Source organism: Maniola hyperantus, chromosome 13 (genome assembly GCF_902806685.2).
Source record: "Maniola hyperantus chromosome 13, iAphHyp1.2, whole genome shotgun sequence".
Classification (NCBI taxonomy): Eukaryota; Metazoa; Arthropoda; class Insecta; order Lepidoptera; family Nymphalidae; genus Maniola; species Maniola hyperantus.
In genome coordinates this window covers 6,827,560-7,391,357 of record NC_048548.1, presented here as the reverse complement: position 1 = coordinate 7,391,357, position 563,798 = coordinate 6,827,560, and the positions used below count along the sequence as shown (strand labels likewise).

Sequence of the window (563,798 nt, the reverse complement as noted above, 5' to 3'; positions counted from 1 at the left end):
TTTATATGAAATTTGGCACAGACTGCTTGCGTCCTGGATATTGACATACTTAGGCAACTTTATATCCCTGAAAAGCAAAGACTTCCCACGAGATTTTTAGAAACCTAAATCAACGCGGACGAAGTTGCGGGCATCGTCTAGTAGTAAATAAATTAGGTACCTATAGTTTATACTTTAGATTATAAATTTTCATTATTAATCATGGTCCTAAGTAAATTGTGAACGTGCTTGGAACAATGCCGAATGAACCAAGACGGCTGCATGCTGGCAAGCAGCAGGTTTGTATTTCTAAATCTTGATTCATCTCTGCCAAAATCCTAGGCTAAATCTAACTTAAGACCCTCATAAAGAATAGCGTTATAAACTACAGATTAATTAATAAACAAAAACAAATTAAATCCGGAAATATTTTTTTTAGCATCAGGTAATATAAACATTTAAAAATATCCCAACACCGACTGAGAAAAGAGCTGATAATTTTTAAACAGCTGAACAGATTTTCATCAAACAGCTCTAAGAACCAACTCGATTGAACGCACTTTTGAACAAAAAACTCTACAGCAGCTTTCCATTTATTCGAACGCTCCAATGCCACAAAAAGACACTCACACGGAAAGATTATCAAAAGGGTTGAACTTATAACAACACCCTCCTTTTGCGTCGAGGGCTGACAACATGAGTACCTAATTGAGCTTAATAATGCAGCTATGATATAATGATGTATAAACTTTTCAAGTAAACGAATCGTACAAAGTGCTCAAGTTTGCCTTTAAGAAAACTTCGCATCGCAAGGATTGTTTATGCGACTTATAGTTTCGTTAGTCGGGCGGGTCTCATGGAACTTAGCCTTGTTAATTAAAAACTCCTTCCTGTGTGATGCATACTAATAATATTCATATTGTATGACATTTTATTAAAGCTTTTTAATAAAACGATATACCTATCTAAGTATTGTTTTAAGTAATCAAATATCACTTGCTTTAACGGTGAAGGAAAACATACACAACAGGAAACCTGTATGCCTGAAAGTTCTCCATAATGTTCTTAAAGGTGTGTGAAGTCTACCAATCCGCACATGGCCAGCGTGGTAGACTATGGCCAAACCCTTCTCACTGTGATAGGAGACCCGTGCTCTGTAGTGAGCTGGCGATGGGTTGATTATGATGATGATGAAGTATTGTAGCGTTGTATCCGCAATCCTGATAATATATTTCTTTTTTCTGAATATAAAGTAGTTTTGAAGAAAAAAATCAATAATCCTGCTAAGGTTTTGAATCATTTGTGCTAACAATTGATTGATGATACTTTCATAGGTATTCATCACGCTGCCAAAATACTACTTTGGTACCTTGTATTTTTCGCGAGTAGCTGGATAAAATCTGACATGACTCTGACGAAGTATCTAAGAGTAATAATTCAACTTTTAATTTAAATTCATGACTGTACAAGAAAATCTCACGTAGCAACCTTTGTTAAGCTCCACCATTATAGAATGAAAAATTCACTCATTCACTTTAGAAATCCGAGACGCTACTAAAGAAAATCTTCTCGGAACCAACCTTCAGCTTGACTCAATTGTGAGAGGTTATTATCACAATAATGGTTGTAAGGGTGAGAGAAAAATAAAATTTCTCACTAGTCGAGATGCCCCATTTTATTCGGAGCGTCGCGTCGCGTCGTCGGCCAAGACGTTTTCTCTTTATTGCGAGACGTTCCATCAAGATTATTTTCTTTTCAAGATGTGCTCGACAACGTTCCCTCAATGGACGCTATCGATTCCAAGGACAAGACAAGACAAGGCAAGAAAATGTAGGTAATCCTTACATTAAAAATCGTTAATTCATATTCGGGTAGGTCCATTTTAAACTCAGCAGGCTCGGCAGGGAACACCCCGCACACCCACACAGGCCCCGCGCTAACCCGGTGAAGGCGAGCGCGGGTAACGTGCGGGTGTGCGGAGTGTCTCCCCTCGCCTCATACCCCGATTGCGATCTCAACCTGTCGCAGACTATATGTATAGCTGCTTACACCTTACCCATGTTCATCGCCCAGTCAGTAGATTTGGTAACAATTCACCATTCTGTTTTACCAGGAAATAAACACAACAATAACACATTAACAAGGCAACCGTCCTAATTAAATAAAGGGACACAGATAACATTAACAATCTGTGGATGAGCTATAAACAATGGAAACTTTACAAGTTTGAATGTATTGCGGTGCGATTTTGTCAACAGGAAAATGGCGGACCCGACGTCGCTTTTGGATATTTATGACCAGGAGTCGACAAATTTTCGCATCCTTTTATTTTCAGCACCGGACTAACTGAGCGTAAAGGTACATAAATTCGAAGAATAAATAAACGGCGCCACTAAATTAACGCTGGGAACTTCACCTGAAAATTGAAACTCTATAAACAGTTCCGTTAAAAATACATGAAAAATACAGTGTTCAATTCTGTTAGTATTTTAATTAAAATATTGTTTCGTGGAAGAAACAAAAAAGCAATCTAATTCGTTTTTATGATTTTTACGAGAACCTGCAGAGCGAGGGAAGAGATAGACGAGTAAATTGAAAACCTTATCGAAGTTGTTCCTATCGATCACTGGACAAATTACTTAGAAATTTTAACAATCGATTTCTAAATTCTTAGGCAAGTGATATTACAAGCTTTGTGTAGTCTAGGAAATTTGGAAAAGACTAGAGATTTAGGTAGGTATAGGTACTTAGATAGATTTAAAAATTTAAGATATTGTAGCTGCTTCTAGTTTTGAATGTAAAATCTGAATAATTTAAAAATGGAATTGCATAAAATTTGTAACAAGTTGTACCTTAAGGCACTGTTCCCACAGAGGACGAGGAAACTATTAGCTATCGACTATTTTCTCGCTCAAGAAACTTAATTGATGTATGATTTCGTGTCAGTTAAAGAGATAAATATATTGTTATGAAGATCGCTGACTGTGCACACTGCTGGCAAGAAATCTCTCTCCACTAGTTTGTATCAAAGAAAAACTCGCTCAGCGACGCTCTCCTGGCGGACAAAACCCTCGTGCAATTTGCGCAAGGATTATTTCTTGTTAAACTCTTTCGTATCCGTAAGAGAACCAAAGTGACTGACATAGCTCAACGAATTAGTCAGCTGAAGTGGCAGTGGGCAGGTCATGTCTGTCGCAGAACCGATGACTGCTGGGGCAGACGTGTTCTGGACTGGGACTGCGTACCAACAAGGGCAGTGTGGGACGACCTCCAGCCCGCTGGACTAAAGACCTTAAGAAGGTAGTGGGAAGTGGGTGGATGAGAAAGGCGGAGGACCGTGTGTGTTAGCGCGCTCTTGGGAATGTCCAGCTGTGGACGCAAACAGGGATTAAGGAACTCGTTTCTTGCTAATCGTCGACAGTCAGACAACTTTACTACCTTAAATCTGACTTCCTAATATCCTTACTAACGGGCTATCTTGATTTTCATCTCAATTTGTTTAATAATATTAAGTGATGCGTGCAATACCAAATTCACAATTTTTATAATATGTAGTACCTGGGGATGTAAGGCAAAATGCGAGTAATATTTGTGCAAACTCCGCAATCCTGTCCTCGTGTTCAATGACGCAGAGGCGTGTCACGGGTCTCCGGGCGCACCATTAGCGGCGGGCTCCCGCTCCTTGCAACTTTGAGGCCGCATTATGCCTCCTCACCTGTCATCAAAAAATATTAAGCATATTATTTTTATGCGTACATATTTTTGCAAAAAAGAAATTTTACATATTTATTTCTTACATTAAAAGAAGTAAATTTTAAAATAAAGAATAGGTATGGTCTTACAAAATAAATTATATTATTATGGTGTCCAAGTACTATTTTCATCATCGAAATAAAAACCATTTCTCTGTCTGTCTGTCACATTCCTCATCGATGATGGTCGTGACCGCTTTCCATTAATCACTTACCTAATGGTAGGAGTTTTCTTGGGATAATAATACGACGAGTTTCCAGTTTCTTCCTGCCGGGTACTGTACTATACCTACCTAACTTCAAAATAATACATACACTAAATATGTGAGTTCAGAATATTTCAGGCACCTAGCTAACCTGACAATGGAATTGATATATTTGGAGGAAATTAAAACAACCACACTATTTCCCTCACTTCTCCACGCCGGAACATAATGATATTTACTGGTAAACGAACGGACATTACGTTAAAACAATGCCTGACACTTATCTACTTACCACACTTTGTAGATATTTACATACTTACCTACTTAATAAAGAAAACTCGGTTCAATCTGAAATATGAAAACTTCGAGTCAATAATGAGCTCTATTAACAATATAAAATGAAACTGCTAAAAATTACTGTATTAGTCTCCAATTATCTATACCAAATTTCATGAAATTCGATTGAACGGTTAGGCCGTGAAAAGCTAGCAGACAGACAGACAGACAGACAGACACACTTTCGCATTTATAATATTAGTATGGATTACCACTTATCGAGTTAATTTCAGCCTAATTATAGTACGTATGAGTTATGACCTACGGGTCTTTCCGATCGGTAAACGATGTACTAGTTACTTTTGCATGACGGCGCCAATACGAAAACAATTCTCCACTCCAGTAGCCATTGATAATCTCTCGGTACGGCCCAATTCCCAAATTGCCAAACATGTATTTTCTAGCTTTATGTCTGGTAAACGGTAAATGGTACAGAAAATAATACAGATTATATGACGCATTCATGTGAATTTTTGTATCTATAAATTGAGCAGCCTTATGGCAGCCTCACATCGAGTAGCGACGGCAAACTAAAGTCACTCAAAAACAAATGGCAGTCACTGCCAACAGAAGTGAAAGTGATTTTCTAATATTTTCAAAATAATTGTAGTATCAAAAATTATAATTTTATAATTTTTAAATTAATACCACTAAGCATTTGTTTTGTTTTTACATTAATCGATACGCACTATTAACATATTAAAACCGCTGATAGGAAAAGAATTGATGCTTTCGAGATGTGGTGTTGGCGACGCATGCTCAACATATCGTGGACTGAACATAGAACCAACGTCTCAATACTCAACAAGCTAAAAATAAAAATGAGGCTATCTAACATCTGTCTGCGGAGGACCCTCGAGTACTTCGGTCACATCGCAAGAAAGGACGCCAGCAATATTGAAAAAATCATGGTCACTGGGAAGATCGAAGGAAAGAGACCCCGCGGACGTAGCCCGAGACGTTGGGTAGACCAAATAAATGAGGCGGTCGACACACCTATCTGCAATGCAATCCACGCGGCGCGAAACAGAGGAAAATGGAAAAACATCGTAGCAAAGATCATATCAAAAGGCAGCCACGATCCTCAAAATTGAGGGAGCGACGCAGGAAGGAAGATCCTACTATTCCGCTATTTTGGAAGTTTCGCTACATTAAATTTATGTAGATTTGGCTAATTATAATTTTTTCAAGTTTCAAATTATATCTGTGTTAAATTTCAGTATTAGTATTAAGTAAAGCTGCTCCAGTAGTTTTACTGTGAAAGCATAAACTCACTTTCACATTAATAAAAAGTACATAACGTCCTTCCAGGCTTCCTACCTTAAGTTGAATTTGTCGTGATAAATGTTCACCCATTAGCTATCTGTTCGGTACAAGATTGTATGGTGTAGAAACAAGGTAGTGCAAGCGCATTTTGCTAGCTTTGCTTTGTAGAAGGATCTGCAATTACGGTTTATCAGAAGTTGAGGCAGCAGATTTACTCCGGTTACGATACCGGAAACTAATGCCTTGTGACTGACGCCGGAAATTTTGTACGCAACACTGCGACTAATCAAATGTTTTTCTACGGAGTATTGCACTAATCTTTCAATAATTTAATTTAATTTGGCGTGAATGTTGTAAAAGTCTCTATAAATAGTTCATCAGGATAATATAACAGCGTAGAACTGATAATTAAATATTTTTATCTCACAAGTCACAATTACGTATATGAAAAAATGCAAACACTGCAGCAAAACTGCATTGTCAAAGTCACCCGCACCCATCGATGTCTAACCCGGTGCGGGCGAGCGCGGGTGACGTGCGAGTGTGCGGAGCGTCCCCCCCGCCCATTGCCTCCGCCTCATACCCCGATTGCCATTTCGAGCTGTCGTGGACTATACCAATAACCAATAACAGATCTGCCAATTTTGATTTTTTATACACATACGGAGAAAATTACCACGCAGCCATAGATGCAAATGAAAAACATGACACATTGCCTTAAACTTATAACACCCCTCCTGTTATCGAGGGGTAAAACTCAAAGGATGTGCAAGACTTTATCGATACCGCGGTGAACCGTGAATTTTATTGTTTCCGTTGGTGTGATTTCACGCGAACTTTCGTGTTCGCACGTCCGCAGCGGAGCACTTGATAGCGACGCATTAATCTTCAGGTTTAACTTAGCTTTTGGTCCGTACCTACGTATCTACTACTTGTCGAACTTTGAGTATGAATGTTCCAAAACTTCGGCCGTGCTACTCGTGTATTGTAGTACATACTTACTACTACTCTCGTAGTTTTCTTCCCAAATTATTGTTTACTTACAACATAACTATATGTGTGTCGTTTATAACTCATGTTAGAGTCCTAAACTTTATAGAGGGGTGCCATAATCACTATCACTACATAATATTAAAAGCTGTGATTAAGAGCCTAGTGGTTAAGTAGTCCGCCTCCTAATCGGAGGTCGGGGGTTCGATCCCGGGCAAGCACTCTAAATTTTTGGAGTTATGTGCCTTTTAAGTACTTAGTTAAAATATCGTGAGGAAACCTGCATGCCTGAGAGTTCTCCATAATGTTCTTTAAGGTGTGTGAAGTCTGCCAATCCACACTTAGCCAGCGTGGTAGACAATGGCCATAACCCTTCTCATTCTGTGAATACCGGCCTCACTACAGACGAGTGCTCTGTAGTGAGCCGGTCGTGGGTTGATCATAATGATGATGATGATTACATACTATTATAAATTAAAATCACCCGCCGCACTGGGGTTTTTTTATATTTTTGAATAGCGCTTCGATGCAGACTGGCAAGGGATGATGCAGCCTAAGATGGAGCGCGCTTGCCTGGAAGATGTCTATTCGCCGTTGACAAGTTTGTTATTCGGACTAATCTAAGAAACTACTTAACAGATATTCGTATGGTTTACTTTTCACCAAAAGAAAGATGAACTACCTAAAAAGTTTATATAAGCTATAATTTATGAACATTTTGCGTAAATAAGTTACCGATATGATGAAAATTATTGTGAAAGCCCCGCCCCACCTGAGAGCTTTTGTAGCGTGCGCTGCGTAAATAGTTAAGTGACATGAAAAAATATACCTACCTATAGTGGAATAGTTCCTCTCAAGCTACCCGTGTGAAGCCAGGGCGGGTCACTATAGTACTTCCTAAATAAATTATAAGACACGTTTAGAAGTAAAGCTTGCAAGTGTACGTCACTTAAGAATTAAATTGTATTTGAACTTTGAAGTTTTATAGATCACTAGCTGATGCCCGCGACTTCGTTCGCGTGGAATTAGGTTTTTAAAAATCCCGTGGGAACTCTTTCATTTTCCGGGATAAAAAAGAGCCTATGTCACTCTCCAGGTCTTTATCTATACCCATGCAAAAAATCACGTCAATCCGTTGCACCGTTGTGACGCGATTGAAGGACAAACCAACAAACCAATAAACCAACAAACCAACAAACCAACAAACAAACACACTTTCGCATTTATAATAAGGGTACTGATTCAATTCTTCAAAGCCAAAGCTCATTCTCTCGTCCCATTTACAATACGAGCATGTTTCTATTTATATAGCGCGGTGTACAATTTCCCTTGTTGTTTGAATTCCCATTTTATGTTCCCAAAAACCAAATTTCCCGCCACACTCCATTTGTCTGATGCAATACGATGGTTTAATATTTGATTGCATTCGCCCTACATAGATTTATAACGGTCACTTTTAGCGGAAAATAGGTTTACGAGCATTAAAAGAATAAAACAGTTTTATCCCACATTTCCCCTACAACCATAGTGGTCTTATCTGACTGCAGTCTGCACCAGAAGGAGGGTAATGTTTTTTTAGTAGGATAAGTACCTCATCCACCCGTTTTACCTGCTGGAATCAATGATACACATAATTGTTTCTGTAATTGTAAGCTGGAATCAAAGTAGGTATGTTCAGCTACCTATAAATAAATAAGTAAATTATGCAACTGTCCAGTGAAATTTTTCGGCCAGTTACTTATTTCATGCACCAAAACCTCTTGGACATCTTTTTGGCACCTTTTGCAAACCCAACATTGATTTAGTGATTTATTCAACTGCTATAGCCAGTTCCACTTAAGCTTTAAAAAAAGACAAAAATTATTGCGATAAAGTTAAACCCGAGAAGAAAGCTGAACAAACGCGCCTTACAGAAAAATAGGTCGCTGTCAAATTGACAATGCATGATTAATGGTTCTGTGGTTCTATAGGCCTTTTGTGAAGTACCTACACGCCATAAAAAATTAAAATTAGATATAGCTCCGAAATTCTAAAATGAGTACTTACATTAAAGATTTTATGTTTCTTGGTGGTTACTTCAGTCCACATTACACCAGAAGCCATATCTTCATAAGAAGTCATATCTTCCTTGTAGAGACTTCTATAGTTCACACGGTACAATTCTTACGCCTGCCTGAATTCATCCTTCCCAACTGCCAACTGCGCCAAGAGATCACTCTGTACCAAGCCCAAGTCAGGTCGTGCATGGAGTACTGCAGTCACCTCTACGATGGCTCCGCTAAGTACCAACTAGCGGCTCTGGATGCTGTTGACCGTCGAGCTAGGAGACTCATAGGCGAAGACTCCCCTTTACTGGTGAAACTACAAAGTCTCGATCACCGCCGCAACGTCGCCGGCTTATCGGTGTTTTATAGGATATATTTCGTGCTCAGGAACTTTTCGATCTTGTCCCCCCCTTCACCACCACCTTTTACCACCGAACCGCAAGACGTCGGGCGAGTTTCCATCCTTATGTCGTCGACATTCCATCTAAACGCACGAAACGTTTTGCGTTATCATTCCTCATACGTATACGCTAAGGTTTGGGATACTCTTCCACGATATGTGTTTCCTACGAATTACAACCAGAGTATCTTTAAAACAAGAGTAAATAGCCATCTTCTAGGTAAACGCGTCCCATCTTAGGCCACATCATCACTTACCATCAGGTGTGATTGTGGTCAAGCGTATACCTATAATGAATTAAAAAAAAATCCTTCCAACAATATCTGGTACTTAAAACCAGTAGACATCAAAATCCAATAGTCAAACAAGATGAGGAAACTTGCAGATTTCCATCTTCGAGCCGCTTTCGTGACATTATGAAATTACGAATTTTCAAAATAGAGTAACAACAACATAATACAATGAAAAGGTCATTCCAACCGCTTAAATATTTTATTATGCAAACGATTTTCTTTTATCACATATACCACGTCATAACACTTGTTTAGCTACCAGTATTTAATACTCTTTGTTGAAAATGTTAAACAATATCAGGTAATCCTTTGTATACGTTGGAAACATAATCCTAAACCAACTTTCACTTTTCATAATGAGTGAAAGTGTTTGTAAAATAAGTAACAAAGGAATATGTATGTTGCTTTATATTCAAAGACCAAGTCAGGTCGTGTTAGTTTGAATAATTCTTGAGTATAATACCTTACATCTTTGTAGAAATCTGAAAAAATAAGTATTTTTATATCCTATAGATTCTAAACAATACACATAGAACTAGGATACATCATTCTAAATTGCAGAGATGACATGCCATTCAATAGCGATTGACAAAAAATTGAATGGTGTGGAGGAGTATAGTGAGTATAACAATAAAACTATTGACGAACAAACTATAGAAATTTGTACGCACCCACCTATGGCACCCACATAATCAAACACTGCCGGAATCGATACCTATAGACATTTTTCTAACTAGGATAACAAAAGTGCATTCATGAGTCAAAAAAAGCACTTCTTAAAAAACTCAATGCAAACTCTAAATAGTAGCGCTGATATTTTGAAAATATCAGCGCTAAGTTTATTATTTGTTTGTACCACAATAAAATTTGTGGAAGTCTCTTTTGCTTAGTAATCTAACACAGGTACTCTCTATCTCTCTCTCTCTCTCAAAAGATGTCAAAGGAAGTGATTTTTCACTCTTTGAATTGAAGCATTTCACAAGGCATATATCAACGAGGCACAATAGACACGATGTAAATGGAGTATATAAATCGGTCCTCGCGTTATTGAATTGATCAGAGCTACAAAGGACCAATTACGAGGGATGGCACGGACTACAAGGTCAATTGACAGTCCGCCCGAATGACTCATCCAGGATTTGGCATATAAAATAAAATTAGGGAAGGGTCGGGATAATAAAATCGCGGAATAAAAAGACTTTCACCCGCTATAATCTCAGAGATTACAAACGGAGATTCGCGTGCAAATTTTGTTGAATTCGGGAGATTGAAAAGGTAATATTCCTATTATATTGTTCTGTGTTAGTGTAAGTGAATTACTAATTTAAAAAATTATCGTACCTACTCGAACGTACTTATCGTACTTATCTATTGTTTGCTAAGTATGTCAAAAAAATCTCAAATGAAGACGTTAAAGTGCGAGTCGGTCATTTTTTTGTGATGTAGCCACAAACTCACGGTTTTCGGATTTTTCCTTTACTTGTGCTATAAGACCAGACCTAGAATAAACAATGAATGAAATAAATAATGCTGCATCTATGCAGAAAAAATAACGATATCATTATTTTTAATGCAAGCAACCGTTGCAATATAATATTATAACGCTCATTATTTCAGGACACATAAACCACTGAGAGGTTATTATTAATAACCGAAACGTTGTTCAGACACAATGGGTTCGTTTGAGCATCATCGGTTGTACGGCACGCTCCATTGTCCATTGTCCCGCAAAGAATTCATTCAATTCCGCAAAGTTCGCAGACATGGATATGTTACGGGTAAAATTATTAAGCGGCCACTACATGTTATGCCCGGGCTAAAAACCGCCCAAAATTTGCGAGTAATATATTCATTAATAGACTGAGAGACTGACTTATCAACGTACAGACTAAACCGTTGGGTCCACTCCAGAGATTTGAGAATTGAGATTTTGAATAATAAGAGAGGATTGACTAAAAAGATGCTGGTTAGGTGAGTAGCATTAACCAAATTTACAAATACTAGTCTCTAGCAATATTCAAAATGCCCTGACATTGATAAACAACTGGTGAACTTTTATTTTTATACATAACTAGATGATACCCGCGACTTCGTCCTCGTGGATTTAGGTATTTTTAAGATCCCATGGGAACTCATCGATTTTCCGGGATAAAAAGTAGTCTATATCCTTCCCCGGGATGTAATCTAACTCTGTACAAAATCGGTTAAACTGTTGGGCAGCGAAAAGCTAACAGACAGACACACTTTCGCATTTATAATATTTAGTATGGTTTAAGTTTTCGGTTTCAACTTATCATTATTGCCTAGAAATTATTCATAATGCCCTCATGAATCACACCATAACAGATACATCAACGCTGCACGGTCATGAACTTTGTTACGTCACTAGAGAAAGATTATAGAAAGCGAACAATCGATTATTATTTATTCTCGCGCGGTTTAGATCATGTAGTCTAAGTACAAAGATAATAATTAATTGACGATTAAAGAGGTTCTACTGAAATGTAACGAAACGGAAGCCAGCTATAATTATCATCACAGTCTCATCTCAGCTCTGTCCATTGTCATTTCAATTTTCTTTTTTTGTTTTGTAGGCGTATACCTACTCATTTGACAAAAATTGTATATTCGTTCTGTAGCTGACGCGCGACTATTGGACCAGCTTAGTTCGTTAGTAGTTACATATTAGGTCATATTAGTTATACTTAGGTCACAATTTTATAATCATGACTCATGAGACTCCCTACTCTGCCGCAGTGACTGCATCTACCTTAAGCGTTACTAAATTTATTAGTGTTTTGCTTATGCTTGAAAGAAATTATCACCTTTAGCTTTATTATCTGGTAATGGAAGAATCAAATTATGTACCTAAGTAGAAGTATTGGTGTGCCGTGTCTATGATTGGATAAGCAATAGGTTAGTCTTCATGGAGTAGCTATAATATAGGTACGTGGCATTTTTTCATACGCGGTGCTGATATATAATTAATATGTCTTCTTTATCATTATACTTGTATATCATTACCCATCACTAAGCATATTATATCACTATATCCATATTATAAGTGCGAAATTGTGTTTGTTTGTTGGTTTTTCCTTCAATCACGTTGCAATGGAGCAACGGATCGACGTGATTTTCTGCATGGTATAGTTAAAGAGCTGGAGAGTTACAGGCTACTTTTTATCCCGGAAAGTCAAAGAGTGTCCACAGAATTTTTAAAAACCTAAATCCACGGGAACGAAGTCGGGGGCATCAGCTAGTATGATGTAGAACAAACATCCTACTAAGTATACGTACTCTTGCCTATAAAATCCGCAGCCCCGTCCAATATGCTCCAACAAATATTGTCACACAATATACTTTTATTACACATACACCCACGAATACCCATTTTATAGCCTTTAATATTAATGTTGATGCAAGATTTGTTTATTCTAAAGCTATTGCGTTTCCAATTATAGGATTAATCACGTAGAATGATGCATTATTAAAAGGGGCCGTAGTGGCGATTGGTCACGTGCACAAAGTTGTTAGGTAGATACTAGGTAATGTTAGTCGTATTGTGTTGTTTTAACTGATTTAAAAAACCGGCCAAGAGCGAGTCCGAGAGAGAGTTCCGTACTACAGTCGTATATTTCCGACATTTTGCACAATAAATCAAAAAATATCATGCATAAAAATAAATAAAAAACTATTTTAGAATGTACAGTAAAGCCCTCCCATATAATACCCCACTTGGTTTTCATTTATTTATTTTTATTTTCATGTACCGAAATTGTAGTTACATAGTAGGTAGTCATAAATTAAGTTACATTGGAAATGCTTACCTCTAAATAGAGATTTTATTATTTGTTCTTGAACACATTTTAATTTTTTTTTGTGATGTAACCACAAATTCACAGTTCCCAAATTTTTCCTCTTACGTGTGCTATAAGACCTACCTACGTGCCAAATTTCATTATTCTATTGTTCTAGGTCCACGGGAACTACCCTATACTATAGGTTTCTTGACAGACAGACAGCGAAGTGATCCTATATCCTTTTTCCTTTTGAGGTACGGAACCCTAAAAACAGGCTTGAATTTTTTTTTCATTAAATTTTGATTTGAAAAATCAAGCCATATTTGCATGCATTCTTTTCAAATAATAACACGGTATGGTCAAAGTGATTAAATTCATTAACCTTATAGGCAGAGAGCCGGTATTAAGAGTTATGTATCCTCATCTGTTATTTAATTGTGATAGAGAATATATTTAGCTTATCGCTAAATAGTAGAATCGTACTCCCCGTTTGTCTGTATATTCGGTTATAACTTCTACACTTCTCAGTAGATTACAATGTGGTTTTCCAAAACTTTCACAAGAAAAGTTTATTAGTATAAAATAATATTATTTCACAAGTTTAAAGTATAGCCCATAGAGGCATTGAGTATAAAATAATTCGCTGTAATGAATTAACTCATAGCAGATTCAAAGTACCTAGTGACCATTGCAGTTACGAAACATTCCATCAACTAGAGAGTTTTAATTTGAATACCAAAAGAAAAGTAACAGTAATAAAATACAATCACGTTTCTTCTGAAATTCCATCGCTAGCAGTAGTGAACAGTGAACTTACTTTAGAAATAAACGACCGTCAAAGCAAATTGTAACTCGTAAACGATCTAGAAACTCTCACGGTCTATACCTACAAAAATCCGCTAGAGTGCGTGAATATAATATCACTGACCTCTACTAGGTACTACCTACCTAATACAAGTATAATACGCGACAGGTCGAAATGGCAATCGGGGTGGGGACGCCCCGCACAGCCGCACAGCACATCTGTGCGCACAGGCCCACGTCATACCTACCATCGATTGTTATCTCGACCTGTCGCGAAGTATTCGCTGGACTTGCGATTGGACCTTAGCGTCGTGTAATCGTACTCGAAACGTTCTGAATGTAAGCTTAGACTATTCAAACAAGAATGTAAGTGATGAACAGCTGATGGCTGATGAGATATTGGTCAACATAGTGTCAACACGACAACCATTTAACATAATATACCTACTTAGTGACAATTTTAATTCCTGGTAGGTACGCTCGGCGGCAGGCGCTTCGAATCGGCTCAAAAATAACATTCTGTATGGCACACCTCATCCAGTGTACTCGCATAATAATAATATGTCCATTTCAGTGAATATAATACAAAAAAGTTTTCAGTGTTGAAATATTTTTCATTTCGAAATGTTTCGAAAGCTATCGTTAAAAATAACCTACGGCGAACTGAACCGAAGAGACTGGATAAAAAATCATTTGTCTGAATTCAAAAATCCCTAGTGCCAAAAGCTCACAAAAGTTATAAAGGTTAGAATGCGCTGCTTTTTAAAAAAAATGGCAATTACGTTTTAGCTTCAAGTATCCTCAGGGTCGAATCTATGTTATAGAATGTAGATAGTACTTAATAAAGTAATAACATATAGAAAAACAATATTGAAACCTTATTGCTAAAAGGTTTAGTGAGTAGACTGAATTAAGTAAAGATCGTAAGTCCAAATTCCAAAAAAATCCACATCAGTCAAGCTATAACTTAATTTAGTATCACGTCAATCCGTTGTACCGTTGCGACGTGATTGAAGGACAAACCAACAAACAAACACACTTTCGCATTTATAATAAGGGTACTTATGTATACATAATATGTTTAATGCATAATATACTGTAATTATCTAGTTAGTTTTATTCTAAGTACCTAGGTACTTAGATAATATATTAGAAAGATGTTATTTGAAGTACTTAGATAATAATTAGAAAGATATTATAAGTAGGTACAAAAAGTCGGTCTTAGCGCTAAATAGCGATCGATATCATCGTGGCCATTACTAATTTGATCACCATTTATTTAAAAAATAATATCAGTCTTCTAAGCACCGACTGTCATCGTCATCATCTACACACGACGTGACCTTATGTCAATTAGTCATAATCATCGTGGTGCTCGTTCTCCCAACCGACTAATAGCCAATTATACCAGTTAACTCTTGACCACAATTAAACGATTCCGTATTTTAATTAACCGTTTCAAGACTCCTCTACGTTTAAAACCACCTGTGCATTTTAACGTTGTTTTTATTTATTTTTATTCGATGACAAGTTAGTCCTTGACTGCGATCTCACCTTGTGGTAAGTGAAGATGGAAGCGGGCTAACTTGAAAGTGATGTGAACTACCCGTAGGTACCTACCCCTAATGGATTTCTAGGATGTACCTATCACACCGGAACTCGAAATCGGTTTTGCCGATAGGATATATTAAATTGGTACCTAGACTAGCTACGGCTGAAGCATCCATCAGACAAAAGTGCCCCAGAAAGTTCTGTCAAAATTGGTTCAGGCAGGTAGCCAAATACTTTAAAATATATTTGGATTTTGACTAAATATAAATAACTGTAACTGCCGTTCTATATTGCCGAAAAGCGTTTAATTTCAAAAAGTAGTTTTTGGAGTAATTGCCAAAAAAGTGGGAAGTTTCAAAAAACTGATGTTTCTAAAAAATAATGCTTTGTAGAATAGAACTAAAAAAAGCCTTGGTTCTACGTAGTTTTTTTTCAAGCAGCGTAGGTATAATATAGAGCTTTTGTAATCAAGTTTTTTCAAAATCACAGACCGATGCTACAATTTTTCTATTCGATTATCGAGAATGCAGAATTAAGGTGGAAAGTCTGTGTGGAAATTATTAAAAGCAGGTAGGTATAAGTTTTCTTCTCCATACTCCATTGTTTAAGAGTTTTCGTAATTTTCACATTCATGGGAAAAAACTGCAGTTTCTTGTACCTAAGTAATTACAACATTGTGCCTATACGCTGTTTAATTCTTAACAGCTAAGTATATTCTGTAGAGACACGACATAAAAAATAACTTGTTAAGAGGTTCAATGGGGCCGATTCTCTTGTACACAATCTCTAAACTAAACTAAATTAACAGGTCTAATTCTAGTGCTATCCTTTTCCGCGAGCAAAATTATGAAAGGGATAGCAATAGATTTAAACGTGCCATTTTAGTTTAGTTTAGAGATTGTGTACAACGGAATCAGCCACATTAGCTGTTATTTAAAATCAAATGTGTGACCCACATTCCCCCACATGTCATGAGTCATGACATTACCATTAACAATGCCTCACATAGGTACTGTGCTCGAAACCTTTATCATTGCGAACCTTTTGCAACATTCACAAGCTCCGGGAACGTTTTTCCAAATACGGTCACATCGTTGGAAACAAGACCACGTCAATAGAAAAGTAGCTGCATAATCATCGGTCACTACTTACAAGAGTTGACTGTTGAGGCTTGAGGAACTACAAACCAAACCAGTCTCAGTAGGTACATTACCGATAACCTGAGGCCACAGCCTACAAATACAAACGCTTGTTTTACTTCCAGTCACGCGCCAGACTTCGATGAAACGGCCGTGGTACCGTCGCAGTGCGCCCGCGCAACCGCCTTTCGAAATAACATTTTCTAACATTGAAGTGTCATTCATGACTTTGTGAAATACCGATATTTCCCTTTGTAAATACCAATTTGTGTCGACGTTTAGTGAGATGTGATCATCAAGTGTGCTTAAAGGTTTTGTGGATTGCGATTATATTTTCACGGTAAGCATTTCACTATGTTTAAGTATACTTACCTCGTTGTTCAGTTACATAAAGTTTAGAATTTATAATAAAGTGGATAATAATTTTTTGCATTTAACTTAAATTTAAAATAAATAAAAGAACATCGTATAAAAGTGTTGGCAGTAAAAAAAATCTCCTGATTAATTAAATATTTTTTCTTATTAGACCTTTTCTTATAATAATTTAGGTATATACCTACTTACTTACCTAAAACTTCCCGGTGAATCAGTCTATCTAGGTATATTGGTGAAAAACTGAATGAAAATTCCTAGATTAGTTTCTGAGATAGGTGCGTACAGAGCTACAAAAAGAAAAACATTACTTATGCGCAATAGTGATAGTCGGTATTTATTGATAACCGAAACTTTTGTAACCACGAAATGTTATGAAACAAATAAATAAGTAGATAGGTACTTAAATATTATAAGATATAATATTAAAAGTGATTGCCTATTGGTTAGGACGTCCGCCTTCTAATCGAAGGTCGGGACGGGGGTTCGATCCCGGGCACGCAGCTCTAACTTTTCGGAGTTATATGCGTTTTAAGTAATTAAATATCACTTGTTTTAACGGTGAAGGAAAACATCGTGAGGAAACCTACATGCCTGAGAGTTCTCTATAACTTTCTCAAAGGTGTGTGAAGTCTACCAATCCACACATGGCCAGCGCAGCGTGTTTGATGGTCAAAGCCCAAGACCCTTCTCACTCTGAGAGGAAACCCGTGCTTTATAGTGAGACGATGGGTTGATCATGATGATGATATGAAAAGTAATATTATTATGATGTAATGATGTAATATTGCTCACGTAGGTGGGTACCTAGTAGGCACCTTTATCTACCTAGATGATTAAATAAGCATTTAATTATATAATTTAGTTGCTACAGCTTATTTAAAAAAATTATGCAATTTAATAGATTACGTTTTCGTTCTACATTCCATGATGTAACATAGTAGCATTGCATCGAATCCACACATCCAACAAGGACACATGTGTTATTAAACAATAGTTACACCTGATGTGTCGTCATTTCATGGCCTTAGCGATTTCCTTTATAAGTCAAAATAAAAGTTATGAATCAAGATTACTACATAACGCATAAAATGAAGAATTTCAAGATAAGAAGTTACACAAAGTCCACGTACGCATACACAAAGTTACGTAAAACTTTTGGGAGGCAGCCGTTATTTCAAATGGTGCCTGCGCACATCATAGATACCATAAACCCTGAACAAGAACTGCAGAAGGAATATATACTTCGAAATCCTGTACACCGTGAAGTACAAGCATCCCTACCACAATCCGAACATGATACAAACACAAAACAAATAGTTATGCATACACAAGGAATAAACCATGCTGAAGGTGGTTGGCCTCCAGATGTTCATCTTTATAATGAAGATCACCTCAATCGTCACCGTCGTCGAGTACAGCATGAAGATAATTACATACATACTATTCTAAACATGAAACCTAATGTGGAACACTTAATAGATCAAAACAACGCAATTGATATGTATCAAACATATTTTGCTGACATGCAACCCCAAACACCAGTTGAGAAATATAATGTACAAATTGCTAACATATTTCGAGACCCATTTTGTCGACCTGTATCATGCATTACCTGGACAAATGAAAAAAGACCAAAATTAGTCGCGTCATACTGCTACAAGAGATATCCGGAATCGGAAACAAAATCAAAAAAGGTTTGCTACGTTTGGGACGTGAACAAGCAAACTTCTCCAATATATGAATTTTCTCCCACTCATGGATGTTGGCAAGTAGCATGTTCACCAATAGAATCTAATTTATTAATAACTGGACTTGGAAATGGCACCGTTAGCGTGTTTGACATTCGTGTAAGTTCTAACTCTGTGGGTAGCAGTTCTATCTACAACTCTCATTTGGCACCAGTTACAGCTCTACTTTACACTCATTCTCGAACTAACACTGAATTTTTTACCGGATCTCCAGATGGCCAATGTCTCTGGTGGGATAAAAGAAATCTTTCTAAACCTATTGATCGTTTACAAATGTCTGTCAAATTAGCAGAAAATGAAGAACCATCTTTTATAAATTCTCAAGGTGTAAGCGCTCTTGAATTTGATCGTGGTCTACCAACAAAATTTTTGTGTGGTACAGAGTCAGGCTTAATTATAAACACTAATCGCATGGGCAGAAGCCATTCTGAGATTTTGACCTCATTTTGGCAGGCACACTCAGGACCAGTGAGGGCGGTACAACGAAGCCCGTGTACTTTGAGAATGTTTATCTCTTGCGGAGACTGGAGGGTCCGCATTTGGACTGAAGAAGTTCGCACTGCTCCTATAATAGTAACACGTCCATATCGTTATCAAATTACTGATGTATGCTGGGCTCCTTTGCGATTTTCTAGTTACATGGCCGTATCAGAAGATGGTATATTTCATTATTGGGATCTTCTTCGCAAATACAATCAGCCAGTTGCTAATCTACAAATATCAAGACACGGACTTAATAAAGTATCACCTCATACAGAAGGTCAATCTATTGCTGTGGGTGACAATGAGGGATCGTTATTTTTACTACATTTATCGGATAATATGATTGTTCCCGGCCCAAATGATAAACAGTTGATGCATCAGACTTACAATCGTGAAACCAAACGGGAACATAATGTAGATACGCGTCTTAAAGAACAACGATTGAAAATGCGGGCAGAAGAAGAACCACCAACTGTGTTTAATGCAGAAGAAAATAGCGACACTGATGATCTTGAAAAAATTACTGAAGAATATTTGAACACTGTTAAAAACGAGATAAGTGAAATGGGAGGAGCATTCGCATCTGGCGATTCATCATACAGCAATTTTTTAACCTAAATGTCAAACTTCATTTTTTTTACTTATAGGTACTCTTATGAGTTGTTGTTTTTACGTACAATGTGAATGTAATAATGTAAAAATTTAAACTCCTGTTTAGTAAAGTCCTCGTAATTAGGTATATAATATGCTGCTATAGCTCATCGATATTTAATAAAGCAGTTCAAAAATCTGTTAACCCGCATGTGTTTGAAATATTTCTCAGAATACATCCGGCGTATTGACAGAGGGTCACGCTCACGATCGACTTCAAAATATTATGATGTAGCGTCGCTAAGGGGGAGAATGTTACTAATAATATTAAAAACCTACCTAAGAGTAAGTATGTACTGCTAATGACACTTATTATGCTCGGCTATGCTGAGTTTGCGACCTTTTGTTTATTGTTAGATTTTAGTTTAGATAGTATATTAGATATAACATTGTACATACTAGTTACTAGCAATAAAGAAAACAATAAAGCATATTCATTATTATTATTATTAATAAATAATTATCACAGCATAAACTTTACTAGAAGTTGTGGTAGCCTAGTTGTTAGGACGTCCGCCTTCCAATCGGAGGTCGGGGGTTCGATCCCGGGCACGCACCTCTAACTTTTCGGAGTTATGTGCGTTTTTCTACACTATTAATTAATAATATTATAAAGAGGAAAACTTTGTTTGTTTGTTTGTTTGTTTGTTCGTTTGTTTGTTTGTACTGAATAGGCTCAAAAACTACTGGACCGATTTTAAAAATTCTTTCACCATTCGAAAGCTACATTATCCACGAGTAACATAGGCTATATTTTATTTTGGAAAAAAATAGGGTTCCGTAAGATATTTGGGTTTTTCGGACACAAGGTGTAAAAAATCAACCAGAAAAGTTACTTATTTTGCGTACGCTGCCTAAACTATAAAAGATAGAACCATAAAATGTTCTAATTAATTGTAGATCTTATAAATATCTACAAAAAAGTCCGCGACACACTATACCCATCTAGGTCGAGCGAGTGAGGCACAGCAACCATTTTTTTATTTAAAAATCTTGAAATTTTTTTGGACTACATTTAAACGCGTTTATTTTACTCATGCTATTAATCCTTATCAAAATAAATGATTTCATCACTAAGAACAGTTTATGGAGATAATATTTGGTCTTTGAATGATTAAAATTGGACGTTTGGTTTTGAAGTTATGGCGAAATTAAAATATTACGATTTCTGCTGCACGGCCCGTTGTCTACACTAATATTATAAAGAGGAAAACTTTGTTTGTTTGTTTGTTTGTTTGTTTGTTTGTTTGTTTGTTTGTACTGAATAGGCTCAAAAACTACTGGACCGATTTTAAAAATTCTTTCACCATTCGAAAGCTACATTATCCACGAGTAACATAGGCTATATTTTATTTTGGAAAAAAATAGGGTTCCGTAAGATATTTGGGTTTTTCGGACACAAGGTGTAAAAATCAACCAGAAAAGTTACTTATTTTGCGTACGCTGCCTAAACTATAAAAGATAGAACCATAAAATGTTCTAATTAATTGTAGATCTTATAAATATCTACAAAAAAGTCCGCGACACACTATACCCATCTATGTCGAGTGAGGCACAGCAACCATTTTTTTATTTAAAAATCTTGAATTTTTTTTGGACTACATTTAAACGCGTTTATTTTACTCATGCTATTAATCCTTATCAAAATAAATGATTTCATCACTAAGAACAGTTTATGGAGATAATATTTGGTCTTTGAATGATTAAAATTGGACGTTTGGTTTTGAAGTTATGGCGAAATTAAAATATTACGATTTCTGCTGCACGGCCCGTTGTCTACACTAATATTATAAAGAGGAAAACTTTGTTTGTTTGTTTGTTTGTTTGTTTGTTTGTTTGTTTGTTTGTTTGTTTGTTTGTACTGAATAGGCTCAAAAACTACTGGACCGATTTTAAAAATTCTTTCACCATTCGAAAGCTACATTATCCACGAGTAACATAGGCTATATTTTATTTTGGAAAAAAATAGGGTTCCGTAAGATATTTGGGTTTTTCGGACACAAGGTGTAAAAAATCAACCAGAAAAGTTACTTATTTTGCGTACGCTGCCTAAACTATAAAAGATAGAACCATAAAATGTTCTAATTAATTGTAGATCTTATAAATATCTACAAAAAAGTCCGCGACACACTATACCCATCTAGGTCGAGCGAGTGAGGCACAGCAACCATTTTTTTATTTAAAAATCTTGAAATTTTTTTGGACTACATTTAAACGCGTTTATTTTACTCATGCTATTAATCCTTATCAAAATAAATGATTTCATCACTAAGAACAGTTTATGGAGATAATATTTGGTCTTTGAATGATTAAAATTGGACGTTTGGTTTTGAAGTTATGGCGAAATTAAAATATTACGATTTCTGCTGCACGGCCCGTTGTCTACACTAATATTATAAAGAGGAAAACTTTGTTTGTTTGTTTGTTTGTTTGTTTGTTTGTTTGTTTGTTTGTACTGAATAGGCTCAAAAACTACTGGACCGATTTTAAAAATTCTTTCACCATTCGAAAGCTACATTATCCACGAGTAACATAGGCTATATTTTATTTTGGAAAAAAATAGGGTTCCGTAAGATATTTGGGTTTTTCGGACACAAGGTGTAAAAAATCAACCAGAAAAGTTACTTATTTTGCGTACGCTGCCTAAACTATAAAAGATAGAACCATAAAATGTTCTAATTAATTGTAGATCTTATAAATATCTACAAAAAAGTCCGCGACACACTATACCCATCTATGTCGAGTGAGGCACAGCAACCATTTTTTATTTAAAAATCTTGAATTTTTTTTGGACTACATTTAAACGCGTTTATTTTACTCATGCTATTAATCCTTATCAAAATAAATGATTTCATCACTAAGAACAGTTTATGGAGATAATATTTGGTCTTTGAATGATTAAAATTGGACGTTTGGTTTTGAAGTTATGGCGAAATTAAAATATTACGATTTCTGCTGCACGGCCCGTTGTCTACACTAATATTATAAAGAGGAAAACTTTGTTTGTTTGTTTGTTTGTTTGTTTGTTTGTTTGTTTGTTTGTTTGTTTGTTTGTACTGAATAGGCTCAAAACTACTGGACCGATTTTAAAAATTCTTTCACCATTCGAAAGCTACATTATCCACGAGTAACATAGGCTATATTTTATTTTGGAAAAAAATAGGGTTCCGTAAGATATTTGGGTTTTTCGGACACAAGGTGTAAAAAATCAACCAGAAAAGTTACTTATTTTGCGTACGCTGCCTAAACTATAAAAGATAGAACCATAAAATGTTCTAATTAATTGTAGATCTTATAAATATCTACAAAAAAGTCCGCGACACACTATACCCATCTATGTCGAGTGAGGCACAGCAACCATTTTTTTATTTAAAAATCTTGAAATTTTTTTGGACTACATTTAAACGCGTTTATTTTACTCATGCTATTAATCCTTATCAAAATAAATGATTTCATCACTAAGAACAGTTTATGGAGATAATATTTGGTCTTTGAATGATTAAAATTGGACGTTTGGTTTTGAAGTTATGGCGAAATTAAAATATTACGATTTCTGCTGCACGGCCCGTTGTCTACACTAATATTATAAAGAGGAAAACTTTGTTTGTTTGTTTGTTTGTTTGTTTGTTTGTTTGTTTGTTTGTTTGTACTGAATAGGCTCAAAAACTACTGGACCGATTTTAAAAATTCTTTCACCATTCGAAAGCTACATTATCCACGAGTAACATAGGCTATATTTTATTTTGGAAAAAAATAGGGTTCCGTAAGATATTTGGGTTTTTCGGACACAAGGTGTAAAAAATCAACCAGAAAAGTTACTTATTTTGCGTACGCTGCCCAAACTATAAAAGATAGAACCATAAAATGTTCTAATTAATTGTAGATCTTATAAATATCTACAAAAAAGTCCGCGACACACTATACCCATCTATGTCGAGTGAGGCACAGCAACCATTTTTTTATTTAAAAATCTTGAATTTTTTTTGGACTACATTTAAACGCGTTTATTTTACTCATGCTATTAATCCTTATCAAAATAAATGATTTCATCACTAAGAACAGTTTATGGAGATAATATTTGGTCTTTGAATGATTAAAATTGGACGTTTGGTTTTGAAGTTATGGCGAAATTAAAATATTACGATTTCTGCTGCACGGCCCGTTGTATATCTACACTAATCTACACTAATATTATAAAGAGGAAAACTTTGTTTGTTTGTTTGTTTGTTTGTTTGTTTGTTTGTTTGTTTGTTTGTTTGTACTGAATAGGCTCAAAAACTACTGGACCGATTTTAAAAATTCTTTCACCATTCGAAAGCTACATTATCCACGAGTAACATAGGCTATATTTTATTTTGGAAAAAAATAGGGTTCCGTAAGATATTTGGGTTTTTCGGACACAAGGTGTAAAAAATCAACCAGAAAAGTTACTTATTTTGCGTACGCTGCCTAAACTATAAAAGATAGAACCATAAAATGTTCTAATTAATTGTAGATCTTATAAATATCTACAAAAAAGTCCGCGACACACTATACCCATCTATGTCGAGTGAGGCACAGCAACCATTTTTTTATTTAAAAATCTTGAAATTTTTTTGGACTACATTTAAACGCGTTTATTTTACTCATGCTATTAATCCTTATCAAAATAAATGATTTCATCACTAAGAACAGTTTATGGAGATAATATTTGGTCTTTGAATGATTAAAATTGGACGTTTGGTTTTGAAGTTATGGCGAAATTAAAATATTACGATTTCTGCTGCACGGCCCGTTGTCTACACTAATATTATAAAGAGGAAAACTTTGTTTGTTTGTTTGTTTGTTTGTTTGTTTGTTTGTTTGTTTGTTTGTACTGAATAGGCTCAAAAACTACTGGACCGATTTTAAAAATTCTTTCACCATTCGAAAGCTACATTATCCACGAGTAACATAGGCTATATTTTATTTTGGAAAAAAATAGGGTTCCGTAAGATATTTGGGTTTTTCGGACACAAGGTGTAAAAAATCAACCAGAAAAGTTACTTATTTTGCGTACGCTGCCCAAACTATAAAAGATAGAACCATAAAATGTTCTAATTAATTGTAGATCTTATAAATATCTACAAAAAAGTCCGCGACACACTATACCCATCTATGTCGAGTGAGGCACAGCAACCATTTTTTTATTTAAAAATCTTGAATTTTTTTTGGACTACATTTAAACGCGTTTATTTTACTCATGCTATTAATCCTTATCAAAATAAATGATTTCATCACTAAGAACAGTTTATGGAGATAATATTTGGTCTTTGAATGATTAAAATTGGACGTTTGGTTTTGAAGTTATGGCGAAATTAAAATATTACGATTTCTGCTGCACGGCCCGTTGTCTACACTAATATTATAAAGAGGAAAACTTTGTTTGTTTGTTTGTTTGTTTGTTTGTTTGTTTGTTTGTTTGTTTGTTTGTTTGTACTGAATAGGCTCAAAAACTACTGGACCGATTTTAAAAATTCTTTCACCATTCGAAAGCTACATTATCCACGAGTAACATAGGCTATATTTTATTTTGGAAAAAAATAGGGTTCCGTAAGATATTTGGGTTTTTCGGACACAAGGTGTAAAAAATCAACCAGAAAAGTTACTTATTTTGCGTACGCTGCCTAAACTATAAAAGATAGAACCATAAAATGTTCTAATTAATTGTAGATCTTATAAATATCTACAAAAAAGTCCGCGACACACTATACCCATCTATGTCGAGTGAGGCACAGCAACCATTTTTTTATTTAAAAATCTTGAAATTTTTTTGGACTACATTTAAACGCGTTTATTTTACTCATGCTATTAATCCTTATCAAAATAAATGATTTCATCACTAAGAACAGTTTATGGAGATAATATTTGGTCTTTGAATGATTAAAATTGGACGTTTGGTTTTGAAGTTATGGCGAAATTAAAATATTACGATTTCTGCTGCACGGCCCGTTGTCTACACTAATATTATAAAGAGGAAAACTTTGTTTGTTTGTTTGTTTGTTTGTTTGTTTGTTTGTTTGTTTGTACTGAATAGGCTCAAAAACTACTGGACCGATTTTAAAAATTCTTTCACCATTCGAAAGCTACATTATCCACGAGTAACATAGGCTATATTTTATTTTGGAAAAAAATAGGGTTCCGTAAGATATTTGGGTTTTTCGGACACAAGGTGTAAAAAATCAACCAGAAAAGTTACTTATTTTGCGTACGCTGCCCAAACTATAAAAGATAGAACCATAAAATGTTCTAATTAATTGTAGATCTTATAAATATCTACAAAAAAGTCCGCGACACACTATACCCATCTATGTCGAGTGAGGCACAGCAACCATTTTTTTATTTAAAAATCTTGAATTTTTTTTGGACTACATTTAAACGCGTTTATTTTACTCATGCTATTAATCCTTATCAAAATAAATGATTTCATCACTAAGAACAGTTTATGGAGATAATATTTGGTCTTTGAATGATTAAAATTGGACGTTTGGTTTTGAAGTTATGGCGAAATTAAAATATTACGATTTCTGCTGCACGGCCCGTTGTATATTATTATATAAAGAGGTAATGTCGTTAAGTTTGTTTGTAGGGGGTAATCTTTAGAACTACTGAACCGATTTTAAAAATTCTTTCACCAGTAGAAAGCTACATTATTCCTGAGTGACATAGGCTATACGGGATCTTTAAAAACCTAAATCTACGCGGGCGAAGCCGCGGGGATCAGCTAGTATTATATAAAGAGGTAATGTCGTTAAGTTTGTTTGTAGGGGGTAATCTTTAGAACTACTGAACCGATTTTAAAAATTCTTTCACCAGTAGAAAGCTACATTATTCCTGAGTGACATAGGCTATACGGGATCTTTAATATTATATAAAGAGGTAATGTCGTTAAGTTTGTTTGTAGGGGGTAATCTTTAGAACTACTGAACCGATTTTAAAAATTCTTTCACCAGTAGAAAGCTACATTATTCCAGGAGTGACATAGGCTATACGGGATCTTTAAAAACCTAAATCTACGCGGGCGAAGCCGCGGGGATCAGCTAGTAAGTAAATAAAATATCATGTTCTCAAAGGTGTGTGAAGTCTGCCAATCCGCACTTGGCCAGCGTGGTAGACTATGGCCAAAACCCTTCTCACTCTGAGAGGAGACCTGTGCTCTATAATGAGCCGGTGATGGGTTGATCATGATGATGATGAAACTTTACTAAACACGTCAATGTCACAAAAAGTTTCCCTATATCCAGAAGAAGTCGCGCGGAAAAGCTAGTAGATATAAGATAATCCCATTAGAGACTATGCATAATTCTAAATATATGAGCTGATTAGCTCTAAGGAAGTAGGTTACTAAATAGTTTCTAACTATTTAAGCACTGCTTCAAGTAAACTGTGCAGCGGTGTTTATTTTGCCTTCTTCAGTGAAAGCCCAAATATTCCTTTATCTACTACTACTTACATCGTGTTTCGTATGAAATTACATCACAGCAATATTTTGTTTATGTTAGTCGACGTTTCTAGTTCGAGTACATTAAAGGATTGGGTATGCACAACGCGCAACGGCTAACACTCGCAACGGATTTCCGAGGAGATTTCTTCAGTTATAAATTCATTTAACTATTAAAAGGTGGACTTGTAAAAGTATTTTTACTCTAATACAAGGAACTTTATGAAGACTTATACAGTGCGGCGTAGAGGACCGGACGTAAGCACCAAGTTATTACCATTTGGCGTTTTTCTTAAATTTCATATGCTTCCTTACCATGGGGCGTACAGACTACAAACGAGCAGCGAAGGCAAGCGAAGGTAGATTGTTGGCGTGGCCATCAAACACTCGTTCGCTTTCACTGTTCCTCACAGTTCCCCTTTGCTTGCTTTCGCTGCTCCGTCTGAATATGGTCTAAAGAGACTAGAGCTCACATCTCGTATTATCGTATGATAAATGATGTTCGATGTCCAGCCGTGAAACTACATCCTGGGAAGTTACCGTTTCACTCTATCACTCCTTGTGTGGTCTAGACCTTACAAGCTTTCACTTCCATAAATTACGACTGATATGGCTCATATACGACCACCTCGTTATATTTTATAAGTGGAAGAATTAACTGTATGACGCATACGTCTTACTGTAAACGCGACAGCATCTGTGAACATCTTCAAGCAGTTCCTTCTTACAGCTTCTAGAAGCCGTTCTACGCGTTGTATTTATCCAAACCTTTGAGGTGCGTCACGGGCCACGGCTACTTTCACCGGAGCCGCTGAACTTGCTACGTGCACGTCGTAAGGCGAACTCATTTTCTTCCGCTTTGAACCATTTAGCGCAGCATAAAACGTTACTTTTCACGTCTAATGTACCTAACAGTAAAAGATATACTTAACTTTAATTTTTTAAGTCCATAATATTATAATACTGCAATTGTTCAGGCCTGGTTCAGGCAATATTTACATACCTACACCGAATTTTAGAGTTTCGCATTAGGTTCCTCAAAAAGAAAAAGGATGGGATCACTTCTTTATCCGTTAAGTGTCTGCCAAGTGACTTTTTATCATGAATGCGTGGAGGTATCAAGTTGAAATTAACATCAAATACCTAGTACCTAAGTAATTAAGAGAATACTAATTGTAAGATTAAAAACGAAAAACATGAGGCCCATAACAACTTAGTGTCTTCGACATCGACTTTAGTTGCCTCGACATCGACCATCGTTCAGTCGAACACGGATGAAGTCGCTGGCGTTAGCTAGTAATAAAAATCCACGCAGACGAAGTCGCGGGCATTAGCTAGTAATATATAATTATTATATCGTAGTCACGACGATTTTCAAAGAACTGGCTAGAATCATAAGTCATTATTAATATAAATATGTAAGTATGTGAGATTGCACGTAGGTACCTAGATACATAATTAATTGTACACAATTAATTTGGAATGTTGCGTTCACTACTGGTTCGCGATGTAAGTAGGTTAATGTCTGACACGAACATACAAGGAGCTTTGGTTTTTCTAGGTATAGTGTCCTTATTTATATAAACAAAATAATTATCCATATCTCACACCCGGCTTTACTCACGTGTTTAGTCGAAGTTAGTGCGAAACTAGTCGGGCTAACGTCGACTAAACACGTGAGTAAAGCCGGGTGTGATGAGTGTGTCAACGCTAAAATAATTTTATTCTTATATAGAGCAAGCATGCAGTAGGTACCTACCTACCTTCTACCTACCATGTCTAAGTATCATCACTAGTCCTGCACCCCCACTGCACTGATTTTGTACAGTTTGTTCGGGTTAATCTCAAAAACTACTGTATGGATTTTCCTACGGTTTTAATCAATAGAAATAGAAAAAATCCGACCAAATGCGAGACAGATTCGCGCACCAAGACCTATGTGGTATAATAAGACCCTACCTGCGAAAAACGGGAAGTACCCTGTAAGTTTTCTTGACAGGTACACGACAGACGGACAGACAGACAGACAGACAACGAAGAGATCCTATAAGGGTTCCTTTTTCCTTTTGAGGTACAGAACCCTAAAAAGGTTATAGCGGTTATAGGTTATGGGCTATGGCTTGCGCTGCGTAAGTAGGTAGGTAGTTAGGTACACGAAAATTTCGTCAAAATCGGTTAAATGGATGGGCTTTCAAAAGCTAGCAGACAGACAGACGCACATTCGCATTACACTTTCATAATATTACAGTACACTATGGATATTATTTATCTTATGAACGTACTTAATTAAAAGCAAATGAACAATTGGGTATTTGACTACATCAAAAATAAATTATTTCTCAGTGATTATTAAATAGAGGGTCTTCCAAAATACGTAAAATCCACGTTCTTTGTTGGTTTTAAGTGTAATAACCATTTTAAATTATCGATTAAACTAAAAAAGCACGTCAAATGATTGTGACACAACGGTATTTCATTTCGCATACTAAGCGCGCGTTCTGACATTTGATAAAAAGTTACTGATTTGACTAGTTGTCAAATACCGTATTAAGTTAGTACAACCGTCACGAAAAGCGTACAATATTTTAATAACATGTAGGTGTGTAAAGTGTTAGATACGAGTAGAGTGTGACTACATTCTCAAGCGTACTCTTTTTAAACTTTTTATAAAGGCTTAAGTGTGGGAACATAGTTAGAATAATGTTTTATTTACCTAATATACAATTAAATAAAACTGAAGCGTTTGTCTGTGACTTAGAAATAACTGCCTTTTGGCACAGTTTTACGACTTTTAGATAAGTGGGCATAGGCATTTATTATATTTATCTAAGCTCATGTTAACTTACAATACAAGTAATCATAACCAAAATACATACCTAGGTACTTATTTTGTCTATCGTCTCTGTTTTTCCGCGCTAATCTTCGAAACTAGAATACCTACCTGTTAGGTATGCAAGGAGTGATATTTTAAATCCCGGAAAAACAAAGGTTTTTACGGTAGGTATTGTTAAAATTCCTCCCGGTCGACATTACAGCTACGTTTTTCTGGGAGAGCTTTTAACAATGTTAAACATGCAAGGTCTTTTTTTCAATTCCAAAGTGCTCACGGCCAAAGTTTGGTCACCCATCCAGCTCCGGACCTGATTCTTGCTGATATTTGATATTTCCTATCGTTGAAGGACACACCTACTACCATCCGCGATATTACAACTAGTTTGCTATGGGTTAGTAATTTCAGTCAACGGAAAAAATTACCTTGCTTAAACAATAGCACGTAATACGAGAAATACGAAATAGTCCTATAAAGTCTTTACCTACTTAACAAATAGCAACACTTTAATATAATAATTAATATTATCTACTTACTTATAACTTTTTAGGGTTCCATACCTCAAAAGGAAAAACGGAACCCTTATAGGATCACTTTGTTGTCTGTCTGTCTGTCTGTCTGTCAAGAAACCTACAGGGTACTTCCCGTTGACCTAGAATCATGAAATTTGGCAGGTAGGTAGGTAGGTCTAATAGCAGGCATTAGGGGAAAAATCTGAAAACCGTGAATTTGTGGTTACATCACACAAAAAAAATTAAATTGTGGCCATGAACTAAAATTATTATTTGCAATTTTCGAAGTAAGATAACTATATCAAGTGGGGTATCATATTATGAAAGGGCTTCACCTGTGCATTCTAAAACAAATTTTTATTTATATTTATGCATCACAGTTTTTGAATTATCGTCTAAAATGTCGAAAAAATACGACTGTAGTACGGAACCCTCGTTGCGCGAGGCTGACTCGCACTTGGCCGGTTTTTTTATAGTCGTGTTTCGTTATCTGAGAGAAAAGGTAAACGAATCACAAGATTTTCTCGCAAGAACGCACAATATGCGATCCGCTATGCATGGCGTTTATGTCATTCTTACCAACATCAAAAGAATAAAACCGTGACACTTGAAAAGTCAAGAAAAAACCGGTTAAGTACGAGTTGGAGTCGCACGCATAAGGTTCTGTACCATCGTACAAGAAATAACACTTTTTGATTCATTTTTGTGATGTAATCACAAATTCACGGTTTTCGGATTTTTCCCTGTAGGTACCTACTTATGCTGTCAGACATTACTACCTGCCAAATTTCATGATTCTAGGTCAACGAGAAGTAAGAAGTTTTGATTCTTTTGACGGGTCTTGACAAACAGACAGACAGATAGACAACGAAATGATTCTATAAAGGTTCCTTTTTTCTTTGGAGACACGGAACCCTAAAAACAACTTTTTAATTAATTAATTTAAATAGAAACTGGATTGCCACATATCACACATTAGAGAGCAAGTGGGTTATCAATATATTACCTAAATCATAACGAAGTCTTTAATTACTAGTTTCTTACATACCGAGTAACAATATTTCATACTCAAAAATTGCTTTTGCCTGCGGCTGTTTACCTTTCCAATTCGTTCCAGTATCTATTGTACCTACTATCAAGTTTATTTTATTCTTGTAAGAAATTAACACTAAAACGTTATCTCATAATTATAATTCATACTGAGCTATGATTTTTATTTTAGACGGCTAGGAACCTATATTTTGTCCAAATTTTAAATGTAGAGAGAGACAATAAGGGATGGAAATTCTTTTGCTTCAGATAAATCCACTACTTATTTGTATGTGTATTGTACTAGATGATGCCCTCGACTTCGTCAGCGTAGATTTAGGTTTTTTTAAATCCCGTGGGGACTCTTTGATTTTCCGGGATCAAAAGTCTATCTCTGTACTAAAATTTCATCTAAATGGACAAATAGACAGACACACTTTCGGATTTATAATTTTAAAGTATGGAAATATTAGTACAGATGTAGAGTCCCAGTTATAGATGCATAATATTGTTGTATTGTCCTAATATTGTTTACCTCGTAGGTACCTACTCATTATATTCTTATGTACAAGTTTAAATACTTAAAATTACTTTCGTTACACGCTTCACGCTGCCTTTGTTTTTATCGTTAAAACCTAGTTTGTAACGCTGTTAGTTGCTAGCAAGGAAGTTGTCACGGCACTAACTTGGTGCCAACCTACATAATATCGGACCGAGCGCGGACTTTGCAGTAAGTGGGTATTGTTTGAAAATGTAGGTAATAAGTACTTACTTACACGTTATGTTGCTTAATGCTTACCTACTTAGTTATCATAAAGCGAGAGTTAGTTTCTATCTACCTGTTTAGTGTTGGCACTTACCAACTGGACCTTAAGCTTGTGGTCATTATAAAACATTATTGTTATATTTAATGAAAAGTCGAAATGCCGACACATCACGACTGGCCCAGGCAATCCTCTACATATATTCTAGGCATATCTACAAGATTGGTCTGAAAACTTATGTGACAGAACCTTCCAGAGCAGGTATAGTCGGCGACAGGTCGAGATGGCATCTCAAACTGTCGCCGACAATACCTACTCGTACGTAAGTCACTGGCGTCATACCACATAATGTTATGCGCGTAACGCAAAACAATACTAACGAACGAACGATTCCACACCGCGTGAAAAGAATTCGTAATACTCTAGTTCTACAAGTCTAAAGTAAATGGCAGCGATTAACCTAATATAATATACTTATGCTAATTAATAAAGAGTTAAAAATTACTAGAACAGCAAAGGCCCGTAAAATGGACTCAACTTGAACAGTGTCAAAGTTCACAAATAATAGTTGTTTCATTTAGTATATTATTGAGGTTTTTTTACTTTGCATTTTAAAAATATCGCTATTTCATTTCATAAAAAACTTTCTGTAATATAACAAAGGTAATAGATCTATGTTAACTAGTTATAATAAAAAATTAGGACTAATATTCTGCCAAAAAACGAACTAAAGACCTTTCACATTAGAAAATTTAATTGATATTGATTGTTTTCAAAAAAATTATAGCCAGGCACTCGAGATGTACGCGCCAGGTAGAGATGGTAATCATGTCGGAGATGGCATGAGGTGGGGGGACGGCCCGCACACCCGCACAGCCCCCGCGCCAACCCGGTGCGGGATAAAGCCAGCATGATACATACAAACGTTTCTCCCAGTGTTGGGAATACTCAGAGAAACTTTCAGCATTTATACAATAAGGAAGGTCTAGCACGCGCTGGGTCTCTCTCTAATATATCTACTTGTGTTAAAAAACCGTGATGTGACGTTGGACACCCAATAGATGTGCTGGGTGCCCAACGCTGCTCAGCTGCATTTCATCGCCGCTTTCGTTCGTTTCTTCGTTCATTGGTTTCACTTTTTGCGAGATACATCTTCAATCTTCACCCCAAACTTCAAACGTCTATTAAGACTATCGTCAAGTAATCCCCCCCCCCCCCCAACGTTTGCAAAAATTAGACAATTTTGGTCTCATTAGGTTTTCTTTAGTATTTTAGTTTTGTTAAATTAAAAGAAGAAAATACTCAAGAAAATTCTTAGATCAAAAATATGGATATTTAGACGCTTGTAACTTTTAACATAAGCAAATATTTCTTTTCACTTAAAACGTACGAGCATATATTTTATCATTATATCTATAACATTTCTAAAAAATTATGAAAATTAGACTACATTTACTGGGATGAAAACATTATTCTCTCTCTCTCTATGTACAACTAGACAATCCTCTTAAGCTTTGCTACTCTATGATTGATAGCTCAATGCTCGTTATGGTGTAGGTAAGTACTGACTACTGACGCATTTTCATTATTCGCCTTGATAATAACAATGGCGATAAATGCTTTGTAATTTGTAAAATGTGTGGGTACGAGACTTCTAGTCGTGGTGTGCTACGAATGCCAATGTCAACTAATATGCAAACCGGTCCTTACTGTTATGTTTAACCAAAACTGTTTGACCCACGTCACGTATTATCGCTAATTTATACTATATACAAAAATATTTTATAGAGAGACGTTGGTGGTTCACTGCCAGCTGTTACTTAGCACTGTTGAAGTTGGTTACCTACTACGTTAAAAGTAACCGCAAACACTGCATTTAGCAATTAGCTATACTTTTATGAATTAAATATGTTAGTCTAACCTCTTCAGGAATTTATAAAATAAAATAAAAATATGTTATTTTGTAAGTATAAATAACATATTTTTATTTTAATACTTGTTACAAAAACTAATAATGAAATTAAGTGGCCAAAGAAAAAACAGGCCGAATTGAGAACCACCTCCTTTTTGGAAGTCGGTTAAAAAGTGAAACTCATCTCTCTAATAGAAGTTTCTTCCATCTTCCCTCGAAAAGTACCAGCTACTTACTTTTAAAAATATTCTAAACTAAATAAATATCTAATAGATACCCATTAAAAAAAACAGGATAAAAAAGTAGCCTTAGATGTTTGGATGTCTTACTCCTTGTATGTCGCTACAATGACTGAACCAATGTAGCTGTAATTTGAAGTAAATATAACTAGGTGTTACACTTTTTGTCCCGGAATCAAAAAGTTCCCTTGAGATTTTTCAAAATCTAAATCCACGCGGACGAAATCGCAGGCATCATCTAGTACATATGAGTACATATCTACCTACCTTAAAATATTATGTTATGATGTATTGAGTTAGGTACTTCCTACTAAAGTAGGTTCACTATAATACATTTAGTTCAACGGATGAGGTCCGATCTGTTTTCTGAGCCATTACCGAATAACCGTTGAGCTTAAAGTAGCTTTTTTTTATACCTCTTGCAAGATGTATTTTTCAATTGGCTATGAAGTAACATGGTAATTTCAGCGCGAACCAAAAACCAAAAAACCGGCCAAGTGCGAGTCAGGCTCGCGCAACGAGGGTTCCGTAATTCAGTCATTCAGACATTTTGCATAATAACTCAAAAACTATGATGCATAAAAATAAATAAAATCAGTTTTAGAATGCACAGGTGAATACCTTTCATATGATACCCCACTTGATATAGTTATCTTACTTCGAAAATTAAAAATACTAATTATTAGTTTATGACCACAAATTAATTTTTTTTGTGTGTGTAACCACAAATTCACGGTTTTCAGATTTTTCCCCTAATGCCAGCTATAAGACCCACCTTTCTGCCAAATTTCATGATTCTAGGTCAACGGGAAGTACCCTGTAGGTTTCTTGACAGACAGACGGACAGACAGACAGACAGACAACAAAGTGATCCTATAAGGGTTCCGTTATTCCTTTTGAGGTACGGAACCCTAAAAATTATAGATAGGTATAAAAAAGGCTATAAAAATTAAAATATGATTTCAATAAATGAGACTTGACCTTTATCCACACTTCAGTCTGACCTCAATATCATTCCCGAGAGGCATTCACAGATGCCTCAAAGCAACAACCCTCCAAGCGATTTCAAATTTATAAATAGAGATCGTGCATTTTATCGCCTTTACATGTGCTTGTGTGCTTTCAAAAGGGGAGGAAGTCGAGAGTAAAGTGTCTTTAAAACACTTCCTATACAAGTGGGTACGGATAGCTTTAAGTAGGTAGGTAGGTATATTCAATTTTTATGAGTTTTTTAAGGTGCTATAGGTACGTCCGAATGAAAAAACGGAACTCTGATAGGATCACACCTGTGTCTGACTGTCTGTCTGTCTGTCTAGCCAATGTTGGCCAATGTGAGCCATTACTGAGCCTAAGCCTCTCTACACAAGTTCAACTCTCACTTGTCTGGTTTTAATTTTCATAACTTCATTGTCCCTACGAACTTACCCTTTCATCCATGTTGGTAGGATTTGATTTTACCTATTTTTGACTTATTTTTTACATGCCTAATCAAATTACAAACTATTCAACTAAGTCAAAAACCATACGATGTTCTTCGACAACGGTAAAATTACCTACTGTACCATATTTTATCTGCTGAAAAGAATTCCATTCATTAACTGAATAGAGTTGACAGAACCATCCTCCTTTAATGTTCTCTTCACTTCTCTTTATAGTTGCACAATGCGGCATGCAATGCGATGAACCAAATGCTGGTGGCGCTGGCGCTGCTGACGGCGAGCGCTCACGCTCAGCTCCGGCCGGCCGACGCGCCTCCTCACATCAACGACACACGTGAGTGAGTCCTTACATCTTATAGCAACACAGTGCAACACACGATGCGAGGAGACAAGTACTGGTGGCGCTGGCATGACTGACGGCGCTCACGCTCAGCTACCTACTAATTTGAGAGATACCTATATCTATAGCGCGTTTTGATGAAATCTGTACACATCCATTAGGACCGTAGACGATACAATGTAAAATCACTTAGATATAAGTACTTAGTGATAAATTACTACGACTCTTCCCTTATCATGCTTTATTTGTACTGAAAATATGTAAAAGCAGAAAACATGCAGAAAACACATAACATCTGAAATAATGACATTTTGTACTTGGGTACAATTAATGACATCTAGATTTAGATAATCGTTCCAAAATGAAGCTTCATTTGCTATTCTGATACAAAAAAGCTAAGGCAGATTACTATTCACTAGAGAGTTCTCTACGAAGCAAATTAATGGCCCTCTGATTTCTTTAATACTAAATTAATATGCATAAAAAGAAATTAAAAATCTGTGTTACAAACAAAAACTAAAAATGTGTTAATATAAAACATTGCTTACGTTGATCAATGTAAGCAATGTGTGAATACGTTGGAAAAGGCATTTTCTATCGACGATCTCATCGAAGCCAGTTCCAACATTGACACAAAGATGCATAGTGTAATGTGAATAAAATACAGAGGCTGGCAATCGGTCAGTCCCGTTAATTGAACGGCACACTAATCGTACCTACTCACACACTTTACTCGCTTTCCTTTTGGAAAACGTTGAATTGAATATTAGGTAATTATGTTAATGTAACGAATTACCATCCGACCATCACATAATATTATTATGATAAATAAAATAGAGACACCATTACAATTATAGTCCGTAAAAAATGACTCCTAACGCGCCATTTTTACTCTATAGGTCAACTGCAACTACATATCAAAAGTACGGTTCACCTTTAAAATAAGGACTAAAATCGTACTTTTGACATGAAAGACACAAAAAGTTAAAATGGCGCGTGAGGAGATACCTCGTTACCTAATTTTTGAATAAAAAAATTAATATCATAATAACGACACCTGGGTATTAGGTATCATCAGAAAATACAATTGATTAGATAGACTTACAGGGTTCCCTACAATTTTCGTTGAAACTTGAAAGCTTTAAGAACTACCACGTTCAGAAGGCCGCCAAGAGACTTCTTGGTCTTGGCGGCTTTCCGAACGCGGTAGCGGTAGGTAAGGCCAGACGTTGGCCTACATGAAATGAATATTTTGAATTTGAACTACCTACTCGTGATAATATTACAAATAGGATTTGTAACAACATCAAGGTGGTTTAATAAAGGAGAAAAGGCTTGGACAGTCACAACGCGTAATGACGTCGAGTCCAATGTGGCTGCTAGAAGTTTGAACAAAGGATAAAGGCGTAAGACGTAGCGTGCGTTTAACTGTATAAAGGTAGAGATATGAAAGCATTAGTATTCAACCTGTGCGTTTGCAAACACGTGGCGCTTGCCCTATACGCACCAAGGAACAAAACAGCTTGAACTTAGGAGTATTAGTTTACTTACCTTACATGCAGATTCCTTTTCTTTTGTATATAAAATGAGCCATCAATTTTAAGGAGAGTGCTGTCGCCTAAAACACAGGTGTATACCTAGCTTAGGGACAGTCGATTTTTCTGTATACCTACCTACTTAACAAATTGGTTTTGTTATTATGTATTTTATGTATTAGTTCTCGTAAGTAAGTATGTTTAAGTGTACCTATGTTTGATCAATAAATAAATATATATATATAGTTAAATGCTTTGATTGAACACGCGCTGCGCAATTTTAGGCCCCGTTCATGACGACGCGGTACATTGTGTGTAGCAAGGCGCGGTGAAATGAAACTTAAGCTGATATATGAGAACGTTCATGCAGAAACGTTGTAAGGCGCGTTTGACTTATTGGCTTATATACTGATTTCCTTGCATAAAGCACGCAGCGGAGTCCGCCGCAGTTTTTCCAGCCGCGTTACCCACGGTTCGGCGTCGTAAGAGCGCTTGCGAGGTAGGATGATTGTTGTGTGGGGTTGTTCGTATGTTGTTGCAGGCACTGATGGGTGAAAAACTTCACTTCTCCATGAATAATCCCAAAATGCGCCGCGCCACGCATCACCCCGCATCTCCCTGAACGAGGCTTTAAAAATCGCACTCGCGTTCAGTGTCCCGTGTCGCCGTGCCGCTACTGTTGCGTATTCCAATCTGCCCAAGCCCTAATATAGTGGCAATTATTTCAGGATGCGGTCCAGAGTGCGTCCGGTGCGCAGCGGACGGGTGCGTCAAGTGCGCTCGTCTGCTCATCTGGCCAGGCGGAGTTTGCGCGCACGACTGCCCCGCAGGCACTCGCGAGGCCTGGGCAAATGATGACCACCTCATGGGTCGGGTGTGCTACCCTGCTCACACCTATAATGAAGTCAGTACACACAGTTTATTTATTTATCCATAGTAAAAAGTATTATAAATGCGAAAGTGTGTCGGTCTGTTTGTTACCTACCTACCTTTTCACGGCCCATCCGATTAACCGATTTTGAGGAAAGGTATACACAAATATCTTGCGTTCCTGAAACGGACAGGCTTTTTACCACGGAAAACCAAATTAAATCCGCGCAGACGAAGTCTCGGGCTTTATTAAGCTACTTTAATAGAGTATCCTTGCGCTTTCAGAATTCAGATATTACCTATAGATGCAGCCTGAAATAGAGCGCCTTTTATGGAGTCTTTAATTCATAATTGCTCTCAATTTTATTACACACAGAAGTTTTTATTGGTGAGCCTAAGTATCTACCTAATTATCAATTAAGCCAAGTACTATATTCTGTGCTTAAAAGCTTCTTTCATTTATTGTTACGAGTAAATAGACATTAATGTAATTCTTATAGGCAACTACCTACTTCTTTTGTTGAATTAATCTGTACGCGACAAGTCGAGATGGCAATCGGGGTATGAGGCGGGGTGACACACTGCAGACCCGCACGTCACCCGCGCTGGCCCGCACCGGGTTAGCCCGAAGGCTGTGTGAGTGTGCGGGGCGTCCCCACCCCGATTGCCATCTTGACCTGTTGCGTACAGATTAATTAAGATTCCTTAGCACAGTGTTAAATCCTATTCATTAGCTTTGACCATAAAAAACACTTCAAAGTAACTAAATACCTACCTACTTTGAAAAAGTTCACAAAAAGCTTCACCTTTGGAAAAAGTTAATAAGACACGGTAAATAGTATGTCATTAGACTCAGCATTCCGTATAAAGTATTAGAGAAGCTCTACCATAATCTCAGAGAAGTAGGATTACGACATCGCTGGTTCATTCAGTACAAGCAGCGAGATAATTTGAAATGCAGATACCGCCAGGGAGTAAAAACTACATACGTAGTAATAAGTATAAAACAGCATATGTAAGAAGAAAAATAGGTCACAAAATAGCAATAAAAATGGGTCTTGATTTTCATGCTTTCATGGAATCAAAATGACGAAATATGCCATTACAAAAGGTCCTCTTACACGTGCCACAACTATAACAAAACGCGCGGAAATAATTTCGCTGGACACAAGTTCGACGCTCCAACCGAACGAAGATCTATTCGGGACAATTTAATTTCACATAAGATTAAAAAAACGTAAAATAAGTATACAAATATAAATTAGTAGTTATAACAATGCCTATAATTTAGCCAGTTGTAATTAGCAATGGAAGTAGATAAAATTTTTACAGTTTTTTTCATCATGATCAACACATTGCCGGTCCATTACTGAGCACGGGTCCCTTCTCAGATTGAGAAGGGCTTAGTTTAGGCCATAGTCTGCCACGCTGGTCCAATGCTGATTGGCAATCTTCACACACATTTAATAACATGGAGAACTCTCAGCCATGCAGGTTTCCTCTCGATATTTTTTATCTGCTGTATTTTTTTTCCGACTTACGTCTTTATTCGGCTGGGACGTCGAATGATAAAAAAAGTTTTAAAACGCGTGGTTCCATTCGCAAAATATCACATTATTATTCAGGCGCGTTCAACAGCTGTCGCCAACATTTTATGCTCAATACAGACCAAATCGCGGCCACTCGTATGCGTCTACTGCTCAGTAATTTGTAGCAATGACACTGACAGTCCAACTTACGGCGAGAGTACTGCTTGGTGACATTTGTTTTACTACTGTGATATGGTTGTGATGTGATCAGTCTGAATAGACACTTAAGAAATCGTGATGGATTTCGAGATGGTTTTTATATACTTTAATCTGATAGCAGAAGGACAAATCATGAAAAAGGCACAGTTTTACGATCTCGTAAAACTGTGAAAAAGGTGTTTGTAGTAGGGTTTTGTCAGCAGTGAATTACAATAATAATATCGCAATACAGCCCACATTTTGGGTCATTTGTAGGAAAGGCAGTTACTACAGTACCTTACTAACCCCAAAACTTCCAGTAGTTAGGTAGGTAGGCGACAGGTTGAGTTGGCAATCGGGGTGGGGACGCCCCGCCCACCCCTTGCGCTAACCGGGTGCGGAATAGCGCAAATATCAGTGGATAAAAAAAATTGTATTGCAGGTGTTAGTTGGTGGTGCATGCGGTGCGATCGTATGCATAGCATTGGTGGCCGGAATAGCCGCATACACTCGATGTCGCAGGAGCGCGCGAGCTCAGGCGCGTCCTCTGCCGCAGCCCCACCAAGACGACGACGTGCAGCTGCGAGAGTTCCACAAACAGCTGGACTGTTTAAGAGTAAGTACAACTACTATCGTAGACTGGTATAGCTCTTGATAGTGGTTCGGACGTCCGCCTTCTAATCGGATGTCGGGGGTTAGATCCCGGGCAAGCACCTCTAACTGTTCGGAGTTATGTGAGTTATGTTCGGAGGTATGTGTATTACTTTTTATTTAATTTTTTTTGTTTTAGTAATAGCAGGAAATATTGTACATCGACCTTTAGAAAAAGAGCCGTTTCGTACAGCGTTGTCTCTGTCGTTGAGACCGACAAAACGTCACATAGGTATGAGTGACAGAAGCTCTACAAAGCCGAAATTACATAACATTCTAAAGGTCGATGTATAATATTTCTTGCCGGCTATTGTAAGTGTGTCTGTCTGTCTGTTACCTTTTGACGGCTGAATGATTGCCATCTTGACCTGTCGCGGACTATACCAACTACCTATAGGTACTACTCGTATATCCTTCTCGAAAGCGTTACAATTTATGAAATCTCTACATTGACGAGTAATGCTTATGATTTTCACGTACGTTTTGAACGCTACGCTGCTTGCCGTGCCGCCCCGTTGAAGCGTGAACGAGCCCTAACGTAGCGTGAAAACATGTCTAGATATTTACGAACAACACTGAGTAGGTAACAACTAAGATACAGAGATTAAATAATTATACTAATAATAGACCGTATCTTAGTTATTATTTAGTACATATTTTCCAACTTAGAAGAATGAACTCCTTTTATTAGAGTTCCGTAGCTCAAAAGGAAAAAGAACCCCTTATAGGATCACTTTCTTGTCTGTCTGCATGTCTGTTTGTCTGACCGTCTACTGTCTGTCGTGTTTGTCAAAAAAACCTATAGATTGACCTAGGTACGTAGGTTTTAGCACAAGTAAAGGAATAAATCCAAAAATCGTGAATTTATGGTAACATCACAAAAAAATTAAAATGTGTTTATGAAAAAAACAATTTACTAAATCACATTTAGATGGCGCTTTTGTCATTAACTTGCAATGTTCCACCTGACAATGTTAAAATATCTTGTACGATGGATGGTACGGAACCTTGTACGGAACCCTTCTTGAGCAAGTCCGACTCGCCCTTCACCGGTTTTTTTGTCATTTTTCCCACGATCTTCCCATGGCATTGAAGTGAGTGATATTTAATTAATTTAAAGAAAACACACATCCACTTGAATAGGAGACGGTTGTCTTAACCACTAGCTAGGCTATTATCATCGTCTCGGTACGGTACGGTACGTACTCCATTTTATTGGTACGAATCGAATCCAGGAACTGATGTGAACAATATTAAATTTAACTGCGCGCCACTCGGTAAAAGTCTATTTACTAACTACCGACATGTCGTACAACAAAAAGTAGTGCGACAGTTACATTTTTGTTCCGTTTGCCGTGGAGACCCTGGGGCCATGGAGACCCTGGGGCCATGGAGTCTTAGTGCTAAAAAAAAATTACGAGACATTTCATCGCAATTAATAGTCTCATTTGGTGACAGAAGGGCTGTTGCAGTTGCAGTTTAATGCAGCCAGTTTTTTGGCACCATTTCACGCGGGCATGATTTGTATAGTAATTAGATAAGGCTAGCTTTAAGTTTTATTGTAATATTTTTACATTAAAAAAAGTGCGTCATGAGTGAAATGTACATTGCTCGGTACCGAGCTCGCCGCTCTGACTATGTTATGTGCGTTTAGGGTTCATCATCATGATCAACCCATCGCCGGCTCACTACAGAGAACGGGTCTCCTCTCAGAGTGAGAAGGGTTTGGCCATAGTCTACCATACTGGCCATGTGCGGATTGGTAGACAGTGAACACCTTTGAGAACATTATGGAGAACTCTCAGGCATGCAAGTTTCCTCACGATGTTTTCCTTCACGGTTAAAGTGTTAAGTGATAACCACGGCCCATGAACATTTGCAGCATCAGAGGAGCCACCAATGCGTTGCCGGCCTTTCAGAAATTTGTTGGTCCGCCCCTTGAACAACCCCATGTCTGTAAGTTAAAGGTGCGTAACCGAGATCAAGACGTAGAAACCAAAAGGGCACGGGTTTATTAAAACTGCCATACCCCTTCCAAGTGAGTCCGCTTCCATCTTAGACTGCATCATCGCTTACCACCAGGTGAGATTGCAGTCAAGGGCTAACTTGCATATCAATTTTTTTTAAAATTTGTCTGAATTAGGGAACATCTCGAACGAAAGAAACTTGACCGAATAGCCGAATTGCCTTGCATGCCTTTGCAATTTTATCAATTCACTAAGCAAGCTGCAATAGTCTCAAGTGTGGTTTTATGCTAAAGCAAAATCTATCGATAGACGTTCACTTATTATCTTGAATCATCGACTTTATTTTTTTAGTGAGTAATTTGATTCAAAGTTTGTCGTCTCTACACCTTTCTGTAATCAAAGGCCATGCGATACATCAGCTGTCTCACTTTCGAAAGTTTTATAAGGAGATCTTGCCTCACACCACTCTCACTGTCGTACAAACCAGTTCTATTTGCAAATCACGTCAATGTCCACTCGCACATATATCTAATGTATAATATATCCTGAATACTATCATACATCGAGTTCGATGGAACATGATTGATATTGAACCGCTATCAATTTAGTTCAGACGATTAATTCTTACAATCAATCAGTTCGAGATTCCGAACTTTCTCCGAGAGGATATGGAATAGGTAGGTACTAGCTGTATAACTAATATTATTGCGTAATTTATCATAGTTAGGTATGTAAATGAGTCTGATATCCTGAAGTAACACTAGAGTACTAAAAGTGAGTCGAAAAATTGGTTCCTAGCTATTTAAAAAAATTCTTTATAAAACCAAGAATTTCTCCACGTCTTAAAACAACGAGAACCAGGTTAGTTCCCAAAAATATTTCTACAGCAAAATCCTCTGGCTCTATATGCTGGTTGGCTGGCTGGTATTAGTATACGTCACTATATAAATATTATAAATGCGAAAGTGTGTTTGTTTGTCGTTCAATCTCGCTACAGAGGAGCATAATGGCTTGACTTGACTTTTACATGGATACCTATAGTTTTTTTTTTTTTTAAGAATATTAGCCTTGTGCTAGGAGTAGGTACGACAATAGTGCAACGGGCGGGGTTTGAACCGTCGACCTTTCGGTTTTCAGTCCACTCCTATACCGGTTGAGCTATTGAGGCTGGCATAGATAGTTGAAGACTGGCGGGAGAGTGACATAGGCTACTTTTTATCTCAAAAAATTTAAAAGTTCCCACGAGATTTATGAAACCTAAATCCACGCATACTGAGACGCGGGCATCAGCTACTACATATACATGCTAATCTTTCATCATCAATGTCGAGTTGATGCACTGTTTTACCGTGTTCCCCTGACCAAGATACTGTTAAAACTTTGGGGTTGATTTGCTGCAATGGCGACCCTGCACCGGAACGTGCAGTGTGGGAGTCCCTTCATTAGGTGGACAGAAAATCTCGATTTTCTAGGACTCGCTAGACATAAGCGGTACAAAATCTTGTTTCGTGGAAAGCCTTGCATGCCGTCCATGCCGATTTGCAACGGTGGTCGACGTCGACCATCTAGTAGGTACCTACAGTACTCCGACAGGTCGAGATGGCAATTGGGGTACGAGAGGGACGCCCCCGCACATGCACACGTCACCCGCGCTCGCCCGCACCGGGTTAACGCGGGGGTTGTGCGGGCGTTCCTTCCCCGATTGCTGTCGCGTACTAAGTGTACGTAGTTAGTTGATGTTGTTACTTGTACTTACACACTTACTTATTTCTTTTTTTTTCTATTCCAGCCTCATGCATACACTTTGCTAGCAATATTAAACCACACAAGACATCAAGTGCGAGAGCTCTACCAACTTGGAAACAATGATGCTGCTATGGCCTACAGGTTATTTTTTTGTATTTTTCGATTTAACTTAGAACTATCCTTACCAATTTCTTGGTTTTCTACACCTGGCGAAACCCTTGAACCTTAAGCCAATCCTGGTTTCATTAGATAAATCCAAAACCAGATAGAAAAATCCATACTTACCTTCTTAAATGCGAAAGTATATCTCTCTGTCTGTCTGCTAGCTGTTCACGGCACGGCCTATCTGTTTAAACTTTTAACCGATTTTGAATTCAGGGAAGAACATCATCATCATCTTCGAAACGAAATTTGGCGATCATCATTGGAAAAGCTTCTCTATCTGAAGCCGCCTCTTTAAAGTTCGGCTAACTAAGCCACCCCCTTATATCATCCATCCGTTTCCGTAAGAAATAACATATGAACCATTTGGGTAGAACATAGGCAACTTTTTATCCCGGAAAATCAAAAAATTCCCACGGGATATTTAAAATTCTAAATTAACGTGGATGAAGTCCCGGGCATCACCTACTTGGTACAGACATAGCTAGCATCTTGGAGACCGATATAGACTACATTTTAGCCCGGAAAATCATGACCCCACTAGATTTTTAAAAATTTAAATTCAGGTGAAGTCGTGGGCATTCATCATTCACATAGTGTTTATAAATCTAATATTAGCTTTTCTATCCAGTTGTGTGCTGAGTGACCTGGCGAAGCTTCTCATTCTTTTAAACAAAGCGCAAGTGCCTGTTGTTCCGGAGGAGTGGCCAAGGTTGTCTAGTTGGGCTGAAAGGTAATGTCCACTTACCTACTTACAACTCTTATGTAAGCTAGATTTCTAGGTAATATAGTAAACCGAATGAAAATATAGGTACCTATAGTCCGCGACAGGTTGAGGTGGCAATAGGGTTTTGAGGCGAGGGGATCACATACACCCGCACATCACCCGCGCTTGCTCGCACCGGGTTAGGGCAGGGGCTGTGCGCGTGTACGGGGCGTTCCCTCCCCGATTGCCATCTCGACCCGTCGCGTACTATAATTGTTTTTCAATCATGACCCAACCATTATTAAAACCCATGACTGCAGTGCCCTCTGCATAATATTTTTAAAATGCTGGTAGGGAACTCAATAATGTCTAAGAACCTGCGCTAGTCCTTTGTACTGTGTTGTGATAGCCTATTAGTCTGTGGGTGTGATCAACTGCATCACACTCTCTTATTATTATTATAAGAATTAGAATCTCTTAGAATTATTTATTTTCCTATTTCAGGATTCTGAAACGCTACAGCCGGATGAGTGTAGGCCAACAGCAGCAGGGACAGTTGGTGAACTTCCTACCTTCCCCACCGAGTCAGAGATCGGATTCCGATACGACGCAACAATCCTTCACCACTTTCAAACCACCGTCCTATTCCCCAACTTCCTACGAAAGTCATAATATCTTAGACAAGGATTTAGAGAATCAGTGCGAATGGAGCGACGCAGGAAGACCACCGAGCTATTCCCAAATAGAAAGAGAAAGTGAAACTATCGTCCTCTCAGATCCATGGGAGAGGCGACCGATAGTTAGGAGAGAAAGTGTGTGGTTGGAAGACGAACTCTTCGAAATGACGAGGCGGCCGCAAGACGAACTTACCACAGAATTGTAGAAATAGAATTACCTGCTTAAATCCAATACGATTCAAAAGGTACTATTTGAGTAATAAGTAATTATATTTCGATGGCTTAGTTCTTAGTTCACAATTGCACTAACTGTATAAAGTGATTCCATCATAAAAAAATTGATGATCCCGACTATACTCCCGTGGTTCAGTCGACGTTACCGGGCTGCGTCGCGAGCTGAGTCAAACGCCGACTAACCTCGTGAGTATAGCCGGGATCATTCATATTGATAAAGGTCAGATTATTTAGTAAAACAATAGTAAGTAGATAACTTACAGTTTAGCATCTGATCACAACTCCTGACCTCTCGACTTGTTAAACTTTATTGAAATTATCTACTCACTATTTTTGTGCTAGTCATGTCTGAACTTAAAACAGCTCTACTGTTAAATCAACAAATGTGTGTGAACTAAGCCATCGATTTATAGAAACAATTTCCGCCAAAAAATATTATTATTTAATTTCTAGGAAAAAAAAATTACTCATCCAAACATAAGATAAAGTTCAAAGTGATACCTACTTATTATTTAAAAACAATATTCGAGTCGTATTGTATTTTTTATAGGTATCTATATATTACTATGTATAAATACAATAATTATTGTAAGTAAATGTTTAATTTCGGAATTTGAAGCAAGCACCCTGGGCGCGCGAATGAATCACCTGTGGCCTGTGAAGATAATAAAATGCCTGGCACTCTATAAGACGAAATACAATCAGCGTAGTGATACTATTAGTTCACATTAATTTTTAATCCTTTGAAGGTTTCCTATAAAATATTATTTTTATATCGCTCAGTGAAGCAGAAAAGCGAATCATTACTATATTGACGAGCTTCCTGGTGCAGCGGCGAGTGCTGTGGTCAGTGGCGGATTTGTAGTCTTGGCCGCCCTAGGCCCCCGGGCATGTAATACTTAAGTAGGTGCCAGCCGCCCCTTTCTCAGCCCTCATCATAATTATTATATTATTGACTACATAGTGAATTTACTGTAGAGTCAAGTTTTATCACAACTTTTATCAAAGCATCAGTGAATTTTTTGCCACGATTGACCGCCCCTAATATCTGGCCGCTCTAGGCTCGGGCCTATTGGGCCTTAGGGCAAATCCGCCACTGGCTGTGGTCTTATAAGTAAGAGGTCCCAGTTTGATTCCCGGCAGGGGCAATTTGAGAAATATAGAGAGAAATAAATCAATTGACTCTGGTCTGGGTGTAGTTTTAGGTTTCGGTCGTGGCTAGTTACCACCCTTCCACCGGCAAAGCCGTGTCGCCAAGGGATTTCGGTGCGATGCCACTTAGAAACCGATCAGAGGTATGAGTTAATCAAACTATACCTACTTACCCCTTCCAAGTTAGCTCACTTCCATCTAGACTGCATTATCACTTACCACCAGATGAGATTGCAGTCAAGTGCTAACTTGTATCGGTATAAAAAGCTGCACTCTGCTGTGACCACCTATGTGGCCTCTAACAACAAGCGCCAGCCACGCGCCTTTGTCGTTCCATAGACCACCATACATTTTTAACCGACTTCAAAAAAAGGAGGAGGTTCTCAATTCGTCGGAATCTTTTTTTTTATTTTTTATTTTTTTTTTTATGTATGTTCCCCGATTACTCGAAGACGCCTGGACCGATTTTGAAAATTCTTTTTTTATTTGAAAGGGTATACTTCAAAGTTGGTCCCATTTAAATTTGGTGAAGATCTGATGAACATCTTCGAAGATAGATACTGGAACTCCTCAACGGATAAGAGTAAATTGCTCGCGATCAGTGTAATAGCTTAGTAAACAGTAGATTTTTAACCAGTCAGCATAATTCCATGGGACCACTAAAAATTGTGAAATAAATTTTTTTTACAAAAAAAATAAAAACCGACTTCGATACACAAACACTAAAAATTGAAAAATAATTTAATTAATTACCGAATATATTATGTATATAAGAGTTAATATAGTTCCATAATAATATTTTTTGGGGTCGGTGCCAATGAGGTGCCATTGTGGAGTCTCATAAAAATATGAAGTCTAGACGATTCGCGCAGCTAAAGCTAATTGGCACCGGCACCAAAAAGTATTATTATGGAACTATATTAACTCTTATATACATAATATATTCGGTAATTAATTAAATTATTTTTCAATTTTTAGTGTTTGTGTATCGAAGTCGGTTTTTATTTTTTTTCTAATGTCTTCACAGTTTCACGTCCGCGCGCCCGGGGCGCCTGCTATATCAAGTCCTTTACAAATCTGGCAAGTACAAATCTCACTAGATTACTAGACTAGACTACTTCTTAAATTAAGAACGTTAGGTGTTTTGTAGTCGTAACAAAAACTATTAAAGTAGGTATTTCAGAATGGTGCGAAATGTTAAATGCACTGTGGAGAGACTACCTATATAATAGCTAGTACATATATAGGTATAATGGGGCCGATTCTCTTGTACACAATCTCTAAACTAAACTAAATTAACAGGTCTAAATCAAGTGCTATCCTTTTCCGCAAGCAACATTATGAACGGGATAGCAATAGATTTAGACGTGCCATTTTAGTTTAGTTTAGAGATTGTGAACAACGGAATTAGCCACATTGTTATAGTTAAAATAAATAATCTATACTTAGTAGGTAGGTATATAAATGCGAAAGTGTGCACCTATAGTCCGCGACAGGTCGAAATGGCAATCGGGCAAATGAGGCGGTGGCCACCTCGCCCACCCGAACGTCATCCGCGCTCGCCCGCACCGGGTCAGCGTGGGGGCTGTGCGGGCGTGCGGGGCGACCCCTCCCCGATTGTCATCTCGACCTGTCGCGTACTGTAAGTAAGTCAGCTAGCTTTTTAAATCAGACCCATCAGTTTAACTGAATTTGATGGGAGATACTGCGATAGCTGCATCCCGGGGAATGAGAAATGGTAGGCTACTTTTTGTCCCGAAAAATTCCCACGGGATTTTTAAGAACCTTTAGTACCTATCCCATCTAAGAATAGAATAGAACATAAATTCAAATAAACTTTAACAAGTGCTTTTAAATCGTCAATATAATTTACCACTGGTTCGGAATGCCGACCCTCGAGAAGAACCAGTAAGAAACTCGGCGGTTGTTCTTTTCAATTTACAATTTCGGCGGTCGCCAACGCCGACGTTCGCCGACGCCTAACGCCGCCACTGCCGCGGGTCAATAGGCCTTTACTTACTAGATATTATGGAGTAGGTACATTGTAGGTACTATTCTATATATTAATTAAAAATATTAATAATATGAGTTAGGGCCTAGTTAAAATCAACATTTGTGTGTATAAATTTATATAAAAGTCCAAAAATACAACGATTTAGGCTTAGAAAATAAATATTTTATTATGCAATATTATACTTCAGTGTTGATGTTTGTGATTTTTCATGATTGTTAATTAAAAAAATAAGTGCACATTCTTGACAGTTTTATTGTAAACCCCTATATTTTGGGTTCCGCACCTCAAAAGGAAAAAAGGAACCCTAGGATCACTTCGTTGTCTGTCTGTCTCTCTGTCGTGTCTGTCAAGACTTTGAGAATCAAAACCTAACGGGTGCTTCCTGGTGATCGAGAATCATGAAATCAATCAAAAATCAAGTAGGTATGTAGTTAGCAATGGCGAATAGCACAAGTAAATAAAGGAACAAATCCGAAAACCGTATAGTTATTTGTGGTTATATCACAAAATAGTACATTGTGATACCTACAAGGGTGGAAAATATTTGTGTTATTGCGAACGAGCTGGCCCTACCAAGCCCGAGCCGAAGACGAGGGTTTTTAATGTCACGAGTTTGCAACAACGTACACACCCGTGTAAAAGGTTGTATGTAGGGTAGATGTTAGATCATCAGGGGGATTCCAACATCAATGAGATCATCAGTTTTTAATTCAAAAGATTTCTTTTCTTTATCTATTATCTGTAGGTAACATCAGATTGTGTTAGTGGTTTGTCAGTTTATAAGGTTGGCATGGAATGGGATTTAATTTCGACTATGAAATAAAATCGATTTAGAGTTTAGAAAAAGTATAGACTTCCCTAGAACGTAAATAACTAATTATGAATGCGTTCAGAAATAAAATATTTTTTGATATGTTCTGTTATGCAAATGTTATATTTTTGAAGACAATTATCATAATTTACCCACATTTAAAAAAAAATCGGATAAAATCCAACAATTACATTAACAATGCACTACATTTTGGTAATACATAATCTCATTTCGTTTACAATTTCTAATTTTTCACAGTCTGAAGTGACCATGGTTCTTTTAACTTTTTAGACACAGTTTTAGGAAATGAAATGAGAGTATGGAATTTCTGATTCAAGGCCCCGGCAATACTGGACGTTTAACGTCACTCGCCGGTGGTCACTCGTCATTCGTCTCAACATCTGTCAACTGTCAAAGTCAAACTTTTGTGATTCTTGCTGGCTGCAAATCTTACTTGGCCCCTGTAATTAATCAAAAATAAAATTATTATTGTTGCTATGGTTGCTATTGATTAATTTTCTTGCATTAAACACAGTTTATGCTCATATAGTTGAGTGCTTGATATTTTTATGTTAAACAATGTGAAAGTATTTAGCTAACAAATGCTGTTTATGCAGTCCTAAATTGGTAAGTAGCGCATCAGTTATTATTCTTCAGATTGGCTAAACAACAGTTATGATTTTATCAATCCCATTTTTAACTATAGCGCTAGTATTACTTAATTATTTTCAGTGTGTACATATATATGGATTAAATAAATATTTCAGTGTCCGAAAATATCACGCTATGGTACCGATTGTTGACATTTAAATAAATCAAACGGGCATTGTTCGTTGCATACATTGGCTTATCAATCTTGTTACTTATCCAATTCAATGAACAAAATGTTTAAACACGCTAGTTTGTATAAAATCACTTGAGGCTGGAAATTATGTTTCATTCAACTCTTTGTTGTCCTTTAAGTAGGTACCTATATCTACTGGGCTCCTAGTGGAAATGAAGTGAATAAAATACAAAATAAAAGCCTCTTACACCCTTACTACATTCAGTATGAAGCACCTGGCAGCTTGGTAAGTGATTTTCAGCAGCATAATTTTTTTTACTCCATTAAAATTAATCTATTAAAAACTCTGGACAGACTGTGCTGTGCTGAATTGATTAAGTGTACTAAAGTAATATGATGGCTAGTATTATTATTTTTTAATACCAAGGTTACATCATATTTAACCACTACAATACATTAAACAAAGTCCTTCCACTGAGTTTTCTGTAAATTCATATTCATCTCAGAAACTACTGTTGTTAGTGCACTAGTTAGTTAAGTACTATGGCTAAGACTACTTAGATTTAAGACAGGCATATCTGCATAAACCTGTCTTGTTTTGTCTTAAGTCAGAGCAAAGTCAAAGTATGATCTATCATCTATTGATCTCCGTTTTGGTATAATTTACTGTAAATACTAAATTAACTATGCAACAGATATAGCTATAAAAATATCCACTTCAGAGTTTATTATAACATAATTTGTGTTAATAAAAAAAATAAGTAATTAAATAGAGTGTATTCTAATAATTTTAATGAGAATTTCATAATTCTTCTTCTTTGTCACATCATTTTAATAATACATTTTAAAGTAAAAATTATCATGAATCCTACTAATATTATAAATGTGAAAGTGTGGATGTTGGATGTTTGGATATTTTGATGCTTGTTACTCAATCACGCAAAAAAGGCTGAACGGATTTGGATGAAATTTGGAATGAAGATAGATTATACCCTGGATTAACACAGGCTATTTTTTATTCCGGAAAATCAGAGTTCCCGCGGGATTTTGAAAAACGTAAAACCACGCGGACGAAGTCGTGGGCATCAGCTAGTTAAGTAATATTGTAGATCTCTGCAAGGTGCTAACATCAATTGATTTATTCCGCTGATGTTTTTATCAATTTCACTATGGACAAATGTGCTTCTTTTATTTTGCATCTGCCTGCCTTATTGAATTACCCGGCTGAGTGTGACCTAGACCTGTACTTATGACATTCGTTGCAGGTACCAGAAGAAAATAAGCTCATACGATAAGGAAGAATGGGAGACTATGGTGGAGCAGTTGTTGATGCGAGGCACATACCGCCGTCGAATTGTGGATTTCTCCTCACATGCAAGATCTTATCTTATAGATGTTGATTTAGTCAGGGGTATGAGTCCTATCCTACATTTTATTAGTGTGACTAAAAACTTAGATCTTTGAAAAACACAATTGCAGTCTCCTGGTGCTGGTAGTCAATCACTGTTAAACCTGTCTAAGAACTTTTTTATTTTTTATTCTAAATTACAAGTTAGGCCTTGACTGCGATCTTGTGATGATGCAGTCTAAGATGAAAGCGGTCTAACTTGGAAGGGGTATGGGCAATGGCAGTTTCATTAAACCCATACCCCTGATCGGTTTTCCACAACTTAGTCTGAGGCAAGTCCAGTCAAAATGCAGTCCAGTAGTTTTGCAAAATATTACCCAGCCATTTTTAACAAACACTTATTAGAATTTCAACTACGTATGGATGCATTTTACCCTCTATGGCTACGATAGGAATGATGAGTACTAGTCAAATAAGCGACTTTTTATCAAACGTCAAAACGCTCGCCTAGTAAGGGAGCTTGTATGAAATACACAGATGTGACGTCACAAACATTTGACGTCATTTGCAGTACTTTTTTAGTTAAATCTGTAATTTAAAATAGTAAGCAAACTTAAAACTAGCAGCGAATGTGTATTCTACGGATTTTGGAAGACACTCTATTTAATAATTACTATGAAATAATTTATTTTTGCCATAGTCATCATCTCTATTCCGTCTGCCCATCTTTTGATCTGTCATGACTTTCCTTTCCTTCCCTGGGATACCACACATTGATAAATATAACCAAGGATTAATAAATTTGTTTCACAGGTTCCTCCTTCCCTAAAGCAAAACCAACCCTGGGTATGCGTCGCGTGGTATGGTTCGCACTAGTTCGCCTGTTGTTTCTACCCGCGTTGTACCAGTGGTGGGCTCAGCAAACCTCTCCCACCTGCGCCAAGTTCCTACTGGCCTTATGGCTCTTACAAGTCGTCAATATATCCATCAATTTTATGGCGCCCGCTTCTATAGATATCGATGTGAGTTACTTAATATATTTACGCTAAAAATAATAAACAAAACCAGATTTAAAATTGGGAATATGCTTAACATCCTAAATAATAAAATGAGTAGGCTATATCTATTCCCCGGGTTACAAGCTATCTCTGTACCCATGAAAATCGGTAAAACGGATGGGCCATGAAAATGTAGCAGACCGACAGACATTTTCACACTGTTTTAGTATGATTTTATGTCTTATTTCTGACCTAATTCATGTGATTATTTTTCAGTCACATTGCTGGATAGTGCCACTGGGCTTAATGATTGTTCTAGTTATAGTTCACTCGCAAATTGTCAGCACTACGGAGATGGAAGTAGCGAGAGTGCGACCGAGATCACAATACCGACGAAAATTACCACGACATTTCAGGTATGATCAAGAAATTATGTCCCTAAACATCCTAGTTATCTGGGATCTCACTGTCCTTGATCGAATAGCCAGCGACAAGACCACATGCCACATATAATATTTTACCATTACCAATAGTTCACCATGCTGGCTAAGTGCAGATTGGCAGATTGCACACACAGGTTTCACAGGTTTCTTCGGGATCGTTTCCTTCATTGCTAAGCAAGTGATATTTAATTGCTTAAAACAACTAATAGCGGACGGCCGTGCGTAATAAATTGTTCAATTCACCATCAACCGATAGTCGTCCACTGCTGGACATGTGTCTTGTAAAGACTTCCACGTGGATGTCATCCATCCACCTAGTTGAGGGGTCTACCAATGCTACGCTTTCCGGTGCGAGGTCGCCATTCCAGCACCTTGGGATCCCAATGTTTATCGGTTTTTCGAACTATGTGCCCTGCCCATTGCCACTTCAGCTTCGCAACCCGCTGACACCAGCCATACACGATCAAGTTTGCAGCAGAGTTGAAGTGGCGTCCTGAAAATTAGACTGTTTATGGCTATCAGTATGCATGTTGACGGTGTATGGCTATCAGTTGACTGGACGCCGCTTTAAGTCCGCTACAAAATTGATAGTGTATGGCCACTGTGAGCTATGTCGGTTACTCTGGTTGTCCTACGGATCTCTTCATTCGTAATTTGATCACGTAGAGATCATCGTTCAATTGTTGTGACAGAAAAGCACGTTCCGATTATGACGGTGGAAGTGGCGGCGGCTCGGCGGAGAGCGGCGCCACGTCGAGCCAAAGCAAGACTCCTTTCGCTAAACCTTGCAAGTTCAGGCGACGGCTCTCGCGCTCCGACTCGACCGATAATGGCCTCAGGTACCTAATTATAACAAATTGATATCATCGTTTAGAATTTGTGTTACGAGATTATGGAAAAAATATATGTAGCACTATCATGTGACTTAATTTTATTTATTTTTATGCATCTTGCTTTTTATTTGTTTTGATATATCGTGCAAAATGTTGAAAAAAAAAACCCGAGTACAGAATCGTTCGCGAGTCTGACTCGCACTCGGTCGGTTTTTTCTTACCACAAAGTACATTATTTAATGGTAGATAACTTTATCCTACTATCATCTAATCAGTAGGCAAATATTATGAGATACTTTTCTGTTTTTGTATTATTAAAAAATTTACAATAACAATAAAGCTTGCGATAGGGTCATGTTCATCGAAGTGTTTGCGCCACGTTTGACTTCCCAATGTAGTGGTTGGATCTAACTATAATATAGCTACTTTTTATTTTACAGAAACAAATATTAACGTGCTAAGTGAAGAAACAAAAGCACTTATATGAATACCAATCTTGCACGAATACTTGAACCTTTTCTTTATTGAATCACAATTTCACAAAAGCGAAAAACTTTTATTAATTTTAGTAGATAATACGATGTGTATTAGGTATTCTGTTTCCGTTGAATGTTTATAGTTTTATTTTGGATCAAAAAATAAAAGGCTGAGTATGTAAGCAATCATTATTATGACATACCCAAATTTATCAAACATCTTTTTACGTTTTGTGAATTTTCAGAAAACGAAAAAAAGATTTGGTAAACAACGCAGGACCTGAGTCGGAACCAATCGTTAAAAATAAACCTTTGCATAAAACCAGAGCGAAGGATTCTGATGATGAAGATTATATGTCTTGGAAGAAACCTGACCCCACTGCGCCCATCGTGACATTTACTCCTCCACCAGACGTCACACCGGCGCCTTCATTTCGCTACAAACCTAACATTTTAACTAAAAAGTACTTGGAATTTCTAAATGGTCGACAAAACGTAAACAGACCTATGTTTGCCGACGGAGATGATGGTTTTGAGAGCCTCAACGGGTATAACTCTAATGGTAGCGATGGAGATTGTCGCCAAAAAGAATCAGATCTTCAAAATAAACTAAAACATGCAAAACAGGAAAATCCACTCGAAGGACAATCCAGTGCAAAACTCCCTTCAATGATGAAAGATGACAAGATAATTGTTGACGATGAGAACGTGCAATGCGCAAACGCAAGTGTACCTATTAAAGAACATAAAGACAAAGAAGATTTAAAGTCAGTAGATCCAGACTCTGATTGTGCCATAACGACTAATCCTAACGTAAGAAAACGAATTGGAGTTAGATTTAGGAAATCTTGGACCAAAGAACCGCTTCCACACGAATCGAGCGATGACGATTTCGGGGGCGTAAAAGGAAAACAAAAGGTAAAATATAACACTTATAAATTGACTGAATATACACTCATGAAATCCTTAAAATGTCTATTTATTTACCAATGATGCCCTCTTGAAATTGAATTTAAAAACAAAAAAGTTTAATTTAATAACTTCTAATTTCTATAACACTAGGTGATAGATGCAAGGAATTTACAACACAGTAAAACAGGTAGTTATTGGCGTTAGAGAATGTTCAGGCTGCATGTTTTGTGGACGTGTGTGGAACATCAGCTTATTTTTTATTAACTAGAGGAATTTGTTTAGAAATTAGCAAATTACCAGACATCGTCATCCGACGGAGAATGCTCGGCTTCTGCGCCATCCATCGCATTGCCATCGCACCATACCATGTCAGACTGGGTTGGGCAAATCACTAACAGTAAGATTATTATTATTTTACATTTGTAATGTGTGACCTGCCCCCCAATTGTGTAAGAATAACCATTTCATGGCTATCGCAATCGTCAAGAATTCTGCCCTTTGATTGGCTGTGAAAAAATGTAAACAGCGAATCAGCCAATCAAAGGGCAGAATGTCTTGATGATTGCGATAGCCATGAAATGGTTATTCTTACACAATTTGGGGGCAGGAAGGTCGATTGCGGTAGAATGACAGCTACAATGTCACGTACGCAATCACCTCTGATTGGATGACGTTAGCTACAATGCATTGTTGCATCAAGAATACCATAAATTCAGCCAATCACAACAATTGCGATTGTAATAATGATTGACGCAAGTTCTCCGCAATCGACCAGCGGGTTATAGTTTATACAATCGAACCTGGGTAAGAGAGTTCAAGAGACTCAGACTAGAAAGTTAACATACTCAATTTTTTAGCACTCATGATTTCACAAAAATACGCACTTAGGTATAAAAGTGTAGAATGAGGATTTATTTCTTATAGAAGTCCATACATTAAAATCACAATACTAGAGGTTTCTGCTTTCAAACTTAAGGTTTTGGAGTGTAAAAATGGCGAAACGAAAACGAAACTATTCAGTTCTCTTTCTCTTAATCAGGTTCGTCGGCACATACATTTGATTTTAACGATTCTTATTTTCATAATCATAGTTACTATTATTTTGATCTTTACTTTTATATGTGTAGGTGAAGAAAGCAGCTATGGCTCGCATTCTGAAGCCGGTCATTCGGACGTAGGTTTTCACTACACGGGGGACAGTTCGTGGGATCCCTTCGCAATTCTCGATCCGTCAAGCGATACAGGTAACATTTTCAGTAAATCGGGATTATTTCTTATTATTTTCACCTAGAAAATACCTATACATCAATTTAGGGATGATTTATGCCAGGCGCGGACGAGGCAAAATATCACGGACATTTTATATGATGCATCCGTGTGGCGTCCGTGCACGGACACGGCACGGTGAAGCATAAACTGCTGCCCGCCACGTGTGTTGGTATAAATCATCCTTTATTCATCAATTAAACTTGTTTTATTTTTTTGTGGTAAGGCTGATTGTATTTGCGGTGAAATGCGTGTTTTTTGGATAAAGATGGATTGTGTGTAAACTGTACAATGTAGAAGTGTCTCCGTGTAGTGTGAGAATCATCAGTTTTTACTTGTTTTATGTTTTTGTAGGAAGACGAATCGGATTGTATTTGTCATTGGAATGTACAGTGTGAAAGCGCAGCCCGACTTTTTGGAAAGTCATCTATTTAACCCTTATTTTTTTAATAAAGACTTCTTAAACTTCTTATACTTAGTGTTTTCCAGTAATATACACAATGTTGAAGCGCGCGTCTCCGACCGTTATCAGTCAAACTTGTTTTCTGTTTTGATGGTATTTGTGGTAAGACGTATTGTGTTCCCAGTGAAGTGTACAATGTGGGAGCGCGGGTCGACGCTGCGAGCGGAGTTGTCGGCGGTGGATATAAGCTGGTACGTGGTGGCGCGCGCGGAGCGAGCCATGGCGGCCGAGGGCTGCATGTGGGCCGGCCTCGTCATGGCTACCATTGTGGCTCTTGTCACACCCGTCATCAGACTTGTTCAGGTAACCACGTTACTTCCCTTAAAGTTTTTTTAATTTTTTATTATCCTTGATTTGAAGTCAAAAATTGCAGCGGGGTCTTCTCCGATTCTACGAGGTCTTGAGGCAAAAATTCAGTACCACCGATTTTAATATCACAATGTTTCCGCTTGGAGCGCTGGTTGCAGATCTATAGACAAACTTAAGCTTTAAAACAAGGCTATTAAGATCTATTTTACTTTAACGCTGAAGTTTTCGGTTCTCAAGTAATGTTGGTGAAATGTGAATGTTGGTAAATTCTTATACTTAAGTACTAAAAATAAATAAAATTGTTGCGGCTCGACTCCGTGAGGAATTTTGATCAGTGGATAATATTTCTCCAGTTAGGTATTTCTGTCATTTAAATCCTTCCAAATTCGTAAGATTTAGCACGGAATTAAATTATTTTGAATGGCTTGTTCACAGGTAGCTATAGAGCAAGACAATCGCAGCGAAGAGGAACTGCAGACAGTGTCACTAATCGGCTACATACCGTCTCTCGTCATGAACTATACGCAACACTCGGGGTTTTGTGTTTTCAGGGGCGCATTCGGTGACAACATCTGGTAACTAAACTTTATTAAAATCCAAAAAATTACATTACCTCTTATCACATTCCTACCATTGTCTTAAGATTTTTATAATATACCTACCTACCTAGGTTTTAATAGAGAGAGGGAGAAAAATATCGTCAACTAAATTAATTTAATTTTGTGTCTAAATATCCGCAATTTTACTGTCAAGGGTTTATGTTAGCCATATTTGCCAAAAATATAATGACTTTACTGATACTTTTGCAAGAGCAAGAAAATGTAATAAGGTATCAGTATGCAATAAGAATGGTTTATTTATTTATTCCATTATGGTAAGTGATACAGTCTAAGATGGAAGCGGGCTAACTTAGAAGGGGTATGGCAGTTTTTTCATGAAACCCATACCCCTTATGTGCAAGAGATGGATGATCAATTTAATACAGACCCTTAAGTTCTATAATTGTTGTTAAGGGAGGTGGCATCAAACATCCTATCATGCACCCTTCGTTTCGCGCTGAGCGGTCTAGTGTTCTTTCTACTGGCGGTGGCGGAACGAGCGTACAAACAAAGATTCCTGTACGCCAAGCTGTTTTCACACTTGACTTCAGCGAGACGGGCGCGCAAATCTGAGTTGCCCCATTTTAGACTGAACACTGTGAGAAACATCAAGACTTGGCTGTCAACACGGTCATATTTACGGGTAAGATTTTTTCTTGTCTAGTAAATAATATTTAACAATTTTAAGAGATATTTCACCGCGATTAGTTGCCTCACCTGGTGACAGAAGGGCGGACTCATTTTTTGCGTAAAGCATCAGCCTGGCTGTCCAGTGCGGAAATGCATGCAGCTAATATTCTTGGCACCATTCCAATTAAGGCCTTATTAATTCTAGCTTTCAGTTTTAATTAACGAAGGCATTTTAAAGGTATCACTATCCTGGATATTATAAATGTGAAAGGGTGTTTGTTTGTTGGTTTGACCTTCAATAACGTCGGAACGGAGCAATGGATTGACATGATTTTTTGCGTGGATATAGTTAAAGACCTGGAGAGTGACATAGGTAACTTTTAACCTGGAAAATCAGGGTTCCCGCGTTTTTTTTAAAACTTAAATTAAGCTGACGAATTCGAATGCATATCAAAGCCGGAAACATTTTTTAATTGCAGGTTATGCTTGCGCTTGACGACAATTATGTTTTAAAGAAACCAATGACAAGGTCTATGTTGAACTATATATCCATAAAGGCTGTGTTAAGTAGTCCTAAAAACCCTAAAATCATCGTATTTATTCCAATAGATGCTGTAGAATTTTTACATTACAGATGAAACACATTATGCTGAGCTGTGCACCTATGGGGTGGTGTCACAGATGAAAATGTCACATTTGTATGCTTTGTTTTTATCTGTGACACCACCAACAAATAAATAAATTTTCTTTCTTTTTAACAAACGTGTTTAATACAGTTTTACTGATTTATATTCGTTTTTAGCGTCGCGGTCCGCAAAGATCGGTGGACGTAATCGTCTCTGCCGCATTTATGCTCACACTGACCCTGCTGGCTTGCGTCAGCGCACAGTTGCTCAGGGTAAGTCCGCTTTATCGATGCTGTAAACATGCAATTTACAGTCAGCCTTTTATAATCACCCATTAATTAAGATGCGTGCACAGCCGTGATTGCACCACTGTTCCTTAAAAAACAGTAATATGAGTGTTTCTTATATGCTGCACAGTGTACTCACAAGACCACCACCTAATTAATTTTACTAATTTTCAGGACTCTGTAACTTTGGAAAGCGGCTGGCTCCTCGAGGCAATGGTGTGGAGTTGCTGCCTCGGCATATACCTACTGCGCCTCATCACAGTGGGCAGTAGTGTGAACAGGAAATACCGCGGCTGCCTCTCCGCCATATTGACTGAGCAAATAAACCTGCACCTCGCGATCGAGCAGCGGCCTGAGAGCAAAGAGCAGTTGACTGTCGCCAATAACGTGCTCAAACTCGCTGCCGACTTACTCAAGGTGGGTTTAATTTACATATACCAAACCTGCTCCATTTGAAAACAATGGGAAGTAATGTTAACAAAAAATACCGCGGCTGCCTCTCCGCCATATTGACTGAGCAAAAAACCAGCACCTCGCGATCGATTTAGTTACTACTTAACTAAACAGAGCAAGCTCCGTACGTACGTTTAAGGCAAAAACAAATTATAAGACGCGGCTGACGGACGCGTCCGTAGGTACCTAGACAATACTAATACACTCACTCTGGACGTAAGTCGCGGACGTAAGCTTTAGCGCTCGGAGGGCCGAAACATATCTCGCGAGACCACTGTGCACACCTATTAGTCCTATCGGTCAGCAGATGCGTCCCATAGTTTGTTTCACGCTTTGGACTTTAGATAAATTTATACCAGTTTGCTAGTAAGTGGGTCTACACTCAAATATTATTTTCTTTATGGGCGTTGTTGTTCATGATTTAATTTTTGTGTATTTATTTGTTGACTTAGTAATAGAATAATGAAAGAAGCGCGAGTGCCTCTCTGCCATATTGACCGATAAACTCGACCTAAATCACGAGTAAGTCTTTATTTTCCAGGAGTTGGATTCGCCTTTCAAGATATCAGGAATTTGCGCAAATCACTACCTCTACACGATTACAAAAGTGGTAATATTATCAGCACTTTCAGGAGTTCTGTCCGAAATGCTAGGTTTTAAATTGAAACTTCATAAAATTAAGATAAAATAGAAGGTTGATTATCAAGGTGCAATTGTGCAGTAAATATTGGGTTGTAATGCGTTGCAACTTGTAACACAGTGTGGCATGACGATCAACCAATCAGTGTGCTTAGTATGAGATATTACATCTCACCAACATCGAAACAAAATACCATCAGAATGAAATGGGCCTAAAAGTTCTTATTTTAAAGTAATAATTCAATACCACCGATTCTAATTACGTAAGTTTTTCGCTTGGGGTACTAACTGTAAATGAACTTGAGATTTAAATCAAAGTTGTTAAGGTCCATTTAACTTTAACGCCGAGGTGTTTCAACGCTCGAATTCTATCGTTACTAACGGATCTAATATCGGGCCTCGACAAATGCCGACTCAACACCGAACTACATTCGGGTTAGAGCAAATTAGTAAAACAATACGATTGACGGCGGCCACACAATTCGCGATATCACGAATCATTTTAGATTAGGATTTTCATTCATCATGCAAATGATGAATGAAAATCCCGATAGTGGGGCTGAACCATAGAAAAAACTGAAAGCGCCCCATGCTCTACGACAGGCTGGTGAAACAGGTATTTACAGTGCGAAAAGGCTATCTTGGGGCGTGGTGAAAATCGAAACTAACGTTGCCGGCAAGTGTCCCCTTTGTTCTTGTTTGAATATTTCTTCCTTTGTTGCCTCAGATTAAGAATCAAGGTAGATTTGGCATTAAAATAATAATACCTTGTTAGAGCAAGCTAGGTGTATAGTTTTGTGCCCAACAAACCGTAACTAGTTTATTGCGAATATTATATTTTTATTTAGTTTTCTGTTTTAAATTTAGTATTGAAGGTCTGTAGAAGCCATTCATGTTGCATTGCTGTGTAAAAGTGGTAGCGAACGCAAATTATGAAACATAACCTTTCATACGTAAGTATTATTTCTTTTGTTGTTTTGTCCCTTTCGGGTATACGCGTTTGACAACCCTCCTTATTCTTAGTCTGAGTTTGTTGCCTTTGTTCTCCAACAGTGCCCCCCCGTAAATGTCATTCAATGACAAGATAGCCTTGTCGCACTGTATCTGTCATCTCTGTTCATCGTAACTTGACGCATGCGGCGTGAGTAATATTGGCACCATTGCAAATTACACAATAATAAACCCTAAGTCTTAAGAAATAAAGAAACAAAGCAATGGTGTCAACATATTACTCCACGCGTCAAGTTACGATGAACGGACAATATATAAAAGTGTATTTTCAAATCCAAGGCGTAGTGGGATTCTTCCTTTAAATTATCTTTTCTCCACATTGGCGCTAATAGAGTTGCACAAAATCTCAAAACTAAATTATATTGATATTTCTAAAATAGTGCTATCTTTTTCATAATGATCGCTACAGATAAGGATAGCATGAATTTAGTTTAGAGGTTTTGTACAACTGATTTGTATTTAGGTCTCTTGCTCTTTAGTTATTTACTTAACTCCATCTGCTTAAGGGGCGTGCATTCATTATTTTAGTAAAAGACAATAGGTTATTGTAAGTTAATCACTTACGTGGGGTTTATATTTAAATGTCTACTACACCTATATAATCGGTTCTAGTTTATACTGATTTCTACCATGAAACTAGGGCTTGTGCGGAACCTAGGGCCATATTTATATACATTACTATGACGTGGTACAAGTCACAGGCATCCGACGGCACAGAGTATCGGTATGTAAATCGTAAACAATCGAGTCACAGAATATTTACAAAAGGCTCGCTACAGACTCGTTTAAATATTTGTAAATAGGGACTCTTGTCACGACGCAATAATTCAGCTAACACATAACTGAGGCTTATTTAACAAAGGCCCCCTCTCTGTCTGTAACTTCTCTTTTTCTCTTTGTATCTCTCTCTCTCCCTCTCTCTCTCTTTTCCCCTCTCCCTCGTCACGTGATCAAGTAAACCCGGCCTTTCAAGTTATTGGCGAAACTGCGTTCTTAAAAATCTTGTTAATGTTTGTAAATACGGACCTTTAGACTCTTGAATGGACTGATTTCGGTTTAAACATTATGAAAAAATTACCGACAAAGGAATTCGAAGAACCGTTGATACATTTAAAATCAACTCGAATAACTTAAGTAGAATGGTAAAAAGGGAAATCAATATCATAATATAAATAGGTATTAGATAGGTATTTGTAGACATTATTTAAATAGTCAAAATTAAGTAAGGTTGTGCCTTACCAAGAACTGTGAAAGCGTGTAAGATTATAAAGTTATGGTTCTCTTCTAAAAAGGCTTTTTGGATTGTAGACTATAGGATCTCAGTAGATTTTACTGTTTAGTCATAATAATTATCTTGATTTAACATGGATAAACTTTTGAACCGCAAGCGTAGTTTCACAATCATGTAGACTTTATTTGTATTAATAGGTATCTATAGTTATTTTGTAGTTTTGCTCACTTATTTCTCTACATCTTGCCATATTATATTTTATTTATTCTATTCAGTCATAATGTTGCCATTTTCTGTAAATATTTTACACTATTGCTTCTAAGTTACACTGAGAATAATTATTGAATAACAATAATTGTTCCATAATGGTGTTAGTTTGGTTATACACGAATCTAAATGTCCTCTTTCCACAAGAAATATTGTGGAAGGGCCATCACATTTTACCTGAAAGACTTTGTGCATGACCATTGATGCAACTATCTCCTAATGCTTCGGCAGGATTAACGCTTACAAACAACAACATGCGTTTCTATTCCTGAAATTTGAACACCACATTTTAATGTAATCTGTGGTAGCTGTACTGACGCCTAGCGGATCTTTGCCACAAAAGCCGTAAATTAATGTGGCCGAAGCATTAAGGGATTTTTTCTGAATTCAGTACACTATTAAAATCTCTATGCACACAACTTCACTTTCAGAGTTATTCATAGCTGTTGCAGTCATTTTGATTTATCGATTTCGGGTCAACTCACATTGTCGCAGAATCGAAGTGACGCGTTGCGACATGACAGTAGGCTTTTCCCTTGTTACATGCCTTTGTATTCGGGAATAATGTAGATCTATCAGTGAAAAAATATCAGAATTGGATCATTAGGTCTGAAATTTATTACATACAGTATAACTTTTACCTCTTTATGATATTAGTAGGTACAGATTGAATTCTCATCTTCAAATTTATTACAACAACAACAATTATTTATTTAACAAACATATGTTAAACTAGCTGACGCCCGCGACTTCGTCCGCATGGATTTACGTTTTTAAAAATCCCGTGGGAACTCTTTCGTTTTCGGTATAAAAAGTAGTCCCTCTCCAGGTCTTTGACTCCAACCCATGCAAAAAGTCACGTCAATCCTCCGTTGCGACGTGATTTTAGGACAAACCTACAAACAAACACACTTTCGCATTTATAATGTGGGTAATGATAAATAATATAAAGACGCCTGGCGATGCGCGCGCGGGGTTTAGCCAATCCGACATGAATTTGACGCGACGCGTCGTCGCTTCGATTCTGTGTCCATGTGAATTGACCCTTGGATTGCTCTAAGATTTAAATCTGTGTTAGGTACTTTTTAGCATACTGTAAACAATTTGTAATTGTTATGGTCAGTTGTAATGTAACTCACATTTTGATCTCACTATTTGATTTTATTTCCTAAAGCGTAGAGAAGCTTTTTTATACAATTAACAAAAATAATGTGATAATATACTTTTTTACAAATCAAGAAAATATAGCTACATTAGGTGTACGTATACGGTATACCTAATAATAAAATTATTGAGTTATTTTTTTCACCTTCCTAAGTCAACAGCAGTAATATACCTACCTTATAACTGTTTGAATGAACTGATTCTTTAAATAAAGTATTATGTAGTTGTTTTTAAAGTTCAGTGCATGCTTCTTTCACATTTTTATTTTAAATAAAGATATGAAATAAACAGATATGATTTTATGGTTCAGGGGCCCGTGACACGTGAACGCCATACGTACCAACGTAATATAAATATGTCAGGGCATACTTAGTAGGCTAATTTTTTTTACGCAATAGGCTACTTGACAATTTTTTTAAGTTGGTCTTAAATGGTTAATATTTGTCCTATTATATCAAAAAAATTAACACTATATTTTTTTGCGCCCTAAAAACCGTAAAACTTTAATTTAAAAAAATATTTTTCTTAGACAGGTGAAAACACTGTCGGCCATGTTTGGCCGATAGATTATCTGTGCTCTGACGTCATGCATTTGTAAACAACAGTATAACCACAGGGTTATACTGTTGTTTACAAATGCATGACGTCAGAACCACAGGGTTATACTGTTGTTTACAAATGCATGACGTCAGAGCACAGATAATCTATCGGCCAAACATGGCCGACAGTGTTTTCACCTGTCTAAGAAAAATATTTTTTTAAATTAAAGTTTTACGGTTTTTAGGGCGCAAAAAAATATAGTGTTAATTTTTTTGATATAATAGGACAAATATTAACCATTTAAGACCAACTTAAAAAAATTGTCAAGTAGCCTATTGCACTACTATATAGAGGTAACCACATAATTATTTTGGCTATACCTACTATGAAGTATGATCCCCGAGTTACGGTGGCTTGCCTAACTACGCCAAAAATACGGTATTTATTACTATAACATTGGTATCTAAGGTGTTCACGGCCTCTTAATCTATTACTAATTTGACAAAACTTTAAGCAATTTTAATTAATAAGTTTAAAAATAAAAGACTTTTTAATAATCTATAAATTATAATAATATGTAGGTATTGGTGCTTAGGTTTATTTCTTTATTAAGTAATTAAAAGAATTTTTACTACTTAGCATAGAATATTATTGTTACCTAACAAATTTTTATTGTATCGTAGGTAGCATATAATGCAATTTAGAAAATAAACTATTTTAAAATTAGGACTTGTTTCTATTCTTTTACTTTAATCTAGTGTTAATAGCTAAAAATATAAATAAAACAGAAACTCTGAGAAACACGTAACGTAAGCAACGCGCGTGCGTGTTTGCAGTGCGACAATCTTGATCTTTTGGTGCGTGGCCAAAATCGGAACTAACGCCGCCATCTTGTAAAGTGTCATGCTGTCGCCCTTGTGGTGTTGCTAAGTAAAAAATCTGAAATTGACTGCTTATTTTTTAATATTAAAGCCATTCAATCAGTCAATAACATCACAATTATGTTAATAATATAGGTAGCCTAAAATAGATAGCTAGTATGACGTAGACATCCGCTTAGAAAGGATTTTTGAAAAAACAGGAGTTTGAAATTTGTGTAGTCCGCGCGGACGAAGTCGCGGGAATAAGCTAGTCTACTATAATATAGGTATAGTACAATTATTATTCAAACGCAAATGCGCCCATGAAGTTTGCGCACGACGTTGCGTAGAACACACTTTTTGAGTGTCCGGGGAAGCGGGGCGGGTAACAGCGCACGTCTCGCAACTTCACGCAGACGCATTTAAGTTTGAATCGTACTATACTTGAAATTATGATTGTTTCACATCTATTTCATAAAATATTCTAGCTGGATCTGGAATTATCTACCTTCACTTTATGAAGTAACAAATTAGTACTGGTCCAGGGTAGTTTTGCCGGGAAAGTTTTCCGGGAGTTTTGAAAATTGGTGATTTTATAGAATTCGATGTGCTCTTTCCGAATTTTCTTTTTTCCATCTCGTATCTATGCCGCTCGCGTAGTTAGCCATCTTGGAAAAATGGCGCCTAAAACAGTTTTTTGGCGATAACTCTTTTCGACTCATTTTATGATGAAAATGGTTATGTAATAAATTAAACTAGAGACAATTATTTACGTAGGTAATCACCTTTTTTGTAGAATCAATAGTTTTAGCGTACGAGCGCCGCAAAGTCCACTCCAACACTCGTTATGGCCAAATTACTCTTTTCCACACGTAGATAGAGTAATAAAGGTAGATGCAGGAACGTTTGCTTTCTCATTCGCAGTAAAAAGAGAGCACAGATATAGTTACTAATGTGATAAACAGAGACGCAGCTAACCTATTTTTTGTCCCTTATCGTGTAACTGGTTTTTTTTTTCAAGAATACATACAAGAAGTTGCAAAACAAACTGAGAATTCGTGGCGTAATTGTATTTCTCATGAGTTATTTACTTGTTTTCACATAAAAAAACGTTTAATACAAATATTCTTGATCGGTTAATACAAATATTTGACTACTAAACAATGGTAATAATTGTCGTGTTATTATCGTTACGTCGTGCTATCGCTATCCCATACGCGGTTGGACAGTACTTAAATCTACCTATTATTCTATCTACGTTTCCACACCACCATGACGCTGAGTGCCACGGTTTTTATTGTGGTATCCCCAGTAGACGATAATCACCTCGTTTTAGGGTTCCGTACTCGAAGGATGCAGACGGGACTTTTATTACAAAGCCTCCGCGGTCAGCAGGCTGTATTTCGTAGGTAGAGTTAAATTTGACAGAATGTGTTCTATTGCAGTTATGAAAAATAAAAATTTCAAAATGGCCGTCATGAAAAAAGAAGTTATTTCTTGTATGATGGTACGGAACCCTTCGTGTGCGAGTCGGACTCGCTGCATGCCTGAGTTCTGCATAATGTTCTCAAAGGCGCACGCCAGCGTGGTAGACTACGGCTATTACCTTATCACTCAGATAGGAGACCTGTGCTCAGTAGGGTGCAGACTGCCGGTGATGGGTTAAGAAATAAAAGAAAATATCCTCAATAATATTTTTATTTAACAAAAGAATAGCTTACAGAAACCCTCTTTAAAAGATCCAAAATCACTTATGTGATATTTATTAATTAATAATATAGACAACTAAAATACTAATTTATGTGATAATAACAATACAAATAATGGAGTTACAGGAAGAATAAATAAGTAATAATATAATAATATTATCTCTATGTATTAAAGTAGACTACATCATACATGTATGATAAAACGCCTTTATTCACGTATTTCGTCGACGTTTCGAACCCATCCGTGGTCCTTTTTCACAGGGATTCAGTCTGGACAGAGTCGATGTTTATCCATAGAGAATTCGCTCGTTTGGTCTAAATCCACCTTAACGCCACCCCACGCCATGTGACGCATGTGGTGTCAAGTATGTATGTTTTACAAATTTTACACAATGTAAAAAATCAGTCAATATTTTAATTATTTATATATTTCATGCCCGTTCTAAATACTTATAATAAATAAATTTGTATTCATTATTATATATATATATATATATATATAAAGTAATAGTATTTTTTCTCTGAATCTTTCTATTTCTCTCATCACTTCTGGCTATCAAAGAGTTATTAAATCAGAAGATAAGTATAATTAGATGGACCACTTCACAGGTATTAAAATATGAAAAACACATACAACTAAGCTTCACATGAGAATTTCTCGCTTATTGAATGAATGAATGATTTATTTATTCAATTGTGTAAAGTTTTGACATTTAACAACTCCAATCACTATGAATAGCTATCAGGCTTACACAGACCCCTACCTATAGACGCCTAATAAACACCCCCGATCGCCAAGCTTAGGCAGTTGTTTAGCATAAAAGTCGGCCCACACCCGTTCGGTACCCTCATTCCGCGCATTGTCTTGATTACGTGACTTTTGAGTACACCAATCACAACAATGCATTTTCCCGTCCCCCGCTAACATTTACGATTTTGTTTTCATGCAAAACCTTGTATCCTCTTTTTCTTCTTCTTCGCTCTAGGCTGGTTTCCGCACTTAAACGTTTCCGTCTGTTGTGCGTAAAACCTTGTATATGCGTACACTTGAGGTTGAATTTTCTGTGCAGGCTTAGCACGAAAAGTTTTGATATTAAAAATATCCCACCCACAAATAATTCTTTAAAACAAAAAAAAACGTAAGTTAATAATGTTATTAACTTTTAAAATTTGAACCTTATAGCAAACTGATAAGGTGCAATTTATTATACAACTTAATGGCCATGGGGCAGTTATCCTTATAAGTAGGAGTTTGTCGTTAAACCACATAAAACGCAATTTTATATAATAATTAATTATACATTTATCGCAATGCGCTAACCACAGCATCCGTGGTAGGTCGCGACTCTTGCGCGAGAATTGCTAAATGTCAACAAAAAGTTAGAATATGGCCCCGATGTAGGCTATTCGCGTCTCCGTTCCCGCGAGGTAGATCGGTTGGAGCGACTGCGGCGCGCCTCGCGCTCGCGGTCACGGTCGCGGCCGCGCGACTTCTCTCGCGACTCATCGCGCTTACTCCTGCTGCGAGATCGGCTGCGTCTGCAAAACACGTTGGTTGTTAGTAAGAACAACAAATTCCTACATGATTCCTCTTCCATCTATCTCCATCAATCAAGTAAAAATCAAACTAAAGGAAAGCGTGTTTAGTTTTTTTTAGCAGCAATATAAAAATGCAAACAAACTACAGTACCAGGCAATGCACGTGTACAAACGGTGCAATGACTCTGTCCGCCTAATATCGCATCACAACACTAATATCAGTACCCATATTATAAATGCGAAAGTGTTTATTGGTGTCCTTCAATCACGTCGCAATGGAGCAACGGATCGACGTTATTTTTGCATGGGTATAGGTAAAGACATAGAGAGTGACATAGGCTACTTTTTACCCCAGGAAATCAAAGAATTCACACGGGATTTTTCAAGACCTAAATCCACGCGTACGAAGTCGCGGACATCAGCTAGTTATACCTAATAGCAGACCGGACTTTTGCAGGTTATGAAACCCGAGAAATATACCTTCGGGCGGTACGTCGCTTCGATGGCTCTCGCGTAATTCTATCTCATATGAGAGTCGACTCTTTCTAAAGGTACAATATTTCTTGCCGGGCAGGGTACTGTATATATCTCGGGTCACATGACCAAATGCGCCCAGCTTGATGATAGATGAGGGTCCGGTTACCTGCGCTCGGTGCGTTCCCTGTCTCGCTCGGTGCGTTCGGTCCGCTCCTTGTCCCGCTCACTGCGCTCCCTGTCCCGCTGCTCGGTGCGCTCCTTATCCCGGTCGGCGCGCTCCTTGTCCCGCTCGGTGCGCTCCTTGTCCCGCTGCTCGGTGCGCTCCTTGTCCCGCTCGCCGCGCTCCTTGTTGCGGTCGTTGCGGTCACGGTCGCGCTCGCGCGCGGTCTCGCGGTGGCGGCGCGCACGACGGTCGAGCTCGCGGCCACCCACATAGTGGCGCCGCCCGCCGCCCCGCTCGCGCTCGTGTACTCCACGCTCCTCGCGACGCTTGTCCACTGTTTTCTTTAATAAAAATACCACAAAATTGCTTTGTGATACCAAGACTAGGATACGATAACATAAATGATTAAGATGATTGGTGAGGCGCCCACTGCCCGGATATGAATATTACATAATATTATGGTACTGGAAAAGCTCGGATAACGGTAAATCCTGGAATTTGGTAGTAAAACCTAGATTTAATGGTAAAAAGGCCGCACTGGTCTGTGATGATCGTTAATTTTGGACTTTTACCAACACTCACTCAGTAAATCCCAGGTTTTACTTCAGACACAATAATAATGTAAGTTTGAATTCGGCGTTTAGTGAATTCTTATTCACCGTTTTTTGAATGGGCTACACCAGAAGACTCGATCTATCGTCCCTTCATTTAGCCTCACCTACTCGACTTCGTTTCGCCACCAAAAAAATGTAACTGGCTGGCATGTCCCCTCTTATCACCGCTTGGCACCATAGGCTCGCTTCATTCAAGACCTTCGTGAGTTTTTGGCCTCACGTTTTACAAAAACACTGTCTACCGCTCGGCATCATAGGCTCGCTTCATTCAAGACCTTCGCGAGTTTTTGGCCTTACGTATTACAAAAACACTGTCTAAGTACAAGTTCTCATTAAAAAACAATATGTTTTACCTTAAGGTCCGCTAATTTCTCGCGGATGGTGATAAAGCCAAGATGTAGTTTTCCTCCAAAGTGGTCAGCCAGTCGGCGGTCGTTGTCGTGGATGCCCAGGTAGGCCGAGCACACCTCGCACACGCGTAGCTTCTGTTGCTGGTACGACGACGCCGGCATCGAGTTGCGGTACTCTTGCTCTGCCACGGCTTTCTTTTTACGTAACTCGTCTATCTATTGAATTGAACAAGTACAAGGTTTAAATACTTTGATAAGGGCCATCAATTCATACTAATACTAGCTGATGCCCGCGACTTTGTACGCATGAATTTAGGTTTTTAAATATCCCGTGGAAACTCTTTGATTTCCCGGGATAAAATGTAGCCATGTCACTCTCCAAGTCTTTAACTATACCCAATACCCATGCAAAAAAGCACGTCGATCCGTTCCTCCGTTGCGACGTGATTGAAGGACAAATCAACAAACCAACAAACAAACACACTTTCACATACATTTATAATATGGGTATTATAAATGCGAAAGTGTGTCTGTCTGTCTGTCTGTCTGCTAGCTTTTCACTGCCCAACAGCTTAACCGATTTTGATCAAATTTGGTACAGACATACCTTACAGTCCGGGGAAGAATATACTACTTTTCAGTACTTTTTATCTCGGGAAATCAAAGAGTTCCCACGGGATTCTTAAAGGCCCATCCGTTTAACCGATTTATATGAAATTTGGTACAGAGGTAGCTTGCATCCCGGAAATTGACATAGGCAACTTTTTATCATGGAAAATCAAAGAGTTCCAGGGACGGGATTTTTAAAAACCTATCCACGCGCACGAAGTCGCGGACATCCCCTTATTTAAAATATTTCAGTGTTTGCGCCTGCACCTCCACAAAGTATCAATTCAGCCTACATACATACAATTTCACATGCTTCTCTTTCTATATCTAAACTAAAACTAAACTCTTATCTTTCTCTTTCTTTTTTATATCCGTTAAAGGGGCGCGCTGCCGTAGGTATATTTCTCGGCTTCCGTGGGCCGTGACCAAGTGAACCTGGCCAGATATTAATATCTTATATTCTTTATATCAAACAGCTAATATTAGACATGTGTTGAAATGCTATTTTGTATGAACTTTAACGCCATATTATGCCCGATATGTAGGCTCCGGAAACAGCTTTACAAATTATTTGTTAGTGCCATGCGCTTACTGCATGAACGTAGTCTTCACCTAGGGAAACTCATAGTGCATCCAGAGATGAGAAACAATGAGGTAAATAATAAGCGGCTGTTTTACCTAATGACAATCAGTAGTGGAGATGGTGGCGACCATAATAGATCGACAACGGTCAACGCTATACAGGTTCTGCGAGTACCCTGCATCAAGCCCGAGAAGATGCCCAATATGATGTTTTGAAAACTTTCATACCTCTCCCATGAGTTTGACACTGTCTTCAACCATTCCTTCCTCGCCCAGTGCTTCAGCTCGCGCCAGCTTCTGACCGATCTGCTCGGCGAGCTCGTGCACTGCGTTGGCCTTCTCCGTCACCTCTGCCGACAGCTCCTCCTGCGTCTCCGCCAGGCGCTGCTTGGCCGCAGTGGTGCGCCGATCGCAGTCCGCAATGAATGTCTCTAAATGTTCTGTGGCCTTTACATAACATAGATAAATGTATTAGATACTGACAAACATTTTTTTTTAATTCTTTACACAGAAAGATGTTTAAGAAATAGAAAGACTTTTACAGGACCTTTCGTCGAGTGGATCTAGCACTGGTTCAGAATGCCTTCTAATACAGGCAATATGTCAAAACAACATTTTTACTTGGACTTAGAATGTTGCAAGTGTGCCCAACATATACAGTTGTGGTCATATAATTAAGAACGCTTATTTAAAGATTATTATTTTTGAAATAAACTTAATGCATGTATTAAATTTTATATCTTGTGGTATCACAAAATGTTTCCATATTATTGGTGCATTGATTTATGGACATTATTAATTAATCAATAAAAAGATAAACTTATTACATTAGATCTGAATCTAACACTACTAATGACTGGCTGGTCACATAATTAAGAATGCTTATCAGTTTATTTTTTATTTAAATTTTATTAGAAAATACTCTGTGGCTAATTCTTTTTCGTTTAATTTCTGGCGCCATTTAGTGCTGTGCAAGTCTTAAATTTGATTACATTACAAAAATAATAGGTAAAAATAAAACTTTGTGACAAATCTACAAGGGAAGTCATAATAAAACTTGGTGAGAAGAATTAGTCGTATAAAAAGATAGCTGATCATTTGCGATGCTGGAAAACAAGGTTTTCAATGCTGTTAGCCATTTTAACACGTATCAAACGATTTCAAATATTCCACACGTACCTACACCGAGAAAGACATCTCGTCGCGATGATAGGAATATGGTTCGTTTGGCAAAACAAAATCTTTCAAGGGGTCTAACGAGTATAAAAAAGAATAATTTGGTGAAAACAACCCTTCAGCGATCTCGGCATGCACTATTCGAAGACGTTTGGTAGAAAAGAAGTTATACATAAAAATAGGCAGGAAGTTATCCATGTTGGAACTGTGTCACAAGCAAGTCCATCTCGCATTTGCAAAGAGGCATAGTCAGACAGTGGAAAAATGTACTTTTTTCAGATGAAACAAAAACAAACGCAGTGTGTTCGGATGGAAAACGATACGTAGCACCTCCGAATAAAGCATTTAACTCTAAGTACACCAAAGTGACATTAAATCATGGCGGAGGAAACGTGAAAATTTGAGGGTGTTTTTCTGGTCATTGAGTTGGACCCGTTAGCCTGATAAAAGGAAACGTGGATCAATTCTAATACAAAATCATAGTGGAAGAACCAATGCTATCGTATGGTGAAGACGTGCTTTCAGTTATTTGGCCATTCCAGGCAGCACCACAATGATCTGAAGCAAACTTACTGCACGCAAAGTTAAGGAATTCCTAATAACATAGTCAGTTTCATCTTAGACTGACCAGCTATAACAATCCAGATCTAAATACAATTTAAAATCTTTGGTGTGAAGGCAAGAAAAGTGTATAAAAATGACAGTGTGTAAATTTTAGAGCTTTACGATGTTTCTTTAGAAGATGAAACACAGTTTCTCTAGTAAAATATAAAAAATTGATTAGAGTTAAAGCCTTGCCGCTGTAAGGCAGTAATTAAAAACCGTAGAAATGCCACTTACCACTAATTTTACTTTAAAATTGTCGTTTTTTCACATTCATGTAATTTATTTAATCTAAGTTTTATCTCTAATAATCCTCGACCCATTTTAATATTCGTTCTTAATTATTTGTCCAGCTACATTGGTATTCGAATTCGTTACTATTAGATAGGAATGAAATTTATAAAAAAAAAATTTTGCTATTTCATATCTCTATTTCTTATTCAGTTTACTGAGCTATGTAGCTATGTGAAAACATAATTAATTACTTCTAAGAAGAAACATACAGCTACACATAACATGATATTGATTAAAAAAACTGGAACTACAAATCGTTCTTAATTATATGACCACAACTGTATGTTTAAGAAAATAATAATAAATTCTTTATTAGAGTATTATCTTACAAGCTTTGTGATTTTCCCAGGTTCTCCTTCATTAGTTCACTGTGGTTGATATGACTTGAATATCCAAAATAACCTTTTATTCTACATACAACCATAAATATCAATTTAAAACTGTTAAAAATAATTAAATTATAAATTAAGTACACATTTATCTCCAAGTGAAGTGTGCAGTTTAAAAAGTTCTTGAAATCCACAATTATTTCAAAATATGTACTATCAAAAGTATTTTGAAATAATTATGGATGTATGCTCCTCAAGCATAAATTCGTCCAATGGTTCCTTTTCCTACGATACTTTATTATTATTTAAGTATGATTAAATAAAAATACTTATACTCACATCAATGTCATAGAAATAGTCTTTGGTTTTCGAAGCTAATTCAAAGTCCGCACGAAGCGCCAGATCATGTATTTTAGGACACTCACCTAAATCCATTCGCTGCAATCAAAATTACATTTGCATGAAAAGCATGTGTCTAAACAAACACTGTATGAGAATGAACCAGTAAGTTTTTACTATTGCCAGACTTTTGATTTATTTTAATTTTGAGTCATTGGCACCAAGATATTATTTTCTTTAAAACTTTCAAAAATTATTTTCAATTAGTTTCAATGCAAATTGCTTGGTTTTAATTCACATCAATTTCTAAATCTATCAGACCTTAATCCATGAAATTAAATAATTGTATCAGCTAGTTTATGGATACATATTGAAAATTATATTTAAGATTCTTCTACAACAAATAACTTAAATTGTTCTATTCTGAACAGTTCAAAATTTCCACACAGAGTTTTACTATGTGAAAATAAAGGAAAAAATAAAGTCTTTTACATCTAAAAATTATAACTTTTTGTATGAAGTATTGATTATTATAAAAAAAATATTAATACAAACATTTCATTGCTACTACTCACATTAGGGTTATTCAAATTTATTTGTCTATATTATATAACATTATTTAGGAATGATGACTGATATTTGACTAAGATCAAAATGTATAAAAATTATAATAAAAAATCGACTAATGTGAACAGTCGCTTTACAAAATGCATGTACAAAAGTACAAAAATATTTAAGTGTCAAAATCCCCAACATAACTATAAAAAAATTGTTCCAATAAAATACATACAAAATCACCAACACTGCCTCATCCTGTATCACCAGCCAATTTACACATACTGCCATGTTTTAATAATACTTACAAATTACTGGCAACACCCTCTCGTTAAACCTAACCAGTCCTTAAAACAATTTCACTTAGGTACCACAAAATATCTATTGTCTTAAAACACTTGAGAAAAACATTAGATGTGTGCTTATTTTAACAAGTAATCCTATCACAATGTAAAAGTATAACCCGAATGACAGGAAAACTTGGAAACAAGTTACTCTATAGTATTAAGTAACTGTGACAGGGTGATAGTTCAAAAAGAATTCATAAATTATTAGCACTATTTTATTGTGAGCTTCTTCTCAGACCAAAGCTACATAGTTTGGAGCCCTCTTAGCTTTTTTATATGTGAAGAAAATCATTATCACCATTTACTAGAATATAAAAATATGTAAAATGTATAATTTTTTATATTTGCTCTATGTGAGCAAATAATTATGGCGAGTTATTTATCAATGCACTATACTTATTCATAATTTTATTGAGTATTTGAAAGTGTATAAAAGTAATATCTCAATAGTTTGATTTGTAACATCACAACATGTTCAAACACTTCTAACATTTCAGCATTCAAGTGTTTTAAACAATTATTTATTTTTGTCAATGCAAATACAGTTTTACATAATTATTATGAAATTCACAAAACTGTGTTTGACCTTATTTATACTTTAGTTTAAAAGAATATCCAAAATAAATTATCCAAATGCTTACTATTATAAAATGTCTATTATGAACTGCAATGTCTGTTTCAAATAAGTATATGAATTATTATTATTGACAGTAAATAATTTGTTGCTGTAGTTTTGATAATACAGAAAAAAGTGTTAATATAATGTGAAAAGCTAAAGCTAACTTGTGAGTAAAGATTTAAGTTATAGTTAAAAATATTCCATAAAAAGGTTTTCTTTAATGTGAGTATATTATGCATCTCTTTATATAAATGGTTCAAACATTTGTTTTATAAATCTTCATTATGTTTATTTCATAAATCATGAATTATTAATTATTTACAACTGAAACTGCGCAAGAACGTAATTTTTGTTCAGAAAAGATATCTTTATTGATTACTTACTAATCTGAGGCCCTCATACACATGAAATATTAGTCCTTAAGACCATTTGGAATATATAAACTTTGCAGAAATGATCCAACCATCCAATACAGAAATTGTGTTTAAAAATTTATTTTTTAATGTCAAATAATATGTTGTTCATCCTGTATTTTTAATAACCATTTATAAAATAATAAGATCAAACATAAGTAATATAAAAAAGAATCCACTTTCACCTATTTTGATGTGTGTTACACAACTGATTCACATGCAGTTTCATTTCGTCTGTATTCTAGCCACGTAAACAGCATAGTACGTACCAAACGAAGTTACAATCGGCAATTTGTTCTCCCCACCTTAAGGTTTTTTGTATAGTTTTTACATGTACTCACCACAGCAGCATTAGAAACCGACGGACAAATTAATATTTTTTAAGCCTGAGACTTTGTTAAATTAATTCCTGCATAGCAGTAAGAGTACAATCAGCTAACTATAAATGTTTTATACGTACATCTTGGTACTTACAGAACAGCCTAACTCATACAATCTATCCCTCATCTGTTATATTGTGATGAACAATAAAGACTAGGGTTGGGCATTTTCTGAAAAGTATATTTCACCACAGTTAATGCCACTTCAAAGTAATGTTGTCTTAGGACTATAGATCATAAGAAATATAATAATGATAGAATGAAAATTTATCGCATATATCAGGATTTAGTTCGAAACAAAAATTACATAATATGAAGATAAACAGATTACTCCAGGTACATCCTGATACATACGATATACATATTAACCCAAAGAAGAATCTCTGAGATATAAAAAAATTATAATGCTGAAGAAAGACTAAAAATTCCAATATGCAAAATGGAATCAATTTGAAATAAGAATAAAAGTAATCTCAGAAATTCAGAAAACCCATTTAAAAACCATAAATACAGCCAAATACTTACGGTGGATGATAAAATTTCATGCGGACAGCATTGCAGCAAAAATGATTTGCAAACTGTGTCATCATAGAACTTAACACCGTGTTTATCGGTTTCCCCTGAAATTAATTATAAGCGTTATCAAAACTTATCAAAACCAATAGGTAAATTAAGAAGAAAAATACAAATAACTACCATTACGGGCAGTGCCCATCAATTGATCCAACATCGCCCTCATTTGCTCGTGTGCAGACATGGTGATATAATTTATTTCACAAGATCTGTTTCAGTTTTTAGAACACACTATTTAATGTGATAACTGGGAAGCATAATATAAGTAATTGCTTCAAGTTGAAACGTCGACAAATCATTAGAAATTCAAGATTCAAGGGGGTAAGTAGCAGGACACGGCAATCAAATGATCAAACTTTTCAAGAAAATGGCGACCAAACCATAGGTTATAGACGTGAGCAGCGACCAGAAAAAAAAGGACGGAGCGCTGACATACCCTAGACTAGACTAGATCAAAGAGTATATAATCACTGACTAGATCTGTGGACATAGTGCTGAGCTTGTGCTGAGAACTCTGTGGCGAGCGGCCGGCATATATTCGTGCCTATATGTTCTTGGTCTGTAAATATTACTCTCATACGCTACATACCATGACATACTCTTTGCGTAGATAGAGTAATAAAGGTAGATGCAGGAACGTTTGCTTTCTCATTAACACTAAAATGAGAGCACAGATAAAGTTACTAATGTGATAAACAGAGATTTTTTTCAAGAACACATACAATTACTTACATACAAGAAATTGCAAAACAAACTTTGAGAATTCGTGGCGTAATTGTATTTCTCATGCGTTATTTACTTGTTTGCACATAAAAAACGTTTAATACAAATATTGACTACTAAACAATGGTAATAATTGTCGTGTTATTCATCGTTACGTCGAGCTATCGCTATCTCATACGAGGTTACACCGTACTTACATCTACCTATTATTCTATCTACGCTCTCATATGACTCCTACCCATGGACCTAGAATTTCTAGGTCCATGCTCCTACCATAGCACCACCAGCACCACACAGAGAACAGAGTACCCAAGAGTATATATAATCCTCTTGGATGAATGATAAAGATAATCCTACACTCTGTTCCACAGAGTAAATTTTAGGGTGGAAAAAAAATGGAATGGAATGGAAAAATTAAAAATTTAAATTGTGGAATTTAAAAATTTTTTGCGCAGCGGATCAGCCTGGCTGTCCAGCGCGGAAATGCAGCCAGTATTCTTGGCACCATTCCACGCGTTCATGATTTATATAGTAATTAGATAAGGCTAGCTTTAAGTTTTATTGTATTAAAAAAAAAAAATGATAAAAAATTGTGGATTAGCTGATGAAGTCCAGGCCGATTGCCGTAAACTGACATGTGACATCGCAATAGAAATATCCTTAAGAATCGTGATTGTTACAGTTGATAAATTTGCTATCGCGGACGACTAATGCACTATATCGCATTTGGTCATTATCGACATTTTGATGACGTATTGGTAGCACGGACCTATTTATAACCCGACTAAATCTAATATCTATGGTAATCACTTGGTAATCTAGCAATTTACATGGACATAACAGTCTCCTAAATTTGGCTACGTTACTTATTACAAATAAGTAGTTAGTCTGTGGTAACTATTTAGAACCCCAGACCACAAAGTACAATTTTTTGTTGTTTTTCCTTAGTTTACGCGTTTGTTTTTTGTGATTAATTCTGCAACTTTGCTTGCTCCTCGGACTCCGGAGACTTAGTTTTTCTCACTGAACTTATACGCAAATGCCTGGGCACTGATTTGCCTAAGTATTGGGACCCTTATTGACGGACTGTGGCTGCTTGGAAGTTAGAACTCGTAAGTTAACAAACGTTATAATTCAATACAAGTAAAGGCTCTCATGCGGGTTTCCTCACGATCTTCCTTTTCCTTCACAGCTAAGCAAGTGATATTTAGTTGTTACAATGGTATTAAACTCCGAAAAGTTAGAGGAGTTTTAACAGCGTTTCATAAAGTACCTATTATACAAATTGAGTCCATTGCTACTGGTGGTTATGACTTCATAGTAAGTACCTCCACACTACAAGTGCTTTCTTGAGTATGTTTCCTTATGTATCTAGAGCTGCCTAAAACGTTGCTCTTCATATGAAAGTTTGGATGTTTCTTACTCCTTCGCACCACAAATATTTAAAGAAACAATTTGGATTAGCTAAATTAGTAACAAAGATACCATATACACTGATTCTAAAGTCTTCGCAGACAACGTCATACCTAAACAGAAGCTGGTAGTGCCTAGTGGTATAGATTAAGCAACACAGTCAGTGGTCACTTACTCAGTTATCATATTTTTTTTTCAGGCAAAGGTGATACAGTGCTGCATTCATTTCTTCATCCTGACAAAGATATGGATTGGGATATGTTGTGAACTCGAGCTCTTGGACCCCGTGCAGAGACAAATAAAATAATGAACAGTGGCAGATTAGATTTATAAGAAGCAGATGGTGATATAATTAAAATGTCAGAATCTAATCTACTTTAATAAAAGAATACATAAAAAAATCATCAAACTGTTGTTTTATTTGCCTAAATAATTTAAATTCCAAAGTAATTTCCAAAGCTAAATCAATTAAATCAGAAAATGATTTGACTTTTGGACATTACTTTGGGGAATAATTTTAGAAGTTCCCCGAAGAGCCTAGTGGTTAGGATGTCCACCTCTGAATAATTGAAGGTTGGGGGTTCAATTCTAGGTACGCATCTCTAAGAGTTATGTGCGTTTTAAACAATTAATTATACTTAACTTGATTTAGCGGTGAAGGAAACATCATGAGGAAATCTGCATGCCTGAGAGTTCTCCATATTGTTCTCAAAGGAGTCAAAGGTATACTATTATGTTCAGCTTGTCGCTGGCTCACTATAGAGTACGGTTCTCTTGAGTGTGAGAAGAGTTTTGGCCATAGTCTACCATGCTGGCCAAATGCGGATTGGTAGACTTCACTTCACACACCTTTGATAACATTTTGGAGAACTCTCAGGCATGCAGGTTTCCACACGATGTTTTCCATCACCGTTAAAGCAATGATATTTAATTATTTAATTAAAATGCACATAACTGTTCTCCAAGAAGTTATAGGTGCGTGTAAAAAGTACTCTGTGATTCTCATTTCTCAGTGTTAGTATACCTCTATATTTAATGTACTCTGTGCATCAAACCTACTAATGAAAGAGTCATCACATATTCTTTTAAAAGCACTTATGAGACTTACATTAATCTAAAAATACTTTTATACTATTATACTAGCTTCTAAAATTAATAATTGATTTCTTATCTAGCAGAAGAATTACTATAGCCTTTTTTAATCCCTTTCATAACTTTATTTTAATTAATATGAGTAGTAAAACGATTTGCGGATAGCTTATGTCACTGATAAAAACACCTCTCGAGATGTTTCAATGAAAACCTCATTTGACGTAACATTTGTCGAGGTTCTTATATGACATCAAACTTCAAAACGCGTCCGCAATAGCATTTTTCATACAATAAATTTTATCGATAGTGTAAATGAACTGTCAAAACATTTTTTTGTCCACATCTATCCTTTGTGGACAGTCTCACCAAACCGTGATAGGAAAACCATATTTTGACATTGATGCTGTCAGTAAATGATAGATGCAGTCGATTCGCAATTTATTATATATTTAATTTCTATTCTAAGACAGAAGTACTTAATAATTAAAATAGAAAGGTCAAAATTTTACTAATCTAGATGTCTCAAGTTATAAAAATATTACTGCCTGAAATTCCTAATGAAGTGGGTGAAGTATTTTTCAAAGGACACATAAAAATGACTGATCAAGATTGTTTAACAATATTCATTACAACTTATTCAACAAGCAGTAAAATATTAGCAGGTAAAACTGTTTACAAAGAAAAAATTATTTATGGCTACCACAGTAATAATAATCTACCAAAGAATATTTTAAAGAAGTTCTTAAATAGTTTTATAGTAAACAAAATTCAGTACCCAAAACTGATTAGCCTAGTACTAAATGGTGTTAAAAAAAAAATTGAAGATTGCATTGTTATGCTGTATGATTATAATAAAATGAAAAATTCTGAAACTCTTAGTACAAACGACTGTTGTTTCTCAACACTGCAAGGATTGATTCAAGGAGAGTGTGGTCAGTCATATTATAGAACATCTGAAAACAAACCAAGATTACAAAGTCTGTCCTGGTTTGAATCATCAATGTTTGGGCAGCATGTATATAATTATGTTATATTGATAAAATGGCTTTTAAATACGGTCAAATCCAAGAGAAAGGTGAGTTATATATTTCGTAATAATAGTTTAGTATACCAGTTAACTGTTAGTAAACATTTTTAGACCTCTTGAGCTCATGTCTGTTTTTATTATACTATTCTATCCAGTTGTATTTAACTTTCATAAGAGAATTTATATAAATGATATTATAGGCTCATATTGTGGACTTCAAGCCTTACAGGTATATATCCTCACTGTACAGTAGCCGGCAAGGAATATTGTACATCCTTTAGAATGAGATTTCGGCTTCGTACTGTGTTGTCGCTGTCACTCATACCTATGTGATGTTTTGTCTGTCTCAATGACAGAAACAGCTCTGGGAGTAGAGAGTAGGAACTCTTTAATTGTCCGGGATAAAAAGGAGCTTATGTCACTCTCCAGGTCTTTAACTATACTCGTGCAAAGAAACACTTCAATCTGTGGCGACGTGGTTGAAGGACAAACCAACAAACAAACACACTTTCACTTCTGAGGAATACATCCATACTAATATTATAAATGCGAAAGTGTGTCTGTCTGTCTGTCTGCTAGCTTTTCACCGTTCAACGCTACTTTTTATCCTGGAATTTTTTCAAAAACCTAAATCAACGCATACGAAGTCGCGGGCATCAGCTAGTTGTAAATATTTGCTGCTCTGTCATTTTTACTCATATGTAAATAAAATAAACTTTATTTTTCTGTATTTCCAGGTAACAATAGAACATGGAAACTTGATAATGGTTATTATTTTGGATATTCTACTTGGATATCTAGTATTGGAACTACTTGTTTTTGACAGAAAAGCACTTGGTACACTACTATTTGGAATTTTAGAGGTATTATAATACATTATACTATAAAATACATACATCATATTTTAAAATAATTAATGTTAAAAGTTGCAAAATACAAGCTTTTGCATACAATGACCATAGTTTCCAAAAAAAAAAACATCCCTTACATGTCCATAAAATATAAATAAATACATACCAGGTCTGATTGTAGCCAAGCGCTAGTCTATAAATTAAAAAAAAAGCACTGTTGAATTAATCCAGGTCTAATAAGTTTCCTTCAAAAATAATGTGCAATACCGAACAATGTGCATACAGAACACTTAATAGTATTTTACAGTACCCAACAGGAAATATTGTACATCAAGGTTTCTTAGAGCGTTGTCTCTGTCGTTGAGACCGACAAAAAGCCACATAGGTATAAGTGACTGAGACAACGCTCTACGAAGCCTCTTTCTAAAAGTCAAGTACAATATTTCCTGCTGGCTACTGTGCAGTACCTACAAGTACAGGTACAGGAGGCTCACTTTGCTAAGATGTTTAAATAAAATATAGTGACTCTAATGATAATGCAATAAGGTTCAATTCACAGCACTACAAAACAGCACTCAAAAATTTAAAGACACTAGAATCTAAAGATCAAATAACTGAATTTACTTACTTCTTTTTTTTCAGAAATTAGTAAATCTTATGTATTCCTTGTTAAAATGGCTTATGGGGGCACCAGCTGGTCTGAAGTTAAATAATGCATTCAACAAAATGTTAGGGAAGTATTTTTTATATCACGTTGAACTGTGGTGGTTATTCTTGGGTGAGTACAATAGAAATCTTGGAAACTTATATTATTTTACTAAAACCTCATTTGAGTCTAAAATATGTGGGAGGTATTGACTCATCATCATGATCAACCCATACAGAGCATGAGTCTCCTCTCAGAGTGAGAAGGCCATAGTGCAGATTGGCAGACTTCACACACTTTTGAGTACATTATGGAGAACTCTCAGACATGCAGGTTACCTCTCGATGTTTTCCTTCACTGTTAAAGTAAGTTATATTTAATTACTTTAAACGCACATAGATAGAACAACAAAAGATAGAAGTGTGTGCCCGGGATCGAACCTACGATTAGGAGGCAAGTTTATAAAACTTATGTTATCCTTCCAGCAAAGAATTTAATATAATATTATAGTGAGAAATCATTATATTTAGACTTGTTAATTTGGAGATAGTGGCGTCGGTTCTGTTGTCTTTCTCTAAACTAAATTTAGAGTATCTGCATCCTTTTCTTTTTAATATTGCTAAAAAAGGATGGAACACAAATTTTACATTGAAAGACTAAATTTTAGTGGATGCTAAAAATTTAAGCACTGGCTCGCGACTGGTAACTAAAGTCACGAGGTTTGACAGCTCTAAATTAAATTTAAACTGTCGAAACTGTGCCTGTCCTTTTCATATTACATAAGTAAGAAGAGGATGTGAATACTTACTCTAAAATGTAGTTATAAATTATATAGTTTAATATATAAATCGGAATACTAGAAATATGTATTCCATAACAAAGAGCTATAAAAATAACCTGGTAGTATTAATAATATTATATACCTAATATTAATTTAACATTTTTCAGATGTGTCAGGTGAAAAGTTGGATGTGTTTCTACATATTTATCAGTATTTGGGCTATTTAGGATTCACATTCCAAGCTGCCATAATATCAGATATGATGTGTTTAGCCACCTTTCATTCTTACTGCATTTATGTATATGCTGCAAGGTAATCCATTTATGTATAACTAGCTGCCCCGGCGAACTACATACCGCCTAACAGTCGATTCTTTTTCAGGATATTTTTTTAAATTTTTCTCTCCGTAAGAACCATCCCCGTACTTCAAGGAATATTATAAAAAAGAATTAGCGAAATCGGTTCAGCTGTTCTCGAGATTTGCGATCAGCAACACATTTTGCGATTCATTTTTATATATAGAGATAACTCAAATAAACTCATAATTACAAAACACTATTTTTAAGGTGTAACATCTTGTCCCCTACCTGTCGTCTCGAAATGTTAATGCGGCAAAGTACTCGTAACGGGTTCTACTCATATATCCTTATGACCTTATCACAGCATAGCACCTTGCAGGTACAGAACGCTCACGGCGCAGACGTGAATAAATAGTGACTCTTGTTATGACGAAATAAAGTGTATTTCAGCTTGTACAGTGCTGTGGACCAAAATTTTATAAACGCCTATTTTGCATAAACTCTTATCTTTCTCTCTCTAATAAACCATAAGAGATAGAGTTACGCGAGAGTTATCGAAGGGGCGCGTCGCTCATACGGGAGGTATATTTCTTGGGTCAACTCACGTGACCAAGACCAAATGAGCCCGGCCTTTCTAGGGTTCTGCTACCGAAGGGTAACAATGGGACCCTATTATTAAGCCTCCGCTGTCCATCCGAGCGACCGTTTTTTTGTATTCTGTAAGCGTGCTGCGTCTCATGAACCGTAATAGGTAGAGTAGAGCACTCTCTCTACATTCTGTAAAAAATTTCACAGAATGTGGAAGAGCCGTCGAATGGGCGTGCTGCCGTTCATTCATCACCAGATTGTAAGATTAACATATTATAATATTAAAATAATGTAGATCAATTTGGTAAATGATGACGCCAGAGGGGTAATCGAATCCTCACATTACGCTATACTAAAGCAGTAGTTGAAAAATATATATTGCAATTCTTATCATCATCGTTATTATCAACTGATAGGCACGCACTGCTGGACATAGGTGTCTTATAGGGACTTCCACATACTAAGGTCTTGCGCCACCTGAATCCAGCTCTCGGCAGGCGACTCGTTTGATGTTGTCTGTCCACCTGGTGGGGGTCTTCCAACGCTGCGCTTTCCGTGCAATTCTCAACTCGCACTTATTTTTTTCAGATTGTTTAACCTACAAATATCAGGGTTAACGGCTCTATTACGATTATTTGTTGGAAGGAAGTATAATCCTCTGAGGGGTGGTATAGATTCCTGCGAATATACTAACCAGGAGATGTTTGTTGGCACAGTGGCATTCACTATACTTCTTCTGTTATTGCCAACTACTCTTATGTACTATATTGTATTCACTATGGTCAGTATTTTGTCAGATTTCAGAGGAGTTAATTTGCAGCACGCTCGTAACAAAAGTAGCGCTCATTTAAATATTAACAAATCAAACTTAATGAAATTTTTTAGACATGTTCTAGAAACAAACATCTGTCTTGGTTTGCCAGATTTCTGTTAAAATGTGTAGTTTAGTTACACGGGCTGAAAGATTTGACAGTGTAGAACATGTCTACAAAATTCCATTGAGTTTGATATGTTAGTATTTAAATGAGAACTAAACTACGTTTGTATGGAGCGCGCTAGGGGAACTTCTCTTAATTATAAAGACTGCATATTTTATTTAAAGTTTACTATTTACTTTTCCAGTTCCGAGTGTTATCTCTGTCTGTACAGTATATTCTGGCAAAAGTTATTTATTTGATACAAAGTCTTCCAATTCATGTTTTTATTTTATGGATAACACGATCGCCTAAAATTGCAGGTAGATATGATTTCAATTTAGATTATTTGAGCATCAGACTTTCTATACTGTAATGGAAAATTTGTTTTCTAGGTAACATACTGATAGAAGAAGTGGAAAGTGATTCATCAATTATTCTCAAAGTTAGACTGTGTAATAAATCTCTTGGAGACCTTACTGAGAACTTTACACCACCAGTAAAAGTTCCCAAACACTTTGACTGGAGTAACATCGTGTCTAACGTTTTTACAGGGAAACAAATAATTTAAATGAAATCCGTGAAATCATAAAGAAATGAAACAAAAAATCTGCCTAGACTTATTTTATTAATTGCGCACAAAAATAAAAATTGTCTGGTCACCACACAAGTGAGCGTATAAATGCTTAGTAACTTAAACTATTCGCAGCAGACTGGGCAATTTATACATATATTAATTATATTAATTAATAACAAATGGTCTAAGATCCGTTATTAGAAATATCTACCGTCATCTGTTATTCGTGATATGATAAGGAATATAATATGCTAGATCATCAATAGATTGATACATCGCGAATAGGTTGCCTAGCCAAATTACGTGCCGATGATGTTAAACAGTAAAAAAAATGTTTTCGATGATATTTCTAATACCGTGTCTCCTACCAAAAGTACATTCCATTGTATGAAGGCCAAAACAACACACCCAAACAATTTTCGACATATATAAACGCCTTTACATGGACAATTCTGTTCACTTACGTCACAAATATTGTTACGATGGACACTAGTTATAATACAAAAATGTGGGCTCTATGTGGAATTACAGAGCTTAATAGTCATTCTTTTAAATATACAAATCCTGATTAATTTAAACAATTTAATGAGGCTAATTATGTATGTTGTACACAATTTATAAACGTAAATGACAGGTCTAAATCTATTTCTAACCCTTTCATAATACTCTCTGCAGAAAAGGATAGCAGTAGGTATAGAAGTGTTTTAGTTTAGAGAGTGTGTACAACAGAACTAGCCACAGTAACTTTAATTTATTACCCATTTAAGGCTACCAGAAAGTTATTTTACAGTGAATACTATTTATTACATCTGATCAATTTAGATGTTTTCTTACAGAGACTCATTGCAGTTTTACATTAAGTATAACCTACAAATTTACAAGTAAAGCTCTAGTTAAAAATACTAAACGTTTTGTAAAACATTAAAAATTTATGAAATATTCGTTAGGGCAAGATTTAGGTAAGTCTTGTTTGAGTTATCAAATCTGCAAGAACAACCTCTCGAAATACTGTTTTTAATGAGTAGGTATATTAATAGCTTTATCACGAGAATTCGTAATCGTTTGTAACCTCTTTGCCCAAGGCAGAGTTTAGGTGCCTAAACAATTAATTATTACATGTTTAATGGCCACAGGAATGTTGATATAAATATACTTCCGTATTCTATACTATTTCTACTCGAGTACTCAAAATAAACGAAGTGAGCACAGCAATAGGCATCCATTCACTCTGCTCATAGGCACATACATATTTTGGATTAAAATATATCCATATTATGACAAAATAAAATTGTTATAATAAAAGTTCATTCATTAAATTATTGAGCTTTGATGTTGTTTTTCTTTATTTCTTTAGAAACATTTTGAAACAGGTTTCACACATTTCTGTCCTCACTTCGCACTGTACACTAACTAATCTTACTTTCAGAACACGAAAAAGGTTAAACATTACTATCACGCCGATGGTTATTCACAAAGAAAATAAATGTTATCTTTGTTTCGAGGTTAGTTACAATTTAGTTGCGAATAAAGAAGACTAAAGCACACATAATAAGTATTTCATTATGTTTAAGAGACTTGAGAGTACGTGCTTTTTGTCATCTTGGCATTAGTTAAAAATTATACAAATAAAATGCATTATGAACCAACAATATATTATAAATACTACTATTAGTACGACAGATAATTAATTTCATTCTTATTAAAATCCATAAAATTTCGTATATGTTTTAACGTATTCATACGTAACTACATACATTTTTTATTTACAAAAATTGATTATTCAAAAATATATTTCAACATATATACCTACGGATTAAATATTTTATGGTCATTATATCGAAAATTGTTTGCTCATTCTGCTATTCATGTTATCTTTCTCTCACAATTTGTGCATTGCAATTCAAACGTGAGACATGTATGACGTAACAAGTCTTGTTCTATCAGTGATCATTCCATTTCCCACATACCAAATAGTTCGTTATTCACTAATCAACAGCGTAAAATCCAGTGTGTGAAGCAATGCTTAAAGTTAGGCGCCGTGTCTCACTTGTACGTCTCCGGTGGGTATAGGCCAATTTTTTTTCTACCTTTACATATTTTCTAAACTATTTTCTTTATCATCACAGATATTAGTAATAAAATTAGGAAAGTGTGAATCCGATCACAATACATTAGATGATTTAATAAACGTGGGGGAGTAATATGAACATGAAGCAATGTAAACTGTTTATAGTATAGTACCTACTATACAAGCTAACGCAATCGCGGGATGATAGGCGGGAATTCTTAGTTCTTGAGTACACACCTGTAGTCCTTATTCACGTCCGAGCTTGGATTTGGTGAGAGCTCTTTAGGTCTAACTGTACCACGACACGATGCTAATTTTGATTCCAAAGCCTACAATGAAGAAAATCGAACATGAATGATGTTAATATTAGTAGGTGACGGAGTTATATAGGTACATAGGTACATGTGCGATTAGTGCCTCCACCTCATGTGCAACAAAATATTACATTAAATAAGAAAAAGAACTTTGCAACTAATCTAGTATGTGGACCTTGTTTAATTTTTAGTGTCATATTATATTACTACGACCTTACATAATAAAGTGGTCGTTTCTGTATAGTACGCGACAGGTTGAGATGACAACCGGGGTGGGGACGCCTCGCACACCCGCACCAGCCCCTGCGCTAACCCGGCGCGGGATAGCGCGGGTAGCGTGCTGGTGGCGAGGTGTACCCCACCTCATACCCCCGATTGCCATCTCGACCTGTCGCGCACTATACATTGTCATAAAACAGTTAGCATATAAAAAAATATTTGAAAATATGGACCGAGTTCAATAATAGCTAGAACCTTAAATAATTAATAAGTGAAAGTTCCAGATCTTTCATGCGTATTTAAATAAAAGGTTATCATATCACGACTCCTAAGTAGATTCCATTCCATCCGATCCGATACAGCAACATTAGTAGATTTTAGAGATAAGTGCCTGTAGCCCCATGATAAATATATATTAATATAAAATAGGTAAAGCGACAATGGGGCCAATAGGCTACTTGACAATTTTTTCAAGTTGGTCTTAAATGGTTAATATTTGTCCAATTATATCAAAAAAATTAACACTATATTTTTTTGCGCCCTAAAAACCGTAAAACTTTAATTTAAAAAAATATTTTCTTAGACAGGTGAAAACACTGTCGGCCATGTTTGGCCGATAGATTATCTGTGCTCTGACGTCATGCATTTGTAAACAACAGCATAACCACAGAGTACATTATATATACTGAGCATAACCTACCAAAGTTGAATAAACATGACTTCTATACTAGTTTACATGAAAAATATTATAGTAATTATCGTTATTGTATCATCCGAGAATGTAAAAAACGCATCGATAAAGACCACAGGAAAGTTGTGGATTAGAGTGCCCAGTGAAATAAATATACGTAACACGCAAAGACTTTCTTAAAGGGATCCTATATGACTAACGACTTCAACCCAAATTTATTTTTGCAAAGATCACTTTGTTGTAAGTCTTACTTAATAACTTATTCAATTTATAAAGAGAAAACGATATTTTTTTACGTTTACTATGAGTTTTTAGAAATATATAAAAACTAGCTTATGCTCGTGACTTCGCCCGCGTGGACTTCATAAATTTCAAACCTCCATTTAACCCACTCAGAGGTGGAATTTCAAAAAATCCTTTCCTAGTGGATACCTTCTCTTTACCTACAAAGAACACACTCACCAAATTTCATGTATCTAGGACCAGCTGTTTAGATGTTTAGGCTGTGCGTTGATATATAAGTTAGTCAGGACTCTAAATTTTATATATATGGATACTACGTTAGTCCCCGCGTGACATAGGAATGACATTTCTTTGTTTACATATTTAATGACGTCACATCATGGCTGACAGCGTTTTCTGCGTTTCAAATAAAAATAAAAATTGTATTTTTTTAAATTGGATTTATATATCCATCCTGCGTTTTTAATAATTGTTATTGATATATTTCGTTGTTTTAAGCAAAATACTATATAAATAATCATTTATTGGACGAAATTAGATATGAGTCAAGTAGCCTATTCTTTTGTACACAATCTCTAAACTAAATTAACGGGTCTAAATCTAGTGCCATCCTTTTCCGCATGCAACATTATGAAAGGGATATCAATAGATTAGACGTGTCATTTTAGTTTAATTTAGAGTTTGTGTACAACAGAATTAGCCACAATGTGACACAAGATTTTGCATAGATATACTAAACTAATATGCATGCGGGAACCACTAAAACTCCAGAATAATATGCACGGATGCCAGTTATACCAAGGGCCACATGCTATTATTATTAGTTGTAAAGTAGAATAATAGAGGTGTAATTCTTAAATTTAATTTTAACTAAAATCTTTTCCTTTGAGTTATGTATAAGTATGGCGCAATGTTACATGTAGTCGAGTCTAATAATAATTACTACTTTATTATATACATAAAAAAGCACCAGAGTACACTTTGTACTACTCATATAAAACAGTAAAAATATTATTATCTACTTACTAACAATAAAATACAACAATAAAACAAAATTGTTTTAATACAATCTAATGTTAAGTATACCTAGATACCTAGATGTATCTAAAGGGTTCTACACCATATTTCAAATATTTAAAGACATTCATAGTGAATCAAAGGGATAGTTAAAAGTCAACTTGGGTGACGAGAAATATTAGAAAATAAAATATCTGCCTATCTCTACTTTGCTATGTACTTACAGGCGATGCAAGGGCCGTCTGTATCCAATTCCAAAGCAACCAAAAAAATAAGAAAATTTATTCAAATATGTATAAAGCAAAAGTCCAATATTTTAAAATATAGTGTAGCAACCCTTTTATGACGCGTATTAGACTATTTCTGTCAAAACTGTTGTCTCAACATCTGTTTCCCTTTTCCTTGATCCGGTCCTTTCCTTGTGGAAGTGAAGTTAAGGAAAGTCTCGAGCCCTTCGCGAGATCTCACGATAAAAGACCTTCTCAGTTTGCCGTTCTCGCTCTGGTAAGACCTTTCAAAAGGTTGTTCGGAAGGTCTCGGAGTCGAAAGAGGCAACGGTCTTTGTAAGTGTATTGGATGTTCAGATCTTGAATACTGGCGCGTATATTCCGATGGTTTTCTATACTCTACTGACTCATCTAAGTCATTCGGTTCAAGTTCCTTATCGGAGACTGCATCGGCTACATCCGACTGAGGATATTGCTCTGTCGGCGTCTGTATGCCACACGAGCATTTGACCTTACCACATTCACGGCAAAGAAATCTTTCAAGCTGCAAGCAATAAACATCATGCATGCTACAAAATACAAACCGTGCAAAATAAAACTACACTGCAAAATCTACAGCATTACACATCTAATATTAAATTAATTTGTCCCAATAAGTTTTCATTTAAGAAAAGTGTATATTGTGTAAGTAATTGTCGCTCAAGGTTACGAGGTAACTTTCGACCTATGGGTACCTTCCTACCTAAGTTACAATGACCTTGAGTGAAATAATTAAGACGCATATTTTCCAAGTTTAACTACAATGCGGCTAATCAATATATACTTTCTACTAGTTAACCCGCCCTAGCTTTGCGTGAGTGGTATTACCTATCCTATTATATAGACAGATATGAAATTACAGCACATATTATAACATTCCTCATGAAATATTCTGAATAATAATGAAGCATTGAGAAGTTTAACTTCTATAGAGCCAAGTCCTATTTTTTTTTAACCAAAATCGAACCTTTACTGATAAGGAAGAAATGAAAATATATAAATCTTGTATGTATGGTTAAAAGTCGTATGGTCAAAAGTCTACTTTTTACAAAGTTAGTACACTGATTATCTTCACTAAAACATGGGACTAACTTGACAGTACAACCTGTGATTTGTAAAGAAAAAAGGAAAGTCAAAATTGGTTTAGATTTGACGGATTTACAGAATAATAGCGATAATTTTCTACTCCGAAAGAATCCTATTGTTTTTATGAAAAAGATCTTAAATTTATTAATTGCCTTGTAAGCACAACTAAAGGAAAAAATCCGAAAACTGAATTTTTGGATACATCACAAAAAAAAATTAAAACGTGTACAGGAACATAATTAGTTTACTAAATCACACATCACGGCGCTGTACGTCATCAACTTGTAATGTTGTACATAAGTGTTATATTATCTTGTATGATGGTACGGAACCCGTCGTGTGCGAATCCGACTCACACTTGACCGGTTTTTATTATATTCATCTGGGTTGCACTCATTAAAAAATTTACTTATTACGAAATAATTTAGGGATTAATGTCATATTGTGCATAAGAATGGTAAGTCATAAAAATAATTTATTAAAATAAAAGTATAAATAATAATTTTAGTACTTTTATTATGTCACATGTAATGAAATCTAATTAATAGATACCTACTTAAATAAATTATATATTAAATATGTTCAACAAATAAATATAATTTATATAATAAATTACAATTAATATTACTTACATAAATAGCCATTATACATTTATTAATACATAAATATATAACATAATATAGTTACTACGGTGCACTAGGATTTCCCCAATTAATTTCCGCCACAACTAATAAACAAATAAAAACTACTACCAATACTACAGAAAAATAATACATATAACTCACCCCTACTTTCCGAAGGAGGTCACCCACTAGGTTTATAGCTGATACTCGCGAAGACGGTGTCATAGCGTTCCCATTTACTTCACCTGTAAAAATAAATTAAAAAATCATGTCACATCCAATCCACGAATGTATAATATAAAAAAGGTGGATCGCTTGAACCAACTTTGTCATAATATTATGTTAAAGTATTCGCGCATACGGAAAGTGTTTAAATTGTTTCGAATCACGCAGCGCCAGTGACGTATTACACTTAGGTCACAGAATATATAATATAGGTGCATAAGGCGCTAGTCTAGTAGTAAGACTCAAATCAGACTGAAATATTTTTTAAAGGAAGTAAATAGTTGAAGGCCCCTAAAAATTAAAGAGTGGAACAGCTTAAGAGTACCTAAGCATTGTTTCTATAAATTAAAAAGAAGGGAATTATAAACTGGTAAAACACAGATGCAGGCAGTTTGTTCCGTATCTTAAGAGGTTTCTATCAGAAAAGTTGAACAAAAACGTTTCGTATGAATAAATTTGATGTCAACTATATGTACATGAGAATGCCAACTCTCAGTTTCTCGCAGATCTCCACAGAATATGGTCTTATGTAACTTGTCTTTCTTATTATCCAGCTGCTTTCAGGATCTGCTCGAGACAGTCCCACCCATTTGTCCATGTAGTAAATCTACACTAATATTATAAAGAGGAAAACTTTGTTTGTTTGTTTGTTTGTTTGTTTGTACTGAATAGGCTCAAAAACTACTGGACCGATTTTAAAAATTCTTTCACCATTCGAAAGCTACATTATCCACGAGTAACATAGGCTATATTTATTTTGGAAAAAAATAGGGTTCCGTAAGATATTTGGGTTTTTCGGACACAAGGTGTAAAAAATCAACCAGAAAAGTTACTTATTTTGCGTACGCTGCCTAAACTATAAAAGATAGAACCATAAAATGTTCTAATTAATTGTAGATCTTATAAATATCTACAAAAAAGTCCGCGACACACTATACCCATCTATGTCGAGTGAGGCACAGCAACCATTTTTTTATTTAAAAATCTTGAATTTTTTTTGGACTACATTTAAACGCGTTTATTTTACTCATGCTATTAATCCTTATCAAAATAAATGATTTCATCACTAAGAACAGTTTATGGAGATAATGGGGCCGATTCTCTTGTACACAATCTCTAAACTAAACTAAATTAACAGGTCTAAATTTAGTTCTATCCTTTTCCGCAAGCAACATTATGAAAGGGATAGCAATAGATTTAGACGAGCTATTTTAGTTTAGTTTAGAGATTGTGTACAAGAGAATCGGCCCCATTATTTGGTCTTTGAATGATTAAAATTGGACGTTTGGTTTTGAAGTTATGGCGAAATTAAAATATTACGATTTCTGCTGCACGGCCCGTTGTCTACACTAATATTATAAAGAGGAAAACTTTGTTTGTTTGTTTGTTTGTTTGTTTGTTTGTTTGTTTGTACTGAATAGGCTCAAAAACTACTGGACCGATTTTAAAAATTCTTTCACCATTCGAAAGCTACATTATCCACGAGTAACATAGGCTATATTTTATTTTGGAAAAAAAATAGGGTTCCGTAAGATATTTGGGTTTTTCGGACACAAGGTGTAAAAAATCAACCAGAAAAGTTACTTATTTTGCGTACGCTGCCTAAACTATAAAAGATAGAACCATAAAATGTTCTAATTAATTGTAGATCTTATAAATATCTACAAAAAAGTCCGCGACACACTATACCCATCTATGTCGAGTGAGGCACAGCAACCATTTTTTTATTTAAAAATCTTGAATTTTTTTGGACTACATTTAAACGCGTTTATTTTACTCATGCTATTAATCCTTATCAAAATAAATGATTTCATCACTAAGAACAGTTTATGGAGATAATATTTGGTCTTTGAATGATTAAAATTGGACGTTTGGTTTTGAAGTTATGGCGAAATTAAAATATTACGATTTCTGCTGCACGGCCCGTTGTCTACACTAATATTATAAAGAGGAAAACTTTGTTTGTTTGTTTGTTTGTTTGTTTGTTTGTTTGTTTGTTTGTTTGTACTGAATAGGCTCAAAAACTACTGGACCGATTTTAAAAATTCTTTCACCATTCGAAAGCTACATTATCCACGAGTAACATAGGCTATATTTTATTTTGGAAAAAAATAGGGTTCCGTAAGATATTTGGGTTTTTCGGACACAAGGTGTAAAAAATCAACCAGAAAAGTTACTTATTTTGCGTACGCTGCCTAAACTATAAAAGATAGAACCATAAAATGTTCTAATTAATTGTAGATCTTATAAATATCTACAAAAAAGTCCGCGACACACTATACCCATCTATGTCGAGTGAGGCACAGCAACCATTTTTTTATTTAAAAATCTTGAATTTTTTTGGACTACATTTAAACGCGTTTATTTTACTCATGCTATTAATCCTTATCAAAATAAATGATTTCATCACTAAGAACAGTTTATGGAGATAATATTTGGTCTTTGAATGATTAAAATTGGACGTTTGGTTTTGAAGTTATGGCGAAATTAAAATATTACGATTTCTGCTGCACGGCCCGTTGTCTACACTAATATTATAAAGAGGAAAATTTTGTTTGTTTGTTTGTTTGTTTGTTTGTTTGTTTGTTGGTTTGTACTGAATAGGCTCAAAAACTACTGGACCGATTTTAAAAATTCTTTCACCATTCGAAAGCTACATTATCCACGAGTAACATAGGCTATATTTTATTTTGGAAAAAAATAGGGTTCCGTAAGATATTTGGGTTTTTCGGACACAAGGTGTAAAAAATCAACCAGAAAAGTTACTTATTTTGCGTACGCTGCCTAAACTATAAAAGATAGAACCATAAAATGTTCTAATTAATTGTAGATCTTATAAATATCTACAAAAAAGTCCGCGACACACTATACCCATCTATGTCGAGTGCGGCACAGCAACCATTTTTTTATTTAAAAATCTTGAATTTTTTTTGGACTACATTTAAACGCGTTTATTTTACTCATGCTATTAATCCTTATCAAAATAAATGATTTCATCACTAAGAACAGTTTATGAAGATAATATTTGGTCTTTGAATGATTAAAATTGGACGTTTGGTTTTGAAGTTATGGCGAAATTAAAATATTACGATTTCTGCTGCACGGCCCGATGTCGTTAAGTTTGTTTGTAGGGGGTAATCTTTAGAACTACTGAACCGATTGTAAAATTCTTTCACCAGTAGAAAGCTACATTATTCCTGAGTGACATAGGCTATACGGGATCTTTAAAAACCTAAATCTACGCGGGCGAAGCCGCGGGGATCAGTATTATATAAAGAGGTAATGTCGTTAAGTTTGTTTGTAGGGGGTAATCTTTAGAACTACTGAACCGATTTTAAAAATTCTTTCACCAGTAGAAAGCTACATTATTCCTGAGTGACATAGGCTATACGGGATCTTTAAAAACCTAAATCTACGCGGGCGAAGCCGCGGGGATCAGCTAGTCAATGATAAACTTACGTTTTGCTGGTGATATCATAGAAGTTTGTGTTTCTATTTCCACTTGGGTTCGAGCTGAATGTCCATTGCATAATGGTTCATTTGTACTGCTTTCTTCTTTCTTCATTATTGGAATTTTCTCTATAACTTTTAATTCTTGTTTTAGATCTACAAATATAACTACATGTTACACTTACATAATATACATAATCATCATCATAATGGCCCCGATTCTCTAGTCTCTGTCTAAACTAAATTTAGACTATCTGCATCCCTTTCTTTTTACTAATGCTAAAAAAGGAACGGAACATGACTTTCACATTTAAAGACTCTAAATTTTAGTGCACAATACAAATTTAAACAGTAGGTTCTTGAGTGCATGCTAAAATCACGGTTTTTACCATCTAAAAATTAAATTTAGAAATGTCAAACTGCTTCTGTCCTTTTCATATTACAATAGTAAGAAGAGGGTGCGAATACTCTAAAATTAGGTTGTGCTTAGAATCGGTGCCAATGTGGCTAATTCCTTTGTACACAATCTCTAAACTAAACTAAAATATCACGTCTAAATCTATTGCTATCCCTTTCATAATGTTGCTTGCGGAAAAGGAAAGCACTAGATTTAGACCTGTTAATTTAGTTTAGTTTAGAGATTGTGTACTAGAGAATCGGCCCCATTATCTGCTTTAATTTGCGTTGCAGCGGTGCCCGCGTTGCAGAGAGGCGTCTGACAACAGAATTGCTTTTTTATTTTAACTAGTTGGCGCTGTAGGCGCACGTTCGGAAATTGTGACATAATTATACATTCGTTTGATTGTTGTAAAGATTTTAATTGGGAAAAAATAGCAATTAGAATTATTTGTAACTTTAGGAACACTTTTAGGAAGTAGAAAGATAAACGTTTGTTCTATGGAACACATAATAATTGAATAATTTTCTAAGAAAACTTATGAAGTAATACTTCTTCTGGCGCTACATAAGAGTAAAATGACCGCCAAAAGAATAGCTGATTTGAGACTTCCATTGAGGTGTTCTAAACTACCCAATAGCCCTTTTTTATTTTTTAACTACGTGATGCCCGCGGCTTCGCCCGCATAGATTTAGGTTATTAATATCCTGTGGGAACTCTTCAATTAACTAAAATATTAGTTATTTAACATGGCTAATATTCTTTAAAAAAATAATCTGGATAAAAGTAGCCTATGTCCATCCCTAGGATGCAAGCTATCTTTGTACCAAATTTCGTCAAAATCGGCCGTGAAAAGCTAGCAGACAGACAGACACACTTTCACATTTATAATATTAGTTTTTTAATATGTATACTATGAATCGTTTTCAAAACTACTAAATCCAACATAACTTATTCATTTCTTAATCATAATATCTGCCACAAGGTCAAAGAATTTTCGTTTCCCACCAATGTTGTTCTTGGCTAAATTATTGAAATTATATTCTACGTATATGTGTATAATTTATAATAATCCAATTACTGATTGACTATCAACATACAGCTCCAACATCTGGGTCAACACATGGAAAATATAAAAATATTCTAAAAAGCGTCATCTGTCATAATACTATGGTGTTGTAAACAAATACATATGCATAATAGCAGTTAATTACTCTTAATTGATCATTGTTCTTATAACTAACTGATTAAAGGCATTATGGTAATCTATAATGTTAAAATGAATCACTAAATGTGTTGGTCATCGCAAATTTCGAGAACAGCTGAACCGATTTCGCTAATTCTTTTTTTATAGTATTCCATGAAGTACGAGGATGGTTCTTACAGAGAGAAAAATTTTAAAAATTTGAATCGACTGTTAGGCGGAATGAAGTTCGCCAGGGCAGCTAGTCAAAGATAAATATAAAATTTACCTAAAGATATATATTATTTATCATCTCAACTGGCTCACTATTGAACATGGATCTCCTCTCAGAACAAGAGGGTTTATAGGCCATAGTCCACCATGCTCGGCAAGTGTGGACTGGCAGATTTCACAATTCACACACCTTTGGGAATATTATGGAGAACTTTCAGGCATCAAATCCATTAAAACACTTTCTGACCAACAGAGTTGTTCACATATAGAATAAATTGCCTAAGTTCTGTTAACCAGTTCAAGAATAGATTAGACAAACATTTGGAAAACTCGAAGCACTCTTGATATAGCATATAGATCAGCGAAAGCTGCTTAGTCTATTAAAAATAATAATAAAACAAGTTTCCTCACAATGTTTCTTCACCATTAAAACAAGTATATTTAATTGCTAGAAACACATGTAACTCTGAAAAGGTTCCCTCCAATCCAAATAGGTCAATATATTAACCACTAACTAGGCTGTCACTGATTTTGAATTATTTAAATTTTATAGAATTTGAATGAAAAGAAAGATGTGCATTAACTATTTGATATTATTATAAAAAAATTACCTCTGGCTTCATCTGTTGCCCGCTGCAAGTTTACCCTCAAGTTCTCAATTTCATCTACTTCACTTTCTAACACTGCATTGCGTTCATATGCCTGATTTAACAGTGTCTCTATACATGAAACTGATTCAGATATGATTCTGTGGGCAAGAAACTTATTGAATGAATAAACTCATGCTTTGTGAGTGAATGAACTACAGACTAAAATCAACTTGCTGAATAAAGTACTTTAATGAAGTATATTTTCTGTGTCTAAGCTGCAAACTATTTCTGATACCAAATTGTGTCAAAGTCTGTTAAAAGGATGGGTCTTTCTACGCTGATTTAACAGATTTAAAAACAGACACACTTTCACAATTAGTATGGAAGTATTATATATTTTACATTCACTTTTTGGCATACAAAATTAATCAATAAATTCAAAGGTTCTGCCAAGAACATCAAATCATTTACTTACCTTTGACCTCTTTCCAGATCATCATTTTTTTGCTCTAATTCTCTAATGTATATTGCTTGTTTTTCTTTATCTATTTTTAGTGCTTTTAATTCATTTTCTAGTGCATTAGTTTCATGTTGACTCCTTTCTAGTTTACTCTGTGTGAAAGATACCAAATTAACATTGGCAGGCTAAAGACTGATTTAGTTTATAATATTTTCTGATACAATTTTTCTACTTAACTTAACTTAAAGATTAAGGTCTATCTAAATATATTAAAGGAAAAGGACTGACTGACTAATCTATCAACGCACACTGGAACTACTGAACGGATTGGGCTGAAGTTTAGCACGCAGATAGCTATTATGACTTAGACATCCGTTAAGAAAGGATTTTTGACAATTCAATCCCTAAGGGGGTAAAATAGGGGTTTGTAATTTGTGTAGTCGACGCAGATCAAGTCGTGAACATAAGTCAGTACATACATAAAATCAAAAGTACTTCATAAATCTTAAGGTACAAAAATGAGTGAATATAAAATTTACCGGAAAGAATAGTCATATTAACAAACAAATCAATCAAACAATTGCCTTATTGCTAACTATTAAATTAATCATATAATTTAGTTCATACTTATTTTAAACGAGCAAAACTGATCGATTTTAAGTTGCCATCAATCTGTTAGTAATAAGTAATAAACTTGAATGATCTCATTGTTATGAATTTAAGCTACTGCATGACACATCCCATGAGGTTTCAATAATATTGAACATACCCTGAGCATTTCAATCTCATTTCTCAGACGTTGGTTTTGATGTTCGAGATCTCTATTCTGTTTTTCAACCTGTGCCAGTGAAGCCTCTAATTCTTTTTCCAGTTGAGCCGAGTTTTCTGTGTACTCGTCTAATTCTTGCTGAATGTCTGATGACCTACAGACAAAATCAATAATAAAAACCAGTTTTAACTATACACCATATAAATCCTATGAATAATATTGAGATAGAGAAAGGTTGTTATACTTTTGTTCATAATATTTTGCTTGTTCCTTCCAATACTCCACTGAATTTAAATCTAAATGTTTTGGAGATTCCATATTTTAAAACTAGATCTTGAAAGTTTTTCTCTCCTCTCCTCTCCTCACACTTTTAAATAATAAAATCAATTAAAATTGGTTTTATACATAGACCAATATTAATTTACGAAAAGAAGAAGCGGTTAGATATCAAAATAGTATCTAGATCTTTTGTTACAATATTTTCACAAGTTCAGCCATTGTTAATTACAAACACAGACCAATAACATATAGGAATATAGGATACTTACAAATATTTTTCAACTGGCTTAACCATAGAGATAGTATACATAGAGGTAACCATAACATGTTGCCGCTCTTGTACATCTATGTGTCAAAGAGGTATTGTTATCTCCGTCTTTTTCAGGGAACCTCCATTCGTGTAAAAGCGATAGCTCATATAAGTCTGGCAACGTCGCTCTATCGGTGAAAATAGTGACCAGTATTATAGTTAACAGGTGCCCACAGCAGGTACCCCCATAGATTAATATGTATACCAGGTACCCCCTTAAGCAGACAAAACATTGGGGTTTGATGCAACATTTTTACCAAATATTTAAAAATCAGATAAATCAGGATCAAAATTACACTAAAAAGTGGAAACAAAATGTGTGAAGCTGTATTTTGTGCATCCAGATCAACGAAAGGAGGCGTAAAAGTTCCAGAATTGTATTTTCATGGGTTAGTCTTTAATAATTATTTCATCGCTACCAACCGCGATTTTTACTCCAAAAATCGCTGAAAATTAAAGATTTGCTTATTATAAGTGTAATCATCTCATGACAAAGTAATAAAATCACGTTTCATAGCGTAATTTAATATTTATTTAATGCATTCTTTTAGGCCTCATTTGTAGTGATGTGTGTACATACTTTATCGATAAAATCAAATTTATCGTTTTAATAAGCATTTGCATACTTTTGTAGATTTCCAAAATGTCCTGAAATTAGAAATGCCACACATTTCTAAATAATCATGACCATAAAACGAAAAAACTAGGAGCCAAAGAAATATTCTCGCCTATTTTCAAAACATTTCGAAAATCCTGTTAAGTATATTTTTGGTTTAAAATAAAGAAATAAGGATTAGATGCAGTACCAGTACATTTGAAGGATATCCTAAATAGTTAGGTACTATCAACCAGTATGTACTAAGCACTTTCAAATTGTATGTAGGTAGCCGGTAGGTGTTTACTACTAGATAAGTAGCACAACAATTTTCTTGATTTGACCATAGTTAAACAAAAAGAGACCAACTATTAATTTGCAGTTTTGAGGAAGTAAATTATTTCTTATGCTTTACAGTTTTTTTTTTAAATTTTTGTTAAAAATGCAAAAATCCCTATGACGATCATAAGGATTTTTGCATGTTTAAAAGCATGACAAATAAAATTTTATTTCAGGATATAAAGAAACTAAAACCACGTAAAGAGTTGGCTAATAGTGAAACAAAAATGAGTCGAACTTTTTCGAGTTCGAACTTAGAAGCCTTGGGTCTGCTGATTGTGAATAGATACTAGGCTACCCAGGCTGGCTGCCAGGTAGGTATAAACTTTGTAACAACTAATCACTAATCCAACTCCTCAATGTCATGTTGCAAGAGTAGGTAAGTAGTTAGGTAAAGACTGTTGTTGAGGATAATTTTTTTATTCAATTATAAACTTTTAGAAGTTCTTACTTTTGAATCGTCAAATGCATCTATTTTTGGTCAGTAATAAGGAAAATAGAACTTACCAGGGCCACTGTAGTTCATCGTGAGTCTTATAGCTTTTTAATTTTATTACTTGTTTTTTTTAACAGATTGTAAAGAGAGTCGCAGGGAGTCGGATGGTGTTGGCGCAAGACCGTCGCGTGTGGAAATCCTATCCTAGAGAGTATCGAGCAGCTATAATATGCCAGCTGATCTCAACTTAGATCTGATTTATTTCACGTATAAAGACGATCCTAAAACAAGTCACATTTCTTATCTACCTACATTTGAAGCGGTGGGAAGTAGAACCAACAAACTGTTTGCCTATCTTCTTTTTACTCAATAAATTGATTTGAATTAATTAAAATGTGTTTCCTTTTATACTAAGTACTAGTTGATGCCCGCGACTGCGTCCGCGAGGATTAGTACCTTTCCTTTGTTACTCTCCGTCCTTTCAAATATATCTATGCCAAAAATCAAGTCGATTGGTTGTTTAGTTAGGGCGTGAAGGAAGGACAAACACACTTTCGCATTTATAAATAAAAAATATTCGAAGAGATGTGTTCCGTCATCTGAACATAGAGAATTAATTTAGCTGTAATATCGATATCCTTAAAAAATTCGTCGTCCAACCGTAGATGGGTGCACACAGTGACAAGATGACGCACGCGCACATAAAATGATTGACACGCGTTTGAGCTTAGTATCCATCCAGGTAATCATTCATCCAAGGGCTTAACGGGCTTAACGATATCTCTATGGGCTTAACGGCTCTGGGTTCTAGCCAGCATGTGGTATAGTCACAGACGTAGATAGAGTAATAAAGGTAGATACAGGAACGTTTGCTTTCTCATTCACACTAAAAAGAGAGCACAGATAAAGTTACTTATGTGATAAACAGAGACGCAGCTAACCTATTTTTTGTCCCTTATCGTGTAACTGGTTTTTTTCAATAATACATACAACTTATATACAAAGCATGCAACTTAAGTTGCGAAACAAACTTTGAGAATTCGTGGCGTAATTGTATTTCTCATGAGTTATTTACTTGTTTTAACATAAAAAACGTTTAATACAAATATTGTTGATCGGTTAATACAAATATTGACTACTAAACAATGGTAATAATTGTCGTTTTATTCATCGTTACGTCGTGCTATCGCTATCTCATACACAGTCCTTAAATCTACCTATTATTCTATCTACGGTCACAGATCACTATATACTAGTTACATACAATTTCTTTGACTAGTCTAGACTCTAGCTCTAGAGAGTTCTAGTTCTGCTGGCGCCGCAAAATGCGTGCTATTATTATACTCTTTGAATGCTTGCGACAAACAACGCCATTAACAGCAAGCATCGGCAAAAACCACAGACACAGATCTATATTAACCGAAAAGAGTTGAAATTAAATGCGAGCGCTACCTACTTTCGTTCTTGTGGTATATAAGCATGAGATAAGCGAGTTGCCCTAATGTCCTATAGAAAATAGTTGATTGGAAATACGCCGTTCCCTGGATGACAGCGAGAACGCCACCGGCTCAGTAGACAAGATTTAGAGGCAAGACTTGGATTTGCAGAATATGTATGGATCAGTTACGTATACAACAAGTAAGTTCATATTTTATTTTACAATATCAAAGCACATACCACTTTGCACTTTTATTTGTGAAATACCTACGTATATTATAAGTAGGTATTTCATACGTATAAACACAAATAAAAGTGCAAAGAGATATGTGCTTTGATATTGTAAAATAAAATATGAACTTACTTGTTGTATACGTAACTGATCCATACATATTCTGCAAATCCAGGTCTTGCCTCTAAATCTTGTCTACTGAGCCGGTGGCGTTCTCGCTGTCATCCAGGGAACGGCCACATCTAACACAATGTGGATGATAACAATGATGCACAAGTTCTGCCATCTTAACAACGTATCCAATCCTCCTGCAATCAGTACCATTATTATAAATGCGAAAGTGTTTGTTTGTTGGTTTGTCCTTCAATCGCGTCGCAACGGTGCAACGGATTGACGTGATTTTTTGCATGGGTATAGATAAAAACCTGTAGAATGACATAGGCTACTTTTTATCCCGGAAAATGAAAGAGTTCCCACGGGATTTTAAAAAAACCTAATTTCACGCGGACGAAGTCGCGGGAATCAGCTAATTGGTGCATAAAAACTAGCCACAAGCAAACTATAAGTAGAAACTCAAGTCCTTTAAACGCGCAGAGGTCAAAAATACAAAAAAAAAGTATAGATCCGAAAGAGCAAAATGTGTGTGCGTATGCGCGCCGCGTTAGTAACCGACTACAGGGACACGTCACAACAAGTAACAACACGCCGCGACGCCGTCCCCCACCAGCAGCCCGCCCCGGCACCGAACGAATAGGTACGCACCGCACGGTATGCCAGCACCCAAATATAAGCCAAACTAAAAGTCAAATATTCTTTGTTTAAAAAACATAATAAATGTAAAAACGTATAACACTGTTTTAGCGGAACTGCAATAACTTTTTTATATAGATAAATATGGCATAATATTGTATATCAAATCTTTAAAAGAGCAACCGCCTAGTTTCTTGCTGATTCTTCTCGGTGGGAAAGGCATTCCGAGCCAGTGGTAGATGCATATGACGATTTAAAAGTACTTGTAAGAGTTTAATTGAATAAAATATATTTTTATTTCATTCAGACTTTCACTGGATTAATGAAATTAAATGCTTCCTAATTCTTTCCCTGCACGCAACTCATTGTTGGTGTCATACAATAAAATGAAGCTATTATCATGACCTTTAAAATGACATATATCACAACTTGATACACCACTGGGGACGAAACCGCCCATTCTCCTTTACACAGCAATGCACTATAAATGGCTTCTACACACCTTCAATACTAAATTTAAAACAGAAAACTAAATAAAAACTCGTAATATTCGCAATAAATAACTATCATAGAGGTTTGTTGGGCACGTTATCGTTTGTGCAAAAAAGCTAAACTATGACAAAGACAATAAACTGTGTTTTTGTCTTTATCACTCTTCAGAGCTTTTCTATACACCTTAACTTGCTCTAACAAGATATTTTTATTTTAATGCCTAGTCTCCTTGATTCTTAGTCTGAGAGCTGATGGTATAATTTTATTTCGGTGTTAGATGTGTGTGTGTCAACGTCAAAATTCAAATGTCAACTTGTCATAGAAAGTGTTCAAATTTTTCAGAAGGTACGGTGGCTGAAAAGTAATTTTTAAAATATTGTGTTAAAAGCGGTTTTACATAATTACTTCTGTATCTACTACAATTTGTGATTTTAGGTGATAGACAGTTAAATAATTGCTTCAGGATTCGGTATCATGCCAAATTATTTGTATCTTTATTGTTTACGAATGACGTGTAATGTTTTCAACGGCGGACTCTGAAGATAATATCACACAGGGCACGTCATTTAAAAGAAAACCAAGTTTACCTTCTACTAGCAATGAGCGAGACTCACCTGAAAGTTCGCAAGTGGTTAAACAGAACATTAACAGGGACTTAACCCTCAATATGCTTGTCAAAGAGTTTGTGTTTTGTATCGCTTTAGCGTTGACGACGTACGGAGCCTTGCACAATGCGTAAGTTGCAATTAATAGTTTAACAGTAGTACAGTTTAGTAATTATAAGAAGTTTCTACTTTAACCCAGAGACCACACTGAGTTACAAGAAAATATATGAAAAACAGTTTGCTTTGCCCAGCTTCGCCTAAACACCAACTAAACAAACAAGTTATATATTTATTCATAATAAGTCATTCGCAGGGAGCTGCTGGATTCAGGCGGTGTAAGACCGCAGCGTGTGGAAGTCCCTACAAGAGACCTATGTTCAGCAGTGGACGTCTATCGGTTGATGATGAAAAATGAAAAATGAAAAAACATTTATTTAACAAAACAGTTTTGACAAATTTAAACATTTTCTAATGGTACCCACACTAGGTAGTCCTGTGTCGTGGGTACCTGATTCGCATTAACAATTAACAATGTAACTGGAAATTGACGCTCTATTTACTAGACTAAGTTCACTATACTAAGGTATTTAAAATATGTTTAGGTACAAATTACTTTGGTGTTTTGTTGTGTTGCATGTATTATTAATATTAGAAGTATAGCAATAACAGAGTGCCCTTACATTAGATGCAGGAAAAGTTTTTCCATTGCGTCGTAACTTAAGGAAGCGAGCCATGGTGCTATTTTTGGTAAAAAAGATTGCATCATCCTTATGATGATGATGATGATGATGAAGTCATACCACACAATATTGCTAAACATTATATAGGTAATATTGCATATGCTATATTATATATTATGATTAATGTACCTAACAGTTTTGAAATTGAAATTGTATTTGTCTCAGTTTAGTTTTCAGTTAGATATAGATATGATTTTATTATTAATGCTTGTAACATTACTTACAGACCTACAAAAGTGTCAAAAGTTCCTCAAGCAGTGAGATTTTTCTACTCTGACTCAGTAGTGACTGACTGGTACAGAGGCCAACTAAGCAATGCTCTAGCCTCCATTCACTCTGAAGATGTATCCTTTGTCATGTACTATGCGCCGTGGGATGCTGAGTCACAGTATGTTAGGGGAGAGTTTGATAAAGCAGCCAATATTTTAAGTGATAGGGTTAGTTGAATATCTCCACTCTGTATTATAAAATTTGTAACTCTTTCTCTTTGTCTTGTTGGTGCATGATCATCACAAAACCACAATACCTTTAGCGATTTTAAATTCTTAGGGATTTTTGCAATTAAAAGCATAAAGCATATGCACTGCACTAAGTTTCATCAAAATTTTAGTAAAACCTAAATGGCAGCCTTTTTTTAGCCATTTTCCTTTATTTATTTTATGTTAACCTTCTTTTTATAAGTTATTTTTATTGATATTGATTATTCTAAGCTTATTTCTTAAAATATATGTTTCATTCATACAGATGCATTACAGACAAAAAGGAAGAGTTAACAATGACCTTTAGTTATAAAAGCTATCAAATACTAAAATTATTTAAACAAATTTTCAGCTTGATTGAACATAATGTATTTTTAAGCGTGAATACAGGAAAAGTTCATATTTATTTTAGGACACTTGATTTAATCTGCATAAATGCACAATATTTTATTTTAATCAGTACAGAGTACAGTGTTGCTAACTTTGGAAATTCATTTCCGCATTTTTCATGAGATTCTAGTCTACCTATAGCTGTCATTCTACCGCAATCAAGCCGCAGGTGAGATTGCTGTCAAGAGCTAACTTGTATCCGAATAAAAAAATATACACATTGAGATCTGTCATTTTAGTTAGAGATTACACACACACACACACACACTCACACACACACACACAAGCATACACACACACTGTTGTAATTTTGTTATTGTATACACATTTATTCTAATTCTATTATAGTAGATATTTTCGAATCCCAGATTTAATTTAATATGCTTCTATCATTATTGTAAAAAGATTTGATATTGATTACTCACTGCTCTTTTAAAATATGATGTCTGTTTTTATGAAATTAATCTTATTTATTTCAAAAGTAATATTATTTTATAGGTCCATTTTGCTGCCATTAATTGTTGGAATCCAGGCAGTGAATGCAGATTGCAACACAGTAAAATACCATCATGGCCTATATTAGTAGCATATACTGTCACTTCAAGAGGTGTTTTGTACAAAGGTATAATTGCAATCTTGTATGTAGTTTTAGTTTCAGGAAGGAAGTTTTAGTTTTAAAATAGTTGTTCTAATGGTATTTTAAAACTTTTCTTAAAGTAATTAAGTATTTTGTTTTTTAAACAGGACCAAGAAATGCAGAAAGCATGGTCAACTTTTTGGAGTTAATTATGAGACCACTACAGAAAATATCAAATACAGAAGACCTTGTTAATTTATTATCTATATGTGATGTAAGTGTTCATTTGGTGGACCCACCCACACAGTTTGTGACAAATTAGCATTGTATTAATTATAAAGATCTAATCCAAACAATAAAGTTTCTAGTTAAACTGAAAATTTTGCCTCTGATAGATTATAATAAAAGTATTTATCTAGTTATGATTTTCATAAATGACTAGCTGATGCCCGCGACTTCGTCCGCGTGGATTTACATTTTTCAAAATCCCGCGGGAACTCTTTGATTTTCCGGGCTAAAAGTAGCCTATTTGTTAATCCAGGGTATAATCTATCTCCATTCCAAATTTCATCCAAATCCTTTCAGCCGTTTTTGCGTGATTGAGTAACAAACATCCAAACATCCAAACTTTCAAATATATAATATTAGTAGGATTAACTAATTAAAAATTTAAAATAATGGATACCAACATAAAGCAATAATAATGAAAATGATAAATTAATGTAATACATTTTACCTATTGAACTTTTTGGCAGGCAGTAGCAGTAGGTTTCACTCCCTTGACGGACACGTCTCGATACTACAACATTTGGTACAATGTGGCGCTTAAGTCTTATGAATTCGACACCATCGGGGAGATATGTTTCGCTGCCGTGACGTCGGCGGAACTGGCATCTGATCTCGGAGTCGAAAGCATACCAAATGCAAGACTTATGTTGTGGAATGACACTAAGGTAATTTAAAGTTATTAATTTTGTAATCTACTAGCAGATACCCGGCGTGTACTACGCTAAAAAAATGTGCCTAATGAATTGCTAAACCATCTTCGAATTATTATTTTTCTAATGAAACCGTTTTGGGGAACATCGGTTGGATGGTTTCAAAGTCTATAACGGACGTTTTATTTATTAAGAAGATTTTGTCCGCATATAATTTCTATTTCCTATGAGAGATATAATAGAAATAGAGATTTTAAAAGACCTTCCTTTCCTGTTGTAAAAGACTTATCGCCAAAAGGTCAAACGCTAGTAACAGTCGCGACTTCGTACCTGTGGACTTCACAATTGTCATAATAATTATACATAATTTCTTTATTTTCCAAACGACTTTTTAGACTTAATGAGTTTACAGTTCTATTGTTTTTATTTAATTTCCCTATTATTTATAACTATACCAAGTTGATAGCATTCGTATGGTTACTGAAACGAAAAACTATGACAGATGGACTGACACAGTAAGTCTCACTATGTGAGTCCCTTTTTTATCAAATGGTATGGAACTGTAAGAAATGGCTGCACATTATATAGCTTTCATACAATCTTCCGACACCCATTTTATATGCCTACACCATATAAATAACCTACTAGCAGTGGCGTGCACAGGGTTTGAAGCCAGGGTAGGCACTAGTTAAGTAGGAGCCTGTTCACTGGCCATAATGAAGAATATGCTGTAACGTGTACCTAGACGGTCTCGTTACACCTTTATTATAATTGTTTTCCTTTTTATTTTGCAATAGAATTTTGACACTGACAGGCATTTGTTTACATCGGTAACATAACCTCTACCCATTATTATCTTCAAGGAGACCATAGATCAGTGTTTTGACAGTTGTTTTTTTTTTAAACGAAATTTATAGTAATTGATGGAAGACATTTGACATGACTAATGACTTGTCACTTTTCTTCCAAAATTCGTACGTGATATTCGGCTCTCTCCGGATTTTTATGAAATATGAGACGTTTTGTGGCGAAATGCCTAGAAAGCAGTAATTTCGGCCTTGAAGGCTTCACCTTAATATGGATATTATGAAATAACAGCGCTAATGCGCTGTTCCCCTGTGTTCCCCATGTGTTCCCCTTGTGTTTCCCTATTTATCGCACTATGAGGTGATTTGCTTCAAAAATATGTGTTTGTGGAACCTGATTAGAACATGGTGTTGAAATGTCCTTTCACACAAATCGGCCTGCATCCGAAGATCTAGTGCGTCGGTTTATAAATCTTAATCAGGGAACTCTTTAAAATATCCTCCGGTGCGTGGCGAACGATATATTTTATTAATTTTAGTACAAATTTTTCATAACCCTAGGTCTAATATTTAATAATGTAAAGGGTACCTATATTTCGTAGAATTAAGATAAGGCAAGGAACGTAGGGACGCTATTAATAGTAATTTATTTTAAATATAAAATAAATAGAAAATAATTCAAATCCTTTTTTTGATTTGATCCACTAAAATATTTTTATATGACATTTGTCGCCCTGGAACAGAGACCTGATTCTTTTTTGGGATCCTAGTCGTGTTGATTCTCATGGTTTGGTGGATCAATATTTTAATTGCCCTCGTTCTTGTCTTACTTAGTGTTTTGTAATATTTTAAGGTGTATTGTAACCGTGTAACCTATTTATTGTATGCCTAGATACTAAGATGTTTGTCCTAGCATAGCTAATTTAAGTGTTCTTTCATGTTAATCAAGCGTAGCTTATTTTGAGGTATATTGTGTATTACTTATTATCTATTGCGAGTGAAATTTAATGATAAAGCTTTGTATATCTATAGATTTTGTAAACATTACCATGTTCGGTCAAGATTCTATTAGTATGTCTGGAACGGAGTATAGTTCATCACAAATTGTAAGTAATTATTATGTAAACAAGCATTTCAATCTTCAAAATTTAACTTAACATATTTTCTTGGTAAGTCTTTGTCTTTTAGAGTTCTTAATCATATTGCCCTTAATGCCAACTACCTAAATAGGTATATTTCCTCTTAGGAAATTTAACCTTAATACTATATAGGAGTCGTCGTGGCCAATTTTCTTGGAAAATGTAAGGTGCACAGCGACAAATAACAACTTTAATATTTTATTGACATCATCCTTGGTTTTGACTTTTATATTATTTTGACATTTTATCCAAATTTAAAAACGGAGAATTTCATTGTTCATTTACAAGAAAATGATTTCTTCCTTTCTAAATTTTATACTTACCTACTTATTTTACTTTTTTTTGAATTTCATTGACTAGACCATGTTTGTAGTCCTAGGTCGTGGTTGTTTGGATTCGTTAGGATGTCATTTGATGTGATAAATGCACCGTCGAATTACAAGACTTTCTGATCGGTTATTTGGACAGATTTTGATAACAAACTGTTTTGTCACATAGATTTTATTATTACAGATGATTTATTTCGAACTTTTTACCCTTAACTAAATTAATTAACGTTCTGATGCAAGATGATGACTCATGTCAATAACATCCTATTGCCTACTTTTCTAAATTATTATCTAAAGCCATACCTTGTATAAATATGTCAAGCCTAAATCTATTTTAAATCAAAATTTAGCTTGGAAAATAGTAATACCTAGAGAAAATATTTTAGAAACTATTAGAAATAATCATGATGATTTAAATTCGGTTCATTTTGGTATTCACTTTGGTATCTTTTAAACACTTTGCTAAAGAATATAACATTCCAAAATTATTTTATAACACTTTGTATACCCCTCAGAATAACCCAGTTGAACGCTTTAATAAGACTATTGAAACTTGTATAGCATGCTATGTTGAGAACGATCATAGAACCTGGTCTAAATATTTGCCCCATATACAGGCAGCTATTAATGGCACTATTAATCTAGTTACCGGATACACACCTAATTTTCTTATGTTTGGTAGGGAAGTTTTCCTCGATGGGTCCCTACATAAATTTAATTCTATCTCTGATCCTTCAGAGTTAGTTATTGGTAGTCGTTCTGATTATTCGGACGCACTTCTTACTTTGAGTAATATTTTTGATAAAACTGTTAGTAATTTGGCTAAATCATATAGACGTAATGCCAAATACTACAATGTGGGAAGAAAAGTCATTTCTTATTGTGTTGGAGACATAGTTTGGAGGCGCAACTTTGTGCAATCCAATGCTGCTTCGTTCTTTTCAGCTAAATTAGCTCCTAGATTTGTTAAATGTAAAATAATAAAGAGAATTTCAGATACTGTTTATATATTGAAAGATTTGGCAAAGAATAGTACAGGTAGATACCATATAAAAGATATTCTTAAAATTTGACAAAATTAAAACTTAAAATTAATTTTATTTTGAAAAGGACTAAACAGAAGCTAACACAATAAGGACTAATCATTTTGAGTAGGATTCTTTGACACTCCTTGTCAGTCCTACTGATTTTATAGGATTTTTGGCTATTTTGTCAATCCTATCCTTTTGTAGCTTGCGGCTATGCAGTTGCCCCGCACTACCTTATGTGTATATATTGTACATTTTTATCTTTGTAGTTCTTTTATAAGGGCTCATTTTGTATAGGATTTTTGGCTCCTTTGTCAATCCTATACTTATTTTTGGTTGCGGTTGTCTTTGTTTGCACCGTATTACCTTATTTTGTTGTAAATATGTACAGTTGTTTTTATGTGGGATTACGGTTTAGCACATGCCCCGTATTATCCTCCTGCTTGTTTCTGTTTTAATCAGTCAAGTAGTTTTGTACATATGTACAGCTCTTTTGTGGGATCATGGTTGGCACATGCTCCATGCTATCCTCCTGCTTGTGTCTGTTTAACGGGCAAGTGGATGTAAATATTTTCTTTTGGATGGGTCTTTAGTACTCATATTCAGCCTTGTCTCACACATGTGGACATGTATGCTATGTCCTTGCTTAGGCAGGACGGTGTTTTGGATGTCGCTCTTTTGTAGTGCATCATTTTGGGTGGTTCGACACTGCGCGGCGAGGGTGCCCAGTGCTTTGTCCAGTTGCAGACCATTCCGAAAACCCTTTAGCTAGGTTAGTTCGTCAATGCGCGGCGAGGGTGCCTCAGCGGGTTGAACGGGTGCAGACTAACTCTAGACTCTTTTTGTTTAGGCTAAGTGTTGTGTTAGATTGGTTTATCATTTCACGGCGTTAGTGCTTAGTGATCTGGTCAGTAGAATGCCAATTCTAATCACACACTCTTTAGAAAGTTTTCTTCTCTTCTTCGCTAGTTTGGCTTACCATTTCACAGCGTTGGTGCTACGTGTCTGGTCAGTTGAATGCCAATACTATGCAATTTTAGTTTAAGATAATTTTTTTTGCTTTGAAGGATTGCTTCTCAATCCGTATTTATTAAAGATTATTTGGTCGTTTTGGCTTGAATGAATTTAGATATTTAATTCTTCTTTTGTTTGGTAGTTCCCTTCGTTTTTGCCTTACAGGATTGTTAAGAATAAAGAAAAAAAATAATTTTTTTTTTCTTTTTCTCTAGAAAGGGGAAATTGTAACGTGTACCTAGACGGTCTCGTTACACCTTTATTATAATTGTTTTCCTTTTTATTTTGCAATAGAATTTTGACACTGACAGGCATTTGTTTACATCGGTAACATAACCTCTACCCATTATTATCTTCAAGGAGACCATAGATCAGTGTTTTGACAGTTGTTTTTTTTTAAACGAAATTTATAGTAATTGATGGAAGACATTTGACATGACTAATGACTTGTCACTTTTCTTCCAAAATTCGTACGTGATATTCGGCTCTCTCCGGATTTTTATGAAATATGAGACGTTTTGTGGCGAAATGCCTAGAAAGCAGTAATTTCGGCCTTGAAGGCTTCACCTTAATATGGATATTATGAAATAACAGCGCTAATGCGCTGTTCCCCTGTGTTCCCCATGTGTTCCCCTTGTGTTTCCCTATTTATCGCACTATGAGGTGATTTGCTTCAAAAATATGTGTTTGTGGAACCTGATTAGAACATGGTGTTGAAATGTCCTTTCACACAAATCGGCCTGCATCCGAAGATCTAGTGCGTCGGTTTATAAATCTTAATCAGGGAACTCTTTAAAATATCCTCCGGTGCGTGGCGAACGATATATTTTATTAATTTTAGTACAAATTTTTCATAACCCTAGGTCTAATATTTAATAATGTAAAGGGTACCTATATTTCGTAGAATTAAGATAAGGCAAGGAACGTAGGGACGCTATTAATAGTAATTTATTTTAAATAGAAAATTATATTATAATTCAAAAATTTTTACAATTTTTCATTGTTTTGATCCTCCAACATATTTATCTGACATTTGTCGTCTCGTGAGAGAGTCCACGACGGAGTAGGCCCGAAATCCCTGCCTTGAGATTAAAGGTTCAGGCCTCTGCTCGGCTATCCGTGCGTCGTTCCTCCGGCTGGCTGGCGCCCGAATCTTATCTTATACTGTAGGGGAGGGCCATCCTTCTCCTACCCCTTATTTGCCCGCTGGAAGGAAAAAGGTAAGTATTCTCCACCTTACCTCACCATATAAATAAATTTCTTTATTTTTGTAATTTTTTTTAATTTTTCACCTGCGCATTGGGGGTGAAAAATATTTTTATATGACAATGCATATTGAGCTATTACAACTGGGGTAAGCAGTGCATTTATGCCTCTATGACCTGCACGCCACTGCCTACTAGCCAAATTTCAATGAAAATAATGAAAATTTCCCATACAAACTTTTATCCCCTATTTAACCACCCTAGAGGTTATTTCCTAAAATAAGTTGTACTGGGTTCAATTATATTAAACTTACATGCTGATTTTTCATGTCAACGCATAATGCTAGGGATTTTAAATGGGGGGGTTTTCTACAACAAATCATACCAAATGCAAATATTTTTTTAGGAATACAAACCAGAAGACAACAAGCAATCGTGGAATGAAACATTCCTTGTAAATTGGGTATTAGAGAACTTCGCCCAACCTGTCGCCAGAATTATTCCTATGTGGAAGAAATCTTTCAACTTCGAAAGATATGCAGACGGCAACCCCATGCTCATTCTGTTCACTCCTCTTAACCCAATTTATGAACAATTGCCATCATATACCTTGGTAAGTGTCTAAGTTATTTTGTCAATGTGGCTAATTCTGTTGTACATAATTTTCTAAATTTAACTAAATTGTCTAAATCTATTGCTATCCTATTAGGCCCGGTATCCACCAAAGCGGAGATGGGCAGAGATTCATTTAGCAGATCAATCACATTACTGATGATGATGCGAAAAATTATCACGTCATTTGACAATAATCTGATTGGTCAGCTAAACACTTACCCGCCCATCTCCGCTCTGGTGGATACTCTGCCTTATGCAGGGAGCATTATGAAAGGGATAGCAGTACATAATATAGACTTGTCATTTTAGTTTAGTTTCGTGTACCAAAGAACCTTGTAGTCTTTAAAAAAAGTAAATTTTTATAGAAAAACTAATGGGATTTAAAAGTCATCAGTACCAAGCCTTGACAAGTCACAAAAAGTAAAAAAAAAATGAAAAATATCAGGATGTAATATATTATATGATAAGTACACGATAACCTTTTCTATTTAGCTCCCAATTTTCTTTTACTTAACAGAGCGTAAAAAGATCTACATCTATATATATATTTTAAATAGCGTATATACGTCATTATATTTTTTTTGATATTTTATAGTTACGTGAAGTAGCAATGGAGTACTATAACTGCAAAAATAACGGCAGTAACCAATGGACGTCGGAACTTATTAAACTGCAGCAAGTGCAAAGACAATTGTATCAGAAAAAAAACTTTCTCAAATTCTGCCAAGAGTACAAATTTAAGAAACCGGTGAAGAAGCAGAGTCTGCACTATAGAAAGGTTGTATCCCACAACAACAAATATCCGTGGAACAATGTTACACAGAAGAATCAGAAGGCTAGTATGGTGAACTTTCTTCTGAAACAAGGGATGACTCTATCGAAACTGATCGAGAACTCCAACGATGATTCGGCGTTATGGTCTGATTTAGGGTTTCTAGAACATTGTGGTGAAAGTGCCAGTCATTCTTTGCCGGCTGAAAAGAGTTTTTATGAAAACTACGAAAAGTGTCAGTCATTTGAGGAGCAGTTGAACGGTGACCTTGAAATGGAACAGGAAGAGTAAGTTAAGCACATTTTTTTTAAATTTATAGACTAGCGCTTATCTGCATCACACTTCACATTATAAAGGCGAAAGTTTGTGTGTGAAATTAAATGTTTGTTACTCTTTCACGGAAAAACTACAGGACCGATTTGTCTGAAATTTAGGAAGGATATAGATTATAACCTGGATTTACACATATCCCGGAAATTCAAAAAGTTCTCACGGGATTTAAAAAAAAATATCCACGCGAACGAAGTCGCAGGAAGAACGAAGTCTAGTAATATATAAAAATTAAAATTCTAAAGCATTCATTCATTTCAGCGTGGAAACAACAATGCTTCCATATGAAGACGACCCCTTATCAGCCGAAAACCTAATGCAAGAGAATGTAAAACATTTCTGTAGGCTGATGCAGTTCGCCAACAAAATAAGTCCTCCCGTGTCCCCGGCGAAAGTGTCGAATGGGAATGTGACTCACCTACACGGCCTGGCGTGCGACACTAACTACACGCTACACATGATCGCTGTGGACAGCATCAGGAATTACCATTTTGCTGAAGCTCTCGGGGTTGACATTAAAAACAGAAAGGATATGACCGCTGCTGTTATTTTGGATAGTAGGGTATGAATTTATTATTTACTAGACGATGGCCGCGACTTCGCGGATTTAGGTTTTTAAAATCCCGTGGGAACTCTTTAATTTTCAGGGATAAAAAGTAGCCTATGTCCTTCCCTTGGATGCAAGCTTTCTCTGTACCAAATTTTGTCAAAATCGGTTAAACGGATAGGCCGTGAAAAGCTAGCAGACAGACTGACAGATAGACACAATTTCGCATTTATAATATTAGTATGGATAGATAATAATTTGTCAGCCAAATAAATTATTGTATTGTTTGATCAAAAACAAATGGTATTGTTACAGTATGAAAGTCAGTATGTACTGTCCGGAGAATATAGTGCGAAATCGGTCCGAGATTTCATTTCCAACTTCACACAGCAGAGGTTGAAGCGAACGCTACGCTCGCGCATAGATGACGCCAAACACACGCACTACTTTGGCTCCGGCGCCGGAACCGAGCCGGACGGCAAGGACGAGAATGCGGTTCATATTACGGATCTCACTACTCATACGTTTAGAAAATTTGTGACGACGCCAGGGACGGTAAGTAATTATGCGAACGCTGCGCTCGCGCATACTTGACGCCGAACAGACATACATATATGACGAACCGGCCATGGGGGTAGTATCTGTGAAACTTGGTATACTGAGCTTTCAAAAGCCATAATTTAAAAAAATGTAAATTCCCCTTGTATGAAACCTCCCAAGAAACTATGAAGACGACATTGAAGATGGCTTGCATTGGTCGGACCTCTTGTGGCGCCCTCTGAGATCAGTTTTGCCTGTGGGTCCCCATTTTACAATGTGCGTGTAACCCAGGTATCGCTGGTGGCGGTGTGCGGCGGCGGCTGCGGCGCGCTGGTGGCACGCGCGCTGGCGCATGCGGCGCGGCTGCTGCGCGCAAGCGGCGTTCGCGCCCGCGCCGCGCGACTCGACGCGCTGCGCCACGACCTGCCGTGGCAGTACACGGCGCACGCCTACCCCACCCTGCTCGTGTTCCCCGCACACAGGTCAATATGTGTGCTATAATAGTTTCCAAATAATCAAAATAATATTTAGATTTGTCACTCATGTACTATTTACTTTATAAGTTATGGTAGTAGTAACCATGAATCTATAAATATATGGATTACCTACTCGTAATACCTACTTGAGGCAAAAGAGTAGGCTCTTCGGTATACCACTTCGACTGCCGAGTGGGAACACTCTTCATTAGTTAGTCGGAGTGGGATAGCGATAAGTAGGTATTTTCTTCAAGTAAGTATTGCAAGTGAGCTCTCCATTACTTACTTAGCAACAAGTGGTAAATTGTGTCGTGATTAGGGGCGGCGAGGCGGAGAGCCGCGCGTTCCCGAGCGGCGAGCGTGTGTCGGGCAGCGGCGTGGTGGCGCTGGCGCTGCGCTCGCTGGGCGCGCCCACGCACCTGCGCGTCAGCCTCGCGCTCTGTGCGCCCCCGACGGTCAGTACATAAATGTATTCATCTTTGGGCGCAAACACACCACAAACAATTTTTTTTATAGTTCACAAAAAGGCCGCGCGTGAGCTTTTATATATGAAGGTGCACTGACTAGTGCGACAGGACGAAACGTATTTCCTATATAACGCCGACGTTTTGTACTGTCCTGTCCGTAGTGCAGGTTATTCTATTTCGACGCTCAAATTCTATCATCATTTGTGAGATGTAAAACCTCATACTAAGCACACTGGTTATTCTTATGTTTTATTTTGTTTTAACAGCTTTCCTCCGAGAGAAAAGCATGCCTGAAAGACGTGAGGGAGCACGTCACTACGCTCATCAGCCGCAACCTGAAGTACTGGCGACGCACTCAAGTGAGAGAACTCCGAGATTGCCTCTTCAGAAGACTGCAACATTTACACGACGTTGCTTTGCACATTAGCCTACTTCACATCACTGATCTCAGTCAAAACAATGCAAAACAAAAGACATTACTGAAGTCCCTAGATAATTTGTCGAAAAACTGGAACATCGACGAGTCGATTTTAAGAAAAAATATCATTCCTTCACCGATTACGAGATGATATTAGCTATACTTTGTAAATAGTGTATTTATTATACTGCTCATTTTGTATATATCTATAAAATACGTTGTTTATTTTTAGAAAATAATAAAAGTGTTATTAAAAATGTTGGTGAAAAATTCATCTGTTTTTAATTTTATGTGCACACTGCTTGCCATAAATTAGACCTTATAGTACCTTGTTTGAAGGTTCAAGTTCATCCATAAATCTAGCCAGCGTTCCTAAACACTATAAAAACCTTAACGTAAAGAAGTTAATATAGAGTAGCTATTAAAATTCAATTAAAATGAAAGTTTTCGATATGTTTCTAGGGATACCTTTCAGTTAAAGGTCCAAGCGCACAAACCAAAAGTACAAACTATACTTGACGTGACGCGTCGCGTCGCGCAGCGCAGCGTGCGTTTGGATGGATTGCTGTTTAGTAGCCAACCGAGCGCGCGGCTTTAGAAAACAAAGATGTGTATGGATGGACGCGTGATATTCTGACATCTTCAAAAAATACAAATAAGTAATCATTAGAATTGTTAAATTATATTCATTCAATTCAAATTATTAGATAGAAAATCGGTGCATAGCTAAAACTCTACATCTCTACCGAAAAACGATAGTGTGTTCTGCTTTGTACTGCTTCGCCAGCCGCGGACCAAGCCTAAAACTGCAGATATCGACTTCTTTACATACGCCTCTGAAACAAGAATAAATCCTGTCATGAATCAAACAACGGCAATGTATTTACCACGTGATACAAAGTTTCCTCACGATATTGCCGTTCTTCACGCTTCCAGTCATCCAGTAGGTAAATCTTTATCTTATTCGATACTTATTTATACTAGCTTATGCTCGCGACCTAGTCCGCGTTGACTACACAAATTTCAAACCCCTATTTCACCCCCTTAGGGGTTGAATTTTCAAAAATCCTTTCTGAGCGGATGCCTACGTCATAATAGCTATCTGCATGCCAAATTTCAGTCCGATCCGTCCAGTAATTTGAGCTATGCGTTGGTTGATCAGTCAGTCAGTCAGTCACCTTTTCCTTTTATATATTTAGAAGATTATGTTTTGTTTTATTTTAGTAGGCAGCGAATTTTAGCAACTAATAAAGCAAATAATACCAAAATTTAATATCGTCGGAGGTAAAATTTTATGCAAAGCGAAAAAATATTGGTTGGGCATCAAAACACATTAACTGTCTTATTAATAAACATGGACTAGAGCGGTATTAACTTTATTCCAAGTTGTAAGTCAGTAGCTACATTCCGTATTAATGAATGTTTATCTACATTAAAGCACCAAAATTGCTACGGCGTAGTAGAAGCTTACTGCCGAGTGCTGGGGCGGGTTCGGTACAAACTGCTACGGTTTAAGCTACGTCCTACGCCGGGAATATTAAATAAATAAAAATAAAATAAAATAAAATTTCTTTATTTCAGACCGTGGTCCATATGGTGTTAGTAAATAGTAGTAATATTTAAAGACTTAAAACTATGTTAGTAGGTACGTATAACTTATGTAATTTAAAAAATAAAAACCTTAATTTAAATATTTCCCGGTACGCACTGAGGCACTGGGTACATACACATGTGTATTTACCCAGTGCCGCAATATGCGGCAGTCAGGCTTTTCACCAACAACCCTCAGTATGGCGTTGGTGCTCCCTCTCACTCTGCGCATCAGCGATGCAACTCGTTTGCGCATGACTGAATAAAAGTCATCCGTGTACGCGTACGCAAACATAGCCGATGCACTACAGTGTCGGGGGAGCCCCAACATCACCCTGAAGGCGTTATTGTATTGCACTCGGAGCGCATTGTAGGTCTTCTGTGTATAGTTGACCCACAGGCCGCACGTGTATAATGTCTGGCAGAATGCTTTAAAAAAGTGTTATTTTAACATCTAAAGTACAACGAGCGAACCTGCGAGCCAACATATTACATCGGACCGCAATAGCTCCCTTTCTCTCTCCATGTCATAGTCGTCCTTCAAATCCTCAGTTACAATATGACCAAGGTATTTGAAGTGCGACACCCTCCGAAGTTCTACCCCCTCCAGCGTCACTGGCGGTACATGAGCTGGTTTCTGTGACCCTACTCTAAATACCAGGAGCTCGCTCTTCTTTACGTTATACTGAAGGCCGTGCTCCTGGGCATATCTCTCACAGATTGCCAGCAGCTTCCGAAGAGCACTCACTGATGGGCTCAACAGCACCATGTCGTCTGCGTAACTGATGCTGTTCACACAGTGGCCATCAATCGAACAGCCGACACCGGTACTGCTGAGCTCTATAATAAGCTGGTTTATGTATAGATTGAAGAGCGCTGGCGATGTTAATCCCCCCTGTCGCACACCGCTCTTCAATCCATACTCATCAGAGAGCACATTTCCCCATTTGACCTGGTTAATCTGATGATCATACCAATATTTGAAGATATTTATCACTTCCTGTGGCACTTCGGCGTCGGTTAATTTGGCCCACAGGATGTCATATCTAACCAGGTCAAATGCCTTCGAGAGGTCGAGAAAGGCAGCATACACAGGTGTACTCCTATCTGTATAGTATCTGACGGTATGTTTGAGCGACAAAATTGCACAATCCGTCGATACACCCGGCCTAAAACCAAACTGTGCATCGTGAATTAGGATATATTCCTTGAGTTGTCGCTCTAACAAACCGTCAAAAACCTTTGCTGCAACCGTTGCCAATGAGATCGGTCGGTAATTACTTTTATCTGTTATGTCACCCGTTTTGTTTTTAATTATCGGTACGACCACCGTTCTCATTAGCTCGGCTGGTAGATAGGAGTGCCTGATACATATAGTGAAGAGCAGTGCCAGGAGCCTCGGGAGATGCGGCCCAGCATGCACAAGGTGCTCCACACTTAGACCATCATGTCCGGGTGACTTACCTCTCTTCATCCCCTTTAATATTTCACAGACATTATTCGTTGTGATACGAGAAGGCACACTAGACACGATGCCCCCGCTGTCTGTAGCACCCTGTACAGGCCACGACGATAACTGAACCTGAAAATGGTCCTTAAAAAGGTTCGCTATCTCCTTCGGCTCCTTAGCACCTTCGACGCTCACTGGCAACCCCGTCTTCGGACTTAACTTCTTAGTTTCTTTCCAGAAACCTCTAAAGTCTTTATTCTGATGTTTCGAGGCTATAATATTCAATTTAATTAGTACTTGGTTATCCTGACAATATTTTAATTTTTGCTTAAAATATTGTCTGGATTTCCACATTTCCTCGTAAATTGTACCTTGTCTCGGTTTACCGAACCACACCCAATTAAGGAATTTTTGTCTGGCGTCCCAGTGAGCGCCGCGTACATGTTTATTCCACCCTAATATGCATCGCCTACCTTTACTCTTCCGCGCCAACTGGCAATCACTGTGCTTATGACTATATGAAGCCGCCTCCATTAAACTACTAACAATACTTTTATATAAGTTATCTATGACAGACCTATGCTCTAAACTACAATTATCACACATAATATCGCAGCATTGACTAAGTTCTTGTGGAAACTCTATTTGTTTGAGCGATTCATTACACCGTCTATTATAGGTTTCAATTTGGCTCGGCGTCCGTTCTCCCCATATAACTTTATTCATCGGAGCGCACGGCATATCTATCTTAGGCTTGACTGTCGAGAAATTGCACTGGATCTCAAGCGGGAAATGGTCGGACCAAATACATCATAAAGGACGTTTATTGATGTTATTGAGCGCCTCGCTGCCTCAGTTACTAAACAGTGATCAAGCCAACGACGGCAGCCGTGCGCCTCGCTGACAAAAGTGTAGGTGCCTGAACTTTCCCCTAACTTCTGCATATCCGCACATATCCAATTTTGATCATAGCAGAAATTAATCATTTCTTTGCCAAAAAGTTCCCCTGGGTGCGAGTTAAAATCACCCAAAACAAATACAGACTCGACATTACTATTTTCAACTATTGCTGCTATTTCACTCAAACAGTTAACGTACTCTAATAAGTTGTCAGACAGGTCTATAGGCATATATACGCAACATACCAACATTTGCCGACCCGACGCACACATTTTTATCGCTGAAATGCGATCACTACGACACGACTATATTGTGCCCTGCCTACGCAACTTTCAAGTTTCAACCCACTCGTAGAAGACGCGTAGCATAATATTTTCAAAATATATATATATATATATATTTTAAATATTTTAGACTATGGTGACTTGCTACGGCGTAGCACGTACTTGAAAAATTAATACTGTCGTACTACGGTAGCTACGCGGCGTACCGGCCGCCTACGATTCTAACTACTCACTCGTACAAAACTTGTAACTTATTTTATTTTAGCCAGACAACATTTTTTGATGGCTGTGGTTGGTTCTTTGATGGTGGTACGCGATATAACTTACTATAAGGAGTAAATTTGCTATTTCAAATATATTTAGGTTAATGAACTGAGTTTGTTGTGGCTCGTAGCTTTAGTTTTAAGTTTACGTAATCACCATCATTGTATTGAAAATTCAGCAAGTGAAAAACAAAAAAGTGTACACAATAATACCCAATCTGAATAAATGATTTGAGTTTGAGTTTGAACTTTACCTAAAACAGATGTATCAGTGTAGTTGGGAAACACTTCATGGTACGGCTTGACGAGATAGACCAGTTCCGTACCGACGACTCCAGCAATATAGTCACTCAAGGAACCTGCAACGCAGCCGTTGCTACTGCCTTGTTGAACCTAACAAGTAAAATAATGCCAATTGCTATAATCCACACACCTTTGAGGACATTATGAAGAACTGTCAGGTATGCAAGTTTCTTCACGATTTTTCCTTCACCGTTTAAGCATGTGATATTTACAAATAGTAAGTAAATAAATAAAACATTTACTTTCAATCATCTTGTTGCTTTTATTGCTAAAATTTAATTGATTAATATCCACCTTTTTGAAATATCTGCCTTTTAATAAGCAAACACCTTTTAGCACAAGTATATAATAGATATTGACTCGTATCTATGGCATAAAATTATTGAGGGAAACCAACTTTGAGACCAAATCCAGAAGATACTGAGGTGATACAGCTGCAGTGTTACGTTTTTTCGTTTCAGTATGAAACCCTCAAAATATACCATATTTTCCGGTACAGGTACTGTTATTTATTTTATTCTACTCGATAAAACAAGTGCATTCACCTCGTAAAGTCTTCCATCAGGCAGTCGTGCTTGTCGGGCGGCATACTCTCCTATATCTTGTAAAGTACGATAATTGCTCGGATGACGTGAGGTGTACCGCCACGGGTATAAGATTAATTCCTGTTTCCATAATAATTTTTAAAGGTAAGATAGGTTACATTTCATTCTGAGATCGTTAGATCGTATCATTAATGCTGATTGCACATTAAGGACGAATTGAAACGAATATTTCACTAATTCTACCAGTATAGGTACCAAATTTTCTGAGTGGCCGTTTTTTGATGAATGACAGCTGAATCCTAGACACGGTCGCTAACTATGGACCTCATAAGAAAGCTCAGAGTCACTCAGCGGTTGATGGAGAGAGCTTATTATACGGGATCAGAAATGAGGAGATCAAAGTAATAATTGACATAGCTAAATTGGGAAGCTGAAGTGGCAATGAGCAGGGCATATAGTTCGGAAAACTGATAAACGTTGGAGTCCCAAGGTGCTAGAATGGCAACCTCGCACGGAAAAGCACAGTGTTGGAAGACCTCCCACTATGTGGACAGACGACATCAAACGAGTCGCAAGGAGTCGCTAGATTCAGGCGGCGCAAGGCCGAGGTGTGCGGGAATCCCTACAAGAGCCCTATGTAAAGAAGTGGACGTCTACTTACCTTCCGTACCTAAATATATTTACCTTTTTTGGTATAAAGCTAGCATGTAAGTGTATAGCCAAATGAACTATGTCTGCAAGCTTGTGAACATATTCACGTATCGCCCGCGCCTCGGATGTAGAGAAAGGTTTAGGTCCAGGGTAGTACTGCGAACACAAATCTGGCGTTTTGCGAACATCGTCTGAAAGTAAATGAAACTTTTAAGAGTGCATCAAAATAAAACTAAATAATAACAATTTTTATGGAACTAGGGATATATTATACGCTTACCTTGCCAATGGTAGGCGAAGTTTCGATTGATGTTTACCCCGAAACATGCTTTATCAGGTTCAGTATCAAAATTCTTGTGCCACATTGCGGGTTTTGTGTGGCTCCTGGCTGTGATGTTACGCGACCATTCCGTTGCTTCTATTGTTCTGAGATGACGAAGGCTCGTGGTGAAATTCAAGGCATCTGGATTCGCTATCGGTATAAGATACCTGTGGAGGTTTCAATTGCTTTTCCATTATTTATTATTTCCGGTTTTATTACCCACCTTATGCCCACCAAGATAATATTTGCGCGGCTAGTAGGTTTGTCTTACCTCAATAAATTGAACTCTAATTATTATTTACTAGCTGTCCTGGCGAACTTCATTCCGCCTAACAGTCCATTCAAATTTTTAAATTTTTCTCTCCGTAAAAACCATCATCGTACTTCAAGGAATATTATAAAAAAGAATTAGCGAAATCGGTTCAGCTGTTCTCGAGATTTGCGATGAGCAACACATTTAGTGATTCATTTTTATATTAGGTACTTATAGATTGAACCTTTCAAATTAAAAAATCTGTTCGTTGGTACCTGCTTACAAAACTTATCTTTAAATAAGTATAAGAACTTATTTTATTTAATTACCTATCTATTTATTGAAATAGAATTAAACCTACAATATCTATAGGTACATCCGAATCTTACCAATCATAGTCATTGAAAAATGGTGTTTGATAGTTTGTATCATACAGGAGCTTTTCAGCTAATTCAATAATTGCATTCGGCCCGCCCCATGTCATTCCGTTTAGAGCTAAAAAATTCAAAGTTTTGGTTATTAAAATCCATACTTCCATACTAGTAGTAGGTACCAATAGTACTAGTAGTATTATAAATGCGAAAGTGTGTACATTCTCTGTTTGTCGGTCTGCTAGCTTTTCACGGTCTATCCATTTAACCGATTTTGATGAACTTTGGTACAAAGATAGATTGCATTCTGGGGTAGGACATAGGCTGCTTTTAGTCCCGGAATCGGTTTTTTGAACTAAGTATCTGCCCCACCTATTGCCACTTCAGCTTCGCAACCCATTATGATAGGTATGCTAATTGAGAATTGATATTCGCAGCTCGACTAAGTAAAATAATATTTCTTTCCTTTAAAACCCTAGAATGAAAAAGGTGTTAACACATTACTGCCAATTACAAGTATCCCTGGTTTCTTGCTACGGATGTCACTGTGGAGCTCAAGGGCTATAATGCTGTTATTTCTTGCAGTCCTCGGGGTCAAATGTATTACGTTGACCATTTCAGAGTCATCGGCACCCATATGCTCTACCATCCCTAACATAGTATCATAATCAAAGTATTCTGTATATTTTATGTTCTTGCCCGTACTTCTTACTCTTCGCATTTTGGTGCCAGATCTGAAGATAAAAAATATAATCAATATATAGTAAAGGTGACTATTAAATAATAACCATATTATGCACCACGATTACTATTCTAAGCTAGGCAAGTGGTAGGCAACGATACTATTATTCTTTTTTACATAAATAATCTACACCTATATATAATCCATATATCTGACTGACTGATCTATCAATGCACAGCTCAAACTACTGGACGGATCAGTCTGAAATGAGGCATGCAGATAGCTATTATGACGTAAGCATCTAAGAAATGATTTTTGCAAATTCAACCCCTGAGAGGGTAAAATAGGGGTCTGAAATTTGTGTAGTCCACGCGGACGAAGTCGCAAGCTTACGCTAGTTTATTATAAGTACGTAGAAAATCTTTTACTGTTCATAGTTTCTTGGTGGGAACAAAATCATAAATAAAACCCCAAGAAAGTACAAGATTGCGATGGCATATACTTTTAATTGTAAAAGCATTGTTAAAAACCAAATATAAGATCAAAAAGCTTAAAAGATCAAAGAATTATTGTAAAAAAAAATGTTTAATGTCTGTTGTGTTGAAAAATGACATTTGGTCATAAAATGTCTTGAGAGATTAGAGTACAGAAAAAGGAGAAAAATGTCACTGAACCATAAACTATAGGACAAATTCTTATAATCCACGTTATCCACCTTGTGTCCACCCAGTGTCCACCTCTATCCATCATGAGCATCTCTATGGCATCATATCCATAGAAATTAGAATTATTCATGATTCAAAAGAAGTTCAAAAGTCATGAGTTAAACGGGCTAATCCTGAGGCTAATCTATATGGGCCTGAAAGAGTCCTTATGACCTTGTTATTTAAAAAAATCTACCAAAATTAAAGCAATATACCGATCCACATCACCACAATATATGCACAATGTGCTGCTAGCGGAGCGAGACCAATAATTAATCTATGGTGCTGCTCTTGGTTGCTACAACACTAGTATAATATTTATGTACTACTAGCTGACCCGGCGAACTTCGTACCGCCTAATAGTCGATTCTTTAATTTTTTATTATTAATTTTGCTATTCGGGACACCGGGTCAGCCTTCCCGGAGCCCCTCCACTAACACTTAAACTTTATGGTATGGTATTAAAGTTCAAATTGACTTTTAAGTATCATTACGAATCTTTTGTATGGGATTATCACGGGGAATATAGAAAAGTGTTGTTTTTAGACTTTTTCAGGCAATTTTTTTAAATTTTTCTCCGTAAGAACCCATCCTCGTACTTCAAGGAATATTACGTAGATAGAGTAATAAAGCTAGATAAAGGAACGTTTGCTTTCTCATTCACACTAAAACGAGAGTACAGTCGATAAAGTTAGTAATGTGATAAACAGAGACGCAGCTAACCTATTTTTTGTTCCTTAACGTGTAACCGATTTTTTTCAAGAATACATACAAGGAATACAATACAATACAATTTTTTTAAGAGCTCACTTTTAATAGATTTTTTAAACTTGTGTAAAGGCAAGTCTAAAGTTTTTTGTGGAATTTTATCCCACGAATGACTTTTCCACTTTCGCGAGGCGGAGCGTAAGAGTTGCAAGCTTACTACGGTTCCTAGTTTGTCTGTCGTGGAAATCACCGATTTTTTGTACCTGAGAATGTTAGTTATGTGGAACAAATATTATATTATTGTAAATATATTGAAAAGCTACTGTAAGAATACCTATTTCCTTAAATTTCTCACGTAGGGAATCGCGCGGTTTTAAATTATAAATTGCACGTATTGCCTTTTTTTGTAATACGATTTTTTTTCCAATATCTGCCGCTATAGATTATTGTAAGGCTGGTTCTATTCTATAGCACGATCGCTACAGTCAATATTTAAATCCGGGACGCTTCAGCCAGCCATATTTAGCTTCAGCCATACATCTAATCTGAGGCTTCAGCTTATTCAGCCCACTTCAGCACTAAGATATAAGTATAGTACGTGACAGGTCGAAATTGCAATCGGGGTGGGGACTCCCCGCACACCCGCACAGCCCCCACACGTTAACCCGGTGTGGGATAGCGTCCCCCCTTAAACTGCGGTTTTCATCCCGACCTGTCGCGTACTATAGGTAGATTTCTAAGTAGGTAGTAGGTATTTCAAGGCATTTGCTATTGTCGATGATGATAATATTGTAACTTTTTGTAGGTATAATAATTCTTTTTTTATTAGATTTATTGTCATTTCAACAGCATGTACTGTCAAAATATTATGGATTTCTGCATTTTATTATCATGAACTTTAGTATATTTTTGATATTATCAGGTATTATACGATTAGTATTCAGCACAAGGGGCAATAACACTGAACATGACTTATGCAACGTTTGCACGTTATCATGTAAGAATATCATTTAAATGCAAATTTTCTTTAGCTACATGTATGTCCCACTTTTTAAACATCTTTAGAAAAATGTGTGTTTGTTACATATTTTATTGATGACTTTGCAGTATTTCGAAGAAAACGGGCAAACACAGAGTACACACGCTGGCGTGCCAATCCAGAAACGAAGCAAGAATTTATTGTTAAAGTTTTAGAAGATGATATTATACCCACATCGGAAACGAATCAGATAGCAGCTGTTAATATTCAACCTCTTACAAAGGCACAAGAGAAGATCATAATTAGAGGTGCTTTAATTCCAACTAAAGACTCTCCTTTCGACATGTTTAAAGAATATACACGTTTTGTGCCCCCGACAACAGCTGCAGGTGTGACACGGATTGATGGCAATATAGCTCTTGCACCAGTAAAACCAATTATTCATACATCTGTACCTCCATATGGTAGGTATATCGAAACCAATGATAAAATTTATCGATTATGAGATCTCTAGAGTCACACAGTGCAGTGTGTTGAAACGTAAACGGATAAAATACTTAAACTGTCTTAAAATTAATTTTGTAGCATTTGTGAAACACTAATTTTTAGCTAAATAATAAGTAATACTGTATTAGTCTTGGACGCCCCTCAACCCCGCGCTTCACTCAGGATTCTAGATGCAACACCCTCGCTACGCTCGGGAGTTACTCTGCGATCCCTCGTTACGCTCAGGATTTATCCCGGCGCCCGTGACGTAAGACGTTACATTATGTACGTATGTTGAATAATCTACTATTAAATTATCTTTTAAAGGGGCTGAAATAAAATATGGCCACGACCGAAATGCGCAGCGTGCTGTTAATCCTCCGCTAAGTCCTCAATCTCAGACGTTGGTCACCAGACAGTATGCTCCGATAGCACCTGTATTGTTTACACGGCGTAATACAATGAGCGCACTTACACCACGTGCCATTGATAAATTTGTAAGTATAAAGTACTTTGCATATGATGCGTAGGTACAAGTAGGGAATTACTTTGATGGTAAAAATTACGCTGCTACTGCTCATTTTACAATTTCAGTCAACTAAGTACGTATGTTTTAATATATGTAATAAACAAGCATTTTGGTAATATTTTAAACTCAACCAAGAAACGAGCAGGTATTAATAGCAACCGTTTTTAATTCCAGATGTTGCAAAAGACAACTGCGCGGCCCACACGAACTTCTCCTTATTTAGGTTTAGTTCCGATAAGAACATCTGAGCTTGTAATTTTTTTGCCTTTCAATAAAGTGTCTGTTTCGCGTACTACTTTCATGTCAACAGACTTAACACGAACTTCGTTAAAGGATGATGTGAAATTTGATGAAAAACAATTTAGAAAGTCAAATTTTAATAATACAGTGCAATCCATTAAAAACATTGATAATGAGACAGATACATCTTACAATGATTTGTTTTATAATGATGAAAATAACGAGAGAACTACAAAAAAATGGCAACAAAGTTCTAAAGATAACTATAACTATAATAATCAAAATCAGGATGATTACAATCATTTAGATAAGGGTTTTAATTCAACAGAAAAAGCTAATGAGTTAGATGAATCTAAAAAAGCCTCAAATATCGAACAATCTACAATTAATTATGAAGATAATGATTATAACGATACTGTAAATATTTCAGTTAGCCTTACAGGTCAAAAAAGCAGCGCAACCGTTCCCAAAACTAAAATTTCTAAAACATTAGAAAATGATCAAAATAATAGAAATTTAAATTGTACCGTCTTGAAATTAAGACAACTGTCCTTTAGTTCTCCGTTAACTTTACACGAGGTATTATTTGTATCATTATGCAAGTCTACATTTAATTTAATAGTAAATACCTAAAATATTTGTACACATGTTTTTATTTTTACTAATAGATAGAAGCACAGTTAAAACAATGGGCTGGAGTTAGCCCGGTAGCAAAATGGTTGGACATAACTAAAGGAAATTTCACAGTAATGGAAAATCCAATATATATGGTGATTGTCGATGACCTAAGTAGCGGTCAAATAATTTCTGCTAAGAAAACTGTAATGATTGTTGCAGGTAAAGCACTAGGCGAAAGTAAAAATCAGTTGAATTGCGATGTAAAAAAAAGGTGTGAAATGTTTGCACATTTATTACAGGGATCCAGGGTAGAGATCATCATGCAGTTACAGCCGCGATGTATGTTTTGTACCAATTAATTGAACGTACTGACGCACACTCCGATTTACTAAGTAAATTTCGCTTCTGGATTATTCCTGTGTTTAATCCTGATGGATATGATTACTCTATGACTTTTCCAAATGTAAGTACGAATATTGTTATTCCATAAATTAAAACCCTAAAAATGATTAATATCAGCATAATTATCGAATAGATAGGTATAAAGAATGTACTTAATCTTTTAGCGGTGTAATCTTTATGTAGTTTTTTATTGAATCATCGTCATCATACAAAAACGATTTTACATATACCTACAATTTAAACGTATCAAAAAATAGGTTGATCAGTTAGATTCAAACCATGAACGAAACAATAAGAAATCTAAAATTAGCGTGGTGCTTACTAGAGACAATACTGAGAATGAAAACATATTACCTATATTACCATCCATACTAATATTATAAATGCGAAAGTGTGTCTGTCTGTCTGCTAGCTTTTCCGGCCCAACAGTTTAACTGATTGAAATGAAACTGATGAATTTCGGTAGAGAGTTAGCCTACATCCTGGGGAAGGATATAGGCTATTTTCATCCCGGAAAATCAAAGAGTTCCCAGGGGATTCTTACGAGAATTGTAAAAAGCTACCCGTGCGAAGCCAGGGCGTGTCGCTAGTGCAATATATTTTGTTAATATTTAAAAAGTTGTAGAAAGTTTTAAATAGGTTTGACGTAAGCAGGATATCTATTTATTAGGTAGGTAGGTATAATTTATAAGCTTATTATCATTTTATGCTAATTCTATTAATGTGTAACATAAGAACTTAATATCCAATTTTTCTGTCAATTGTGGTAATGTATTGCGATTAGTTTAAAAATATCAATCATTCTGACATACTAATTAGGTAGTTACCTACTATCGCTATCCCTTTTGGAAGACCGCAAGCTGATATTATTAAAATATATAAATGTTGTACTATTAATTTGCTAAGCTTTAGATTAAAAGCAAACATTATGATATTGTTATCAATAGCAGTTCTTATAAAACAGTTACTAACAACGTCCCTGGATCCTGGTCCTTATGGAACCTGGAACATTCCAGGTTCCATAAGGACCAGGTTAGATTCCGGATTTTAAGACTATCCTTTCTCTTTTATCTAGCCTAAGTACTGTCACATTATGTCTTCCTCAGATTTCTCTGTAACTTTCTGTTCGTTTTCGGGCCACTTAGTTGAAAGTTTGACTAATTTATCGCCCCGATAAACCTTATAAGTATTATCTTTTGTTCAGCTGAAATCTGGAAACTTGTGCTATGGCTATTTATTATCCTAATGGTAAAGTCGTAGATAGCTGACCCGCCCCGACTTCCCCGCGAAGGGTGGAAGTACTGAAAATCTTTTCTTATTGGAGGGTTGGGTACGTTATAAAGAAAACCTATAGGTAGTACGCGACAGGTTGATATGGCAATCGGCGTATGAGGCGGGGGGACACCCGTGCTCGCCCGCAGCGGGTTAGCGCGAAGGCTGTGCGGGTTTTTGGGTTTTTTTTTTTTTTTTTAAAGAATATTAGCCATGTTAAATGACTAATATTCCCCTTTCCTCTCCAACTAAGCGTCAGGCTTGTGCTAGGAGTAGGTACTACTACTAATTTTTATGTACCTACCTACATAAAAATTTGTCTGTACAATTATTATAGTCATACTTAGGCATTTCCATAAACTTCATCAGCATGAGACTAATTTATTGCACGTGAGGAATGAATGGTTTAAAAAAAGAATTAAAAAGTCACGATAAGATTATAAATATTTAGGTATCTTTAACGTTTTAGTGATGTAATTTATATTTATCGCTAAAAATATGCTAATTTATGGCTATTAGCTACATAGTATACTTAGACAATACTTATACGTTAAAATGTCTGTACAATGCCAATTCCTGGGTAGTAGGTAGATAGTAGATACCATCGTAGGTACCATTCTGGAAAATCCTTGAGATATTCATATTTGGCACGACTAGTTTTGTTAGTAGTGAAAGGGCCGGGCCTGCCATCAGTTTGAGGTTCGAACTTCGAAGTATAAAAATGATATCTAGGAAAAATTATTATAAGAAAAACTGTTATAATTTTTTTAACAAGTAGATAAATTTTAAAATGAGTGAGATGATGAACATCAAAGTTCTGCTCGAAGTCTTTGTCAGAATGGGTTGCGACTTGTGACGTTACACCAGTCGCGACCGAGCAGGCGGCGTCGTATTTCTTGCTCTTATACTGCCTCAAAACGAATTTAAATATTTACTTACTTAATTATTAATTTATTGAATTAAATATGGGTATTATAATAACTAACAATTCTGTAAAATAAACTTAATTCTAAATTAAAACTAAAATAAATTAAATTAAATCCAAAACCTTTAACCTCATCGAGACCTCCGTAGCGAGGCATTGTACTCATTAGATGCTGGCAGCATTACCCCTTCGGGTGGCGAAACTAATTGTTTGTCCAAGGTAGCTGCCAGCTCTCGGGTCCTCGGTTGACTCGATAACCCTTTTTGAAATTCCTTCTTTTAAAAAAGGCTCGAGCCCCCGGGCCCCCTAGCTTCAAAGTCTTCACGTCAAAAGGCACAAATATGAAGCTCCCACCAAGGTTTTCATATTTGTTCCTCTTGGCCCCTTCGGCGCTGGTGGCTGTTGCACCAGCCATAGATGACGTCACCTGTGTTATTAATTAAGTAGGTATGATACAATATTAAGTACTTATACATTTTAAAAGCTAACCATTACAAATTACGGGCGCACTTTAATTCACACGTAGCTCGGTGCTAAACACGTCACGACCACATCGCGTAAATTAAAACAAAAATGTAAAAAGCTTCTATCAGACCACTTCTGTAATGAGTATTTGACTATTGAATTAAATTAAAGTGCTGTAAAGATGTAAGTACGTACCTATGTGAATAGTTTAACACACCGCGGTGCTCTCCATTGTGAGTACTTAGGTACGTCCTCTTTTTTAAAACACTTATCAGTTAGACTAAGTACCTATTTAATTTAGGTATTGCAGTTCCGCGAAGCTTTATCTGATATTTCACATGATAAAATCATATATGTAGTTTCAACTAGAATATTAAATCGTGATAACATCCATTTACCTATACATTTTTTGCGGCTATATTTATTAATTCAGTTATAGTATAGTATACTAATTCAGTACCTATAAATACACTTTACCAGTTCATTTTATTTCATTTTACTCATGTTCACGTGTTCTGGTGCATTTTAAGCAATTAAACTTGCTTTAACGGTGAAGGAAAATATGATGAGGAAACCTGCATGCCTGAAAGTTCATAATGTACTTAAGGGAAGTTCTTGTGTGAAATCTGCCAATCCGCACTTGGCCAGCGTGATAGACCACGTCTTAAATAAATCCCTTTCATTTCTAAAAGGGGACCCGTTCTCAGTGGTGAGCCGCCACCGCCACCGGCGATGGTTTGATCATGATGATGATGATAAAATGGCTACTCAGAGTAAAAGTCGTATTCTACGAGGCAGTCAAAATTAATCTGTCACTGGACATTAAATTATAAGTGAAAACAACTTCGTTACAGCACACAAAAATTTTCGTTAGAAATGTCCTGTCTACTTAGTGCATAAGTAATTGACTGAACTAGGTACACGATTGGATTTTGCAAGGAGTAGGTAATCTTGACTAAGTACTTTTTATTCTGAAATCTAAAGTCGCCGGCAACCAATAGTTTGATATATATAAGTACAGAGTACTTACTTACGTTATTTTAACTTTTACGTTGCTGATATTCTAAAAGCGACGCCAATGGTCGAAAAATCTACGTCAGACATGGGATTCTTGTAAGGGGCGCGACTCGTGCCAAGCGTGCGAGGAGTTCGGCATCAGGTGCACCATCCAGCCGTGTTACGGCGTCAACCTCGATCGCAACTTCGAATATCAATGGATACCTGGCAAGTACAATAAATAACTTTTGTTATTTAACATAGAGCAACGGTTGAGTTTCTTTATTCTTGCCAGCTCTTCTCGGTAAAAACCTGTTTTCCGACATCTTCGTTTTGACATAGTAATAATAATAATAACGAGGTTTCCGACATGTGGCATGTGGAGTCCACTGAAATCATCCCAATCGTCATATCTGCGAATGGGTTGATCCCAGTCAGCCTTGCTCACCATCTGAGGTGACTGGGTTTCGTGGCAGTTCGCTCGCAACCAGGATGCAAAAAGCAGTCTTGCTGGACTCCGCTAGGATAGTCCGTCGATTTCTTCACTTGTCGCCATGACCCCCGGCCGTTTGCTCTCCCCTGCCGGGGTGTAATCCTCCGCCCGGTACAAATATGTAGATGTATGTAATGTTTATGTAGGTTTATTTATTTTTATGTATGTAAGTATATTATAACTCTTTTGGCTTTTATATGTTTCTATTTTGTACACGGGCGTGAGAGCAAATAATATATGATAATAATAATATAATAACTGCCTCGTGGATTTAACAATCCTACCTATGTGTAGTTAAGCAACGTTGATCCGAGTCGGTAACTGGATGGGTGACCTACTTTGGAAGTCCGAATTTGGCATTTTCGTTCAGTGTCTCGGAGAACATGTTCGGTCTCAGTTATTTACATTCACATCTAATAATAATCATCTTAGTCGAAGTAATGCGAAAGGATTTGTGAACCCACCATATTATTATGCCAAAAAAACTACCATTATAATTAATGCCATGGAAATGGAGTACGATTCTTAGCAATGAGGGTTATACGATATAGGTAGAGAGACGCCGCTAATATATTTTATGTTTTGCATACAGCTGAAGAGCTACGTCTAGAACATCCATGCGGCAATCTGTACGCGGGCCCTCGCCAGCTAAGCGAGGCGGAGACCCTGGCTCTGACACAGTTCCTCCACGAACAGCGAACCCCGTTGTATACCTTTATAGCTTTCAAGGAGGGCGATGTGCTTGTAAGCAATCTTAAAATTCTCAATGGTGCTAATTCTGCAGTACAAAATCTCTAAACTAGCTATCTGCAAGCCAAATTTCAGCCCGATCCATCCAGTAGTTTGAGCTGTGGCGTTGATAGATCAGTCAGTCACCTTTTCCTTTTATATATTTAGACTAGCTTATGCTCGCGACTTCGTCCGTGTGGACTATACAAATACAAATACACAAATTTCAAACCCCTATTTCCCCCCCTTAGGGGTTAAATTTTCAAAAATCCTCTCTTAGCGGACTAGTACAATTAATTAGTCCTAAAATTAATCCCATTGATTTTACAACGTTCTTTGACGAAAAGGATGCCACTACATTTATACCTGTCAATTTAGTTTAGAGATTTTTTTCCCTATTAACAAACGAATTGAAATGGTTCAAATCTATTGTGAAATCTCTGTACCTACTTAGGGCAAACTTATGATGTTTGCGGTTAAAGTAGTGTACAAAGCGAGCACCAAAGTTTGTTAGGTACCTACCTACTTTAACACCTAGTACACTACGGAGACTCCGTTTTTCGAACCCGTTTATGTAAAACGTGGAATTGTACAGAACCAGGTACGAGGGCGCAAGCTCGGTTCGCACTTGACTGTCTTTTTTAATAAAAAGTTAAACATACAAAACAAAAAGTATAGATATTACTATAGACAGAATCTAAGGCAAAATTTTATATTATCTGTTACTAACTTACCTACCTATATGCTACATACTAATTTTTTATTATTTTGTTGTGTAGGGTGTCATGTATCCCTATTCGCACACACGGAAAAAGCGTGCTTTTGATCACGTGTATGTAAGTGAAGTGTAAACTCTTTTTTTCTAGTATTAGACGATTTATTTTGATTTTAAGGCTCCGCGCAAATGGCCCACCGAACACAGCCACCGGTGGCTGGCGACAAGCTGTTTACACTTTACATGATTTTTAACACGTTTTGTATGGAATCGCCGCACACGTATAGCGAGTGGCGTCCTCTCGGACTCAGTGTCCGCGACACGCCACTGGTGACTATGGCCGGTGGCCCGTTCGTGCAGAGCCTAAAAATCCACACCAAACGCATTTACTCTGCGTTGCGCGATGGGACACCGCCTTGCTCTATACAAACTCATAATATATTAAACTATTTTTGACCTTGGGACATCGGGAGACCCGCATGCTCGTTTGCTGATGGATAATCATCACTTTAATGCGATGTTTAATGTTTGCATGACATTATTTCTCTGCAGTATCACCCGTTGTCCACTCATGATTGACGGAATTGACTAAGACGAAATTAACTTATCATCTACTTAATTCTAAAGTAGGCACTGAGCACGTATGTTAGGGTACTTAAGCAAATAAAAATCGCATAATAAGCCTTACCAACCGGGTCGACGGCACCACCATAGCTATATTTATGAATTGATGCATCGGACAGTGCTGTAATGTGATCGGTTATTCTTATTACTATTTCCACGTATTGCGACACCGACGCGCCAACAGGCGTTGCGGCACCGGTAAAGCTCATAAATACTTACGATGTTCATTTGTTTACATTGACTTACGGTCCGGTGCTGCCGGTGCGGCTCTACGCCATTTTGCAGAGACAGCGCGCGTCACAAGCTGCTTCAGCCGCCTACAGCATCAGCGGGCGACCTTACGTCGCTGGACAAACGTCGGAGTTTTTACGTGAGTCTAAATTTACTAGCTAGCTGTTTCCAGCAACTTTGTTTGTGAAGAATTTTTGTTTGTTAGTGAGGATATAAACATTCCGGCCAAAATTCGATTCAAAGACTAGCCCAAACAAAGTAACACACAGAGTAGGTAGGTACGTATAAAATTAAAAACAATTTAAAAAAAACTATATTGAAATCACGAATACCTAGACAATAATTAAGTATTTTATTTTAATGTATATAACGGGTACATTACATTAATCGTGGTATGTACCCGTTATATACATATGTCGTTAAACCACGAAATAAGTATTTTATTGGTTCACAAAACCTTTCAGTTATTTAATGACCTTAATTAATGACACGAATGTCTCAGTGTTCTTTATTGATACGAATGAACGAAAAATGTTCTTTTAATAGTGAACTAGCTTATGCTCGCGACTTCGCCCGCGTGGACTATATAAATACAAATACACAAATTTCAAACCCCTATTTCCCTCCCTTAGGGCTTGAATTTTCAAAAATCCTCTCTTAGCGGATGCCTACGTCATAATAGCTATCTGCATGCCAAATTTCAGTCCGATCCATCCAGTTGTTTGAGCTGTGCGTTCATAGATCAGTCAGTCAGTCAGTCACCTTTTCCTTTTATATATTTAGATGTATTAATTTTGGTTTTTACTAAATTTTAATTCCATTTCTAGCCCTTTATGCTGGCGGTATAGAAGATTGGGTAGATGGACATCTGGGAATAGACAATACCTATACAGTTATGTTGTTTCGGCCCTCGGATGCCCACGATTCAAAACTAGTAACGGAGGTTGATTCTACATTTTACTACTCTACTTGTTAACACAAAACACAAGAAAAGTTCTTTAAAATTAACCTACCTTCCTATCCTACTAAAATCGAAATGCGAAAGTATGATTGTTTGTAGGTTTGCCCCTCTATCACGCCGCAACGGAGCAATGGATTATGTTATTATTGCATGGATATGGTTAAAGAACTGGAAAATGACTTAGGCTACTGTTTATCTCGGGAAATCAAAGATTCCCACGGGCCGTTTAAAGACCTAAATCCAAGCGGATGAAGTCGCGGGCACCATCTCAGTTTCTACGAAGACGAGCCGACAAGAAACTTGTTGTCAGACTTTGTCAGACTCACCATTGCAGTTTTGATCCTGAGTTGAATAAATATTGAGAACCGAAGAAGTTTGACCCACATGTCACTCGGGAAATGGGAAATACATTACAATTTGCAATACCAACTCAAACAATAAACAAGTGCGTGGCGGGCCACGGCGCGCAGTGTAGGGTTCCGTAGTCACAACTCTCGAAAAACAGATATAACTCCTTCACCTGTGAACCTTACTTAGCCATGATAGTTTTCCTTTAAAATTGATTATATATACTACTGCTGTGAATTTTTTCACGTTCCTATATACTACCTTTTGGCTGATAGGGGGGGGGGGGGGGGACACTTGACTCTAATAAAAATTAGCACTTTAAAACATCATATTTTACAAACGGATCTAGAAGTCGAAAGTCGAAAAAATATTCATCCCCGCTTTACATGTAGGGGAGCTACCCAAAAATATTTATCACAATGTTATTTCACCACTTTGTCGGCGTGATTAATATTTACACCCATGCCAAATTACAGATTTCTAGCATTAATAGTCTCTGAGATTAACCGAGGACGGACGGACGGACTTACGGACAGACGAACAGACGGATAAACGGACAGACGGACGGACATGGCGAAACTATAAGGGTTCCTTGTTTACTACGGAACCTAAAAAAGAGTCAGACAGTGAGTTAGTCACACTCACTGACTGACTCATCAACGCTCAGCCCAACGTTTTGGACCTAGAAAGCTGAAATTTTGCAGAGGTAGACAAAGAGTAAGGTCGGATTTTTCTAAATTTCCACGAAACCGCGGGCGATCATTGATATCCATATTTCCAAATCTGTCAGTCTGTCTGTCTATTTGTCTGCTAGCTTTTCATATCTATTTAACCAAATTTGACGTTGCATCCCGGGCATTAGCAAAGGCCCAGAAAATAATAGAATTTGCACGGGATTTTTGAAAAACCTAATTCCACATGGAAGAAGTTGTGGGCATCATCTATTTGGTACAGATAACTTTCCGTACGAAAATCCGTATTGGATCTATATCCAATATAGATTAGATATTTATAGGTAGGCATATATATATGTCGTCAGAGAGCTCTAGGATCGTCGTATTTCCTTCTATTGGGCGTTTATCTACAGGGTTATTATGTTGGCTTAATAGGAACGCGGGATTCGATTCTACACAAGTACACAAGTCGTTTCTCTTACCATCTTCAAACCATATTGTTTTTCTTACGTGTCCATGGTAACCCAGATTGTGTCATAATGCGTAGACTCGATCAACGCCACTAGACAACGCTTGCGTCCCGATTACTGCCGAGTATCTCCGACACTCCTGTTCTTAGCAGCACACGCCCTCGTGTGAAGTACATCAGCTGCAGTTACTCTGAGAAGAAATAAAACAACCAAAGAGTAGCTATTTAAACACTTACACACGAGTACTTGATTCCTCGGCCAATTCTGACCTCAACTTCAATAAAGAAAATCTAAGAATCATTAAAATCATTATCGCCAGTTATCTCAAATATCTAGCAACCATTTAACTGAGCTACAGTTTATTTCGCATTATTGTTCATAAACAAAACAAATAGGTTCTCAAACGCCTAAGAATCTTTTTTTTTTTTTTTTTTACCAGAGCCATGTATCAGTCGTTTACTTTAAAAATCAAAAATAATTCAACCAAAAAATGTATTCTGAAAACACTCGAGTCAACACTCCTATCGGCCCGGCTCCCACAGCCAACGAGCAATTGTAATTGCCCACGCACATCCATCCCCCGTGGATTGCGGTTTCACACTCACATCCATCACAGTGGATCAACGAGCAATTGTAATTGCCCACGCACATCCATCCCCCGTGGATTGCGGTTTCACTCTCACATCCATCGCAGTGGATCATCCGTGTGCATCTCCCATACACACGCGCACCTGTCTGCGCTACGGTCTCTCAGGACCCCGACCTCCACCAGAGCTAAACGCGCATCGCGCGCCCACGGACTCTCAAGTTGCCCCAAGAGACACCGATTTCTACCGGGCTGCGACTACGTAATAACTACTGGCACGGTCAAACTTCATATGGCTGATAGAGTCTCTACTCGAGCTGTTACTGATCATGATCATTCTACTGATTGTTTACATCACTCTCTTCGAGTGGTACATGACCTACTGGCATTTTTTTAAATTTATCATGTGCATATTTTGTAACTTCTATTTAAATTTAGAGCTTTTAACGTATAACGGTCACGTACACAACATAAAATCCATTCCGTAGGTACTGAACACTCGTGTTTGACCAATAGCAGCCACAGAAACCACATTATTAACACATTCAGCGTTAAACTTGAATGTAAAACTTTATTTAAATAACGAGCACTCAGCACAGGAATCTTAAGAAAATGCATTAACATCACCTTTATGTTCCAATATGCCTAAAATTGGTTGTACGACGCAGACATCTACGTGTCGCTCACCAGCTGCCCTCGTCGCGCTCGTCCCGCAAAGGAATATTAGTTGTAAACGCCATAGCTCGGATCCTCGTAGTTTGAATAAATTATTTTGATTTTGATTTCATACGTCATAATCGTTCGTCGTGCATGATCTTGAATCCGTGCCTGGTTATCAGGTAATCAAACTCGGGTAAATCTCCACGGTAATTTGGTTTAGGCTATTGTAAGGTGACAATCCGTTCACGCATGTTTTCGTTCTGTTGTTCAAACAGTGTACGCCAATTATCATTACCGTTCCCGTTGTTCCCGGTCTGTGCCAACACTGATCCCACTTCTGATGTCGTCAGAGAGCTCTAGGATCGTCGTATTTCCTTCTATTGGGCGTTTATCTACAGGGTTATTATGTTGGCTTAATAGGAACGCGGGATTCGATTCTACACAAGTACACAAGTCGTTTCTCTTACCATCTTCAAACCATATTGTTTTTCTTACGTGTCCATGGTAACCCAGATTGTGTCATAATGCGTAGACTCGATCAACGCCACTAGACAACGTTTGCGTCCCGATTACTGCCGAGTATCTCCGACATATATATAGCCTATGCTACTTTTTACCCCGGAAAATCGATGAGTTCCCTTGGTTATCATAAAAAAATTAAATACATACGGACGAAGTCGCGGCCATCATCTAGTTACCCTCTGTATATTAATAACTTTATATTTTTGCAGCGTGTGGTCCATGAAGCGTATGCGGCAGTGGACACTTTACTTCTTCAAAGCTTTCAGGGGACGTTAGGACCGCCAGTGATCACGTTAACAAGAGCAAGCGGAATGCCGTTGATTCCATCCTCAACAACACTTATTTCAGTGATTTTAATAATACTTGAATACGGCTAGACAAATTGAACTCAATAAAATTAATGTCGATTTAGAACTAAGAGTTCGTTAAAATTCAGACTTTTCTGAATTCAAAAGTTGCTAATAATAACAAATTTACATGTACCTATTCCATTTGTTTTATATGTGATTCTTTAAAATTGTAGGTATATTATTACATACATGATACACAGCAGCTGGTGTAAGTATGTGATATTAACACAGATCTGTTTTTTAATCAGACTCGTTTAAATAATTATTTAACCTACGTGTATTGTAATATAATAGTTTAAAACATAAATAATACATTTTTTACTAATGTCCTTTGTATTACTTTAGTAGGCAAGTAACTCAAACTCGTACATATTGAGCTTTCATTCAACCTCTTACATTTCATTGTGGCACTTGAATTCACAGTGCATTAGATTGGCATTCATTCCTAAATCGCTGCATATTTATTTTCTCAGCAGTCTAGTAATCTTATGTGTAGGTAGGTACCTAATCTTGTTCAAATCATGACAGTTTTCACCAAAATATTAGGAGAAGCCCCATTGGTTCCATAGAACTTGACGTCATCGGACAAAATGTGACAATTTTACTAACCGACTTCCAAAAAGGAGGTGGTTCTCAATTCGGCCCGTTTTTTTTTCGCCTTTTTTTAAATGTATGTACCTACATCGATTTTTCCAGGTTTCTGGACCGATTTACAAAATATTTTTTCGACTTCATACATACATACCTACATGTGCAGAAACAAAAGTTATTTTTTACTTTGTAGTGGTTTTGGAAGTCGGTTTTTTTAGTACGTATTTTTTTTTCAGATTTTTAGTGTAAGTAGTCAATGCTTGGTACCTGAAATATCAATTCAGCAGCAAATCTTTGCATAGGTACCAAGAATGCTGAGCTGCATACATACATACCTACACGTACAGAAACAAAAGTTATTTTTTACTTTGTAGTGGTTATGGAAGTCGGTTTTTTGATATTTTTTAGGGTTCCGTACCTCAAAAGGAAAAACGGAACTCTTATAGGATCACTTTGTTGTCTGTCTGTCTGTCTGTCAAGAAACCTACAGGTTACTTCCCGTTGACCTAGAATCATGAAATTTGGCAGGTAGGTAGATCTTATAGCTGACATTTGGGGAAAAATCTGAAAACCGTGAATTTAGGGTTACATCACACAAAAAAAAAAAATTGTGGTCATGAACTAATAATTAGTATTTTCAATTTTCTAAGTAAGATTACTTTACTATATCAAGTGGGGTATCATATGAAAGATCTTCACCTGTGCATTCTAAAACAGATTTATTTTTATTTTTATGTATTATAGTTTTTGAATTATCCTGCGAAATGACTGTAGTACGGAATCCTCATTGCGCGAGCCTGACTCGCACATGGCCGGTTTTTTATTTCAAGCTTGCTTGATAACTAAAATATCAATTCACCAGCAAAAATTTCCAAATCCACACAGCTTAGGAGTTCAGTATCTTGCAGCATCAGGATTGAAGAGTTGGGACTTGGATATCAATAACAAAGTCTAAGTATGCTCGGCATTTACAATATTATTTCACCAGGAACAGTTCCTGAATCTCTATAGTTTAGGAGTGCTGTACCATGCATCATCAGGTTTGAGAAGTTTAATTTATTTTAATTTAATTTAAAACAACTTTATTGTTAATAGATTTACAGAGAGTAAGAATACAGGATACACTTAAAAAACAAAGGGCGACCTGACCTTATCACTTAAGTGATCTCTTCCAGGCAACCCATACTTAAGAACTTATAGAACTGAGCTGAAGTTTGTGCTTAAAGTGTAATCATGAAGCCGTTGCTTGATACCTAAAATGTTAATTCACCATCAGAAATTGCCGAATCCCACGGCTTAAGAGTTCAGTACCTTGTAGCATCAGGATTGAAGAGCTGGGATCCAAAGTTCAATGGCGTAGTCTATGCTTGGCACCAAAAGTAATATTTCATCATCCGCAGTTCCTGAATCACTGTAGTTTAGGAGTGCCGTACCCTACATCATCAGGGTTGAAGAGTTTTGACTTGGAGTCCTAGCATAAAGTCGTTGCTTGGTACCTACAACATTAATTCACTATGAACACTTCCTGAATCTTGATAACTTAGGCGGGCAGTAGCCCTGCAGCATCAGGATTGAGGAGTTGGATCTAGAAATTTTTATGGGACCACCACGAAAACATCTTCTGTTGATTAAAAAATATATTTGCAAATCAGTCCCGAAATCTCGAAAAAATCGATGTAGGTACATACATAAAAAAACGGGCCGAATTGAGAACCATCTCCTTTTTGGAAGTCGGTTAAAAAAAGCAAGCTGAAGTGGCAGTGGACAGGTCATGTCTGTCGAAGAGGCGACGGCCGTTGGAGCCGGAAAGTCCTTGAGTGGAGACCGCGTATAAGCAAGCGTAGTGTGGGACGCACGCCAGCACGATGAACCGACGATATAAAGAGCCAAAGAGGCTGGCGGTAAGTTTTATTGTATTAAAAAAAAAAAAAAAAAAAAAGTGGCTGGATGAGGAAGGCCACACCACACCCGGTCCTCACCGGGTGTGGTGGCGCTCTTTAGGGAAGGCCTATGTCCAACAGTGGCTGTCCACAGGCTGATGATGATGATGCAAAAAAATCACGTCAATCCGTTGCACCCGTCACACCTCCCTATCCGCCTTCTCCACTCTTGTCTCGCTGGCGAATAAGTTTAAAAACTTGACAAATCGTCGCTTTATAAATCGAAAGGTTTTAAACCACTCTCTGTAAATATACCGATTTATCATGTGGCAAGGCGTGGGTAAATAAAGGTAGTACAATGAAAAATTGAAGGTTGCAATTTAGAATCTATTCGGTGCGCATATTTATTAAGTAGGACTAATTATTATTTTTCTGCCGGGCGGCGACTATGATAAAATTAATCAACCTACGTATAATATCTATTCTAATAGTATTAATTAGGTAGTTCTAAGTATTATGGTCTAAGTATTATAAATTATAAAACACTAGTTGACTCCCGCGACTTCGCCCGCGTGGATTTAGGTCTTTGACAAATCCCGTAGGAACTCATTTTTCTGAGATGAAAGTAGCCCATCCATGGGATGCAACAGCTATCTCGGTAGGAAAGGCATTCCGAACCAGTGGTAGATGTATTTATTGGAGGGTCGATATTGAAAGAGTTCTTACTGTCTGTAGACTCCGTGAAAAGAAACGTATGAAGGAAGCTTTACTCTACGGAAGGTAGCCATCTTTATTTTAGTTGTCAGAGTTGGATTTTGACACGCACTCATTTTGTTGTTGTTCAAAAATTCTCCCTCGCGTTAAATTAATTAAGTATCAGATTATAGCTTAGCTAATTATTATTATTTGAGATAGGTAGGTAGTTTCTTATTCGTGATATTTAATTCGGTGATTGTGATATAGTTAGAACAGTAATTGTTCGATGCTAATGTACATTGTGTTAAATCGTAACATCTAGTGCCATCCGGTGACTTTGTCTGCAAAGCACTATTAATAATGTTCGCGTAGTTGTTTGACGAATATGGAATATTAATTATTGGTGAATATTAGAGTAATTCGTGAGTTAACGTTTGGCTCAGTGGATAGATTATTATAAGGACATCCGTTAAGGTTATTTCTGCAAACGCTAGTAATTTAGAGTGTAATTGGAGATATACCGGCAGTTGAGATAATGACTAGTTTGAAGTGATAGTTAGGGTGATAGTAACTTGAAGTTAACTTTGATAGTACCCGCTTTAGAATCGTGTAACCCGGTTGGTAAAGAATCATTGATGACTCTCGTGTAATGTTGAAATGGATTAGACAATGAGTTGCCCATGAGATCGAATAGCTTACATTCTACCTGGTTTCTGTTGTGATCGCTTATTTGGGTGGATAGTAGTCGTGGCGCGTGTGGCGCACGATGCTATGGTGTTCTGTATGCAGATGTTCACAGAGTGGAGAAGGTAGAGCTATTGCGATATTCTGAATTAGTAATGAGAAGTCAATTATAAGATCTGGTTTAGATCGTAAGAGAGTCAATGCAATGATCCTTTTAAGAGCGTTCATGAAGTTGTGATTGATTACCTTGAGATGATTAGATAACGGAATAGGTCGTGATTTGATTGAGAGGTTGCAATGGCAATTGCGCCCTAATCACACGATGTAGTGTTTAGCTCAGGCTAGCTAGTTTAGAGTGAGGTGAGGGGTCGCTGTGAGGGGTGGTTGGAGGCGACCATAGGTAGGGTTAGGTTAGGGTGATCTGGTTGTGTTACGTTGATGGTTTCCATGTGTGAAAGAACATGGATTAAAGTACCTACTTATTAATTACTACCTTCTGATGTCGGCTAAAGATCAATAATAATTATCGGCCATCCTCCTGTTCTCCGACATACTTATTTAACTATTCAAAAGTACTTGTAAAAGTTTAATTGAATAAAAAATATTTTTATACATTTATTTATTTAAAAAATACTTAGGTGATGCCCGTGACTTCATCCAGGTGGATTTAGGTTTTTTAAAAATCCCGTGCGAATTCTTTGATTTTCCGGGACCAAAAGTACTGGCTACTGTCCGTCTCTGGCATGCAAGCTATTTCTGTAGCATATTTCGTCAAAATCAGTTAAACGAATGAGCCATGAAAATGTAGTATGAATATGGATATTAGATAATATGACTATGAGTAAGAAAAAACCGGCCAAGTACGAGTCAGATTCGCGCACCGAGGATCCGTACTACAGTCATATTTTTTCAACATTTTGCACGATAAATAAACTATTATGAATAGAAATAAATAAAAATCTTTTTTAGAATGTACCAATAAAGCCTTTTCATATTATGACACTCCACTTAGTATAGTAATCTTTATAAGTCGAAAATACTAATTATTTATTCATGAACACATTTTAACGTTTTTGTGACATGAATTTACGATTTTCAGATTTTTCTCCTTAATTCTACTATAAGTCCTACCTACCTGCCAAATTTCATGATTCTAGGTCAACGGGACGGTACTCTGTAGGTTTCTTGACAGACACGACAGACAGACAGACAGACACAACAGGCAGACAGACAACGAAGTGATCCTATAAGGGTTCCTTTTTCCTTTTGATGTACCGCATCGTTTTTTAGGGTTCCGTAGCCGAATGGCAAAAACGGAACCCTTATAGATTCGTCATGTCTGTCTGTCTGTCTGTCTGTCTGTCTGTCTGTCCGTATGTCACAGCCACTTTTCTTCGCAACTATAAGAGCTATACTGTTGAAACTTGGTAAATAGATGTATTCTGTGAACCGCATTAAGATTTTTACACAAAAATAGAAAAAAACAATAAACTTTGGGGTTCCCCATACTTAGAACTGAAACTCAAGAATTTTTTTTCATCAAACTCATACATGTGGAGTATCTATAATAAGAGAATGATAAAACAGAAAATAATATATGATATACATTACCATGCAAACTTCCACCGAAAATTGGTTTGAACGAGATCTAGTAAGTAGTTTTTGATTTATCGTGCAAAATGTCGATAAAATACGATTGTACTACGGAACCCTCAGTGCGCGAGTCTGATTCGCACTTGGCCAGTTTTTTTCATATAGAGGCATCTTCATGTGCTGTGTAAAATACTGTTGAGTACCTAGGTGGTATGTGGAACCAGTAAATTGGTTATAGAGAGAGAGCCAACGCCTGCCAGATTTTCGCTATTTAATAAAAGATGAAAGTTTCTCTGCGTATTATTGTCCCCAACACCAAAGATGAGACAAACATCCAAACAAACGTTCACACACAATCTTACGTTAAACTTCAAAGTATAAAGCCCTAATTTTTTTTATATTTTCTTCAAAATGGTATTAGAAATCACGTCATGCATTGTTAGACCCTTAGTTTAGTAGCAACCTCCTGCTGGACACTCTTAAACTTTTAAACTTTAAGGGTGTCTGGCAGGGGCTTGCCACCATACTAAAGTGTCTGGAAATGCATAATGTGATTTGTAACACTATTTCGAAGAATATATAATAAAATTAGAGTTGTGTACTTTGACGTAAGATTTTTTACACCCTTATTACCTGTTACCTCTCAAAGCTACCATGATCCAAACAAGCATCCAAACAAACGTTCCTTCCAGTGTTGGGGACAATACGCAGAGAAACTTTAATTTACATTTATAAAATAACGAAGGTCTGGCACGCACTGGCTCTTAGTCCATTATATATTAGTACATTGTGTACCTATCTATTCTTAGCTAGATACGCTATATGTAAAAGCACCTTTTCGCGCAAAATCATTGTCGTTAATGTCTGCCGTTAATGTTCGTCGTGCATCAGTGTCATGTCCTACATGATGTGCCTGTCAATGGCATTCACTGAATAGATCAAAGTGCCAAAGATAATTTCCAAAATGGAAATAAATGGTAATGGATAATGTCACGGTTGGACAAGTTGAAAGTTTTTTGGTCAGTTCAAAATTTATAATAATGTACCTATCTATGTTTTTAAGTAAAAATGTATGTATCTTTATTTGTTTGTTTGTCCCTTATGCCATCCATTCGATTGCAATGAAACATTGTACGGTTGTTGTTTGGACTTGCGGGAAGGTTTCTGATTATATAGTACCCTCAATGTACCCTACCATAATAGGTGCCACGCAAGATTAGCTAGTTCCCCATTAAAAAATCTGTAGGTGTAGAAACCAAAGGGGTATGGGTTTAATAAAAACTGCCATACCCCTTCCAGGTTAGCCCGCTATCATCTTAGACTGCATCATCACTTACCACCAGGTGAGATTGCAGTCAAGGGCTAACTTGTATCTGAATAAAAAATAAAAAAATAAAATAAAACGGTATAGTTTATAAACCTCGAACTGTAGGTTCGTATTTACATATCCTCTATACAAAGCTATAGTCATGACTATCTAATGTGGTTTTGGAATCGGAAATACAAAAGCGTGTATAATATTAGTGATTTAATGTAATACTTTTCAGTTTTCATACGCTAATCGTAGACGCTATAATTTAAAAGACCAGTGTAGGTACTTCATTATCTTGTACAAAAAGTGTTATAAGATTTTGGTATAGATTACGATGGGAACTAAAGAAACACTGATAGTAGGAAATAAATATAAAATTCATTGAAAGGAACTGTATTAGTTCATTCTAGTAGACAGTGGCTTGCTAGCGTCGCGGTCACTAAATGATTAATAGTAAAGTTATTAGTTAACAATTAAATTCAGCATATAGCGAACCCAACATGGTAAGACTATAATATAGTCTTTAGCCATTTGTTTTTAATTTTAGTAGCCTTTTGGAATATATCAATCAAAACAAATTATATTCATCAATATATAACAAAAAAAATTAAGGTTGCTGAAATTACAAATAAAAGGGCAACAATATTATCTGCGTACAGTACGTGGGTACACCGTTTTCTTAGTGGTACACATCATGAAGTGCAAATTCAAATGCTTTTGTACGTGTTTTTATTGCCTAAGTTTCATGTCAATCCGTGCAGTGTTCTTTGTGTGATATGTGCACATAATAAACAAACTATTACATAGGCAGGTAGGTACCTCTTAAATTAAAAGTACCTGAGTAGGTATCTCATAAAAATATTATTTTGAAATGTGTAATTCGTTACTTAGTCGTTGTTTTGGTGAATTGTAAATTATTATACCTACTTAATATTATAATTCATAGGTGTGTCTCCTATAAACGTGGCAGCTTCGTTATGCCTTTTTTGAAACGTTTGCTTCAACCGATGTGCTTTTGCTTTCGGTTAGAAGTAAGAACCCGTGAATGGCGACCTTCATAGTAATATAATTGGCTGAATTTTTTTACTCTAAAGGTGGTAAAGGTAAGGTGCACACAATTTCTGCACCAGAACATCTCAGTTTAAAGCATGATTTTATTGATAAGTAGCTAGGTATTGATGTTCTTTATTCTATGGGATACTATAAAATAAATCACATCATCCATTGCCAGATATTATGTTTGGTGGAAAGTCTGAAGGAACTTTAAAGGGTTCCGTACCCGAAGGGTGCCAAGCGTACCCTATTACGCCTCCGCTATCCGTCCTCCGTCCGTCAGCAGGCTGTATTTCTGAACCGTGATAGGTATAGAGTTGAAATTTTCACAGAATGTGTATTTATTGCCGCTTAAATATTAAAAATTTCAAAATGGCTGCCATATAAATTTAAAAATTAGAAACCGTATTTCTTGTATGAATGGTAGCTACGGAATCCTTCGTGTGCGAGTCCGTTTCACACTTGACTGATTTTTAAAGTTTAATAAATTATGCCTATATTTACCTACATCGTACAGCAGAATTTTATACATTACTTGGACCATTATTTAAAGATGTTTCCTAAGCTGCTAAATATGACTTGGCTGAAATAATTGCGCAGAAAAAAAAACAGTTTTATGACATAGTTACCCACCTTGGTTTGGCTTTTACGGGTTTGACTTTCGCGCTTATATAAGTAGTAGGTAAGGTTAAGGTAGGTAGTAGGTAAGTAAGTAGGTACCTAGTACATACAAACCAAGCTAATTGACAGCAAACAGGAAACAAACGGAGAACCGCTCCTTTAACTAAATATAGGTAGGTAACTATTTACTTGTAGATAGACAACCGATGAGTGGACATTTTTTTCTATAGGTATGTAAAATTAGCTTTTGTCCTCGGATTTGCTCGCGTGAAGTTCGACTCTAGAAGGTATTGAGTATCTTTTTAGGGTTCCGTAACTAAAAAACGGAACCCTAATAGAATCACTTTGTTGTCTGTCTGTCTGTCGGTCTGTCAAGAAACCTACAGGGTACTTCCCGTTGACCTAGAATCATGAAATTTGGCAGGTAGGTAGGTCTTATAGCTGACATTCGGCGAAAAATCTGAAAACCGTGAATTTGTGGTTACATCACACAAAAAAAAAATTGTGGTCATGTACTAATAATTAGTATTTTCAACTTTTGAAGTGAGATGACTATATCAAGTGGGGTATCATATGAAAGGTCTTCACCTGTACATTCTAAAACAGATTTTTATTTATTTTTATGCATCATAGTTTTGGAATTATCGTGCAAAATGTCGAAAAAATACGACTGTATTACGGAACCCTCGTTGCGTGAGCCTGACTCGCACTTGGCCGGTTTTTTTTACTGAACCGCGTTCGATAAAGTTAAGACAGTAGCATAGGTAGCCCGACTTGGCCTAATACACCTTTGTTACCTGTTATCTGCCAAAGTCACGATGATCCAAACTTCATAGTCGCTGATCGTTCCTATACCTGTGTTGGGGATTATACACCATAGAAACCTTCAGCTTTTATAAAATAACGAAGGTTTTCTTGTATATCTAACGGGCTCTTAGCACTCTTAGTCGATTATAGCATAAAGGGAAAAATTCGAAAACCGTGAATTTGTGGTTACTTAAACTTTACAAGAAAAATTAAAATGTGTTATTTTTTATACTTACCTAATGGTACGGAACCCTTGATGTGCGAGTCTGACTCACACTTGACCGGTCTTTTTATAATTACGAACATGTAACTAAGTTATGAGGTAGGTACCTGCCTTTTATAATAGGTACTTACTTTACTTTTACATATGGGTATCTCACTACCTACTTAGTAAATAATTATTGTAGGTATGATTGTTGCGATTAACTCTTAACATGCGTGGATATCTAATCTGTGAGTTTAATATGTATTAATATTAAAGCAATAAAAAGATTATCCAAACACTTAGGCAGAGATCTATACAGGCTGTAACCAGAACGCTAGCAAAAACGAAGACAGGTGATAGTAGGTACCTACTGACGATTACTGTTATAATGCCATAGAAAAAAAACGCAAAAAAAAAACAATTTAAAAATCCTATATTTTGTAAAAGTTCACGATTGCAAATAAAACATCTGATGATGCTAGATGTCAACGTATGGTGTGGAAGTTAGGCCACTCGGAGTCGATGCCGAGTGGTCACGTGAATATAACGTGAATATAAATCTGTGTAACTTTTTTTTTGTTGTTTATTTTGTAAAATAAATGATTAAATAAAAAATAAAAATATTTTGAAGGAACAGATCTTTTAAGAAGGAACTGAATAATATGACAAATGGTTACTTTTTAAATATTTAATCAAATCAATCAGAATCATTCGAATCATCATCATTATCAGTGTCAATTTCACCGGAATCATTTTTTTTTAACAGATATAGCGAGCAAACGAGCAGGCGGGTCACCTGATGTTAAGTAATTACCGCCGCCCAGGAACCGACGATGCGTTGCCGGCCTTCTAGGAAATCATCTTCATCTTGTATCATCTTCCGACGAATTGAGAACCTCCTCCTTTTTTTGAAGTCGGTTAAAAAAACATACAAAATTCATACTTACAAATTACATCTATGGATAATAATAATTTACTAAAAATAATAAGTAAAACGTCGTCTTTGACACAATATTAGTCTATGTTATCTGTAAATACATAAACAAATCTAACAACTAAAAATGTAAATAAAATAATGTAAAATAATGAACCAACCCTAATAATGAACGACTTTTCGACGTTTACTTTCTATACTGACGTTACTTCACTATCCGCTCGCGCACTCACGCACACAATCACAACGTGTTTGTAGACTTGGTTACCACAAGTAAAGCGCGCGTCGCTTCGTGAGATAAAAATAATATACTGGATTGTGTTTAGGTAGTTTAACAATAACGCTAAGTTTTTGCTAGCGTTCTGGTTACACCCTGTATAAACGAGACGAATTTATGCCAGCGATATAACGCTGTCTCGTTTTAACAGTGTCTTCAGTCTAAGCAAAGTCAAAATACTCTCTAAAGATCTCAGCCTGAATCCCACGTCCACTAGCAATACAACTTGCATATTATACATTGTCATTGTCATACAAACTTGCAGAATTTGGCTTACTGCGAGTAGGTACCTCAAGCGATCACTTCAGGCAGGTGAAGGGGATCTAACTAACTTCTGCAAGTTGTTTCGTTAGTGGCACTTATTTAAATGAAAAATTACCTATCACATGTTTGCTGCACCTACTGTGGTACATTTCATACGTATGTTACAAATTGTTTGTGAATTTTTTGGTATCTTAGTATTTGCGTTTTGTGTTACATATTTATACCCTACGCTACCCTACCCTATTATTATTAGGTATTATTACCTAAAATCTTAGAAATGGAACTTGAGAAGAACTTTTCCATTCGTATCTATCAAGCATTTCACCAAGGTTTTCCCTGTTCTTCTTTAAAAAACTTACACAATCCTTCTAGTAGTGTTAATACAACATGTAATAATAATATGTCTAATATGAATTTCATTATATCGTCTTTGTTTATCTAAATACTATGTCTTTACTACGTCTTTCTTATGTAAATACGAGTCTGTTTAAAAGCATCGTAAACAAAATCTAGTAGGTATAGGTAGGTAGGTGCACTAACATACAAAGTACAAACATTGAACAATTATTATTAATGTTTATCGGAATTTTAACAAGGTCAGATGAAATCTTTTATACCTAGATATTTAATCAAAGATAAACCGTCGCCTGAATTTTTCAATAAGTAGGTACTTACTAATTATTACCAGCTTATATCTATGATGATAAACTTAAAACTATGTAAATAATGTCCTGCCAATATGAATTATTGGCGAGCAATCTAGGATAATGGCATAATGCACGCAGTTGATGCCAATATTTAGTACTAAATATTCTACTGTTATTGATAATGTTAAAAAGAAGAAAAATATGGAAAAAATCATAATACCTACCTACTTCTAAAAACCAAAGATAGAGCTATCAATCTTTTTGCTGCGAGTTATTAAACTTTTATTGCCAATCAATAAGTATTTATAATATCAAGCGCTAATTCTCAAATCATAATGACAAAAAGTACATACTTACCTGCCGCAATAAACGTTTATCGGTCAGATAAATTTACCTAATCCATGTATTATAAGATATAACATTGTGACGTGGCATAGGGACATCACGCACGGTGGCGCCTTTTTGAACGATCGTGGACCGTGGTCAGAGGCCAAGCGACGAATCGCGACTATTTTGAGTGTATTGCGAATTTGTCGCGGTGGGCGATCTCCCATATAGAAGCTGTTATGGCCGTATGCAGATAATAATCCACTTCAAATTCAAAATTCTAATTCAAAATACCTTAACCTATTTTAGGATTTTGGTCTATTGACCAAAATCCAGCTTTCCGGGAATTTTTTTTTGAGTTATAGGGCCTCATAAGAAAGCTCCAAGTCACTCAGCGGGCGATGGAGAGAGCTATGCTCAAAGTTTATCTAGTGTTCAAATCAGAAATGAGGAGATCCGTAGGAGAACTAGAGTAACCGACATAGTTCACGGGTTGCGAAGCATAAGTGGCAATGGGCAGGGCACACAGTTCGGAAAACCGATAGACGTTAGGGTCTCAAGGCGAGAATGACGACCTCGCACCGAAAGGCACAGCGTCGGAACACCCCCCACTAGGTGGACGGACGGCATCAGACGAGTCGCAGGGAGCCGCTGCATTCAGGAGGCGCAATACCGTGGCGTTTGGATTCTATACAAGAGTCCCTATGTCCAGCAGTGGATGTCTATGGGTTGATGATGATGATGAATTAGAGTAATATGTTAGTGTTTTTTATATCTCAGAGTTTTGTTATTTTCTTCACAGAAGGAAAAAAGGGGTAAAGTAAACAATGCGTTTGATCCGTCGGAGCCGCCGCCATCACTAAGTACCGCAATTGGAAATGAAAAGGCCGGCGCGGGCGTGGAGACTGTAAAGGTAAGGTATAATACTTACAATACCTATGTGTTATATACCGTCATATGACAGTCGTACATTGAATTGTAATTTACATTTCAAAAGAATCTTGTTTTGAAGTATAAATTACACCATGATTCATCATAACCATACGTAGTCGTAGGAACGCAATACGTTGATAAAATGTTACCTATCTACTCAAGGACATTTTGAACTATAAAATCATAAGCAATTTACGATTTGTCTAATTTTTTTAGAAAGAACGCAAAGTTTACTTATACAAAATAATATACCTATAAGAATAATAATAATAAATACGATACGGTTCATTACACCAAGTTATAACATGGCGCGAGTTAGTGCGGTAGCGTACAAAGAAACTCAATTAATATTTATTTCTAACCTTGATATGATAGGTGCTTTGTTTTTTACGGGCGATTGTCATTTGTTCTATGCCTACTAAATCGGGTTAATAGCACAACTCTTATAATAATAATTTATTTTCATAGTATTAAGTAGGTATAACAAGTCAGTAATTATTTATTTTATTTCAAAACACCCACTGCTGATTAATTGGAAAGTCTAACTTTCCATACTCAGGTAGGTAAGGCAGAATATCAAAAAAAAAAATTATGTTTAACCGGCTCAGATCTTACTTCTGTACCTATTTCTGATAGTGCTTTAACTTCCAGACTGCCGATCTTGAGGATGGAGAACCCGAAAGAGCTATGTGGGGAAATCAAATTGAGTTCCTCATGTCTTGCATTGCCACTTCGGTGGGTTTGGGAAACGTGTGGCGATTTCCCTTCGTTGCCTACCAAAACGGCGGTGGCGCCTTCCTTATTCCCTACATAATAGTACTTATTCTTATCGGAAAGCCAATGTACTACATTGAAGGCGTATTGGGTCAGTTCAGTTCCAGAAACACTGTAAAAGTATGGTCGTTAGCTCCAGCAATGAAAGGTACAATTCTTAATTTACATCTGGCTTCTAATTTGAATTGAAATGGATATGTTGACCTAAGTATCTATAAATTATTATGCCTATTAGCATGATTTCAACAAACAAGGATTAAAAAATCCGTTTTTTTTTCAGGTATAGGATACGCGCAGTCTTTAGCTTGCACTTACATTCTTTCCTACTATGTATCCATCATCGGACTGTGCCTTTACTACCTCGCAATGAGTTTTCAGTCGCCGTTGCCGTGGGCTGTCTGTGAACCGCACTGGCGCAACTGCGTACCATCAGGACAGACTGAAAATGTGGTCTTAACAAATGAGTCCCGTAGCAGTGCCGACCTGTATTTTGTGTAAGAAACTATATTTTAGTACACATATAGGTCGATGCACATAATTTTCTGCCGCGTAGGTACTGTATCCACTTCTTTGTCGAAGGTTACATAATTAAAGTTTGCGCGACTGTGACCACGCGGATGTAGCTGCGGGCATCATCTAGTATGATAATAAAGTATGGAATCAGCTTCCAGTTATTAGAATCTCAACCTTAATTTAATTTAATTTAAAATAACTTTATTGTTAATAGATTTACAGAGAGTAAGAATACAGGATACACTTAAAAAACAAAGAGCGACCTTATCACTAAAGTGATCTCTTCCAGGCAACCCATACTTAAGAACTTATAGAACTGTAAGACGGGGAGTCGCAATGTAGCTATAAATATAATATATATATAAATATATATAGGTATATATAAACATATACACTCTAATAGGTACATACTATAAAATATAATATAATATATACATGTATATAAATACTATATAAAATCAATATAGTATAATTAAATAAATAATACATACTACATAGCTAACTGTACATATAGTTATGGCAGAAAATCTACAGTGACAGATAGTGTTTCTTGACACGGTTTTTAAAGATTGCCAGCGATTTGGAGCGTCTTATTTCGACCGGAAGTGCATTCCACAGCGAAGCTGCTTTTACAGTAAATGATTCCGCGTAGCCATGCGTAATGCGTATTATGTTTGGTCGTTATAAGCTTGAAATCGAAACAGGAACGCAGGCCGCGATCACGTTCGAAGGAGCTAAAAAATTTAAACTGATCTTTAAGGTAGGGTGGTGACCAGGGATGGAAAAGTGTGGCAAATAGGATAGAAAGAACATGCAGATTACGTCGATGCCTAATAGGGAGCCAGTTCAGTTTTTTACGATATTCAGATACATGGTCGTATTTCCTTTCCTTAACCTTGTTTTAACCTAATATATATATACCTAACACATCTCTTTTAGTATAGTAGGTAATAAACAATGGTTATAATTGACTAGGTATACTTAATTAATGAATACTCACGTATCAAAGGTGTTTAAATTCAAACTATAAAAGAATGGGTATTTAAATAAAATTGTAAAGTACCTAAACCATTTTTAGATATATTTAGTTTGGCAACAAATGTAGGTAGTATAGTAAATAGATAAACTCAAATTTCATAAATGTAACCATAAATATTTTGTAGACCTGTCCATTATATTAAATAAATAATATCTCTATACATATGTATAATATTTATGTACTTGTAGGAATTTAAATATTTGAATTTTTTTCTAGTGAAACAGTTCTTCAACAACCTGATGGAATTGAAGGAGGACTTGGTAAGAACATGAACTTTATTTAATAAAACAAACAATTGGAGTTAATTTTAGAATATAGAACTAACAAAAATTCGTGACAACATTAGTGTCGCGAATTCTTTTCTACTTATTAATTTTTTTATATGACTAGCTTTAGGTACACAGAATGCACCAAGAAATCTCTGAGGTGGCTACTTTTTGCCAATTTTATCGGCAATTATAACCTAACCATCTCAAAGAAGTAGTTGGTCTTTTTATTTGTGAAAACCGAATGAAAATTCCTACAATAGATTCTAACACACACAGTCAGATAAACATGGCGGAGGGACATTGTTTTTTCTTTAATAATATTTATGATAGTAGGTAATGATAGAGGAAGTGATAGAACTTCTAACGCAGTTCCATGCAAGAGTTTGAAGCAATTTTACTTGGAATTTGTGAGCGTCATATGAAATATTTTCAATTTGATCAAATTGATCGAAACATAAATTATCATAATAATATTATGAAATACATACATACTTACATAGCAGAAGACTTATCTTTTTATTTTATTTTTAATAAAAATATTACAATAAAACTTAAACAGATTATTATATTATTATTCTACTATATGTTATTGATTAATGAATGACGTTTTCCATTGCTTTTGTTTTTATTTCCAGGATTACCTTTATGGTATCTAACACTCTGCCTGTTAGCGTCGTGGTTCGTCATTTTCGTCATTGTGTCTAGAGGCGTTAAGAGTTCAGGGAAAGCTTCCTATTTCCTCGCTCTGTTCCCGTATGTTGTGATGATCATATTGCTCATCAGGTTAGTACTTTATTTAGCTATTACTTAATATTTAGGTTTATTATATACACCACCTCCCACTGTCAATTTTGTCGTTTTCACCCTAACGTTAAGATTGTCTGGCGATCGCTAATTTTATTAGCGATAAGACCGCCTTTTTGTACCTCCCAATATGTTATATTTTTCTTTGTATAACCTGTTATTTGTGTTTGGTGGTGCAAAAAAGTACGTATATATACATACATACATATACATACATACATATTATATATACATACATAATATATATACATACATACCTAGAAATCTATTGTAGGAATCATCATCATAATCAACCCATCATCGCAGGTTCTATACTGGGTCTTCTCTCAGAATGAGAACGGGTTTAGCCACAGTCTACGTGGCAGACTGGTTCACCTTTGAGAACTTTAAAAAGAATTCTCAGGCATGCAAGTTTCCTTACGAATACGATGTTTTCCTTCACCGATAAAGCAAACTCCGAAAAGTAAGAGGTGCGTGCCGGGATCACACTCCGGCCCCAAACTACATGCAATACCTACATTAGACATTACAATACTTTACAAGAAGAAAAGAACCTTGGATTAGAATTTAAAGTTAAGTTTAAAAATATTGCATGCTCAATTTAGTGACTAAATAATTATAGTGCGTGTGCGCGCGCGATGTTTTAATAAATTATATAAAATTGTAAAATAAGTATTGATAGTTTTCTCTGTATCTTCATAGTTATAGTTAGTTAAGACATTTTTGAAACACTTTTTTAGACCATGCTTATTCAAATTATTAATTTTAACCTTTCTGTTTAAACATCTGTACAAAAACGGTTAATTCTTTATTTACAGCACCTACAGACAACCCTTTTTATTATATGTATAGAATATCTACTGTGAACAATTCCCCGGCTTTCTTGAGAATGTTTTGTTGATAAATTATTATTTATAAGTTAGATATTCTTAACCTTTCAAAAATATTTTTTCAGCACGGTCATTTTACCTGGAGCCGGAAAGGGTATTCTGTTCTTTATTACACCGCAATGGAACAAATTAATAGAACTTGACGTAAGTTGGAGAATAAATAATTATGTAGATGCACCATCTTGATAAATGAACAATTTTCTTACATAGTCTCCTTTCTATTTTTTTTTCTATAGCTAGACCTTTCTATTCCAGGTGTGGTACGCAGCTGTGACTCAGGTTTTCTTCTCGTTGTCTGTATGTACGGGACCTATCATTATGTTTTCCTCCTACAACGGCTTCAGACAAAATGTTTATAGGTGAGTAATCTTATAAAAATACGTCACCCACCACACAAACATAAGAAAACACAATAACAAGAAATATTATATCATTAAACTGGAATTAAATTACGTCTGGTGAATAAAGTAACTCGGTATTTATTATAAATTCAAGGTGATCTCCGAATGAAGGACTCTTATGGTTTCCACCGTTTAATACTTTCACTTAACTGCAATCAGATAATAATTAGAAAAAATGAAATAATAAAGTAAAATCAGTAAAAAAAATACCATTTATCCTTGTCCTATCTATCCTTATTTTGTAGATATGATATCATTATCACGTACAAAATAAATTCATTAAAAGTACGTGTATAGTCAACGTCTCGAGCGATGGACGACTCCTTGATAACACAACCAAAAGACTATGGACGTACTTTTCTTGCAGGGATTTCAACACTTCAGATTGAAGACTAGTAAATCCTACGTTTTCTCTCACAGGGATGCAATGATAGTCACTACTCTAGACACGTTCACAAGTCTACTGTCCGGCTTCACTATCTTCGGTATCCTTGGGAACCTGGCGCACGTGCTAGACCGAAATGTTACCGATGTGGTGGGCTCGGGAGGAACTGGACTCGCTTTTGTTTCCTACCCTGATGCTATTGCCAAAACCTTCCAGCCCCAGGTTGGTTTTTGTTTTTTTAAACAGGTTTACTTACCTAAATGTTTGGTCAATGTGACAAGTAGTCCTGAATGATACGATGAATAATTTCAGTTCGCCATTTAGCAAATAAACACGAGAGATGAATAAAATACGCTGCTTAGTTAAAAAAAATATTTCAAAAAACTTTTAATTAATTATCAAATTCATAGTTGCTATTATTAATGCTAAATCTGTTACCGTGTCATATCCCATCTGTTTAACCAATTTTAACGAAATTTGGCAAAGAGATAGCTTGAATCCTCCGGAAACTCCGGCTAGACATAGGCTATTTTTATTCTATCCTACTTTATATTATAAATGTGAAAGTGTGGATTTTTGGATGTTTGTTACAGAATCACGCAAAAACGGCTGAACGGATTTGGATGAAATTTGGAATGGAGATAGATGATAGGCTACTTTTTCCCCGGAAAATCAAAGAGTTTCCGCGGGATTTTGAAAAATGTATACCCACGCGGATGAAGTCACGGGCATCAGCTAACCTATTATTATAAAATCAAAAAGTTCCCACTTGATTTTTCTTAAAAGCTCATCCATTTAACCAATTTTGACGGACACAGTTTGCAACCTGAAGATGGACATATACTACGTTATATCCCGGAAAATTATAAAGTTCCCACAGGATTTTTAAAAGCTAATGTTTGGTGTAGTTTTCATGAAATTATAAAAATAAATTCATAAATAAAAAATCTTTCAATTTCTATTTCAGCTTTTCGCAGTTCTATTCTTCTTGATGATGGCCGTCCTTGGTGTTGGTTCGGCTGTCGCGCTGTTGTCTTCAGTCAATACTTTACTCTTGGACGCTTTCCCTCGCGTTCGCACCGTCTACATGTCCGCCTTGTCTTGTACAGTTGGATTTGGCATCGGTCTCGTATATGTAACACCGGTAAATGCATCTTGTGAATCTAAATTCCAAATCAGGGCTATTTTTGTCCGACTGCGGCGAAGAATGCTCTTTAAGAATTTTAGCTTCAACATTACGAAGCTAAAATTCTTAAAAAATCAAAATGGCGGATTTTATGCAAACTTAGTCCTAAGTACATAGGTAGTTGGCTAAGTAATGCCCCCGTCTGCCATACATTTCCTAATATAAATGTTTAGGACCTTGTCAATTTCTATTTACAGGATGCAAAGTTTATTTTTTTGCTTTTCAGTTACCTACCCTGTTCTATTTATTAGCAGTCGGGTTTTTTAGTTTTTTATTACGTAATTTTTTGTCGAGTCTCTACAAGACTGAATAAATATATTAATCATAAATCAAATAAGCTGCTTATTTTCTGAGACACGTACCTACCTAGAATTTATTTAGATTAAAAAAAAGAAGCAACTCCAGAGTTCCTTGTCGGTTCTTCTCAGTATAGAAAGTGCTTTGTGTGCACAAGTGGCACAAGCTGTTTTAAGTACCTACAAGTAAATTTATTTCATTTAATGTAGAATTGATTTGATAAGTTGGGAGCATTATTTAATTTCTATGTTTTAATCTTTCAAGGTGTTTCATCATTGTTTTGTTTTTAGGCAGGCCAATATGTTTTGGAAATTGTTGATTACTACGGTGGAACGTTCCTCATCCTATTCTGTGGTATTGCTGAAATTCTCGCAGTGTTTTGGATTTACGGTAATTATTTATTAGTACATAGTCGAGAGCAGCTTCATAGCAAAAGAGAGTAGGGTACACGCAAAAATCCACGCGGACGAAATCGTGGGTCTCGTGTTTAAAGTAATTTAAAGTATCACCCGCGTCCAGGTACCAAGGAATATTTCTTCCAAACTTTGACATAACTTTATTAGTTACATAACTTTATTATTAATCATAAATGCTGGTTTTGAAGTTTCTGCCCAGTTATACTGTCATTACCATCGTAGCCCATATACGTCCACAGCTGGACATAGGCTCTTGTAGGGATTTCTACACGCCACGGTCTTGCGTCGCCTGAATCCAGCGGGTCCCGGCGACTCATTTAATATTCTGTCCACCTAGTAGACGGTCTAACAACACCGCTTTCCGGTGCTAGGTCGCCATTCCAGCACCACAACGTCTATCGGTTTTCCGAACTATGTGCCTTGCCACTTCGCAACCCATTGAGCTATTCAAAATAAATTTTGAGGGCGCGGCGCCTTAAAATTTGCCGCAACACGTAGCCGCGTGAAAATTTGTTTTTATTGTTTCAGGTCTTGAAAACATATGTACAGATATCGAATTCATGTTGGGTATCAGCACATCCGTATACTGGCGTTTCTGTTGGGGTCTAATCACTCCTGCGATGATGATCGTCGTATTTATTTATGCTCTGTTCTCATTTGATAACTTATTGTTTGCTGGTCATTATGTGTATCCTACAGCAGGCTATGGTAAGTTATTAGGTTTCGATTGCTTTAAAATATCCACACCTACAAAATTAGCAAAATCTTTAAAAAGTCACAACTTTGTTATCAAAACTCACAAAATACGTTAGTCTTTTGTGATGTTAACTGCTAATAGTACCTACTAATATAATATTAGAAATTATATTTTTTTTAACCCAGATTAATATATTTCTAAATTAATTATTCTTTTTAATAAATTATTTTACTAGGTTCTTTAAAAAAAACTTAATTGTTACAGTGGCAGGTTACCTAATGCTGTTCGTCGGTATCGCATTTGTACCAATCTTCACAATTTTGTCCATGCACAAAAACAGAACTGGTAACTTTGTAGAGGTAAGAAAAATTTCAGAATATAAAACACGTAGGAGTCAAAGACTAAAACACGGCATGGTTGTGCGCACATCTGAGCGTTGTGTGGCGTGTTTATAGCAAAAGGTTTATAGTAAAATAGTGCGACTGGTTTTTGATGCAATAGTTTTGCGGAATTGCTACTCAAATTCTGAGGCCGACCGTTCACATTTTTGCCTATTTATTCCTGTGATTATGAATACTCTGTACCAAACTGTAAAATCAGAGAGTACCTACCTACTTAAATAAGATTGTCTACATCGACACAAAAACTAGTTCTTCTAAGTTTGCAATTTGAACCATGCCTTAGATAATACCTATCTTCATCTCAGACACGTGCTAAAACTTACATATGAATGGCAAAATGTGTATAAATGTAATGTAAATAAATGTAATAAATGTAAACCTTATAGTAAGTAAATTGTAAATCTTTTCTTCAATTTGTTTATTTTCGATTTCAGACTCTTAAGAAGGTATTCCGTCCGAAATCTTCCTGGGGGCCCCGTTCTGCGAGCACTCGAAGGGAATGGGAACTTTTCTCACAGGACATGCAAACTAGGCGCGTCAAAATGTACACCTCCTGGCCCAGACATATTTGGCGCAGTTTGTCAGGAGGATATCAACGTGTATTGAGAAATAAATCAATTTAGGTCCACGAATTTCCACTTATTACCGAAATCTAGAACTAACCTAATTTTATTGTTTGTATAATAAGAAATACTTTTATTGTAGCCTTCTCTGCATACGCAACTACGCCAAAAAATCTGTGCCCGTTGGCACATCTAATAGCCATTGTTCAGGAATTTAATTGTATTAACTATTTTAATCGTAACATATACAATCATTTTCGTTCATATTTTTTTAGATTTTCTTATTCTACGAGTAAATTTTTATTTAATACTTAGTCGGTACCTGCATACACAACAACAACACCAGTAGTTAATTTTTTTATCTAATTTTGAGTAGTTGGCACTTGCTTAAACCTAGTACGTAGGTACTGTATCTTAAGATTTGTTATTAGTCTAATATTTTTCATCTTGTTGCAAAAAAGTTACTTATCTGGTTTTATTTAACATTGTATCTTTATAATAAATTTTGCTTTGTTTAAACTAAGCTTTACTTTAAAATATTTTTGTTTTCTCACTTCTAGTTGTAATTTTATAAATGTAAATTGTGTGGCTGTGTAATACTTAGTATAATGCGCAAATTTTGAGGAAGGTTTTTGTGTTATGTCAAAGGTACGGCTTACCTTTATAATATTAAGGACTAAAATCATACTTTTGACATGAAAGTTGACACATAGGTAGAGCCAATATGGCGAGACCTTTCGCAAAATGTATGCTCCATATGTAAGCTGTTGAGAGTACATCTAATGTGAATAACTCTGTGTGTATTAATAAGTGTATCTCGATGTGGTTTTATATTTTGTACCTCTTGTAAATAAATAATGAAGACAATGATTATGGTCTTGTATCTATTGATTTTTATTTATTAAAAAAATATTTAAAAAAACCGACTTCCAAAACCACTACAAAGTAAAAAATAACTTTTGTTTCTAGTTTCTACACGTGTAGGTATGTATGTTGAAGTCTGGCGAGCTGGACGCTTTGATTTCTAGTTTCTTTTATGCTCGCCCGACTTCATTCATACATACCTACACGTGTAGAAACTAGAAATAAAAGTTTTTTACTTTGTAGTGGTTTTGGAAGTCGTTTTTTTTAAGCTTTTTAGTGTAAGTAGTCATTGCTTGATACCTAAAATATCAATTCACCATTAGAAATTCCCGAATCCCCACGGCTTAGGAGTTCAGTACCTTGCAGCATCAGCATTGAGGAGTTGGGATCCAAAGATGGTGTAGTCTATGCTTGGCACCAAAAATAATATTGCATCATCCGTAGTTCCTGAATCACTATAGTTTAGGAGTGCTGTACCCTACCTCATCAGGGTTGAGGAGTTGGGACTTGGAATTCAAGCATAAAGTCGTTGCTTGGTACCTACAACGTTAATTCACTATGAACACTTCCTGAATCTCGATAACTTAGGCGGGCAGTAAACCTGCAGCATCAGGATTGAGGAGTTGGATCCAGAAATTTAAATCAGACCACCACCTTAACATCCTCTGCTGAATAAAAAAAAATTGCAAATCGGTCCAGAAACCTGGAAAAAATCGATGTACATACAGTAAAAAAAAAGTCGAAAAAAACGGGCCGAATTGAGAACCATCTCCTTTTTGGAAGTCGGCTAAAAAGTTAAGGCATAGAAAAATTAGGTACCTACCTATATTTACCTACCTTGTTGTTTTTCGTAAGGAACAATTTATACTATACTAGCTGCCAACCCCGGCTTCACACGGATTTAAATTTAATGTGTAAGTGTGGTTATTTTTTATACTTCAGACACTTGGACGATTTAACCTATGGACTTGTAACGCGCCTAATATTACGAATAAAAATTTCTGTCAATACTTATAATATTACGAATAAAAATTTCTGTCACTTTTGGTGCGGGACGAGGAAACACTACATAGACAACTTGACACACTCACTCAACAAAGTTTTGTGTCATTATTAAACACACACATATCTAAATCTTCAACACTACTACATTTTACGCACACTAATAAGTTATATACATCAACATACAAAGACATTACGAGTGTAAGACAGTCAAATTGATTTGCGATGCTACCGTATCGATATTTTAAAATATATCGATAGTTTTTCAGAAACAAAAGTAGAAGTAAGAATTTATTACTCGTATTTAATTACTTAAAACCAGTGTTTGGTCAGCGTAGCGTATTCTTGCATACATTCACCTCACTTAATAGGTAATTATCCCAAAAACTAATAATGCAACGTAAAAATAAGAAAAATATTTATTAAAAAATATGCACATACTTTTTTAATTATTTTATATCATTTTTAATCTTTTGTATTTTTTTATATAACGAAATTTTCATTTAAAATTTCGATAGTGAAAATGTGCTTATTAATGACTTATATTATTATATAATACAAAATAAACCTGACCGCGCAAAAGCCTACCAAACATAATTAGTAGGTATATCAATCAATAAAATGTTTTTTTCTTTCCAATCAATCATTTATTTATTGCACATTGGGTTTACATGGTAATTCCAATATGGTGTACTCTTTGTCCAAAAAAATTAAATGTAAGTTATTAAATATAACACGTATTGCCCTTACAAATTAGCAATGCAAAAATTTTCTCAATACCTGCCGCTTTTACCCCACAGCAAAATTCCATAAGACAGATATGATACTATGAAAATAAATTAGTAAACACACACGGTGGCCTCTTCTATTTTTAACACGTCATTGTGGCTAATTCCGTTGTACATAATCTCTAAACTAAACTAAAATGGCACGTCTAAATCTATATTGCTATCCCTGTCATAATGTTGCTTGCGGTAAAGGATAGCACTAGATTTAGACCTGTTAATTTAGTTTAGTTTAGAGATTGTGTACAAGAGAATCAGCCCCAATATTTACCATTAGGTTAATGTTATGTACATTCTTGGCGATTTAATACATAAATTTTATACATTTCGCGCCTATCACTAAAATTGCGTTGCTTTAATTTTTTTTTTAAATGTATTAAGTACGTGAAATCACATAAATCGACCAGTTTTATTACAAGTATAGGTAGCGAAAAAATTGTGGTAATTAATAATAACTATTCTTTACTTGACTTGAAGACGGTAATTTAGTCGTTAATAATAAAGAAAATGTTTTCATCGATATCGATAATCGAACCGCAATCACTATCGTACTACTACGTAATTTCATGCTGTTCACGCGTATTCAAATTTTAACCTAATTTGTATATATCGAGGGTTGCAATTGTTTAGAAAAAACAAAATATAGTCTCGTGAGGAGTGTGACTCGTTTCTACCGAATTATTACGTACTCAATTACTGAATCGGTAAAGTTCTCGATTGTTATTTTATTATAATAATTTATGTAATTTAATTTATAGAAAGCGTTTATTACACCAAAAATACTTACTTATGAAATGAAATTCCATCTTTTTGTAAATTTGATGTGTTTGATTTGTTCTTGCACTCACTAACGGCACAAACAGGCATTTTTCACCCAGCGTGTAAGACGTCGTCACACATCGAAAACGATTCTGACAATGACAAAATCGATTCCGCAAACAGTGTTTATAAACGCAGTGGATTAAAAATCCATTACTATTGACAGAGGGGAATAATCATGCGAGGCGCGTCCTTAGGTTAAATCGTCCAAGTTCAGACAGCATTTTCGATGAAAGCCCTCAGTCGGTTTGATTTCTTCCGACATCTTGAACAATTATCGTCATATTTCAACAAATTAATACGAAACAATAATAAGCTTTATGTATAGATCACTTTATCTTTTCATGAAAACTGCATTAAAACCCGTTGCGTGGTTTACAAGATCTAAGCGTTCATAGGGACAGATAGTGGGAAGCAAGTTTATTTATGCTATGTAAACACTAAACAAGTAAGGAGTTTTGTCATATATTTGAGAGGTATCAAAATGATCTATGAAATATTAAAAAACTGCATTTTAACCTAAAAAAGAGTCAAAGTAAAAAAATGTGCATTATCTATAATTATAATCATATGCATATCCTGGTTGTTCTGCGTTGACCGTTGTTTAAAATTTTTATTTATTTTATTAGCAATACAAGGATTAAATCTTTCTTTTTTACGCAGATTACCTTTCTAATTTGATGTGACGAACAGCTACGTTTTATTTTCTCTGCGATAAGTTAAATATATCTAATCATTAAACTTTATCAGGCATATTAAACAATAAATATATATTAGAAACATTTAATGCATATACTTATTAATATTAGGTGTATCAATAGTAATTACGTCGCAAGAAAATTCATTCGATAAGTATCGATATCGAAGGAATCTCGTCTTTCATTAAATTGACAAATTCCTAAACATAAGTAAACAAAAGAAAGTAGTTAATCTTAAGAACACAACTCCAAAATCCACAAAATATAAGCTCTCTGTGTGAGCTGAATGTCCTGAAAGAAATTAAGAAGTTCAGCTTCACATACTCAAAGTTCAAAGCGTGACAAAATAACGCACATATCCTGAAAACTGCATACCAATAATTCCACCAGAACCTTTAATTTTTTATTTATTGTCCTTAGAAACTTTAAAGGCTTGTTACTTTCCGCTTCCCGCTTAAAGGTGTTTTCAATTAAGTATTATAGTTTACGTGACACTGGCACCGCGACCGTAGCAAACTCGTAACCCGTAACACTTGAAGTCTACGCAGCAGGCAAATATTTGTTCAGAGAATCAAATTATAAATCCCAAAATTTCTTCTGCCGAGAATCGAATCCGGGAGCGCACACTTAACAAGAATACTATACCAGGGAGGTCGTTAATTAAAGGTCATCGTCAAAATCATAGGTTCTCTCTATATCGCAGACCTTACAGTGAAGACCTACATGTAAAATCTTAAGTTCTTGTACCCGGCAATTTAAACTTTGAGCTGCTTTTCCACCACAGATGTGAGTATGTACGCTACGTTGCTATGGATGTGTGTCACATCCATCAATCATTTACAGCTCCACATTTTTTTAATTGAAAATATTAGAAATATCACCCATTTCCACATCGGTGGAAATGGGTTTAATGATGGCTTTTTATATAGAGGTATGCGTGCTACGGATGAGAGCTACGAATAGGATAGGATAGGATATTAAGCAGTTGGGGATTGTCAAACTAACAGATTATACCTACTATTACTAGATGATGCCTGCGACTTCATCCACGTGGATTTAGATTTTTTTAATCCCGTGGGAACTTTTTAATTTTCCGGGGTAAAAGTAGCCTATGTTTGTCCCTGGAATGTAAGCTAAATGCCTGTGCATTTCATCTTAATTGGTTAAACGGATCTGCCTGAAAATCTAGCGGACAGACAGACTGGCAGAAACCATCGCATTTATATTAGTGTGGAAGTATGGATATTGTAGTTTAGTGACAGAAAAAATCACGCAAAAATGATTTTGTTTCTAATTATTCTTTGGGTTTACGATAAGATGTTTTTTGGTAAATTGGACTACAGACTTCCTAGGTCAAGTAGGTACGTGTCTCGAAGACGCATAAGGGTGCGTCTGACACGCACTTGACCGGTTTTTTCTATTTTTTCAATTTTATTATGAGCAACAAATGACAATACAACTAGGTAGGTACTGCACTAAACCCTAACTGGACCATTTTCCATTAGGTATAAGCAACTAATGGTACAAAAACTAAGGTATAGGAAGGTAAGTAGGTAAAAGCACTTTGACGATTGAAATCACAATGACGCCAATGACTTTGTTATATTTTATTATGAAATCTATTATCGAAATAAAATCAATCAAAACAAATGATTCAGGTACTTAAATAGTAAATTAGGTTAATGTCATTCATGTTGTAAAGGTAGGTAATACAAGATGTAAAAATAACATTGCCTATTTTTTCCTTTTCGTCGTAAACTGACTGATTAAAAATGCCATTAAATATATATTTACTTATAGTCCGTACAAAATGACTTCTCAAGCGCCATTTAATTCTATGGGTCAACTGTCATGTAAAGAGTACGGTTCACCTTTCAAATAAGGATTAAAATCGTACTTTTGGCATGACACTGGGCCGATTCTCTTGTACACAATCTCTAAACTAAAATAAAATTAACAGGTCTAAATGTAGTGCTATCCTTTTCCGCAAGCAACATTTTGAAAGGGATAGCAATAGGTTTAGACTTGTCACTTTAATTTAGTTTAGGGATTGTGTACAACGGAATTAGCGACTATCTAAAATTGTCTTATATTACTTAAAAGGTTTATGTATTTAATAAAAAATGATATTCTAGTAGTAGCTACCTGCCTAATCGTATTTTTCCGCATTGATAATGATATTATACCTACCTGTCTGCGTGAAGTATGATGTATAAGGTGGTATAAGTGCATTAAAGAAAATAATATTGTTCATTGTTCTAATTAAAATATCATCGCCAAATACATGCTTATATCTTTAATATCAAAGTTATCTGATATTTTTTATCACACCATTTATTGCAGGTTACAATAAATACCTACAACAAAGAAACACCACAACTCTTTCCGACATAACGCACATAGACGTGTGCTGACGTCTCATACATATCAATGGTGATTGTTACAAACTACCTAATGTAATTAAATACCTACTATGTAAATTATTAATTAACCTTTAAATTAATAAAATATAATGTTTTAGGATATCGGTACAGAAATTCCGATGAAAAATGGGGAAAGGGTAAATGCAGCCTTTGATGCCAGCCCAGAAAATATAAATAAATTACATGAAATAAGTAAAATAGAGAAGGTAAATATGGGTATAATAAGCATTAAGACTCTTAAAAATAAAAATTATTCATTTACTTAAGCATAATTTTAATAAATTGGGCATAAGTTCACAAACTGTAACCGTATTGGATTTTAGGTAAGTCTGGTCAAAGATTTTTAAGTAGGCTAGGTACTGGAAAATAATCGTGCACTTTTCTTACAAGGTGCGCTGGTGGCGTAGTTACCTGTCCAGCGCAGAATTACCTTCCTATTTGATTGCGATGTAGGTAAAATCAACCATTAAATTGCTTTTCAGGTTTCCAATGTGGAAAAACGGGGCCCTATTATTAATGTCACTCTGCTGTCAGTCCGCGCGTAGGTCTCTAGCTCGTAGACGAAATGAGCTACAAACCTGAAATTAGTGTAGAACGTTGACCCAAAACCAAATTTAATTGGTAATTCAATTAAATGTCGGATGTCGTCCGTCCACCTAGTGGGGGTTCTTGTAACGATGCGTTTTTCGGTGCGAGGTCATCATTTCAGAACCTTGCGAACCCCAACGTCTATTGGTTTTTCGAACTATTTGCCCCTCCCATTTTCATGAAAGGATATGGTTAAGGCCTTGATAAACTTCCCCCTTACCCCGAAATCAATTCCTGGCTAACTACGTCCATGAATTATCGCGTAATTTATTTTATTAGTTTATAGTTTTATTTACCACCAGCAAGAACTTATTGCTAAGTCATAAAATAGCCGCCGACTTTCTGGGTTATCAATTTATGATAGGCTATTTAATGTTATGAGAATAGTGCCATTACTACTATGTTAATTGATAGGTAACTATCACCTATACCTACCTACAGAAAATATTTTTAACGTCATCACTATTGCGGAGTTGTATTAATTTAGACTAATTTTAAAAAATAGACTTCCTGCGGTTTATGTCTCCCTACGAAAAATGTTTCTTCTCTACTCAAATAGATCTGTCAAGTGTCAACTCTACAATATACTACTTAAATATTTAAAGGTACTTTTATATTTATTAATCTTTTATCATCACAAATGTACCCAACTATAAGACCAACTAAGTATAAGTATAATAAAATTTATTTGTTCCCTAGATAAACCTAGGTAAGGTATGTAGGTGGGTAATTTAATTCTACAAAAGTAATATACTTAATAATCAATTACTTGGGATTATTTTAAAGTAACCGTATGTAAACATTTATTACAGAAAAAAACAAAAATTGTTCATGAACGACCAAAATGGGGAAACCAAATCGAATTTCTAATGTCCTGCATATCCACATCGGTGGGCTTAGGAAACGTATGGCGGTTTCCTTTCGTGGCATATCAAAACGGAGGCGGGGCGTTTCTTATACCTTATATTATTGTATTAATAGTCATAGGAAAGCCTATGTATTATCTGGAAACTGTACTTGGACAATTCAGTAATAGTAACTGCGTGAAGGTGTGGGGTCTTTCACCAGCTATGAAAGGTACGAAAAGGATCATATAATATGATATATCTACTAATTAAGTATACGTAAATAGGTACATGTTTTAAAAGTTCTTATTTTTATTTCTTCTTACAGGCACCGGATATGCGCAAACTTTGGGAGCCATTTACTTAGTATCATACTATGTTTCGATCATCGCCTTGTGCTTTTACTACCTGGCGATGAGCTTCCAGGATCCTCTACCTTGGGCAGTGTGCGAACCCGGGTGGAAAGATTGTGTGCCTTCAGGAGAGTCAGTCAATATAAGCGCTATACAAGGCAACCCTGTGAGCAGTGCTGAGTTGTATTTCTCGTAAGATATATATTTATATATTCTGTACCTACTTATTTATCCTGCTCCTTTATAGTCTATACTTAGGTATTATAATGTACATAGGTACTAGCTGCCTCATCTCAACTTCTAAATTTTGCAAACTGATAATAATTGTTTCGATAAAAAATCTAAATCATTGATGTCGGAGCCACCCCTTTATTAATTGATGTATCTACAGATAGTAACTACAAATCATCCAGTTCAGATTTATCATAAGAAGGTACTTACTTAGTATAGATTATTACTTATCTACAAAAGTGAATATTGAATTCCAGAAAGACAGTCCTTCGCCGGTCAGATGGAATTCACGATGGAATCGGTATGATCATCATTGTCTATTTTTTAAACCTCAATTTTAAATTTAACTTATCTATTTTTATCGAACAATAATACTCATAGCCGTAAACATTGTACTTACCTATTACATTCAACGTAAACTCCAAAGCGGTCTAAAATAGCTGTAACAGAAATCAAACTTTGTTTTGAATTTTTTGCAATACTTAAATTAAATCTTTGTTATCTAAATATATAAAAGGAAAAGGTAACTGACTGACTGATCTATCAACACACAGCTCAAACTACTGGACGGATCGGGCTGATATTTGGCATGTAGATAGCTATTAAGACGTAGGCATCCGCTAAGAAAGGATTTTTGAAAATTTAACCCCTAACCCCTAACCCCTAACCTAACTGGGTGAAATACTGGTTTGAAATTTGTGTAGTCCACGCGGACGAAGTCGCGAGCATAGGCTAGTTATATTATATAAAAAATGTAAATCTATTTAAATCTATAAAAAAAAAATAGGAACAGCGCTTTAGGTATACCCATTGTAGATACGGGGGGCAGTAGCGGCGTAGCGCCACGTAGCACTTCGCGCGGTTCATAATGTGGCCGGTGACCACGGCTGCTAAGTACTTATACTTATATTATAATTCCATTTTTAGGTGTTCCATTGTGGGATCTCACACTCTGTTTGCTTATTTCTTGGATCATTATATTTCTGATCGTTGCTCGCAGTGTAAAGAGTTCAGGCAAAGCGGCCTATTTCCTCGCTCTTTTCCCTTACGTGGTGATGTTCATCCTTCTTATCAGGTAAAGTCTGTTTTTTATAATTAAGTATAAATACAAGGTGGAAGCGAGAAGTGCCGTAGAGGATAATTATTATCTTAATAGCGATGTTTTTACTGACTGACTTTACTGGGATGGCTTACTGTCATAATTATATCTACCTATAGCTTTAATATTTTGTAAGTTAAGTTACGTTACGCTATGACCATGACAGATTATTAAATAAACTTAGTTACTAAGTTTAAAAATGGTTACCCAGAATTATAATATTAAATTATAACATCTTATAATGCAGGGCTTCATCGATGGCGCAGCCGGTAAGATAATACTTTTATCATATTATTATATATGTATTTTAAAATTCTCTTATAATATTGTAGGAACCTAATATTTACACAAACATGTTGTGTATTTTCAGAGCAGTTACACTACCAGGTGCTGTTAATGGTATTCTATTCTTCATTACACCAGTATGGAGTAAAATCCTTGAAGTCCGAGTAAGTATTCTGTAAATGTCTGAAGGCTGTTATGGTACGATTACAACTAACGAGTACAGTGGCGAGTCAGTGTCCTCGGCCGAGTACTCGGTTGGTATAAACACTTAAGAGTGCTCGGCGCAATTTCGAAATACGTATAAACGGCCACCACAGCACTGTCTCGGCCGAGTGACATTTTACTGTCTCGCTTCACTACTCGGTAGGTGTAATCAGCCCATTAACAGCAGTAAGTTAACACTTAGTAAATACGAAACTGGTGAATGTCAGTTATTTATTATTTTGACTAGATGATGCCGGCAACATCGTCCACGTGGACTTAGATTTTTGAAAATCTCGTGGGAACTCTTTAATTTTCCGAGATAAAATTAGCCTAAGTATGTCACTCAGTGAATGAGTGAGTGGTATTTCGCTTTTATATATTTAGATAATGTAGTAATCACCCTCCTACGTTTGTATCAAGAAAGCACGGTACTGCGCACTCTTAATACGTAGACGTACCTACCTACTGTCTACCATAGATGAAAAAAATGTAATGGTTAGGTAGTAAGTACCTACCTACGCACTGAGTACTCATGGAGCGTACAATTCATGTTCCGGATGCTTTAAGTTCGCTCAAAATATGTAATTTAGATTTTCCACAAATTCCGTGGAAACTTTCATTTTTCGGAATAAACAACCATCCCCAGGATGTAAGCTAACTCTGTACCAAATTTCATCAAAATCGGTTAAGCTGTTGAGCCGTGAAAGTTAGCAAACAGACATACAGACAGATAGACAGAAAGACAGACAGACAGACACACTTTCGCATTTATAATAATTAATTAAATAAATTAGTATGGAAGTATGGATGTACGTAAGTAGTACGCACAGCAAAGATCGTAAACATAATGTACCTACATAGTGCATAGTAAAATTTGAGAAAGGACTTGCCATATTATATCAAATATGGTGAGTCCTCTCTGTACCTACGCATTTAATGCAGCTATAAGTAAAATAAGCACGACCAGCAATACTAAAAGGTATTTTTATTTCAGGTATGGTATGCAGCTATTACTCAAGTATTTTTCTCCTTATCAGTATGTTCTGGTACTTTAATTATGTTCTCATCCTACAACGGATTTAAACAAAACGTTTACAGGTACGTAAGAGCTAACGCCCACCACGGTGCGGTGAGTTGGTGCGTTTTAAAATCCGTAAATTTGAATTTAAATGTATCAAAATCCGGTGCGGAATTAATTCCGCGTTGCGCGCGCTTCTATGTATTACTTCTATAGTTCACAGATATTTCGGAAAAAAACGTACGGAAATTTACCGTAGTACGCGCTAGCTTTAACTATTATTTATACATGTACCTACCTATAAATATTGTATAAGATGCTGCGTAGTTTTACATATTTGCTACTGATAAACCAATTCAGCTACGATTATACTATGATACGAATACAACGGTGACGACAGCGCGACGCGGTGGCAACTGACACTATGGTCTAAGATCCCGCTATAGAACGACCTTCACCGAGCTGGTTAATGGATGAAACGTATTTTATATTCAATTTAATATGTCAATAAATATATTGCATAAGGGTTGCCTAAAAAATTTCAGTCCAGTATATGAGTAATTGGTAATTTAAAAAAAATATTTTTTTTAATCATTTCTTCGGTTTGTTTAATTGACAAATTCCATACCAATCGAAAGTTTGAAGCCTATAGAATATGCAAACGTTATTTTTTTCCCCGGGTAGGCAGGTATAAACAGGTAAATCGATACTAGTAACTTGCACCGCGTTAATGAATAAAAGTTAAATGAAAATAAACATTATTTCATTGATCTAACGTTTGTATATTCTATGGGCTTCATACTTTCGATTGGTATGGAATTTGTTAAATGATAAAAAAAAATTTTTCATTATTAATTAATCATCCTGGACTAAAAATTTTTAGGCAACCCATATGCAATATATTTATTGACATATTAAATTGAATATAAAATACGTTTATATTCAATTTACGTATCAATAACGTTTACATCCATTAACCAGCTCGGTGAAGGTCGTTCTATAGCGGGATCCTATACTACTAGGTATGCAATGCAGTCTCGCTCAACACCGCGTACCCGTGTAAGATTTGCTTCGCCACACGTTGTTTAAGGCTTATACAAAACGCCATATTGTTGCATATTAGAAATCCCTATAAGAGATACCGAAGATAAGTATGTTCTAAGGAATCTCAGAACATCCAGTATCGGGGTTCCTTAGAACCTGCCTATAGCCTAATAGTTTTGCCTCACTGGTTGCTCACAAAATAGTATCCTACGTAAAACCTCGTTTTTTTTTTGTTTTTGCTTTTAGAGACTCAATGATCGTAACAACATTAGACACTTTCACCAGTTTAATCTCTGGCATCACAATATTTGGTGTTCTGGGCAACCTCGCGTACGAGTTAAACGTCGATGATATAAACAAGGTTCTAGGCAGTGGCGGCACCAGTCTGGCCTTTGTATCCTACCCGGACGCCATTGCCAAATCCCCATTTGTCCCTCAGGTAAATACCGAATAAGGTTTTTAATATTAAAAATAATACAGGTGTGTATAGTGTATGTCACCGTAAAATTGTAAATACCACGGTACGAGTAGGTATCTCGCGGGGTTGTAAACTGTCGAAAGATTGTGAACTATATAACATTGAACTGCTTACAATTTAACGGCTGATTGCAATAAGGTTCACTTCACTTGAGTTGGCTTTCAGAAGAAAGGAAACGCGTGGTTTATTGGCGACTGACTGACTGAATTATTTAAAATTATTTAGTAATTTCCTTGAAGTGCAGGTAAAACACTAAAAAATTATTAAAAATATAATATTATGTAAACTCTTCTCAGATCGGCGCGTTTCCCTCACTTTCTTAACTTGTAAAATTGAAGTATTGACATTCAAACGCTCAACGTGGTGTTTCCCCTGGACTCTACTTAACTAGGTACTTGTTTCTTTTTTATTCGATGACGAGTTGCCGTTGACTGTGGTTCCACCTGGTGGCACATGATGATACAGACGGACTCGGGTTAACCTGGAATGGGTACCCCCATGGCACTTATATTAAACCCCTACCTAAATAGGTTTCTGCAGAGCAACATACCGGAACGTTAAATCAATCGCTTGGCGGCACGGTTTTGCCGGTACGGTGGTAATTTGTCACGGCCGAAGCTTTCCCACCAGACAAAACCGGTCAAGTGCGAGTCGTCTTAGTCCATCAAATTCATACAAATTCCACACCACCTTAGTAACGTGTACTTACTATAAAAATTATTATCCAGCTATTCGCCGTATTATTCTTCCTCATGATGGCCACTCTGGGCATCGGGTCGGGCGTGGCGCTGCTGTCAGTGATCAACAGTGTGCTGCTGGATGCTTTCCCGCGGGTGCCCACGCATTTCATGTCCGCCGGAGTTTGCTCTGCCATCTTCCTTATGGGACTCGTTTATGTCACCCCGGTAAGTACCCGGGTACAGTACCTACCTGGCAGTAAAGATTATACACATCGAACTTTAGAAAGAGATACATATTCAGCAGCTTCCTTTTGGGTATTGTACAATCTTTTCTCTTGATAAAACAACGTAGACACGACAATATAGCAATCGGGGAAGGAACGCCCCGCACAGCCGCACAGCCCCCACGCTCAACGGGTGCGGGCGAGCGCGGGTGACGTGTGGGTGTGCGGGGCGTCCCCTCGCCTCATACCCCGATCGCCATCTCAACCTGTCGCGGACTACTGATCAATGCATGATCTAACTAATCAAATATTACCTATTATAAAAAAACGTCAAGATTGAGAAAAGAGTAACAAACTTATTTACATTTATAGGGTGGGCAGTATGTCCTGGAAATAGTGGATCACTATGGTGGAACGTTTATGAGGCTGTTCTCAGCTATTGCAGAAACGATTGCCATATTTTGGATTTATGGTATGTTTCTTATTTTCTACGTCTTCTCAGCCTGCAGCTTGGATACCTACCTATATTATGTACTTGCCGCAGGTTCGAACATAAATTCGTTATTTACTCACTGCTGATAATTATAATACTCGAGATTGATATTTATTACAGGACTCGAAAATTTGTGTCTTGATATTCAATACATGCTTGGATTTAAGACATCATTCTTCTGGAGAGTTTGCTGGGCGGTCGTGACACCCTTGCTCATGATAACTGTGTTCTTCTACGCCATGATAACAACGGAGAGAATTTTATTTGGCAACAAATACGAATATCCTGAGGAAGCGTATAGTGAGTACTGATATTTTCTTTTCATTATAAGTAAGCCTTAGACAGCGATCTCACCTGATAAGTTAGTGCCGCCAGTAAAAAAGAAAGTAAGTCAAATTCAACACGTTCCAGAAGATAAAAAACCTAACTTTTTGATGATTTTGTAGTTCCTATTTCGCAGTTGGATGTTTTCAAAGTTCAACTGCGAAAAACCCACTTATACTTAAATCATAATCAACTTTTTAAAAGTTATGTTTTTGGTTTTGTGAAGTGTCGAATTTGAGTTGTTCTCCTTTTTACTGTGGCACTGAATTATAGCTGGTTAAACGGGTAGGAAAATATTAAAACTGTAATTGAACGATTCCTATGCATTAATAGGTATAAAGGTACCTATAGTAAGCGACTGGTGGAGATGGCAATCGGGGTAGGACGCCCCGCACACCCGCACAGCCCCGCGCTAACTCAGTGCGGAATAGCGCGAGTGACGTGCGGGTGTGCATCCCCCCGCCTCATACCCCGATTGCCATCTCAACCTATCGCATAAACTACTATATCTACATATTTTTAATTTTTTATCGAAACATGCCTTTATTATCTACCTACTATCAATACATACCTGGAGCCCAAAACAGTTTCTATTTTTAAAGTTCCGTACCCGATAGTTAATAAATCAATGACCCGAACGGTTCCAACGGGGCCCTATTATTAAGCCTCCGCTGTCAGTCGTCTGTCTGTCTGTCAGCGGAATGTACCTATGTCATGAAACGTAGAGGTATAGAGTTAAAATTTTCTCAGACGGGTAGTTCTATCGGCACTAGATAATATAACAAAATACTTAGTTAAAACTCAAAATGGCTGCCATGAAAATAAAGTGCTAGGTACCTAATTCTTGTATGATGGTTCGGCATGTGCAAGTCTCTGTCACTAGATCGGTTTATTATTTTTTTCCGTCTGTCTGAGCGCGCATCATGCTGAAAATGTTTGTGCTTAGTAACGTATGTTCTAACTTCTAAGGCTGGCCTCACAGCCACAGACGGTGTCACCTGAAGCTAGAAGCGGCTACAAGTGGCTGACGCGCACTACAGCCACTTGTGGTCGGCCGTCGGTGGTAGAGTCTTGCGGTTGGTAGCCACTACTTTTTTTAACCCATTTTTGCAGTATTATAATGGACTCACGATGTAATTGCGCTGTTGCTGATTAAAAAAATCGTCGTAGAAATACCGCCGAAAATACGAAAATAACTGACGCGACGGGAGAGGGGTGGGTTATCGCGCGGCGTGGCGCGGGTCGGCGTTTTATGACGGGGTATTAATAGTGGTCGGTGCCGGAATCGGAAATAGGTCGGTGGCGGCGCTTTGTGGTTGTCGCGTGTAGCTCGTGTGCGGAGAGACTTAAACTTTGCCATAAAATATGCCAGACTGCAGGCTGTGGAGTTTTAGAAGACAATAACTAGGTTTCATAATTTGTGAACCTTCCTAACTTTACAGTAATAATTTTCAGTTGCTGGACAGGTTCTTCAATATGTTGGAATGGCATTGGTCCCGCTGTTCATAGCACTCGCCTTGTGGAAGTATAGGACTGGTGACATCGTTGAGGTAATTAAGCATCATCTAACTTACGAAACTAAATACCTATTTAAGTACTAGTTATTGGTCAACGAATAATACCTATAGTCTAGGTACTTACAGTACGCGGCAGAAAATATTGTACATCGACCTTTAGAAAGAGATTGCGGTTTCGTAGAGCGATGTCTTTAGGTTATGAGCTTTAAGGGTGGTAAAATAGGGGGGAAATGTTTTATAGACAAGTTTTCACTATTGTTATTTAGACCTGAAATTTTAAACGTAGGTTTTTTCTAGGGGTAGGATTCAGGTTAAAATTTTTTTACGAAAATTAACTGGTAAAATGGGGGTTGAAAGGTTATACGAAAGTGCTATGTTTTTGAAGTTAGAGATATGAAAATTGCCATTTAGGTATTCTGGGTTCCGTGCCCTAAGGTGAGACTGAGTGAGTAGGTAAGTGAGGCCTTTGAATATTTCCATTTAGGTAGGTATTCTGGGTTTCGTGCCCTAAGGTGAGACTGAGTGAGCCTTGGTGTGTGTGAGGTGAGGCCTTTTGCAGCGGGAAAATTTCTGATCTCATGAGAAACCAGAAATTTTACGCGGCCGAAGTCGCAGGCAACTGCTAGTTATAAATATAGTAGGTAATTTAGGTATTTTATGTACAGACGATCAAATCAGCTTTCCGCAAGAAACCAACCTACGGTCCGAGCGATCCAGTGCTACTCGAAGAATGGAAAGCTTTTAGAAGGCAAGCAAAAGAAGAACGCATACACCAGCGAAAGAACTGGATCCATCATGTAGGCATAATACTATTCAAAGGATATAAAGCAACGGGAAACTCAGCAAAATAGAAAACGTACCTACTTATTCAATTGTATATCCATATTGTATGTCAGAATTATGTTGCCTATTTCTTACATACCAACCTAGGTATCATACGTCTTCACCATCTCATGGACTCATGGTACATACATTACATGGTACCCACTACGTACCTACAATTTATATTATTAAACTGGACCAAAAAATGTTACATTAAAATAATAATTAAGTTATTGACTAATAGTTATAAGTTCTCAAGTTCCGCTAGTAGGTAGGTACCTACCTGTAATAAATATAGTAAGAAAAACGATTAAAGTATATAGTACGCGACAGGTAGAAATGGCAATCGGGGAGGTAACGTCCCACACACCCGCACAGCTCTCGCGCTAACTCGGTGCGGGCGAGCGCGGGTGACCGGGTTGTCCCCCCGCCTCACACCCCGATTGCATGGTACATGCTTTCTAAGGAAATACTATAAAAGTCAAAAGCTTTATCCGATCTGTTACAAGAAATTAAAGTCGTTAATATGTATATTATAATAATGGTTTTCGAGTTCAATAAAGTTTTTGTTTTTTAAATATCTTGTATATCTTTGATTACGGATTGGTGTCCGGTGCGCGGTGGTGTATTATTTCGCTACGGCCCGGCCTCTATAGTACGCGACAGGTCGAGATGGCAATCCGGGAGGGAACGCCCCGCACACCCGCACAGCCCCCGCGCTAACTCAGTGCGGGTGACGTGCGAGGCGTTCCCCGGCCTTATACTCCGATCGCTATGTCGACCTGTCGCGGACTATAAGTATAATACATGCGTTAAGCATGTTACATACTTTAAAGGTATGATTCCGATTCTGAACCACGCTGCACGCAGCAGCGCTGCCGCAACAGTGCTGTCACCAGCTGTCGCGGCACTACTGGTCCCCATACAATCTCTATAAGCTTATATGACATTACATTCCGAGCTAGGCAGCAATGTAGCGGAACATTGCTGCCTAGCTCGAAATCGATTGTATGGGGACCAGTAGTGCCGCGACAGGACTGTGACAGCTGGTGACAGCACTGTTGCGGCAGCGCTGCTGCGTGCAGCGTGGTTCGGAATCATACCTTTATGCTATGCAAATCGGTGGGAAACATGAATTCGTCCTAGACGTCCTAGAATCCCAAGTGCCAGACCAGCTAGGTGATTCGCTAACTCAGTGTCTAACACAGAATGATAGCCACCGAGGTTGGTTGATTCTACATTGCTGCTTCACTGGGTGGTAGTAAAATATTTTTTCGTAGAAAACCTTTAACGGATTAAAAAATAAGCTCTGTGGCTATCGCTCAGTGTTAGACACTGAGTTAGAGAATCACCCCACAGATCTGTCTTATACGATACAGCTTTAACATTCGCATATTTGCTAGCTTGAGCGAGGAGGCAATTAAAAGATATCAGCTGCTAAAGGTACGTAAAACCCTTATAGTTTCGCCATGTCCGTCCGTCCGTCCTCGGTTAATCTCAGAGACTATTAGTGCTAGAAATCTGTAATTTGGCATGGGTATAAATATCAATCACGCCGACAAAGTGGTGAAATAAAATTGTGATCTGTAACTGGTCAATTTCTGTACATTAAATATATTTTGAAAATTTTAATCGGGGGAAACATTATTATCCATATAGACTTCAAAACATTTTTTTAAAAATTTTAGTGTGGCTGTCTGTGCCCGCATTACGCGAAAACTACTGAACGGATTTTGATGAAATTTGGTACAGTGGTAGCTGATAGTCCGGGTTACCATACAGGGTAACCCGGACCTGACTCGCACTTGGCCGGAAAAAACGTAGTTTTAACGTTTTAAACGTAGTTTAAAAACGTAGTTAGTAGACTGTAGTACGGAACAAGAGTTCCGTACTACAGTCGTATTTTTTCGACATTTTGCACGATAATTCAAAAAATATCATGCATAAAAATAAATAAAAATCTGTTTTAGAATGCAAAGACCTTTTATATTATGATACCCCACTTGATATAGTTATCTTACTTCAAAAATTGAAAATATTAATTATTAGTTCATAACCACAATTTAATTTTTTTTGTGTGATGTAACCACAAATTCACGGTTTTCAGATTTTTCCCCGAATGTCTACTATAAGACCTACCTACCTGCAAAATTTCATGATCCTAGGTCAACGGGAAGTACCCTGTAGGTTTCTTGACAGACCGACAGACAGACAACAGAAAAATTAGGGATTCTTCGGGATAGGGGATCAAATTTTCGATCGATTTTATTCTATAACTCAATATTATAAAAACAATATTTCTCAATAAGTTTCGTGAATACTTATGTACCTATTTGTTTTAGGATTAAAAATCTGAAACTGACTTTTTTGTTAAGCCTATAAAGACCCTTTTTTATTTTCTAGCTGAACCTTAGCTGAACCAGAGATAATATAATATATAATCTCTGAGCTGAACCTAACCTGACATTAATATTGTAATTTTTTATGGTTAATATTTCTAAAATGCGGAAACCATTTTTGTCAATTATTTCTACAAATAGATACAATTTGATTTGATGGTGATACAAAAATCTTGAAGACAGTACATATTTTGTTCATATATGAATGGACATATTTTAATTTTTAGTGTTTGTGGCATAGAAGTCGGTTTTCATTTTATTTGTAAAAAAAATGATTTCGCAATTTTGAGTGACCCCATTATTAAAATATGCTATGCCTGGTTATAAGCTATTTATTAGATTGATCGCGAGCAATTTACTCTTATCCGTTGAGGAGTTCCACTATATCTTCACCAAATTTATATGGGACCACGTGGGAAAACTACCCTTTCAAACAAAAAAGAATTTTCCAAGTCGGTCCAAGCGTCTTTGAGTAATCGAGGAACATACATAAAAAATAAAAAAAGATACTGACGAATTGAGAACCTCCTCCTTTTTTGAAGTCGGTTAAAAATTAATAAAAGAGCGGATATTAATTATTATACTTAAAATTTATTAGGTAAATAAGTGAATATAATAAGAGAAATCGTGGTACAATAAAACAGTTTTACCTAAAACTTCATTTGTTTACATCTCATACTGTTCACGTTTCTGTTATGTAAAACATTACACAGAGACCAAAAGACACAAACTTAATTAATAAAGATTATAATATTGTTTTTAATGTATGTTTTAAACAAACTACTTATGTTTAGACTTTTTTTTCTTTTTGCTAGACTTTTTCTTATGCTTACGCTTCTTTTTCTTCTTCTTGTGATCTTCGGAACTAGAGTCAGAGTCGCTATCGCTATCACTAGCTACGCGTTTCTTCTTCTTCTTGTTTCGCTTCTTTTTCTTTTTGCGTTTACGAGCATCCGATGAAGAAGATGAAGACGAATACTCGGAACCACTTGAGGATTCGCTGTCAGAGTCTGGTTTCTTTTTAACGTTCGTCAAATCTAGTTTAATAGTCTCCGTATCATACTTGGCTTTCTTTGATTCACTGGCTCCAGGTGGGGATGGTTCGCGAGACCGTTCACGTTTTTTATTTGTCTCCTCTTTTGTTTCGTTGTCGGATTCCACATTTTCGTCATAATCAGGTTCAAAGTGTGCTTCATCTAGAGTAGATTTTTTTCTCTCGCGTTCTTGTGACTCTTTGGGATTAGATGTGACATTTTTCTCTTGGGATCGAGAACCTTTTCTTTCGTCGGTTGTAATCTTCTTTTCATCTTTAGATTTTCCAAAATCCCTTTTTTTATACTCATTGTGGTTATTACCTTGATAGTTATGATCAGATTTTACGCTGTCTGCAGCAACTACTCTTTTCTCCGGTTTTGATATTTCAACTCTACTTTCAGGTTTCCGACCACGCTCTCTGTCTACTGTGACTCGACGATATTGCTGTTGTTGTTCACGCTTCGGAGTTTTTGATCTCGATTTCACACGTTCTACGGTACTGTGTACAACTCTTGTCTCTCTTGTCCGTCGAATTTCATCTACTTTACCTCCTAATCTTTCCTTTACAGATAGGCGTGGAGGAGGGGTTTTAGAAAACCGTTTTTTTCTGTCGTTTGCTTCTAGAGACCTTTGTTCCTGATCTGAGACAGGGACAGTTATCTGAATGTTATTTAATGAAGTTTTTGCTTGTGCATCATCGCCGTACAATTTCAAACGATCACTGCTTATCTTCTTAATTTCAATGGGTCGTAAAGAATTGATAGCTTTAGCAAATATAGCATTTTCAGCTCGTTTTATAACTTCAGATGTAACTTTTCCTCCATCTTCTTCTTCTTCAGGAGAAGTGATCTCCCCCGGTTCTTTAGACTTTTCTATATTATCATCATCAACTTCCCATTTTGATAGAACAGGTAACTGTGCTAACATTTCTTTATTGTTACTATTATTAGCACCTTCAATGTCAGCTTCTAACTCATCTAAAGGCGCTTGAAGTTCTATCCCGTCAAAGGGTTCCTCTTTGGCATTACTATCAGTAATTTTAGTTTCATTGTTTTCATTGTCTTTAACTTTTTCCTCAGTTTTGATATAATTTTGTATGATTTCTTTATCGACAGCCTCGGCGGCTTCATCACCGTACAAGTTATCTTTGACTTCACCGGGATTTTCTGATGTTATGGCTTCACCATTTTCATTCGTAGATTTTTCATTTTCAGATGGTTCCGTTTTTACTACAGTATATTGTTTCGAATTCTCATTATTTTTTTCATGAGTTTCTTGTAGAGTATCTGATTTCTCCGGATTTTCATCCTCCTTTTTAGAGACATCTTTATCCTTCTTCTCTTTTTTGTCTCGTTTCTTTTTCTTTTCCAATTCTTTTTCTTTTTCTCTCTTTTTCTTTTTTCTTTCTTTTATTTTCTTATCTTTGTCTTTATGCTCTTTACTTCTATCTGCAGAAGATTTATCTCGAACTCTTTCTTCCTTCTTCTCCCTTCTACTATCGTGATCCCGAGACCTACCTCTGGATTCACTACGTTTCCGTTCTCGAGCGTCTCGGCTCCGTTTTGGCGAAGCGCGTGTTTTCTTTTCCGGAGACGACTTATCATGTCCACGGTCCCTTTCATAATCACGATTTTTATCATATTCACGCATTCGATCTTCACGTGGTTCTCGATTTTTATCATCTCTAGATCTTTTATCAACATCACGAGATCTTTCTGGTCGGTCTGTTGGTTCACGATTTTCATTAAAACGTTCTCTATCTCTGCCATCTCTGTCTCTATGTCTTTCATGTTCAGTGTTAGGATTACGCCTAGGGCCAGATCTATTGCGTAAATTAGAACGATAACCAGCCCGCATGTCTCTGTTAACATTATTTTCATCCCTAAAGCTATCCCTATAGTTAGGGTCATGATAAGGAACCGTAGAAGCAGGATCTCTGGGATCGGTACTAGGAGGTCTAAAGGGAGGACCATCGCGGAAGTTGTGGGGTATATTTTCTCGAAAGTTACCTTCTCTGTATGTATTGTTTCTGAAATTATTATCACGAAATAGGGGTTGAGGTCCACTTCTAAAATTGCCATCACGATAAGGGATTTGTGCTCCAGGATCCCTGTAAGGCTGCCCATCTCGGTAAGGAACCGGTCCTTGATCACGAAAGTGTCCAGGTGGAGGTCTAAAATTATCTCGGAAACGTTGTGGATGGTCTCCTACATGAACAGGTATTTCACCCTGTACCGGCGGCAATCCTGGAGCTTCCCTATAACCAGGTGGTGCTTCAACAAATGGAGCGCGGTAGGGATCTCTATAATTCGGCGGTGGTAATCTATCACGATCTAGTGCTCCCGGTGGGCCGAAAGTAGGTTTTTCAAATGGCGATGGTTCAAATCCAGGCACTGGTGGATCCACACCCGGAGGAATATCTTCAAAAGGGGGAGCATCATAACGTCCTCGATAGCCCGGTGGTGGGTCGTTTGGTGTAACATTTCCCAAAAGAGGAATTGGTTTTCCGCCGAGTGGAGGGTATCCGGGCGGTGGACCATTGTTTCTAGAAGCATACCTGCAAAACATAAGATTACAAAGTTTTTATATCACAACCTTTGTAGGCAATATGTAAACTCTATAAACGCATAGTTAGGTTTTTATTTTATCTGGTCCGAAATTAACTATTGAAGTTACTTTCTACTATCATTGTAGATCTTATTATATAAGTACGTATCGCTGTTTTTGGAGGTTTTCGGTTTAATAAAAATCTAAATGATCTCCTACTTAAGGGCCCGCTATCACTTGAACTATGAAATTGTAAGATTTCAAGCTCCGAATTTACCATCATAGGACGAACTTTCATATAATTGAATACATGTTTAAAATAAATCAATCTTTCGTATTGTCTTTTAATGTATCATATTTACAAAATCTATTTTATTTATTTTGTAGTGTCCAATCTCCCGCACCTAGTTTTAATTAAATTAATAACAGACTCAACTTTGAAGCCCTAAATCTGTCCTTGAAAATCATTTAATTTACTGGAAAAAATACCTGAATATCGGAAATATAGTCTTATTGACTTATAATGTACTATAGAATATGGATTTTTAATCACATTACTGGGTAAAAAAAAGAACTGTTGCCAATTTTCACGAATTATATGGCTTGTTTAAAACAACTTTTTGTATTGAATAAAACATAAATTCAACCAAAAATTTAAACCAAAATAAACTATGTTCTTTAACAAATCTATTTGTATAGTTTTGGTAACAATCCATTTATTTGATCAAGAATAAAAAAATTATAAACATCACTCTAAATTACTATAAATAGCCAAGGCCATTCGTTCGTATGGCCGAGCGTAAATTTGTAAACCTCCTCTTAAAAGTCTAATATTGATTGATTGATAGACAATGCACAGCTTAACCCGGTGGGTTTAGAAATATGAAATGCACAGGAGTTCTTCGTATAACGTAGGCGAGCTAAAGTATTCTTGAAAATGCATCCCTGAAAATAAGGAATGCAAATTTTGTATAAGTAAAAATTTCATTTTCGAAGTTAGAAATATTATGAAAATTGGTGTTTGGGCTTCTATGTTTAATTGACTTAATTTTGAACACAGAAGCCTAAAAATCAATTTTCATATTTCTTACTTGAAAAACCGATGAACTTCCAAACAAAGTTTTTCCCACAATCTAACACCCCCCCCAAATGAAAATGGGAAATCTTATGCACACGCTAGTCTCACATAAAAGTTACGATACGAATACCTTACTCTTAATTATTTCTGTAGAGATGCTTTTCAGTGTTCGGACTTACCTATTATTTTGAAGTAGGTACCTACCTGCCTATATTTAATTTCAAAGGTAATATCGAAACCTTTTAATACCGTAGTGTTGATTAAGTTTAAGCCATTTTATATATTATAATATTAAAATTTAAAATATAATCTTATGCTGCAATTCCTATGTACCTATATGTTCTCCATTGTGAGTAGGTCCATCCACATTTATAACAGCTATGTTTCCCTGCTTCATTTTATATAAACCACCTTATGTTAAGTTGAATTGGAGTATTGCCTTACGGAGAGAACCTGAGAAATAATATTAACTTGCCTTAAGTTCCTCTTGAAAGAATTATACTTCTATATTTTTTCTGCTTCATTCTTTTTAATGCAAAACGTTTAATTCTGATAAAAGTCATTAATCGGTACCTACTTAACTCAATAAATACGCAATGTATCTACGATGAATTTGAACGTGTTTCTCATAGAATGTTTTGCATTAAAATTATTCCAAGTAGGTCGGTACAACCTAGGTCGCGCAGCGAAATTTAAAGCTCATAAACAGTCTTAAGAGCTTCCGAGACGGTCAAACGTCTTGACGTCAAACACGTAGATTTTTGCTTGATTCAAGCATTTTGACCGTTTACAAAGTTTGCTTGATGCTTGAGTCAAGCATTTACGTGCTTGACGCATGATTGATGCGATTTAATATTTTGCCTGACGCGTCGTTCAGACAGTGTTCGATGTATGAGAAAAGTGCCGTTTGCTTGATCAAGCCCCTTGATGCGCCCGTCTTGAGCCAGCTGATCAAGCAAACAAATCTACGTGCTTGACGTCAAGCCGCTTGACCGTGTCGGATGCCCTTGTAGTTTGCAAGCAAACATTTATCAAAATTCTGTGCCTATATCACATTGTTAGGCCCCGATTACAACTGTAAGCTTTACTCACGTAAGAAGCTTACGTTATTACTTACGACGAAATTACTAATGTAAACACTTATAAGTAGTTTATCACGTACATCCTTACAACTTACGTAAGTTGAAATTTTACTCACGTGAGTAAAAACTTACAAGTGCAATCGCGGCCTTAGTGTGTGTAAAATGTCTTGGGTTCATCTCTCGCTGCGGTTCCTTGTATGTGTATAGCATAGCTTCATTTATTTTGGATTTCAGTTATGCGAATCTACGCCGCATAGGTACAACATAATATTACATAAGTTACAGCTAATCAATTAATTCAATCAGATCAACCTCTGGCGGGTGATGTTGAGGCGAGGTTTCTTACCTCCGATGTACCCATATTCTGGTGATTTTTTAAATCGGTTACCCACCTCTACGTACCTAGGTAGGTAGTAAATACCTACCAGTGTTGTAACCTTAATACACACAATACATTAATTAAACAAATCTAAGTTGCATTTAAACAATTTAGTGAAGACTACTTATCTAAAAATATCAGCACGATTCATATTATTTATAGTATGGGAATCTACTCAATTAAAAACAAATTTTCATTTTGTAAAACATATTTATTAAGTACGCAGATATAAAATTAGACAAAATTAAAAAATAACAAATAATAATAATCACTAGGTACCTAATACCTATAACTAAATAATAATATAATAAATATAATCATTTTCCTACTAATAAAATTAAAAAGCAACATTAACATATAGCACCTATAACATCAGTCTTTTAACAATCACAATAGTTCTAGGTTCTTGGAGAAAATACAAATGGTATTACAGAATTCTGGTGTCATTCGTGACAGTCTGATCCAATCCGAGAAATATTACACTACTAACGACGATTACGCACTGCACTTCCGTCATCCGTGAGAATACCAGCGATTATCTACGACATATTATGTCATAAGCTCCCATACAAAACAAAAAGAAACGTATTTTCACGGCCTCGAATCGGATGAGTGTGTAACCGCCGCCGCCACGCCGTAAGGATCCACTGAAGAATCAGATCGGAACATTGCACAATGGCTAGAGCTAAAAAACCATAAAAACTTCGACGTTTTGACATTGTTGTAGTCATTATCACGTAGACCCGTCGCGACGGGATTATCTAAACTTCTAAGAGATACCTACAGAACTTATTGAATATGTTACCGGAAGTTTATACAGTTTAGTGATTCTATTGAATACCTAGTCATTTCATGAATTACCGGGCTTGTTTAGGCAAAGTATAAAGTATGCAATGTATCGATTCATACATTTCCTAGGCGCCGTATACAATTCCTAGGCACTCTGTACAAATCCAAAACGCTCCTAGGAAATGTATAAAATGTAACATAGAATTAGTAAATAAATAATAAATAAAACGCAGCTAAACTGAGTATCATGATGGCGATGAGGTTCATGATGATAATGGTCACCATAACCATGGTTATCATCATGGTTTTCAGTTTACCTACGTTTAATTTTCATGACGATGATGATCATGATTGTGATTATTATGGTGAAATGATGATGGCGATGATGATAGTACCTAATTAAAGATTAAGCTCTCCAAATGGGCTTCGCCAGAAGACTCGCTTCTGTCTTCGCGCTTTACTAAGTCACTCTAGGGGAGACAGACAAGACTGTGTGAAGTCGGGGTGCTCAGATTTCGTTCTGAGACACATGCATTACGAGATGACAGAAAGATTAACATAATCGCACTATATTTATTTATACTGTATACGAATATTTATACCTGGGGACATTTTTCATCCCGAATTTCAAACGTTTCCTATTGCTGTTTGGGAATTGTATAGAACGCCTAGGTAATGTATGAAATAAAAAATATTTTATACATTGCCTGAATGTTTCAGGTATTGGAATGGCGACCTGGCTCAAGGCGCTGCGTTGGAAGACGCAGACGGTCGACATCAGACGAGTCACAAGGAGCCGCTGGATTCAGGCGGCGCAAAAGACCGTGGTGTCTGGAAGTCCCTACAAGATACCTATGTCCAGCAGTGGACGAATATCGGTTGATGATGATGATGATAAAGCTTATTATTATGCATTCTAACCGGTTATGGCGTTAGAGAACCAAAAATCTTAGTATTTTTCGATGACTTGCAATATCGTACAACACTTATTTGAAGCCGATTCGGCAATTAACCAGTTAGGTAACACGCGATTTACAATTTTCAAATGTTCCTTAGTAATTCATTCAATTCCTCCGGTTCCTGTCCGGTTGTTCATATGAATTTATATTCATACATATAAATTGATAGATACATGGCATATACAAAAAAACAAAAACAGCTTTTAAAACCGAAAGCGCTTTATTCACCATCCATCTCGGCTGTACGTCAGCTCAAGGCCGCGGTGCTGGATGTAGCATACAGACCATCGTGCGCGCATCAAGCGTGAGCAGAATAAATAGAATGAATTAAATGAGAGGACGTGTTTTAATTTATTTAAAATGCCACCTGCTTTATCAAAACGCCAATAATGGGAGTTCTTCTGATGTTGTCAGCAGCAGCAGAAGAGAGAAAAAAAATAGCAAGAGGTTTTGGATGAAAAAAAAATTATTAACGTGCAGAGTATACTCAAATAAATAATATGAATATTTTGACTGACGAGCACTCACGTGACGAAACAACCTCTAAATGGTAAAATCTGCTGTACAGCAAGTCTATTTTATTATAACAACTTTTGATGAAGTAAACAATTCTCTCACCAAGGTAGTACAGTGGTTCGAAGCTAATAACCTGCTTCTCAACGGGAAAAAGACATTACCAAATGTTAAGCAGGTGAAAACCACTGTGCAACTTAATAATGAGGAATTAGATTTAGTGGATACCGCTATTTTTCTTGGAATAACGTTAGATGCAAAACTTCAATGGGGCTCTCATATAAATAACTTATCGAACAGACTTAGTTCTGCCGCATATGCGGTAAAAAAGATTCGCCAGTTGACAGACATAGAAACTGCGAGACTAGTATATTTTAGTTACTTTCACAGCATTATGTCATATGGTATATTATTATGGGGTAATGCTGCTGATATTAATTCTATTTTTGTGCTGCAGAAAAGGGCTGTTCGAGCCATATACAGTATGGGGCCACGAGAGTCGCTGATAACTAAATTTAGGGAAGTTAAAATTATGACAGTGCATAATCAATATATTTTTGAAAATTTACTGTACGTACATAAAAACATAAATAAATTTAAAAAAAAAGTGACTGGCATAATATAAATACTAGAAATAATAATAAACTTGTAATTCCCGCCTCTAGGCTCAGTAAAGTTAGCAATTCATTTGCTCGTAATTCCATACGTTTCTATAATAAGCTTCCAGAAGACATATTGGAGATGTCTCTCAACAAGTTCAAAGTTTTCATAAAACGTAAACTAATTGAAAAATCCTATTACAATGTAAAGGATTATTTAAATGATAAGCAAGCTTGGGAATGAGTTGCTTAACGACTTTGTGATAGTTCTAATAAGTTTCAATAATTTTGTAAAGTGGTGATAATAAAAAGAATACCCGGCTGAGTTTGTTGTGGGCTCTTCTCAGACCTGGGCGCGTTTGGAACCCTCGTAGCTTTAGTTTTAAGTTTGCGTTATAATTATCACCACTATATTATCTTACAAATGACAATCAATAAGAGTAATTTATTACCTATTTTGAATAAATCATTTGACGTTTGACTTTTGACTTATTCACGATCAAGCATGCACGACGCAGGACGACTCTGACGTACGTCCACGCTATTCACTGTCTATTTGCATGACGCGGGCGGTGGTGGGGGCGCTCGCTGGATGCAAAATTCGTCGTGCACATCCAGCAAAAAATTAATAATAATTACCGACGTACGTCTAGCTTATTCACGGTATTTTTGCATCGTGCATGGCCTTGGTGGGACGTACAGCAAGATGGATGGTGAATAAAGCGCTTTAATAGTTACATTTCTTTCTAATTTTAAATAATAACAGATACAACAATAATACTGGTATGTTTTTAACCTATACAGGGGTATAAATAGTTAATGATCCTGAAGCACAAAAGATCAAGGGTAAATTTTATCCTTCAGGATCCTTAAAAAATCCATTTCATTTCAAACTTATCCATAATTATATACTATTTATTTCACATAAAAAGTTTATCAAATAATTCCTATTTGTTACGTGGCGTTTGCTCAGACTTAAGCTTCAGTTAAAACAAGACAGATTTATGACGGCGATATAACGCAGGCTCGTTTTTAGTCTGAGCAAAGTCAAAATGCACTTATAGATCACAGCCTAGATAAGTGGTAGTTGAATTTATAACTAGGCGGAACATTATTTCACAAGCGTCAATGAAGCCACATAGTACGTCCAGTACGCGGCCGAAAGTAATGTACATCGGCCTTTAGAATGACATATCGGCTTTGTGGAGCGTTATCTCTGTCACTCGTACCTATATGACGTTTTGTCAGTTTTAACGACAGGGACAGCGCTCTACAAATCTGCTATCTCCTTGTAAAGGTCGAAGTACATTACTTTCGGCCGCGTACTGTATACATTTATAAAATGCACAAATATCATGTCAGAAGTGATCACGAGGAAAAAAAATATACAGTAAAGTGAAGAACGAGACCACAAGAATAAACTGTCACAGCTGCAAGCGTCTCAAGAGCAGGACGTATCAAACCCCTTCTTCAGGCAAGTTTATACACAGTGTGACTGCTAAAACGTCACGGTCACGGTCATAAATATCACTATGGATTAACATCACAAATTCTTTAACATTCAATGACCTTAAAAACACAATTTGCGATATAGTTTCGAAAACTGCAAAATAATAATTCCAAGCATGATTTTACCCAAAAAAAAATCAACAATTAACCAAAAAAAAAGAAACCTCAAGGCAATTGGTGCAAAAGTCATTTATGATTTTTTTAATTTATGCACAAAATATTAAATTAGTCTAGCAGTCTTTTCTCATCCCACGTCAGTCCAGCTAGTCGTACAAAAAGCAATCCCATCAGCCCAAGAAGCTCATGAAATTGTCCTATCAAGTCAATGGGCTGTCCGTCCATCCATCTGGCCAACACAAACCTACCTACTACTACTACAATAGTGTGGTCAATCCATCGAGTCTCCTGTCCTGCCATCGTACTGCATCAGTGTAATCTGTGCCGATGTAAAAACTATTTTGCGAAGTTATTTAAATCAAAAGTTACATCAATACAATCAATACCACAATAATATTATTTATCTTATTAAGTATTTATATCATATATTCATCTTCAAACACATTTCAAATTCAATTGACCACAAAATAATTAATTTAATTTTGAACAGATCGTAAAACTATGGGTAGGACGTATAGACATACAGTACCCGGCAGGAAATATTGTACTTTAGATATAGTGGTTTCGTAGCGTCTCTGCCGTTGAGACCGACAAAACGTCACCGAGGTTTGAGTGACAGAGACAACGCTCCACGAAGCTGAATTCTCTTTCTAAAGGTCGATGTACAATTTTTCCTGTCACCTACTGTAATGTATTTCTATTTCTTTAATTTTTCGTGCAATGTCAAATATTTTAAGAGATAGGTATTTTATAAAATTACAAACTAAATACACTTATAATGGAGAAATTGCGCTAAGTATAAAGTGTGTATTTTGGTTGTAATGTGGAACAAACAATCAATGCTACATTTAAGTATTTTAGATTTAGGTATTTTGCAAAAAAATATATATGAAGTCAAGAATCATGTTAAAATTTAAAGATTAACAATATCAACATTTGGTAGAAACACAAATGCAACCACTCAGCCTTGGCAAGCAGGCCTAACTTGCGAGTTAAATCAAAATGCGACGCACCCAGTCACCCACCACACGCCACCCGTTCAAAAAGGACACTTGGTCGATAGTGGTGGTAAACACTAAACACACGTCCAATGAATGTCGTTGGGTATAACAAGAGTGACCTAGTATCGACATACCCCGTAGCGCTGAAGCGCTGGTTTGAGCCATTGTTGTCATTATTTTAAGTATACATCGAATACGGTATTTACCTATGTCAAAATTGAATCATTTCTTAGCGATTATTAAATAGAGGGTCTTTGAAAATACGTAACATCCGCGTCCTTTGTTAGTTTTAAGTGTAATAACCATTTTAAATTATCGATTAAACTAAAAAAGGCACTTCAAATCATTGTGATGTCACATGCAAGTATTTCATAGAAGCTCGTTTTAGAGTTACTACTTACTAAGCGACTTTTTGATAAAAAGATACTGATTTGACTAGTTGTCAAACACCGGATTGAAAAACCTGATATCAGCCTAAAGAAGAAGTTTCTATTATATATATAACACTGCTCCCGTACACGTCACGATGTAAGATAAATCTATTCACGGAAAACAGAGACAAAAAGCGAGAAAGATTGAGACCACCAAATTGCCAGTGTATGACAGTTTATTAGGTAAAGCAACGCTTGTGTGGCTGTATTTTCAAACGCTTGTTCAAAGCTTCACAACTCTCGTTCTCTTTGCATAGTCAAGTGTTTTAAGACAACCAAGACACTGTGGGGGTCGCTGATGTGCATGAACGGTGTCAACACTGCAAGCGCCGCGCCGCAAAATATGTTTCTACCATTACAGGCCGATATATTTGAATACAAACTAGATTATTGTGAAACAAAAAATTTAAAAATGTTTATTAGAAATAAGAATCATTAATTTTTACCAACTTTACATACTCTTAATTGTAATGGACATAAAATCGGTTAAACGGTTGGGCCGTGAAAAGCTAGCAGACAGCCAGACAGACACACTTTCGCATTTATAATATTAGTATGGATAGTATGGATTCTTAGTTGGTATTCTTAAGATTGGTTCACATAATATACTTATCAACACATTTTAAACACAAACATAAGAAATAAATTAAAAAGATAAAAACAAAACAAGGATTTACAATATTGAACAAAAAAAAAATTCGACTCCGTTGCATGAGTCGTGGACGGTACCACGAATCATGCAACTGAGTCGAAATATCGACAAATCAAAATCATCAAATTAATCATAGTATTTATACTCCGTACAAAATGAGAACCCATTTTATCACTATGTGCCAACTGCTCAGAATAAATACCTGTACAAGTAGCCCTAATGTGACTCTTACTGTTAAAGCGAGATAGCTAAACGCATTTAAGCTCGTATTAGCAAAATGATTATTTTTTGTCCTTATCACCGTGGCCACTTTTTTTGTTTGTCAAGATGTATTTGTACGTGAGATCTTGACAAAAAACGTGAAATGAGGTTATGTTGATTTAGGTATTTTAAAGAAATAATTGATTTGTTTTGTTGTTTTTTTTTTGAAGTTATTGTCATTAAAATAAGGGCTAAAATTGTACTTTTGACGTGACAGTTGACACATAAACAAACACACACACAAAAAATGGCGAGTGAGATCGCATTTTGTACGCATTATACCCGTTATTTACTATATAATATTATATTGTAGTTTAAAGAAGTAAACCATGCGAATGAATTTGTGCGATTCTTGGTGCAACAATGCATTGTATTGTAGCTAATAGTGAGCGAGTGTCAACCAATCAAAGGTGATTGCGATCGTGACATTGTAGCTGTCATTCTATCGCAATCGTGCAGATGGTGACGTCAAAAATTACGTAATGACGCCATATTGCCAAGAAAGCGTTTTCGCGTGATATTTGAACAATATTTTTTGTTTTCGTACTATATTATGTAATGGAACGTAAAAAATACATTTTCTACAGAGTCCTTAGACATCAGTGACTAACATAGAATAGTTTTTAAAAGTCAAATACTCTATTGTAAGGTCCCTAAATTATTAATTTTTCAAGGCATTCATATTTTTCATTTTGTTTTCTTAGTGGCATGAGTAATGAGTGTTTAAATGCCTCTCTACACGTATTAGGCTCTTAAAGCTTATTGCGTGTTCACTTCTCAGTAATATCGGAACCAATTCACTTTATCAACAGGTAAACACACTCTCTACATATAGCTATGAATATTCAATAAGTTACAAAATTATACCATTATAAATATAATAAATATTTATATTTAACAATTTATCAATACATTAGCAGTCTTACGTATAGTATTATTTTACTTATGTATAATTTTATATAACTAAATATATTATATTAGTTTCACGAAGAATACTGCACAGCCGCGAAGGAAGCTCAGCATTGATTTCAGGATCTCACCTCCAAAATGCCACTGTTAAACACTGAATAATACTTACCACGCGTTTTGTCGCGAATCTTTTTTTTGGTTTCACGACTTCTTACAAAATATACAATAAGGTACATAGATGACTAGCTTATATTTAAACGCTTCAAACATCTACAAAGGCAGTCCACAGTTACACGCAAATCACTGATCGCATGCACAGGTTCGATCCGCTCGGCAAACTCGCAACATCAACCAACATACGCAATCTCTTAGACGCAGATTTAGGGCTGTCGAAGACACTAGTTAGACTTTTACAATCGTACCTGGCTCCAAACGGCGGCTCTACACTACGACGCGGCGGCGACATAAGTTCATCGTATACTCCGGCAAATCTGTAACAACATGTTTTCTATTATTATTTATCCTGCAAAACTCCAACGACATAAATACCTATTTTCTATGCGTGCGATTCTATTCTGCGTGCTATGTGCAAATATTCTAGAACTTTTAAATATATTTTAGGCGTTAGAGGCTGGGCAATCAAACTCAAGTAAAATTGCCACTTCGTAACCCATTATTTGGTAAATGTAATTTGGGTGTTTTTTTATCGAAAAACTGTTAAGAAACGTTATAATGATATACTTGAGGGGTTATGCCAAAAATATTTTTAGACTCACTTTTCATATTCAGGAGGTACACGGATTTTTTTTTTCAATATCTGAATATTCTTGTGTGTACCGGTAACATGTTTCTTTATCGGTGCCAAATGTCTGACCTGTGTTGTGGCGACACGGGGCGCGGCGGCGAGCGCACAGCGGAGCGGCGCGGAGAGCGCGCGGGCGACAGCGGGCGCAACGGCGAGCGCAGCGGTGAGCGTAGCGGAGAACGCAGCGGCGAGCGCAGCGGAGAACGCAGCGGCGAGCGCAGCGGCGAGCGCAGCGGCGAGCGCAGCGGAGAACGTAGCGGGGAGCGCACTGGCGAGCGCAGCGGCGTGCGGTAGCGCAACGGCGAGCGGTGGCGGCGCCGCGGGGATGGAGAACTGACAATAATAAAAAAATTAAAAATACTTACACTGCAGTGCATTTAACACTACATTCCAGTGTTGACTATTTCTAGATGTTTTAAATAATACAAGAGAATAGTAATTTATATATTATTATTACTCACCGAGTCAAGGAGAGAGTGCGCTCGCGCGTCCGGCGCCGACGCGGCGACCACGGCGAGCGACGCGGGCGGCCGCGGGACATGGACCGCGAGCTGCAAACGATATTATAGCATATTACAACCTAATTAAAGTAAACCTTACTAATTTAAAGTAAAATCCATAATTTATCGAAGTAAGAATCAATTAAATCTGATCACATTCTGATAGGCTGTTTCATATTTTTTATAATTTGGCAAAATTAGAAAAAGGAATTTTCAAAGATTTAAAAAATTATCTATCGAATCAATTTACAGATGCATGCAGAGAAAGTAAGAAACAAGGACAAACGAACCGAGAATATCGTATTCTGCTCGTAGCGCGACTGCGGGGACGCGCGCCGCGAGGCGAGCGAGGCGAGCGCTGCGAGCGCGGCGAGCGCTGAGAGCGCGGCGAGCGAGACGTGCGCGAGCGAGACGGACTGCGCGACCCCGAGTTCGCGCGTCTTCGCTCCTCTTCACGCCGCTTAGCTCTCATCTCTTTCTCGCGAATCATTCTATTAAAAGCCTCCAACGGGTCCTCGTGCCTAGGACAAATACGTAATCGATAACAACATAATAGTTGATAAGCAATCAGTACCGAAGAAACGCTTATAACTAAACGATTTCCGAGACAATTTAACGAACAAAAATATAGTGAACTGAGAATTTCTTGAAAATCAAATAACTTGCACAAAATGTCATTAATGTTGATGCTTGCAGAAGAAATTATAATATCAAGAAAAGCAAACGTAAAGAAAAGATACTAGTCAAAAAAACATTATGTAGTAGGTATGTACATTCATTCATCAAAGTTTAACGATTAATTATATAAAATCTAGCATAAAACTACTGAACTACTTCAGGATATCTTTAAATTAACTAAAACTCAAAGGTGACATGACTATTACACAAGTGTACAAAAATGACAATAATTATATCGATCGAGCAAAAATATAATGCAGAGTTTAAGGGAAAACATATGTTTCAAATTATTATAACTATATTACAATGTAGAACTAGCCTAATGAGAACTATACCGACGTACTTTGATCAGTGTATGCCATAGACAAGTTTCAAACCCTGTAGAACTCTTTAGTCTCTCTAATATGAGTTCAGGGAGATCACGAAGCGTTCTCAATAAGAACTAGTCGTATATACAATGATTAGTGGTACAACATCTAATCATAATTAAAAGAAACAAATATCATTTCATCAATTTATTGTAATTTGTAAGCTAACTTATAGCCCTTATGATATGACTAGCAGACCCGCCCCGGCTTCGCTCGCGAATTTCTAAGAAACGTTTCTCAGTTGGGGACTAAGTTAAAAATCCCTACATGCAAAATTTCAAGTTTCTTAATTTCAATATCGCGGGTATTATCTATTTGGTACAGTTATTGGACAGTAAGTTAAATTTAGAAATTAAAAATGTAGTCCATAGGCTAGATGGTAGTAGCAATAAAGCTGACAATGGTACTGATTCTGATCACAACTAAATTTTAGAGTATTCACATCCCCTTCCTACCAATGTTATATGAAAAGGACAGACACAGTTTAACAGTTTTTAATTTAATTTAGAACTGGCAAACCTCGTGACTTAAATGCCAGCCGCAAACCTATTGTTTAAATTCGTAGCGTGCACTAAAATTTAGAGTCTTTAAATGTAAAATTCATGTTCCATCCCTTTTAAGCAATATTAAAAAGAAAAAGATGCATATAGTCTAAATTTAGTTTAGAGAAAGACAAGAGAATCGGCGCCATTATATAATGGTGTTTTATATGGCAGGGAAAAAAAACTGTTTGGTGTAGAGATACTGGAGATTTGGCATCCCGAAAATGGATATTGGCTACTTTTTATCACGGAAAATCAGAGTTCCCACAAAATTTTAAAAACACCAATCACAAGGAGTCGTGAAGTGATCCTATAAGTGTCCCGTTTTTCGTTTGAGGTACGGAACCCTAAAAATCATTATCTTTGTCGATTTTCTCTTAAAATAAACTTAACTCTTAACTGACTAAATAGTTGGTTTCCAAAATTCATATTCAATTCTGATGCCATGATTCAATTGATCCTATATTTTACATGCTGTCAAATACCATTATCCTACTCCCGATACTCAACACTTGTCTCATTCTCTCGGAGTTTCGTTTCTGAAATTTCTACCGCATGTGAATTGAATACACATGTTTTAATTATATTGTGTATGACTCAAGAAAGTACAAAATTCATATAATATAGAAATCAGCATTTTATTTACCCATTAGGGGAGTCCTTGATGCCCGGCGGCGGCGGCTGGAAGGGCTCGCGCGCGTAGCGATCGCCGTAGCCGGGGCCCGGCCGGCCGAAAGGCGGGCTGCCGGACAACGTTATACATGTCAATTTGTTATCTTCATAAACTAAAAGCCATTACGCACGGTCCACTAGTCGCCCGGCAACTCAGTCGACGGCGACCGTTAGAATCTGTAATTTATATGTATGCGCAGGGAGTTGCGGCGACTTCCATATAAATTACAGATTCTAACGGTCGCCGTCGACTGAGTTGCTGGGCGATGAAAGTCGCCATTCCTATGCGCACGAAGTCGCCGCAACTCCGTGCGCATACATATAAATTACAGATTCTAAAGGTGGGTACTGACCGACGTTACAAGGCGTAATGTAACGTGTTACACAGCGAGCGAGAGCTCCACTCCGCTGTCGGTTTAGTAGCGAATCCTTTGAGTGTTACGCGTTTCAGTCAGTACATCGCAGCGAATCGACGCGAGCGCATGTGGCACAAGCATCGTTATTCTAGGTATTTCGGAACTTTAGTATTGATTATTGTCATCATTATTTTGCTGTTGAAAAAATGGAGTAGGACATAGAGAAAACTCTGTATTTCATAGACAAATATGGAGAAGAAACTGTTTTATGGGACCGGGTCCCATCCAAAACATTACAACAAAGTAAAGAAAGAAGACGCCTGGGTTAGAATGGCTTTATTACTCGGCACTCAAAAACAAATTTGATGTCCAATAACGTTTCGTTTTTCCTTCTTAATTTAGACCACAGATATGTCCAGATTTGCAACTAGCGTGGCCCCCTCAGTCCCTCTCGCTCAAGCAGATTTTCTTACTTGTGAAATGTCATTCCTTCTACACTTCACGTTGTTTGTCAAATACTCACGTACAAATACATTTTGACAAACAAAAAAGAGTGACCACGGTGATAAGGATAAAACATAATCATTTTGTCACGTTCTAACAAGAGCATAAATGCATTTAGCTATCGCGCTCTAAAAGTAAGTGTCACAATAGGGCTAATTCTAACAGTCCTTATTCTGAGATTTAGACTAAACAATAACTGAATAAAATCAAATATCCCAACACACCTTCGTCGTCCGACATCTTGACTAAGAATGGCTTGCGAATCTGTAGCACAGACGAACAACGAGCATATTACACGGATTTACAGATATTTTTAGCACTCTGTAGTGACTTCGGTCAGTACCCACCTTAACGGTCGCTGTCGACTGAGTTGCCGGGCGACTAGTCGACCGTGCGTATGGGTCTAATGACCGGGTAGTCAATCGTTATAATCTTTTACTGACGAATAAAGTAGAATAGGCAAAATACAGGTTAAAACACAAGTAGTTAGCTAGATTAAATCGAATTTGTATAGTTAAAAAAATTAAACGACTATTTGAATAAGTAAGTACTCACTTATTAAAATGTGAAGGTGGCGGCAGCGCGGGCATAAACGGAGGCGGCCCACGGTTGAACATCACCTAAAATTAGTGTCATTTTGGTTAAGTGAAGACAATAAGGCGTCCATTCGATGACAGGTCTTGTATAGAGAATACTTAATAATACCTTACAGATACAGAAGACTCACGCAAAAACGTTTCAATAAATAGCGTTTTTAGTCTTAACATTAATTGTTAAACTTGAGACCGCAATGCTGTACGAGCTAATTTCCCCGTTTGTGAAGTTACGTGTCATTTCAGCAAAGTGACTTTTTTTAACTAACAATGTTCAAACCTATTTATCATAACTTACATTAAATTCGTATTGTTTCTTAATGTATGATACTGAACGGTTAATACCACAGAACACACCAACCTTCGTTAACTCGATGTAATTTAATTTACAGCCCTTGCAAATCTTGTATTCACAAAAATCAAGTTTTTGAAATAACACTTTGTAGTCGCAAACAGATGAGATTAGCTCGCACAACATTGCGGTCTCAAGTTTACCAAACGCTAACTTCTTGTCTATCGCGTAAACTCAATTTCAATTTATTGCAATTCCATAAACTATGTACAAGGTAGGATTATGGATACCCAGTTTGGGTGTCGCAATTTGGTCTGAACAGTAGACCTTCAGACTCTTTTCTCTCTCTCTCTCTCTCTCTCTCTCTCTCTCTCTCTCTCTCTCTCAAATGCGATCGAAGGGGACCGGGAGTCCCCACGACTCGCGCCATTTGACTTACAGTAGCCAGTAGGAAATATAGAGTAGTAGTATAGAGCGTTGTCTCTGCCACTCATACCTATGTGACGTTTTGTCGGTCTCAACGACAGAGACAACGCTCTACGAAACCGCTATCTCATTCTAAAGGTTCGATGTACATTATTTTCTGCCACGTACTGTATATATCTCGGGTCACATGACAGTGAGCCTGACTTGGATGACAAATAACTTACCATCTAATACCAAGACTGATATTTGCATGACAAAAATCAAGATGATTCTGCGCTCCATCACTTATTCATCACGTGTGATAGACGGAGTTGAATGATGTAGAACCTATGGTCTAATGAACGCCTACAAGCACGGTAACGGCCCGGTCTCCACCTAAGCGGAGACGAGAGATGACGTGTTCAGTCGACCAATGAGATTCATAATAGATAACGGGAAAAAATCATCACGCCAGCTTTTAAAAATCTGATTGGTTGACAGTACAGATCTCCCCTCCGCTTCGCTTAGGTGGAGACCAGGCCTTAAGAACGTCTAAGCCTATCGGTGTTGGCGAACCAATGATGCGCGCGCAAACATACATACAAACTATTACAATTTTATAATATTTTATAGTTATTTATAATAATTACTAGCTGATCCGCCCGGCTTCGCTCAGATCAAATTTAATACACCTATTACCTACGTATATACAGAGTGTAATTAGAACGCTAGCAAAAACGAAGACGGGTGATAGTACTTATGATTACTGATAACAAGATTCCACGAAAAAACCGCGGAAAAACCTGTATTTTTATAAGATCACAATATATTGCAAATAAAAATCTGACTGACACTAGAGGTCAACGATGTTGCGTAGTTAGGCGGGTCATTGACCTGGAGTTTTGCACGCTATACATTGCGAGTTGCAGAGAAAAATATTAAATCACTAAAACTAAAAGTATTTAAGGCTAATGATTATTGATATTGGCTTGTGTTTAGGTATCCAGTATAATAATACCGCTAAGTTTTTGCTAGCGTTCTAATTACAGCTTGTGTACAGTGTGTAAAGACTATGTTACTTTTGGATAAAGCAGGTTAATGGTGAAAGAATTATTAAAATCCGTTCAGTAGTTTCAGTGTTTATCGATTACAAGCAAACAAACAAATCTCTACTTTTTATAATATTAGTATAGAAATGTCAAGCATAAGTTACCTGCGATGACATTGGATCCCTGCGTTCGTCGATGGTCGGGGTGCTCGCACGCTGCTCATCGATTCTCGGTATCTAGGTTCCAAATAAACGTGGGAGATTACGAACTATCTTCACATTTGTATGAATGTTTTGTGTGAAAGGTTAACTAACATCTAGTAACTATTTCATTTTTTTTAAGCTTTAAAATTTATCAATTGTGTGGGGCCGATGATTCTTGTCAGCCCTAGCACAGACTACGGTCTAATTGGGCTGCATATTGCAAACACCAGTCTCAGTTTTTATCTAGTGCTTTGGTCTGAAAGTGTAAAAGTGTGGAGTCTAATAGTTCGTACTATATAGTAGTCTATATATTACGAATAAATTATATGAAAAAAAAAATGTTCAATAAATTATTTATTACTAGTATATTACTTCGTCCGCGTGGATTTAGAATTTTAAAAATTTTTTTTACAAAAAAAATAAAAACCGACTTCGATACACAAACACTAAAAATTGAAAAATAATTTAATTTATTACCGAATATATTATGTATACAAGAGTTAATATAGTTCCATAATAATACTTTTTGGTGCCGGTGCCAATTAGCTTCAGCTGCGCGAATCGTCTAGACTTCATATTTTAATGAGACTCCACAATGGCACCTCATTGGCACCGACCCCAAAAAATATTATTATGGAACTATATTAACTCTTGTATACATAATATATTCGGTAATAAATTAAATTATTTTTCAATTTTTAGTGTTTGTGTATCGAAGTCGGTTTTTATTTTTTTTGTAAAAAAAATTTATTTCACAATTTTTAGTGGTCCCATGGAATTATGCTATGACTGGTTAAAAATCTACTGTTTACTAAGCTATTACACTGATCGCGAGCAATTTACTCTTATCCGTTGAGGAGTTCCAGTATCTATCTTCGAAGATGTTCATCAGATCTTCACCAAATTTAAATGGATAAATCAACTTTGAAATATACCCTTTCAAACAATAAAAGAATTTTCAAAATCGGTTCAGGCGTCATCGAGTAATCGGGGAACATACATAAAAAATAAAAAAATAATAAAAAAAAGATTCCGACGAATTGATAACCTCCTCCTTTTTTTGAAGTCGGTTAAAAATCCAGTGGGAACTCTTTGATTTCCCGAGATAAAAAGTAGCCTATATGTCACTCTCCAGGTTAATAAAATACCTCGCCATATTGCGGAAAACCCGTGGAACTAATTTATACAAGACCATATACTTAGTGACCATAGACCATATACTAGTGGCTCCCCCAGAGCAAGATCGCAATTTCTTTTTTTAAATTTTTGTCTGTCTGTCTATTCACGCTTCATACTGAAACTACTGAACGTTGAATGCAAATTGGCATACTTATAGCTAATAGATAACATTCAATAAGATTTACATATAGGACAGTTTTTATACCGAAAAACTATAAGGTTCTTCTAGGATAGAGAATGAAATTTTTTGTCAATGATTCCTAATAAATTACTAAGTCTACTTTAATGCAATTTTTGTATTAAGTACATAATACTTCTGAGCTTATTTTTTAGACATGTTGTACGAGAGACTACGAGAGAACGCCAGCAGTCATATTTTTATTTTTTACTGTTTCTTTTGCATTTTCCTAGATGCGATTTTTGCATTATTTCAAAGCAGGTGTTTAAATATGTTCTGAGGTTACGTATAGGCTACCTGGTGACTCTGCAGTTTCATTTTAATTTTTCACATGTTTAATTACTACTCTACTGATTTTCACGTAACTCTGCACATTGATTTTGTTACCATAGAAATACAAAAAATGTAATCCAACTGCTTTTCCAATTGCTCAACAATTGTGAACAACTATTGTGGCTACAAGGTATTTTTGTCAGCATACTCCAGGTACAAACTCCTCAACCTCATGTTGCAAAGGAATGCCTGCTTATTAAATTGTGAGGACTGCCAGAAGATATGTGAAGATATTATGTCTTCAGTTATTGGACAGTAATAGAGAAAACAGTAGCTACTAGGTATATCGCGTAAAGTTTAACTCCTCACGCGCCATTTTAACTTTTTGTGTCAAATTTCATGTCAAAAGTACGATTTTAGTTCTTATTTAAAGTTAAGACAGTTGACCCGTAGAGTTAAAATGGCGCGTGAGGAGTCATTTTTTAAGGACTATAACTTAACTCGGCAAGTTACGACTACTTGTACCTAAATGGAGATGTAAGATCCGTAAACTGTTAAATTAATATCTAGATGATGTCCTCAAATTCACCCGTGTGGTTTAAGGTTTTTAAGATTCCTGTGGAGGCAGCTCACGACAGTTAGAGAACTTCTAACAAAACGTCGAGGCTCCGAAGTCTACATTTGATGCAGGATTTATTTTTATTTAAAAGTTATAAATTAATATTAAAATAAAATAAAATATAATATTGGGGCGATAGAAAAATTAAATTACCTTTTTTCAGCTCTAAAGTAGTAATATTTTTCTTTGATTTTACGTCACCATAGCCTAACATTTGATATATCGTCGATTCAGGTTTAAACCGAGAGTTCCCTCACTCTAGTTCACTCTAGCTCCGTTGTGGCGCGATTGGAAGGCATACCAACAAAAATACACTTTCAAATTAATAATATGGGTACTTATGTATGCTAAGTACTTTTATTTAAATAAAATAAAAATGGTAGGCTTACATTACTGGGAGGTGTGTCCATTCCCGGTGGCTTCAGCCCTGGCGGAGGTCCTACAACAATAGAAAAATATTGTGAGTTATTGCTAACAAATCCACAACACGGCCTCAAGCTGCGCGAGTACTTATAGTTCATGCTGGTAACAAATGTTGTGACATAAGTAAACTAATGTCCAGTAGAATAACAGGCAGATAAATTTACAATATAACAGTTACAGTTCAAATGTAACCATTAATAAAAGCAAAATGGGTTGCACAAATCAGGATTTCTTAACTTGGGCCAAAATTTCACGTTCAACCCTAAAGAACATCTGAAGGTGGACTTTCGATTCGAGCGTTTGTGACGTCATTGAATTGACGTACATTCACATAATATATACATATCTGCAAACAAAGTGGGCGGGGCCAGAGTAGCGCGTGCCTCGCGCGTGTTTGCTAGTTGATATCTTCGTTCGCTAACTGACCAATCAAAAAGTGTACAATGGTAGTTGGTACCCAACAGGGGAGTTACGGATATTCGCATCCGCATCCGCAAATGCGGAACATTCGTATTAATTCAGTCATCCGCATCCGCGGATGTGAACTTTTAATAATCTGCATCCGTATCCGCAGATGTCAAAATATTAGCATCCGCAACAACCCTGGTATGAATATTAACTTGTGTAACCCACTTTGCTATCTATTGGTGGTCAAAGATTAACACTAACCGTAAGGTAACTTTAACCGGTTGTCATATTACTGGAACTAAATAAATTAACATTTGGCCATCACCACTTCGGAATGCAAGTTATAGTATCTAGCACTCGACTTGAAACTAGTAACTACTACCCAATGAAGAAAATCGACAGACGCAATTATTCATTATGTTACATAATAATTTAGCAACACAAGAGATAGCGAATCGTGGGCCCTTCGAAATAACTACCTCAAGTGTCAACACATCCACTTATCATACCTATAACATTCACATATCAAGTATCATTCTACAAAATATTATTCCTAGTTTTAAAGGTTGCTTTTAACCCGCATTAAAAAAGCGATAGAATAAAACAAATAGGAAACATGTATTCTCAACTCTGCGCTTTTTATCGAGCAGTTGGATTTTCAACGATCGGTATAACACGTAAATTTTAACTCCTCACGCGCTCTTTCAACTGTTTGTGTCAAATTTCATGTCAGAAATACGATTTTAGTCATTATTTTAAAGGCGAACCGTACTTTTGACATGACAGTTGAGCCAAAGTTTTAAAATATATTTAAATATACTTGTATATGAGGCTGTATGGGGTATATCCATATTATCCTCTAATGTACTCAACATTGTTTGTTCTAGGGATGGTAGGATATAACGAGCTGAGGGTAAGGAGGGAACTTGCGCTCGTTATATATATCTTGAAGATATTAAGAGGGAAGGTTTGCGATGCAGACATATTGGCGCAGGTTAGTCTGTGTGCCCCGGAGAGGTACGTGGAGCGGAGACGCCGGCCGCTGCTGCTGGCCGTGCCGTACGGGCGTACCAACTTGCTCAGGCAGGCGCCGCTGACGCGCGCACTCCGCACCCGCACACTTAATAGCCGAAAGAATAGATATTTTTTGTTGCTCTCTGACTGAGCTCACAAGGATAGCAATGTGGATTATTAGTTACTCTTAAGTAGTAGATTAATAATTTTATTATCGTTGTAAATAATTTGTTTTTTAATTTTAAGTATAATTATTAATAGGTATAAGATAGATTAGAGTGCACTGTCGCATTAGGACTACCCTGTAAGGACAGTGCACATTATGGTATAATAATAAATAATAAATAAAAATGGCTCATTGCTCTCTATATGCTGGAAGAGGTGTTCCATACAAAATTACAGTTGGTTTTGTCCCGGTTCGAAGCACCCCACTGAGCATACAGGGAATTAAAATGTACACTTTCTGTCGAATAGTCTTTGTGTTTACACTATGTTGGCAGATGTCTTATCAGTCATCACTATATTTAGTTCCGAATACGCTCACATGACGCTCACTGCTATTATCAGCGCCAAAATGGGGAAATCAAGTTGCTTCAAAAATAGGTCGCCATCGTTAGAATCCAGCATTAATAGATATCGAATTTGACATAATTATGTTTCATTCGAATGTTTTATTACCGCACTTTAAAAAGCTCTCGTTGAACGAAGTCTCATAATGGAACTATACAGGCATAGTTAGGTATACACAAGCAATTCTCTCGACATCGACACAGTGAATGACATGCAAAGCAATGTAGCGGTCGCAATGAGTACCGTAGCGCGGCGCGCGGTGCGGCGGCGGCGGCGGGCCGCGGGGGCCGTGGGGCGGGGGGCCGTGGGGCGGAGGGCCGTAGGGGGCGTGCGGGCCGTGGTGCGCGTGCGCGGGCGGCACGGTCACGGTGATGTTGTCGTCGGCTGAGCCGTCCGACTCGTCCCCCCGGCCGCCGCGCGCCGGCCGCGCGTCCCGAACGCCCGCATCTACCACAGGCCATGTATACGGTTCAATTACTCGTTAGCCATTCGAGTAAACGCAACTGTGTCAATTATCCACCTTCTCCTACCGAGTAAATGATTTCACCGTGCTGTGTCAGTCGCAATTCATACCACAACTCACAAGTGTTATTGTAATAAAAGAACTCATATTAATACATACTGGCAAATATAGTCACATGACTAACTGCTTCATGTTACTATTATGTCACAAACTGTAAAATGTACCCAGCTTCAATGTGGCTAATTCTGTTGTGCATAATCTCTAAACTAAAATGACAGGTCTCATTCTCAATGTATTGCTATCCCTTTCTGCAAGGAGCATTATAGCTCCTTGCAGAAAAGGATATCACAAGATGTGTACAACTGAATTAGCCACAGCTTAAACACATTTAAAACCTTGATGCAAACCAACTTTAGAGTGAGCAAAGTAACAACAAGTTGTAAGTGTAAGACACAAAATAAATGGTAAGGTTTCTGAGTACTAACCATTGTTGGAAGGGCCTGGTTGCATCGGACCATTCATAGGCGGCACCAGCCCAGCAGGTGGTGGTTCTGAATAAGAGAGAGAAAATATTATATACACAAAATAATTTTAGTAATAAACAAGATAAAGTTGAAAACTAAAACCTGACCTGAACCTGATATGGTCATCTTAATAAACCTGAAATATTGTAGTAAAATTGTTTTTTTACCGCTTTATACATATTTTAATATTGTAGTATATTTTCAATGTTGTAGTATATTTATATTTCTCAAAACTCAAAATTTTCTACTCTTTCATTTGACACCTCTCGATACGATAGCAAAAAGAAATTTTTTGAGACCCCCACTTTTTTGGGTGCAACGTCAGCCATATTGATTTTGTTCATTTAAAATGTAGCCTGTGTCACCCGGACTATAATAAGAAAACGATTGACACCTCATTCATCAAAATCGGCACAGTAGTTTAGGCGCCACGGTGGAACACAGATAAACACAAACCTACTACTCATAATCCTTACTTATGGCTTTGCCGTAGTCAGGTAAAAAGTAAACAATGGCACCGATTCCGTTGTCTTTCTCTAAACTAAATTTAGAGTATCTGCATCCTTTTCTTTTTAAGAATGCTAAAAAGGGACAGAACATGAACTTTACATTTAAAGACTCGAAATTTTAGTGCACAATACAAATTTAAACAGTAGGCTCGCGACTGTGCGCTAAAATCACGGGTTTTACCATCTAAAAATTAAATTTAAAACTGTCAAACTGTGTCTGTCCTTTTCATATTACATTAGTAAGAAGAGGGTGCGAATACTCTAAAATTAGGTTGTGCTCAGAATCAGTACCATTGGCAGATTCCATGTTGGGCCTAATAATTTCTCTCGAATTAATTTCGCTTCTAAACTTACCCATAATAGGAGGGCCCGCAGAGGGCCGGTGTGGCGCTCGGCGGCTATACCCTGTTTGGTTGCGGAATGACGACACAGAGTTCCGTAGAAACCTGAAACAAATTACTTATTTTAAGTTTTAACTTGTATTAATTATCAATCAATCAGCCTGTTTCGTCCACTGCTGGACATGGCCTTCCCAAGAGCACGCCACCACACACGATCCTCCACCTTTATTAATTACTAGCTGATGCCCGCGACGTGGAATCAGGTTTTTAAAAAATCCTGTGGGAACTCTTTGATTTTCCGGGATAAAAAGTAGCCTATGTCTCTCTCCAGGTTTTTATCTATACCCATGCAATAAAACACGTCAATCCGTTGCATAGTTGCGACGTGATTGAAGGACAAACAAACACACTTTGACAATTATATTATGGGTGCTGATGACATCATAATTAAATCAAATAAAATTAAAATAAAACATTTCTAATTCCGTTGTACACAATCTCTAAATTAAACTAAAATGACATGTCTAAATCAATTGCTATCCCTTTCATAATGTTGCTTGCGGAAAAGGATGGCACTAGATTTAGACCTGTTAATTTAGTATAGTTTAGAGATTGTGTACAAGAGAATCTGCCCCTGAAACCCTAAAAGTTGTAAATGGTCACTTAAACGGAAAAATTGTTTAGGAAACTTATGAATTATGATGTTAAAAGACCTATTCACTTGCCATCACCTCCGCCGCCTTTATTTTTAGGGTTCCGTACGTAAAAGGTAAAAACGGAGCCCTATTAATGTCACTCAGCTGTCTGTCTGTGTCTGTTCGTCTGTCTGTCCACGTGTCACAGGTCTCTAAGCTCATAATTTTTCGTAGTTGGTGTAGAACGTTGACCCAAAACCAAATATTGAATTAGAAATTTAGGGGGCGCAAACATGAAAATAGAGCCGATTTTTTTTTCCTTACGCTAGCATCTGAGATATCATTGTTTAGCTTTAGAGCTCATTGAGTAGAGTATGAATATCTTTTTTATTTTATTTTTTATACTTAAAAAATAAGGAAGTGGGTGGGGCCTTAAATTTCTCAGTTTTACACCATTTTTGTGACGGGGGCTATCTCAAAACTAATTTAGTTAGGAATAGGAAATTTTGGTATATTATGTACAACAAATACTGAAAACAACTATTTATAAAATAGTTTGTAAACTGTAACCAAAACAAACAAACATTTTACGGGGTTTTCAAACCGTGGTTTGAAATTAATATTTTTCGACTGATTAATTATTGCTAATACTATCTTGTTTATACATTTTTAGATTTTTCTCGCTTGGTGTAAAACCGTATTATTAATATTTTAATAGGTAACATATTTTACCTGTTTGGAATAAGAGTTGTTGGTGCTATTTCTTTCTCCCGACAATCTGGACATTCATGGTCTTCAGACTCCAACAAGGCACCCCTTATACCTGCAGAAACATAATCTTATTATAATATACATTGGGTGATACCTTGAAAGTTAAACTGATACTTCATATTTTTAAATCCAATTTATTGCATACTTTCAGATCAAAGCTAGGTCTTTATCTTATTATGTTCTTATTTCAAATATGTGTAGAGTCTGTCCCAGTGAACTGCACAGATTTCAAACCCCATTATACCCCCTTAGGGGTTGAATTTTCAAAAATCTTTTCTTAGCGGATTTCTACGTCATAGTAGATAGCTATTATGACGTAGATAGCTAGATAGATCATAATAGCTATCAGCACGCCAAATTTTATCCCAATCCGTTCAGTAGTTAGACCAGTGTCAACGCCCAGCTATGATTGACTGATAGATCAATCAATCAGTCAGTCAGTCACCTTTTCCTTTTATATATTTAGATTATTTTTGAAGTGCAAGTATCTTGAGTGAATTAATCTCTCTAAACTCCAAAACCTGTAAAGGATGAATGAGCAGCTCAGATTTTGAAAAATTATTTCCATGTCATATTAATAATAATAAATTATAATAAATAATGGTTTGCACAGCTTCCACACAGAAAGAAAAAGAAAAATACACAACACACATAAAACTTTAAAAACTACAAAAATTAAAAACTAAAATTAGAACTTATTAGGCAAAATTATATCATAGTGTTTATGCTCTCCATGGCAAAATAAGGGTCCAAATGAAAACAGTAAATTGAATCATACTAACATTCGTCGCAGAAAGAGTTTCCACAGCAAGGGATCATCACAGCATCGGTGAGTAAATCTCGACACAGGCTACAAATCAATTCATCAGGAATTGTGGGCTCCGGAGCGACGGGCGCGTTTGTGGGCGTGTCTGCTCCACCGGCGCTTTCTGAAGCCAAGTAGGCTTCACTGTATTATGGAAAAATATATAAGAGTTTATTACAAGCAAATATATGTATGTAATTACAAGGCTCATTTTGCGACCACCACCACACTACCACCACTCCATATTATACCAACTAGCTTATGCTCGCGACTTCGTCCGCGTGGACTACACAAACTTCATCATCATCATCATCATTTGCAGTTTTCCTTTTGCCCTAAAATGTTGTTACTGTCAATAACTGACTATATTATGTTTGTCAAATACTGTAAATACTTGTAAAGTCAGCTAGGCACATCAGCGCCACTAGATGGCGTTGATTTTGTAATTAGACTTTTTTATGAATGAAAATGTGCATATTTTGTATAATAATATAGTACCCGATTCTAGCGTTTATTGGTAACTAGCTTATGCTCGCGACTTCGTTCGCGTGGACTACACAAATTTCAAACCCCTATTTCAATTATAGGGGTTGAATTATCAAAAATCCTTTCTTAGCGGATGCCTACGTCATTATAGCTATCTGCATGCCAAATTTCAGCCCAATCCGTCCAGTAGTTTGAGCTGTGCGTTTATAATATCAGTCAGTCGCCTTTTCCAGCGCTTGTCTCAAAATAATCGAGACAAGTTAAAGCTAAGTTTTAAAAACAGTTTTTTGATGAGTAATTTTATTAATAAATTCTTTTTACTTACCGGTCCACAGCTGGAACAGCAAAGGTTCCACTTGGGGTCATCATGGCTCCTGGGGCTTTTGGACCATCAACTGGTACCATAAAACTACGAGGTATACCAGTGCTTCTCCTTATCTCTACTGGATCTCCCTACAAAGATTTTAAGTGTCTTTAATACAACAGAAAAGAAACACATTTTTATACAGTAGCCGGCAAGAAATATTGTAAATGGACCTTTAGAACGAGATTTTGGCCTTTGTAGATTGTTGTCTCTGTCATTCATGCCTATGTGACATTTTGTCGGCCTCAACAACAGAGACAAAGCTCTACGGAACTGCTATCTCTTGCTAAACTGCATTCTGAACCAGTGGTAAACTATCTGACGATTCAAAAGCACTTGTAAAAGTTTACTTGAATAAAAATATATTCTACTCTATTCTATTCTAAAGGTAGATGTACTATATTTTCTACATCATACTGTAAGTGAAACTTCTTCAGGTGCAGTAGGTGTAAGCTCAGATGAAAATATTGGCCCCAATTCTCTAGTCTCTCTCTAAACTAAATTTAGAGTATCTGCATCCTTTTCTTTTTACTAATGCTAAAAAAGGAACGGAACATGACTTTCACATTTAAAGACTCTAAATTTTAGTGCACAATACAAATTTAAACAGTACGTTCGCGAGTACGTGCTAAAATCACGGATTTTACCATCTAAAAATTAAATTTAAAACTGTCAAATTGTGTCTGTCCTTTTCATATTACATTAGTAAGAAGAGCATGCGAATACTCTAAAATTAGGTTGAGCTCAGCATTAACCCGCCCCATTGTAGCTGAAGTGACATCAGAAAGATGCGCGTCTCAAAGTTATTTCAAAGATTGGTTCTTATTCCAACAGTGTAAATTCAGTGACAATTCAAAAGCACTTGTAAAAGTTTATTTGAATAAAATATGTTACTATTTCTTCTATTACTACATATGTGGCCTGCTTAGAATAATTCTAATTAGGTCTGATTCAGCAAAAAACTATTGGTTTGGCGACGAGTCAACTGGTAAATGAGGCACACAATATGATTGTCCTAAGGCTCTTTATGGCTTGATTCGAAGTACTTGTAGTACTATTTGTATGAAGGAATTTCTAAAGCTGATTTAGTGTGCAACCTCACATACAAATAGTACTTAATACAGCTACTTCAGATCTCTGATTAAGATCAGATGTAGTGTGTTATAATGCATTTAACACACTACATCTGATCTTAATCAGAGATCTGAAGTAGCTGTATTAAGTACTATTTGTATGTGAGGTTGCACACTAAATCAGCTTTAGAAATTCCTTCATACAAATAGTACTACAAGTACAAGATTCAAGTATCCATTTGTTATACATAACTGCAATATTAAAACATGATTTTACCGAATTTGCAATTGGACAATCCTTAATCCAATGTCCACGTTTTTGACACTTATAACAAATGTAATTAGTAGGAACAGCTCCTCTTTGATTCTGTCCCCTAATTTTTTGATAGCTGAAACAATTGAATATAAAATAAAGTATGTGGAAAGTTAAAATATTAAAAAAAAAATAGTACATAAACAAGAATAATATGTGCCTTTACTACTGAATTACAAATTGTAATTAAACAAAGATCAGATTAAGCATAGTTTGAAAATTTGAAACTAAAATAAAACAAAAAGAACAACTACAGTTTTTGTTTTAATCAAAATTGTTGTACTTAGTTCAACACAATTTTATTATATTTATAGTGTGTTACTCTAAATTAGCTAGCAAGTTATAGACTGTTATACAACTCTTAACAGTTTAAATTTTTTTAATGACTATGGCAAACTATGTGTAATCATATAAATAACCACCCCAAAGTCAACTCAAATACCTACATCACAAGCAACACAAAATTTTGATCTTACATATAACTATGCACTAATATAATCAAAGCTTAAGCAGCATGAAATCAAAAATACAATAGATACAAGCAATGTACTTGTATACATGTACTACTAAAGTACTTTATTTAAAATACTTTTATGTAATATTTATTGATAGGTTTAACTCATTATTATTTTTCTGTTCAAGCCTTGGTAAATTATCTTACTTGCTAGGGTCATAATCAAACGTAGACTGTGATATCATAGCATTAATTTTATCCTGCTCGCTACCTTCCATGCGAGACAGATCAGCCAGTCCTTTGTTAACTGCAACATCTTTATGGAGAGACTGACTATTACTTGACCCTTCCCACTGTTTCTTTGGTTGCTGAGAAAGTGGCACCCGCGCAACTAATAGTGATGTATTTTTAGGAATCAATGTATTGTCATCTACATACACTGCAATAAAATGAAAATAAAAGTTGAAATATAGGTACTTAAAGTTATAGGTGTGATTTTATTTATCTTTATTTGAGATAACACTTTGGAATTACCACTCAATACTAAGATACTTAATATTATTTATTGTTTTTGAATTCAGATTTGAGTCAAAGTGAAACTGTGAAGTTTTTAACATAATAAAAGTGACAACAGTCAAAATTGATAAATCTTAATACTATCTTGACTATCTAAAATTGTTGTAGTAGTATGCATGACTATAAGTATGTAATTGGTAGTTGTAGACTACAATTCATATTTTGTACTACAACTTGTACAAATTAATTGACCCAGGAGGCAGCAGGAGGAACTTTGATCAAAAACTATAAAACAAGCGAAACGATTTTCATAGAACCAACCTTCTTTTGTTTGAGCATTAGTTATTTGAAGATCGAAATCAGAAGTCTTCCCTATTCGCTTCTGCTGTGAAATAGCAGCTTTCAAGTCACCTACAGAAATATGGAGTCCATCGAACGTAACAGTATCATAATCCAATGCGCTTTTAAATTTATAGTGCACAGACATCTCCGTAAAGAACACTGTATCTGTATTTTATGTAACATGACAAAATAAGATTCACGTGTATTTATCAATCTGATGAACAAATTAGCTAAGCTGGATGATTTGCAGCCTGCAAGCTATACAGTGCCCCGGTTAAAGTCCAATCAATTGGTTTCTAGCAATCTAAATTCTAATGAGTACAAATTTTATTAACTAGTCTATTACACTAAACAAATTAACACACATGTTTCTGGTTATTTCTTCGATAATAACATAATTTTTCTAACCCGACTATAATTGCAAACTAGCACCGCCAGGCGCCATTTAAAAATTTCCTTACCATAGACCATATAAAAAGTACTCTGTGGACCACCCTCAAAGAGTATATAATCATCACGAATCATGATAATCATATAATCACTATGGACCACCCTGTACCTATATTATAATACTCTTTGGACCATCCTAATATAATCCTTCCTTCTTCCTTCCTTCATCCTTCTCTATGCCATAGACTACCCTTGTCTCATAGACTCAAGGAGGGTTAGGAGGGTCTGTTCGAGTGACTTGGCCAGTGTTGGCCAGACTTGGCCAATGCCTTTGATCCGCAGGGCGATTGTCTAAAACCTGCATCAATCATTATTACAATCTCAATTGTTCTGATTGGCTGAATTTGTGCGATTCTTGTTGCAACAATGCATTGTGGCCAATAGTGAGCGAGCATTAACCAATCAGAGATGATTGCGATCGTGACATTGTAGTTGTCAAACAACCGCGGTAGGGCCCACTGGGTACATAATATTCAATGTAGGTACATGTGACACTTTCTGTTAGAGCGAGATAGCTAAATGCATTTAAGCTCTTATTAGAACGTGACAAAACTGTTGTTGTCCTTATCACCGTGGCCTTTTTTTTGTTTGCCAAAATGTATTTGTACGTGAGACTTTGGCAAACAACGCGAAGTGAGGTTATATTGACTCAAGTATTTAAAAAAAAAATTAATTTGTTTTGTTGTTTTTGAAGTTGTTGTGCAATGGTGGGTTGCAGTATACTAGGCTACAATAGCCGAAGCGAACGTAAAATAGGAGGAATATCATTTCACAACTAAGTACCTCTGCTTGAGCGAGAGGGACTGAGGGGGCCACGCTGGTTGCATATCTGTATAATATATCTGTGCCACCATGGAACATATTTACTCCAGAGACGTACCTACTTACTCTAGGGGTGGCCACCACATAGTTGCCAAGAGATAAAATCTCTAAAATACTGATAAGCTGTGGACCATAGAATTGCATTCCTCTGGACAATTGGACTATCTTCTTATAGTCTAGATAATAGCGCAATGGGAATATTTTAGTTTCCAGATTTTTTAATTTCTATTTTGTTATGGCAATAAACCTACCCAGGAAACGAAGACATAGTTATTTCTATTTAATTTTAAAATCTATTTAGTGCACAAAAGTCTTACAATTTTAAGGCTTTAAATTAACAAATAATATTTTAAAATCCGCAACTATTTTCTTTTTCAGTAAAATATCCTATAAAATTATTTCTAAATATATATTGTATCATTACATAGTTGGCAAATTGCCATGAACTTCCGGTGTAAGATAAAGACACGCGGATCTATCGAGAAAAGAACGCGAATAATCATAAAAATAACTAAAAAGCAAGACTTATTTATTAATTTTACATTGTCTCGTTTTTAAAAATGTCCAATAACGGTGCTCCGGACTCTTGGGAAACTCAAGCGGACGTTATAGGTGAACAAGGTGCAAAAGATCCCAATGATGTGTCTAAAAAAATTTCCACGTTGAATGTAAATGCCGTGGAATTCGTGCCTTCTTTTTGTAAGTCTTCATCAGGTGATGACAGCGACTCGCCTACTTCACCACAAAAATCTGAAAGCGGATCTACAGACACCGCAGGAAGTCCTGTCGTGAACGGTACGTCTCTTGTCAATGTTATTCGGTAACTTTATTTTATGTAGAAAGCAAATATTTAAAATATTTTGATCTAAGTACGTAGATAATTCAAAAGAACACTTTATATTTACAGAGTCCACGAAGTACTGTAAAAATATTCGCAATGTTTTTTTTCTTGAATCCAGTTCTAACGGGTTATGCCGTGACACGCGGCGTGATTCTTTAGTTATTCAGAGCCAACTTTCACTCTCAATAGTTTATTCGTTACTATTTTATGTTGGAAAACGTATTTAGAAACGTCATTTCCGAATTTGTGTTGTAATTTTTAAGTTTATATAAAGTGACTGCTGCTTTCACGTTTACCAACTTGAGTCATATTGATAAGTGATACGTGCATGTACCGAAAATTAATATTATTATCGATTGGAATTCATTATCAATATAAAATAACTCTAGAGTGAAATATGAAAGGTAATGTGTTATAATTGTTTATGTAATATACACATAGTTTAGTTTTAAGTAATTTAAGTTTAGGTTAAGTGATTTTTTTTTAAATTTTGTTTTGCTTACTAGTTTTTGTCAATCTTTTCTAGACTAGAAAATGAACAGTAATAAATTGATTGGGTTTGAAGGATGTGGCGATGGTGGTGAAAGTGGTGATGGTAGAGCAGCATCTGCATCACCTCGGGTGGAAGAACCGCCTCCCGTGCCACCAGCTGCGGCAGAAGCTGCTCCACTGCCAGTTCCTCCAGATGTGTCCCCCACGGCTGACAGCTGGGAGGCTGAAGCTGATGATGCCCTACTTACTCCGGAAGACAACAATGATGCAGAGGAAGAAGAAATAGATGCACAGGTATACCAATCTTATAATTTTTTTATATCATACATCAATTCTATAGTTTCACAAGTGATAATAACAAAGGAATGTCATAATGTAGGTCTTTTGTGATAAGACCAACAAAGTTCAACAAATATTCTACATTATAAATCACTGGACTTGTGGAAATAATGTCCCTTATATATAGTGTCCGACCGAAACAGGATTTTCAGCCGAAACCGAACCTTCGGTCTTGGTCCTAGTTTCGGCCGAAACCGAAACTTATTTGAATTTTTATAGCATCGTAAATCTATTGTATTTTTATGCATATTAGGCCAGTAAATAAAGCCGTTTTTTTTGGTCAACCTCGCACTAAATTTCCGATCCTATTTTACTTTATTTTTACGTTAAGGGTCACTTACTGACCTTAAAATCACAAAATGCTGACAGATCCAGGTGGAGCTTCGATCGCAATCGTGAAGGAAAGTTTTTGGCCGATATCTCGAAAACTATCAACTTTAGGGCAAAAGTTATATAGTTCATTATTGTAGAAAATAAAATTTCGCATCTTTTGTTTCCTGTCAACTTTTTTGCGAAACTTACCGTTTACGATTTATTGCCGATATAATGAACCGGTTTTTCTTTTTTGGCTGATAACTTTTAAAAATCGTATTAATCAATAAAAACCGGTTCAATCGGCCATAAATCGTAAACGGTAAGTTTTACAACTGTACAGTGTACACATGTCACATGTGATTGCATTGAGTGTTAACAAAAGTCTGCCCATTGCCAGTTTAAACATCTCTGACCTGTAGTTATAATATTACCATAATACAAAATTGTCATGAACAAAACTTATCAAACAGTCACCAAGGAAAATAATAAAAGCTCTGTACTGTGAAGTGTGTGCGAGATCTCATTACATTTAACATAAACAATCTCCAGCCATGGCAACTCGCGGGACACATAAACAAAGGCCTGCTGATAGGTACCTAATATTTGAAATATAAACATACGGCAATTAATGAGGCCCAGCAATAGACTAATGATGCGCGACAATTCACGAAGACCTAGTTTCGGCGGGGCCGAAGGTTCGGCCAGTTATTGGCCGAAACCGAAACCGAAACCGAACCTTCGGTCGGTCCTTACTTATATATAGCAGCAAGACATACATACGTCTGTCTGCTAGCTTTCACCACCGTTTCAAGCAGTTTATACTTCACCAGTTCGTGCATGGACCCCACACTGTGAAGCATGAACTGCTTGATATAAAATGTTCATGACGTTGTGAATCCGTGCCTCGTACGTGGCACGGCCTGCTCCCGCCACGTGTTGTCATAAATCATCCCTTAGATGATGCTGTCAGTACTGGGTTAATTTTTAAACAAATAATATTCTAATTAAAGAATTTCAAAACAAAATTAACTTTGTTTTTGATTATTGTTAGTGGAATACTACAATTGTATTGTACTACTACTACTACTACTACTTGTTACTAACTATTGTTAGTTATTATTCTCACAAATCGTTTATTTTCGCACTAATCCTAGAATTTTTAATTTTTTTTGTATTGTAATATGTGCTTAGTTTAGGAGATAGGGGCTGAGAAATTAAATTCGTAAATTTGCCACCTTGAGGCTTATTAGTTCATAATAAAGTTGATTTTTTCGATAAACTGTTCAAAATGCTTCAACAAGATTCAATCAAAAGGGTGTGCCAAATTTTTTTTAAGTTCATTTTTATGTTGAGATCTTTATATATTTTATCTTTAAAACAGTGACAAGTTTCTATAACTACCCAACTTCACACCTCGTAAGTTTTTTATTTAAAACTGTGTCACACAGACATGCACAGTAAATGAAACCACAAGGGTTTTACTGATATTTTGAGTTTCATAATTATAGGTATACTTTTAAATATGAAACATGTTTTATTGTAAAATAATCGTTAACATCCTTACATTTTAAAATAGAAGCAGACCAGTTCATGTGGTACAGTTCATCGAGTATAAGTTCTCGTATTTTTTTAGGTCTAAAAATTCTTGGCATTTTGAAAATAAAAATTTCTATAAAATTTTTTGGATCTTCTTAACATAAAGTTTGATGCTTTATTAGTCAGGAATAATATTTACTTTCATTGCATGTATCAATTTCATGCAAAATTTGCCAAAATATCCTGTAAATAAACAAAAGCATGCACACACTATATTACTTTTCAATGAACTGAGCGCCAAGAAGTCACAGCCAAACCTGTGCAGGCACATGGATTTGGGTGATATCTTTATCTCTCATTCCATAGAGTCAAAATGGTTTTGTAGTTACTAATACGATTTAAACAGTGTAAACTCAGAAATGAAATACAAGGAATGTCGAGTTTCGGGCAATTTAAAAAAAATTATATCAACAAATATATATCTAACAGCCAAAAATGGAAAGCAGATATGAATTCAGCACATTTTAATCTTTACAGCCATGATATTTTTTATTAAAAGGCCAGTAAGACCAGTGTTATGCAACCATTTCATAAACCACTATTATGAACTCAGTGTTTTTCTCATTCATTTGACATCCCACTCGATACAATAGCAAAAAAAAATTTAATGGCCCTCCTTTTTTGGATGTCAGATCGATCAGATCGATTTTGTTCATATAAAATGTAGGTTATGTCACCTGGACCATAACAACAAAATTAATTGACACCTCATTCATCAAAATCGGCCCAGTAGTTTAGCAGCTGCAGTGGAACACACATAGATACAAACATACATACGTAGACTGCCAAAATCATAACCCTTCCTTTTCGCTTTGCTGTAGTCGGGTAAAAACAGAAAAAATCCAACTTATTGCCCTCTCGATTACCATGGCAGGATAGAGCATTTCCTATTCTTACTTTAAACATGTTGTATTGCTTATCAGACATCCACACAATATGGGTTAGATTATTTTTTTATGAAAAATGATTTAGATATAATTCTAGATTAGCACATGCCTAGTTTATCTAATACCATATTATATATTTTATGGAGATAAATTTCCTTGACGATTTTAAAATTAGATGTTTTTCAAAATTAGGATAGCTGCAGTTTTCCTTTTGCCCTAAAATGTTGTTACTGTCAATAACTGACTATATTATGTTTGTCAAATACTGTAAATACTTGTATTCTTGTTAAAGTCAGCTAGGCACATCAGCGCCACTAGATGGCGTTGATTTTGTAATTAGACTTTTTTATGAATATGCATATTTTGTATAATAATATGGTACCCGATTCTAGCGTTATATTTGTAACTAGCTTATGCTCGCGACTTCGTTCGCGTGGACTACACAAATTTCAAACCCCTATTTCAATTATAGGGGTTGAATTATGAAAAATCCTTAGCGGATGTCTACATCATAATAGCTATCTGCATGCCAAATTTCAGCCCGATCCATCCAGTAGTTCGAGCTGTGCGCGTTGATAGATCAGTCAGTCAGTCAGTCACTCACCTTTTCCTTTTCCACTACAAAGTAAAAAATAACTTTTGTTTCTACACGTGTATGTATGAATGAAGTCTGGCGAGCATAATAAAAGACACTAGAAATCAAAGCTTGAAGCTCGCTCGACTTCAATATACATACACTGTAGAAACAAAAGTTATTTTTTACTTTGAAGTGGTTTTGGAAGTCGGTTTTTTAACATTTTTTAATCACAAAGCAGTAGTAACTACTGTAGTAGTTATATATTTTTAATAACTACTGTAGTAGTTACTAATAGTGTATGAGTAACTACTCTTTTCACTTGATTATCGAGTGTATAGTTTTTGCACAAAGCAGTAGTCACTTTTAGGAACTACTGTAGTAGTTACTAATAAAATACTATTAGTAACTACTCTTTTCACTCGATTTTCATGTTGCATAGAGGCGTAAAATCCAGATAGGAAGAAAGGTAGTTTGATATACATTCCATGTTTTATGTAATTTAACTAACTATAATACCAGAACAAAATCATCTTCTCAAAACTGCCTTTTCTCACTTATTACCATCTCGATTAACTTAATAGTTAGAGAGTACTGTTATTTGGAAATTACAGGCAGTTTACAAGAAATTCAAATGAATGAATGAAATGTGTCATAAAAAAGTGGCTTCTTTATTGTACACCAAAAGATAAATACAAATATGCAAAATTAAACTTAAATATAAAATAAAAACAGGTAGAATGGTGGCCTTATTACTGAATTTGCATGCATATTATAGTTCTTTTTCTACATTATTTATTTAAGTCTTAATATGTACTGCAAAATTTATTAAAAATAAATGGGTATTATATTTCCAGCTAAAATGTCACATTATGGTTCAAAAGTTTAAACTCATACAATAATAATTAGAAAAGCCGTGTTTATTCTCTATTGATGCTGAATGAACCCTTATTTTTTTTTCGTTTATTTAAGTTATAGCTTAGTTATTAACACACTAATGGGGCCGATTCTCTAGTACACAATCTCTAAACTAAACTAAATTAACAGGTCTAAATTTAGTGCTTTCCTTTTCCGCAAGCAACATTATGAAAGGGATAGCAATAGATTTAGACGTGATATTTTAGTTTAGTTTAGAGATTGTGTACAAAGGAATTAGCCACATTGTCTCATTCTTTAAAATTTCGTGTCATTTAGGATGATGGAGAAATAGCAATAAAGATCCCTAAGCCAAAAAAGCCAACCCGAGTAGAGGATACACGCAGCAAGAAAGAACATGTAAATGTTGTGTTCATCGGTCATGTCGGTGAGTGAAAATTTTGATATCATTTAATATAAAGACATAATCATAATTCATAACATTTTGTATGAAATTTCATCCATGTTAATATAAATGTGAAAGTGTGTCTGTCATGATTCAACTACGAAACCAATTTTGATGAAACCACAGAGATAGCTTGCTACTACTATTGATACATGTATTCTAGCTATTCTAAAGGATTTATGATTTGCATCCTGGAGACATAGCATACTTTAATAACAGAAAATGAGATTTAAGAGAAGACAAGAAGAAGAAAATAAGAATGAATTAGAATAGGACTTTTAATAACCCTAAATCCACACGAATGAAGTTGTGAGCATCAGCTAGTATTAAATAAAGATTTTAAGTACAGTTATAAAAATTAATTTGATTGGTCATTAAAAATTACATACTTTGTACTGTGTGTATACATAATAAAATAAATATATTTGTACTAGTTGATGCCCACAAATTCGTCCAATGGATATGGGTTTTTAAAAATCCTTTCTAAAGCAAAGGCTGCATTTTATCCTGGAAACTCTTAGATTTTCCAGGATAAAATGCAGCCTTTGCCTTAATTCAGGTTATAAGCTATCGCCTTTCCTTTAGAAGCTAAATTGGTTATCATTGTAGTGTAAAGGAGTAACAAACATTTGAACTTTTTAATACTTTTTAAAAAATCTCAAAGTATACATATTTTTCAGATGCTGGAAAATCTACAATTGGTGGACAAATTATGTCACTGACAGGAATGGTAGACAAGAGAACTTTAGAGAAATACGAACGAGAGGCCAGAGAGAAATCAAGAGAATCATGGTATCTTTCCTGGGCTCTTGACACCAATCAAGAAGGTAAACAAAGGAATAGATTTATTGTGATAATATACACGTCAAGTGTTTGCGTCATCAAGTCAGTACATATTATGTTTGTCGGGCTATGTACTAGTTGATCGGGCCTGGCTTCCCTTGGATGAAATTTGAGATACTAAGTTAATTAATGGTGCACATTGTGTGTGTGTGTTACAACACAATGTTAACTACATTAGCAGATCCAAAAGTATTGCTATTCTTATCTGCTATTGCGGTGGCCACAAGTGTGGATGAGGATTACTAAGCCGTTTTATTTAAATTTATACAGAGCGGGACAAGGGAAAGACTGTGGAAGTTGGAAGAGCATATTTTGAGACTGACAAGAAGCATTTTACGATCCTTGATGCTCCCGGCCACAAGAGTTTCGTACCTAACATGATTGGCGGAGCGGCGCAGGCTGATCTAGCTGTACTTGTATGTATCGTTTTGGAAGCTTTTAATTGAAAACTATACATATTTTATACTATCTACTACTACTGCTAACTATTTATGCTATATGCTGACCTCTTAAGATTTTTTGGTCATGATTTGTTGCATGATGAATTTAGATTTTTGGTGGCTAATCAGATTGTGGATGATTCCCGGATTTCAAGATATTACTTTTAATATTTGATTTGATTAATTGCAGGTTATATCTGCAAGGAAAGGTGAATTCGAAACAGGATTCGACCGAGGCGGACAGACTCGTGAGCATGCCATGTTAGCAAAGACCGCAGGTGTGAAGCATTTAGTTGCACTTGTTAACAAAATGGATGACCCCACAGTTAACTGGGATGAAAAGAGGTAATACTTTCCTAAACATTTTTATCTTTTACATAGTAAGCTTTTTTTTCAATATACAATCATTTGCTTTATTTACTAACCACAAATTGAAATAAAGTTTAGTCCTCAATATCTGGTAATATCACTATCTAGTCGGCCGATTAGTCTGCCGTTTTTCCACTGACTAATCGGGTAGTCGGCCAATGTCATAGTCGGTCCATCTCTAATAATAATATTTATTACTAGCTTATGCTCGCGACTTCGTCCGCGTCGACTTCACATATTTCAAACCCCTATTTCACCCCCTAAGGAATTGAATGTTCCTGAATTGAAGATCCTTTCTTAGCGGATGCCTACGTCATAATAGCTATCTGCATGCCAAATTTCAGACCAATCCGTCCAGTAGTTTGAGCTGTGCGTTCATAGATCAGTCGGTCTGTCCTTTTCCTTTTATATATGTAGACCATTTCATCATGTAAGTTTTGACTGACGCTACCCTCAATTATAGTATAGGCACGCATTATAGTTTGATTTGACACCTAAGCGGTAATACGACGCTCGTACAAATCGCTTCAATTTGAAAGTAACTTGAAAGATTTATTTAAATAAAAATTGTGGTAATTCTTTCAGATACAATGAATGTCGAGACAAAATCCTTCCATACCTTAAAAAACTTGGCTTCAATACGGCTAAAGACTTATCTTTCTTGCCTGTATCAGGGCAAACTGGACAAGGTTTACTGGAAAGAGTAAGTTACCTATACTTTGTACGTATATTTGTTTATATATTGAAGAATATTTAAGTCATTGTGAAATCAACCCACACAGGTTCGCACATAAAAATCGATGGAAAAATTGCATATAGCCAAATATATTGAACAATTCTAGTTGATAGATTTTAGTAAAAATTGGAGTAACAGGTTTGGACAAAACTTATAGAATACTAGATGATGCCCATGACATCCTCCGTCTGGATTTAAGTAGTAAAATCCTGTGGGAACTCTTTGATTATCTTTAATAAAAAGTAGCCTACACCTTTCCCCGTGATGTAAGCTAACTTGTATCATATTTCATCAAAATCGGTTAAACTGTTGGGCCATGAAAAGCAGACAGACAGGCACACTTTTTATAATATTAGTATGGATTCTTCATAATTACTATTTTATTTGTAATAGGTAACTGAGGAAATTTGTCCCTGGTACCGCGGTCCATCGTTTATTCAACTGATCGACGAACTGCCGTCCCTCAACCGCAAGATGGACGGTCCATTCATAATGCCCGTCGTGGACAAATACAAGGACATGGGCACAGTGCTCATGGGCAAGGTGGAGGCGGGCACCACGCGCAAAGGCAGTACTCTGTTCCTTATGCCTAATCGGGTATGTATTCTGGTCATTATGCCTGTCTTCGACAAGTACAAGGACATGGGCAAGATGGAGGCGGGCACCACGCGCAAAGGCAGTACTCTGTACCTTATGCCTAATCGGGTATGTATATTGCGTACAACATTGGCAGTCTGTTCATAATGCCTGTCTTGGACAGGTGTAGTCCGCGACAGGTTGACATGGCAATGGGTTAGCGCGGGGACTGTGTGGGTGTGCGAGGCGTTCCAAGGATTGCATGACAGGACATGGGCACAGTGCTCTGGGGCAAGGTGAAGGTGGGCACCACGCCTACTCTGTTTGATTAATTAATAACTCTATGATTTTCTGGGATAAAAAGTAGAATATATCACTCGCCAGCCTTTAACTATGTCGCTGTGAAAAAATCTGTGATGCTTAGTGGTTAGGATGTCCACCTCCTAATCGGAAGTCGGGGGTTCGATCCCACGCACGCAGCTCTAACTTTTCGGGGCATTTTAAGTGATTAAATATCACTTGCTTTAATGGTGAAGGAAAACACCGTAAGGAAACCTGCAAGCCTGAGAGTGTTCCATAATGTTCTCGAAAGTGTGTGAAGTCTGTCAATCCGCACTGGCCAGCGTGATAGACCATGGCCAAAACCCTTCTCACTCTGAGACGAGACCCGTTCTCTGTAGTGAGCCAGCGATGGGTTGATCATGATGATGTAAAAAACTCAATTTATTATTCCGTTGCAGTGTGATTGTAGAAAAAACTAATCACATCAACTTTTTAAATTCCAGGTCCAAGTGACAGTAGATCAATTATGGTCAGATGATATTGAGGTGACTTCAATTGGCCCGGGCGAAAACGTGAAAGTTAAACTCAAAGGAATTGAAGAAGAGGATGTCTCCCCTGGCTTTGTCCTCTGTGACACGGCCGATCCAATCACTACTGGCAGGGTAAGTGATGATTCATACTATGCCATGATGGAGTCCTTCTATTCCCCTGTACAAATTAGGGCTGCAGCAGTTGTTTTCCATGTCCCCCTGTATTTGGCTACCACCTTGACATGGTTCCACGAGAGTCCCACTCAGGGCTGTCTCCTCCAAGTGTTGGTGGATGGGCCATGTCTCGTTCAACCAACAGGCTGCCATTGAAACGCCACTTGAGCATCGTTTTCCTCCTCTCTTTGCAAAATACGCCTGACCCATCGCCATCGCGTCTAGGGTTAATGACATGTTTCCCACAAGTCTTCATTCCTGATGTTTGGCCAGAAAATGCGGAGAATAGCCCTGAGGCACTTATTAAAGAAAACCTGAATTTAGTGGATTAGCAATTCAGTTGTTTTTCATATTTCATAATTCATACCCATATAGAGACTGACTTATATGTATACTGTCAAACAGTGCCATGCCACCGGTTTTATAATAATTCATCATCATCATCATCATCAGCCTGTGGACGTCCACTGTTGGACATAGGTCTTCCCTAAAGAGCGCCACCACATCCGGTCCTCAGCCTTCCTCATCCAGCCACTTCCCGCCAGCCTCTTTATATCGTCGGTCCATCGTGCTGGAGGGCGTCCCACACTACGCTTGCTTAAACGCGGTCTCCACTCAAGGACTTTCCGGCTCCAACGGCCATCGCCTCTACGACAGGCATGACCTGCCCACTTATAATAATTGCTTCATAACAAAATATTGTTGGATCAGTGCGCTACTTTGCGGAAGTCCATGATACACAACGAATTTAATTCGCTATAATCTGTCAAAACAGACAAATCTGTTTGGTGTGATATGCAACATCCGCCCTCCCACTGCTAAACATGTAGGAAAAGCAAGCCACCAAGTAAACAATATTCACCACTAACACAAATATTTTAAAACACACTCAACATCCATGTTTCTCACTCTATGAATAGTGTTTTGTCTAGCTTTTATTTCTAATATTTCTATATTCATAGATGAAAATTTGTTTCAGATATTTGATGCCCAAGTGGTCATATTGGAACACAAGTCCATCATTTGTGCGGGTTACTCCGCCGTTATGCACATACATTGCGCCGCTGAGGAAGTTACTGTTAAGGTAACTATCTCCATATTCATTAGAATCATTGAATTATGTATATGAGCCGGTGACAACCTAGTGCTAAAACATCGGCCTTATTCTATTCGGTAGGTCGGGAGTTCGATACCGGGCACGCACTTTCTTTTCATAGTTATTAATTCACGACAGTTAGGAAACTACATCAGAAATTTTCACGCAAATGCCGATAACAACAACTGTACCAAGTTTCAACTCGATCGGTCGAACGATGAGCGAACGTATAGCTAACGAACGAACAAGCACACATATGTTAATTATTTTAATTTTATAATAGACATGCATAAGAGAGGCTATCTACCTCGCACGCTGGTGAGTCGATTTTCTTTCATTTTAAAATTATTGTCCCCACTACACATTAAGGAGCTTTAATACGTTTCTAATCTAGGTAACAAAACTTAACTAGGATGACAGGTTATAATGTTGCACTAGGTACTGTCAAACCTATCAATTAGTAAAAATAAGTTTAAAGATTGGTGTGCAACTGAATTACCACCATTTTCTTACCGATAAGAAGAGAATAGGCACCTTTTACACTAGACCGTGATCTAACCACTAAATCACGGTTTTCAGATTTTCCCCTTCCAAATTTCATGATTCTAGTTGTGGGAAGTTCCCTATAGGTTTTGATTCCCTCAAATTGACAGACAACAAACAACGATGTGATCCTATAAGGGTTCCTTTTTTTCTTTTGAGGTACGGAACCCTGAAAAAGTTATAGAACCTTGAACATAAAGTTTTTATTAATTTTTGTTTGCAGGCGTTAATCTGTTTGGTAGACAAGAAGACTGGAGATAAATCTAAGACGCGGCCGCGGTTCGTGAAGCAAGACCAAGTGGCCATCATGAGGATAGAGTGCGCGGGCGTCATCTGCCTCGAACCTTTCAAGAAGTTTGCCCAAATGGGCAGGTTCACATTAAGAGACGAAAGTGAGTACTTACGGTTATTTTGTCTTATGCCTTGCGCATTTTTGCTACTTAGAAAAGGCGATGGCTGGCACAGTATGGAGCATGAAAAATGAAAAAATCTTTATTATTCTCTTTACATTGCCTTAAAAGTAAAGAATGGTAACAACTGCTTTAGTTAGAAACTGTGTTACAGTTGTTAACGCCCACCTCCAGATTGAGAAATTAGTTACAGAAGAAATAATAATAAAGAAGAAAAAGCACAATGTTAAAAAACCGGCCAAGTGCGAGTCAGGCTCGCGCAATGAGGGTTCCGTATTTTTTCGACATTTTGCACGATAATTCAACAACTATGATGCATAAAAATAAATAAAAATCTGTTTTAGAATGTACAGGTGAAGACCTTTCATATGATACCCCACTTGATATAGTCACTCACTTCGAAAGTTGAAAATACTAATTATTAGTTCATGACCACAATTTAATTTTTTTGTGTGATCTAACCCTAAATTCACGGTTTTCAGATTTTTTACCAAATGTCAGCTCTAAGATCTACCTACCTGCCAAATTTCATGATTCTAGGTCAACGGCAAGTACCCTGTAGGTTTTTTGACAGACAGACAGACAGACAAACAACAAAGTGATCCTATAAGGGTTACGTTTTTCCTTTAGAGGTACGGAACCCTAAAAATCAATGAAAATTATGTTAGATTAATATATATGTGTGTGTGTGTTTTTGTGTGTGTGTGTTGCATGTTAGCATGTTACGGATATTCGCAAATGCGCAATATTCGCATTCATTCAGACCTCCGCATCTGCATCAATCAATGGAGAGCTTTTACGGATGCGGATTCATATTTGCAACAAGTAACGATCTGCAAAGAAAGTGGACGGAGCCAGAGTGGCGCGTGCCTCGCGCGTATTTGCCAATTGATATCTTCGTTTGCTAACTTGCAATCAAAAAGTGTACAATGGTACCCAGCTGGGTTGTTACGTATATTTGCATCCGCATCGCATGCGCGGAACATTCGCATTATTTCAGACATCTGCATCCGTGGATGTGAACTAATAATCCGCAACAACCCTGGTATAGAGGTACTATGCCCTGACCAGAAACTGTTGCGACCAAAAGCTGCATACAGTTTGACCTAAATTTTGAATTAATCCCTAGTTTTTCATTGAAAGCAGCGGGATTTTTGTATTTTTAAGAATAAAAAACCGGCCAAGTGCGAGTCAGACTCGCGCACTGAGGGTTCCGTACTACAATCGTATTTTATCGACATTTTGCACGAAAATTCAAAAATTATGATGCATAAAAATAAATAAATATTCTGGGTATAAGCTATCCCACTATCACTTTCGCATTTATAATAAGTAATATAAGTATGTATAGTCTGCGACAGGTCGAGATGGCAATCGGGGAGGGAACGCCCCGCACACCCTTACATCCCCCACCCTAAAACCCGGTGCGGGCAAGCGAGGATAATGTGCGGAGTGCAGGGCGTCCTCCCGCCTCATACCCCGATTGCCATCTCGACCTATCGCGTACTATATATTAGTGGTCACGGTATCAACTACGATAATATGCTATTTAATTTACTAATATTTTTCTTTGTTCCAGATAAAACTATCGCGATCGGCAAAGTCCTTAAGGTGATCGAGTAAATTTGGCACTATGACTCGTATTTTAGTTAGGATAGGCCTTTCCAAAACCCGTATCATCGGAGAATGCATATAATATGTAATTCTGAATTTTGGGATCTTATGTGAAAGCTCCGAGTGCGTCGCTTCATCGGTGTTTGTTATATAGAGAAGCTAGTCCTCGCGGAATATTACTGTTTACAGCCACTGCCATCGAGCAAAATTACACTTTTACACCAAACAGACAAGGAGGATGTTTCTTGTGAATGAAATGCATAGTAATAAATAATAATATTACTTAAATACTGATTTAAACTAATCGTGTTATGGTCTTAAATCACCTAAAACGTGAATATATAAAGAAATATGAGTTACTTATAACTATAGTAATATATGTACATTTTAAGATTCTGTTATGCCTGTTTTAAAAATCCCTAAGGCCTAGTGTCCATCTGCAAGTTTTCTATAGAAGTCAATATATAATCTGTTAACTAAACTAACAAGTCTAAATCTAGTGCTGTCCTTTCACACGGAGAGCATTATGAAAAGGATAGCAATAGATTTAGACCTGTCATTTTAGCTTAGAGATTGTGATAAGTGCAATACAAATACAATACGGTATTTGACAACTAGTCAAATCAGTCACTTTTTATCAAACGTCAAAACGCGGGCTTAGTCTGCGAGATTCTATGAAATACTGGAATGTGACGTCACATCATAATGACGTACTTTTTTTAGTTTAATCCAAGATCCTCTATTTAATAATCACAGAGAAATAATTTATTTTTGATATAGTCAAATACCTAATTGTTAGCCCCAATGTCATTGTTATGTCAATTTCTGCAAGCTTAGTATAAGTTGCAGAAGTTGTCATGCTGTGAGTGTTTACACAGTGCAAAAAGCTGACTTCTGCAACAATTTGCTTAAGTTACTTGCCAGTGAACACTTGGCCTACGAATAATAGGCACGTTTTAATTTACAAAAATAATTAAATATTTTTATTATTCGTTTCATTCATAAGAATCTTACTAATACTGTCTCTGAGACTTGCAATAAAATAGTGCTTTTTCTTTTAAGTATAGAAACAAGTTACGCTAGCAACGGAATACTGTCTTGCGTTATTTATTACAGTGAAAAACCAGCTGATATTGACAATATCCTGAGTATTTTTTGGAATTTTTTTATTTGTGCCACACAACTAAAACACGATTTGAGTAGTTGTAAAATTATCAATTTTAAATGCTCACGAGTATGTATAACTGAGATCATAAGTGCATAATATTAGGATTTGTTGCGCTTTATATTGGGAAAACTTTTAAAGAAATAGTTATGGTCAAACAAACTGAATTCTGTTTAATATTATTTAATATTTATTTGTTTAAATTAAATTTTATTAGAATTTTTATAAGACTAATATTTTGTTTAAAATTAAATGATTATTCTAAAGGACAAACTATAAATGAAACAGGTTCAGCATTACTATCGCATAGACAAATTTTCTGCCTCAATTTTACGAAATAAAAATTATTTATTTTAAAAGTATATTTTAACTAGATGATGCCCGCGATTTCGTGCGCATGGATTTAGGTTTTTAAAAATCCCGTGGGTACTCGGGTTTTCTGGGATGAAAAGTATGTTCTTCCGCCGGTTGCAAGCTATCTCTACTATTATAGCTATAGCTATTTCATCAAAATCGGTTAAACGATGGGCCGTAAAAAGCTAGCAGACAGGCAAATACACTTTCGCATTTATAATATTAGTAGTATGGATGGATATGTATTTCGTGAGTAAGTGTCAATAGTGGGTGTTCTATGTGCTCTTATTTCATGACACTGCATAACTCGGCAATGATGTTTAACATAAAAATATTTTTGTACATTTGCACAATACAATGTAATATAACTTGTAGCTTGATAGGAGGGTGGGTTTTGGAGTGTATCCGAGCCATGATTTTCCAGGAAGTTAATGAGGGCAAAAGATTTATGTTTGTTTAATAATAAATCAGTGAATGTCATGCAAATGAAATGGGGTAAGCGTTTCTGAACGTCTTGGTAGCATGAAATAATAAGAGCACTATGAATCATTGAATGCCTTGATAATACTACGACGGGAAATGTGGATGAAGCTCTCATATTATACTGTTGTTGGGATGTTCATCACATAGCGTATCACAGATATTAATGAGTTATGCCTAACCATATTTATTTTCTGGCAGTAATTAATAAGTAATAATACTTATAATTATACAACAGGAGCTGTGCTCATTGAATGAAGGTAGTCGTATATTGCAATGATCATCATCCTGATCGAATAGTGAAACCTATATTTTCACATAATATAATGAATTATTACGTAATTATTATATTACTGGCCCAATACTTTTAATGCCAGATTGATTTATTTCAAATTATTTGCTATACTTATAAATAACTAGATGATGCCCGCGACTTCGTCCGCGTGGATTTAGGGTTTGAAAATCCTGTGGGAACTCTTCAATTTTCCGGGATAAAAAGTAGCCTATGTCCTTTCCCAGGATGTAAGCTATCTCTATACCAAATTTCGTCAAAATCGGTTGAACGGTTGAGCCGTGAAAAGCTAGCAGACAGACAGACAGACACACTTTCGCATTTATAATATTAGTATGGATAACAGATTGTTTTACTGAAAAAAAATATTCGTGTAGATCCAACTCATAACAATTATGTATGTTTATAATATTGATTATATTACTTGCAATATTTTTTATAAAATTATGGTAATAGATAATAAATTATTGCTCTGATTAACGACCAATAAGCGGGCAAAGCTCCAACGTGGTGTTTCTGTTACGGCTCACACATCCATTGCTTTCAAATCGAGTTTCGTGAAATACATACAGGTTGAATAACGAAACGATCAGTTCACACCACATGTACACATGTAATTGATGAAATTAGTTAATCGTCATTTTAATTCTTAATTTTGAAGTTAACATGAGAACACAAATTACTTAGATGAAACGAAACACAATGGTACTTTTGCGATGTTATGAATAATAATTATGATGGAGTATAAAATATCTGCTTATTAATATAATCAGTTTTCTAACGACCGAGGCGAAATTATGTTATTTGTCAATATTTTGTGTATATCAGTGGACAAAACGTGAGACGAACGTAGCACCCCACCTCGGTTCATCTCTTGCAGTAGTTTGTGACGACGCTTGTAGTGGGGAAGTAGGACGCGGATCGGGGCCGCGTCGTAGTGCCTTTCAGTTCCCGCGCGGGGGCCGCGTCCGTCTCGCGCGCCTCACCGCCGAACGACAACTTTTCGGTTGTCGACAAGTATATTATTTTGTTTAAAATAAAATAAAATTTTATTATAACTTCGGTTTTGTTCTTTTTTACTCAAAAGTCTCTTCGTATCAAAATATCATGATTTGTAAATTAAAACTTTAAATAGGTACATACTACATCATCGGCCGCACCATAGCGTTACAACTTGTCCATCTATGTTAGTAACCAATGTTTCGTAACCAGCTACGAAATTAGAAAGATTAATACTTCGTCTTTTCGTAACTGTCAACCTGACATTATAAGCATTTGCGCGACACGGCAGGCGCCTTTCTTCATATGAACTATATTTTCCGCGCAACGCAGCTCAAGTGGACACCAAGGACTTATATACAAAGCGCGACGGCAGCAACGCGTCTCCAACGCGCGCTCTGTAGTTTAACCGCCTCGTACTGATTTTCAATTTCAATGTTGTTCAATGATGTTCAATTCAAATAATATGCAATTCCTTGTATTACAATTTACAACTCCCGAAGCCGCGTTGGTAAGTTTTCGGCGAGTGACTTGTGACTCTTTTGTTCATATTCTGTAGGTGTTGCAGAAGGTGCATTGAAACTTATTTGTGACCGGAAAACTTCGTCCAAGCTTTTAGGTATTTATGTAGCATAACATAGGAACCTGCAGGTACCTATGTAAGTTTACACGGAATTATTTTGGAAGCAATCAGTAAGATGGTAGGTAAACTGTTGTGGTTAAAGGAATGTGGTATAAAAGGAAACTGTTGTAGGTAAATCCAACGAATTTGTATAAATAAAATACTTTTTTTGCTTTAAAATATCTTATTTTTATCCTTATTGGATTACAAAGTTTTGCGGTTTGAAAAATTTAATAGTTATTGATGATTTATACTTTATACATAATAACATGAAATTATTGCATTTGGCTTTGTGCTGACCTCATCGTAAGTTACTAACAGTTATAAAACTAGCTTAGACTCGCGACGACTACACAAATTTCAACCCCCTATTTCACCCCCTTAGGGGGTTGAATTTTCAAAAATCCTTTCTTAGGATGCCTACGTCATAATAGCTATCTGCATGCCAAATTTCAGCCCGATCCGTCCAGTAGTTTGAGCTGAGCGTTGATAGATCAGTCAGTCAGTCTGTCACCTTTTCTTTTTATATATTTAGATTACAGTCTTGTCGCTTTTTATCCGAATACAAAGCGTTACAGTACGCGGCAGAAAATAATCTACATCGGCCTTTAGAATGACATTTTGGCTTTGTAGAGCGTTGTCTCTGTCACTCATACCAATATGACGTTTTGTCGGTCTCAACGACAGAGACAAGGCTCTACAAATCTACTATACTATCTCCTTCTAAAGGTAGATGTACATTACTTTCGGCCGCGTACTGTACTAGGTACTTATTTAAAAATATTTGTTAAATAAACTCAACTATTTTTAAATAAATTACTTTCTTACAAATTTAATAATTTTTTGAGGATACTTCTATAACAAAAAACGAAATCTTAAAAGAAAAGATATATACAATACATCATAATATCTATAAATCAATTTCAAGTGCTTGGCTATTAAAAAAATATGATTATTAATATTTAAAACTGTTATGCATAATATGAGGAATTAAATTAAGAATTCTAGAAGAGTTTAAGTTTGCACACAGCTGCTAAAGTCATTTAGCATTTAAGCGACCAAAGGCTAGGGGACCAACTATGTATTTACAAATTTTTGCTAATTCCATTGCTGGAATGTCATTATATCGTAGGACTAAGAGCGGTCACGCACCCATCCGATCCGGATCCGTGAAAATACGGATATAAAAAAATTCTACAGTACACGGCCGAAAGTAATGTACATCAGCCTTTAGAATGACATCTCGGCTTTGTAGAGCGTTGTCTCTGTCACTCATACGTGTTTGACGTTTTGTCATTCTCAACGACAGAGACAGTGCTCTACAAATTTGCTATCTCCTTCTAAAGGTCGATGTACATTACTTTCGGCCGCGTAGGTACTGTACGTCATATGTAATAAGCTACAGTGCGACAAGGCTCTCTTGGCACTTGAATGACGATGACAGTGGCGCGCTGTTGGAGAACAAAGGCTTAGAATATTTAAACAGGAACAAAGAGGACACTTGAGGCAACTTTAGTTCCGATTTTCACCACGCGCCAAGATAGCCTTGTCGCACTGTACTTATACAAATAGTTCTATTACTACTTCGGAACGTACTTTGACGGACTCGATCGGATGAGTGCGTAACCGCTGAAAAGCTGGCGCCATCTCCACAGGCAGACTCTCGCCGTGCCATCGACTTAAATAGAAACTGTAGGTATCAGTCTCCACACAGGATAAAATGGAGTGACTTTTGACGAGCAAACCGTCTTTTACTTGTCGCGCAAGCTTTCGCTCCAGCAATCGATTTACGAGATTCGTTACACGAATATTTCCATAGCGTTCACGATTTTTTACACCAGCATCCCACAAAAATATATGATATCTACAATGTGCCTAGTTAGGGCTAATTAGTAATCGTCCGGCATTTCTTGAATACAAATAGTTCTATTACTACTTCGGAACGTACTTTGACGGACTCGATCGGATGAGTGCGTAACCGCTGAAAAGCTGGCGCCATCTCCACAGGCAGACTCTCGCCGTGCCATCGACTTAAATAGAAACTGTAGGTATCAGTCTCCACACAGGATAAAATGGAGTGACTTTTGACGAGCAAACCGTCTTTTACTTGTCGCGCAAGCTTTCGCTCCAGCAATCGATTTGCGAGATTCGTTACACGAATATTTCCATAGCGTTCACGATTTTTTACACAAGCATCCCACAAAAATATATGATATCTACAATGTGCCTAGTCAGGGCTAATTAGTAATCGTCCGGCATTTCTTGAATATTTGCATATAATTATTAATATAAGTCCCGCAAATTGCTATTACGCTGGAACCATGTCTCATCAACATTGAAATGACATCATTTTGACGTCAGCCGAAATAAAAATATACCATCTGCTTGAAACTTCAGTCTAGAATGGCGGTCAAGCGCATTAGCAATTTGCGGGACTTATACATCCTAGTCCTACTATTCCGCTATTTTGGAAGTATCGCTACATTGCATTTATGTAGATTTGGCTAATTATAATTTCTCAATTTTCAAATTATATCCGTGTTAAAATTAGAGGTCTAATCCCCATATACCTAACTAGTTTTTTACTGATTTTTTTGTTTTCCGTACCTCAAAAGGAAACACGGAACCCTTATAGGATAACTTTGTTGTCCGTCTGTCTGTCGGTCTGTCAAGAAACCGACAGGGTACTTCCCGTTGACCTAGAAATTAAAATCATGAAATTTGGCAGGTAGGTAGCTAACATTCAGGTAAAAATCTGAAAACCGTGAATTTGTGGTTACATTACACAAAAATAATTAAATTGTGGTCTATTAGTGAACTAATAATTAGTATTTTCAATTTTCGAAGTATGATAACTATATCAAGTGGGGTTTCATATGAAAGGCCTTCACCTGTGCATTCTAAAACAGATTTTTATTTATTTGTATGCATCATAGTTTATCGTGCAAAATGTCTAAAGAAAATACTTTGTGTACTGTTTTTTTTTCATTTTACCTACCGTTTTTATTAGTTATTATCATAGTCTATCAATTCAAAACGTTAAACCTATCCGAAATCAATTTAAGAATAAATAAATAAACTCAAAATTTAAAGATAAAATCACTGTCATTTTTTCTAATAAGACCGAAAAATGCCCAATCAACATCATCATTAATTTTTAAATTATTATCAAACTCATGACATTACCAACAATATCTCGGAACTATGTTTGTAGCTATCTCAAACATACAGGTGTAACCAGAACGCTGGTAAAAATTAAGACAGGTGATAGTAAAAAATATATAAAAATTCTATAATTTTGTAAAAGTTTACGATATATTGCAAATCAAACATCTGATTGACGCTAGAGGTCAACGAACGATGCGTAAGTAGGCCATTCGGAGAAAAATACTAAATCACTAAAACTACAAAATGAGGCAAATGGGTATTGGATTGTGTTTAGGTAGTAGGTATATAACGCTAAGTTTTTGCTAGCGTTCTGGTTACATGTATAAATACAAACTCTTGAAATGTGACCCTTCTTCGAAATTCACACGTTTGGGCTTCCGAAAATCCATCTGAAGGGTCACATTTCATATGTATTTTGGCACATGTTTGAGATAGCTACAAACATTATTCTGAGATATTAGTAGGTAATGTATTTTGACAATAATTAAAAAATATGAGGTGATATTTCTTCAAATTTTGTGTTCATTTATTTATTTTGAAATTGTTTCATTTCATTTAAGATAGATTTAATAGTTTTAATTGCTTAACTATGATAACAGCTAGTAAAAAACAAAAAAATCCAAAAAAAGACCTCTACTTTAAAGTTATTTAATAATAATTTTGTGCAAATATTCAAGAAATGCCCAGCAATCACGTATCTGGGGCACATTGTATAATTAAAATAAACAAATAATAAGCCAATATAACAATAAGTAGGTACTACCACTTTTATAAATTACGCCGATGTACCTACCTGCCAGAAATCTTATTTTAGAATGGCGCGTCCGTCCGCTATTTAGAAGTTGCCTACACTCCATGTTTTGTTCGCGCGAATTATGAGCGAGATAGCACGAGCCACGAGTCTCTGTTGTTCTTGTGATTACTTTAGTCAGCACCAATACTACTTTATGGTCGGCACTCGACGTTCTGGTTGCGCTTGTCTGCGCAAAGGAATTTTGCCGATGCGACTTATAAAAGTGGTAGTACCAGCTCGACTGACGGAATTATTTGCGATACACTCACCATTGGAAATAACACCTTAAATAGTAGTCTCATAGGCGTACCCAGGGGGGACCAGCTGCCCACCCTGGGTTTTGTTTACGTCTCTACTAGCTATCTACTTGTGTCGATAAAAGTTAAGAAATATATCTTTTTGTCATTTGCCAAACCAATTTTGATTGTAAATATATCAAAAAAATTCGCGCTCGCTTCGCTCGCGCTTGTATGTCCTCGACTTCGTGAATTGTTTAGGGTTTTCAAAATCTCATGAAATCTCTTAGATTTTCCGTGGTGCATATTCTGAATAGTACCAAGATGGGCTGTGAAAAGGTAACCAATAGATAGACAGACAAATACCTACAGTCGCATTTATAATATTAAAGAATAAGATATGTACCTAGATTATTTTGTAGGTACTAAATATTATATCAAAAAAATTCACGCTCGCTTCGCTCGCGCTTTTATTTTGTACTAGCTGATGCCCGCGAATTCGTCCGCGTGGAATTATGATTTTAAAAATCCCGTGAGAACTCTTATTTTCCGGAATACAAAAGCCTATGTCCGTTTCCGGGATGCAAGCTATCTATGAATAGTAACAAATTTTGGCTAAGAAGATGGGAAGCTGTGAAACAGTACAGATAGATAGACAGATAGACAACTTTCGTATTTATGATATCAGTATGGATAGAGATTTTATGTCACTCACTTTAAACACTCACACATTTTAAATTCTTTAAAACATAAAATTTTGTTATGGCTGAGCTCATTTTCCTTTCGCTATTTTTCTATATTACAACAAAAAAATTGCGCTCGCTACGCTCGCGTTTTATAGAGCAATTATTGTATTCTGTCTTACTGTGAAATTAAAAGGTTAAATTCCCCTTAACAGGTACTTACCCCATCAAGTCGATCAAGTTTTTTGTATCATGAAAAGATTCGGTTGAAGCCTTGATAAACCCCCTCCCCCAAAATCAATTCCTGGCTTTGGCCATGCCTTATTCCATTGCTTTGTAGCAGTGGAATATAAGGTATGGCGTAAAGGCCTTTTACACGCAGACACGTAAAAACGTGGCTAAGATCGGCTATAAATTGAAGATAGATAAAAATAATATGGGCTTGGTTTGTTCAGTGTACTTAGAAATTTTGTTAACGCTATGGGCGATTCTTTCACGGTAGACGTCATAAACCGTTTTGCTGAAGACCCTTGAAAATTACTTTTAAAATGGCTATTGGGGCTAATTCCTTTGTACACAATCTCTAAACTAAACTAAAATGGCACGTCTAAATCTATTGCTATCCCTTTCATAATGTTGCTTGCGGAAAAGAATAGCACTAGATTTAGACCTGTTAATTTAGTTTAGTTTAGAGATTGTGTACAAGAGAATCGGCCCCATTGTGTACTAAAAGAATTTATACAAAAAACCTATTTTAATTTATGTTCATTTATTTGACTAGGTGCTTATAAAAAATCTGATTTGCCCTTCCCTGGCCCAGAACCTGGGTACGCCCATGAGTAGTCTCATCTGTATTCTGTAAGACACTTTATGACGATTCCTGAAAAAGAGATTTCCTTTGGCAGAGTTAGTCCTTGTGACCCAAGGATAGATTTAAGAAGTGGAAGTTTTTTTTTTACAAATATAAGTTTTGAAATATTTTAAATGGATAGTAGGGCTATCTATTAAATTGTTTTATTTTTCAAATAATCCAAATATTAAACCCCCAAAAACTTACATCAAAATAATCTTCGTGGCTCCACATCTTAAATCCTACCAAAGGAAATCTTTTATTCACAAAACGCCAAATTTTGCACTTTTTCGTTGTGTACAGGTGTTCACTATATTATGTTCATGATCTCGCAAATACTTTTGAATTAAAAAGTTGTAAGTAAGTAACATAATATTTACATAGAATCCCATTATTGTTGAATCTCTTGTAAGCTCTGTACATTTGTTATATTTATGAGCGAAAATGTATGTAACCTAGGATTTGCAAACAATTCCTAGGAAATGTATACATAGTTATAATGCTGAGCCAATTTAGAAAAGGTGTTTAATAGAACTTGTCAATGGTCCTTTAATACATTTCTTAGGAAGTGAGAATGATGATGATGATGATGATAATAATGATTATTATCATGAGGATCAGGTTTCGATCTGGTCCACATTCAACCTAATCTTATGCATTAACGAGGTGACAGACAGACATACATTTTTACACTTGTATAAGAAATTTGAGCAGTTTTACCTCAAAAGTAGCCAACTTTTCATCTGGAATTTAATTATTTTTTTGGATCTCACATTTTGGACTACTGTTTAGGTTTACGACATTCCTAGGAAATGTGTAAAGTAAAATTCATTACACACATTTCCTATTGATTTTTAAAAAAATCCTAGGAATTCTGTTCATTGATGGATCACAAACATTTCCAATAACATGTCCACTTTGTCAGGTCATATCAAACTTATTTATTACATGACCTAAGACATCATTATCTGAATATATCAGTCTCAATTTGTTAAGTATCTAAAGTAGTTACAATTTGGCAATTGCAGAAATCTAATCCTGAATTTTGATTTCATTTTTTGATACATTTTGGTTCATTTGATCATTCTCATATTCAACAAAATCATCAAATAAGCTAGGCCATGCTTCTGTGTCATCATAACTGCTAAGATCATCTCCCACGAATTCACAAAAGTTCAGAAACATGTACCAAGTATCTTTGGGAATCCCTCTAACATGAGGATTGCTCTCGAGATAGCTCAACCATTTATCTAATATAGGAGGTTCATTGTTAGTGAAGACTAGGCGCCACAGTACAGTAGCAATATCCGATGGCAGTATCCTCTGTCCAGTGCTAACATCCAACCCAAACTTGAAAGTAAATCTGTACAAATCCTTGAATTGCTCTGAATCTCTTATTAGTTCACCTGTTATATCATTTAGTCTTAGCTGAATACTCTTTATGGAATCTGTTTTCATGTTTTTCAATCCTTGGACAAACTCTTCTTTTGTGAATCTACACATTTGACTAGCATTTAATTTCCATGCCAGCACTAACACTTCAAAATCATCTGGATTGAAATGTAGATCACGGCAGAGGTTCTCAATGCCTTCTGCCAGTATAGCCTCTTCTGAATTGTCTTTGTACTGGTCAAACAGCTGAATGATTCTCGATTCAGACACACGAGATTCACTTGATCCTAGGGAAGACATACTCCGAGGAATGGATGGTAACTTTTGATAAAAAGATTTAGGATTTTTTTCATTAATCACATGCATTTTCTGAATTGCATTTGTATCCCCTGAGCAGTTTTCATTCAGAGAGTTTAATGCATTGGCATTTAACAAGTTGTTACTATTTATGTAACAGTTTATGCTATTTTCATGGCTATGCAATAGTGGTTCTGCTTGAGGATAGTCAGAAATCATGACAGTAGGTACTTGATTTGTTGTAACTATATCTGTCATCTCTAAAAAAGAAAGATTATTAGAATTACTTAATATTTGTTACAAATATGCTCTTACTTTTGGAAGACTGTCACTATCATGCTTGCTTAATCCATATCCATACTAATATTATAAATGCAAAAATGTGTCTGTTAGTCTGTTAGCTTTTCATGCCCATCTGTTTGGATGATTTTGACAAAATTTGGTAAAAAGATAGCTTGCATTCCGGGAATGGACTGTTTTTCTACTTCTTGTCCTGGGAAATCAGTTCCCACAGGATTTTTGAAAATATCTAATTCAAGGAAAATCGAAGATTTCCCTTAGAATTTTAAAAAATCCAAATCTTGCATAATTTGAATTGTAATAATAAAAGTAGGTAAAAGAATCTCACCATCCTTTGTTCTGTTAGGTGTTGTTACTACATCAGCACTTGTTTGGTTTCTTAAGCAGCTAAGACAATGGCCCATTTGATAAAACTAATAAAATCTTCCAAAACATAAAACCTTTATTTAGTACATCTGTAGCTATACTCAATATTTCATGATATATACTACACAACATAGTGACCAAAAATCAGTTTCTTGTAATGTTGTAACCTTTTCTAACCTTTTCATGTAAACCTAAAATCAAGGAAATTATAATGAATTACTTTTATTGATAAGCTCCTTCCGAACAACTAAATAAAACATGAAAATCTGATTACAAAAACATTACTAACCATCCTCTTATTATAGACATGACAAGGGTCAAGTGAAAATCAAGTGAATCTGCAGTAAACAATCTTTTGTATGCATAATAACGAATGCCTAAAATTAGTTTTAAAATATTTTATCAATTTCGAAGCATAGAAAAAGAAATTTTAAGAAAACTAGAGTTAGCGTTATAAAGAGCAATTTTTTTTTGATTTGGTTAGAAATAGGAATTTGGAAATGAAATGTCAAAACTAGAGTAAAGTCAAAGAAAGAGTCAAAGAGTATAATTACTACGTTCTAGACCACATCCACAGACGTTGCTTATCGATAGTCCTACAGATAGTCCTATATCGATCTCAGACTAAGAATCAAGAAGACTTGTCAGACGCGTACGAAAGGGACAAAACAACAAAAGAAATAATACGTTCCCCCGCATATTGCTAATTCGCGTGGCTGCCATTTTAGTGACACTAGACTGAAGTTTCGAGCTTTATTGTACATTCGTGAGCTGATGGTATATTTTTATTTCGACTGACATCAAAATGACGTCATTTCAATTTTAATGAGACATAGTTCCAGTGCAATAGCAATTTGCGAGACTTTATACGTATGAAAGGATATATTTCATAATTTGCATTCGCTTCAACTTTTACAGCCGATCATACAGCAATGCACCATAAATGGCTTCTACACACCTTCAATGCTCAATTTAAAGCAGAAAACTAAACAAAAACTCGTAATATTCGCAAAAAATTACTATCACAGAGCTTTGTTGACAGATGACAACTGTGCCCAACAAAAAAAAGATAAACTATGACAAAGAAAAAATACTGAATTTTTGTCTTTATCACTCCTCAGAGCATTTCTATACCCGTAGATAGAGTAATCTAGCTTTATTACTCTATCTACGGTATATTAGTGATCTGTGTATCTCAGTATTGTATTTATTCTGAGGAAAATACGAAACAAACTAGTTGTGAAAAAGGCTAAAACCCTGAGCCGTAAAACCAGTTAAAAAAAGAACAAGTTGTAATAATTACCTACTTGAAGATGGAAACAAATAAACTATTAATAAACTTAAATCTAAAAAAAAAGAAAACAATATTAAATTGTATAATAGTAGTTGTAATACATACTCTTTGGTACATATTTTTGTACTCTGTGGTTGTAACGGTCTCTTCTCAAATCTTTCATAAAACAATCATCGCAAGTTTTAAATAAATTTGATTATAAGTTTGATATCAGTGATTTACTTTACATAATGGGTATCATTGATGAAAACTGGAATTATGAAATCGATATTGATGAATGCGAAGAAAGATCGAACAGGCTTTTTGAATTACAAATAAATACTTCATGCGAAAGTGTTCTTAAAGCCCTTGACAAAGGCTTCGTAAATATTGTTGAAGACAAGGATTGCTTAGCTCGAAATAACGATGAAGAATTACAATTATTATTCGAAAGGAATAAAGAGCTAAAACAAGACATTGAAACTATACTTAAAGAAATTTCACAACAGCAAATTCAATTTGAAAATTTTAAACGAGGTACATTTTCATAATTAATGTATTTATATAATAATATTTTTCCTTCAATCCATCCACTCAAATCCTCATGTTTCAAGGAGTTGCAGGTTTTATTCAATTGATTCAAGTCAAACTTTTATAATTCAATCTGGGTACAATGATTTGTACTACTAAACAAGTAGTCCACAAGCCCACTAAACTAGGTGACTGTGCAGTGTACAAAAACAGGTCTCTGTATCGCTTGTGTATTTTATCCTCAATCTATAACCTGTGCAGACTGTCTAATTGCAAGTACATATTGAAATGAGTACTTCTTTTGCCACACTGTACTCAAATATATGTACCTTTTTCTAAAATTTAATCTCTTCCATTTGAAAGTTAATGAAAATCTTTTTAGATTTGTAATTATTATCGTAATTTTGTAATTCTATTAAACTAGCTGCCCCGGCGAACTTCGTACCGCCTTACAGTAGATTATAATTTTTTTAATTTTTCTCTCCGTAAGAACCATCCTCGTACTTCAAGGACTATTATAAAAAAGAATTAGCAAAATCGGTTCAGCTGTTCTCGAGATTTGCGATCAGCAACACATTTAGCGATTCATTTTTATATATAGAGAATACCTGATTTGTGCAGGATTACTGGATACAACACCTAATTTTTATTTTCTTTTCTGACATCCACCATTGAAAAGAAAGGCTCTTTTACCTTTTCTTTCATCAACAATCATAGACCAGAAACTGCTTTTCAAGACCAAGGGTTTAATTAAATAATTAATGTAGAATATTATCTAAGTACTATAAGGAAGCAATATTTACAGTTTATATCAATAAACTTAAATCTAAAAAAAAACAACATTAAATTAAAACTAAAATAAATTAAATTAAATCTAAAACCTCATCGAGACCACCGCAGCGAGGCATTGTACCCAAGATGCTGGCAGCATTACCCCTTTGGATGGCCAAACTAATTCTTTGGCCAAGGTAGCTGCCAGCTCTCGGGTTCCCGGTTGACTCGATAACTCTTTTCGCAATTTCTTCAAAAAGAGCTCGAGCCCCCGGGTAATTTAATTAATAATTAATTAAATTACAAGAAAATATTGATACAGATTTATGATTTATAAAACAAACTATGTAGTACCTATTATGCACCTAACAGATTATTGTTCAAATCTGTTAGTGTCTGTGTACACCTGCATCATGGTTCCTTATCTTACAGTTTAAGTTCTTATGTTGTTTTTTTTCTTTAAATTCTTTAGTATGGGTTGCCAGGAAGAAATCACTGTAGTGATAAGGTCACCCTCTGTTTTTATGGGTATCCTGTAGTTTTATTATTTGTAAAATTATAGTTGGCAATAAAGATGTTTAAATACATTTATTTATAAAATTTTATTTATTATAGATCAGAAACTTTTAAAACAGGAAGTCAAAGAGACACATGAAGCATTTCTGATGGCCAGGAAGCACTTTAAAAAAAGTTTGAATATCTATTATTCAATAGATTCCAGATCAAAGGACACACAATTAGTTTTCATACAATTCTTTACAGAGCTTAAGAAGAATGGTGAACATTACTCTGTGTATTTAATGAAAAATATTAAAACGCGGCAGTATACATGTAAGTATTGACATGTAAATAAAATGAAAATTAGTATAGCTTACCTATATAATTATTTTAGCGTTTAAACTATCGTGAGTGATTTCCATTATATATAATATCTGTCCCGGCTTTACTCACGTGTTTAGTCTACGTTAGCAATCACAATCGCGACGCGTGCGCGAACTGACTCCTTTGAAAAAAGACCCCGGATGGGTTCGAAACTAGCCGGGCTAACATCGACTAAACACGTAAGTAAAGCCGGGACAGATATTATATATATAATTATTCTAAATTATTATTATCAGATGTTTTTAGTATTGATTTATTAGAAATGTTTTGTTCTAGTGCAAAGTATAAATCCAAAAATCAAGTTGTTCAAAGAACTCCAAAGAAGACTACAAGAAAATAATGATGTTGCCGGTGTCTTATGTTACATAAGGGAAGCATTTATAGTACACAAGCTTAAAGACAAAGATCACTAAAGAACTCTTTTATTTTTGTATTTATGTATTTTGTTTATTGTTTAAGATAATACACTTGTTGATAATGTACCCATCTGTCAGTAACTGAAAGAATTTTCATAATTTGATCATTAGTTCGGGGTATAATTTGTTGTAAGTATAATATGTTGGGATGTACAAGCTATTTTTTTATAATTATATATTAAATATAGATTTATGAGAAACTAGCTGATGCCCGCGACTTTGTCCACGTGGATTTAGATTTTCAAAAATCCTGTGGGAACTTTAATTTTCCAGGATAAAAGTTGCCTATGTCCCTCTCCAGGTCTTCATTTATATTCATATAAAAATCAGGTCTAGCTGTTGCGGCGTGATTGTAAGGCAAACCAACAAACAAACTTTCTAGATCTAGTTATTGTTCATAAATTTTAAAAACCGCACGCATTTAACGACACGCGGCCAGCGGCCAGTGAGATCAAGCGCAAAACACCAGCGCCTGAACTGAACTGTGAGAATTCCCGGCCGCTCCATTAGCCGCCGAGAACCGCCCTGGCGGTTGACGGCCAGGCCAGGCAAATATTAATTCCTACTAATTATTATGATTTAAAATTAAATACAAATTCTGGCAGAGACAGAAGCCTTGACTACTTGACTAGCAAAGGCTTATTGATCAGTGTAGAAGTTGTGTAGGTATATTAAGAATAGTTAATTCAGCAGGCTAAGGGCATTAGTCCTTTAGCAATAAAACTTTTTAATATTTTGAACGGTCATTGGTGCTCAAAAAGGGGGTTACCTGGAAAGTTTTTCGGGAGTTTTGAAAATTGGTGATTTTATAGAGTTCGACGTGCTCTTTCCGAATTTTCATTTGCCACCTCGTATTTTTGCTGCTCGCGCCGCCATTTCGGAGAAATTGCGCCCAAAAACAGTTTTTGACGATAACTTGTTTCGGACTCTTATTCTATAACAAAAAGTTCTAAAATCTTGAATACCTGCTTTATTATTTGCTGTCATAACGGCAATAAAAATACACATTTTCTCAAAATTTTCAACTCGATACATACGGTTCACGAGATACAGCCCGCTGACAGACAAACGAACTTCCGAGTTGTTTGTTGCAACCCTGTTGTAAAATCTTTAGAACGTATTACATATTATGTAATACGTAAGTAATGTGTAAGTACTGACTTATGATCTTTTGGAATACCTATTTTATCTAACTAGTTAACTTTTATGGCTATTAGCCCTCAGTCGGTCGGTTAAACTATAATACAACTTATTTATTTCAAAAAATTACCTTACAAGAATGGCAACAAATGTAATAAAAGTAACTTATGTATTAAAATAAACATTTATTGGAATCACGATAACAATGCAACAACCATTGCATATAACTTATAATATACATTATACATTACACAAAAAATTTTAACTGAGGTATATTGAATTTACAGAATTTGTGTTTTAATCACATTTTATATGGTATAAAAATCTTTTATCTAGCATATTTCTTACATTATCAGGTCATAATAGCTTTGATCATATTGGCATTACTATGCGAATATCCATATCCATACTAATATTATAAATGCGAAAGTGTGTGTCTGTCTGCTAGCTTTTCACGGCCCAACAGTTTAACCGATTTTGATGAAATTTTACAGAGTTAGCCTACATCCCAGGGAAGAACATACTTGTTATCCCGGAAAAACCTAAATCCACGCGGACGAAGTCGCGGGCATCATCTAGTATTATCATATATATTATACATAATATAACATGTTACTATCAGGTCACGGGAAAAATGCATTTGTGATAATATTTGGGGCCATCAATTTGTATCTTAAAATGTAAAGAGTAAACTATAGTTATAATTTTTTTTGAAAAAGGGTTAATAAGGCCTCCTTTGTGATCTAATATCATAGGGCATGGATAAAAAAATTATTATATGTCAGGGTATTTCCACTGCAGCAGAGCGGAGATATTCGTTTTCGACCAATTCGTTTATTGAGAGATGATGTGATAGTATTGTCACCTAACAATAACCTAATTAGTTGTAAACAAGTCTTCGCCCCGCTTCAGTGGAAACTCACTCTAATGCCCTGCACCTAATGATGTCTTCGTAGTATATCTTAGTTACAATAGTATTCTTATCATTATCATGATAATATTCTCCTTACCCCTCCAACTACAAGCTTTAAATTGGAATAACAATAGTTAGCTCAGCTGTTTGTTAAACATCTTTTGATCAGTCTTTTTTATTTTTCACAACAATTAAAATACCATGCATATAGATTATACATATATACATACATAAACTTCTGTAATATGTAATGAATTATGTGATAAATCTGATGATTAGCTAAAAAAACTGCGACCATCATGTACCAACCACAATTGCATGTGCTATTTGCATACTTTGAATAGAAATACAGCTGCCTAATTAAAATAAATATAATACTCATCACACCCATAGCCTTAATTAATTGGTAAAAATATATTACTCACAAGATAAAGTTTAATATATATACGATCACTTTGTTGTCTGTCTGTCAAGAAACCTACAGGGTACTTCCCGTTGACCTAGAATCATGAAATTTTGAAGGTAGGTGGGTCTCATAGGGTATTAGGGGGAAAATCTGAAAACCGTGAATTTGTGGTTACATCACACACAAAAAAAAATTGTGGTCATGAACTAATAATTAGTATTTTCCATTTTCGAAGTAAGATAACTATATCAAGTGGAGTATCATATGAAAGGTCTTCACCTCTGCATTTTTAAACAGATTTTAATTTATTTTTATGCATCATAGTTTTTGCATTATCGTGCAAAATGTCGAAAAAATACGACTATAGTACGGAACCCGGTACAAGTAGTTTAGGTTAATTCTAAACCAATAATAATAATTATTATTTATTCAGGTTCTAAATAAAATGCATGAGATTTGTCATTTACAGCAAATTGCAATTTTAAGAGTTGATTACCATTTTTTTTAAAATAAACCATAAAATTATTATTAACTAAAACTAAATTGTAACAATTAAAAATGTAAAATGTAAAACCTTGGATCTACTGCAAGAAGTCTTACTATCAAATATGTAAAGATGTGCTACTTACTGTAAACGATTTTGCAGTAAGTAAAGCCTAGGATTTACCGAATCTCTATTTTGTGATAGTTGTTATTTCTAACAGACTTCAAAAAAAGGAGGTTCTCAATTCGACTGTATGTTTTTTTTGTATGTTTGTTACGCGATTACTCCGTCAATTATGAACCGATTTTGATGATTCTTTTTTTTATTTGTAGGACATACTTCAGAGGTGGTCCCATTTTAATTTGGTAAAGATTTGATGAATATCTTCGGAGATGGAGAACGGAACTCCTCAATGGATCAGAGTAAATTGCTTGCGATCAGTGTAACAGCTTTGTTAACAGTAGATATTTTTAACCGACTTCAAAAAAGGAGGAGGTTCTCAATTGAAATGTATGTTTTTTGTACGGTTTCTCGCGAACATTCATTACGCGATTTCTCCGCCAAATATAAACTGATTTTGATGATTCTTTTTTGTTTGGTATGTATATCCTTAGTATGTCTTAATATTATGAAGAGTAGATAGACGGTTCGTGCGGCTAATTGGCACCGGCTCCAAAAATATTACTATAGAACTACAATAACTTTTGTATACATAATATATTGGGTAATAAATTAAATTATTTTTTACTTTTTAGTGTTTGTGGTTATTGAAGTCGGTTTTTATTTTTTCTTGAATTTTTTTAACAGCAATCACTCGGTAAATCGTAGGTTTTTACCTCAGAGTCACTTAAGTCTGAATAATACTTCTTATGTTATTCGAATGGAGAATCATTTGTTTTTATTATTCTCTAATAACTCTATTAACTGGAAGTAAAACTTTAATATTGTAGAAATAGAATATGATTTCTAAAGTAGGTACTCGTTTGCGCCTGTTTTAATACTCGTAAATGCATAATAATAATCATATTACTTAATACCTTTTATATTTGTGTCTTTCAATAGTGTCAAATAAAATATGAATACTATACCTTATATAATAATATATTTTATACTTATATCTGCCAGTCTATTGGATTTTGTTAAAGATGAAGGTAAATATTATTAGGAAATCTGGAGTTTTTCATTTGGTTTCCCATTGACATCCCTCAGTGAGGCCTCTTTTGTAAACTTGGAAGACGTCGGAGGAAGCTCAGAGCAATTCTGAGAAGACACTCGTGGCGCAGGCTTGGCCGGAAGGAATATAGCGCCCAACGCTATGAAGTGCAAAGAGTAGTACAGCCTCCTAAAAATAAAAGAACACTTTGTGCAGATTTTTTTAAATTAAATTTAAATTTACTTTTTGATGGCACGTTAATAGCATTTTACTGACATTAGACACTACAAACATGTAAATATAAATTATACTTCGCTCATAAAATATAACAATGTAGCCATCGTAAATGTCCAACAATTATGTAGAAGATACATAATCTGTGTGAAATCAGAAATTAAAATGTTATTCAATTTTTGTATTACCGAGGTTTTCTAATAATTAACCACCCTAGCAGCAAATGCACCACTCAAACAACTGAGTTCTGGAACATACATATAGGTAGTGAGAGAGAAGTCTAAAAAACATAATTAAGTACAATAAATAAATAGGTATAACAAACCCGTAGAAGGCAAGGCTCGGCGAGAGATGAAGTAGTACGAAGGGGACGGTAGTATACGTCATAGCAATCCTAGTTGTCATAAACGACAGCGCATCGTACAATAGTTTCTTGGGGCGACTTTCCAAAAACATAGGACGCGCGAAGGCTCGCATCTGAAACAAAAGTTTCCTGCGTGCTTACAATATTCCAGTTTCAAACCAAGATCTGCTTAACAATGTATATTTCTTCCACTTGCTCATTATTTGCTACTTTACTGAAGAAAGGATTTCACTACAGAGGACTGCGGCTAGTAAAGACCCGATAGGGTCTTTACTAGCCGCACGCCAACAATTTCCTCCAGTCCCTTGACACTGTAATGGAAATTGCTGGACAGTTTCATACTGATGATGAGGTTATTTATGGTATAGACTAAAATAAAGAACGACTAGAAGACAAAAAAAAAATGAGCATTCGCAACAATGCTCATTACAAGTGAATGCTCAAGTTTATAAGCACCTTTAGGTGACGTAAAATCAAAAAAAAAATCGTCAGTGGCGTCAAAGCCTCGACATTTTGATAGAAGTTCCCTAATTGTCGTGAACTGTGTCAATGCTCTAAAGCTGGAGACTGACTTGTAATATTTTGGTGTAATGTATCAAGTTTTTGTAACTAAGTCAGGTCACGTTATCGCGAGAGCAAGTCGTAAGCGCAAGCCGTAAAAATGGAGCACTTGAGCCTTGAATGATACATTACAAACACACGCTACAAGTCCAGTCTGTATCGCCGTATTGGAACAAGATACGCCTCGAATGGAATATTACAAACAAACGGTACAAGTCAGTCTCGAGCTTAGAATTTTTATATGAAATACTGTTTTCTGAGCTAGGCAACCCGTTGATTGCCGCTTCTATGCAAGTGGTGGAAGCCGTAACGCTTACCTTCTTAGCGGCGACAGTGAAGAGGCCACCCGCAAAGAAGGTGAGGTAGTAACCGGGGTGGAAGCCGTGCCACAGCGCGGACAACGCGTAGACGCGCGCGGTGCGCCACGCCGCGCCGCCGCGCTCGTACGCCACGTTGCGCAGCCACGCGTTCGTGTTCTTGTTCCAACTCGCTACGGCATCGCGAAAGTTCTGCGCAAACTGTACGAAAATAGGTGAAGCCAGGCCATCCTGTATATACCCTGACTAGCAGTTGCCCGCGACTTCGTCCGCATAAATTTTCTGGTTTCTGATGAGATTAGAAATTTTCCTGCTGATGCTGATGCAAAAGGCCTCACTTACCTACACACTCAGTCTCATCAAGGTACGGAACCCAGAATACCTAAATGCCGATTTTAATATCGCTTAACTTCAAAAACATAGGACTTTCATATAACCTTTCAACCCCTTAGGAGTGAATTTTCGCAAAATCTTTTCTTAGCTAATACCTGCTAATACTTACTTACCCCCTAAAACTCCCAATTTAAAGTTATCAATAATAAAAACTTTTCCTTACAAACTTCTTTCCCTATTTTACCACCCTTAAAGGGGGATTTCCAAAATAACTTATACAGGTTTTAAAGCTTTTAACCTTAACGCCGATTTTCATACATGTAACTTCAGAAACAAAGGACTTTCATATAACCTTTCAACTCCCATTTTACCCCTTAAGGGTTGGATTTTCGTAAAAAAATTTTTAGCTGACACCTACCCTCAGAAAGATATACTATAACTATATACGCGATGCTTTATAATCCTGTGTTGAAACGAAAAACCCCATTTGATCCTAATAGTAGGTTTATTATCAGAAAACTTTTTACTATGTTATGACTGAAATTATGAAATTGTTGAATACGTACCTCAAAACCAAACACATCAATATTGGATATTTTATCCCACTTGGGTGAGCCATTGTTGTCGTAGCCATTGAAACCCATTCCCGAGTTATTGCAAATGGCTTCCGCCAAAAGCCAGGCGTGGTAGTATTTGCATCGCACTACAAGTGTGGACAAATAAGCGTACCATAAGAGATAAAACACGGACCATGATCGGGCTACCTCAGAAGTGGGATCTGATAGTTCTGCAACAAAATAACAAGTAAAATTTTTCTTGGTTGGCTTGATGAAATATTGCGAGATGTTAAAAACTATGACAGTCTAGACTTTTTTAGCAGCCATCTATACAAGATGATGCTGTGACAAAGTCCGCATTTTTTTAGGTTTTTAATAAAAATCCTGTTTTTCCGGGATCAAAAGTAGCGCCAGTTCCCCAGGATGCAAGCTATCTCTGTAACAATTTTCGCTTGTCGTTTCATTTGTCATTTTCAGGTTAGTGTAAATTAACTTGAAACATATTATAATAATATTCGTGAATAACTTAATTAAAGAACTATGTAGGTACCTACCTACTCACGGTCCTGATAAATATTCAATCAATTAAATGACGTTCTAAATTTAGGTATTTACAGGTGGTAGGGATGGGTTAAGGTCGAAATAATAGACCTACTTACCAAGAATATATTTACCATTCATTCAAACAACACAGCTACATACCTACATGCTAATTGCTATGTGGATTGTATCTTGGAAATTAGTAACTATAATGGTCCAAACGCACTCGCGCGACGCGAGGTTGCGCGGCAAATATAGAAATACTAGCTGATGCCCGCGACTTCATACGCGTGGATTTAGGTTTTTAAAAATCCTGTGGGAACTCTTAAATTTTCCGGGATAAAAGTAACTAGCCTATGTCCTTCCCCGGGTTGCAAGCTACCTTTGTACAAAATTTCGTCAAAATCGGTTGAACGGTTGAGCCGTGAAAAGCTAGCAGACAGACAGACAGACACACTTTCGCATTTATAATATTAGTATGGATGAGTTTGTATGGAGCAAGGCGCCTGCCACGTCACGCGGTGCAGCGCAAATGCGTTTGGACCAGATGTACGCTACTCAAAGGATTTATTAGACAGTTCAATGGCCATATTATATCAGCTATTTACTAGGTAAATAGAGATTAGGTACTTATTTAAAAAAGAATAGCCACTTTTATTTGTTTTCAAATGTTTTGTTAACTTTTCGTAGGTCGTCTCTATGATTTTAGATTAGTAGATATCTTAAAAATAGATTTACGCAATTAATAATTGTATGTTGGATTTCAATTCCGATTAAATTAATTTTAAATTACCCTAAAAATCAGTGTACAGTAGGTAGGTACTAGATAATATACGTCATATAAATTACATATTCAAGGAAATTAAATATGAAATTCTTCTAATTGCTTTGAAGATTTGGCTGGATATAGAAGAGATTAATTACTTTGTCATATTGCTTGTACACGGCTACGGTTTGAAGCACCAAGATTCAGGTTTTGTGTAATGAAGCGCACAATATATTCTACGTTGTTTCGTGTGTACATGGCTCCGGTTTGTAGGACCAAGATTCAGGTTAATTGCCTTTAATAATAATGATGCTAGTAGCTACCAATACATTCTTCGTTGCACCGTGCCTACGCAGCTCCGGTTCGTAAGGCCAAGTATTAAAACCAAAAATCTACACTCGCTAGTCGCTTTTACACATTTTTACAAAGTGTCGTAGTACTGGAAACTGTAAAATAATATAGTTTCATATGAGGACAGTTATTAATAGTTACCTTCCAGCGCCGTCAAGGGGTATTTGTTCGCAAGGGACAAATATAGGACAGCTGCTGCAATGGAGCCGGCAACTTTGTACAAAACTGCCAGACGAGGGGAGGGTTCCTTACGACTGCCTGATATGTACTTTTGATTCTAAAAAAAGAGTTTAATACGTTAATTCAGAGTATGAAGTCATATTGAACATGTAGGTTTATAATCGAAATATTTCAGTACATACAGTTTGCATTTTGCAATTGCAGTTGTAACATTTGCTCAAATAAATTAGATTGGGTAAGTTTTTTTTAAACGAAGTCACTTATACACACAGCCGAAGTAGGTATTTGATTAGCAAATTAATGTATGCACATTTGTATTTAGGAAAGTAATATGCTGACTTTGTTACACCAACACACATTTTTTTGGTAAGTAGGTAGGTACTCACAAAACTTTGGTAAATAAGCGATATAAATTACATTGACGTCTGTGGGTAAGTAAGTAAGTAAAATATGCTTTATTGTACACCAAAACCAAAACAATAGACATATAACAAAGATAGCATGTACAAAAGGCGGCCTTATCGCTAAAATAGCGATCTCTTCCAGGCAACCTTAGTATAACAGGTACAGGACAGGTAAGTATGACTTAATAGTCATTATTATCTTCTTCTTAATATTTGTGGAACTTTGGATTCGAATATTTTAATCAGTAGAGCATTAATACAAGGCATGATAAATAGTAAATACGAAGTCTGTAATTCATTCTGTACAGTTTTGAAAAATTATTAAAAAATAATTATTTTAGTGAACAACCAATCCATACTACTTATAATATTATAAATGCAAGTGTCTGTCTGCTAGCTTTTCATCCCATCAGCTTAAAACCGATTTTGACGAAATTTGGCAGAGATAGCTTGCATCCCGAGGAAGGGCAAAGCTCTTCTTTTACGCGGAAAATCAAAGAGTTCCCACGGGATTTTTAAAAACCTAAATTGCATTATCTAGTACCTACTTATTAAGTACAAAAAAACACTAACTTCATTGATTCCATCGCCTTCAATGAAAGTAATGTAATCTGTATAAAACACGACTGGTCCACACATTAAAGTTTGAAAGGCTAATGTGTATGCGAAATATTCAAGTGGGGAAGGTAATTTGACCACTTGAGATTGATCCTTGTTGGAAGATTGCTCCATAGAATTTGAGTTTGTCTCCTTTTTAGTCAAGTTATCTTGTAATGAATATGCCAATGATGTTACTCTTTGAGTGATGACCATTAAAGGACCTGCAATATATTTAAGTATTATCATACAGACCAGAATCTATAATAGATACATTTAGTATTACAAAATTTTAATTTAATCTTCTAAATATATAAAAGGAAAAGGTGACTGATTGACTGATGTATCAACGCACAGCTCAAAGTACTGGAGGGATCGGGCTGAAATTTGGCACGTAAATAGCTATTATGCCGTAGGCATTCGCTAAGAAAGCATTTTTGAAAATTCAAGCCCTAAGGGGGTGAAATATGGCTTTGAAATTTGTATAATCCACACGGCCGAAGTAGTAAGCTTAGATCAGTCGATAGAGTAGGTAGTACGTTGATAGATCAGTCTGTCATTCAGCTCTTGACTGACAGACTGATCTATCAACGCACAGCCGAAGCCGCTGGAGTTATGGTACGATTACACCTAACGAGTACAGTGGCGAGTCAGTGTCCTCGTACTCCGAGTACTCGGTTGGTATAAACACTTTAACGAGTGCAATTTCGCCACAATTTCTCAGCCACAGCACTGTCTCGGCCGAGTGACATTTTACTGTCTCGCTTCACTACTCGGTAGGTGTACCTAATTGTACCATTACAAACATGAAATTTTGACAGTATAGGTTCCTTTTATAACGTAGGCACCCACTAAGAAAGCATTTTTGCAAGTTCAACCCCTAAGTGGATTAAATAGGGGATGGAAGTTTGTATAAAAGACCATCATTTTTAAAGTTACATCGATGATAATTGGTATTTAGCCTTTCGGTCGATTTCGAAAATTCTACTCCCAAGAGGGTTAAATAAGGGATTAGTGTTAGTATGAAGGTCCATCGTTTTTCAAGTTATTTTCATGAAGTATTTGGGTTGGCCGTTACAAATGAAGAAATATCTACGTTTTTCAGAATTTTTGCAAATTCCTTCCCCAGATTTTTTGAATTCCCTCAAGCGAAGCCCGGGCGGATCAGCTAGTACTATAATATAAACAACCAATCCATAGTTAAAGATTCACTTTACCTTTGGATTGGTTATATTAACATACCCTATACCTAGACAATACTTGGGTGTTAAAGCCAGTGATATTTAATTGCTTAAAATGCACATAACTCTGAAAAGTTATAGTTTGGATTGAGAGACTAGGATTGGACCCCGGACCCTCAACTAGGATGACGACATTTGAACCGCTAGGCTACCTCAGCTTTTTCACGATTTGTATATTATTACATAAATACATACATAATTGCCTACCTGTAATATCCAGTGTGTAGTCGCCTGTATGGTATAATTGTCGATGCAGGTGTAGACATGACAAGTATAACATTGAGGCAGCAAGGGTAATGCTGAAAAAATTATTTATTATAACAAATTTCCAATGCCGAGGAATTCAACTACGAGTTTACATTTGCTGACTAGTGTTTAGTTCACTTTTAATGTAAAGATACTTAATATAATAGCTTTTTAAATATTTCAATAGTTTTTTATGTGCAATAAAGCATATCTAATTAATTTTTTAAATATGTAAATTAATTTTTAGGGTAGATACTTTAAAAAAACATTTTATAACAGAATACACACTTTCCCATCAAATGTTGCGGCCCAGATTTAAGTAATGTGTAACTCAGCATGGGTAGTACAGATAAATGAACTGCTTGTCTGAAAAAATTTCATGTTAATATTGCATACTAGTCATATTGAATGGCTATAAATCAACTGAATTAATCAAAATATTTCTTATTAATATTAAGTAATTATTGCATGAAGTGTTTTGACCTTAAAGATCACCCATATGATATAATATAAATGATGAAGCATTATTTTTATAATATACCAATTGATTCAATAAAAAGGTAGGTTCATTTTTATAAGTATTATGTATAACATAAAACTTTGTTAAGTAAGTACCTAACCCGTATCAGCTCTTATTATAATATCTACAGTTGATTTATCTTACGCCAAAGAAACTAACTAAGCTAACTGGTGAATAAACCCTGGCGCAGTTGTAAGCGCTGTGGTCTTTTTAGTGGGAGGTCCCGGGATCGATTCCCGGCAGGGGTTTGGAATTTTATAATTTCTGGTCTGGTCTGGTGGGAGGCTTCTATCGTGGCTATTTATTTACCACCCTACCGGCAAAGCATCGCCGCCCAGCTATTTAGCGTTCCAGTACAATGCAGTGTAGAAACCAAATGGGTATTGGTTTAACAAATACTGTCATACCCCTTCCAGGTTAGCCCGCATCCATCTTAGATTGCATCATCACTTACCACTAGGTGAGGTTGCAGTCAAGTCTAACTTGTATCTGAATTTAAAAAATAAATGACATTTTTGAGAGAGTTTCAATAAAGTTTATGTTATTCAATACAAAAACTATTTTGAAAATAATATTTTTAAGTTAAACAAATTTAAAGATGGAAAAAGTGGCACTCAACTAATTATACTTCAATTAATAATGATTTAATACTTATTACAAAATACCTATAATTCAGGTATGAATATTAATTAATATTCTGATACAATTACTCACTAATGTTACACTTTGCATTTATATACACAAATATTTTATAAAATAAAATGAAAAGATTAGTTACCCTATATAATAAAAAATGTATTTAGAGTTTAAAATAAAATTATAACTTACTTTCCAAAGCAGAAATATCCCATTAGCAACCCTATAACAAGGCACAATGAATGTCGAAATTCTGGTGAAGCTAGCTTTAATGGTTTCCGAAAAAGTCTGGCAACGCATAATGCAGCTAATTGTGCGATCAAAAAATTAACCTAATGAAAAAAAGAACAAATGTTATGAAACAAAAGTATGTGCTTATGAGAAAATTACAAGTTTTACACTTTGGAAGATTAGTTGATGGACATGCATCTAATTAATTATAACTAATTTTTTTTTCATCTAAAAGTTGTTTTCTTTATTTATTCTTTTAAATCTATGTGCAAAACATCAGTTAACAATCAATGCATTTGAAGGTTAACACTTTCTTAAGGATGATATTAAACCAAGCAATAAAAAATAACAAACTAGGACCACTCAGTATCTTTTTAATGAAATGATCAGTTAGTGTTTCAATTATTTAGCAATAAATAAAATACACAATATCATATCACAAGTTGCAAAAAAATCCTGAAATGGTGACTACTCAGTAGCTATGAAAATAATGACCAATTCATTACCTATTTCTGTGATTAAGCATGACTATTCTTTATCCTCATTTACAACACCTACAAGGTAAGGTGAGGCAATAGAAGATGGTAACAAATTAAAACTAAATAACTAAGTACCAGTTACACACTTGACACTTTTCATTCACTGATTTAATATAGAATAATTATCATATTGCTTACAACATGCCAATGTTATTATTTAGGCAAATAACATTACAAACAAGATAATATTATGTATACATAAATAAAAGCCAATAAGGAATGACAAACAGCTTATAAAAACACATGGTAATACTTACCAGATCAATTGGAAGACCGACTTTATTTGACAAAAATAGAAATAGCTTGCTTCCGTCGTAGCAATCATAATAATTTGAAGACATTTTCACATATAAAATTTTCAACCAAACGTTGGAAAGTGCGTACAAAAATATGGGTATATACAATTAAATCAAACAACAATTAGTTTCTTCAAAACTTTAGGTGGAACTATGTATATAAGTAGTTTTTTCACAGCATTAATAAATTATACTTTTCTTATATTTCTGGATTGCTTTTAACCAGTATTGCACCAATGTATCGCTTATATTACCTTTGCTTCAATTAATAACTATTACGTCAATACAGCACAATGTACGACAGCACACCCACTTTATTTATTAAGCGAGTCAATTCAATTTTCAATTATTATAGTCTACAATATGATCTCGTCAAAACTGTTTGAAGAAACGAGGAAGAAACTTAGCTCTTTGCTTTGATTGAAAATTGGACTATGATGGAAAGGCTCTTTTGAGTTTTGGCACTTGAATGACATTGACAGGGGGGCATAGTTATAAGAACAAAGGCAGCCAGCAAATAAAATCTCCTTAATTTTACGGAATATATCGAATTAATGTCAATGTCGAAAATCGAGTAAATTTTAGTTAACTGAATGAGAAATTAGAAAAGCCGTCCATGTTTCCAAATCGGGAAAGAATAATAAAAACCATTTATAGGCCAAGGACTTGCAACTTATCATGTTTACCTGCTCAAACTATTGCAAAATATAGCTATAAGATGCAGACACATTTATGCTGTACATAATATTATCAGGATATATTATCGTGATGTTATGTATATGGAATGGCTCTAATATTTAACAAAAACAATGAATTTTAGATTTTATACTTAGCAACACCGCATATAAGGGGGACAGCCGTAGATAGGGTAATAAAGGTAGATGCAGGAACGTTTGATTTCTCATTCGCACTAAAAAGAGAGCACAGATAAAGTTACTAATGTGATAAACAGAGACGCAGCTAACCTATTTTTTGTCCCTTATCGAGTAACTGGTTTTTTTCAAGAATACATACAAGAAGTTGCAAAACAAACTTTGAGAATTCGTGGCGTAATTGTATTTCTCATGAGTTATTTACTTGTTTTCACATAAAAAACGTTTAATACAATAATATTGTTGATCGGTTAATACAAATATTGACTACTAAACAATGGTAATAATTGTCGTGTTATTCATCGTTACGTCGTGCTATCGCTATCTCATACGCGGTTACACAGTAGGTACTTACATCTACCTATTATTCTATCTACGGGGACAGCACATAGGGACAGCATGACACTTCACAAGATGGCGACTTTGGCCGTTAGTTCCGATTTTGGCCACGCGCCAAAAGAGCCTTGTCGCACTTTGTGTAACAGACTTGGTAACATTGATACAAAGAATTCGCAAGTACTACTATGCATTGATAATATGGAATGGCTAGGAATGGGAGTCCACGGAGTTATTTAAATGTGTGCAAAGGAGAAAGCTCGAATATGGCCATGTAATGCGCAACCCAAGATGCGACCTACTGCAGCTTATAATACAGGGCAAGATTTAAGTCCCGCAAATTGCTATTGCGCTGGAGCCATGTCTCATTAACATTGAAATGACGTCACTAAAATGTCGGCCGCGCGAATTAGCAATTTGCGGGGCATATATTATATACCATTTTTTTTCTTTAAACTTTTCACTTGCAACAGGTGACAACCGTGTAATAATAGGCATACAATTTTGAATGGTATTAGGAAGCTTCCGAAGCTTCCCCTCTGTATAACGAATAGATATCCCTCTTGTAGGGATATCAACTTGTGTGGTGTTACACCAATGCATAGCAGGGCTAGCTATAGTGATTCACTGTGTTCACTTGGTCCATTGTTAGCACTACCACCCCTACCCTACTTATACAAATACAAGAAAACACAGGCTTTTTCAATTCAAATAGTTAAGTTTATTAAGGATTTTTTTAACTTATTGGAACAAACGTCTAATGGAGTTTTCTTTTCTTTGTTGATTACGTTCAAGTTCGCCTCAGCTTGAACTAACATACGTGCAGTAGCTTCTCTGTCCTCTTCACAAGCTAAATGTCTGAAAATCATGGTTATTTGCAACAGTAGGTAAATGGATGACATAATAAGTAAAAAACTGGTTAAGTGGCAACTGGTAAAAGGCACGCGCCTCTAAATTTTCGGAGTTATGTGCGTTTTAAGTAATTAAATATCACTTCCATTAACGGTGAAGGAAAACATCGTGAGGAAACCTGCATGTCTGAGAGTTCTCCATAATGTTCTCAAAGGTGGGTGAGGTCTACCAATCCGCACATAGCCAGCCAAAACCTTCGCTGAGAGGAGACCCGTGCTCTGTAGTGAGCCAGCGATGGGTTGATCATCTACACTAATATTATAAAGAGGAAAACTTTGTTTGTTTGTTTGTTTGTTTGTTTGTTTGATTGTACTGAATAGGCTCAAAAACTACTGGACCGATTTTAAAAATTCTTTCACCATTCGAAAGCTACATTATCCACGAGTAACATAGGCTATATTTTATTTTGGAAAAAAATAGGGTTCCGTAATGACATATAAAAGCAGTGATCTCAAAACAGAACTGAACAGATTTTATTATACTTTTCACTAATAGATATTAAGAGAAAGTGGAGATACTTATTTCATTATGAAAAGCTGAGATAAATGTAATAATCTACTTACAATGCAGTGCAACCAGTAGAATCACTTAGATCTACTTGAATGAATGGACTTGCCAAAAGCAATTCTACTATATTGGATCTTCCCTGGGCAGCAGCTCTGTGGAGTGGTGTGGCACCCAGTATATCTACCTCATTTATATTAGCATCAGCATCAATTAATAATTTTGCTACCTAAAACAATTCAGTTAACCTCACCACCTCTATTTTGTTGTACAACTTGCACATTAGTATTACAAACACTGTGTTATGAAAATGCATTTTTTTAACCGACTTCAAAAAAAGGAGGAGGTTCTCAATTCGTCGGAATCTTTTTTTTTTTTTTTTTTTTTAATGTATGTTCCCCGATTACTCGAAAACGCCTAGACCGATTTTGAAAATTCTTTTTTTGTTTGAAAGGGTATACTTCAAAGTTGGTCCCATTTCAATTTGGTGAAGATCTGATGAACATCTTCGAAGATAGATACTGGAACTCCTCAACGGATAAGAGTAAATTGCTCGCGATCAGTGTAATAGCTTAGTAAACAGTAGACTTTTAACCAGTCATAGCATAATTCCATGGGGCCACTAAAAATTGTGAAATAAAAATTTTTTACAAAAAAAATAAAAACCGACTTCGTTACACAAACACTAAAAATTGAAAAATAATTTAATTTATTACCGAATATATTATGTATACAAGAGTTAATATAGTTCCATAATAATAGTTTTTGGGGTCGGTGCCAATGAGGTGCCATGGTGGAGTCCCATAAAAATATGAAGTCTAGACGATTCGCGCAGCTAAAGCTAATTGGCACCGGCACCAAAAAGTATTATTATGGAACTATATTAACTCTTGTAATAAATTTAATTATTTTTCAGCTTTTAGTGTTTGTGTAACGAAGTCGGTTTTTATTTTTTTTGTAAAAAAAATTTATTTCACAATTTTTTGTTGATTTTAATAGTCTTAATTTGAATCTACTACTACTTCGACTTCTTCGAGAATGCAGTCCACAAACATCACAGATCACTAATATACTTAATGATGTCAGACGCGAAAACTGGTACGGTTGACACAAAAATATTGTTTCATTTATTACTTGACTAGATGATGCCCGCGACTTCGTCCGCGTGGGTTTAGGTTTTTAAAAATCCCGTGGCAACTCTTTGATTTTCCGGGATAAACAGTAGCCTTCCCTATGTCCTTCCCTGGGATGCAAGCTATCGCTATACCAAATTTTGTCAAAATCGGTTGAGCGAATAGGCCGTGAAAGGCTAGCAGACAGACAGACAGCCCGACACGCTTTCGCATTTCTAATATTAGTATGGATTATATTTTTAACCGACTTCAAAAAAAGGAGGAGGTTCTCAATTCGTCGGGATCTTTTTTTTTGTATAATATAGTTATGACTAACTACTAGTTAATAAAAATATGCATAGTGAATACCTCTGTGTTATTATACAATAAGACATCAATGTAATACCTACATATTATAATGAATTAATTCTATTGATGTAAAAGGATTTGTGATGTATGGTTTAAGAGTCGGTTCCTTATTCTAAAATATTTATGATTTCTTACAATTTAATCTGAGCCTAGTTTTAGAAAGTTGAAATCAAATTCAAAGGTACAACAAACCTACACAAACTGTACATAATTGAGTGATCATCTTGTGCCTACATTATATAAAAAAACCAGCTTATTCCTGCAACTTCATTCGCAAGGACTATATAAATTTCAGACCCCTATTTTGGTTGAATTTCTTTCAAAAATCTTTTCTTTGCAGATGTGAATCTACGTCATAATAGCTGTCTGCAGGTCAAACAGCCAAATCTGTCCAGTAGTTTGAGCTGTGCATTGATAGATCAGTTAGTCAGTCACCTTTTCTTTTTATATACATATATCTATTGCATGCTAACGCTAATTTAGGTGTGGTCAGTGGGGTGGGGAAACATGAGACGAGGTAACTGCATTGTTGAAGTGGTCAAGTAGTATTAATATTTTACAAAGTTAGAGAGTAGATGATATTAAAAAATAATTACAAGCAAATATACAATAATTCTGTTGTAATGTAACAATGTAAATTATAATATTAAGTACCTCTATATATCCTTTTGAGCATGCATAATGTAAAGAAGATTGGCCACGAATTGATTTATGATTCACATTAGATCCTTTTCCAATTAGAAGTCTTACAACCTCTAACCTGCCAGCAGAAGAGGCTAACAATAGTGGAGTACAGTTTGTGTCATCATTTGGATCAATAGGGCTACCCAAATCTATGAGAAAATCAACAAGATTTTCATTGCCACCCAAGGCAGCCCAATGAATAAGTAGTCTGTTATTCTAAAAAGTATTTAAAAAATTTAACACAATTAATTATTATAACCAAATATTTATTTATTTATTTATTTAAATACTAGCTTATGCTCGCGACTTCGTCCGCGTGGACTACACAACTTTCAAACCCCTATTTCACCCTTTTGAATGGTTGAATTTTCAAAAATCCTTTCTTAGCGGATGCCTACGTCATAATACCTATCTGCATACCAAATTTCAGCCCGATCCGTCCAGTAGTTTGAGCTGTGCGTTGATAGATCAGTCAGTTAGTCACCTTTTCCTTTTATATATTTAGATTTTCATATTATCATGATTAAAAAGGTGTTCTAGTTTTTTAATAACAATTTTATTATTATTAACACTTTATGATAAAATATTGTACTAACTGTATCTGCAGCTGCTATTAAGGATTTATCTTCGTCAATTTTAACTTTGACTTGATTAAAATCACCTTTGTATGCTTTTTCATAAACAGTGCCTATAGACATGTTTATTTAGACTTCGAAGACAAGACTAAAAAAGTGAAATAAATAAAATATTAATTTTTGGACAGCAGCTATTTATTTTATTCCTTATTTTCCTTATTTTATTCTGATTCTGACTCATTCTGACTCGGAATAAATACCTGTAGAAGTTGTGTAGAAGTAGCCCTATTTTGACTCTTACTGTTAGAGCGAGATAGCTAAATACATTTAGTTTAGGCTCTTATTAGTACTTGACAGTGATTTTTTTCTGTCCTTATCACCGTGGCCACTTTTTTTTGTTTGTTAAGATGTATTTCTAAGTGAGATCATGACAAACAACGTGAAGTGAGGTTATGTTGTCAAGTATTTTAAAGAAATTATTGATTTGTTTTGTTGTTTTTTGTTTTTGAAGTTATTGTGCAAATTTGGGTTGCAGTACACTAGGCTACAATAGCCGAAGAGAACGTAAAACAGAAGGAATAACATTTCACAAGTACCTCTGCTTGAGCGAGAGGGACTGAGGGGGCCACGCTAGTTGCATATCTGCTAAGTATATATCTGTGTTCTGACTTCTAAGTATAGAGTAGGATTATATTAGAAGTAAAGAACTTCCATGTACTACTACGTTAGAAGATAATATAGTGATCTGTGTTTTTGACTTTTTGTCTAAAACGTAGCGATTATATACTCTTTGTTTCTGTCTTTTTGTGGAAGGGAACCCGTTGTGATTATATACCTACTCTTTGGCAGGAACTAGGAAGTATGCAAAGAGTATTATAATATACAGGGTATAGTATCCCTATTAATCTGTGAGGGTATATATAAGTATGGCAGGAAGGGAATGAAATTTTGAAATACGTTGTATACTTACTACAGTCTATTTATTATATATTTAGTTCATTAATTTTATTAAAGCATTCTTGCGGTGAATAATGGTGATTAATAAATGACTATATTATTTATTATAGGCACAGAGTACATTATAATATTATAACTATGATTATAGGTAGTGCAATGAAGTAGTGATAGGTACCAGTTTTTGCAGCAGCTGATTTATAGTGGTAATATTTTAAATAGGATTGAGAAGTTTCACTTACAATAATTTATTTTAAAAATGGAAACTAAAATATCAAACGTTCATTTTAATTATTACTTTCTTGTCGGTGGATTATTTCTTGGTTACCTTGTTTATCGTATTGTACATTCACTTTTGGGAGATAATAGGTTTATACAAACAAAATATAGAGTGCGGGGTCATACTTGGAGAAGCATTGATTGTAATAAATCAATACCATACAACATTTATGTAAGTATTTTAGGAACTAGACAAAACAGTATTTTAATGAAATTTCTACTGGAGTACTTAAAACAGTTAGCCCATAAAGTCAATCAAATATATTTCAACTTCAATTTTAGTGTACAGTCTGCAGCAAACTTATGTTACCTCTAGTGGGCTTATTCTGTGAATGCTGTGCAGTGAGTGCATGCAAAAAGTGTCATCGCATGATTGACAAGAAATTAAGATGCAAACAAATAACATGGCCAATTGACAAGACCTTCCATCATCTGTGGGTTAATGGTAAATAAAGAGGACTCTAATTTAGAGGATAATAGAATAACAGTAGAACTACCTACCAATATAATTATTTATTTATTATCTTCTTTATACCTAACTCGCTTATTCTCGCGACTTCATCCACATGGACTACACAAATTTCAAACCCCTATTTAATTCTCTTAGGCCCTAGGGGTTGTATTTTCAAAATTCTTTTCTTAGCCGATGTCTGCGTCATAATGGCTAACTGCATGCCAAATTTTCTTGTTTGTAACCTGGTAATAAATTAATGAAAGAATAGTATAATATCATATAAATCAAGGATACTGAATTTGTTCATGGAGTCCTTCAATCCATCCTTGGATCCTAAGGGCCAACCCTGTCAAAGTTTTTTTTTCACAAAACGCTGTGTACAACATGGTCTTTCTACCTAATGGGACTCGAAATAATTCTATTCTTCTCTAGCTATCTTTAAGAATAAGTATATTTTTATAACTCAAAACATTCAGTTTACTAAAAACAAGCAACAAATTGTAATAACTTATACAAACACATGTACATTATTAGCATTATATAAAGTACTTTTGACTCACATGTTGACTAATAAGTTTTCTTTGTATAGTGGGAACAGCAAGTAAAGACCATGTTGATCAAAGTGAGGATGGTGAGCACTTAAATAAATATTTTTGCTCCTGGTGCCAAAGAACTAAAGTTAGTCAAGAAAATATACTAGATAATACTGAGGTAAGCAAAATCTATCTAAAAATGTGTCTGTCACCTTTTCAACCCATCTTGACAAATTTTGCTGCACACAGCTTGTATCCTGAAGGCTTTTTTATATCTAAATTACCTTAATCTCACAAGAAGCACAATAATAAGCAGGTATGCCGTATGTGAAAATAATATTATAATGGTACCTATACTAGCACTTTTACTAGCTTTTACTTTTAGATTTTTTATTTTAGCCATGTGATTTCCAAAAGTACAAAAATATTATTATTCCACCTACAAATGTTCTAGTTGAAAAAGGAAAAATTGTAAATATCAAACCCCTAACCGAGGATAACTGGGAGCCATTGATAATTTTTGGTAAGTGTTTAATGAGATAATATTATGGTGAATATTGGCGCTATTCTTGTTGCACAGTACACATGCACATATCTAGAGTAAACTTTCGTAAAAATTCATAGACAGTAAATAGACTATCAAGTAAAGTAACTAATACTATTTTATTTAGCATAGAATAATGTGTCTGTAAAAAATTACATGTATAAAACATGTCGTTTTCGGCTTCCATGCCTCAAAAAGACGAAAGGAACTCTTATAGGACTACTTCATTGTGTCTGTCAATATCCATCATGGAAATCGAAACGGTACTTCCCGCTGACCCTGGTAAGAAGGCACAAGTAAAAATGGGAAAATCCGAAAACGATAAATTTGTAGGTAGTATCACATTAAAATTTGCGATTACAAACTTATTTTGCAGATGGGGATAATTTAAGCAATAAAATAATTATACATATCCTTCCAAGGTACGGAACACTCGGTGCGCGAGTCCGACTCGCACTTGCCCGGTTTTTTACAAGATTAGTGTATAACTGAATTAGCACCAATTTAATTCTGGTGACTTACATACTTGCGGCTTATGTAGTCGAATCGAGAATCGAGGCTAAGCGCCTAGCGCCCAAGCGTAGCGATGCCGATAGCGCCGTGGATAAGTGGCTATAAAGTGTAATCTTTTAATTGCATTTGACTGGTTTTTTAGAAGTCATTTAAAAAATTAAATTCTTTACCGATTGGCAACGTTTCTGGCTTCCCTTCCCTTTTTCACATCTTGATTCACCTTTATCTAATAATATTATAAATGTGAAAGTGTGGATGTTTGTCACTCAATCACGCAAAAACTACTGGACTGATTTGGAATGGAGATAGATTATACCCTGGAGAGTGCCATGGCTACTTTTTATCCCGGAAAACCAAAGAGTTCCCGCGGGATTTTGAAAAACATAAATCCACGCGAATGAAGTCGCAGGCATCAGCTAGTAACTAATATCCCAATTCACCAATCTTCCCAAACCAAACCTAAAAAAAAATTTATGTGCGTATTTCTCTGTAGGTACACAATTAAGATATAATAATATCTTGTTACAGCTAATAGAAAATCTGGGAGCAATAGAACTGATGAAGTTCTTTCAATTTTCAGAGGTCTTCTTAACCCACTGCAGGTTTGTTTGACTTGTATACCTGTTTAAATCCTTTGGGAACTTTTTGTTTTTGAGATAAAAAGTAGCCTATGTTTGTCTTCAGGATGCAAGCTATCTCTGTGCAAAATATTTGATGCCTGTGTTATATTACGATAAAATTGGATACATAATTATTATGCTAAAATTCATCTAATCATAAACTTGGGAGTCTGAAGTAAATGTTTGTTGTGATGTTTAAAACAGAATCGTTATTCCGTTTCCGGATACAATGTCAATGTTCCTAGTTTCTTACTGTCATCATACAATACAATAGTGTAAAACTATTATTGTTTATTCTTGTTTAATTTGGTATCTAGGAATATGAAAATATGATAAATAATATTATATAAATTATCAATACATGTCACTAATTATTCATTGTAAATTAAATATTGTCAATATACTAAGAGTGACATTATATTAAGCTATTGTCAACATACAGTTGGCAATAGCTATTATGTGAAATAATAATGTTGTGTAAACTGACAATTTAAGTCGCTTATTATTATTGTAAATTATTAATACGTAGACCATCAATGTCACTGATTTTATTATTGTAAATTGGGTGTGTCAACATACCTTTTGTCAACAAACCTAAAATAAATAATGATTAATATTAAGATCATGTGATAGTCGATATCCGCCTTGTTTGCGATGGCAGTGTTATAAAAGTACCCTACCTCGACAGAGAGGGGACAGTCTTGTATCGACAGCCCAGAGCAAACACAGCGGACCTTACTGAAGTTAAGTATTCTTATATTGTATTATAATATAATGTAATGTAATCATTTGCCTTTTATAGGTTACCTGTTGTAACTGTGTACCAAATATGTACCTACTACTTTACTCAACGTTCTAATGTTTTAAAAGATGTGTGTTATGGAGTTTCTTTGCCCTTTCTTCTCCATGACTAAACACCTTAGCGAAATGGGTGGTAGATTCATTTTAATATAAATAGATCAATGCTGAACAAATACAATTCAGTTATTATTCGACTTGGTTGGTTTTACTTCTGTATTTATCACCTACCCTCTTGTGCTATTTATTTTATACATTGAGATAAAAGTAAACACTAGGTTGTTAGCTTCTAATTATTATAGAATTCTGTTTAGATGATTAGGATTCTTACTTTGAAATAATACAGCAGATGCTTTGCTTGATTTTTAATTACTTAGTATTTGGCCTTACCTGACAAACAATTGATAAATGATAACTTTCATTAGTAATCATTGGATTTAATTTATCATCACTACTAAAGCCCACTGTCTTAACTTCTCTTCTCTTTTTATAAATCTCACATCAGAAGTGGGATACGATAATTCTTTTCTTGTCGCAATACTAATACTTTTCAAATGCTTTCAGTAATCGTGGATGTGGCCTCTCCTCGAAGCGACAGGCTGCCACCTGTCGTCGGCGGCACGTGGTGTTCGTGTCCGATGATCCCAAAGCACCCTGCAGCGCTTTTGTCATCGGCACTTGGTGCTCGTGTGGCACCTTTGGTTAGAACGTCGCTTCAATTTTGAAAGATAAGTGAAGTGTATTTATGTGCTGCTTTAAAGTGAACTTTGTGCAACTTTTAACGTTAAACCACGTGTTTGTGGTATAATTTATTTGGATAAGAATAAGTCTAGTTAGAGGTCAGATTGGCCGAACGGTTTTTGATAAAGTATATAACAATGTGAAATCATTTAGAAAGTTATGATATACCGAAACAATAATAATAATCAAATCAGTAGGTTTGCTTTTGAGAAATTGCATCGTACTTACAACTCGAAACTTGAAGAAATTACTTAACTAAATTACTTTTTTTAGCAACGTAAGGCAGATTACCTGCTCAAGTTTTTTCTGTTCAGTAATGCTATCAGAACATTTTAATTTTATAAATACCTACGTTACGTGTTATCAATTTATTCTTGTTTTGAGTTGGTTTGCATACACTACACTTGTTTATAAGACATAATCAACAAAGAAAACATATTCTCTTCTACTCTAATTTCGGTCTGACGTCTATCCTAGTTTTTATGACAGTAACATTGACATTGAATCATTGAATTTTGTTTTGCGAATGGCACAATCTTATTTTTTTTTTGTGTCGGTGCTTTTGTTGCCGTAGTTGATTTAATTTCACGGGCTGCAGTTTTCTATTTTCCTATGTACTTCGGGAACGAAGTACTTATCAAGATGGCCGAATTATAATAAAACATACTAATAATTTATGCTAAATGACAGAAGGAGAACGGAGAGGAAGGAAAGGGAAAAGAAAAAAAAAAAGAAAAAAAAAAAGAAAAAGAAAAAAAAAAAAAAAAGAAAAAAAAAAAAAAAAAAAAAAAAAAAATTACAAAATGTTAAGACTTACTATGTGGCAAAATGTTAAGACTCCCAATGGGACAAAATGTTAAGACTCACCATGTGACAAAAAGTTCAATGGGACAAAATGTTACGACTCACTATATTGTGACAAAATGTTAAGACTCCCAATGGGACAAAATGTTAAGACTCACTATGTGACAAAATGTTAAGACTCACTATGTGACAAAATGTTAAGACTCCCAATGGGACAAAATGTTAAGACTCACTATGTGACAAATGTTAAGACTCCCAATGGGACAAAATGTTAAGACTCCCAATGGGACAAAAAAAAAAAAAAAAAAAAAACTTGAGAGATTTCCGAAAGGAACGAACTAAGAGATTTCCGAAAGGAACACATATCGAGATTCCCGAATGGGACGAGCTTGAGATTTCCGAATGGAACAAAATATCGAGATTCCCGAATGGGACGAGCTTGAGATTTCCGAATGGAACAAAATATCGAGATTCCCGAATGGGACGAGCTTGAGATTTCCGAATGGAACAAAATATCGAGATTCCCGAATGGGACGAGCTTGAGATTTCCGAATGGAACAAATATTGATAATAATAAAAGTAAATAAATTAAAAATAAAATAAATAAATATGGTAAATGTAATAATAAATACATATTATAGTAAATTTATAATAAATATAAGTATAATGGTAATACGAATAATAATAATAAATAATTTGAGATGTCCGAATGAGACAAACGTTGAGATTCCCAAACGGGACAAGAGTTTTTAATCCTAAAAGGGACAAATGTTATTATTGCCGAATGGTATTAAAAAAAAAAAAAAACAAAACATAAGGAATTTTTTTTCCTTTCTCTCCGTATTTCCCTATGTACTTCGGGAGCGAAGTACTTGTCAGTATGGCCGTGTTATATTACGATAAAATTGGATACATAATTATTATGCTAAAATTCATCTAATCATAAACTTGGGAGTCTGAAGTAAATGTTTGTTGTGATGTTTAAAACAGAATCGTTATTCCGTTTCCGGATACAATGTCAATGTTCCTAGTTTCTTACTGTCATCATACAATACAATAGTGTAAAACTATTATTGTTTATTCTTGTTTAATTTGGTATCTAGGAATATGAAAATATGATAAATAATATTATATAAATTATCAATACATGTCACTAATTATTCATTGTAAATTAAATATTGTCAATATACTAAGAGTGACATTATATTAAGCTATTGTCAACATACAGTTGGCAATAGCTATTATGTGAAATAATAATGTTGTGTAAACTGACAATTTAAGTCGCTTATTATTATTGTAAATTATTAATACGTAGACCATCAATGTCACTGATTTTATTATTGTAAATTGGGTGTGTCAACATACCTTTTGTCAACAAACCTAAAATAAATAATGATTAATATTAAGATCATGTGATAGTCGATATCCGCCTTGTTTGCGATGGCAGTGTTATAAAAGTACCCTACCTCGACAGAGAGGGGACAGTCTTGTATCGACAGCCCAGAGCAAACACAGCGGACCTTACTGAAGTTAAGTATTCTTATATTGTATTATAATATAATGTAATGTAATCATTTGCCTTTTATAGGTTACCTGTTGTAACTGTGTACCAAATATGTACCTACTACTTTACTCAACGTTCTAATGTTTTAAAAGATGTGTGTTATGGAGTTTCTTTGCCCTTTCTTCTCCATGACTAAACACCTTAGCGAAATGGGTGGTAGATTCATTTTAATATAAATAGATCAATGCTGAACAAATACAATTCAGTTATTATTCGACTTGGTTGGTTTTACTTCTGTATTTATCACCTACCCTCTTGTGCTATTTATTTTATACATTGAGATAAAAGTAAACACTAGGTTGTTAGCTTCTAATTATTATAGAATTCTGTTTAGATGATTAGGATTCTTACTTTGAAATAATACAGCAGATGCTTTGCTTGATTTTTAATTACTTAGTATTTGGCCTTACCTGACAAACAATTGATAAATGATAACTTTCATTAGTAATCATTGGATTTAATTTATCATCACTACTAAAGCCCACTGTCTTAACTTCTCTTCTCTTTTTATAAATCTCACACCTGCAACATCATCTAGGTTTTTTTTTAAATTAATAGACTAGCGCTTGGCTGCAATAAGAGCTGGTGGCAAGTGATGATGCAGCCTAAGATGGAACGCGCTTGTCTAGAAGGAGCCTATGCAATTTTGACTTGAACGTACTCATATTATAATTGGAGGGGAAAACTGATGCTGGAAGGGTGTTGCAAAACTTAGCGGTGCGAATTAGAAATTAGGTGGCGAATCGCTTCGTATGTATCCGTAGAATTTCGACTACGTATGGGTGCAGACCTTGGCGATGCCTTGCAGTACGCTATACGATATTAGAAAGGTGAAGGGAGGACCTAAGTCGAAAAGTTCTTTGGCACACTCTCCGAAATATATCCTGTAAAATACTGATAGACAGGCACTTTGCACCGAGCGATGTTTCAAACTTTGAAGTTTAGAATTGACCAGCGCTTCATCACCAATGAGTCATCTAATGGCTGCAGTACTCCGTGCACGATTGAACTTGTGCTTGGTACAGGGTAAAAAGTTGTTCCGGCGTGAAGTACCGTTTGACTTTGTTGAGGATGCAAAGTTTCTTGTGCCAGCAATTTTTGCTTTGGATTCGATGCACGTGGATTTACGTTCTCAGGTTAAATCCTGTAGGTTTTTTCTTACCAGTTAACTAGAACTAGTGCCATTGAAAAGATCATCTATTACAATGCAAAAAATACAATAAAAAATATAAAAGATAAGAGAATATAATATATTATGAAAAGTTAATAAAATACACCATTGGCAGGTGATTGACATCAGTGCCACATCGCCAGAGCGCGCCGTGCGCTGGCTGCCGAGCAGATGTCGCGTGCTGGTCGCGGGTGGCGACGGAACTGTCGCCTGGGTCCTCAACGCATTGCACTCCGCCTCACATATCAAGGTTACACCGTCGGCTTATAGGTGATTGGTCCATCAGTGCCACATCGCCGGAGCGCGCCGTGCGCTGGATGCCGAGTGGGTGTCGCATGCTTGTCGCCTGGGTCCTCAACGCATTGCACTCCGCCCCACATATCAAGGTTACACAGTCAGCTCATAGGTGATTGACATCAGTGCCACATCGCCGGAGCGCGCCGTGCGCTGGCTGCCGAGTGGATGTCGCGTGCTGGTCGAGGACGGCAACATACATACAGTTATACAGTCGGCTCATAGGCGATTGACATCAGCGCGGAGCGCGCTCGGCGATGTGGCACTATGTCAATTTGGTAGATAATATATTGGACTGATGTCAATGTGGTAGATATATTGGAAAAAAATATGTATATTATACTATTTACTTACAGGCTTCAGTAGGCATTCTGCCGATGGGCACCGGCAACGATCTGGCGCGAGCGCTGGGCTGGGGAGCTTCCTGTTCAGACCTCGATGCACATTCCATTATCACATCGTTGAAGCAAGCAGATGAACAAATTTTAGACAGGTTAAAAGTAAAAGGCAGTATATGTACAATGAGACAGTGCACCTTGTAACCGCTAACACTGTTTTTTAGAGGTCCGTACCCAAAGGGTGCCAACGGGATCCTATTACTAAGGCTCCACTGTTCGTCCGTCTGTCTATCAGTGGCCTGTATCTCATGAACCGTAATAGTTAGAGAGTTCAAATTTTCACAGAATGTGTATTTCTTTAGCCACTATAACAACGAATGATAAAAAGCTCCAAATGGTCGCCATGTAGATAAAAAAACATTAAAAAGTGAATAATCCTGTACAATTGCATGGAACCCGTCCTGTCCAACTCGCACTTGACCGATTTTATTTGGGTCGTCATCCATTCATATTGAAGTGAGGCTTTATTTATTTATAAAAAACTAATTGGTAGAATTATTTCAGATGGAAGATCACCATAAAGCCTAGACAAGGTCGGCTGGGGCGGCTGCGTAGCTCGCGCGTGTTGTACGCGTATAACTACGCGAGCATAGGCGTGGACGCGCAGGTCGCGCTCGACTTCCACCAAGCGCGCTCGCAGTTCCTGTACCGGTACGCGAGCCGGTACCTCAACTACGTGAGTCTTTGTAAAGCCTAGACAACGTCGGCTGGGGCGGCTGCGTAGCTCGCGTGCTGTAGGCGTACAACTACACGAGTACTGCATGCCGACGTCAGCTGGGATGGTTACACAATCCGCGCGTGTTTTTTCATTTTTAACCATTTTCAAAAGGGAGGTGGTTCTCAATTCGGCCCGTTTTTTTAAAAATTTGTTTTATAGTTATAAAACTACTTACTACTATTATAAGTTCAAGTATGTATTGCATGTAGATAGCATACGCCCTGCTGGGAGTGGGGCGCGCGCTGGACGACGGCGGCTGCGGCGGGCTGGAGCGGCGGCTGCGCGTGCGGGCGGGCGCGCGCACGCTGCAGCTGCCGCCGCTGCAGGCGCTCGTGACGCTCAACATACCCTCGTGGGGTGCCGGCGTCGACCTCTGGAGTGAGCACGTTAAGGCAGATTCGAACCTGCGCAAGCGCACGAACCGTGCGCACAACGCGTATGATAAGAACATAATGTAGACTTGCCCATGAGCGGTTTGCGAGCGTTCATCAGTTTTTGGGAATGAGTACAAACATGATATACACAGTACGCGGCAGAAAATATTGTAGATCAACCCTTAGAAAAAAAATAGCGGTTTCGTAGAGCGTTATCTCTGTCGTTCCGTGCTGCACATACGTATGAGTGACAGAAATAACGCTCTACAAAGCCTAAATCTCATTCTAAAGGTCGATGAATGTACAATATTTCTTGCTGGCCTACTGTACGTGCACTTGTGCACAGAGTAATGCGTCTATAATGCTCGATGTGCGTTGTGTAGACGGCTCGTGTGGATCCACCTTTACTTGTAAATGGCGACGGCTGTTGCAGCGGGCTGCACGACTCCGTCGAGTGCCATGCTATATTAACCGCTGCAGGTATAGTAGGCGTCAGGTTGAGATGCTAATCGGGGTATGAGGCGGGGGGGACGCTCCTTACGTCACCCGCGTTCGCCCGCACCGGGTTAGCGCGGGGGTTGTGCGGGTGTGCGGGGTGTTCCTAGCGGACCTATCCCGTACTATAGTCACTGCACGACTCGGGTGAATTAGGTATTCTATTCGCAAAGGTCGCGCGGTGGTTGTGGTCTTTACCCTCATACAAAAGCAGAACTAATCATTTGACAGATGATTGTACAATAATGTCTGTATGTAATCATAATGCTAAAAAAATTAATTTTTCAAGGTCTGGGCAGTGAAGACGAAGTAGGAGATCAGTACATGGATGATGGAAAACTGGAGGTAAACAATTTTTTTAATAATAAAGTTGTGGGGTGCATTTCTTTATGGATAATAAATAATATAGAATGGTAGAAGTTGGTATAAATAAATGATGGTCTTTATTTTATTTTCCTTCACGTAATATTTTTTTTTCAGTGCAATTGTTTCATTACTTTGCTATAGTAGACATAATAATATGCTTGCGAGAATAGTGACGTTACTCAAAGTTCTGTCAAATTAAGTATACCAAACAATCAGAAATCTTTGGTATTTTATCGTGATTAGAAATGCAACGCCGATTTCGCGCCAACGTTCGTGTAAAAGAAAACGCGTCCTTATTCATTGATGACAAAACAGTCTAGCGCGAATCACAAATACAGACTCATCTTAAGTAAACCAATGACATGCACTATCGATTTCAATAATTGTCATAACATTTTCAAGAATAGTGACAATTTAGAGATCAGTCGTTGTTTTTGATGAAGGCAATTAAGTATCTTTTTATGGTCTTATTTTTATTTACGCATTTATTCTTATAAATATGGGCAATTGCTTATGATATCTTATTTTATACTAACTTTTTCTTACATGAGTCTTCACCAAAAATGACTTGATTTTTTATAATAAAATTAATTGTAGTCTCGAGAATAACGATTTATGTCTGAAACTCCCTTTAGGTGACATTTTTTATTATTATTTCATTAAAAGTTCTAAAATATTTTTAAGTGTTTCGATACTACGATAAAATCTTTAATCAGTAAAATCAAAAATAAATCATTTACATATTGCGGTATGTTAACTAATAAAATATTTATAAAAAAACTTTAAAAGCCATTCTCTAAAATCAATAATTTTGAGTTCCGTCACTATTCTCGCAAGCCAGCGACATGTAGCCTAGCTAGTAAACAGACATACTAATCAGTTAACATATTGTGTGCACAGGTAGTCGGCATTTCGTCGTCGTTCCACATAGCGCGGCTGCAGTGCGGCCTGGCCCAGCCTTATCGCTTCGCTCAAGCTTCTCATGTGTGGGTAAGTATTTTAGAAAATTATAAAATGCTATATAATATTAATGACCTGGTGACTTAGAATCATGAAATTTGGCCGGTAGGTAAGTCATAAAACAAAAGTAAAGGAAAAAATCCGAAAACCGTGAATTTGTGGTTACATCACACAAAGTTAGATGATTTATTCAAAATAGGTAACATGCTACTCTTATTGATAGTCAAAATTGTTAGATTTGTAAGATGATTTATAGTGGTGATAATTAATTACGTAAACTTAAAACTCTACGAGGGTTTCAAACGCGCACAAGTCTAAGAAGAGCCCACAACAAACTCAGCTGTATTCTTTTATTAACAGCAACTCATTCCCAAAGCTTTCTTATCATTCAAATTATCATTTACATTGTAATAGGATTTTCAAGAAAAAAAATATATTCATGAACTAATAATTAGTAGGTATTTTTAATTTTCAAAGTAAGATCACTATAGTATCAAGTGGGGTATCATATTATGAAAGGGCTTTGTGCATATTTTTATGCATAATAGTTTTTGATACATCGTGCAAAATGTCGAAAAAAATACTGTACTTTTATCTCTGAAGTTTACCAGTCGAAAAATCTGAAATAATTATGGTCAATAGAAATTTATTAATATTTTACAGAATAAAACAAACGCTCTAACTATCATAGTTTTTTATATTAACAACTAGCTGCCCCGGCAAACTTCGTACCGCCTAACAGTCGATTCAAATTTTTCTGACTGTAAAAACCATCCTCTCCTCGTACTTCAAGGAATATTATAAAAAAAGAATTAGCGAGTTCTCGAGATTTGCGATCAGCAACACATTTAGCAAATCATTTTTAGGGTTCCGTACCTCAAAAGGAAAAACAGAACCCTTGTATATAGAGAAAAGAGATAAACCTCTACAAACAAAGTTAGTTTTGCAGTTCGTTAAAAAAAGTGATTCTTAACGCTTTACTTCGACTGTAGTACGGAACCCTCGGTGCGCTAGTCCGATTAGAGTCCGAGTAGTAGATAGGAGCAAGTTGTAAAAGTTTTTAAAAAGTTTTGACTTTGAAAATCGGTTACCAATCCAGTTCACCTATGTCTGGTGCCTATAGTTAATTAAATGTTAACTTGGCAGATTGATCTGGACGGCTGCTGCGCGATGCAAGTGGACGGCGAGCCGTGGATGCAGGGCTCGGCCTCCATACACATGGAGCCCGCGGGCCAGAGCACTATGCTGCGACAAAGCTCACAACATACTATGAGCGTAGAATAAACTGTCAGTCGTCACTGAGTTATGCTGCACTGCTCTAGCACAGCACATAATAGCGACCTGCACACGTAGAGTTCAGAGTGTGAGTTCATGTATAACGAATTGACGTTCCTTTAACCCCGGAAAATTAAAGAGCTCCCACAGGATTTTTAAAACTTAAATCCATGAGAACATGGGTGACCAAGAATATGATTGCAACGCGACTTCTGACCTCAGCCGCCAACAGTTTGAGCTTTAAATTGATTTGTCTAATAAAGGTCTTAAGAGCTTTCGACTCTGTCAAGCGGCTTGACGTCAAACATCTTGCTTGGTCAAGCTGAGCTTTCTTTTGAGGCCCATAGTTAGTTTCTTATATAGAGGTAAAACGAGAACTCTGTAACATAATCTGTCTATATTTTTGTTCAGACATAATGAGACAGTGTTGTCTGACATAAATCTGCCTCGTTACTGAGCAATGAGAGAAAGTACATTCTATAGATCTCAGTCAGCTTCTTATTAAGTAAACTATTGCTGTCTCAGTAATCAGTATGTCCGCACTCCGCGTAGAGCTTGTGCGCTAGCCACTTGTATAAATTATATAAGTATCTGTGCTATTTATGTATGAACTTAAGGTGCAAGATGTTATCGTCCAAACATTTTAGATATAGATTGTAGGTACCTATTCCAATTGTTGTGATGGATAAAATATATCAAAATAAATAAAATAGTATAAACGTGAAAATAAAATAATTTATTACATCACTTACTTGTATCACAGCCCCCTCTCTCCATTCGTCTTTTTAAAAACACCTAAAAAATATTTAAGAGAAGTGACCCTAGCGCGCTCCACAGCGCATTCCATACAAACGTAGTTTGTTTCTCGTTTGAATATCAATCAATCAAACTCAAGAAATGTAGACATGTTCTAGAAACAAATACCGTGTGATTTTCCAGATTTCTGTAAATTAACTAGTTTTAAAATAACACAGCCTAAGGGTGCCTGTCTACTTGAGCGGAGCGGAGCGGAGATGTGTTGAGCAGACAAATCAGATGGTCGTGTTGACGTGATAATTTTATTCCGTCATCTGACAAAACCGATTGGTCAACTATACACATCTTCGCTCCGCCGCGTTGCAGTAGACAGACAAATTTTATACTATACTTTTATGGAAACCCGACAAACCACAGATACAGATATTTCATATTTGTTTTTAGAATGTCTACAAAATTTCTTGAGTGATTGGTAAACATTCAAAGGAGGACCAAATCACCAAACTACGTATTTTGTATGGAAAGTTAAGAGAAGTAACCTTATTTTTACTACAGTTACTTCTCTTAACTTTTCGTCAAAAGAGTGTGTGTCGGAAAAGTATAAAAACTATAATGCCTAATAATTAATAAAACCAACATCTTAATAATATTCAACACTTTATTACACAACCGCTTTTATCATAGACATCTATTTCTGTCTGAAATATTTGCAACAACATTTAGACAATGAACCTACGTGACTAGTGAATCTAGTAGGTATATATCTTCTTCTTCAAGTGCCATCTCCTACCGAAGGTTGGCAATCATTAAGGCTAACTGGATCTTGTTTACTGCTGCCCTAAACAGTGATCTTGTACTCATGTTAAACCACTGGCGAAGGTTCTTGAGCCAGGATATTCGTCTACGGCCAGGTCTACGTCTGCCTTTTATCTTGCCCTGTATTATAAGCTGCAGTAGATCGTATTTTGGGTTGCGCATAACATGGCCCAGATATTCGAGCTTTCTCCTTAAGTAGGTATATATATAGGTAATTAATACAGGATAGCAGATTATTAATGAAGCTGGTACATGTTTGGAAAACTAGAATTGCATATATTTTCACTTTTATCATTTTGATAATATAATAGGTTGACAGTCACAACATTTTGAATAATCTTTCATGTATTTCAAGCTTACTTCATAATGCTATATTTATTTACACAAAAAATATTTTAACATTAGATATTTTAAAAATTGTACTTATGCATATGCATAAGTACAATCTTGGCAGAATAGTTTTTATTACAGGAATGTTAGTCATCTAAAAAAAGTCAAAAAATATATTAAACTACTTTATATAGTAGGTAACTCGACCTGATTACAGGAATTTTTGGCTTAATGTTTTAGATCTTCAAATTTTTCACGACATGCTAATGTGGTTTATATGACCCATAATTTAGCTTTTTACATTAATAGGTATACTTGAGTTCTCTTTAGTTTGCTTAAAAAATAAACAAATCGCAGAAACCTTCTCGAAGAAACGCGGAAGCGACGCGATTTGCCCGGCGCTTTAGATCTTCTGAAGTCAGGTTTTCACTCGTATTTGTCAGTTCACGGTAACAAGCGGCTCGGTTACGGTAGAATGACAGCTACAATATCTGATTGGTTGATGCTTGCTTACTATTGGCCACATGTATTGTTAATCATGATTGATACAGTTTTCCCGCAATCGAGCAGAAGGTCGTATGGGCCGCGTGTAGTGCACCTCTTAATGCATTTCAGCGAGAAGCTACTTGTTTACCTTTTAAGTTAACTAAGAAAAACTTAAGTATAGGTATTACGTTAAACCACAAGTATTAACAAAAATTGGCGTTATAGCTGTAGTTATAGTTCTATAGGCAATGATAGGCTCTATCTTCTAAGCTTCGCTAATCAACTTGCCTGAAACTGATACCAAAAAATGTGTATTAAAAAGATCCAAATCATTTTACATGTAAGAGAAACCGCCTTTACTCAGATCCAAATCATGTCTTTTTTTTTCATTTTCATGGACAGACACTTATCTATCCTAAATAAAATATAACCAACGCGCAGAAATCGACAAAAAAATAGAAGATCTGTTACTTTGGCACAAGGCAAGTGTCGTGAATGTACAGGTCGTGAGTTAAACATTATTTAAGAAGTATTTCTTCTTATCTCTCTTAGTCTAGTTTTATCAGCATACGTCATTAAAAATGCAAATGTTTAAAGTATAGTGTCATATCAACGTATTTACACATTTTATTACAATGTGTTTAGGTACAAGTACACTGCACGGCCTCACATACACTAGATATTTTGTTAGTTTTGTCAAATATGTACTTAGTTGCTGTTTCTTATAAAAATAATATTTTGAGTTTATATTATGGAAGATTTGTAGTCATGTAATATTGGATAAATACACTTTTTTTATTAGTAAACTTTTCAAAACTTTTGTTAATAAGGATATTCTTATTTTGAGTGATATTTTGTGCAGTAAAAATTCAAAATGCATCATAAATATTGTATTTATAATAATAGCAAAATCTTAGTTTTTTAATGGATCGGCAAGTTAAGAGAATTATTTTGGCTGGCCATGTGTCTATAACAAAACTATAATATACCTATAATATAACTATATACTCTTAGACCTATACTATGTCGAAACTGTTTTTGTACTAAACTTTGTTCTACTTCTAAATAGACAAAAGAACTATCTTAACTTATTAATTAAAACAGGTAAACGATTTATCAAAAAATTCTTTCAGTTTGGCTAAATAATAAAATATACTTATTTATACTATCAAACCATTTCAAAAATAGTTAACAATACCATTTTTTTCTTAAATGTTGCTATTACTCTCACTGTAACTAGAGACGAGTTTATATTACTTTACCTACAAGTTTAAATACTACCTATATAACTATTATTGTGTCATTATATGACAGCATAAAGTACTTAGGTACTATTATTCCATTAAAAAATTCAAAAATAAATACATAAAGTCAAATTGTAGGTGTAGCACAGGACTATTTAAACATATACTTTCATATTACTAAACAACAGCCTAACATGGAATTTAACGAGAAGCAATACCTGAAATTTTTAAAATTAGACCAGAAATATTTTATCGCATTACTTACTTGAAATTATATTTCAAGTTCTACAGTATAACCATTTAACAAGATATTACCTATAAACAAGTCAAAAAACCTAAAAAAAACTCACACCAATCCCATAGTGCAAACTAACACAAACTCTGGATACTGAAAGCATTTTAAAAGTTAAGAGGATTTGGATTGTACAGTTTGGTTGACATGTAGTTTTTGGCATTTTGATTTTTTTAGGGTTCCATACCCAAGGAGTAAAAACTAAGCCCTATTAATGTCACTGTCCACGTGTCCCAGGTCTCTAGCTCATAGACAAAATGAGTTAAAAACCTGAAATTTTGGTAGAACGTTAACCCGAAACAGGATATTGAATTAGAAATTCAAATAAGTTATTTTTCAGAGGCCTATACATGAAAAGGGAGCCAGAAAAAACTTTCTTACCCTACCATGTGGGGTGCCATTTTCTACAGCTCATTGAGTAGATTACGAACATATTTTTTTAAATTCTTTTTTATCTTAAAAATAAAGAAATTGGGGCCGTCAATGTTGTCAGTTTTAGACCATTTTTAGTGACAAGGTCTCTAAAACTAAACTATAAACGCAACAGGTGGAGATGGCAATCGGAGTGGGGATGCCCCGCACACCTTCACAGCCGCCACGTTAACGCGGTGCAGGATAGCGCGGGTGACGTGCGGGAATGCAGGGCGTCCCCCCGCCTCATACCCCGATTGCTATGTCGACCTGCCGCGTACTATAGTTAGATATATTAAATTTCGTTATATTATGTACCATATACTGTATTTAAAGATCAAATACTGAAAACAACAATTCATAAAGTAGTTTGTAAGCTGTGACCAAAACAAGCGAACATTTTTGAGGTTTTCTTTCACGATTTGTTGCGATGTCTAGCTCAGAAATAAAATATTTCATACACCCAAAAAATGATCATAATTATGTACGGAACCCTAAAAGAACTTGGCCTGTTTTACATATAAAACAGGCCAAGTTACAGGAAAATAGGACACGATCCCTTTAAGGTGTTATAGTACAGGACATTAGCTATCAAATGACCCCTAAAGTGCTTATGCGAAAGTGTATCGTTTTCGAGTTATTCATTTTTTTATTTTTTTCTTGGTAAAGGGGTGTTTGCCACTTTAAAAATTAATAAAAAATGGAACAATGTCTTTTATCAGATTTTTTTTTATTTCTTGCTAGTACATATCCTTGTTAATAATAAACTGTGGCTCTACCGCGGTTGTTTGACAGCTACAATGTCACGATCGCAATAATCTCTGATTGGTTAATGCTCGCTCACTATTGGCCACAATGCATTGTTGCAACAAGAATCGCACAAATTCAGCCAATCAGAACAATTGAGATTGTAATAATGATTGATGCAGGTTTTAGACAATCGCCCTGCAGTTATAAAACAAGAAAAATCCTCAAGCATTTTAAAATGACAGCCCAAAAACTGTACAAGTGGGTGTACTGGGTTCTCTCAGGCGCCTACGTTCTTTGCTTCCCATTCCTACTAAGATTATGTTAGCTCAATCTTTACTGCTCTCTATTCTCGATTATGCAGACGCAAGCTACATTGATTTAACCGAGGACCAACTTAATAAACTTGAGCGAATTCAAAACCTTGCTATTAGGTTTATATTTGGCTTGCGCAAATATGACCATGTCTCCGAATTTCGTTCAAAGCTCAAATGGTTACCCATTCGCTTTCGCCGGAATCTGCACATTGTTTCTCTTCTGTACTGTGTATTGTTCAATCCAATGACTCCAAGTTATTTAAAAGAAAATTTCAAATTTCTAGGCCATGACAGACCAGATAGAGTTTTACGATCAGCGGGAAAACTCATTCTAGCGCCACCTACACATCGGACAAAATACTTTAAGAATTCCTTCACGGTCACTGCTATCTGTTTATGGAACGAGCTTCCCTCGCAAATCCATCGTGCTGAATCCCTTAACAAATTTAAAATTGACGTCAAAGATCATTACCTATCTCTTTGCTATCATCAGTAACGGCATAGTTTATTATTTAAATCTATATGTGTATATATATCTATGTAGTCTTATGTATGTCTATTATACTTTATTTGTATGTATTAGTGTATTAACAATATGTATTTTATATTCTTATTATATGGTTTAGTTTATTTAGCTATTGGTATTTAGGTTTATTTTACACCACCTCCCATTGTCCATTTGTTCGTTTTTTCCCTAGCGTTAAGGTTGTCTGGAAGAGATCGCTATTTAGCGATAAGACCGACTTTTTGTACCTACTTATTAAGATTTCTTTTTGTAACCTGTCATTTGTGTTTCTGTGGTGCAATAAAGTATATACATACATACATACAAGTTTTCGATTTTTAAATTTAATTCTTTGAATAGCTTGCAAATTTTCTGTAAAAAATACTATGGCACTCATCCTGCGGATTATTTTAAAAACATTTACGTTTCGTTAGCTATCCATTGGTACAAAAAAATTACAAAAAAAACCATAAAATCAAGAAAAAATTACACAACAAAGAGACCAGGTAGAAATATCTAACAAATGCTATTGCCAAAGAATTAAATCAGAATCAATGTAAAAACGAGTTTAATGCAAAATCGTTGAAGATTATTTTTCAAAGAGGTCAAAAGGTAATATAAAATCAGTCAAGTGCGAGTCGTGCTCGCACACGAAGGGTTCCGTACCATCGTACAAGAAATAACACTTTTTAATTTTTTTAAATTTTTACGGCGGCCATTTTGTAATTTTTAGTATTTGTTGTTATAGCGGCAATAAAAATACACATTCTGTAAAAATTTCAAGTCTCTACCTATTAGGGTTCACGAGATAAAGTCCACTGACAGACAAACGGACGGCCGGACAGACGGACGGACGGACGAACGAACATGAACAACTAAACTAACAAAATTATTGTATGCAAAGGCGGCCTTATTGCTCACAGCAATCTCTTCCAGGCAACCTTTGGTGAAAGGAGAAACTAGATGTGTTGGATAGTACTTACACGCAATACAGAAAAATGAAGTAGTATAATATTATATAATATAATTAACTATTTCAGTAATACATACATAACTATCATACATATACATAACTATTATAAATATTAATATATATACAAAATCCATAATAGAAATATATATATATATATATATATATAACTACATACCTACATATATTATTATAATAGACATACATATTATACCTATGATCGAATAAATTAACTATTATGGCATCGATAAGTATAGTTCTTTAAGACGATTTTTGAATATGGGCAAGGATTTCAAATCCCGGATATTTATTTATATTACCTTTAGACTTTTTTGAAAGATAATCTTCAACGATTTTGCATTAAACTCGTTTTTACATTGATTCTGATTTAATCTTGGACGAAGGATTTAATTCCTTGGCAATAGCATTTGCTAGAATTTTCTACCTGGTCTCTTTGTTGTGTAATTTTTTCTTGATTTTATGATTTTTTTTGTAATTTTTTTGTACCAATGGATAGCTAACGAAACGTAGATGTTTTTAAAATAATCCGCAGGATAAGTGCCGTAGTAATTTTTACAGAAAATTTGCAAGCTATTCAAAGAATTAAATTTAAAAATCGAAAACTTGTACAGTTTTTGGGCTGTCATTTTAAAATGCTTGAGGATTTTTCTTGTTTTATAACTGTTTATTATTAACAGGGATATGTACTAGCAAGAAATAAAAAAAAACCTGATAAAATACATTGTTCCTTTTTTTATTAATTTTTAAAGTGGCAAACACCCCTTTACCAATAAAAAAATAAAAAAATTAATAACTCGAAAACGATACACTTTCGCATACGCACTTTAGGGGTCGTTTGATAGCTAATGTCTTGTACTATAACCCCTTAACGGGATCGTGTCCTCTTTTCCTGTAACCCTGTATATAGACCAGCTTATGATTGCAATCACACCTGACGCTGTTTGACACATTGATGATGCAGTCTAAAATCAGTACCCTTATTATAAATGCGAAAGTGTGTTTGTTTGTTGGTTTGTTGGTTTATTCGTTTATTGGTTTGTTGGTTTGTCCTTCAATCACGTCGCAACGGTGCAACGGATTGACGTGATTTTTTGCATGGGCATAGATAAAGACCTGCAGAGTGACATAGGCTACTTTTTATTCCGGAAAATAAAAGAGTTCCCACGGGATTTTTAAAAAACCTAATTCCACGCAGACGAAGTCGCGAGAATCAGCAAGTGAAACATACTGCAATCATTAAAAAACAATCATTTTATATTTACATTCCTCTTAACAATCGGAGATTTTTCAGTATTTGGCTGTTAGTTCAAATTGTGCAGTCAGTAAGACTAGTATAAAAAATAATATTCTATATTACTGATATATTCTGTATAGTTCCAAAGTTAATTCTCAATTGTTCTAGGAACACAAACGTAAGAACAGTGTGTGGAGCGAGTCTAACAAAAGCTGGAATGTATCCCTTGAAGAATGCTAGAGGTCCTTCCCTGGCAGTGTTTTTAATTAGGAGTAAAATGCTCTTCACCTCACCTGGTTTGGCGTTCATTGCACGAGTCTTTAATACATCTACAGGTTGAGTCAGTGTAGTTGCAATAGCACCCTGAAAAATACAATAGTTAAAATATTAGATATATACTTATTAGTTTGCACTGTACAATTTTTGTTTTATTCATTCAATATACGACACCGGATGTTAATCTGAGGATATTAAAAAAATCTAAATCCCTCGCGAAGCCGCGAGCATCACCTAGTCTAATATAACATTGCGAGTGTACTTACAGCTAAACAACTTGAAGTTATATGTGTCACAACATTATCTCCAAAGTATGGTGATGATAGTAGTATGCTTTTGATTAGATCATAAAAGGACAACTGCCCAATAGTCATCAGAGTTGCACGGCTGCAGGTCATTGAAGCCCCTGCCCACAGGCGTAGAATGCCTTCTTGAGTTGCCACTCGATAGAGACCATGTATAGCATTCTTGTAACTAAAAAACAGAGCTTAGTATTAGAAGATTAACATAAAATTTCAAAATTCAAGTCAACCTGAATTAATTATGATCAGCAATATGTAAACTAGCCGTATGCATTATTAAACTGGAAAAATCACTACCTTTATTGTTATAAATGTGAAACTGTTTGCTTGTTTGTTGGTTAGTCTAACAATCAAGGACGAAACAACGGAGCAACGGATCGACGTACGTTTTTGTATGCGTAAAGCCGTATGGATTTGGAAAGTTTTGGTGGTGAATTGATATTTTAGGTACCAAGCAATGGGGCCGATTCTCTTGTACACAATATCTAAACTAAACTAAATTAACAGGTCTAAATCCAGTGCTATCCTTTTCCGCAAGCAACATTATGAAAGGGATAGCAATAGATTTAGACGTGCCATTTTAGTTTAGTTTAGAGATTGTGTACAACCGAATTAGCCACAATGATTACTTACTCTAAAAATCTTGAAATAAAATAAAATAAAAAATACGGACTTCCAAAACCACTACAAAGTAAATAATTACTTGTACAAGTTTTTGCATAATGTATGAAAAAAATAATCCCCAATCAACAAACAAACCAATAAAAAGTTTTATAATATTATGTAGTTTTGATTCAAAGATTCAAAGATTCTTTATTTGCGGAAACATTTTACAACGAGATGTTATTACATAAAATTGTCCAGTAGAAATGTTTCGCCTTAAATATTAGGCATGCAAAACAATTAGTAAACCTAGTAAAACAATAAAAGCTGATATTGCAAATTTTATTAAAGTATCATATATTATTGTGTAATAAGCAGTGATATAATTACTGCATACCAATATAATAAATATGAAAGTGTTTCTATGTATGTAATACCTTTTGTGCTGCCCATCTATTTAACCAATTTTAACATTTGTTACAGAGATAGCTGGCATCCCAGGCATGAACGCAGGCTATGTTTTATCCTAGAAAATCAGAGTTCCCATAGGATTTTAAAGGTCTGTTTAACCAATTTTGACAAAATTTGTTACAGAGTTCACTAGCATCCAGATATTAGCTATTTTTAAAATCAGCAAAGCTGTGGGCATTATCTAGAAACATTAATATATACGGATTGGCAAACCATCCACCGGCGATGGGTTGATAATGATTAATATAATATACATACTTTCTTCTTTGCTCTGGTGGAAGCTTGACATCATTTTGCATGCGTACATTCACTAAGTCAGCAGGGTTTCCAACAAATCCGCCGGCAAAACCGCCTAAGCCAGCTAAGAAAGCTGACATATAAAATGGCAAACCGCTACCCTGAAATATTATATTGATTGTAATTATTTTAAACATACTTATAAATAATATCCATATTTTCCTTGTATTTGTTAAATGAACAGAATTTACCAAGTTTAGAGTTAAATGATATAAGTTCATATGGTTTTTTTAATTGCAGGTATAGTCCGTACACAATGACTCCTTACGCGCTATTTTAACTTTATGGGTCAACTGTCATGTCAAAAGTATGGTTCACCTTTAAAATAAGGACTAAAATTGTACTTTTGAAATGAAATTTAACACAAAAAGTTAAAATGGTACATGAGGAGTTAAATTACGTGTTACATAATAGTTATTATTTGACATTTATCCAAATGAAACTTACATCTTTTGGTGAAAAATGTTGTTTAGAAACTTCATAAATTCCAAATCTAGCTGTTGAATATGTTAGCTGACGCAAAAGAGAAGCTGAAATACCATTATACAGCCCCATAATCCCTGAAACAGATTTAGTTTTGTATATTAGTTCAGTTATCATATTATGGTGGTAAAACACAAATTGTGTGACATGTGATTTATTCTCCTGCTGCAAAATAAAGATCATTTATTATGTAGCTCTAATGTAAAAAAAGTGTGGTTAATTAAAAATTGGTGAATCTACTTACTTAAATCCATACTAATATTATAAAAAATGTGTCTGTCTGTCTGCTAGCCTTTCACGGTCCATCTGTTCAATTGATTTTGATGAAATTTGGCCACAGAGATAGCTTGCATACCTGGTAAGGACATAGGCTACTTTTTATCCCGGAAAGTCAAAGAGTTCCCATGGAATTTTAAAAAACTAAATCAATGCAGATGAAGTCGCAGGTATCATCAAGCATATTATAAAAGGAAGAGGTGACTGATGTATCAAAACACAGCTCAAACTACTGGGAAGATTGGGCTCCTGGCATGCAGAAAGCTATTATGAAGTAGACATCCAACAAAACAGGATTTTTGAAAATCCAACCCCTAAGGGGGTAAAATGGGAGTTTGAAATTTGTCACGGGCATAAGCTAGTTAAGAATAAGTACATAATACATTTAATTAAAATGAATGTTTTTAGCTTAATGAATGATGTTACCTTGATTTTTAAGAACTATTCCTGTCAGCTGGAGCATTGATATATTTTTCCCTTTTTGAGTTTGCATTTGAACCTTTAGTAAATCTAAAGGATGAGTAACACAGGCGGCACCAGCAGATGCCAAACCTCCAAAATACCATGATGATACTCTTACTTCTTTTCCTTTTTCCATATTGGATTTTATTCAAACTTCCTCAACCTTCTGCAATAGTTGCATCTAATTCTGGGATCTAAACCGGAATAAGTCATTGAAGTTAAAATGATGGTTGTTATGTAACATTTCCACATTAGTGGAAGTTATTTATAATGCATTATACTAATCATTAGCACTATGTTACGCCAATATATATTATACATGTTATGAAATATGAACTCATCATATTTTCTGTTTCTGTTTTAAAAATTTTGGTGATTTCGCGGTCACCGCATCACGTGACATTGACAGTTGAGACTACTCTATGGTTGAGCTTGAAAGGGAATATACTCAGACAAAATATATTATACTCACGAAATATGGTTATACACCAGACGCTTGTGGCATCGGCACTTTTATTTTTATACAGTGTTTGGACGAATACCTACAGTATAACTAAGTTTTACATGAAAAATAACCCCCGTTCAACCAAACAAATCCGGGTTTGATTTGACCTTTATTCGGGGCTGCCGCCAAACTTGCTGTTTGTTGTTTGCAAGCATCTAGAGCACCATAAAAATATTCCAAAAAATTAAAATTATTGTGTCATTCATAGACAGTAGAAAAATCATAGAGTAACAAGGAAAAAATGTCAATGTCAATTTGTAATTTTTAGGTTATGTTGTGTCTGATAATTTTTTTTTTGATCAGATAAATTATCTCTAAAAACAATAATTTGAATATGTATTAATAGATTTTTCATAGGGTACTTACACGTTTAGGTAATTTAGCTCTTATACGCCTTTAAATCTTCACAATATGAATGACTGCTAACGCTATAATGTTGAAATTGTCACAGCCACAATAACCCATATCTATTAATGACAATTTAAGAACGATCTTTCCTGTTTTGTGTTAATTTATATTAGAGCCTCGGTGCTTCGTTACATAACCAACCTGAAAAACACTTAATACGAGCGGCGCGGCGCAGGCCACGAGCTTAGTGTCGCTCGGACTTTCACGAACTAAAATCACCATTCACCTCTGCAGTCTTGTAAGCCTTATCGCTTTTTGTAGTAATAAACTGCCATTTTATATTTATGAATGAATGGATGAGCGTAAGAATTAGAAGAAGAATAGATTTTAAAAATAGTTACATTATACCATACATGTATATTGCACTACATGCTTCAAAACGATTTATATAAAAATGTAAATTTTATTTCAGAATGGGGACAGATATATTATCAAGTTTTGAATTGGATAAAGAAGCTGAGTACAGCAAAATAATTGTACTTAAAGAAATACATGGATGTGATAGCTCTTTTGTAACAAGTTGTGTTCTTGGAAACTGCATCAAAAATAAAAATGCTGTACTTGTTATATCCACCCACAACTCCCTTTTGCACTATCATAATGTTGGTCTCAAGATGAACTATAACTTACAGAAATCAATAGAAGTGGGTCTAATTCATTTTTATGATGCAGGCAATGAACTACTTAATAGTGTTTTAGAAAATCGTAATAATTCACCACAGCGTTTTTTGTGTAATGTTAAAAAAAAGATTACTAACATGTCTGAAAAATATGGTTCTGTTAATGTTATTTTTGATGGGGTTTCTCATCTATTTGATCTCCAGTTTGATTTGAGACAAGTGAATAGAATATGCAAAGAAATTATTGATCTTACAAGACCATACAATAATTCCTTTGCAATGTTTCACTGTTATGTTGCTATGGAGGATGATGTAACAAATGTGTTTGCTAATCTCCTCTGTCACAAAGCACAAATTGTAGTGGAGGTAGAAAGCCTCTCCTCAGGTTTGAGTGCTGATGTTTCAGGTCACTTAACTTTCAAATACCTGTATCAGAAATATCAAAGGAACCATTTGCATACACTAGAAGCTAAGATGTCTCAATACCTTTTTAAATTGTTTGATAGAGGAGTAAAGTTGCTTGCTCCAGGTACTGTTTAAAATATCTTGGATTATATAATATTTTACTTAGTAAAGTTCTTATAATAAATCTTGAAGCTGAAATTAAAAGAGTGGGAGAGTTTCTGGAACCATATTATCAAGGCATTAGACAAAGACAGGAGGGCAATCTACTACTGGCTTCATTTATAGATGATAGGACACATCACTGTTCTTGTAAATTATAGTTTAGCATGAAAATATTTTTACAATAAATTTAAGTATGTAATTAAGCAGATTTTTAATTTCTCTTATCAACCATGATCATTAAATAACAATATGGCCTAAGAGCCAGCGCGTGCCAGACCTTCCTTTTTTTTATAAAAGCTGAAAGTTTTTCTGTGTATTGTCCCCAACACTGGGAATGTTTGTTTGGATCATGGTGGTTTTTGGAGATAACAGGTAATAAAGGTGTTAAAAATCTTACATCAAAGTATAGTCTAATTTTTTTATTTTCTGAATAGTAGTACTTATGGTAACGGTGAAGGAAAATATCGTGAGGAAACCTGCATACCTGAGAGTTCTCCGTAATGTTCTCAAAGGTGTGTGAAGTCTGCCAATCCGCACTTGGCCAGCGTGGTAAGACTATGGCCAAAACCCTTCTCACTCTGAGAGGAGACCTGTGCTCTGTAGTGAGCCAGTGATGGGTTGATCATGATGAATAGTAGTAGAAATCACGTCATGTATTGCCAGACACTTAATATGGTTGCAACCATCTGCTAGACAGAAATGTTCCCACGACAAGTAAGTGTCTGGCAATGCATGACGTGATACTACTCTGAAGAAAGTATAAAAAAATTAGACGTATACTTTGACGTAAGATTTTTTACACCTTTATTACCTGTTATCTCCCAAAGCCACCATGATCAAAACATAATCCAAATAAACGTTCCTCCCAGTGTGGAGGACAATATGCAGAGAAACTTTCAGCTTTAATAAAATAAGGAATATCTGGCACGTGCTGGCTCTCTCCCTAATAGAGACACGGATGTACACTAAAGCTTTAGTATACATCCATGAATAGAGATTATTAATTCTCTTATCAATTTCATATCAATAAAATAGAGCCACTCTACTAAAAGCTATGAATAAATTAGAATAAAATATAAATATTTATATTTCCAAGGTTCCGTAGGTACCCGAAGGGAAAAACAGAACCCTACTAATTTCACTCTACCTGTCTCTCAAATGTATGTCTGTCTGTCCGCGTATCACGCGTCTCTACTACGTACCTAAACGCCCTAAACGGAATGAGTTACAAACGAAATTTTGGTGTTTGGTGTAGAACGTTGACCCAAAACCAAATATTCAATTAGAAATTCAATTAGTTAAATTATTTTTCAGGGGGCTTCCATACATGAAAAAGGAGCCTGAAAAAAATTCTTACCCTAGCATGTGGGGCATCATTGTCTAGAGCCCATTGAGAAGAGTTCGAAACACGAATGTTTTTTATCTTGAAAAATAAAGGAATGGGGGGCCATCGAAGTTATTAGGTTTAGATTAATTTTGTGACCGACGCCGTTATCTCAAAAACTAAACTAGTTAGGAATTTGTGACGGTACATAATACGTACCTTAGTACGTACGTACGTACGTAGCTTAGCCTATTATTGAAACAACAAATACTGAAAACAACAATTCATAAAGTACCTAGGTAAAGTTTGTAAGTTGTGACCAAAATGAACGAACATTTTTTGGGTTTTTGTTTCACGGTTTTTTGCGATAACTATAGTTATCGCAATAAACTATAGTTTTGCGATAACTATAGTTATCGCAAATTATTGTATGAAATACTAGCTTATGCTCGCGACTTCGTCCGCGTGGACTACACAAATTTCAAACCCCTATTTCACCCCCTTAGAGTTTGAATTTTCAAAAATCCTTTCTTAGCGGATGCCTACGTCATAATAGCTATCTGCATGCCAAATTTCAGCTCGATCCGTTCAGTAGTTTGAGCTGTGCGTTGATAGATCAGTCAGTCAGTCAGTCAGTCAGTCACCTTTTCCTTTTATATATATACATTAGAGCTATAGCTCGGAAATGAAATATTTCATACACCCAAAATAATATGTTCATAATTATGTATGGAACCATAAAAGACCGAATTTTAAGTAATCTCTTTTGGCCTTCTGTTATACCTAGATTTAAATTTAAATAATAATTACCTATGTATTTACGCTGTTGATTACTTTCAAATAAACAAAAAAAAAAAAAAAAAAAAAAAGAGCGAGGCCTGACTGCACTTGGCAGGTTTTTTTTATTGTTGAACTAGCCTGAAATGTTCTTCTCAAGTGAACACTAGCGATCTAGGCACATTCCAGATATGTACACGAGTGTCGACGCATGAAAGTTTTATTTGTGGTGATTAGCTGTTACCCCAGCGACCACTTGAAGGCGAAGGCTATATTTTGTTCAGTGCTCAGTCCATGTGGAATATCCAGGGTGAAAACTGCGCGCTCAGAATAAGCGACTTTAAATTAAAAAAATCTATTTCATCAAGCACATAATTTTATCCCGTTAATCATAAACTGAATTGGTAATCGAACAGTAGATTAATTAGTTCAATGCTGTAGTTAGGTACGGATAGATTCTAGAGTGTGGCAATTTTTTGTTCAAAAAGTTAGCGTGATTTTGAATAGGTGTATTTTGGACATTTTGTATGATGACCCAGAGCAGTTCAACATCTGATAAATTTCAAGGCAGTGGACGTTCTGTTGTTAGCGAAGAAAAATTGATGGTAATTTGAATTTTTTTTACTACTATAGCTACCTATTTGTATGTATTGTTTGGGTGGGTAGAAAGTAGACACGGCATAAGCTGTGATAGCCTAGTGGTTAGGACGTCCGCCTTCCAATCGGAGGTTGGGGGTTCGATCCCGGGCACGCACCTCTAACTTTTCGGAGTTAGGTGCGTTTTAATAAATTTAATATCACTTGCTTTAACGGTGAAGGAAAACATCGTGAGGAAACCTGCATGCCTGAGAGTTCCCCATAATGTTCTCAAAGGTGTGTGAAGTCTACCAATCCGCACATGGCCAGCGTGGTAGATGGCAGACTATGGCCAAAACCCTTCTCATTCTGAGAGGAGACCCGTGCTATGTAGTGAGCCGGCGATGGGTTGATCATGATGATGATGATGATCGTAATTTTCAGTGCGACCAGTGATTGTCTAGTGGCTAAAACGTCGGCCTTCTTTTCGAGAGGTAGTGGGTTTGATTCCGGGCACGCACCTTTCGGAGCTATGTGCGTTTTAAGCAATTAAATATCACTTGCTTTAACGGTGAAGGAAAACATCGTGAGGAATCCTGCATGCCTGAGAGTTCTCCATAATGTTCTCAAATGTGTGCTAAGTCTGCCGATCCGCACTGCGTCAGCGTGGCAGACTATGGCCCTTCTCATTCTCTGTTCTCATACTGAGAGGAGAGGGGAGACCCATTCTCGGTAGTGAGCCGGCGATGGGTTGATCATATTTTGAAAGAAGAAAACCACTACACCGCTATAGTTTGGTTTCATCCAATACTTTACTTAAATCTACCGAAAGATAGATCGCGCTGCAGTTAATCAAATAGGGCCGCGCGAAGATAATCATTTCAATTCATTAATTTACTTAGTAATTTTTAACTAGGATGTACTAAACTAACTTACAATCCACCATTGACTCACTGACGGCTGTTTTAAATCCATAAGTACTAATATTAATGTTTATAATTATATTTAATATTATAAATGCGAAAGTGTGTCTGTCTGTCTGTCTGCTAGCTTTTCACGGCCCATTCGGTTAACCGATTTTAATTAAATTTGGCAGAGAGATAGCTTGCATCCCGGGGAAGGACATAGGCTACTTTTGATCCCGGAAAATCAAACAGTTCCCACGTCGTTTTTAAAGCCTTAAATCCACGCGGACGAAGTCGCGGGCATCATCTGGTCATTCATAAAGACAACATTCATGTCCCGCCAAGCCAAGGTTTCCATTCAATAGGTGTCCCGCAAAGATTTTACATAGGTGCACTTTGGTGCAGTATGATATAGCCTTACTACGTATTATACATAGTTCACCCGCCCGCACTGAGAATTTGGTCTGTGCCCGCCCGGCTTCGCGCGGGTGGGCTTACAAAATCCATACTAATCCATACTAATATTATAAATGCGAAAGTGTGTCTGTCTGTCTGTCCGTCTGTCTGTCTGCTAGCCTTTCACGGTCCATCCGTTCAACCAATTTTGACGAAATTTGGTACAGCGATAGCTTGCATCCCGGGGAAGGACATAGGCTACTTTTTATCCCGGAAAATCAAAAAGTTCCCACGGGATTTTTAAAAACTTAAATCCACGCGGATGAAGTCGCGGGCATCATCTAGTATTATATAAATTGATGACCTCCCTGGCGCAGTGGTGAGCACTATGGTCCTATTAGTGGGAGGGCCCGAGTTCGATCCCTGGTAGGGGCAATTTGGGAACTCATAATTTCTAAATTGTCTCTGGTCTGGTCTGGTGGGAGGCTTTGGCCGTTTCTAGTTACTATATTACTATTGCACTTAGGTACCTAGAGTTTATAGATAACTACAAGGTTATGTATTAGTTGCCCTCACTAAGTTCTTACTGACCCATTTTATATGACATGCATTACGCGTGTATAGCACGACGAGGTCAAGGAAACTGAAGTGTAAAATGGTCTGTGACGGCAGGTGGCGGTGCGTGTCCGACCGCTGCGCGCTGAGGAAGGTCCCCGCATCGTCCACGTGGTCAGCGATAAGGTGACCGCTACATCCGCACTTATTGACTCTTCCAGTTACTTATGCAATTTGTTATTACCTCATAACTATTGAATACGTATATATACTTAGTGTCCATGATATTTTGATTTAATTTTCTTCTTTTCTCCAATTTTAATTACAACTTAAGTGTACCTATCTGAACTTAGCGTAAGATAGATACCCACCTCAATGCTTACCTTCCTATGTGATAGTTTATTCGTAACGATTAACGTATTTAAGCACTATAGTACCTATCAATTTCATTATTATATTTAACATAGGTATAGTACGCGACAGGTCGAGATAGCAATCGGGGTGGGGACGCCCGCATACCCGCACAGCCTCCGCGTTATAACCCGGTGCGGGATAGCGCAGATGACATGCGGGTGTGCGGGCCGTCCCCCCGCCTCATACCTCCGTTACCGCCTCATACCGATTGTCATCTCAACCTGTCGCGTACTAACGCGACTAGTAGAGATGACAATCGTGATATATACCTACCCAACATCAATGTACCTTCTATTTACTTACTATCATTATTATTATTTAGTGCCATTCATTAATTAAATACCCGTTCATTTCATTTGAAATAGATGCTAGTTCTGGAAGAAGAGGCGGACATCCGAAAAGATGTGCTCCGCCAGCGTCGTCTCAATGAAAAGCATTACGTCTACGACCGCGTCTTTGGCGAAGAAAGCACACAAGTATCTACTTACAGCTTTATTTTTGTTTTGTCTATGCGAAGATTAGAATATAAATAACTATTATTCAAATAAACTTTTGCTTACTTTTGAATCGTCAAATGCATATACTTACCATTGGTTCGGAATGCCTTTCCTTCCGAGAAGAATCGCCAATCGGCGGTTGCTCTTTTCAAAGGTTCGATTTTCAATAATATGCCATGTACCTATAGGTAATTGAAATAATTGCAATCGTATTATATGCATTAGATACCTACTTAGATTTGTTCAACTTATGGCAAAGACAAAATTGATTGCGGAATTTTGGTAAAGATTATAGGTACTCATTCCCCTAAACGACTGGATTTTTTTGATGCCAGAGCGCAGGAGTCGCAAACTTATGATGATTTCTTGCTTGCCACTTAGGTAGAAATACTAGAAAAGCTCTAGAAAATCTCAAGGGATAGATTTCATGCAGTTCCGGATAAATAATTTGGGAAAAATTGTCGCTAGTTTTGTATCGGCATTGGAAGTTCTTAGCTGCTATAATCCTATTATAATAAATTGAAGCATATTGTCAAAACTACATGCACTGTCATTATGTACCAGGAAGAAGTTTACGAAGCGGTATGTGCGCCTCTCGTCGGCGACACCTTGAACGGCATCGCAGGAGCAATCTTCGCGTATGGCGCCACCGGGGCCGGCAAGACGCACACCATGACCGGGCTCATGTCCCGGGCCCTAAACCATCTCTTCACGTCCATAACGGAGAGTGATTTACCTGACTCTTACGAGGTTGGTAACTGACTTATTATTAATGGGCCTTCAACTTGTCAAAATAATGATTTATCTAAGTTAATTTCGTGTAGAGGTTATGCAAAGACTACTTTTTGCTATCACCGTTGTTATCTAATTAGCTATTCACTATCTAACTTTTGTAAAAGTCCTTGTAAATTATCGAAGGTTAGGTACTACATAGTTTAAGTAACTCAGATGTGACAGTAAACCTGTAGGTAATAATCAATTAGGATAGATGCTGGACTAAGGTCTCTTGGGACTACAACACGCCCGCCACGCTCTTGCGCTGCCTGAATTCAGCGGCTCCCTGCAACTCGTTTAATGTCGTTTGTCCACCTAGAAGACCTGCACCCGTCTTCCAACGCTGTGCTTTCCGGTGCGAGGTCACCAATCTTGGGACCCCAATGTCTATCGGTTTTTTGAACAACCTTGCCCTTGCGATTTCAGCTTCGCGACTCATTGGGCTATGTTGGTTATTCTGAGTCTCCTACGGATCTTCTCATTTCTAGTTTGATCACGTAGAGAAACTCCAAATAGGTCCCTCCATCACCCACTGTGTGACTGAGCTTTATTGTGAGGCTCATAGTTACCGACCATAATAAGTATTATTATTATCTACTAGGTAAGTGTGCTACACTAGGGAGCTACAGGTAATATTTTGACAAAAATAAAATCACGTAAATATCGATTTAATGCCAACATAATCTAATCTTTACCTAGGTATATTATAATTTTGGATTTTGGGTAGATAAGTGTCAAGGTTGAGATTTTGTTATAAAAATTGGTTATATTCCTAGCCAAAAATAGGCAATAGCACTGCATTCTGCAGGTTTAATGACATCTTCTTGTACCTTACCTTGCAATCCCACGGATTACGTGGGATCGGCACAACATGTCGTCTTCTTCCACTCACTTCTGTCATCCGTCAACGTAGGTACCTATTATCCACTACTTTTACACGCATATCCTCTTTCACGCAATCTATCCACCTTTTCTTTGATCGTCCTCTCCTCTTTTTTCCGTCCAGGTGTATATTTAACATTCTTCTAGATCTAGTGACATGGATTTCTTCCCTCCGTATTATATGCCCATAAGATGCCAGCATATTATTATCCCTTATCTTTTCTAGCACTAGCTACTTTCAAATTTCCCCTTATGGTATATATTCAATCCTTCTCTTATCCATCCTTGTCACACTACACATCCATCTCAACCATAGATCTCGATCGCGAGGGCTGTGAGGTTGTGCAGGTAGATATAGGTACTTACTCACTACTAACTATATACACACATATACACTAACTATAACTATTCATCGTCATCATAATCATCATGATCAACACATCGCCAGCTTACTACAGAGCACGGACTCGCCTCTCATAATGACACGGGTTTTGGCCATAGACTACCACGCTGGCCAAGTGTAGATTCCCAGACTTCACACACCTTCTAGAATATTATGAAGACCCCTCAGGCATGCCGGTTTACTCACGATGTTTTCCTTCACCGGGAAAACAACTGATATTTAATTGCTGAAAACGCACATAACTCCAAATATTTAGAGGTGCGTGCCCGGGATCGAACCTCCGACCTCCCCATTAGGAGGCGGACGTCTTAATCGATGGGTTAACAAGCAGTAAATATTAATATTTCATATAGGAGCAACAATAATTCCCTTACATAAGTGCGTCCGGTTAAACCTTGTAGCTATGCATATCAGCGGTAACATTGAGGTCATTTTAAACTGCAGTACAAAACTATTAAACACATGCGACGTTATAAATATCTATCTACTCATGTGGTTATAATCTATCCAAAATAGGCAGTTACCTGCCTACACCTATAGGATTTTAATTTAAACACTAAGTATTTATCGAACAGAAATCGTCCAGTTGCCGTTTTAACTTTTATTATAAGTAAGTCTAAAGGCTTAATTATAGGCGCTAGAACTTCAAAAAGAAGGAGGTTCTCAATTCAGTGCGGTTAAAAATACTTCATTGGTAGCAATATAAAAAGATATTGAATTTAGTGTTTGTAGTATTCGCACGTTTTCTTTATTAGCTGCTAGACGAGGTCGTTCTACTCCGTGCCATTCTTATTAATGCCTTACAATGTATACACACCTTCGTGCTGTAAACCGTACAGACCTATGTACCGTACTACTTATAATATTTATCCTTTATTTTATTTTATTGAACCACCAACACAATTATACAAATTATTCATTATTCGAATAATTGATAAGATACTTTTTCATCGACTTGTAATAATCGGATTATTAATTATTATCGGACTAACGGTCTAACCGTAAAATCCATAGATAACAAAGTAATACTTATTATAAATGCGAAAAGGAGTCTGTTTGCTAACTTTTCACGGCCTATTCGTTTAATCGATTTTGATGAAATTTGGTACAGAGGTTATATGTTGACCCGGAAAATCAAAGAGTACCGGATTTAAAAAAAATTAAAAGTCTATCCGTTTAACCGATTTCGACGGAAGGTAGGTACAGAGATAGCTTGCATCCCGTAGATGGACATATGCTACTTTTTATTGTGGAAAATCAGTTCTTATGGGACTTTCAAAAAAACCTAAATTCACGCGGAAGAAGCCGCGGGCATCATTTACCTGTCCACTCATTATTTAATAATGATTCTTTTTTTCTAACCTCTTTTACTCCTCTGCCTTACCTATGTACTTGGGTCTTGGTATAATACTTTCCCGTTTACCACTCATAAGTATGTAAGCCCCTATTGAAATTTATTCGCTTTTCGTGTAAATTACATACCAAACCTTGGCCGGTCGGAAACTCCTACCTCATACTACTAACGTAATTTATCTGGGTACCTAAAAGTTAACCTGCCACTTTTAATAAGAAGCGGGTGTTTCTCCGGGTGATTCCTCTGGCGTAAATTTTTTTTCACTTTTGACCAGGAAGTATCCCATGAAATTAAGGATAAGTAACAAAAAACATATATTATAAGTATATCAGTTTGGCACTCGATTTTATAAATCCTTTAAAAAGTTACACGATCCGTGACCAGCGACACACCAGCCGCTGGTGTGCCTCCTTGGAAGACTTGCAGTTACCGCCTGAGTGAGGAGCTTTGGTCTCAATTCTTATTAATTATGCGATACCCTCGAATAAAGCACGCGTCGTAGTAATCAGTTTCGCGCCGGACAGCTCTTATTTTCAAAATTATATAAAAACTAACAAAGGCAAAACTCAAACATATTTATCTACTAGCTGATGCCCACTTCATTTGCGTGGATTTAGGTTTTTAAAATTCCCGTAAGAACTGTTTTCGATTTTCTGGTATTAAAATTAGTCTATGGCACTCTTCAGGTCTTTACTCGTGCAAAAAAGCATGTCGATCCGTTGCTACGTTGAGGCGTGATTGAAGGACAAACCAACAAACAAACACACTTTCGCATTTATAATATGGTAGTGATAATATGGGGGTAGTGATGAGGAAACCAAGTAAGTAATATTCTCTCCATATAATTTCCCACGATATTAATCTATAGTAATTTAATTCAGATATTGTTAGATTTATACAAGAAAATGTACTACCTAGTCGACCGTGTGTAATGGGTTTACCTCCGCTGTCCGTCCGTCCGTCCGTCCCTCCTGAATAAATTATTTACTGAGATTGTAGTTTCCGCGGTTGGCGATGGGGGCGATGGGCCACGACGATGAATGATGACCTAACGCCCTGCACCCTCTTGGCAAGGTCACAGCCTACGCTCGACGCTCGCGTAGCGTGATTGACACATGGGAATGGGGGGAATGAAAACAACGGAGTGACATTTTAGTCAGTCATAACTCTAGGAAAAAAATCACAAAAAATGGAAAGTAATACAATGATTTTTCTATGACATTTTATTGATCATCCCAGTTCCGGTTTCACACGGGCAGGTTTCGGCTAACCGATTCCATGTGTTGTATTGTACCTATTCTAATAATTTACAAAACATTGATATTAAACCATCAATACTAATAGGGATCAAATGAAAATGTTTGTAAAATTATATGTACTTATCTAAGTACCTACCTACTATGGTTTTAAAAGGACAGAACAAATGAATAATGAACAGGTAGGTATTTAAGCTGATTATCCTAGTTTGATACACTAATTGGGATTGATTTGCTGCTACCTGTCGAGGAGTATAGATAGGTACTCCTCGCCGGGTAGCAGCATCATTATTATTATACATTTATAGGCACTTTATTGGGGTAGGTAGGTATAGCCTACGGTGCCTATAGCCAGATATTACGACGCCATAAAGGTTAAACGGAGTCCGTAGGTTTACTTAAATATTCATAGTAATTTTCCTAACACGAGGTAGGTACTCCATTAATGTCTAGCACGAACCCTACTTGGCACCTTTCAAATAATCCTGTATCTACGTAGTAGGTACCTACAATTATCTAAATATATAAAAGAGAAATACCACTCACTCACTGACTGACTGACTGACTGACTAATCACGAAATCTCAGAAACTATAAAGCCTACAAACTTGAAATTTGGAAGGTAGGTTCTTACTAAGACGTAGGTGTCAGCTAAGAAACGGTTTTGAAAAATTCCACCCCTAAAAAAAAAGGGTGCGAAAGGGGGGGGATCGAAGGTTGTATGAAAGTCCTATGTTTTTGGAGTTAAGAGACGTGAAAATCGACATTTAGGTTATTAGCTCTAAATAATAAAAATCTGTATAATTCAATTTGGGAAATTCCGCCCTTAATGGGTGGTAAAATAGGGGGGCAATGTTTTTATAGAAAAGTTTTAACAATTGTTATTTTTACTTGAAATTTGAAATGTAGTAGGGGGTAGGTATCAGATAAGAAAGGATCTAACTAAATTCCCCCCCTAAGGGAGTAAAATGGGGGTGTAAGGGTTATATGAAAATCCTGTTTTTAAAGTTAGAGATATGAAAATTGGCATTTAGGTATTCTGGGTTCCGTGTCTTAAGGTGAGACTGAGTGAGTAGGTAAGTGAGGCCTTATGCAGCGGGAAAATTTCATATCTCATGAAAACCAGTACGCGGACGCAGTCGCGGGCATCTGCTAGTAATATTATATTATGTTTAAAAGTAGGTACTTAGTAAACCTTTTGGCATATTACATATTCTGTGCTTTTGGTTCAATGTTTAGTCCGCGATAGGTCGAGATAGCAATCGGGGTATGAGGTGGGAGCTCTCGCACTAAGCCATTGCGGGCGAGTGCCGGTGACTTGCGGGTATGCACTGTGCGGGGCGTTCCCTCCCCGATTGCAATCTCCACCTGTCGCGTACTATACAATGGAGGGAAACCTAGGTATGAAATGTGGGCGTGGCCGATGGATGCATACCGAACGCTCTTGAACGCCTTCGCTCTAGAAGAATCAGCGAAGGTGAACGTATCGGTAAGAGAGATTAAGGAGGTTTGCGACAGAGGAGGGATATGGAGTAGATTTTTCGGTAGGTATCTATCTAGAGAATTCGAAATGATCAGACCTGTAGTACTGTAATAACTAATAAGTATGCTGCGGTAAAGAATGTCGCTCACGAAATGAACTTCAAATCAGTTTTTGTAAGTCTAGTCATCTAAAATTTATCCAATTTTATTTTATTCAGTTACTTATTCTATGACTTGCGAGCAATATAAATAATATGTTTCTTTTATTCTATTTACTAAGTACTTAGGCAAGAAACTTAAAGACAGTACATACCTAGCATATTAAAACTACGTTGCCGCTAACCTTTCGAAGTATTTACCTATAAACGTTCTATTATTATAAATTATTTCTTGCTTCCGTACTTAACTCTACGTTTGTAATGGGCTAAATTGTAAAATAATAGTTGCCTTTTAACATTGCAAACGACAAGGGTAGTGAGATCATTTGTCATCGGGCGTTAGTCGCCACATTTTTATATGCTTACATACCTACCTCCTATTGATCCTGAATTTTCAATGTTTCTAAAGCAAACGTCAATTTTAGGTACGCCGTACGACTGAAGTTCCTTGAAAACCACATGTTTACCATGTTCACATGTAGCCTAATGTATTTTTTATGTAGGAACGTTAACATGCATGATGTGTAATACTATATTATATAGGTACATATTTCTGTTTCGTATGAAAAATGAAACTACGAAAATCGTTTTCAACGTAGGTACTTACCTATATAATAAGTAAATGTATTTTCATATCAAGTGTTAAAACTACGAACACAAAAACAAAACGAAGTTTTTATAAATATATAAAAACTTCGTTTTTCCAATTCATCTTGCCTGAAATCTAATTTACTTTCTTTTACGTCACCCTGTTTGTTGCATATCACGAGTAGGTATCATAATAGGTATAATGTGATAAATTGGCAAACTTGTAGATAAGGTTTACATAATGTGTAGCTATAGTCTGATATAGTCATCAGCTGATTGTTTGCAAACAATGGCGATTCACGCTACCTTCTTTAGGAACGTATCTACCTACTGAAAAGGCACTTAGGTACATACTTTAAAGATCATTAGGTACTACCTTATCAGATAGCGGGTAGCGAAATTTTAAATAGGTAAAGTGTTTGCAAAATGGATATCTAATCTGAGCCCGTATCTACCTTTCTTTATATAGCGGCCGCCTATGGTGAAATTTCTTACATATAAACAAGAACTATAATCTATATTAAATAAGTATACTAAATCCTCAAAACACAGAAATAAGAAATAACAGTAGGATAGGAGCAATTCCTATCGCGCCGCGCCGGTTCCATAAATTGATGTTTTTTTAAAAGTGAAATTCGATTAATACCTATCTAATGCTGATATTTTGTTCTAGGTGAAGATGTCCTATATAGAGATCTACAACGAAAACATACGAGATTTACTTAATCCCAGTCTGGGTCCGCTAGAATTACGTGATGAGGGCGGTAGTGGACCACCCGTTGTTGCGGGGTTGAGCGAGGTAATCTTTTGTTCCCCTCCTTTTCAAGAAAAGTGAAAAGTTCGAAAAAGAGAAAACAATGTGGTTTGATAGCGTGACGCGTGATAGCGTGGGGTATAGTATGGATATGTAGATAGAGTTTATAATATCACGTAAGTACCTTCACGCTACGAAATTTTAAACTATGTACGTGTATACCTAGTTATAATAAATTTATATAATGAGTAAATTGATAACCGATGCAATGGTCTTTTGTATTCCATCTCGAGACTAGTAAATATTTGTTTTAAATCAGTACCCTTATTATAAATGCGAAAGTGTGTTTGTTTGTTGGTTTGTTGGTTTGTCCTTCAATCACGTCGCAGCGGTGCAACGAATTGACGTGATTTTTTGCATGGGTATAGATAAAGACCTGGAGAGTGACATAGGCTACTTTTTATCCCGGAAAATCAAAGAGTTCCCACGGGATTTTTAAAAAACCTAATTCCACGCGGACGAAGTCGCGGGCATCAGCTAGTTTTTTATAAAATAACAAATTATTGTATTAAATTATTTTGTAAAAAAAAATATTAAATTTTCAAGTCTATGATGTTAAGTACATCATGTTACATATAAAAATCCTTTCGTATAGTTCCGTCTGTATCTTGTACCTATTGTTTTCCTGTAAGGCATCTGAGTGCAATAAAGGTTTCTATATAAATAAATAAATTTAAGTGTCTATTTAAATCTCTGCGATTCCCTATACCTATGTCCAGCTTTGTCTTCCAAGTTGCAAAGGTAGAAGTTTTTGGGAAGTTCTCGTCGCATCCTCGTTGCGTTGAGCTTGCAATCATTTACGATTTAAGTAGGTAGGTACCTTCTTCGAGTCGTGGTTTTATGTTTCTTTCCTAAGCTTGTACAAGCAAAAATGGTTTTCTCAGGTGCGTGCTACTGACGCAGCTCACGTCGCGGAGCTGTTAGCGAGAGGCGATCGCGCTCGTACCGCGGAGGCCACTCATGCAAACCAGCAGTCCTCACGGGGGCATGCTTTATTGAGGTACATTTGCTATTATAATGAGGGAACCAAAGAAGAAACTGACTGTGACTGATAATATATTACCAACACGCAGCTACAGCATATTGGTACTGGCAAATATAGCTCAAACCGCTCGGGAGTCTTCCTAAATTAGGACGTCCTAGTTACAATATTATTTCACCAGGAACAGTTCCTGAATCTCTATGGTTTAGGAGTGTTGTACCTTGCATCATCAGGTTTGAGGAGCTTGCAGTTGGAGTGAACGGCATGAAGCCGTTGCTTGATACCTAAAATATATTCCACCATCAGAAATTTCCGAAACCCCACGGCTTAGGAGTTCAGTACCTTGCAGCATCAGTATTGAGGAGTTGGGACCCGACGTTCAGTGATGTAGTCTATGCTTGGTACCTAAAAAAATATTGCATCATCCGTAGTTCCTGAATCACTATAGTTTAGGAGTGCTGTACCCTACATCATCAGGGTTGAGGAGTTGGGACTTGGAGTCCAAGCATAAAGTCGTTGCTTGGTACTTATAATATTAATTGACTATGAACACTTGTTGAATCTTGATAAATTAGGCGGGCAGTAACCCTGCAGCATCAGGATTAAGAAGTTGGATCCAGAAATTTGTATGGGACCACCACGGAAGCTAATAGAATTAAAAAATATATTTGCAAATCGGTCCAGAAACCTCGAAAAAATTGGTGAACATTAAAAAAACGAGCCGAATTGAGAACCAAAACTTTCCTTTTTGAAAGTTAATTAGCATTTCATGCTGAAATGCTATAGTAAAATTGATTTTCTGTCGCTTGGTATTTTAATGTTGTAGTATATTTATATTTATGAACTCAAAATTTTCTCTTCTTTCATTTGACACCCCACTCGACATGATAGCAAAAAAAATTTAGACCCCCACATTTTTGAGTGCAACATCCGCCATATTAATTTTATTCATTTAAAATGTAGCCCATGCACGAGCCTATGTTACCGGATCATAAAAACGAATCAATTGACACCTCATTACCACCTCATACACACATACATAGACTGCCAAAATCATAACCCTTCCTTTTGGCTTTGCCATAGTCGGGTTAAAAGACCAGCCTGAATAAAAGTGATGCTCTCGAATCAGAAAATCTTGAAAAATATCAGAGCTGCTGTAGGCATTCTGAAATAATGTAAAAAAGTTTAACTAATTACAGTACCCGGCAGGAAATATTGTACATCGACCTTTAGACAGAGGAAGTGATTTCGTAGAGCGTTGTCTCTATCGTTGAGACCGACAAATCCGAAAGCCAAAATCTCATTCTAAAGGCTGATATACTCTCGCTTGCTAGTGTAATATAATGAATTCTTCCTTGTTGTCATTAGTGTATCAGTGAGCAAGTCCGTTTCGAAGGGCGTACAACGTGGCAGACTTTTCCTTATCGACCTGGCAGGCTCCGAGCGTGCCGGGCTGCGCGCGCGCCGGCTGGAGGGTGCGCACATCAACCGCTCCTTGCTCGCACTCGCCAACTGCATCATGGCTCTTTCAGGAGGCGCTAGGTACAAGTACATTTTGTTTAACATCATCATCAATAAATCACCGACTTACTACTGAGACACGGTCTCCCTTAGAATGAAAAGGCTATAATAGTCCACCACGCTGACCACTTGTGGATTGGCAGGCTTTATACTAATAACTAACATATAGAAAAAATTTACTATACACTTTGACGTGAGATTTTTTACACCTTTATTACCTGTTATCTCCCAAAGTGACCATGACCCAAACAAACATCCAAACATATGTTCCTCCCAGTGTTGGGGACAATACGCAGATAAACTTTCAGCTTTAAAAAATAAGGAAGGTCTGGCACGTGCGGGCTCTTAGGCCATTACCACTTCCCGGCTAGTGTACCTGAGTCCCGGATATTATCTAGATGAGTTGGTCCTCAGGTACGTGAACTACCGCGACTCGAAGCTCACGCGCCTGTTGCGCGAGGTGCTGGGCGGGCGCTGCCGCACGGCCATGGTGGCGCACGTGTCGCCCGCCGCTGCGCACCGCGACACCACGCGCTCCACGCTGCACTACGCGCAGAGAGCTTCTGCCATCACTAATAAAGTAGGTATTGTCACAGAATAGATGAGTTGGTCCTCAGATACGTAAACTGTCGCGACTCGAAGCTCACGCGCCTGCTGCGCGAGGTGCTGGACGGGCGCTGCCGCACGGCCATGGTGGCGCACGTGTCGCCCGCCGCTGCGTACCGCGACACCACGCGCTCCACGCTGCACTACGCGCAGAGAGCTTCTGCCATCACTAATAAAGTAGGTATTGTCACAGAATAGATGAGTTGGTCCTCAGATACGTGAACTGTCGTGACTCGAAGCTCACGCGCCTGCTGCGCGAGGTGCTGGGCGGGCGCTGCCGCACGGCCATGGTGGCGCACGTGTCGCCCGCCGCCGCGCACCGCGACACCACGCGCTCCACGCTGCACTACGTGCATATGTCACACCATACAGGTTCGGAAAGCAGCTTCTACTGAGAAGAGCCAGCAAGAAACTAGGCAGTTGCTCTTTTAAAAAACAAAATGTTTCATTTTATTTTATTCAGATACAAGCCCTTGACTGCAATCTGGCAAGTGATGATGCAATCTAAGATGCAGTAGCAATCTTAGATGCAATCAAGTTCGGGCCTACTTATATTTAAAAATAATTTCAATAAATAAAATGTTTTAAATTTTGGCTGTATTGCCTAGTGATTATGTTGAATTGTTAGCAACTTTTACAAATTTCGATAAGTTTGATAAATTATAATTTTTCAGGTTGAACGCGAATTAATTGAAACTCCAATGCACTTATCGCAATATCGTACGGTAATAAATGAACTAAGGGAGGAGATTGCGCGTCTCAAGACTAAAATGAAAGACGATCGATCAAGGTACGTAATTTAATTAAGTAGGTACAATATACCGACTTCTGCACGAAATTCTTGTAGAGTAGGGAAGTTAACCATTTATCTACTTGGCATCGTTTCTCATAAAAATTAGCATTCCAAAGGGAACGGCGATCAAAAGCAGACGTTTGGGATGGAGATCTTAGTGATGAAGGACCAAGGAGGTGGTAGGTTATTTAGGTATGGGCTGGGCAGCGCGTTCATTGAGCGCGTAGGTATATAAGTGACCGAGACTATATATCTAGAGTATATATCTTCGCTTATTTTTATTAAATAAAATCAATGCACATCTAGGAACAGAGAAGATCAGCAGAAAATAGAAGAGACCATAACAAAAGAAGAGTCGGAAGAAAAAACGGCCCACTTGAAATCTCTGCGCGAAGCGATCGTGTCCACCTTCAAGCAACAGATGCGGCTGCGGCGCCGCCTCATGGAGCTGGACAGCAACCTGCTGGGGCTGGCGCTGGACGCCGAGCGCCAGCACGCCACCATCTCGCACTGGGAGGCGCGCTTCAACAGGCTCTACAAGCCCATCAGCTTCACAGGCTCCAGGCTGAGCACGCAACAAAGCTATAGGTAGGAGTGAAGTTTGTCCTGCCCTGTGTGTGCCCGCGCTAACCGAGTGCGGGCGAGCGCGGGTGTCGAGGCGTCCCACCGCCTCATATCTCGATTGCCATCTCGCGTACACTACCTATACACACGCATACACACCTGGCGCGCATTATAGGTATGTGTAACATCATCGTCATTATCAACCGATAGACGTCCACTGCTGGACATAGGCCTCTTGTACGGACTTCCGCACCCAACGGTCTTGCGCCTCTTGAGTCCAGCGGTCCATGGGATTGTGTGTAATGTAACGTTCTGACGACTTTAGGCCTACCTGGGACGAATTTCTCAACCTTCAATTATTATTGATTCCTAGAATTAATTTTCCTTCAGAGGTGGAACGGGCAGTGTAAACAGCATGGGCAGTGAGCGTGCCGAGGCAGAAATAGCCGTGGAGCAGGCGTGGGCCGAGCTCGCGGCAGTCGAGCGCGAGCAGGAGGCAGCGCGCTCCGAGCGACACCGGGTGGAGCGACAGCTGGAGCAAGTGCGACTTAGGGGCGCGCAGCTGGAGCAGGTAACTGGCTGGAGCTTCGAATCAGAGGTGGAGATGGAACTGTAAACGCACGCCGTTTACAGTAGGTATAGGCAAAGAGGGCGCGAAGGCAAAAATAGCTGTGGAGTAGGCACAGGCATGGGGCGAGCTCGCGGCAGTCGAGCACGAGCAGGAGGCGGCGCGCTCCGAGCGATACCGTTGGGTGGGGAGCGGCAGAAGTGGAACTGAAAGAGATCGTCGAGTAAATGGAATACAACTCTCTCTATGTGTCGTATTCCTCATTGCTGAGGGTCGTGACCCCTTTCCCGTAATAACATAATGGTAGGAGTTTTCTTGAGATAATAATGCGATGGCTACCTAGATCTTTCCGCATACGACTCGACTTAGGGAATGAGATTTTGACTCATACAAGTTATATAGTTATTGAGGAAACGATAAGGCTCAATTCGAACTTTCAAAATGGGTCACCTATCCGGTTACCAATTTAGGTCAACTTTGCTTAACAATTGTAATCGATTGATATCCATTGTCACAACTAGGCCACACAGACACACATCCCTCACATAAGTAGAAGTCATAACATTTGACATAACTATCTCGTTACTATTGCTACATGTGCTAAGGAGCTGCCGGCATACATCGAGAGCGGTCCGGAGCGCGAGGTGCTGGCGCTGGTGTGTCGCGTACACGAGCTGGAGGCCGACAAGCTGGCGTTGCAGGGCGAGCGCGCGGCGCGCGCGCACGAGCTGCGGCGCCGCGACCTCGCGCTGCAGCGCCGCGACGCGCAGCGCCGCCTCACCGACGAAATCATCACCAGACAGCGACGCGCACTCGAGGGTAGGTTAATTGCCTAGTGGGAACAATTTTCTTCTGACGAATATTAACAGCCACGGCAGCCAATTTCAACGGAATTCTCTAAGCTTGCGTATAACTGCAATCAGCTGGTGTTAAATTTAAAGTTGGAGCCTGCCTAGAATAGAACGTACCTAACGTACGTATTAGAATATAGCCATGTTGGGAAAGCGGAATGTTTCGGTGTTCCTGCATTTCATATTCTAGCGGTGCTGGATATATCACATGAACAAATTGCGCAAAAACAGGTTGCCCCTTTCTCCCTCGCTGTAAAAGTCCGATGGGACGAGAGTCCGATAATACCGAAGAGAGATCAGGCGCAGGTCCAACACGTTTACCGAGGTTGGAGGCACGGAGCTACTTAACATCACCAGCTTCCCATCTCTGACCTGATACTAAGAATTTCTGGACAGAAAAACCCAGTTTTGGCCGGTCCGGGCACCGAAACCGGGACCTTATGATCTGCGGCCGATGAAGCTAGTAACTATAATATAGTAATAGCTCTAACTGGTGTCACGTAAGGTCCTATACCTAAATGTCGGTGTACAATGTACCTACACCCCGAGAACTTACATTCCTATAGCGAATATTTTGGTAATTTGTTATATGTACCTACTTACCTACCAAGTCGTAATATTTGGCATTTGCAGAATTTGGTATCGGAGTCCAGCCTGATTTATCCCAGTTGTACGAGCTCTACCAGCAAGAAATTCATGCTTCCACTTACACAGAAAGTAATGAATATTCGCCGTATCGCCTACCACCTATTTCTTCCAGGTAATATTTTGTTGCTCAGTCATTAGAAAATAATATTATGAGTAATATACTTTAGACTTAACAATTAGACCACTGTCGGGTACAGGTTTACACATTCGCATCACGAAAATTAAAATGTAGGCGATTTTAAGATATTTCTTCTGAAGAGGCTTGCACAGGCGCAGACATACTTAAGGTCTTCTAAGTCCTGATGTGCAAGCTCATAACTACGCAATAACCGGAAAAAATTAGGTCTTTATATTTTTACGACACAACGTAGGACTTTCGTTGTTTCTTATAAAAGATATTAGAGTTTATTAGATCCAATTTATTTGATTATTTTAAACAGCGTGTCAGAGATAACATGGTCGGAAAGCTCCAGCGGGTCCGGGCGCGGCTCCAGCTCGGGGTCTGGAGGCACTCTGGCCCTGGACCACCATCTGCCGCAACTAGCGCCCACCCCGCGCCCACGTACCAGATACAGGTATTCAGAGTGTTTTACAGGGTTTGTGGGATCTAACGCAAGAACTCGGCTGGCGTTCCTCCTTTTGAAATAACTTCGGAAGGACGAGGCGAAGTCAAATTGCTTTATTCTAGGCCTGAACAGTAATGTATTATTACGGTATGTTTCAGTCACGCCAGTGCTGCGACGCTGAAGCGTTACTCTAGTGACGACAGTCTGGTGATCACAGCACCCCGTGGCAATGACAGAGCAGCACCTTGAAACGACATTAATTAATTTGATCGGGTTTTTCTTAAAGTGCATCTACTTACATACATACAAGTAGAGGCGAATATAGGTGTTAATCGCTGGCAAAATGCTGTCAAAGGTGAAAATTGTAAAACGTAAAAAATACCTAGGTACTTTGTAGAGATCGCTAAGGTATGATATTGATGAGAATAGATCTAAAATAGATTTTTCAAACAACGGCTACTTTGCTTGGTATCTCTTACCGTAAAGCTATACTGTAAATTTAATATTCTTACCATATAAGTGTATTAGATTATAGGTAGTTACTTAGGTATACTTAATAAAATTTTAACTAAAGTATTGTCTTGGTTGTGATACTCGTAATTTATCTGAAAAGCGGTGGCTATTAAAATAGGTGTAATTTTCGAGAAATCTGTAGTATGCTCTACAATCGTCTCCAATCTTATTGAACTCTGGCCCTTGTGACAAATCTGCGCAGTAGGTACTAAACACCTCCAAGGAGTCCTAAATATTCAAACCTTAGTGCATGTTTAACATGTGACATGCCAGAGGCAGAGCCCAAGAAAAATAGCGAAGATTGCTATATGATAGTCCAAAAAATTATTAATTAAGCTTTCTATTCAAAGTGAGTATCATATTATAGGTACGCATAGTAACATAATAAGTAGGTAATTAGGTATTGAATGTTTGGACTATGGCCATTATATAATATAAAGGCGGTTATTTTCTAAATGGTTCAGGTTTGGCCTGGTTCGGGCTACCTTCGCTCAACTGGGTAAGTAGTTGCCAACTTAAACTGTATCTACCGCCAAGTTACGAATCACGATAGCAATATGGCGTTCCTGTGAACGACTCTATTTAGGTAGGTACCTACGTACAATAGCTACCATTCAGATTGACGCGTTTCAACTTAGTTATGCTTACAGTGCGACAAGGCTCTTTTGGCACGTGGCGAAAATAGGAACTAACTTTGCTGTCAACCGTCAAGTGTCCCCTTTGTTCTTGTTTGAATAGTGACTTCGTTCTCCAACAGCGCCTCCCTGTCAATGTCATTCAAGTGCCAAAAATCCTTGTCGCACGTAATTGTAATGTTTAATTAAATGTTTGATTATTTATTTACTAATAAAAATAGTTTAAATATTGCTATGATTTTAATTTTCCGAACATAGGTAGGTACAAATTTTCTTTTTCAATTCCGTTCAGGATAAAAAATTCACCAGCTGCCGTTAAACTAGACTACACAGGAATAGAAACTGTTTTAATTCAAACCCTTTACTAAATAGGTACATTAATTTTTAACATCAGATAACAAGCAGGTTGAATATTCTTGTAAGTAATTTAATATTAATAATGCCTATAAATAAAAATTAATTTCTTAAGGTACGGTTTTTAAATACTTAGTTAAAAGATAAGATTAAAGTTTTTCTAAGGATTTCTCTATTTACAATTTTATCATTAGTTATACTTATTAAAGTTACATATTTAAAGTTCACACAATGCATAATCATGTACCTACCAACTACGTACCAACCGAATAGTAAATGTAGGGTAACAAACCAAAGGTACAATGTAACAAGTAAGTACTTAGGCTCACCTTCCATATTTTTTTATAAAAACTTATTGCTAACGTTAATAATATAATTTTAATAAATTACACATGGGTCTTTCAATAAATCTATTCTAAGTTTGACTATATTGGGGCCGATTCTCTTGTACACAATCTCTAAACTAAACTAAATTAACAGGTCTAAATTTTGTGCCATCCTTTTCCGCAAGCAAAATTATGAAAGGGATAGCAATAGATTTAGGCGTGACATTTTAGTTTAGTTTATAGATTGTGTACAATGGAATTAGCCACATTGTATTCGTAAGTATTTTTTTAAATACCTAACATCAGTTATCATAATACTTACATACATAATACTTAGTCACTAAATAACTTAACTCCACGCTAAATTATTTTGCCTTAAATTATTGCTTAAAAGTATCGGGAACTAAGTAGGTATCATACAAAAAATAAATAATGTATAAAAATGGATACATTTTTATCACTATCAGACCTTTATCCTAATAAAATGGCATTCAAAGTTTTTCAATAAAATCTAAAACTAAAGTCTAAAACTAATTTTATTAATATTTTTGGTCCTAACTCCATCGCGGCATCTTTTACTTAATACAGTTTATAGGCACATACAAAAGACTTAGCAATTACAATGACTTTTTGCCTTTAATTCTACTAGTCACTAGACCTTCAAAGGCGACAAAAACGTTTACTTAGTTAAAAAATACGCCAATTTAAGAAAACTTGTCTTTTAGATTCGAGAGAAGATTTTATAGTTAGGTACGAAAAAACTTATTTATTTACTAACTACCTAGCGGAAATTGACATTACACATAATGTAGGTACCTAACATAACTAAAAAACTGTTCAGAATTTTTAACATGATTAGATAAATTGGTCAGTTTTTTGGGTTTCTTCATGTATAATACACAACTAAGAGGATTTTAGATAGGAACATTATAATTATCTCTATTTTATTGGCGTGCGACAATAAAAAACCGGCCAAGTGCGTGGCAGGCCACGCGCAGTGTAGGGTTCCGTATTCAAAAGTTTGCTGGGTCAGCTAGTATAACAATAAATCAATCTAAACTAAATGAAACGAATAGGATTACGATCATCACAAATACAATAGATACCTACAATAAAACTATAATATACAATAATATGCAACTCATAATATCTACGTACAATAATTAACCCCCAAAACAGATATAACTCCTTAACCTGTGAACCCTACTTAGCCATGATGATTTTCCTTTAAAATTGATTATATATACTACTGCTGTGAATTTTTTCACGTTCCTATATACTACCATTTGACTGATAAAGAGGGGGACATTATAAAAATACCTATTCAATGATATCCCACACTATGGGGTAGACAAGAAAAAACAAATCATCCCCACTTTACATGTAGGGGAGCTACCCTAAAAAATATTTATCACAATTTTATTTCACCACTTTGTCGGCGTGATTAATATATTTTATACCCATGCCAAATAACAGACTTCTAGCACTAATAGTCTCTGAGATTAACCGAGGACGGACGGACATGGTGAAACTAAGGGTTCCTTGTTTACTACGGAACCCTAATAAAAAGGATTTAGGTACTTATTGAAAATTACTATAATTCATTTTCGTGATCTAAGGCCTTCTAGTGGTACCTATTGAGACCTATCAGATAATATGGCAATAAAGAGCTACTAGATATCGGTCCGTGCGCACTTTACTTTACAATCCTTAGAATACTTTGGCGTTCGCACACAGTGCAGAAAAGTACCTAATCAATAATCATAGACAATAGACAAAAGTCCAGTACACAATGTTGAAGAAGATGAAAAGAAGCGGGAACAGGACGCGGGATCGCTTGTCGATCCAGGTGGCGATCTCCTGCGGAGTCATTTGCGTCCAGGTGTGCTTGGGCGGCTCGTCGGAGCCATCACTGCCGCCGGTGCGCGGCCGGCCTCCGGCTATGAGCTCGTCGTAGCTCTGCGTCGTGATCGTTGGTAAGTTTAGTGCGGACGGAAAACTCTGCAAAATTGAAATGAAAAAATCAAAGACATTTATATACCTACCTACTTATATTGAAGTTAATTTTAACGGAGTTCCCCCAAAATCCGTTCAAATCACACCAATTTTGGACAGTGCTCGTAAATCTTTTTGGCAGAGTAGGTACCTACGTGAAGTTGGCTAATTTCAGCTCCAATCACTGATTTTAGGTTGAGGAAGAGCAGTTGTGCGGGAGCTCACTAGTAGAGTAATCTTTGAATGAAGAAAAAGAAAATGAGAAGATACCTATTACGCATCCCACTACATAATTATCTACGCCACTCTATGCCAAAACATTCATTGCTACTCACACCTCACAAAGACTGTCTGTAAAGACTGACAAACGCTTAATAAGCACTATTGTTCCCTTCGTCATCCGTTATATTACAAAGTACTCTGTGGTCATCCGCGGAAAGAAGTTAAGTAGTAGGTACTTACCCATAGCGCTCTCCCTGTTACGTAATTCCATACAAATGATAGAGACAAAAATCTCAATGGGTGCTAATCATTTTGAGTCACCAACCAATACAAACCAACTTCTTTCCGCGGATAGAAGACAAGGAAAGTGGGCATGAATAAGATGAATAACTCTATTGTCTAGATAAGTAGGTATATCTCACCGCCAAAAACATTTAGGTCCGTTTTCACAACCGCTAGATAATCTTTCTTTTCTTAATATACGGCTTTTCTCAGTGCTGTATATTATCTAACGGATAAATTTGACATTTTGACAGATTCCCAATAAAAAATCTGTTATAACGTCAAATTCATTCGTTAGATAAAGTTTATCTGGAGATGGTGAAACAGGCCCTTTATAATAATACAAAGTTACTAATACATTACAGTTAATAAATACTTAGAAATAAGTAGGGTAAAATATCGTCCTACCTTGCCTTTTCAAACGCAGCATAAATAAAATAAAAAATATATTAGGTAAACCAAGATTTAAAAAATATCTATACGTTTATATGCAGTTCTTGAGCCATTCGGATTTCTTTGGATGTCTACGTCATAATAGCTATCTCTATGCCAAACAGCCAAATAGTTTTTTTTCCGTAAAAACCACAGGATTCCTTCAGGATAAGGAATGATTTTTTTTATTGATAATACTCCATAACTCAATCAAATCTGAACCGATTGTAACAATAATTTTTCACAGGAGATACAAGTCAGTTTTATCAATTTGGTGAAGATCTAATGAATATGAAGGAAGGGATTCCTCATTCAGATCAACCTTGCTATAACAAGCTATGACAAAAGGATTTTTAAGAATTTCACCTGAGCTAAGCCAGAGTGGGTCGTTGGTCCATATAAAAGTTTGAAAGAAATTCTACTTATAGGTATAGTCATTATTTTTCCAACAGTAATTTGAGGGATGAAAGTCACCCAACATAATAAGTAATTCAATGCCCCGACGTGCCTTTGGTACTCGTAGGTAAATACCTATATATTTTTCTCTTTATGGCAGAGGAATATTAGGCTAGGCACCATTAAAAAGTTACTTACATGTACAGTAAGGTAGTTATTATATCCAGGTCCAGCTGGATCGCTGCTAGTTTCTTGCTGTAATGAGGAGCAGGATCGCGACTTGGTGAGTTGAGGCGATGATTGCAACTCCTTCTGTAACTCCTTGCGCGCCAAGCGAGGGGTTAGTGTGCTCTTTAGGATGTACTTGCTGTTCACCTTCTTTAAGTTCACCACTTTTCTGCAATTTATAATTTGAATATTATTGATAAGAGGGAAAATAAAAACTTTCATGCTAAGTATATCAAAGTAGCAGTAAATAATTGGCGTGCAAACTATTATTGCCAATGACAAATCTTGCTATACTTAATAATTCAATTTCAAATATGCAGATCAATCGTTCAAGTTCATTTGTATGATGGTCCTCGATAAAAGAAAGTAGCTATGCTGAATTTAAGAATTAATGTACATTATGTAGCGATGATAGTTGTCTTAGTGTGCAATTTTTATGTGGCTTAGTAGGTAATCAATTCTAATGTATCAGAGACCAATTAAGAGAGAGAGAGAGACAGAGAGAATTCTAATGTATGTATGTTGGGCGGGGTGTAACAAGCTTTCAGCTCGTTACCTTCTGCTCGAGGTAAAATAGAGTAAATTAAAAAAATAAACAATAATTAAATCGTACTTTCTGCGCCAAATTGTGTTGACGAATGCGAATTCCACAAGAGCAGAGAAGATGAAGCCGATACAGCCTAGGAACCAGATCTCGCTGGCTTTGATGTAGGAGACCTTCGGCAAAGTCTTGGCTTGTGACGACGCAAGTGTGATAAACGACAACATAGTGCTTGTTCCTGAAATTAAGGTTATTACGTTTATTTTTGGTGTATCATGTGACGCTTGTCGTTATGCCAATTTGCAGATTGTGTTAATTTGTTGAACAAATCTATATCTACTGATATTATAAATACGAAAATGTGTCTGCCTCTCTGTCTGCTATCTATTCATGGCCCATCCGTTTAACCGATTTCCACGAAAGGTACAGAGATAGCATGCATCTCGGAAAAGGAAGGAAAATAAAAGAGTTCCCACGAGATTTTTAAAAACTTAAATCCACGCCGATGAAGTCAGGTAAAAATGAAAAATCCAGGAGGAGTTTCATCTAATTACAGTTTTTTGATTTTTATTTGCATTGTAAACATTTTTCGGGCAATCGAATGCCGCGTGAAATTACGCTTAGAAAATACTTAGGTATTTATAAAGCAAGTTTTACCTAAAGTGATTCTTGGTGCTGAAGCATCGGCCTGCAACCAGAAAGTAACCCATGACATCGCGACAATCATCATGGATGGAATGAAGTAATCCATAAGATAATAACCGACTTCTCTTCCCAGCTTAAATGTGAACTTTAGAGCGCTGTAATTTCCAGCTGAAAATAACTTTAGTTTGAGTAAATTTTCAATTAAAAATGAATATTTTTAAAAACGTCACAAACACGCAAAACGACATTACATCTACCTCCTCCCAAACGCATATTGACAATATCGCCTCGCACAACGGATTCGTTCGTCCAATAGTCCAGCAAAGAGTATTCTGTTAGGTGCAGTTCCGTGGAAAGTCGGACTGGATTGTCCTTTTCCCACATCAGACGTAAAATTGATGCATTGTATTTCCCTGAAATATGAACAAAAAGCTTAAAGACATACTTTAATATATACAAGTTGGTACAATGGACCTGTTTTTCTTTTGTGTAAAGGCAAGTAAATTTTTCAGACTGACTCAATTTCTCTGGTATGGCTTTTGGGACTTGGTATGTAGTACAATATATTATATCTTAACTCAGGTTTAGAATAGGTTGCGATTATATTTCAGTGTTACTGAAAATAACTGCTAAGCATTGATCCCAATGGTCTTGGTCCGCAACTGATCAAATTTCAGGGCATAAAGAAAGCCCGCTTGATAAAGAAAACCTCTTGTAGTCTAGTAAGTGCCTACCTAGTAGGCAGTGGCGTGCACAGGATTTCAAGCCAGGGTATGCATTTAGGTATAAACTTATTTTCCGGCAGGTTTTAATGAAAAATAAGCATTGATTTTTTACAACGCGGGTAAGCAGTGCGTTTATGCCTCTATGAGCTGCACGCCACTGCTAGTAGGTACTAAGTGAGTACATTCATCAAATCCAATATTACACCATGCCCATTGCACATGCTTAGCTGAGTTATTTAGAAGTCATTAATTATATTAAAACAAAAAAAAAACAACAACAATCTTTTAGATATTCATCTATGATTAGATAAGTATCTAATCTAACTAACATGTTATTCACCCGTTTTTTTATGAAAATACACTTATCAAAGATATAATTAAAAAATCTACATAAATTGAGCAATATATTTATAATATATATAGGTATATAAGGTACCTAACTACTTAACTATACTCTATCCACAGAATGTAGAGCTGTCTCTTTTACGTAATCCCATACAAATGATAGACACGAAAAATAAGTCACCAACCAATCACATACGAAACTATGAAACCAACGAATTGAATTTCGAATGTTTTGTGGAAACATGTCTGTGATTAGTTGGTGCCTCAAAATGGTTAAAGCCTACTTTCGTCTCAGTATAGGTACTAATACTATAACTATACTATACTAATTTCTTTCCGTGGATAGAGTATCATCGTCATAATCAACCCATAGCCAGCTCACTACAGAGTACGGGTCTCCACTTAGTATGAGAAGGGTTTTGGCCATAGTCCACTACGCTGGCCAAGTGCGGTTTGGCAGATTTCATACACCTTTGAGAACATTATGGAGAACTTTCAGGCATGAAGGTTTCCTCACGATGTTTTCCTTCAGCGTTAAAGCGAGTAATATTTACTTTCTTAAAACGCCGACAAGTTGAGGTGCGTGCCCGGGATCGAATTGAACCCCCCAACCTCCGGAATAGGAGGCGGACGTCATAACCACTAGGTTATCATGGCTTATCAACACGGCGGATAGAGTATATAAGTACTTAATATTAAACTTACAGCTTTCGAGATTCATAGAGCACTTTTGCTCGTCAAATGGAAACTTCTGGAGATTCATCCAACAGTATAGCACAGCCTGCATTCGGCGGCTAAACAACACTTCTCCATCTGGTGCTATGGAGATGAGTACGTCCTTGCTGTCCGTGCCCATGAGGCTGGAGACCTGTTCATTAGACATGTACAAGTGGGGCACCCATATCCGCTGACGCAGATCACTCTCTCCGATAATTTTCGTACGTTCCGGCGAGTACAGCGCATATGCCAGCCGTGGGTCTGTCCATCGCAATTGAAGAAGGAAATGCAATTTGAAATTCTGTAACAAATATTTAAATAAGTACTTACTTAGCCTTTAAAAACCTCATGATTATACCTTATACAGTTTAATTTATAAGATACTAGATGACGCCCGCAACTTCGTCGGCGCGGATTTAGGGTTTTAAAAATCCCAAGGGATTGTTTGAGAAGAAAAGTAGCCTATATGTACTTCTCCGGGATGCAAGCTATCTCTGTACTAAATTTCATTAAAATCGGTTAAACGGATGGACCGTCAAAAGCTCACATGCATGGACAGTCAGACAAACAGATAGACAGACAGACAAACTTTCGCATTTATAATATTGGTATGGATATGGATATATTTCTCCCTAAGTAGGTACCTACTTCGGAGGCAGTCAGGATACTTTTTGATTTTAAATTAAGACTTGTGTAAAACAAGTTAAGTGTGTAGGTTAGATTAGGGAACGATGGGGGCCGAAAAGCCCAAAAAAAAATTGAATGATTTAGAAAAACATCTAATTAAATCTACCCACTGTCAGTAAAAAATCACAACTAGGTGTTTAGGTATATTGTAGAAACTGGAAACCTGCACAAAAACCCACCACCACCAGCACAAAACGCGTGTATGTTTTACAACTGCACACGCATATGTTTTGACTGCACATCTACTAGACAGCTAAACGGGTGAGGGGTAACCACCTCTGACTTTTCGGACAGTTAAATAAAACATCGTGAAGAAAGCTGCGTGCTTGAGAGTAATCTATAATGTTTTCAAAGGAGTAATAAGTTTGTTGATCCACAATTGGCCAGCGTGGTGGACTATGACTATTCTAATTCTGTAAAGGAACTCGTACTCAGTAGTGGGCCGTTGAAGGATGACGGTATTAGTAAGTAGTAACTTGAAGGTAATAGTTGTTATTTTGAATAGCTTTGCTGAATTTATATCTCAGAAAAAAACCGTTTTTCGAAACAGTACAGTAAACAAATATTTAAGTAATATATAGTTTGATGTTATGTAAAAGTGGTGTAAAGAAAGCCTACGAGCAATAAATAATAGATGTGCAAAATTGTAAACAGTGTGTAAGTTTGTAAGTCCTGTTATGAGGGGATAATGCCAGTGTGCGTCGTCGCCGTTCTTATTAGAATATAATATTATTGTCTTATTTAGAACTTGGCGGACACACTGGCGTTGTATTAGTAGTGTTCAGTAGGGTGACCGATCAAGGTTCACTAATGTAACCGTTCAGTAGTCCTCCATACCAAATCGTGTGCTTCAGCTGGCTGGATGAAATAGACATAAGCGCTGGCGTGCACGTAGACCACTTCCCCGGTCTGGTAGGTGGGCAACAGCAGCCGGTCATAGCGGCACTCGTTCGCCAGTCGAGACAGGAACTCTGATTGGGTGTAGCCGTCGCCTTTGTCAAGGGATGGACAATCTAATACTGGATTTTGTCTGAAAAGATTATTTTTTTAACGTAAAAAATAGAATCGAAATATTTTCCTCTCAATTATTTTAGCAATGCGCTTTTGAATATGATATGAAAAAATGAAGAATATTCAGTAGGTTTCTCTGACTGGTGCAGATGGAGTCAAGGACTTGTCGTACGTAATAAGAACGTTAAGTTAGGACGTGGTCAGGACCCAGGATACAAATAGTTAGATTATGAATTGACGTATATTGTATGGTATATCTATCGTCCATAATGTTGAGTAAATCTATATACTCTTTGGATATAACATCCTTTGGATATAACATCCTAATTACACAAAAGGCAAAATTGCACCTAACCATACTATAGAGACAAAAATACCAAATCTTCATTTAAATTCACTAAATTAGTTATCTGTTATCAAAATACAAGTAGACTGTGATAGCCGTAATCAATATGCAGACATGATTATTATTATTATTAAAATCCATAACTGTAATTGTAATAATTATTATTAGTAGTAGTACGAGTGACGCAAAACAATTGAGACGCAGACATACTAATTATTATGTGTAAAGTGATGTAGTTATAAAGTAACATTATTAAAGTAGGTAAATATTAATAATGCCTTCTAAGGTCGTAAAATGCAAAATACAAAATAAGACCGCAGTGCGGAACCTTCGGTGCACGAGTCGGTTTTTGATAGGTACTTGACTGGTTTTTAGGGTTCCGTAGCCGAATGGCAAAAACGGAACCCTTTTAGATTCGTCATGTCTGTCTGTCTGTCTGTCCGTCCGTCCGTATATCACAGCCACTTTTTTCCGAAACTATAAGAGCTATAGGGGAAAGCAGGTAGGATTCGTACAGAGGGAGCATTCGTACAACAGTCATATCTACACTATGCTACATGGTGACGCGTTTGTGTTTTTGTATATGTGAGGCCCGCTCATATTCATAGGCTCACAGCTAAGTGCAGTGGCTGTACAACAGTCAGTTTTTTTAGAATAAGTCAAAACGTGTTTTCACACCGCGAAAATAATTTTTCGACTCATCTTTGACGACATTAATTCGTAATAAGCTTGGCTCAAATTGTTAAAGTAACATATAATAGTCTTTGGATAAGTGCCTCAGATTCATGTGTAAACATTAATTTTGGGATAACCTTCACCGTTATTTTTGTTTTAAATTTATTGTTTGATTTTTTTAGTTGGGGTACCTTCGTGCAGTTAGGAGTGGGGTGGATTCGTACTTTACGAATGCACCCCGCGTGAGTTCAGGATCGTTTTTGCACTAACTGGGTTATGGGATTCCAATTCTAAACCACTCCCAGATGATAACATGCAACAAATAGTGGTGGTGCCTTGACTAGCAGAGTAGAACTAGAGTGAAGAAACTCTCGGTTTGATCCTGAAATCGACATCTGCTAAATATTAGGCTAGGGGTGTCGTTAAATCAAAAATACCTAGTAGTTTCATAGCCTACCGAGCGTCAAATATAGGTGACATTTGACGCCTGCCAGTGTGGGTGAAACCTCGATGTTTTCTTTCTTCGAAGTTTCATGCCTGTGGTTAGCTGCGCTATAAGTCAAATCAGCAACTTCTTATCAAACGTCAAAACGCTGGCTTAGTAGGTACCTATGGCAGCTTGTATAAAAGATATACATAGATATGACGTCATAAACATTTGACGTACTCTTTATATTTAAATCGACAACTTTAGAATCAGTTTAGTAATGGTTAAAACTTACAATGGACGTGGATTTCACGAAATTTGGAAGACCCTCTGTTTAATAATAATTACTAAGAAATCGTTTATTTTTGACATAGGCGCTATCCCAATTCAACTCCCAAAGAAATAACTCTTACTCAAAAAGATCTATCATCAAGATTGCCACCTCCATCACCATCTACATCAACTGTGGGATGATGACGCCAGAAATTATGCAACCTTTTACCTTAGCCTAAAGTGAATGAGAATGCACCTAAAAAGACACAAAGAAAGGAAAAGTATTAGAAAAATTAAGGATATAACATATAATCCCGAAAAAAATAGACTGATAGAAAAAGAAAGAGCAAAAAAGATGAAAAAAGAAGAACAAGAGAGAAAACAGAAGGCTAAAGAGATGAAACGCGAGTTACTATAACGGTAAATTAGAATGTTGATTAATGAATGACTTAAATTGTAACAAATTGTTTGTAAACACCATATTGTTAGTTATTACTATGTTTAAGGTTGATTCTGTGTTAATTTTGATATCAATAAATGTTTAATTTCATATAAAATAGCCTTTTTAATTCCTGTGTACGAAGGCTCCCCACTATGTACGAATGTACCCTAGTCGATGTACAAAGTTACCTCGCGTGTGGGGTGCTTTCGTACGATTTCCATTTTTTGGGAAATTCATCATAGCTTTGTCATCTTACTTTGCATCAACACTGAACTACGCTATAATTAAAGCCAGATAACTAGGTAATCCAGCAGCGTTGAAATTATTTTAAAATATTTATTAGTTTTGTTTTTACATTACCTAGAGTAAAAAGTGTACGAATCCTACCTGCTTTCCCCTACTGTTGAAACTTGGTAAGTAGATGTATTCTGTGAACCGCATTAAGATTTTTACACAAAAATAGAAAAACAACAATAAATTTTGGAGTTCCCCATACTGAAACTCAAATTTTTTTTTATCAAACCCATACGTGTGGGATATATGGATAGGTCTTCAAAAATTATATTGAGGTTTCTAATATCATTTTTTTCTAAACTGAATAGTTTGCGCGAGAGATACTTCCAAAGTGGTAAAATGTGTCCCCCCCCCTGTAGCTTCTAAAATAAGAGAATGATAAAATTGAAAAAAATATATGATGTACATTACCATCCATGCAAATAAAATACCATGCAAACTTCCACCGAAAATTGGTTTGAACGAGATCTAGTAATAGTATTTTTTGATTTATCGTGCAAAATGTCGATAAAATACGACTGTACTACGGAACCCTCACTGCGCGAGTCTGATTCGCACTTGGCCGGTTTTTTCCTTTTCAGGTACGGAATCCTGAAAACCGACCAAGTTTATACAATACGACCTATTTAACAGGGTTCCGTACATAATTATGAACATCATATTTTGGGTGTATGAATTATTTATTTTCCGAGCTAGAACATTGCAATAAACCGTGAAAGAAAAACTTTTTGATCACAGCTTACAATCTTACTTATTTTATAAATCATTGTTTTCAGTGGGTACCTACTTATTTGTTATTTAAATGCAGTAGGTATATGGTACATAATATAGTACCGAAAATACATATTCCTAATTACATAGTTAGTTTTTGAGAGAGCCTCCCCTTACAAAAATGGTCTTTAACTGACAACTTTGAACGCCCTCATTTCCTTATTTTTAACGATTAAAAAACATTGTACCTACTCTATTCAATAAGCTCTAAAACATCGATGGCTCTAAACAATGCTAAACCCCACATGCTAGGGTAAGAAAAAAGAAATTTGCTCGCTATTGCATCATGACTAATAACACAGCATCCACAAACAGTATCATTCTCATAATAAGAGCGAGAATCAAGACGTTTACAGAAAGCTGTTATTTCAGGTTAATATAGATTCATGGTAAGGCAAGGTCGATGGTGGAAGCTAACGGCGTCTGCGCCAATATTTGCCCCTGATAACATTGTCAACCAATACAGAGATATCTACCAGATTTGCTCTCAGATTAGACCTTAAGCTGCTTGCTACGTGTACTTTATTATATTATGTAGGTACATTATTAGTCGTATATATTATCAAAATCAAAGAGTAAGTTTGTTAGAATATTATTATTATTACTTATTCCATTTTCTACAAAACAATTACAAAATTTAATTTATTATGTTATGACAAGGATATTATTGTAGACAAGTAGGTATTTTTGAATAAAATCCTAGCATTTTTAGTACCTATGTCTCAAAATGTATACTTAGCAGATTAATTTTTATATAGATAGTAGGTACCTACCTACTCAGATCTTTCTATAATTAAGTACCTACATGTATTAACTTGCAGAATCGAAGAAGTATCCATGTTCCTACGTAGAATAGATAAAAACACAAGAAATATTTTGTATTTTCTGCGTAGACCGTAGCAACCGTGACCTACGAAGAAATTACTCTCTCTCTCTCTCTCTACGTGCTCTCTACATGCTCCGTAGCATTCCAAGTTTTAAATAAAAAGCATTACTTGAAATATCAAAATTAATTGCTATATCTTTCTAAAAAATTATATTCAGCTTTATTTGATCCTACGTTTATTTTGCATAGGTATGAGTAGATCTTTATGACAGCACTACTGTAACCGCATTTACTGGCAAATAGGATCTAGATCCAACTCATTGTTCCTGATATCATTTTATCTTATATTTTAAAGCAAATACACACAATACTTAATCTAAACAAGCGTCTAAATTTAAATTGCCTGCTGATATCGCAAAACAAATCCTTAATGCAGTGTGTAGTAAATGATGAATCATTAATTATATTAATAGACATTTATTATTATTCTACGAATTTCATATACAAAACCTTAGATAAATAATAATTAATTCATCTGCTGTCACAGACACAGAGCAGAAGTACTAAGAAGGTAAGAAGTCCAGCCAGCTCTACAATAACAAAGGTGTAGTCTTGTAGCGCCTAATCTACGAGTAAAGGTTTGGCCATAGTCCACCACGCTGACCGTGTACGAATTGGCAGACTTCACACATCTTTGAGAACATTATGGAGAGTTCTCAGGCAAGTTTCCTCACGAATGTGACGTCACGATGACGAAACGATGTTTTCCTTCACCGGTAAATCAAGTGATATTTAAATTCTTAAATCGCATATTTATTTAACTCCTAAAAGTTACAGGTGCATCCGTATTTGAGCTCCTGACCTCCCGGTGGGGAGGTCCCTCTCCCTACACCCTACAGTCACAAAATACTTAATCTATTAAACCAGTGCTGGCATCGTTCACTATACAGCTTCCTAAGATCTGACTAGACGATTACGGCCTATAAATGAATACTATCTACCGTAGGTAGATCTGTATTGTCAACAATTATTGCAAACCATGATGTACGACCCCGTAGTTATGTTAGACAATACCTACAGGGCAAGATAAAAGGCAAACGTAGACCTGTGCCCTGTTTATCAAACATTACAAGTCTACAAGCTCACAAGTTACAAGTTACAAGAACTTTTTACAAACTCTTGTAAATTATGTTTATCAAATAATTTCACAAGACTTGTAGGATTTTACAAGACTTGTAGAACTTATACTGTATATTTTTAATTTATACACACTTTATTTTTGCTAAATTGCAAAATAATTTTTTAACCGTAATAAATGTCGATAAAACAGCAATTACGGTACCATAACTAGTCAAGTTATTGTTAAAAATAAAACTTTTTTTCATATAATTTAATTTTGTGTTAAAAAACCTATTTGTAAAACCTATTGCTTCTTATTTTATTAACCTACCTACTTTGATTTATTCTATGTCGGTACACCAACAGGAAGTACCTAAACAAACAAAAAGTTTAAATTTAAAATAATACATTATTTTTAATTTAAACTTTTTGTTTGAAAAATAGATACCTAGACTTTAAAAAATTTCGCTATTCGAATTACACCGCAAAAAAATGGCGAAATCTGATGCGAAAGTAACAATTATTCTTCAATTAAATAATTCGTGACAAAAAAGATATTTTATTTGGCCCATTTACTGATAAATTATCTAAAGACCAAAAAATAGCAGAGTGGAAAGAGATACTATTGCTATGTCAATCGCTTGGACTTGTATCTGCCGAAAAAGATTATGCCAGCATACTCGTATGTATATGAGACACGTTTTGGTCAAATTTAAAAAAAGCAACAGATAAGTTTAATAAAATTACACCTTTGAATTATTTTATAGTTATTTTACCTATTTCTACTAGGTACTAGATAATTTAATTATTCTATCATACTTGCATACAACTTGTAAAATAAATTAAGAGTCAACGGAGGCTCTCCAACTTTTTCGTTACAAGTTACAAGCTACAAGCTACAAAGGCATTTTTGATGAACAAAACCACAAATACAAGTGTGAAAAACACTTGTATTACATGTGATATTACTTGTAGCTTGTAGTTTACAAGTGTAGTTTTGATAAACGCATTCTTGTAAAAATGCACAAATTTACAAGAGAAACGCTTGTAATACAAGACTTGTAACGTTTGATAAACAGGGCACTGGCCGTAGACGAACATCCTGGCTTAAAAACCTTCGCCAGTGGTTTTCGCAACTGCTGCTTCAGGACAACGCTAGACCTCATAATATTTCACAACTGACAATCGCTAAATTAAAAGAGTTGCGATTGGAATGTCTCCGACACACAAAAGGTGATTTTGATTGATATTTGTTTTGGTGTTGAAGTATCTATGATTGAAACTAAACTAAGAATAATATAATATCTGAATAATTACTAGTATTAGATACTATTTATCTGTTTTTCGATAGGTAATGGCGAACTCGAGAGTCTTCTGAAAGTGAAGAGTATGTACTTAACCTACTTAAGATTAATATTCCCGGAAATTGGTAACATTAGAAATTAAACAGGTAACCAATCTAGCAGATACTCATTTATTTCACTTTCGAGTTATGCTGAATGCCGATTGACTATTTTTTGGCTATCTGCATTGCGTTTGGTAAGCGTCCTGATTATTGTCCTATTTTTGTAAATCCGTTGTTTTTATTCTGTTATTCTAATCTTCTTTTTATTGCTAGGTATTATATGTATACCTATCGCTAATTAATTATAGGATTCTAAACTTCTTAACAAGAATGTTTCAATTCGTCATTTATTTTAGCATTTTCATGTGTTTATTTTAACGTAATTCGTTATCAATTTATTTAGGTAGGTAAGTGGGTATATAATCTCTTTGGCCTTTTTTTGCGTTATTATAATTCTCTGAAATGATTTTGGTAACTTCTTTTACAGCACACGTGATATTTGCTGTTCGCTTTTGTACATACCTATACGTTACCTACCTACAATAACGATGTTGACAGGATTATTTAACGAGATAACCGTTAAATTTATGATTCCTAATCTATCTTAGAAAGCAAATTTACCTTATCTCGTAACTCGGTACAAAATATCTTTAGGTGAGTACCTCTGTATACCTACTAACAGCTAATAAAATGTTATTTCTATAACTATTAGATTAGTTGGATTATGAATTCAACCCTGAAGCACTCCTACCTAACTACATAATAGGTATTAACAAAAGGTGACTTTTGCACTTCGCTGACTTGTCTGTAATAAGTCATTCTTTCCTTGACTCAGCTTAGATCATACCTATACGATCTAATTGTTTGTTTTATTTGCCTAGGTATCTAATATTTATATTATTAATTTTAATTACTCAATAATTAAATTGCTCTTCCTTCTGCCAACCTGGGTACTAGGTATGTTAGACCACACTCTTTCTGTGGTGATTGGTCTTACGATGGCGCCACAATAAACCAGCCTCACAGTTGCCACTGCGTTGAAGCCTTCAATCACCAGGAAGCTCTCTTGTTCGAGAATCCGGAGGTCCCTTGCCATCGCTCACGTGCCAGCTGTACAAGAACCTATTGCATTGGCACGTAGCGATGGCAAGAGACCTGATGGTATAACGCTCGTTTCTTAGGAGGATGGGTCGCTTGTTTTGTTTGGGATGCAACGTGTGTACACACTTTAGCTGCATCCCACATTCAGGTGCAGCAGCCACGGGCCAAGAGCTGCAAGTATGAAAACCTCGATGGGAACTTCGTATTATACATATTTGTGCCTTTTGCGCCTTGCGACCTGGGGACTCGACTTTTTGTTTTATTTTTTGATTATAATTTTAATATTTAATACTTTAATATTTTATTAGTTATAACTAATTAATAATTACTAATTATTATTATTTTTCTGGAACAGAAAAAGTGTAAAGTACCTACAATGAAAACAGTTAATCTTAAATATATAAAAGGAAAAGGTGTCTGACTGACTGACTGATCTATCAACGCACAGCTCAAACTACTAGACGGATTGAGCTAAAATTTGGCATGCAGATAGCTATCATAACGTAGGCATCCGCTAAGAAAGAGATTTTGAAAATTCAACCCCTAAGGGGGTGAAATAGGGGTTTGAAATTTATGTAGTCCACGTGGACGAAGTCGCGAGCATAAGCTAGTTATACCTAAATGCGAAAGTGTTCGTTTGTTCTTCAGTCTCACCGCAAGGGAGCAACCGATCGATGCGATTTTTTGCATGGATCTGTAGACGAGGAAATCAAAGACTTCCAACGCGAATTTTTAAACCTAAATCATGGTTAAAATACTCTCATCTCTATAGCTGGCTTAACTTCGTTTCGAAGAAGGCACGCGATGATGGATGATGATATTTTTATTTATATTAAATTCAATAGAATATAAATAACAATCAAATACTTAATTTTACAGATTTTTACTATTTAATATGTACCTACCTATGTAGGAATGTATTCATTTAATTATATATCTAAAGGTAAGTAGGTACCTACCTGCTTTTAATAAAATTAATAGTGGACGAATTCTGTCCTAATAAAATAGGTAAATACATTTTCGTCAGAGGAAGCTAATAACGACTAGTCGACGCGCCCCCGCTTCGCACGAGGAATAATAATAGGAACCTATCTATTACCTTTAAATAACCAAGTATTGCCTAAAGTTGATAATACAAATTTGAGTGATAGTGACGAAAACACGCGGCGTATTGTCCCGCGGGGAAGCGTGCCGCAGCAAAAACATAATAATCATTTAATACGACACTGTAAATGAGTCTTATTTGTTTATTTCGTTCAGGTGTACAATTAGATGTTATTTTCCATTTTTAGGTAGGTGCCCATTCCGCGATTCAACAATAAGCTACAGCAGCAGCGGTCAGCCCGCATCGTTGTATCAAAGGGGGTTTAGTATTCCGAACATAAACTATAGAGAAGTCTTTTACCTTAATCGCTAGGTCACCGATACAGGAAATTGAATTTGGAAATAAGTAGTGAGTGTTTTACAATACATGCAGGCGAAGGCGATCGTGATCCTTCATTTTGTGAAGGCCGAGATCACTTGACGGAACGAATCTGCATCAAATGGCTTGGCAATGTTTAATTGTAAAGACTAAGAGAGCTGTTTAACATGCAGCCTTTATACCTGTAGCTTCTTCACTATTTATAGACTACTGACGTGGAATTATGATAACCGATTACTCTACATTTTTCTACCCGACTTCTCTATTTGGTAGGTATACTTCCTAGTTACTTAATTTGTAAGTATTCGAGTTTGTAATTTGTTACGAGCTAAAGACCGTCAACTATCTGCTAATCGTAATTTTAATTACTTTTCCACCCTTGTCTTATCATGGAACTATAGGAATCGGCTTCGACATCTGTAAAATGGTTTATTTTATTAAGTTCGGGTTACGTAAAAATGTGTAATTAACAATATGTTACTATGTATGATCTAAGTTACTAATTGATTCCTTAAAAAACTTGTTTTTCTGTCGCTTGGTATATTTTAATATTGTACCTTATTACAAAGTACAGGAGGTAGGCTAAGTGTAAATGTTTGTTCATATTTAAAATATTTTGACTCAATCAACACTTCATTTATCAAAATCAGCCCAGTAGTTTAGGAGCTACGGTGTAATATACGTAAATACAAACATAAGTACATAGCTGTGCCGTAGTCTGGTAATAAAACTGATCAAGTGCATTGAAATCAATTTGTATGCTTGATATTATGATAAATAATATTATTATCTGGGCGTTTGATTGTATCGAAGTACAGATTGATTGCAAAAAATGTGATTAGGAGCAAAACTATTCGCAAGTGGCGATGGTCGGTCTACCTTGACCCTGCGCGGGCGCACCTTGTCGTGTGACCGCCTGAGGTACCCTCCCAACCTAATCGATGGAGGTCACAACGCTAATATTTTTCCCGTTTAATTTTTTGTTTTAACAAATTAGTAATCCAATAAAAAAATCACGTTTAATTAATAAATATTTCAATGTTATCACTTGTCTTTAGCTTATCGCGCCGATTTTTTAATGGTCAAATAACTTTTAAATCCAAGTTTAAATTTTACTGTCAAAATTTCAAATTCATTCGCCCTGTATCTGGCAATTGCAAAATCACCCCTTAGATAATCAAATTGTACCTACTTACTTATGAAATTATTACTTAATTTAATGGTCGCAGTGAAAGATAACTTACAAGTTACAACCAGTCTACCAAGAGTAAACGAATGAGAATAAGAAGAACTTATCTATTCCGAAAAAGCAGTTTAGTAGATAATGCGCCTCAACTCGTGCCTACCTTTAAAGTTACTCAATACATAAAAATAGAGCAACAAAGTTCTATGTAGAGCAAGCTATAGTGGTAGGTAAACAACTTGTTATGAACATCAGTGTTGTTTATAAACTATGTAGCTATACTTACTGCATTTCGACTTATCTGCTGATCAATTCAATAAGAGCCGTGATGACGTCCCCCTCCGATTCGGGAGGTCGGGGCTTCGATCCCAGACACGTACCTCTAATTTTGTAGAGTTATGTGCATTTTAAGCTACTTATTTAAATAACATAGGACACCATTGTGAGGAAACTTGCTTGGCTGTGAATTCTCCATAGGTACTGTTCTCAAAGGTGTGTGAAGTCCACCGATCCGCACTTGGACACGTGGTGGACTATCGCTACACCCTCCTTATTCTGAGAGGAGACCCGTGTTCAGTAGTGAGCCAGTGATCGGTTGATCATGATAATGATTGTTCAATCCCAAGTAAAAATAAAACCCTGTTGGCAGAAGAAGGTAGGTTCACAATTTTTCTTTATTCTTAAAGGTTAGTTTTTGTCCGAATAATCAATATTTTTTTTGTATCGAATCGATCTTGATATAATTACTTACCTAATTTTTACATATAATATTATACCTTCTGTCTAGTTAGTTTTAAATTTAGTGAGGATCTATCATCTGATGATAAGTTTCGGAGATGGAGTAAAGTCGGAACTTATCAACGGGTACCTACCAGTACCTACTACCTAATCAATCGCGATTAGCCATAGGCTATGGCCCATGGCTTAGTAAGTAGACGCCTAACCATACATAAGTAATACAAACCACGCAATTTACATACATTTTCATTTCTTCCCTATTGGTGACGGGTCGATTTAGATTTAAAAAACTTCTGACTGCAATTCAACGGGTTTTATTATCATTCAGCACGAGGAAGGTTTATAGAACTTCAACAAAGATTATAATAAGTTTAGCACATTAGTATTTGTCAATGGGATTTAGGTAAGCCAACCGGTATAGTGCAGATAATCAGTACCATCAGTACCCATATCAGTACCCATATTATAAATGCGAAAGTGTTTTTTGTTGGTTTGTTGCTTTATAGGTTTGTTGGTTTGTCCTTCAATCACGTCGCAACGGAGCAACGGATCGACGTTATTTTTTGCACGGGTATATTTAAAGACCTGGAGAGTGACATAGGCTACATTTTACCCCAGGAAATCAAAGAGTTTTTTAAAAACCTTAATCCACGCGTACGAAGTCGCGGGCATCAGCTAGTAATATCATAATTTCATAGTTCTCCCGCAAACTTTAATTAGGTACCTACACTTACAGTACCTATTAGTTTCGAGCCCGCTGACTTAAAAGCTAAGGAAAATGTCAAATTGAAAATTTTAAAGTTATTGGCACAGAATTGGTTATTACCAAGTTAGATATTTACTATTTACCTATACAACCATCTCAGGCTATACACTTACATATCAAATGTACATTAAGTGAGGCCTAATCCGTTAGCATTATCAGTGCCTGTTGCCTTGACGCGTAAAAAACGATGAAAGGTCAAATGATAGCTTCCTCGCCCTCGGCGTGACGGAGTAACGTTCTAATTTATTTGCTGAAAACTGTAAACTTGCATAGGTAAGTACCTACTTACCTACTAAGTAAGCATTAAGTAAGTGTAACATAATATTATACAATCGGTTGGTACATCGGTGGTATAGAACATCGCAACTATTACTAAATATTTCTTTAGAACTTAGAAGACATCTAAAAGCTGTTTAGTAAAATAAAAAATTGTGCATAATAATTAATGAGTAAGCAGATATCTACATATACTCTACTTAGTACTAAATATATTATTCTGTGACCTAGATACCGTCACAGAAGAAATCATTAGGAACAGAAACACAAAAACTAAAGTAAAATAATTGATCATCTAATTAAAGTAAAATGATAGTTATTTGTGAATGAAGAAAAAGTGTTTATCCACATAAATTACTTAAGTATCTACCTATATTATACTTGTTATGCCTGCTTTAGATGGGATTTGAACCTCAAATACTATTTTTCTGAACTCAGAATTTTATTTTACCGATGAGCTATGGACTCAATATATGACTTCAAATCAACATATGACAGCCATTAAGAAGTCAAGTCTAATTAGTTTTAAGGTGGTTTATTAAGAAGGAGAAGGGGACGTCTTAATTAACATAATTATAAAAATTAACATACTCGTAACTTCATCATCAAATATCAAAGCCTCCAAGCATTTTAATATTGTGTTTGTCTTTGTTCTGCTCTGAACACTATAGAAAAGTGCACGTCTTCTGCAAACACTTCACATGTCATTGTTTTAATAATGAGGTATAGTCACGAGTACAGCTCATTAACAGTTTCATAATTAGTATTTGTTACAGGTTAAAATAAATATTAACTTTCATACACGAAGTTTAAATAATGCGTAACTAATGTTGTCAATAGAAACTGCAGGCTAGTTTGCTAAAAAATAAGCATACTAAGATACCTAAGTAGTAGGATACGAAGTAACTTAAGTAGTAACTTTAGTACTAATAAGTACTTAGATACGAAAATAATAATCGATGGGTAGGTACTAATTTATTCTATAAAGGTTTAGTGTGAACCCTTTTTATCAAAAAACAAAAAGAAACAACGCAACGAAAGTTTCAACTTTCAGGTAGGTAAGTACCTGCCTAAGTAAGATTTCACAGACACGAAAAATGATAGACACCTGTGGATTATGATCGCATACCTACTCATCAGATTAGCTTCATGTGTAACTAAGCTGTTAATGACCTACCTTCTTTGATAACTGAGCGTTTCTCATTGAAATAAGTACCTACACAATAAAATTTCGCCTCAGATAGATAATGTTAACACAAAATAGTAGGTAAAACACTTAAGAGTACCTAACAATATTTCACTGCATCTCTGAACTGTGATAGGTACCTCGCAAAGCAATAGTTTCGTTTTTGCGAAATAATAGTTCCGCATTTGTAGCCGGAAAGTAATTAGTGATGATCCTGTATATAGATGGAATATGGAAAAATGTAAGAGTAAAAGTGCTTTAAGTACCTATATATGTATAAGTATCTACCTACCTATAGAAAAAAGGCGTTTGCTCAGTTTTGGTACAGCTACCACATTGGCTTCTACACAATTTAACTTTGCAACTTTAACTTTACCAGTAAGTAAGTAGCCTAAGTATAGATAGGCTGTAAACTTCTACAATGGAAACTCGTATCTCCAGCATAGCATGGTGAGTCATGATATGGTCGGGGTTACCAAGGAGACGTGAGAAAAACAATATGGCTTGAATATGGTAAGAGAAAAGACTTGCGTAGGTAGGTAGCGTGAGCTACATTTTATGTTCAAAAAATTAGAGATCCCTAGGAAAATTGAAATAATGTGAATTAGGTCGGAAAAGAAGTGTGGATTATTAATGGGTGCAATGTAGATACTAATGTGGTGTCAGTGAGGCCTGACACCACATTAGTATCTACATTGCACCCATGCGAAGCCGGGGCGGGTCCCCTAGTAGATGAATAAATAAGATACCTATTCGGGGCCTTAGCAGCCTTCAATAAGATAGAAATAGAAAATACCTACTTTATAGGGTTCCGTACCTCAAAAGGAAAACAGACGACAAAGTTATCCTTATAGGATAACTTTGTCGTCTGTCTGTCCGTCTGTCCGTCGTGTCTGTCAAGAAAACCTTTAGGGTACTTCCCGTTTACCTACATACGTAGGTAGGTCTTTTAGCATAAGTAAACGAATAAATGCGAAGACTGTATGTGTGGTTACATCACAAAAAACAAAATTAAAATGTGTATAGGTACACGAACAAATAATTTCGTATTTTCAATTTTCAAAGTAAGATAACCTATACCAAGTGGGGTATTATATGTATGTAATAATAGTTTTTGACTTATCGTGCAAAATGTCGAAAAAAATAGTACGACAACCTCGGTGCGCAAGTCTGAATCGCACTTGGGCCGATTTTTTAGTCGTCAAATGCATCTAAACGTCTTTACTACCAAGAAGAATCAGCAAGAAACTAGATCAGCGCCAGTAAGTAATACCTTTTATTTATATACTAATATTTGATTATGTAAAGATTAAGGTCTTTTCAGGAGCATACTTTTAGATTTTTTTAACTTGAGTACCTACTTATTACGTAACAAAAGCTTTCATAGATAGATAAATGTGACAGTAATAGTTGTTAAAAAGTCGGCCTTCTATTCGGGAGGTGTTCGAGCCCGGGCACGCACCTCTAACTTTTCTATGTGTTTTGAGAGCAATTAAAATAATATCACTTAACAACTTGAGGAAACCAGCACGCCTGAGAGTTCTCCATAATGTTCTCAAAGGTGTGAGAACAACGTAATGCAAATTGGCAGGCAATTTGCATTACGCCAGCAGCAAGCGTGGCGCACTATGGTCTAAAGCCTTGTAATTCTGAGAGGAAATCTGTCCTCAGTATTGGGCCGGTGATGACTGATGGGTTGATCATGATGACTTATTACGTTATCAATTCCTTATTTCACAATAATTAACTTTAAACGGTGAGACCCTGAAATAATAAAATTATTGTGACCTCGTCGTATATCTAGGTATAAATAAAATCGATTTGAATAAATTTCTCAGTCAATAAATCTAATGACTATTCGCATTGACAATAAGTATCTAACAATAAATTAAGTATACCCGAAACGAATTTGCACGCATTGAGAACTTTTAGAGAAATAATAGAAATAAATTGCCTCATTTGTTCATAAATAGTCAATTTAAATAAAATCGTCATCCATCTTTTGCATCATATAGAGGGTACCTACTGTACTTATCTAGTATCTACATATTGTTCTTATATTATCTACTTATTACTTAGGTAGGTATACCCGGAAATGAAACAGGAAGATAGTACCTATTTAAGGAAAAACAAAACCGACTTCAATGTAACCTTTACTAAACTGTTGCATTGAGTACGACAAAGCTGCTTGTATCTGTTTAGGAGTTCCATAGTTCCATGCTCTATCCCCAATTCCCCAGAAATCATCGTTAGATATTTATCTTTACTACTAGCTAATGCCCGCGACTTCGTCCGCGTGGATTTACGTTTTTCAAAATTCCGCGGGAACTCTTTGGTTTTCCGGGATAAAAAGTAGCCTATATGTTAATCCAGGGTATAATCTATCTCCATTCCAAAGTTCAGCCAAATCCGTCTAGAAGTTTTTGCGTGATTGAGTAACAAACATATAAACATCCACACTCACCCTCACATTTATAATATTATTAGGATAGGAGATCATCCCGAAGGAATACCTAATAATAAAAACTGGTCAGCGTTAAAAACTTCATGATTTTATGAAGTCGGTTAAAAATATATTTTTAACTAGGTCCCCGACCCACGCGTAAGTATGACAATTTTTTTAGCACCCACTTTTCATGTTTATTTAGGTAGATAGACATATCTACCCTAAGAGAAATCCGTTTCATGCAAGGTAATATAATATAGTATATGTACATATATGAGCCGTGATAGCTTAGTGGTTAGGACGTCCGCCTTCTATTCGGGAGGTCGGGGTTCAATTCCCGGCACGCACCTCTAACTTTTCGGAGATAATAAATAAATAAATAAATAGAAGGAAAATATCGTGAGGAAACCTGCATACCTGAAAATTCTCCATGATATCATCAAAGGTGTTTGAAGTCTGCCAACCCGCACTTGGCCAGCGTGGTGGACTATGGCCAAACTATTTTCATACTGAAAGGAAACCCGTGTTCTGCAGTGAGCCAGCGATAGGTTGATCATGATATGTATAGGTACAGTAATTTGAGTAAATGAATCTACCGCCTAAACTCGAAAATAATCTTGATTGTTTAGGACTCATCGAACCGCAAACGTTGTTTGTAAAGGCCCTTTGCTGAAAAACTCTACTAGTTAGAGACTTTATTTTATTTTTCCTGTAGATAATATTTTTTTACGAAGACCTGTATCAACTCTCATTAGTTACCTAGAATTTTTTGGCATGATATGATGCATATAATAATAATAATCTTTATTTTTCAAACATTAATTTTACATTAACAACTTATTACAAACTTATTTACTTCATTTTATTTTAACTTAAGATTTACGGTAAGTAAGAAATGGGAACGATGATCCTGATAAAGGACCGGAAGCTTGAGATTGGACTGAATATGAACATGCAAAAGACCAAGCTTACGACGAATAGCACCAAGAACTTAAGAAGAGGATAGAATTGAGAGGTTTGAATATATTTACCTTCTCTATCTTGCCTACTGAAAGCTCATGGACATGTGCATTCTACCAACTCTCACATATGGTGCTCAGACTTGGTTCCTGACTAACTCTCAAAAGTCCAGGCTCAAGGTTTGCCAAAGAGCCATGGAACGCAGCATACTTGGAATAAAACTAGCGGATCGTGTAAGGAATTCTGCTATGGGTACGGTCCGAAACACGAGTAGCCGACGTTGACCTTGCAGCCGCTACTTGCTTAAATGGGACTGAGCAGGTCATTTGTGCCGTATGGTAGATGACTTATGGGCAAAATCTGCTTCTTTCTGGACTCCCCAGAATCATCAACGCCAGCGTGGTAGGCCGAGGTGCCGATGGCACAGAATAGGGAATGTTAGAAACATCGGAGGGAGGCCTTTTGGACAGTACAGGCTGATTTAGATAAGATTAGAAATTCTATCATTTACATCAATACTTATTATGAAGAGGTAAAGTTTGTATGTAATCTACATCTTGAATCTAGAAAACTACTCATCTTATTTTAAAATTCTTCTTATGATACAATTATCTACTTACTTTTTACCACCAAACATACTTATAGATAGCTAGGTACCTATACATTATCCCTGAGTGCTATTATATCGCGTAAGTAGTGCGGACGAAGTCTCGGCCAAAAGAAGTTTGAAATAATGTTGGGCAAAAAAACTATTTCTCAAGTCTATAGCATTTATAGCACAGTTGTGGAAGACGGATAGACGGGCGAGGAGATTCCTTTTTAGGGTTCCGTACCCGAATAGTGCCAACCGGACCCTATTACTAAGACTTAGCTGTTCGTCTGTTTGTCTGTCTGTCAGCGGACTGTATCTCATGAATATGATAAGTCAAAATGTTCACAGATTGTGTATTTCTATTGCCACTATAACACCAATAAAAAAATCAAAATGGCCACCATGTAAATTAATGAAAATGAAAAAAATACCTACATAATCTTTACTATGATACGGAAACCTTCGTGTGCAAGTCCGACTAGAACTTGACCGGTTTTTTACAATTTTGGTAAGGAACCTTAAAAAGGAGGTAAAATAATAATAGATACAGCACGTTCTTAATTAGTTTTAAAAGGTGCATGATACAATCGTTGTTTATGTAGACTGTAGAGTGTAGACAAATAGTACCTAAGTAGCTGTAAGGTTTACTTACTTTCGTACCTGCCTATTTCAAATATAAGTTGTCAAGTGCAAAGTTTATTATATGAATCTCTTTTTAACCGACTTCCAAAAAGGAGGTGGTTCTCAATTCTGCCCGTTTTTTTCAATTTTTTTTTTATTGGAACTAGGTAGGCATGTAGGGCTAGGGTACTATCTTTTTCATGATTTTATCAGTGAAATCTCATATCAGATTGTCTGCCATACAATATAGTTAAAAGTTAAGTACCCTCCCTCGTTTAACTGTAATTATTTATTAGTCGAAATGTACCCAAAAAATTAATAACAGTTTAATATTATAATACTTAGGTTTAAATGTGTTTAGCATATAACTACCAATCTTTACCAATACCTACCTACGCGTGGATTTAGGTTTATATAAATCCCGTGGGAACTCTTTGCTTTTCCGGGATAAAAAGTTGGCTATGTCAATTTCCGGGACGCAAGCTACCTCTGTACCTTCACATAAACGGATGAGCGTTTAAGAAACTCCGTAGCAACTCTTTTATTTTCCGGGATAAAAAGAAGCCTCTGTCCATCCCCGGGATGTAAGCTGTTGGACCGTGAAAAGCTAGCAGACAGATAGACAGACACACTTTCGCATTTATAATATTAGTATGAAAGTATGGAATGCAAGGTTGTTTTCAAAGATTAATTTGAAGTGTCAGAAATAATATAAAATTATTAATTTATCTAATGAAGGTAGTTTAATAAATTCAATATAATATTGCACTCATTCGATGTCATATGATCGGTGGCTAGGAGGCCAACTGGAGTGAATTTGTATAAATACGGGAGTTTATAAGGTTTTAAGGGCGGTCTCCTTCTGAGATTCGGAACGATTATTGCATATTTTTGGTATTTAGATCGTGAACGGGATAATTAGATGTTCCAATAATTAGAGCAATCACGCTATAATTAAATTATTTATAAAATATTTTATTTAGATTAAGTGTTTAGGGTTCCGTAGCTCAAAAGAAAAAAGGAACCCTTATAATATAGGATCACTTTGTTGTCTGTTTGTCTGTCTGCTCTGTCTGTCGTGTCTGTCAAGAAAACCTATACGATAAGTACTTGCCGTTGACCTAGAATCAAAATTACTTAGTTAAAAAGTTCGACATTTATATATAGGTACCTAGAGGGATTTGAAGTAGGTATTTAGGTATAGGTATTCAATCCATAGACCATATTGTATGGATAACGTGGTTTTGCATAATTACCTAACGTTCTAGTTAAGATAAATAGGGTTTTAGTTACGCTATTGATTCTGAAGTTGGTAAAATAGAATTTATTGGTTAGGTACGTTTTGTTATTTTAAATCTCGGGCTAGATAGACACACTTAGGTATAAGTTCCGCAAATTGCTATTGCGCTGGAAGCATGTCTCATTAGCATCGAAATGACGTCATTTTAACGTCATTTGACGTATATTTAAGTAAAAATACGTCAAATAGCGATTTAGCGTTCCGGTACGATGCCGTGTAGACACTAAAGGTGTATAGGTTTAGTAAAAACTGCCATACTCCTTAAAGGTTAGCCCGCTCCCACCTTAGACTCCATCGTCACTTACCATCAGGTGAGATTGCAGTCAAGGGCTAACTTGTATCTGAATTAAAAAAAAATAAAAAATTATAAGTAGGTACCATCAGCTCGAAACTTCAGTCTAGTGCTGACGTCACTAAATAGTGATTAATATAATTCCGAAAAGTTAGAGGTGCCTGGAATCGAATCTCCGACCTCCGATTAGGAGGCGGACGTCCTAACCACTAGGCTATCACACTAACTAGCCCACTTGTGACTTAGGTATACCTACCTACTTAATTACTGAATTATACCTACGTATACTGGTATAATTCAGACTTCCTGTAAGCGGAAGTCTATCAATTTTATCTGATCTCCATCAAAGATATAACACCTTACACCTAAGTACCTACCTATCTAAATCAGTGGCAATATGTATGAATATTGCGTGCCGATTTGTCCTACCCATTAAACATACCTAGGTAGGTACATATGCGTCGATCACAGCCTATTGTTTATTCTGTTTAGTTATTGTGCTAATTCTATCATTGATGGGGACATGTGGTCACGTTTTGAGACAATAAATTAGGTGGGTACTTTGCTAATTTTGGCAGAATGCAACCTTTTCCTGTCCTTTGGATTTTGAGGAAATCGATTAGCTAAAACTCGAGACGCGTTCTGTCGCCCGTAAGTACCTACCTGCTTTACCTACTGTAGATATTATTATGTTCTAAATTCTAATGCATGATGTTAATATAGGTACCTACAGTACGCGACAGGTCGGAATGGCAATCGGGGAGGGAACGCCCCATACACCCGCACAGCCCCTGCGCTAACCCGGTGCGGGTGTGCAGGGCGTCCCCCGGCCTCATACCCCGACTCATCTCGATCTGTCGCGGACTACTTACCTACCTTTAATCTTTTTAGTTTAAACTTGGCCACAGAAGATATAATAGTACCTACTAACGACTTGGGCAGTAATTAATTACACTTTTGATAATATTTTGAGTAAGTATCTACTTTGATATCTAGTAGGAAATTAATTGTCATATACAAATGTGAAAAAATAGGTTTCGGAATCAAACGTAGACGAGAAAACATCGAAGGCACAGCAAACTCCTCTTAGGCCCGCCCACAACGTCTACGACTGTGTCAATACAGTGGAAAACATGGGCTGTTTGTCTGTGATCTAATGCTTATTAGAAGACCGTAGATTGACTATCAGGGAGATGGCAGACACTAAAGCCATCTCATATATAAATGAACACAAAAAATTGTTGTCAACGAACTTGGCTTTACTAAGGGTGCAGGGTCCCAAGCCCAACCCAAGACTGCTTTCAGTCGAGCAAAAGCGAATTCGACTCACAATAATGTCTCTTGAAGTGCTCTTGAATGTCTGGACTCTGGAGATGCTTGAAACTGATTCGTAAGATTCTTATAAGATTTGTAACAACAGATAAAACTTGTATTCATCACTTTACTTTAGAGTTAAAACAACAGTCCAATGAGAACAAAAAATCCAGGGAACTGGCCCCAAAAATAGCGAAGGCATTTTGTCGCCTCGCACGTATGTATATGGTGGACTAACTCACGAAACAATAAACTCATCTGCGAAAAAAGTGATGGTGGTTAGTGTTTCACCAGGACAATGGCTAACACATCTATTTGTGATGACTAATGAGTAATGACTAAAATTCGTGATTGCGGTTACCTACGTATTTCTATCACATCCCGCTTATTTTGACCCGATTTCCAAAAAGGAGGTGATTCTCAATTCGGCCCGTTTTTATGTAGTATATTACCTATCTATACACCGATTTTTTGAGGTACCTATCTGAACCAATTTCCAACTTTTTAAATCAACAGAGGATATTTCCGTGGTGGTGCCATAAAAATTTCTTGATCCAACTCCTCAATCCTGATGCTGCAAGGTATTGAACTCCAAAGCCACGTGGATTTGGAAAGTTTTGCTGTTGAATGGATTAAGGTACCAAGAAATGACTAGGTACATACACTAAAAAGCTTTTAAAAAAACTGACTTGCAAAACCACTACAAAGTAAAAATAGTTTTTGTTGTAGCGTACATGTAAACACGTGTAGAAACACAAAATTTTTCTTTGTAGTGCTACCACTACCTGGTTTTGGAAGTCGGTTTTTAATAAAATTTTTTTCTTATAGTTCCGACTGTTAGGTAGATACCTATCTGTCTTAAAACACCTCGGTGCGTGGTCAGAAATGTTTCATCAAATCGAAGTTTTATCAGCCGAAGCTGCAGTACCTATCTGTATTTTGAAGACTTTGAGGAATCTTTTTAAACCGGTAGATATAGAAAATGTCTTAGAAAACAAGTTAAAAGGAATGCATTGAGCAAAGCATAATATTTTTTAATACTTAGGTCAGTAGGTAGGTACCTACCTGTACCTACTTATCTACCTACCTACGTATTTTGTTTTTTATTTTATTTTCAAAAATATTTTTATAGGTAGGTAGGTAATAGGTATCTAACTTCATACTTAAACTATTAGGTTGGTACCTAGGTATAGTACGCGATGGCATGTCGAAATGGCAATCGGGGTATGAGGCGGGGGGACGGACGCCCCGCACACCTGCACGTCACCCGCGCTATCCTACACCGGCTAAGCGCGAGGGCTGTGCGGGTGTGCAGGACGTTCCCACGTCATTGCCATCTCGACCTGTCGCGTACTAACCCTACCTATTTTATTTTATTTTCTTAACTAAGCTGCGAACTTTACATCAATCCACGTATTCCTGGTCTGAATTAATCGAAGATAGACTTACAGCGCTCACTTTTTTGTAACTTTTTAAGTGATGACTCGTTTTTATTATAGTTTGACCATTTTACACTAAACCTTTATAAAATAAATACCTAACTAACTAAACCTCGTAGAAGCCATTGGTGAAAATTGTAAGAAAATCCCTTCAGTAATTTGAGATTAGTGTGCATAGATAAAAACTGTGGAGAGACTTACCTATAGTGATTTAATAGTAAACAGATAAAATTATTATTAGTAAGTATGTATTAGAAAAACCGCAGTTATACCTAATGCGATAATAATTAGCATTAAAGAAAAATCGGCGAATTAATAATTACAAATTAATATAAATCGTAGTAGCTACAGTAGGAACTGATAGTAATATGAATAACAACGATTTACTTACAAAGTACTTTTTTGGTTCGCTGCACTCTTTAAATTAAAAAATAATATTGCACTCAGGAAAATAGTTTTTGAGTTCATGATGAATCTGTTTACATGACACGGGCGACCGGAGCGCGCGCCAGTATCAACGCGTCTGCTTCGCGTAATCGGTTCACCACTACTGCATATTAGGAAGCAGTTTTCACGGAAAGCCTATAAGGTTGCGCAGGCGGCGGAAACGTGTCATGAGCTATGAGCTTTTACATATAGTTAAACCAATGAACAATAATTGTTAACGTTTTGCAAGTTTAAGTTTTGATGACACTTGTACGTGCGTCAGAGTAAACGTGCGCCGGAGATAAGTGTGGAATTATAGTCTATTGACTTTACTCGTTTCGAAGATTAGAGTAACCAATTGTGCTCAACCACAACTTCCAAACAGAGCCGTGATAGCCTACCCCGCCTCCTACAGAAGCTCGGGGTTTCAATCCCGGGCACGCACCTCTATTTTTTCGGTGTTATGTGCGTTTTAAGCAGTAACTCGAAATATCACTTGCTTTAACAGTAAACCTGCATGTCGGAGATTTCTCCATATTGTTCTCAAAGGTCTGCTAATCCGCCCTTGGTCACCATGACAGACTATGGCCTGAACCCATTCTCATCCTGAGAGGAAGCCCGTGCTCAGTAGTGGGCCGGCGATGGGTTGATCATGATGATGATGATATCTTCCAAACCTTTGCCAACATGTTCTAAGCAATTAAAAGATTATGATTATAATTATTTTTAAATTCTGATGAACAAATTAAGTAGGTAAATAAAAATGCTTTTGAGTTGGGATATACACAAAATGTTATTCTACATTTTTAACAGCATGAGGTTGTATACAATTAACAGTGTAAGAAATAAAGTTAAGGTCTTGCAATATGTTTGTCAACCTTTCAAAATGTCTTTCAGTATAAGGCAATGAACTTTCTACGAGGCTTGCTAAAGATGGCACTTGGAGGCTGCCTGAAATAATTTCAGGAGCTAAAATATAAAATACAAACTGAGCAGCCTGGCAATTCTTGTTATTTGTATTCCATTCTGTAGCAAATCTTAACAGAGTTTCTTTCTGTGTATTATTTATTTCTTTTAATGTTTCTGATAATTTATTTTGACCAAATTTCAAAACTTCACTAACAATCTTCAACACATGCAAAGGTCTCTCCATTCGTAATGCTAATTTAAGAGCTTTAACTAACTTTTTGTCATGTAACAAGTTCATAAGCTCTTGCTCTTGTAGAATAAGACTCTCCCTCTCTTTTGCTAATATTTCGCGTCTTTCCATTGACACATCTTTTAAAGTAACTAACTTAGAATCCGACCCTCCAGTAATAATGAGTGACTCGTTTTTATTGACAGCTAATGACCAAACTTTGCCATCATGATTATCTAGCGACATTTTACATTCTGAAGTCTTAATATCCCAAAGTTTTAAAAGACCATCAGCTCCACTTGATACTATTTGCTGTCCCTTACTTAAGAACTCCATTTTCAAAACAGAACTTTCATGACCTTCAAATGTTTTTAAACAACTAAGATCTGCAATTGACCACAATTTCAATGTGCAATCAGCCGAAGCAGTTAAAACAACTTGATCCACAGATGAAAATCTTACACACCATATCCCTCTTCTATGACCTTTTAATATTCCCAATAAGGATAGATCTTCCGTCCACAATTTTGCAGTTTTATCCTGAGAACCAGTTGCTATTATTTTGTCGTTTGGTGATACAGCAACACAGTTTATATCCATATTATGAGCCAGCTCAGTATGACTCGATTTAATTTTTTGATCTGTACCATCTAATTCCTTGGGTACAACCCACACTTTTAGACAGTTATCTTGACTAACTGAAGCAAAAAAGTTATCAGATATCTGGGAGGTGAAAACAGAGCCTACAGAACCAGTATGTCTTGCACCAATGCCAAAGCATTTAATTTCATTTTCTTCATCTTGAAACCAAACTCTTACAGAGTTATCTTTGCCAGATGAAACAAAAACATTTGGTCTAGTAGGAAAATTTGCCAGAGCTAAGACAATATCAGTATGACCTTTTATCAACTTACAATTCATACTACTTAGTTCATACAACTTTAAGTCTCTACTGTTGGTAGCAACAACAATGTGTGTTTCATCCTTTCCAACAAATATGATATCTAAAATTTCATCTGTAAAGCCAATCATTTGCTTCACACATTTAAATGTTTCCAAATCATGAATTATAATATTATGGTCAGCTGTGGCAATAGAAAGCATATTTCTCGCTTCATTGTACTGCAAGTGTGTCACTGCCAACCCACCTTCTTCAGTTGCAGGAGATACTAGGCTGTCAGACTGCTCATACATAAGTCTACTCATTTGCACATTCCATATTTTAACAACACCCTTTTCACCAGCACAAGCAACATAAATTCCTTCAGTTTCAAGTTTCTTCTTAAAATTTGGTATTTTAAAAGAAGGTGGCATAAGAATAGTTGTTTCAATACTCTCATATACTGGCACTACTCTTAAAGATTTACTTTCACCTAACTTCCAAAGTATAAGAACTCTGTCTCTTCCAGAACTTATCATGTATTCTCCATCAGATGTAAATTGCAGTGATGTAACTTTACTAAAATGTCCACAGTATATCAAGTTGTCCTTACCAGTGTTAGAATCCCATGACCTTATTTTTGTATCATCTGCAGCTCCAAATACGAGTGGTTTTGTGGAATCAGGGTGATATTTTAAAACTGTAAACACACCTAATGCTCCTTTAAGACTACTGGTACAAGTGTTATGTGCAATATCCCACAATCTTATATTTCCATCAGTCCCCCCTGATGCAACATTGGCATCACTGGAGTCAAAAGCTAATTTAGCAACAGCCCCCTTGTGGCCTGACCTCCAAACCTTTTGTTGTTTACCAGTTTCTTTATCCCATAGTTTGATCAACCCACTCTTATGTGCAGTTATTACAGTTTTATTGTCATGAGACATTTTGAAAGTGTATATTTGATCACTTCCATCTTTATCTTCTGTTGTATCTCCGATAGTGAGAGTGTTACAGAAGGTACTAACATCAATGACTTTAATGACATCATTACACTGGCAAAGAAAATTTCCACCATCTGCAGTCCATTGTACATCGCCACCAGTATAGAATGCTTCATATGCAGCTGTTTTCTCATATCTGTAAAATAAATAATATTATACTTTATTAAGTATTTCCAACACCCATTACTAAGCTAAATTAGAAAAATAACAAACTAATAGGGAGTTATACTTATTAATATTTTTTTTAATATTGCTAATTGAGCAGCCCTAGCTTTACACAGGCTTTTTGTACCCCTTTGAGTGAGATCTTACAACATAAGTTTTTAAAAATCATTGTTACATTTCTTTTAGTTTTTTCATAAATCCAAGTACAGTATTTAAGTAAGTAATAAATACAGCTAACAAAAATTCACAAGAGAAAAAATGTTTGAAATAAAAATTATTGATTAAAGAAATCCAGTTAGGTATTATTATTTCAAACAGACAAGCCTACAAAATTAATAACACTATAATGCAAATGTTTCTTAGGCAAGGTTCAAGGCATATATTTTTGACATACAAGTTTGTACTTATGTATTTCCCCTAGACTGAGACTCTTTTAACATTAAAGCTTAATTTTTTTTAATTTTAGCCCCGTTAATCATGACTAATATTCCCCTTCCCCTCCAACTAAGCAAAAAGCTTGTGCTAGGAGTAGGTACGACATTAGTGCAACGGGTGGGATTTGAACCCCAACCTTTCGGAATTCAGTCCGCTCCTTAACCATTGAGCTATTGGGGCTCAAGTTTATTCAAATTAAGTTTATAGCTTGTGCATAATATAGTCAGGTTCCTTTTTATTAGCTTAACAATAAATTTTATATCAACTAAAACTATTCGTATTAGGTTGCCACTTGCAAGGAAGTATTTATCTGTGCTTTCACAGGTCAGCTGTAGTAATTTACATTTAAACAAGAACTACTTATGCCATCATTTAGTAAGTACCAATGTAGGTATTGGTACTTAATCGATTATTCTGAAAACTGATATATATGACAAAAATGAAGTAATTTTATAATTTGAAATGAAACTTACACTTCTTTTAGCGAACTAGCCATAATGAACTATAGTAGAATATAATTAATTTGTGTGTTTTATATTAGTTGTTATTAAATTCCCACTGTATTTTGATATTGAACGTCAACATATTAAAGTTTATTATGACTGTTTATGAATAAAATGAAATAATTGATCAATAAAAATTATGTATTACAAGAATTCACCAAGAAAACACAACATGAAAACAAGTGACATATTACTAATGCTAAACAAAATGTTAAATTAAACTTAAAATAATTTTAAGTTTACCACAATAATTAAACATTTGTAATTTCATAGGTTATAATAACACACACAGGTCACGGAAGGCCTTACCATGTGGGTGTGACATTTTGACTTTGACAGCAAAAAGCCATAGATTATTACAAAAATCAAAAATCTAAGTCTATTCTCTATTACAGTCCAACAAGGCTCTTTTGGCACCTCAGACTAAGTATCAAGAGCATAGATTAATTATTGGTCTCGCTCCGATCAAGAGACTTGTCAGACGTGTATACCCGAAAGGGACAAAACAACAAAAGAAATAATACTCACGTATGAAAGGTTATGTTTCATAATTTGCGTTCGCTACAACTTTTACACAGCAATGCAACATAGTTAAATGGCTTCGACACACCTTCAATACTAAATTTAGAACAGAAAACTAAATAATAACTCGTAATATTCGCAATAAATTACTATCACAGAGGTTTGTTGGGTACAAACTACAACGTGCCCAAAAAAAAAGCTAAACTATGACAAAAACAAAAAACTGTGTTTATATCTCTATCACTCTTCAGAGCTTTTCTATACACCTAGCTTGCTCTAACAAGGTATTATTATTTTAATCCCAAATCTACCTTGATTCTTAATCTGAGTGACAAACATGCTTGAACGTTTACGGCGTAGATAGAGTAATAAAGGGTAGATTGAAGTACTGTGTAACCGCGTATGAGATAGCGATAGCACGACGTAACGATGAACACGACAATTATTACCATTGTTTAGTAGTCAATATTTGTATTAACCGATCAACAATATTTGTTTTAAACGTTTTTTATGTGAAAACAAGTAAATATAACTAATGAGAAATACAATTTGTTTTGCAACTTAAGTTGCATTCCTTGTATGTATTCTTGAAAAAAACCAGTTACACGATAAGGGACAAAAATAGGTTGCTGCGTCTCTGTTTATCACATTAGTAACTTTATCTGTGCTCTCTTTTTAGTGTGAATGAGAAAGCAAACGTTCCTGTATCTACCTTTATTACCCTATGTACGGTTTACGGTTACGGGGCCTCTTAGGGTCTATGGTTCTAACTCAAGATTCAAAAAGGCTAGAATCCATAGTTGTAAAGCCAGTTGGAAAAAGTAAATTAACATTGATAGATATAACCTATATTTAAATTCTAAAGAAATTGAATGAAAGTAAAATTAAACCAATGTACCTACTCTCTGAATTAAACTAAATACAAAGTAAACTATTAATAGGTGTAGAGAGTAGAAGACGGCAATGCTTTCTTCAAAATTGCATGGAATTTTAAGGAACTTAACATCAACAGTTAAAATACAGAACAGCTGTCCTACTGAGCAATGCTACTTCGAACATGTATTTTCGTTTCCTTTAGTGAAATACATTGCTCTAGTTAACAGACTGAAGATATATCACCTATATGGCACGGGGATTGTAGTTCCTAGTTGTGGAATAATGGAATATTTGAATATTGTATCTGACAATACTTTTTTAATTTCTTCTTATATAGGTAAGCAAGTAGTATTTGCATAATCAAAATTATTTCAATTCCTACAGATCTATCGTATACACTATTTATTTATGAAATTTCAGGTTTAACAGGGGCAGTGGTACTCGCTTTAGGTACACTTCCATTTAAAAATATAATCGGTCATCTTTATATAAGTAAAGATAATGAAAAAATTAAAATATCATCAGTAGGATACTCAGGAAGAAGAATAGATCGAATTGTCACTGTGAATGATTGGATACCTTTGTTAGAAATGAAACCTAGAAAGACAGATTTGTTATTTCTTTCCCCACAGCTGAAGGATGGTACAAAATATAAGTTATTTGTTAAGTTTGGTAATGTTAAAAATCCAATAAAAATGGGTCAAGTTTTGGAATAAATTACATTAGTGACAGTAAGAAAAAAATAGAGATGGCCAGAGCTCTACAACGGTGCTGCACAAACTAGAGCGGGGCTACACAGAGAAAATATTTTGACGCTGTGATAATGCAGTTTGGCCTTAAATTTAGTAAAGTAAATAAAACTAAAATATTTTTACCTCATTCTATTTCTTAATTATTAAACAGTATTATAGTGAGCCAAATTAGTTAGTAATAATTGCAATGTACTCAATCACAAAAGGTGTCTGTTTAGTGAACAATCTTAAATGTTGTCTGCCTTACAAAAGTGAATACATATTTAATTACTTATGTATAGTTATTATCTGTCTGTATATACAATTTATTACACACTATATCTATACATACAATCTTGGTTATTACTTTATTTGCTATAAGCATTTCACAAATGATGAATTAATGTACAGTCACAAATGATCAAACGAGTATTATTCACTGAATGTGAAGTCAATCTTAGCAAACGATGTGGTTGATTCTGTTGTAGACAATCTTTAAATTTACAGGTCTAAAAGTAATGTTATCTTTTATCGCAGGAAGCATTATGAAAGGGATAGTAATACACTCAGACCAGTCAGTTTAAGAGATTATGTACAACAGAATTAGCCACAATATTGACACATCAATCCATCCATTGGCCAGTATGCATTCGCTTTCCTCATGTACATGTTCATTTATATTTTGAAATACTCATGAAGATTTATTCACAGGAATGTAACCATTTACATTTAACTGGTAGTGGTTCATGGATATCTTAAACCACTATCCCAAACTGATGTTTTTCAAAGGTAAACTAAACAAAACCTTTTTTAAGGCATAATAAATTAATGCTCTGAAAAAAATTCAATACATACTATGCTGTTTACCATATAAATAATAATTTATTACCAAATGGTCTGTCAACACTCTCATCTAATTATTATAATTGAATAACAAAGAAAATTGCAAGTGTGTGTAGTGATAACTCAATTAAAAATCCAGGCACCAACTACTTATAATAATTACAAACAAGAATTAAAACCAGACTAGTACCTACTCTTAAAATACCACAACAATTCATATTTCATATTATAAAGTATTTTGTTAAACTTGACTGTGGCTAATTCTGTTGTACACAATCTCTAATCTAAAATAACAGGTCTAAATGTACTGCTAAGCCTCTCAAAATGTTCCCTGCAGAAAAGGATAGCACTACATTTAGACCTATCAATATAATTTAAATTATGTACAATAGAATTAGCTCCTATGAGACGATTTATTTTATAGTAAACTAGATGATGCCCATTTTATAGTAAACTAGATGATGCCCGCGACTTTGTCCGCGTGGATTTAGGTTTTTAAAAATCCTGTGGGAACTCTTTAATTTTCCGGGATAAAAAGTAGCCTATGTCGTTCCCCGGGATGCAAACTATCTCTGTACCAAATTTCGTTAAAATCGGTTGAACGGTTGAGCACTGAAAAGCTAGCAGACAGACAGACAGACACACTTTCGCATTTATATTATTAGTATGGATTCAATACTCATATCTCGAGTTTTGTATTTTGCTATGAGTTACAAATGCGCTATGGGATCCTATCTTCAATTCCTTGCTTTCTCTTACAATCTGCCTTTCGTAAATATCAGTGCACTGGCACTAATTGCACTGTGAAAAGATACCTAACATACTTTCGCATTTAAAATAATGTTAGTATGCATACATACAGAATGCTAAGATGAAAAAAATGACAACTCAATTAGTATCAAAATATAATGAGTAGCTTCATTATGAGGAAATCGATGAGCTAACAAACGCGCACTGGCGTCCACTAAGGTCGCCGAACCGAGTCGAATGGAATGTAATTCGCCACCTATAATGTAATATTGTGCCATCGTGTTGCAGTCCAGTGTTAGTGTCATACAAACAATCAAAGCGATTCGGCGCGCCACAGGTCGACTGCAGGCTTTAGGTAGATTTTTTATGATAATTATTATGTAGCTAAAATAGGTCTTGAGAGTTCACCTAACCATTATAGTGTCCAATGATTTTGAGTCTGTCTCAATTTTAAGAATTAATTATCTAAATACATACTATTATTTAACACATTAGGTAAAATTGTATCTGGAATAATTTTCTACATTATAATAAAATTAATAATAATACATAATACAATGATAAAGAGAACATTTTAAAATTAGACCATACAATCTGTACTAGAAACATGAAGTATTTTATATTTAAGTGCAACACATACATGTAACGAGGTATCTAGCATATAATAATTATGTATATTTTATAGAAGAATTTCCTACTTCTCCTAATTCTTAATATTTATTTATAAACTACTATTCAAAAATAAAAGAATTTGAACTTTGCTTCTATCATTATGATTGGGATATCATTTGTTGGGCAAGCTACAATTTTTTTAATTAAAAAACTAATAATAAATACAATGATTGAAAGTGTAATCACTAATACCACGTGTCAACAAGTTAAACTTGTAAAGTAACTATATAAAGTCGTTTGGAATATATGAATTAGTCTATCCAGGCCTGTGCTGGTTGATCTGTGGTGAATGGGCTGACACCATTGCGTTCCATGGCATCGAGGACTTCACAGACATAGGCAGCTACATCAACTCTGTTTTGATCGATCCCTTTTATAAATGGATGTTCCAATAATCGATTATATTTCGGACGCTGAGTTTCCTCCTTGATTAGGCTATAACAAAAACTTTTATTCAATCACTTATGCTAAAACCACCAGAGAAACTTTGAATACTGACTAAAGCTGAAAGGGTAAAACGGTGAACATGAAACCTTGAAAGTGATAAGCTTACTGAAAATGCAGCATTTCTCCATTGTTGAATGAATTTTCACAAGAAAATGAAAACCGAAAGGTCGACGGTTCAAACCCCGCCTGTTGCACTGTTGTCGTACCTACTCCTAGTACAAGCCTGACGCTTAATTGGAGAGGAAAGGGGAATATTAGTATTTAGGTTAGTAAAAAAAAAAAAAAGTCACAAAAAATATAACTTTTTATGTCTTCGACTTTACATACCCGGTTGTGTCATGAGATATATTATTATTATTGTTTTATAGTATCTGTAGGTTAAAAGAAAACTAACATACATTAGAACTATATTGGCATAGATCTATAAGTATACCGGTTATCAGGCCAGAGTTCACACAAAAATGCCTATGGTCCTTTAAAACTGTCGAACTGTATCTGTACTTTTCATATTACATTAGTAAGATGTGAATACTCTAAAATTTTGTTGTACTTAGAATCTCCATCCATTGTCTTCCTTGCTCAAATTTCGGCCACGGCAGCAAATCACAACCGAGATTAGCAAACTATGTAAGAAATATGCACAAGCACAGCTGTAGTCTCTATTCCCTCACTCGCATAGTCCGATGGGATGGTGATCATGATCAAGACAAGCAAAGAAAGATCAGGCACAGAATCTACAGCTCTTTATGCTCTCAGTCTCATGGACGTGTAACACCGCCAACTTCCCAACTCTGGCCGTTTCTGATTTTTTGATAGAAAACTCAATAACTTTTTGATCCAACCCAGGACTTAAACCTGGTACTTCATGCTCAACAGCTGAATAAGCTAGGCATTAGATGAATGAGGCGGGTGTACAACAAATCGATGGTTACAAATCAATTAAGTAGGTATGGCTCAATTTTTCGCGAAATTGATTTTCATAATAAAACAAATGTACATTACATTTAAGTCATTTTCGCCAAGAATGTGAGGTAGCCGTTAATAATTCTTAGCCGTCGAAATATTTAAGAATTTTTTTACTTACCAAGTATTAACAAAATTTACAAAGTTGTTTGAGAAGATGTTGTTTTTGTTAGTGAGGCGAGGAGGATCTCCCTGTACAACTTGTTGCAGCTGTTCAAACACTGAGCCCCATCGTGGGTAAGGAAAGGAGCCTGTAGCAACTTCCATCAAAGTAATACCCAGTGACCATACATCTGACCTCACATCATACCCTCTAGCTCGCCCTGGGTCAATGCGTTCAGGCTGAAATAACAAATTATTATTGTTAATGACTACAATACAATGGTCAACATACAGGGAACAAAAGCTTACTCTGCTATAATAATAATCTGTAATAAAATAAATCAGTGTTTAGAACTAAGCATATGGTATCACTACTCATAAATGCGAAAGTGTGTTTGTTTGTTGGTTAATTGGTTTGTCATTAATCACGTCACAACAGAGCAACAGATTGGCGTGATATTTTGCATTGTTTGTGATTCAATGTTGTGTCATAAAAATCTGGAACTGTGTTAATGTAAAATATAACCTGCCGGCTACTAGTATTGACATAATTGGTGGTGATCACAATGGATCAAAACAGTTGAACTGATATAGGGAATCAAGGACGTGCACAGCCCCAAAGAACAAAGGAGAAGAAATTGTAATCACCACTTACAGCCATATAAGGACGACATCCAGCATCTCGAGTGCGAGCTATTGAATCGACGAGCTTACCAGAAATGCCAAAGTCGCACAGTTTTATATTCCCTCTTCTATCTAACAATATGTTAGATGGTTTAACATCCCTGTTTACAAAAATATAGGTCTGAGTTAATTTTTAAAAAGGCACTTTTATAATATTTTGGTGTTTACACACTAACAGTACTTGCCTATGAATAATTTTTAATTTTTCTTTTAAATAATTTAAAGCTTTGACAGTAGCTAGTGTTATTTTTGCTATTATTATCTCAGGTATCCGTCGCTGCATCCGTTCACATATAAACTTATAAAATTTGTCTAGTGAGGTATCCATTAATTCCATACAAATCCAACAATCACCCTGTAGAAAAGAACATCATTGTATTACAAATAAAAGTTCCCATTTGTCTTTAGTGTTTTATGTATTGCCAAATGTATCCAACCAACCTACAATCACAAAGAGATCCAAAACTATAACATTAATGCATAACTGGTTTTGTGTTATTTGCACCATTTGTAGAACAATATATTATTTTAATAATAAAATTGATGATGCGTAATATAAAATCAGTCCCCTTATTATAAATGCGAAAGTGTGTTTGATTGTTGGTTTGTCCTTCAATTATGTCGCAACGAAGCAACCAATTGATGTGATTTTTTGCATGGGTATAGTTAAAAGCCGGGAGAGTGACATAGGCTACTTTTTATACCGGAAAATCAAAGAGTTCCCACGGGAATTTAAAAAACCTAAATCCACGCGAACGAAGTCGCGGGCGGCTAGTATGGAATAAATACTAAACATACTTCTTTGAACAGGGCTCCATAAAACTGTACAATGTATGGGCATTCATTGCTTTTCATGACTACCTCAAGGTCCATCAATAGCTGTTTTTGTTCTTTTTCATCCACAGTGGATCGAATACGTTTCACAGCCATTACTCTGTTAGACCTTCAAAAAAAGTTTTAATTAATATAATATGTGATTGAAGAAATCAATAAATATAAAGACAAACATCAGGAACGACTGCAAAGACATCCCAATTCACTGGCATACAGCCTATTAACTGCACAAAGACTAAAGTGACTGAAGCGGGCAAATGTGTTTGATACTGTACAGACTTGAGGACAGTGGCCCTCTAGTCTGGCAAAGTCACAGAAAACACAACAATCCTACTTATAGTCTGTCGACTGATTGCAGCTACATCAACAGAAAAAAAATATATGTAAAAAGAAACATCCAAGCACTAGACAAAACTGTCAACATAAATCCAGCAGGTATTTTAACTATGTTTATCCAGTAAATAAATGAATTCCACAGATTAAGCTTGCACAGGGATACAGGTCATGACAGGTAGATGCTTATCGAGAGATTTAAGCTCCTGAAGACCCAACTGCAATATTCATTTGATTTGTCAGCCCTAGCACAGACTACAGTCTATTTGGGCTGCAAATTGCAAACACCAGTCTCAGTTTTTATCTAGTACTTTGGTCTAAAACTGTGGTGTAAAATGTTCACTGTTCATTAAGTTGATAAAATAAAAAATAAATTAAAGCAGAATTCCTATTGCAATAACTTAATCAAGATCAAAGATCTTAAACCTATGTTTTTAATAACTTGAGCCTCAGGAATCAGGATGTCCTCAAAACACCCATAATTTATACCACCTCATACAAGATAACATTTTAACCACACTTTGAATGACATTGAATGAGTCAAATAATTATATATAGTAATTTTTTATCATAGTGTAAGTTCACATCAATTTTAAACAAGACTCTGACAATACATACTTTCTATGAACCATTTTATTGACAGCTCCAAAAGCGCCTCGTCCAATTTCCCCAAGATCTTGTAAATCATCAGCAGTGAAATCATAAATTTCAGTAGCAGACAACTGTAATTTTCCAGAGGACTGCATCGAAGGGTAAATTCGACATCTATCTCTGTGAATCAAAACATAATATTATAGCAAAATATAAGTTTGATCATTTAGAAAATATCCTGATACTGTTTAAAATCTAAATTGTGATTAAAAGTTCATTAAAATTTACAGTGTGCGGCAGAAAACTCGGTAGGAACAGCATTCCGAACTAGTGGTAAATTAAAACTACCTGACTATGCATAAGTACTTGTAAAAAGTTTACATGAATAAAAAAACATTCTATTCTATTCTAACAAAAATGATGTACATCAACTTTTAGAAAGAGATAGTGGTTTTGTAGAGTGTTGTCTCTGTCATTGAGACCCACAAAACATTACATAGGTGGGTAGCATTAGAGTGACAGAGACAATGCTTTAAAAATCTGGAAAATCAAAATTTTACTGTTTAATATTGTAAATCCAAAAGTATATCTATTTGTTACACCTCTATTTCTCAACAAAGTTTGGCATAAAGTTTCAACAATATCAAAAGGTTTCCTAGAGGATCTAAAAAAAAATCATGATCAAAATTTCATATTATATTTTCCAGTATTTAAACATGACAAAAAAGTAGATTCCAGAACATGCCTAAATTATTCTAAGCTAGATGACATCTGTGAGTGAAAATCCCCTGGAAACTCATTATTTTTTTTTTCTGGGATAAAAAGCTTATGTCATCTCCAGAACAAAAGCTATATGTGTACCAAATGTAGTCAAAATCAGTTGACCAGACTGGGCAATGGCTATTAAAAGGTAAGCAAAAGAAATAAAACAGACAGGCAAATACTTTTACATTATTTAAGTATGAATGTCAGAAGGGCTGGGGCTCATTTTTTCGGATCTTCCTGGCTGTCCAGCGCGGAAAACCAGCCAATATGCTTGGCACCATTCTACGTGGGCATGATTTGTATAGTAATTAGACAAGGCTAGCTTTAAGTTTCATTGTAATATTTTCATTAAAAATAAAAATAAAAAAGTATGGATGTAGGTAACATCAATCATAAAATTCCTTTGCCACCCTTAGGTTGAATATTCTTCGAACATCATAAAACTACAAGGTCTATTATTGGTTACAACGTATAGGTACATATTTATAAGTGAAATTTTAATTTACTGGGAGTTGTCAAAAATGATACAGCAATTTTATGGTTGACTATTATACATTGTATAGAGAGATAATTTAATTATCACAAAATTAATTTCTATTGAACATGCTGGCCTTTTCGATTTTGTACATAATAATGTACAGTTATTATACCTTGTATTATCAGGCAATACATCCCTGATGGTGCGCGATGGCAATCGAGGTTTTGGCGCAGATGTAGTTTGAGAAAAAGGCATAAATGCGGCACTATCACCAGCTGATGGACCTCCAAACGGGAGGTTCATTACTTTTCGTTTGTCAGAGCAAAATAAATTCAGTTCAGGTTTTGGCATACTTGGTCTGCTCGGACCTAAAACATTTGTGTAAATTATAATCAAAACTGTCAATGAGGCGATAGTACCAAGTTTAATTTTACCTAAATTAGATTTACCTTGATTTGATGACACTTCGCCATTCTTCGACATTTTTAACGATTAAAAGAAAATTAATCAGTAAGTATATCTGTGCTTCTTATTAGGTGTCCAGGGCTAAATTCTCCATTAGTACCCAATAATAAAAGTGTATTATCGTTTTCAAAACAAGATTAAACGCTTCTAAAAATGCATTGTCTAAGGAATATTCATTTTTCAAAAACACGAAATGACACAAAATATGCAAAATATTATATGCACAGACCATATATTATATGCGTCGTTTGACAACTGTCAAATAACCACAGACCACTATACACAAGTAACTTATGTATGACCACAGATCAATATGTAGCATCAAAAACTTGAAATGTTCTTGAAATGGACTTTGCATCAAAATAATAACTAGGTATTTGTCTTCTGACATGATACAAAGAGTATGTAATCAGCCTAAGTAGCTCAAAGGTTAAAGGTAAGGACTGAAATCCGAAAGGTAGTCGGTTCAAACCCCACCCGTTGCACTATTGTCGTACCTACTCCTAGCACAAGCAAAGGGGAATGATTCGTGGTGAATGTTAGTCAAGGACCATGGGTAATATCTTTAATATTCTTTAAAAAAAGAATCTAGGTACCGACCACACGGACGGTAGTTAATTTGCACTTGACATCATTCATCCAAGGCACTTGACCTCCCTAGAGTACGAGTACGTCTCAGAACAAGGACAGGACTGTGAGACGTGAGTACGTACTGCCATCACTAGATTATGGAAAATGGTAGTTGACCATATCCATATATACCAAATAGAAGTACCTACAGTAAAAGAACCGACCAAGTGAGAGTCAGACTCGTACATTAAGGATTTCGTATTATAGTTAATCGTATTTTTGGTTATTTTGCACGATAAATAAATAACTATTAGGTACCTATACATAAAAATAAATCTGTTTTAGAATGTACAAAAAGCCTTTTCATATGATACCATAGTAAAAATACCATTATTTATTCATGAACACATTTTTTGTTTTTTGTGATGTAACCACAAATTCACGGTTTTCCGATTTTTCCCCTTACACCTGCTATAAGACCTACCTACCTGCCAAATTTCATGATTCTAGGTCATTTCTAGGTCAACGGGAAGTACCCTGTAGGTGTCTTGACAGACACGAGTCACGACAGACAGACAACGAAGTGATTCTATAGGGGTTCTTTTTTTCCTTTTGAGGGTACGGAAGCCTAAAAACTAGGTAACTCCAAACATGCTCCCACGATAAAAGTTTGAAATAAAGGTAAGTTGGTGACAAATGAGAGTTATCTAATAATCTTAGGATATAGTATAGAGAGAGTAAACTCTCAATGATCATAACGGCTGCCGTTAAAGTATCCCATGATTGACAGTTTTAAATTCGTAAAACCGGCATCAATTTTTTATTTATTTTTCTCATTATTATCATATTTTTAAAAAAACAAACAATAAAATAAAAGAAGCAACAAAAAAAATTAAAGTAAAGTAACAGTAAATCAAATAACAGGAACAACAAAAAATAAAATAAAATAAAATAAACAACAGAATATAAAGTAACAGAAACAACAAACGATAGAATAACAGAAACAACAGAAATTAAAATAACAAGAACAATAAAAATTAAAGTAACAAGAAAAGAAAAAAAACAATAATTAAAAATATGATAAAATGGATCCCACTAGCAGCGGGCTAGGATCCAAGCTGCCAATGGTCAGGGCTCCAGAGTGAGGAACCTCCTCACAATGCGTGCCGTCTCAAGAACCACTGCCTTCTGTATCTTACCCTTGATCCAACAATTAATCGATAGTTTCTTAAGATGTTGGTCGAAACTATTCGCAATAAGACCATGGACTGATACAACTATCGGTACAATAATCGTTGAGTCAACACTCCACATGGCGGTAATCTCGTGAGCCAGGTCCAAGTATTTTGATACTTTTTCCTTTTCTGCTTTCACTAGGTTATCATCATGAGGAATAGTAACATCAACAATTATTGCTCGTCGCGCTGAACGGTCAACTAGCACTATATCAGGTCTATTGGCTACAATATACCTGTCAGTGATAACCGACCGATCCCAGTAGAGCAGGGCACTGCTATTTTCAAGAACTGACATTGGGTCATACCTATAGTACGGCACCTCAGTATCTACAAGGCAATACTGAAGAGCAAGTTGTTGATGGATTATCCTGGCTACTTGATTATGCCTGTGCAAGTATTCGCCGTTAGCAAGATAAGAACAACCGGATATAATATGTCTGAGGGATTCCCCAGGAAGATGGCACGCTCGACAAATGTCAACTGTACCATCTTTCATTATATGTTTCAAACCGGCATCAATCATTATTACAATCTCAAATTGTTATGATTGGCTGATTTTGTGCGATTCTTGTTGCACCAAGGCATTGTAGCCAATACTGAGTGAGCGTCAACTGGCGTCAACCAATCAGTAGGGCGATTGTCTAAAACCTGCATCAATCATTATTACAATCTCAATTGTTCTGATTGGCTGAATTTGTGCGATTCTTGTTGCAACAATGCATTGTGGCCAATAGTGAGCGAGCATTAACCAATCAGAGATGATTGCGATCGTGACATTGTAGCTGTCAAACAACCGCGGTAGGGCCACTGAGGTGATTGCGATCGTGACATTGTAGCAACAAGAATCGCAAAAACTCAGCCAATCACAACAATTGATATTGTAATAATGATTGATGCAGGTTTTACGAAATCGACCTACTGTTTCACTGTAAATAACTACATTACATAGCTACTCTAGGCGTCTCGAGATTGACTAGATCATAATAGAAAGTATCAAGAGTTCACAAGTACCAAGGAGCTGTCTACAGGGTTGACACCTAATAGATTTTTAAGCAAATTCTTTAAGATATGAGATCTTAAAGAATTAAAAACCGGCCAAGTGCGAGTCAGACTCGCGCACTGAGGGTTCCGTAGTACAGTCGTATTTTGCACGATAATTCAAAAACTATGATGCATAAAAATAAATCTGTTTTAGAATGCACAGGTGAAGACCTTTCATAATATGATACCCCACTTGATATAGTTATCTTAGTTCAAAAATTAAAAATACTAATTATTAGTTCATGACCACAATTTTTTTTGTGTGATCTAACCCTAAATTCACGGTTTTCAGATTTTTCCCCAAATGTCAGCTATAAGATCTACCTACCTGCCAAATTTCATGATTCTAGGTCAACGGGAAGTACCCTGTAGGTTTCTTAACAGACAGACGGACAGACGGACAGACAGACAGACAGACAACAAAGTGATCCTATAAGGGTTCAGTTTTTCCTTTTGAGGTTCGGAACCCTAAAAAACTACGAGAGATACGGGTATCAATCACGCTATCAGGCTCATTGTATTTTTTGTGCCTATACATCATAGTATATCGGTCATAACCTGAGATTGCTCGGATAATAAGGACATTTTATCCAGCACCTTGTATAAGAACTTAGTAGGTACCTATTTATAAATAAAAAACAAGATTGTAAAATAATGTAGTTTTTTAAAATAATATCGGTTTACTACTACGGTACATAAATTATTTATAAAGTATTATTACACTTAATGATCATCCATTTTTTTGAGACCTTGGGAATTTTGTCTGCTTTTTTTGGTTCAGACTCTACCACTTTACTTTGTCTTTTTTTCTTTATTTTCTCAGGTAAATTTTCACATTCAAGATTAGTAGGCTGACCATCGCAAGAATTCTTTGCTATATTAGTCGAACTTTTTTTCCTTTTTGATGAAGAATGTGTCAAGTCCTTGTATTGCTTTTGGGTTGGTTTTGTTTTGTCAAAATTCACATAAGTAACGTTGATTGGTCTCGCTGATTTCATTTCTATTGTTTCGTCAGCTCCATTAGCTTCAATATTCAACCACCTAGGAATAAAGATATTATAGCAATATTATAAAGGTATTTTTATAATACTAGATTCTAGAATGATGCCCGCGGTTTCGCCCGCGTGGTTTTAAGTTTTTAAAATCCTGTGGGAAGTCTTTAATTTTCTGAGAGATGAAAAAACTTCTAAAAAATTTTGAGAAATTTAACTAGTAGGTACTATAAAATTGTTACCGTTTGTCCAATTTTCCTCTGATATATGGCAAGGCTCCATATAGGTCGAGTACAACAATTTGAAACATTACTTCTTGGCCTTCTTCAACTGTGGATCCTATCCAATCATCAGGCTCCTCAGTAGGTCTTGGGATTACTACATTAAATACTCTAAAAGTTAATTATTACAGAGTTTTATTATTATGTTTTTACAAACCATGTGAATAAAAATAGCACTCTTTTTTAAATAAAAAAATTCAAATGAAACTAGCCTATATTTTGGGCCATTAAAATTACAAAATAAAAATACTACCTAATAGTAAAAAGGAACCAGTGAACCTAGTTGAGTTTTAATTATATCCAATGAATCAATCAATACTTATAATAAAACTGTAACAGGTCAAATTCTGTACATTGAAGATATTTTGAAAATTTTTTTTCGAGGGCACTCTATAATCGATACTGAACCCAAAACTGTAATTTTTTTCATTTTTGTCTGTCTGTCTGTCTGTCTGTATCACGGCCGCGCATCACGCTGAAACTACTGAATGGATTCCAATGAAACTTGGTACGATTTGAGGTCATACTATGAGGAAGAATATAGGATACTTTTTATCCCGAAATTCAGCATGGTTCCCGTAGGAGAGGGGATGAAAGTTACAATGTATACTGAGTTGTAATTCATTAACGCGTAGTCCGATTTCATTCATTCTTTTTTTTGTTAGAAAGGGGATATTTTAAAGATTGTTCCGTAAATATTTCAAGGTCATCGGTTTTAACCGACTGTCAAAAAGGAGGTGGTTCTTTTTTCTACAACGACTTTTTCGAGGTTTCTAGACCGATTTGCAAATTTTTTTTTTATAATCAACAAAAAAAGTTTTCGTGGTGGTCACATAAAAAATTCTGGATTCAACTCCTTAATCCTGATGCTGCAGGGTTACTGCCCGCCTGAGTTATCAAGATTCAGGAAGTGTTCATAGTGAATTCATATTGTAGGTACCAAGCAATGACTTTATTCTCAGACTTCAAGTCCCAACTCCTCAACCCTGATGATGTAGGGTACAGCACTCCTAAACTATAATGTTTCAGTAACTGCGGATGATGCAAAATTAATTTAGGTACCAAGCATAGGCTACATCATTGAACTACGGATCCTAACTTCTCAATCCTGATGCTGCAAAGTACTAAAGTCCTAAATCGTGGGGATTTTAGAATTTCTGATAGTGAATTGATATTTTTAACCGACTTCAAAAAAAGGAGGAGGTTCTCAATTCGTCGGAATCTTTTTTTTTTTTTTTTTTTATGTATGTTCCCCGATTACTCGAAAACGCCTGGACCGATTTTGAAAATTCTTTTTTTGTTTGAAAGCGTATACTTCAAAGTTGGTCCCATTTCAATTTGGTGAAGATCTGATGAACATCTTCGAAGATAGATACTGGAACTCCTCAACGGATAAGAGTAAATTGCTCGCGATCAGTGTAATAGCTTAGTAAACAGTAGATTTTTAACCAGTCATAGCATAATTCCATGGGGCCACTAAAAATTGAGAAATAATTTTTTTTTACAAAAAAATAAAAACCGACTTCGTTACACAAACACTAAAAATTGAAAAATAATTTAATTTATTACCGAATATATTATGTATACAAGAGTTAATATAGTTCCATAATAATATTTTTTGGGGTCGGTGCCAATGTGTAAATAGTGATCATATTCAAACAGTATGTGTGAACTGTGAATAATGTGAAGTCATCTGTATCAACCTCACTAATGGGTGTTCCTCAAGGCTCACCTAGGCAAGGCTATTCTAGGTCCTTTCATGTTCTGGGTATACATAAACGATTTGCCATATTTTGTCCAAAATACTTGCGATATTGTACTATTTGCTGACAATACATCATTGATTTTCAAAGTTGATAGAAATACTCTCTATTACTCACTGGTTCACTGTAAATAATTTGCTTTTAATGCTAAAAAAACTAAGTGTTGAATTTGCATCGCCTAATATTAAGAACACAAGTAACATTAATTTAAAGATAAATAATGATATATTGAAAATAGAAGAGACTACCGTATTTCTGGGGTTAACCTTAGATGCAAAGCTTCAATGGGGCACCCATATATCAACTCTTGCTGGCAAACTGAGCTCTGTTGCTTACGCTGTTAGAAAAATTTGACAGTTAACTGACGTGGACACAGCAAAAATGTTATATTTTGCTGCTTATTTTTATAGTATCACGTCTTATGGAATCTTGATATGGGGTAACAATATTAGACAAATTTTACTTGTACAAAAAAGGGCAATACGTTCATATATAATTTAAAACCACACAATTTGCTTCGAGACAAATTTAAGGAAATAGGTAAACTGACAGTAGCCTCTATATTTACAATAGCCAATATATTTACAACAACAATTTTTCATAGAAAGAAAATTCTAAGTTACAAAAAAATTGGTGATTCTTGATAGGCAATCTAGAAACCATAACAAGCTTGAGACTCCTATGCTCTGCCTAAGGAAAGCCAAAGTCATTTGCGGGAATGGGTATAACCTTTTATAACAAAATTCCACAATTTATTTTGGCCTTTACACAAATTAAAAAATCTATTAAAAGTATGCTCCTGGAAAAAGCATCATCGAAGATCATCGATAATCGAAGATTATGTAAATGATAAAAGTGCGTGAATTTCACCTGCAGCTCATTCCAGCAATGCGCAGGGCTGCAATTACTTATTTATACAATATGGCATAATATTGTAAATTAAATCTTTCAAAACAGAAACCACTGAGTTTCTTGCTGGTTCTTCTCGGTAGGAAAGGCATTCTGAACCAGTGGTAGATGCATTTGATGATTCATCTACTTGTAAAAGTTTAATTACCCGCACTAACCAGGTGCGGGCGAGAGTGACGTGCGGTCGTGCAGGGCGTCCCCCCGCCTCCTACCCCGATTGCTAACTCCACCTGTCGCAGACTGTAGTTTTTTTTTGCTTGTTCAAGCAACTTGATGCACCATCAAACAGCTTGAGTTGGCAAACAGACAAACTAAAATATGAAACCGCATCAATCACTGTCAAGCACGTGAATGCTTAACTCAAGCATCAAGCAAACATTGTACATGTCAACATGCTTGGCTCAAGCACAAATCTATGTGCTTGACCGTCTCGGAAACCCTTAAGATTTATATATTTTAATTTAGTAATATTATTACATATGATTTTAATTTAACATAAAGGTATTTTTTTATTTACCTGTGAACAAGGATACCAAGGTGTGTAAAGCTTTTTTTATTAACTATTCCTTTTAATGTTGCACCCACATGGGGCTGGAAAATAAAATAATCTGCCTGCACTTGAAAGTGTACATCTGCATTGTCATTCCGTATTGCACCTACATTTTGTAAAACTCTAAGATTTTTGTAGCTCAAGAGAATGCCGTTGAATCTGAAAAAATATCCAACCGAATTTATAGAAAAACACATTACACAACCAAAGCCTTCCTCCGGTCGGTCGGCTAGACACTTCCATCATTCAATTGTTGGTTAAGGTTTCCATTTGAGATTTATGACAAGAAATACTTAAAATTATAATTACTAAATAGAAATACAAGAAATTCTAAAGGAGAATGGGCACTTTTGTATGAGTTGCGTCCCCAGAGTGTATCAAGTTGTGATATATGTCATTTCAAAGGTCATGATAATAGCTTCATTTTATTGTATGACACCAACAATGAGTTGCGTGCAGGGAAAGAATTAGGAAGCATTTAATTTCATTAATCCAATGAAAGTCTGAATAAAATAAAACTATCTTTTATTCATTTAAACTCTTACAAGTACTTTTAAATCGTCATATGCATCTACCACTGGCTCGGAATGCCTTTCCCACCAAGAAGAATCAGCAAGAAACTCGGCGGTTGCTTTTTTAAAGATTTGATATACAATATTATGCCATAATTATCGATATAAAAAGTAATTGCAGTCCCGCTAAAACAGTGTTATACGTTTTTACATTTATTACGTTTTTTTAAACCAAGAATATATTACTTTTAGTTTGGCCTATATTTGGGTGCTAGCATACCGTGCGGTGCGTACTTATTCGTACGGTGCCGGGGCGGGCTGGTGGGGGACGGCGTCGGAGCGTGTTGTTACTTGTTGTGACTTTCCCTGTAGTCGGTTACTAACGCGGCGCGTATACGCACACACATTTTGCTCTTTCGGATCCATACTTTTTTTTTTGTATTTTTGACCTCTGCACGTTTAAAGGACTTGAGTTTCTACTTACACTATGCTTGTGGCTAGTTTTTATGGACCAACTAGCTGATTCCCGCAACTTCGTCCGCGTGAAATTAGGTTTTTTAAAAATCCCGTGGGAACTCTTTGATTTTCCGGGATAAAAGTAGCCTATGTCACTCTCCAGGTCTTTATCTATACCCATGCAAAAAATCACGTCAATCCAGTGCACCGTTGCGACGCGATTGAAGGACAAACCAACAAACAAACACACTTTCGCATTTATAATAAGGGTACTGATTGCAGGAGGATTGGATACGTTGTAAAGATGGCAGAACTTGTGAATCATTGTTATCATCCACATTGTGTTAGATGTAGCCGTTCCCTGGCTTGACAGCGAGAACGCCACCGGCTCAGTAGACAAGATTTAGAGGCAAGACCTGGATTTGCAGAATATGTATGGATCAGTTACGTATACAACAAGTAAGTTCATATTTTATTTTACAATGTCAAAGCACATATCACTTTGCACTTTTATTTGTGAAATACCTACGTATAATATACGTACGAAATACCTACGTATAATGTACGTAGGTATTTTACAAATAAAAGTGCAAAGTGCATTGTAAAATAAAATATTAACTTACTTGTTGTATACGTAAATGATCCAATACATATTCTGCAAATCCAGGTCTTGCCTCTAAATCTTGTCTACTGAGTCGGTGGCTTTCTCGCTGTCAAGCCAGGGAACGGCCACATCTAACACAATGATTTACAAGTTTTGCCATCTTAACAATGTATCCAATCCTCCTGCAATTGGTCCATAAAAACTAGCCACAATCAAAGTATAAGTAGAAACTCAAGTCTTTTAAACGTGCAGAGGTCAAAAAAAAAGTCTGGATCCGAAATAGCAAAATGTGTGTGCGTATGCGCGCCGCGTTAGTAACCGACTACAGGGACAAGTAACAACACGCCGCCGACGCCGTCCCCCACCAGCCCGCCCCGGCACCGTACGAATAGGTACGCACCGCACGGTATGCTAGCACCCAAATATAAGCCAAACTAAAAGTAATAATTTCTTTGTTAAAAAAAACGTAATAAATGTAAAAACGTATAAAACTGTTTTAGCGGGACTGCAATTACTTTTTTTATATAATTATGGCATAATATTGTACATATATCAAATCTTTAAAAGAGCAACCGCCGAGTTTCTTGCTGATTCTTCTCGGTGGGAAAGGCATTCCGAGCCAGTGGTAAATGCATATGACGATTCAAAAGTACTTGCAAGAGTTTAATTGAATAAAAGATATTTTTATTTTATTCAGACTTTCACTGGATTACTGAAATTAAATGCTTCCTAATTCTTTCCCTGCACGCAACTCATTGTTGGTGTCATACAATAAAATGAAGCTATTATCACGACCTTTGAAATGACATATATCACAACTTGATACACCACTGGGGACGAAACCGCCCATTCTCCTTTAACTTTTGATGAGCACTCCTGGAACCAAGCAACTTTACCGGTCAAGTACGGTGGCATCGGCGTGAGGAAAATTTCCAGTGTAGCTCTTCCGGCTTTTCTGTCCTCTGTGCATAGTATAAAAGAGCTTAGTTCTCAAATTCTCAAATCCAATTCATCATTGACCTATGCCACAGAGGCCCTAGAGAGTTGGAAGGTCAGATGTCCCAATGTCGACATCCCGAAGGAACGTACTACACAAAAACTTTGGGATTTGCCATTGGTTCAACTGACATATACGAATTTGGTTCAAAATCTTACAAGTGACAGAGATCGTGCCAGGCTTCTACCATTATCCGAAAAGGAATCTGGGTATTGGCTGCATGCCTTGCCATCAAAAAATCTCGGCACACTTTTAGATAACGAAAGTTTTCGTGTGGCTCTAGGTCTCAGATTGGGAACACCACTGTGCCATCAGCACAGATGTCCGTGTGGAAAAGAGGTTGATAAATTTGGAATCCACGGACTCTCTTGCCAAAGGAGCTCTGGTAGGCTGTTTAGGCATGGCTCTCTTAACGATACAATTAAAAGAGCTCTTGCCACCATAAATATTCCTGCGCTCATTGAGCCGGCAGGGATTAGTCGGGATGATGGCAAGAGACAAGAGCATTATGTCATATGGTATATTATTATGGGGTAATGCTGCTGATATTAATTCTATTTTTGTGCTGCAGAAAGGGCTGTTCGAGCCATATACAGTATGGGGCCACGAGAGTCGCTGAGAACTAAATTTAGGGAAGTTAACATTATGACAGTGCATAATCAATATTTTTTTGAAAATTTACTGTACGTACATAAAAACATAAATAAATTAAAAAAAAAAGTGACTGTCATAATATAAATACTAGAAATAAGAATAAACTTGTAATGCCCGCCTCTAGGCTCAGTAAAGTTAGCAATTCATTTGCTCGTAATTCCATACGTTTCTATAATAAGCTTCCAGAAGACATATTGGAGATGTCTCTCAACAAGTTCAAAGTGTTCATAAAACGTTAACTAATTGAAAAATCCTATTACAATGTAAAGGATTATTTAAATGATAAGCAAGCTTGGGAATGAGTTGCTTAACGACTTTGTGATAGTTCTAATAAGTTTCAATAATTTTGTAAAGTGGTGATAATAAAAAGAATACCCGGCTGAGTTTGTTGTGGGCTCTTCTCAGACCTGGGCGCGTTTGTAACCCTCGTAGCTTTAGTTTTAAGTTTGCGTTATAATTATCACCACTATATCTTACAAATCTAACACCATACCAGACCATCAATAAGCGTAAATTATTACCTATTTTGAATAAATCATTTGACTTTGACTTTGACTTAGAGACCTGATGGATTGACGCTGGTTCCCTGGGAACGGGGACGGGCGCTAATGTGGGACGCAACTTGCGTTGACACATTGGCCCCGTGTCATATCAGGAAGACAGCATCAAGACCGGGAGCCGCAGCAGAAACAGCTGAAAACGGCAAGCGGCGCAAGTATGCCTCTCTTATAGAGTTACATTTTTGTGCCGTTTGCCGTGGAGACCCTGGGGCCATGGAGTCTCAGTGCTAAAAATTTTTTACGAGACATTTCACCGCGATTAATAGCCTCATCTGGTGACAGAAGGGCTGGCTCATTTTTTGCGCAACGGATCAGCCTGGCTGTCCAGCGCGGAAATGCAGCCAGTATTCTTGGCACCATTCCACGCGGTCATGATTTATATAGTAATAAGATAAGGCTAGCTTTAAGTTTTATTGTAATATTTAAAAAAAAAAGAAATACTTACTCTTTATCAAATTTTCCTATTTTATAGTCTAGTAAATTTTTTATAGACACATTAAGATTACCAAGACACCAAGGTTGTAACGCTAGGTTTTGGGTGACTCTTTTCTCCACCACACATGAATTTTTATCATTTGCTAATTTTCTAAGCTCTTTAATATCAAATTTAATAATAGTTGACATATTTATATTTTATATTCGCAAACTAATATATATATTTTGAAACATTTGAAAAATTATAGTACCCCATACAGTACCTACATTAATTATATACAATTTTGACACTTGACAGTGTCTGACACCATTGACAGCACAGATTAGAGATTACCATCACAGAACACTATTACTCCTATAACCGGAGATTACCATATCATTAATGAGGAAGTTTCAGGGCAAACGTTCCATAAAATTTTCATAGATGGCGCTGTTTACTGCACCCACTAAAAACGAAAAATAATTTCCGAGCGAAGGTATACGCTATAATAATTTGTACGTTAAACATCCTGCACAATAACAACGTCAATAAAACATACGGACAGCCAGGCAGCTCTTTCAGCTCTGTCCTCTGAGGTTGTTAACTCAAGACTGGTTGAAAACTGCAGAGACACCCTGGCCCAATACCGGGTGGTTCTACGCTAGGTACCAGAGCATGCTGGAATAGTTGGCAACGAAAATGCTGACATTCTGGCTAAATCATATAGATATAGGTACCGTAAAACGGGGTGAATAGGAACCGGGGTGTGAATAGGGACAAAACTGGGAATGAGATTTGAACGTAAAAATAATACCTAAAACAGCTTAGAATTTTGGTAGCATTGTTTTTCCCTATAGTAGAATATTTGATCTTTTATTTGGCATCACTGAACCAGAGACAAATTGACATTAAAATAACGAAAGCGTCATTGCAAAAACGTTGTTCAAAACACGCTAAGCCGTAGGTCTCAAAACTTTGTTTACTTTGACGCAGTACGAGAATAAAACAGTAGAAAAACTATTAGAAATCATTAAACATTTATCTAAGAGGCGTCACAAAAGCAGATTTGTCTAAATGTTACATATTTTTCTGTAAAAAAGAAAAAATTGGAAACCAAGTGGTTTTGGCTTTGCCATGGGGATTATAGGTACGGGAAAGGGGTGGATAGGAACGCTATACTTACTGAATTGGAACGAATCAAGGTTAAATAGGAACAGTAAGGTTTATATAGGGACAGGGCTGTCACTTTAAATATTTAATTAAATTGTTAAAAAAAATTCTTCCTTCTTGTGTAGTCGACTAGTAAAATTTAGTTAAATGGCATTCTACTGTTTAATATTGATAAATAAATAAATAAATAAAAATATTTTTTATTCAATTAAACTTTTACAAGTATAGGTAACTACACTACCTACTTGTAACAGTTTAATTAAATAAAAAATATTTTATTTATTTATTTTTGAATCGTCAAACCACTAATTCGGCATGCCAGCAACCAGCAAGAAACTCGGCGGTTGCTTTTTTTTAAAGATTTGATACCTACTATGCCATGTATAATAACATTTGCTATGAAGATAACTATTAAGACATAGGCATCCGCTAAGAAAGGATTTTTGAAAACTCAACCCCTAAGGGGTTGAAATAGGGGTTTGAAATTTGTGTCGGACGAAGTCGCGAGCATAAGCTAGTTTTGTAATATTAGAGGATAGAGCTAACTTGTGTTTGACAACCCTAACCTTTTTTCCCTATTCACCCCTTTGCCATTCCGTTACACCCCGGATCAAGTATAAATAGGGACAGCATATATTTTGATTAAAATATACCAGTAATTTATCATTATTTTATATTTTTTGGATGTTTCCTTAGAATTCTTACAACCGGAGATGCTTACAAACAGTTAAAGCATCATAATTTGTACCAAAACATCCGTAAATTTCAATGCGAAGTTAGATTTCGTACCTATTCACCCCGTTTTACGGTACCTATTATTTTTCGATTTTAGTGGGTGCAGTACACAGCGCCATCTATGAAAATTTTATGGAACGTTCGCTCTGAAACTTCCTCATTCAATTTAGTGATCTGTGGCGACTGGTGACCAATGAAAGACTAGTACCTATATAGTGATAATGTACTCTGTGATAGTGATCCTTGGATGAATGATTTATTTAGTGATCTCTGTGGTATAAAGTAAAACGTAGTGAGTACTATATGTTATTGGTCTGTGGTGATTATATACTCTTTGGTAAAAAGTATTGTACTAAGAAACCGAAAGCGATTGAAAAAGAAAATATAAACAATTCTAAATTAATTATATATTTAATTGAAGTGGTTAATAATGAATAGCTTAAGATATAAACTAAGCGGTGTTACTTATAGTGTGTTGCAAGCGGCGAATTTAAGTTTGTTAGTACCTACTTTTCGCAATAATCATAAATCATAACCTGTCAATTGTTGTTATTATTTAATGGTTATGTAAAATTTATGGTTATTTAAAAATGATTTAAAAATGATTTTAAACTAGGTATGTATTTTTTGCAGTCGTCCGACATTCCTGCAATGTAGACTCTATTCTGGACCCACAAGTTTTCCTGACTACTTCCATAACCCCATATTCAGGAAAGAAGAACAAGCGAAACTGATTGAGAGTAGTGAGCTAAGTAAGTTAGCTGCGGCTCCAGTAAAGCCGCCTGGTGTCAGCGAGACTTCTTCAGTGTACTATGATCCACTTGTGAAGTAAGGCGGCATGTTATTACAATAGTGTTAGGGAATTTTTAGTTGTAAAAGCCTAGATAAACCAAGTTTTTAATAAGAATTAAGTATTAAATAGCAAATATTTATTTATATTTAAATTACAACAAACTCAGTCTACATCTGCGGATCTAACATAATTTTTTAATCTGGGTAATAGTAATACCTTTCATATAGGTGCAGAGATTTCCTTCCAATATTTTTTGTTATATTACTAACATTACATTTGTTATTTGAGTACAGTTTTATAGGAGATATTTATATTTTAGTATATTATAAAATAGGTAATCATTTTGTAATAATATATATCATTTTAGCAAAGTTATCAATCATGTAATGAAAATGGGTAATAAAAAGCTAGCTCGTGAAATAGTTGAGAAAGCCTTTGAAAATGTTAAGAGAATCCAAATAGAGAGATATCATCTTGCATCTACAGTTGAGGAAAAGGCAAAAGTAATACTGAATCCTAAGGATATATTACACAAAGCAATTGAAAATTGTAGACCATTACTTCAACTTCTTCCAATTAAAAGAGGTGGCATTACATACCAGGTAAAAACCTAACTACACTTACAAAACCATAGAAAGATTTTTCTCATAATTTATTATGATGGAATATCTCTGTTATAATATGTTATATAATAAATAAAAATCAGTTTTTAATATTAAATGCTACTTATACATTAATTGTAGGTTCCTGGCCCTATAACAGAAAAGAGATCTCTATTTTTGGCCATAAAATGGCTTTTGGAGGCTGCAAATGACAAGGAAAGGACCATACATTTCCCAGAGCAATTTGCTTGGGAACTCCTTGATGCAGCAAACAACACAGGCAAAGTTGTGAAGAGAAAACAAGACCTCCATAGACAATGTGAAGCCAACAGAGCATACGCTCATTACAGGTGGCAGTAGTTAGTGTAGAATAAATAAAGTTAGGCCTAAATAATCAGTAGATATTTCTTTTATAAGTAATAAAAATATTTGTTATAAGTCATAAGTCATGATCAGGGTCCGGAACTCTCCTACCACATTTATTTTGTCAAAATGATTGCACTTTTATCTACTTCTGATTAAATCTCAGATCTTGTTATATTGGTACTGGTAATTAGTCTACTGATCTTTGTTTTAAATATGTATGCCATTATAATACCGAGCATTAGCAATCTTGCTATACATTTTTTTTCACTTATCTCGTCTCGAAAATCGAAATAAGAAAAGTATAATAAAGAAATGCTCAGAAAAATATCCCAAGTTTATTTATAAGAATACTATATATACTAATATAAACGTGCATGGTGCAATCCCTTTGACAATTTAAAAGTGCTGAAAAAATTCTTGCATCTGGTCATAAAAATGAAACTAATAAAAACAATATATAAATGGCTAAACACATGCGAATTTTTTCAAAGTTTGTGATATGCCTGACGTATTTCGAATCTGCCCACTGTGCGTTTTATTCGGGTGAGTTTAGCCGTTTATATAATTCATTTAATATGAATGAATATCACTCACAACAGTTTGAACGATAAAATAAAAGTAATGTTATTTAAACAATTTCGAATTTTATTCTTGAAGCAAAGCTTCTTAATGGACATTAGTGATGGGGACCTAACCCGCTAAAGTGAATTGAACGAACGCAGTGATGAAACACTCCCTGGCTGGGCAGCTAATATGACTGAACAAGACAGAATACGAGTCAACAATAAAAATAAATAAATAAAATAAAATTTCTTTATTTCAGACCGTGGTCCATATGGTATGGTATGGTATGGTAAATAGTAGTAATATTTAAAGACTTAAAACTATGTTAGTACGTATAACTTACATGTAATTTAAAAACAAAAACCTTAATTTAAATATTTCCCGGTACGACAACAATGCGTAAGAACCTTCGCTTTTGTTGCATATGCCGTGACAATTTCACAGCTTTTTATTTCAGCTCTGAAGTTAATTTCAATGTAAGTATTATAACCAAGTGGCAGGCCCTAATTACGGGACAGCTTCCAACTTTGGAAGTGCTTGCGAAAATATTTTTACAGAAAGCCACAGTAACTTTTTGTGGTCTGACCTGATTCGAACCCAGGATCACATGATTCGTTTTGACAGCGGAACAAGCTAGCCATACTTAGAAGAACAAAGTGAGGTATTCTTTTATGAATGGTTTGACAAGATTCTCAAGGATCTACATGATCTACGATGCCATTCACGCAGCAAACAACAGCCCTAGTGTAAGCTTTCAAGTTAAAGTTAACAGTGCGTAAATCTGTCATTTAATATGGATGGGAAAGGGGCAGAAAACTTTTCTGCAGTATAGAGGTATGTTATCTTTAAAAGTTACACTATAAGGCCTCAGAGGAAAGTGGGAAATATTCTTAGAAGACTTATCACCGTGGTCTTCAATGTTAAGAGAACAATGCAGTAAGAAGCGAAGGTAAGAAAGACTATTGAAAATTGAAATATGTGCATATTGCATACATCGGTAAAACATGAATCCCACCAAAAACAGTTCATGTAAATTTGGTTGCCAAGACTCACAAGTTCATATTATAATGCCTTTGTGAAAAAGTTATGAGATTTCTAGTAGAGCCAAGCCCCTAGCTGAGCTTCGATTTGTGCTGCCCATGGGACCTGTCCCAAGTCTAACGTAAATGTTATATCAAATAAAAATTCTACGAACAATAAACAGCAAAGCCATACTTTTTTTAGTAGAATCAGGGCTCATACGTACCTAGAGTTATTTGTTTTTTATTGTTTTAATGTGATACACTCAAGAGCACTTAAGAGCTATATACTTTCTGATTGAAAATTCATCGTTGCATCGATTTGCAAATGGTTGCATATTAAGTAGGTATGTAGGTACATATTAAAATTACTATACATAGATATTTATTTGTTTTGTTAATAATAATAAGGCCATATGGCAATCTGAACAGCGTAGGTGCTCGGTTTATTATCTTTTATCAAAAATCCATAATTGACGTAGGTAAATGTGTGAATTTAATTACGCCTAGCAGTTGCCCGCAACTATGGCCGTGAGTTATTACCGTTTCTCTGGGGAATACGTATCTACAACTACATCAGAGTTTAAAATAATAGCCTAGGTTTCTCATCGTTCATCATTGTTCTAGGTTCATCATTCTTCTCAAAATTCAAAATTTAAATAATTTATTCAAAATAGGTAATAAATTACTCTTTTTGATAGTCGGTAGTTGTATTTGTAAAATATAGTGGTGATAATAATTACTACGCGAGCTTAAAACTAAAGCTACTATTTTTTAAGATAAAAAAAAAGAATAAAAATTATATTCGTACTTTACTCAATGAGCTCAAGATAATGATAAATACCTTGAGCTCATTGAGTAAAGTACGAATATAATTTTTATTGTTTGTTGGTTTGTCCTTCAATCACGTCGCAACGGAGCAAGACGTGATTTTTTGGATGAGTAGGTATAGTTAAAGATCTGGACGTAGGCTACTTTTTATCCCGGAAAATCATAGAGTTCCCACGTAATTTTTAAAAACCTAAATCCACGTGGATGAATTGGCGGGCATCAGCTAGTATTATATAATATATACTAGCAGATGCCCGCGACTTCGTCCGCGTACTGGTTTCACATGATTTCTGAAATTTTCCCGCTACAAAAGGCTGCTTAAGACACGGAACCCAGAATACCTAAATGCCAATTTTCATATCTCTAACTTCAAAAACGTAGGATTTTCATATAACCCTTCCACCCCCCATTTTACTCCCTTAGGGGGGGGAATTTAGTTAGAACCTTTCTTATCTGATACCTATCTCCTAGAAATAGCCTACATTTTAAATTTCAAGTAAAAATAACAATTGTTAAAACTTTTCTATAAAAACATTGCCCCCTTATTTTACCACCCTTAAGGGGGGAATTTCCCAAATTGAATTATACAGATTTTTATTATTTAAAGCTAATAACCTAAATGTCGATTTTCACGTCTCTAACTCCAAAAACATAGGACTTTCATACAACCTTCGACCCCCCCCTTTCACACCCTTAGGAGGGAATTTTTCAAAACCGTTTCTTAACTGACACCTACGTCCTAGAAAGAACCTACCTTCCAAATTTCAAGTTTATAGTTTCTGAGATTTCATGATTAGTCAGTTAGTCAGTCAGTGAGTGAGTGGTATTTCTCTTTTATATATTTAGATATATGTTCACCATGGTCCGTCCCATCGTACAACTACAAGATATATCTCGTAGAGTTCTCCTACTATCTCAATATACTATGTCAATGTACGGAACCCTTCGTGTGCGAATCCGACTCGCACTTGACCCCTTTTTTTAATAACTAGTCTGGCTTAAGCAAAAGTACTTTGATCTGAAATTTTGTTTGGTCGGTGACACATTTGGTCTACGCCATACCGTAGAGGTTGGTATCAAAAATCAATATCGGCTGTGTAATGTGTATTAGATTTGTGAAAACGATAAACATGAAATTATATTTAACTTTATCTTTATTATTCGTAAATGAATTATCGCGCTCATAGATATCCGAGAAAATATTATGCCTTACTGATAGTTATAACGACGCTACGAAGCTACGCCGATGCTACGAAGCTACTACAAGAATACGTCACTAACGTGAGTGCATGCAGGGACATATTACGAAGTTCATAATCTGACTAAGGAACTGATGTCGGTGATAATTCTGTTGACCTTGACCGCTTCGTAGTAAAATACCAATGTGATATTTAATTGTGAAGTGGCAGCGTAAGTCGGTAGTAGTTAATACCTATAATAGTACGCGACAGGTCGATATGGCTATAATAGGGGAGGGAACGCCCCGCATACCCGCACAGCTCCATGTGCTAACCCGGTGCGGGCGAGTGCGGGTGACGTGCCGGTGTGCGGGGCGTTACCCCGACTGCCATCTCAACCTGTCGCGGACTTAATAGGTATCTATTGCGCTGACTATCACTTACAGGTGATCTCGTTCGATGAGGTGGCAGCTAGCTGTTGTTGATTTCAAGCTTCTGCCAAAATATGCACTGCACGCACGTAGAACATGCATCCGTGGTGATCCCCAAGAATCCCTTTCCTATAGGCAACCGTAGGTGAGTAGCTGTCCTTGTCCTTGTACGCCAGAGTACAGGAGTACGTTTGTATAAGATTTCCCCCTAAAACAAGTTACAACGCCTGCCGCCAGGCGGCATGCCCGAGTCTGGTCGAACATCGTGGGATTTTAGCAGGAGCCAGTCCGGCATAATCGCCGTGACCCGTGTCTTGGATCTATTCATTCGTAACGAATATTTTAACCAAAAATTACTACATTGCAAAACGCGAAAAGTGAGTAACAGTTCTTCAGGAATGATCCTATAAAGGTTTGTTTCATAAAGATTTTCCTATTAGAAATCACAAAATCAATTTCTGAGGTTAAATGACGATGCAGTTAGTAGTTCACTGTTGACTCATAAGTCATATGTACTCGCTACACACCTAATAAAGGCTAAATGCTCAAGCGTAGTGCAATGTTCAGTACATGCGTAAAGACTGATGATATTCAACTGCCTATATACTGAACTAAATTAATATCTACATCTACAATGATAAGAAACGTTCGTATTTCAACGAATTGTTGGTGGTTGGATAGATACGAGAACAGTCGTAGATACGGACAGTTTTCAGCGAGATTCCGTGTAGTGCACCGTGAAGTGTTTATGAAAATTGAAAAGTGATTGCAAATCGGGATTTCGATTTGATATGACCAGGATACGACACTGTTTATATAAAGCTAATACAAAGGTAAGTGCCAAAAGCTAAACGCGTACCTTTTCATATTAAATTAGGAATGGAGTGCTTTTAATCTATATAATTTTAAATCTAGTCTCTACCTGTTATCAAATAATATCAATAAAATCAAAGGTTTACCTAACATAGCAAAACTAAAACCTCTACCTAACTATGTACCTATGATAATTTTCAAATGCATTCTATGACTATAATATGATGATTATATTAATTTAATTTTAGCTCAAAAACAATCCTTTTATTTTTGACCGCATGTTGCTGATATCTAAAAAATATGGTTTGTCGTATGGACTCGATCCCGATCGATACAATATTATGGTAAAACCTTGACCTGCCGACGGTGATTTGAATTTCTAATTTGATTTACTTCATTTTAATTTGTTTTTAATAATGAAAAGATTTTGCTATCTATACCTAAATGTTTTAATTGAATATAATCGGTCAGGATTATCGATTTACTTCTTCTGTTATCTACTTTTGATAACAATAAGTACCTACATACCTATCATTTCTGTGTATTCCTTCTGTGGCTCGTCATAATATACCTAATCGATAAATACCGGAAACAAAAATTAGGGTAACACGGTCAGAAGTCAGTTTTCAGTTAGGTACCTACCTATAGGTACAAAATGGTCTTTTTCTAAACGTGTCCTATTTGCCAGGCGGATCCGCGGAAAAACCGCATTCAAGTTCGTTTGAGTGCTACGATATGGTACAGAAATAGATTTTTTTTATTTAAATGAACTTTTACAAGTGCTTTTGAACAGTCTAGATTCTATAGAATCTACCACTTATGATCAATGCTTTATTATAAGATCGAAATATCGATAATACAAAATCATCGTGTAAATCGTGGTACTTACCCGTTATTTACATAATAATATTCTTACCTACTCTACTGTACCATTGTTTCGGAATGAACTTCCTACCGGGAAGAACCAGCAAGAAACTCGGCGATTGATCTTCAAGACAGACATGCAGAGCCACAGCAGACAAAGGTGAACCGTACTTTGATAGTTGACCCATAGGGTTAAAATGGCGCGTAAGAATTGAGAAGTTATTTTGTGCGGACTATAATTTAAATCGTGATAGGGTATAGTTACCTACCTGCTAAGGTAAGTAGAGTAGAGCCCGTTGGTGTCTGCGACGTTTCCGTATTCGTGTCTAGGTCAAACCTAAGCAAATTAGTAAGAGTTATTATTTCGCCCACACAAACATTCAAGCGTTCTGCAATACTCAACAGTTGCTAGGTATGTGCTTAAAATGTTATTTTAGATCCTTAAAAGCCAACTGACTCACTTTAAAATGTAGACCATTTATGATTTAACGATAAATACTTACCCACTAAGGTGTCCATGTAGTACCTACTACTATTTTCATTTTCACTACTACTATTTTAGTTTGCTACAATCTATAGAGTGCACTTTGACTTAGCTCAGACTTAAGATATCTACTGTTAAAACGAGACAGATTTATGCCGTCTATTTAACGCTATCTCTTTTAACAGTGTTTTAAGTCTGAGCAAAGTCAAAATGTGCTCTATAGATTTCAGCCTAAAAGCTACTTTAACGCTTCCTTTTAATTTCAATTAAGAGATGAAGGTGAGGAAGGAAGCACAAAAGGCAAGCGCCTGGATCAAGTTCCGGTTGTTGATGTGGAAGAACTTTCTTCAGCAATGGCGGCACAAAGGACAGACCTTAGTAGAACTGCTCTTACCTGTTGCTACTATGGCACTCGTGCTCATCCTGCGACAACAGATCGAGCCTGTCAGACAAGATACTATAAGATATCCATCAATACCCGCACACACTCTTAATTTCTCACGTACAGTTTTGTAAGATTTTTTTTCACTTGCTTTATATTGTTTATCATTTCTTTTCTAAATTATATTACCTGTCTAATATTTGTTCTTACTTTTCAGTATGGGCCTTAATATTAGTCAACTATCATTAGCATATTCACCAAAAAGCGACGTTTTAGACAGTGTGGTGCGAGGAGCAGTTATAAATTTGTTTGCTCATAACATAAAAGATATCATTGACATGATAAGAGAGCAAGAGGATCCCGATTTACCAGATTTTTCCAAAATTCCGCCCGATATCGAATTTAATGCTACCCGTATTTATGAAATCGCAAAAGAATTTGTAAGAATAAGGGGGTATAATAATAGTTCAGACCTTATACGTATTTATAGTGATGAGCAATCTGTTCGAGAAGTTATTGCTGCTGTGGAATTCGATGATCAATTATTCGGTTTGTTTATCAAATTTAAGTTACAAAAATTAATTACCTAGCTTTATAAATTGCGTATATTTATTTCTCTAAAATTTCTAGGTGCAACGGAGTTACCCACCAATTTGTCATACGCTTTACGATTCCCTGACCGACCGCGGCTGAATTCGTTTTTTGGCCTTGGTGGACGTACATGGCGAACAGACCTTGCTTTTCCTTTCTTCGAATTACCTGGTCCAAGGTTTCCATTTTCTTGGGAAGGAGGAAACGATCCAGGTATTATTCAGTTATATTTTATCTTTGGATTTAGATCTTATTTTGGAACTTTTGATTATTATTTTTGTTCTTTGATAGTAATTAATCTAATCAATGTTTGAGTATTCTGAAAAAAATATAAATTGCAGGTTATGTGAACGAAATGTTCATAGCATTGCAGCACGCAATATCAATGGAATTAGTCTCACGAATTACAGGCGAAAATCTACGAATGTTTCGAGTGAACTTGCAGAGATACCCACATCCGTCGTATGTCGAGGATCTTGCCGTGGAAGCACTCATGTTCATATTCCCAATGTTTTTCATGCTAAGTTTCAGCTACACAGCTGTTAACATTGTTCGGGCTGTTACTATAGAAAAGGAACTACAGCTAAAGGTAAACGGTGAACCAGAAAAGTACCTGTCCTAATATACATAATACATTCATATTATGTAACTACTACTAATCAAACAATTGTTATAGGAAACGATGAAGATAATGGGACTCCCTACCTGGTTGCATTGGACTGCTTGGTTTTGCAAACAGTTTATATATCTGTTCTTGACAGGAGCGCTTATTACGCTAATATTAAAGGTTTGTATACGAAGTACTGGTCGTATTTTTTTTAATTGTCATTCGTGTCGGTCTAATTCGTTGTCTCCTTCCTAGTGATACCTATAATCAATATTATATTCGAAGGTATATATTTTTGTGATTTCCATCTTCTATATTTGTTGACGCTTTTTTAATCAACTCTTCCATTGTAGATAAATTGGTTTACAACTGAGGAAGGCTTCAGTGAATACGCCGTATTTACTAACACCCCGTGGACCGTCATGTTGTTCTACATTACGTTGTATTTATCTTGCACCATTTTCTTTTGCTTTATGATTAGTGGATTCTTTTCAAAAGGTAATAAATGACTACTATTTTGTCGTTACATAGATAATTGTAAGGCGTTATAAAAATAAACTTATTGATTTTATCATTTCTGTTTCAGGCAGTACTGCAGCTTTGTTCGGGGGCGTTATTTGGTTCCTGACGTTTGTTCCAGCGGTGCTCTTAGGAATGGATGTCGAAATCCCGCTTGCCGTCCAAGCTGTAACGTGCTTATGTATCAACTCAGCAATGTCGTATGGATTTCAATTGATATTCGGCAAAGAGAGCACTGACGGTAAGTACTGAGTATAACACTTGCTGTTTACTGCAAGAACTTAAAAAAACTTCAGAGAACCTTATTTCATCGGCTTACTTAACCGTGACTGTGTAGGTATAATTTGATATTTTTTATGTTATAGGAATGCAATGGGGAGACTTTTTCGCATCACATTCCGTAGAAACTAATCGACTATTGTTCGGGCATGTTTGCATATTTCTTATTGTAGACAGTGTACTGTATATGTTAGTCGCACTGTATTTAGAACAAGTTCTTCCGGGCCCATGCGGAGCTCCTAAGCCCTGGTATTTTCCACTTCAGAAATCGTTTTGGTGGCCTTCTTCAAAGTTCGATTACGGTTTGTTACTGTTTTATTATTATACCTACTTTTAAAAGGTTACAGAACATTCAATTAAAAAGAAAATCCATACTAATATTATAAATGCGAAAGTGTGTCTGTCTGTCTACTAGCCTTTCACAGCCCATCCGTTCAACCGATTTTGACGAAACAGCGATAGCTTGTATCCCGGGGAAGGACGTAGGCTACTTTTTATCCCGGAAAATCAAAGAGTTCCCACGGGATTTTTAAAAACCTAAATCCACGCGGACGAAGTCGCGGGCATCCTCTAGTATTTCAATAATTATTTCAATAAGAATAGATTATATAAATCAGACAATTAATGATGTGTTTAATTTCATTTTGTTGATATTACAGATGAAAGATTCGACGATCCAGATTTGGATGGAACAATCAAAGAAAAAGATCCGACAGACTTGCCGATTGGCGTGAAGATGACGGTAAGCTGATCTTTGTATGTAATCATTCAGGAGCTGGAGAAGGAAAGGGTGTAAATTTTGCATGGAATAAAATTTTATAAGAAGAACATAAACTGAAGATAGCTGTTGAAACTTTACAGTAATTGTACTGTTTTGATTGAATTCATAAGCTTTGGACTTAATTTTTTGTGGTTTTACTTGAAAATGAGTTCAAGTGTGTATTGAGTGATCGAAATCATGAACTTCGGAATAAATTTCAAGACAATTTTAGGCCGTTTTGCTATAAAATGAGTTCAGATTTATATTCAGGGGACCAAAATGTCCAGATCTAAGAAAAAAAAGTATTTTTATCAGAAGTGTAATCACTTTTTTTCGGCAGCTTAGGTTATATTAAATTTTTGCTATAATAAATTTATATGTGCGGACATTTTTGCAGAACTTAACCAAAGTATACGGAAACAATACTGTAGTGAATAATATGAGTTTAAATATTTACGAAGATCAAATCACCGTCCTTTTGGGACACAATGGTGCTGGAAAATCGACCACGATATCAATGTTAACCGGTATGTACCTAGAATAAATAACATAGAGGCCTGTTAAATTATAGGCTTGTCTACACAATAAACAATTTTATCCCCTAATCACGTGAATTTAATGAAAAAGAAATCTAAATCGTGAAATAGGTATCTACCTAGGTAATGTGCAAAACAAAAATATTATAAAACTCCAGATAGACAAAGCTCATACATTCGTATTTTAAAAACTAGACAAATTGTTACGCTTGTGCGTGACATGCATGCCTGTAGCGCGGCAGTAGCGCAGCGCTTACGCATCTTTGGTTAAAACAACGCACGCACGACTACGGGCATGCTTCAAAAGATGGGGGACCGTTACCAGTCTATAGACATTGTTAGTGCAAAATCACAAATTCTTAACTATTTTAATTTTAATTTAATTGTTAAAGGTAATGTCGAAGTGACACGAGGCAGCGTACGGCTGGCTGGCTACAATGTGACGACGCAAACTAACTATGCCCGAGCACATCTTGGCCTGTGCCCGCAACATAACGTGCTTTTCAATGAACTTACCGTTCGTGAACATTTGGAATTCTTCGCCAGACTCAAAGGCTTCTCTGGAAAGGACCTTGAGGAAGATATCGATACACTCATCGATCGCCTGGAGATGCAAGAGAAGGTGCGTACCTAGCTGATAAATGTTATAATAGTTAAGGCTATTAATTCACCCAAGTTCTTTGTTCTTCATTTTGTAAACACCTCTTACAATTTTCTTCTACCTATGAATGCAACTAAATAATCTAATCAGAATTTTATTATAAACTAGATGATGCCCACGACCGTCCGCGTAAGTTTCGGTTTATTTGAAAATCCTGTGGTAACTCTTTGATTTTCTGAAATGAAAAGTATCCTATAGCTATCTCCGGGATGCAAGCTATCTCTGTACCGAATAAACGATGCCCGTGACTTTGTCAGTGTGGATTTAGGTGTTTAAAATACCTTGAGGACTCTTTGGTTTTACGGGATAAAAGTAACCTATGTTCTACTCCGAGCTTATGTCCTACGCCGGAATGCAAGTCATCTCTGTACCAGATTTCGTCAAAATTAGTTAAACAGATGGGCCGTGAAAAGCTAGCAGACAGACAGACACACTTTTGCATTTATAATATGGATTTAAATTTTAAATCCAGTATTTGCTTTTGATTTTTGTATAAAATTGTTACGTTTTAGAGACATTTTCTAGCGGAAGGGTTGTCCGGAGGTCAAAAGCGACGGTTGTGTGTGGGTATCGCTCTATGTGGAGGAGCACGCGTGGTGTTGCTCGACGAACCCACGTCAGGCATGGACCCTGCATCACGCCGGGCACTTTGGGAACTGTTAAACAAAGAAAAGAAAGGTATAATATGCTTTTTCTATGTATTTAAAAGGAAAAGCTAACTGACTGACTGACTGATCTATCAACGCACTGCAGCACAAACAACTGGACGGATCGGGCGGAAATTTGGCATGCAAATAGTTATTATGGGGTAGAGATCCGCTAAGAAAGTGGGTAAAATAGGGGTTTGAAATTCGTGCGGTCCTCGCGGACGAAGTCCAGTCTACGGGAACAAGCTAGTAATAAATATATTTGAGTTTAAAAGAATTTGTTGCTATACTCTATCTACGGAAAGAAGTTAGTATAGCGCTCTCTCTATTACGTAATCCCATACAAATGATAAGTCTCATAAAATAATGTAAGCAGAATTTTATTAAGTGAAAAATATAAAATACCAGATGAGGTTACAAAAACATCAAGTGGCATTTTCCAGTGCTGCAGGTTTCTAAATATTAACTATCCGCTTTCGCTAGACAGACTCTGTACTCTCTCCGTGGAAAGAAGTTAATACAGCGCACTTTCTGTTACGTTATCCCATACAAGGAATTATTGGTGTAAGATTCAAGGAATTATTGGTGAAACATTTTATTAATTTTAAGGTCGATCAATGATCCTAACAACCCATTTCATGGATGAGGCAGATTTTCTCGGTGATCGTGTTGCGATTATGTCGAGCGGCCGACTGCAATGTGTCGGTTCTCCCTATTTCTTGAAACACCATTATGGAGTAGGTTACACATTGGTCATCGTGAAAACTGAACACTTTCAAATCAATTATTGCACAACGCTCATTGGAGAATACATACCGGGCACTATGGTTAAAGAAGATCGAGGTAAGATTTTATAATCTTCTATTATTTAGACTGAGGCCACATGATGCGTTTCTGGTGCTTTGTGGCGCTGTAACGCTGTGGATTTTAGTATTGGGTGCCACGCGGACACTGCATTGCCACATCGGCCAAAAGTATGGCTTTGCAACGCACCACCCTTTCTTTTGTGATCTTTCCAAAGCATTTAATTGTGTTGAACATCAAATTCTCCTGCGTAAACTCCAGTTTTACGGGATAAAAACCAAGCACGAGACCTAATACAGTCATATATTTTCAATAGAATGCAGAAGGTAGACATAGGTGCGGTTAAATCGGAGGGATCCCGGATTAAAATGGGAGTACCACAGGGTTCCATTTTAGGCCCGTTTTTGTTCTCAGTGTATGTAAATGATTTGTCTCATATGGTTCAGAATCAGAACATCTCAGATATAGGCTCTTAATATTCAGATATTATCTTAGTATAATAATTTTTAAGGAATTTCTTTTTTAGGTATGGAAGTTACGTATAAATTGCCCAACCATTACTCACACGTATTTGAAGACATGCTCAATGATCTTGAGAGAAATATAGAAATTATAAAATTCAAGGACTACGGATTACTTGCTACAACCCTCGAAGATGTATTTATGTCGTAAGAATATTTTTGCTTGTACACTTTCTAATAAATTAACTAAAGTAACTTCATTTATGTATATATAATAATCATCTATATAGAATCGATAATTTGTGCTCGTTTTTCAGAGTTGGTTCAGACGTAGAAACACATTCAGAATCAGACGATTTAACAATGACTACTGATTTGTCTGACGACAAAGATGGCACTTTGGATGAAATATCCTTGGAAGATCGTAAGTTGTATTTTTTCATCTAGGTATATTATATAACCGACCAAGTCCAGTTGGATACTTAATTAATGAATTAGTTAGTAGGTACTTAATTAATTAATTATTCCTATATCAACCGTCTCCAAAACAAATCCCCATTTATTTGGGACCGCAAAATTAAGTTTGTTTGTAATATAAAGCTGCTGAAAAAACTGCTAATCATAGAGTGTAGAGACCTCATTTTATTTTCCCTGTTAACTATAAAGTAGGGTGGTCTCTGACGAGAGTTGCGATGAGACTGACAAGTAGGCAAGCGACAAAACGTCACAGGCATGAGTGACAGAGACGGCGCTCTACGAAGCCGAAGTGTAACATTTACCGCCGCGTACTGCAATTTTTTATACTTTTAAACTTAGAGGCACTTTTGGATTGCAATTAGTTGATTCAATCGAGTCCATCAAACCATCTATTCGTCATTAGTCATGCAATAGATACCTATACGTCTTATTTTTCAATTTTATTGTAAGTACTAGGTCCCCTTTGGAGATACTTAAGAGGTAAGTAGGTACTCGACCTGAAGAGTGAAGTTGTTATTATTTTTAGTGACTAACAATAAGCTAATGACATATTTATGATACATTGTATGAGTCACTTTGATAAAAGATTTAGTAGTAGTAGTATCAATGATAAGCTTGAAGGAACAAAACGAGATAATTCACTCACTATGTATAACGGAAGTAATAGTAACTATCTATAATATTTGCTACTCTTCGTAAAGATAAATATTATAACTTATAAGCAATCTTCGTGTAATAGTTAAGTCATAAAACATTTTTAGGATAAGACAGCTTACCTACCGTAATCCTTTTCCCTGACTCACCAAAGTACGACAGGTATTTTCCAAAAAGATTGAAGGTATGGCTAACGCCATTAAATGTAAATTCAACCTGTTACAGATACAGATAGACAGATTTGAAAAAAAACTAATTTTCAGGTTATGTCTTAAACATGAAAATGGAAAGTCGAAAAAAATATGTCTTGTGATAAGTACCTACTTTGTTAAATAGGTATTTTAAAATTATTATGAACTTTGTTAAATAAGTAAGTATTTTAAAATTATTATGACGCTTCTTAAACAAAACTACCGTTTAAGAAATACTTAGGTACTGATCGCCAAAGTTGTTAGCAATTATTTATTACTATACTCTATCCACGGAAATAAATTAGTTAGCGCTCTCTCCGTTACTTAATCTAATCCAATTCGTATGCACATAGGACTTAAAACTCGTTTGCGTGTATATATTTTATATATAAACGCAATACAGTATTATAGTGATTAGACTAGTAACGTATATATGTAGTATAAAAACCTTTTGTAGTAATTTTGTTTATACCTATTTGTATTTTTTATTGTTAACTAGGTACATAATACAACTAACCGCATATTTTGTACCTACAATAAGCTAATGATAGAGGAATGTGCAATGCTCAGACAAGCCGTCAAGCGCTTACGAGCACGGAGAAACCAAATTGATACAATTTTTTGTTGGAAATAGTTAATAAAAACCCCATACAATTAATGACAGAGCCTCAATGAGAGTGAATGAAAAAACTTAGTGGGTTGGGATTGGTTAGTGACAACATGGTTCACGCCCACTGAAATTTTTGGCTCTGTCATTTGTATGGGCTTACGTAACAGAGAGAACGCTATACTAACTTCTTTCCTTGGATGGAGTATAGCGTAGTTACGGAACTCTTCCTTAGGCATGTTCTGACGTATGACGCGCACTTGACAGTATTTTTTGTTTCAGTGGATAATAGTTACGAGAACGAAACAGGAATTCGCTTATTCTGGTTACGTGTAACCGGAGTTTGGTTAAAACTGTTCTTAGTGTGGACTCGTTCTTGGGGATTGCTGTTGTTGCAAGTGTTGGTGCCGATCCTGCAAATAAATACCAACTTGGGAATTTTGCAATATCTAATAGGAAAAAGCGCTACTGTAATTTCAAGGGCATTGACGCTTACACAAGGGTACGTACCTTAGAAAACCTACTTTATCACTGTTTGACTGAAAGTGATGTAGGTATACCTTCCTTCAATTGTTAGCATCATTAGCTAAGTAGGTGTACCTTCTTATCTACCTACCGCAGATATTCCTTATCAAGTGCGCGCGACGTCATGCCATTGGATAAAAAAATTAGGAATATGTAGGTAGACAAATACCTACATAATATTTCAAATACCATGTCCATAACCTATAAAAATTAAAAATTATGACCATTATTTCTTATTAAATAGCATTTTTGGCGGTCAAGACAAAATATGATGCCCACAACCTGTCGCGACACGTTGGTTTGTCCTTCTATCACGTCGCAACTGAGCAATAGGTCGACGTAATTTTGTGCTCGGGTTTATTAAAGACCTGGAGAGTGATAAGCTATTTATATTCCTGAATATCAAAGAGTTCCTAAGGGATTTTTAAAAACCTAAATCCTAGCTAGTAATAAATAATATTATGTTACCTACTTTTCTTTTTTGATTTATGGTTTTTACGAACTACAGTTATTTTACGTGACACGATTTACGTGATAGACTAGTGGTTTGGACGTCCGCCTCCAAATCAAAGGTCTGGGGTTCGATCCCGGGCACGCACGAGTTATATGCGTTTTAAGTATTTAATTAAATATCACTTGCTTTAACAAAGAAAGAAGACATCGTTAGGAAACATGCACGCTTGAGAGTCCTTCATAATGTTCTCGAAGTGTGTGAAGTCTGCCAATCCGCACTTGGCCGGCGTGGTAGACTATGGCCAAAACCATTCTCACTCTGAGAGGAGACCCGTGTCCTGTAGTAAACCGGGGATAGATTGCTTGCTCATGATGAAGATGATGACAGTTATTTTATAGATACGTAACTACGGAAACTTTGTTAAGTTACAACGGAACTAATCAAACTTCGTGGGGTGCTCTGGCCAGGCAAGGGTACGAAGAGCTGTTTAACTCCTCAAACGTAAACTCCATGAGATTAACACTTGTAAATGGACAGCCTATCGACGATTATTATTTACAAAGAGTGAGTACCGAACTTAATTACTATTTATCCTCATGTTACTACAACAAATTGCTTGCTTACGAGCCTATACCAGCGAATTCACTGCGTGGACTTTTAAATTGTTCCATCACTGAAATTTAGATATATTACAAGAACGCTTTTGTCCCGTATTTTTGTGCCGATTCGAAGCGCCCCACCGAGCATACCGGGAATTAAAGTTGATAGTTTTGTGTCAAATGGTTGTTGAGTTGACATGGTGTTGACAGATGTCTTACAGTCGTCATTAACTAACATTGAGTTCTGAGTACGCTCACATGACGCTCACTGTTGGTCTGTTGCTACTGACGTCAAAATGGCGATAGCCAAGTTGCTTCAAACACAGGTTGGCTGGCTATCGCAAGCCCAGCGTACGAGAGATCACGCACTCATGCGATCTGAATCCGTGAAAATACGGATATAAAAAACTTGGATCGAATTCAGATATTGCTTACGCGATAATCCAATCCCTGATCCAAATCCAAGCTATTCAGTGGACATCTTTGACATTTTACGCCATATGTTGGATTTGAATCCGAGGAACATCCGAGATATTTTCACGGATGATGGAGAGATATTGGACGATGGAAGTCGGATGTAGTGCGTAAGCTACCATACAAATAGTTCTATGACAAATTCGGAACGTATTTTCATGGACTTGGATCGGATAAGTGTGTAACCGCCCTACTAGTACTTATTAGTAATGGTGAATGCGTTCTATACCATTAATCCAATGGTTTTACTTACTTAGAATGAAGATCCCGTGATAATGGGCGCATACCGCAACAGACTACTTGTTGGGGCAACGTTTGACGACAATTCTGCAACCTCCTGGTTCAGCAACTTCGGTTACCACGACGTAGCAACTTCCCTCGCCACCCTTCATTCAGCCATACTCAAAGGAATCAACCCTGCAGCTAATCTCAACGTTTTTAATCATCCCATACAAGCTAACTATAGAGACGAAGTAAGTTCTTCTGTTGTTTTATGTATTACTAGTTGATACCCGTGATTTCGTGCGCGTACCTAAGTTTTTTTTTAAATACCGTGAAAGAAACTCTTTATTTTTCCGGGAGAAAATGTAGCCTGCATCCGTCGCCAGGATGCAAGCTATCTCTGTGCCAAAATTGGTCGAACGTAAGAAGCTAGATAAATAGCGATACGTTTATTTAAATGTAAAATGTTAAAGTACAACAACTTTCTGAAATAACTGATTTGTGCTGATGTATTTTCTTTTTTAGATAACCGAGGGAGAGGGCTTATTATCCTTAACACAGATATAAAAATTTAGCTACGATAGCCGATTCTTAATCTTGCAACATTTTTGAAAATTGATTATACTTGCGTAAAAAAAAATAGATAGATAGAATTATTCCACACAAAGCATGAAATAAACAATACAAAACAAAGAAACTAAGAACTAAAAACAATTGTATGCAAAATGCGGCCTTATTACTAGCTAGCAGGCAGACCAATTTCGCATTTATATATTTAAGAATGGATTATTCCTACTTCCGATTTTAATAAGCTATACGTATCTACATTTTTGCTGATGCTGCAAATAATATTACCTATATGGTCCATCATATTAAGTTATCATGTTTTGTGATAGATTATGAAGTAATAGAAAACAGTAGTAGAACTGGGCCTAACACTGTACCCGTTTGTTTCAGACCAACATTCAGCTGATGGTGTCGTTCATGTCAGTGCAAGTTGCAAACAGCATTGGCAATAGTCTTGCCATCGTCAGTGCGGTGTTCATCATGTTTTATATTAAGGTAGGTCTTGTACCACTACCCATACCTAAATTTTATATTTTTGGTAAAATTTGAAATACATTTCAATGCATTTTATTGCGCTTACCGATCGAATAATTTTTTTGTGAATTTTTTGGTAGTTTATCACCTTATGATCAAATTAAAACACTTTTCAAAAAATGGTAAAATACCCTATTATTATTAGTCGCGGATTTATTTCACAGTGCGGACTTATCCTAATAGCCACTTTATTTTGCGGTCACTGTACAACCTGAGTTATCGTAGGAGCGAGTAACGCGCGCAAAGCTGCTGCAGCGCGCCGCGGGCATGCAACCGGCGGTGCTGTGGGGCGCGGGCGCACTGTTCGACTGGGTCTGGTTCCTGCTGCTCTGCGTGAGCATCATCGTCTCCTGCGCGGCCTTTCAGGTCACCGGCATGAGCTCCATCCCCGAGCTGGGTATGCCATGCAACACAATAACAAAATCATCATGATAAACCCATAGCCGGCTCACTACAGAGCACGGTCTCCTCTCAGTATGACAAGGGTTTGGCCATAGTCCACCACACTGGTCTAGTGCGGATTGGCAGACTTCACACACCTTTGAGAACATTGGAGAACTCTCAGACATGCAAGTTACCTCACGATGTTTTCCTTCACCCTTAAAGCAAGTGATATTTAATTTCTTAAAACGCACATAGCTCTAAAAAGTTAAAGTTGCGTCCCCGGGATTGAACCCCCGACCTCCCGAATAGGAGGCGAACGTCGTAACCACTAGGCAATCACGACCAAAAAATAAAAAGTTCTGACCGAATTATTGCTCTGGTAGCTAATTTGATCGGAGACGCTCACCTACGCAGGAGATGCACAATATTCTCCCTCTCTGCGTCGTATTCCTTCTTGCCGAGGAACCCTTTCTCTGCGTTGTATTTTTCCCTGTTGAGGGTCGTGACCCCTTTCCATTAATCACATATAGTGGTAGAAGTTTTTTTGGGATATTAATAATACGGTGGGTTGTCAAATCCTTCCGCGTACAAGTCTCGACTTCTTGCTCTCATGTGGTAGAACAGTGAAGGTGAACATGTGGTAGAAACACAAGCTTGTGAAGTTCCTGATGCTCAAAATAATCCCATACAAGACCGTTAAACATACACTTTCAAATCTTTCACTTCTACTTATTCACATAATATGCCGCCTACAGCAGCCGACAAGAAATATCGTATATAGACCTCTAGAATGAGATTTCGGCTTCAGAGCGTTGTCTTTGTCAGTCATACCTATGTGACGTTTTGTCGGTCTCAACGACTGAGACAACGCTCTAACCGCTATCTCTTTCTAAAGGTCGATGTACAACATTTCCTGCCGGGTACTGTACTTCTTAATGTTATAGTCGAAGTGCTGGTAGGATAAATTACTAATTTGAACTTCTAGGTCGGCTGTATCTGTGTTTAATGATATATGGCGCAGCGATGTTGCCGCTCCATTATCTGTTCTCGCTGCTTTTCAACGGACCAGCGCTCGGATTCGTTATTATGTTTTTCATCAACATTCTCTTCGGTAAGTTTTACCCGAGTGAGGTTATATATTTAACTAGCTTATGCTCGCGACTTCGTCCACGTGGACTACACAAATTTCAAACCTCTATTGCACCCTATTAGGGGTTGAATTTTCAAAAATACTCAGCGTCCTTTCAACTATCTCTATGCCAAAAATCAAGTCGATTGGTTGCTTAGTTAGGGCGTAAAAGAAAGAAAGAAACAAACATACTTTCGCATTTATAATATTTGTATTCAAAATCTAGATAAACGCGTCTAAGCTACGAGCAGACAAAAGGCGCGCGTACAAAAACGAGTTTATACGTGCAATAAACGCTAATTTGAAACCGCTCTTACTAGATTATCGTCGAAAAGGCGCGAGCCTTCTTCAGCATTTTCGCAAAGATTTCGTATGAAAGACTAGAGAGATTAGTCTGTATATAATTATGAAATTTTTCTTTAATACACAATTTGTTAAGTGATTTAAATGCCTTTTCGATACTAAAGCTAGAACATGCAGAAAACAGCTCCTAAATGTGCAATAATGATAATAATATAATAAGACAAGGGAAACTGATTAAAGTATAGAGGAGTTCTCGTAGAATCCACATATTTGCAGTCGCTCATTTCAATGTTCTTCAAACACAATTCGTACACCCATACGCGCGCGTTCTGTGTGACGTACTGACGTTCTATTGGTTATTTGCAGGTTTGATAGGTGCTCAAATCGTGGAAGCATTGTCGTCCCTAGCAGCCTCAGCGCAGGAAGCGGCTAAGATCATGGATTACATACTGCAGTTCTTTCCGCTTTACAGTTTAATCACCTCTACTAGGTACGAAATAATCATGCACCTTTAGCTGCGTAGATGCGCAGTAAGGCGCGGTTTTGTGCCTCCTGCTTATTTCATTCACAACTGCTTTTTAAAAATTTTATGATAGTGTTTTTACGTACACTTCAAGGAATTTTTTAAGTAATTTTACAACAGCTTTGTTGCATTACTAGGCTAAGTCACGTGACCCAAACAATATATTTACGGCGGAGCGCCTGTTTGACGGCACTCGTGCAACTCTTATTTCTTATGAGAGAAGGATTAGAGATAAGGGTCATGCGATAGAAAGAGAGATAGAGATAGAAGAGAGAGCGTTTATCAAATTTTAGGCCGTAACATACTCCAAACTGAATTGCACTTTATTGCATCGTGATAAAAGTTGTTATTTATTTAAATCTCTTTGCGAGGGTTATATTTCTTACCTTTCTATCGCGTAAACTCTTATTTCTTACCTGTTTCTGCCATAAAAGATTGAGTTATACAGTCGATAGGGTGCATCGCCGTAGATGTATTTATTTCTCGGGTTAGTATTTATGAGCAATTGAGCTCGGCCTAGGTCCTAGAATCACGATTTACGTCTTTACAAACTGGTCCTTCAGTACCTTTTAAAAGTTTTCTTTCTTTCTCTTTTCTTTCTTTCTTTCTTTCTTTCTTTCTTTCTACCTGGAAGGCACTAATTATTCTATAATAGTAGTTTATTTTCACATAAACTTGCCTATACAAACCATACTTACTTACAATCTTTCCTTTTATAGGCAGCTGAATCAAATCGGGTTGATAAGATTTTCTTGTCTTGAATATTGTGATTACTTGACGTCCGCCTCAGTGCTACCTGACATGAAAGAGTGTACCATGGACTTTCTTTGCAGAAACATGACTCAGCAATGTTGCGGTAAGTCAATATTAAGTTACTGTAGTGCGCGACAGGTTGAGATGGCAATCGGCGTGGGCACAACGCACTGCATATCCGCACAGCCCCGCGCTAACCCGGTGTCCGATAACGTGGGTGACAAATTTTTAAATCAAGATTTGTTTTTAACTAGCGTTTCTGTACTAGTTGTAAGATTCCCTTATATAAGCTGTTTTTGTTTTATAGTTCGTGAAAACCCCTACTTCGAGTGGGAGTCGCCAGGCGTGTTGCGCTATATAGTGTGCACACTTGCGATCTGTGTCTTCTTGTGGTCGTTACTTATGGTGTTGGAATACAACTGGCTTCAGAGGGTACGTTAAACTCACTACTTATAATACGGATGATGCTTACTAGTCAAATTAGCAACATTTTATCAAACGTCGAAACGCTCGCTTAGCAAAGGAGCTTGTATGAAATACATAGATGTGACGCCATAAACATTTGACGTGCTTTTTTAATTAAATCGATAATTTAAAATGGTTGGCATAATGAAAACTATATAGCAGGGGGTTTTATGAATTGAGGTAGACCCACTATTTAATATTACTTAGAAATAATTTATTTTTGATAGAAAGTGTTTTTGTCGGTTTATTGGTTAGTATAATTCAATCAGGTTGCAACGGTGCAATTTTGCTCTGCAGTGCTTGCTTGCTAACGGTGGTATAGTTAAATACTTACTTTTTATCCCAAAAAATTAGAGCTCCCGGGATTTTTAAAATTATAACCCACACGGATGTAGTCCAGTTATGTCCATAAATCCATAATGTTCTATTATAGCTGCTATTTTTGCTACAATGTTTAAGTATAAATACTTGTTTTATACTTGAACTATAATTATACCTATTCGGGTCCTATTTAAATACATAAAGTGCCGAAACCGTATTTAAAATATCGATAGGTAACTTAAAATAAATTTTCATCGCCACAACCGTCGGCAGTTTGTAACGGTAGCCGATTAATGGGCTTCGGCTTCGGCCAGAACCTATCCGTCCTTCGTTCGACCTTCGTCCGGACACTAGTTTTTCGTTCGTGCAGGTCCCTTTCCTAACCTACATCTTGTCTTATGCAGCTGTTTATTCGCAAGAAGAAAGCGCCGCCTCTAGACGAATCGTCGCTAGATCCCGACGTGGCAGCCGAGATGAGGCACGCGGAACGCGTCGACGCAAACGCGTCTGGTATCACGCTAGTTGCGCGCGGCCTCACTAAATACTATGCCAATAATCTAGCTGTAGATCAAATTTCTTTCAGTAAGTACTTACCCCTATTTTCCAAAAATTGTAAAGATAGAGTTTATTAACTAACAGCAAGTCCGCGTGACTCGTCTATTAAGATGATACCAGATAGTGCATTCGAGTGAATATATTCACTCGAGCGATTATTTAGTTTTGTTTGTCACCTTTGGTTACCTTTGTGTTCCGAAGTTTCATTTGGAGTGAAGAAGGATGTTGAATGAAAGAAGTGAAAATATATTATTGCCATCGACAGATTACAGACAGATTGATCATTAATTTCAGCTGGAACAATGCTTTTGTGGTTAATTAAATAAGATACATTTTAATAAGATCATAACCGTTTATTTATTTTTAGCCCTGGGTGAAGCGGAATGCTTCGGCTTGCTGGGTGTAAACGGTGCAGGCAAAACGACTACGTTTAAAATGCTAATGGGGGACGAGTCTATCTCCAGCGGGGACGCTTTCGTTAGTGGCTACTCTGTTGGATCTGATATCACCAAAGTTCATGAAAATATTGGTAAGATATGTTCAAACGATGGCCGTAGCCAGAATTGTGTGCACTTGACGAGCACTCTTTAATAATCTCTGAGAAATTAGTGTTCTTCTGTTCCTCAAATATAGCCAAACATCACATCTTCCTCTGTAAATTAATTACGTGCCCAGTGCACCTCCCACGATAGCTACCGGCAAAAAACGGACGTGTGTGTTGAATCGGTCACAAAATCTGTGGTAAAAGTCGGTGAAATTATCAATTTTTTTAAAAATCAAGTGTTATTTCTTGTACGATGGCGCGGAACTCTTCGTGTGCGAGTCCGACTCGCACTTGACAGATTTTTTTTTCAGGCTACTGTCCACAATTCGACGCGATATTTAGCGAATTGACCGGACGTGAAACGCTGCATCTGTTCTCGAGATTCCGTGGTCTGCGGGATGCCAACTCGCCGGTTAGAGCAGAAACACTCGCCAATGCACTCGGATTCACAAAACATCTCGATAAAAGGGTAAATTTTACACCCATTTATAATCTCAGCTAGTATCCTAAATCAGATTTTTAAAAACCTAAATCCACGCGGACTAACCGCGTGGATTTAGGTTTTTAAAAATCCCTTAAGAAATATATTTTAAATTACCGGGATAAACGTAGTCTATGACTGTCCCCAGAATGCAAGCTATTTCTGTACCAAATTTTGACAAAATCGGTTAAACAATTGGGCTCTGAAAAGCTAGCCGCCAGACACACTATCGCATTTTTACTATGAGTATGGATTGACGTAACTATACTCTATCCGCGGAAAGGAGTGAGTATAGCGCTCCCTCTGTAACGTGATCCCATACAAATGATAGAGGGAAAATTCTCAGTGGACGCTGACCATTTTGAACCACCAACCAATCACAACTTACAAACGAAACTATGTTTACTAATTGAATTTAACTAATTGTTTTTTGAAAACATTTTCGAATTGAATTTCGTATGTTTTTTGAAAAAATGTTTGCGATTGGTTGGCGCCTCAAAGTGGTTAACGCCCACCGAGGTTTTTGTCTCTACCATTTGTATGGGATTACGTAATGAGAGAGCGCTATACTAACTTATTTCCACGGATAGAGTATAATATAGGTACATAACTTTTTAGGTGTACCAATACTCGGGCGGCAACAAGCGCAAGCTGAGCACCGCGGTGGCCATGCTGGGGCGCACGCGGCTTGTGTTCGTGGACGAGCCTACGACGGGCGTGGACCCGGCCGCCAAGCGCCAGGTGTGGCGCGCCGTGCGGGCCGCGCGCCGCGCTGGCCGCGCCTTCGTGCTCACCTCGCACAGCATGGAGGAGTGCGAGGCGCTGTGCGACCGCCTCACCATCATGGTCAACGGGCGCTTCCAGTGCCTCGGCTCGCCGCAGCACCTCAAGAATAAATTCTCTCAAGGTACAGCGACGCTTCCGCTGTCTAGGCACTTTTGAGAATAAATTTTGTCAAGCTACAGTGCCCGGCAACAAGCCATTGAGGGATATGTGGGCCGTGTGCGTTTAATTAGGTACCTATTATTTTGTTTGTAGGATTCACACTGACGATTAAGATAAAGGTAGAAGATGGAGACAGTTCCGAGATCGACGACAGAACAGAAACTGTGAAGCGTTATGTGCAGACTAACTACACAGACCCTAAGTTGATGTAAGTATGACCTGTTCGTCTGTGGTGGTATTTTTAAGAGTAACAGCCGTGTAAGCTTTCAAACTATATTTCCTAACTAGCTTCTGCTCGCGGCTTCGCCCGCGTGGCCTACAGGAAACAAATGGCATTTTTTTTTCAGAAACAAACATTATAACATCATGAGGCGCACCCTGAACAGCACCGAATAACACATAATGTAACCTTCCAACCCCCATTTCATTTCTTTAGGGGGGGGGGGGATTTTCTCTTAGTCGTTTCTTAGCTGACACCTAGCCTCAAGAAAAAACCTAGGTGTGCGTGGCGTTCGCGTCCCCCCGCCTCATAACCCAATTGCCATCTCGATCGGTCGCGTACTATACCTAGTCGTTGCTTGGTAGTGTACCTACCTATTAATTCTAATTGTGACTACCTCTCTTGTGCAGTGGTAAGCGCTGTAGTCTTATCAGTAGGCTAGGTCAAGGTTCGATTCCCGGCAGTGTCAGTTACAAAATTTCTAAATTTCCTCTGGTCTGATCTGGTCTGGCTTCGGCCGTGGCTAGTTACCACCCCAGTGGCAAAGTCGTACCGCTATGCGATTTAGGGTATTTTTATTTTATTTGAAGCTTGATAGAGTAAGTATTTATTACTTGGTACCTAAAATATCAATTCACCAGCAGCATCAGAATTGAAGAGTTGAGACTTGGAATTCAATAACAAAGTCTATGCTTGGCATTTACAATATTATTTCACCAGGTACAGTTCCTGAATCTCAATGGTTTAGGAGTGCTGTACCCTGCATCATCAGGTTACAGTATTTCGGACTGGGAGTGTCATCGTGAAGCCGTTGCTTGATACCTAAAATATCAATTCACTATCAGAAATTCTCAAATCCCCACGATTTAGGAGTTCATTACTTTGCAGCATCAGGATTGAGGAGTTGGGATCCGAAGTTCAATGATGTAGCCTATGCTTGGTACCTAAAATAATTCTGCATCATCCGCAGTTCCTGAATCATTATAGTTTAGGAGTGCTGTACTCTACATCATCAGGGTTGAGGAGTTGGGACTTGAAGTCTGAGAATAAAGTCGTTGCTTGGTACCTACAATATGAATGCACTATGAACACTTCCTGAATCTTGATAACTCAGGCGGGCAGTAACCCTGCAGCATCAGGATTAAGGAGTTGAATCCAGAATTTTTTATGGAACCACTACGAAAACTTCTTCTGTTGATTAAAAAAATATATTTGCTAATCGGTCCAGAAACCTCGAAAAAATCGATGTAGAAAAAAGAATCACCTCCTTTTTGACAGTCGGTTAAAAACCGATGACCTTGAAATATTTACGGAACAATCTTTAAAGTATTCCCTTTCTAACAAAACAAGAATGAATGAAATCGGACTACGCGTTAATGAATTACAACTCAGTATCCATTTTAACTTTCATCCCCTCTCCTAAGGGAACCATGCTGAATTTCGGGATAAAAAGTATCCTATGTTCTTCCTCATAGTATGACCTCAAATCGTACCAAGTTTCATTGAAATCCATTCAGTAGTTTCAGCGTGATGCGCGGCCGTGATACAGACAGACAGACAGACAGACAGACAGACAAAACTGAAAAAAATTACAGTTTTGGGTTCAGTATCGATTATAGAGTGCCCTCGAAAAAAAAATTTCAAAATATCTTCAATGTACAGAATTTGACCTGTTACAGTTTTATTATAAGTATTGACAGACAGACAGACAGACAGACAAAAATGAAAAAAATTACAGTTTTGGGTTCAGTATCGATTATAGAGTGCCCTCGAAAAAACAGACAGACAGACAGACAAAAATGAAAAAAATTACAGTTTTGGGTTCAGTATCGATTATGGAGTGCCCTCGAAAAAAAATTTTCAAAATATCTTCAATGTACAGAATTTGACCTGTTACAGTTTTATTATAAGTATTGATGATTTTCATTGTGGGTATGTATTATTAAATTTTATACCTGTTTAAAAAATTGAACTAACTTATTAATATTAAAAGAGTTCCGATAACAGTATCTATTACGGTAGGTCTCATGTACGCACACATTCACACTGCGTAGATTTCATACATTCTTATGTAATGCCTAAACAGTTATGATATGAATTAGTTTTTTTGGGAGCCCGGGTTGACTGTAATAAATACTTATAGTACAGCGACCAATCTTCCACTCAGCCAATAATGAATTTGTATCAATAGATATATATTATATGATTTTTGATTTAGTATTTTATCCCCCCATTTTTCATCATACCTATCTATGTATTACTGGATTCCATACCTGTTTAAAACAGTACTTCTGAAGCCCAACCGTATTATGTATTTGTTTTGTAGGGAGGAGTATCAAGGCCTTATAACATTCTACTTGCCGGACCGCAGCATGCCATGGTCTAAAATGTTCGGCATCATGGAGCGAGCAAAACGAGATTTAGCCGTAGAAGATTATAGTATACTGCAAACGTCACTAGAGCAAATTTTCTTACAATTTACTAAATATCAACGCGAAGGATTATAGTAGATAACTTGGACAAATAACCTGGCAAATAAAGACGAAAACGTTATCAGATTATAATCACTATGTCAAGGTCTCATAATACATATTATAGTGGGTTAGTCATGGTCGCGTTCGGTTATATTATCTAGATAGCAAATATTTAACTTTCGTATTCTTTGTACAAATACCTGTTGATTGGTAAATATTTTTGTACTTTTATAGTAGGAGGATAGTAATAATTAATTCACACAGTTAAACTGCTTAGTATTTGTATTATATTATGTATTAAGTATTTTTTCAGTGAGTAAACTTTTTTGTTTTCTTGTAATTTAACATGACAGCTGGTTAAAGATGGACGTGATTACGAACCATAGTACGCGACAGGTTGAGACGGCAATCGGGGTGGGAATGCCCGCACAGCCCCCGCGCTAAATCGGCGCGAGCGTGTGCAGGTGGCACGTGTGTGCGGCGCGTCCCTCCGCCTCATACCCCGATTGCCATTTCGACCTGTCGCGGACTATAGGTAAGGATTGTTATTTATTAGTTAAGCATAGATTTGGCTTAAAAATATTTTCAATGTCAAATGTGATTGTAGATATTAATTTATAGATATGTGTTTATAGGTGTTTCCTTACAAATAAATTTTAAATGCCTATAATATTGTGATTTTTTTGTATATTCTTAGAGGTACATATTTAAATGAAACGAAATACTTCGATAAAATATATATTTTATTAAAAAATAAATTGTAAACCTAGTTAAAGTACATGCGAACACTTTGCTTATAAAATATCGCAAATATTTATGACAAGTGAGACATCGAAAGCCTTATTCTGTATATATTTTTTCTACAAATATATAAATAAAATATGCCAAAATGTATAATTTAATTTTGAAAAATAGTCATACCTATTTGTTTAAAAATTAACTAACAAATAAATTATATTTAAATAACTTTCAAAACAATAATTTCGACTTTGCCGAGAGTTAGGAACATACTTAATTATAAGTGTACAATCAGCACAAAATTTAGAAAGTAGATGAAACATTAGTGTCATTAACATTTAAATAGCAAAATGAAAATTTCTCAATTTATCACCGGTACTTGTTCAGGCATAAATAACTATTTATAGACAATTACAATTGAAAAGTACCAACATGGTATAATCCATATCTACCTACATGGATTTCACGGTGCACGTGGCTCATGCTTGTGGTTATGTCGTATCGGTATAAGTCAAATAAGTGTGTTGTTTGCGAGCGCTTGCTCTGGACTGGCTGGGCCGACAGGCACGCACACTTACGCAATGTGCTTGTGTACGACGTAATCACAAATAAAATTCACGCGCGCTCGTGAATCGCAAAAACTATAGCAGTAATCAGATGCTGGCTGTAATTTTTAAATTAAAATCACAAATTATTTTCTATGAATCACAAAATATATCACAAAGGAGGGAGAATATGGCATATCACTAGAGCTTGCAATGGCCCGCAAATTGGTATTCACATGATTCTTGTACAAACATACACCAGTTGCATTTGTTGTATGACGCAACTGTAGCAACAACAAACATAACGAGAATAAACGAGAGACGGCTATGCAATGCCGGGGACAGCAATTACTCATACAATATGGCATAGTATTATTGTAAATGGTATATTTGAAAAGAGTAACCTCCGATTTTCTTGCTGGTTCTCGGTAGGAAAGACATTCTGGACTTTTCTGGATTCTGGTAGATTCTTTTGACGATTGAAAAGCACTTGTAAAAGTTTATTTGAATAAAAACATCTTATCGTTACGTTATCTTACGTTTTGAGGATTCAAAAGCACATGTCAAAGTTTATTTGATTAAAAATCTTTCTATTCTATCTTTAATATACATTCGTGTATTCAATATACGATTATACGATACAATATACGATTTTTTTTATTAGTTCCAAGATGACATTTTTGTACCTATCCTTTCCTTTTTTAACGCGCGAATGATGTAATGAGGATTGTTGCACTTCTAGTGATATATCATAATATAGTATATCTCTCCGTCACAAAATACGATGAAATATCGCTGGTGATTCAGTTGGTTTGAACTTATTTTATTTTTGTACCTAACAGAATATTTTTAAGTAAATGTGGTTTATAGCAGAACATTTTAACGTAAGTACTTAAATAAATAAGGCATATGGCAAACATATGATCGCTTTATTATTTCTGAAGAAAAAAGTAATAACATAATAAGTAGGTAAATAATAATACTAGTAAGTTTTGGATTCATGGGCCCAGAACACTAATATATGTCGGTTTGTACATCAGGCAGTCCTTTATAGTGAGAAAAATTATGTACAAAAAAACTAAACCCTAAAGAATGGTCTGCTTGCGAATTATCGTCAAGCAAAAGATTTCCTTGCAATATAATAATAATTTAACCATTTTCAAACATTTATTACGGAATAATTATAACTTCATGCATTTATGAATGTAAAAGTGTGTCTGTATGTCCGTCTTACCTTTTCATGGCTCCACCTCTGCCGCAATCTTGACAAAATTTATTTACACTTATTCCGGCAAATTGAGTCCCTGCGGGATTAAAACAACGAAACTATGCGGACGAAGTCGCGGTCATTATCTAGTAATAAATAACTATGTACAATATTCCCTATAACACATTTCCATTTCTCAAATTATGTTTACTTCTAGATTACATCAGCGAAGCACCAATCACCATTCTAAGTCACATAACATAATTAGCTTACATCATTTTGGACTCATTTTTTATTCGCCAAGTGAGAGTTAACTGATAAATAAAACAATTTAATTATATATTTCTAAGACAAAAACAGTTATAGTCCGTACAAAATGACTTTTCACGCGCCATTTTTACTCTATGGGTCAACTGTCATGTCAAAAGTATACATTTTGACATGAAATTTGACACAGTTAAAAAGCCGCGTGCGCAGTTATTTTTTACGCACCATAAATCTCGTCATTTTTCAGTTACACATTACTTAGCGATTGAAAAATCGGCCCTTAATCGTTACAATATTAATAATAATTTTATCAAAATAACAAGGATTTGATCCTTACTCAAACACGTTTTGAATATGAATATACATCTTACTTTCCAGTTCCACTAGGCAAACAGTTGACGGCTGACAGTTTGCTTCCTATAATATATTTTCGTTTAGATGAAGCGTTCATACAAAGCGTATCGTATCGTACTCAGTTTACAGCGCGCTTTCGCTCGCCTTCTCATTTAGTTAGCCTCTATGCGTCTATATAATTGTAGTCTATTTATCTATGGATTTGCATCCAATTTACAGTTACTTAGCCGCAAAGTATTTGGCCTGATTAGGTCTGCAGCCATAAATAATAGGCGAACCAAGCTGCTTTTCTTATTATAAGTAGGCAGTTATAACGATAGCAGTATCGTGATGAATACACCACGGTCGGAAATTTCAAGATTTAGACCTCTTTAGTCTTTACAAAATATTATGACAGTAAAGTAAATTAAGACTGAGTAAAGACTCCGTTTAATTTGTTTTATGTAAACAGCGTTATATAGTATATAATATATAACTATATTTTATACACAATTTTTTAATGCATGCAGCATGGACGTGTGTGAGTAAGGACAAGTATCGGTAAGGTATCGGTATTGGGGCGGGTTATACGCTACCTACACTTCAGTCTTAGACGGTAAGAAGTCCACTATAAAGTTGAGAAAGTCATAAACTGCAGTCTGCAGTATATTGAATAGTTCAATGAGCACTATGAGTATTCTCAGATTGTCAGATTATAGTTTGGAAACACTTTTTAATTCGATAAAGAACAATGTACAATACAATGTAAAATACAATCACTCGTTCGAATGATTAAAAACTTGACTAAGGCTTTATCTAGTTGCTAGCGGATCGCTATAAGTACATTATTTACCCTAGCACCGAATAATATGCTAGGGATTGTATTAATTGTGACGGTATAGAGTATAAATAACACGATAACAATACTTACATAATACACGTACAAACATTTAATACACATATAAAATAGAGGTAAGTAGTAAGTACTAATAGCCGACGCGGACCTACGAAGTGGCGCGGAGCATAGCGCAGCATCTTTTTTGATAACAACTCAAATGGTCTTACTACACTAATGCGCTTTTAACTGGCGTTAGACCCAGATGTATGCCTCTGTAGCCTAGCAATAGCGCATGCATCAATTCCTGTGGCGCACGCAATAACACACGCACTCACTTGCATCCTCTCCTCCGTTTATGATTATGATGCACACGCAACACACTAAACTTTAATATAAATGAATTCTATGCGTAGACGCTTGCGCTATCGCATGCATTGCTTCAACAGCTTACATGATGCATGACGCAAGTTGAAAACGCGCCGGTGTAGTTAGACGAAAACGAAGGTTTAGTTGAAAATGACGCTGCGCTCAGCTCAACTTTACCTTGCAGGTGAGCGTTGCTCCTAAGACATTGCATCGATTAGTATTAAGTATCATTCTATAATTTCTATTAATTCTAGGTTTAGGACAATATGTGGTTACAATAAAAAATTAATACATTTTAATGCGCTAAAATTCTTCAATATGTCAATACAACTGATATCAGAGTTGTTCTTTTATATTTAATGACTTTAAACTTTAATGGCGGCAAATTGTTGGCGAAGAAACGTCTTAAATCACGAAGGTCAAGCAGTAGCTCAAAGAATTAAGTGTATTATGTTAGGCGGTATTTATTATAATGAAAACAATTATTCCTAATTATCATATATTTAATCTGGTTAAAAACTAAACCAACGGAAAAAACAAATTATGGGACCATTAAGAGAGCTTCCTAGTTCCTAGACAAAATCCAGAGAAATCAATGTACCTACAAACTTTAAAAAAACTGGCCAAGTGCGAGCAGATTAGCGCACCGAAGGATCCGTACTACAGTCGTATTTTTTCGACATTTTGTACAACAAAACAAAAACTGTTTAGCATAAAAATATATAAAAATCTGTTTTTGAATGTACAGGTAAATAAATCCCTCACATAATATGATACCCAAGAGTAATCTGTATATTAATCTTACTTTGAGAGTTAAAAACACTGATTATTTGTTTATGAACAGTTTTTTTTTTTGATGTAACCACAAGTTCAGGGTTTTCGGATTTTTAGCCTTTACATGTGCTGTAAAACCTACCTACCTGCCCAATTTCATGATTCTAGGTCAACGGGAAGTATCCTCTAGGTTTTTTGAAGACAGACAGACAGACAACGAAGTGATCATATAAGGGTTCCGTTTTTTCCTTTTGAGGTACGGAAACCTAAAAATTTCTTTTTAGGTTTACGTGCCTCAAAAGGAAAAAACATCGCTTAAGTTCTTACTACACATAAGTCAAAATTAGATCTTCACAGTAGAGTTTAGTGATGTTACTTTTTCGTTTTCTTGTTTCTAATAGGCCGAAAAGAAGCGTCTCTCGGTTTTCTAGCGAATGGCGAAAACCACCAAAAAATTACTTACGTCATACGTGGTGTTAGAACTTAGGCGACAATAACCTATACTTGTTAAAAATGAACTTCATCCTCCGTCAAAATCAGATCGTAGTATAAAGGCGGACACAATCGATTTTGTACTCTATCTACTGGACATAGAGTTATAGTAGGTTTCGAGCTAACCTTGACCGCGGGTGAAGCGCAGGAACACCTGGTTGAGCATTGGGAACTACCACACTTGGGCGTTAAAATATAACTGCACAGTTATTAGCCTCCAAAGCTGTATGGGAATATTCATTTTCGCACTAGTACGGCATTATAATGGCCGGAAAAGCGTTAGGAGCTGACATCTTTATCGAGGTGTTTTTAGGTACAACCTACCAAATAGTACGATAGTTAAAAACTATTTCTTACTAACTACATGACTTAATAAAAACTCTCACCTACTCATTTTCAATAATGAGAGTTAGTTATTTTATATCTAAAATAGCAACGTCATTTGTGGTCTAACTCCTGGATAGAGAGTTGTGGTAGGTTTCGGGCTGGCCTTGCGCGCGGGTGAAGCGCAGGAACACCTGCTCGAGCGTGGTCTGCGACACAGAGTAGTCCTCGAGGCTGAAGCGGTCGCGCGCCTGCTCCATGAGGTGGAACACGCGCCACCACGGTAGCTCCGCGTCGTCGAGGTAGTACGTACTTATGCCGAGGTACGTTTCTCTGTAATACAATTTAACATTCATTTTATGTAGATGGTAGTAGCAATAAAGCTACCATTTTATAATGGTGCTTTATGGTGGGGAAAAAAAAATAAAAAAATTATGTAGTGTCTACTGTCTCGTGGTTGTTCAATAACAAAAATTATCCTACCAGGAGCAATTTATTAGCTTTTTCTATTCTCCAAGTAAGGGTAAAGCATGTGCTAGGAGTAGATAGGACAATAGTGCAACGGGGTGAGTTTGAATCGCCGACCTTTCGGATTTCAGTCCGCTCGCTCCTTAAACCGTTAACTATTGAGGCTCTTTTGAAATGTTCCTTGAGGGAAACTATCAAGGTTCAATTTTACATGAAGTGTATGCTTTCGGTAGCTGGAGTCTCAATTAGTCAAGAACGAAATCTGATCACCTCCTCCACGCAGTTTTTGTTCAATTCCAAAAGTTTTTGTAAAATGCGAAGCCAGAAGCTCGCTAAGGTAGTCCTAAATGAAGTGAGCCTACCAAAATAACAAGGCAACACTTACATAATCTTAGCATCTCTAAAATTTTCGAGGACGTATTGGTTTATATTTTCAATATTTGTATCCCTTTCTGGTCCCGCCTTACATTTCACTATTAGAGTGTACCCTGTGAACAAAATAATAGATCAATATCATAATGTTTCTTATGATAGTGTTTTTACCAACACTTCAAGGAAATTCCTAAATACTTTTTAAAATACATATCTAAAATTAAACACTTTCAAAGTTGGATTAAATAGCCTCAAAAGCGCGCAAAACTAGATAAGTATAGTACGCGGCAGAAAATATTGTTTAGAAAGAGACCGACAAAACGTCACATAGGTATGAGTGACAGAGACAACGCTCTACAAAGCCGAAATCTCATTCTAAAGGTCGATGTACAATTTTTCTTTTGTACAAAATTACAACACATTACAATTACAATTAAAATTACAATACATCGACAATTGTACAGATATCAAAAATGCAATCGTAGTTTATTTTTTCGCCGTTTTGTAAGAAATCTCGTGGACTAGTCCGGTTCAGTAACTCCTCTATTATGCTCGTCAAAATATTTCACTACCACTAATACTAAGGGTTCATGACACGTACCTTGGGAAAACTTATTTTTTAGATGTTGTAGCGGCCCCAAGCAGTGCAGTCGGCCGTTGACCATGACCGTGAGGCGCGAGCACAGAGCCTCGCACTCCTCCATACTGTGCGACGTCAGCACGATGCTGCGTCCACCACACACTGCGTCGTTAATGCTCGACCACACTAGACGCTTTGATGCTGGGTCCATGCCTACAGTATGATTTACAGGAGTGTTTCATTTGGAACAGTATAGAAAAATCCTACATATCACAAAGGAAATATTTCTTTGCTAACCCAGTGAACGACACAACATAGCAACCGCGTTTCTAATAATTATTTTTGTCATTCGAAAATAGGAGAACTCACGTAACTTCGACCAATTAAAATATCGTGAATTGAAACAGGCTCATGATTGGTTCGTACTGTGTATCGTGCGGCATTAGCCGCTGCCGTTATAGGACCACTCAAAGTGACAACAGTTACAATCGAATGATGGAAGATGTGAGAGATTTCGTTACACTACAATGGAGCGAACGGAATATTTCTATGCTTTGTCGTTCTTTGGTGGTAAGCATTAAATCGAATTAGTTTGTGTGGTTTATATAAAGCGTTCTTGTACACAATAGTTAATAGTGGATACGTTTTATTCGTGGATTTAACTGAATTTTTCAATGATCTTTATTATTGAAGTTGTTGCGCGTAGAAAAGTGGGTATATAGAGTTCGTATAAAATGACTCCTTACGCACCATTTTTACCCTATGGATCAACTTTGTCGTCCAAAGTACAGTTCACGGTTCACCTATAAAATAAAGACTAAAAGCGTACTTTTGACTTGAAATTTGACACACAAAGTTAAAATGGCGCATGAGGGGCTATTTTTTAAGTAATCTGCGCAGTTTTTTGATATTAACTATATTGAAAATACACACTGTTAAGATTGTTTATTACGAGTAGCAAGAGATGATTGTATAACATAAATTATGCAAAAATGTTTTTATTTAAATATAGAAATACCTGTGGTTGGTTCATCTAGGAACACTAATGGCGAATCCCCTAGAAGGGCTAGAGCTGTATTGATTTTTCTCTTAGTACCACCACTGCATTCGTGTACCTAATTAAATGAAACAAAAATTTAAAACAAGTATTTTAAAGAGTTTTAAAATAAACCCTGACTGCGGTTTGCACTGCGTCTTTTTGAGCCGATACCATTTTTATCAAAGCGATAAAATCCGCTGTTTCGATTTTTTAATGAATTTTATATACCCAGTGAGACTCGCGCCATCAAGACGATTCTAATGGCGATTTACAAAATAGGTTAAGCCGTTAAGTAGTTGCGAGCGGAAAAGGATACATACAGGTCGAACACATAACCCTTTTGGGTTTCGTCGCAGTCGGGTAATCAACTGTGTTAAGTTATGTAATTAACTGTGTAAATGGTTTATTTTGCTCAATTCAGGTAAACTTACCTTTTTATCGAAATGTCTCATGAATCCCAACATTTCGGCCAGCTGTATCGCTCTCATAGACCCAACTTTCACCGGAATACCGCGAAGAAGGCAGAATATTTTGAGAGTTTCCCGCGCTGTCAAGTTGTCCAACAACGCGTCGAATTGCGGGCAATATCCTACAAAGCGGAATGATACTAGATATACAGAGAAAATAATATACCAAAGTCGAAACCGATAATAATATGAAATTAAAAGATATTATAAACTAGCTGATACCCGCGACTTCGTCCGCGTGGAATTATGTTTTTAAAAATCCCGTGGGAACTCTTTAATTTTCCGGGATAAAAAGTAGCCTATGTCACTCTCCAGGTATTTATCTATACCCATACAAAAAATCACGTCAATCCGTTACACCGTTGCGACGTGATTGAAGGACAAACCAACAAACCAATAAACCAACAAACAAACACACTTTCGCATTTATAATAAGGGTACTGATTCCCAAATTGCACGTGCCGGGAATCGAAAGCGGGACCTCACACTTATAAGACCACTGCGCCAAGTCATGAAATATTGTGTATATTAGTGCTTAATCGCAGTGAAAATTCTTCACCAGTTTTGCACTCCGCACTTTCAACTCCGTCAGATTTGTCCCTGGCTTTACGCTTTGAATTTACCAAATTCTTTTTCGAAGAGAATGAAGGTAACGCCTTCCTAAGGCCGCCTCGAATGGGGCTCAGTATTTGACTTTAGGTCGCATGGATTCGTCAGGTCAGTTCCACCTAAATAATCCGAACGCCTTCGTGACAAAGTTAGGATTTACGTCCGGGTGACGTAAGGAATCGGGGACATCTTCGCCGGCAAAGACGCTGGGCTGAGGTAGTGGATTATATTGCCATAGTCCTGGCTATGAGAAAGCTAGGAAGAAGAAGTAGTGGGTGGTCACTCACCGATGTGCGCATGCACGTCCTCGATGCGCGTCTTGAGCGAGAGGCCGTGCACGTAGGCGTCGCCGCAGCTGATGCGCGTGTCCCCGGTCAGCATGCGGAACGTACTGGTCTTGCCCGCGCCGTTGATGCCCAGCAGTCCGAAACACTCGCCCTTGTTCACCGCTGAATAGACAACATCGATTTAGGATTTTAAAAAATCCCGTAGAAACTCTTTGATTATCCGTTACATATATTTTATACTAGCTGCCCCGGCGAACTGCGTACCGCCTAACAGTCGATTCAAATGTTTTAAATTTTTCTCTCCGTAAGAACCATCTTAGTATGTAAGTACTTCAAGGATTGTTATAAAAAAAGAATTAGAGAAATCGGTTCAGCTGTTCTCGAGATTTGCGATCAGCAACACATTTAGTGATTCATTTTCGCCGCGACAGGTTGAGATAGCAATCGGGGTATGAGGCGGGGGGACGCCCCGCACACCCGCACATCACCCGCGCTCGCCTGCACTGGGTTAGCGCGGGGGCTGTGTGGGTGTGCGTTACGTTCCCTCCCCGATCCCCGTTGCAACCTGTCGCGTACTATATATACTTCTGTACCACGTTTCGTCAGGATCGGTTCAGCGGTTGAACCGTAATATGGTAACAGACAGCCACTTTCACCTTTATAATATTAGTATATGGATTTCTTAACTGAGCATAGACAAACGTGTCGTAAATAACACAACAGCAGATTCTGAGAGGCAAGATACCTGATCACACTAATGTTTGGGGGGAAGGAGGAGACCATAAAAATACCAGATCACAACAAAGGCAACTTAAGTAGAATATATAAAGGCAAGTACCGAAAGGGTACAGGCTCAGAAGTCTCCGACATTAGATTCACTTCAAACGTAAAAAGATAGGAGCATACTAAAAATACTCAGCCACATAAATTACGATTAAAATACGATTGACACACTTTTCTTCACTTCTACAACAGATATTCCGCCTGTTTTTATAATAAAATGCGCTACACTATTGGCAAAGCCTCTATTACTGATATATAACAGATCACTATCTGAGGGTGAATTTCCAAGGATGTGGAAAAAGGCTAGGGTGGTCCCGGTCTTTAAAAACGGGGACAGAAAGGACATAACTAAATATAGACCTATATGTATTTTCTCGGTGTTTTCAAAAGTGTTTGAATCATTAATCTGTCCGGTATTAACATGGTATATGAAATCAACAATAATAGAGAACCAACATGGGTTCATTAGGAAAAGATCAACTACGTCTAATTTAGCACTTTTCGTTGATGACTTATCAAAAGCCCTCGACCAATCTAAACAAATAGATTGTGTTTATACTGATTTAGCCAAAGCATTTGATGTAGTCGATCACAATATCCTGTTGGCAAAGCTTGCAAATTACGGTATTTGTGGAAATCTTATTAATCGGTTAGATTCATATTTAACAAACCGCAACATGCATGTGGTCATCGGAGGGTATCAATCCAATTCCTTTGTTGCAACTTCAGGAGTACCACAGGGATCCATTCTTGGCCCTGCGCTATTTGATATATTCATTAATGATATTGCCGAATGCTTTTTGTACTGTCAATTCCATCTTTATGCGGACGACCTCAAATTGTATAACACAATTAATAATGTCTGTGATGCCATAAATATGCAACAGGATATAAATAGACTTTCAGTGTGGTGTGATAATAATAATTTAAAATTGAATTGCTTAAAATGTTATAGTATAACGTTTAGTAGGAAAGTAAACAATATTCACTTTGACTACAGCATAGATGGCAACAATTTAGAAAACGTTAGACAAATAAGTGACCTTGGGATCATAATCGATCATAAACTCAGCTTTATACCACATACGGATTACGTTATCAAAAAGGCACTTAAATTATTAGGTTTTATTATTCGAAATACCAAAGAATTTAAAAAGTCATCAACGAAACTAACGCTTTTTAACTCATTGATCCGAAGTAGACTCGAGTATTGCTCTGTGGCCTGGAATCCGTACTACCAAGTGCATAAGGATAGGATAGAGAGGGTGCAAAAGAAATTTTTACGGCACGTAGCTTACAAAGAAAATATTTTGAAGGAAATCAATAATTATAATGATCTTTTAAAACGTTATAAAACCCTTTCACTATCCAATCGCAGAGAAATGAAATTGCAAATTTATTAAATAGAATACGACTGTCAATACCAAAGCAAAACGCAAGATCGCTTATAAAGAGCAAGCAAACATTTAGGGCCAGAATATGTAAAAGTAACCTTGGTAGTGCTGCTCCTCTTAATAGAATTGTCATATCCTATAACAATGTGTTCAGAAAAGCTAACCTAGATATTTTTCAACACTCCGCTTCATTATTTAAAAGCAAAATTAAAAACCACCTAATTTTGAAATTGTAGGGTAGGTACTATTCTTAGTCTTAATTGTAGTTTTTTATTGTTAGTTGTAAGAATCATCGTAGTTTTAACTTATTTAGTAATTAATTTAATTGTTATAGATTTTAGGTACGCAAAGAATGTCTTAGTTTAAGTTTTACTATTTAGAAGTTCTAGTTAAGCATGTTGAGTTAGCCTGTAAGTGAGTATACATTGATAGTCCTAAGTTTATATAAGTCGTCATAATTAGTTTTCTTTGTATACCGTTGGCTTCCTATTTTTTTTTTTTTTTTTTTTTTTTAATTCAGATACAAGTTAGCCCTTGACTGCAATCTCACCTGGTGGTAAGTGATGATGCAGTCTAAGATGATAGCGGGCTAACCTGGAAGGGGTATGGCAGTTTTTATTAAACCCATACCCCTTTGGTTTCTACACGGCATCGTACCGGAACGCTAAATCGCTTGGCGGCGCGGCTTTGCCGGTAGGGTGGTAACTAGCCACGGCCGAAGCCTCCCACCAGACCAGACCAGAAATTTAGAAATTATAAAATTCCAAACCCCTGCCAGGAATCGAACCCGGGACCTCCCACTATTAAGACCACAGCGCTCACCACTGCGCCAGGGAGGTCGTCAGATTTTTATATTAAATAAAATAAAAGATAAAATAAAGATTTGGAAGGTATCGAGTATCTTTGTACTCACCGAAGCTTATTCTGTTAACTGCAAGGAAGTCCTTGTAGAACTTGGTGAGGTCTCTGCACACGAGGCTATGCTGCGCTAGTTCGGGGCGAGTGAGAGATTGGACGGTTTTGCGCTCGTGAGCTACATCGCAGTCTTCATCCGGACTAGGCGGCGGCGGCCGGTACGAACTTTCCGAGTAGAAGATCTAAGGAAGAGGTTACACGCTATCAGAAAAATCAATTCATTAAAAAAAAGTTCCGTACTACACGTTCGTATGTATGTTTTCGAGATTTTGCACGTTAAATCAAAAACTATTATGCATAAAAATATGTAAATAAAAATCTTTTTTAGAATGTACAGGTAAAGCCCATAAAATACCTCACTTGGTATAGTTATCTTACTTTGAAAATACTAATTTATTTGTTCATGACGCTTTTTTTTTTGTGATGTAATTTACGGTTTTCGGATTTATTCCTTTATTTGTGCTATAAGACCTACCTACCTAACAGGTCAACGGGAAATACCCCATAGGTTTTCTTGAGAGACACGACGGACAGACAACTAAGTGATCCTATAAGGGTTCCTTTTTTCCTTTTGAGGTCCTTTTGAATCCTAAAAACAGACAAGCGCAGTGACCTCAACCTGAATCACACCAGATGGTTTTGGTTGATACAGCATAAGGTAGAGTATATTCTTCCCTAATACTTTGAAGGTATTCACATTAAAAGTAGCGAGTATGCAGAAGCCAGGGGGGCATTCTAATGATTCACATCATATTTTGTAGAATGCCCTTCTAATGACGTGAATCATTATCAAGAACGATGCCAGCTTGACGTTGGGTGTTGACTGACCGTTTTTTAGGGTTCCGTACCTCAAAAGGAAAAACGGAACCCTTATAGGATCACTTTGTTGTCTGTCTCTCTGTCTGTCAAGAAACCTACAGGGTATTTCCCGTTGACCTAGTGTAAGGGTGGTAAATTGGGCGGAATAGAAATATACCCGGATACGGAATAATCTACCACCTTACAAAGATTAGAGGAAAAAAAATAATAATTTACTTTACTTGATCTATCTACCTAGTAAAGAATAGAAGCTAGCCGTCGACTCCCTTGTAATGTATATGAGGTGTTATAAATGAAATTTGCTAGATGTTAGGCAAAATTGTTTTTAATGTAACTTTTACCGGGGTCGCTTAATACATAGTGATGGCTAATAATGCTTAGTTATTCTAGCTTAATGCCAAGACTTAATTTAGATACATTAGAATGCCTTAGGTAGATAGTACATAAAATCTATGTTTTAAATTTAAGATGCCATTGGCATGGAATAGACAATGACACAGTAAAATTCATAAAATTGTTTCAAAATAAAAGCTCAGTAGTAAAGACAGGGTTCTTACTGTACACATACACTAAGAAGGTTCACTAAACTGTTCCAGGATACAAACATTTGCTTACTTGTAGGTGCGAAGACTGCAATGTAGCTGGACGGCATCGGCCAAGATCCAAAACTCAATTTAACTTGATTCTTCACAACCGAAATGTTTCCTTACAAAGATTTTCACCAAGTCTTATCCATAGAAATTAAGTTGCCAACGTGAATGTGCAAAAGAAATAAATACGGAAAACGAAAGCGAAAAACGGAAAACCGAAAACTAAAAACGGAAACGCAAACGGAAACCCTATTGAACTCCTGGCCACCAATGGTTTTCAGGAGTCCACCCACAACCCATTTTCCTCATTTATTTGGGAAGGTAAAATAACTGGAACATAATTGATGAAACATTGAAATACGTTAGGATGACTAAATTTATAACTATTGTATTTTCCCAGGCGAAGCCATGGGCGAAAAGGAGTGAGATTTTCCTGGAACGAAAAAATTCGTCTTCACATGTTGACTCCAGAAAAATTCTAAATCTCACCAATCGGTGTTGCCAGACGCAACCCGAGTGTGGCCGCTCTCAGTTAGTTTGATCATGAAGCCAATTCATTTTTGAATATTTGCGGAACCTAAGGATATATTATAAGAACCGTTTTGTTAATGACTTAACAATAAACAAATGATATTATGGTTTTATTTAATTATTTTGTTTTATTTTTACGACAATTGACAACGAAGCAAACGCCATCTATTGTGGCTCGAATGAACTCTGAACATCGACCCACGCGTAGTTCTGCACCTTGATGCTAGGTGGCACCAACATACTTTGAACAAAATAGATTTTTATTAAAAGCGAAACGCTAGTTAGTAGTTCAAAATTTACAACGTCACAATACTTCCCCTCCTACGAAAAGGTTCAACAGGTTGAACCACGCTGCCCTCAGCGTCATCCAACAACTACTAACAATTTGCCTGAAACAAACAAAAAAAACACAGAAGTTACGCGTGAACGCACATCTACTACTAACAAGGAAAATTGTCTAACAAAATAAATATACTGAAAACAGTGTAAGGTTTTATACATTATACTTAACTACACAACCCTAACTTCTAAAAAGAATATATACAAAAAAACTTCATGGTGTCTAAGACACTTGAGTGGAAACATCTTGGCATCATTCTTCAGCTGACTGATAGAATGCGTCTAGGCCTACGGTGGTTCACTCTTTTAAACTACCATCTTAATATTTGTTACTCAACAAATACGGAAAAACTGGTTGTGAACGGGTCCATCTGATATGGCAACCGTTCTCTATCCCATTCGGAAAAATAAAACCGAATCAAAATCGGAATATGAGAAAAAAAAACGAAATAACTCTCCTAGAAAATAGATCTCGGAACAGAATCGGAAAAATAACAGAAATGATCCATTATCTAGAAGGAAAACGAAAACAAAACACAAAACCCCCCCCTTTTCGTTATCCCCAAAGTACGATATTTGCATTTTTACTTTCTCAACCGGTTGGTCTACCACAAGCATTCCAATCATCACATATTCATCCCTACATACATCCACTACATTCCTCCTCAACTGAACCATGGTAATGTAACTGTTAACTCAGAACATCACTACACTCATTCAAATTCCTAATTGAATATTGATAACTTAAATATTCAAACAGTTTAGACCAAACTAAGTAATGGCAAATATCTACTTCTTAATATCCTTAATATGCCAAGTGCCTATTGGGTGGTTGTCAGCTACTCTAACTAGTTCGTAAACCAAAGGTGACAAAACCTTGACAACCCTGCACTTTTCATACTTAGGTGCCAGCTTAGCTGCGAAAAAATTTGTAGCGTCGCTTTGTGGATAGGTCTTTTTCCACACTATATCCCCAACAGAATAGCTTGCAGACCTACGCCTTAAGTTGTAATGCGTTGCATACTCTGCATGAGCCTGAAACAAATTTCTCCTAACCTGACCAAATATGTCCTCCAAATTTCCAAACTTTCCTGCGTATTCCTCCCTTGGAATTCCGGCCTCGTACTCCTTATCCGTGTCCTTATAGAAGGAACCATTTAAAACCGGTTCTCTAGCGTGGACAAGGAAGAACGGGGAGAATCCAGTGGATTCATTAACCGCACTGTTTATGGCGAACTGGACCTTGTACAGGTTTTCGTCCCAGGACCTGTGGTTATCTTTCACAAAAGCGGCTACAGCAGTCATAACAACCTTATTGTACCTCTCAACAAGGTTAACTTGCGGAGTGTACAGTGGTGTGTAGTGTAATTTCGGAATATTATAACGCTTAATGAGATTACGGAATTCAGATCCTGTAAATTGGGACCCATTGTCCACAATCACAGTCTCTGGAACACTATGGTTCAAAAATACAAAATTCTCTAGCGCTTTAACAACAGCGGCACCTGTGGCACGCCGTAACGGAAACAACATTGTATATTTCGAAAAACAACACGTCACTACAAAAAGAAATGTAAATCCTGATTTAGACCTAGGCAAAGGTCCGACTAAATCAGCCGAAATGACCTGAAAAGGTCTCTCGCAGACTTTAGGCTTCCCTAGCAGACCTGGAGTGGCTGATGTCGTGTGTTTATACGCAGAGCAAGTATCACAATTCTTAACGTACTCAACCACGTCCTTATACATACCACGCCAAAAATATCTGAGGGATAATCTGCGATGAGTTTTGAACACACCAAAATGACCTGCAGTTGCGTCTGCATGGTTTTGTTGCATAATTCTAAGGATGTCGTTCTTGTGGACTACCTCTTTCCAGTCGAACTCACTGAGAAGCTGGTATTTACATTTACTGTAACGATATAGTTTATCGTTCAAAATACTAAAATTCGGAAAATTTGCTGGATTGATTTTACAGCCATTAAATGTTTTGTCATACCAGTCATCTACCAAAACTTGTTGACTAGAGTTATCATTACGATCCCCAACTACATCTACGTGTATGAGTCTCGACAAGGTATCCGGAACTACATTATCACAACCCTTCCTATGTTCGATAACAAAATTATACTGTGATAATCTACAACCCCATCTGGCGAGTCGTCCTGAGGGATTTTCTAAATTTAAGAACCACTTTAGGGATGCATGGTCTGTGATAATTGTGACTGGCTTGGAACCAAAATAAGCCTGAAATTTCTCCACTGCAAAAATCACAGCTAGAGCCTCGCGTTCCGTCGCGCTGTAATTCCTTTCGTTTTTATTTAGGCTCCTACTGACATACGCAATGGGATGATCGCAACCATCGGTTTCTTGCGTTAGCATACCGCCAACACCATATGCAGAAGCATCACAATGTATTTTGAATGGTTTTTCAAAATTCGGTATCGCAAGAACAGGTGCGGTTACCAACGCATTCTTCAATGTATTAAATGCTACCTCTGCCTGTTCGCTCCACTCAAATTTAGGTGCGTTCTTTCCTTTACTCGTTAGTCTATTGAGTGGTGCAGCGATGGTTGAAAAATTCCTAATAAAGCGCCTGTACCAAGAACAAGTGCCTAGGAAAATCTTTACCTCCTGTGCAGTTTTTGGGGTCGGAAAGTTCAAAACTGCGGCAACTTTTCCAGGATCTGTGCGTAAACCAAATTCATCCACTATATACCCTAAATATTTCAAAGAGTTTCTAAAAAAATTACATTTTTCAAAATTTATGGATAGTTGAGCCATTTTTAGTTTATCCAGAACTCTGTTTAATAAAATTAAATGGGTTTCAAAATCAGCAGAACAAATAACAATATCATCTATATAACAAAATACTATTCCATTTTCAATATCACTACAAAAATTTTGATTAAATAACTGGTCCATTAACCTCTGCTGTCGTGCTGGTGCACCGCATAGGCCAAACGGCATGACTTTAAATTTGAATAACCCTCTACCAGGAACTGTAAAACTGGTTTTTTCCTGAGAGTCGTCAGCTAACGGAATTTGCCAGAAACTTGAACTTAAATCAATCGATGATAAAAACCTTGCCTCTTTCAAGCTATCTAGAATTTGTGGAATGTACGGTATTGAGTATGAATCCCCCTTTGTCACTGAATTTAATTTCCTGCAATCTAGGCAAAATCTCCAGTCTCCATTTGCCTTTTTCACTAAAATTGCTGGGTTATTCCAAGGGCTTTCACTCGGAGTAACTACGTCCATTTCCAGCATCCTATCTAACTCTTTACTTAAAGCTTCCTTCTTTTCGGGAGAAAGTGGATATTGTTTTATTTTTAAGTTTATCCAGAACTCAATTTAACTTGATTCTTCACAACCGAAATGTTTCCTTACAAAGATTTTCACCAAGTCTTATCCATAGAAATTAAGTTGCCAACGTGAATGTGCAAAAGAAATAAATACGGAAAACGAAAGCGAAAAACGGAAAACCGAAAACTAAAAACGGAAACGCAAACGGAAACCCTATTGAACTCCTGGCCACCAATGGTTTTCAGGAGTCCACCCACAACCCATTTTCCTCATTTATTTGGGAAGGTAAAATAACTGGAACATAATTGATGAAACATTGAAATACGTTAGGATGACTAAATTTATAACTATTGTATTTTCCCAGGCGAAGCCATGGGCGAAAAGGAGTGAGATTTTCCTGGAACGAAAAAATTCGTCTTCACATGTTGACTCCAGAAAAATTCTAAATCTCACCAATCGGTGTTGCCAGACGCAACCCGAGTGTGGCCGCTCTCAGTTAGTTTGATCATGAAGCCAATTCATTTTTGAATATTTGCGGAACCTAAGGATATATTATAAGAACCGTTTTGTTAATGACTTAACAATAAACAAATGATATTATGGTTTTATTTAATTATTTTGTTTTATTTTTACGACAATTGACAACGAAGCAAACGCCATCTATTGTGGCTCGAATGAACTCTGAACATCGACCCACGCGTAGTTCTGCACCTTGATGCTAGGTGGCACCAACATACTTTGAACAAAATAGATTTTTATTAAAAGCGAAACGCTAGTTAGTAGTTCAAAATTTACAACGTCACACTAGAATCATGAAATTTGGCAGGTAGGTAAGATCTTATAGCTGACATTTGGGGAAAAATCTGAAAACCGTGAATTTAGAGTTAGATCACACAAAAATAAATAAATTGTGGTCATGAACTAATAATTAGTATTTTCAACTTTCGAAGTGAGTGACTATATCAAGTGGGGTATCATATTAAAACAGGTACATTCTAAAACAGATTTTTATTTATTTTTATGCATCATAGTTTTTGAATTATCGTGCAAAATGTCGAAAAAATACGACTGTAGTACGGAACCCTCATTGCGCGAGCCTGACTCGCACTTGGCCGGTTTTTAATGTCATTTTATAACCATACTAATGCCGAGATGAAGGCAATTTTTCTGGCGAAAGTTTTAATAGTTTATTTTTAAAAATAAAGTTTATTCGCAATTTTAAAAGTAAAGCAAGTTTATTCGCAATAAAATGTACAGCATCAAATAAAACTGACCTTATTTAATACTTCATATTCCTTTATGAGCAGAATTGTAAAGCCGAGAAGTCCCACCAGAGTCATCATAAACAAATATCGACCGATGCCTGGCTCACTCCATTGTAGATACGGGTCGTCATCGACTAAACAAATAAGAAAAGTGTTATAAGTTATATAGTATTATCCATACTAATATTATAAATGTGAAAGTGTGTCTGTCTATTTGTCTGTCTGCTAGCTTTTCACAACCCATCCTTTCAACCGATTTTGACGAAAATTGGTATAGAAATAACTTACATTCTGGGGAAGGACATAGGCTACTTTTTATCTCGCAAAATAAAAGTTCCCTCGGGATTTAAAGAACCTTAATCCACTCGGGTGAAGCCGCGGGCACCAGCCAAGTAACCAGTAAGGTTTATTTTAATTAACTATATGATTTCGCTTTTATTGCAAAGAGTATTAGTGTATTGGCAGTTTTTTTTTTCCTATGAGTTCTACAGGTTTTTCAGAGTATTTTACTATTATGTATTATATTAGTGGTGCATTATAAGATTTGAACATGTGCCTGGAAGTCTTTTACGTAATTTTAAATGACTTTGCTAGTTGCGACATTTTGCGCGACGCGACGAGTCCGTGATGTTAGATTCGTCATATAGCCGCAATAATAGCGCCCTGAGTTTGGCCCATAGATTTATATCGAATTTAGTGGCACGGCGAGACATCGCCGCGATACTCTCGCCCGTGGAGATGGCGCCTAAGAGTAAAATAATAAAATGACAAAAAGTAAAATGAAAGAAACGGCGATACAAAACTCACTTACTACAACAAACCGACACGTTGAACTTGTGGCACACGGTGTGTCGCGTGCAGTTCTCTATGTTCTCGAACTGCTTGCACAGCGCGTCGCAAGCCAGCATCGAGAATGACGAATGGCTCATGTCCCTAGAACACGAATTATTTTATACTCTATCCGCAGAAAGAAGATAGTTATGTAATCGCATACAAATGATAAAGGCAAAAATCTCAGTGGGCGTTAATCATTTTGAGTCACCAACTAATCTACTAACATAGTTTTAAATATTACTACTATTTACTAACACCATATGGACCACGGTCTGAAATAAAGTTTTTTTTTTAAATCACTACAGATTTGTCTGTTTTGGCGGATTATTGCTAGTTAAGAAAAAAATAGAATAGAATATATTTTTATTCAAGTTAACTTTTACAAGTGCTTTTGAATCGTCAAATAATTTAATTTACCACTGGTTCGGAATGCCGTTCCTACCGAGAACCAGCAAAAAACTTGTAGTTGTGGTAAGCTTGTGGTTCCTTGTAATTAAAATAAGTAACACACGTACCTGAAACTTCTACAGATGCAATAGATGGGCAATGGTGAAAAGACCCAGTCAAAAATGTCTGCATAATACGGATTTCCAACTACGGGCAGTCTTAGAACTTCTGTTATTAGAAACGGCATACAACCTGAATATAAACACAAAGTAAGGTTTTGAAGTCAAATAACAACTCTTAAAATGCAGTTAAAACTACAGAGCACAGGTGCAAAGGAAGCTTTAATGAAAATGCTAGGATTTAAGACAAACAATACTTTATTTTAATTTTTATGTACCAAAAATTGTAACTTGCATAGTAATAGATGAGATAGACATTGGAACAAATTATCTAAAACTAAATATATAAAAGGAAAAGATGACTGACTGAGTGACTGATCTATCAACGCACACCTCAAACTACTGGACGGATCGGGCTGAAATTTGGCATGCAGATAGCTATTATGATGTAGCCAAAAAAGCCGCTAAAAAAGGATTTTTGAAAATTCAACCACTAAGGGAGTAAAATAGCAGTTTGAAATTTGTGTAGTGCACGCGGACGAAGTCGCGGGCATAAGCTAGTCTCTAATATATCGCTGCACGGATCTAGATGCAGCAGTGCATGCAAACTGTCATACTTTTTATCCCAGAAAATTGAAAATTCTTACAGGATATTTAAAAAGCCTAAACATATATGGACGAAGTCGTGGGCATCACTTATGTTTTAATATGGTATCTAATAGCCTTAAATTAAACATTACATACCTGAAAAAATATTTATGAAACACATTTTTGAGAACCCTGTTGCAGCGGCTTCGAAGTAAAACGCGGCCAGGTAATGCAATGGTATCATCGCGAAAGCGAATATCACCAGTACGAGTAAAACTCTGCCTGCGAAAAATAGAACTTGATAAACGCTTGTAATATACTAAGTAATCTTAATGAAAACTTAACCTACACAAGTTTCGAATATTCAGTAGGACTTACTTTAATAGGAAGAATATTGAGTACTTGAACACTTTATTGTAATTGGGACAGTTAAAAAAATTGAGTCACCTAATTCTTGAGGTGTGGCCAAAGTATTTTCTTGGTAGAATGCTAATGTGAGGATTATGGCAAAAAACACCATCAGCATCCAAAACCAATCCCATATCAGTGCAGTCGTCCAAAGAATCGCGGGCCGAACTCCGGACACGCGCTGTAAAAGCTTCGCGCCACTGGTGCGCTCCTGGTACATAAACAAAGAAATGAATAAATTAATTATTATTATAACTTACTGACTTTTACTAACAAGTACGCTGGACCTGCGGTTTCCGACCTGTTTTTAACCAACTTGACTTTCACCATTTAGGGTGCTAAAAGCAGCAGTGTGAGCGTACTCGGAGCCAACGATATGCTCAGTCGAACGCTTCGAAGCAGCTCAAAAAACAGCTGTCATTTTGTATGGCACACCTCTTTCTTCCATTTCAGTGCTATACAGTAGCCGGCAAGAAATATTGTACAGCAGCCTTTAGATTGAGATTTCGGCTTTGGAGAGTGTTGCCACTGTCACTCATACCCATGTGACGTTTTGTCAGTCTCAGTCACAGAGACAACGCTCTACGAAACCGCTATCTAAAGGTCTAAAAGTCGATGTACAATATTTCCTGCCAGGTACTCTAACTGCTACTGTGTACGTGTAGAAGGTACCTATACTATTAGACCAAGTTAATATAGGGGTCCTGGGGTATGAAACTACACAACTGCATTTATGCATTCATAAACACCACGAAGCCCCTATCTTTACTATAACATGTTTACTTACTTTGATGACAAAAAGGACGAGGAAAGATGTCACAAATGCCATACAGAATCCAATGTTAAAGGCAAATTGGAATGCCATACTGCTACCACTTGCCATTACTTTTACCTGAAACAATATTTCAAAATTACTATTAAGTATATTGTAAAGTTTAGTACATTATTGTATTCAGAATGTAAACATATTCTTGGTTGAAGGACCTTCAGCTGGACCAACTCATTACATTTTAGTACGGCAATGCATTACGCAACAGACATCCATGAAATCGATATTAAAGTTCTTCTTCTATTACTAGACAGGTGATCTTCAATTGGAGGTTGGTTAATTAAGAAACACTGAATTTTATTAACCGCAACCCTAAACGCATGCCTGAGAGTTGTCCATAACGTTTTCAAAGGTGTAAGAAGTCTTTAAATTCTATGCCCTGAACTCTTCTCATTCTGAAAGGAGACCCATGCTCAGTAGTAGGCCGGCGAAGGGTTGAGATAATGATGAAGTTACTCACTAAATTCTCGATGGAGTATGGCAGAGGACGGTTTACAATAGTCAACGTGCTGCCCGGTGAGAGCGCATCTAGTATCGCATTATTCGCGAGAGCCAATGATATCGCAGAGTCGTGGTAGCCGTAGTTGCTGAACCACGCGGTGATGCGGTGCGGCGCGAATGAAGCGCCAATTAGGTTCTCATAGCGAACGCGAGGTTGCTCTGCCTCACTCTAAAATAAAAATAAAATCGTTACAAATAGAAAAGAAAAGTCCTATTTCACCCCTTGACTGGCTCATCGATGACCAGCCCAAATCATAGAAAGCTGAAATTTTGCATAGGTTCATTTTATAAAATAGATAAGAAATCAGGCTGGATTATAAATTCCGACGGGATAGAGTATAAAAAGCATTTACATTTTCTTCAAAATCAGAGAAGCCGCGGGCGGTCGCTATTTTATTTTATTTGTCAAAGAACCGCCCACAGAATTACACACTTAAAATTACATAAAATGTTATCGAGTTTTATAGGTCTCGTGTAACTCCATTTACGGACAGTCACAACGAGCATTAAATAAAACAAGTCGTACATTAAAGTAACCTAACCTAAACATGAAAAATATACCTAAGCTATTAAATACAAAATGAATATTATAATTAAATGAATACTAAGTTAAATTATGTAATATATACAATATGCTAACAACTAGGGCTTGACATAATAATTATCCTACTGAGGAATCAAGTTAGATAAATAAATAAGCACCAGAGTACATAATTTAAATTTGCCCCAACTGCTCAACAAATTCTGTGTTGTATTAAATTTTCAACTCTATTGTTATTAAATAAAGAAGATATTTCATTATTCGTGGAAGAAGGTCTTGAATAGTTTACTACAGGAATAGTACGTGAAAGTGTGAAAGCGAATGAATCACAATTTCAATATTTTTAACCGTTTTTGTTTAATGGAAAGTTTGGGTTAAAACTGTTAAAAGAAAGAAAAACATACTCAACAATAAATATAAATAAAATGGATTTCCAACATACCAATTTTAAATAAAATTTCCCTAAATCTAACTGTCCTATATCTGTCAATAGCATGTTCGCATCATTAACCGTTTTGAAGTAATCCTTGTAAGCCATCATCGCCCTTCTTTCTAAACTGTTTTCGGTCAAATTTACTCCTTGTGATAGCAGAGTTTCCGTTTTCCTAAAACCACTTTTCAAACTAAGTTCCAATGGTGGTAGCTGCGTCATGAATTTCCATGACCTTGCTATACATACAGATATAGTAATGTTTATAATAGGTGTAATTATCTGTATCATTGAAGCCAATTTATTCCTCATTGTGTTGTAGGCCAGCTTCAAGAACATTGCTTTTATGTGGTTCCTTAACAGTTTGAACCCGCGCACTTTCTGTATAGGCTCGCTGTCTACTGTAATAAATATTTTCATTAAATTTTGAACTATATGCACATTAAAATAAGGATTAATAATTATTTTGCACTCATACTTATACTATTACGATGCCCATTGATCGGAACTATGGCACAGTCATTGTATAAATATTTGTAATTATTTTGTTTAGCGGATGACACTTCATTGTCTTCCGCACCCGCTCTGAAAAACAATATTAAAATCATAATTTTAAAACATTATACTCCTTTTGACTTTATTAGTTACCTATCTAATGACAAACTTACTTCATAAAGACTTCTTCAAGGCTCGTGATTGACAAACCGTAACTAGAAATTTTTAAATTATCCTTTTCATCTTCAAATTTCTTAAGCATATCTGGAAACTTACTGACGTGTTCGTTTGGTAAGATATACGTTAACTCAGATCCTAAAAATCAAAAGAGATTTAAAAGGGCTTATTTTATTTTAATTTAAAACAACTTTATTGTTAGAGTAAGAATACAGGATACACTTAAAAAACAAAGGGCGACCTTATCACTTAAGTGATACTAGGCAGCCTATACTTATAAGAATATAAGTTTACTGTTGAACTGCTTATTATAGCTTCTATTATATGACATATAAGTTAAATATTTAAGTATATTTTATAGATATATGAGGCCTACCGATATTGGTGTTTTCCTTAACATCAGGTACATAATTCTTGAAGAATCTGGTGACTTCCCGTACATTACAATGATCCATTTTCACTATAGTCAATTTGTAACCAATGCCATAGTGTTTCTTAAGGAAATAAGGCGTCCCAACACATTGTAAGCGCCCTCCAGACATGATGGCAATACGATCCCCTAACACGTCTGCTTCGTCCATAAAGTGAGTTGTTAGGATCATTGTCCGACCTGAGAAAAATTACAAATAAAAACTATTTCGGCTGGCTCATGAGGAATCTCCTTCGAGCGCTTCTACTAATCAATTCTTAATCATTACCAATATTATAAATGCGAGTGTGTTTGTTTGTTGGTTTATTGATTTTGTTGGATTGTTCTTCAATCACGCCGTGCACACGATCAGCGTGATTTTTTGCATGGTTATAGTTAAAGACCTGGAGAGTGACATTGGCTACTTTTTATCACTGAAAATCAAAGAGTTCCCACACGATTTTTTAAAGTCTAAATCATCTCTTCTTTGAATTGAATCTTTGATTTTCCGGGATAAATACTTTCTTATCTTTATATCCAAAACCCATGCAAAAAATCCCATCAATCCATTGCTCCGTTGAGACGTGATTGAAGGACAAACAAACAAACCAATAGATCAACAAACCAGCAAAGAAACACACTTTCACGTTTACAATATGGCTAGTGATTAAATGATGACACTTACATTCAGTTCATATTGTTACTTAATCTATGATACTGAACGGTTAATCCCACAGAACACACCATTCTTCTAAACACGATAGAAACTAACTTACAGTCATTGCAAATCCTTTTTCCCCAAAAATCAAGTTTTTGAAATAACACGTTGTAGTCGCAAACAGGCGATGTAATCTTTATGCAATGAATTAAGATTGAATTTGACACATGTCGTCTGAATGGTCCCCTAAAAGTCTTCATTATGAACGTTATATTGGGATAGAGAAACGTTACCTTTTTTCTCTTTTTGCAACAGATCCCATAACGATCTGCGGGCTGCCGGATCGAGGCCTGACGTAGGCTCATCCAACAACACCACTCGAGACGAACCGCACATCGCTGCCCCTACAGACAGGCGACGCTTCTGACCGCCCGATAAGTGCTTTGAAATCACGTTCCTCTAATGGAAAATAATTACGAGTAAATTAAAGTCCTCCTTTTATCGTCCTATAACCCTGAGACTAAATTATATCTCATATTAATTAATTTAATTTAGTAGTTTTGTATTGGACACCGGTTTTATACATTGTGACATATATTATGTAAATAAAAAGCTTATAAAACACTGTTTATGATATTATTTAGCTTGAATAGCGAATTTGATGCAGTGTTTCGAAGGCACATTTCTAAAGTGGGTATTAAAAATACAATGTGGAGCGAATCGATTCCAATATATTCGATTTTATTAGGAATGTAATCATAGGTAGATAAATAATTGATTATTTTATTATTATGTAAGGTATCGGGGCAAACGCAAGTGATTATCAAATTAGGTACCTTTTCTTGCAGCTCCAGAAGTTTGACGAAATGTTCGACCTCGTCGCTTATCTTCGACGCAGGCACGCCTTTCAACCTCGAATAGAATATAATGTGTTCGGCGACCGTGAGATCAGGGAATAACACATTATGTTGCGGACAGATGCCGATAGACTCGCGCGCCTGTTCCGTCTCAGTCACTATGTCGTACCCGTTGATGGTCGCCGAGCCGGACGTCGGTGGGACCATACCTTTTTCGGAAAAAATTAGGGTTGTAGCATTAGCACAGTTCACGACACTTGCTTGGGAGCTTGTAACAATACGTCGAGGCTTCGACGTCACGGGCAGGCGTCAAATATTCCAACGTTTTACGCTAGGTAGCCTATGAATCGCCTATTTTCCGTTGTACGTGAAAACTCACATTACTTCATCATTATCTCAATCCATCGCCGGCCCACTAGTGAGAACGGGTTTCTTCTCAGAATGAGAACGGTTTAGGTAATAGTTTACCACGCTGGCCAAGGGCGGATTGACAGACTTCACACACCTTTGAGAACATAATGGAGAACTCTCAGTCATGCAGGTTTCCTCACGAGGTTTTCCTTTACCGTTGCGTGATATTTAATAGTTTAAAACAATTTTTAAAACGTAGTTTTTTGTTTTGATAAAGGACTTCATACGTTTGATATTTCACACTGAAGCCTGTCGCGAAGTCGGTCATGCATATCGACGTATACGCTGTAGATAGTCCGCGACAGGTTCGGGGTATGAGGTGGGGGAACGCCCCGCACACCCGCACGTCACCCGTCTCGCCCGCACCGGGTTAGCGCGAGGTCTGTGCGGGTGTGCGGGGCGTTCCCTCCCCGATTGCCATTTGTACTATACTTACGTACGCGTGATGCTCATAACAGCTTACAGTAGGAATAATATGCGCTACCGATGTTGGTGATCGGCATCAGCGTAAGAGGAATTCAGGCCTAGGTATCGGGATATCGAACGGGATGGAAAATAACCGTTCCTCGTGTGAAATCATTATGTCCGTATGTTTGCTAGTTAGTTGAGGTAATGTTACTAATTGTATGTTTTGTTGTTAAAAATGAATACTAAATGTCTCGCGCTAGCTACAATGTTGTAACTCATGTAAGTAATGAGAAACCTAACAAATGTAAGATTACAAATTCTTAGGCGCTAGGTGACCCTGTGATCTAGGTCAAATTAGTCAACTTTCATGCACTATATGCTACTTTGCAGCGCAGACTGAAAAATACTATAATTCTACTCTTTCGACGAATTTAAAATAACGCAATCGTAGTATTTTTCTTTATAATTTTTCATTGTTTAAAACATGGAATTAAAAATATCTACTAGGGAAGGGCATGTCATAACTTTTTAGAGAATACAAGCTTATGCTCGCGACTTCGTCCGCGTGGGCTACACAAATATTAAACCCCTATTTCACCCCCTTAGGGGTTGAATTCTTGAAAATCCTTTCTTAGCGGATGCCTTTGTCATAATAGTTATATACATGCCAAATTTCAGCCCGATCCGTCCAGTAGTTTGAGCTGTGCGTTGATAGATCTGACAGTCAGTCACCTTTTCCTTTTATATATTTAGATAGATTAAGACCAACCTTTCCTCTTTATCTGCTGTGATAGCCTAGTGATTAGGACGTCCGCCTTCTAATCGGAGGTCGGGGGTTCGACCCCGGGCACACACGTTTTAAGTAATTAAATATCACTTTCTTTAACGGTGAAGGAATACATCGTGAGGAAACCTGCATGCCTGAGAATGCTCCATAATGTTCTCAAACGTGTGTGAAGTCTAACAATCCGCACATGGCCAGCATGGTAGACTATGGCCAAAACACTTCTCACTCTGAGAGGAGACCCGTGCTCTGTAGTGAGCCGGCGATGGGTTGATCATGATTCCTCTTTAACTAAGCATGTGTTATACTTTCTATGTATTTAGATTAAAAGAAAAAATTATGTTTCAGTTATTTTATAGCAACATAAATATATGTAGGTAGACACTTGATAGACAAAACATATGAAGGTCATAGATTAAACAATGTGTTTGTATAATAGGTATATTACAACACAATAAATCAGTACAGCAGTACTTACCGGTTAGCATCGATATGGTTGTGGTTTTTCCGGCGCCATTATGACCTAATAATACTGTTATTTCATTTTCGTACATCCTAAGGTTTAAATTATCTACAGCTTTCTTTCGTCCTCTATACACCTTTGTGAGATTCTGAAAATAACACATACTTACTATATTTTATGAAATTAGTTTATGTTAAATGATGCCCGCGGCTTCGCCCGCGTGTATATAATATAGCCTATGCCACTCAGGAATAATGTAGCTTTCTACTGGTGAAAGAATTTTTTAAATCGGTTCAGTAGTTCCAAAGATTACCCCCTACAAACAAACTTAACGACATTACCTCTTTATATAATAGTATAGATTAAATAAGTTCAACACGAAGAGCGTATCTATCCATACTAATATTATAAATGCGAAAGTGTGTCTGTCTGCTAGCTTTTCACGGCCCAACGCGACGGTTCAACCGATTTTGTTGAAATTTGGTACAGAGGTAGCTTATATCCCGGGGAAGGACATAGGCTACTTTATCCCGGAAAATCAAAGAGTTCCCACGGGATTTTTAAAAAACCTAAATCTACGCGAAGTCGCGGGCATCATCTAGTATTATATAAAAAGAAAAGCAAGCTAACTGACTGACTGATCTTTTCTTCTTCTTTTTCTTTAAAAAAAAAAGAATATTAGCCAAGTTTATTGCTGACTAATATTCCCCTTTCCCCTCCAACTAAGCGCAAAGCTTGTGCTAGGAGTAGGAACGACAATAGTCCAACAGATCCAACAGACAGCTTTACAAAAATAAATCAGTTTAACTACCTATGCAAGTGGGCCTTCGTCGCTAGACGTATAAAGGAATCACGATAATCATAAGTCTTGGTTTATAAATCGCGCAAATGTAAAATAAGGTTTTTAATTACACCAGAATATTACACTTACTTCGATATTAATACCCATCGGTACACCTTTTGGTTCTTCATCGTGGACCACTTTTAACAAGGCATTTTTATATTCCTGATCCACGCCGTCTTTATTTGTCACGGCTGTAACAATTTCAAATCTCTATATATAAAAATGAAATCACTAAATGTGTTGGTCATCGCAAATCTCGAGAACAGCCGAACCGATTTCGCAAATTCTTTTTTAATAATATTTCTTGAAGTACGAGGATGGTTCTTACGGAGAGAAAAAATTAAAAAATCTTGAAAAAGAATCGACTCTTAGGCGGTACGAAGTTCGCCAGGGCAGCTAGTTCTTTATAATAATTAATGTAGGTACTATTAAGGTGCGCACAGATCAGGAGCATTCGCTTGTAACAGCTTGGATTCGAGCGTTATATCTTTCAAATTTTATTTTCCTAAATTCGCGGAAATTAGCTAGTATACAATAAAGATGGAGTGTGTTACAAAAGCGAATATTTTTCCACTCAGTACTGTAAAGTAATGCTCCATCGAATTACCGATTGTTACATTACATGTAAATAAATGCTCCTGGTCAGTATCGCATCTCTAATTTTTTTGAAATAAATAGCCTATGTCACTCAGGAATAATGTAGCTTTCTACTGGTGAAAGATTTTTCAAAATCGGTTCAGTAATTCCAAAGATTACCCCTACAGACAAACTTACACACTTTACCTCTTTATAATATTAGTATAGACGATAAGTCTACCTATAGAATATAGGTACCTAGTACCTACGTAATAGTATTTTTTTAAAGTGCAGACAAGAAACATACTTTAGGGATAGAGTTTCATTTTTTCTGAATTCAAAATCGATTCATACAAAAAATTCACATGTAACACTACTCTATAGGAGTATATAATAACTATATTGTATAGTCTAATAAAAAAACTGAAACAAAAACTATATAATTAGGTACTACATTAACGAATAAGCAGTTTTTGTTGTACAATTTTCGGAATCGATAAAACATATAGAAGTTATCAGAGATAAATAAAATAGAGAATCACTGAAGATAATAGCATGATACCGTAAACTAGCGCAGTACAGTAACCCGCTGGAAATATTGTACATCGACCTTTAGAACGAGATAGCTGTTTCGTAGAGCGTTGTCTCTAAACGTCACATAGGTATAAGTGACAGAGACAACGCTCTACAAAGCCGCAATGTATATATTATATATATATTATATAAAAGGAAAAGCTGACTGACTGACTGATCTATCAACGCACAGCTCTAACTACTTGACGAATCGGGCTGAAATTTGGCATGCAGATAGCTAATATGACGTAGACATCTGCTAAGAAAGTATTTTTGAAAATTCAAACCCAAAGGGGGTAAAATAGGGGGTTCAAATTTGTATAGACCACGCGGACGAAGTCGCGGGCATAAGCTAGTCTGATTCTAAAGGTCAATGTACAATATTTCTTGCCGGCTACTGTATGTAAAGACTCGATAATTGTCGCGTTACCTTGAACCTTCCAAATAGCCTAAGTAGGTCAGGCGTTTGTGTTGATAAAATAATTATAGCGAATCGATAAACTATTCGTGAATAGCGTAAACTTTACATCCCTTTACAGAAAACGATAAACAACAAGGGGGATAGTTCACTAATATTTATATTTATGCAATTACGTGTAAAAAAGAAAGTAAGTTAAGAATATTGTAGATATATTTCCGCTAAATAGTAGGTAAGTATAAAAATAAATCGCAATGCGCGTTTATCTTTGTATTTGTTTATAATAATGTTTAAACTTCATACAATATTTTAATGCGGTTCACTACCATTTAGTTCTAGAACATTTCACAAGAAAAGTTTATAATATGTGTTAAACATATTTATATGTTTTACACATATTTTATATCATTGAGTCAGGTATGTAACGTTTGTTACGATGTCATGAATGTAACTGTACATTTTTTTAGGACCACACCCATAATCACTACCCCTATTATAAATGCGAAAGTGTGTTTGTTTGTTGGTTGGTCCTTCAATCACATCGCAACGGAGCAACACATCGACGTGATTTTTTGCATGGGTATAGTTTAAGACCTGGAGAGTTTTTATCCCGGAAAAATAAAGAGTTCCCACGGGTTTTTAAAACCTAAATCCACGAGTACGAAGTCGCGGGCATCAGCTAGTACATAACATTTTGTTTATAGAGTAGGTTAGATTAGGTAGGACAAAGCTGGGATGAGTCAGCTCGTTAACAAATTTTATTTAAAAAAAACCCCCGATTTCTTCTCGTAAGAATACGTAGACCTATATAAATTATTTATTTATTTATTATATATTTTCATATACTCCATATTGGATGTATCATGACGTGACGAAGTTATTGATACCTTAATGAAAATCTAATGAGTAGTTTGATAACTACGAGGCAACTAGGGAACCGATAAACATCTACTCTACCGTAATCGGATAAAAATGTATGCTTTAACAAAAGTACCTCTGTGACATGATTAATGAAGTATTAAATGGACGAAGAATATTTGACAAGGCTTTAAAACATACGAGTAGGTATGTGAAGTCGTTGTGGACTAAATTTTCACACCTAAGCCACCAAACAGGTTACTTACTATAAATAAGCAAGAAGTAAAAATTATTTTCATGATTATAAATTTAAAACTTACCGGCAACTTTCGATTTACTAGGAAACCAGAAGCTCCTGGTGAAGGGAAAATACCATGGCAACGGAACGCCGTACATCCCCGGACGAATTTTCTCCACGTAAATAGCCACTAGCATGTATAATATACTATCTAAAATTAACATTAAAACTACGTGACCAGGTTGGAACTGATCGTGATAGGATACGGGCGTGAAAAAGTCCTCCCATTGTAAGCCTGTAACAAAATTTAAAAAATTAAAACCTAATTATCACACGCAAGTTATTACTGACGCAATCGCATGTTTATAGGTCTTCTATCGGATATAATTTGGAGGGTGAGCCAACCTTGTTTTTACTACACCATTTTAACCTACCACCATCAAATTAGCGGAAGCGTTGACATTTTCACATTTTTTAGAGTTCCGTACCTCAAAAGGAACTCTTATAGTTATTGCACTTTGTTATCTGTCTGTCTGTCGTGTGTGTCAAGAAAACCTAAAGGGTATTTCCCGTTGGCCTGGACTCATGAATTTGGCAGTAGGTAGTTCTTATAGCAAAAGTAAAGGAAAATCTGAAAACCGTGAATTTGTGGTTACAATATCACAAAAAATGTGTTTACGAAAAAAAAATATTTACTAAATCACAAACAGATGGCGCAGTCCATCATTAACTTGCAGTGTTCTACATAAAAGTGTTAGGTATATTTTGTAGGATGGTACGGACCCCTTCGTGTGCGTGTTCGACTCGCACTTGACCGGATTTTTTCAAAGGTTTCTGATACAAACTGCAAGTGTGGGTTTCACTTGCGTCCCTACTCCAGAACAAGGCGTGAATTACTGTACGCGGTAGAAAATAACGTAAATCGGCATTTAGAATGACATTTCGGCCTTGTAGAGTAGAGCTTTGTCCCTGTCACTCATACCTATATGACGTTTTGTCGGTCACAACGACAGAGACAATGCTCTACAAATCCGCTATCTCTTTCTAAAGGTCGATGTACATTATTTTCTGCCGCATACTGTAATGTAAATACTAAATAGGCATCTTAAAGGCACGTTCAGGCAAGCACGCTCGCGCTCCACTTGGATCTATTATTGTTGGTCTTAAAAATTGTTGTTAAAAATCAAGTAGTTACATATCAGTAATATTTTTCGGCGTAGTATATTTTATTTATTTGCATTTTGCACTCATGTACACGATCATGATGTTGACAATGTCTGAACGCCTCTTTAGGGCATAGCAATAAGTTATTATGAAAATGATATTGTTTCGAAATTGTGTATCTCGTCTTTATCTATTTTGGACAGCAAAGACCCTAGATTGGGATATCGCATGACGTGACGTGCTTATATTAAATAAATATAGAATGCTATTTATCATGTCGACCTTGGCATTCGGGTAATACCTATCATCTATGATTATGTGCGACTAAGCATTTCTAATGTTCTAAAATGAAATTCAGGGTTTGTTATAAATTAACATCTATATAACCTTTCCTGTGTCATTGACATGATATTTCATTATTTTACATCGCTCGCGCTGTTCTTACTTATCTGGTAGGTACTCACCTAACTACTCGTATTTATGTTTTATTTATTTAATTAGGGTCAAACAGGTTATTATTATCCTTAAAATAAAATTAGGTACAGACTTTATTAAAATGAAAACATAAACAAAGATATATCAATGAAGTAGGTACATAGATACTCGTGAAATTCACACTTTAGTAATAATAATTACAGCTTTAACTTTTTTTTTATGAAAATAAAAACTAACTAACTATACCTACCTAAGTAATTTGTTTTGTACTGACCATGTTTGTACAGTTAAGAGTTAATTTATGAACTGGATTGATCTATCCATAAAAATATACCTTGATTGACTTGATTTCACTCAACTTTATAAATTAAAAGTTGAAACAATTAATTCGCAATGGGACAGTTGGCAACCCTAAATGTATTGTTCAATCAGGCCATGGTCATAGATTAGTTGGAATGCGTAGTTCAATTGACTGTAATGTTTTAAAGCAACGTCATTTGGGGCCTTAACGACTATACGCTAGCAGCATCAATTTATTCCTTAATAAACAATGATTGCTTGAATAATAAACAACAAACATTGAAAGCTTCTACAATAACGTTGACTGTTCTGCAGCGTATTGCAGTTATATATGAATATTAAATGTATGTCGTAATTATAATCTTATTCATAATTCATCGATCTGTCTTTGAAAAGAATGTCGGTTGACGGATCGATACTTACATCGAATTTGCAATTGATTGCTTTATAAAATTACTAGCTGATGCCCGCGACTTCGTACGCGTGAATTTAGGTTTTTGAAAATCCTGTGGGAACTCTTAAATTTTCCGGGATAAAAAGTAGCCTATGTCCTTCCCCGGGTTGCAAGCTACCTCTGTACCAAATTTCGTCAAAATCGGTAGAACGGTTGAGCCGTGAAAAGCTAGCAGACAGACAGACAGACAGACACACTTTCGCATTTATAATATTAGTATGGAAGTATGGATTAGAAGAGATAAGGTTATGTGAAGGGTGGATGATGATTCACCCTTCCAAATCTTATTAAAAGTTTGTTCGGAGTTTTCGGAGGTGAAATAACCGGCCAGGAGTCAGACTTGCGCACCGAGGGTTCCGTACTACAGTCGTATTTTTTCGACATTTTGCACGATAAATTAAAACTATTATGCATCAAAATAAATAAAAATCTGTACAATGTACAGGTAAAAGCTCTTTCATATGATACCCCACTTGGTATAGTAATCTTACTTTAAAAGTTGAAAATACTAATTATTTGTTATGAACACATTTTAGTTTTTTGTTGTGAACCACAAATTCACGGTTTTCAGATATTCCCCCTTACGTCTGCTATAAATAAGACCTGCCAAATTTCATGATTCTAGGTCAGGTTTAACGGGAAGTACCTTGTAGGTTTCTAGACAGGCAGACAAACAACGAAGTGATCTTATAAGGGTTCCCTTTTTCCTTTTGAGGTACGGAACCCTAAAAAGGGCGTGAACAATAATGGAGAAAAGAAAATGTATATTTCTTTTAACAAGACATAGAAAGAAAAACAAACAAACTTATGCCATACAATCTTGCAAATTTTACAGTTTGGTTAAACGTTTAATAATATAAACTAGAAAATTAAGCACTTAGAAAAAATGTTGCTATTAAATAATTTATTTTCGTTAAAACAGCCCTATAACAATTATTATAATTAATAACCTCATCTCATAGATGAATTAGGTACGAGTAGCTACTAGTTTATGAGGAATAATAATTTCATTGTGTAATATTATAAATATTTAGTGTTGTTCTCGGTACAGGTAAAAAATATCAATTATAGTAGATGCGAATAGGTAAACTTGAGATACTTGGCACTAAATTAGCAAAGATTTTGTGTTGCATCAGAAATAATAGCGGTTTTAATGAAGTACTTAAGCAAATTACATTTAATTACTTTATACTTAATAATATAATAAAGTTTTTAATTAAAGGCAAAGAACCCAGTATACATATTATTCATAAAATTTACCATTATATTAATTACTAGCTGATCCCCGCGGCTTCGCCCGCGTAGATTTAGGTTTTTAAAGATCCCGTATAGCCTATGTCACTCAGGAATAATGTAGCTTTCTACTGGTGAAAGAATTTTTAAAATCGGTTCAGTAGTTCTAAAGATTACCCCCTACAAACAAACTTAACGACATTACCTCTTTATATAATAATAATACAACGGGCCGTGCAGCAGAAATCGTAATATTTTAATTTCGCCATAACTTCAAAACCAAACGTCCAATTTTAATCATTCAAAGACCAAATATTATCTCCATAAACTGTTCTTAGTGATGAAATCATTTATTTTGATAAGGATTAATAGCATGAGTAAAATAAACGCGTTTAAATGTAGTCCAAAAAAAATTCAAGATTTTTAAATAAAAAAATGGTTGCTGTGCCTCACTCGACATAGATGGGTATAGTGTGTCGCGGACTTTTTTGTAGATATTTATAAGATCTACAATTAATTAGAACATTTTATGGTTCTATCTTTTATAGTTTAGGCAGCGTACGCAAAATAAGTAACTTTTCTGGTTGATTTTTTACACCTTGTGTCCGAAAAACCCAAATATCTTACGGAACCCTATTTTTTTCCAAAATAAAATATAGCCTATGTTACTCGTGGATAATGTAGCTTTCGAATGGTGAAAGAATTTTTAAAATCGGTCCAGTAGTTTTTGAGCCTATTCAGTACAAACAAACAAACAAACAAACAAACAAACAAACAAACAAAGTTTTCCTCTTTATAATATTAGTGTAGAAAATAACTTAAAGTAAAATGAACTACATGTACATATACTTACAAACTTATAAACTAACTTTATGCATACAAATTCAACCACATTGCAAAATCTTTATGATAATACGCGTAATTCTAATAACTAAAGGTTCTTGTGGTTTGTCAATCAGTATTTTCGGTCATTGAACCTTGAAATAACTCAACACTAAAGTGTTAGTATTAGGTATGACGTGCCTGCTAATGATCTCAGTGAGTTGTTAATATTGCATCAACAGGGTACTTTACATGGAACCCCGTCATTTATGTATTTAATTACATAAGCTCATTTATAGGTACCTACTGATTCTAATTGAATCTAAAAAAAATGTATAGACGCGTGTCGTCTGGAGCACGGTAATGTTATCGTCTGGAGGCTCCGACACCAGGGCTAAGGCTGCGGTTATAATACGACGCAAACATTTTCGTGCGGCCGTTGCGCGGCGCTCGGCCGCTCTCGCGTTTTCGTGTGTAAATCGCCAGTGTGAACACTATTTAGGCAATAACATTTAATTTCCTCACAATAACTTAATTGTATTCCACAACCTTCCCGCTCCAATTATTTAGTTTTGTCGCTCGACAACTAAACACGCGTTGTCACGCGTCAACTTGTCCATCTGAACTTAGCCTTACGCGTGGCGGCTAAGCGATGTGTACACGTGAAATATTCCTCTTAAATTAACGCGCCCTAAGGCTCTATTCACATTGGCGATGAATGGAAGCGAATTTATTTATTTTATAAATAATCTCTAGCAAAAAATTCGTGCGATTTTTCTCGATAAAAATTTGTGCACGTGGTAGAGATGAGGTTAATATGCTATGCAAACTTTAAAGGAATTCACTTCTATTCGCTGCCAATATAAATGAAGCGTTCCGTAAAGGCATTCCGAATCAGTGGTATATGCATCCGACGATTCGAAAGTACTTGTGAAAGTTTACTTGAGTAAAAAATATTTATTATTATTACAAGCTATTAAATGAACCTATTGTTAAATAGCTCTAGACGTTACGTCTGGTTTTCCTCTGGTTCCTAGTTTCCTTTAACCTACCACTAAACTGAGATTTATAGAGTTCTCTGGTCTTAGTCTGAGCAAAGTCACAGTACGCTCTATAGGTCTCAACCAAGACTCGCATCACATAAGGATACTTACCTCTAGAGGTGCCTTCACAGATGATCAGCATTTGAAGCGCATATCCCACCGCCGCATTAGATATCAGACTCAGTAATAACTTGGTCGTGAGACTTATATCCTCATAGAGCATCTGGGTCAGCATGTACGCCGCATACGTAGAAAACCACATGAGGCCCATGAATGACGCGGCGGTATTAGCTGTAAAATATTTTCAAGTCACAGTCGTTTTTTACTCGTGTATTAATATAGATGCTACAAGGTTGCAACTCATAATAATAGGTATCTGATTTAACAAGAGATACCATTATAAAGGTAATCATCTGCTACAAAGTATCGTGGCATATTTAATTACTGTAGTAAAGTCATATTAAGCACCTACTCTTACTAAGGTCCATTTCCTTAATCTCTGAGCAGTTTGTTTGGTGTTTAATCATTAGTTTTTGTAATGATATCACTCTTTGCCAAGTTTATTCCTAGTTGACAAGAAAGGGACAGAAAATTTAACTACTTAAACCACATTTAACGGGTTGGTGCATGTGAACTTAAATAATTAAAAAAATTGGTAGCCTCCCTGGCGCATTTGTGACCGATGTGGTCCTTCAAGTGAGGTCTCGAGTTCGATTACCAGCTAAGTCTATTTAGGTATTTATTATTCTCAAAATGCTCAGGTCTGGATTGGTGAAAGGGTAACGGCCCTATTTACGAACCTACCGGCAAGGCTGGACGTACTGTCAAGCGATATAGCGTTCCGGTAGGATGAAGCGTGGATGCCGTTTAGCGAATGGTTTAAATAAATCTCCATAACATTCTAAGCTTAGCCAGGTTTCACTTTAGTCTAAATCGGTACATATCCCAGATGAGACAGCAGACAAGTGCAAACTAATCATCAGATAGAAAAATATTACGTTATGTCTATTTATAAAATGCAAAAGGAAAAACTCACTGACTGACATAATATTATTATTACCTTACAGCTCAAAGCCGGCAATTTTCTAAATCCATACTACCATACTAATATTATAAATGCGAAAGTGTGTCTGTCTGTCTGCTAGCTTTTCACGGCTTAACCGTTCAACCGATTTTGACGAAATTTGGTACAGAGGTAGCTTGCAACCCGGGGAAGGACATAGCCTACTTTTTATCCCGGAAAATGTAAGAGTTCCCACAGGATTTTTCAAAACCTAAATCCACGCGTACGTAGTCGCGGGCATCAGCTAGTTTATTATAGATTTAGAAAATTGAAATTTTGAACATAGTAGCTACGAAAGGATTTTAAGGAATTTCAATACGATTTTTAAAAAAACCAAATTCATGGAGACGAATTCGTTATCTTCGGACTCAACTTTAGCACAGTTTTAGGCCTTTTTGCTTGAAAATGAGTTCAGAATAATACTTGCACTGCCGCCTTTTAGGAACAAATTTGCTACATACTTAAAACCAGACTAAAAACCAAATCAGTAAAAAGCTTGGTCTTACGAGGCATTCCTTTTTCGAAACTTTATTTTTTTAAATTCCTACGTTAGCGGTAGCTCAAAAACTATTTTTGCAGTTAAAGGACGGCAGTACATTCAGCTCCTCGATCGAAATGATAAAAATGATCTTACCTCTAGTAAAAAATACGCTGACCATGAAACTGAAGGCTAATGACGCTACGACGAATAGCATCAAAAAGAAAAACAAAACTGTCCAAGGCGTGAAAGTCAAGACTGCATACCCTTCTCCGTCTTCGGTTGAGTTGAACGGGATCTAAAACACGATATTTTTGTGAACATCTAAAAAATAAATGGTTATAGTTTGATAGACCTATTAATGCAAATTTATTATTGTGAAAATATACACTAATATTATAAATGCGAAAGTGTGTCTGTCTAGCGGTTACTTTTTCACAGCCACATACAGAACCTACACACGATCGATAAATATGAAGGTTAAAATCACATCACTTGTTGGTTTATCGATCAACAAAAACAATCCACAGTGGCGATCGTAAAAAAAAATCATGTTGAGATCGCAGTCAAGGGCTAATTGTAATGGAATTAAAAAAAAAACCGGCCAAGTGCAAGTCAGGCTCGCGCACCGACGAGGATTCCGTACTACAGTCGTATTTTTCGACATTTTGAACGATAAATCAAAAACTATTTAGCATAAAAAGAAATAAAAATGTTTTAGAATTACAGGTACAGCCCTTTCATACAGGATGTAACCAGAACGATGGCAAAAACGAAGACCGGTGATAGTACTGATGATTACTAATATGATACCAAAAAAAAAACACGAAAAAATACAAAAAAAACAGTCCTATATTTTGTAAAAGTTCACGATATATTGCAAATAAAACGAAGGTCAACAAACATTGCGTAAGTAGGGCACTCGGAGTCAATGCCGCGTGGTAGGTGGGGCATTGACCCAAGTTTTGTAATTTCGGGTTTGAAAAAAACCAAATCTCTAAAACTACAAAATGAGGCAAATGGTTATTGGTATTGGATTGCGTTTAGGTAGTATTATAACAATAACGCAAAGTTTTGCTAGCGTTCTGGTAACACCCTGTATGATACCCCACTTGGTATAGTAATCTTACTTTGAAAGTTGAAAATACTAATTATTTGTTCATGACACGTCATTTTAATTTATTTTTCGTGATGTAACTATAAATTCGCGGTTTTCGGATTTTTCCCCTTACGTGTGCTATAAGACCTACCTACCTGCCAAATTTCATGATTCTAGGTCAACGGGAAGTACCCTGTAGGTTTCTTGACAGACACAACAAAATGATCCTATAAGGGTTCCGTTTTTCCTTTTGAGGTACGGAATCCTTAATACACATAACTTGCTCACTATAGGGAGTTAATAGCCGTCTTTATACTTGTATATGGTATGATTAATTTTTGATAATGATGATTAAAGGATCGGACTGAAATCCGAAAAGTCGACCGATCGAACCTTTACCCGTTGCACTTTTGACATTAATTGTCGAACCTACTCCTTGCACAAGCTTAAGGCCCGGTATCCACCAAAGTGCTTAGCAGACCACTCAAGACTATTAATAGATGACAATATGAAAAAATTAACTCGTCTACACTACCCATATTATAAACGAGAAAGTGTGTTTGTATGGGTATAGTTAAAGACCTGTAAGTAGGTCGATTTCGTAAAACCTGCATCAATCATTATTACAATCTCAATTGTTTTGATTGGTTGAATTTGTGCGATTCATGTTGCAATAATACATTGTAATTTGTAGCCAATAGTGAGCGAGCGTCAACCAATCAGAGGTGATTGCGATCGTGACATTGTAGCTGTCATTCTACCGCAATCGAGCAGCTGCAGAGTGACATAGGCTACTTTTTATCCCGGGAAATCAAAAAGTTCCCACGGGGTTTTCAAAACCTAAATCCACGCGGACAAAGTCGCGGGCATCAGCAAGTCTATCAATTATTTCAATACATGGAGATGTCTTTAACAGACCAAGCAGATGGGCGGAGGTCCACCTCTGTTTTAATGGATACCCGGCCTTACGCCTAGTTGAAGGGTAAAATTCACTACATAGCCGTCAAACGACGGTTGGGAAGTCATAAATTTTATTTATTGTCTTTCAAAACCTCTTGACATATCCATAAAATTTAACCGGGATCGTAAAACCAAAGAGTTTTTATTCAATTCTTAGCGACTCATTAGCGAGCACATTATTGACGTACAAAAAGTCCTGGTCAGACAAAACGCGTTATGGCAACGTGTACGACGCGGTTTTTAATATGTAATTGCTACTTATACATGGAACTGTACGAAAACAACGTCGTTCACACGTGGTTAATCACGCCATGGAGGAGCGCTGCTGCCGTCGCACTCCGCAGATGCAGTTATCTATGTTAAAAAGTGTAAAACTGGTTACCAGTTTTAAGCATTTGCTTGCTGCATTACTCTTCGCTGCTGCCGTCGCGCGTTTTATCTGACCAGGGCTTTAAGATAATTCACTTGACAAGATACTTGAACTTCAAAGAAATCAAGGTTAAAACTTAAAAGGCAAAAAAGTGACAAAACTATGACGTATAACGATTCAATAAAAAAATGCGTTATCTGATATTACCTATACTAGGGAACCCTAATATCTGGTACCTAATTCAATCGTTTGTTCGTCTCACTGTAATAAATCAAGATTATAGGCGCAAAGGCCATTACGTAATTTAGTAAATAGATAAAAACCGACCGTGGTTTTAATTTAAGTAATGTGTTAACTGTTAAAACACCATTATCAAAACTAATGGCCTAGGAACTTCCACATTTCAAACTGTTTGAAGAGTAGGTATTTCTAATATTTATGAAAGCGAGAGTGAGTTTATTCAGCCGGTTTGTGTTCGGGTTTATTCACACTTCATCTCATAAGGCTGTCTGTCGACTGGTGCGGAGCTAGGTAGCAGGCGGAGCGAGAAAGTGATGCGGAGCGGAGTTTCGGACTGTATCTGCTCATAGACGCGAAGCTAGGTAGCGGAGCAGAGCGAGAGAGTAATGCGGAGTGGAGTTGCGGTCTGTGTGTTGTGTTTTTCCATACGCGGAGCTAGCCCCACTTCGCTTCCCCGCTCCGCGTTAAAATGTATGATTTTATTAAATAGTCCGCAAATCCTTGTCCACTGAAGCGGAGCGGGGGTAAATGCAAATGTAGGGAGCGTCATTCCAGCGCATCGACACTGACGCCCAACTGACGCAGCATCTAATGTCGCGATCGCTGCGCTCCAATTACGTTCACGTCACTGACGCGGCGCTATTGACGCCACTGACGCTCAACTTGAAAGTACCTTTACCTTAGAGCGCGTCAATTTTTATAAGTGTCTAAACGACCACAAGCGATAGTTTAATCATATAACTGTGGTTTTTGTGGCAATGAATGTAACAAAAATTATGTACAATCTATAAGTTTAATAAATAATAAGTACCTAAGTAAGAAGCAATAGAAGTCGTTGTTTAGTCTTGTAAAAACAGTTTTGTCACATATAGAAACTAGCTTACACCCGCGACATTATCCGCGTGGACTACACAAGTTTCACACCCCTATTTTATTTACCCGCTTAGGGGTTGAATTTTGGGAAATCCTTTCTTAGCGGATGACTATTATCTACATCATAATAGCTATCTGCATGCCAAATTTCAGGCCGATCCGATCCGTCCGGTGGTTTGAGCTGTGCGTTGATAGATCAGTCAGTCAGTCAGCTTTTCCTTTTATATAGATATAAGAAAGAAAAAACATTTTTAAAGTTGTGCCACACATGACCTTTATACCTAAGAGTTTGGTTATTCCGGCGCCTCTAACACTTGAGCATTAGGTAAAGCCAAAAAGCTTCAAGCAGAAGAAGCGCAGGAATAAACTATGTATGCCAGAATATACTATATAAGAAATCTTACCTTAAACAATATGACCATAAGCAAAACAGAAATCAATAGGAATGAGAACTGCTTGATAAACCAAGCCAGCCAGTGGAGCCAAGAAGGCAGCCCCATTATTGTCATGGTTTCCTGAAACAAAGGACGATGTTAATCAACATGCATACTATAAAATTGTAATCCTTCGTCTTTTCATCTATTTTTGAGCGCATATAAAATATTTTGTACCTTTTTTAGGGTTCCGTACCTCAAAAGGAAAAACGGAACCCTTATAGGATTACTTTGTTGTCTGTCTGTCTGCCTGTCTGTCTGTCTGTCAAGAAACCTACAGGGTACTTCTCGTTGACCTAGAATCATGAAATTTGGCAGGTAGGTAGGTGGGTCTTATATGGGTGGGGTAGGTAGGTAGGCGGCTTTAGGGGACAAAATCTGAAAACTGTGAATTTGGGGTTAGATCACACAAAAAAAAATTAAATTGTGGTCATGAACTAATAATTAGTATTTTCAATATTCGAAGTAAGATAACTATATCAAATGGGGTATCATATGAAAGGGCTTTACCTGTGCATTCTAAAACAGGTTTTTATTTATTTTTATGCATCATAGTTTTCGAATTATCGTGCAAAATGTTGAAAAAATACGACTGTAATACGGAACCCTCAGTGTGCGAGCCTGCCTCGCACTTGGCCGGTTTTTTTTATTCAGTACCTTTATTTACCTTCAGTACCTTTATTTTAGTAGGTAATATGTACCTATAGTCTTTCAAGTGGTAAAAAAGTTTATCGATTACAAGCAAACAAACTTATCTTTCCTCTTTATAATATTATAGTCCTTAGTATATAGCATTTATTACCTGTAAGAAAAATAATAAGAGATACCTACCTAGTCATAATTTTAAATATTGCAGGTATTTTATTATATTAATGTAAAAAAATAACGTCTTACTTAGAATTTTATTTATCATTCCAGTGTATCTGTGATGTATAAAAACTATTCTTAAGACAATGAACGTAAATTATATAAATATCTTCTAAACCTACTATTTTATGTAAGTTTATACCTAATACCTACCTATAAGCTAAAGTCTAAACGATTTACTTCTTACTTAGTCTTTGTCTTTTTTTATGAAGGTGAAAGATGCGAGTTAATAAGTCTTTCGCTTCTTGTCTGTACATGGAAACAACTGGTAAGTCCGGTCAAATGAGTTGATGCGTCAGCTGATGGGCGGTCAAAGACCCTACATTAGGTCGACTTGGAGTCAGTGATCTTTTGGCATAAATAGTATAATTATTAGTATTCTTATAGGTATTAAAATCGACCATTGAACCGGGTGTCATCAATAGAACGATGCGCAATGCTTTCCAATCATCATCATCACCATCATCATGATCATCCCATTATTATTATTATATATTATTTGCTCTCACGCCCGTGTACAAAATAGATACATATAAAAGGCAAAAAAGTTTATAATATACTTACATACACAAAAATAAATAAACCTACATAAACATTACATACATACATATTTGTACCGGGCGGAGGATTACACCCCGGCAGGGGAGACCAAACGGCCGGGGGTCAGGGCGACAGGTGAAGAAATCGGCGGACTATCCTAGCCGAGTCCAGCAAGACCGCTTTTTGCATCCTGGCTGCGAGCGAACTGCCACAGAACCCCAGTCGCCTCAGATGGTGAGCGAGGCTGACTGGGATCAACCCATTCGCAGATATGACGATTGGGATGATTTCAGTGGACTCCACATGCCACATGTCGGAAACCTCGTGAGCCAGATCGAGATACTTGCGCTTTTTCTCCGTCTCAGCTCTCACGAGGTTCTCGTCATACGGAATGGTGATGTCCACCAAAAACACCCTCGACTGTGCCCGGTCCACCACCACGATGTCAGGCTTATTCGCTAGAATAGTCCTGTCCGTGATGATGGACCGGTCCCAATAGAGCCGGACTCCGTCGCGCTCGAGTACCGGCACCGGTGTGTACTTGTAATACGGCAGCCTCTCATCCAGGAGACCGTACTTCAGAGCAAGCTCTTGGTGAAGGATTTTGGCTGCTTGGTTGTGTCTGTGCAGATACTCAGTGTTGGCAAGCGCTGAGCATCCCGAAAGCACATGTCTGAGTGACTCGCCGGGATGGCGACAAGCTCGACAGATGTCGTGAGTGCCATCCTTCAGAATGTACTTTCGGTAGTTCCGCGTCTTGACCACCTGATCTTGTATCGCACAGACAAAACCCTCGGTTTCCCCGAAGAGGTCACCAAAGCGCAGCCACTGCACGGACGCTTTTTTATCTACGTGTGGCTCATTAAGAGCTTTAAAAAAGCGTCCGTGCAGCTCCTTCTCCCTCCATACGGCCTCCCGGTCAGAGGTGCTAAGTACTACCGGTTTCTGCCACTCGGTTTGGGCTAAGGATAGTGGGGTGAGTCCTTTATCACATTCTATGACCTCTCTATGCATGGGGGACCCCCTCATCGTCTCAAAGTAGGTTCTGAGGTTGGCTATCTCCCGGTTATGCATGGTCTTGACGCTCAATACGCCTCGACCACCACACTTCCGGGGGATATACAACCTCATCACAGACGATTTTGGGTGGTGCATGCGATAAAGAGTCATAGTTGTGCGGACTTTTCTGTCCAGGGCGTCAAGTTCGGTCTGAGTCCATCTGAGCACGCCAAAGGTGTACATGAGAACGGGCATGACCCAGCCGTTATAAGCTCGGACTTTATTGGCGCCTGACAAATAACTTTTACAGATTTTTGTCAGACGGCCAAAAAAGGCTTCGCAAACAGACTGTTTCACGTCCGTCTCTTTTACCCCTAGCGACTGTGACATGCCCAGATACCGGTATGACTCGGCTTCAGAGAGGGTTCTGATGGTGGACGGCTCGAGACTCACCTCAGCCAAATGAGTTACCTGTCCCCTTTCCACATGCATGACCGCACACTTGTCCAGCCCAAGCTCCATCCTGATGGAATTGCTGAAGTCAGTGGTGACATTCAGCAGCTCCTGCAGGCGGGTGGCATTGGGTGCCAGCAGTTTGAGGTCATCCATGTAGAGAAGGTGAGGCACTTTTGTTCCTCCTCTCCGAAACTGAAAGCCTGTCCCCGAACCCTCCAGCAGAGTGCTGAGTGGGTTCAGAGACAGACAGAACCAAAGCGGGCTCAGACAATCACCCTGGAAGATACCCCTTCCTATCCTTATCCGGTCATCGGCAGCCGCCAACCGCTCGCCATGGAGACACAGAATCGTACTCCATTGCCCCATGCATGCCCCGAGGAAGTCTCGGACTGTACCATCGACTTTGTACAGCTCAAGGACCCTCAGGAGCCATGAATGATTCATGAATTATTATTATTATTATTATTATTATTATTTATTTATTATTTAATTAGAACGGCCATAAAGCCAATTACACTAATTAAAATACGAGTACAAACGAACATAAACATACTTACAAAAATCCCATGACCGGCTCACTACAGAGAACGGGTCTCCTCTTAAATGAGAAGGGTTTTGGCCATAGTCTACGACGCTGGCCAAGTGCAGGCTTCACACACCTTTAAAAACATTATGGGGAAATCTCAGGCATGCGGTTTCCTCACGATGTTTTCATTCCCCGTTAATGCAAGAGTTATATAATTAATTAAAACGCACATAACTCCAAAAGTAAGAGATGCTTGCCCGGGATTAAACCCCCAACCTCCAATTTGGAAGCGGACGTCTTAACCACTAGGCTATCACAGCATTTTCCAATAAATATTTCATAATGCCGTCGATTTACGTAGACTATATTATGACGGCAGATGAACGCGGTCATACTGCCTACCAGGGTCGCACCTGGCGGCAGCGTCATAAATGTGAATGGAGGTTTCAGGCTTAACAACATTCTCTGTTTTGCTCATATTTATGCGTTTCTTTAGCTAATTTTCAACTTATTATAGATTTTTGTAAGTACGTTATTAGATAACTGACAATGTGTAGAAGTTTTGGAGGTAATCTGTAGACCAAGAACTTTTAGAACCAAGAACAAACAGGCTATAGATACCTACGTATAATATAAGTAAACACTTAACACAAAACCAGTCTTTCTCATCATTATGCAATGTTGCGTTTGCGTGCGTGCAAATCCCCAGCCTATCTAATGCCCTATTATGCTTTTACACTTTCGCGCTATTTTTTTCTTTAAATTTTATCAACTTGGGATTTTTTGTAATTTGTAGAAAGGTAATTAGTAAATACGGAAACGTTAACTATCGCCAGAGGCGTGCAGGACATAGAGGCATAAAAGCACAGCTTACCCTGGTTGATAGCTCAGTGCTCATTTCTCAATGACTTGCCGTTAAATAGATAACCTACCTCACTAATGCCTACCCTACGTTCAAAGCCTGTGCTCGCCACTGACTATCGCGATGTCACATCAGTAAGTAAATGGCAAAAATACTGATTTTAAGGGTTCCGTACCTCAAAAGGAAAAACGGAACCATTATAGGATCACTTTGTTGTCTGTCTGTCTGTCTGTCAAGAAACCTACAGGGTACTTCCCGTTGACCTAGAATCATGAAATTTGCCAGGTAGGTAGATCTTATAGCTGACATTTGGGGAATTATCTGAAAGCCGTGAATTTAGGTTTAGATCACACAAAAAAAATTAAATTGTGGTGATGAACTAATAATTAGTATTTTCAACTTTCGAAGTGAGATAACTATATCAAGTGGGGTATCATATGAAAGGTCTTTACCTGTATATTCTAAAACAGATTTTTATTTATTTTCATGCATCATAGATTTTGAATTATCGTGCAAAATGTCGAAAAAATACGACTGTAGTACGGAACCCTCATTGCGCGAGCCTGACTCGCACTTGGCCGGTTTTTTACTATTAACTAAATTCCAAAAATAGAGGTTTTCTTCAGCATGTCTGTTTCCGAGCGAGAGTTGAAAATCCAATAGGTAGGTACCGTTCGCAGCGTTCGGAATACCAAATAGATAAATGCTGTTCAGCCAAAAATTAATGTGTTAAAAGAGCGCTATTTTAGTACGTATGTTAGTTAAAGTTACAATAAGTTGTTTTATTCAAAGGCTTTCTCAAACGCTGGTAAAAAAATAAAAACTATAAACTTACCTTTAGCTGCATTTCCTTCTCGGCCGTGACTACTCTCACAGTGTTGACGAAAGTATAAGCAAAACACATCATAATGATCATTGATATGAACCTCTCCATTGCAACTAGTAAATCATCCTTCCTGTACGGCAATTGAGGTAGACGTTGTAGGTACACTTTAGTATTTATCGACTTGCCTGTCTTTTGTTTTATTATTGTTTGGGAAACGGCGTGTTGTACAGCTAAGAACATTTCCGGAGAATAACCTGAAATATTCCAATAAATTGAGGAATGTGTGGTGTAGTTGCTTAGCACATTGTGCTGGTTGATCCAAATCGGTAACAGAATGAGTGACCGAATTTGGTTTTTACATTGTCTCCGTGCCTAGAAGAGCACGTAAACCGTCGATCACGATTATTATCAATATCATTAACATAATATAATATTTCGCCAAGCAATCGATGAAACTGTACCCTAGTGCGTTTGGAGTTTGGACTCTTGCTCGACGATTTTTATTTTCCCAGATAGGAATCTGGGATCGCGTTATTATTCAAAGAACGCGGACGCATTATTATTCGCGTTACTATTCCCGTGGATAAATGTCAAGATCGACGATGAATACGACGCAGAGAGATTAAAATAAATTGGTGTTTTCCTAAATAAATGGGTACTTCAAGTGAACACCCCGGAAAAAGAGAATACTCCCTACCGCCCTCAAATTATTAGTTCGTCGTTTACCACGTATCTATAATATCATTCAGCCACCATCGCTCCATGAGCAACAAACACCTGGATGGTTTTTGGAGCGGCAAGTTGTGTTTTCGTAAAAAAAAAATATTTTGGCGAGGTAAGTGTTTCATCAATATTTGTAATGTTATTCGTATAGCATCCTAGAATGTTTTCTGTTTTTGTTGTATGTCAAAGTGTCTTCATCGAAGACAAAGTAAAAATCAATAGTTTTTAAAATAATACAATGGGCTAACATGAAAAAGATCGCGGCGGGTAAAGTGAATATGGTGAATATGGGTGAATATGGTCGAATATGACATCGGCGTGGCCTTCTATAATCTCGTTTTGTAGTTATTTTTTTGTCTTTAATCATACTGTTTAGTTGCAGATGGTGAATGAATATAAAAAAGACGAATCTCTCTTGGGATAAATACGTCAGCTTTAAATCTGTGCACGGCTGGAGAGCCGTAAAGGCAACAGCAAAAAAGTGTGCGACTTTGTACAAGTACATCAAAAGTGGCAACGTTGCTCAAAAGCTCAAAAGCTCGGTAGAATTTATCATGTTTTTAATGAAAATTAGCAGATAAGAGTTAATGAGCTATTTTAGGACATAAGCTATTATTCACTTTACCCGGACTTAAAGCTAAAGTGGATACAGACACGCTTTTTTGAATTTTGTTTTTAGTTACTAGTTGGTTAACTATAAAATGCCAGATGATTTAATTCGAAACACCAATGTATAAAGACTGATTTGTGATAATATTTGTCTTGTTTTTGTATCTAATACATTTTCTGCAATAGGCTAAAATATGTTAAGGCTTTGCCCGGTCTTCCCCAACATGATAAGTAAACGTTTTGTCGAAAAAGTCTATTTGAATTATTGTTTTGCAGGATAAGGAGTATAGGCCAGTAGGTTGTTGATGATAAAAAATATCGACGCGTCAAATTCTATGTACCTATGTAGACGATCTTTACACTTAAGTAAGTACTTAGGTAACTATTTCTTTGCGTCATCGGTAAATACTCGTGCCTCGTGAGAGCCTCTGCGTATATTATTACGCGGAAAAATCAAGACCAACAATAAGATAGGTATTACGATTGAAAACTTTGTGTGTAATAGATTATATTATTATAAATGCGAAAGTGTGTCTGTCTGTCTGCTAGCTTTTCACGGCCCATCCGTTTAACCAATTTTGATGAAATTTGATACAGAGATAGCTTGCATCCAGGGAAGGACATAGATTACAAAACTAAAGAGTTTCCACAGGTTTTAAAACCTAAATCTACATGGACGAAGTCGCATGCATCATCTAGTATTTGTATATACATATCTTTTTATTCAGTAGGTAGGAAGGTAATGTCCTGAAATAATTTTATCTAATAAGTTGTTTTTAATATAATAAAAATGTTTCATACCTGGTGTTTTCCCCCCATACATGTCTTCAGGATCCCTTGGGCCTGGTTGTGGGAATAATGGGAACAGGAGATTTGTCCTCCAGCTAATCCTCAATGGATGTTCCACCATAGGAATCCTCATTACTGCAGGAAATCTCAATGCCACCTCAATATCATCTGGCCACTCTGTAGCATCTACAAATTGGAGCAGATGGATAAAAAATATGTGTCAGTGTAAGATATTTTGCATTTTAAAATATCAACAAGCTGATAACCCTGGCTTGTTGACATATTTTTTTTCTAATATTATAATCAATTGTATTATATACCCAATTAAATAGTTTATGAAAAAATATATTATAATATTATATTACTCACTTGCCATATTATCATCAAATTGTATACCAACAAGGATGTGATTCATAGCATTTGGTTGAGTTAGGGCTGCCTCAAGTGATGTAGAATCATTAAATCCTTTGGGATCAGGAAGCATTTTAGTGTCAAACAATAGGGCTATGAAACCATCAAGATTATCCAATGCCACCATGGCCATGGCATCCTGTGTCACCTTTCTGGTGAGTGGATTTTCTGGGGAGAAAGCCAAAGTGCCTTCTCTTTTTGCAGATGTTAGATTCCCTCTAAATTAAAATATATAAATAAGGAAAGTGTGCCAAATTTGAAAGACTGTTCCAGTCAAATAGAACTGGTAAGATAAGAAATAAATGACATAACAGATAAGACAGGAAGTTATAATTGATTAATAGGAAAGTTACAATTGATCAGATCACAGCGGATTTTCGCAAGAAAATCTCACTTGCATAGTTAAAGAATAAATAATCGATAATTCTTGCACTCTAGACAGTGGAAGTAAAATACAATTACTACTTACAATTGCTTTCCAGTCATATTGAAGTATGTTGGCAGGAAAGGTGGATAAGCAACTTGCGGTTGCGATTGCGGATCGACGAGACATCGTATTAATATTAAAAACAAAGAAAATATCACAGGAGATGCTATTTCAAATATGGTTTGCCATTTATGTCTTCTCTGCAATAGAAAATTCTTCCAGACAAGGAGCTTTAATTTTGCGTAACAAGACATTTTTAATTGCTGCTGAAATAAAATGCGCTTTTAAATGGTGATAACTTTTAGAAATATCCTAGTTTTTGTGGCGAATAGATACGTCCCATAATTAAGTCTCTTGTGTACTGAAAAATACTGAATACACAGTAATTTTTCTTTAGTAAAGTTCGAAATAATTTACAAAAAATATTAAATTGACGCTTCTGCGTAATGTAGCGAGTGCGATTTATAAAAATAGGAATGCTACGAAATCCATAAAATTAAAAATAGCTTACCCATACATTGTACCTACACTTGAAGAAGATTATTCCTTCAGTTTCAGTAACACAATCAATTCTAATATTGTCACATTAATCACAAATTAGGTAGGTACCATTTATTAATTATTGGCGAGCCAAAGCCAAAGCACAATTTAAATGGTTTAAAATAAATGATGGTTTTCTGATTTTCCGGTTTTTCTTTCAGACCTCACACATACTTCACACTTCACAGCACACTTCACAGTTGTCACTTGTCGGTGACAGTTGTGGTGTGGTCTGACAGTGACAGTTGACAGTTAGGCTGACATAAAGAGTTGCCAATGCCCTAATTAATGTCCTATAGAAAATAGCGGATCGGGAACTAGCTCAAACTTATCGAAACTTTCATAAGTGTGAACACTAGATTTGATGTCAACATAATTATAAAAACAGGGTTTAGGAACAATCCACCATTTGTGAACAAGTTACACTTCTTTGTGAGTGCAGGAATATCCTCGTTCTTGTACCAATGTTACCCATTTGTATTGTGTGGCAAATCCGTAGTAGTACATGGAAGTTCTTTGGGAAAATCTTAGATAAATTACATAGACTGAGTAAAAAAGCTAGACTAAAGTACTGTGTAACCGCGTCTGAGATAGCGATAGCACGACGTAAGTATTGTGTAACCGCGTCTGAGATAGCGATAGCGCGACGTAACGATGAATAACACGACAATGTACCATTGTTTAGTAGTCAATATTTGTATTAACCTATCAATAATATTTGTATTTATGTGAAAACAATTAAATAACTAATGAGAAATACAATGACGCCACGAATTCTCAACATTTGTTTTGCAACTAAAGTTGTACTCCTTGAAAAAAAATGGTTACATGATAAGGGAGAAAAAATAGGTTAGCTGCGTCTCTGTTTATCACATTAGTAACTTTACCTGTGCTCTCTTTTTAGTGTGAACGATGATGATTTTTTACTCAGCCTACGATAAATTATTACTCTATGGAGCAAACAAAGCTTCTTCTTCTTCTTCCTTACCTTATCCCACGCTACGTGGGGTCGGCACAACATGTCTTCTTCTTCCACTCATTCCTGTCATTCGTCAACGTATTATCCACTTCTTTTTCACGCATATCCTCTTTCACGCAATCCATCCACCTTTTCTTTGGTCGTCCTCTCCTCTTTTTTCCTTCCACATGCATACTTAACATTCTTCTAGTGACATGGCTTTCTTCCCTCCGCATTATATGCCCATACCATGCCAGCCTATTACCCCTCATCTTTTCTACCACTGGCGCTACTTTCAAACTACCCCTTATATATTCATTTCTTATCTTATCCATCCTTGTCACACCACACATCCATCTCAACATTCGCATTTCAGTCGCATGTAGGTACTCGCCTTTCATCCGTCCCTTTTACCGCCCAACATTCTGAACCATACAATGTGACAGGTCTAACGACTGTTTTATAGATTTTCCCCTTAAGTTTAAGGGGCATTTGCGGGTCGCATGTAACACCTGAGACCTGTCGCCATTTCATCCATCCCGCATTCATTCTATTGTTCACGTCTCGGTCAATATTACCGTCGTTTTGGAAGAGCGAACAAAGCTAAAAACACTAAAAAGAGCCAAAGATAATAAATGACATTAAGGACAATATGGCGCTTATGTCAGTGGGTCAGTAGCATATCAATGTTTTCTAATTGGTTTTTCCTAGTTTTATGAAATTAATTATTTGTAGGATAGTTATAATTTAACTTTTATTATGTCTACAAATAATTTATCATCAGTTTTAAAATCATGTTCGGAAAGTGAACTTATAAACGAAGTAGCGGATGCGAACATGACACCAAAACAGGTAGAAGGATCCCGATTAAAACGTACTTTTACCTTGCCTCGCAATCCCTTTGGGACATCAAAGCCCAGTTCAAGCAAAACTAAAACTATCGAGAATGATAATAAGCCATCAAGCGCGAGTTCTGTGATAAATGTTACGCAAAAAGATGAAGGTGGCCTGGAAAGGAAGTTGTTCAGAAGGCCGTCATGGAAGATATTTTTGAATAAGATCGCGCAACACATGAGCACTGTGAACGTATCTGGTGTAAGTGCTACATGAAAGTGTTGAAAAATATTATGATATTTCAGTAGCAGGGTAAACTTATACCTACTTGATTTGCAGGTTAAGTCTGGCCCAGCAACCGTGAACGGTGACCGTGTTCCATGCAGTGGGGAACCGCCGTGGCCTCCTGGGACAGTTCCAGCAGCCACAGGCATCAAGAACCACGGCAATACTTGCTACATGAACGCTGTGCTACAGTGCCTATCCCATACTGATGTCATTGCAGAATATTTTGTTTTAGAACATTATAAGGTAAGCCAGTAAGAAATGTTGAAAAATAGAAAATATACTTTTAACATGTTATGGTTAAACAAATAAACTGACTTAGTTCTGGGCTAGTGATTATTTAATTTAATTATAGTAATGTGCAGTGTTTCTTTGAAACACTTTATATAACTATTTGTTTGTTTGCTTATGCACTGTTGTTGTTATGTGTATAAGAAGAGGATTGATTTACTGCTGTGGTATTTTCATACATGAAATTTTCTTTCAGATTGATTTACAAAAGCGGAACAAGATTAATTCTAAGAAGTATGGTACTAGAGGAGAGGTGACAGAACAGTTAGCAGCTCTATTAAAGGCTCTATGGTCTTGTAGGTACACACCAGACATGAGCACATCTTTTAAGGTTCGAACAGTCAATATATTCTATAATCCTGGTGACAGAAGGGCTGGCTCATTTTTTGCGCAACGGATCAGCCTGGCTGTCCAGCGCGGAAATGCAGCCAGTATTCTTGGCACCATTCCACGCGGTCATGATTTATATAGTAATTAGATAAGGCTAGCTTTAAGTTTTATTGTATTAAAAAAAAAAATATTAAAAAAAAAATGTACATGAAGAGGGGAATGGCCAAGTTAAATATTTACGATAAAACATAAATGCGTGATAATAATCACAAATTATGATTCCTAAATATAATTTGTGAGTACTTTTTGAGAAAAAAAAAAATATTCTTATAATGTACCATAATTATACTCTGAACCAATTTAATTTAAAGATTTCAAGTCAAACACTGTAAGCTTAGAAGTTTAACTATTTTATAGTATATATAGTCAATTTCAGCACTGAGTGTAAATTTTGGTACAATTAGCCCAAATGAATGTGGCTTTTATGAAGCTATTATTTCTTTATTTTTCTTTTCTTATTTTTTCTACAAACTTACTATAAGATGGGAAACCTTGCATAATCAATAATGGGACTATATTGTTTAAAAAAAATGATGTAATAATAGTTACAATTGCCTATGTATACCCTAACAGCTAAAAATAATTATTTTTAACTGATAAACTAAAGTTTCCTCTTGCACAATTGGAGGTCTAAATTATTTAGCCTCAACAATTGCTACATGCCTCAAAGCATGTGTTAGCCATATCACTTACTTCTAAATAATTGTTATACCTTAGAATCAAAAGCATGCACTTAATATTAATTGTTGCATACATCAAGTTATTGGTAGTTCACCACAGTGTTATTCCAAAAGAACCTCTATGTGATTAATGGAAAGGCATCACAAACCTCAGCAATGAGGAATAAGAAACAGAGATTCTGGTCAATAATATGTAAATAGCCATTATGGCACATAGGGATGTTTCCATTATCTAAATATATAAAAGGAAAAGGTGACTGACTGACTGATCTATCAACGCACAGCTCAAACTACTGGACGGATCGGGCTGAAATTTGGCATGCAGATAGCTATTATGACGTAGGCATCCGCTAAGAAAGGATTTTTGAAAATTCAACCCCTAAGGGGGTGAAATAGGAATTTGAAATTTGTATAGTCCACGCGGACGAATTCGCGGGCATAAGCTAGTGTGACCATAAAATAAGTGTGTGTAAAATCATTTGTTTTTGTTAATTTAGCATTTGTTGACTTAGCTGTACACATCTAAAAAGTTACCCCCACTAAAACTGTGCAATGTTTCTTAGTATATAAGGTTAGAATTAATCTGTAAATATATGCCATTTTATATTATCAAGTCTGCTGGTATTATTATTATTTATAACCCTACATTTGTGACAAACATTTAATTTAATTATTAAATTTCAGGCAGCTGTGGAAAGGCATGGTAACCAGTACAGGGGTAACAGTCAGCATGATGCTCAAGAGTTTTTATTTTGGCTGCTAGACAAAGTTCATGAGGATCTAAATACAGCAACTAAGAAAAAATACAAAACTATTAAAGTATGATAATTTTTATTATGCTAAATAGACACTGACACAACATAATATAAAATATACAAGGAGCTAGCAAACAAAATGGTGGAATTACACTTCTGATCAGAATCTTTCTTAGGGTTCCGTACCCGAAGGGTGCCAGCGGGACCCTATTACTATAAGCCTCTGCTGTTCATCCTTCCGTCTGTCTGTCAGCAGCCTGTATCTTGAGAACTGTAATAAGTAGAGAGTTGAAATTTTCACAGAATGTGTATTAACGCTATTAACGCTTAGTTGGAGGGGAAAGGGGAATATTAGTCATCATTGGCTAATATTCTTTGTAATATTGTTTCAGAATACAGTAGGTAAATCAGATGAAGTTGTTGCAGCTGAAACTCTGGCCAATCATGCTCGTAGGAACAGTTCTTTTGTTCAGGCAGTTTTTCAAGCACAGTATAGGTAAATATCACTATAGAATTATAAATTAACTAGATATTTATATAACTCGTAGAAAGCTGTCTTATACTCTATTCACAGAAAGAAGTTAGTATACACTCCCTTTGTTATGTAATCCCGTACAAATGACAGAGCCAAAAATCGCATTGGGGGTTAATTTGAGTTACCAACCAATTTGGATTTTTTTTGGAAGATTTTTGGCTCTGTCATTTTTATGGGATTATTATTATTATTATTTATTATTTAATTAGAACGGCCATAAAGCCCAATTACACTAATTAAACTACGAGTACTAACTAACATAAATATAGTGCGAGTCGGACTCACACTTGAAGGGTTCTGTACTAGGTACACTATGTACTTTTTATTTATCATTAACTAGATGATGTAACAAAAAAGTCGTTATTATGTAACAACTAAGAGAGCACTATACCTAACTTCTTTCCATGGATGGAGTATTGCATGAGTTTATCTGGCGAATAATAAGCACTTGTCAGTTTTCATATCATGATTTGCAATCTATTAAAGTAATATTAATGTATTAATTATTTTACAGTATTTTATATGACGTAGAAAAATTCAATTATTAATTGATTGCATTATTTAACAGGTCAGCACTGACATGTGCAAAATGTGAGCGTACATCTTGCACGTTTGACCCGTTTCACTGTGTGAGTGTGCAGCTACCCACTAAACCAGCGATGGCTCAGCCATCCCCTCTACCTGTCAATGTAAGTCCATTATATACATATATATAGTGAGAGAGAGAGCCAGTATTCTTGTAATTAATACACTAGCTGCCCCGGCGAACTTCGTACCGCCTAACAGTCGATTCAATTTTTCAAAATTTTCCTCCGTAAGAACCATCCTCGTACTTCAAGGAATATTATAAAAAAGAATTAGCGAAATCGGTTCGGCCGTTCTCGAGATTTGCGATCAGCAACACATTTAGCGATTCATTTTTATATATAGAAATAAAAGATAATAATTTACAGTCATAGTGTAAACACATTTTTAGGGTTCTCAAAAGGAAAAAACGGCCAAGTGCGTGGGGGGCCACGCGCAGTTTATATATTTACAATAATATAATTTTTGTACAAAACATTCACAGTTACAAAAAAATCAGTGATCTCCATGATAGGCAAACTAGAAACAAAAATAAGCTAGCTACTCCTGCGCTCCGCCTCTGGAAGGTGGGAAAGTCATTTGTGGGAATGAGTGTAATATTTTATAATAAAATTCCACAAGCAATTTTAGACTTGCCTTTACACAAGTTTAAAAAATGTGTCAAAAGTATGCTCCTAAAAAAACATATTATACAGTCGCAGACTATGAAAAAGCTTGGATTTGACTCGCTCCAGCAATGCACGGGGCTGCAATGGCTTGTATAGTACGGTATAATAACATTGTAAATTGAAAAATTAAAAAGAGCAACCGCCGAGTTTCTTGCTGGTTCTTCTCGGTAGGAACGGTATTCCGAACCAGTGGTAAATTAAAACTACCTGACTATTCATAAGCACTTTTAAAAAGTTTACATGAATAAAAAAACATTCTATTCTATTCTATTCTAGTGTAGTTTTTTTCTGTTTTATTTATTTATTTTTATTTATTTTTTATATTTCTAGTTTTATTCTGTTCCATAGTCAAAAGTTTGCTGGGTCAGCTAGTATAACAATAAATCAATCTAAACTAAATGAAACGTTTTGGTAATCGAATGAAATGGTTTTATGTTTTTATAATAAACTAGATGATGCCCGCGACTTCGTACGCATGGATTTAGGTTTATAAAAATCCCGTGGGAACTCTTTGATTTTCCGGGATAAAACGTAGCCTATGTCCTTCCCCGGGATGCAAGCTATATCTGTACCAGATTTCGTCAATATCGATTGAACGGATGGGCTGTGAAAGGCTAGCAGACAGACACACTTTCGCATTTATAATATTAGTATGGATTCATCATCATGATCAATCTATCGCCGGCTCACTGCAGAGCACGGGTCTCCTCCTCACGGGTCCAGTGAGTAGGGTTTGGCCATAGTCTACCACGCTGGCCATGTGTGGATTGGTATACTAGTATGGATTAACAAGTTATAAACATTGAGAATGACATTATGAGGAAAATGAAGATATTTTGTATGCTTTCATTGTTTTAGGTGGTATATGTAAATCAGCAACCTCGACAAGTGCGTATAGGAGTGGAGTTGCCTCCAAACTCCACAATGGACGACCTCCGCACATCGTTACACACGGATACTGGCATTGATCGCGATCATATTATATTAGCTGAGATCAATGAAAATGGTTAGGGCGGTTTCAGACTAGCGTTTTATACGCGCGTATGAGCTCGTTTTTGGAAGCGCATGTAGGCGCGTATAGGCGCGCCTTTTGGCACACGCTTACCTCGTACGAGCGTTGACGCGCTTCTAAGCTCGTATAAGCGCGAGCCGCGAGAGACTCCTCCCCGCAACACCACCGGTTCGAGCGAACACGCCGAAATATGCCCGTTACGCGAGTCCAGTTTTTTGAAGGGCGTAATGTAGCGCGCGTGTAAGCGCGTATGCTGAAACGACCGCTCACGCGCGAAAAAATACGCTAGTCTGAAACCGCCCTTAGAGTTTACATAATATCTCCCTCTCAGAGTAGTTTTTTTGTGAAAATTCAGATACAAGTTAGCCCTTGACTGCAATCTCACCTGGTGGTAAGTGATAACCCAGTCTAAGATGGAAGGGGTATGGCAGTTTTTATTAAGACCCATACCCCTTTGGTTTCTACACGGCATCGTACCGGAACGCTAGATCGCTTTGCGAAACAGCTGTGCTGGTAGGGTGGTAACTAGCCACGGCCGAAGCCTCCGACCAGACCAGACGAGAGAAAATTTAGAAATTATAAAATCCTAAATTTCCGGAAATCTAACCTGGGACCTCCCATTAATAAGACTACAGCGCTCACAACTGCGCCAGGAAGGTCGTCCTTATTCTTTCCAACGCGACCAATTACATACATAAAGATACAGATTACATACAGAAATTAGAAAATCTTTATTAGTGAAACTCAGTACCGTACATTACATTCTTAGATAGGAACGACGGAATTTCCGCGCTATGTGGCGCCGGCCTCTGCTTGCAGTGTGACAATATAGTGGGCGCCATAGTCACATTTGGCCGTGGCAATAACAATACTTGTTTGTAGGCTGGTGTACCGGTCGTGCCAGTTGGGAACCGGCAGGCATAGAGCTGGGCGCCCTGTACTGCCTCGAAGCGCCGCCTATACTGCAGCCGCCCACCACTCCTTACTTGCTGTTGTTGTGGGTCAATATGCTCGATGGGGACCGCTTTGGTTTGTATTTAACATGTAAATATAGCCTGTTAGAGTTCGAATGCTGGGTATACATCACCTTTTATAAGAGAGAGGAGTATGGATGGATGATAGATACTCCATCCATTCATATTACTCATCTAAATATATAAAAGGAAAAGGTGACTAACTGACTGACTGACTGATCTATCAACGCACAGCTCAAAATACTGGACAGATCGGGCTGAAATTTGGCATGCAGATAGCTATTATGATGTAGGCATCCGCTAAGAAAGGATTTTTAAAAATTCAACCCTTAAGGATGGAATAGGGGTTTGATATTTGTGTAGTCCACGCGGACTAAGTCGCGAGCATAAGCTAGTCAGTCATTATGCATCATGCATGAGTAATGTGCAAACAAACTACTGTGTTCTAACTTTCAACATAATATAATTATTTCATGATCATTATAACAACTTTCAACACAACAGACCACAGATTAGTCTGTAATCTGTGCGATAGACTATATGTCTGTACTTTGCACACCTTCAAACATAATTATTATACTTTGATTGCCTTCTGTCGCGTCACAATATGCACCAAAAATTCATAGCTGAAAAATTCTCCTAAGATTTCTTCCCTCGATATATTTTCGTTCTAAAAGCTTGGTCACTACCTATCGTTTGAAATGACAGGTTCTGGTTAGCCAATGGGAATTGCGTTAAATTTTGAATTAGGAGCAACGCACATCGGAAGAGTGGCGTGGAGCCGAGGTGTAACCTCTTTCTTGCTGCGCCGCGCCTCTATCGTGTTTTATTTTCAGACCACCTATTTTACCTACATCGCACTGAATTACATAAAACTGATTAGCAATTTATATTAAGCTGAGTTAAGTTGTTATCAAAAAATTCGGCTCGACTTTGACGACAGCGGGAGACGGGGTGGAAGCGGCAGTGGAGAGGGGCAATAGAATAGAATAGTGTATCCTTACACTACAGTATAGAATAGAGTCTACTTACACTTACAGTAAATAAACTTTTAGCTTTTGAATCGTCAAAATAGTTTACCACTGATTCGTAATGCCGTTCATACAATAATACAATACACACTCATTTACATGGTGCTGTCCTCGGTGACAGCGCGGGTGGTTACAGCTGCGCGATTGCGGTAGAGTGACAGCTACAATGTCACGATCACAATCACCGCTGATTGGTTGATACTCGCTCACTATTGGCTACAATGCATTGTTGTTGTTGCAACTAGAATAGCACAAATTCAGCCAATCACAACAATTGAGATTGTAATAATGATTGATGCAGGTTTTACGAAATCGCCCTACAGGACACCACCATAGAAATGAATGCGAATTGCCCCGTTCCGGTCGCCAATCGAGCTCCATCCACCGCTGTGGTCGAGCCCACGGCCTTACAGATAGTTTCAGCCCGCGTTTAAAAAATATTCTTTGGTGACAATTTTTTTTTATGTTAATCGTCGTTACGAATCGGTGTCAGGTTCACCATACGCAATGCAAGTGCCGCGTGAGACGTCGTACGAGGACCTGCAGAAGCTGATGCTGAAGGAGATGGGCCAGGTGGTGGCGGAGAGCGTGCTGGAGAGCGCGCAGGGCTGCGACATCTTCCGCGCGCGCATCGCCGAGGCGCACCGCCCCCGCGACCCTGCCTACTTGCAGCCAGAGGTATGCCGTATGCTGGCCTTTGTGTGTTCTATATCTCAAATATAATATACCCATTATTTACTAGCTAATACTCGCGCTTTCTTTGGCGTGGACTACACCCCTATTTGAGCCCCTAGGGGTTGAATTCCGCTACGGGTCAAGCCGCTTGACCGTGTCAGAAACTCTTTAGAGCACTCTCTTCTCTCTCCCTCTCTTCTCTCTATCTCTCTTCTCTCTCTCTGTCTCTTTGTCTTTCGCAGAGAGAATCGCCTTACGCTTCAGGTGACAGTGATGATTTATTCTCGTAACTTTTTTTTCTCATATTACATTTTATTTCTCAGAATTTGAGTGCAACACGTCCGATAAGAAGCTTTGATCTAAAAAACATTTCAAATTACCATTGTTTCAGCTACCACACCCACTGTTCGCATTGGATGTAGAGCAAGCGCTGTGTGCACACGACAAGTATCCCCACCTTCGTCTCGAGCTGCTCTGGGATCCAGCTCACAGGGACAGGTAAATTCCAAAAAGATTAATGTGATGTTTCTTGCAAGCATAGGGATGATGACCTTTATATATATTAAGATTGTTTCCATGCTCGAAATCTACCAACGCTGTCGAGATGGGCATACTAATTGTACTAAGCCTATAGAATTGTTTGCGCAGTATAATCCGCGAGTCGGGCGAGGCGTGCGAGGTGCACGTGTCGGCGGCGGGCGCGGTGACGCCGCTCACGCTGCACGCCTGCCTGGCGCACTACACGCGCGCTGAACATCTCGCGCAGGAAGACGCGTGGAGGTAATGTATATGTATGTGTATACACACGCGCACGCTGCCACATTCGTGCACACACATCGACTTCGAGATGCAACCACTGAGTGAGCACTCACTCTACTATGTCTTCACCTCTTCTGGTCATTGTGTATGCCCTATTGTCCCTTTATCGTAACTTGACGCGTGAGTAATATGCTGGCACTATAAAGAAACAAAGCAATGGTGCCAACATATCTACTCACTCACGCGTCAAGTTACGATGAACGCAACAGCGATCACGCACTAATCTCATGATTGTAACAATGGCTTTAAATGGCTTCCAGCGTTCTTTTCTAAAAGAGTTTAAATATTTTTGTATGGAACTTGGCATACCTACCTAAGTCCGCTACATTGAAAAAAACTCGTTTCAGTGGCAATGCTTGATGATTGTAATCACTTAGTCTATCGATTGGCTCATGTTTTATCATTGGCTGTCGAAACAAGGATTTTTTTCAAAATGGCGGACTTGTAGGTGTACCAACTAGGTTCATTGCCCTTTATGTGCTGTATTTTCATGTTTATATTTTTACAGATGTCCACAGTGCCAGAGATATATGCCGGTGGTAAAAACTCTTGGTCTGTGGTCTCTACCGGACATCTTAGTGATACATCTTAAACGCTTTCGACAGTAAGTATTTAAACATTTGCGTCTTACCACAAAAAATAAAATAAACAAACGTTAAACGAGTGTTTTCTACCTACTACTACTACTACAGACCTAACTATGTGTTAACGACATAACAGATTTCTTGAGCAAAAACAGCAAAAACTTCAATTTAGTCATCAGTTAAACTTGTTTACTGTTTTGTGGTAAATCCTATTGAGTTTATAAAAACAAAATATCTCAGTAATTTTATTTCTCATCGGAATTCTGAACGACCTTTCCTTTTCAGACAAGCCAAAGGTCGTACAAGTACAAAACTGACCACAATGGTTGAGTTTCCAGTTAACGATTTCGATATGACACCCCACCTCGTGCGAAGAAACCCACCTAACGTTGAATCACCGAGTCATTCTCGGTCGCCGAGACGTAGGCATTCGAAGCCCTCGAATAATTCACAGGAGAACATCTACGATCTGTACGCCATCTGCTACCACCACGGCGACGATTTGGAGACTGGCCACTACACGGCCGCTTGCAAAAACCCATACGATGCCCGATGGTACAAATTCGACGACTCCAGGGTCACATCGGTCGACGATGAGAACGTTTATAGCGAACTCGTCAACAACTCCGCCTATATGTTGTTTTATAGACGAAAGAAACCGAACGTAACGCATTCGTGTTCCACTGAGGAAGGCGGACATTGGGCATTACGGATGCCGAAGTTTGCGAAACTGGCCACAGAAAGCCTGAACGAAATCGCCGAAGTCAAAGAAGAGGTGATCGACGATTCCGATGTTAAAGATAATCCTAGGACCTCCATCATCACAACCAAACCAAACACATCTCCCACTAAAAGTATTTCGAGTCTCGCTGAAGATAAAACCAGCTCGAGCCCCACGAAGCATGTGACCGTTATACACGGTACGACGTCTATAATCCAATCGCCGACTCTTCAGAGGCCGCTCATCGTCGAAGTGAACGGCGATATAACGAACGACGACATAACGAACGACGACTTAAGCGACTATGAAAACGAATCGAGCATGTCGATTGAGCCCTACATCCACAAGGATGTTCATGTGAATCCCAAAATGACACCGGTCGATACAAGGCGGCCTCGATCCGTCGACTACCCGGCTGGATCTAGTACATCGCCGTCGTCTAGGGACTCCAATAGGAACTACGAGAGCTCTCCACTGGTCGCGAGCATTAACGAAGTGGAATACCATCCCACCACGGAAGATTTGATGCTATCTATGTTTCAAGAGTCGAAGTATATTGTGCCTAGACACCACATCACCGGGGAATCTCATAGGACAGGTGTGTGTCTTTAGAAAGCAAATTTGCTAATTTTGTTGTACAGAATTCTGAAATAAGCTAAAATGACCGGATATATTGCTATCCCTTTCGTCACGCTCCCTATGGAAAAGGATAGTGCTGAATTTAGATCTGTTAATTTATTAAGAGATTGTATAAAACAGCTACAATATTGAATATTTTACGTAGGTTATCATGGCAATGTATATTAAAATAAATTTGGTTTTGTTACAGGCGAGAAATCGACCGTATGGAAAACTCGAATATCCACATGAGAGCAGCTGACACCTTTTTTAATTTGTATAGAAACCCCTTCCCTTTATTTATTTACAAGTACCCGTAGATCTGAGAAATTCGTGTAGGTTTCGTTGTTTTGAAGTATAGTAAGTGACGGCAAACTTCTTGAATGCTCTGACGTTCGTGTTTGCGCAGGCACATTAAATACAAACCACTGACCTATACTAAAACAAGTACGCTGGACTTGCCGACCGACTGGACGACCTGTTTTTCAAGCAACTTAATTTTCGCCAGTTTGGCGCTGATAGCATCAGGGAGTGTCATGTGAGCGTACTCAACAAAATGTGAGTAATGATTGATGAGACATCTGTCCACACGAAGACTATTTGACCAGTGTCAATTTTAATTCTCGGTACGGTCGGTGGGAAGCTTCCAATCGAGAAAAAATAATTACTGTCATTTTGTATGGCACATCTTTTCCAGTGCACTTGTATATGTAAGTATATCCATTTAAGTGATACATGACGCTTTTACCGCGACGAATATTCGGAGCGTGCGTAGTATACTCTACTCTCAGTAAGAGAAGGGTTTGACCACAGTCCACCACGCTGGCCAAGTGCGGATTGGCAGACTTCACACCTTTGAGAACATTATGGGGAACTCTAAGGCATACAGGTCTCCTCACAATGTGTTCCTTCACCGTTAAAGTTCTGATACCTGTAGGTCGATTTCGTAAAACCTGCATCAATCATTATTACAATCTCAATTGTTCTGATTGGCTGAATTTGAGCAATTCTTGTTGCAACAATGCATTGTAGCCAATAGTGAGCGAGCGTCAACCAACCAACCAATATCGGAGCATTCAACAAGTTTAGCGTCACATATACCTGAGTAGTTATAATTATGCGATATGCTCGAGTAAAGCTTGAGATGTTCATTAAAATACTCTATTATAAACCAGTTTATTGAATACAATACGAGCTTCCAACGATGAATTACGGCTTAGGTTTTACTTATCGACATAGATAAAAAAATAGAATAATAACTAAGCGAGTTGTCAATTTTACTTAAATAATCATAACTATTTATATACTCAAAAGGCCTATGTTTCAATTGCTAAAAATCCTCATATTGGATAACCAACTGGAACCAAGTACCCGACAGGAAATATTGTACATCGACCTTTAGAAAGAGATAGCGGTTTCGTAGAACTATGGCACCGATTCCGTTGTCTTTCTCTAAAGTAAATTTAGAGTATCTGCATCCTTTTTTTTTAACAATGCCAAAAAGGGACAGAACATGAACTTTACATTTAAAGACTAAATTATTTTAGTGCACGCTACAAATTTAAACAGTAGGCTCGCGACTGTGCGCTAAAATCACGGGTTTTACCATAATATAAAAATAAAATTTAAAACTGTCAAACTGCGTTTGCCCTTTTCATATTACATTAGTAAGAAGAGTATGCGAATACTCTAAAATTAGGTTGTGATCAGAATCAGTACCATTGTCTCTGTCGTTGAGACCGACAAAACGTCACATAGGTATGAGTGATAGAGACAACACTCTACAAAACAGAAATCTCATTGTACAATATTTCTTGCCGGCTACTGTAATAGCTATAGCTATACAATAAGGTAGCTAACAGATATTTTAACTCATTTGTTTTAATGCTAGATGTAGTGTGTGTAACTACGCGTCTCAATATTGTAGGGCAGAACGTGTAGCCATTAGTTCAGTATTTGCGTTTTACTTATGCAACAAAAACACATCGTTAAAAAGAACAATGGGCAAAATAATCCTCATTGCAGCCACTTCCGGAACTAGTTTACATCGATAATTGTGTGCAGGGCGCAGGGTGCGAGACGGATATCTTAGTTCTAAAAAGGTCTCAATCTAGCTTAATCTAGCTTAGTTCTAAAATCAGAATAATGAACATTTAGAAAACTTTACATTAATCACATTGTTTTGTTATTAATGAAAGAATGCTAAGTCATATTTTGAAGTCTCACAAATTTTTCCCTAAATAGTTTTGAGCCATGCTATGATTTGTTTTATCATAAAGAATTTAGAAAATCATAATGTTGTATTTTGTGAAGAGGCCGTTTTGAGGAACAAGGTCCGTGTATTTTGCCCGTTGTCCTTTAATAATTAATCCTATTTGTGTAAGTCCAATGTTTATCCCTGTATTATGCGCTATTCAAATTTAGGCACGATTTGAGACCTGCTGAATCTACTCAGTGTTGGTACTAATGAATTTGTGAATAAAGTTTGTTGGATATATCAAACCTTGTCTAGCATTTGAATACGGTTATAGCTCTTTGAGCTTTGAGATTCGCATTCGTTTTATTTAACTATTTTATCAATTTATACATACTACCGACAATAAATTAGTATAAAGCTGACGATAAAGGGTTAGTACACCTAAATAGCATGATGGCGTGGAATCGGTCCTATTTATATTTGAGGCGCAGTGTACGTGGCGTACGAGTATACTGTAGCATATAATTATTATTAATCAGCAGTAGTATGTTACAGCATATATAAAAATTGTCATACAATACCACACTTGTGCCTTGGCTATAGGGTGTTAATTTGTAATTAAATAAAAGTGTTTACATTGTACGATACGATATCCCGACGTACACAAATATAATTAGACTTGTATGAAATGCAACTGAGATATATAATGGTTTAAATATTCTTCGATTAGCTGCGCTTAATAATGTTTTCGATAAATAAAGAAGTTCAAATTCACTTTGAAACGGATTTGATATAAGGACACAGCAGTGGAATAGTAAATAATATCTGTCCCGGATGTACTCACGTGTTTAGTCGACGTTAGCCCGACTAGTTTCGAACCCATCCGGGGTCCTTTTTAAAGGGAGTCCGTTCGCGCACGCGCCGCGGTTTTGACTGCGGGCCGCGCGTGCCGCTGCCCGTAGAGCCCGTTGTGAGGGTGGGTGGGTGAGTTATTTAGAATGGAAATCACTCACGGTAGTTTAAACGCTAAAATAGTGTAATTCATTGAAACTCATTTTTTTTGAAGACATACCTACAGTAAAAATAATAGAAAACATAAGAAAAATTGTAACAACCTTTTAGTTGAAAAACAGGCGTGTACTGACAAAAAAAAGGAAACAAAATTACGCGAAATAAGGTGAGATCAGCGGGGCCTTAATGTTTGAGAGTGTCATCATTCATCAATTTTATACATTCACAACATGAATCTTAATATAATGTCAATGCATCATTTTTTATCATTACTGTGCTGTGCTGCCCACTGCTATGTCCCCTTGTATAGCTTAAGCTGCGTTCATATCTATAATTTGCGCTGTACGATACAAAAATTATTGTATCGAACACGACGCAAATTTTTATTGGTGTCGACGTGACTTTAGGCGAATCGTAGTTAGCAGATATTTGCGTCGCGTTCCAAATTCTCCTCGATTATTATTACACAGTTATTTATTAACTATGTCAACAGTCAATATATTTTGCAAAGTATGATAATTTAAGAATAATTTGTGAAATACTGTATATAATACGTGGCTTTGTAATTTGTTTTATAAATAATACGTTTTTGTACCAAATGATATTCTCGGTTGGATTAAACGTCTAATGTAAATATTGGAGAATTTTTTTCATTACGAACGTAGGTAAGATATAATGCCACGATGTGATTTTATAATTAAATTTTATTAAAATTGTTTTATATAAAAGACAAGTATAGTAAGAGTAATGTATAATGATATCTTATTATTTACTTAACAGATGTTTACCAATGACATATTATCAAGCCTGAATCAGCCGAATAAAATATGAATAATTATTGTCATAGTATTTGTATTTGCTCGAAAAACAGTTGCAAAGTTTTGTTCAATGGTAAATAAAAGTTTTATTCTTTCCTAAAATATACGACAAACTTATTTCATCAATAACAAGGTAAAATAAGTAAGTCCGGTAGTAGAATAACTTTTCACTGTTCTTGAATTAAAAGAATCTTGTTAACATTCGCTTTTGGTTATTTGTTATTATTTATTGAAAAGAGTTAATATACAACTCTTGAAAGTCGATATAAGTCGTATTAGGCCGGGTCCAGATATGTATCACTTGTTCGATCAACGTATCCGTATCGCTATATCATTAGTCGTATCGTATCAAGCTTCGTATCTCATTGTGGACACGCCATCGAATTGTCCAGTTCTGTGTCAGCTCTCGATCAAATCGTATTTGTATCTCTTGATGATCGGATAAAGTCGACTCCAGATGGAACGAGCCGTATCGCGATTCGCGTATCGTATCAGAGCGTATCGAGACCACGTATCATGACTGCATATCATCACCTGTTTACTAGACGCGATTTTGATGACACGGACATGGTGATCGAGTTGGGTGTAAATGATCATATCTCTGGGCAAGGCTTTAAGTTTAAATGGCTGGCTCTCATTGTATAGTAGACGACGATATTGGCCTATTTGTTAATAAAACTTTTTTATTATATTGGTATGGTGCTAATTCGGTTGTATACAACCTATTTAAACTATAGTAAATTAGTGTGTCTGAAAATATTTTTTTTCGTATAAATAGCGAGCAAACGAGCAAGCGGGTCACCTGATGTTAAGTGACCACCGTCGCCCATGAACATTTGCAGCACCAAAGGAACCGGCATCATTGCTTTGCCAGTGGGAACACCGTCGAAGGGAGCTGGTTCTACAATTTGCAAAAAGATCTGGCACGATGGGTGGTCGAAGTGCACCAGAAATTAATACAAGGTTACTTGGAAGAAACGATGCCTCTAATTTTAACGACTCCAAAAAGGGGGAAATTTTCAATTCGGTGCGTTTTTATAGAACTTTATTTAAGAATTTGTGTACAACCGAATTCGCATCATAGTTGCAGTGGTAGTTATTGCATCTTTGATCAAATATGTTTTTAAAGTATTAATACTGCCCTGTGATTGATTGGTTATTAAAAGAAAACTAAATGACAATCAGGACATTAAAATTTGTTCATTGACGATCCTAATTTAGTATAATCATCATCATGATCAACCCAGCCAATGCAGTCCCCAGTCATACCTATTAGAAAAACGAACATTGGCATAAGAGGCTAGCGGGGAAAAAATCTATTTTGTTCCCATGGGAGTTCAAACTTTTTCTCTTGTGATTGGTACGCGTTCGTGGTTTAGTATGTTTTGTTTTTCTCATAGGTAATGTAGAGCCAACGAGAGATTGCGTTTTTGACGTTTCGATGCCAGATCAAAGTAAAGTGTACGCAATCTCTCGTTGGCTCTACAATATAGTGATGAAAAAAGTGTGTGTCACTTGGTGCCCAAATATTTTGTTCTCAGTTGACAAATAACTATTACAAACCTAATAGTTACAGTGGTAGAAATACAGTACGTGGCAGAAAGTTATAAGTATACATCGACCTTTAGAAGGAGATAACAGATTTATAGAGCGTTGTCTCAGATGTGAGACCGACAAAACGTCATATAGGTATGAGTGACAGAGACAACGCTCTACAAAGCCGAAATGTCATTCTAAAGGCCGATGTACAATACTTTCTGCCGCGTACTGTACATTTTTGTATCTCTCCATTATTTTATTGTCCTGATTTAGTTAACTCTTATGGCCGCTCGTCTTCAGCGTATATTGTATAAATTTTGTTGTTTTAATTTAAAAATGTTTATTTTACTTTAGTAGTCCACGTTACTTTAAAATATAAGTGTTATGCGCACCAGAGCTTGTTTTTTTTATTTTATACCATTGACCCTTGCGACATAAGCAATTTACGTAGTTGCGAATATGGTAAACGCTTGTACTTCATTTTTTGAAAATGTTGTAACATTTTCACTTTCACTTTTTTGAATAATTCCTTTCCTAATTTGTGGTACCTGTTTCTTTATATTATATATACTAGACTAGATGATGCCCGCGACTTCGTCCGTGTGAATTTAGGTTCTTAAAAATCCCGTGGGGACTTTAATTTTCCGGGATAAAAAGTAGCCTATGTCCTTGCCCAGGATGTAAGCTAACTCTGTAGGTACCAAATTTCATCAAAATCGGTTGAACTGTTGGGACTTTCGCATTTATAATATTATTATGGATAATACATTACAGGTCGAGATGCCAATCGGGGATGGAACGCGCCGCACTCCCGCGCTAAACCAGTGCGGGCGAGCACGGGTGACATGCGGGTGTGCGAGGCGTCCCCCTACCTCATACCCTGATTGCCATCTCAACCTGCCGCCGAGTATACCTACACCAGTTTACAGACCTTGCTTTTAGTGCAAAATTTCACTTTTTTTTTTTTTTTTTTTTTTTTTTAAATAGATATAGCGAGCAAGCGAGCAGGCGGGTCACCTGATGTTAAGTGATTACCGCCGCCCATGAACATTTGCAGCACCAGAGGAGCCGCCGATGCGTTGCCGGCCTTTTAGGAATTTGTTGGTCCGCCCCTTGAATAACCCCATGTTATAATCTAGTGGGAACACCGCCGATGGGAGTTGGTTCCACAGTTTGCACGTGCGTGGAAAGAAGGATCTGGCGCAGCGGACGGTCGAAGTGCACCAGACACCCAGATGGTGAGGGTGAAATTCCTTACGGTGGCGCGCGGTGCGGTTGTAGAAAAAAGAGGGTGGAATGAGGTCAAAAAGCTCTTCAGAGCACTCCCCATTATACAGGCGATAGAACACGCATAGAGAGCTAACGTCTCTGCGGTGCTCCAGGCTTTCCAACGAGCCGGTTAGTTTGGGATCGTCCACAAGTCGAACAGCCCGCCTTTGGATCCGATCAAATGGAAGGAGTTGGTACTGGGGTGCTCCAGCCCAAAGGTGGGAGCAGTACTCCATGTGAGGGCGGACTTGCGCCTTATAGAGTAGGAGCCTATGCTCGGGCGCGAAGTACCGCTTTGCTCTGTTGAGCACCCCAAGCTTTTTGGAGGCTAATTTGGCCTTGCTTTCCAAATGATCGCGGAATTGAACCTCGCTCGAAATGTGGACTCCAAGGATCCCAATGCTGTTGGAAGGTGTGAGGGGAGTGCTCTGAAAGAGAAGAGGCAGTGTAAAAGGGGACTTCTTGGCAGAAAACGCGCAAACTTTTTCGAGAAGTTTATATTATCGACCACGGTCAGTGACCAGTTTGTCAAACCTGAATAAATATGACTCCATAACTGCAGAAGAGTTATTGCCAAAAAACATGGTACCAAAAACGAGGATTTAGAAACTGATGTTTCTTAAGTTTGATACGTAGAATCACTAAAACGAACTAAAAACCTTTATCCAATATGTGCCAATTTTTTTAAGTCAAAGTCAAAGTCAAAACATTTATTCAAAGTAGGTAAAAAATAAAAAAATACGCTTTTTGATAGTCGGTTTCTACTCGGTGGTTTGGGATAATTATTGTAAGATGATGATAATATAGTGGTGATAATTTTTACGCGAACTTAAAACTAAAGCTACGAGGGTTCCAAACGCGCCCAGGTCTGAGAAGAGCCCACAACAAACTCGGCCAGGTATTCTTTTTATTATTACCACTTTACAAAATCACCTCACAATCAAATACACAATTTATAAACCTTCATCATCATCATGATCAACCCATCGCCAGCTCACTACTGAGCGCGGGTCTTCTCTCAGAAACAGACGGGTTAGGCCTTAGGTTTCTACGCTGGCCAAGTGCGGATTGCTGGATTACACACCCTTTTAGGAACTTTATTGAGAACTCTCAAGCGAGTAGGTTTCTCACGATGTTTTCCTTCACCGTTAAAGCAAGTAGTTAGTCACATAACACCGAAGTGCGTGCCCAGATCGAACTCTGGACCCCCAACTTGCAGGCTGACGCCCTAATTCTGAAAATTCCCACGTTTCCGCGATAACTCAAAAATGACTTGGCAGTTAACCGCTTTTTAGATAAGTAGGTACTATCTATAGAATGGGATTGTACGATTGGTCTACCTACAGAACCTACCTACCGCGACAGGAGATGGTAATTGGAGTATGACGGACGCCCCGCACACCCTTGCTCGCCCGCACTGGGTTAGGGCGCGGGTGTGCGGGTTCCCTCCCCGATTGCCATTTCGACCTGTCGCGTACTGTCAGCAGGTTTAGGAAATTAGCCGTTAAGTAATTTTTTAAATTACAGTTTCAAGTTTTGCCTAATACCTACCTACTAGAATATTATTGGCATAAAATATAGATTTAGGAAAACTTCAAACAACATTTCATATTGAAAAGCCAAATCCAAATAAATTACACACTACCTAGTACCTACTTATTATTATTGTTAGTGTTGCTTACTAATTAAGTAAGTATTATTATTTACTAGCGAACCGCCCCGGCTTCGCACGGATAGCTTATAGCAATTTTCATAGGGATTTGTAGTTTTTTTGAAAATAAAATATAAAGCATATGCCACTTAGGAATAATGTAGCTTTCTACTGGGAAAAGAATTTTCAAAATCAGTTCAGTTGTTCCAGAGATTACTTCCTACAAACTTTACCTCTTATAATTGAAGTATAGATTTCGCATTCTTCACGAGCTGGTTAATTAATGTTGATAGGCTGCATATTAATTTGATGAAATCAATCGTCTATGAATAAATCAATTAGCGACAATTAATCGCGTGGATGTGGACGTGTATTTACTATTTAAGCGTGAAGGAATCTAATCAGTGTAGACTGGATTACTCATTAGAGGCTAATACCTGTGGACCTACTTTCCTATTCATATTACATGTGAGGAAGATTATGGGAATACGCATTTAATGAGTGCAGTAAAATATGCCCGTCGAACTCTGTAGACTGTAGGGCGTAGGTATTCGTTCGCAATGTAGGACTCTACTACCTACGGGTGCAATAGGTCAGACGCATTGAAAAAAAATCGATCAAGTGCGAGTCTGACTCGCACAGGTTCCGTACCATCGTACAATAAATAACACTTTAATTTTCATAGCGGTCATTTTGAAATTTTTATTATTTACTAGCTGATGCCCACCACTTCGTACCTACGCGTGGATTTAGGTTTTCAAAAATCTCGTGGGAACTCTTTGATTTCCCGGGATAAAAAGTAGCCTCACTCACCAGGTCTTTAACTATACCCATGCCAAAAATCACGTCGAGCCATTGCTCCGTTGCGACGTAATTGAAGGACAAACCAATAAACCAACAAACAAGCACACTTTCGCATTTATAATAAGGGTACTGATTGTTATAGCGGCAATAGAAATCTGAAATACACATTTTGTGAAAATTTCAACTCTACCTATTACGGTTCACCAGATACAGGCTACAGCCCGCTGACAGACAGACGGACGGGCAGCGTGGCTTACAGTAATAGGGTCCCATTCGCACCCTTCGGGTACGATACCCTAAAAGAGTTGAAAAATCAGCCAAGTGCGAGTCAGGCTCGCCCACCGAGGGTTCCGTACTACAGTCGTATTTTCTTGACATTTTGCACGATAAATCAAAAACTACTTACTATGCATAAATATAAACGAAAATCTGTTTTAGAATGTACAGGTAAAAACCCTTTCATATTATACCCCACTTGGTATATTAATCTTACTTTGAAAGTTGTTAACACCCTAATTATTATTTGTTCATGAACACATTTTAATTTTATTAACCACAAATTTATGGTTTTCGGATTTTTCCCCTTACGTGCGCTATAAATAAGACCTACCTACCTGCCAAACATGATTATAAGTCAACAGGAAGTACTTTATAGATTTCTTGACAGACACGACAAACAGACAGATAGACAACGAAGTGATCCTATAAGGTTTCCTTTTTTCCTTTTGAAATTTTCACAGATGATGTATTTCCCTCCTATACAACAAACGTGATTTTTTGCTCGTTTTTGCTCGATATTGATATATTCACTTTAAAAGTAAATAATTAAATTAAATTAAAATAAATATTTGAGGGGCTCCCATATAACAACGTGATTTTTTTGCCATTTTATAGATATAGCACGGAACCCTTCGTGCGCTAGTCCGAGTGGCATTTGGCCGGTTTTTTAATCTAAACTAGACCTATATGTAGGTTATTAGTTATAGGAAATAATAATACATAACTAACTGATATATTTATAATATATTACATCTTCTGGATCATTCTTCTGGATAAACTAGTTATCTAATAAGAATAAAATGGTAATTTCAAAGTTTATCGATTACTAACAGACGAACAAACAAATCTTTCTTCCTTATAAAATAAATACTTATCTAACTTGATCACCAATATCTATGCCAAATGTTTATTAATAGACACGATTTAATGTATTATAGGTACTTATTTTAATAAGTAGTTTCCGAATCCGAATATCGTTAGCATGAGAAAATCTACAAAATCGACGTTGGCAAATATACGTATAGTACGCGACAGGTTAAGACGGCAATCGGGGTATGAGGCGGGGGGACGCCTGGCACACCCGCACGTCACCCGCGCTCGCCCGCACCAGGCTAGCGCGGGGGCTGTGCGGATGTACGGTATGTTCTCTCCCCGATTGCGATTTCGACCTGTCGCGTACTATTGTACCTACCAAATATTATTTAAAAATATATTCACTAATCAAGTCAATCGAAAGTTGCCTCAGTTCTAATTTGTAGCAGGTACAACTATTAATATGCTATTATGAAATGTACTTACGCACTTTCAATTCTTAAAATAGCTATCAAGGATGATATTTATCTATTGGAATTTTTAAACCAATGTTATGTGTTAAATTGTTAATACATTCACGCAGAACCTAAGTACGTAGGTATTAGGTACTCTATAAACTGTAGTTAGTATATTAATTAAAAAACGGTCAAGTGCGAATCGGACTCACAAGAGATATTCCGTACCATCGTACAAGAAATCACACTTTTTTCATGGCATTTTGAATTTTTTACTATTTGTTGTTTTAGCTGAAATAGCGGTCACCTATCGCGAGATACAGCCCACTGACAGACAGACGGATGGACGCACGGGCAGCGGAGGCTAGTAATAGGGTCCCATTGGCACCCTTCGGGTACGGAACCCTAAAAATAGAGTCAGTTTGGGCAGATAATTGCAAAACATTAAACCTAGTACACAAAATATGAGATAATAAGTAACCTGATCAATGAGTCCATATTTTGTGCCGAAATAACGTCTCGCTCTATTTGTTTGTTACATAGAAACATTAGCTTCTTCCAACATTGAGGGTAGGGCTCATGTTTCCTGTTGCTCTCACAGATCGCGGTATCAAGCCATTATATCGAATGAGGACAAAAAATACAATTGAAAGCCTGGGAACGTCGATAGATGTTGCAGCATTGACGCTTTAACTCCCTAGATAGTAGATACCTAAGTATTTCCTTTGTTACATAGTCATGTAAGAATCGATTCCTAATGTTCATTACCTACCTACTAATTACCTGAGCACTTACCTTTTAAAAATTGAAAATTTCCTTAAATGGTCGTAGACTCACATACTCTACTCTAGTTTTAAAACTTACCTGCTAGGTAAGATACACACTAAGATGTAATAGTAGATTGTATCATAAGGGAGCAAAATAATATTTTTACGGCGAGGGTGCTTTTTTGAATCCAGAGCGTAGTGAGGGATTGTAAAGTAGAATCCCGAGCGTAGCGAGCGATTCTTTAGTACAATCCTGAACGTAGCGAGGGATTCAAAGTACGTCTTAAAAAAAGTTACGTAAAAATATATTGCGCCCGAGTGATACACTCTACTTTTCATCACCCTCTATGAGGAAATAAAAGGCGCCTCATATTTTATTGTAATATTATTATTAAATAAAACATAGACAACTAAAAATTAATCTAATAATGAAACAACTAAAAACTTATATTTACATTTGAGACACTTTCGCAATTCTGAAAATTTATTGTTACAGTTTTATTAGGAATAGAAATTGTTGTAGATTTTATATTCTGCGTGTTTGAAATAATGTCCGAATCTGGCTCATTTTGAGGAAAATGTGACGGTGAATCTCGTTGTTTGGATGTAGATGGGCGCGGCGACAGTGGCATGGACAATTGACAAAAACGCGGGGTGTAGTTTGCGCGTTTTTAATTTTTTTTTTATTATTCAGCTGGCGGCGCGTCTATGGTCCGTCGTACCAGCCAGTCTTTATTCAAACAATATTTGCGCTAATAGGCTACTTTTTATCCCGGAAAATAAAAGAGTTCCCACGGGATTTTTAAAAAACCTAATTCCACGCAGACGAAGTCGCGGGCATCAGCTATAATTAATAATTTAAATATAATATGATTATTTATTTTTTATTTGTTGCAAATGCAAGAAAGTTTGTTTGTTTGAAAGATGGTAAGTACCTACCTACTAAAAAAGTAGTTTGGAATTAAACCCAAAAACCCACAATTGGTGTGCCACAGGGTTCTTCAATATTTTCATTATCGCTAGGATAGCGCAATAGCATGGTTTAGCTTATGCGCTATCCCTTAAATCCGTTAGATGCAAAGCATTATGCTATATGGCATTCTGCGTTCCGTTTTCAGTCATTTGGCATTTTGCGTTTTTAGTGTCATGCATCAAAACGGATTTTTCTACATGTACTTACCTATCTATCTATGTACTAAAGGCCTTGTTCAAGACAGGTGATTAATTTACCAATCTTAATTTACTTTCAACACCTTTACATTTTTAGGGTTCCGTACCAAAATAGTGAAAAAGGCAGCCTTAGTCTGTCCGTTCGTAACGTATTTCAGAACAGGTAACTACCTACTAAAGCTATCATCGATTTGAAAGGAGTACAGTTACAACAAGTACCTAATTCATTTCCTATTAACTTACTATTACTTTAAATGATGATTGTTGTCATATGTATATTGGAATTAAATAACTTTATTTGTTTAATCATAACCTGACACTTGTCCTACCTTATTACAAAATGAAATCTTCGAAGTTTGCAAAACGAAAAATTTAAACTGTAGTATAAAAAAGGAAAACATGTTACATGAAAATAAAACTAAGACTAACTTAGCTTTGCGGTGCCAAATAAAAGAGATTTCATTTTGAGACGCTAGTTAGATTTAATAAAGTAGGTAACTAAGCTTGTATAGTACGGGACAGGTCGAGATGGCAATGGAACGCCCCGCACACCCGCACAGCCCCCGCACTTATGAAGGGGCGACAGCGGATGACGTGCGGGTGTGCGGGGCGTCCCCCCGCCTCATACTTCGATTGCCATCTCAACCTGACGCGGACTATGCAATGTAGGATGGTTTCATTCCCAACTACCTACGGAACCATCGGTAGGCGCACGGATATAAGAGAATTCACTCATCTGTGGGTGGGTAGCTGGGTAGGCGTGTCTGACACGAACTTGGTCAGTTTTTTATATCAAGGTTTTATTGACTAGATACTTTTTTACGAGCTAATCGTTATATCAAAATATTAAGTCTAAATATATACATAAAAGGAAAAGGTGATTGACTGAATGACTGATCTATCAATGCATAGCTCAAACTACTGGACGGATCGGGCTAAAATTTGGCATGCAGATAGCTATTATGACGTAGGCATGCGCTAAGAAAGGAGATTTGAAAATTCAACCCCTGAGGGGGTGAAATAGGAGTGTGAAATTTGTGTAGTCCACGCGGATGAACTAGCGAGCATAAGCTAGTCGACGCCTAAACACCTAAATTCGTTTGCTTTTGTTTGAGTATTGCTGTTGTGTTCATACTATACCTACTGCTGCAACTATTTTTCATTCAGGACCGGTCCGTGACAGAAGGTATTTGACGACGCGGTGCGTCGATATTCCATGGAGACTCCCCGAAGTCAAACCTAGGTAGGTAGGTACCTATCCTAGTACCCAACAGATTGAGATGGCAATTGCAGTATGAGGCGAGGCCTACTCTTATAGGTACCTAATAATATCTAATACCTACTCTTACCAAGTAAGCCCGCTTCCACATCACTTACCACCAAGTCACATCGCAGTCAAGGGCTAACTTGTAACGGAATAAAAAGAAAGTCTTGTCCTGACTGACTGATCCTTGACTGATCTATAAACGCACAGTCTATAGAACGCAGAATTAGAAACTTGAAATTTTGAGAGTAGGTTTCTTTTATGACGTAGCCCACTATATAGGGAAAGAAAGTTTCTATGAAATTTGTTTCTATGAAGTCCGCAATTCTTCAAATTATGTTCATATACAATAATATTTTAGGCTAAATCTACCTAGGTAAATTGATATTTGGGCTTCAGGATTTCCAAAATTCCACCCCCTCGCTGATTTTTAAAAATTCTACTCTAGCGAAGCTCAACGGCGCGGGTCAACTAGTAAATAATAAATAATAATTATATACTCGGACATAGTTAAAAAAACTAGTTGTTTAAGTAAATTTTTAAGATGATCACTTTTAGATTAGTATATCTTTTAGTTAGTATTTAACATTAGACATAGTTTATTAATGACTAATTACATTATATTTTATTCTTAATAAATTACACTGAATTCTTGACAACATAAACAAAAAAAAATTGTTAAAAAATATGTGGTAGATACGGTACCTATGTCCTATTTATTACGTCTCTATTTTTAGAAAGCATTTTTCATAATATTATCTGGAAGCAAAAAAAAAAACTACGCCATTACCCTAGATACTTGTAAGTGTTCCTTGTGAAGAAATTGAATTAGTAGGTAAAACTTAACTAATTATTGTGTGCATTTAAATTTAAGTAAGTAGATAATCTATCTGTGAGCTTACATAAATCTTGTCAAGGCTAAGTACCTATGCAATATCCAGGTAGGATATCTTAAATATAAATATTTTATTTTTGGCCAATGGTTTTGAAATGTTAATAGCTATTATGGTAATTAGTTTATGAATCTATGTAAATTCTACACTGTATAGTAGTGCAGCTTACACACGCGTGCATTACATATGAATGGTTGTATAACAATAATTAGGTAATAATTAATTTATGCCAATGCTAAAATACGGAAATTAGGTGACTTTTGTTGATCGTTGTCAAAGGTAGCTCTCTACCAAACGGATCGCCCGAATCAAATGTTTTTTAGTAAAGCTAGGTAGTCGTTATAGTTTTTAGGGTTCCGTACCCGAAGGGTGCCAATGGGTCCCCGTCCGTCGTTTGTCAGCGGACTGTATGATGTATCTCGTGAACCGTAATAGGTAGAGAGTTGAAATTTTCACAGAATGTGTATTTCGATAGCCGCTATAAAAACAAATAATAAAAATTACATAATGGCCCCCGTGAAAATTAATAAAATTAAAAAGTTGTATTTCTTGTATAATATCGTACAGAACCATTCACACGAATGGGTTTCGTGTGGTTTCGTACCATAGTATACTTATATATCCATGGATATATACCTAAGTAGGTACAAAAGGGAAAGCCATTAGACTCTAAGCACAGAATATTATGTAGGTATAACTCTAGGTATAATCAGGTACGTACATTGGAGCCTTGGCGCCGCCGAGCCTCCTGCGCTATACCTATCTATGGATTATTATGTAATCTACATAGAACCCATTGTTTTCTTGTAGGTACTTTGTAAACTTTGCTATGCATTGGGACGACTGACATTTCAATTTTAATGCATACCTATTACCTACCTATAAAGGGTGGTTCCGACATTAATGGGTCAACCACATTTGTTACACTATGAATAATTTTGCTATGTAAGTAAGTTGTTCTTAGCACTAAGTAGATTATAATTGAAGAGATTTAAATTCGATATTGAGCTTAATTTTAGATCTAGAGATCAGCCTATGTCTTTCCCCGGAATATGAGCTAACTCTGTACCAAATTTCATCAAAATCGGTTAAGCTGTTGGGCCGTGAATGGCTAGCAGACGGACAGACAGACAGACTTTCGCATTTATAATATTAGTATGGAAGTATGGATTTGAATATTATTATGGTCACTTTATCATTTTTTAAATATTTCGTGCTGATAGAAGTTAGCCCTTGACTTCGATCTCACCTGATGGTCGATAAGTGATGATGTAGTCTAAGATGGAAGCTGGCTAACTTGGAAAAGGTATGGCAGTTCCATTAAATTTATCCCATAACCCTGATCGGTTTCTACACGGTAACGTACAGGGACGCTAAATCACTTGTCGGTAGGGTGGTAACTAGCCACGGCCGAAGACCAGACCAGAGACAATGTAGAAAATATAAATTCCCAAGCTTCCCATGCCAGGGATCGAGCCCAGGTCTTCCCACTTATAAGACACAACGCTAACCTCCTGCGCCAGGGACGTTTTATTAGAAGAGTCCGCAAAAATTGCGTTACAGGCAATAAAACATTACATAGCCTACGGGAATTGGCACATCCTTGAAACCTCGTGGCTCGTAATCCGTAATCATAACTCCTAAGTCCTTACCTTGTCTCTGGTGTTTAGGGTTCCGTACCTCTAAAGCAAAAACGGAACCCTTACAGGATCACTTTGTTGTCTGTCTGTCTGTCTGTCGGTTTGTCAAGAAACCTACAGGGTACTTCCCGTTGACCTAGAATCATGAAATTTAGCAGGTAGGTCTTATAGCAGACATTCGGGGGAAAATCTGAAAACCGTGAATTTGTGGTTACATTACACAAAAAAATTAAATTGTGGTCATGAACTACTAATTAGTATTTTCAATTTTCGAAGTACGATAACTATATCATATGAAAGGTCTTCATCTGTGCATTCTAAAACAGATTTTTATTTATTTTTATGCATCATAGTTTTTGAATGATTGTGCAAAATGTCGAAAAAATACGATTGTAGTACGGAACCCTTATTGCGCGAGCCTGACTCGCACTTGGCCGGTTTTTTTCTTTTAGGTACGCTGCAACGGAGCGCCCGCGCCGAGCTACGTGAAAGGAACTGAACGGATAAACTAACAAACAAACGGAAAGGAAACTCGCTGTCGTATATTTTAGTGGATTAGGTTTAACTATTTGATCACATTTATGGCGACCTTGGCCGAAGTTCAAAAGAAACCGACGAACGTGCATGCGAGAACAATAACAGTTATAAAAATATGTTAAGGTGTCTTTTGTATCACATTATAACGAGTCAGGGCGGTCAGCCGCGCCTTCAGGACCACTTTTACTTTTAATTTGGTGTAGGGGGGCGAATGTATTCAGTGCGTGTGGCGGCAAGGCTCCTTCAGTGTTGCACTCGGGCGCTACGCCATATCGCGCCTCTTTCGCTGTTGTTGGCTTTAGCACGTGCGTTCAAATAGGGAGCACCGGCTGCGGCGGAGTTTTGGATAATTTCACTCTATAAACACGTAAGACTTTAATTTTAGTTCAAACGTTTATTTTAGGAAAATGTACTTGGGTGTTTACACTAGAGTTGCTAAATAAGTACATAATATTATTTAAAAAAAACCGGCCAGGTGCGTGGCGGGTCACGCGCTGTGTAGGGTTCCGTAGTCACAATTATTTTAACCTCGAAAAACAGATATAACTCCTTAACCTGTGAACCTTACTTAGGCATGATAGTTTTCCTTTAAAATTGATTATATATCTATACTACTGCTGTGAATTTTTTCACGTTCCTACATACCTACTACGATTTGGCTGATAAAGCGGGGGACACTTGACTCTAATAAAAATTAGCACTTTAATATATTATATCGCTATACTATAGACCGCTACAAAAACATTGCACGTAGGACTATGGCATAGTTTTCTATGTCAAGGAGTAAATATTCAACGATAGTTTCATTTATTCAAACTATCATGTCGACAGATTACAGATTCAAAGAGATTGAATATTGTATTTTGTTACTGAGGCTGTTGTGGGCTCTTTTCAGACCTGGCGCGTTTGGAACCCTCGTAGCTTTAGTTTCAAGTTCGCGTAAAAATTATCACACATCATCTTACAAATGCAACAACCGACCCTCATAAAGTGTAATTTATTACCTATTTTGAATAAAACATTTGACTTTGACTTCCTAGTACTCAACTGCTCCTGTGCTATTGATTAGCAAGTATCTATTATCTCTACATAGTATAAAATAAAGTCGCTTCCCGCGGCTGTATGTATGTATGAACGCGTAGATCTTTTGAACTACGCAACGGATTTTAATGCGGTTTCACCAATAGATTTTTTTTTTAAATTCAGATACAAATTAGCCCTTGACTGCAATCTCACCTGATGGTAAGTGATGATGCAGTCTAAGATGATAGCGGGCTAACCTGGAAGGGGTATGGCAGTTTTTATTAAACCCATACCCCTTAGGTTTCTACACGGCGTCGTACCGGAACGCTAAATCGCTTGGCGGGACGGCTTTGCCGGTAGGGTGGTAACTAGCCACGGCCGAAGCCTCCCACCAGAAATAGATAGAGTAATTAAAGAGGAAGGTTTATAGCTATAGCTTTATTCTCAAAAAATTAGATATTCCTAGAGAAATTGCAATAATGTGAATTAGGTCGGAAAAAAATCCTCTCATTTGAGAGTTTCCGAAGCAATGACACCTCAATGACACTACACTACATTGCACCCATGCGAAGCCGGGGCGGGTCGCTAGTTTCTTAGAAAACGTAAACACCAAGAATACAAACTACCTAATTGTGAATAATTTAGGTAGGTAGGTACTAGAGTAGGTACGTATGTTTACTAACATATCAAAGAACAATGAGACGATGGCGGGAAGTTATTTCAAAGCCGCTATATGAACATAATTATCTGCTTGCTAAATCTAAGTACCAGTAGGTACTGCAGGTAAGGTAAACTATGTAGTAAAGCTACCACCTCGTAACATATAGCTGCGCTGCATGCAGTGGCGTGCACAGGATTTGAAGCCAGGGTAGGCATTAGTTAGGTAGGAACCTGTTTACTGGCAGGTCATAATGAAAAATATATACAACTGGGGTAAGCAGTGCATTTATGCCTCTATGACCTGCACGCCACTGGCTGCATGTCGACAATTTAGCGAGTAGGCCATATAGGCGTTTCTTACTCTTGGACGATCTAACCTAGGTTAGATCGTCCAAGTTCTTACTAGATAGGGATATCTACTACTCGTGTGCTAGATACCTTACTCGTATAGATGTGAAAAAACCGATCAAGTGCGAGTCAGAATCAGAGGTTCCAAACCTTGGTACCTCTGATTCTAACTGTACTATACATACGTACTGTACACAAAATTCAATTTATAAGACGCTAATTATTTATGGTAGTGCTCAATGACATTATGAACATTTACCTAAGTAACTATGCTTTGAGTACGGAAACCTTTATTTTATTATTTCTTGTTTTACTCTGGAGTATGTAATTAGGTATGTTGGGTACTACAATCTTTCTTGAAATTTGTATGTTTTACCTACCTATAAAGCTGAAACTGAACTGAGATCATAATAAATTGTCTGTCTGCATTCTGTGAAAACTGGCTTTTACTGCTGAAGCTGTAGGTACACCTCTGTCTGTGACAGAAGGACGGACGAATAGACAGACAATGGAGGCCCTAATAGGGACCCTATTTTCTTTGGCTTACTTACGTGTCTCTGAGGTGAAAGATCAAATTTACCGAGTAAAAGCTGGAAAAAGTCCATTATTATGGAACAGTTTATTAAAATATACATACCTACTTCCAATTCCGGCCTTAAAGTCTTTAGTTTAACCTAGGTACTACAATACTCTAGTATTTACCGTAATTCGTGTTTGTAGTGTAAGTATAGTAAGTACTTAAAAAGGAGTTTAAAAAGTTTTAAGCGAATTCTTTACGGTTTTTTTGCCAAAGGAACAGTGAAAGTGGTTAGCGACTTGTTTACCAATAAGTATACATATATGCGTTTTGTTGTCACCACATTTGCTGCTACTGACCACAAGTTCAAAACAGCAATTTTATGTAAGAATAGTCCTTACTCTCTAAACAATAAGAACCTACCTAATAATTGTAGTAGTGCATGCCCACAATTATTTTACACATTAAAGAATGTACTTAGAATGTCTTATGTATTATAGAGTTCACTCATGGCAATTTTACTGCGCAAGTCGCAACGTTGTAAGTATAAGTAGTGTAGGATTTTCGAGTTCGTTTGAAAAATATTTTTTCTCACCAGCTGCGTAGGTACTTAGTTGAAAGCATGGAAATAGGAAACAGCGGTTAAAGATTTGTGTTAGTTGGAGCCAAAGTGATATTAATTAGTTCCACAAGGGCGTTATTTTGAATTCAGAGCGTAGTGAGTAGCGACTAGCCGTTAGTGAGGCATTGTGGAGGCATTCAATATACGCCGCCCGAGAACAAAATATTTTGGCGCACACTATTTTCATCACTACTCTATGAGAAAAAACAAAACATGCACATATTAAAGCACGAATACGGACTAATCAGAAGAGAGAAAGCTCAAACTCCCACGAGAATAAAATAGAATTTTGTCCCCCCATCCCCTAATTCCAAATTTCGTTTTTCGTATAGAAAGGAAAAACCGGCCAAGCGCGAGTCAGAGTCGCACATCGAGGGTTCCGTACTACAGTCGTATTTTTCGACATTTTGCACGATAAATCATAAAGTAAGTATTATGTATAAAAATAAATAAAAAATTGGTTTAGAATGTACAGGTAAAGCCCTTTCATATGATACCCCACTTGGTATATTAATCTTACTTTGAAAGTTGAAAATACTAATTATTTGTTCATGAACATGTTTAATTTTTTTTGTGATGTTGGAACAACTCACGGTTTTCGGATTTTTCCCCTTACGTATGCTGTAAAACCTACCTACCTGCCATGATTCTGGGCCAACGGGAAGTACCTTATAGGTTTCTTGAGAGACAGACAGACAGACAACAAAGTGATCCTATAAGGGTTCCTTTTTCCTTTTGAGTTACGGAACCCTAAATATGTATGGCATTCCTAGGTGCAGTCATCATCATCATCAACCGATAGACGTGCACTGCTGGACATAGGTCTCTTGTAGGGACTTCCACACGCCAGGGCCTTGCACCGCCTGAATCCAGCTAAGCGGCTCCCTGCGACTCGTTTGATGTCGTCCGTCCACCTAGTGGGGGGCTTCCAACACTGCGTCTTCCGGTGCGAGGTCGCCATTTCCTAGGTACAGTACGCGGCAGAAATTATTGTACATCGACTTTTAGAAGGAGATAGCAGATTTGTAGAGCTGTCTCTGTCGTTGAAACCCACAAAACGTCGTATAGGTATGAGTGACAGAGACAACGCTCTACAAAGCGGAAATGTCATTCTAAAGGCTACATTACTTTCTGCCGCGTATTGTAGGTTTCTGAGGCTTATAGAGTTTAGTTTGAAATGCATTCAAACTAAGAAAAGGAATAAATTTCCGCAATATTGTGACATCTTATCTGGAAATATATCTGTGATTCAATATATTTTTAATGTACTTACTTCAATAGATTTCGTAGTATACAGTCACTGAGACTTAGTTGAATGATGTAGATACCTATACCGACCTAGATCGTTTTATATTGTGTGTTCTGATTCTTCTTCTTTTCTTGTTTGGTGGCCTTTTGTAGAGCTGTGTTTCCTTGCAAACCGTAATTTTCAAGTGACAGTTGACAGATAGAGGTCGCTGGTTTTCCTTTTCTTAAGGCCCATTTAGACAGGGGCGATTCTCGTATCGATGATAACATTATCGAAAGAAGATAAAAAAAGTTTCTTCGTCTAAACATTCACAACTATCATGCTATTATCGCCCTTCCACTTTGGCGAGAATTGCCTACCATTTTAGTAGTATCAAGTACCTAGGTATGTATTTACCTCCAATCTGGGTAAAGGAATTCTACAAAGTTCTCGGGATGAGCTTTTTGCCTGATAAGAGTGGAAAGAACGTTGTTCTATCTATCAAATTTTCAATCAAGTGTCTACTAATTAGATAGGTACTACGTCATTTGTTGTCTCCGTGTTTGCACGTAATGCCACCAACAGCACCTCGCTGGAGGGAGCTCGCACGAGCAGCAGTGAAGAATTCATAGCCACGACCACTCTGTCTAGAACTAGATAGTCTCTAATAGGATAGCGATAGGTACTTAGATAATATCTAAGAAATCTACGATGTAGGTATTATATATTAATAGAATAAACATAGAGCAATTATCGTGTCTTATAAGTACCTATTAGGTTAACCGGATACACGGTACACAAACTTTGTAAAATAATTAAGGATTATGCTTCAGTGCGATACTTTTTGTAACCTGTGCTTATCTAGTCACTGCTATCAGTACCCTTATTATAAATGCGAAAGTGTGTTTGTTTGTTGGTTTGTTGGTTTGTTGGTTTGTCCTTCAATCACGTCGTAACGGCGCAACGGATTCGTTCGATTCGATTCGTGACGTGATTTTTTGTATGGGTATAGATAAAGACCTGGAGAGTGACATAGGCTACTTTTTATCCCGGGAAATCAAAGAATTCCCACGGGATTTTTAAAAACTTAATTCCACGCGGACGAAGTCGCGGGCATCAGCTAGTCGTTAATAAATTGCACCCGTGCCAAGCTGGGGCGGGTCGCTAGTCGTTAATATTTTCCTCCCCACAAAATATTTTATTTTAAAAATGAATATTAAAAACATAATATGCTTAGTATACATTTTTAGGTATATCATCAATAATATGTTAACTATCTAATATGCTGTACGCTGGTTTACTTTAGGGATCGATGACTTCAGGTAAACATTTTTATCTGTATTCCAAAATAATATGCAAATTCTCCAAATGCGCACTAAGGTACCTAGGTAGTTAGTATTATAATTTAATGCAAATGCAATTTTACAAACATTCACATAAAATTATGCAAAAAAAATTAAACAATATTGTCTTATCTTTTATGAAATCTGATTAACCTAGATAAAACTGTATCCTCTGTGTGTAATAAAATCATTATAATAAGGTCAAGCGTAAAATAATTGTGACTTTGGATTTTGGAAACGTCTATTGGAATGCGAGCTGCAGTAAAGGCATAATGTCAGTAGTTTCTCTGGAGTATAAAATGCGAATTGAGGAGATTTGCAGGCATCGATATAAATGACAAGATATGGTCAAGCGAACAAAATTTTTCATGGTTTTGGAACCAAATAAATCAGCGCCACATCTTAGATACTATTGAACGACCCGTTTGAAATCCAGACGTCACTGAGGTTGCATTGGTGCTAAATACTACTCGGCGGTGCTAAAGCAGCACTGAGTCGGTGCCATTTTGTTTGTTCAATAGCCCTGTCTATACGAAGTAATCAATGTCAATGTTTGCAGGTAAAGAATAACATAGTCTAAATTATTAGCGAGTTGAAGTGGCAGTGGGCAGCTAGAAATTTTAGTGTCAGCGAACAAGTAAGGGCGTTTAAGTCGTATTTTTAACCGACTTCAAAAAAAGGAGGAGGTTCTCAATTCATCGGAATCTTTTTTTTTTTTTTTTTTTTTTTTTTTTTTATAACAAATCACGAAAATGAACCGAATGCGAATGAGTGCACAAATGCCCTAAGCCTTAGAATAACAACTCGGCCCTAGGGTGTCATCCAGCAAGTTAAATCGACAATATAAAGAGAGTGATCTTATAGCGTATAGATATTTAATCTAAAAAATAATCTAGGGACCTATTATATAGAAAACTAGCTGATGCCCGCGGTTTCGCTCGCGTGGATTTTGGAATCTTAACGATCCCGTGGGAACTTTTTGGTTTTCCGGGATAAAAAGTAGCTTATGTCACTCCATACAAAATACTTTGACTATACCCATACAAAAAATCAGGTCAATCCGTTGCACTGTTGCGACGTAATTGAAGGACAAACCAACAAACCAATAAACAAACACACTTTCGCATTTATAATAAGGGTACTGATAAATAAATAATATTATTATGTCAAAATTGTAATGAATATAATTTCTGACTCAACGAATATACCTACTTACTTATAATAGTAAAAATACGTATCCATCCTGGATGTTCTTAGACAATTCAGTGCGTTAAAACACTGCATTACGATTGAGTTTGTATAATGGTGTTGGCCGTGTAAGACTGTAGGTATACTAATAGGTAGTACATGATGACAACAGAAAACATGTGTAAGTTTTCAAAGTGATTGGTACCTGGCCTTGTGTTTGCACCCGCGAACTTATATTTTAAGACTATACATTCTTAACCGATTTATAATTTCCATATTGTTTAAGACTCAATAAAGTCATGTCCGTTAAATTATTTTTTAAAGTAACAAAGGCCATACAAATGTAATATCTACTTAAGGAATTTATTTTGTAATCTTGACCTTCAGAAATAGGTAGGAAATTGAACTTCAAACAAAGAGAAACTTTTATAGGCACACGTGTATGTATTAAAGGCTTGTTACTTTATTGACAAGCCTATGATATGATTTTTTCTGCCAATTTCATAAATTTACGTGTACGGTATTGTACTGTACGTTTCCTTCCAAAAAGAAAAAAAAACGTTACTTGCAATCATAAACCAATTCGTTTTTGCGAACTAGGTAGGTATTAGGTAATTGCACAGAATATATAATAGTACTAACGTAGTTATGGTGTTAACAATATAAATAAAGTCGGATAGTACTTACCTAATCTATAGTACTAAGTAAAACCTAGCTTGAAAAATAAGATTATTTAAATGGGGATGTTATATGTGTTATAAGAGCCATGATAGCCTTGTGGTTAGGACATCCACCTCCTATTCGGGAGGTCGAGGGTTCGATCCTGGGCACGCACCTCTAACTAAGTATTCGGAGTAAACATAGCATAGCACACATAGCGTTTTAAGAAATTAAATACGCTTTAATGGTGAAGGAAAACATCTTGAGGAAACCATAATGTCCTCAAAGGTGTGTGAAGTTTGCCAATCTTGGCCAGCGTGGTGAACTATCGCCAATTCTTATTCTCATATCGACCCGTGCTCTAGTGAGCTTGCGATGGTTGGATCATGATGATGATCATTCTTGTTAAATTAACAAGTACTTAACAATTAAAAAAAACACGCATAACAAGTGTCAATGGCGTTGATGTAGGATTCTAACGATACCCGATATCTACATCCAAATCTGTTTTAGGCATTTTGAAGTTATCGGCGGTGGGTGGACCGAATAAACTCACATACACACATAAAACATACGTAAACTCTAAAAACTGAAAACTCCATTTTTGGGGAGTTGGTGTAAATAAAAATGGTGCTGCCTTCTGATGCGCTTCGCGTTACCAAATAATATTTTCAAAAATGTCTCGAGTAAAAATAAATTTAAAAACGTTGCACGCGCAATAACAATGTGAAATAAAACCTTATTAAAAATGTAGGTAGGTATTTTGCTTAAATCTGTAAAAGACTTACAAGTTATGTCGTTCATCTTGCTCAAGAGTCGACACTTTGACGAGCTGAGTGGCTTAGTGACACATAAATAAGACAATTTGTGCCTCTTTTATATAGGTACTCTGTCAGGCATTTTATATAATAGAATTGCACTGCAGACAGATTGCACCCCGCAGGAAGAAAATAATGATCTGGCTTACTCAATTAAACCAGTAAATAGTACCACAGAATCCATACTTTACTAATATTATAAATGCGAAATTGTGTCTGTGTCTGTCTGCTAGCTTTTCACGGCCCAACCGTTCAATCGATTTTGATGAAATTTGGTACAGAGTTAGCTTATATCTCGGGGAAGAACATAGGCTAATTTTTATCCCGGAAAATTAAAGTTCTCACGAGATTTTAAAGACCTAAATCCACGCGGACGAAGTCGCGGGCATCATCTAGTACTTAATAAATAATACTAGTAGCTACCTTTAGTAATATATAATATATTATCCTTTAGTTTGGCTCGTCTTGGCGGAGGCACTACCGTGCCCCCTGATACATATTAAGTACTACGCTATATATTATACCTAATACTACCTATAGTTTTACGATCTAATACTATAAAATAGATTTAACATTTATTTATAAGATACTTATACCTATTTACTAGGAAGCGATTTCCTGCGGTTTCACTACCGTGGGAATTTCGAAATCTCCGGCCATATTCCTTGTCTAAATCATAAAATTTTGTACAGAGGTTTCTTTGCAAAGTTTCAACATTCTAGGCCCAAGGGCTGGAATTTAAACGATTGCATTTTTGTCAATAAAACCTTATTTTTATTTAGTACTTTTTAGGTATAAGAGATCGGATATAGATAGATAGATAGAAATTACCTTGAAGAAAAAGGAGGTAGAGAGTGGGACATAGGTGTACAGTGTACACATACCTGTTATAATAGGTATTAGGTACCTAATTAGGTTTATCTATATGCCGTGCTATACACAAGCCTCTTAATTATTTATTGCAGGAACCAGATAGTGATCAAGTTGTGTTGTGCAATTTAGTACCGATATCAAAATGTAAACGGCTGTTATCATAAACTTAGTGGAGGATAGGGACAGAAATGGAAATTTTACTGGTTTACAATGGTACATATACAACAACTACAACAACATACAACTGGTTAAAATAATGGATTTGTATAATTTTTTTTCACTCTGAAACATTTGTGTATTTCTTCCATGAATGTACACCTACTTTAAAATGTTAAGCGTAGTACTTCGAAACTTGCCCACAACTGGTTGATCCTGTTTTGTTACAAGTAGATATACTTACTTAAAATTTTGTAAGGTCAGAGCTGGCCTTGCAATATCTAAAAGGAATCAAGAGAAACGTAGACCGTAGTGACGGTCTGATTCTTCAACTAAAACAATTGAACTCAGAAACATAGAGCCATATAGAGCACATTAACATCTATTTAGAGAAGTTCTAATATATTATAATCGAGTCAAGACTCTAGCCTGAAATACTGAAGGTAGGTATAGTTTGATGATATAAAAATTGCATGATACATATTATTAACTATGAGACATAGGACTGCTTCAAAAAATGACATTAAAAAAATTAGGTTCTTTGTAGGTACTTAGGCCTACAACAATTACAAATTGCATAGTTTTCGAGTTAATTTTTTTTCCGGGTTTTGAACGGGTTAACTCTGTCTTTTTAGGGTTCTGTACCTCAAAAGAAAAAACGGAACCCTTATAGGATCACTTTGTTGTCTGTTTGTCTGTCCGTCGGTCAAGAAACCTTCAGGGTACTTCCCGTTGACCTAGAATCATGAAATATGGCAGGTATATATACCTAATAGTATGTATAGGTCGTAGCGGTATCTAATATAATTGCTTCCAGAAAAAAACCGCTTTTTGCTATTTTTCATATTTTAAATCAGCTGCTCATCAGTTTTGGTGTAAGTGTAGTAAATTGAAATATAATACAGATTGGTATTGTTATACCAAAATTAATAGTAAAGATGTCCTTGACGTAATGATGTGTACCCACTCGACCTCAATCACAAAAAACTAGAGGGTCATTGCCACTTTTACTCACCGTTATGTAAGCGATCATAGTTTCGTGGTTTCATTGCCAAAAAAACCATCGGAAGATTAAACAACAGATAAATATAATCAGAGTTGTAATTTATTGTAACCTAAATTTATTTTGGTACCTATCGTACGTACGTATATAAATAAGTTTTTATTTATAATAAAATGGGTAGATGAAATTGTTAGATCTAAATAATAGCATTATGTTAGTAGTTTTTTAATTCTGATATTTTTAAAGGCTTTTATTGGTGACCTATATATTATGCTAGCCTCATCGTTACAAACTAAATTATAGTCAGATTAGTGAACCTAAAACTAAGTAAACTTATAAAAATATGAGAGCATCACTAACAAATTCATACACTTTAGTTGCCGAAAATGTTAGTAGGTACTACCACAGAAGATAATTTGATAGTACGTACTACTTAGTTATTTATGCCCGTAATGCAAAAGAAAATGGATAAAAGATTTTGAAGTATAAGTAGGTACAGTATTAAAACCTCATTTCAACATACTTATCTTATTATTATATTATTGTAATTTTTAATGAAAACCCATGAAATCGCTGATGAAAATTGTTCTCCAGTTAACAGATTTCAATGGGAACGCGGACAGTCTTGCTGTGTGCTTGCCTGGCGGTGGCGAGTGCAAGCCTTGAAGTCGTCAATCAGTGGAATTTCTTGCAATTCGACTTCCCACCAGACCCGGTGTTACTCGAGAAGTTCCAACCTGAGAACACCGTGCCGTCAGGTTTAGAAATCGGATGGGATAGGCTGTACCTTGGCATCCCTCGCCTCCGTGCCGGTGTTCCTGCTACACTAGCGTGGGTTCCACGATCTCTTCCGCCAGGCGTTAGTCCGGTTTTACAGGTATTTTGTATTTTCTATATTATATAACTTAATTTCTTTAGTGATTGAGCAATTATTTTGTCGCACTCAATTATGTAAACATCTCTGATTAACGGAAGGTTAACGATAGGTATACTACAGTATATTGGCCTCTTTTATTATATATACAGAATATTCAAATAGTTGTATTGCAAAGGTAAGTATTAAGTAATTACTTACCTACCTATTTATTAGAAAATAGTGATACTTACCTACTTATATTTAAAAGATCGTAGTTCAACCACTTAAATTATAATTTCATGTCCTAACCTACAACAAGTTATCACAAGAATCTACATAGATACATAGGTAGGTACTAGTTGTAGAGGTAGGTAGGTAATTTATAATTGTTTAAATAATAATTAAAATATTTTAAACTATAGATTTTGTGATAAATTATATAAAATCATAACTAAGTATATTTTTCTAATCTACATTTCTCTCACAAGTTATTTTAAAACTAGCCTTGACTAATAACAAGGTTTAACCGTGATAATACCTAATTAATTGTAAATAGTTATATAATATAAAAAAGCATGCTTAGGCCTTAGTCACACTCACTAAAATATATAGTTTTGTGCAATACCTAGTACCGACTGTAACAAAAGTTATGTAAATTTCTTTGATAGGTACCTACCAGTTACAGTAAGTAACGGGCAACGGCTAGCTATCTTGTCATGCATCTCTTATCTTTGCAAATGCAGACACGCAATGTTATTTATACCTCTAAAAACGTGCTATTAATCCTTAGATACAGCATTTTCAAGCTGGCAGATAAGCAGGTAAGTGTAATACTCTTACCACCAGCTATACTAACTCCTAACCTATTTACCTACTAATAATCAGTTTGTAATAAATACTTCATACGCTTTAGAAGTTCAGCGTTATAATGACATACTTATGTACATAAAATACTACCTATAAGTATCTATCTGAGTTGCCGCTTTGAGATTGTAAATTCGATGTAAGTGTATGAAAGAATATTATCTGAAAATAGCTATTATTAGGCAACTATAAGTATTTTTTATGTTCATACGATAGTTACCTAGGTACGATAGTTTTATATTTACAAGAAACCACAAGCTTAATTTGCTATAATCCACTGAAACACAAATCCGTAGGTATAGTGCAGCATATCATAATTTCTAACATGCGATATAATATGCACCGTCCGTCCTCCCACAGCTAAACATGCAGGAAAAGCAATACCACCACCACACAACACGACACAGATCCTCTGATAAACACACTGAGGACATCCGCAAAGTAACACCTGCTTCTATGTCAACTAAAAATAAGATACTATTATACAAACAAGTCCTAATGCCAGTGTGGACTTATGGTATCCAGTTGTGGGGCTGTACCAGAAAGACCAATTTACTAATAATTCAGCGATTCTAAAATAAAGTGCTTAGGGGTATCGTCAATGCACCCTGGTACGTCAGGAATGTAGACATTCATCGCGATCTCCAAATGGGCTTCGTGGACACAGCTATTAGCAAACACGCTAAATCCTACGAAAGCAGGCTCTATGAACATGTTAACGTCGAGGCTATCCAGCTCCTCGACAACACAGACCTAATACGTAGACTTAAGAGGACTAAGCCTTTTGAGCTAGTGTAGTTATAGTGAAAGTGTAGTGCTAGTGCAAATCAAAGATCACACGAACAAAGTGAAAGCATAGTGCTAGTGCAATTTAAAGAACACAAGAACAAAGTGTCTTCCAATAAGGTATCTTAACTATAAACTAAGCTAAGTCAATGGACAGATTCTTAGGTATAAGTACGTTTATAAGTTTAGGTTAATATAATATTGCTTATTAGCCTCTTTCATAGGCTAGATTGTAATGGTAGTAAAGTACTGGTGACAGTGCTTTACGACAAAAAAAAAAAACCTGCTTCTATATGCAACAGTTTTATATTTATTCGGTTATATGACATCTCACGAAGTTGCCTCAAAATTTGCCCTAAAATAGAGTTTTTCAAGGGTTTTTTTTGAAAATAAGTATATACAATTTTACTATATTAATTATTGTTTTATGACATAGATAATGTAGAGATAATACGGTTTAGTTATAGATCTAAAAAACAAAGAATAGAATAATATGCGTAATACGTTTATATGGAGAAGCACGTAAGAATGGCCACCTTAGGAAATAGGCACCTACTCATAGTTGCTATAAAACAATATAGTTAGTCGTGAGCTAGGGCACTAGCTGTTGGCAAACAGGATCGGCATTGCACCATTTTACTTTCAATAATGCGGCCGTTCAGACATTAAAGTAAAGTAATTACCATTAATGTATTGAATGCATCATAATTTCTGGACTGCAGTGTAAATTGATGCAACAGTTATTTAATATTCGTAATATTATGAAAGTGTTCAATTAACTAGGAAGGTCCACGGAAGGTCATGCGCTTATTGGTAGACTCTGAAGGCCAAGCTTTTATCTACTGGTTTGTCTCGTTTACCGTGCTCCCTTGGACTTGCCATTTTCTTATTGTGTTATTTTTTGGGTCGGGGACCATAATTATGAGTTCCTGTTTTGCCATTGGTACCTACTCAATTTTACAAACTTACTTATTACTACTTATTTCAGTAACTACTCGTACTATCGACTTTTGGAGTATCTAGTTTTAAATAATGATTGCAAAACCTTATTGCAAATTAATTTAAAAAAAACAAATATTAGGTAAGTACCTGCACAATTATTGTAATGGCAAAACGCGTCGAAATGTGGAAATTTTCATGAATTTCATGTGCGGGCTACTAGAACAAATGGGCTAGGTAAATATAAGAAAGAACTTCATTTGCATTTTCTAAATTAGATTTTTATTCAAATTTTGAGACGGCAAATTAATTTAACTAATTACTGAACATGTACATAATATTCATTTTTTTCTTTCCCAACTAAGGACCCGAGGTCGTAACCCTCGGTGGGCAAGTATGACTCGCACTTTGCCGAGTTTTTGTATATTTCCTATTATTATACCACTACTACCACTATTATTATACCTATTATACTTACACCTTGTTAAAGAAAATAAGAGGAAAATATAAATAGAGTTGAATATATGAATTGTATAGGTTTTCGAACAGTGCGTGTTGCCAGCAGTAATAACTATGGGCCTAATAAGAAAGCTCAAAGTCACTCAGCGGGCGATGGAGAGAGCTACGAGTATGTTTGGACTTTTGGAGCTTCTCTACTTTATCAAATCAGAAATATGGAGATCCGTAGGAGAACCAGAGTAACGGGCATACCTCAACGGGCTGCGAAGCAGAACCGGTAGCTCGGAAAACCGATAGTCGTTGGGGTCCAAAGGTGCTAGAATGGCGACCTCGCACTGGAAAGCGCAGCGTTGGCAGACCTTCCACTAACGACTAGGAAGCCACTGGATTTAGGCTGCGAAAGACGTCCCTACTAGAGACCTATGTCGAGCAGTGGACTGTGGACGTTTATTGGTTGACAATGATTTTGTTGATGTTGTACTTAGGTATGCTCTCGTGATGGTGAACGTTTACGTTTTTTTCTGATGTTTTTTAGCTATTTTGACGATAATTTTCAGATAAGGAAGAAATCATGTATTACCATCTGATATTAAGTGGGTTAAAAATTTAGACTAATCTGTATTACGGTTATCGAATTTGATTTCGAGGGTTTTGCGATTACAACTGCTTACAAAGCCTTAAAAGAATCTAATATAAATAATATGGTTTGGTTACAAAACTATTTTGTCGTGTCCGACCTCGAGTCGTGGGCATACGATTGTGCCTATACGAAGTAGGTAGGCAGTTTACAATTGTTGTAAGAAAGCGTGAAGGGCAGGAACTTAGATGTGGCCTTGGCGAGTTCCATTGCGCCTTAAGCTAAGTGTAGATGAGATGCGGCAATCGTGCGGTTGAATGTAAGTAGGGAGGTAGTAGGTATGTATGATAATATAGTACATAATATAATACTGATCCTTTTGATCTATTACAAAATTATCCATACTAATATTATAAATGCGCAAGTGTGTCTGTCTGTCTGTCTGCTAGCCTTTCACGCCCATACGTTCAACCGATTTTGACGAAATTTGGTACAGCGATAGATACTTTTTATCCCGGAAAATCAAAGAGTTCCCACGGGATTTTCAAAAACCTAAATCCACGCGGACGAAGTCGCGGGCATCATCTAGTTTTATATATTTTATCAGCAATCGTTTTAGAGGAATTATAAAAATATTGCCTCATAATAATGCCTGGGCTCGGATACTTTTCACATTATACAAAATAATATGCTTATACTCCGCCAATGTATAATGTAGGTATCCACACAAACTTATTTGCCACAGAATGGCTCGTTACGCAGACAGTAAGTAGATACGTAGATACCTACAGTAATAATTCACAAAGACGATGAATTACTGAAATGTAGACATTGGTGTCTTGATATGAATCTCGTAATTGAGAGATAAAGCTAACTTAAAGTAAGATATTTATTATTTAGCAAAATTCTGGTTAGATTCAATTTCGAATCAATTGTTAGTTTTCAATTTAATAATATTAATCTTGCTGCGAAATGGCAGTTCACACGCTGCAGCTTGGAATTCATTGTTGCATTTCCTAATTTGTATTCTGTTCGAAAATTCACATTCTCGATACGTGATTAACTATTTCTTTTGTTGACAGTTAAGAGGCATTTGGCGCTATTTATCTACACTAATCTACACTATATATATTATATATATATATATATATATATATATATATAATATTATAAAGAGGAAAACTTTGTTTGTTTGTTTGTTTGTTTGTACTGAATAGGCTCAAAAACTACTGGACCGATTTTAAAAATTCTTTCACCATTCGAAAGCTACATTATCCACGAGTAACATAGGCTATATTTTATTTTGGAAAAAAATAGGGTTCCGTAAGATATTTGGGTTTTTCGGACACAAGGTGTAAAAAATCAACCAGAAAAGTTACTTATTTTGCGTACGCTGCCTAAACTATAAAAGATAGAACCATAAAATGTTCTAATTAATTGTAGATCTTATAAATATCTACAAAAAAGTCCGCGACACACTATACCCATCTATGTCGAGTGAGGCACAGCAACCATTTTTTTATTTAAAAATCTTGAATTTTTTTTGGACTACATTTAAACGCGTTTATTTTACTCATGCTATTAATCCTTATCAAAATAAATGATTTCATCACTAAGAACAGTTTATGGAGATAATATTTGGTCTTTGAATGATTAAAATTGGACGTTTGGTTTTGAAGTTATGGCGAAATTAAAATATTACGATTTCTGCTGCACGGCCCGTTGTCTACACCTACACTATAATCTACACTAATAATATTATAAAGAGGAAAACTTTGTTTGTTTGTTTGTTTGTTTGTTTGTTTGTTTGTTTGTTTGTTTGTACTGAATAGGCTCAAAAACTACTGGACCGATTTTAAAAATTCTTTCACCATTCGAAAGCTACATTATCCACGAGTAACATAGGCTATATTTTATTTTGGAAAAAAATAGGGTTCCGTAAGATATTTGGGTTTTTCGGACACAAGGTGTAAAAAATCAACCAGAAAAGTTACTTATTTTGCGTACGCTGCCTAAACTATAAAAGATAGAACCATAAAATGTTCTAATTAATTGTAGATCTTATAAATATCTACAAAAAAGTCCGCGACACACTATACCCATCTATGTCGAGTGAGGCACAGCAACCATTTTTTTATTTAAAAATCTTGAATTTTTTTTGGACTACATTTAAACGCGTTTATTTTACTCATGCTATTAATCCTTATCAAAATAAATGATTTCATCACTAAGAACAGTTTATGGAGATAATATTTGGTCTTTGAATGATTAAAATTGGACGTTTGGTTTTGAAGTTATGGCGAAATTAAAATATTACGATTTCTGCTGCACGGCCCGTTGTATTATCTACACTATCTACACTTAATATTATAAAGAGGAAAACTTTGTTTGTTTGTTTGTTTGTTTGTTTGTTTGTTTGTTTGTACTGAATAGGCTCAAAAACTACTGGACCGATTTTAAAAATTCTTTCACCATTCGAAAGCTACATTATCCACGAGTAACATAGGCTATATTTTATTTTGGAAAAAAATAGGGTTCCGTAAGATATTTGGGTTTTTCGGACACAAGGTGTAAAAAATCAACCAGAAAAGTTACTTATTTTGCGTACGCTGCCTAAACTATAAAAGATAGAACCATAAAATGTTCTAATTAATTGTAGATCTTATAAATATCTACAAAAAAGTCCGCGACACACTATACCCATCTATGTCGAGTGAGGCACAGCAACCATTTTTTTATTTAAAAATCTTGAATTTTTTTGGACTACATTTAAACGCGTTTATTTTACTCATGCTATTAATCCTTATCAAAATAAATGATTTCATCACTAAGAACAGTTTATGGAGATAATATTTGGTCTTTGAATGATTAAAATTGGACGTTTGGTTTTGAAGTTATGGCGAAATTAAAATATTACGATTTCTGCTGCACGGCCCGTTGTATTATATAAAGAGGTAATGTCGTTAAGTTTGTTTGTAGGGGGTAATCTTTAGAACTACTGAACCGATTTTAAAAATTCTTTCACCAGTAGAAAGCTACATTATTCCTGAGTGACATAGGCTATACGGGATCTTTAAAAACCTAAATCTACGCGGGCGAAGCCGCGGGGATCAGCTAGTATTATATAAAGAGGTAATGTCGTTAAGTTTGTTTGTAGGGGGTAATCTTTAGAACTACTGAACCGATTTTAAAAATTCTTTCACGGGCGAAGCCGCGGGGATCAGCTAGTTGCATATAAACAGGCTCGAATACTAAATAAAGTGGGTATTCATTGTTCACTGATGCTATAAGTATGTTTTCCTTTTGTGTTATCGGTGAAATCTCTAGATTTCTAAATTTTAGCTAGTATCTCTAGTGATTTCTATTTTCGGAACACTACTAAATATAAGCACAAAATGCCATTAACCTTATTATGTCTTAATTTACATAATGTTTAATGTTAGAGCTGTTGAGATACATAATATTTTAGAGACACTATTATGCAACATGATAGTTTTATTCTTGGTATTAGTTTGGCTGCTTGGTAGTTTAAAAATGGAGAAAGCGTAAGATGTTTTTATAATAGGCTACTTGACAATTTTTTTAAGTTGGTCTTAAATGGTTAATATTTGTCCTATTATATCAAAAAAATTAACACTATATTTTTTTGCGCCCTAAAAACCGTAAAACTTTAATTTAAAAAAATATTTTTCTTAGACAGGTGAAAACACTGTCGGCCATGTTTGGCCGATAGATTATCTGTGCTCTGACGTCATGCATTTGTAAACAACAGTATAACCAGGGTTATACTGTTGTTTACAAATGCATGACGTCAGAGCACAGATAATCTATCGGCCAAACATGGCCGACAGTGTTTTCCAAACATGGCCGACAGTGTTTTCACCTGTCTAAGAAAAATATTTTTTTAAATTAAAGTTTTACGGTTTTTAGGGCGCAAAAAAATATAGTGTTAATTTTTTTGATATAATAGGACAAATATTAACCATTTAAGACCAACTTAAAAAAATTGTCAAGTAGCCTATTAGTGGAGAAAACATAAATGTATTGTAGGTACCTATTCTATCCAATTCTATCAAAATTGTAGAAATAATAATAATTTTAATTGCCATCTGATGTAAACTCATTTTCAGTAAATTAAGTAGGTACTTGAGAGTAATTATTATTGTTCTATTTATTTAATTTTCATGTTTTACAGGCATATCCTGATTGGTCATGGCACACAGCTGGCCGGGGGGACATCAACTGCACTGGTCTGATCTCCGTGTACCGGATACGCGCTGACCGCTGCAACCGGCTATGGGTGTTGGACTCTGGCGTGATAACCAGTCTTGATGACTTCCGAAGAGTTTGCCCTCCCAAGATTCTGCTCTTTGACATGGCTACAGATCGTCTGGTAAGTAATTTTAAAGCCAGGGAACCTACGAATATTATAAAGAGAAAAGTTTGTTTGTAAGTTTATAATACGTAGGTAATCTCCAGAACCAATGGTTCGATTCTGAAAATTATTTTACTAATAGATAGCCACCTTATCTTCAAGTCTATAAATTATATTACGCAGCCGAAGTCGTGGGCAAAAGCTAGTCCAATAATTATATTTCATCCAACATCACGCGTTCGTTCACGTTGAAATTTGAAGAAGAAATTACTCCTTTCAAGCCCAACTGACATCCTTTTGTATCTGAAGCGGTAGAAGATCATCAAAACGACTTGTGGTACTGACTGTAATTACAAATTACGCACGTCTAATTAAAAGATCTGAGCCTCGATAATCTAATTAACTACTTCGAGTTATTGTTAAAGAATGTCTTGCTACCTATTGTATTGAATATTGTTTTAAAATAGGCTCCGCAATTTGCCCTCGATATTATAATGGCTTTTGATTTGACCTCCTATGTAACTAATAACTATGATATTTCAAAGCCATAATATCGATCTAACCTGACATTGGCTAATCTTCGTAAAGCCAGAAGAAAAAAATATATCGATCTATTAAATACGAAAGTAAACTGAAACTAGATATAGGATTACTTTACAGTTGTTTTGTTATATTATAATATTTTTGCTATCCGGGAGGTTTAAAAAAGCTGAAGATTGAAAAATAATGGTTTTTTAAATCGTCGATTAAAGCCGATGAGAAAATTGATTTCGACATGAATGTCTTGATTTTGATATTGTTATTATTTTAGGATGTAAAAATAATTATAACAATATCAAAATCAAGACACACACTTTTTCACCTCAACTTTGAAAGTTTTGAAAGGTATTAAAAATATTTAAGAATTGAAAACTTTGTTGAAAGCCGGTTTAAAAGTAGGTTTAAATAAAAGATACTCTACAAAAAAAAGACAAATACCTACCTACCTATAAGTGCTATAATTGTCTAATTAATAGGTATCGTAGTAATTCTTAGTTTTTCTACTTGTAGTAATGTTTCCTACATTCTAATCCATCCTAATAAGCACTTTAGTTATTAGGAAACTTACTAGTTATTGAGATTGCGGTTCATTTAGCGTCCAGATTATTATGTAGGTGTGAAAACTACGAAATAGTGGCTCATTAAATTTTTACAAGACAAGGTAGGTACCTAACTCTTGCAAACTCGAGAAGAATGACTGTTTTTTTTTTGTTACGCAATCGTTACGCTTTACAGACTGTGAGAATAATTAATTCAATGGATTGCTGTGTGTAGGCTTATAGGTGCGTTAACGGTGTATGACCTGGTAATAGTATCCACCTTCTTCATAGTTGTATAGTGTAGTATCGCTACACGCGCTTTTTGTATGGGCCTACCCATATACAATGTATTTAAGCATTTTGGAGGGAATTTTTCTAACGACCATCGACATGGAATGTCCTTGCAATTAACCTGCAGTTTATGCTATGACTTTATAAAGCTCTCGACTTCTTTTTTGGAATAAATTGAACTATTTATTACTTATTTAATGGTAGGTATACATATTCAAGATTGTAATAATCAAGGTCGCTAGATAAGTGTTCCGCAAGCACAGCTATAGGTACCTAATAGGTTAGTAATAATGGACTTTAGGCACAGGCGGTTACTGAACCTAGTTTTGCGCTGGTTTTGAAACGACTTATAACTATTACTTACCATATTATTATTATTATTATTATTTACTATAATTCTATTTCCTACTATAGGTACCTATTTAAATCGTGTTCTATATCTAATGTTAAATAATAAATATTTTTGATAAATAAATTAGAAAAAACACACACAAACAAGTAAGCATAAATTAAATACCTAACTATAGAATAGGTAAGTATTACCTACAAGAGTAGACTAACCTGCGAATTCATGTATGGTTTTCAAAAATCCGTGGGAACTCTTAGATTTTCCGGGATAAAAAGTACCTACCTACCTACTTAGCGTAAAAAGTTAGCATTGTTGGATTGTCTGCGGGAAGTGAATATATCTGCACTTCTATGTCAAAGCTCTACATAAATACAGATACATAATTCTAAATAGATTTTTATGACCGTGGACTTTAATCAGCCTTTAAAAATTAGATTAATTTTATAACTTGAAATAATTGCTACGTACCTACTCAATAAATGTTAACTTGTTGCAGTAAATTAAAATGTTTTGCAGTTTATTAAAATTATAAGCGATACCTACCTACGAATAGTTAGTAAGTAATTATTTTAGACACAAGGTTATTTAATTTTCATTACTAAATGATATAGTAGGTTGTTAAAGTAGGATCCAGCAATATCCAAATAAACTTAATATTATCTGCTTCCTGATTAATTATTATTTGCATATTTACTTTTACAATGTATAGACCGTACGTAGGTTTTTAGGGTTCCGTACCTCAAAAGGAAAAACGGAACCCTTATAGGATCACTTTGTTATCTGTCTGTCTGTTCGTCTGTCTGTCAAGAAACCTACAGGGTATTTCCCGTTCACCTAGAATCATGAAATTTGGCAGGTAGGTACATCTTATAGCTGACATTTGGGGAAAAATCTGAAAACCGTGAATTTAGGGTTAGATCTATATAACAATAATAATCTATATAGGGATAGAATTAAATTGTGGTCATGAACTAATAATTAGTATTTTCAACTTTCGAAGTGAGATAACTAAATCAAGTGGGGTATTATATGAAAGGTCTTACCCTGTACATTCTAAAACAGATTTTTATTTATTTTTATGCATCATTGTTTTTGAATTATCGTGCAAAATGTGGAAAAAATACGACTGTAGTACGGAACCCTCATTGCGGGAGCCTGACTCGCACTTGTCCGGTTTTTTACTTATTCACACTCTTCTTAATAACCCTCTTTTGGGCTTCGCCGCAGTCGGGTAAAAAATACAGATAGATACCCAGTCTTTCCCCTGTGTCGTAACTCATAACTAAACAGAGCAAACGCCGCGCTTCAAGAAGGAAACATCTAACGTAAGTAAGTAGGTACGTTTTAGTTAGGCCATCCCATTACTAATATGCGGAAAATATATAATGAAATATATAATATGCGGAATATATAATGCGGAAGTGTGTCGGTCTGCCTGTCTGCTAGCTTTTCATGGCCAAACAGTTTAACAAATTGACATTTATGCAACTTTTTCTCCCGGAAAGTCAAAGAGTTCCAACGGGATTTTTAAAAACACAAATCCAAGCTGACTAAGTCGCGGGCATCATCAATAGTACTTAATAAATAGATAGTACTTACCAATTGCCTAAAATTTGCATGTTTAGATGTATTTATTTTGGCGCTGTACATTATAGGGCGGTTTCAGACTAGCGTTTTATACGCGCGTATGAGCTCGTTTTTGGAAGCGCATGTAGGCGCGTATAGGCGCGCCTTTTGGCACACGCTCAACTCGTACGAGCATTGACGCGCTTCTAAGCTCGTATATAAAAGCGCGAGCCGCGAGAGACACCTCCCCGCAACACCACCGGTTCGAGCGAACACGCCGAAATATGCCCGTATACGCAAGTCCGGTTTTTTGAAGCGCGTAATGTAGCCCGCATGTAAGCGCGTATGCTGAAACGACCGTATACGCGCAAGAAAATACGCTAGTCTGAAACCGCCCTGTCATTAGCACCTCACTTTACCTTCTCTATTTCATTGCTTCGGCCGACCGCCCGCCCGCCCGCGACCTATGGAATATCTGTAGTAAGTAGTCTGTAGTAGAATGGAATAGTCTGCCTACAGCCTATCTACTTTCAAGCCTTAAATAATAATTTATACTAATTTTGCTGGCAACAAATTCAGGAAGTAAGTAATAATAGTTTCAGTGATAACGGATGAATTCGCTGTAAAATCAACGAACTTTATTATTAGGTACTTGTACCTATCTATATTCATTATTCACTTTCAGTAGAGTTGGGGTTCTACCAGGGCCGGCCTGGGTCAGTTTTGCCGGTAGTGGAGTGAAATCCCCGTGCACTATTTTATCACATTTTTTAAACCTCCGTAATAAATGTATTTGCATTTCTTTCATATAACATAAAATCACATAAAAGTAGGTAGGTAGGTACATCATGATCAACATTATAACAATAAGCGCGAGCAAGGCTTGCAACCTACCTATTTGTGTATTTATATGAACAGAAAATATTTTCGGAAATTATGTTAGGGATATAGAACAGTAAAAATCAAATTAAAATAAACTTGGTAATTGGTAAATCGCGGGAGAAACGAGCGTTAAATTTTTTGATATTAATTCAAAAAGAAAAAAATTTAAATAAGTCATAATAACTAAAGTGATTTATAAGTTTAAACGGTCGTCTAATTTTTTATAATATTGCCCAATAGCACAGTTTGAATCGTAAAACTGTGCCGATAGGTTGCATTTTTGAGTGTCTAGGTACCTTATGGGTCATTTCGAAGGCACTCGGTGCGGTCGTATCGCTCGCTCTACCCCAGGGCCGGTCCTGGATTCTACAGTCTGCAGTCTACATGCATCTAAGGTATTCAAATAATAAATAATTTACATTATCAAAATCGTCGGTATATGTCTAATTCTGGCTTTGTTTTTTGATCTTCGCCCGTTTCTTAATTATGAATAAATATTAATATAAATCTTTATAAATGATTAAAATACCTAATTGTTATAAATCACCGTTATAGCTTAAGTATAACAATTAGTTATCGTAGTGTTTTATACTAGGTACTTAGGTATTTTTCACGAGTCATAGTGACCTTTCCATTTCACTCTAAAAAATTAGGCGATTAAAATAAAAATGTCGTGTCCTATTATTATTATGTATACCTACACCCAAGTTCGTGATCATACCCTGTAATAAAAATAATAATTAATTTATAGGTATTGTTAAACCGTAAAACCACGAAGTAAGTTATGAAATCCGGGTCCATTTGTTGATTTAAAACCACACAATATGTATAACATGATATCACTTTGGCAGGTACTTATGTCATAACCATAAGTAACTTATGAATTATGATATCCTATACAGTACCTATAGAACGCGACAGGTCAAGATAGCAATCGGGGTGGGGACGTCGCGCATACTCGGAGAGCCCCCGCGCTAACCCGGTGCGGGATAGCGCGGGTGACGTGCGGGTGTGCGGGGCGTCCCCCCCACCTCATACCCCTTATCGCGTACTATACCTAATTTCGAGTAAAAAACTTAATTGATGGCCAATGACTTGTGGATTCTGGGGAGATTCAAAATTCTAATTTTGTTTTTGTCCTCTATATGGCTTCTATCTATTGATTGACGTAAATCGATTGCCTGTAGCACGAAGTAGTAAGAATATTGTTACCTACTAAGTAACTTCTTCAAGTGATAATGATAGGTACAGTTAAGCCAAAGGCGTTTACGAAGTCAAAGAGGTTATCACCGAAAGCGGAACAGTTGATACTTTGATAGTGTAGTTTTATTCCTAGTGCGTTTCAAATAAAAGTAGTAAGTAATCTCTCATTTCATATTTGTATTTTTAGTTTTAAGTTAACTGGTAATCTCGCACTTGCACACTTGTAAAAATGCATGCCGGTTTGCTAGTAATTGGGTGTACACGCAATTTATTTTTCTCTGTGCATTGTATTTTATATTTTATATGTGTATTATCTGCTGGCAAACCTTCTTCTTCTTCCTTACCTTATCCCACGCTACGTGGGGTCGGCACAACATGTCTTCTTCTTTCACTCATTCCTGTCATTCGTCAACGTATTATCCACTTCTTTTTCATGCATATCCTCTTTCACGCAATCCATCCACCTTTTCTTTGGTCGTCCTCTCCTCTTTTTTCCTTCCACATGCATACTTAACATTCTTCTAGTAACATGGCTTTCTTCCCTCCGCATTATATGCCCATACCATGCCAGCCTATTACCCCTCATCTTTTCTACCACTGGCGCTACTTTCAAACTACCCCTTATATATTCATTTCTTATCTTATCCATCCTTGTCACACCACACATCCATCTCAACATTCGCATTTCAGTCGCATGTACTCGCCTTTCATCCGTCCCTTTTACCGCCCAACATTCTGAACCATACAATGTGACAGGTCTAACGACTGTTTTATAGATTTTCCCCTTAAGTTTAAGGGGCATTTGCGGGTCGCATGTAACACCTGAGACCTGTCGCCATTTCATCCATCCCGCATTCATTCTATTGTTCACGTCTCGGTCAATATTACCGTCGTTTTGGAAGAGCGAACCGAGGTACCGGAAATTGGAACAAACAGGTAAGGTTATGCCATCTAGAGCAATCTCAGAGAAACACGAGGGGCCACCGAAGTCACAGAACATATGTTCTGTCTTAGTTCGGCTGATCCTTAGGCCAACACTTTCCAATTTCTCTTGCCAAATCTGCTGGCAAACCAATAAAATAAAAATAAGATAAAATAATACTGACCAATTAAACTCAATGAAATTTTGTGGATACTTTCTAGGAACTAATATCTATTGTCTGTGGTTTCCGCTAAAATATTTAGTTTCAAAGTTATGCGGGCTCAAGGATCTACATACATAAGTACAAATCTTTAAACCCCAATAAAACCAAGTAGGTAAGTACTTAGACATTTTTATCTGAAAATATAAAGACGCAAATACCTACTTATTATAGTTTCTAAAACGTGTCTAAAATATATAAATTTTCATCAGTTTGATTGGATAGTTTTCAACTGAGAAAGTATGTTTGTATGGCGAGCGCTGGGGAGCACGCTAGGGAAACTTCTGTAAAACCTAATATAGAGAGAGCCTAATGGTGGCAACCCTCCGCCAGACACCAAACTCACAGGGGGTTGCCATGACACTAATTTACTATTCCGAAGAAAATATAAAAAAAAATACACATTCACGTAACATTTTTACACCTTTATCACCTGTTATCTCCCAAAGCCACCATGTTCCAAACTTCATAGTCGTCTCCTCTCTGGGCGGGGGACAAAACGCAGATAAACTTTCAGCTTTTATAAAATAAGGAAGTTCTGGCACGCGCTGGCTTTTAGTCCACAATCGTTATCCTATAGCTAGTACTGAAATACAAAACATTCGACATGCCACAAAGATACCTAATTAATCTGCGGTTTGTCGATCTCAATCAAATTACAATAAATTCGAAACTGGTTAAGTTTTCATACTTTAATTATTATCATTTTCATCATACCTAGACTGTTATAATTATGATACTCGATTTACCTACCCGCGGGATTTATTATGTAAATATTATAAATACATACATAGGTAGAGACCCAAACAAGCCAATGAATGGTTTGGAATGTAATCAAATGTCAGCGTAGAATCAGTGGCGTAGCTACCTAGGGGCTAGGCGGGGCAGCGCCCCGGGGCCCTCAAGCTCAGGGGGCCCTCGAATCCTCATCAGAAAATCTCGATCGAACTGAACTTTTGAAAATTTCTCCAATTTTCAAAATAAATATGACAGGTTGCAACCCGACTTTAATCATGGAACTCAGTTGAGAGAATTTCGAAAGTTATACCTAGGGGATTCTCCTAAATTCTTCCTGTGGGTTGGTAGTGTTGTCAATTTGACGGATTCTGTGCCAATACCTACCAAGTATTAATTGTAATTTATGTTGTTATTGTTTAATATTTAAATTACCTGCCCTGCAGTGCACGAAAAAGAGCTTAGCATTTCTAAAGTATTTGTATATTTAATATTTTTACTTGATAAAACCTCACCAGATTAGATAGCAGTGGGGCCCCATTTTTTGATTTGCCCCAGGGCCCTTGGTTACCTAGCTACGCCACTGCGTAGAATGGTGTACTTAGTGGTATCAAACTCACACAATGAAACGGCACACCCTTTCCAATATAAAAGAACGACCTCCGAGGCCACTGTGCCGTGGAGTGTGGGCTGTGGACGAATTAATTATTATTATTATTATTACTAGCTTATGCCTGCAACTTCGTCTGCGTGGGCTACACAAATTTCAAAGCTCTACCTTACCCCTTTAGGGGTGGAATTTTCAGAAATCCTTTCTTAGCGGATGTCTATGTCATAATGGCTATCTGCATTCTTTAGCCCGATCCATCCAGTAGTTTGAGCTGTGCGTTGATAGTGGGTATAAGTTTTTAAAACTTCCGTGGGAAATCTGTGTTTCCGGGATAAACAGTAGCCTATATTCGTCTCCGGGATGCAAGCTAACTCTGTTCCCACTATTATTAGGTTACTAAGCAGATGGGCTGTGAAAGTTAGCAGACAGACAGACAAACATTGTTGAGGGCTACATAAGGAAATTTTTGGTAAAATAATGCACTGGGTTCCCGTACAACTCGAGCAAGAGAATGAGATTTCAACTCTTTGGTTTGACCAGTTTGATAGTTATTATCACTATAGTATTGATGATAACAGACCGACAGCTCATCGTGCTCGCGAAGGCACAGAGAAACGAAACCTCCAAAGTTGGTCACCCATCTAGTCTGTCTGGTGGGAGGCTTTGGCCGTGGCTAGTTACTACCCTACCGGCAAAGCCGTGCCGCCAAGCGATTGTGATCCGATACGATGCCGTGTAGAAACCAAAGATTTGGGTTTATACTGTCATACCTTGGACGATTTAACCTGCCCTGATTTAATTGCGTAGGACATAAGGTTCGATTTTTAAGAATCATGTGATAGTGATTGCGGTTCGATTATCGATATCGATGAAAACATTTTCTTTATTATTAACGACTAAATTACCGTCTTCAAGTCAAGTAAAGAATAGTTATTATTAATTACCACAATTTTTTCGCTACCTATACTTGTAATAAAACTAGTCGATTTCTGTGATTTCACGTACTTAATACATTTAAAAAAATATTAAAGCAACGCAATTTTAGTGATAGGCGCGAAACGGGGTAGGGTGTCTCTGAACTGGGTAATATGTAGCTAAAAGGTGTACCTTTCTCAAGGATGAGGATTAGGTAATAATTTATCATAATCGTTTTATTTTTACAGATTTCGATATTTTTACAGAGAGAATCGCCAAGAATATACATAACATTAACCTAATGGTAAATAATGACGTGTTAAAAATAGAAGAGGCCACCGTGTGTGTTTACTAATTTATTTTCATAGTATCATATCTGTCTTATGGAATTTTGCTGTGGGGTAAAAGCGCCTGCCGCTTATTGAGAAAATTTTGCATTGCTAATTTGTAAGGGCAATACGTGTAATATTTAATAACTTACATTTAATTTTTTTGGACAAAGAGTACACCATATTGGAATTACCATGTAAACCCAATGCGCAATAAATAAATGATTGATTGGAAAGAAAAAAACATTTTATTGATTGATATACCTACTAATTATGTTTGGTAGGCTTTTGCGCGGTCAGGTTTATTTTGTATTATATAATAATATAAGTCATTAACTTGGACGATCTAACCTAGATTAGAACGTCCAAGGTCATTAATAAGCACATTTTCACTATCGAAATTTTAAATGAAAATTTCGTTATATAAAAAAATACAAAAGATTAAAATGATATAAAATAAGTAAAAAAGTATGTGCATATTTTTAAATATATATTTTTCTTATTTTTACGTTGCATTATTAGTTTTTGGGATAATTACCTATTAAGTGAGGTGAATGTATGCAAGAATACGCTACGCTGACCAAACACTGGTTTTAAGTAATTAAATACGAGTAATAAATTCTTACTTCTACTTTTGTTTCTGAAAAACTATCGATATATTTTAAAATATCGATACGGTAGCATCGCAAATCAATTTGACTGTCTTACACTCGTAATGTCTTTGTATGTTGATGTATATAACTTATTAGTGTGCGTAAAATGTAGTAGTGTTGAAGATTTAGATATGTGTGTGAGTGTGTCAAGTTGTCTATGTAGTGTTTCCTCGTCCCGCACCAAAAGTGACAGAAATTTTTATTCGTAATATTAGGCGCGTTACAAGTCCATAGGTTAGATCGTCCAAGTGTCATACCCCTTACAGGTTAGCCCGCTTCCACCTTAGACTGCATCATCATTTACCACCAGGTGAGATTGCAGTCAAGGGCTAACTTGTACCTATCTGAATAAAAAAAAAGTTACTGATTTGGCTGAACTTTGTTTTACAATCGTAATAGATTGATAATTATGAGTTGTCACTAGGCCACAATGCCTCTCGAATCCTAATCTCGTGGGAACTTCCGGAGTAAAAGTAGCCTATGTCCGTCCCAAGGACGTAAACTTTGTTGGTACCTTTTGTCACGACTGTAACAAGGTAGCAGACAGACAGATAAACACACCACACTTTCGCATATTTTATAACATAAAGTCTCATAATTTTGTATCAGTGATACCGGATATTCTTAGTTCCTGCAGCTTGTTGTTTGTAGACAAAAGATAAAATACATTAAAAAGTTCTAGCCAAAATAACACTTTTCATTGAAGTTCATGATCTTTTGCTTCATGCTTTATCACAATTTTCCGCCCTGTATTGAAAAGCTGAGGGCGTTGTCCTAGAACTACCTACATACCTACGACATAGGTTCTGAGGATATATACTTGCTCATTACGTATAATAGGTACAATCAAATGAACCGAGACTGAGACTAATGTTCTACTTAATGGAAAATAGCAGGTCAATGCAATAGCGAGTAGGTATAGTACCCGACAGGTCGAGATGGCAATCGGGGTGGGCACGCCCTGGACACCCGCACATCCCCCGCGCTAACCCGGTGGGAGATAGCGCAGGTGACGTGCGGGTGTGCCGGGCGTGCCCCCGCCTCATACCCCGATTGCCATCTCGACTTGTCTCGTACTATAACTATTTTAGCCACAACTCTACTTAATTGGCGCTTGTTTGTATTTCCTGACCATTCTCCGTAATTAGATTCTGAATTCATTTTCGGGTCAATTATTTTACAAAGAACGTGTTTACTCACTATTTTTCATCCAATTAAGGTTTTAAATAAATATGACTCCACTTGTAACTGTAATTAGCCCCAATAAGGTTAGTAACTTTTTAGGTATGTTACTCAATAATCAGTGTATATCAATTACACATACCTACTGTTGGCATTAACATAGTCGTGTTAAGTATATAATTAAATTCTTCTACAATGGAAAATTAGGTATGCGCTTACAGGTTTTTTTATTGATAATAATAAATAAGATAAATTATTAATTTAATAACAAAATAAAATTAACCCAATTAACCCGGGTAAATCATTTATTTCGTTCTTATCACTGCACCGTACCTATTCTGAATGCCCCAATTTTGCAAGATTTGCTATAGGTATAGATTTGCTATACCTACTTACCTACTCAAAATATAGATACGGGGGGTAAATGTAGAGTCACCAAAGATATTAAACTATTACTTATTATAAACTTTTTTAGAGTAGGTACCTGCCGAACAGAACACAGTAACGTACATGCAATGTAGACTAAAAGAGAGTAGGCACTAAGCTAGGTATTATTATTATCATGCAACATGTTACAATATGTGTAAACGCAGCGCATCGTAAGTACCTACTAGAATAATTGGGTATATTTCGTCCACGGTCGAGATGCCAGCTTCCGAGATCCGGCTGTAACATTCGAAAAAAACCGGTCAAGTGCGAGTTGGAGTCCATACCATCGTACACTTGAATTTTTTTTTAGTGATGTAACCTCAAATGCATAGTTTTAGAATTTTTCTCTTTACTTACTTGTGCTACACATTGATTGCTACCAGCCAAATTTCATGATTCTAGGTCAATGGGAAGTATCCTATAGACTGATTCCCTTGAGGATCCTATAAGGGTTCTCTTTTTCCCTGGAGATACGGAACCCTAAAAAAACGGGCTGAATTGAGAAGCACCTCTAAGTTGTTTTTGGAAGTCGGTAATAAGAGGATTTTTCTACATTTTCAGGTGCGAAGCGTGTACTTCCCGCGGGAGTTGTTGCGCCCTGCTTCCCTTCTCACCAACCTTGTGCTCGACGAGACCAGGTCTGCCCCAAGACATCACGCCTCTTCGTGTGACAACATCTTCGCCTACATCACTGACACTGTCGCTCCAGGTAAATTTTACATTTACCACGAAAAGCTAACGCTGAATCGCTTGGCGGCACGGCACGGCTTTGCCCGTATGGGGTGGAAACTAATTACGGATGAAGCCTCTGACCAGACTAGAGAAAATTTAGAAAATATTAATTCTCAAATTGCCCCTGCCAGGAATTGAACCCGGGATCTCCCACTCATAAGACCACAGCGCTTACCACTACGCCAGGGAGGTCGTCAAAGAGGTTGTCAAGGATCGTCACTCGAGTAGTGTCGCGGTAGCCAACTTTCTCATTCCATTTTTTCCCATTGTAGGATTACAAGATTCAGGGACATTCTTGCTACAGTAGGTACACGGTTTTCCGACTCGAAATGCTTTTCATTTGCCATGCCATAGGTACCTATTTAAATTATTAAGCAGATACCCGTAGTTCTCATTCAGTGGCTATTCCAGAAAGGTCTCGGATCTCTCAATAGTACCTACTTACCTACCTACTTACCGATAAGTATTTTTCGGAACAATATTCAATTTGCGAAACTGGGGGAAGGTGTTAATTGTATCGCGTGCAAGAAACCGAATGTATCTACCACTCAAGTAGGTATCTACCTAAGTATCGCATAAAATAAAAAGGAGAACGAACTATAAAACTGCCATCATTCTTTACCCGACTGCGGCGAAGTATGTCCGTCCTATGTCCGCTTGTAGCTGCTCAATCGCTCAACGGATTTTGATAAATGATACGCCATTAGATTCGTCTTGATGGCGCGAGTGTCACGCCACGGTATCTAAATTTCTTAAAAATCATAGGGGCAGACTTTATGCGCTTTAATGTGCCGGCTAAAAAATGTTTTTCTTCAAGACCCTCGAGTGGGATATCCAATTAAAGGGCTTTAAAAGACTAGTTCGAAAATGTTTACAATTTGTATATTTGAATATAAAATGGCTGATTTCATGCGCTTTAGTATGAGGGCTGAAACTTTTCAATTACTTGTTAAAACGTGAGTTTGATACCTGTATGGTATACGAGTATACGACACAATGCATTTCACCAATTAGAAGGTGGACTTAATTGTATAATTACGTTGGTTATTTAATGTTTGTACCTACTTTAGTAGGTATAATAGTACCTACCCATGCTATGGTTTAAGGTAAGTATAAAATGTTCACGCGAGAAATTATACCTACTTGTAATATTTTTGCCGATAGAGTCGGTTGAATACACTGTAACCGCGAAAACAAATCAGCTAGAAAAACCTAGTTAAGATAATAATATACATATACCTACCTATATGTATATTAATTTGATTGGATCACGTAGAGAACTCTCTAGTGTCTCCGCATAATAGATTATATTATGGTTAGTAGGTATTTATAAATGATAAATTTTACGTAATAGCTAATTCTTATACTAATGTTACCTCCTCACGTACCTAGGCGCTTCAAAAACCTATTTCGTAACTAAACTTAGCTAGATATCATCGGTATTTATTCCTCACATTCTTATTTTGTCACACGAGGACAACCATATATTACATAGGTTATATTATGTAGAAAACATACTGAGTAAGTATTTAATGAAAACAAAAGTTGTTCTGCGGTAATAGGTGTGTTTCACTTTGTAAAATAGCATGTGACCATAAAAGTCTGGATCCACACAGCCGCGCGATGCGTCATGCGAGACGGTATACGGTAACTCTACAGCAAGATTTCATTCAAAACACGACCTACGTATGTTTTATAAAATAAGAAACTTCATGAAGCACGTCACACTGCATTTGGCGTGGGTTCCCTTTTTCAGCTTCGGGTTCTTAGAAGTTGTAAATTGTAATGAACTGTATGAATGCGTCCACAATTCGCAGCAAAGCGCGTTTGAGTGCAGCGATCTTGCACTGGACGTTTTTTAAAAATCCCTTGTGTTATAATTCCCGCAAATTGCTATTGCGCTGGAACCATGTCTCATTTTGACGTCAGCCGAAATAAAAATATACCAGCTCGAAACTTCAGTCTAGTGCTGAGGTCACTAAAATGGCGGCTACGCGCATTAGCACTTTGCAGGCCTTATACAATTAATCTTACACGCGTTTAACGTGATGTATCTACGGCCGTACAGTTGCCGTCGCGTGTCTGTGTGTTGTCTTCAAGCCTTAAATGCTTTCACCAAAAACATGACGCACTTGAATATGACATCGATATAGAACAACGAATGTGTGGTAATCGTGTTATGAAACTAACCAGTCCATGACGTAGGTATGCGGTAGAATTAGTATAGTTGAAGGTGGATAACCTTCACGCACATGCGTACGCGTATTTTGCATTATTGTACATAATTTAATATTTATAAGGTCACTGAAACTTGCATAAAATTACGTAAGCTGTGTGTATACCTATACGCGGAAGAAGTCGCGAAGATAAGCTAGTATAATAATATTATAATATCTAAAACACATTACAAAATTATGTCTTATCAAATACACCTTACCTCTACCACCCATTAAAAAATATCAAGGGAATATCAATAAGATCAAAGGAAAGGAAATTATTTAAGCTACGTTAGCGATCGCAACACCGAGACAAATGCTTGAAATTGCACCAATCTTTATAAATAAGTCAATTGCTTTTGATTACCAACTCAAGATTGCCCTAGACTTTGTGGGTGGTGACTTGGGGCTTAATACTAGGTAGGTACAACATCTATAACATTATTTTTTGTAAACTTAACGAGTAGGTTTATTTATTTATCCGACTCTCTCCTATCGTGCCTGACTAATGGAGTAAGAGCCAGCGCGTGCCAGACCTACGTTATTTTATAAAAGTATGAATGTTTCTCTGCGTACTGTCCCCAACACACGGAGGAACGTTAAGCACCTATGAAGTTTGGAATTTTGGATCATGGTAACTTTGGGAGATAATAATTACGTCAAAGCATAAAGTAATTTTTTTAAATGCCTTGAAACTTTAATAAATTATTATACTTAATTTAACGGTGTCTGGCAGGGGATTGCCAGTGTTTGGCAATGCATGGCGTGATTTCTAATATTATTCCGAAGAAAATATAAAAAAATTAGACTTTATACTTTGACGTAAGATTTTTTACACCTTTATTACCTGTTAGCTCCCAAAGCCACCATGATCCAAACTTCATAGTCGCTGATCGTTTCTCCCTGTGTTGGGGACAATATTGTTTCACACGGGTGATAGGTAGTTGATAAGGCATCGGCCTCCTAGGCGGGATTTGGCAAGCACCTTTAACTTTTCGCAGTGGTGTGTGATATAATATGCACTTTTATACTTTTACACTATGTACTTTTTAAGCAATTATCAGTTGCTTTAACGGTGAAGGAAAACATTCTGAGTACAAATGCATAATTGAGAGTTCTCCATAGTGTCTTCAAAGGTGTGTGAAGTCTGGCAATCCTCACTTGGCCAGCGTGGTTGACTATGACCAAACCCTCATTCTGAGAGGAGACCCGTGACAAGTAGTGAGCCGGCGATTAGTTGATGATAATGATGATGATGAATAGTGTTTATTTTTTTCAGGTATAATCGTATATGATGCTCGCAGGGACAATGCCTGGCGTGTGACTCACGCGTCTATGTACCCTGACCCGGATCTAGGCGAATACGACATTGGTGGTGACAAGTTTACCCTCATGGACGGAGTTGTAGGAATTGCTCACTCCGCTGCGCAGGGACTTGTATATTATCAGCCGTTGGCCACTGACCGGTAAGATTACCTCTCAAAGGATCTTTTTAAGGTTCCGATTCTTGAGAGAGAAGGGACCCATATAGGATCGTTATCAGTCTGTCTATCTGTCTGTCTGGCGTGTCTGTCAAATCCGTCGAGGGAATCAAAACCTATAGGGAACTTCCCGTTGACCTAGAATCATGAAAAGCAGGTAGCATTCTGTGGTCACATTAGATCACAAAAAATGTGCGAGTCCAACTTGCACTTAGACGGTTTTTTTACTAAGCTGTAAATTTTTTGTGCCTTTTACACGTATACCTATCTATTTTGTGCAATATTAAGGCTAACGTCAATTTAACTCGGCTACGTGCCTGCCTATGTTGGTTTTCGATTATTTTCATTTTGGATTTTTTATAGCATTGATGTCTAATGACATTAATAATAATTACTGCTGAGTGTTCTTCTTTCCTGAATGGTTCACAAAGATGTGTGCTAAAATTATTTCATTTTAGTTATAAAATAATAGTAAAGTTATCATCAGCATAATATATTATAGATTTTTTATCTCGAGGTGTACATAAGCTTCTTTTAAAGGAACGCCAGAGCATCAACCGTCATAATTTTATAATAATTATTATTATTAATAATTAATACCATTTTCTAAATAGCTCAATTTTTTTATTATTATAGAGTATTCAGCGTATCCACGGCAGTACTAGCATCAGGCCCTCCAGCAGAAGGCACCGATTTGCCCGTAAACCTAGTCGGGCGCAAGTCATCTCAAGGCCTCGGAATAGCAGTCGACCCTCGAGACGACACGATCATCTTTAGCCCTATGACAGAAACCGCAATCGCTGCCTGGAACCCCATTACTAATTCACACAGGTACCTACTAGAATTTAGAATTAGATTTTTATTATTGATAGTTATCTACCTACTTAAATTATTATAGGTAGGATGGATATATTCTTAGCCAAGACAGGACAAAAGAGCGTTCAGTTACAGAGTATATGTATAGTACACGACAGGTTGAAATGGCAATCGGGGAGGGAACGTCCCGGACACTGGCACAGCCCCCGCGCTAACCCGGTGAGAGCGAGCGCGGGTGACGTGCGGGTGTGCGGGGCGTCCCCCGCCTCAAACCCATCACAATATGTCGTGGACTATAGGTACTATGAACAACGAAGTTATCAGTTTAAAACTGAAGAAAAACTGAAACTGAATAACTGACAGTTTGCTCTTAGTTGTCAACAAGGCGTGTAGTATACTTACTCGTACCAGCTGTGGTACCTAAGCCTAGAGCCTATTGAAACTAGAAAACAATTTTTGTCCAGAGCAATAAATCTAATAATGTTATAACTAGTGCGCTTACTTACTAGAATGGGTTTAGTTACTCATCGCGATAGCTCCGATACCAATCGCGCGTTTCAACGTTTCGTTTGATAAAAAGTTACTGATTTATTTTTTGTCTTCAGAGTGCTGGCGCAGGATCCTGAAAAGCTGCAGTTCTGCGCAGAGGTGAGGTGGGTGGCACGCGACAACGGTGCAGTGTGGGCACTGTCTTCGCGCTTCCACAAGTACTTCAAGCGATCTGTTTCTAAGCATGAGGTAAGCTCACAAATGAAAATATATCTATCACTGCCGTCCCCCAGTACAAATGAAAGCTGTAGTAACTATATCTGTTTTAAACTATGTATATAAGCAGCTTGACCGATATTACACAGGCGAAGCCGAGGAAAACGTAAAAACCTAGAACCTATCAGGGGTTTTCTTGCATGAGACAGTCAATAAAAGCAACAAAGATAGATTTTGTTATTAACTCAGTGTAAGGTTATATTACTTTGCTAAAGCGTAGGTAACCGTAACCTGTACAAATTTGTATTAAGAGGGCTTAGACGTAGAGTAAGACATTTTTGTATCCGGTTGTAGAGTACACTACAGGGTGTCATGCTAACTTTGTAAGCAAACCCCTATGCAAGTAAATTAGATAAAAAAAGCGTAATCGTAACTTAGTTTTAACCGCCTATCATGCACCTGGACCAAAAAAGTATAAACAAGGTAGTTAGTATTAGCAACAAATTAGCTAAAAGCAATCGAATTTTATAATTCATTTTAAAGATTTCATTTTTTTATCTGTTCTACAATTATCCGAAACACACTAAGCTGTCTACGGCCGTTATGAATCCCGACTGTGACGTCACGATGTTAATGTTGTGTAATGTCACCTTAGCACTTGTTAACAAAATACCAATTGTTTACTTGACTTAATTTAAGTTTTTTTACTTTGTTTTCGCTTCTAATAGTAGATATAATACAATTCAGATTCATCAATAAATTATTACTCCCGTTCCCGTACAGTATATTCCATTTATTGCAGTGGAAGACCGGTTCTTAAAAGCATATAGGTAGCTCCATAGATTATCTACTATTCTCATAGTATTCTCGCAAGTTTTTCTCCTACTTTTATCTGTTGGCACTTGAATCCACAACTTATTCGGTGTTTTTACACTGGTATTTCCACATGCAGGCACTGCACACGAATGAAAAGGCAAGTTACTCATATTAAATTGCAAAAAATATGTACTTCTTCTTTCACTAAGAGAATTCCTTTTAGACAAAGTGACGTCATCACGGCTCATGAACTTTACAGGATGGCGGGCATCGTTTTCGCGGTGAAATTAGAACACTTTTCAAAAAAGGGTAAAATACCCTATTAATAAGTAGGTTGTATAGTATGTATAGTAGGTTCCTTATAAGTTTAAATTCTTTTGTAACTTTTTCATTGAACACCTATTAGGTACATTACTACATAGTACACACTAATTGCATCACCGGATGTCAATTGAACTATGACTTAGTGTTTATATACAATATCCTGTAGGTAATTAAGTGCATTGTTAGTGTAACAAATAAACTTTATCCTTGAATCACACCTAGTCTATGATAGAAATTTCAAGTCATCTACATACGCAACTATTGTGTGGAATTGAAGTGTTCTTTTGGGAATTCCAATTAGGTATGTACTTACGCGGTTGCTCTTTTTAAAGATTCGATTTACAATATATATGTCATGTACCTGACCTAACTACTAAGTAGGTACATATGTATGTATATTGTACATGTATGTATAAAATTGCAGTCTTACGCATTGCTGGAGCGAGATGAAATTTGTCTGATTGTATAACTATCTACCTGCCAATTTTACTACCTACTTACTACATAATATTTTACTAGTATGTTACTAGTATTTTAGTTATATGAAATGCAGAAATGCAGATTGTAACAATATTTCGATATTTTTTCTATACATAGGTACCTACCTACTAACTAAGCAGGTACATATTATGTACTTAGTACTTACCTATAACCTGCGACAAGTTGAGTTTGCAATCGGGGTATGAGGCGCGGGGACGCCCCGCACACCCGCATGTCACCCACGCTCTCCCGCACCGGGTTAGCGCGGTGGCTGTGCGGTTGTGCGGAGCGTTCCCTCCCCGATTGTGCTCTCGACCTGTTGCGTACATTTTCTTCGTACTTAGGTATTTTTTGTGTGGCTAATAAGGTTTTTTTTTCAGATTAATGTACGCATCGTGCGTGTGGTGGAGCCAGGCTTCGGCGGCGGGTACGTCACCGTCCAGCCGCACGTCCGTCGCCGAGCAGCTAACTTCACGCCATCTTTATTCTAAGCAAGAACAATTCATTGAACCTAAGTCTCGACTTCCATAAAAAAAAAGTTGTACTGAAACGACAGTATGATCACTTACTTAGTTATATTCGTTTTTCAATATTTTTCTATTCAACTGGAAGTTAAAAAAATATACTTATCTAGGTAGGTATATTTTTATTACAGTTAATAGATAAAAGCTTATTTCACACTACGGGATATATATTATATTATAGTCCAGTCAAAATAGACATTCAAGGTTACAATAATTCGCATAGGGCTAAATTTTTTAACGTAGGTTGGGAACACCCAACCTACGTTAAAAAATTTAGAATACATAAATGAACTGTGAAAAGTCCCCATCGATTTATATTAATGTTCCCAACATTCGTACCAATTTTTAGCCCTATGTGAAATATTGTAACCTTGAATATCTATATTGACCGGACTTTAATATTAAAAATTAATATCCCGTAGCGTGCAATAATACGCGTTTTCTAAAAAGGCTTAGTTAACCGAAAGGTTGTAACTCTATTCAGTTTCCCATTAGAGAATTTGAAGGAACAACTTGCTTTTAGTCCGTATACTTAGCTCGGCGTTTCTGCGATTTGCGCAGATTTGCCGATTAGATTGAATTTCCGTAAACACGCAACGGACCATACGCACGTTTCGTCAGTATGAGGCATGCACAGACAGAGGGAGACAAAAAATAACTGGTTTTAGGCTTTATACCGATAATAATAATGCATCCTCTGAATAAAAATAATAATAGTAGATTGTACAACAAGGACATAAAACAAGCCATTTTTTAAAATCTGTTATTTTGTAAGGGGCTTATCCGAGACATTTATCTAGTCGAGCCGAAGGCAAGGGTAGATATTAAAGTCAACGATAAAATCACCTCATCATAAGATCAAAATTTTACTGGCACTATATATATTATGTAATGTATATATAGTGCCAGTAAAATTTTGATCAGTATGTACTTACATTTTTTTTGTGTCATCCATATGTCATCAGATAGATTCTTGTTTACCTGGAAATACTTGATTCACAAGAGCATTAAAAGCAGTTTTAGTCCGCTTACAGCCAGCATTAAGAAGAACCTTACGAGCATGAAAAGTGAAAAATGTGTTTAATTTACAGAAATTGACCAGTTACAGTTAATATTGTAAACAGGTAGGTACTTATTGATTTTAGCTCGCATCGCTCGTGCTTATCAGTGTCAACTCATAATTACTTTACTTATGAACTTTATTTTACCTATTCAAACAAATATTAAACACAAGATGTAGGTACTTACCTAAAAAAAATTAAATAGTTAAGTACTTATGTGAAAGACGTGAAACAATAAATAAAATTGCATAGGTACATACCCACTGTTGCTCCTTGAGGGCGCCAAAATGAAAGCTTGGTATCTACCTACTCCGTTAAATTATTGTCGATCAGACCAAATCAACTATTTTAAATAGATTTTCAAGCATTTTCGATAATTCAGTCATCACTAAACTAAAAAGTTATTGAATGGTTTCGTCGTTACACAATAGAATTGAACGTGTTTTTGTTTCCTTCGTAAAAACCACTATCGTCAACAAATTAATTAAGAATTATAGGTTTCTCGAGAGTTATTCATGAAATCGTGCTTATCTTTTTAGAGGGAGGTAATACAGTTTTAAATGCCATAAAATGAGTAAGTATGTAAGTACCTGTGTACCTACATACGTAATTTTCCTGTAGCCTTATTGTGTCATGGAGCACGCTCTCATTAGTCAAGCCTTTCCAAATAACCCATTAACACATTTTATTTAAGTAGATCCTTTAAGTGACATTAAATGGAACAATTTGTATAGGTACTAGGGGTTGCCACCTTGATTGTACCTTAAACGTTGTTAATTTGATAAAAACGATATACCAGTAATCAAAACATTTGCTAGGTTTAATAATTTATCTTAAATTTATGAATTTAAATATCGAATGCAGTTTTCGGCGGTAAAAGCCACACATTTTGTAAAATAGGATCTAGTCTTGCGTCATGTGGGTATGATCTTTTGGTACCAAATCTGCACAGTGATTTATTTTCTTTCCCAATAATTTCCTTTGGTTGGAAAAACCCGAGTATGAATGTAATGGACGATAATGCGTTTGTTTACCTTAATGTTTAATTGATCATCTCCTAATTTAGATTTTTTGTTCTATTATGTATAATTATATCTATTAGGTACAAATGTACCTAATAGATATAATTATATATAAAATGTACCTAATAGATATAACTATTGTCTCGTATATTCAGCAAAAATACTTTCTCCAGTGACGTACACTTTTAGCCCAAAGTTATAAATTATAATAAATAATTTGGTTAGCGTGATAATAATATTATGTGATTATAATAATTAATAAGTTACCACTACCTAATTTTAAAAACTAAGCTAGTGTGTTAACTTACCATAACTATTTCTGCATGCGTATGCGTTTCAAATGTAAAGATCATCGAAGAAAACATACACACAACATAATCATAAATTAGGTAGGTACGGAAAAAATAAGCAGAACAATAAAGACAGCTCTTTACATTAATTTGAACGTATCGTGAGTAAAATATTATTATTTCATTATGTTTCCACAATATGTTAAGGGGATGGTCTACGCAATTGAAACGCATAGTAGATACCTAAATGTATTTTGTAATGCATCTAAGAACAAAATGCCTAACTACGTAGGTATCTAAAAGATTAAAAAACTTTTTAGCGAATTAACTATACACAGTTTTGTATTACTTAGATAAATTACGCTAAAGGACTGAGATTGCTTATTGAACGAAAAAGCAGCTCACAACGCGTTGTGGATACTGCAGAAAGGTCACGACGCGAAATTCGTGTTATGGCTCTTATGAAAACGCTCCCAACGCCCTTGTGGCGATGAAGGAAAGCCACGACGCGAGCACTAAACAAGAAAGAAATCTGAGCACTCCGATTCCACGCAGTTTTGTCTCACAAAAACACTCTAGGGGTAGGACCGACAAGACTGTGTGGAGTCAGGGTGCTCAGATTTCGTACTGGTTTAGTGATCAGAACGCTTCTTGGTTTTCTTCAGCCCAAAACGCGTGGACGTTAGCATAAATGCTCAGAACGCGTTGTGACCGTTTTCATTAGTGCTCAGAACGTGTTTTATTGTAGCTTTTCTTCATTTCCACAACGCGTTGTGAGCGTTCTCATAAGAGCCATAACACGAATTTCGCGTCGTGGTCTTTCTGCAATTTCCACGACGCGGTGTGAGCTGTTTCTTCAATCGATGAGTGTTTTCGGTCTTTGGACGTAACAGATATACATATTATATTATGCAACTCGAAAACAAGCGATAAATATTTCATAATTTATTTATTATGTTTAGGTACTTATTGATTTTGTACTTTTATATTGTACCTAATAAAAGTTTTAAATATAAATTTTGTTTTATTCATGAATGTTTGTGATATCCATAGGTACCTACTTACTTACTGAACCAATTTTTTTTTTTTACATTTTCTGGCTTATTTATCCAGAACTATCAAACTCGTAGGCCATAAATTACATAATATATACCGCGGACGAAGACGTGGACAAAAGCTATTTTATAATAAAAATAGATAAAAATAACTTAATTTTTTTTTAAAGAATATTTATATATTAGGCTTGTTAATTATGACTAAATTCCCCTTTCCCCTCCAACTAAGCGAAAGGTTGTGCTAGGCGTAGGTACGACAATTTAATAGTGCAACGAGCGGAGTTTGAACCGGCAACCTGTCGAAATTCAGTCCGCTCTTTTACCGTTGAGCTATTGAGGCTATAAACTGAGATATAATTTGACTAACACGAATCACGTTAGACCAGAAACTGGTATTATTAATGTTCATCTCCATATTAATAAAATTATCCATAACATTATAAAACATAATATAATATAATAATAATAATAATTACCCATAATATTATTTATGTAGGTGTGACGATCAACCTTTTTTTTTCTTCAAAAAGTCTTTTTATCAAAATGCTTACCTACTGAAGTGAACCTTGAACAAAGTTTTGTAAAAAAAACATCTATAGGTAGGTGGTTACTGGAATTAAAGCGGTTGTCTGATGGATGCAAAGTATCTTTTTAACCGACTTCCAAACAGGAGGTGGTTCTCAACTCGGCCCGAAATTTAGTCAACTCATGACGAAGTAACATACATTTATCTTAATAAAAAAGTAGTACAGTGGGTCGAATCTAAAGTACTTCTTAATGGGGAGAAAACAAAGTGTTTAAATGAACATTAACAAAATATTATGATAAGCGGGTGAAAACCACAATATGTTTATATGTACTTACAAATTAATAATGAGGAATTAGATTTACTGGATAACGCCAAAAATGCAAATTTTCAATGAGGCCCTCATATGCATAAACTTATCGAACACATTTTGCTCTACTGTAGATTTATATTTATTGTGCGGTTAAAAAGATTCGCTAGCTGACAGAGATAGAAACTGCGACAATAATGTATTTTAGTTACCTACTTTTCACAGTTTATTCATTATCCCCTATCACGTCTTGCGAGGAATATGTTAAGTTACCAGTTACCTCGCTAGAACACGCTGCGCGCAGCGATAGATCGTCATCTTACTACCTACTTCGTTTCGAATTTCGATGCCTCTACGTCTACGACGACGCAGCATGGTCTTTAAAAGACCGAAATTGAATGATAGGCCTAGTAGCCTTGATTAATGCTTAGAAAGTAATTTTTTAACATCTCCGCTGACCGCTACTTTAAATACGATTCCCGTTCATCGACCGTAGAGTTGATTGTCTGTTTTTTCGACTAGGTAGGTATTACCTGTTCTGTTTAACAATGGGAAAAAAGCACCCAGGAAAAAGTACAAGGCACGACATTTTTGTAGTGATACAAATTACATTTTTGTGCTAAGCATCTACTTTGTAGTTCTGGATAAAGGCTGTACCTACCTACTTACGACTACGAGTACAATGAGAAGTTCCTATGGCTTGAAAAGATTCGACTGCTGAGTTTCTTTCCGATTCTTCTTAGTAGACTCTACTTTAGGATGTTTCGCGAATCGATTGTAAAGTCTCAGACGTAGACGTAACATACTACTTTTTGTACATTAAATAAAGAATACTTTGAATTTTGTACTTATCTTTCACTAGCTTATGCCCGCGACTTCGTCCGCGTGGACTACGCAAATTTTAAACCCCTGTTTTACCCCTTTAGGGATAGAATTTCCAAAAATCCTTTTTTCGAGGACGTCTACGTCATAATAGCTATCTGCATGCTAAATATTAGCCCGATCCGTACAGTAGTTTGAGCTGTGCGTTTGATAGATCGGTCAGTCAGTCAGCTTTTCCTTTTCTATGATAAAATGCGTACTAAAAAGTCGTTTCGGGGTTCCAATTTCATATCTATCTAATCAAAAACAGAATAAGTACCTAATTAGTGCAACACATTGCAACACCGGTAAATGAAAATTTAACTAAAAGGGGATTACCTTAATTTGTACCAAATCGTGACTGCGTTAACTATGTACATAGATAGAACACCCTCATGTACAGGAAAATACGTTCTCAATATTTCTATGACCGAGATTATGCACCGAGATAAACAATAACTTATTGTGCAGGTATTTACGTCTGCAAATAAGTCGTCTTTATGTAAATAGTAGTAATACGTCATCAATAATCCTGCGCAATCGATAGTTCTCAAAAAGTTTTTTGGTGACGGCCAAGATTGACACCCACACGCTTCACGCACCACACAGTGGAATACTTGGATGAAGGATACTATCTCTATGGTGGAATATATTTGCTTTGCTGTCTTGTCATTATATGTATTTTGCTTTAATTTGTTTGCTGTCCAGTGTAGTTCCAGAACATCTCATCACATAAAAAAAACAAGTAGGTACTAATAAGTATTATAAAGTAACGTGAAAGTGTGTCTGTCTGTCTGTCGTTTTTTTTGACACACAGTCGTTTGGTACAGAGTTAAATTGCAACCCGTAGATGATCGTCTATTTTTATCCCGGCAAAAACCGAAGACATCCTACGAATTTTTTGAGAAACCTAAATCCACGCGAGAAATGTCACGGGTGTTATCAAGTAAATAAATAAATAAAACCGCCAAGTGTGACCCAGGCTACCCACCGAGGGTTCACCGAGGGATTTTAGAATTAAACGTATAAATATTTACGCGTTGTTAACGCGTTAAAAACTGTGCTAAGTAGTGTAAGTAAGTACTTAATATTTAAATAATAACCCTCTTTTCAGAATTTTCGCTAGTCAAACTTAGGAGGTAAGGGCGAATCAAGTGGGAATATAATTTTAAAGTCAAAACTATGCTGTTTACAAACATATAAAAATCTAATTTAGAAGATGCCAATAATAAATAAGTAAATATCTAGATCATTTTGATACGGAACCCTAAAATGTTTCTTTCAAGCATTTCAATTTAGTATCAAGCCAGTAGAGACTTGTACCTTCTCCAAACCGAAACGAAAGATTGATTTCTAGGTGAATGGTTTTAATTAACTCAGAGGGGCCTGCGGAAGCCCTACCACCCGGCTAGATCACTATTGCAAAGCAATCGTTCTTCGTCACTGAGCAGACGAAAAACATTCAGCTATGGACAGGTGCAGTAAGCAGATAAAACAATGGCCACCGGGTAAGCAAATGTTTATTTCCCTACTACTTATTCTAAGCTACCATAAAGTATGTAGGTAAGTACTTAGTTCTCTATTCTGTGGTAAACCTATAAGTAGGTACCTACTTATGTGTTATATGTAATTTTAAATACCCTGTAAATAATCACGCTTTTATTTTGTAATCTTTTTAGTGGATTTCAATGCGGTTTTCACTTTTCATATTTCCTGTTCATAGGCAATGCACCTAGCTAGAGTTACATTGCCTATAAAGGTTTAAATAATAATAATAATAAATATGCTTTATTGTTTTCATTACTGCTAGTAGTATGTACAATGTTTTATCTAATAGGTATATCTAAACTAAAAACTAACAATAAACAATAGGTCGCAAACTCAGCATAGCCGAGCACCGCTCACAATGCTCAGCGCTGGTTTTCAGTTTGCGCCATAATTTGCATTGATAAAGACGCACCGCGCCCGTTGCGTTATCTCTTTATTGATCAATAAATTTTTTTTTTTTATTTAAACTAAACAGTGACATAGAAAAAAGAGCAAAATCCACTTATAATGAATTCATTCACAAAAAAATCGGCATCTTATTCGGGGCTCTCGGATATTCCGGGCTCGCATTTCTATCTTTTTAGAGTTAGGTGCGTTTTAATTAAATATCACTAGCTTTTACGGTGAAGGAAAACATCGTGAGTAAACCTGCATGCCTGAAAGTTGGCCAGCGTGGTGGACCTATGGCCTAAGCTCTCAGAATGCTGAGAGGAGACCTGTGCTTAGTAGTGGCCAGAAATAGATTAAGATGGATTATGATGATGATGACTATGAAAACGTGGGCGTCTGCTAGAATTAATAAAATTATCAGAAATATTCACGAATCCGGGTTATGGATGAAGAATAATAATTATCGTACCAAAAGTGGACTGTAGAAATTGTTCCACAAAAATAAAAATATTCAATTTTCAAAAATATTTTTTTAAAAGCTCCATTTCCTTAGAAATCTTAATTACCAAAAATACCTATCTATACCTATTATATTACGTACCTTACGTACGTACCGTACGTATCTTTTTTATATACACCCTCTTTAAATACGTTCGATATAAAGCTGTCCGATACTTATAATTATTTATGGACTAATTTACCGTCGCGTCGTGGCAGTCAATATTTTTTTGTCAATACAAAACAAACTCAATAAACAATTTTACGGTATTTAATTTAAACACTTTCGTTTCCTGAGCTAATTTTATTGAAACTTTACGTTACTCCTGACTCGGCCCATTTTTTTTTTCATCACTATAGTTTATGAGTTCTGTACCCTACATCATCAGGGTTGAGCAGTTGGGACTTGGAATCCAAGCATAAAGTAATTGCTTAGTACCTACTATGAACACTACCTGAATATTGATAACTTTAGGCGGGCAGTAGCCCTGCAGCATCAGGATTAAGGAGTTGGATCTAGAAATTTTAATGACACCACCACGGAAACTTCTACTGATGACTTCAAAAAATTGCAAATTGGCCCAGAAACCTCGAAATAATCGGTTACATAGATACATAAATGTATGTACGAATTGAGAACCACCTCCTTTTTGGAAGTCGGCGAAAAAGGACCTATTATAATATCTGTCTCCGGGTCTTTCACTATATCCGTGCAAAAAATACCATCGATCGTTAGTCTGTTGCGGCATGATTGAAGGACAAACCAACAAACAAACACACTTTCGCATTTATAATATTAGTAGGGATACCAATCGATTCGTCAGTCTACCAACTAACTTCTGAGAAGTTTTGTGTTAATTTAAGTAGTTCGTACCCCGGCGTTTTGAAATAAAAAGTTTTGAAAGAATTTGGAAGAATGATTTTGACTTGACAACCTCAAGTTCATTTAAAAATGAAGACGTAATTAGGCAATAACACTGACCTCTACTAATACAAGTATCTACGCTGGATTCGCTAAATTGCCGACCTGTTTTTGAAGCATCTTGATTATCACCATTTTGACGCTGATAGCAGTGAGCGTCATGGGACCGTACTCGGAACTAAATGTCAGTGATGACTGATGAGACATCTGTCAACATAGTGTCGACACGAGAGACCATAAATAATATTATTATTTTGACACAGTGTGAATTTTAATTCCTGGTAGGCTAGGTAAAATAAGCACCTTTCCAGTAAGTAACTACGTACAGTAGCGGTCAGGAAATATTGTACATCGGCCTTTAAAAGCGGAGATAGCGGTTTCGTCACTCTGTCCTTTTCGTCGTTGTTGTCTCTCGTTGTTGTCGTTGTTGGATGTCTCTGTCGTTGAGATTGACAAAACGTTCAATAGGTATGAGTTACAGAGACAACGCTCTATGAAGCCGAAATCTCGTTCTAAAGGTCGATGTACAATATTTCTTGCCGGCTACTGTATAGGAATTTAAGGTCTACGCTCGGTGTGGCCGGGCGCTTTAAATCGGCACAAAAGATACCTCTCGTTGTCATTTTATATGGCACATAACATTTCCAGCGTACCTACGGTACATTAAGTATGTCCATTTCAGTGGGCAATAAGGTCTACACACTTTTTGCCTGTTTAATTGCCACTTGTCACGCTTTTTCCATAAAACTCGTTCTCATAATGAACGTCATCCATACACACACTAGGTATTTAAATGAGGGTACTCATTTACTTTTTTCTCATTGGCAGGTTTGCGTATGAATATCCTCGTATTTCACCTTATGCTAGACGACGATGCAGTCTGAGACAATTTGCACTTGGAAATGATTTTGCAGGTAAGATTTACCCCAATATGGTTCTAACACTAGGTAGTTAGTAAAATACAGCTAGGTAATCTCCAATCTACTGAGCGAAAATCCAAGCTCAACAAGTCACCAGACTCACCAAACAGACTATCATAAGGAATTTTTAAAAACCTCATGCAGCTGTCACACCTGAGGTTTTTAAAAATTCCGTGAGGAGTCTTTGATTTTCCGGGACAAAAGTCTATGTTAGTATCCGGGATGCAACTGTACCAAATTTCATAAAAATCACTTTTGCTCTTTTGATTTTCTTTGAACTCTTTGATTTTCACAGTAAAACGAACTTATGTTCGTCCCGGGAGGTCCTACTAACTTTGTAGTATGTTCCAAATTTCATCAGAACCGGTTAAACGGATGGACGGATGGAAACGTTTACGATCTATCGTAAAACTATGAGATGGACCGTGCAAAGCTAGCAGACGGACAGAAAGACAAACTTTTGCATTTATTATATTAGTAAATATTATTTTTAATCTGACCCAATTATGAATCAATTCAAATCACGTCCGGGTTCGATTAGCTCGGATTCGAGGTCCCAAACTCTTGCTTTAAATCAAAACTACTGAATTCGTCAAGGTATCTCCGGTCATTGTTGATTGTTTTATTATTTATGGCGTAAAATATAAACGGTAGGCCGCGGTTATCGGATCGCTGCTGCGTTACTAAAACATCGTTTATTTATAAGTTAAATTTATTTGTATTCTCGTGTAGTAAAGTGTTTGAAGGACCTACGTGTAATGTGTGAAACAAATCACGCACTGTCATGCGTGTTGTGTACCTACTGTACAGAACTACCTGATAGGCAAATCTAATTTTCAAATTTTTTTTAAATTACAAAAATAATAAAATCATAAATATTTTTCATAAATAGTAATACCTGTTGGCTATTGTTAAGAATTAGAAGTAACAAGTTGATAAAATTCAAGAAGACCAATAAAATAATACGAAGGTCTATCTACCTACTAATGTTCTACTTACTTACTAATAAACATAATGACGTAAATAAATAACCTCCTTTTTAAAAAGTCTGTTAATAAAATGCAGTTGAAAATTGTGTTATTAAGGTGATTTGATAGACCCAGTCGCGAAAATTCAAATTTTAGTTAGTTTTTCGAAAATAGTAGACTAATCATACATCAAAGGCTTATGGTAATGAGTTTAGTGGAACTTTTATGCATCTACATATTTTTCCATAAAACTTTGGTCAAAAATACTCATTTACTTCATATTTGTGCAAATCTGGGAATATTCAGAAAATTATCTTTCAGGAACAAACTCCTCCTCCTCCTTTTATGGGCAGTCGCGTAAAAACATAATATTGGGATACCGAATAGAGTATATCATTGAAAATGTGTTAGTAGATTTGACCTCGGTCTATTAAAATCGGGAAGAAGGTCGAGTTTTTTTATAGATACCAGTTTAATATTTTGATATCTAGAACCTATAAACACAGGATGCACAAAAACGTGCGAACCTACGAGTTTAATTATTCATGTTAATAAGGTAAGCTTTACTTTACATAGTAGCATTAAAGTAATATTGCATTAGGTACTACTTAATTAATTTTTTTTTAAACAAAATATATTAAAACAGTATCTATGTGTCCCCTGGTGCCCCCTGCGAATCAGCGAACGAGGATATGACGACCGAAGAGTGGCGGGATAACCATTCCAAATGGCTTGGCTTTAAATAACACAGACCAGAGACGGGCAGCAGCGTCACTGGTGCGAAATGGCCTACAGCCCTGCGCTGACCAACCCGCCTGCCCAGCGTGGTCAGTATGGGCATTACTTCTAATGAGCAGCGCCAACAGACAAAGGCCCCCAGTCCCCGGCAGCCCTGCTATTCCCGATTACGGTAAGGTGGTGGGGAGCGGGTGGATGAGGAAGGCTGAGGACCGTATTTGGTGGCTTGCTCTTGGAAAGGCCTATGTCCAGCAGTGGACGCAAACAGGCTGATGGATTGGATAGACGCCTATTTGATAAAGGTGCACAGGTTAGAATCTTCAAACTGCAAGATATATAATTTTATTTATTGTCTTATTTTTAAGAAGAGAAAATATTGAAAATCCTTGAACTTATCCTATATAGGTATCTAGGTGTCTACAATATAGGAAAAAAACGTGATAAAATAGTCTAGGTTGAATCACTGTAAGTATAATATTATTAAAAATGCGAAAGTATGTCTGTTAGTTTGCTGGTTTGTCCTTTAATCATGTCGCAACTTAGCAACGGATCGACGTAATTTTTAGGGTTCCATACCTCAAAAGGAAAAACGGAACCCTTATAGGATCACTTTGTTGTCTGTCTGTCTGTCTGTCTGTCCGTCTGTCTGTCAAGAAACCTACAGGGTACTTCCCATTGACCTAGAATCTTGAAATTTGGCAGGTAGGTAGATCTTATAGCTGACATTTGGGGAAAATCTGAAAACCGTGAATTTATGGTTAGATCACACAAAAAAAATTAATTGTGGTCATGAACTAATAATTAGTATTTTCAACTTTCGAAGTGAGTGACTATATCAAGTGGGGTATCATATGAAAGGTCTTCACCTGTACATTCTTAAACAGTTTTTTTTAATGCATCATAGTTTTTGAATTATCATCATCGAAAAAATACGACTGTAGTACGGAACCCTCATTTCGCGAGCCTGACTCGCACTTGGCCGGTTTTTTGCATGGATGTAGACTAATTAATGACCTCCAGAGAGTCAAAGGCTACTTTTTGTTTACGGAAAATTAAAAGATTTCCACGGGATAGATTTAAATAAGAATATTTAGACATTCTGATATTTTAGTAAAGTAAGTTGTGACAGTAAAATCCAGACACGATATTTTGGCGCTGTTTGCAAGAGCACGCAAACATTTGAGGGGCGCAATGTGTCCGCAAGTTTATTTTTAAGAAACACATTAGTCATGTCCTTTAATAATTCTAAATTAATATTCTAAAAAATTAATAAAAGCCAATAAAGTTCTTTATGTTCACGCTCGACTCGCATAAAAAGTTGGTTAACGTATGCGTGCGCGTTTATTATGTGGGTGTGTCGCCTCTTGACGTTTTTGTGTACTTCAAATGAATATGGTTCCTAGATATAGCAAGAATTGTGCTATATAAAACAAATGATCGATTGAATATTAAAAATACATACATATTTATATTTAGTGATGTTTCCTCACAGTCAGCGCTCGTCCTTCGTGAGAGACGCTCGCATGTAAATTGCTCATACAAAATTACTTTATGTGATATTTTTACCTCGTTTACAAACAACCGGAAGTAACTTCTTAATAATACTCAGGTACGTAAGCTTTGTCATAATATTGCTATCAAAATGTACCTAATTAAAATGTTCTTTTTGTCAACATGGAATATAATGTAATATACCTACCCCTTATATATTAACATAACTTTAGTAGATACATAAATAAAAGTAACTCTATCGAATTTGTCCGTCTGTGCAGTCTAATCTTCAAAATTACGGTAGGAATTTTCACATGGTTTTCACCAATGAAGTTATAAAGGTGTGGTGTAACAAAATTGGCTGAACTCTGATGATAATAACTGTCGAATAACTCGATGAAACCTGCGCTACGTGTGAGCTTTCTTGGTGAACGCTGCTGCTACACTTACATATTTAATTTAATTTAAAAGAATGTTCTCTGAAAATGATCCTCTTAAATACACCTTAAAAATCCAACGCTATAAACCAAAAAAAAAAAAAAAAACACCGGCCAAGTGCGAGTCGGCCTCGCACACCGAGGGTTCCCTACTACAGTCGTATTTTTCAGCATTTCGAACGATAAATCAAAAACTATTAGGCATAAAAATAAATAAAAATCTGATTTAGAATGTCCAGGTAAAGGTCTTTCATATTATGATATCCCTTTTGGTATGGTGATCTTATTCTTACTTGAAAAGTTGAAAATACTAATGAATTATTTGTTTATGAATATATTTTAATTTTTTTGTGATGTATAACCACAAATTCAGATTTTTCTCTTTACGTGTGCAATAAGACCTACCTACCTGCCAAAAATTCATGATTCTCGGTCAACGGGAAGTACCCTGTACTACCCTGTAGGTTTTTGACAGACTAAACCAAATCGATAATTCTTTATTTTCACAAAAGCTGCATATAGGTACTTATAGGTCAATTCATGTAAATATAGTGAAGATCTGATAAATAGTTTTAGTGATGGTTTATTATTTCCAAGTTACGATTTGCAAAAAAAAAAACTGGATAAATCTCAGTCAATCAGACTCAATCCAGGGCCGGTCTGCACTGGTGCTGTAATTTGGGGGCCACATTGTGAGGGTACGGCACAGGCGTGTTAGCACAATTAAAGAAGCTCGCGCGCGAGCACAATATGTATCTTTATTGAAAAATTAAAAAAAAACTCGCACTCGTTTCACTGGCGAATCTGGTTTTGTTTAATTTGTAAGAAGTCAAGCGATGTTCACTCAATAAGTATATTGTTCAGTATTTGGATTCGATGTCCTGAGCTTAAGAGCTTTCATTATAAGTGAGCATCGTTACTGTAAAACTCAAGAATCACTTGTCGAAAACACACAAATGTCATTCCTCCTATTCTGGAAAATAGAAATTTGAACGTCACCCAAACAAATGTATTTCTTGGTAAAATATTTGAATGGTCATATGTTTCGCAAAATTCTTATCTCAAAGGGCGCCACTCGCTAGTTTAGTACTTAGTTCGTCTAGGGCGCCAACTTTGCTCGGGCCGGGTGGTGCTGTCAATCTTAAACTGCGTCATAAATCATAATATTATTATCTATACTGTAATTACCAGGACCGAGATTTAAAAAAAAAGAGAAATTCCGGTGATTGGTTATTTTAGTCTGTGTCATATTCTGTCGTAGTGCGTCGTAGGATCGTAAGGTTAATAGCATAATTATTATAACCTCTGAACAAAGATATCATTTTATGTATGCTTTGATCAGTGAATTTGCTCATAAACGACGTAACCGGTCACTATAAAGATATCGTACTATTACAGGTTTTATAATGTCATTTAGTTTAATTTACAAAAGTATAGTATAAAGGCTACTTCTTTACTAAGACAGTGGTAGGATATTATAATTAGGTATTATATGTATACGTAGGGGTGTGTATGAGAAGCAATCAATAAGAATTTCTTCATTTTCATGGTAGTTCATCGCATTAAATTGTTAAACCTACACCTGTTTTTTTGACAAATCGGATTATGTGGGATTTCTACACAGTACACACTAAGATCCTCCGGTGATCATCCTCAGCGGGATTTCGGGAACTCTAAAGAACGTGCACCGGTGCCTCTCTTGCGCGACGGCCAGTGGGCTCATCATAGAGGATGTATTCACCTGGCCTCATGCACCTTGATGTAGGCACGACAGCATGGTTATCCCACTGTAACCACTCGCGACCCCGAGGTCCCATCGCCCGAGACTACTTGATGGATAGTTCAGGGCATTGATCAGCGCCGCCCCGATGTCTCCACCTCCGAAAAAGATCGCTCGCACCCGATCCCCTTAACGACCTCTTTCTTGATTAGTACTACGTTAACAGAAGGAGATCTCGATGAAATTGTCATACTCTAGAGCTAAGATGAAAATGAACTGACGCTATTTTGCTTGTTCCAACTTCCAAGACACTTCATTCGCATTCTTTTACCTCCTTGGTGAAAAGGTAGCACAAAGGGTCTGCTATCTAATCTAATCTTAAGTAGGTAAAAGACCTTGAACATTCATGGCAAAAAAATCTACAGGACAAGCATAGTTAACATTAGCTACAATCTCACGATATGAGAAAAACTTAATTGATCTCATCCGTAAAGTATTTGAACGATTTGTACAAAACAAAAAATAACAAAAATTTAAAATCAACGTAGCAATAAAGACTATTGTTACTATGGATACCTAAACCTGTCCACATTAGGAAACGATCTAAGTTTTGCCATAGCGAATTTTTAATACATATTAGGACTCCATGTATTCGTAATAATTGAGAGGTATTTTATTAGGGTTCCGTACCTCAAAAGGAAAAACGAAACCCTTATAGGATCACTTTGTTGTCTGTCTGTCTGTCTGTCTGTCAAGAAATCTATATTGTACTTTCCGTTGGCCTAGATTCATGAAATTTGGCAGTAGGTATCTTATAGCGCACGTAGGGAATAAATTCGAAAACCGTGAATTAGTGGCTACATTACAAAAACAAATTAAAATGTGTTCATGAACAAATAATTGGGTAGTATTTTCAACTTTCAAAGTAAGAAAAAGTAAATTCCACGTGGGATATCACGTGAAAGGGCTTTATATCTGTACATTCTAAAACAGATTTTCATTTATTTTTATGCGTTATACTTTTTTTTATAACTGATCCGCATTTTAGCGTTTAAACTACCGTGAGTGATTTCCATTCTAAATACTATCTGTCCCGGCCGGTGAGTAAAGCCGGGACAGATAGTATTTAGAACTGATTCGCACTTTGTCGGTTTTTTATTTCATTCATCGCACGCCGTTATTTTCGTTGCAATTTGTAAGCTAGGTGGGGCCTCACTTTAATAGCACGTATCATATCATTTCAGGGTGTAAGATATGTAATTCAGCCTAAAACTCATAAATGGGTCGACTAATCGATGATACTTATCTACTTGTTGGCCCTGTCGATCCAGGGACTAGAATTAAAATACCTATTGAGGAAAAAATGGAACATTATTCTAACTGTAGGACTTTGGTTTTCCTTTAACGGGTGGTGGAGGTTACAATTAAAATGTTTCTTGTGGAAACTGGCAGCTGGTCAAATCTAGGCAAAAAGCTGATGTGTAGTTACTTAAAAAAAAGCTATTTTCTGGTCCAAGGAAGAAAGAAATAATGGATTCTCGTAAAAAAAAATTGGTGTTAGAGTTTGATTTTTAGTTGGTCTAGCCTAAGCGATCGCCCACGGCTTAGCTCCTAAAACCTAGTCTTAATAAGAACATTCCAGGGGTGATTTCACCAATGTAAAATTGTCTTATCTGAGTGTAAATTTGATATTTTGGCAGGTTTTCAATACAAAAACTGTCATTATGCCCAATTAATTCCTAAGTTAACCGTCACTTGACGTTGGTAAACTCGGCACTAAGCATAATAATATGGGTACTGAATTATATTTTTTTACTTAATACTCGGGAGTCAGGTGTGATTGTTTGTAGATATTAGATATGCCAGAAATCTTAGAGTCATCTAAGAAGATATTAGATATGCCAGCAATCTTAGCGTACCGGAACTAATTAGGTATTACCTATATATACACTTACTCCACTTTAGCGTTTAGCATGATAGTCAAGTGCAAAACTGAGCAATGTGTAGATAGATTAATAAACATTTGTGGTTACATAGACCAAGTGTAATGGTTTAGAGTTAATAATAGGCAAGTTCAATGTCACGATGAGTAGAATAATAATTGTGAATAGGTACTATAATCATTTATGCGAATCGGATTCTACCAGATTACGTAACAGGTACTTAAAATAGCATCATTATATATTCAAACATAATCAATATAACAATAATACCTACTTAATTTCCATTTCAAAGTCACGAGGGTCGCAACTCGCTAATAGTTGAACTAAACAATCCCTATTTTCTCTTTTGCAACATCAATTATTACCGATTAGTAATTATTGAGATACCTACTCATTTTCCTCATCTTCATTTTCCATCCGAGCCTATATTAACAACTAGCTCGTATAATTATTTCCCAGTTGTCACTTGTTAGTATTCTTTGGAGTTTTCACTTGTGTGTGTTAATAAAAATCTTTAGGTGTTTAAACTTTCCAATTTAATTTTTAATGAAATATATAAAATCTGTTAAAAGAAAATATATTACAAGTAGCGTCATCTTTTTTAAATATTTCTGTAATAGTGATAAAAAATATACTTAATAGAATTTTTTCACCATTAAGCATTCGTATTGGCTAGATAATAATCTAATATACATTATAAGTAGTTGTGGGAAAACAATAACGTCAATAAATTGATTAATTTTAATTTACAGAGCTATAAACAGGAACCGTTTGCATATTCATTAAAGTCGTGAATATAATTTTAATGACAAAATAATTACTCCTGTAAGTAATACTTACTAGCTTTTTTCATGTAAGCAACTTATCATAAAACATTAAATGACTATCGCTTGTTATGGGTGCTATTAAGTACGTATATTATTTGCATGTCTTCAAGTTTGTAATTTCGAATATTGTGCATTAGATAGAAGTAGGCACTTATTTGTAATGGTGTTTCTTTATATACTTGTATCTATGTAAGGCGATAGTTCAGTGTGTTAAAAGTTGTTTTCCAGATGCTTTTTTACGAATTCCTTTTAAGTTAAAAGATGTGAGTAAATAATAATAGGTATCTAATAATAGTAAAACACTTGTTTTTTAGATTAGTTGTTGTTTATCTATAATGAAACTAGCTTATGCTCGCGACTTCATCCGCATGGACTGCATAAATTTCAAACCCCTTAGGGGTTGAATTTTCAATAATCATTTCTTAGCGGAAGACGGCATAATAAATAGATATATGCAGATATTATGCATGCCAAATTTCAGCTCGATCCTCCCAGTGGTTTGAGCTGTGCGTTGATATATCAGTCAGTCAGTCATTCAGCTTTTCCTTATATAGATTCGTAGGTTCAAATTTTATTTTTTTATTTTATCAGCTATCAATTATTATTATTATCATCGGAAAGATTTGCATAGTAAGGTATGGTAAAACTTTCAACGTTGTTTTGTGGACAGGGCTCTCTAAAACTCGATTGAACCAAAGAATACCGTTGCATATTGTGTTAGATTATTGAAATAAACGTAACGGTTGGCAAATCTTTTGGACAGAGCCGTTAGTTCCACATTTTATTTGACCGTATGTACACGTTCGACTAAAATGGTGTTTTCTTTTGCTGTGTTTTTTTTGGAAGTGTTGTAAATAAAAAACTTACAGAAATATTATACAGAAAACTATAAATATCTATCAAACGAGTAGGAACGTGTGTGTGGCCGTGAGAAAAAATATTATGTGATAAAAATAATGGTAATAGGAATAGGTATAGACCTGGTTATTAGAGTCTAAAAGATACACACAAAATATCTAACTTGAATTTTATAGGACGTTTACCTAATTGACACGAAAAGGATGGCGCTGCTCTTAGTTTACCTAAGTTTGAAGTAGTTACCTAAATAGTAAATTAGGACCATTATCTTCAAAACCTTCTTTACTAATTTCTATCACAGCCTTGAAATTAAACTGTGTTTCTATAGAGCGAATTCGGGAAAGAAAATATTTATGTGATCAATACACTGATTAAGACTTACGTGGAAAACTGCTGTTTATAGTGTAGTTTCAATAGATCATACAAAAGTCATAAAAGTCACATCAATTCTTTACTACCTACAATAACATTAAGAATAAATTAAGTAATCGGTTATTACGTGTTTGTTATTTAACATGATATAAAAAAATACTCAAGTCTTAGTTACTTAGTAGTTGTGAAAAGTGTAAGGCGAGATGACGACACTTCGACAAAACAGAGTATGCCGATCGCTTCTCACTCATTATGGTAATTTTATTTTCTTAAAACCTATACCTATACCTATACAGCCACGTCCTCACCAGTAAATAAATAAATATTCAATAAATGTCCATCGTGTCGGCTTATTCCATTTACCCACCATAAAACAGCCACCCTTGGGTTACTCAGAAACGTGTGTCCTTGTCTATCCGCATTGTGGCATTATGAACGGAATTTGTACATCATTTTTTAGTCTGGGGTGGCTAGACTAGACGGATACATCTATGGGTGGATAAACGGAATAAAGCTATCGTATAGTCGGCGAAAATTATTGCGTCGAAGCCTTGTCGAAGCACGTTATTTTCGTTCGTTATGAACGTCGAAAGTAAACTTTGCAGCGAAAATATTGTACGTCGGCTGCAGTAACTATCAATATAGAGTAAAGACACTATCCCACGTAAGTTATGAAAGCTTCAAAATTAGTGTCTGACGTTTTGAAAATAACAAACAACCTCTATTTTAATTTAATTATATGCTTTAATAATAAAAAAATGCTACAAATACAATTTTTTGAATTAAATACTTATGAGACGTATTACCGCCGTACTCAGAGTCGCTAATCGTTACTTAAGATTGAGTTAAAACGAGACAGATTTATGTGAGAGATATAGCTCTGTTTCGTTTTAACTAAACTTAAGTAACGATTAAGCGACTCTTAGTACGGCGGTTATTGTTGTATTTTTCAAAAGAAAACGGTGTAAACCATAATTTTGACTTTCTAAAACGCTTAGTTGTAAAGTTGCGGTTTTTGACTTTTACAACAACTTACGTGGGAGGTAGGTAATATTAATATTATGACAAAAAAAATTATTGGTGTTAACAGAACACGACTTTAATAAATATTTAAGAATTAGTTTTATGTATTGCTATTATTTATTCATAGGATCTTGTGGTTAAAACAAGTTTGGCGGCATAAAACTTATTTAATTTTAATAATAGGTTTATAAATATAGGTTTAAAAAAATATTAACTGCCCATAGATAAGTATTATTATTAGATAATAATTTAAAAGAAAGATGAAATATATTCTAACACGAGTGTTTACAACCAACCATTTACCAACATTTGGTAGGTGAAATTTTACCTTAAATCAAAAATATAAAAACCGGCCAAGTGCATGGCGGGCCACGCGCAGTGTAGGGTTCCGTAGTCCAAAAGTTTGCTGGGTCAGCTAGTATAACAATAAATCAATCTAGTTTAGATTGATTTATGAAACGAATAGGATTACGATCAATCACAAATACAATAGATACAATAAAACTATAATATACATTAATATGCAACTCATAATATCTACATACAATAATTAACCTCGAAAATCAGCAATTGGCTGATAGAGGGGGGGAGACACTTGACTCTAATAAAAATTAGCACTTTAAAACATCATATTTTACAAACGGATCTAGAAATCGAAAAATGATGTTCCCACACCCACAGTATTTTTGAAAGACCTATTCAACGATACCCCACACTATGGGGTAGACGAGAAAAAAAATTCATCCCCACTTTACATGTAGGGGAGCTACCCTAAAAAAAATATTTATCACAATTTTATTTCACCACTTTGTCGGCGTGATTAATATTTAAATACCCATGCCAAATTACAGATTTCTAGCACTAATAGTCTGAGATTAACCGAGGACGGACGGACGGACGGACATGGCGAAACTATAAAAAAGGGTTTCTTGTTTACTACGGAACCCTAAAAAAGGACGAAATGTTGTTTAATTTCTTCTGCACCATTACGAATCTATAAATTATTTATAGGTAGTACAAAAATAAATATCCATTTGCTTGCATACATAAATTATAATTGCAGTCAAATAAGCCGCACAATCCTCGTTCAAAAAATCTACCAACAGGTTATTAGATATATTTACCTACTTTGGCAAAAGACAACATTTTTTACGAGCTTCATAAATTTAAATACCCATTTATACTTTATACATTATAATATTAATAATGATATATTATAATATATCCACGGCCCACTTAATGATTTTTAACTTGTGCGTAACACAATACTATTTCATCGCTTATGCAAAAATGCGTAGGTACAAAGGCCACGTGGATCTCCTGCGCATTTCCGCGAGAAATGTCAGGCGATTTATTAACCTTACATTTCATCTTATAAAAATGGATTTTGTATTATGATAGGTTGTTATTTTCTTGTTTCAGATCCCCAACTTTTAGACATTTACAAGGCGGAAATGGCGTACGGTATAGAGAGATTTTTCCTTCTATCGTACTGTCTAGCCTGCTGTTGGCCTGCGGCGTTTGGCGCTAGAAACAGTTTGAGGATAGTGAAGCAATGGCCCGCGTTAGAATTCCGCTTCCCCTCTGAGGAAGCACGACATCTTGCCATGGATAAACGATATTACGTCCCTGGTGCTTCCGTGCCGATCGACGTTGACGTCCAGCATAGAAGTGGTAATAAATACCTACAACTTTTAACATTTAAACATACTTATTTAAACACAAAGGGCATTATGACACTACCCTCAAGTACCAATTTTATTTAGTGACTTTGAAGTATACCTATTAATTACTAGCTTATGCCCGCGACTTCGTCCGCGTGGACTACACAAATTTCAAACCCCTATTTCGCCCCCTTAGGGGTTGAATTTTCAAAAATCCTTTCTTAGCGGATGCTAACGTCATAATAGCTATCTACATGACAAATTTCAGCCCGATCCGTCCAGTAGTTTGAGCTGTGCGTTGGTAGATCAGTCAGTCAGTCAGTAACCTTTTCTTTTATATGTATATTCAGATATGACATGCATCGGCAATGGCATTGTTATCGTTGCAAGAGGGACTTCGGCATTAATTATTACCTATCCGATTTTAATAATTGAAAGACATCCCGGCACTGTGTAACGACTCCCGAGTCCCGGCGTAGATTGTCGGATTTTAAAACTGGCGGTGCGAAATGTTTGATAGATCTACGTATGTACCAAGTCTCCTTTATACATATAACTTGTTTATTTCTGGATCTTTTTGTATGCTAAATTTGTTTCGATGGCAGTCAAGTATAAAATTGAATGTAGGTACATAATAAGTTAAACTTACTAGGCTATTTTTTTCTATTTAAAGGAGGACAAAAGTCTCGAATATTCGTGACGAATCCCAGATTCGACGAAGGACGCCCCGTGACCTTCGGCACCGTTGATGATGAGGGATTCATCAATGGCTATCCCGACTACTCCTGGCACGATAACCAAGGACAAAACTGTGACGGGATGACTTCTGTATTTAGAGTTGCTGTAAGTGTTTTTGGGATATGTAAGTGTTATCTATACAAAATACAAACTAATATTAAAAAACAAACTCAAATAAACAAAAAAAAAATGAAAAAAAAGTAAAAGTGTGTCAGTCTATTTGACTAACTTTTCGTGGCCTATCCGCTTAACCTATTTTGACGGGTATTGAGATAGATTGCATCCCGGAGATAGATATCTAGGCTACTTTTTATGCTGAAAAAAAAAAACAAAAAGTTCTGACGGAAATTTAAAAACTCAAATCCACGCCGATAAAGTCGCGGGCCTCATCTAGTTATTACTAAAATTATTAGTAGGAAGCTTCACTTTCGTTCTGTGAATTTAGACCGTTAGGTGTATTTATCTAATAAGTATGTTGCAGTCGGTAATAGTGATCACTTTGTATTGTAGCAAATATTATGTAATAGGTACTTAAGTGCTAATGGATTTAGAGTGCATTGCACTCGGTTAAGTACCTACCCGCGACATTCAAAATAATTATATCATTCGTGTAATTCCCGTTATCGTAATTCGTAACGCACAGATGATGTTTGGTTATCACTTAGTTGCCTTCAAATTCATGTTTCGGAAATCCCTTGACCAGATGTGTCAGACTGGATTTTCTAAAGTGCCATAGACTAAATTTGGGGTGTGCTAGCGCGCCAGACTAAAAATAACTACACACATAATTATACTATGGTAGTAGGTACCTAGGTATCTTTATTTAGTTTTGTATTAAGTTTGATCCTTATAATTACACTAGGTAGATTAATCGGTAAATAACATCGATATTCGCTGTCTTTCACAACAAGAGTAAACAATAATGACTTTACTTCTCTTGTTGGTTTGTTTTAATTCATTTTCATTTCAAAAAAATATTATTGATTTGAACGGACAACGATAATGAAGAGCGCACGCGTAGCCAAAATATTTTTGATATGATTCTGAGACGCGTGCGTTTCACATGACCCTTCACCCGTAGGTATATGTCATGTAATTAATACCCTTATCTGTAATGAATTATCATAAAACTACAAAATTCTATTAATCTGGAATAATAATAATGAGTAAATACCTACCTACCTAGATATAAATAAATATATGATAATGAATAGGCCATCGTTGCAATAATACTTCTTATGTCTGTACTATAAACCTACCTATCAACTGTTTTAATTAACAAATAGACGATCAGCTATTCTCAAAAAAATCTTAAATTTTCTAAAAATCTATATCTGTAATATAAAATTCAAAGTCCTGACTGACTGACTTATATCAACTCACAGACTAAACCGCTCTGGTCGTAGAGACATGAAATTTAGAGGTGTGTTCTTTGTTAAGAGTAGGTATCCACTAGGAAAAGATTTTTCGAAATTCCATCCCTAAGTGGGTTAAATGGGGGTTTGAAATTTATGTAGTCCACGCGGACGAAGTCGCGAGCATAAGCTAGTAAATAAATAAAAGGTAAAGCTGACTGACTGACTGACTGATCTATTAACGCATAGCTTAAACTACTGGACGGATCGGGCTGAGATTTAGAATGCAGATAACTATTATAACGTAGAGATCAGCTAAGAAAGGATTTTTGAAAATTCAATCCCTAAATCAGTTAAACAGGGGTTTGAAATTTGTGTAGATAGTCTACGCGGACGTAGTCGTCGGCATAAGCTAGTATTTTATTTTAAGTGAAAGGAATCTTTGTTTAATTTTACAAATTAAATATTCGTTAAGTTTTCAGCTGTTGCTTTCACAATGAAAATATGACGCACCTAGAGAGAACTTGTTTTTCCGTACTTTCATACGTAAACAGTAGATAGGCGCAGCTGTAATATAACGATAACAATTTAAAAAATCCGTTTGTTTTAGTTTTCTTATAGTGATTGTCGTTGTGTATGTTTTCCTTTTATTATAGTCAAATAGCGGATGTATATACTTACTGAAGATTTCGAAAGCAGCCTTTGTTTAGTTTTACTAATTAAATATTAGTTAAGTTTTCAGCTGTTTCTTTCACAGTGAAATGACGCAGAGAATAACTTGTTTTTCCGTACTTTCTTATGAAAACAATAGGTGGGCTTAGCTGTTGTCGAGCTCAGTATTTTTCATTTTATCATCATTAAATAAAATTGCAGCTGTATTTACATTGCTTTCGAATATTAAGATTTTGGAAACGATTGTATATTAAGTAGGCACATATACCCAGATACCCGTGCAAACCCGCTAGTATCTAATGAATAAAATTTATAAAAACTTTATAGGTAGGTACAGTACCTAAATAAATATGCATTTAAGTAACTTTAGTATAGTTACTGTACTACTACATAAGGATAATACTTGTGTATTGCGCGTAGGTAGTACGTCTGTCGCTCCTCTCTTCAAAGGTGAAGACTATTATCCATACTAGATAATATTATAAAATGCGAAAGTGTGTCTGTCTGCTAGCTTTTCACGGCCTAACAGTTCACCCAAGAGTTCACAGAGTTAGCTACACCCCGGGAAAGGACATAGGCTGCTTTTTATCCCGAAAGGTCAAAGAGTTCCCACGGGATTTTTAAAGAACCTAAATCCACGCGGACGAAGTCGCGGGCATCATCTAGTAAGCAATAAGGCTGCCATTGCATGCAAATATGTTAATTTTTAGTCTGTTTACCTGTTTTATATTTTTATTGCAAAAAAGGCTTCTATATTATTAAGAAATATATTATGTTCTGATTTCAGATAGACACATGCAGCCGGTTATGGGTGATGGATGCGGGGAAGATAGGCGAGAAACAAGTGTGTCCACCGCAACTGCTCGCCTTCGACCTGAACACCGACCAGCTCGTGTACCGCCACAAAGTGAATGCACCTAACTATATCGCTACGTCATTGTTTATAACCCCGGTAAGTTCCACTGCCATCTCCAAAACTTTCCAAGACTTCTTGGCTTCCATTTTCTCCGCCAGCACACGCACCTTCAAAAGAAGAGTGAATAAAAACCTTCTAAGCAGGCGCGCTCTACTCTAGACAGATCGTCATTTACTAGTTGAACAACGCTCTACGAAGTGATGTACGAATCCGCAATCTCTTTTCAAAGGTCGATGTACAATATTTCCTACCGGGTACAGTATACCTATTGTTAGCGACGCTGATGTCGTAGTAGGTACCAATGCAATAGCGCGGCACTACCGATAAGAAATTGAGCCCTTGTCGTAGGCACTTAGCAGAATATTGTGCAAAACTGTGTTTCTTCCTAGGGACAAACCGAGCGAAGTTCTACTGCAAATGTAACATTTTTAAATTAAGTATATAGGGCAGCGCTCTGCGCAGACAAAACGATGAAGAGAATTTATAGGTAATATTGTGCTTTCACGAAATCTACGTAAATATCTACCTATAATTATCTATTATGCGTTAATAAGAACAAACCCTTTCAATTAAATCTTGTATAGGTAGGTACCTATCTTGTATAAAATATCTTGACGATAGCGGAGCAAAAAATCTTAATCATTTTTCAAACATTTATTAATTGAATAATCACAAGCACGTCGATTTACAATTACTTTGTAAATCGATGCACGAGCATAATAAAAACTTAAATAATAGGAATATTAGTTTTCTGTTAATGGTAAGCAACCAATTAATGTTACGAATGATAATAATTATTACTAATTTATTAAACCATGAACAATTCAAACAATTAGTTACTTGACTGATTAATAAAACCTAGAATGAAAAATGAAAATTGCAAAACATGGATTCAACGACCATCGTGTTATCATTAATTGTTCGAATGGTCAATTAACCATAGGTATATACCAAATATTTATATTATTAACTAGCTGATGCCCGCGACTTTGTCCGCGCGGAATTAAGTTTTTCAAAAATCCCGTGGAAACTCTTTGATTTTCCGGCATAAAAAGTGGCCTAGTCACTCTCCAGGTCTTTATCTATACCCATGCAAAAAATCACGTCAATCCGTTGCACCGTTGCTACGTGATTGAAGGACAAACCAACAAACCAACAAATCAACAAACAAACACACTTTTGCATTTATAATAAGGGTACTGATTGGATGCCTATAAAACGAACAATTAATGGTCCTGAATTCAGGCTAGCTAGTAACGAGTACCTATTTAAAGGTCTATGCTTGTATAACAAGACGTGTGAAGTTAATAATTCGAGTAAACATTGTGAATAAAAGGCACTGACCTCTACCACTACTAATACAAGTAGGGGAGAGCAGGTAGGATTCGTACATTTTTTTTGTTTGTGATTGGATGCCTGTAAAACGAACAATTAATGTACTTACCTAAATTCTGGCTAGTAACCACGTAGAACGACATCGATTCCTTCGTACGCCTTCTTCAGAGAAGGTAATAATTTGAGTAAACATTGTAAATAAAAGGCATTGACCTCTCTCTACTTATACAAGACGTACGCTCAGTACGCTGGACTGGGACACGTGAACGTACTCGGATCTGACAACGTGATGTTAACAAGAAGCCCATTTGACACAGTGTCAAGTTTAATTCCCGTGCCTGAAATAGGGTCCCGTTGGCGCCCTTCGTGTACGGAACCCAATAGCTCAAATTCTAAACAATAAAATCATGAACTAATGTGCTTTGCAGTGCTTTCAAATAATATAGCTTCCGTTGAGGAATTTAGGTGTTCTGGAGTCTGAATGAATTTGTGAAGATACCTACTATAATGTTTTCGTTAAAGGTCGTTGACGTGCGAGGCGAAGACCCGAATGACTGTTCTGATACTTTCGTCTACGTGGCCGATGTGTCAGGCTACGGACTGTTGGTGGTGGACGTGGCCAACGACCGATCCTGGAGGGTGACCCACCGTTACCTTTACCCATACCCGAATCATGGTACTTTTACCATTGATGGTGAGTTATTTATTACTACCTATCTACAGTACCCTCTTAGCCAAAAACAAAAGCGGCGATAGCTTAGTGGTTAACTAACTTTAGCCTCCTATTCGGGGGGTCGGGGTTCGGTCCCGGGCACATACATCTAACTTATCGGAGCTATATGCGTTTTAAATAATTAAATATCAAACATCCTACCGTCAACTGCATTCCGAACCAGTGGTAAATTAAACTAGTTGACGATTCAAAAGCACTTGTTAAAGTTTACTTGAGTAAAAATCTATTCTATTCTATTCATCGTGAGGAAACCTGGTTAGAGGAAAACAAAAATTATCACATTAATTGTGAGCGAAGTTAGCGGAAGTTGTCTGAAGCGTGCCCTGCAGTAATGGTGACCCAAAAATGAATCATATTAATATTAGATTATTTTCTTCTTCAGACGAACCTAAATCCACACGGACGAAGTGGAGGAATCATCGTTTTGGTTTTTAAAAATCCTATGGGAACTTTTTAATAACTGTGTGAGTTATTAAAAAGTAAAGTAGCCAAATGTCCGTCTTCGGTACATACAAGTTATCTCTTTACCAACTTTCTCAAAATTGGTTAAACAAATGAGCCATGAAAAGCTAACAGGCAGACCTTAGACATACCTACTGACACACTTCCATATCTTTCTCTATAATATAAAAATGAATCACTAAATGTGTTGGTCATTGCAAATCTCAAGAACCGCTGAACCGATTTCGCTAATTCTTTTTTATAATATTCCTTGAAGTACGAGGATGGTTCTTACGGAGAGAAGAATTTTAAAAATTTAATCGACTGTTAGGCGGAACGAAGTTCGCCAGGGCAGCTATTTTATTATAAATGCCTGATCGGTCTATGCTTTGGATTTAACACCCTAGATTTTGATGATAATTCACCGGAGCCGTAGATGCCCACCAGACTAGACCAGAGACAATTTAGAAATTATAAATGCCGAAATTGCCCCTGCTGAATCGACCTAGACCTTACACACTATTGCGCCAGGGAAGTCGTCAATAACATGCTATACTTATACAGGGTTACAGGAAAAGAGGACACGATCCCGTTAGGGGGTTATAGTACAGGACATTAGCTATCAAACGACCCCTAAAGTGCTTATGCGAAAGTGTATCGTTTTCGAGTTATTAATTTTTTTATTTTTTTCTTGATAAAGGGGTGTTTGCCACTTTGAAAATTAATAAAAAAAAGGAACAATATATTTCATCAGATTTTTTTTTATTTCTTGCTAGTACATATCCTTGTTAATAATAAACAGTTACAAAACAAGAAAAATCTTCAAGCATTTTAAAATTATAGCCCAAAAACTGTACAAGTTTTCGATTTTTAAATTTAATTATTTGAATAACTTGCAAATTTTCTGTAAAAATTACTATGGCACTTATCCTGCGGTTTTTTTTTTAAATTTTATCTATTTGTACCAATGGATAGCTACTGAAACGTAGATGTTTTTAAAATAATCCGCAGGATAAGTGCCATAGTAATTTTTACAGAAAATTTGCAAGTTATTCAAATAATTAAATTTAAAAATCGAAAACTTGTACAGTTATTGGGCTGTAATTTTAAAATGCTTGAAGATTTTTCTTGTTTTGTAACTGTTTATTATTAACAAGGATATGTACTAGCTAGAAATAAAAAAAAATCTGATGAAATACATTGTTCCTTTTTTTTATTAATTTTCAAAGTGGCAAACACCCCTTTAGCAAGAAAAAAATAAAAAAAATGAATAACTCGAAAACGATACACTTTCGCATAAGCACTTTAGGGGTTGTTTGATAGCTAATATCTTGTACTATAACCCTTTAACGCGATCGTGTCCTATTTTCCTGTAACCCTGTATAATATTTTCTTTTAATACTTATTGACTTTGTTTATTGTTATTATATTATCTTGTTCTAAAATAAAATGTGAGTGACATTTCCCTTTAAAGGTGAGAGCTTCGATCTGATGGACGGAGTACTAGGCTTGGCGCTGTCGCCATACGAGCCCGGACAAGATCGATTCCTCTACTTCCACGCTTTGGCCTCCACCACAGAAAACGTCGTCCGTACCAGCGTTCTCCGAAATGAGTCGTTCATTTCTGATTCTAATGCTAATCCGTATTCTATTAATGTAAGTATACCGACTCTAAAATGATTATGAATATAATAATCTATATACATCAGATACATAAAACGAAAAGCTGACTGACTGACTCACTGACTGATCTATCAACGCACAGCTCAAACAACCTGGACGGATCGGGCTGAAATTTGACATGCATATAGATATTATGGCGAAGACATAGGTACGCTAAGAAAGGATTTTTGAAAATTCAACCACTAAGGGGGTAAAATAGGGGCTTGAAATTTATGTAGTCCATGCGGACGAAGCTAGTATTATAAACAAGGTTTTCTAAAGCGTTATTGTCAACCATATAATTTTTGCAGTCTCGTAATCGTAATCCATTGTAATCATTTCCTTATTCGCTTCTTACGAAATAACAGCCTGCTATTATGTAGATACAGTCGACCTTTATTTAGATGCTAAGATTATTATAGAATATACTTACTTAGATTGTTTTTATTGACAATAATATTATAAAGAAATACGTAGTTCATCATCCTCTTTGGATAAGGTTATATTATCTGGGGTTTCATAACACACTTGGAAAATTTAGATTACTTAAGTACCACATACCATTTAACATTTATTTTAAGTCAGTACTAATACAATTTGACCTGTATAAATAAACTGTGTACCGTTGTACCTACATGTAAATCTGTACAAAACAACTGTAAAACTATTTGTGTACAGGTCTTTCCTGAAGAACGACCAAACCAGTCGGCAGCCGAAGCTATGGATAAAAACGGCGTCCTGTATTTTGGACTGATGGAGCCACCAGGCATATGGTGTTGGAACTCGGCGACCGAATTTTCTACTAGGAACTTCCACCAAATCGCAATCAATAGAGAAACCTTACAATTTTCAAGTGGAATGAAAATAGTTAATAACCTCAAAGGAGAACAAGAACTATGGGCTTTGACCTCCAGTTTCCAAAGAGTAATGACTGGATCGATAAGTGCCGATAGAGTTAATTTTAGGATTCACGCTGAGAAAATTCCGAAGTTACTTGGCAATTCAGCATGTTCGATGCCACCAAGAGATAATTCAATTGGTAATCATGCTCATCGCATATCAGCTCCGGAAGTACCAAAATATTCTTTTAAATATGGTGCCGTATCGTATTTGTAGGTATTATAAGTCAATTTTTTTGTTTGAATTTATGTGGTATGCGTTGCCATATTATAGAAATAATTAACATTGTTTGTTATCGATTGTACTGCATAAATTATTATTTTAGTTCATAAATATTATCTTTTTTATTTCATCCCAAAAAAAATAGCTTTAAACTTTTAAAATAGACCCATGAAATATGGAAATCTATTTAATAATAGATTTACAATTGGGGTTATAAACTTAATTTTTGAAAAACTGTAGCTTTTCAGACAGACTGTTTTAAAATATCAGTGTACATTTGTATCCTTCGTGCGATACTTAAATCGATGTGCTTGTCTTCAACTCCAACAATTAGTCCGCCAATAATTGAAGGATCTACCTTTTCAGTTAGTTGAATATTCTTGCCTTTTTGGACTAATGTCTTCAAAGCCTTCATTACGGCTTGACGAGAGCTATCATCGAGCGGCTTAGCAGTGACTACTTCACATAAAGCTTCATTTCTATGTGCTACCATTACAGTTATGAATGTTTGAATAATGCGCTTTAACAATTTCAATCGGCCATTTTCAGCAACGACCGCTAAAAAGTTAACGGCAGTCGGGGGCATCCCTAAAATGACAAGAAAAAGTTCAAGCATTTCTCTGTAACATCCTAGAAAAACTATGTAGAGGCAATAGTTTCCAACTGTTACCGGATTCTTCACCGACTTGTTTAAAAAGCTTAGCTTTATCGGCTGACGTTACCATACTAGTCTCGAGAAAGTCGATTATTTTAGGTTTAATCAGCTCTTTCTGCAAACCCCGAAGGTGTTTCTCGACCTCGTCAAGTTGCTTCAGTTGTAGCGCCGCACTGTATAAAGCCGCAACATATCGTCCTTCTACACCTATTTTATAAAATATTATGTAGGTAAACCAATTTAAATAAATACAGAGCTTGAACTTGAACAGCTACTCTAAAATGGAAAACTTTAATTTGACTTACCAAACACGGGAATAGGTGTGTTCTTTGATTTTGGTGCAGAGCACATTTTTCTCATTATTATTCGAAACATTTACCTATATTTTATCAACAACGAGTTACAATCAGCTCTGTCTGTATTTTTGGTGTAGGCGATACCTAGGTTTGGTGCCAATGTGCCAGCCAATTTAAGTGTCAACGCCCAACCGTGTCAACATATCAATAAAACAAAAAGGGTCAGAGGTACCATAGAGGTACTACGTAGTCTACGTCTAGTCTACGTGTTATCTTTGACTGCAAAGTATTTAGGATTTAGGTATTTTTATTTCAAATCGTGCCAATGTATTCAATTCGCCATTAAATCGTTCGCCAACCATTGAACCTATCTATAGCCTGACCAGAAATATAAAACAAACGGAAGAGTGGCTTCGTTTTTACCACGTTTTTACCCTTTGGGTACGGAACTCTAAAAACTTGCTCTGGGGGCGTCACTAGTTGGTCTATGGTCACTAAGGATCTTGTATAAATTAGATCCAAGGGTTTTCCAAAATATGGCGAGGGATACGACGCGGCATTGACCCCGCGACACCTATCTACGCAGCCTTCGTTAACCTCTAGCGTCAGGACACAGTGCTATCGCCCGTCTTTGATTTTGCTAGCGTTCTAATAACACCGCATATTATTAGAACATACGCGTACATATTACATATCGCGCGTAATATGTATGCGCGATATATGTACGCGCGTACATATATCGCGCGTAATGTATAAGTACATTACGCGCGTAATGTATTTATACGCGCGTGTACCATTGCTTGGAACGATGGGAATTATCTACTAAAACATGTTATTTGGATATTTGAAGTAAGGAATCAAAAAAATGCAGTTATAATTATAATCACACATTATTTTAATTAATATGTAGCCGTTATTACATAAGAACGTCATACTGGAATGCTTGATCTGTTTCCAAAAGCGCACGAACGTATAGCACCAGTGAACCCAGAGCCGTAGCTGACGTCAAGGAGTTACAGGAACCGCCCTCAGATGCTGCAGCCTTTTTCACTCGATACTCTTCCTACAGATATGAATTTAATAACTTAATCTATATAAAAGGAAAAGCAGACAGACTGACTGACTGCTCAAACCACAGGACGGACGGTTCGGGCTGAAATTTGGCGTGCAGGTATGACGTAGACATCCGCTAAGAGAGAATTTCTGAAAATTCAACCCTTAAAGGGTTAAAATAGGGGTTTAATATTAGTGTAGTCCACGCGGACGAAGTCACGGGCATAAGAGCGGAAATATAGGGAGTATAATAATATCAACCTGCCTACTGTTCATTTCTTGTGGAACCTCGTACTTATAAACGTCACTCAATTTTAATAAATTCCTAAAAAGCCGATAACGCATTGGCAGTGATAACTCTGCAAATGTTCATGGGCGGTGGTAGACGATGCCCGCGACTTCGTCCGTGAGAATTTAGGATTTTAAAATCCCGTAGGAACTCTATCTGTCATATAGAACAGATGATAATAGATATAGGATAGCAATCCGTCTCCGCGATGCCAGCCATCCCCCTCTACCAAACAGACAGCCATACACACTATCGCATTTTTAATAATAGTAAGTAGGTAGGTATACTTAATATAGTATAGTATGGACCAGTATATCCATACTGGATTATAAACAAATATTTAGATGAATACCAGGTGAAGCTTTGGATAACTTAGTCGTTAGGACGTCCACCTACTAATCGGAGGTCTGGGGTTCGATCCCGGGCACCTTCTACCTCTAACTTTTCGGAATTATGCGCGTTTTAAGTAATTAAATATCACTTGGTTTTACGGTGAAAGAAAACATCGCGAGGAAACCTGCATGCCTGAGAGTTCTCCATAACCGGCAGGGATCGAACCTGCATCTTCTGGGTTCGCGCCCGATGCCTTGACCACTCGGCCACGGTCTCGCTTACTGCCAGTGACGAAATTAGTGATATGTTAACTCAGTACTGAAGCGACTGTTCACTTCTGTTCTGCTGACTGTGTGGTTACGCAATTTTTAATATGTATTTAAAATTATTTAGTGATGTCCTTGAAGTGTAGGTAAAACACTAAAAAATTATAAAAAAATATAGTTCTGTATAATGTTCACAAAGGTGTGTGAAGTCTGCCAATCCGCACTTGGTAGATTATGGCCAAAACCCATACCCTCTTAGAGGAGACCGGCGGCGCGGGGTGATTACGTATCTCGCGACAGGCTTGCGATAGGCGTAAATCTCGCGATCAGAGCCACAAAGCAAAATAGGAAACAGAAGAAGAGAGACAGCAAATGAACTGTCGGATTGCTATTGCTGTCGCGTTGCTGTCGCTACTGCAAGGTTTTACGTAATCACCCCGCCGTGCTCTGTAGTGAGCCGGCGATGGGTTGATCATGATGAATACCAGGTAACCGTCATCACCACTTGGTAAGGTTGTAATTAATTGTTCCTCGATTGCAGTATATAATATGATCATAGTATGTTCATAGGGAAGGTGGTATTCAATAAACTGACTTCTCTAAATATAGAAAATCATTCTAAAGAGTCTAATAAGAATATTATCCGTATCAAGAATTAGTATTCAGACGTCAATGCATTCAGAAGTCTGAATTGGAATGGTTAGTATACATACTAGGTTAACCTTTTCGCGTGCTGGCACTACTGAAGTTTCCTTAAAGGTCTTAATTCCCACATGGGTGTGGTTTAATCTTATTTACCTGCATAATCGCAAATGTAATAAGAGCCACATTGTAGAAGTTCTAAGAATCAGATAATACTTAATTAAATGTCATTTGTTGACCTTGTTTGTATTAATTAACGTTGAGGGGCGAAAACCTTAACTCACGCAATGAAACACAGTGCACGATGTAAAAATCAGGGGTAGGCCGCGAGTTTAGAATTTAGATCACACGAGGTATAAAGTCCCGCAAATTGCTATTACGCTGGAACCATGCCCCATTAACATCGAAATGACGTCATTTTGACGTCATTTTAACGTCATTTGACGCATATTTAAGTAAAAATATACCATCAGCTCGAAACTTCAGTCTAGTGCTGACGTCACTACAATGGTGGCCACGCGCATTAGCAATTTGCGGGACTTATTTTAACTTTCTATGTCTATTATTGTATGGCGCTATGCTTAGTCGCTAATTCGCGCCGTGCAATAATGGCCTACCTAAGTCATACGTATACGTAGGTATCAAAATCTTCTATTAATGTGTAGGTAGGTAGAATAGGCAATCGGGGTGGAGACGCCCCGCACACCCGCACAATCCCCGCGCTAACCCGGTGCGGAATAGCGCGGGTGACGTGCAGCTGTACGGGGCGTCCACCTGCCTCATACTCCGATAGCCATCTCGACCTGTCGCGTACTATATATACCTACCTAGGTGCTAGTAGAGTGAGTATGAGAATAGGATACAAAAGTATCGTTTGCAAAAACGTAATGGTACTGTTCTATGGTAACTGCCGAGTGTCGTCTGCTCAAACTTTCTGCAGACGGCACTCGGCAGTCGGCAGTGACCTAGGTACCATAGCATAGTCCACACACGAATGAATGTGAAAATGCTACCTCTCTTTCTTTAGGCGGCGCCGAGGAGGCAGGTCCAACAAATCCAGTAAGCCTTAGAAATGGTTGTCGATCATCCGAATAACAACCTTTGGGTTCTTGCCATGACATGATTTTGTTCATCCACCGTGGCTTTACAAACTCTCCATAGCCTTGGGAAGCGCAAAACAGTACTGGAAGCATGAGAAAGAAAACTTTCCTCAAACGTTGTTTTGTCACTATTTACATTTTTAACATCTACCGTTAGATACATGACAGTTATTTAAGGTATCTGTAAAATTGGTGTAGGTACTAAAATAACATACGTACTCTGTTGCATAAATAGTGTTCTAGTACCAGCCGGATGATCCCAGGCCTCTAACGACTTCGTTTCTTTGTAAACCTGTATGCAAAGCTTGTAGATGTAAGCGGAAATATCTACGCCTTCCATGCAGTCAAAGAGACGTGCAAGAATCATTGCACGGACGCGGCTAGTTTGTTGGAAAGCTAGCCCAGATCCCTGCATGAGTTGTGCTTGGCATTCTGGCGTCATCTCGCAACTTCCATCGGTTTGTGTAGTCTGTGTTTCCATAGCTGATATAAGCAGTTGCATCATGCAAGCGTCTAAAATAAGATCACAAAAAATTACAAGACTTGTTCAGAACTATTATGTCAAGGTACTTTCATCTTCATTATTTCTATAAAGATGTAAGTAGTAAACTTACAATCAACGCCTCGTCGTGTTCAATTAATTTGAACTAGAAAACGGCCTTCAGTCGATTATTCAAAAATCGTGTCAGGGCGTATGGGTACACAATAAAAAGTAGACCATTACCCAATAGAACAGTTGTTCAAAAAATCTGACGTAAGCCACGTAGGTACCCTGAATCTTAATCGTCAATGAAGGTGACAAAACTCCTAATAGTTACCTAGATTCTCTGTTTTAGAAAAACAGTTGTATTTTTGTAGGCCACAAAGTTACTTTTAACATCATAAACTACGTATCTTCGGCACTAAGTGCCTAGTAACTTTCTACTACATCCATTGTCACTTAGACATGCGTTGACGACCTTAATAAAGCATCACAAATTCACTATGATGGGTCACTATAGGTACTTTGATATTACTTGCTGCAGCAACAACAATAATGGCAGAAACAAAAATCTGAGAGGCTTACCAGCTGCTTTTCTAGTTGGCATCTTTGTTCTTGCCTCTTGGACGTATTGTTCAAACTGGAACCGAAAAGGCTTCTGTGTGCCCATCGTACCGATAGTCAGGGGCTCTAGCAGCGATGAAAAAACTTCCAAATTCTCGAAAATAGCTTTGGCCACTGAAATAAAATGGCGGATTTTTTAAACTGTATATACTGTTTAATATCTATCATAATTATTATGTATATAAAATATGTTGATGTGATCTTTATGAATAATCAGACACCGCAGACATCCGATCTTACCTAATATTAGAAAGAAAAACAACAACATTGTAAAAATTTACATTATTTGCATCATTACGGAAATTGTTAACCGTGGCCTGTGACTCATAATAAATAATAATAGAGGAAAAAAGGTAAAACTTTCAAGTGATTTGTGACGCGAATTATATCAATATGGATTATCTTCTCTATATATAAAAATGAATCGCTAAATGTGTTGCTCATCGCAAATCTCGAGAACAGCTAAACCGATTTCGCTAATTCTTTTTTTATAATATTCCTTGAAGTACGAGGATGGTTCTTACGGAGAGAAAAATTTAAAAAATTTGAATCGACTTTTAGGCGGCACGAAGTTCGCCGCGGCGGCTTGTTCCAAAATAAAATAAAAATGTTATTTTTTGCAACTACATACTTATGTATCTACCTATACCTTCCTTTCTTTCAAGAATTTTTAAGAGCATTCTTCATCGGGAACTAGCTAGCATACCCTTTTTTTAACGCTGGGAAATGCGTTTATTCATCCCCCCCTCCTGGAAGCTAGCCAGCTAACCAGCCAGCCAACCAACTGGAGGGAAGGTATGTGGGACTCGCCGGCCGAGAGGCGACCGGAATACCCACTAAAACTCAGCGGCGCTCCTGCGCGTCGCCTGGTGACTGGGTCACGGGAACACCGAAGCAAACCACCGCGACCCAGCTAACGACATCCGCCGAGGCGGACCCACCACCGGGGACCCCGCTCACTAGGTCCTCACACCGCACGTCAGAGGCGCACCGGCGAAGTGCGTGCGCCTCCCGATCCGGGGATCCACGGGCGACAACTGGAGACTCCGCGCACGTCGCCCGCGTCGTGACCGCGTCCCATCCTCCGCCTTGTCCACTGTGCCCTCTGCTAGTCAGAGGGACACGCGGAGAAACCTCCCCCCTACCAGGCCATTAGCCATGGCTAACAATATCCCCGAAGAGAAGATTATTAGCCATGTTACCAGGGTGCACCGGCCCGAATACTGCTCTTCCCCTCGGATGCCCGATGCCCGGACCAGCAGCACCCAGGCATACTGGGAGGTTACCTGGCTGGCACCCCAGCTGACATACCCTGGCTTCGCACGGTATTGACCAGCATTGGCATAGGTAACTAGGTACCTATTGAAAATAATACCTACGTCGCAATTATAGTATTATCAACGTTCCTAGTGAAATGTTTGGAATAATGGTCTACACCGAATTGAAATAGATTTAAATATTTTAGATGTTAGGAAATGTGCAAGTAACTATAGCACGCGACAGGTCGAGATGGCAATCGGCGAGCAAACGTCCCGCACACCCGCACAGCCCCCGCGCGAGCGTGGTGACGTGGTGTGGTTGTGCCTGACGTCCCCCCACCTCAGACCCCGATTGCCATCTCAACCTGTCGCGGACTATACTTAGTACATTGATGTAAAATAGGTGGCAGATACTCAAATCGCTGACGTAGCTAATTGAATAAGCTAAAACTTAAATAAAAAGGGGTACTGATATAAGAAAAAGCTTCCAGGTATGTAAGAAGATAAAACGAGCAGGTAGTACATGTATACAGTCTTTAATAAAGAACGATGTCTACTTCCTTACAAGATGAATCTAACAGCCATACTAACAGCCTATCTGTACAGGAAAGTAACTGACAGTGTATCGCGCACGTGTGGTTCAAAGTTACGAAAGCACAACCGAATACGCGTCAGATGCAGGCTTCGTTTCATGTTTTTCCATACAAACGGTTTATGTAATGATGCTTACATGGCATGCGAATAGAACCTTGTCACGTTGTTACATGCAACTTTTTCAATAGAAATGTCGTGATGGTGTTAGATTTGAAAATTATTTATAGCACTAAATAGTTAGGTAGGTATACTAGATGAATTTCGCGACTTTGCGTGGATTTAGGTTTTTAAAAATCTCGAGGGAAGTCTTTGATTTTCCGGGATGGATTGCCATAGAAACGAAGGCTAGCGCCTCATCTGCTTTAATTAATCTGCCCTGTATCAGAAATCTTTTTTTTTACTCCATCTAGGTGAGCGAAGCCGGGGCGGTTCAGCTAGTTATTAATAGTTTTTTTATGTTTTATGGAAATGAAAATGATTAGAGCCATAAAATGTCTTAATATACGACGAAGAGTATCTACTAACCACAGTAACTAATGATGTTTAGTACATTTTTTCAGTTATTCAAGAACATAATTAAATTAGTAACTACCTACTATACCGCCTTTCAATATATAGTATATGTAATATTATTATTTTAGAGGTGATGGAGGTGATCTAGATACTAAGAAAACAAGGTCTTCTACACAATATATCTACCTACTTACCATATTCATAATCTTTACTGCGATACACTAGAGTTGCGAAATTTGTGCCATTTTGAATCCGATCCATTCTCCTCGTGAGGTTCTGTAAATTCTCCTTCAACTTTGCTGGCACCGATTTGTCCAATTCATTTATTGTATACTCGAGTTGACCTGAAACGTAAATCTTATCAGTATCACTTATCGCTAAAAAATAAAATAATCGATCACATGAATTAGAAACCATTTAAAATTAGCAACCCTTTTTGGAAAGTAGTGGGCGATTTTGTAATTACTTAACTAACCATTATGTTTTTAATAAAACTGAAAGTGGACGATTCCTGTGATTTCTTTAGGTAGGTACCTACTACATTATATTTTGAAAGTTACGCGGTGATAGCCTAGTGGGTATAGGACGTCTGCCTTCTAATCGAAAGTCGGGGGTTCGATCCCGGGGACGCACTTCTAACTTTTCGGAGTTATGTGCGTTTTAATCAATTAAATATCACTTGCTTTAACGGTGAAGGAAAACATCGTAAGGAAACCTGCATACCTGAAAGTTCTCCATAATGTTCTCAAAGGTGTGTGAAGTCTACCAATCCGCACATGGCCAGCGTGGTAGACTATGGTCAAAACCCTTCGTCTCACTCTGAGTGGAGACCCGTGCTCTGTAGTGAGCCGGTGATGGGTTGATCATGATGATCATGATGAACCGCGGGAGGCATTGTTATCGATATAGAGGCCAATACCGTATTTTTTAAGTTTTTGTCTATTTGTCTATCTGCAACGCACGCTGAAAACATTAAACGTATTTAAATTTTAAACGCAACTTGGTTTCCTTATATCTAATACTGTGGGTTAATCTGGCTAATACGACACATAGTTTTTATTCTGAAAAACAAGGATGGTTCGGGATGACGATGTTGCTCTGTCTCATGTAAAAGTGAAGATTAATAATTGATGAATAATTCGGAACTGGAGGCCGGCGGAAGTCCTCACAAGCTAAATAACACCAAATCGATGGCGCTAAGTTAACTACTACTACTTTTTAGGGTTCCGTACTGCATCATATGAAAAGACTTTATTTGTGCATTCTAAAACTGTTTTTATTTATTTTTATGCATGATAGTTTTTGATTTATCGTGCAACATGTCGAAAAAAATACCCGAGTACGGAACCCTCGATGCGCGAGTCTGACTCGCACTTGGTCGGTTTTTAAGCATACTAACTAGCTTACTAAAAGTATAGATAAAACACAAAATATGTTATATAGCTAAACGTACATTTTCATTCCTTCCATGTTAATAACAAGTTCAATTTCGGTTAAAGTAGTTAAAACTTATTCAAATGTTGGTTCTGTAATTTCGAAACTGGTAATAGTAATAGATACCTAATGTTTTTAGAGGAGGTCTAGTTTACAATATTTTTACTGCTGTCTTACCTCTAGCCATTCCAAGAGCGATGTACCATTCTGGATCTTTGGAGGGCTTTTTTTCGTAATAATCCAACAATTTGTCCAGCGTGAGGGAGATCCTGTACACTTTGGGGACATTATATATGAAGTCTTGCGTATCAAAGTATGGGTAAATGGAGAGAGTTGTCCCTATCAGTGAAATCAACAAGGCGATGTACTTTCCATACATTTTGCTCTGCACTGACTCTTTAAGGAGTGAAAAGAAACTTGCAGCGTAATAAACCTTAGGCCACACGTTAGCGGCTGATTGGGTGTATTGATCGATAAAAATATTTTATCGTAGGTACACATACCCATTTAAATTACTAGACTAAATTTTAAAAGGAAAGTGTTAAAAGTTATGTTTTAGGTCAATTGTTTACTGTTGTGTAAATATACAAAGCTGTATGTTAACAACCTACCTACTTAGTCATTAATATAATATGATGTAGGCATCTGCTAAAAAAGGATTTATGAAAATACAACCCCTAAGGGGGTGAAATATTATGGTTTTGAAATTTGTGTAGTCCACGCGGACGAATTTGCGAGCATAAGCTAGTAAGTTACATCAAATTGTTTTTTTTTTATCAATTGTATTTTTGTATTTAGATGAAAAATAATAATTGTTTTAAGTTATAGGTATTAGGTATACCCACTCTGCGGCTTTCTATTTCTGGAGCTAGGACAGTTAATTATTTAGTGCCTAGGGCTTCATTGTCAATTATGTAACTCCTAGTAGGTACCTATTCATAGAGAAGCTTCCTGGTTAGTTAATAGAAAGTTTGCTTAGATAAATTGAATCTTCTTGATATCTGCAGCGTTCTCGTTGATTTTATGCCTATCTACGAGGAGTTGAATCCAATTTTACCTACTAAACATAAAAGTCTGATATAATATTATTTGGGATGTCTGCGAATTACTTTGGTAAGTAATTTCCACTAATTTCTCGTCCACAAAATATAAGTTGCTCTGCGAGCTATGTTAGGTATCTACATATCTCTCTCAAGGATAAAATCCGGAACAAGGAAATTCGCATAAGAACGAAAGC

The 563,798-nt window shown here is 36.4% G+C and overlaps 32 protein-coding genes and 2 long non-coding RNA genes across 64 annotated transcripts; 17 read left to right on the top strand and 17 right to left on the bottom strand.

Moving 5' to 3' along the window:
- Positions 1-16,659: 16,659 nt before the first annotated feature.
- On the top strand, positions 16,660-50,023 carry T48 (FU domain-containing protein T48). The gene is made up of 7 exons (XM_034975019.2): positions 16,660-16,901; positions 36,219-36,336; positions 38,606-38,781; positions 40,917-41,090; positions 44,882-44,979; positions 45,632-45,733; positions 46,211-50,023. The coding sequence occupies exons 2-7, from the start codon at positions 36,243-36,245 to the stop codon at positions 46,587-46,589; spliced, it is 1,023 nt and encodes a 340-aa protein (XP_034830910.1). The 5' UTR covers positions 16,660-16,901; positions 36,219-36,242; the 3' UTR covers positions 46,590-50,023.
- On the top strand, positions 17,603-20,355 carry LOC117987938 (dynein intermediate chain 3, ciliary-like). The gene has a single exon (XM_034975011.2). The coding sequence runs from the start codon at positions 17,995-17,997 to the stop codon at positions 19,783-19,785; it is 1,791 nt and encodes a 596-aa protein (XP_034830902.1). The 5' UTR covers positions 17,603-17,994; the 3' UTR covers positions 19,786-20,355.
- Positions 50,024-50,995: 972 nt separating the features above from the next.
- Positions 50,996-66,599, top strand: phtf (putative homeodomain transcription factor). 4 transcript variants are annotated; one of them, XM_034975010.2, is made up of 15 exons: positions 50,996-51,221; positions 51,558-51,664; positions 52,644-52,789; positions 53,540-53,748; positions 54,001-54,140; positions 54,860-55,006; positions 55,722-56,394; positions 56,539-56,575; positions 57,516-57,632; positions 58,242-58,420; positions 58,862-59,001; positions 59,440-59,668; positions 60,458-60,553; positions 60,743-60,985; positions 61,563-66,599. In XM_034975010.2, exons 2-15 carry the CDS (start codon positions 51,645-51,647, stop codon positions 61,710-61,712), a joined length of 2,526 nt encoding a protein of 841 aa, XP_034830901.1. In that variant the 5' UTR covers positions 50,996-51,221; positions 51,558-51,644; the 3' UTR covers positions 61,713-66,599. The 4 variants fall into 4 exon arrangements, with proteins under 4 accessions (XP_034830901.1, XP_069358561.1, XP_069358560.1 ...); XM_069502460.1 differs by lacking the exon at positions 56,539-56,575 and adding an exon at positions 56,671-56,785 and having other exon boundaries at positions 50,997-51,221; positions 51,561-51,664; XM_069502459.1 differs by lacking the exon at positions 56,539-56,575 and adding an exon at positions 56,671-56,785 and having other exon boundaries at positions 50,997-51,221.
- Positions 66,600-68,415: 1,816 nt separating this feature from the next.
- LOC117987940 (putative RNA-binding protein Luc7-like 1) lies at positions 68,416-78,786 on the bottom strand. Of its 3 annotated transcripts, none has more exons than XM_069502793.1 (8): positions 78,528-78,574; positions 78,357-78,451; positions 77,912-78,002; positions 75,518-75,616; positions 73,005-73,223; positions 71,589-71,801; positions 70,625-70,962; positions 68,416-69,981 (listed from the first exon to the last, which is right to left on the bottom strand). In XM_069502793.1, exons 4-8 carry the CDS (start codon positions 75,611-75,613, stop codon positions 69,846-69,848), a joined length of 1,002 nt encoding a protein of 333 aa, XP_069358894.1. In that variant the 5' UTR covers positions 75,614-75,616; positions 77,912-78,002; positions 78,357-78,451; positions 78,528-78,574; the 3' UTR covers positions 68,416-69,845. The 3 variants fall into 3 exon arrangements, with proteins under 3 accessions (XP_069358894.1, XP_034830905.1, XP_034830904.1); XM_034975014.2 differs by having other exon boundaries at positions 77,926-78,002; XM_034975013.2 differs by lacking the exon at positions 77,912-78,002 and having other exon boundaries at positions 78,528-78,786.
- A 661-nt stretch (positions 78,787-79,447) lies between these two features.
- On the top strand, positions 79,448-88,643 carry PIG-Q (phosphatidylinositol glycan anchor biosynthesis class Q). Its single transcript, XM_069502649.1, has 8 exons — positions 79,448-79,556; positions 82,059-82,707; positions 83,397-83,522; positions 84,153-84,288; positions 85,105-85,249; positions 86,413-86,605; positions 86,947-87,061; positions 87,134-88,643. Exons 2-8 carry the CDS (start codon positions 82,150-82,152, stop codon positions 87,307-87,309), a joined length of 1,449 nt encoding a protein of 482 aa, XP_069358750.1. The 5' UTR covers positions 79,448-79,556; positions 82,059-82,149; the 3' UTR covers positions 87,310-88,643.
- Positions 87,348-101,656, bottom strand: LOC117987941 (nuclear distribution protein nudE-like 1). 2 transcript variants are annotated; one of them, XM_034975016.2, is made up of 7 exons: positions 101,395-101,656; positions 101,151-101,304; positions 100,397-100,533; positions 99,943-100,079; positions 97,527-97,673; positions 94,005-94,087; positions 87,348-92,638 (listed from the first exon to the last, which is right to left on the bottom strand). In XM_034975016.2, exons 1-7 carry the CDS (start codon positions 101,466-101,468, stop codon positions 92,234-92,236), a joined length of 1,137 nt encoding a protein of 378 aa, XP_034830907.1. In that variant the 5' UTR covers positions 101,469-101,656; the 3' UTR covers positions 87,348-92,233. The 2 variants fall into 2 exon arrangements, with proteins under 2 accessions (XP_034830907.1, XP_034830908.1); XM_034975017.2 differs by having other exon boundaries at positions 87,348-89,712.
- A 4,633-nt stretch (positions 101,657-106,289) lies between these two features.
- LOC117987477 (thioredoxin domain-containing protein 11) lies at positions 106,290-119,707 on the top strand. 2 transcript variants are annotated; one of them, XM_069502754.1, is made up of 13 exons: positions 106,290-106,365; positions 106,456-106,755; positions 107,592-107,802; positions 108,733-108,856; positions 108,979-109,085; positions 109,567-109,764; positions 115,677-115,883; positions 116,481-116,944; positions 117,249-117,549; positions 117,850-118,089; positions 118,366-118,556; positions 118,870-119,005; positions 119,284-119,707. In XM_069502754.1, exons 2-13 carry the CDS (start codon positions 106,538-106,540, stop codon positions 119,584-119,586), a joined length of 2,700 nt encoding a protein of 899 aa, XP_069358855.1. In that variant the 5' UTR covers positions 106,290-106,365; positions 106,456-106,537; the 3' UTR covers positions 119,587-119,707. The 2 variants fall into 2 exon arrangements, with proteins under 2 accessions (XP_069358855.1, XP_034830385.1); XM_034974494.2 differs by lacking the exon at positions 106,290-106,365 and having other exon boundaries at positions 106,372-106,755.
- Positions 119,708-120,161: 454 nt separating this feature from the next.
- Positions 120,162-127,630, bottom strand: LOC117987757 (carboxypeptidase B-like). Its single transcript, XM_034974806.2, has 8 exons — positions 127,478-127,630; positions 126,872-127,101; positions 126,386-126,491; positions 125,702-125,910; positions 125,455-125,612; positions 124,771-124,890; positions 124,177-124,315; positions 120,162-120,271 (listed from the first exon to the last, which is right to left on the bottom strand). Exons 1-8 carry the CDS (start codon positions 127,567-127,569, stop codon positions 120,162-120,164), a joined length of 1,164 nt encoding a protein of 387 aa, XP_034830697.1. The 5' UTR covers positions 127,570-127,630.
- A 1,677-nt stretch (positions 127,631-129,307) lies between these two features.
- Positions 129,308-181,679, top strand: LOC117987676 (uncharacterized). Its single transcript, XM_069502740.1, has 32 exons — positions 129,308-129,458; positions 129,569-129,904; positions 130,254-130,423; positions 130,630-131,274; positions 131,364-131,532; positions 131,613-131,776; positions 155,430-155,540; positions 156,212-156,482; positions 156,615-156,828; positions 158,103-158,146; positions 158,791-158,938; positions 159,915-159,993; positions 160,105-160,208; positions 160,671-160,857; positions 161,603-161,779; positions 162,409-162,508; positions 163,063-163,242; positions 163,496-163,590; positions 164,067-164,252; positions 170,885-170,992; positions 172,187-172,451; positions 172,548-172,764; positions 173,061-173,104; positions 173,731-173,878; positions 174,273-174,351; positions 175,386-175,489; positions 176,700-176,892; positions 177,660-177,836; positions 178,208-178,307; positions 178,449-178,628; positions 180,108-180,202; positions 180,835-181,679. The coding sequence occupies exons 1-32, from the start codon at positions 129,353-129,355 to the stop codon at positions 181,018-181,020; spliced, it is 5,382 nt and encodes a 1,793-aa protein (XP_069358841.1). The 5' UTR covers positions 129,308-129,352; the 3' UTR covers positions 181,021-181,679.
- Positions 181,680-183,961: 2,282 nt separating this feature from the next.
- On the bottom strand, positions 183,962-216,938 carry snama (something that sticks like glue). Of its 5 annotated transcripts, XM_069502491.1 has the most exons (18): positions 216,458-216,938; positions 215,828-216,059; positions 215,131-215,242; positions 213,742-213,869; positions 212,908-213,074; positions 212,087-212,177; positions 210,733-210,824; positions 209,831-209,896; positions 209,126-209,329; positions 206,857-206,906; positions 204,180-204,251; positions 202,232-202,296; positions 200,791-200,886; positions 198,847-199,077; positions 198,518-198,607; positions 198,126-198,389; positions 197,674-197,742; positions 183,962-186,982 (listed from the first exon to the last, which is right to left on the bottom strand). In XM_069502491.1, the coding sequence occupies exons 1-18, from the start codon at positions 216,621-216,623 to the stop codon at positions 184,171-184,173; spliced, it is 5,007 nt and encodes a 1,668-aa protein (XP_069358592.1). In that variant the 5' UTR covers positions 216,624-216,938; the 3' UTR covers positions 183,962-184,170. The 5 variants fall into 5 exon arrangements, with proteins under 5 accessions (XP_069358592.1, XP_069358593.1, XP_034830682.1 ...); XM_069502492.1 differs by lacking the exon at positions 204,180-204,251; XM_034974791.2 differs by lacking the exon at positions 209,126-209,329 and having other exon boundaries at positions 216,458-216,937.
- LOC138403158 (uncharacterized) lies at positions 187,514-197,664 on the bottom strand. Its single transcript, XR_011237449.1, has 2 exons — positions 192,869-197,664; positions 187,514-191,772 (listed from the first exon to the last, which is right to left on the bottom strand). It is a non-coding gene; the product is annotated as an uncharacterized lncRNA (long non-coding RNA).
- A 1,224-nt stretch (positions 216,939-218,162) lies between the features above and the next one.
- Positions 218,163-235,084, top strand: eRF3 (eukaryotic translation release factor 3). Of its 2 annotated transcripts, none has more exons than XM_034974795.2 (12): positions 218,163-218,545; positions 219,157-219,377; positions 223,989-224,097; positions 224,796-224,942; positions 225,229-225,374; positions 225,589-225,743; positions 226,353-226,470; positions 226,897-227,100; positions 227,865-228,023; positions 229,045-229,149; positions 229,928-230,096; positions 231,694-235,084. In XM_034974795.2, the coding sequence occupies exons 1-12, from the start codon at positions 218,311-218,313 to the stop codon at positions 231,735-231,737; spliced, it is 1,812 nt and encodes a 603-aa protein (XP_034830686.1). In that variant the 5' UTR covers positions 218,163-218,310; the 3' UTR covers positions 231,738-235,084. The 2 variants fall into 2 exon arrangements, with proteins under 2 accessions (XP_034830686.1, XP_034830688.1); XM_034974797.2 differs by lacking the exon at positions 218,163-218,545 and adding an exon at positions 218,563-218,995.
- Positions 235,085-239,442: 4,358 nt separating this feature from the next.
- On the bottom strand, positions 239,443-244,238 carry SCCRO3 (defective in cullin neddylation 1 domain containing SCCRO3). The gene is made up of 3 exons (XM_069502466.1): positions 244,015-244,238; positions 243,688-243,916; positions 239,443-243,319 (listed from the first exon to the last, which is right to left on the bottom strand). The coding sequence occupies exons 2-3, from the start codon at positions 243,761-243,763 to the stop codon at positions 242,403-242,405; spliced, it is 993 nt and encodes a 330-aa protein (XP_069358567.1). The 5' UTR covers positions 243,764-243,916; positions 244,015-244,238; the 3' UTR covers positions 239,443-242,402.
- Positions 244,239-245,181: 943 nt separating this feature from the next.
- Positions 245,182-247,664, top strand: LOC117987753 (uncharacterized). Its single transcript, XM_034974803.2, has 3 exons — positions 245,182-245,535; positions 246,916-247,131; positions 247,459-247,664. Exons 1-3 carry the CDS (start codon positions 245,250-245,252, stop codon positions 247,593-247,595), a joined length of 639 nt encoding a protein of 212 aa, XP_034830694.1. The 5' UTR covers positions 245,182-245,249; the 3' UTR covers positions 247,596-247,664.
- Positions 247,665-250,791: 3,127 nt separating this feature from the next.
- On the bottom strand, positions 250,792-261,099 carry oys (lysophospholipid acyltransferase 6). 2 transcript variants are annotated; one of them, XM_069502789.1, is made up of 10 exons: positions 260,569-261,099; positions 259,734-259,873; positions 258,674-258,751; positions 258,347-258,438; positions 256,875-257,122; positions 255,859-255,994; positions 254,070-254,290; positions 253,171-253,371; positions 252,254-252,405; positions 250,792-251,883 (listed from the first exon to the last, which is right to left on the bottom strand). In XM_069502789.1, the coding sequence occupies exons 1-10, from the start codon at positions 260,650-260,652 to the stop codon at positions 251,703-251,705; spliced, it is 1,533 nt and encodes a 510-aa protein (XP_069358890.1). In that variant the 5' UTR covers positions 260,653-261,099; the 3' UTR covers positions 250,792-251,702. The 2 variants fall into 2 exon arrangements, with proteins under 2 accessions (XP_069358890.1, XP_034830690.1); XM_034974799.2 differs by lacking the exon at positions 259,734-259,873 and having other exon boundaries at positions 260,569-261,098.
- A 1,398-nt stretch (positions 261,100-262,497) lies between these two features.
- On the bottom strand, positions 262,498-266,483 carry LOC117987752 (26S proteasome non-ATPase regulatory subunit 10-like). Of its 2 annotated transcripts, XM_069502484.1 has the most exons (5): positions 266,232-266,483; positions 265,993-266,119; positions 265,367-265,612; positions 263,291-263,460; positions 262,498-262,673 (listed from the first exon to the last, which is right to left on the bottom strand). In XM_069502484.1, exons 2-5 carry the CDS (start codon positions 266,092-266,094, stop codon positions 262,523-262,525), a joined length of 669 nt encoding a protein of 222 aa, XP_069358585.1. In that variant the 5' UTR covers positions 266,095-266,119; positions 266,232-266,483; the 3' UTR covers positions 262,498-262,522. The 2 variants fall into 2 exon arrangements, with proteins under 2 accessions (XP_069358585.1, XP_034830693.1); XM_034974802.2 differs by lacking the exon at positions 266,232-266,483 and having other exon boundaries at positions 265,993-266,210.
- Positions 266,484-266,865: 382 nt separating this feature from the next.
- On the top strand, positions 266,866-280,742 carry Dgkepsilon (diacylglycerol kinase epsilon). Of its 4 annotated transcripts, XM_069502633.1 has the most exons (13): positions 266,889-267,005; positions 267,077-267,376; positions 267,487-267,649; positions 268,248-268,369; positions 268,591-268,714; positions 269,777-269,850; positions 275,062-275,196; positions 275,597-275,733; positions 276,143-276,314; positions 276,566-276,734; positions 277,515-277,570; positions 278,492-278,581; positions 279,698-280,721. In XM_069502633.1, exons 2-13 carry the CDS (start codon positions 267,185-267,187, stop codon positions 279,833-279,835), a joined length of 1,572 nt encoding a protein of 523 aa, XP_069358734.1. In that variant the 5' UTR covers positions 266,889-267,005; positions 267,077-267,184; the 3' UTR covers positions 279,836-280,721. The 4 variants fall into 4 exon arrangements, with proteins under 4 accessions (XP_034830695.1, XP_069358735.1, XP_069358736.1 ...); XM_034974804.2 differs by having other exon boundaries at positions 266,866-267,376; positions 279,698-280,720; XM_069502634.1 differs by lacking the exon at positions 275,062-275,196 and having other exon boundaries at positions 266,866-267,376; positions 279,698-280,737.
- Positions 280,743-284,833: 4,091 nt separating this feature from the next.
- Dic1 (Dicarboxylate carrier 1) lies at positions 284,834-292,135 on the bottom strand. Of its 2 annotated transcripts, XM_069502636.1 has the most exons (6): positions 291,997-292,135; positions 291,090-291,319; positions 290,352-290,464; positions 289,866-290,005; positions 288,498-288,705; positions 284,834-288,318 (listed from the first exon to the last, which is right to left on the bottom strand). In XM_069502636.1, the coding sequence occupies exons 2-6, from the start codon at positions 291,259-291,261 to the stop codon at positions 288,070-288,072; spliced, it is 882 nt and encodes a 293-aa protein (XP_069358737.1). In that variant the 5' UTR covers positions 291,262-291,319; positions 291,997-292,135; the 3' UTR covers positions 284,834-288,069. The 2 variants fall into 2 exon arrangements, with proteins under 2 accessions (XP_069358737.1, XP_034830371.1); XM_034974480.2 differs by lacking the exon at positions 291,997-292,135 and having other exon boundaries at positions 291,090-291,492.
- Positions 289,626-293,428, top strand: Elp6 (Elongator complex protein 6). 5 transcript variants are annotated; one of them, XM_069502641.1, is made up of 2 exons: positions 289,626-289,695; positions 292,451-293,428. In XM_069502641.1, the coding sequence occupies exon 2, from the start codon at positions 292,452-292,454 to the stop codon at positions 293,196-293,198; it is 747 nt and encodes a 248-aa protein (XP_069358742.1). In that variant the 5' UTR covers positions 289,626-289,695; position 292,451; the 3' UTR covers positions 293,199-293,428. The 5 variants fall into 5 exon arrangements, with proteins under 5 accessions (XP_069358742.1, XP_069358739.1, XP_069358741.1 ...); XM_069502638.1 differs by lacking the exon at positions 289,626-289,695 and adding an exon at positions 291,862-292,004; XM_069502640.1 differs by lacking the exon at positions 289,626-289,695 and adding an exon at positions 291,965-291,988.
- Positions 293,429-295,535: 2,107 nt separating this feature from the next.
- Kif19A (Kinesin family member 19A) lies at positions 295,536-315,093 on the top strand. Of its 2 annotated transcripts, XM_034974483.2 has the most exons (15): positions 295,536-295,931; positions 297,876-297,944; positions 298,538-298,648; positions 299,234-299,419; positions 306,239-306,364; positions 307,264-307,379; positions 308,730-308,903; positions 309,297-309,462; positions 310,163-310,278; positions 310,588-310,869; positions 311,236-311,416; positions 312,019-312,232; positions 312,898-313,024; positions 313,353-313,487; positions 313,637-315,093. In XM_034974483.2, the coding sequence occupies exons 1-15, from the start codon at positions 295,854-295,856 to the stop codon at positions 313,725-313,727; spliced, it is 2,172 nt and encodes a 723-aa protein (XP_034830374.1). In that variant the 5' UTR covers positions 295,536-295,853; the 3' UTR covers positions 313,728-315,093. The 2 variants fall into 2 exon arrangements, with proteins under 2 accessions (XP_034830374.1, XP_069358521.1); XM_069502420.1 differs by lacking the exon at positions 308,730-308,903.
- On the bottom strand, positions 314,854-346,312 carry LOC117988013 (pH-sensitive chloride channel 2-like). Of its 2 annotated transcripts, none has more exons than XM_034975113.2 (8): positions 346,079-346,312; positions 323,359-323,551; positions 321,823-322,135; positions 320,305-320,460; positions 320,060-320,215; positions 319,475-319,640; positions 318,832-319,030; positions 314,854-317,307 (listed from the first exon to the last, which is right to left on the bottom strand). In XM_034975113.2, the coding sequence occupies exons 1-8, from the start codon at positions 346,153-346,155 to the stop codon at positions 317,068-317,070; spliced, it is 1,500 nt and encodes a 499-aa protein (XP_034831004.1). In that variant the 5' UTR covers positions 346,156-346,312; the 3' UTR covers positions 314,854-317,067. The 2 variants fall into 2 exon arrangements, with proteins under 2 accessions (XP_034831004.1, XP_034831003.1); XM_034975112.2 differs by having other exon boundaries at positions 320,299-320,460; positions 346,079-346,311.
- Positions 346,313-346,887: 575 nt separating this feature from the next.
- LOC117988011 (transducin beta-like protein 3) lies at positions 346,888-351,726 on the bottom strand. Of its 2 annotated transcripts, none has more exons than XM_034975108.2 (2): positions 350,209-351,726; positions 346,888-349,271 (listed from the first exon to the last, which is right to left on the bottom strand). In XM_034975108.2, the coding sequence occupies exons 1-2, from the start codon at positions 350,229-350,231 to the stop codon at positions 346,907-346,909; spliced, it is 2,388 nt and encodes a 795-aa protein (XP_034830999.1). In that variant the 5' UTR covers positions 350,232-351,726; the 3' UTR covers positions 346,888-346,906. The 2 variants fall into 2 exon arrangements, with proteins under 2 accessions (XP_034830999.1, XP_069358599.1); XM_069502498.1 differs by having other exon boundaries at positions 350,482-351,379.
- Positions 351,574-352,515, top strand: LOC138403159 (transmembrane protein 186). The gene is made up of 2 exons (XM_069502499.1): positions 351,574-351,973; positions 352,057-352,515. Exons 1-2 carry the CDS (start codon positions 351,724-351,726, stop codon positions 352,350-352,352), a joined length of 546 nt encoding a protein of 181 aa, XP_069358600.1. The 5' UTR covers positions 351,574-351,723; the 3' UTR covers positions 352,353-352,515.
- On the bottom strand, positions 352,505-360,528 carry LOC117988017 (dual specificity mitogen-activated protein kinase kinase 4-like). The gene is made up of 8 exons (XM_034975121.2): positions 360,279-360,528; positions 360,002-360,197; positions 358,614-358,766; positions 357,627-357,771; positions 357,014-357,183; positions 356,800-356,929; positions 356,164-356,384; positions 352,505-355,067 (listed from the first exon to the last, which is right to left on the bottom strand). The coding sequence occupies exons 1-8, from the start codon at positions 360,310-360,312 to the stop codon at positions 354,884-354,886; spliced, it is 1,233 nt and encodes a 410-aa protein (XP_034831012.1). The 5' UTR covers positions 360,313-360,528; the 3' UTR covers positions 352,505-354,883.
- A 1,464-nt stretch (positions 360,529-361,992) lies between these two features.
- Positions 361,993-362,397, bottom strand: LOC138403201 (uncharacterized). Its single transcript, XM_069502739.1, has one exon. The coding sequence runs from the start codon at positions 362,395-362,397 to the stop codon at positions 361,993-361,995; it is 405 nt and encodes a 134-aa protein (XP_069358840.1).
- A 1,390-nt stretch (positions 362,398-363,787) lies between these two features.
- Positions 363,788-372,148, bottom strand: Polr1F (RNA polymerase I subunit F). The gene is made up of 4 exons (XM_034974934.2): positions 371,867-372,148; positions 367,606-367,797; positions 364,378-364,527; positions 363,788-364,184 (listed from the first exon to the last, which is right to left on the bottom strand). Exons 1-4 carry the CDS (start codon positions 372,043-372,045, stop codon positions 363,848-363,850), a joined length of 858 nt encoding a protein of 285 aa, XP_034830825.1. The 5' UTR covers positions 372,046-372,148; the 3' UTR covers positions 363,788-363,847.
- Positions 372,149-374,065: 1,917 nt separating this feature from the next.
- On the top strand, positions 374,066-376,138 carry mRpS7 (mitochondrial ribosomal protein S7). The gene is made up of 4 exons (XM_034975125.2): positions 374,066-374,239; positions 374,375-374,569; positions 374,902-375,136; positions 375,278-376,138. The coding sequence occupies exons 1-4, from the start codon at positions 374,172-374,174 to the stop codon at positions 375,494-375,496; spliced, it is 717 nt and encodes a 238-aa protein (XP_034831016.1). The 5' UTR covers positions 374,066-374,171; the 3' UTR covers positions 375,497-376,138.
- A 3,319-nt stretch (positions 376,139-379,457) lies between these two features.
- On the top strand, positions 379,458-403,006 carry LOC117988008 (phospholipid-transporting ATPase ABCA3-like). Of its 2 annotated transcripts, none has more exons than XM_069502417.1 (31): positions 379,458-379,670; positions 381,958-382,198; positions 382,286-382,617; positions 382,699-382,872; positions 383,001-383,248; positions 383,336-383,446; positions 383,620-383,764; positions 383,853-384,026; positions 384,151-384,366; positions 384,724-384,806; positions 385,222-385,351; positions 385,753-385,982; positions 386,534-386,699; positions 387,278-387,511; positions 387,999-388,140; positions 388,251-388,357; positions 390,145-390,364; positions 391,240-391,405; positions 392,172-392,387; positions 393,094-393,198; positions 393,463-393,634; positions 394,607-394,732; positions 395,420-395,543; positions 396,296-396,432; positions 396,637-396,761; positions 397,520-397,697; positions 398,038-398,199; positions 398,526-398,683; positions 399,314-399,602; positions 399,734-399,848; positions 402,187-403,006. In XM_069502417.1, the coding sequence occupies exons 2-31, from the start codon at positions 381,960-381,962 to the stop codon at positions 402,365-402,367; spliced, it is 5,205 nt and encodes a 1,734-aa protein (XP_069358518.1). In that variant the 5' UTR covers positions 379,458-379,670; positions 381,958-381,959; the 3' UTR covers positions 402,368-403,006. The 2 variants fall into 2 exon arrangements, with proteins under 2 accessions (XP_069358518.1, XP_034830995.1); XM_034975104.2 differs by lacking the exon at positions 379,458-379,670 and adding an exon at positions 379,712-380,358.
- Positions 403,007-403,059: 53 nt separating this feature from the next.
- Abca3 (ATP binding cassette subfamily A member 3) lies at positions 403,060-454,513 on the bottom strand. Of its 3 annotated transcripts, none has more exons than XM_034975105.2 (31): positions 454,300-454,513; positions 453,831-454,054; positions 453,320-453,579; positions 452,963-453,136; positions 450,839-451,083; positions 445,724-445,834; positions 441,934-442,075; positions 440,348-440,527; positions 434,868-435,080; positions 432,210-432,313; positions 431,294-431,426; positions 429,192-429,421; positions 428,649-428,814; positions 427,665-427,898; positions 427,285-427,426; positions 427,095-427,201; positions 426,629-427,017; positions 425,605-425,814; positions 425,103-425,207; positions 424,355-424,526; positions 424,064-424,189; positions 423,329-423,452; positions 422,791-422,912; positions 421,989-422,113; positions 415,131-415,314; positions 412,041-412,202; positions 411,109-411,266; positions 410,657-410,753; positions 409,660-409,851; positions 409,072-409,174; positions 403,060-408,551 (listed from the first exon to the last, which is right to left on the bottom strand). In XM_034975105.2, exons 2-31 carry the CDS (start codon positions 454,040-454,042, stop codon positions 408,344-408,346), a joined length of 5,130 nt encoding a protein of 1,709 aa, XP_034830996.1. In that variant the 5' UTR covers positions 454,043-454,054; positions 454,300-454,513; the 3' UTR covers positions 403,060-408,343. The 3 variants fall into 3 exon arrangements, with proteins under 3 accessions (XP_034830996.1, XP_069358520.1, XP_069358519.1); XM_069502419.1 differs by having other exon boundaries at positions 426,629-427,014; XM_069502418.1 differs by having other exon boundaries at positions 453,831-454,051.
- Positions 454,514-455,932: 1,419 nt separating this feature from the next.
- Usp15-31 (Ubiquitin specific protease 15/31) lies at positions 455,933-472,704 on the top strand. The gene is made up of 14 exons (XM_034975107.2): positions 455,933-456,381; positions 456,460-456,651; positions 456,893-457,027; positions 458,451-458,585; positions 458,914-459,017; positions 459,625-459,745; positions 461,168-461,315; positions 462,204-462,350; positions 463,820-464,004; positions 464,393-464,499; positions 464,650-464,781; positions 465,329-465,424; positions 465,690-466,723; positions 466,955-472,704. The coding sequence occupies exons 1-14, from the start codon at positions 456,046-456,048 to the stop codon at positions 466,993-466,995; spliced, it is 2,913 nt and encodes a 970-aa protein (XP_034830998.1). The 5' UTR covers positions 455,933-456,045; the 3' UTR covers positions 466,996-472,704.
- An 11,379-nt stretch (positions 472,705-484,083) lies between these two features.
- Positions 484,084-522,853, top strand: LOC117988016 (dopaminechrome tautomerase-like). The gene is made up of 8 exons (XM_069502427.1): positions 484,084-484,217; positions 494,884-495,166; positions 502,966-503,163; positions 515,072-515,219; positions 518,738-518,924; positions 519,576-519,770; positions 520,361-520,493; positions 522,461-522,853. The coding sequence occupies exons 2-8, from the start codon at positions 494,897-494,899 to the stop codon at positions 522,569-522,571; spliced, it is 1,242 nt and encodes a 413-aa protein (XP_069358528.1). The 5' UTR covers positions 484,084-484,217; positions 494,884-494,896; the 3' UTR covers positions 522,572-522,853.
- Positions 522,854-529,211: 6,358 nt separating this feature from the next.
- On the top strand, positions 529,212-553,135 carry LOC117988014 (dopaminechrome tautomerase-like). Of its 3 annotated transcripts, XM_069502422.1 has the most exons (8): positions 529,212-529,237; positions 531,916-532,001; positions 543,807-544,058; positions 544,722-544,891; positions 547,601-547,765; positions 549,587-549,758; positions 551,713-551,894; positions 552,579-553,135. In XM_069502422.1, the coding sequence occupies exons 1-8, from the start codon at positions 529,227-529,229 to the stop codon at positions 553,014-553,016; spliced, it is 1,476 nt and encodes a 491-aa protein (XP_069358523.1). In that variant the 5' UTR covers positions 529,212-529,226; the 3' UTR covers positions 553,017-553,135. The 3 variants fall into 3 exon arrangements, with proteins under 3 accessions (XP_069358523.1, XP_034831008.1, XP_034831005.1); XM_034975117.2 differs by lacking the exons at positions 529,212-529,237; positions 531,916-532,001 and adding an exon at positions 535,166-535,322; XM_034975114.2 differs by lacking the exons at positions 529,212-529,237; positions 531,916-532,001 and adding an exon at positions 541,401-541,616.
- Positions 553,136-553,259: 124 nt separating this feature from the next.
- LOC117988022 (uncharacterized) lies at positions 553,260-554,077 on the bottom strand. The gene is made up of 3 exons (XR_011237448.1): positions 553,983-554,077; positions 553,693-553,884; positions 553,260-553,610 (listed from the first exon to the last, which is right to left on the bottom strand). It is a non-coding gene; the product is annotated as an uncharacterized lncRNA (long non-coding RNA).
- A 796-nt stretch (positions 554,078-554,873) lies between these two features.
- On the bottom strand, positions 554,874-563,027 carry LOC117987866 (uncharacterized). The gene is made up of 6 exons (XM_034974933.2): positions 562,739-563,027; positions 561,322-561,471; positions 558,723-558,875; positions 557,876-558,169; positions 557,570-557,739; positions 554,874-555,036 (listed from the first exon to the last, which is right to left on the bottom strand). Exons 1-6 carry the CDS (start codon positions 562,938-562,940, stop codon positions 554,890-554,892), a joined length of 1,116 nt encoding a protein of 371 aa, XP_034830824.2. The 5' UTR covers positions 562,941-563,027; the 3' UTR covers positions 554,874-554,889.
- Positions 563,028-563,798: the final 771 nt, after the last annotated feature.

Coding starts and splice junctions, on each gene's coding strand:
- LOC117987938 (XM_034975011.2), top strand. CDS start 17,995: ATGAATCAAGATTACTACATAACGCATAAAATGAAGAATTTCAAGATA.
- T48 (XM_034975019.2), top strand. CDS start 36,243: ATGAACCAAATGCTGGTGGCGCTGGCGCTGCTGACGGCGAGCGCTCAC. Junction 36,337..38,605: donor TCCTCACATCAACGACACAC/GTGAGTGAGTCC, acceptor CAATTATTTCAG/GATGCGGTCCAGAGTGCGTC. Junction 38,782..40,916: donor CTGCTCACACCTATAATGAA/GTCAGTACACAC, acceptor ATTGTATTGCAG/GTGTTAGTTGGTGGTGCATG.
- phtf (XM_069502460.1), top strand. CDS start 51,645: ATGAAGCACCTGGCAGCTTG. Junction 56,395..56,670: donor GCGTAAAAGGAAAACAAAAG/GTAAAATATAAC, acceptor GAATTTGTTTAG/AAATTAGCAAATTACCAGAC. Junction 59,669..60,457: donor CAACACGGTCATATTTACGG/GTAAGATTTTTT, acceptor ATTCGTTTTTAG/CGTCGCGGTCCGCAAAGATC.
- LOC117987940 (XM_034975013.2), bottom strand. CDS start 78,588: ATGTCTGCACACGAGCAAATGAGGGCGATGTTGGATCAATTGATGGGC. Junction 75,617..78,356: donor ATGAAATTTTATCATCCACC/GTAAGTATTTGG, acceptor TTTTGATTGCAG/CGAATGGATTTAGGTGAGTG. Junction 70,963..71,588: donor AGAAATTAGCGGACCTTAAG/GTAAAACATATT, acceptor TTTTTATTAAAG/AAAACAGTGGACAAGCGTCG.
- PIG-Q (XM_069502649.1), top strand. CDS start 82,150: ATGTCTCAAGTTATAAAAATATTACTGCCTGAAATTCCTAATGAAGTG. Junction 85,250..86,412: donor ATTTATGTATATGCTGCAAG/GTAATCCATTTA, acceptor TATTTTTTTCAG/ATTGTTTAACCTACAAATAT. Junction 87,062..87,133: donor ACGATCGCCTAAAATTGCAG/GTAGATATGATT, acceptor TTTGTTTTCTAG/GTAACATACTGATAGAAGAA.
- LOC117987941 (XM_034975016.2), bottom strand. CDS start 101,468: ATGGAATCTCCAAAACATTTAGATTTAAATTCAGTGGAGTATTGGAAG. Junction 100,080..100,396: donor GATCTGGAAAGAGGTCAAAG/GTAAGTAAATGA, acceptor TCTTGCCCACAG/AATCATATCTGAATCAGTTT. Junction 97,674..99,942: donor GGCAACAGATGAAGCCAGAG/GTAATTTTTTTA, acceptor TTATATTTGTAG/ATCTAAAACAAGAATTAAAA.
- LOC117987477 (XM_069502754.1), top strand. CDS start 106,538: ATGTTTTCAACGGCGGACTCTGAAGATAATATCACACAGGGCACGTCA. Junction 115,884..116,480: donor AATTGCCATCATATACCTTG/GTAAGTGTCTAA, acceptor GATATTTTATAG/TTACGTGAAGTAGCAATGGA. Junction 118,557..118,869: donor CTCGTGTTCCCCGCACACAG/GTCAATATGTGT, acceptor TGTCGTGATTAG/GGGCGGCGAGGCGGAGAGCC.
- LOC117987757 (XM_034974806.2), bottom strand. CDS start 127,569: ATGCTTTTACAATTAAAAGTATATGCCATCGCAATCTTGTACTTTCTT. Junction 125,911..126,385: donor TTTTTCAATGACTATGATTG/GTAAGATTCGGA, acceptor AAACCTCCACAG/GTATCTTATACCGATAGCGA. Junction 125,613..125,701: donor CTTCGCCTACCATTGGCAAG/GTAAGCGTATAA, acceptor ATTTACTTTCAG/ACGATGTTCGCAAAACGCCA.
- LOC117987676 (XM_069502740.1), top strand. CDS start 129,353: ATGAACTTTAGTATATTTTTGATATTATCAGGTATTATACGATTAGTA. Junction 160,858..161,602: donor CCAAAACCTTCCAGCCCCAG/GTTGGTTTTTGT, acceptor TTTCTATTTCAG/CTTTTCGCAGTTCTATTCTT. Junction 175,490..176,699: donor TTTAAACAAAACGTTTACAG/GTACGTAAGAGC, acceptor TTTTGCTTTTAG/AGACTCAATGATCGTAACAA.
- snama (XM_069502491.1), bottom strand. CDS start 216,623: ATGTCTGTGCACTATAAATTTAAAAGCGCATTGGATTATGATACTGTT. Junction 213,075..213,741: donor GCTGTTCCAGCTGTGGACCG/GTAAGTAAAAAG, acceptor TCCATAATACAG/TGAAGCCTACTTGGCTTCAG. Junction 209,330..209,830: donor ACCAGGCCCTTCCAACAATG/GTTAGTACTCAG, acceptor GGCCTGTGGTAG/ATGCGGGCGTTCGGGACGCG.
- eRF3 (XM_034974795.2), top strand. CDS start 218,311: ATGTCCAATAACGGTGCTCCGGACTCTTGGGAAACTCAAGCGGACGTT. Junction 225,375..225,588: donor AGGCTGATCTAGCTGTACTT/GTATGTATCGTT, acceptor GATTAATTGCAG/GTTATATCTGCAAGGAAAGG. Junction 226,471..226,896: donor GACAAGGTTTACTGGAAAGA/GTAAGTTACCTA, acceptor TATTTGTAATAG/GTAACTGAGGAAATTTGTCC.
- SCCRO3 (XM_069502466.1), bottom strand. CDS start 243,763: ATGGGCCATTGTCTTAGCTGCTTAAGAAACCAAACAAGTGCTGATGTA. Junction 243,320..243,687: donor ACCTAACAGAACAAAGGATG/GTGAGATTCTTT, acceptor TTTCTTTTTTAG/AGATGACAGATATAGTTACA.
- LOC117987753 (XM_034974803.2), top strand. CDS start 245,250: ATGGGTATCATTGATGAAAACTGGAATTATGAAATCGATATTGATGAA. Junction 245,536..246,915: donor ATTTGAAAATTTTAAACGAG/GTACATTTTCAT, acceptor TATTTATTATAG/ATCAGAAACTTTTAAAACAG. Junction 247,132..247,458: donor TAAAACGCGGCAGTATACAT/GTAAGTATTGAC, acceptor GTTTTGTTCTAG/TGCAAAGTATAAATCCAAAA.
- oys (XM_069502789.1), bottom strand. CDS start 260,652: ATGTCTTCAAATTATTATGATTGCTACGACGGAAGCAAGCTATTTCTA. Junction 258,439..258,673: donor CCGCAACATTTGATGGGAAA/GTGTGTATTCTG, acceptor TAATTTTTTCAG/CATTACCCTTGCTGCCTCAA. Junction 257,123..258,346: donor CTACACACTGGATATTACAG/GTAGGCAATTAT, acceptor AATATATTGCAG/GTCCTTTAATGGTCATCACT.
- LOC117987752 (XM_069502484.1), bottom strand. CDS start 266,094: ATGTCTATAGGCACTGTTTATGAAAAAGCATACAAAGGTGATTTTAAT. Junction 265,613..265,992: donor TAATAGCAGCTGCAGATACA/GTTAGTACAATA, acceptor AATACTTTTTAG/AATAACAGACTACTTATTCA. Junction 262,674..263,290: donor TCTACTGGTTGCACTGCATT/GTAAGTAGATTA, acceptor CATGATTTTCAG/ACATTTAGCTTGTGAAGAGG.
- Dgkepsilon (XM_069502633.1), top strand. CDS start 267,185: ATGGAAACTAAAATATCAAACGTTCATTTTAATTATTACTTTCTTGTC. Junction 275,734..276,142: donor GATGAACAAATTTTAGACAG/GTTAAAAGTAAA, acceptor GAATTATTTCAG/ATGGAAGATCACCATAAAGC. Junction 276,735..277,514: donor TGCCGGCGTCGACCTCTGGA/GTGAGCACGTTA, acceptor TAATTTTTCAAG/GTCTGGGCAGTGAAGACGAA.
- Dic1 (XM_069502636.1), bottom strand. CDS start 291,261: ATGGAAAAAGGAAAAGAAGTAAGAGTATCATCATGGTATTTTGGAGGT. Junction 290,465..291,089: donor AATAGTTCTTAAAAATCAAG/GTAACATCATTC, acceptor AATCTGTTTCAG/GGATTATGGGGCTGTATAAT. Junction 290,006..290,351: donor AACATTTTTCACCAAAAGAT/GTAAGTTTCATT, acceptor ATAATATTTCAG/GGTAGCGGTTTGCCATTTTA.
- Elp6 (XM_069502641.1), top strand. CDS start 292,452: ATGGGGACAGATATATTATCAAGTTTTGAATTGGATAAAGAAGCTGAG.
- Kif19A (XM_034974483.2), top strand. CDS start 295,854: ATGATGACCCAGAGCAGTTCAACATCTGATAAATTTCAAGGCAGTGGA. Junction 295,932..297,875: donor TTAGCGAAGAAAAATTGATG/GTAATTTGAATT, acceptor CTGTGACGGCAG/GTGGCGGTGCGTGTCCGACC. Junction 298,649..299,233: donor TTGGCGAAGAAAGCACACAA/GTATCTACTTAC, acceptor ATTATGTACCAG/GAAGAAGTTTACGAAGCGGT.
- LOC117988013 (XM_034975112.2), bottom strand. CDS start 346,155: ATGAACTCAAAAACTATTTTCCTGAGTGCAATATTATTTTTTAATTTA. Junction 323,552..346,078: donor GCGAACCAAAAAAGTACTTT/GTAAGTAAATCG, acceptor TAATCTTTTCAG/ACAAAATCCAGTATTAGATT. Junction 320,216..320,298: donor GCGTTTGGGAGGAGGTAGAT/GTAATGTCGTTT, acceptor AGTTATTTTCAG/CTGGAAATTACAGCGCTCTA.
- LOC117988011 (XM_034975108.2), bottom strand. CDS start 350,231: ATGGCTAGTTCGCTAAAAGAAGT. Junction 349,272..350,208: donor GCTAGTTCGCTAAAAGAAGT/GTAAGTTTCATT, acceptor TTTATTTTACAG/ATATGAGAAAACAGCTGCAT.
- LOC138403159 (XM_069502499.1), top strand. CDS start 351,724: ATGCTTTCTTCAAAATTGCATGGAATTTTAAGGAACTTAACATCAACA. Junction 351,974..352,056: donor TTTAATTTCTTCTTATATAG/GTAAGCAAGTAG, acceptor ATGAAATTTCAG/GTTTAACAGGGGCAGTGGTA.
- LOC117988017 (XM_034975121.2), bottom strand. CDS start 360,312: ATGTCGAAGAATGGCGAAGTGTCATCAAATCAAG. Junction 356,930..357,013: donor AAATTAAAAATTATTCATAG/GCAAGTACTGTT, acceptor TTTTGTAAACAG/GGATGTTAAACCATCTAACA. Junction 355,068..356,163: donor GTAAATTTTGTTAATACTTG/GTAAGTAAAAAA, acceptor TTTTTGTTATAG/CCTAATCAAGGAGGAAACTC.
- LOC138403201 (XM_069502739.1), bottom strand. CDS start 362,397: ATGTCAGTTCTTGAAAATAGCAGTGCCCTGCTCTACTGGGATCGGTCG.
- Polr1F (XM_034974934.2), bottom strand. CDS start 372,045: ATGTCAACTATTATTAAATTTGATATTAAAGAGCTTAGAAAATTAGCA. Junction 367,798..371,866: donor ATAGGAAAATTTGATAAAGA/GTAAGTATTTCT, acceptor ATATTTTTTCAG/ATTCAACGGCATTCTCTTGA. Junction 364,528..367,605: donor CTTGGTATCCTTGTTCACAG/GTAAATAAAAAA, acceptor ATTAACTTTTAG/AGTATTTAATGTAGTAATCC.
- mRpS7 (XM_034975125.2), top strand. CDS start 374,172: ATGAATAGCTTAAGATATAAACTAAGCGGTGTTACTTATAGTGTGTTG. Junction 374,240..374,374: donor CAAGCGGCGAATTTAAGTTT/GTTAGTACCTAC, acceptor TATTTTTTGCAG/TCGTCCGACATTCCTGCAAT. Junction 374,570..374,901: donor TACTATGATCCACTTGTGAA/GTAAGGCGGCAT, acceptor ATATCATTTTAG/CAAAGTTATCAATCATGTAA.
- LOC117988008 (XM_069502417.1), top strand. CDS start 381,960: ATGAAGGTGAGGAAGGAAGCACAAAAGGCAAGCGCCTGGATCAAGTTC. Junction 391,406..392,171: donor ACGATTATTATTTACAAAGA/GTGAGTACCGAA, acceptor TTACTTACTTAG/AATGAAGATCCCGTGATAAT. Junction 397,698..398,037: donor TGTAGATCAAATTTCTTTCA/GTAAGTACTTAC, acceptor ATTTATTTTTAG/CCCTGGGTGAAGCGGAATGC.
- Abca3 (XM_034975105.2), bottom strand. CDS start 454,042: ATGTCTTGTTACGCAAAATTAAAGCTCCTTGTCTGGAAGAATTTTCTA. Junction 451,084..452,962: donor GTATGGGGGGAAAACACCAG/GTATGAAACATT, acceptor GGAATATTTCAG/GTTATTCTCCGGAAATGTTC. Junction 428,815..429,191: donor TTCTGGAGCTGCAAGAAAAG/GTACCTAATTTG, acceptor ATTTTCCATTAG/AGGAACGTGATTTCAAAGCA.
- Usp15-31 (XM_034975107.2), top strand. CDS start 456,046: ATGTCTACAAATAATTTATCATCAGTTTTAAAATCATGTTCGGAAAGT. Junction 464,005..464,392: donor CTGCCTACTTGCAGCCAGAG/GTATGCCGTATG, acceptor CCATTGTTTCAG/CTACCACACCCACTGTTCGC. Junction 464,782..465,328: donor GCGCAGGAAGACGCGTGGAG/GTAATGTATATG, acceptor ATATTTTTACAG/ATGTCCACAGTGCCAGAGAT.
- LOC117988016 (XM_069502427.1), top strand. CDS start 494,897: ATGGGAACGCGGACAGTCTTGCTGTGTGCTTGCCTGGCGGTGGCGAGT. Junction 503,164..515,071: donor ACATGGCTACAGATCGTCTG/GTAAGTAATTTT, acceptor CTACATTTTCAG/GTGCGAAGCGTGTACTTCCC. Junction 515,220..518,737: donor CACTGACACTGTCGCTCCAG/GTAAATTTTACA, acceptor TATTTTTTTCAG/GTATAATCGTATATGATGCT.
- LOC117988014 (XM_069502422.1), top strand. Junction 532,002..543,806: donor ACTTGGAAATGATTTTGCAG/GTAAGATTTACC, acceptor TTCTTGTTTCAG/ATCCCCAACTTTTAGACATT. Junction 547,766..549,586: donor CGTCATTGTTTATAACCCCG/GTAAGTTCCACT, acceptor TTTTCGTTAAAG/GTCGTTGACGTGCGAGGCGA.
- LOC117987866 (XM_034974933.2), bottom strand. CDS start 562,940: ATGTATGGAAAGTACATCGCCTTGTTGATTTCACTGATAGGGACAACT. Junction 558,170..558,722: donor GCCAACTAGAAAAGCAGCTG/GTAAGCCTCTCA, acceptor ATCTTATTTTAG/ACGCTTGCATGATGCAACTG. Junction 557,740..557,875: donor AACACTATTTATGCAACAGA/GTACGTATGTTA, acceptor TCATGCTTCCAG/TACTGTTTTGCGCTTCCCAA.